A 576,716-nucleotide genomic window follows, 5' to 3' on the forward strand; every position below is an offset into this window, starting at 1 on the left:
TGACTGCCCGATAGACCTTGTTCCTGGTTCTACTCCACCTAGGGGTCGTATTTACCCATTGTCTCCTACCGAGACGCAAGCCATGTCCGAATATATTCAAGAGAATCTGGCCAGAGGCTTCATTCGAAAGTCTTCCTCACCTGCAGGAGCTGGGTTCTTCTTCGTTAAAAAGAAGGACAGTTCTCTTCGCCCATGTATAGACTACCGGGGTCTCAACACCATCACGATCAAAAACAAGTACCCACTTCCTCTCATACCAAAACTCTTTGATCGTCTGCGTGGAGCACGAATCTTTACCAAATTGGATCTCAGAGGAGCTTATAATTTGATCCGTATCCGTTCTGGTGACGAGTGGAAGACTGCGTTTAATACCAGAGATGGTCATTATGAATTTTTGGTTATGCCCTTCGGTTTATGCAATGCACCCGCAGTCTTCCAGGAGTTCGTAAATGATGTTTTTCGGGATCTACTTTACACCTGTGTTGTAGTGTACTTGGACGATATCCTTGTGTTCTCTCCAGATCTGTCTACTCACAGAAGAGATGTACGGCAAGTACTTCAGCGTTTGAGAGAGAATCGGCTGTATGCAAAACTGGAAAAATGTGTCTTCGAACAGTCATCTCTACCCTTCTTGGGTTTCTTCATTTCCGACGCTGGTTTGTGTATGGATCCGGGAAAAGTTTCTGCCGTGCTCAACTGGCCGCGTCCTCTTGGAGTGAAAGCAATTCAGCGATTTCTTGGATTTGCTAACTACTATCGGCAGTTTATACCTCACTTTTCCTCTTTTTCAGCTCCAATCTCCTCCATGATTCGGAAGGGTGCCAATCCTCATCTGTGGTCGTCTGAGGCCGAAGAGGCTTTCCGGTCCATCAAGCAAGCCTTTGCCTCAGCTCCTATTCTTCATCGTCCAGTGGCCAATAAACCCTTCATCCTTGAAGTAGATGCTTCTGCAATTGGAGCTGGAGCTGTGCTCTCACAGAAATCCTCTTCTGGTCGTCTTGTGCCTTGTGGTTTTTTCTCAATGATCTTCTCCTCCTCGGAAAAAAATTATTCCATCGGTGATAAAGAACTGTTGGCAATCAAGTTGGCATTAGAGGAGTGGCGGTACCTCTTAGAAGGGGCTTTACATCGTTTTATAATCTACAGCGATCACAAGAATCTGGTGTATATTCGTTCTGCGCAAAGACTTAATCCTCGGCAGGCCAGGTGGGCCTTGTTTTTCGCCAGGTTTGACTTCGAACTTCGTTTTTTGCCAGGAAATAAAAACTCCAAAGCCGACGCTCTGTCTAGGTCATTCCAGGTGGTGGATTTGGAGGACGAGCCTGCACACATCATTGATCCTGCCAGAGTCATCACAGTTGCTCCAGTCTCTCTTACTTCGTTGCCTCCGGGTAAGACCTTTGTCGCTGAAGGGAACAGGAGACGTGTCTTACTTTGGGGTCACGCCTCCAAACTGGCTGGACATGTTGGTTTAAAAAAAACCTTTCGTTTGATCTCTCGTTTTTACTGGTGGCCAACGTTGTCTAAGGATGTCCAAAGTTTTGTCGCCTCTTGTCCTTCCTGTGCCAAGAATAAGATTCCCAGGCAACTACCTTCTGGGCTTCTACATCCTTTGCCAGTACCTTCCTCTCCGTGGCAACATTTATCTATGGATTTCATCACTGATCTGCCTCATTCTTCTGGTTCCACCGTCATCTTCGTGGTCATGGACCGTTTCTCCAAGATGGCTCATTTCATCGCTCTCCCAGGTTTACCTTCTGCTCCCGAATTGGCAAAGATTTTTGTTCACCATATTTTTCGTCTTCATGGTCTTCCTTTACATATTGTTTCTGACCGAGGTGTTCAATTCACCGCCCGCTTCTGGAGATCCCTCTGCAGATCTATGAACATTTCGCTTGATTTTTCTTCGGCCTACCATCCACAGTCCAATGGCCAGGTGGAACGTACTAATCAGACCTTGGTAACTTATCTCCGCCATTTCTCCAATTCTCATCAGAATGATTGGTCTGACTTACTGCCATGGGCTGAGTTTTCTTACAATAACCATCCCAGCGAAGCTACTAACAAATCTCCATTTTTTATCGTCTACGGTCAACATCCTGGTCTTCCTCTTCCGGTTCCTCCTGTCTCTACTGTACCAGCGGCTGATCTTCTGTCTAGAGAGTTCTCCAGGGTCTGGCAGGAGACCAAGTCCGCCCTTGAGTTGACTCAAGTTAGGATGAAGAGACATGCGGACAAAAGACGTCTTGATTCTCCTATATTCCATCCTGGGGACAAGGTTTGGGTTTCTTCTAAATTTATCCGTCTCAAAATCCTTTCACATAAGCTGGGTCCTCGCTATATCGGTCCATTCGAAGTTTTGTCTCGTATTAATGACGTTTCTTACAAACTTAAGTTGCCTGCCTCTCTGCGTATTTCTAATTCTTTTCATGTGTCTCTCCTTAAACCTGTAGTTTTTAATCAGTTTCATTCTTCTAACCTTTGTTCTCCTTCGCCTGTTTCCGAGGATGATGTCTTTGAGGTTAGGGACATCTTAGCCATGAAAAAACTTAGAGGGAGAACTTTGTTTTTGGTTGACTGGAAGGGTTTTGGTCCTGAGGAGAGGTCCTGGGAGCCTCGAGAGAACATTCGGGCTCCTCGTATTTTGTCCCGGTTTCTTTCTAGTCTTAAAAAGGAGGGGCGTAAAGGTGGGGGTACTGTCATGCCGTTGCTGCCGCCGGCTCTTCCCACTGCAGCTCGCCGGGTGCGCGCGCGCGCCGCATTCAGCTCTGCGCGTGCGCACATCTGATTCCTCTGTTGGCGCTCTTTCCTGTCCTCTCTGTCATCCTGGAGGACTGTAACCCGGAAGTAGCTCCCATGCTGCTATGTAAACTGCTTCCTGCTGCTTCTCTGTGCCTGATGTTCATTTGTGTTTACAAGTGCTTCTGGCCACCTGTGGTCTCTGAGCGTTCCTAGCTCTCTGACTTTGGGTCTCCTCCGCCCTCTGCAGTGCCTGCCTGTTTCCTGTGTTCCTGTCTTGTTCCTTCAGTTCCTTTTCCTCTGCAGTACCTGCCCGGCTCCTATATCTTTTCCTTGCTCCCGTCAGCCTCGGTCTTTCCATATTGTCCTGCCAGTCTCCGTGCCTCTGTAGCGTTCCCATCTTCTCCCTTGTCTCAGTATTTCCTTTCTGTTCCCTCTTTCCCTTTGTGCCTGCTGTGTTCCCATCTGTTCTCAGTCGACCCTCCAGCTTCCGTGGCGATAGTCCCTCACGGGCCTGCCCCTAACTCTCCCTGTATAGGGGGCGGTCCACCTGGTCAGCTCGTCCGAGAGGGGTTCGTCATCACGGTCCAGTGGGTCCACTCTCCGTTTGAATATACATGCTCTAATCGGACTGCACTCGGGTGACATCCGAGTGCAGCCAGATTCTTACAGCGTCACACAAACCAAGTCCCCAACCCGAAGTCGGGGACCCACACAGCGTCTGCGATTAGCGAAACGTTGAGCCTTCTCCTGGGACAAAGTCAAATTGTCCACTACATGAGTCCAAATCTGCTGCAATCTGTCCACCACAGTATCCACACCAGGACAGTCCGAAGACTCAACCTGTCCTGAAGAGAAACGAGGATGGAACCCAGAGTTGCAGAAAAACGGTGAAACCAAGGTAGCCGAGCTGGCCCGATTATTAAGGGCGAACTCTGCCAAAGGCAAAAAGGACACCCAGTCATCCTGATCAGCAGAAACAAAGCATCTCAGATATGTTTCCAAGGTCTGATTGGTTCGTTCGGTCTGGCCATTAGTCTGAGGATGGAAAGCCGAGAAAAAAGACAAGTCAATGCCCATCCTACCACAAAAGGCTCGCCAAAACGTCGAAACAAACTGGGAACCTCTGTCAGAAACGATATTCTCTGGAATGCCATGTAAACGAACCACATGCTGGAAAAACAATGGCACCAAATCAGAGGAGGAAGGCAATTTAGGCAAGGGTACCAAATGGACCATCTTAGAGAAGCGATCACAGACCACCCAAATGACTGACATCTTTTGAGAGACGGGAAGATCTGAAATGAAATCCATAGAGATATGTGTCCAAGGCCTCTTCGGGACCGGCAAGGGCAAAAGCAACCCACTGGCACGAGAACAGCAGGGCTTAGCCCGAGCACAAATCCCACAGGACTGCACAAAAATACGCACATCCCACGACAGAGATGGCCACCAAAAGTATCTAGCCACTAACTCTCTGGTACCAAAGATTCCAGGATGACCAGCCAACACCGAACAATGAACCTCAGAGACAACTTTATTCATCCACCTATCAGGGACAAACAGTTTCTCCGCTGGGCAACGATCAGGTTTATTAGCCTGAAATTTTTGCAGCACCCGCCGCAAATCAGGGGAGATGGCAGACACAATTACTCCCTCTTTGAGGATACCCGCCGGCTCAGATACACCCGGAGAGTCGGGCACAAAACTCCTAGACAGAGCATCCGCCTTCACATTTTTAGAGCACGGAAGGTATGAAATCACAAAGTCAAAACGGGCAAAAAACAACGACCAACGAGCTTGTCTAGGATTCAACCGCTTGGCGGACTCGAGATAAGTCAAGTTCTTATGATCAGTCAAGACCACCACGCGATGCTTAGCTCCTTCAAGCCAATGACGCCACTCCTCGAATGCTCACTTCATGGCCAGCAACTCTCGATTGCCCACATCATAATTTCGCTCAGCAGGCGAAAACTTCCTGGAAAAGAAGGCGCATGGTTTCATCACAGAGCAATCAGAACTTCTCTGCGACAAAACAGCCCCTGCTCCAATCTCAGAAGCATCAACCTCGACCTGGAACGGAAGCGAAACATCTGGTTGACACAACACAGGGGCAGAAGAAAAACGATGCTTCAACTCTTGAAAAGCTTCCACCGCAGCAGAAGACCAATTGACCAAATCAGCACCTTTCTTGGTCAAATCGGTCAATGGTTTAGCAATACTAGAAAACTTGCAGATGAAGCGACGATAAAAATTAGCAAAGCCCAGGAACTTTTGCAGACTTTTCAGAGATGTCGGCTGAGTCCAATTATGGATGGCTTGGACCTTAACAGGGTCCATCTCGATAGTAGAAGGGGAAAAGATGAACCCCAAAAATGAAACCTTCTGAACACCAAAGAGACACTTTGATCCCTTCACAAACAAAGAATTAGCACGCAGGACCTGAAACACCGTTCTGAGCTGCTTCACATGAGACTCCCAATCATCCAAGAAGATCAAAATGTCATCTAAGTACACAATCAGGAATTTATCCAGGTACTCTCGGAAGATGTCATGCATAAAGGACTGAAACACTGATGGAGCATTGGCAAGTCCGAATGGCATTACCAGATACTCAAAATGGCCCTCTGGCGTATTAAATGCAGTTTTCCACTCATCGCCTCGCTTAATACGCACAAGATTATACGCACCACGAAGATCTATCTTGGTGAACCAACTAGCCCCCTTAATCCGAGCAAACAAATCAGATAACAATGGCAAGGGGTACTGAAATTTAACCGTGATCTTATTTAGAAGGCGGTAATCTATACAAGGTCTCAGTGAACCATCCTTCTTGGCTACAAAAAAGAACCCTGCTCCTAATGGCGACGATGACGGGCGAATATGCCCCTTCTCCAAAGACTCCTTCACATAACTCCGCATAGCGGCGTGCTCAGGCACAGATAAATTAAACAGTCGACCTTTTGGGAATTTACTACCAGGAATCAAATCGATAGCACAATCACAATCCGTATGCGGAGGTAGGATATCGGACTTGGGCTCATCAAATAAATCCCGGTAATCAGACAAGAACTCAGGAACCTCAGAAGGGGTGGATGACGAAATAGTCAGAAATGGGACATTACCATGTACCCCCTGACAACCCCAGCTGGACACAGACATGGATTTCCAATCTAATACTGGATTATGGACTTGTAGCCATGGCAACCCCAACACGACCACATCATGCAGATTATGCAACACCAGAAAGCGAATAACCTCCTGATGTGCAGGAGCCATGCACATGGTCAGCTGGGTCCAGTACTGAGGCTTATTCTTGGCCAAAGGCGTAGCATCAATTCCTCTCAATGGAATAGGACACTGCAAGGGCTCCAAGAAAAACCCACAACGCCTAGCATACTCCAAGTCCATCAAATTCAGAGCAGCGCCTGAGTCCACAAATGCCATGACAGAATACGATGACAAAGAGCAGATCAAGGTAACAGACAGAAGAAATTTTGACTGTACCATACCAATGGTGGCAGACCTAGCGAACCGCTTAGTGCGCTTAGGACAATCAGAGATAGCATGAGTGGAATCACCACAGTAGAAACACAGCCCATTCAGACGTCTGTGTTCTTGCCGTTCAACTCTGGTCAAAGTCCTATAGCACTGCATAGGCTCAGGTTTAAGCTCAGGTAATACCGCCAAATGGTGCACAGATTTACGCTCGCGCAAGCGTCGACCGATCTGAATGGCCAAAGACATAGACTTATTCAGACCAGCAGGCATAGGAAATCCCACCATGACATCCTTAAGGGCTTCAGAGAGACCTTTTCTGAAAATAGCTGCGAGCGCACCTTCATTCCACTGAGTGAGTACGGACCACTTTCTAAATTTCTGACAATATACCTCTATTTCATCCTGACCCTGACACAGAGCCAGCAAATTCTTCTCTGCCTGATCCACAGAATTAGGCTCATCGTACAGCAATCCGAGCGCCAGGAAAAATGCATCGATATTACTTAATGCAGGATCTCCTGATGCAAGAGAAAATGCCCAGTCCTGAGGGTCGCCACGCAAAAAAGAAATAACGATCCTAACTTGTTGAACTGGGTCACCAGAGGAGCGAGGTTTCAAAGCCAGAAATAGTTTACAATTATTTTTGAAACTCAGAAATTTAGTTCTATCTCCAAAAAACAAATCAGGAATAGGAATTCTCGGTTCTAACATAGAATTCTGAACCACAAAGTCTTGAATACTTTGTACTCTTGCCGTGAGCTGGTCCACACATGAAGACAGACCTTTAATGTCCATTGCTACACCTGTGTCCTGAACCACCCAAATGTCTAGGGGAAAAAAAAGGCAAAACACAGTGCAAAGAAAAAAAAATGGTCTCAGAACTTCTTTTTTCCCTCTATTGAGAATCATTAGTACTTTTGGCCTCCAGTACTGTTATGAAAGGTAATTCAGTACCACAATGGACATAGAGGTCAGCGCACATACAGTGACCTGGCAATAACCCAAAAAACAAGAACGAGCTCTGAGACGTGGGAACTCTGTTGACCGCAATTCCTAATCCTCTCCAACCACACTAAAGGCAGCCGTGGATTGCGCCTGACGCTCCCTATGCAACTCGGCACGGCCTGAGAAACTAGCTAGCCTGAAGATAGAAAATAAGCCTACCTTGCCTCAGAGAAATACCCCAAAGGAAAAGGCAGCCCCCACATATAATGACTGTGAGTTAAGATGAAAAGACAAACGTAGAGATGAAATAGATTTAGCAAAGTGAGGCCCAACTTTCTGAACAGAGCGAGGATAGGAAAGGTAACTTTGCGGTCAACACAAAACCCTACAAAGACCACGCAAAGGGGGCAAAAAGACCCACCGTACCGAACTAACGGCACGAAGGTACACCCTCTGCGTCCCAGAGCTTCCAGCAAGCAGAAAAAAACAAATTGACAAGCTGGACAGAAAAAAACAGCAAACAAATAGCAAAGAGGAACTTAGCTATGCAGAGCAGCAGGCCACAGGAACGATCCAGGAGGAAACAGGTCCAATACTAGAACATTGACTGGAGGCCAGGATCAAAGCACTAGGTGGAGTTAAATAGAGCAGCACCTAACGACTTCACCACATCACCTGAGGAAGGAAACTCAGAAGCTGCAGTACCACTTTCCTCCACCAACAGAAGCTCACAGAGAGAACCAGCCGAAGTACCACTTGTGACCACAGGAGGGAGCTCTGCCACAGAATTCACAACAGATTGCGCCTTAATCATTCCCATTCCTAGAGTTGTTGAATGTTCGTGAATGTTGGAGCTACCTAGCGCCTGACAGTGCTATCCTTAACACAAGAGCACGATCCTTACTGCGCCTAACCAGCAGCGACCACCAGTGTGGTGCCGTGCACAATTAGAGCGCTTTCCTAACCTTTGTAAGGGTGGTTAGTGGCGTCCGCCAGAGCAGCGCTGTATGCACTCTGTGCAGTAATCTTTAATTAGTCCGGCGTTGTACCGCCATATAGTGCTGCCATTAACTAGCAGCAGGTTCGATCTCTGCACGGTGGACCCCGGGCTGCGAACGCACCTTTTATTATCTTTATATTTATTTGGTGCATTCCACCAGCCCTAACACAGTGTGGTATTACTTTACTTAACCACAAACAGGCAAATAAAATATAGACCAGTCCCAGCAAAATACCCAAGATACAGTAGTGCAAAATTACAGAGTCTCACCCTTCCACTTACTTGCTGGGATAAGAGCAGCTACTTAAAAACCTCCAGGGCCGACTACCCCGCCTGTTGCATGCACACAGAAAAGAGGTAACAACAAGCTTAGGAAGATGACAGTCCCTTCAGGTACAAGGCCAGTGGACCGGAGGGTCACAACTTGGCATATCTGAACATCTCCATGAAGTCAGGCGACCGGAGGGTCCTTGCTTAAAAAAATGTATACTTGGTTCAGTGATGACCAAAGGAGCAGATCTGCATGTTTTCATCTGGGGCTGTGGTCCCCTAAACTGGCATCCTGTAGAATGACAAATCTGTGTCCCTCGTGATGGAGCCAGGATGTCTTGGCTGCTGTCCTGTACAGAGTCTCTGGTTCTCTGGATGTCTTGGCTGAATATCTGTGTCATCATAAAGAGGCATATAACCTCTTTTTATAGTTAACAAGTGGCCTTCAAGCCATTATTCATAGGTTAAGGAGAAGGGGCTGTGAAATTGACTTACATTGTTTGACCATCTAATCAATTTGCATAGTCTTTATTCCTCTGTTTTGCAAGTCAACAAGCCACAGGACCCGCATAATAGCCATTCAACATATTAACATATGTTATATTATATATTAACAACATATTAAGAAAACATCCATTGATTAATGACCCTGCATGAAAGAAGAGTCAACATTTCAGACTCTTGACCAACAAGAAAGAAACACATAAATTAAAAAATCAACATGTAGATAACAATCTATTCCTCCCGATTTGCTGAAAATAGACATCTAGTTAATTAAGATTAAACGCTGTGTCATCACAGTACTCACTACATATCTAAATACATTTCTTGAATGGTTTACTTTCCAAAATGGGGTCCCTTTTGGGGGCTTTCCGCACTCTCCAAACGTGAGATGTTGTCTGATGTTTCCAGCCACTTTTGAGTTAAAAAAGTCAAGCAGTGCTCATTATCTTCCAAGCCCTATAGTGCACCAAAACAGTAGTTTTACCCCACATATGGGGTATCAGCGTACTCAGGAGAAATTGCTCAACAAATTTTTGGTTCAATTTTCTCCTGTTAGCCTTATGAAAGTAAAAAATGGGCATAAAACAACATTTTGTGGGAAAAATGTGATCTTTTGCTTTCACGGCAATTATGATTTCAAAGCTTAATGTTATAAAATTCTATGAAGTACCTGGGGGTTCAAGGTGTTCCCCACACATCTACATAAATTCCTTGAGGTGTCTAGTTGCCAAAATGGGGTCACTTGTTCGAGTTTCTACTGTTTAGAACTGTTTAGACACATCAGGAGCTTTCCAAACGCAAATTCAGCCAATTTTGCATTCCAAAAGTTAAATGGTGCTCCTTCTATTTTGAGCCTTGCTGTGCAATCAAACAATAGTTTTCTCCCACATATCGGATATCTTCATACTCAGTAGAAATTGCACAACAAATTTTGAGGTCCATTTTCTCCTGATACATAGTTACTGTACATAGTTACGTAGGTTGAAATAAGACCTAGATTCATCAAGTTCAAACTTTCTCCACCAATTGTAAATTTTGTCACTTATTAAGCTATAACCCGCAATGTTGCGTGTATCAAGGAAATTGTCCAGTCCTTTATAAAAGCTGTTATAGTGTCTGCCAATTAAAAAAATTGGAGCTAAAGTAAGATTTTTGTGAAAAAGTAAAATGTTCATTTTTTTCTTTTACATTCATTTAATTCCTTTGCAGAACCTGAATGGCTAATACTTCTTGAATGTGGTTTTGAGCATTATGAGAGGTGCTGCTTTTAGAATTATGTAAATTTTCTGTGATTTATGTCAAATTGGCCCCTCAAAGTCAATTTAAATGAGAAGTGTTCCCTAAAAATTTTGTTGCAAATTTTTTGTAATTTTGTTATCATGATGAGAAAATGCAGATAAACTTTTAACCCTCCAAACTTACTAAAAAAAAGTTATGTTTTAAAAAGATATAAAGTAGACAAATGGAAAATAGTATTTATTCACTATTTTGCGTGACATAGCTATCTGATTTAAGGGCATAAAAATATAAAGTTTGAAAATTGAAAATATTTTTCAATATTTCCATAAATAAATGATAATCATTGTTAGGGCTGGCAGAATGCACCAAGTAAATATAAAGATAGAAAAGGTGCGCTCGCAGCCCGGGTCCACCGTGCAGGAGTGGAACCTGCTGCTAGTTAATGGTGGCACTATATGGCGGTACTATGCCAGAATAGACACGGGTTCCGCCACCCGGTCTGTATAGAACCGAACTCTGTTGCTTCACAGAGTTGCAGGGAATAAAGGTAACGCTGTGCCCTGTTAGCAGTCACAGGGTGCAGCAAATGGATACTAGTGGGATCCCTGCAATTTACCCTCACTATGCTGGTGATTGATCCCACTCTGACACTCACTGGTTTTGAGCCCTGAGTCAGATGCTGGTATCAAGCGGGAGTTCCCTCCCTACACTGACGGATTGTCAGGAGAAACTGGAGATAGCCGCACAGTGTGCGTACAGCACCGCACTGGCGGTCACTGCTGGTTAGACGAAGTATAGATTGTGCCTGGTGCTGGATGGCACTTTCTGACACTAGGCAGCTCAAAGATTCGCGAACATTCATCAACTCTAGGGATGGGAATGATTCAGAGCTTTCACCAGAACAGGCATACATCCACACACACACAATTACTGATTTATACTAGCGCATGGCCATGCAACCATGCAAACCTTTTATAGAGGAAGCTCTAAGGGACCTTCCTAGTGGTCCAATAGGAGCTGCTACAGGACCTGAGCATGTGACCCCCGACCTCCAATGAGAGGTTGTCCCTTGGGCATGCTCAGTAGAGGAAAAGCAGGACTTAGTCCCAGGAGCGTCTGCTCACCGCTGATCAGTGCTGGTTACAATGGCTGAGCCTGGCAGATCAGCAGTAACCAAGTGCACAGTATCTGCCTGAGCCAGAAGCTGGGACCAATGTCTATGCTGAGCAGGCTCCACTGCAGCTGGAGAAGAATGGGAGACTGCAGCGGAGGTGGTTCGAGATTCCCCCTGTGCCGCGGCGAGACCTCGACACCTAACATCACCCCTCCTATAGGGCCCTTGGGGCCCTTGGGCCTCTCTACGCTCGAAGGCAGCAATGAGCTGCGGAACCCGAATGTGCTCAACATGCTGCCAGGACCTGTCCTCTGGGCCATGACCCTTCCAATCCACCAAATAGAATCTTTTACCACGTACCACCTTACACCCCATGATGGCGTTCACCTCATAATCATCCGTAGATGAACCTGATGTCCCGGCAGATGGCTCAAGAAACTGGGACATATGCACCGGCTTTAAGAGGAACACATGAAAGGTGTCGGTGATGCCTAGGCGTGGAAGAAAGGCTAGATGGTAGACCACAGGGTTAAACTGTTCCAGGACCTTGAAGGGACCCAAGTAGTGAGGTGCAAACTTAGTGGACTCAACTCACATCCTGATGTTACGGGCAGAGAGCCACACTAAATTGCCAGGAGCAAATGTCTGAGCGGGGCGTTGATGTGCATCAGTGGAGACCCTCATTCTCTCCTTGGAAGCCCAGATGGCATCCTGTGTGCGGTCCCAAATGTCACGTGCCTCCACTGCCCAGTCTGCCACCCTGGAGTCAGCGGAAGACACGGGCATGGCCACAGGAACCCGCGGATGCTGGCTGTAATTAAGGAGGGATGGGTTCTGTCCAGTCGAGTCAGCTACGGCATTATTCAGCACAAAATCCGCCCACGGTAGCAAGGATGCCCAGTCAAAATGTCGCAGATATGTGACCAGGGTCTGGTTGGCCCTCTTTACCAACCCATTTGTCTCAGGATGGTATGCTGAAGAGAGATTCAGCTCGATGCTGAGAAGACGACAAAGCTCTCTCCAGAACCGAGACGCAAACTGGGGACCCTGGTCACTGACATTTTTCTCAGGCATACCGTGGAGGAGGAAAATGTCCTTGATAATGCCGCCAAGGCTCGTACAGAAAGTAGCCGTGGAAGCCGCACCAAGTGCACCATTTTGGAAAAATGGTCGGTGACTACCCAAATAATGGTGCAGCAACGGGACTTAGGTAAGCCCACCACAAAGTCCATTCTGACCATTTCCCAGGGCCTGTGCACTACCGGCATGGGTTAAGTAGTCCAGCAGGCCATTGTTGAGGAGACTTATTCTGGGCGCAGGAGACACATGCCCGAATATAGTCTCCGACGTCATGGGCCATATGAAGCCACCACTACGTCTTCGCCAGAAGCTTAGATGTCCTTTTGGTCCCAAAGTGTCCACTTACCCTGGACAAGTAAGCCCAAGAGAGAACCTCCGGTCGCAGATTAGATGGCACAAAAGTCTTGCCCTGGGGCACAGACTCTAGCAAAACCGGAGCCATGGTCCTCAGACTCTCAGAAGGGACAATAAGCCGAGGTTCCTCCTCCACTGATGACACTACGGAGCGGAAGAGAGCGTCGGCACGAATGTTCTTCCTCCTGGAGAGAAAATGGAGGGTGAAATGGAATCGGGAGAAGAACAGGGATCATCTAGCCTGGCGAGAATTTAGCCGCTGGGCAGTCTGTATATTCACCAAATTTTTGTGGTCGGTGTAAACTTGGAAGGGAAAGCGAGCCCCCTCCAGGAGGTGTCTCCACTCCGAGAAAGCCAACTTCATGGCTAGCAACTCCCTATCCCCAATGGAATAATTCCTCTCCACTGGTATGAAGGTCTTGGAGAAGGAGAAGCTAGGATGCTTCCGACCTTGAGCATCCTTCTGGAAGAGGACTGCTCCAGCACCGACGGAAGAGGCATCCACCTCTATGATAAATGGTTTATCAACATCGGGGCGATGTAAAATGGGAGCGCTAGCGAAGTGTGACTTAATAGAGAGGAAGGCCTTGGAAACCTCCTCCGACCCCTTTTGGGGATTTGCTCCCTTCTTGGTGAGGGCAACCAAAGGAGCTACCAAAGTTGAGAAGTGGGGAATGAACTGGCGATAATAATTAATGAACCCCATAAAGCGCTGCACTGCTTTAAGAGAATGGGGTTCCTGCCAGTCCATCACAGCCTGAAGCTTGGCAGGATCCATGGCCAATCCCCGGGGAAAGATGATATAGCCCAGGAAAGGCAAGGACTCCTGCTCAAACACACACTTCTCCAACTTGGCATAGAGGGAGTTTGCCTTTAGGAGGTCGAAGACTTTGCAAACATCTCTCCGGTGGGAGTCTATATCTGGAGAGTAGATGAGAATAACATCCAGATAGACTACGACCGAGGTGGTGAGCATATCCCGGAAGATATCATTCACAAAGTCTTGGAAACGGCAGGAACATTACAGAGCCCGAAGGGCATCACCAGGTTTTCATAGTGCCTGTCCCTGGTGTTAAATGCAGTCTTCCATTCTTCCCCCTCACGGATGCGAATTAGGTTGTAAGCACCCCGCAGATCAAGTTTAGTAAATATCCTCACTCCCCACAACCTATCGAATAGCTCTGATATCAGAGGCAGAGGGTATTTGTTCTTAACGGTGATGGCGTTAAGACCTCTGCAATCAATGCATGGACGTAATCCTCCATTCTTCTTCTGCACGAAGAAGAACCCAGCCCCTGCAGGTGACACTGACTTCCTAATGAGTCCTCTTGGCAAATTCTCCTGGATATATTGGGACATCGCCTCCGCCTCTGGGAGACATAGGGGATAGACTCGACCCCGGGAAGGCTCTGCACCAGGCAAGAGGTCAATAGGACAGTCAAAGGGGCGGTGAGGTGGAAGGGTCTCCGCAGCCCTCTTGGAGAATACGTTCGCATAGTGCCAATAGTGCGTGGGGAGAGAAGAAAGGTACTTCAGTAGTAGCAACCTAAACGCACTCCCTCAGCATCTACCCTCACAAGATTCACTCCATGCCAAAATTCTTTCTGTGGACCACTCTATATGTGGGGAGTGGTAATGTAACCAGGGTATCCCAAGCAAGTTCTTGTCTATCCCCTCAGGAATGACCAGTAAAGAAATAATCTCCTGATGGGATGGCGACATAGAAAGAGTTAATGGGATGGTCTGGTGTTTTGTCTGTGAGGGCAGAGTCGACCCATTCACCACTCTTCCGGTCACTGGTTTGGTGAGCATCACCAGAGGTATTGTGTGTCATTGGGCGAAGGCAGAAGACATGCAGTTGCCCTCCGCCCTGGAATCCATGCAAAGCTCCACCGTATGAGTGGATGGGCCTATAATAATTGTCCCCTTGATGGACAGTTTGGAGGAAAATGTTGCCGTGTCTAGTGTACCTCCTCCTACAACCTCTAGACGCTGATGTTTTCCCGACATTTCCTACCATAATGTCCAGACTGCTGTCATACAGGACAGATCTTGGGTATACGAGCGGTCTGGGACTTAGACCCCACCCATGACACCTCCATGGCCTCAGGTGGCACGGATGCCTGGACCTGAGATTCCAGAGGTATGGTGAAGGTGGGAGGCAGGCAAAACCTCTGCCTACACTGGGCGCGCTCCAACTTTCGCTCATTAAAACGAAGGTCGATGCTGGTAGATATTGCTATTAGCTCCTTCAGTGTGGCAGGAATCTCCCTAGTGGCCAAGGCGTCCTTCACATGGTCAGCCAGTCCCCTACAGAACACTGGGATAAGGACTTTATCCGAACAGTCCAGCTCAGATGCCAATATCCGGAAGTGGATAGCAAAATGACTGACCATGGACGAACCCTGTATCAATGCCAGCAGTTGGAGCGCCGAATCATGGGTGACGCGAGGTCCCATAAACACCTGTTTCAGAGTGTCCAGGAACCTTGGAGCACTCTGCACTAACTACATGATCGTCATGCTCCCACAGCGGCATTGCCCACTCCAACGCCCTGCCCGACAGAAGGGATATAATAAATCCCACTCTAGCCCGTTCCATGGGAAAACGTGCAGCCAGGAGCTCAAGATGTATGGCACACTGGCTCACGAATCCCCGACACAGCTTACTGTCGCCAGCAAACTTATCTGGCAACGGGAGACGGGATAATGTCGGAGCAGGAATGGCAGTAGACAAACTGGCTGCAACCACGCTAGTAGCTTGAACAGCTACTGCAGTAACATCCACAGCTGAGGTTATACGCTTGAGAGCCACAAACCTACCCTCCAGCTGCTGGATGTACTGCTGCTGTCACAGTTTGTCCACCATTACTAGCCAGACCTTGGCAGTAGTATAATGTTAGGGCTGGCAGAATGCACCGAGTAAATATAAAGATAGAAAAGGTGCATTCGCAGCCCGGGGTCCACCGTGCAGGAGTGTAACCTGCTGCTAGTTAATGGCGTCACTATATGGCGGTACTACGCCAGAATAGACACAGGTTCCATCACCCGGTCTGTATAGGAGCGAAGTCTGTTGCTTCACAGAGTTGCAGGGAATTAAGGTAATACTCTGCCCTGTTAGCAGTCACAGGGTGCAGCAAATGGATACTAGTGAGATCCTTGCAATTCACCCCCACTATGCTGGTGATTGATCCCGCTCTGACCCTCGGTGGCTTTTGAGCCCCCCGACTGAGGATGCCCTGAGTCAGATGCTGGGATCCAGCAGGAGTTCCCACCCTACACTGACGGATTGTCAGGAGAAACTGGAGATAGCCGCCCAGGGTGCATACAGCACCGCACTGGCGTTCACTGCTGGTTAGATGCAGTATAGGTTGTGCCTGGTGCTGGATGGCACTTTCTGGCACTAGGCAGCTCCAACATTCGCGAACATTCATCAACTCTAGGGATGGGAATGATTCAGAGCTTTCACCAGAACAGGCTACATACACACACACACAATTACTGATTTATACTAGCGCATGGCTGTGTGGCCATGCAAACCTTTTATAGAGGAAGCTCTCCGGGACCTTCCTATTGGTCCAATAGGAGCTGCTACAGGACCTGAGCATGTGACCCTCAACCTCCAATGAGAGGTCGTTCCTTGGGCATGCTCAGTAGAGGAAAAGCAGGGCTTAGTCCCAGGAGCATCTGCTCACCGCTGATCAGTGCTGGTTACAATGGCTGAGCCTGGAAGATCAACAATAACCAAGTGCACAGTATCTGCCTGAGCCAGACGCTGGGACCGATGTCTCTGCTGAGAAGGCTCCACTGCGACTGGAGAAGAAAGAGAGACTGCAGCAGAGGTGGTTTGAGATTCCCCCTGTCCGCTTTCTACCTAAAACTCCACCTTTCAAAAACTGAACTTTTTCTGCTTCCGCCATCTACTGACCTCCCTAAATCTGATGTCTCTCTCTCTGTGGATGGCACTATAATAAAGCCTAGCCAGCAAGCGGGCTGTCTATGTGTTTGACACTAACCTTTCCTTAACCTCCTATATATAATGTTTTGCCCGCTCTTGTAACTTGTACCTGAAGAAGATTTCTAGAATCTGCCCCTTCCTCACCATGGAAACAACAGAAACCCTCATTGTTGCTCTGATCCACTCCTTGACTACTGTAATTCTCTATTAATTGACCTCCCCCTCACTCAACTTTCCTCTCTCCAGTCCATCCTTAATGCAGCAGCCAGGGTCGTCTATCTGGCTAATCGTTACTCGAATGCCTCTGCTCTGTGTCAGTCATTGCACTGGCTGCCCATACATTTTAGGATCCAATTTAAACTGCTTATTCTCACTCCCAAAGCTCTCCACAGTATGGCACCCCCTACATCTCCTCCATCGACTAACATCCGCACTAATCTATACCTCCCACTCCCGGCTCAAGGACTTCTCCCGAATTACACCAATCTTCTGGAATGCTCTACTCCAAAGTATTAGTACTAACCACAATATACACAGTTTTTGGCGCTCCCTAAAAACACATCTGTTTAGGGCGGCCTATCACATTCCGTAATAATAAGTTCTTTTATATATAGTCCATTCTTTACTTCTCTGATCATAACCCTCCATTGCTCCCAAAAGCACTACAAATATTGGCTGGTGAATAGATCATGCAGCCTTTATCTACCCCCATTTTCTCAAGATGGCTGGACCATCATTGTAAATAAAACTGTACTTTGTGTCACCCCCCACCTCATGGTAGATTGTAAATTCTTATGGGCAGGGTCAATAATGTCTGCATTAATTGTTGCTTTATTATTAACTTTGTTATGATTGTTGTATATGAACTGTTGAATTGTAAAGAGCTGTAGAATATCTTGGTGTTATATAAATAAAGATTACTATTATTATTATTAAGGTATAAAGTTGCTTGGTCCTTAAAAGATTAAGTCCATATTGACTATGTAACTGCATTTGAATAGAGTTGAGCAAATATGTTTGGGTTCCCTCTTATTCGGCAAGCTATAGTGCTTGCCTAATAAGCTGCAGAGGGAACCCGGCTTCCTGGATTGCGCCGGCCGATCAGCTGATCGGCACCGCAGCTGCATGTGTCACAGCTGTGTCACAGTAACAAACAGGCGCAAAACAGGAAGTGCTATAGCTTGCCGAATAAGAGGGAACGCGAGCAAATTTTATCATCTCTCATTTTGAATACCAAAACTTGTGTCACTTTCTCAATATTGGTGTACCTAACTGTATATGTGAAAGAACACTGGAGAAGGAGTTTTTATAATTTATTATTATTATTATTATTTATTTATATAGCACCATTGATTCCATGGTGCTGTACATGAGAAGGGGTTACATACAAGTAACAGATATCACTTACAGTAAACAAACTAACAATGACAGACTGATACAGAGGGGCGAGGACACTGCCCTTGCGGGCTTACATTCTACAGGATTATGGGGAAGGAGACAGTAGGTTGAGGGTTGCAGGAGCTCCGGTGTTGGTGAGGCGGTAGCTTCGATAGTGATGAGGAAGCAGCGGGGTCTGTGCAGGCTGTAGGCTTTCCTGAAGAGATGGGTTTTCAGGTTCCGTCTGAAGGATCCCAATATGGTTGATAGTCGGACGTGTTGGGGCAAAGAATTCCAGAGGATTGGGGATATTCGGGAGAAGTCTTGGAGGCGATTGAATGAGGAGCGAATAAGTGTGGAGGAGAGAAGGAGGTGTCTTGGGAGGACCGGAGATTACGTGAGGGAAGATATCGGGAGATTAGTTCAGAGATATATGGAGGAGACAGGTTATGGATGGCTTTGTAGGTCAGTATTAGTAATTTGAACTGGATACGCTGAGGGAATGGGAGCCAGTGAAGAGATTTGCAGAGGGGGGAAGCAGAGGAGTAGAGAGGAGAGAGATGAATTAGGCGGGCAGCAGAGTTAAGGATGGACTGGAGAGGTGCAAGGGTGTTAGCAGGGAGGCCGCAGAAAAGGATGTTGCAATAGTCAAAGCAGGAGATGATGAGGGCATGCACAAGCATTTTAGTAGATTGACGGTTGAGGAAAGGACGGATTCTGGAGATATTTTTGAGCTGGAGGCGACAGGAGGTGGAGAGAGCTTGGATGTGTGGTTTGAAGGACAGGGCAGAGTCAAAGGTTACTCTGAGGCAGCAGACTTCCGGTACAGGGGAAAGCATGATGTCATTGATTGCGATTGATAGGTCAGGTAAGGAAGATCTATGGGATGGAGGAAAGATGATGAGTTCAGATTTGTCCACTTTGAATTTGAGGAAGCGAGAGGAGAAGAAGGAGGATATGGTTGATAGGCATTCTGGGATTCTGTCCCAAGCCAAGTGTATAGATTGAGAAGAGTAGGGGTCCTAGAACAGAGCCTTTGGGGACTCCAACAGAGAGAGGGTGGGATGAGGAAGTAGTGTGGGAGTGGGAGACGCTGAATGTGCAGTTGGAAAGGTATGAGGAGCTCCAGGATAGGGCGAGGATCTGTAGTAGGAGGCAGTGGTTAACTGTGTCGAAAGCAGAGGACAGGTCAAGAAGGAGGAGTATAGAGTATTGTCCATTAGCTTTGGCGGTAAGTAGGTCATTAGTGATTTTGTTCAGGGCGGTCTCAGTTGAGTGATGGGGGAGGAAACCAGATTGTAGATTGTCAAAGCGCAAGTTAGATGAGAGGTGGGAGGAAAGTTCAGAGTGGATGTGCTGCTCCAGGAATTTGGAAGCGAATGGGAGCAGCGATATTGGGCGATAGCTGGGCATAGCAGTTGGATCGAGGGTTGGCTTTTTAAGGATAGGCGTGATTGTCGCATGTTTGAATGCAGAAGTGAAGGTGCCAGAAGATAGTGATAGGTTGAAGAGGTGGGTTAGAGATGGGATAAGTGTTGTGGTGAGGTTGGGGAGGAGGTGGGATGGGATGGGGTCGAGCGCACAGGTGGTGAGGTGTGATTTGGAGAGGAGACAATTAAGCCCCCCTTCAGTGATGTTGGATAGGGAGGTTATGGGGTTTGGGCATTGGTCTGGTATACAAACAGATTGTGGTGGTTGAACAATGAAGACTTGCCTTGTCTGGTCGATCTTATTTTTAAAGTGTGTGGCAAAGTCCTCAGAAGAGATGAGGGAGGTTGGAGGGGGCAGTGGGGGGCGGAGGAGGGAGTTAAAGGTTTTGAATAGCTGTTTGGGGTTGTAGGATAGGGAGGTTATGAGGGTTGTGAAGTAGGCCTGTTTAGCAGAGGTGAGAGCAGATTTATAATTTATGATATCCCTGTTGCCTTTTATATCTCTTCCTACCCCTAATATGCAGAGTTCTAACTTTTTTTTATTGTATCTCATGATGTTTTTTTTTATAAATTTCGCATTTTTTAGAAATAAACCTATAACATTGATGACAAGAGGTACCCTGGTTGACCCCCCAATTGTCTACTTTCCCTTGCTTCTCCTGGTTCTTGACCTCCCATTGGGCAGATGTGGTCGTGTATCTTCTCACTACAAAGCTAATTGGCTGTGCAAAAATGCAATCTGAAGCTACAGTTATACATATCTCCTCCAGGATTCTACTTCAACACTGTTGTACTTTTGTTGATGTTCTGAGATCCTGTAACTACCATCATGTGTGCGGTGCGCATGCCCGCCATTCTGCTGTCATCCGGCAGTGGCACGATGTAAGCACTATGATTGGTTGCCGAGTAGACACGTGACTATGCATGTGACTGGGATCAAATGGTTATAAGGTCCTCATTGTCTCCACACATTCATCCCCTTGAAAAAGCTTGAATATCGCACATGAAATGCACGTTGGGGTTCTGCTCTCTGCTCTTGTGACAGCCTGGTTCTGCCCTCACCCCTTGGTAAGGTATGTACTGCCTTTGATTTGCACACATCGCTGTCCACTTGGCCTCTATTTATGTCTCTCACACTTTGAGACTACGGCAGTGCATACTCTTACTGTGCCTCACACAAAGGCTTTCTTTGGGTTGGTGGACTAAGGCTACTTTCACACTAGCGTCGGATTCGGCCCGTAGCATTGCGTCGGGCCGAGATTCCGAAGCTAGCGTTTGTTGTGCCACACAACGGAGGCAGCGGATGCATTTCTCCGGCGCATCCGCTGCCCCATTGTGAGGTGCGGGGAGGTGGAGGTGGAGTTCCGGCCGCGCATGCGCGGTCGGAAAAAGTGGTCCGTCAGCTGCAAAAAAACGTTACATTTAACCTTTTTTGCTCCCGGCGGTCCGCCGCAAGACGGTTGCGACGTGTGTCAATACGTCGCAATGCGTCGGTAATGTAACTCTATGGGGCAAAAACGCATCCTGCAAACAAACTTTGCAGGATGCGTTTTTTCCCCTAAACGACGCATTGCGACGTATTAAAAAAAAACACCAGTGTGAAAGTTACTTGTCTATCTTTGCTATTTAAGTGTTATTATATCTTTGTGACATCAATTGTTTTGTACCTTGTATATGCATTCATAAACTCTGTCTCCAGTTCTCTTTCTAGTTTGCATGGAGTAAATCTTCCCTTGATGTGTGTTAATTGCACACTTTAGAGTGGTGTTTTTCCCACACAACCTATATTACTGGGTTCATGTTTAGTCACCTAACTGTATAAATGCATATTGCCTAATTTCTGCACCTCTTACCTCACCATCTCTCCCATTCACCCCTCTCCCTTTTTCCTAAAGGTCATTACGTTTTTATCTTCACTGTTTAATGTGCTGACAAATGGGAAAAAAATTCCGAGTGATGATAGAGGTTTTACAATCCAACATAGTGAATTAACAGCAAAAAAAATATTTATCGTAACTTACTTAAAATAGTAGCATGTGCATAGAAAAATATCTGCCATGTTTTGAGTCTAGCTGACTCTTAATCGTAGGTAGAAAAAAATTGTGAGGTGAAATGTTTAAATATTCTGCCTTTTCTTAGTTTTGCTTTTACAGTGTTTAATGTGTAGTAAAAATTACTTTAGTTAGAACATGATATGACTCATAAAATCATCATAAATATGGCCTAAATGGCTGTTATTTTATATTTTGTTAAAAAAAAATTGTGTCGCCATTTTCTGGAATTTTTTTAATTTTTCTGTCGATAGTCCTATTGCTAAACTTAGTTTTTAATTTTGTTTTGTTTTGAATTAAGAATACCGTAAGTAAGGAGAATTTGAGATTTTAGGCTCCTATTCAGCAAATCTTTTATGCTGGAAAACTGGCATAAAAAGTGTTGAAAAATCGCAATGTTGTTGCCAATTTTGCCTAACTTCATCAAAATGGGGGATCCTGGGCAGGAGAAGGCGTGATTAAGGCATGAGTTAAATTAACTAAGGCATTTCTTATGCCAGAAATCAAACTGACTGAAGGAGTCACAATGTGGGGGCAGTCTCCCATTTCATCATTGCCTTTTATTAGTTACCGTTGCTCATTAAGCTAACACACCCAGAATTGTAGCAAGCGAATTTTGAGAAAAGGAGAGGATGGAGGGGATCAGTTATGTGCTCGTTCTATTTTCAATGCATCACAGAGTAGGTTAATGTTAGTAGTGATTGTGACCTATTCTGTGATGCACATAACACATAACTGATCCACTCCAACCTCTCATTTTCTGTAAACTCACTCGCTACACTTCCGGTTGCATAAGTGTAGAGAGCAGCAGTAACTAACATGAGGCAATGATGATACAGGGAACTACCCCCAACACTGTGTGAGTGACACTGACTCAGTATGCATACACTAGGCCACTGCTAGAGCCTTGCACAACTTGCATATTTGCCGCACTTTTGTCACTTTTTTCTGCACAAATTTGTCACAAAACCTGAATGAATTCATATTGCCAACAAAGTGAATGAGAATCCTGAAGGCTAATGCTCAGGTTGCTTATCTTTGGCTTGCAGATTTGGTGCTGATTGTGATTTCTTTTAGGGTACCGTCACACTATACGATTTACCAACGATCACGACCAGCGATGCGACCTGGCCATGATCGTTGGTAAGTCGTAGTTTGGTCGCTGGAGAGCTGTCACACAGACAGCTCTCCAGCGACCAACGATGCCGAGGTCCCCGGGTAGCCAGGGTAAACATCGGGTTACTAAGTGCAGGACCGCGCTTAGTAACCCGATGTTTACCCTGGTTACCAGCGTAAAAAAAACCAAACAGTACATACTTACATTCCGGTGTCTGTCCCTTGCCGTCTGCTTCCCGCACTCACTGACTGCCGGCCGTAAAGTGAAAGCACAGCACAGCGGTGACGTCACCGCTGTGCTCTGCTTTCACTTTACGGCCGGCAGTCAGTGAGTGCGGGAAGCAGACGGCAAGGGACCTGACGGACACCAGAATGTAAGTATGTACTGTTTGGGTTTTTTTACATTTACGCTGGTAACCAGGGTAAACATCGGGTTACTAAGCGCGGCCCTGCGCTTAGTAACCCGATGTTTACCCTGGTTACAAGCGAATGCATCGCTAGATCGGTGTCACACACACCGATCTAGCGATGACAGCGGGAGATCCAGTGACGAAAGAATGTTCCAAACGATCTGCTACGACGTACGATTCTCAGCAGGATCCCTGATCGCTGCTGCGTGTCAGACACAGCGATATCGTATGGATATCGCTGGAACGTCACGAATCGTACCATCGTAGCGATCAAAATGGCACTGTGTGACGGTACCCTTAGTGTTTTTGCTGTTAATTTCACCAATACTAACGAGTGGGGAAAAATGTGAACTAAAAATGTAAGTAAATACAAGCATAAAAAATTAAATGCAGCAAAAAAAGTGCCTATTTCAAACAGTGTTTACCTATCAAGAGATGTAGAAAGTTCTGCATCCTATAGTGAACATATGCACATAGCATTTGAGATCGGGTAGCAGTTGCTCTTTCAATCAGAATCAGAAGAACTGCTCTGTATTCAAATTGAGGGGATGCAACGATGCACCAAGCACTTGGCCAGGCCAAGTTTGCACCAAAGCCACCACATTTGCATATGGAATGAAAACAGGCTTTGAAGTAATTACAATAACACTAGTTATGGGGAGGAAATTAAATTTTAATCTCCTTGTAACTAGAGCTGAGAAAACTTGTTCGGAAATTGTTCACCAATTTCAAATTCCAATTTTGTTTGATGAGGGGAGGGGGAGTGGAGAGGTTATAAGAGCATGTGGAGAAGTTACAGGCTCTGTGTGCTCTTTTATTTTTTCCCTTTACTTTGTGTGTGTTGTTTCCGGCAGCCAATCAGGGTGCAGAAATCATCCATAACGTCATGACACAAGGTTTTCTGTGATTGGATGCCAAAGTCACATGTTCCTGTCCATATTTTACTGGCATCATTGCCTTAGTGTCACAGTGCAGAGAGGTCGCTCCTACGCTAGTGCTGCTGCTGAAAGTGAACTTGTCAGTTAAATAGATACGATCATGTCCTATGTGAAATCAATCTTCCAGCAATGAAGTATCAATATACAAAAACTATGTGGCAGTCTCTGGAGGCACCGTTTGCTACTCCAAATCATTTGTGATACAACTGAGTTTCAATGGCAATTCAGAAGGCCAGATTTCCACTTAAAAATCGTTAGGCATAACATGCCCGGGTACCGAATCAACCCCCTGACGCGCCTTTCGCTTAAGCTTTATGACTTATAGTGGCTTATACTAGTACCATGATTTGGGTCCAAATAAATTTTCTGGTTGTGCCGGGGACTTACTTGTTTCTAAACTAGGGCTTTCGTCTTTTTTCGATTCTTGTGTTATTTAAATGTGTTAACAGTATCTATAATAAAATTTACAATTTTTTAAAATTTTCTTTGTGTATGGAACTCCATTTTTTCTGTGTTTAAATGTGTATCAGGAGTATACACTTACTATCAGGTTACCTTATGGGCATATATATGAAGTCAATTAGACATCACTCTTTATTATATGGGACCCATTTTTTTCTCTGTGAGTTTGAGCATATAACATTGGGGTGGAGTCACAAGGCACAATTAGCTACTCCAAACCATTTGTGATAAAACTGTGTTTCAGAGACTAATCAGAAGGCCAGATTTCCACTTAAAATCATAAGGCCTAATATTGGGATGCAGCCTGGAGGGCAAATTATCTAATCCAAATCATTTGTGATAAAACTACGTAAAACTGTGTTTCAGAGACTAATCAGAAGGCCAGATTTCAACTTAAAAATCGTTAGGTATAACAGTGTTGTTCAGGCACACTATCTAAGAAAATAAATAGTGATTGCTCATTTATTGACAGGTGACTGACTGCTGTGGGCCTAAGGTTGTGAAACAGCAGGTTACAAGACGGGAAAGCTACTTACAACGTGCCTGGGAAAAAGCAAGGTCATGGTGGAAAGAGGAATAGGCTTGGTGTTCACTGTGTACGTGGGTTAGGTGTTAGTGTGAATGAAAGCTCAACTGAACAAACAATGTCTTATCCTATCTGAAGACCATTGACAACATCTGTTATTGGACAGTCTACTTGACTTCCATTCTTTGGCAGCTGCACAGCGGTATGCCTAGTAGATGAGTCTCAGAAAGAGCATGTGCCACAGTGGATGGCAAGCGCTGCATCAAGTGGCCTCCCCCCCCCCTTCCTTCACCTTAACAGCACAAACAGTACAATCCTCAGAGGTTGCACTTCAATCACCTTTGTTTCCCCCATGTCAAACATTTCCAACCTTAGATGGGCCATTCAGAGCCCGTTTCACACATTCTATTCCATGGGCATCAGAGGTCGTCTCCAAAGAACCAATGAATCCAAAGGAGGAAAGCATTTGGACCGATGAACAAAATTTTTTCATGTTGGATCTGGGCCAGATGAAGTAGGGTCTGAGTAAAATTCAGACTCTCATCACCAGACATTAACCTTCGAAGGTGGAGGTGATCCTGATGAAACTCAGATACCAGAAGCACATGCGGACTTCACAGTGATGTTAAGGCAGGAAGAGGAGGGTGACTCTCAGGGTGAGCAGTGTGAGAACAGAGAGGATGGCGATGAGGTTGTAGATCCCACTTGGTGTGAACACAGAGGTACGCAGTTCAGTAACTCAGCAGAGGAGGTGGAGGAGGAGGAAGATATGAAAGTTATATTGCGGCTTCCCACACAGACATGAAGTGATACAACCATGACAATCTTTGCTTCCTCAGCCCCAACTCTGGCTGTGGCCAGCATCAGTCACGATTGTGCAGTTCTCAGTGGACGCAAGGGTTGCCTTGCTAGGGCTTTTTTGAGACCACAAAGGATGACCCAATACATGTTATCTGTTAAATTTGCAGAAAAACTCACTAGAGGCAAAAATAGCAATAATTTGACATGTACATGCATGAACTGGCACATGTGTGATCGACACATCTTTCTCAATTTGCGATAACATCTCCACCTGCACCTCACTCACAGTCCAGGAGTCTGTCCTGTTCTCCATACTTCACCCTCTCTCAGCACAGCAGCCAGCCCTTGGTCCTGCAGTTGGAGTCTTGAAAAAGATTGTTTCCTCCTTCCTTCCTGCCAAAGCTAAGAGCTTGAACTCCACTGCCTCTAATCTGTTGGGTATGGAAATGCTGCCTTTCTGTCTGGTGGATACAGACGGTTTCAGAAAGTCGATGGCCATCACCATCTCCCAGTACCAGTTACCCAGTCACCATTACTTCTCCATGAAAGCTTTGCCTGCGCTACATGACCTGAAAACATCACCCGTCCCCTGCAAAAATTTATGTCTGTCATAGTGCATTTCATCACTGACACCTGGATGAGCAAACAGGGGCAGGGGCGTTGCATCTAGAGATAAGCGAATATTTAAAGGTTCGGTTCACGATCGCCAATTTTGAAATATTAGCAGATTTAATGATTGTTCTCATGATTAATGTAATCATATGTTATCTATGTGTAACATCTTCTGCATATGTTGAACACAGATGCCTTTGTCTGCCATATGTTTTCGTCATGTTACAGCATGACGGATTTGGTTATATTATTGCTCTATCTAATTATGGACAAACATCTTTTTGTACATCTTTTTGTATGTATATATGTTCGCCGGATCTTGATTTAAATTTGGGCTACATGTGCTTTGTCACATATTTTCATAATCATGTATTGGCTATCCTTCAAAAATCATAATATTGATGATACAGCGCTTGTTGTAGACATTCTGGCAGGAGGCATTTAGTTGATCTTATTTATTTGGATGGTTCCTGCCAGGGTGACGATTATGCATCTTATGTCCCCGTTACTCTGAAATGGACCTGGTCCATACTTGGTGGTTATACATCCATCTAGGCGCAGACGCGCTTTGCTCGCGTGCTGCACCCGCTCTCTGTCCCGGGGGGGTCTGGGCGTGTTGCCGCGGTGATGGGAAGTGATGACGGTTGTCCTCCTTCCCATCATCGGCATTGCGCGCCGGGCCTCCTCCCCGGGGTGCAGGGCATCACGAGCAGCTGCGCGCCGATTCGCTGATTGGTCCCTACCTCCTGATACTTATACCCGTGACCCTTATCTTTTAACCACGCCTCCTGACGAAGCCGTGGGTGGTGAAACGCATGTGTTACCTGCCCTGGCACTACTGACAGGTTTAAAAGCTTGTGCCACATAAGAACTGATCACCTGCATTAGATAATGAATACTTGGGCTTACTTATCGCCGCTTAGTACTTAGATCTTCACCTGCCTTTTTTGCGGCCATGCCTTTTATTGGAGCATGTAGCGAACCTTGCAGTATGTTGGTATAGCTGGCAGTCTCAAACTCAATTGGGCATGACTGCTAGCTATAGAGAGGCAAGAGACAATTTATGCCTTTAACTGAATATGAGTGTTCATTATAAGTAGATTTTAACTGGATCTCATATCAGTGGTGGACCTCTCTCTAATCAGTGTGTGCGGCCGTGTGCTCTGAGACGTGTATACTTTTTTCTCTTTATTCCGGCACCAACTCACGTCATCCTTTTTGGTGCCATAGTCTTTTAACTGTTCTCTATCCATGTACAGTGTTTGCAATTCTTGTCCCAATATTTTGTATTATATATGTTTAATAAAAATTTATTTGTTTATTATACCAATCCCCCTTTTTGTTTTTGCGATTTCTTTTGGGATATGTTATCATACATGGGCTTCTATGAGGTTGCCCACCACCTATTAGATCTTATTTATTCAAGATTACTCTGCTCTTTTTGAGCATTTTTGTCGGTATACATAAATTAGCGACAGGGGGATTATTTCCGTTTGGCCACAGATTCGATGTAGGTTTATATATATGCATTTCATCACTGACACCTGGATGAACAAACATGGGCAGGGGCGTTGAATCTAGAGATGAGCGAATATTTCAAGGTTCGGTTTACGATCGCCAAATTTGAAATATTAGCAGATTTATTGGTTGAATATTCGTCGAACATAGCTGAATGTCATTGGAGTCAATGGGAGGCAAAAACAAACGCATACACAACACCTTCAAATGGGCCCAAAAGCTGCCAAAACACATCAAATTAAGGGTAGACACCAGGAAAGTGGCCTCAATTCACCCACAGTAGAAATTTTAGAATGGCAAGGCAGCAATCAGCCATGCATGAGGTATCAAGTTCTGGCCAGCATTTACAGCTTTGAATTGAACTTCAAATTAAGGCAAGGTGGGTGAGGGATTGGTGTAGGCATGTTGTGCTGGGAGCCTGATACCACATGCAACAGCTCAACCTGCTTTGATGCTCAGCCACACTCAGGTGGCACAAATATCAGTTTCGTAGACTACTATTGTCAGAAAAATGTAAAGATAGTAACACAGGCAAACCAACACAGCTCATCACCTCAAAAACACCATCCCCATAGTGAAACATTGTGGTGAAAGCATCAAGCTGTGAAGATGTTTTTTGGCAGCAGTGACAGAGAAAATCGTCTGAGTTGAGGGGAAGATGGATGGTGCGAAATACAGGGATATTCTGGAGCACAACCTGTTTCATTCTGTCAGTGATTTGAGACTGGGATGGAGGATGACCTTCCAAGAAGACAGTGACCCAAAGCATACTGCTAAAGCAGCACAAGTGATTTAAGGGGAAATGTGTAAATGTTTTGGAGTCTGTGGTCAGACTTGAATATTGCTATTCACCAGAGGAAACCATCTAACTTAAAGGAGCAGTTTTGACTTGAGGAATGGGCAAAAATCCCAGTGGCAAGATGTGGAAAACTCATAGAGAAATATCCAAAGCGACTTGCAGCTGCAATTGTCGAAAAAAAAAAGCTCTAGAAAATACTGATTTTAGGGGGTGAATAGTTAGGCACACTAAAGTTTTCACTTATTTTGTCCTTTTGTTGAACACAAAAAATGCCAAAGGGGTGAATACTTTAACAAACCACTGTAGGTGTACAAGACATACAGTCATGCTTGAAAGTGTTGGCACCCTTGAAATTGTTCAAGAAAATGAAGTACTTCTTCCAGAAATGTATACATTTATTTATTTGCGTGTATTGGAACAACAGAAAAAAAGAAAAAAGAAAAATATGCAAAATGTACACAATTTCACACAAAACGCCCCAAAATGGGCTGATCAAAATTATTGCTACACTCAACTTATTATTTGACTGCACACCCTTTTGTAATAATTGCAATCAATTGCCTCCAATAAAGATCAACAAGCTGGGTAGGACTTGAATCCAGGTCCCGGCTTTAAAAGCAACATTGCTAACCACTGAGCCACTGAGCTCTCTGCTACATTTGCCACTCATGGACATGTGATATTGGATCATTTTCCACTGTGGAAATATGACCAGGTGTAATATTTTTAAATGAAGAGAAGTATAGCCAGCTCACCGACAGTTAAAAAGGTGCATGGAACCCCAGCCTGATGAGATGTGATCAATAGTGGAAAAAAGAGGTTTGATGCTTCAGCTCCTTGGTAAAAAATCTGAACATTTATTTAATCCAAATTAAAACATGCAAATGCTCTTGGACAGCGCTTGAGCAGATAAGAGAAAAAAGCTGCATCTATCGAAACGCGTCACTTTTTTCTCTTGTCTGATCAAGTGCAGTCCAGGGTCACTTGCATGTTTTAATATGGATTAAGTACATTTTTGAATTTTTTACCAAGGAGCTGCAGCATCAAACCTTTTTGTTTCCTGTAATGTTTTTAACTAATTTGTTTGATTTGGTTCTTGTTATGTCCTTTTAGGTCTTGTTTGCAGATCTGATGTAGTTTTAGGTCAAATCTATGCAGATATTGAAAATTCTGAAGTGTTCAGAAACTTTCAAGTAATACTGTATATACACAAGCTTGCTTATTTTCGTTAGTCCTGAATTCTCCTTTAACAGATACATGAAATGGAGAGAGAAGTTTACAAGAGATTCTCAAAGTAAACTATAAAAAAGAATAGAAAAGAAACACTAGTCTAATAATACCCGGCATAAAAGCTTTTATATATAGCCATAAAAACGCCCTATGTGAGTAGCTGGAAGACATGAAGACACTATGTACTGCTGAAACAAATTAGAATATAATGGATACAACAGAGAGGTGATTTTTGTTAGTTAATTTTTAGTATGCAAGATATAATATGTTTCTCTGTTCCACTTGTTATTATGCAATATAACTTTTCTCCAGTTTTGTTTTCTTCTATCCAAGGTATCAAATTTGAAAATGAGACCTGTTATTTCTCTTGTCGAAAGACGTTGTTTTTAACTGCAATGTTGTCATCTTTGCATCTTTCGAAGAAAAAAAGAAAAACAGCAGCATGTTGGGCTATTTTGTCTGTTAAAATGCACTCTGATGGAAACCAGATGGACGGCATAATAGTCAATGTGATACCTCCAGCATGTAAGGATGCAGCACTTCTGTTAATTTCATTGCTCTACATCTATGATGGAGAAGAAATAAGGAATTAGAAAATGCAGGTGTGAACAGGATTTTACAGATTAGGTGCACATGTATGAAGCTCACTCAGGTATACAGCCAACCCCAGGCTTTAACAACGAACAAAGGCAACCACCATTGCAGTATCTAGTGAAATTGATCGAATGTTTGCAGGTTGAAGTCCACTAGATTCATATTTTTTAAAATTATATTTAAATATAAAAAGCACAGAAAATATCACTTTTCTTATTTCGAATTGCTGTGTCTGTAGAAGTCTTGGTCTGGTTAAATGTAATAAAATATAAAACTAATTAACCCATAAGGTAATCAACATAAGTAAAAAAAAGGAAATAAAATGACAGAATTGATGTTTTTTGTGGCACTGTACGCTGAGGGAATAGGAGCCAGTGAAGAGATTTGCAGAGGGGGGAAGTGGAGGAGTTGCGAGGAGAGAGATGAATTAGTTGGGCAGCAGAGTTAAGAATGGACTGGAGAGCTGCAAGGGTGTTAGCAGGGAGGCCACAGAAAAGGATGTTGCAGTAGTCGAGGTGGGAGATGATGGAGGCATGCACAAGCATTTTAGTAGATTGACAGTTGAGGAAAGGACGGATTCTGGAGATGTTTTTGAGCTGGAGGCGACAGGAGGTGGAAAGAGCTTGGATGTGCGGTTTGAAGGACAGGGCAGACTCAAGGGTTACTCCGAGGCAGCGGACTTCCGGTACGGTGGAAAGCGTGATGTTGTTAATTGCGATAGATAGGTCAGGTATGGAAGGCTGAGATGGAGCAAAGATGATGAGTTCAGATTTGTCCACATTGAGTTTGAGGAAGTGAGAGGAGAAGAAGGAGGATATGGCTGATAGACACTCTGGGATTCTGGACAGCAGAGAGATGATGTCTGGGCCAGAGAGATAGATCTGAGTGTCACCAGCATAAAGGTGGTACTGGAATCCATGGGACTTTATGAGTTGTCCCAGGCCAAGTGTATAGATTGAGAAGAGTAAGGGTCCTAGAACAGAGCCTTGGCGGACTCCAAAAGAGAGAGGATGGGATGAGGAGGTAGTGTGGGATTGGGAGACACTGAATGTGCGGTTGGAAAGGTATGAGGCGATCCAGGATAGGGTGAGGTTTTGATGCCAAAGGAGGAGAGGATCTGTAGTAGGAGGCAGTGGTCAGCTGTGTCGAAAGCAGAGGACAGGTCTAGGAGGAGTATAGAGTGTAGAGTATTGTCCGTTAGCTTTGGCTGTAAGTAGGTCGTTAGTAATTTTGGTCAGGGCTGCCTCAGTTGAGTGATGGGGCGGAAACCAGATTGTAGATTGTCAAAGCGCAAGTTAGATGAGAGGTGGGGGGAAAGTTCAGCATGGACGTGCTGCTCCAGGAGTTTGGAAGCGAATGGGAGAGATGATATTGGGTGATAGCTGGACATAGCAGTTGGATCGAGGGTTGGCTTTTTAAGGATAGGCGTGATTGTGGCATCTTTGAATGCAGAAGGGAAGGTACCAGAAGTTAGTGATAGGTTGAAGAGGTGGTTTAGGGATGGGATAAGAGTGGCGGTGAGGTTGGGGAGGAGGTGGGATGGGGTCGAGCGCACAGGTGGTGAGGTGCGATTTGGAGAGACAATTAAGCTCCCCTTCAGTGATGTTGGATAGGGAGGCTATGGGGTTTGGGCATTGGTCTGGTATACCAAGCAGTTGTGGTGGTTGAACAATGAAGACTTGCCTTGTTTGGTCGATCTTATTTTTAAAGTGTGGGGCAAAGTCCTCAGCAGAGATGAGGGAGGTTTGGTGGGGGCAGTGGTGGGCGGAGGAGGGAGGTAAAAGTTTTGAATAACTGTTTGGGGTTGTAGGATAGGGAAGATACGAGGGTTGTGAAGTAGGCCTGTTTAGAAGAGGTGAGAGCAGATTTGAAAATGAGTGTTGCCTGTTTGAATGCATTAGAATTATTGTTTCTTAATGAATATGAACTTGTTTTTCTTGCATTATTTGAGGTTTGTAAGCAATGCATTTTTTTTGTTATTTTGACCATTTCTCATTTTCAGAAAATAAATACAACATTTATTGCTTGGAATTTCGGAGACATGTTGTCAGTTGTTTATAGAATAAAATAATAATTTACATTTTACTCAAAAATATACCTATAAAGAGAAAAATCAGACAAACTGAAAATGTTTGCAGTGGTTTCTTAATTTTTGCCAGAGCTATATCTGTTCTTTCTTGTCGGGTACCAATGTGATTTTTCTGTACGCAGCAGATGATTGCTGGCTTTTTAAAGGAGATCAGTGCATAAAAATTGGACAGCACTCGCATGGTCCGAGTGCTGTGTGATTTTTTTGCTCTCACCATACAGCCTGTCATCCAGTGGTTTCCCTGCTTATGTCAGCACATGTCCAGGCCCATTTAAAGTATGCCAATGACCATCTGGATGATCTGAAGGAAGCATGGGAGAAGGTCATGTGATAATATAAGAAAACATTTTGAGGAAGAGGAAAGATGAGTACAACCTGAAGAACACAATCCCAACTGTTAAGCATGGAAGGGGACAGATAATACTTTGGGAATGCTTTTCTGCAAAGGAGACAGAACAACTGCATGGTATTGAAGGGAGGAGGATAGATGGGGTCATATACCACAAGATTTTGGCTAACACGCTCCTTCTCTCAGTAAGAACATTGAAGATGGGTCATGGCTGGGTCTTGCAGCATTACAATGACCAAAAACACACAGGCAGGAAAACTAAGGAATGACTCCGTAAGAAGCATTTCAAGTACCTAAAGTGGCCTAGCCAGTTCCCTAACATGAACCCAATAGAAAATCTTTGGAGGGAGCAGAAATTCAATGTTGCCTAGCGACAGTCCCGAATCCTGAGATCTGGAGAAAATCTGTATGGAGTAGTGGGCCAACATCCCTGCTGCAGTGTGTGCAAACTTGGTTAATAACTACAGGAACGTCTGACCTCTGTAATTGCAAACAAAGGTTTCTATACCAAATATTGAACTCTGTTTTTCTGTTGTATGAAATACTTATTTTATGCAATAAAATGCTAATTAATTATGTAAAAATCATAAAACGTGATTTTGTGGAATTTTTTTCAGATTCTGTCTCTCACAGTTGAATTGCACCTACGATAAAAGTTATAGACTTCTCCTTTCTTTGTAGGTGGGAAAACTTGCAAAACCTGTAGTGATTCAAATACTTATTTTCCCCGCTGTATGTACAGGTGCTTTGAGGCAGATTAAATCCATACCTTGATTGTAGAAATTCTTTTCCATCATTATCAGCAATTTGGCATTTAAATTTTTCTGTCGCGCACAGTGTGGGAAAGTCTAAGTGCAACACAAAGGGATGATAAGTAGGGAGCCCAACACTAGGGAAGTGGGGAGTGGAGACCCGTAGGCAGATCTAAAGTCACCCTGTCTCACCTAAAATAGTCAATCCCCACTACAACAAAATACATATTGAATAGACAAATGAGGGGAACATTTACCTTGAGTTGACTCAGAAAGTAAACACAGATGTCCTCCAACAGCACCAAAGAAGAAGATAGCCGACTGTTGTAGTTCCAAGCCTCAACAGGGGGGAATAGAAATATAACTGTTGATTCCCAGAAGCAGCCAGGAAGTCTATAAACACCCAGGTCAAAGTGTGTCAGTTAGAGCCAGGGGGAGGTTGCCCCTGGGTCCAAGATTCTGAAGTACTAGGAAGGTGACTGCAAAGCCATCCGCAGACACCTTATGCAGCCAGATGCTGTGCGATTGTTTGCAGCCTCTAATATACCCGTGACAGCAACAATGCAAGTATGTAGGGGAGGCAGGTCACTGAAACAAAAGTTACCTTTTAGCTAGACACATAAGCAGACAGAAGCATACTCAGTTCTGAGAAACCACTGGAGAATCTGTGGGTTCAATATTTTACAGAACTTTGTTATCCTTAATCACCTTTAATTTTCTACAGTGGTAATTTACAGTCACGTCTGTGTCTAAAAGTTTGTGACCTAAAGTTGTTATTATAAATTTACATTGCTGCATATTTCTTTCAGCTTCTAATTCTTTATCATCATAAGTATATGTTTACACTGCATCTTTTTCGAGCAGAAGACACTTCAGGAACCCTTTGCGCTTGAGTTCTGTAATTCCAAAGCATGTATTTTTTCATGTTCCTTTTGGTCATATCCTATTCTCTTTTTAAACATATTTTCAGCTTGCATGTTTTTGTAAGCAATTTACCATGTTTTGGTTAATTTTAGAAACTTTTATCAGTGCATTTTTTAAAATAAATAAGTTAATAAAGAAAAAGTAAGTGTTTTTTTTAGGTGAATATCCTACAAAGTGCGCAAAAAGATGGGATGGCATCCTTTTAACCTTCTCATTCACCTATTTCATAAAGAATTAATATTAATATTAATATTACCAGTAAAAGCTTCAAATCAATCCACAAAAAAACAAGTCCCCACTCAGGTCCCTTATATGTCAGTGAAAATATAGAAGGCTTCCACATTACTGGTAGCCTAAAAAGCTCTATGGCTCATTGATCTCAAAAGAAGTCCAGCAAATTCTGTGCCCCCATACCCAAATGCCTCCCTCCGCTCCAAAACTCAATGTTCTAAACTTCATTCAACGTCCACGTGTTAGGCACTTCTGTAGCTCCAGAAGCGTAGGCTATGCATAATATATGAGCACTACAACATATGAGCACTACAATGTATTTCCACTACAATGACAGATTTTAAATTTTCATTCGGCAACATCCAATGCTGCTTGTTTCTGGAAAACGCCCATGGAGTCAAAATCATCACTACACATGTAGATACATTTCCAGAGGGTTGTAATTCCCAAAATGGGGTAAATTGCGGGGGGATTCTGCTTTTCTGACACATAGGAGTCCTGTATCTGGAGTCTGCAAAGTATTCTACAAAACTTTGCTCATCGTGAGTCAAATAGCGCTCCTTCCCTCCAGAGTCTTGCCTTGTGGCTAAGCAGTACTCTATAGCCACATTTGGGGTATTGTCATTTTCAGCAAATATTCCTGAAGAAATTGCCTGACAACTTTTGTTACCATTTTTCCCATTTTCCCTTGTGAAAATATATTATCTGGAGCTAAAACACATTTTTTGTAGTAATAATTGTAATTATTTTTTTTTACTGCCCAAAGGAGTAAAATTTTGTCACGCATCCGTGGTGTCAATATGATCACTGCACCCTTAGATGAATTCATTGAGAGCTGTAGTTTGTAAAATGGGGTCACTTATGGGGGTTCTGCTGTTCTGGTACCTCAAGGGCTCCACCAATATGATATGGCACCCTTAAGCCATTCCAGCAAAACCTGAACTCAAATATGGCACTTCTTCCTTTCTGGCAGGCACGGTGCTGCATAAGGAGCGTGCCTCTGACTGTGGAACCCATATAACAGATGCCAACAAAATACTGTCAGTGTCCATGTGCCCCCTTGCACAACTCCCCTTGGTGATGCACTAATTGGGATGCCAATATTAAGACTAAGATTAAATATATAGGGTTTCAAAAAGCAAAAATCATGTAAATACCCAATAACTAAAAATATTTTTTATTATTAAAACAAAGGCAAGCCATACCACCAGTAGTGACAAAACAAACAAACAAAAAGTGTTCAACCCAAAGAAAATCTAATGGGTAATGCTAGATTTCCCTGGACCAGCACCTAGATAAGCCCTACCTATCAGCGGAGGTTGACACCCTAGGGGGGAGCGTTGTGGCGCCCCCGCTCCACGATGACTGACCCTAGGGGCCCTACTAGACCCTGCAGCCAATACTGAGATCCTCTACCCACAGACTACAGGACCCCTACCGCTAGACATAGGAAGTGCTGTCCTAAGGAAAAACTAGAACCCCAAAAGACATAAAAACAAATGAACACAACAAGGGCAATGACTGGTGTTATAAATACTTGATATTTGCAGACAATAGTAACCACTTAGGTGGTTGGTATTTAAACGTATACACCCACCATATCAAAGGTTAGATAACCCCAATAAAGTTTCCATACTCATTTCATTTGTGTCTCGGACCATTAAAGTCAGGGCACCCTTTTAAGATTCAAAAAGACACAACAAATGACTTAACTACAAGTATACATCCCAGAACACCGGGTACATGATACACCATAGCCAATAGGAACAGCATGGAAACCATTAGCACTCATCTGCATTTGCCTACATGTCATACACCATTGGTCCTGAAACGTTAGCGCCTCACTGGTGTCTAGATACTTGATGTCTGCAGACAATAGTACGCAGGAGGTGGTTGGTATCAAGATGTCTACAACCACCACGACAAAGGTTTGATACATCAAATCAGATTTCCACACTGGTTTCGTTTGTGCCTTGGACCCTTACAGTCCAGGGACCCCCTTAACTTCCCAAAGACACAGCAAATGGTTCACCTACATGTATACCCAGAAAACTGGGTTCATGATAACTCATAGCCAAAAGTATGAAAAGTGGAAACCATTGATACTCATCTGCACTTGACTGAATGTAAAACACCATGAGCCCTTAGACGTTAGCGCCTTAATGCGTTTCGCCTGCTTAGGCTCATCAGGAGGCCTGATGGAATGATATCTTGTGTCACAGTAGATAATAGCTCAATGCCGGCTGATACCAGCCTCCTTTTATATTTACCACCAACTGTGCCTTGTAAAGGTCCCTCCCCTCCATTTCCTGTGGCGTGTTCCCTATAGCAGAGTTACGTCAAATGCCGCCCCTTCGTGTGCGTGTGCAACCTGGAACGCACAAGTCACCGTCCGTCCAATACCTGAAAGGCGCACACTGCTAACCACTTCCGGTTCGCCGGGAAACTACTTCCTATCTGCCGTCATCTCAAGCGCTTGCCGTGCGTACACACCTAAGGTTGCCTAGCAACCACGGAGGTACTCACACAGCTGTGCAGTCCAGGTGGACCGGACACGACAGTGCCAACGTTCCATGATATTTTAATCATGCGCTTCAGCCCAGATATAGATCCAGGCGCACCGAGAGCATAATTCCGCTTATCTGCCACAGACACATAATTAAATGGCTTAGAATCACAAATATATATAAGGGAAGGAATGAGCTGTATATGGAGTGGAGTACTAAAGGATTATTGCCCCAACCATTATCCACAGGCAGTTAACCCTAGTGTGCATACACACACTTTATTCTCCAGTGTCTATCTCTGAAGCCCAAATTAGCTGCAAAAACACAGCAGAACGTAATATTGGGGCATTCACCCACTTTCTCCTTCAGATCTTGGTCCAATCTAAAAAAACATCCCAGTGTTTTGCAAATATCCATCTTACATCCCCATGTCGCACATCAAAGGTACCAATGACCCTCAAAACCTCCCCAGAATCATCCTTAGCACGTTTCTGCAGCAGGCCTTGTCGATCCACCTTTTTTGTGAAGTTGAATGCTGTATCTATGACATGTCTTGGATAGCCCTTTTCTTGGAACCTATTAAACATGTCCCCTGCCTGACTTTTGAACATATCATATCCAGAACAATTCCTTCTCAATCTAAGGAATTGTCCCTTAGGGATCCGTCTCTTGAGGGGAACCGGATGGTGGCTATGCCAATGTAGCAGGCTATTAGTGCTTGTCGGCTTATGGTAAATACTGGTGGACACCCCTCCGTGTGTCTTCTTCTTGATTTTAATATCCAGGAATGCCAATTCTACCTCGCTAATTTCTGATGTAAATCTAAGGCCCACATCGTTTACATTGAGAACCCGACGGAACTCACAGAACTCCTCTTTTTTGTCCTGTCCACACTACGAACACGTCGTCAATATACCTATACCAAATAGATATATATTCATGCCACCACTCCTCCTCACCCCCAAACACAATGGTCTCCTCCCACCAGCCCAGGAACAGATTTGCATATGACAGGGCACACGGACACCCCATTGCAGTGCCCCTGAGCTGGTGGAAATGTTTCCCATCAAAGGTAAATGCATTATGGGTCAGCACATATTCCAATAGTGACAAAACAAAGACATTATGCTCACTGCAGGTCACCAATCTCTGTTGTAGAAAGTATTTCACACCTTGCATCCCTGCTTGATGTGGAATGCTGCTATATAATGCCTCTATGTCAATGGAGACTAACCACGCACTTTGACCCAAGCATACACCTTCAAGTTTGAGTAGTAAATCTGATGCGTCTCTTAGGTAGGAGGGGATAGAGATGACAAATGGACGGAGAATCTGGTCTATATACAACCCACAGTTTTGTGTCAGGGAATCCACCCCAGAGACTATTGGTCGTCCCTTCAAGGGGTGAAGACCCTTATGAACCTTGGGGAGTACATAGAATGTTGCTACAAGAGGAAATTCTGGTAACATAAAATCAAATTCATTTTGTGAGACTAGGCCCTGGGACAAGGCACCCTCCAGTATCACCCTCAATTCGTCCTTAAACGTCCCCAGTGGATTTGTGGTAAGTATCTCATACGTTGTATTATCCTCTAACATTCATGTACATATTGCATGATACTCAGGATGGTTCATAATCACCAGATTCTCCTCTTTATCCGAGGGTTTGATGATAATATGGTCATTCTTCCTAAGGGCATCCAGTGCTCTCCGTTCATTCTCCATAAGATATACCTCTGATATGGTGGGTGTATATGTTTAAATACCAACCACCTAAGTGGTTACTATTGTCTGCAGATATCAAGTATTTATAACACCAGTCATTGCCCTTGTTGTGTTCATTTGTTTTTATGTCTTTTTGGGTTCTAGTTTTTCCTTAGGACAGCACTTCCTATGTCTAGCGGTAGGGGTCCTGTAGTCTGTGGGTAGAGGATCTCACTAGTGGCTGCAGGGTCTAGTAGGGCCCCTAGGGTCAGTCATTGTGGAGCGGGGGCGCCACAACGCTCCCCCCTAGGGTGTCAACCTCCGCTGATAGGTAGGGCTTATCTAGGTGCTGGTCCAGGGAATTCTAGCATTACCCATTAGATTTTCTTTGGGTTGAACACTTTTTGTTTGTTGGTTTTGTCACTACTGGTGGTATGGTTTGTCTTTGTTTTAATAATAAAAATTAATTTTAGTTATTGGGTATTTACATGATTTTCACTAATTGGGATGCCCCAGCTGAACAATCATTCTTAACCCTGCTGTTCTGTTCGGTCTGGGGAGACCTATTTTGAACTTTGGTATTTTTTGGGGTGTTCAAGATGCGGTTCTGAAACTTGTGGTTGATTGACTTAAATGAGGATGGGTCGGTCGGCCACGGGTTTCAGAGCCGCATCTTGAATATTTTAAAGAATATTGAAGTTCAAAGTCGGTCATTTTTGACCAACAGAAGAGCAAGGGGAATGTTCCTACGGCCACACGTACAGGGGAAAAATCCAGGTGTCCGGGCCAGTAACTTCCTCTTTCCCCGGCAGACACCTGGAAGCTTTTGTCCACAATCTTCCCTGGAACCCCCAGCAGCATGTCCGTCGCTTGGACCGAGGCCCTGCAGCAGAGAGCAGCACAGGAAGATGATCTCTGGATTCGAACTTTGATTAGCAGCCTTAGCGCTCACCTCCCTGTGCCCTCAGTGTTTTCATTATGGGATTGGAGGGAGGGGGGAAGGAACTGGTTACGACACACAGGTCTGCACAGCCTGAGCTTTGCAATCATACATACAGTATGTAGTATTGGTATACTAAGGAGAAATTACATAATAAATTGTACTGTTCATTTTTTCCTATAATTCCTTTTGAAACATAAACACTTGGGAGCCAAATCAAAATTTTAGTAGAAAAAATTATTATTTTCCATTTCCTCAGCCCAATGTTAGACTATTATTTTAACCCTAAGGGTCAAATATGCTCACTGCACCCCTAGATGAATTCCTTAAGAAGTGAAATTTCCAAGATGGCATCACTTGTGGGGTTTTCTGCTGTTTTGGCATGTTAGGGACTCTTCAAACGTGACATAGCATCCGCAATCTATTTCAGCCAAAATTTCACAATTGCACACATACAGTGATTATTATTATTAATATTTATCATTATAGGGCCATTTATTCTATGACGCTTTACATGTGAGGGGTGTATACATAGTAAAAACAAGTACAATAATCTTAAACAATACAAGTCACGACTGGTACAGGAAGAGAGAGGACCCTGCCCGCGAGGGCTCACAATCTACAAGGGATGGGTGAGGATACAATAGGCGAGGGTAGAGCTGGTCGTGCAGCGGTTTGGTGGAATAAGGGTTACTTTAAGTTGTAGGCTTGTCGGAATAGGTAGGTCTCCAGGTTCTTTTTAACTGTATGTGAGTTGATTTATTAATGCATGGGTCAACAATAGTGTTGAGTGATACCTTCCGATATCCAAAAGTATTGGTATCGGATTGGATTGGCCGATATCCAAAAAATATTGGATATCGCCGATACCGATACCCGATACCAATGCAAGTCAATGGAACCAAAATATCGGAATTAAAATAAACTCTTTATTTCCTTGTAGGTTAATTCTACATGAAGGAAAACAACTAAGAATAATGTAGGATGTATTGGGGGAGGTGGAGGAGACATTAAAGGCATAGATGTTTAGCCCAATCAAATGGAATAGCAGGAATTAATTTTTTTTAAGACGTTCGGAGTTACAAAGATATTGACTATGTTAAGATTTTTTATATTTTGTCAGATATTTATGTTTCACTACTTCCATGCTGTTCACCTTCTTTTTAACTTCTCCCACACTTACTTCTTCATCATCCTCAGCAGCATCATCTTTTCCATCAACTTCTCCTTCACCTTATTCATCTTCTTCACCTTCGAATTATTTTTTTTTACATTCTTCATATTCTTTTTATGCAACTATTATTCTTCTTCATAATCAACTTCTTCATCTTCTTCATATTTTTCTTCTTCTTCATCATATTCTTATTTGTGACAGCCAGGCCTTCCTGTAGTTGTTATCTATAAAAGTTTGAAGATTTCACCTTCTGTTCTGCCTGTCACAAAAGATTAACAACAGGATTTGTCCGCATTCAGTTTGGCCTGCAGCAGCAGGTTTTTTCCAGGGGCACCACGAGGAGGAACGGACTCACCCCCATACGCTGCTTAGTCTTCTTCTGCTTATAAGTTATAATTTAGATAATATCTTTTGCTCTGATTTTTAGTCTTATGCTTAATGTTCTTCTGCGTTTTGTTCTGCAACTTCTTGTTCTTCTGCTTCTCGGTCTTCAGGGTCGTCATCTTTAGGGTCTTGAACTTGGAAATGCAGCAGAAGGTACAAGAGCAAACGACACTGCCGAGAACCGGCTGACGGTATTGGAACCCGGATGGCTAGCCGAAGGTACAAGAGCCAATGGAACAACCGAGGACCAGCTGACATTACTGGAATCCGGTCACTAAACAGGAGGTACCCGTGCTAGAAAACACTACCAAGGACCACCTGACGTTGATGAAACTCGGATACCCAGAAGGAGGCACCTAAGCCAAAGGCTCTGCCCGGAACCAGGTGATGGTACTGGAACCAGGATGGGGAGCAGAAGGTACAAGAGCAAATGACCCTGCCGAGAACCAGCTGACGGTACTGGAACCCGGATGGCTAGCCGAAGGTACAAGAGCCAAAGGAACAACCGAGGACCAGCTGATGTTACTGGAACCCGGTTACAAAGCAGGCGATACCCGTGCTAGAAAGCGCTACCAAGGACCACCTGACGTTGGAGGAACTTGGATACCCAGAAGGAGGCACCTAAGCCAAAGGCTCTGCCCGGAACCAGCTGACAGTATTGGAACCCGGATGGCTAGCCGAAGGTACAAGAGCCAAAGGAACAACCGAGGACTAGCTGACGTTACTGGAACCCGGTTACTAAACAGGAGGTACCTGTGCCAGAAAGCACTACCAAGGACCACCTGACGTTGGTGGAACTCGGATACCCAGAAGGAGGCACCTAAGCCAAAGGCTCTGCCTGGAACCAGCTGACGGTACTGGAACCTGGATGGGGAGCAGAAGGTACAAGAGCAAAAGACCCTGCCGAGAACCAGCTGATGGTACTGGAACCCGGATGGCTAGCCGAAGGTACAAGAGCCAATGGAACAACCGAGGACCAGCTGACGTTACTGGAACCCAGTTACTAAGCAGAAGGTACCCGTGCTAGAAAGCACTACCAAGGACCACCTGATGTTGGTGGAACTCGGATACCCAGAAGGAGGCACCTAAGCCAAAGGCTCTGCCCAGAACCAGCTGACGGTACTGGAACCAGGATGGGGAGCAGAAGGTACAAATGCCAAAGACACTTGTGAGCAGCAACTTGCGGTGTTGGAACCCAGGGACGGCAGGAGGAGCAGAGTGTAGGCCGAAGCCTGCACTCTAGTCAGTTTAATATCTGTTGTTGTGTCAGTGTGGCGGTCGCTGGACACATTGCCGGATACACAGCTGGGGATCAGCTGACATTACTGAAACTCAAATACATGGCAGCTAGTGTTGACTGTGGAGACAGCACTTCCAGGCAGCGACTGGCGGTGTTGGAGCTCAGGTACAGCAGGAGAAGCAAAGTGTAGGCCGAAGACTGCACTTGAGGCAGTTTAATTTCTGATGTTGTGTCAGCGTGGCGGTCGCGGGACTCATTGCCAGATACACAGCTGGGGATCAGCTGACGTTACTGAAACCCAATAACATGGCAGCTAGTGTTGACTGTGCATACAGCACTTCCAGGCAGCAACTGGCGGTGTTGGAGCCCAGGGACAGCAGGAGGATCGGAGTGTAGGCCGAGGCCTGCGCGGGAGGCAGTTTAATGTCTGTTGGTGTGCCAGCGTGGCGGTCGCTGGACAAGTTGTCGGATATACAGCAGGGGAGCAGCTTGCGTTACTGAACCCCACTGACACATGAGCGAGTGTTTTTCTCTGTGCAGCCAGCACTTCCAGGCACCAACTGGCGGTGTTTGTGCCCAGGGAATTCAGGAGGAGCAGAGTGTAGGCCGAGGCCTGTACCGGAGGCAGTTTAATGTCTGTTGTTGTGCCAGTGTGGCGGTCGCTGGACACGTTGCCGGATACACAGCAGGGGAGCAGCTGGCATTACTGAACCCCACTAACACATGAGCGAGTTTTGTTCTCTGTGCAGCCAGCACTTCCGGGCACCAACTAGCGGTGTTTGTGCCCAGGGAATCCAGGAGGAGCAGAGTGTAGGCCGAGGCCTGCATGGGAGGCAGTTTAATGTCTGTTGGTGTGCCAGTGTGGCGGTCGCTGGACACGTTGCCGGATACACAGCAGGGAAGCAGCTGGCATTACTGAACCCCACTGACACATGAGCGAGAGTTTTTCTCTGTGCAGCCAGCTCTTCTGGGCACCAACTAGCGGTGTTGGAGCCCAGAGAATTCAGGAGGAGCAGAGTGTAGGCCAAGGCTTGCACAGAGGCAGTTTAAAGTCTGTTGTTGTGCCAGCGTGGTAGTCGCTGGACACGTTGCTGGATACACAGCAGGGGAGCAGCTGGAATTACTGAACCCCACTGTCACATGAGCGAGTGTTTTTCTCTGTGCAGCCAGCACTTCCGGGCACCAACTAGCAGAGTTGGAGCCCAGGGAATCCAGGAGGAGCAGAGTGTAGGCTGAGGCCTGCACGGGAGGCAGTTTAAAGTCTGTTGTTGTGCCAACGTGGCGGTCGCTGGACACGTTGCCGGATACACAGCAGGGGAGCAGCTGGCGTTACTGAACCCCACTGACACATGAGCGAGTGTTTTTCTCTGTGCAGCCAGCACTTCCAGGCAGCAACTGGTGGTGTTTGTGCCCAGGGAATCCTGGAGTAGCAGAGTGTAGGCCGAGGCCTGCACGGGAGGCAGTTTAATGTCTGTTATTGTGCCAGCATGGCGGTCGCTGGACACATTACTGGATACACAGCAGGGGAACAGCTGACTTTACTGAACCCCAATAACAGAGGAGCGACTGTTGACTGCGGAGCCAGCACTTCCGGGCACCAACTGGCGGTGTTTGTGCCAAGGGAATGCAGGAGGAGCAGACTTTAGTTATTGCCGCACACACAGCAGGGGAATAGCTGACATTACTTAACCCCAATAACAGAGGAGCGACTGTTAACTGTGCAGACAGCACCTCCGGGTAACAACTGGCGGTGTTTTTGCCCAGGGAAAGCAGGAGGAGCAGACTTTAGTTATTGTCACACACAGAAGCAGAACAGCTGATGTTACTGAACCCAATAACAGAGGAGCGACTGTTGACTGTGCAGACAGCACTTCCGGGCACCAACTGGCGGTGTTTATGCCCAGGGAAAGCAGGAGGAGCAGACTTTAGTTATTGCCGCACACACAGCAGGGGAGCAGCTGATGTTGCTGAACCCCACTAACACAGGAGCTAGTGTTTTTCTCTGTGCAGACAGCACTTCCGAGCACCAACTGGCGGTGTTGGAGCCCAGGGTCAATCAGGGTGTAGGCCGAGGCCTAATTGGAGCAAGTTTAATATCTGAAGTAGTGTGAGTGTGGATGGAGCAGGAGGAATTGCCAGATACACAGCAGGGGATCAGCTGACGTTACTGAAACCCAATAACACTGGGTCATGTGTTGACTGTGCAGACGGCACTTCTGAGCAGCAACTGGCAGTGTTGGAGCCCAGGAATTACAGTTCAGGTGGTAGAAACATGAACACAATAGGAGACCTGGATACTGTTGCCAACAAAGTATTTAATCTGGAAGAGGAGTGGCAAATTCCTGCGAGATCCAGGCCTTGTTCATTTTCAGAAAAGTAAGCCGGTCCACGTTATCGGAGGATAGTCGCATGCGACGGTCTGTTAGTACACCACCTGCGGCACTAAAGACGCGTTCCGATAATACACTAGCAGCAGGGCAAGCCAGCACCTCCAATGCATACTGGCTAAGCTCTGGCCATGTATCCAGCTTAGAGACCCAAAACTTGAAGGGGAAAGAGCCGTCTGGGAGTACACTGAGAGGGCAAGCCATGTAGTCTGTCACCATCTGACGGAAACGTTGCCTCCTGCTGACTGGAGCCATCTGTGATGGTGTAGACATTTGTGGCGGGCACACAAATCTTTGCCACTGTTGGGCCATACTAGTCTTGCCTTGTGCAGAGGCACTGCTTCTGCTCCCTGTTTGCTCTAAGCTTCCTCCATTGCCTCGACGCACAGAGCTGCTTTGGAAAGCACTAGCAGAACTCCTCTCGATTGGACTGGAGAAGATGATGGACTGCACCAGTGTGTCTTGGTACTCCCGCATTTTACGCTCCCGGTTCAATGGTGTTATGAGGCTTTGAAAGTTGTCCCGGTATCGAGGATCTAGGAGGGTGTACACCCAATAATCAGCCGTGTTGAGAATGTGGGCGATGCGGCGGTCGTTTCTCAGGCACTGCAGCATGAAATCAACCATGTGCTGCAGACTGCCAACTGGCAAAGAAACGCTGTCCCCTGCTTGAGGCATGACCTCTGCCTGCTCAGCATCACCCCACCCTCGCTCTACACACTGACTACTGGAGAATTGTTTAACTCCCTCCTCTGGAGTGATGTCTTCGTCCTCCATTGACTCCTCCTCATCCTCCTCACAAAGTGTCCCCTACCCAGGCCTTTGTGAGGAACCACGTTGCGCAGACTGTCCAGAAGCAGATGGCATTTGTGACTCCTCATCCTCCTCCTCTTCCACAACATCATCCCTTAGTGCTTGCAGTGTTCTTTCAAGCAGGCAGATAAGGGGGACAGTCATGCTGACTAGTGCATCATCTGCACTCGCCATCCCTGTGGGATCATCAAAGGCACGCAAAACCTGGCAGATGTCCTTCATAGTGGCCCAATCAGTGGTCCTGAAGTCTGAATGGCGCACAGTGCGACGTCTTTGCGCCTGATGCAGCTGGTACTCCATTACTGCTGGCTGCTGCTCACACAACCGTTCCAACATATGTAATCTTGAATTCCACCTGGTGGGTAGGTCACATATGATGCGATGTTCCAGAAGGTGGAATCGGCACTGCAGAGCTGCAATGCGCAATCTTGCCATGCTGGAACGCCGCAAGTGAGCACACTCTAGGCGGACCTTGTGCAGCAGTGCATCAAGATCCGGATAGTCCCTCAAAAAACTCTGCATGACTAAGTTGAGCACATGTGCCAGACATGGGATGTGAGTGAGGTTGCCTAGGGCCAAAGCTGCCACCAGATTTCGGCTATTGTCACACACTACCATCCCTGGCTGGAGATTCGCTGGCACAAACCACACGTCGCTCTCCTGCTTGATGGCATTCCAGAGCTCCTGCGCTGTGTGGATTCGATTCCCCAAAGAAATTAATTTCAGTATGGCCTGTTGACGTTTGGCCATGGCTGTGCTCATATCGGTTGTAACAGGTTAGCGTTCACAGGTCAAGGTGGAGGTAGACCGTGACGGCTCCTGCAGCGATGATTCTGAGGAACTGGAGTATGAGGAGGAGGCAATGTGTACAGACTGGATGCCTGCAATCCTTGGAGTTGGCAGAACATGTACAGCGTCATTCGCAAGATCTGTACCCGGCTCCACAACATTGAGCCAATGGGCAGTGAGGGACAGGTATCGTCCCTGTCCATGGTGACTGGTCCACGCATCGGTGGTGAGGTGGACCTTGCTACTGACGGCGTTTAGTAGCGCATGCTTAATGTTTCCCTCCACATGCTTTTGCGAGGCAGGGACGGCTTGCCTGCTGAAATAAGCAGCTGGGCACGTTGTATTGTGGGACTGCCAATGCCATCAAGTCACGGAAGGTGTCAGTCTCCACCAGCCTGAATGACAGCATTTCAAGGGACAGTAGTTTTGCAATGCCAGCATTCAGAGCCTGTGCTCGGGGGTGGTTTGCCGAGAATGGCTGCCTTTTCTCCCATGCCTGTGCTACCGATGGCTGTAGAGTGGGCTGGGAGTGTGAGGATGACTGGGAACGTGGTGCTGTGGGTGGAATTACACTGGGTCTCTGGACAACAGTGCCAGAGGTTCTTCCATGGCGATCCTGGGAGGAAGCCGAACCAGCTGTGTGTGAGCTGGAGGAAGATGCAACAACATGAGCTGTTGGTTGGCCCAGGTCTTCAGTGTGTTTTTGTAACTCCACCACGTGCTTGGTCCGCACATGTTTCCACATATTTGTGGTATTGAGGTTGCTGACACTTTTCCCTCTTTTGACTTTCTGATGACACACTTTGCATTTGACTAAACAAATGTCATCTGTAGCTGTGTCAAAAAAGGTCCAGGCACTGCAAGTCTTGGGAGTGCCCGTTTTGGCTTTTGGAAGAGTCATGCTCCTAATGGGTGTCGAAGTGGAGTCTACAGGCAGTCTTCCCCCTCCCTCTCCCTCTTTGGGCCATTCGGGGAATCTTTTCCTCAGAGCTGCTCCCACCACATTCCTGTACCTCATGCCATGATGGGTCAAGGACCTCATCATCTACACTACCCTCTTCCACCAACTGCTTCTCCTGTGTAGTCTCGGCAGCACAGTACGCTCCTGAAAGTGGCACCTGAGTCTCATGATCAGATGCGTACTGAGGTGTGCTGCCTGGAGGCACTGGCCCACCCGCCTCTTCAGAATCAGAGAGACAAAGCTGTTGGGCATCACTGCATACTGCCTCTTCTTCCATTTCTCCAATGCTGCTTGGCTGGCCCCCTCTTTCCAAACCAAGAGATTCAGAGAACAGAAGTAGAGATGGCTCCTGTCCTGGGCTCTCTGACTGCCTGGGCAATTTGGCAGGTTGTGAAGAGACAGATGGGTGCTCTCCAGTGCTCTGTGCCTGAGAAGATGTGGCACTAATTGAAGTCGATGCATTAGCTGCCATCCATCCGACAACGGCTTCAATTTGTCTTCCCACAGCAGCGGGGTACGTCGTTCTCCTACAAAGCTGCGCATGAAGGACTGTTCCCTGCTGAAACTGGGTGATGATGAGTCACAGGTGCCCGCAGCAGGCACAGAATCCCCACGTCCTCTACTTGCTCCACACCCACGTGCCTTACTCCCTGCCTTCTTCATCTTGGTAGACTGATAAAGATAGGCAGAAAAGTACTAAGGGCTTAGTGTGCTTATTCCTGAACAGCTCCTAACAGGTATAAGAAACACTAATTTTCAAAAGTGTGGACTAGAATTTTATATGAGCTAATGTGGCCTACACAACTGTAAAGTGGTGTGTTTAGTGAACTGTATTAATTTTTTTTTTGCATAACAGACTACAGAGTGAACTGCACTCACACACAGACCGTGCAGACAGTCGTGAACGGCGCTGCAAGGCCAAAAAACCTCCTCTATGTACTCCTATATAGTGTTTTTCCACAATCTAGCAGGATACGGATGGAAAGCCACTAATAGGATAAATTTGAATAAATTTGCAGCAGGCTGCACTAATTGAGAAATAGACAATGGAATGGTATGCAGCAGTGACGCACCCTGAGCTGACTACAAACGGATGTGGCGGTAGAACAGACTACAGAGTGAGCTGCACTCACACAGAGACCGTGCAGCCCGCCATGAACAGCGCTGCAAGGCCAAAAAAAGCTCCTCTATGCAATCCTATAGTGTTTCCCACAATCTAGCTGTATACGGATGGGAAGCCACTAATAGAATAAATTTGAACAAATGTGCAGCAGGCTGCACTAATTGAAAAATCGACAATGGAATGGTATGAGGCAGTGATGCACCCTGAGCTGACTACAACCAGCGGTGTCTGCAGACCAGACTACAGAGTGAGCTGCTCTCACACAGACACCTTGCAGACACCTGTGAACAGCGCTGCAAGGCAAAAACAAGGTTCTCACACAGCGGTTGCTAAATTAGCCTGGGTAAAGCACAATGAAGCAAATCGCTATCTCTAAACTGGCCCTCAGTCAGAACACAGTGTCCTGTCCCTAACTGAATTCACAGCAGAGTGAACCCAAAATGGCAGCAGCGACTTTTATAGTGCATCATGACATCATTTCAGCAGCCATTCACAGCCATGCCAGTAGTTACATGCCTACCATGCAGAACAGGATGTGCCCACACTTCTAATCATTCCTCATTGGCTGAATTCTGGCTGTTTGAATTATGGGAACTTCCGATTCCGGTATCCGATATACTGAAAGTATTGGAACTCGGTATCGGAATTCCGATACCACAAATATCGGCCGATAACAGATACTTGCGATATCGGAATGCTCAACACTAGTCAACAATGCACTACCTGGATAGTGCATACAATATTTGATAGGTCTAATTGAACCAGTGCACTGCATTTAATTGTAATTAATTTTGGCATTGCTTTCCATACTCTAATGATGGATACATGAAATTCAACCTTCAATTCAAAGGGAGAACGGTTGAGATTCCATCTACCGTAATTTAATTTTCCGCTAAGTCTAATACCTAACCGGGATTTAGTGGATCACAGTGGTGATTATAATATAATAACACTATGGTATTTCTTTTTAGAACAAAATATATCTTATTAATACACTAATAAAAGTAAATTTTTATTCACATTTTACTCACCCTTTTACCCCCTTGTGTTTATCCAATATTCTTCGGTGGTGTCCACCTATGAGAGTAATGTCTGATGAGATTTGACATTGTTGTTACCTTAAAGTTCATTTAGTCCTGGCAGTGGGTCTTTCAGTGTGTGAGCCAGGCAGCTTTAGAATGCTATTTACCTGCAGATGAGCCCCATATACGCAGGTTAACAGCAATTTTTTTTTTGTATGACAGGTACCCTGTAAACAGTAAACTCAATTTTAGTGACAAATGAGAGGCAGGGGTTGCCTAAGAAAGATCATAGGGTGCATTAAAAGAGACATAGATGCTCATGTCACGAACATAGTTTTGCCTCTATACAAGTCACTAGTGTGGCCACACTTAAAATAAAATACTGTGTGCAGTTTTGGCTCCGGTGTAAAAGAAGAATATAGCTAAACTACAGCAGGTTTAGAGAAAAGCACTACAAGAATGGTTATCATTAGGGTTGAGCGACCTTTACTTTTATAGGATCGGGTCGGGTTTCACGAAACCCGACTTTTTCAAAAGTCGGGTCGAGTGAAATCGGCCGATCCTATAAAAAAGTCGGGGTCGGGGTCGGCCGAAACTCGAAACCCATTGCAGTGCATTCAGTTTCCAATGGTTCCCAGGGTCTGAAGGAGCAGAAACTCTCCTTCAGGCCCTGGGATCCATATTTAAGTGTAAAATAAAGAATTAAAATAAAAAATATCGCTATACTTACCCTCTGACGCGCCCTGGTACTAACCGGGAACCTTCCTTCCTTCGAATCAGCGCTTGCAGGACCTTGCGGTGACGTCGCGGTGACGTCGCGGCTTGTGATTGGTCGCGCGGCCGCCCATGTGACCGCTCGCGCGACCAATCACAAGCCGCGACGTCACCGCGACGTCACGCAAGGTCCTGCAAGCGCTGATTCTTAGGAAGGAAGGCTGCCGGAAAGAAGCAGGGCGCGTCCGAGGGTGAGTATATTCCTATTAGTTATATACTCACCCTCGGACGCGCCCTGCTTCTTTCCGGCAGCCTTCCTTCCTAAGAATCAGCGCTTGCAGGACCTTGCGTGACGTCGCAGTGACGTCGCGGCTTGTGATTGGTCGCGCGAGCGGTCACATGGGCGGCCGCGCGACCAATCACAAGCCGCGACGTCACCGCGACGTCACCGCAAGGTCCTGCAAGCGCTGATTCGAAGGAAGGAAGGTTCCCGGTTAGTACCAGGGTGCGTCAGAGGGTAAGTATAGCGATATTTTTTATTTTAATTCTTTATTTTACACTTAAATAAGTATATTCCTATTAGTTATATACTCACCCTCGGACGCGCCCTGCTTCTTTCCGGCAGCCTTCCTTCCTAAGAATCAGCGCTTGCAGGACCTTGCGTGACGTCGCGGTGACGTCGCGGCTTGTGATTGGTCGCGTGAGCGGTCACATGGGTGGCCGCGCGACCAATCACAAGCCGCAACGTCACCGCGACGTCACCGCAAGGTCCTGCAAGTGCTGATTCGAAGGAAGGAAGGTTCCCGGTTAGTACCAGGGCGCGTCAGAGGGTAAGTATAGTGATATTTTTTATTTTAATTCTTTATTTTACATTAAATATGGATTCCGATACCGATTTCCGATATTGCAAACATATCGGAACTCGGGATCGGAATTCCGATACCACATTCAGAAGATCGCCGACTTCATGGCCGACCCCACACAGGGGTCGGGTCGGGTTTCATGAAACCCGACTTTGCCAAAAGTCGGCGACTTCTGAAAGTGGCCGACCCGTTTCGCTCAATCCTAGTTATCAGACTTGGAGTGATCGAACTTGTAAAAAAAGTTGTGATTTTAACATAATGTTCAAATATAAGAAATAGACACTAACTATATATTTTTATTGCCCTCTGTATACCTATGCCTACAACGATGACAAGGTGGTACAATCTATGTCTAGATGAAAAAAGGTTTCACTGCATGAGCTGTAGGGGATCACTCTCTCAGGTAGGTATTAGGTAGCGTTCACAAAGGCAATGCGGTTGGTCCAAAAAGATGCAGTTTAATTGCTTTCATAAACGCCAAGGGATTCAAAATCAAATGGAGACTCTTCTGCACAAAGGAATCACAGCAAATAAACAGTTCACTTGGCAGTGCACATATGTTAGTTCGTGGTAACTTAAAAAAATTACAGTCCTTTCTCCTGAAGCAAACTTTATACACAGAAGCATGATCCCACCAGTGTCAGCATCCCTTTCAGTCTGACCGCCAGAAGCTTCTAGCACCAAATAAAAGTGTTCACATTGAACAGGATGCAGCTTCAACATGGTTCTCTAAAGATCCAACACACTGACTGCTCAGCTTTCCTAGCTGACCCATGCAGTCTCCATTGAGAGTGAGACAGTGGCATGTCTCTCTCCCAACTAAAGCTTACATTTTGGCTGGTCACTCACCAGTAGCACACTCGACTCTGCTCAACATCCAGCAGACTGAAACACCTAGTGACAATAGGCCATGGTTCTTAGTCTGAATTAGTCAGGTGCATCTAATAAAGACCTGCAGTGTTATGAATGATCTAACCATGTCCTATCTAGCTCTGCTATACAGCAGAGTAAACAAGGAATTTTGCACATGGTGTTGCATTGGTCAATTCATTCAAGTGCAACTTTATGGAAAATTTGCCATCCCTCAGATCAATATGTTTAGTTGGACCTGTGTCTTTTTTTATCAACCTATGTCTTTTTTCAACCTTAACTATGAAACCATAATACTTTGATTGAAATTGGTCTTCAATGAGTTAAGTTTCCTTTTGCAGCCACCATGTCAAGAAATCCACTCTTATGAACCACTTTAGTTTTGCAATAATAACGTATATATATGTAGCTATTGTTCTACACAGCAGTGTCTGCTCTCTAATCTGCAGTCATAACCATTTCTTAAGTAGCATTTTCACGGCTGTATAATTAACATAAATTGGAAGTGCTGTGTTCAAACATTCCACATGCAATATACTAGAACTCCTAAAGGTACGATATATCAACAGCTGTCACAGTGTGAATCCGTAATGAACTGTGGTTTAGTCTGCATTTGTACAGAGAGAGATCCAACTACTCCTGGGTTTTTCAAATGGCCCTTGAAATAAATCCGCTTTTGAATCTTTCCACCCACAATATTGTATATCCAGTGATTAATACAGCTGTAATACAAATGCATTTTTATTCGCAAGCTACGGCGCCCCCTGCAGGGGGATTTTTCCTTCATTGATTTTGAGTGGCTATACAAATATTTACCATCTTGGTAGAAAGCCTAAAATTACATGACAAAATGTACTTTTACATCTGAATGCAGCACTTTATTTCTGAATATATAATTTATTATATTTATTTCAGAATAAACTATAATATACAGTTTTATTTGTATTGATTTGGGATAGTGAAAATAGGCCTCATTATCACTTAACCTGGGACATTGAATAGAAAATCAGAGAAAGAAAAATGTCTCCCTTCCGGAATGCAAACAGTGGTCAATTCAAGCAATAGAAATATTTTTGCAAGGTTAGTATGTGAGTCTTTCCTATACAGCTAGACGTGCTAATATATGCTTACATCAGCTAAGCACAGTGCCTGTATGTCTGAAAACAAGTCTCCTTTTAAAGAAGTCTACAAAAATGTGGATTTAAAAATGTAGAATATGTGTGAAACCAGAGCTCTTGTACCTATAGGACATAAACATTTACAGAATTTGCCATATTGTTTGATGAAAGTATACATTATTATCACCACTTCATGTAATGTATTCACCCTTTTATTTAATAGTTTACAATGTTAAATATGTACCAGTTGAAGACCAGGCCGCCCCAAGCCCCTACCATTACACCCCCCACCCCTTCCTGCCCAGACATCTTTTCTGGTTTTTTCATACTCGTAGTTTACAGAGGTGTGAGTTTTTTTTATCGTTCAGATATTCAAATACTTTTTAATATTTGTCTCTGATATGTGTGGCCTAATTTTAATTTATTTTCACTGTTACTTTTCACCATTATTTTCATTACCCTTTCTTTTTTTGCTATCATTGGGTGAATATGAGGAGAAAATAAAGGAAATCCTGTACATGTCTATTTTTCATATTTATTTTATTTTATTTTTCCAGGACCCCAAAGGACTATTAAAATATATTTTCAATTTTGTTCTTTTCTTAACAATTATTTTTACATATAAGACACATGATTTTTATTTTATTTTTTTTACCAGGACGAGGCTAAGGAACATCAATTTGGATTTTCTTTTTTGGTTATTTTTTTTTTTTACTTTTGATTTATTTTTCATTAGTTTCACACATTGTACCACCCCCCATAAGGACATAAGATATTTGGGGGGGGGGGGGTCAATTCAACATTTAGCATTTTTATTTTTATCTGATTTCCCCTTTTGGCTTCACAGTAGAACTGTGCTGGGTTTGTTAGGACCCAGCAGCTCCTGCTCCCTACACACAGTGATCATATGATCATTGGGTCTAGAGAAGGAAGCACTGTCAGTGATTCTTATGTCATACACAGAGTGCTTGTTCAGAAAAGTATAAACGCAAGGGTTAAACCCTCTCTGCCGTCTCTATGGGGAGTCCGTCTGTGTCTGGTACGGCTGCTAAACTAGATTTTAGTATGTTATAGCTGAGTAGAATGCATACCACACATGCGTTTAAAGTCTTCAGGAGAGGAAAAGACATTCATCACATCCATCTGGTAATGTATAACAAATGATCATCTTTATTTTTAATCCATTAAAATACGAACGTCCAAGTTAGCATTAAAAAAAAAAACCTGGTGCATTACTGGTGAACCCACCCTTAATCATAATATAAAGAACCAAATAACCTAGATTGTATTTAAATCCTAATGAACCAACCACCATCAAGTAAAGAAGAAATCAATAATGAACCATCTTACACGCATTGGAAAAAACAAAAAACCTTGCTAATGACAATACATTAACAATAGTAATGGACCAAAGCATTAACTTGAATCATGAAAAGAAAAAAAATTATAACAGGATATACTAAATAAACAAAAAATAATCATATACAAAAAAACAAAAACCTTGTAGTGAAAATATAAGAACAATTATAGTAGCAAGAATGGTTAGTATAACAAGCTGAAATCAAAACAGGATACAAATACTACAGAGGAGCTGATCAGACAGGACTAAACAAGGCTATATCTGGCAGATTCCAGTAGTAAGCTGGAAGCCTGAATAGGGTGTGGTTATTTCCAACTGCCTGGGGAATAAAGCTGATAACTCCATCTGGACAGCACACACACCCATACTGTCAGATTGCAGGTCTCAGCCACCCTACTCTAAATCGCTAGACAGAGCCTGTGCCACTCAGAGACTCTGGTTCCGGCATCTCTTCTGTCACCAGTGCCACCCAGAGAATGAATACAGCAGTACCTGGCGACAGAAGTTGAGCCTGGTGTAGATGTCACAGCTACAAGGTTTTCCCACAGATTACACTCACAATCTGTCCATTGACATGTTCCAAAAGAAAATATACACGTGGCACTCCCCAGCTTGAATTAAAATTCAAGTTGGTTTCTTTATTTAATCCATACAATGCAAATACAGTCTACTGCTGTTTCAAGGAATCTATGAAATTTAAAGCAAACTGGTAAGTGCCATATGTATAGTTTCCTTTTTGAAAATAAAGTTGAACTAGCTGCGAATGCTCAACACCATCAGTTAATCCACATGCTAAGCTACCATTTTCCCATATGAATTCTGTAATTGAACGGCCCTGTACACACTTTGCATATCTTTAGATTTTTCCTCCAATTCTTCAGAGAGCCATAAGTAGAGATGAGTGAATGTGTTCGAAAAACAATTGCCAATCTCAAAATTAGCAATTCGGATTCGTGTTCGAATGTCCGAGCATTTTCCTCGGCAAAATTCGGCCAAAGTTTGGTAAATTATCAAGTTTACACTTACGGTTTTGTTAGGACTTTGGCTAGATTAGTGGTACTGTATGAAGAGAGGGGGGATGGGGATGTGTTTGATGAGGGGAAGGAAGAAGTCAGAGCTATGGCGGACTGTTACGCTTTTTTTAACCCTTTAACATAAAAAAATTCTGTCATTTTGACTTTTTTTCTCACTATGCCGTTTAGAGACCAAGTTAATCCTTTTTTTTTATAGATAGATTGGGCGATTCTGAACACGGCGATACCAAATATGTGTATGTTTGATTTTTTTTACTGTTTTATTTGAATTGGGCGATAGGGGGGTGATTAGAACTTTTATTAATATTTTTTTTTTAATTTTTACTTTTGGCATGCTTCAATAGTCTCAATGGGAGACTAAAAGCTGCCATAACCTGATCACCTCTACTACATACAGGCAATGATCAGATCGCCTGTATGCAGAAGGATTACTCACTTGCTATAAGTGCCGACCATCGGGTGGCGCTCATAGCCATCTGGCAGTGGAAACCATAGAGGTCTCCACTGCCATGCCAACCTATCGGTGACCTACGATCACATGACGGGAGGTCACCGATGGGCAGATTTCCGGCACAATTTCCGGAAATGCATGTTAAAGGCCGCTGTCAGCATTTAACAGTGGCATTTAATGGGTCAAAGGCACATGTCAGGTGTTCAAAACAGCTGACGTGCCAGGAAAAGGGCAGGCTCACCGCCGAAGTCCACACCAAGCAGGGGGAAGCATCCAATGACGGATGAGTGTGATAAACACCATGTTAACAGACAGCACAGTGAGTATCTGTAGCCCTATATACAGGCCCACTCACTGATTCCAAGATTGTAGACACCTGTGATGCTAGTTAGTGGACACACCTTGATTTAACATGTCCCTTTTGTCACATTATTTTCAGGGGTACCATCATTTCTGTCCAGGCCTATTTCATGAGCTTTATTTTTTATTTTTTTAACTCTGTGGAAGCATGGTTGAAAAGCAATGTCTAACATTCATTTGTTCATTTTCATAGATCTTTTATTTATTATTACTTTTGTCAGATTCAAGTTATTCCTGTGACTATTGTGGATTTTTCTGTCATTAAAAGAGGGGTACCAAAAATTTTGGCCACGTGTGTAGGTGTCCTGCACTGACTCCGAACTGTACCATTCAAGTTCGCTCTGTCATGATCCCAATGGCAGGGGATCACAAAAGGACAAGCACAAAAAACAAAACAGGCTCTAGGGTGATGGAAACTGAGCTGACCGCGATCCTGAACCTCAACACACAACTAGCTGTAGTCGGGGAACGTGCCTACGATGATTCTAGACGTCTCGCACCAGCCGAAGAACTAACTTTCCCTATTAGAAGAAACACAGACCTCTCTTGCCTCCAGAGAAACACCCCACAGAAATAGCTGCCCCCCACATGTAATGGCGGTGAAATGAGAGGAAAGCACATACGTAGTTATGAAAACAGATTCAGCAAAATGAGGCCCGCTAAAGCTAGATAGCAGAGGATACAAAAGTGAACTGCGCGGTCAGCGAAAAACCCTACAAAAAACCATCCTGAAATTACTTGAACTCATGTTCCAACTCATGGAACATGAGGAGTAATATCAGCCCACTAGAGCAACCAGCAAAAAGGAATCACATATCTGCAAGCTGGACTAAGACAAAAATTAAGCAAAACGTGGAACAGGAAAATCAAAAACTTAGCTTGTCCTGAAGAATACAGAAGCGGGAAGCAGAGGTAACAAGACACACTGATTACATTGATAGCCGGCGAGGAAATGACAAGAAAGCCAGGTTAAATAGGAAACTCCCATATCCTGATAGAACAGGTGGACACCAGAGACCGCAGAGAACACAAGTCACCCAGTACCATCTGTAACCACCAGAGGGAGCCCAAAAACAGAATCCACAACAGTACCCCCCCCCTTGAGGAGGGGTCACCGAACCCTCACGAGAACCACCAGGGCGACCAGGATGAGCCCTATGAAATGCACGGACCAAATCAGCAGCATGAACATCAGAGGCAACCACCCAAGAATTATCCTCCTGACCATAACCCTTCCACTTGACCAAATATTGGAGTTTCCGTCTGGAAACACGAGAATCCAAGATCTTCTCCACAACATACTCCAATTCTCCCTCCACCAGCACCGGAGCAGGAGGCTCAAGCGAAGGAACAACAGGTACCTCATACTTCCGCAACAACGACCGATGGAACACATTATGAATAGCAAATAGTGTTGAGCGATACCGTCCGATACTTGAAAGTATCGGTATCGGATAGTATCGGCCGATACCCGAAAAATATCGGATATCGCCGATACCGATATCCGATACCAATATAAGTCAATGGGACATCAAGTATCGGAAGGTATTTTCATGGTTCCCAGGGTCTGAAGGAGAGGAAACTCTCCTTCAGGCCCTGGGATCCATAGGGATGTGTAAAATAAAGAATTAAAATAAAAAATATTGATATGCTCACCTCTCCGGCGACCCCTGGACTTCACACTGCTAACCGGGAGGCTTCTTTGTTTAAAAAGCGCGCCTTTCGGACCTGTGAATGACGTCCCGGCTTCTGATTGGTCGCGTGCCGCCCATGTGACCGGCACGCGACCAATCAGAGGCCGCGACGTCATTCGCAGGTCCTCAATTCCTATAATTAGCAGTTTTGTGAATGAGAATGACGTCGCGGCTTCTGATTGGCCGCGTGCCGGTCACATGGGCGGCACGCGGCCAATCAGAAGCCGCGACGTCATTCTCATTCACAAAACTGCTAATTCTAGGAATTGAGGACCTGCGAATGACGTCGCGGCCTCTGATTGGTCGCGTGCCGGTCACATGGGCGGCACGCGACCAATCAGAAGCCGGGACGTCATTCACCGGTCCGAAAGGCGCGCTTTTTAAACAAAGAAGCCTCCCGGATAGCAGCGTGAAGTCCAGGGGCCGCCGGAGAGGTGAGCATATCAATATTTTTTATTTTAATTCTTTATTTTCCACATCCCTATTGATTCGATACCGATACCCGATATCACAAAAATATCGGATCTCGGTATCGGAATTCCGATACCGCAAATATCGGCCGATACCCGATACTTGCGGTATCGGAATGCTCAACACAAATAGCAAACGATGCCGGGAGATCCAAACGAAATGACACAGGGTTAAGAATTTCCAAGATCCTATAGGGACCGATGAACCGAGGCTTGAACTTAGGAGAAGAGACCTTCATAGGAACAAAACGAGAAGACAACCACACCAAGTCCCCAACACAAAGTCGAGGACCCATGCGGCCACGGCGATTAGCAAACTGCTGAGCCCTCTCCTGGGACAACTTCAAATTGTCCACCACATGACTCCAAATCTGATGCAACCTATCCACCACCATGTCCACTCCAGGACAATCAGAAGGCTCCACCTGACCAGAGGAAAAACGAGGATGAAACCCCAAATTACAAAAGAAAGGAGAAACCAAGGTAGCAGAACTAGCCCGATTATTAAGTGCAAATTCGGCAAGTGGCAAAAAGGTAACCCAGTCATCTTGATAAGCAGAAACAAAACACCTTAAATAAGTTTCTAAGGTCTGATTAGTTCATTCCGTCTGGCCATTCGTCTGAGGATGGAATGCCGACGAAAAGGACAAATCAATGCCCATCTTAGCACAGAACGTCCGCCAAAATCTAGACACAAACTGGGATCCCCTGTCAGAAACGATGTTCTCCGGAATCCCATGCAAACGAACCACGTTCTGAAAAAACAGAGGGACCAACTCAGAGGAGGAAGGCAACTTAGGCAAGGGTACCAGATGAACCATCTTAGAAAAGCGGTCACACACAACCCAGATGACGGACATTTTTTGAGAGACAGGGAGATCCGAAATAAAGTCCATGGAAATGTGCGTCCAAGGCCTCTTCGGAATAGGCAAAGGTGACAACAATACACTGGCCCGAGAACAGCAAGGCTTAACCCGAGCGCAAACTTCACAAGACTGCACAAAAGAACGCACATCCCTCGACAAGGAAGGCCACCAAAAAGACCTGGCCACCAAGTCTCTAGTACCAAATATTCCAGGATGACCTGCCAACGCAGAAGAATGGACCTCGGAGATGACTCTACTGGTCCAATTATCCGGAACAAACAGTCTTTCAGGCGGACAACGATCAGGTTTATCCGCCTGAAACTCCTGCAAAGCATGTCGCAAGTCTGGGGAGACAGCCGACAAAATCACCCCATCCCTAAGGATACCAGTGGGCTCAGAATTTCCAGGGGAGTCAGGCACAAAACTCCTAGAAAGAGCATCCGCCTTCACATTCTTTGAACCTGGCAGGTATGAAACCACAAAATCGAAACGGGAGAAAAACAGTGACCAACGAGCCTGTCTAGGATTCAGACGCTTGGCAGACTCAAGGTAAATCAGATTTTTGTGATCAGTCAAGACCACCACACGATGTCTAGCACCCTCAAGCCAATGACGCCACTCCTCAAATGCCCATTTCATGGCCAAAAGCTCCCGATTACCAACATCATAATTCCGCTCAGTGGGCGAAAACTTTCTAGAAAAGAACGCACATGGCTTCATCACTGAGCAATCGGAGCTTCTCTGTGACAAAACCGCCCCCGCTCCAATCTCGGAAGCATCAACCTCAACCTGAAAAGGAAGCGAAACATCTGGCTGACGCAACACAGGAGCAGAAGAAAACCGGCGCTTAAGTTCCTGAAAGGCCTCCACAGCCGCAGGAGACCAATCAGCAAAATCAGCACCCTCCTTAGTCAAATCCGTCAAAGGCTTAACAACACTAGAAAAATTAGTTATGAAACGACGATAAAAATTAGCAAAGCCCAAGAACTTCTGTAGACTCTTAAGAGATGTAGGCTGCGTCCAGTCACAAATAGCCTGAACCTTGACGGGATCCATCTCAATAGTAGAAGGGGAAAAAATATACCCCAAAAAAGAAATCTTCTGGACTCCAAAGAGACACTTTGAACCTTTTACAAACAAAGAATTGGCCCGCAGGACCTGAAACACCTTCCTGACCTGCTGAACATGGGACTCCCAGTCATCCGAAAAAACCAAAACATCATCCAAATACACAATCATAAATTTATCCAGAAATTCACGGAAAATATCGTGCATAAAGGACTGGAAGACAGAAGGAGCATTAGAAAGTCCAAAAGGCATCACCAAATACTCAAAATGGCCCTCAGGTGTATTAAATGCGGTTTTCCACTCATCACCCTGCTTTATCCGCACAAGATTATACGCACCCCGAAGATCAATCTTAGTGAACCATTTAGCCCCCTTAATGCGAGCGAACAAATCAGTCAACAATGGCAAAGGATACTGATATTTAACTGTAATCTTATTCAAAAGACGGTAATCTATACAAGGCCTCAAGGAACCATCTTTTTTGGCCACAAAAAAAAAACCTGCTCCCAAAGGGGACGAAGATGGACGGATATGTCCCTTTTCCAAGGACTCCTTAACATAATCCCGCATAGCAGTATGCTCTGGCACTGACAGATTGAACAAACGACCTTTAGGAAATTTACTGCCAGGAATCAAATCTATAGCACAATCGCAATCCCTATGAGGAGGAAGTGAATTGAGCTTAGGCTCCTCAAAAACATCCCGATAATCAGACAAAAATACCGGAACCTCAGAAGGAGTAGATGAAGCGATAGAAATCGGAGATGCATCATCATGAACCCCCTGACATCCCCAGCTTAACACAGACATCGTTTTCCAGTCCAAGACTGGGTTATGAGTTTGTAACCATGGCAGACCAAGCACTAAGACATCATGTAAATTATACAGTACCAGGAAGCGAATCACCTCCTGATGAACGGGAGTCATACGCATGGTCACTTGTGTCCAGTACTGAGGTTTATTCATAGCCAAAGGTGCAGAGTCAATTCCTTTCAAAGGAATAGGGACTTCCAGAGGCTCCAGACTAAACCCACAGCGGTTGGCAAATGACCAATCCATAAGACTCAGGGCAGCGCCTGAATCCACATAGGCATCGACGGAAATGGCTGATAATGAACAAATCAGAGTCACAGACAGAATGAACTTAGACTGTAAAGTACTAATGGCAACAGACTTATCAACCTTTTTTGTGTGTTTAGAGCATGCTGATATAACATGAGCTGAATCACCACAATAAAAACACAACCCATTTTTCCGCCTATAGTTTTGCCGTTCACTTCTGGACTGAATTCTATCACATTGCATTGTCTCAGGTGCCTGTTCAGAAGACACCGCCAAATGGTGCACAGGTTTGCGCTCCCGTAAACGCCGATCAATCTGAATAGCCATAGTCATAGACTCATTCAGACCTGTAGGCGCAGGGAACCCCACCATGACATCTTTAATGGCCTCAGAAAGGCCATCTCTGAATCTAGCAGCCAGGGCGCACTCATTCCACTGAGTAAGCACCGACCATTTCCGAAATTTCTGACAATATATTTCTGCTTCATCTTGCCCCTGAGAGAGAGCCAATAAAGCTTTTTCAGCCTGAATCTCTAGGTTAGGTTCCTCATAGAGCAAACCCAATGCCAGAAAAAACGCATCCACATTGAGCAACGCAGGATCCCCTGGTGCCAATGCAAATGCCCAATTCTGAGGGTCACCCCGCAGGAAAGATATAACAATCTTGACTTGCTGAGCAGGGTCTCCAGAAGAGCGAGATTTCAAAGAAAGAAACAACTTGCAATTGTTCCTAAAATTCAGAAAACTAGATCTATCTCCAGAAAAAAACTCTGGGATAGGAATTCTAGGTTCAGACATAGGAGCATGTACAACAAAATCTTGTATATTTTGAACCTTAGCAGCAAGATTATTCAGGCTGGAAGCCAAACTCTGGAAGTCCATAATAAACAGCTGAGGTCAGAGCCATTCAAGGATTAAGAGGAGGTAAGACGCAGCCAGGCTGCAATTAAGGCTATGCAGCAAACTCTGAGGGGAAAAAAAAAAAAAAAAACTTCCTCAGACTACTTTTCCTCCTACTTCAGCCAATACGATTACCACTTTTTGGCCGGCTATACTGTCATGATCCCAATGGCAGGGGATCACAAAAGGACAAGCACAAAAAGCAAAACAGGCTCTAGGGTGATGGAAACTGAGCTGACCGCGATCCTGAACCTCAACACACAACTAGCTGTAGCCGGGGAACGTGCCTACAATGATTCTAGACGTCTCGCACCAGCCGAAGAACTAACTTTCCCTATTAGAAGAAACACAGACCTCTCTTGCCTCCAGAGAAACACCCCACAGAAATAGCAGCCCCCCACATGTAATGACGGTGAAATGAGAGGAAAGCACATACGTAGTTATGAAAACAGATTCAGCAAAATGAGGCCCGCTAAAGCTAGATAGAAGAAGAGGATACAAAAGTGAACTGCGCGGTCAGCGAAAAACCCTACAAAAAACCATCCTGAAATTACTTGAACTCATGTTCCAACTCATGGAACATGAGGAGTAATATCAGCCCACTAGAGCAACCAGCAAAAAGGAATCACATATCTGCAAGCTGGACTAAGACAAAAATTAAGCAAAACGTGGAACAGGAAAATCAAAAACTTAGCTTGTCCTGAAGAATACAGAAGCGGGAAGCAGAGGTAACAAGACACACTGATTACATTGATAGCCGGCGAGGAAATGACAAGAAAGCCAGGTTAAATAGGAAACTCCCATATCCTGATAGAACAGGTGGACACCAGAGACCGCAGAGAACACAAGTCACCCAGTACCATCTGTAACCACCAGAGGGAGCCCAAAAACAGAATCCACAACATCGCTCATCCCAACTCCTTACATTTTACTACTAGAAACTCCTTTTCTTTTAAAAAGTAGCAGTGGTCCTCTTGATTTCTGACAACTGCACAGGTAGCACATATATCAGGTCTGCACTTCTAATAACAGAATATTATTGCATACTTTTGTGCTGCAGTTTTCAAATCCTTTAAGAAAAGTGGACATCAAAAACATCATATAGTAGGGGAAATAAGCATTTGATCCCTTGCTGATTTTTTTAGTTTGCCCACTGACATGGACAGTCTATAATTTTAAGGGTAGGTTTATTTTAACATTTATTTAATATAATATCAAAAGTACATTTCAGAAAATCACATTGTACAAATTATATAAATGTATTTGCATTTTACAGTAAGAAATAAGTATTTGATCTCCTACCAACCATTAAAAGACTTTTGGCTCCTACAGACCAGTTAGACGCTCCTAATCAACTCGTTACCTGCATTAAAGACAGCTGTCTTACATAGTCACCTTTATTCAAAGGGAAAATACTGTGAACTCCAAGCAAATGTGGCGCCAAGCACCTTAGGATTTTTTAAATGCATCCACTTCCAGTGAAAAATGTTAATAAAAATTCATTTATTTTCTCAAAACAAAAAAAGAAAAAAATATATATATTTTTTTAAAATATTTTTAAAATACAGTACAACGGGTTTCGGCTGCCTTCATCAGGTAGCAAAAAAACCCAGACATACAATAAGCACTATAAATTGATCACTTTATAGTGCTTATTGTATGTCTGGTTTTTTTTCCTTTTTTTGTTTTGAGAAAATAAATGAATTTTTATTAACATTTTTCACAGGAAGTGGATGCATTAAAAAAATCCAAAGGTGCTTGGCGCCACATTTGCTTGGAGTTTATTTTCCCTTTGAATTCGCCACCTATGTGGATCCGAAGCAGGATCAACACATAGTTCTCCAAAGTGAGCTGCACACCTTATTGGATTATAAAACATACGGAGAAGAGTTGCCTAAAGAACTGATTCCTTGAGAATCTCAACGTGCATTTCTTACCGATAGAAGGTGAGCATAACCACAACTAAAAGAATTTTTTTACTGTTGGTAAAAACGTATTACGCTCAGAGGAAGCGCCGCACTTGTCTCTTTTTTTCCCTCTTTCCCTAAACCAGGGAATTTCTATAGTCACCTTTATAAAAAACTCTTGTCTACAGAGTCAATTAATCAGTCAGACTCAGAGGCGTAGCTATGGTTTGGGTTCAGGGGAGGGGTGGGGCAAAGCTTCTGAGTGGGCCCCTAACCAGGTAACCTTGATTACAACTGTGTGATGCACCCTAATAGTGGAGGAGAACCTCAGCAGATGACCACGCTGTTACTGAAGATAATCTCTATATAACGACCGGTATGGATATTACCGCAATATGGTCATTGGTAGATACCAGCCCTACAGAACATATAAGAGATCACAGCACAGTTGTACATCTGGCCCAGACCAACATGACAACTTTTTCCACCCAGGACTCGTCTGCAGAGAAAATAACAAAAGACGCGTTTCACTTCTCATATTCCAGCCCCATCACCATCTAACCCCAACCTGCACAAACTCCTCATCCTTCTGATATCCCAATGCTGAGTCACTGCTGCCATATGTGTCCCTATTACTGCACCTGCCATGTGGATCTCTGTGCTCTCTAAATTCTAAACACCCCTCTATAATTGTAACAACTCTGCTGGCATCACAGCATGGCCTCACATCTCTCACACAATCTTACCCACTGCTCCAGGCCATGATGTGGTTTCTGTTTAATGCCAGCTCCATGTTCTGTGTCTCTGCTCTCTGCATGCCTCATGGCTATGTGTATAGGGGGCCGGCGCCTGAACTGTCTGGTTCTTATAGGAATAAGGTGCATCTGTCTAATCAGTTCCTGACCAATTATCAAGAGGCCTCCTGTATATAGTGCAGCTCCACCCTGTGGTCTGGGCCTGTGCAATGTGTTAGCTCAGTTAGTGTTTAGCTGCTGAGTTTGCCTGGCCTTGCTCTGAGTGTCTCCCTCTCTGGAGGCTTTTTTCTGTGCTATTGCCTTGATCGTGTAGTCCGTCCTCCAGGAGGCAGAATATCCTGGTCCCTGTGTCTTTGTCCCTGTGTCTTGTCCCATTGCCTTGTCTGTACTTTGTCTTTTCTCGGTCTCCTTGTCTGTGGCTTCCTTCCCTGCTGTGTCTTTCCTTGTGTTCTCAGTTTGCTTTCACTCCGCACTCTTGCGGCTCTGCACTCAGTACTTGCTTCGCACTCTCTGGCTTTGCTCTCTGGCTCCGCTCTTTGTGGTTCTATCTGGCTCCGCCTCCTGTGTTTCTGCACTTGGCTCCATCTCGCTCTTGGCTCCGTCTCCAGTGCCTCCGCTCTTGGCTCCGCCTCCAGCGTCTCCGCTCTTGGCTCCGCCTCCAGCGTCTCCGCTCTTGGCTCCGCCTCCAGCGTCTCCGCTCTTGGCTCCACCTCTAGCATCTCCGCTCTTGGCTCCGCCTCTAGCGTCTCCGCTCTTGGCTCCGCCTCCAGTGTCTCCGCTCTTGGCTCCGCCTCCAGCATCTCCGCTCTTGGCTCCGCCTCCAGCGTCTCCGCTCTTGGCTCCGCCTCTAGCATCTCCGCTCTTGGCTCCGTCTCCAGCGTCTCCGCTCTTGGCTCCGCCTCCAGCGTCTCCGCTCTTGGCTCCGCCTCCAGCGTCTCTGCTCTTGGCTCTGCCTCCAGTGTCTCCGCTCTTGGCTCCGCCTCCAGCGGCTCCGCCCTTGGCTCCGCCTCTCGCGGCTCCGCCCTTGGCTCTGCCTTCTCCTTCTCTTCTCTTAGTTCCACCTTCTACTTGTTACTTAGTCCTCCTGTCTGAACAGGTTCCAACCTGTTTCACATACCTGCCTGCAGACCGGTCCCTACCGGTTCTTCCTATGTTCCAGCCGTACCCGCCTGCCTACCAGAGAGCCAGCCGTGTCCGCCTGCCCGCCAGTGTCTCTGTTGTACCCGTCTGCCTGCCTGTCTCCCAGCCGTGCCCGCCTGTCAGCCAGAGTGCCAGCCGTGCCCGCTCCGTTCCTTAGTGGGATCAGCAGCCACAGCCAGACATCACCCTGGAGTGGCACCTTGTAGCTTCCTATTGCACAAGTCTAACCTCACCATCAGAGGCTCCAGCGAACACCTAGGAAGCTACTTAGTTACGCCCCTTCCAGGGAAGTTTGGTCTGTGGTCCAGTGGGGCCACACCCCCGTATGCCCGCGCCAACCAGTCTGGGCGCGTGCGTGACAGTTTGCACAGACCATGGTCCCCGCTGAGTCCCATGTACCTTCGCTCTCGGAGCAAGATGAACTCTCTTCTTGCCAGTATTGGCCTCCGAGGAACATGTTTACCCTGTCTGAAAGCCAGTCCTTCACTGCTCCATCCCCAATTGTCATCTCTAATGAGCTGTTTGATCGACTTCAAGCCTGCGCTCCTAATGACGAATCCAAGCCAGCAGATCCTCCATGCTACTATGGGGACCCAAAGCAATGTCGTGTGTTCCTGGAGCGGTGCTTGCGTTATTTCAAGTGGCATGCTCCCCAATTCCCCACTGACTGGTTGAAAGTAGGTTTCTTAATGGCCTACCTTAGAGGAGATGCTTTGATGTGGTGCGACCCCCTTTGGGAAGCAGGGGACCTCATCATCTCGAATCTGCCGGCCTTCCTGGTGGCCTTCTGTAAAGCCTTCGATGAGCGAAGTACTGCATCTCCTGAAAAGTCTTCCCCTTCAAGCTCACAGAGACGGTCTAGACGAAAGAAACCTGTAGGTAAACCGTCACTTCCGTCCATGACCGTCCAAGACTCATCTGTTCCACAACCCGCCAAAACGGCCACCCGAGCAAGATCCAAGAGGTCTAATAAAAGGGGTCTGGCAAATCTGCAGCCTGAATCTGGTGCTGAGATTGAAATACGGTATCCCTGTGGTTGTAAAGAACATTCAGATGGTCTTTGCCCTGTGAAGCCTGTACTCCAAAACCCTGGGCCAGTAGGAGAGGCTGCCCCTGGCGAGAGTACTTCCTCTCCGTCAAAGTTAATGACTGTTTCTCTGCCTTCTGGGAGCTTTGGTGTGTTTAAGCTGCCTATCTTTCGGAGTCAGTGTATGGTCTCCGTTCTACAGCTCCAGAACCCGGTGTGGGCGTTGCCTGAAAATGGCCGAGCCCTGCTAAAGAGCAGTCTCGTCCTGCAAGGACAACTACAGCTCCAAGTTGGAGCCTTATGCACGAAGAAGTTTGTTTTCCGTATGCTGTCTGTTATGCCCATGGGTCATTCTGAGCCAAGGACTCTACCACCCGCTCTGGTCAAGAGTTCCAGTAAAGTGCTTCGTTTGAACTTACCCAGTCTTGAGAAGTGTCTGGTTCCCATGCGTCAAAGACACTCAGCAGTGTCATCTTCTTCAGCTGGTCTGCTAGTCGTCGAGTCAAGTTGTGCTGACGTCACTGAAGATGGGGAAACGGTGACGAGGTCTCCACACATCTCCAATGACTATACCAGTAAACAGTTAGTCGTCGAGTCAAGGTGTGCTGACGTCACTGAAGATGGGGAAACGGTGACGATGTCTCCACACATCTCCAGCGACTATACCAATAAACAGTTAGTCGTCGAGTCAAGGTGTGCTAACGTCACTGAAGATGGGGAAGCGGTGACTATCTCTCCACACATCTCCCACGACTATTCCTGTAATCTGTTCCTAGGAACATGCCCGCCATTTGGACGATTTCTTCTGGATAACGGGCAGAAGATGGTTCCTATGTGGATACCTTCAGCGTCCTTGTGGCCGGCTGGTGAAGATTTCAAAACAGAAGTTTGTTCACCTCAATTTTTCTCTGACCCGGTGGAGCTGTTTTTCTCCTCTCTCATCTCTAATGACTTTTCTTGTGTTCCGTATCTAAGAACATCTCTGCTACCTGTCGGGCAAAAGTTGAATCCTATGAGAAGGCTTCCAGTTTCCATGTGTCCGGCTGGTGAAGATGTTAAGACAGCAGCATTCAATTCCCTGTTACCTGTCTACCTGAAGGAGGTAGTCCAGCTCATTGTGGAAGCTAACCCTGTTGAGCACCAAGAGACTTTGTTTTATGAGATTCCTGGTGACCCGCCTGCCTTATTCTACCCCGAAGATGTCATGTTGGCCTGGACTATGTGTGCTCCTATCCTTCTTCTACAAGTTATTCTGGCGGGCTTGAAGAAGAGGGGTCGTAAAGGGGGGTACTGTAACAACTCTGCTGGCATCACAGCATGGCCTCACATCTCTCACACAATCTTACCCACTTCTCCAGGCCATGATGTGGTTTCTGTTTAATGCCAGCTCCATGTTCTGTGTCTCTGCTCTCTGCATGCCTCATGGCTATGTGTATAGGGGGCCAGCGCCTGAACTGTCTGGTTCTTATAGGAATAAGGTGCATCTGTCTAATCAGTTCCTGACCAATTATCAAGAGGCCTCCTGTATATAGTGCAGCTCCACCCTGTGGTCTGGGCCTGTGCAATGTGTTAGCTCAGTTAGTGTTTAGCTGCTGAGTTTGCCTGGCCTTGCTCTGAGTGTCTCCCTCTCTGGAGGCTTTTCTCTGTGCTATTGCCTTGATCGTGTAGTCCGCCCTCCAGGAGGCAGAATATCCTGGTCACTGTGTCTTTGTCCCTGTGTCTTGTCCCATTGCCTTGTCTGTACTTTGTCTTTTCTCGGTCTCCTTGTCTGTGGCTTCCTTCCCTGCTGTGTCTTTCCTTGTGTTCTCAGTTTGCTTTCACTCCGCACTCTTGCGGCTCTGCACTCAGTCCTTGCTTCGCACTCTCTGGCTTTGCTCTCTGGCTCCGCTCTTTGTGGTTCTATCTGGCTTCGCCTCCTGTGTTTCTGCACTTGGCTCCGTCTCGCTCTTGGCTCCGCCTCCAGCGTCTCCGCTCTTGGCTCCACCTCCAGTGTCTCCGCTCTTGGCTCCGCCTCCAGCGTCTCCGCTCTTGGCTCCGCCTCCAGCGTCTCCACTCTTGGCTCCGCCTCTAGCGTCTCTGCTCTTGGCTCCGCCTCCAGCGTCTCCGCTCTTGGCTCCGCCTCTAGCATCTCCGCTCTTGGCTCCGCCTCCAGCATCTCCGCTCTTGGCTCCGCCTCCAGCGTCTCCGCTCTTGGCTCCGCCTCCAGCATCTCCGCTCTTGGCCCCGCCTCCAGCGTCTCCGCTCTTGGCTCCGCCTCCAGCGTCTCCGCCCTTGGCTCCGCCTCTTGCGGCTCCGCCCTTGGCTCTGCCTTCTCCTTCTCTTCTCTTAGTTCCACCTTCTACTTGTTACTTAGTCCTCCTGTCTGAACAGGTTCCAACCTGTTTCACATACCTGCCTACAGACCGGTCCCTACCGGTTCTTCCTATGTTCCAGCCGTACCCGCCTGCCTACCAGAGAGCCAGCCGTGTCCGCCTGCCCGCCAGTGTCTCTGTTGTACCCGTCTGCCTGCCTGTCTCCCAGCCGTGCCCGCCTGTCAGCCAGAGTGCCAGCCGTGCCCGCTTCGTTCCTTAGTGGGATCAGCAGCCACAGCCAGACATCACCCTGGAGTGGCACCTGGTAGCTTCCTATTGCACAAGTCTAACCTCACCATCAGAGGCTCCAGCGAACACCTAGGAAGCTACTTAGTTACGCCCCTTCCAGGGAAGTTTGGTCTGTGGTCCAGTGGGGCCACACCCCCGTATGCCCACGCCAAACAGTCTGGGCGCGTGCGTTACAATAATATAGTAATGCCGGGTGCAAGTGCCCTAGAAAACAGTGCCCATATTTTGCCCCCTGGAAAGTAATATTGCCCTGTGTCTGCCGCTTTGATAGTCACAGTAACCTGAGTTCCCCTATAATAAGTGCCCACTTTATATTTATTAATGTCCCGAGTCTCCCCCTGTACAGCTCCCCTATACACAGTATGTTGCTCTCTTATACACAGTAGAATTCCCCTCACTGTATAGTACCACCCACACAGTATACTGACCCCTTAGTAGCCCCCAAACTGTTTGATGGCTCCAACACTGTACAATTGCCCCCTCACTGTAATCTCCATACTGTATGATGTCCCTTAGATAGCCTCCATATAGTATAATGCACAAGATAGTCCTAAATGCAGTATAATGCACTCCCCTTAAGCCTCCATATAGTATAGTGCACTCCTCATAGGCCTGCTATACATTGTATAATGCACCCCATAGGCAGACTCTATAGCACAAGGCAGCCCTTTAGGCAGACTCTATAGCACAAGGCAGCACCCATAGGCAGACTCTATAGCACAAGACAGCACCCATAGGCAGACTCTGTTATATCAGGCAGCACCCTATAGGCTGACCCTGTAGTATAAAGCAGCACCCCTATAGGCAGACCCTGTAATATAAGGCAGCACCCCCATAGGCAAATCCTGTAGTATAAGACAGCACCCCTATAGGTAGACCATGTAATATAAGGCAGCACCCCTATAGGCAGACCCTGTAATATAAGGCAGCACCCCTATAGGCAGATCCTATAGTATAAGGCAGCACCCCTATAGGTAGACCATGTAATATAAGGCAGCACCACTATTGGCAGACCCTGTAATATAAGGCAGCACCCCTATAGGCAGATCCAATAGTATAAGGCAGCACCTGTAGTATAAGGCAGCACCCGTAAAAAAAAAATAACCATACGTAAGACACTGGGTGAGAAGGAGACAACTGTTGGTGCAATAGTAAGAAAATGGAAGAAATAAAAAAATGACAATCAATTGACATCCATCTGGAGCACCATGCAAAATCTCACTTCATGGGGTATCTTTGATCATGAAGTACTCCAGTTCTCCTTTGACACCTTGGTATTTCTCCAGCTTCTCATATTCCTTCTTTCTGATGCTGCTGTCACTTGGCACTGCCACATCTACTATCATTGCTGTCTTCTGATCCTTGTCTACTATCACTATGTCTGGTTGGTTAGCCAAAACCTGCTTATCCATCGGGATTTTGAAGTCCCACAGTATTTTAGCCCTTTCACTCTCTACCTCTTTTTCTGGGGTCTCCCACCTGGACTTAGGGGGACTTAGCCCATATGCTGTGCAGACATTCCTGTATAAAATTCCCGCTACTTGATTGTGGCATTCGGTATACGCTGTTCCTGCTTGCATTTTGCATCCTGCTGCTATGTGTGTGTTGTTCTGTTTCTGAGGTTTCTTTGCATAGTCTGAAACTTGGATCTTGTCTTGTGTGGTAGATTACTGTTTCTATGGATCTGGTATTTAGTGCTTGCTCTTGTGTCGCTATGATTAGTGCTTCTGTGCTGTCTTGAAGTCCAGCTTTCTCCAGCCATTGGTAGGATTTCTCCATGTCAGCCACCTCCAGTACATCCCAGTGGCTTGTCTTGCCATGGTGCTTCATGTTCCTGTTCTTCCTTTCAGATCTGTTATTGTTGCTGCCTTAGGCTTTCTCTCAGCATCTCATCTTTTGGTGCCATTTTTATGATGTATTCCTGAATGTTTCTTGTCTCATCCCTGATGATGGCTTGGATGCTTATCAATCCTCGACCACACTCCTTTCTGTTGGTATACAATCTTTGGTTGTTAGACTTATGGTGGAAACATCCGTGCATTGTGAGGAGCTTTTGTGTCTTCAAATCTGCAGCTTCCATCTTTTCTTTTGGCCAACACACTATGCCTGCAGGTTATCTGATACATGGCAGGGCATATGTATTGATGGCACAGATTTTATTCATCCCATTGAGCTGGCTCTTCAGGACCTGTCTTACCCATTGATGATATTTGAATGTTGCTGCTTTTCTCGCCTCCTTATCATGGCTACCATATCCCTGTTGGATGCCAAGGTACTTGTAGCATGTCTGTACAGCTGTTATGTGCCCTGCTGATAATTCCACTCCATCAGTCTTGACTATCTTGCCTCTCTCAATTGCCAACTGGCCACACTTAACCAGTCTGAAGGACATCCCGATGTCTTGCTGAATATCCTTGTCAGGTGGATCTGTGAATTGATGTCTCGTTCGTTTTTCGCATACAGCTTGATTTCATCCATGTAGAGGAGGTGGCTGATGGTACTTGAACTCTTGAACTTGTATCCATAGCCAGACTCTGTAATTAATTAACTGACAGTGTTCAAGCCTTTGCAAAACAGCAATGGGGACAGTGCATCAACTTGCTATTGTAGGTATGGAAAGTATTCAGACCCCTTTAAATTTTTCACTCTTTAATTCTTTGCAGCCATTTAGTAAATTCTATACAGTTCATTATTTTCTCATTAATGTACAATCTGCACCTCATCTTGACTGAAAAAAACCATAAATGTAGAAATTTTTGCAAACTTATTAAAAAAGAAAAACTGAAATATCACATGGTCATAAGCATTCAGACCGTTTACTCAGTATTGAGTAGAAGCACCCTTTTGAGCTAGTACAGCCATGAGTCTTCTTTGGAATGATGCAACAAGTTTTTCACACCTGCATCTGCCATTCTTTCTTGCAGATCCTCTCCAGTTCTGTCAGGTTGGATGGTGAACGTTGGTGGATATCCATTTTCAGGTCCCTCCAGAGATGCTCAGTTGGGTTTAGGTCAGGGCTCTGGCTGGGCCAGTTAAGAATGGTCACAGATTTTTTCAGAATGCACTCCTTTGTTATTTTAGCTGTGTGCTTAGGGTCATTGTCTTGTTGGAAGGTAAACCTTCAGCCAAGTCTGAGGTCCAGAGCATTCTGGAAGAGGTTTTCATTTAGGATATTTGTATACTTGTCCACATTCATGTTTCCTTCAATGACAACCATCAGTTGTCCTGTCCCTGCAGCTGAAAAACACCATCATAGCATGATGCTGCCAACACCATGTTTCACTGGTGGGATTGAATTGGGCAGGTGATTAGCAGTGCCTGGTTTACTTTGCACATTCTACTTAGAATTATCACCAAAAAGGTCTATCTTCATCTCATCAGACCAGAGATCTTATTTCTTATAGTCTGGGAGCCCATCATGTGTTTTTTGGCAAACTCCATGCGGGCTTTCATATGTCTTGCATTGAGGAGAGGCTTCCGTTCTTTATGCTTCCGTTCTTTATGCCATTCTGACATAAAGGCCAAACTGGTGGAAGGCACCAGTGATAGTTGACTTTGTTGAACTTTCTCCCATCTCCCTGCTGCATCTCTGGAGCTCAGCCACAGTGATCTTGGGGTTCTTCTTTACCTCTCTCACCAAGGTTCTTCTCCCACGATTGCTCAGTTTGGCTGGATAGCCAGGTCTAAGAAGACTTCTGGTGGTCCCAAACTTCTTTCATTTAAGGATTATGGAGGCTACTGTGCTCTTAGAAAGCTTGAGTACTGCAGAAATTCTTTTGGAACCTTGGTCAGATTTGTGCCGTGCCACAATTATGTTTCTGAGCTCCTTGGCCAGTTCCTTTGACCTAATGGTTCACATTTAGTCTGTCATGCACTGTGAGCTGTGAGGTCTTATATAGTCAGTTTAATTAAACACTGCTGGACTCGAATGAAGGAGTAGGACCATCTCAAGGAGGATCACAAGGAAATGAACAGCATGTGACTTAAATATGAGTGCCTGAGCAAAGGGTCTGAATACTTATGACCATGTGATATTTCAGCTTTTCTTTTTTAATAAATATGCAAAAATTTCTACATTTCTGTTTTTTTTTCCAGTCAAGATGCTGTGCAGATTATACATTATTGAGAATAAAATGAACGATTTTGAATTTACAAAATCGCTGCAATGAAACAAAGAGTGAAAAATTTAAAGGGGTCTGAATACTTTCTGTACCCACTGTATATGCCACATATGAAGGTCACTTGTGCTAGTTGCATTGAGTTGACTTCCAATGTTGTTCTCCATAACCTCATTGAGTTTCAGATGAAGGTTCTTAACTTCCTGTTGACATTGTAGAGAGCCAAGCATTCACATATCCATTGAGTGTGTGGCATTGAGTCATAGACTTTCCTGTAGTCAATCCAGGCTGCGCTGAGATTGGTCTGTCTGGATCTTGAGTCTTGAGCAACTGCGCTATCTAATAGGAGCTGGTGCTTAGAGCCTCAGGTGTTGGTCCCAATGCATTTCTGAGCTGGATTCATGTATTGGTTCATATAGTTCTGCAGCTTGATGGCTATGATGCCTGACAGGAGATTCCATGTTGTTGTAAGGCAGGTTATTGGGTGGTAGTTGGATGGAACTGTTCCTTTGTGAGGATCCTTCATGATAAGCACTGGTCTTCCTTGTGTTAACCATGCTGGGTGGTGGCCTGCTTCTAGCAGTTAGTTCATCTGCTTTGCCATGAATTCATGTAAAGCTGTTAATTTCTTTAGCCAGTAGCTGTGGATCATGTCTGGACCAGGTGGTGTCCATCTCTTCATGTTCTTGACCTGCTGTTGGTTTCTGGTTCTGTAATGGTTCATGCTCTAGGTGGTTGCTGTGCGTCATTCTCAGATCTTGCAGCCAGATTGCACTGGTGTTGTGTATTTTTTCCTTCAGTATTGTTCAGTCTCTGCAATTGGTGGAGTTGCTACCTTTGTGCTGTTACTCTTTAGCTGGGAGTACACCTTGGATGATTCTCTGGAGAGCAGGGTATTTATTTTCTTGGCCTCAGCTTCTCTAGTGTATCTGTCTAGTCTTACAGCGAGTCTCTAGGGTTTCAGTTGGGGTCATGCCTTTGCACTTGTCCAGCTTGGTTTTATTCTTGACTTTTACACCCTGCTGTATTTCTGTTAGTTGGCAGACTTCCCTTTGTGTCACCTTGATCTTTGTCTTCTTTTCCAAGGGGGCACTGTTGTGAATTCCGCTCTTGGGCTCCCTCCGGTGGTTGTAAGTGGCACTTTTGTGAGTTCTGCTCTTGGGCTCCCTCTTGTGGTTTCTAGTGGTATGGCTGCTCCTTGGAGTTAGCTGTCATCAGCTGCCTCCACTTATCGTCTGCTATTTAAGTCTGGCTCTTTCTTCAGCCTGTGCCACTTGTCAATGTTTCCTGGCTGGATTCACATCTCTGCTTGGATTCTCCTGGTTAACTGACCAGTTCTGCCAAGATAAGTTCTGGCTTTGCTCATTTCAGTCCACATGTTGTGGACTTATTGTTCTGAGCATTCTATATTTGTCCAGCTTGTCAGTATGGATTTTTTCTGTTAGCTGGAAGCTCTGGGAAGCAGATTTACCCTCCACACCTTTAGTCAGGTGTGGAGCTTTTGTAAACTCTGTGTGGATTGTTTTGTAGTTTTTATACTGACCGCACAGTATCCTTTCCTGTCCTATCTATCAAGCTAGACTGGCCTCCTATGCTAAAATCTGATTTCGTTTCTGCGTATGTTATTTTCCCCTCCTCTCACCGTCAATATTTGTGGGGGGCTATCTTTCCTTTGGGGATTTTCTCTGAGGCAAGATAGGTTTCCTGTTTCCATCTTTAGGGGAAGTTAGATCTTAGGCTGCCGAGGGGTCTAGGGAGCGACAGGTACCCCCCACGGCTATATTTAGTTGCGCTGCTAGGTTCAGGGTTTGCGGTCAGTACAGATACCACCTCCTTCAGAGCTTGTCTCATGTTGTTCCTAAACCACCAGATCATAACAGTACAAGTGGCCAAAAAATGAATTAAATGTATCTCAAAAGAAGGAAAAGAAAGTTCTGAACCTTTTTTTTTTTTCCGTGCTTTGGTTTGTCTTTTTTTTTTCCTCTTGAAATCTGGGTGGTTCAGGATATATGTTTTGGCATGGATGTTCAGAGTTTGTTTTCTCGTGTGGATCAACTTGCTGCAAGAGTACAGAGAATCCAGGAATATGTTGTCCAGACCCCGGCTTTAGAGCCCAGAATTCCTACTCCTGATTTGTTTTTTGGGGACAGATCCAAGTTTTTGAACTTTAAAAATAACTGCAAATTGTTTTTTGCTTTGAAACCCCGTTCTTCTGGTGATCCCCTTCAGCAGGTGAAAATCATCATATCCTTGCTGCATGGTGACCCTCAAGACTGGGCTTTTTCTCTTGAAACAGGGGATCCGGCATTATTGAATGTAGATGCATTTTTTCAAGCGCTCGGATTATTCTATGACGAACCTAATTCTGTGGATCATGCAGAAAAAACCCTGTTGGCCTTGTGTCAAGGTCAGGAAGCAGCAGAGTTATACTGCCAGAAATTTAGAAAATGGTCTGTGCTCACTAAATGGAATGAAGAGGCTCTGGCTGCTATTTTCAGAAAAGGTCTTTCTGAAACCCAGATTTAATGGTGGGCTTTCCTACGCCTGCCGGTTTGAGCGAATCTATGTCTCTAGCCATTCAGATTGATCGGCGTCTGCATGAGCGCAAAGCTGTGCACCATATGGCAGTATCCTCTGAGCATAGTCCTGAACCTATGCAATGTGATAGGATTTTGACTAGAATAGAACGGCAGGAATTCAGACGTCAGAATTGGCTGTGTTTTTACTGTGGTGATTCGGCTCATGTTATCTCTGATTGCCCTAAGCGTACTAAGAGAGTCGCTAGGTCTGTTACCCTTATTACTATACAGCCTAAATTTCTCTTATCTGTGACCCTGATTTGCTCATTGTCGTCCTTTTCTGTCATGGCATTTGTGGATTCAGGCGCTGCCCTGAACTTAATGGACTTAGAATTCGCCAGGCGCTGTGGTCTTTCCTTGCAGCCTTTGCAGAGCCCTATTCCTTTGAGGGGCATTGATGCTACACCCTTGGCCAAGGATAAACCTCAGTACTGGACACAGATGACTATGTACATGGCTCCTGCACATCAGGAAGATTGCCGTTTTCTGGTGTTGCATAACCTGCATGATGTTGTTGTGCTGGGATTTCCATGGTTACAGGAACATAATCCGGTACTGGATTGGAAAACTATGTCGGTGACTAGTTGGGGTTGTCGAGGAGTACATAGTGACGTTCCTTTGATGTCAATTTCCTCTTCCCCCTCTTCTGAGGTCCCTGAGTTTTTGTCGGATTTCCAGGATGTATTTGATGAGCCCAAGTCCAGTTCCCTTCCTCCACATAGGGACTGTGATTGTGCTATTAACTTGATTCCTGGTTGTAAGTTCCCTAAGGGCCGACTTTTCAATCTGTCTGTGCCAGAGCATGCCGCCATGCGGAGCTATGTCTCTTTTTTGTTGCTAAGAAGGATGGCTCCTTGAGACCCTGTATTGATTATCGTCTTCTTAATAAGATCACGGTTAAATTCCAATACCCCTTGCCTCTGCTTACTGATTTGTTTGCTCAGATTAAGGGGGCTAGTTGGTTTACTAAGATTGACCTCCGAGGGGCATATAATCTTGTTCGTATTAAACAGGGTGACGAATGGAAAACTGCATGTAATACGCCCGAAGGCCATTTTGAATACCTTGTGATGCCATTTGGGCTCTCTAATGCTCCATCTGTGTTCCAGTCTTTCATGCATGATATTTTCCGCAATTATCTTGATAAATTCATGGTCGTATATTTGGATGATATTTTGATTTTTTCCAATGATTGGGAGTCTCATGTGAAGCAGGTCAGGATGGTGTTCCAGATCCTTCGTGATAATGCTTTATTTGTGAAGGGGTCTAAGTGCCTAATCGGAGTTCAGAAGGTCTCTTTTTTGGGTTTTATTTTTTCTCCCTCGTCTATAGAAATGGATCCTGTTAAGGTCCAAGCTATTCATGACTGGATCCAACCCACATCTGTGAAGGGACTTCAAAAATTTTTGGGCTTTGCTAATTTCTATCGCCGTTTCATTGCCAACTTTTCCAGTGTGGTTAAGCCCCTTACTGATTTGACGAAGAAAGGCGCTGATGTGACGAATTGGTCCTCTGAGGCTGTTGAGGCCTTTCAGGAGCTTAAACGCCGATTTACTTCTGCCCCTGTGTTGCGTCAACCGGATGTTTCTCTTCCTTTTCAGGTTGAGGTCGACGCTTTTGAGATTGGGGCAGGGGCCGTTTGTCTCAGAGGGAGTCTGATGGTTCTTTGATGAAACCATGTGCTTTTTTTTCCAGAAAGTTTTCGCCTGCGGAACACAATTATGATGTCGGCAATCCGGAGTTGTTGGCTATGAAGTGGGCGTTTGAGGAGTGGCGACATTGGCTTGAGGGAGCTAAACACCGTGTTGTGGTCCTGACCGATCATAAGAATCTGATTTACCTCGAGTCGGCAAAGCGGCTGAATCCTAGACAGGCTCGATGGTCCCTGTTTTTCTCCCGTTTTGATTTTGTGGTCTCGTATCTTCCGGGATCTAAGAATGTTAAGGCTGATGCCCTCTCTAGGAGTTTTTTGCCTGATTCTCCTGGAGTCCTGGAGCCGGTTGGCATTCTTAAGGAGGGGGTGATTTTTTCTGCTATCTCCCCTGATTTGCGGCGGGTGCTTCAGGAATTTCAGGCTGATAGGCCTGACCGCTGTCCAGTGGGGAAGCTGTTTGTTCCTGATAGATGGACAAGTAAGGTAATTTCTGAGGTTCATTGTTCAGTGTTGGCTGGTCATCCTGGGATTTTTGGTACCAGAGATTTGGCTGCTAGGTCCTTTTGGTGGCCTTCCTTGTCTCGCGATGTCCGTGCTTTTGTGCAGTCCTGTGGGACTTGCGCCCGGGCCAAGCCTTGCTGTTCCCGTGCTAGTGGGTTGCTTTTGCCTTTGCCGGTCCCTGAGAGGCCCTGGACGCATATTTCCATGGATTTTATTTCGGATCTTCCTGTTTCCCAGAAGATGTCTGTTATCTGGGTTGTTTGTAACCGGTTCTCTAAAATGGTCCATCTGATACCTTTGCCTAAGTTGCCTTCCTCCTCAGATCTGGTTCCATTGTTTTTTCAGCATGTGGTTCGTTTGCATGGCATTCCGGAAAATATTGGGTCTGACAGAGGTTCTCAGTTTGTCTCTAGATTTTGGCGGGCCTTTTGTGCTAGGATGGGCATTGATTTATCTTTTTCTTCGGCGTTTCATCCTCAGACTAATGGCCAAACTGAGCGAACTAATCAGACCTTGGAGACCTATTTGAGATGCTTTGTGTCTGCTGATCAGGATGATTGGGTGTCTTTCTTGCCGTTGGCCGAGTTTGCCCTTAATAATCGGGCTAGTTCGGCTACTTTGGTTTCACCTTTCTTTTGTAATTTTGGTTTTCATCCTCGTTTTTCTTCTGGGCAGGTTGAGCCTTCTGATTGTCCTGGTGTTAATTCTGTGGTGGACAGGCTGCAGCAGATTTGGACTCATGTGGTGGACAATTTGACGTTGTCTCAGGAAAGGGCTCAACGTTTTGCTAACCGCTGTCGGCGTGTTGGTCCCCGGCTACGTGTGGGGGATTTGGTTTGGTTGTCTTCTCGTCATGTTCCTATGAAGGTTTCTTCTCCTAAGTTTAAGCCTCGGTTTATTGGTCCTTATAAAATTTCTGAAATTATTAATCCAGTGTCTTTTCGTTTGGCTCTTCCTGCCTCTTTTGCCATTCATGATGTTTTCCATAGATCTTTGTTGCGGAGATATGTGGTGCCCGTTGTTCCCTCGGTTGACCCTCCTGCCCCGGTGTTGGTTGAGGGAGAGTTGGAATATGAGGTTGAGAAGATTTTGAATTCTCGTTTTTCGAGGCGGAGGCTTCAGTATCTTGTCAAGTGGAAGGGTTATGGCCAGGAGGATAATTCTTGGGTTGTTGCCTCCGATGTCCATGCTACCGATTTGGTTCGTGCTTTTCACTTACATAGTAACATAGTAACATAGTTAGTAAGGCCGAAAAAAGACATTTGTCCATCCAGTTCAGCCTATATTCCATCATAATAAATACCCAGATCTACGTCCTTCTACAGAACCTAATGATTGTATGATACAATATTGTTCTGCTCCAGGAAGACATCCAGGCCTCTCTTGAACCCCTCGACTGAGTTCGCCATCACCACCTCCTCAGGCAAGCAATTCCAGATTCTCACTGCCCTAACAGTAAAGAATCCTCTTCTATGTTGGTGGAAAAACCTTCTCTCCTCCAGACGCAAAGAATGCCCCCTTGTGCCCGTCACCTTCCTTGGTATAAACAGATCCTCAGCGAGATATTTGTATTGTCCCCTTATATACTTATACATGGTTATTAGATCGCCCCTCAGTCGTCTTTTTTCTAGACTAAATAATCCTAATTTCGCTAATCTATCTGGGTATTGTAGTTCTCCCATCCCCTTTATTAATTTTGTTGCCCTCCTTTGTACTCTCTCTAGTTCCATTATATCCTTCCTGAGCACCGGTGCCCAAAACTGGACACAGTACTCCATGTGCGGTCTAACTAGGGATTTGTACAGAGGCAGTATAATGCTCTCATCATGTGTATCCAGACCTCTTTTAATGCACCCCATGATCCTGTTTGCCTTGGCAGCTGCTGCCTGGCACTGGCTGCTCCAGGTAAGTTTATCATTAACTAGGATCCCCAAGTCCTTCTCCCTGTCAGATTTACCCAGTGGTTTCCCGTTCAGTGTGTAATGGTGATATTGATTCCCTCTTCCCATGTGTATAACCTTACATTTATCATTGTTAAACCTCATCTGCCACCTTTCAGCCCAAGTTTCCAACTTATCCAGATCCATCTGTAGCAGAATACTATCTTCTCTTGTATTAACTGCTTTACATAGTTTTGTATCATCTGCAAATATCGATATTTTACTGTGTAAACCTTCTACCAGATCATTAATGAATATGTTGAAGAGAACAGGTCCCAATACTGACCCCTGCGGTACCCCACTGGTCACAGCGACCCAGTTAGAGACTATACCATTTATAACCACCCTCTGCTTTCTATCACTAAGCCAGTTACTAACCCATTTACACACATTTTCCCCCAGACCAAGCATTCTCATTTTGTGTACCAACCTCTTGTGCGGCACGGTATCAAACGCTTTGGAAAAATCGAGATATACCACGTCCAATGACTCACCGTGGTCCAGCCTATAGCTTACCTCTTCATAAAAACTGATTAGATTGGTTTGACAGGAGCGATTTCTCATAAACCCATGCTGATATGGAGTTAAACAGTTATTCTCATTGAGATAATCCAGAATAACATCCCTCAGAAACCCTTCAAATATTTTACCAACAATAGAGGTTAGACTTACTGGCCTATAATTTCCAGGTTCACTTTTAGAGCCCTTTTTGAATATTGGCACCACATTTGCTATGCGCCAGTCCTGCGGAACAGACCCTGTCGCTATAGAGTCACTAAAAATAAGAAATAATGGTTTATCTATTACATTACTTAGTTCTCTTAGTACTCGTGGGTGTATGCCATCCGGACCCGGAGATTTATCTATTTTAATCTTATTTAGCCGGTTTCGCACCTCTTCTTGGGTTAGATTGGTGACCCTTAACCCTTATCCGGCTGAATAGGTACAATTGTAACTATTCCGTTTTAAAATTGCAATAACTTTTTTTTGAAAAGACGTAGAGGGCTGAAATTTCGTGACATCTCTACATTTTTGGTCCAGAATATATTGGCCAAATTTCAATAAAATATCTCCACCCGCTTCCGAGATAAGGGGTCGAGATCTTTTTGCATCCATAACAAGCTGCATAGGTACAAATGTACCTCATATATTTTGAATGAAGATAATGCAAGGGAAAAAGCATAAATTTTTTTTTAATGATAATGCTATTTAACTATTATAAACAAGTAAAAAACTGTTCATTTACATTATAAAAGAAAATGTAAGAAACTTTTTTTTATTGATTTTCTTTGCAAGTAATGCATGTTGGCTTTGCTACAGAGTGTTCATCGCAAATGGGTTTCACACAAACCACACAAGACTTTCTAGTCTTGCGTTGTTTTCGCCTCAGGTCTCTGCAGACATAGCAACTACCAACAACAGGGGAGGGTCCACGACTACCATGAGGTATTTTGGGGCCAGCTGCTGGCTGCGATGCTACCACAATGCATCGTCCAAGCACCATTTCTACTGCACCTTGAAGAAAATGGTTTCTCATTATCATTTTGTTTGTACTACGATCTTCAATTGCAATCATACACAGCTGATTTGCGAGATCTTTCAGGAACTTTCTTCGTTGATCCTTTGCCCTGAAGCTTGGATTGTGTTCTCTGTAGATGATGTAGGATGCTAACCCACTGACATCAATCATATTGTAGAAAAATGCCAAAGTCCAACGTGATGTTCGTCGTTTCACAGTGTACTCTCCCAACATTTTATCCATAACATCAACGCCACCTTTTGTTATGTTGTAGTATTTTATTATCTCTGGCTTGGCTGCTAGTGTCTCTTCAACTTCTCCCGTCATGTGCATAGATGATAGAAGCACGACTGATTTGTTCTTCTTTGGTACATATGAACAGACTGTTGCATCATGATTGTAGGCAAAATTTGTCGAGTATACAGGCCTTTCTTTGGCAGGCTGCATGTTGTTAGGTAGGAACCTTTTGTTTTTTCTCACTGTACCAACTAGTGTCATGTTCCAGGAGTTCAATACCTTAGCTAGTTCCATGGTTGTAAAGAAGTTATCGGTGGTGACATTTCTTCCAGAGCCTTTATACGAGCTCACTAGGTCCAATACTGTTCGTTCTCCAATGTTTACTTGTCGAGGACCATCAGTTGGTTTCCCAGTGTAGAGCTGACCTTGTAAAGGGTAGGCATTTGATGAGTCACAAGCCCAGAAAATCTTTATGCCATATTTAGCTGGTTTTGAAGGTATATACTGGGTAAATTTAGTATGACCTCTAAATGGAAATAATTGCTCGTCGACGGTGATACAATGATATGGCTTGTAGGCTCTCTCCAGATTACTGTTCAGCATTGTCCAGATGTCCCGTATTGGTGCAGCTTTATCTGTTTGCACACGTTCTGCACGTGTATTTTCGTTGTCAAACCTGATAAATCTGAGTATCATCTTGAAGCGGTCACGAGACATGGCTGCACGTATAAGAGGCAGAGCAGCAACATTCCACATTTCCTCCAGATTCTCTTTGTTGGCTCTGTGCACACCAACAGCAATCAGTATGCCCAAAAATGCATGAAGTTCAGTTTCAGTAAATTGCTTGAATGTTTTTTGTGGTGGCCGTTTGGAAGAATCAGGAAAACGTTGTACCAGTTCGTTGTTGTAAGCATCACAAACTCTCTTGGCCTTTCGATTCGTTTCCCGTAATATGATGTCACACATCTCGGGAGTCATGATGGACTTGAATAGCTCTTTTGCTGTATATAGGTTGCTGATTGCTGCAGGGCCACCTCTTTGTCGTAGGACATTACGAGATTTTGTTTGTGCATTTGGCAGTGGATTACTGCACCATTGAGTTTCATCCTTAGCAGTCCAAATGTCGCCTGCACTTTGAGGCACAGAATCATCCTCAACACTTTCGTCTGATTCGTATTCATTTTCATGCTCTATGACCATTTCTTGTTCAATGTCTGAATCTTCTTCAGTAACATCCACTTGTGGTACATAGTTTTCATCATCAGATGGAACATATGGTTCATCCTCATGCTCAGAATCAGATTCTTCTAGCATTCGCATTATTTCGTCAGACGTAAATCTGTAAATATGAAAAAATGTAAAATAAATAATTTTCCGAAATACTACATTATTGGCTTTTCACAAAATTATACTAACCTGCAAACACGTTTTCTTGGATTATGGCGGAAACTAGATCCAGCATTACTATCACTCATGATGACTTGCTAGATGAATTTTGGCTTCGTATTTTGTGCTGAATATAAATAAAACATCGTAAAACAATATGTAGATACTAATTATTATCCATTTTTCGTATAAAAATTATACCTATAGTGATAAGTTTCATACAAAATATATGTAAGCCAAGTCCAGGCTGAAAGACAATTTGACTGTTCTGTCCCCACATAATGAGAATAAAGGTATAACTGGCTGTTAGATGCTGTGAGACTTTCCTACCTTCGTTTCCAAGAAATTGAAGACTTCACAAGCCTAGAAATGTGTGCTCACAGCAATGAGATGAACAGCAAAATGGCTAATGAGAGGAGGGAGGCAGGAAGACAAGTAGAAGCCACTCCCAGTTTGAATTAACTTAATTGACAGCAACATAAGTGACCAGTAACAACACTGAACAATAGATATCAGCATAACATTTGTAGCTGAATGAACTTTAGTTTCTGAAACCAAGTAAAGTCTTCCCACAGTGGAGGTATATGTGAAGGTACAATTGTACCTATGCAGCCTGTTAAGGTTGTAAAATTATGCAGCCTGACAAGGGTTAATATAGGGTTTTCATTGTTTCTTGGGATTTCACCTAGCATTTCATTTTCCACCGTGAATACCGTGGAGAAGAAGGTGTTTAATATGATAGCTTTTTCCTCGTCATCTACAACCATTCTTTCCTCACTATTTTTTTAAGGGGCCTACATTTTCAGTTTTTATTCTTTTACTATTGATATAGTTGAAGAACAGTTTGGGATTAGTTTTACTCTCCTTAGCAATGTGCTTCTCTGTTTCCTTTTTGGCAGCTTTAATTAGTTTTTTAGATAAAGTATTTTTCTCCCTATAGTTTTTTAGAGCTTCAATGGTGCCATCCTGCTTTAGTAGTGCAAATGCTTTCTTTTTACTGTTAATTGCCTGTCTTACTTCTTTGTTTAGCCACATTGGGTTTTTCCTATTTCTAGCACTTGGCTCGTCCTGATCGGCCTGGGGGCTCTGGTGAGGGTTCGGTGACCCCTCCTCAAGGGGGGGGGGTACTGTTGTGAATTCCGCTCTTGGGCTCCCTCCGGTGGTTGTAAGTGGCACTTTTGTGAGTTCTGCTCTTGGGCTCCCTCTTGTGGTTTCCAGTGGTATGGCTGCTCCTTGGAGTTAGCTGTCATCAGCTGCCTCCACTTATCGTCCGCTATTTAAGTCTGGCTCTTTCTTCAGCCTGTGCCACTTGTCAATGTTTCCTGGCTGGATTCACATCTCTGCTTGGATTCTCCTGGTTTCCTGACCAGTTCTGCAAAGATAAGTTCTGGCTTTGCTCATTTCAGTCCACATGTTGTGGACTTATTGTTCTGTGCATTCTATATTTGTCAGTATGGATTTTTTCTGTTAGCTGGAAGCTCTGGGAAGCAGATTTACCCTCCATACCTTTAGTCAGGTGTGGAGATTTTGTAAACTCTGTGTGGATTATTTTGTAGTTTTTATACTGACCGCACAGTATCCTTTCCTGTCCTATCTATCAAGCTAGACTGGCCTCCTATGCTAAAATCTGATTTCATTTCTGCGTATTGTTAGGGTTGGCGGAACGCACCAAATATATAATTTATTAAATGGAATTGGTGCGTTCGCAACCCGGGATCCACCGTGCAGGAAAGCACCTGCTGCTAAATAATGGCGGCTCTATATGGCGGTATATACCAACTCTGTTAGCTTCACAGAGTAACCGCGAGAGGAAAGCTCTGTGCCCTGTTAGACTTTCACAGAGGCACAGGCCAACTACCCAGATGTGAGCAGTGAGTGGTCATGCATGCATACAAAACTCCTCGCCGGAGATGCCAGCATTCTAGGGGCTTATTTCAGCCGGGTCCCTGAACACACTTAAACACAATCTCCTCGCCGGAAGTGCCAGCATTTCAGCCGGGTCCCTGAACACATTCAAACACATGACCACATTGGCGCAAAGCATATAGCATAAGACGATACTAGCGCATGGCCGTGCGGTCATGCGCAGTTTATATAGTTGCAGCACAGGAAGCTGCTACTGAAGTTTTTGCCCTTTCAGGACCTTCCAGAAGGACCAATGGAAAGTGCTGCAGTACCTGAGCATGTGACCGAACATGTGGCCCTCGACCTCAAATGGGAGACCCTGCCCTGGGCATGCTCAGTGTGAGTAAACAAGGACTTAGTCCCAGAGAGGCTCGCTCGCCACAGATCAGTGCAGGGTACCATAGGAAAGCCAGAAAAGGCAGTAGTGACCCTATGCACCGAATCAGCCCCAGCGAGACGCTGGGAGCGACGTCTCTGCTGAGCAGAGCCCACTGCGGCCGATACCGAATGGGAGACCGCAGCAGACATGGATCGAGATTCCCCCTGTGCAGCAGAGGAAACTCGACTCCTAACATTACCCCCCCCTCCTAGGGCCCCCCCGCTCCTTGAGCCTCACTACGCTCAAAAGCTGCGATAAGCAGCAGAGCCCGAATGTGCTCCACAGGCTCCCAGGTTCTATCCTCTGGGCCGTGACCCTTCCAGTCCACCAGATAAAATTTCTTGCCACGTACCACCTTGCACCCCACAATAGTATTCACCTCAAACTCATCCGTGGATGAACCCGATGTCCCAGCAGATGACTCGGAAAACCGGGACAAATGAACGGGCTTCAAGAGGGAAACGTGGAAAGTATCGGTGATACCAAGGCGTGGAGGAATAGCCAAACGGTAGACCACAGGGTTGACCTGTTCCAGAACCTTAAACGGGCCAATGTAGCGAGGAGCAAACTTAGTGGACTCAACTCGCAGCCTGATGTTACGGGCGGAGAGCCACACTAAGTCGCCAGGAGCAAAGACCGGAGCGGGGCGCCGGTGTGTATCAGCCGAAACCCTCATTCTCTCCTTGGAGGCCCGGATGGCATCCTGTGTGCGGTCCCAGATGTCACGTGCCTCCACCGCCCAGTCTGCCACCCTAGAATCGGTGGATGACACGGGCATGGGCACAGGGACACGTGGATGCTGGCCGTAATTAAGGAGAAAAGGAGTTTGACCAGTGGAATCGGCTACGGCGTTGTTCAGGGCAAATTCCGCCCAAGGTAGCAAAGATGCCCAGTCATCCTGCCTAGCAGAGACGAAATGTCGCAAATATGTCACCAGAGTCTGGTTGGTTCTCTCCACCAACCCATTCGTCTCGGGATGGTATGCAGAGGAGAGGTTTAACTCTATGCTGAGTAAACGGCAGAGCTCTCTCCAAAACCGAGATGCGAACTGGGGACCCCGATCGCTGACAATCTTATCAGGCATACCATGCAAACGGAAAACATGTTAAATGAACAACACCGCCAAGGCCCGTGCTGAGGGTAACCGAGGAAGCGGCACCAAATGCACCATCTTGGAGAAATGGTCGGTGACAACCCAAATAATGGAGCAGCCACGCGACTTGGGTAGACCCACCACAAAGTCCATCCCGACCATCTCCCAGGGCCTGTCTGCCACCGGTAGAGGGTAAAGCAACCCAGCAGGCCGTTGCCGAGGAGACCGATTCTGGGCGCAAGAAACGCACGCCTGAATATAGTCCTTGACATCTCGGGCCATATGCGGCCACCAGTATGTTCTCGCTAGAAGCTCAGATGTCCTCTTGGTCCCAAAATGCCCACACACTCTGGAGGAGTGAGCCCAAGAGAGAACCTCCGGTCGCAAGTTAGCTGGTACGAAAGTCTTGCCCGGGGGCACAGACTCTAGCGAAACTGGAGCTACAGTTCTCAGGCTCTCAGAAGGGACAATAAGCCGAGGCTCCTCCTCCTCCGATGACACCACGGAGCGGGAGAGAGCGTCAGCACGAACGTTCTTCTCCCCGGAGAGGAAATGGAGAGTAAAATGGAACCGGGAGAAGAACAGGGACCATTTAGCCTGGCGAGAATTCAGCCGCTGGGCCGTTTGCAGATACACCAAGTTCTTGTGGTCAGTGAAGACTTGGAATGGAAAGCGAGCTCCCTTCAAGAGATGTCTCCACTCCGAAAAAGCCAACTTCATGGCCAGCAACTCCCTGTCCCCAATGGAATAATTCCTCTCCGCTGGTGTGAAGGTCTTGGAGAAGAAGAAGCAAGGATGCTTCCGACCTTGAGCATCCTTTTGGAAAAGGACTGCTCCAGCACCAACGGATGAGGCATCCACCTCCAAGATAAATGGCTTATCAACATCGGGGCGATGTAGGATGGGAGCGCTAGCGAAGTGTGACTTGATCGAGAGAAAGGCTTTGGAGACCTCCTCTGACCACAACTTGGGATTTGCTCCCTTCTTGGTGAGGGCAACCAAGGGAGCTACCAAAGTTGAGAAGTGTGGAATGAACTGGCGATAGTAATTAATGAACCCCATAAAGCGCTGCACCGCTTTAAAAGAATGGGGTTCCTGCCAGTCCATTACAGCCTGTAGCTTGGCAGGATCCATAGCCAAACCCTGGGCAGAGATGATATAACCAAGGAAAGGCAAACACACACTTCTCCAACTTGGCGTAGAGGGAGTTTGCCCATAAGAGGTTGAAGACTTTGCGAACATCTCTCCGATGGGAGTCAATATCTGGAGAGAAGATGAGAATATCATCCAGATAGACTACGACCGAGGTGGTGAGCATATCCCGGAAGATGTCGTTCACAAAGTCTTGGAAAACGGCTGGGCATTACAGAGCCCGAAGGGCATCACCAGATATTCATAGTGCCCATCCCTGGTGTTAAAAGCCGTCTTCCATTCATCCCCCTCACGGATGCGAATCAGGTTGTAAGCACCCCGCAGATCTAACTTTGTAAATACCCTCGCTCCCCGTAGCCTATCAAACAGCTCAAATATAAGGGGTAGTGGGTACTTGTTCTTAACGGTGATGGCGTTAAGACCCCTGTAGTCTATGCATGGACGTAAGTCTCCAGTCTTCTTCTGTACGAAGAAGAACCCTGCCCCTGCCGGTGACACTGACTTCCTAATGAATCCTCTTGCCAGATTCTCCTGGATGTACTGGGACATTGCCTCCGTCTCCTGGAGAGATAACGGATAGACTCGACCCCGGGGAGGCTCAGCACCAGGCAAGAGGTCAATAGGACAGTCATAGGGGCGGTGAGGCGGAAGGGTCTCCGCAGCTCCTTTGGAGAACACGTCTGCATAGGGCCAATAGTGCTTGGGGAGAGAGGAAAGATCTGCGGGTACCTGTGTAGTAGCAACCTGAACGCACTCCCTCAGACATCTACCCTCGCAAGATTTACTCCAACCCAAAATTCTCCCAGAGGACCACTCAATATGAGGAGAATGGTAGCGAAGCCATGGTATCCCCAACAGGACCTCATCAATTCCCTCAGGAATGACTAATAGGGAGATTATCTCCTGATGTGATGGAGACACAGATAGCGTGAAAGGAATGGTTTGGTGGGTAATCTGTGAAGGTAGTGTTGACCCATTTACCACTCGAACGGTTACCGGCTTGGCGAGCATCACCAAGGGTATTGCGTGACGCTGGGCAAAAGCGGAAGACATAAAGTTACCCTCCGCCCCAGAATCCACGCATAGCTCGACCATAAGAGTGGATGGGCCTATGGTAATTGTCCCCTTGAAGGACAACTTTGAGGCAAACGTCGCCGTGTCTAGTGTACCTCCTCCAACTGCCACTAGACGCTGATGTTTCCCCGACTGCTGAGGACTCTTGGAGGCAAGGTGTCCTGACTGCTGGCAAACATGACGGACCTTATGTGCACGGGCAGACTGAGACTTGGATCCCGCTCGTGTCACCTCTAAGGCCTCATGTGACTCGGATGCCTGGACTGGAGATTCCAAAGGTTTGGCGAAGGTGGGAGCCAGCCGAAACCTCTGCCTACACTGGGCTCGCTCCAACCTCCGCTCGTTAAAACGGAGGTCAATATGAGTAGATACGGCTATGAGCTCCTCCAGTGTGGCGGGAATCTCCCTAGTGGCCAAAGCGTCCTTCACATGGTCAGCCAGCCCCCTCCAAAATACGGGAATGAGGGTTTTATCTGGCCATTCCAACTCAGACGCTAATGTCCGGAAGTGAACAGCAAAATGGCTGACCATGGTTGAACCCTGAGTCAAAGCCAGCAGTTGGAGCGCTGTATCATGGGTGACTTGAGGTCCTAAAAAGACCTGTTTCAGAGTGTCCAGAAACCTAGGAACACTCCGCACCACATGATCGTTGCGCTCCCACAGCGGCGTAGCCCACTCCAACGCTCTGTCCGACAGGACAGAGATTATGAATCCCACCTTTGCCCGCTCAGTAGGGAAACGTGCAGCCAGGAGCTCGAGGTGTATACCACATTGGCTCACAAAACCCCTACAGGACTTACTGTCCCCAGAGTATCTCTCAGGCAAAGGAAGGTGAGATAGGGTCGGAACAGAGATGGCAGTGGGTAAAGCTGCTGCAGCCACGCTAGCAGCATGAACAGCTATTGCGGTAACATCCAGCGCCGAGGTTGCACGCTCAAGAGACGCCAACCGGCCCTCCAGCAGCTGGATGTACCCCTGCAATCGCTGTTCATCCGCCATTACTTAGCCAGATCCTGGTGCTAGTATACTGTTAGGGTTGGCGGAACGCACCAAATATATAATTTATTAAATGGAATTGGTGCGTTCGCAACCCGGGATCCACCATGCAGGAAAGCACCTGCTGCTAAATAATGGCGGCTCTATATGGCGGTATATACCAACTCTGTTAGCTTCACAGAGTAACTGCGAGAGGAAAGCTCTGTGCCCTGTTAGACTTTCACAGAGGCACAGGCCAACTACCCAGATGTGAGCAGTGAGTGGTCATGCATGCATACAAAACTCCTCGCCGGAGATGCCAGCATTCTAGGGGCTTATTTCAGCCGGGTCCCTGAACACACTTAAACACAATCTCCTCGCCGGAGGTGCCAGCATTCTAGGGGCTTATTTCAGCCGGGTCCCTGAACACATTCAAACACATGACCACATTGGCGCAAAGCATATAGCATAAGACGATACTAGCGCATGGCCGTGCGGTCATGCGCAGTTTATATAGTTGCAGCACAGGAAGCTGCTACTGAAGTTTTTGCCCTTTCAGGACCTTCCAGAAGGACCAATGGAAAGTGCTGCAGTACCTGAGCATGTTTTGCCCTTTCAGGACCTTCCAGAAGGACCAATGGAATGTACTGCAGCACCTGAGCATGTGACCGAACATGTGGCCCTCGACCTCCAATGGGAGACCCTGCCCTGGGCATGCTCAGTGTGAGTAAACAAGGACTTAGTCCCAGAGAGGCTCGCTCGCCGCAGATCAGTGCAGGGTACCATAGGAAAGCCAGAAAAGGCAGTAGTGACCCTATGCACCGAATCAGCCCCAGCGAGACGCTGGGAGCGACGTCTCCGCTGAGCAGAGCCCACTGCGGCCGATACCGAATGGGAGACCGCAGCAGACACGGATCGAGATTCCCCCTGTGCAGCAGAGGAAACTCGACTCCTAACACGTATGTTATTTTCCCCTCCTCTCACCGTCAATATTTGTGGGGGCCTATCTTTCCTTTGGGGATTTTCTCTGAGGCAAGATAGGTTTCCTGTTTCCATCTTTAGGGGAAGTTAGATCTTAGGCTGTGCCGAGGGGTCTAGGGAGCGTCAGGTACCCCCCACGGCTATATTTAGTTGCGCTGCTAGGTTCAGGGTTTGCGGTCAGTACAGATACCACCTCCTTCAGAGCTTGTCTCATGTTGTTCCTAAACCACCAGATCATAACAGGGCACGTACTTCTGTTGTTCTTGATGGTTATGTAGCTCACCATTTCCATGATTGCTGAGGCAGTAGCATAGATCAGTTTATTTGTTTGAGTTATGGTGGTGGTAGGTATTAATGCAAGTGCTTTATTGGCATCTTCTAGTATACTGTCTGGTGGTCTCTGCTGAACCTTGGCAGTTGATCTCTGGTATTGATGGTATTTAGTTTATCTATGATCTTCTGTTTCAGATCAGCTTCAGTGCTCTCTAGTTGCTGAATTTTCAGGGGGTTTCACATGTTGTTCTCGCAGGTCTTCATGTGGGGTGGATCTCCAGTGCAGTTGATCCATCTCAAGTTGTGATAATAACTTTCTCTTTATGACACTAAAATATTAAGTGACTAGTTGTTTCTCAGTCAGTGGACATTCAGGTCTTGTATCCATCCAGAGTTTCCTCATACGCTTCATATATCCTTTCTCATTTGGTCTGCTGTTATAGTAGCATTTCATCAGATCCAGGTTCTCTTGCCTTGTCCATGTATGGTTTGTTCCAGTAGCCCATTTATCATCAGATTGTCCTGGTTGCTCAACATCTGACGTGGACCTTGTTAATCCAGGTGACGTCCTGCTGCTATGTGTGTGTTGGACTGTTTCTGAGGTTTCTTTGCATAGTCTGAAACTTGGGTCTTGTCTTGTGTGGTAGATTACTGTTTCTATGGATCTGGTACTTAGTGCTTGCTCTTGTGCCGCTATGATAAGTGCTTCTCTGCTGTCTCGGAGTCCAGCTTTCTCCAGCAATTGGTAGGATTTCTCCATATCAGCCAGCTCCAGTACATCCCATGCAGTGGCTTGTCTTGCCATGGTGCTTCATGTTCATGTTTTTCCTTTCAGTTCTGTTATTGTTGCTGCCTTAGGCTTTCTCTCAGCATCTCATCTTTTGGTGCCATTTTTATGATGTATCCCTGAATGCTCCTTGTTTCATCCCTGATGATGGCTTGGATGCTTATCAAGCCTCGACCACACTCCTTTCTGTTAGTATACAATTTTTGGTTGTTAGACTTATGGTGGAAACATCCATGCATTGTGAGGAGCTTTTGTGTCTTCAAATCTGCAGCTTCCATCTTTTATTTTGACCAACACACTATGCCAGCAGGTTATCTGATACATGGCAGGGCATATGTATTGATGGCACAAATGTTATTCTTCCCATTGAGCTGGCTCTTCAGGACCTGTCTTACCCATTGATGGTATTTGGATGTTGCTGCTTTCCTTGCCTCCTCATCATGGCTACCATATCCCTGTTGGATGCCAAGGTACTTGTAGCATGTCTGTACAGCTGTTATGTGCCCTGCTGATAATTCCACTCCATCAGTCTTGACTATCTTGCCTCTCTCTATTGCCAACTGGCCACACTTAACCAGTCTGAAGGACATCCCGATGTCTTCGCTGAATATCCTTGTCAGGTGGATCTGTGAATTGATGTCTCGTTCGTTTTTCGCATACAGCTTGATTTCATCCATGTAGAGGAGGTGGCTGATGGTACTTGAACTCTTGAACTTGTATCCATAGCCAGACTCTGTAATTAATTAACTGACGGTGTTCAAGCCTTTGCAAAACAGCAGTGGGGACAGTGCATCACCTTGCTATTGTGGGTATGGAAAGTATTCAGACCCCTTTAAATTTTTTACTCTTTGATTCTTTGCAGCCATTTAGTAAATTCTATACAGTTCATTATTTTCTCATTAATGTACAATCTGCACCTCATCTTGACTGAAAAAAACCGTAAATGTAGAAATTTTTGCAAACATATTAAAAAAGAAAAACTGAAATATCACATGGTCATAAGTATTCAGACCGTTTGCTCAGTATTGAGTAGAAGCGCCCTTTTGAGCTAGTACAGCCATGAGTCTTCTTTGGAATGATGCAACAAGTTTTTCACACCTGCATCTGCCATTCTTCCTTGCAGATCCTCTCCAGTTCTGTCAGGTTGGATGGTGAACGTTGGTGGATATCCATTTTCAGGTCCCTCCAGAGATGCTCAATTGGGTTTAGGTCAGGGCTCTGGCTGGGCCAGTTAAGAATGGTCACAGAGTTGTTCTGAAGTCACAACTTTGTTATTTTAGCTGTGTGCTTAGGGTCATTGTCTTGTTGGAAGGTAAACCTTCAGCCAAGTCTGAGGTCCAGAGCTTTCAGGAAGAGGTGTTCATTGAGGATATCTGTATACTTGTCCACATTCATGTTTCCTTCAATGACAACCATCAGTTGTCCTGTCACTGCAGCTGAAAAACACCCCTATAGCATGATGCTGCCAACACCATGTTTCACTGGTGGGATTGAATTGGGCAGGTGATGAGCAGTGCCTGGTTTTCTTCGCACATTCCACTTAGAATTATCGCCAAAAGGTCTATCTTCGTCTCATCAGACCAGAGATCTTATTTCTTATAGTCTGGGAGCCCATCATGTGTTTTTTGGCAAACTCTATGCGGGCTTTCATATGTCTTGCACTGAGGAGAGGCTTCCGTCGGGCCATTCTGACATAAAGGCCAAACTGGTGGAAGGCATCAGTGATAGTTGACTTTGTTGAACTTTCTCCCATCTCCCTGCTGCATCTCTGTAGCTCAGCCACAGAGATCTTGGGGTTCTTCTTTACCTCTCTCACCAAGGTTCTTCTCCCACGATTGCTCAGTTTGGCTGGATAGCCAGGTCTAAGAAGACTTCTGGTGGTCCCAAACTTTTTTCATTTAAGGATTATTGGGGTCACTGTGCTCTTAGAAAGGTTGAGTACTGCAGAAATTCTTTTGGAACCTTGGTCAGATCTGTGCCGTGCCACAATTATGTTTCTGAGCTCCTTGGCCAGTTCCTTTGACCTCATGATTCTCATTTAGTCTGACATGCACTGTGAGCTGTGATGTCTTATATAGACAGGTGTGTGCCTTTACAAATAAATGAAGGAGTAGGACCATCTCAAGGAGGATCACAAGTAAATAGACAGCATGTGACTTAAATATGAGTGCCTGAGCAAAGGGTTTCAGTTGGGGTCAAGCCTTTGTACTTGTCCAGCTTGGTTTTTTTCTTGACTTTTACACCCTGCTATATTTCTGTTAGTTGGCTGAGATCTCTTTGTGTCACCTTGATCTTGTCTCCTTTTTCAAGGGGGGCACGTACTTCTGTTGTTCTTGCTGGTTATGTAGCTAAGCATTTCCATGATTGCTGAGGCAGTAGCATAGATCAGTTTATTAGTTTGAGTTATGGTGGTGGTAGGTATTAATTCAAGTGCTTTATTGGCATCTTCTAGTATACTGTATGGTGTTCTCTTTGCTGAACCTTGGCAGTTGATCTCTGGTATTGATGGTATTTAGTTTATCTATGATCTTCTGTTTCAGATCAGCTTCAATGCTCACTAGTTGCTGGATTTTCAGGGGGTTTCACATGTTGTTCTCCCAGGTCTTCATGTGGGGTGGATCTGCAATGCAGTTGATCCATCTCAAGTTGTAATAATAACTTTCTCTTTATGACACTAAAACCTTAAGTGACTAGTTGTTTCTCAGTCAGTGGACATTCAGGTCTTGTATCCATCCAGAGTTTCCTCATATGCTTCATATATCCTCTCTCATTTGGTCTGCTGTTATAGTAGCATTTCATGAGATCCAGGTTCTCTTGCCTTGTCCATGTATGGTTTGTTCCAGTAGCCCATTTATCATCAGATTGTCCTGGTTTCTCAACGTCTGACGTGGACCTTGTTAATCCAGGTGACATCCGCACAGGCATGACTCTCTTTGTTCTTGACATTCTCATGTTTATTGAGGTAGGCACTATAGTGCTAGTATTCCTGCCCAAGGACCACTACTGGTATATTATTTCCAACAGGGCAGAGCCAGAATTTGAACCCCAGTCTCCCATGTCGTAAGATGTGCACTTAACCATTAAACTATACCAGCCACTATATATATATATATATATATATATTTATATATATCGTGGTCGGCACCCCCACACCATTCAGGCATGAAAGGAGACTAGGTTCCATTACATTTGACCCCCTTCTACAGCAGATTCATCTTGAGAAAGGCATGTTCGTGCCGAAACATTGTGAAAGTTAATCTGTCTTTCAATCAGGATATCCTGTATTTTTTTCTTTGTTGTATGGTGGGGGTATTTGCCTCATTGGTCTACATTGGACAATAAATTTTCATTTGAGTGTCCAAGCTTTTTTGTTATTTATTGCTAACTAATACCTTGGAGCTCCACCTCGTACGTGCAGTGAGGACCCCCTATATTCTCTAAAATGCCTTTACAGTATACTGTGACACGCTGCAGTTTTTCAGTGTGAAACACACATGGCTGGAATTATGCAGCCAGTGTCTGATACATGCCGCACATGGATAGAGTAGCCTGTATCACCTGTAAGGTACCTTTCCAAATTAGTTTTACAAAAAAAATGCAAAACTTGATGTGATCACGAATGCGTAAGAAAACAGTGTGAAGTCTGCCAAGCGGCTAATAACATGCGGAGTGTAGGTGAACTGGTGTAACAGTAAGAAGTGACAAAGTATCACAAGTCTATTAAGCCCTGGGAACTGTTTCATGTGTAATGCTTCTCACTTCTCTGTGTAACTTAGCTCTAAACAATCCTGCTTTTTCCAATTGCTTATTTCACCAGGAAAAAAGACTTGCAAATGGATATGTTACCTTGAAGATTAACAAAAATTATATATAGCTCAACACATAGCAGGAACCCCAAACATTACTTGAAATCTAACACTGTGGTAAAGGTTTTGGTGTCTCAAAGTATCTCACCGTTTCAATAGATTTACAGCTGACCAACTAAGATACAGCTGTCTAGAAAATGAACACTATTTATATCATGGTAGATCTCAAGCCTAGTTTAGAATTATTCATCTGAAAATGTGCGTCCCATCGTGCACCATATCAGCTGCAAATGTGATTGACTTTTCAGCTTCTGCAGTCGTTTCAGTGTGATGATCATATAATAGGTACAATTTTATTTTTCTTGCAAATTTAATAGCTATCAGTATTAAGAATGTTTTCTACTTACAGGAATGCTTTGAGGTCAATCTATTTTTTATAGAGGACAGATCCCATCATGTACAATGTAATGACATTTTACTCTTGAAAAATATAGTCATCATTTTTTTTCTTCCATATAACAAAAAGATAAGTGTATTGCGAATCTGTAAACTACAGAGGAGAAATTATTCTGTAGCTTGAAAGATGACATTATTGAAAATGTGATTCTGAATGACTTAAAAAAGTAGATTAAAGAAAGACTTTAGTCTATTCAGTAGCACAGGATGAGAAGAATTAAAAACCCTTTATTCAAAAAGTCCGAAAATAAAAATCATTTAACCCCTTCATGACCCAGCCTATTTTGACCTTAAAGACCTTGCCGTTTTTTGCAATTCTGACCAGTGTCCCTTCATGAGGTAATAACTCAGGAACGCTTCAATGGATCCTAGCGGTTCTGAGATTGTTTTTTCGTGACATATTGGGCTTCATGTTAGTGGTAAATTTAGGTCAATAAATTCTGTGTTTATTTGTGATAAAAACGGAAATTTGGCGAAAATTTTGAAAATTTCGCAATTTTCACATTTTGAATTTTTATTCTGTTAAACCAGAGAGTTATGTGACACAAAATAGTTAATAAATAACATTTCCCACACGTCTACTTTACATCAGCACAATTTTGGAAACAAAATTTTTTTTTGCTAGGAAGTTATAAGGGTTAAAATTTGACCAGCGATTTCTCATTTTTACAACGAAATTTACAAAACCATTTTTTTTAGGGACCACCTCACATTTGAAGTCAGTTTGAGGGGTCTATATGGCTGAAAATACCCAAAAGTGACACCATTCTAAAAACTGCACCCCTCAAGGTGCACAAAACCACATTCAAGAAGTTTATTAACCCTTCAGGTGCTTCACAGCAGCAGAAGCAACATGGAAGGAAAAAATGAACATTTAACTTTTTAGTCACAAAAATGATTTTTCAGCAACAATTTTTTTATTTTCCCAATGGTAAAAGGAGAAACTGAACCACGTACGTTGTTGTCCAATTTGTCCTGAGTACGCCGATACCTCATATGTGGGGGTAAACCACTGTTCGGGCGCACGGCAGGGCTTGGAAGGGAAGGAGCGCCATTTGACTTTTTGAATGAAAAATTGGCTGCACTCTTTAGCGGACACCATGTCACATTTGGAGAGCCCCCGTGTGCCTAAAAATTGGAGCTCCCCCACAAGTGACCCCATTTTGGAAACTAGACGCCCCAAGGAACTTATCTAGATGCATAGTGAGCCCTTTAAACCCCCAGGTGCTTCACAAATTGATCCGTAAAAATGAAAAAGTACTTTTTTTTCACAAAAAAATTCTTTTAGCCTCAATTTTTTCATTTTCACATGGACAACAGGATAAAATGGATCCTAAAATTTGTTTGGCAATTTCTCCTGAGTACACCGATACTTCACATGTGGGGGTAAACCACTGTTTGGGCACATGGTAAGGCTCGGAAGGGAAGGAGCGCCATTTGACTTTTTGAATGAAAAATTATCTCCATCGATAGCGGACACCATGTCGCGTTTGGAGAGACCCTGTGTGCTTAAACATTGGAGCTCCCCCACAAGTGACCCCATTTTGGAAACTGGACCCCCCAAGGAACTTATCTAGATGCCTAGTGAGCACTTTAAACCCTCAGGTGCTTCACAAATTGATCCGTAAAAATGAAAAAGTACTTTTTTTTCACAAAAAATTTATTTTCGCCTCAATTTTTTCATTTTCACATGGGCAATAGGATAAAATGGATCCTAAAATTTGTTGAGCAATTTCTCCCGAGTACGCCGATACCTCATATGTGGGGGTAAACCACTGTTTGGGCACACGGCAGGGCTCGGAAGGGAAGGCGCGCCTTTTAACTTTTTGAATGGAAAATTAGCTCCAATTGTTAGCGGACACCATGTCGCATTTGGAGAGCCCCTGTGTGCCTATGCAATGGAGCTCCCCCACAAGTGACCCCATTTTGGAAACTAGACCCCCCAAGGAACTTATCTAGATGCATACTGAGCACTTTAAACCCCCAGGTGCTTCACAGAAGTTTATAATGCAGAGCCATGAAAATAAAAAATAATTTTTCTTTTCTCAAAAATGATTTTTTAGCCTGGAATTTCCTATTTTGCCAATGGTAATAGGAGAAATTGGACCACAAATGTTGTTGTCCAGTTTGTCCTGAGTATGCAGATACCCCATATGTGGGGGTAAACCACTGTTTGGGCGCACGGCAGGGCTCAGAAGGGAAGGCACGCCATTTGGCTTTTTAAATGGAAAATTAGCTCCAATCATTAGCGGACACCATGTCGCGTTTGGAGAGCCCCTGTGTGCCTAAACATTGGAGATCCCCCACAAATTACCCCATTTTGGAAACTAGACCCCCAAAGGAACTAATCTAGATGTGTAGTGAGCACTTTGAACCCTCAAGTGCTTCACAGAAGTTTATAACGCAGAGCCATGAAAATAAAAAAAAAAAATTATTTTCTCAAAAATGAATTTTAGCCCGCAATTTTTTATTTTCCCAAGGGTAACAGGAGAAATTTGACCCCAAAAGTTGTTGTCCAGTTTCTCCTGAGTACGCTGATACCCCATATGTGGGGGTAAACCACTGTTTAGGCACATGCTGGGGCTCGGAAGTGAAGTAGTGACGTTTTGAAATGCAGACTTTGATGGAATGCTCTGCGGGCGTCACGTTGCGTTTGCAGAGCCCCTGATGTGGCTAAACAGTAGAAACCCCCCACAAGTGACCCCATTTTGGAAACTAGACCCCGAAAGGAACTTATCTAGATGTGAGGTGAGCACTTTGAACCCCCAAGTGCTTCACAGAAGTTCATAACACAGAGCAGTGAAAATAATAAATACGTTTTCTTTCCTCAAAAATAATTTTTTAGCCCAGAATTTTTTATTTTCCCAAGGGTTACAGGAGAAATTGGACCACAAAAGTTGTTGTCCAGTTTCTCCTGAGTACGCTGATACCCCATGTGTGGGGGTAAACCACTGTTTGGGCACACGTGGGGGCTCAGAAGGGAAGTAGTGACTTTTGAAATGCAGACTTTGATGGAATGGTCTGCGGGCGTCACATTGCGTTTGCAGAGCCCCTGGTGTGCCTAAACAGTAGAAACCCCCCACAAGTGACCCCATTTTGGAAACTAGACCCCCAAAGGAACTTATCTAGATGTGTGGTGAGCACTTTCAACCCCCAAGTGCTTTACAGAAGTTTATAACGCAGAGCCGTGAAAATAATAAATACGTTTTCTTTCCTCAAAAATAATTTTTTAGCCCAGAATTTTTTATTTTCCTAAGGGTTACAGGAGAAATTGGACCACAAAAGTTGTTGTCCAGTTTCTCCTGAGTACGCTGATGCCCCATGTGTGGGGGTAAACCACTGTTTGGGCACACGTGGGGGCTCAGAAGGGAAGTAGTGACTTTTGAAATGCAGACTTTGATGGAATGGTCTGCGGGCGTCATGTTGCGTTTGCAGAGCCCCTGGTGTGCCTAAACAGTAGAAACCCCCCACAAGTGACCCCATTTTGGAAACTAGACCCCCCAAGGAACTTATCTAGATATGTGGTGAGCACTTTGAACCCCCAAGTGCTTCACAGACGTTTACAACGCAGAGCCGTGAAAATAAAAAATCATTTTTCTTTCCTCAAAAATGATGTTTTAGCAAGCAATTTTTTATTTTCTCAAGGGTAACAGGAGAAGTTGGACCCCAGTAATTGTTGCGCAGTTTGTCCTGAGTATGCTGGTACCCCATATGTGGGGGTAAACCACTGTTTGGGCACACGTCGGGGTTCGGAAGTGAGGGAGCACCATTTGAATTTTTGAATACAAGATTGGCTGGAATCAATGGTGGCGCCATGTTGCGTTTGGAGACCCCCTGAAGTGCCTAAACAGTGGAAACCCCTCAATTCTACCTCCAACACACCCCTAACCCTTATCCCAACTGTAGCCGTAACCCTAATCACAACCCTAACCCCAACACACCCCTAACCACAACCCTAACCCCAACACACCCCTAACCCTAACCACAACCCTAATTCCAACCCAACTCTAAGGCTATGTGCCAACGTTGCGGATTCGTATGAGATTTTTCAGCATCATTTTTGAAAAATCCGCGGGTAAAAGGCACTGCGTTTTACCTGTGGATTTACCGTGGATTTCCAGTGTTTTTTGTGCGGATTTCACCTGTGGATTCCTATTGAGGAACAGGTGTAAAACGCTGCGGAATCCGCACAAAGAATTGGCATGCTGCGGAAAATACAACGCAGCGTTCCCGCGCGGTATTTTCTGCACCATGGGCACAGCGGATTTGGTTTTCCATATGTTTACATGGTACTGTAAACCTGATGGAACACTGCTGCGAATCCGCAGCGGCCAATCCGCACCGTGTGCACATGGCCTAATTCTAAAGGTATGTGCACACGCTGCGGAAAACGCTGCGGATCCGCAGCAGTTTCCCATGAGTGTACAGTTCAATGTGAACCTATGGGAACCAAAAATCGCTGTACACATGCTGCGGAAAAACTGCACGGAAACGCAGCGGTTTACATTCCGCAGCATGTCACTTCTTTCTGCGGATTCCGCAGCGGTTTTAGAACTGCTCCAATAGAAAATCGCAGTTGTAAAACCGCAGTGAAATGCGCAGAAAAACCGCGGTAAATCCACGATAAATCGGCAGCGGTTTAGCACTGTGGATTTTTCAAATCCGCTGCGGAAAAATCCGCATAGGACCAGAATACGTGTGCACATACCGAAACCCTAACCCTAGCCCTAACCCTACCCCTAACCCTAACCCTAACCCTAGCCCTAACCCTACCCCTACCCCTAACCCTAGCCCTAACCCTACCCCTACCCCTAACCCTACCCCTAACCCTACCCCTAACCCTACCCCTAACCCTACCCCTAACCCTAACCCTAGTTCTTACCCCAACCTTAGTGAAAAAAAAAAAAATTCTTTATTTTTTTTATTGTCCCTATCTATGGGGGTGACAAAGGGGGGGGTCATTTACTATTTTTTTTATTTTGATCACTGAGATAGGATATATCTCAGTGATCAAAATTCACTCTGGAACGAATCTGCCGGCCGGCAGATTCGGCGGGCGCACTGCACATGCGCCCGCCATTTTGGAAGATGGCGGCGCCCAGGAAAGAAGACGGACGGACCTCGGGCGGCCAGGTAAGTATAAAGGGGGGAGATCAGGGCACGGGGGGGGCGTCGGAGCACGGGGGGGTGGATCGGATCATGGGGGGGGGTGGATCGGAACACGGGAGGGAGGATTGGAGCACGGGGAAGGATTGGAGCACGGGGTGAGGGATCGCTGTGCGGGGGGGTGGATCGGAGCACGGGGGGGGGGGTCGCTGTGTGCGGGGGGGGGATCGGAGTGCGGGGGGGTTTGATTGCAGCACAGGGGGTGTGATTGGTGCACGGGGAAGCGGACAGGAGGACGGGGGAGCGGAGCACAGGACGGAGGGGAGCGGACCACAGATCGGGGGGGTGGGGGGGCGATCGGAGGGGTGGGGTGGGTGCACATAAGTGTTTCCAGCCATGGCCGATGATATTGCAGCATCGGCCATGGCTGGATTGTAATATTTCACCAGTTTTTTAGGTGAAATATTACAAATCGCTCTGATTGGCAGTTTCACTTTCAACAGCCAATCAGAGCGATCGTAGCCACGAGGGGGTGAAGCCACCCCCCCTGGGCTAAACTACCACTCCCCCTGTCCCTGCAGATCGGGTGAAATGGGAGTTAACCCTTTCACCCGGCCTGCAGGGACGCGATCTTTCCATGACGCATATGCTGCGTCATGGGTCGGAATGGCACCGACTTTCATGACGCAGCGTATGCGTCAAAGGTCGGGAAGGGGTTAATGTACATCATTCAACCTACACAGATCAGAATGGCTGATTAATCACTATTAATGTCAGCTGTTGTTAATTTTTTTAAAGTGGATGTTTCTTCACCTTTAGGGCTCATACTCACTTGCGTGAAATACAGCCGAGCCTCGCATGTTAAAACCCGGCTCTGCTGCCGGCACTCCAGAGCGGAGCGTGCGGCCGCATAGCAATACATGTAGCTGCACGCTCCGCTCCCAATTGCCGGCGGCAGAGCCGGGTATTACCATGCGAGACTTGGCCGTATTTCACGCAAGTAAGTATGAGCCCTTAACATGATAGCTTTGGTTGGCATCAGATAATTCTTGCAGGTGTGATTAACCCCTTCCCGAAATGGCCATACTACTGCTCTTCGTTCCCGCAAACAGCAGCACTAGTACGGTGCACCGATCGCGCGGCCTCACACTGAGTGCTGCAGCGATCATGTGCGGATGTCAGCTGTATGTCTGAATGAATGAATTGCAGGCATTTAACTCTTCTGATGCTACTGTTAGTAGTGACTGACATAGAGGGGCATTGCACAGGGAGGGGACCCTGTGCGCTTCCATCAGCACAAAACGATACAATCGCGTTGTCTTGATGGTCTCAAAGATGGCCGTTGGTTCCTTCTGGGTCCTCCAGGGAAGGTGGCTTGTGAGCGCTGACATGCCTCCTTCCCTGTCTGTCATATCCTGATCTGACACTCTGCAGTGCAGAGTGTCAGATCAGCGATCTGATGTAATATAGTAATGTCTCATGCTGGGACAATGTAAAAAGTTTAAAAAAAAAGATTACAAAGTGTCAAAATATTTTTTATAAAGCCCTAAATAAACAAAAAAAAGAAAAAAAAATATTTTTCCAATAAATACATTTATTATGTAAATTAAAAAAACAAGAAAAGTGCACATATTTGGGATTGACTCATCCGTAACAACCCACTCTATTAAACTGTCCCACACCATAAAAAAGAAAAAAAAAGAGGCAAAAAACAATACTTTACCATCATACCGCCAAAAAAAGTGCAATAAAACACAATCAAAAAGACAGATGTAAATAAAAATGGTACCGCTGAAAACTACGTCTTGTCCCACAAAAAACAAGCTGCCATAGCGCTCGAACAGTGGAAAAATAAAAAGTTAAAGCTGTCAGAATAAAGCAATGCAAAAAGAATTATTTTTTCTATAAAATAGCTTTTATTGTGTAAAAGCACCAAACCCTAAAAAATATTCAATTTGGGCATAGCTGTAATGGAGTTGACCCCAAGAATAAAGTTGCTTTACCAATTTTTCCACATGCAGAATGGTATAAAAAAAGGCAATTCATAAATTGCTGTTGTTTGTTCATTCTATCTCCCAAAAATCGGAATAGAAAGCGATCAAAAAATGTAATGTGCCCAAAAATGGTGCCAATAAAAACATCAGCTTGTCCCCCAAAAAACAAGCCCTCACATTACTCTGTTGGCTGAAAAACAAAAAAATTGTAGCTCTCAAGATATGGTGATGCAAAAACTAGTTTTCGCAAAAAAGCATCATTTAGTCATGTGACAGCAGCTAAAAAAACCTTAATATAGATCTTGTATCGCTGTAATCTCACCGACCCAAAGAATAAAGTCACCTCATACTACTTGAGGAATGGCATAAAAAACAAATAAAATCAATTCTTAACATGCTGTTGATTTTTTAATTCTGCCTCCCAAAGAACGCAGTAAGACTCGGCGTGCATTTATCCTGTGGTCTATGCTGCGTGCTTACGCCGAGATTTCTTGTAAATCTCTGAAATACATGATTCAGACAGAACCCCAGGTGGAAAATTCGCTATAATTAGGCAGATGGAGGCACTGTGGACACCATAGGATCTGTGATCTGGCGGTGTCCATCTTTTTAGGCTTGCACAAAAGTGCAATTGGTCACAGTTTTGTGCACTTCTGAAAAGCATAATGCTGAACAAAGGCCAGACAGAGTCCAAAGTAAATCTGCTGCCTCATTATAGTGAATGGATCCCTGTGGGGTTTCATCCAAATCATGTCACTCAGAGATTTAAATGGAAAGGCCAAATTATGTAGTCAGCATAGAGCGGCAGATAAATGTGATTCCACACATTATGTAAAATGTTCCCAATAAAAGTTTCAACTCAGTCCACTAAAAAAGCAATTCTTCACTCAGGTCTGTCATCTGTTAACGAAAATATAGGGGGCTTGCATGTTACTGGTAGTACAAAGGCTCTGAAAAAGCTAAATGGCTCCTTGTTCCCCAAAAGAAATTCAGCAAATTCTCCCCTCCCAAATCCAAATGCCCCTCTCTTCTGAGCCCCAGTATAGCTAAACCACATATTGTGTCCACGTTTGGCATTTCTGAAGCAATGAAAGTCCGCCTAACTTAAAGGTGCATGCCTCCAGAAGCATTAGCTGGGCATAATGTACTGATGACTGCAATGTACTGGTCACTGCAGCATACTGGTCACTACAATGTACTGGTCACTGCAGCGTACTGGTCACTACAACGACAGTTTGAAATTTTCACTCAGCAACATCCACTGCTGCCTGGAAAACACCCATGGAGTCAAAATCGTCACTACATCTGTGCATAAATTCCCAAATGGTTATAATTTAAAAAATGTAGTCACTTGAGGGGGATTCTGCTTTTCTAGGAGTTAAGGGGCTCTTTATATGGAATTCACAAACTAGTCTAGGAAAATCTGCACTCTAAGAGACAAATAGCACTCCGTCCCTCCCGAGCCACTCCGTATGGCTAAGTAGTACTGTACATACACATATGTGGTATTTTTACGTTTAGCAAAAATTGTGAGATAAGTTCTGGTGCCATTTTTAATCATTTCCCAGAGTGAAAATGTAAAACTTGGGGCAAACACACAATCTTGGTGGTAAAAATGTAAATTATTTTTTCTTCACTGCCCAATGGTATAAAAGTTTGTGACACACCTGTGTCAATATAATCACTGCACTGCTATATGAATTCATTGAGAGGTTTAATTGGTAAAATAGGGTCACTTATGGTGGGTTCTGCTGTTCAGGCACCTCAGGGGCTCTGGCAATGTAAAATGGCACCCTCAAAGAAGTGCAGTGAAATCTGGACTGTAATATGGCATTTTGTCCCTTCTGAGCTTTGCACTGTGCTTCAAAAACAGTTTTCGACCACATATGGGGTATCGCTGAACTCAGGAGAAATTGCACAACAAACTGTGTAACCCATTTTCTCCTTTTGCCCTTGTGGAAATACAAAATTTGTAGCTAAAAAGATTTTTGTTGGAAAAAATGAGATTTTATTTTTATTTTCACGGCTTAACATTATAAACTTCTGTGAGGCACCTGGGGGTTAAAGGTGCTCAATACACACCTAGATAAGGTCCCAAAGGGGTCTAGTTTCCAAAATGGTGTCATTTGTGGGGGGGTTTCCACTGTTTAGGCACATCAGGGGCTCTTCAAATGCGAAATGGAGTCCGCTAATTATTCCATCAAATTTCGCATTCAAAAAGTCAAATGGAGCTCCTTCCCTTCCAAGCCCTGCCATGCACTGAAACAGTTGTATTTCCCCACATATAGGGTATCGGCGCACTCAGGAGAAATTTTACAACAAATTGTATGGGGCAGTATCTCCTGTTACCCTTATGAAAATGCAATGCAGATGCTGGGAAAGGTCAGAGATGCCCAGCGCCTGTGCACTGCAGTACTTTACTGCACTCTAGCTATTAAATTAAAGGGTTAAATCGCGGAAAAAATTGGCGTGGGCTCCCGCGCAATTTTCTCCGCCAGAGTGGTAAAGCCAGTGACTGGGGGCAGATGTTTTTAGCCAGGAGGGGCCAATAACCATGGACCCTCTCCAGGCTATTAATATCTGCCCTCAGTCACTGGCTTTACCACTCTGGCGGAGAAAATTGCGCGGGAGCCCACGCCAATTTTTTCCGCAATTTAACCCTTTAATTTAATAGCTAGAGTGCCCACATTTTGCACATACACACTACTAACATTAGTAGTGTGGAATATGCAAAAAAAAGGGATATGAGATGGTTCACTGTATGTAAACCATGTCTCATATCATGTCGGGTTTGAGAAGGAGATAGGAAAAGCAGGCAATTGAATTACCGGCTTTTAAGCTATCTAGCGCTGTATGAAATATTAATATATATACATATATGTGTCTCACTGACATATATATATATATATATATATATGTATATATATATATATATATATACCCCTATACTATGTGTAGACATTTATCTTAGCTATTCTATTCTAACCTGTCAGTGTGATTTTACTGTACACCGCACTGAATTGCCGGCTTTTCGCTAGAACACCGCTGCGTATTTCTCGCAAGTCACACTGTTGGTCCGTATTTTTCTCACCCCCATAGACTTTCATTGGCGTATTTTTTGCGCAATACGGTGACAAACGAAGCATGCTGCGATTTTCTACGGCCGTAGAAGACCGTATAGTACAGATCAGTAAAATACGGCAGATAGGAGCTGGGCCATAGAGAATCATTGTACCGTATGCAATCCGTATTTTCTGCACCTCTCATATGTCCATAAAACTCGCTAGTGTGAGGCCGGCCTTATAGTCTAAAGTGCAAATGCAGAGAATATTACAAATACCAAAAACCATGTTACCTATATATAAGTTTAAGGGAACCTGTCACCTGAATTTGGCGGGACTGGTTTTCGGTCACATGGGCGGAGTTTTCAGGTGTTTGATTCACCCTTTCCTTACCCGCTGGCTGCATGCTGGCCGCAATATTGGATTAAAGTTCATTCTCTGTCCTCCATAGTACACGCCTGCGCAAGGCAAGAGGTAACATGGTTTTTGGTCACGCAAGTGAGCAATCACAGCCAACACCCCACAGGCCATGGTGGTGCCCATGCCCCTATTGACTGGGGTATAGACAACTGAAGGCTTCACTGGGACAAGGACTTGGACGGGCTTGATGATGGTGTTTGTTGACTGTGGGCAACAACAGGTGCAGGGCTAGAGAGATCTTCACATGCACTGTGGACTGGGGATTGGCTTCTACACAAAACAGTGGTAGAAGCAGTGGTGTCATATGCAGACAGTGTTCCTGGAGCCTAGGGTTCGGCCCACAAACTCGGGTGCTTTGCTGCTATGTGCCTAATCATGCTGGTGGTGGTCAAGCTGGTAGTTTTGCTACCCCTGCTGATGTGGGCATGGTAGGTGCTACAAATGGCCTGTGGCAGAATCTTTAAAAAAGAGCCAGACTGGGGAAGATCTAACAGTAGGAGTGGCAACTTCCGTCATGTTGGTGTTACGGGGGAACAGATGCACGCCTTCTGTCTGCAGCCACCACACTGCTTCTTCCTGCCTGTTAGGGTGCTATGCCCCCATCCCCATGTGTGCTGCTGTCCTCGCTCTGCATGTTCTCCTGCCAGGTTGGGTCAGGTACTATGTCATCCACCACCTCGTCTTCCATATCCACATCCTGCTCCTTCTCCTGACTTTCTGGCAATTGTATTTCATCATTGTCCACCTTTTGTGACACTTTCCCACCATCGCCTTCATGTGACCATGGCTGCTCAAATCTTTGGGCATCGCTACATGCGATCTCATCTTGCCCCACTTCAAGTTGACCGGGCGAGAGTCCGGAATATTTAAAGGGAAAAGTGAACAGCTCTTTGAAATGTCTAAGTGTGGGATTAGTTGTCTCAGGGCACTTGGCATGGTGGGAGGAAGGAGGATCAGGGTGAGTAATATGCAGTCCACACTCACGGCTACTCAGACTTGACCGTGTGGAAGAAGTGGTGGTGGTGGCTAAATGACTGGAAGCATTATCCGCTATCCAACTAACAACCTTTTCACACTGCTCTGGCTTCAGTAGTGGTGTGCTGCAATCCCCTAGAAACTGGGACAGGAAGGTCGAGCGATGTAGATCTGATGTAGGTCTTTGTTGTGGCCAATTTTCAGTTTGGCTACGGCCTCGTCTTTTGCATGCACCATCAGCATCACATCCACTTCCCCGTCCCTTGCCTTGCCCATTTTAAATAGACTACTGAAATATTTTACAAGTTCAATACAAATGGATTAATTTTGATAAAACTTATATATAATCAGTATGCCTGAAAAGCAAGTATTTGGAGACCAGATAGAGCAGGTGTATGACTGAGATAACAGACTGTTTCAATATGTGGCCTTTATAGTTTTAACAAATACTGAAATGTATGTTTGAACAGCAAGGATTTCAACACCACTGACACACCAGGCATCTGAGTGAGATAACAGACGGCTTCAATATGTGGCCTGTATTTTTTATTTTTTTTTGAACCACAAAATACTGTAGACACCGTGGGTAGCTGACCAAAAACTGGAATGTATGCCTGAAAAGGAAGGAGTTCGACACCTCAGATAGACCAGGCTGAGAAAATAGACTGTTTTAATATGTGGCCTGTATTTTTTTTTAATTTTTTAACAATAAAATACTGTATAGACCAAGACTAGCAGACCAAAAAATGCAATGTATGCCTGCAAAGCAAGGATATGGACACCTCAGATACATCGGGCGTCTGACGAAGATAACAGACTGCTTCAAAATGTGGCCTGTATTTAAAAAAGAAAAAGCATTTTAACCACAAAATACTATATAGACCAAGGCTAGCAGACCAAAAAATGCAATGTATGCCTGAAAAGCAAGGATTTGGACACCACAGATACATCGGGCGTCTGACGGAGATAGCAGACTGTTTCAATATGTGGCTGGGGTTTTTTTTGCAAATTTTTTAACCACAAAATACTGTATAGACCAAGGCTAGCAGACCAAAAAATGCAATGTATGCTTGCAAAGCAAGGATTTGGACACCACAGATACACCGTGCATCTGACGGAGATAACAGACTGTTTCAAAATGTGGCCTGTTTTTTTGTAAAAATTTTTTAACCACAAAATACTGTATAGAACAAGGGTAGCAGACAGGCAAAAAAGTGGAATGAATGCCTGAAAAGCAAGAATTTGGAGACCACAGATAGACCAGGCATCAGTCGGAGATAACAGACTGATCAAAATGTGGCCTTGATTTTTTTTGGTCCACCAAAATTGTGTCAATAAGTAGGCTATGACACTGAAAAAAAATTGGTGTACTAAAATTGTAAAATATTTAGCACAATGATATGCGATAAGTGTGGAGTACAAATCACAGTGATAAATATAAGAACTGTAGCTAAATATTTTTGAGCCAGCTACAGATTTTTGGGCAGCAAAATGGTGTCCAAAATTGTTGTAAGACACTCCAAAAATAATATAGTACAAAAAAAGGCCAGAATTTTCTGCGCACTCACATATGATGCCTGGGACAAAACTAAATTTTTTTAAATTGTTAAATTTTCAGGCTATTGTATTGAAATGACCTGGATGTATTCTGTAGTGTGACTAAATGAAGGAAAAAGCGGGCTATGGATCGTTTCTAATAAAATTAGCAGGTATAAGGTGGAAAAAAAATAACAACGGATACCTGCAGCTACGTATATATAAAATATGCTGCAGCAGACAGTAATGGAGCTTTATGAGGTATGCAGTGAGATCTATCTACTCACATAAAGTGTCTGCATGCCTTGCACTGATGTGGATATGAGCACATAGAATCCCCTGCCTACCTACCACTACAATCTATGAACTCCCAAATTAGACCTAAAAAGGACCGTTGGTTTGTTAGGTGTCAAATTCCCGCCGCCGCACAGGGGGAATCTCAAACCATGTCCACTGCGGTCTCCCATTCTCCTCCAGCCACAGTAGAACCTACTCAGCAGAGACATCAGTCCCAGCATCTGGCTCAAGCTGATACCGTGCAAATGGTTACTGCTGCCTTTCCAGGCTCTGCCTTTGTAGCCAGCACTGACCAGCAGCAAGCAGGTCTTTCTGGGACTAAGTCCTACTTTTCCCATACTGAGCATGCCCACGGGACAACCTCCCATTGGAGGTCGGGGGTCACATGCTTAGGTCCTGTTGTGGCTCCTATTGGACCATCAGGAATGTCCTGGAGTGCTACTGCTATAAAAGGGTCGCATGGCCGCTCAGCCATGCGCTAGTGTAAACTTATTTGCTTGTGTGTGTAGATGAATGCCTGTCGATGGATGAAAACTCCAAATCATTCCCATCCCTATTGTTGCTGCCTGCTCGCGAATGGTGAAAGCTACCTAGCGGCAGACAGTGCTACTCTGCACATCCAGCACACAATTCAGTGTCTCTCAGCAGCGACCGCCAGTGCGGCGCCATGCGCTTAGTGCGCTTTCCGGGCCCTGGTTAGGGTGGATAGTGGCGTCCGCCAGGGCAGCATTGTATGCACTCTTTTGCTATAAATTATTATTATTAATTCACTTCTACCCCTGACACCTCAGTAATGGTGTCAAGCATAAGAGGTCTAGAGGAACTCTTTCCCCGTGTCTTGGGTCAGAGTGCTGTGACCCTTTACTTGCGCTCTCTGTGCAGTATCGTGGCCCTGTGATGCAACAGGGTTCGCTTCCTTCATACCGGGTGAAGCGAACCTGTGTGTGTATTCACGTTATACCGCCATCTAGTCCGTCATTACAGAGCAGCAGGTGTCCTTTCGGCACGGTGGACCCGGGACTGCGAACGCACCTCATATCCTCTCTAAATATTATTTGGTGAATTCTGCCAGTCCTAACATGGTTAATCAGGATTTGCGGATTAAACACTAGTAAACCCACACTAACTAATAAAAGTAAGAATCTAATCCTATCACAGCAGCAGCTTTACCTACACTAGCTGAGTCGGGAGCAGAATGCTGTGAGCGGAGCAGCGCCAGATCTCTTATAGACCTGATGATGCTGTGAGGCCAGCCAATCACTGTAATACCACAACAAAGATGGCTGCTGTATTACAGTGCATGCCAGACAATCCCTGCATATTGCTTTGCACTCTAAAAAGCGCCAAAATGAAAAGGGGGAGACCCGAGCTCCTGCCGAATAATCTCGGAAATACTAGGTACTTGCCGAGTACACCAAGCATAGTGATACTCGGGCGAGTACTGAGTAGTGGCGAACACGTTCGCTCTTCACTAATGATGAGGTTTGCACACATGTCAGAAGGAATTTTGGTACTCTCCTCTTTGCAAATCATCTTTAAGTCATTAAGATTTGGGGCTGTCGCTTGGCAACTTGAAACTTCAACTCCCTCCATAAGTTTTTTTATGGGATTAAGGTCTGGAGACTGGCTAGGTGACTCCATGACATTAATGTGCTTCTTTTTGAGCCACTCCGCTTTGGCTGCATGTTTTGGGTCATTGTCTTGCTGGAAGACCCAGCCACGACCCATTTTTGCCCTTGCTGTGGCTCATGTCCACTTTGAGATGCATGCTTTGTACAGTGCCTGCTTTTTTCACTGCATCAGGTAGAGACTATAGCCACAGCCATAGTCCCAATATCTAGGAATGTCACCAACACCATACATAATATGAGCTCACTGGGTGAGGTGGATTCTGTAAGCCCAAGGTCCAGGTGGGCACACTGACCACAGGTATCGGTGAAGTAGATTGGTGCATCCTGGAATGTGCAGGCGGACAAATAGCCAAAGCAAATTAAAAGTCTAATAAAGTCCTGGAATCTGCAAGTGGACAGGAAATATCCTGGAAGCAGTAGTCTGATAAGTAGCAAATGCAACCTAAAAGTCTTAATAAAGTCATGGAAGCTGCAAGGGGACGAGAGATGCCTTGGATCCCCTGGTTGGACATCTAGCAGAAGCAAACAAAAAGTCTTAATAAAGTCCTTGAAGCTGCAAGCGGACAATAGACAATCTGGAAGCCGCAGGCAGACTGATAGAAAGGACAAGCTAAAAGTATTAATACAGTTCTGGAAGCTGCAAGCAAACAGGAGACGTCTTGGATGCCACAGGTGGACATGTAGCAAAAGAAATGTCTTAATAAAGTCCAGGAAGCCACAAGCGGACAGGAGACATCCTGAAGGACACATAGCAAAGGCAAACTAAAAGTCTTAATAAAGTTTTGGAAGTTGCAAGCAAACAGGAGACATCTTGGCAGCAACAGGAGGGTCATAAAGCAGGGTTACTGGGAGCCTCAGACAAACAAAGTCCTCAAATGAAGTCCTCAAGACCACTGATAGATAGCAATGTTGTTGTTCACAGATGAACTAAAAGTCATACTAGAAAGTCTTAGTTTCAAGACCCAGATGTGTGTCTTGGGATGCCATACATAGACCTAAGAAGTACAACACATGGGAGCATGTCAAGCTACTTGCAAAGCCTGTTGTGGAGCACGAGAAAGTATAGTGGACCGAGGTGAGGGAAGCAAATCACAGATACTGGACAGGTCTGTAACACCAATGTTGAGGGAAAGGTTCAACTTATAAGTAAAGGAAGCTTAATAGCAACTGAAAACTACCTAGTAGTTCAACAGCCTGGCAGTATAGCCATGTAGCATACTGCAAAAATTGCATCTCAGAATTGAATTCAGAAAAGTCCTATGACTAATGATATTAACCACAAATAGAGCAGTCGCCTGAACTCTTCTATTGTTTAGCTGCACAGATAAACACTTTTAATGCAGGGCAGTAAGTGTATTAGTACCAATGTTTTAGGTGTCAAATGTATAGCATAGAATAATAGGGCATAATTAATTAAAATAATAATTTTACTCCCCAAACATAAATACAGAGTGGATTGGTTTAGTGTAAGTAAGCTCTTTATGCTGTGTATCCTGAAGCTAATAAGAGTGGCACAGTGCTAACAATGTACAGGTGTTTCTCACAAAATTAGAATATCATCAAACGTTAATTTATTTCAGTTCTTCAATACAAAAAGTGAAAATCATATATTACATAGAGTCAATACAAACAGAGTGATCTATTTCAAGTGTTTATTTCTATTAATGTTGATGATTATGGCTTTCAGCCAAGGAAAACTCAAAAGTTATTGTCCCAGTAAGTTAGAATAATTAACAAAAAACATCTGCAAATGCTTCCTAAGCATTCAAAAGGTACATTAGTCTGTTTCAGTAGGCTCCACAATCATGGGGAAGACTGCTGACTTGACAGATGACCAGAAGGCAGTCCTTGACACACTCCACAAAGAGGGTAAGCCACAAAATGTAATTGCTAAAGAAGCTGTCTGTTCACAGAGTGCTGTATCCGAGCATATTAATGGAATGTTGAGTGGAAGGAAAATATGTGGTAGAAAAAGGTGCACAAGCAACTGGGATAACTGCAGGCTTGAAAGGATTGTTAAGAAAAGGCCTTTCAAAAATTTGGGGGAAATTCACAAGGAGTGGACTGCTGCTGAAGTCATTGCTTCAAGAGCCACCACACACAGATGTATCCAAACAAACCACTCATGAGTCATCACCAATAAACAATGCCAGAAGTGTCTAAAGGTACTGTCACACTAGACGATATCGCTAGCGATCCGTGACGTTGCAGCGTCCTCGCTAGCGATATCGTCCAGTGTGACAGGCAGCAGCGATCAGGCCCCTGCTGGGAGATCGCTGGTCGGGGAAGAAAGTCCAGAGCTTTATTTGGTCGCTGGACTCCCCGTAGACATCGCTGAATCGGCGTGTGTGACACCGATTCAGCGATGTCTTTGCCGGTAACCAGGGTAAACATCGGGTTACTAAGCGCAGGGCCGCGCTTAGTAACCCGATGTTTACCCTGGTTACCATCCTAAAAAGTAAAAAAACAAACAGTACATACTTACCTACAGCCGTCTGTCCTCCAGCGCTGTGCTCTGCTCTCCTCCTGCTCTGGCTGTGAGCGTCGGTCAGCCGGAAAGCAGAGCGGTGACATCACCGCTCTGCTTTCTGGCTGCCCGGCGCTCACAGCCAGACCAGAGAAGCAGAGCGCCGAGGACAGACAGCGATAGGTAAGTATGTAGCGTTTGTTTTTTTACTTTTTAGGATGGTAACCAGGGTAAACATCGGGTTACTAAGCGCGGCCCTGCGCTTAGTTACCCGATGTTTACCCTGGTTACCGGGGACCTCGGGATCGTTGGTCGCTGGAGAGCTGTCTGTGTGACAGCTCTCCAGCGACCAAACAGCGACGCTGCAGCGATCCGGATCGTTGTCGGTATCGCTGCAGCGTCGCTATGTGTGACGGTACCTTTACCTGGGCCAAGGAGAAAAAAAAATTGACTGTTGCTCAGTGGTCCAAGGTGTTGTTTTCAGATGAAAGTAAATTTTGCATTTCATTTGGAAATCAAGGTCCCAGAGTCTAGAGGAAGAGTGGAGAGACACACAACCCAAGCTGCTTGAGGTGTAGTGTGAAGTTTCCACAATCACTGATGGTTTGGGAAGCCATGTCATCTACTGGTGTTGGCTCACTGTATTTTATCATGACCAATGTCAGCACAGCCCAGCAGCGTAGCTACCAGGGGGGCACAGGGGGCCATCGCCCTGGGCCTGGAGCTCAGAGGGGGCCCACCTGGAGCTATGCTACTGTAACTGTATCGACACCTGCTCTGCTGCCCACCATGGGGCCCCTGAGCAGGCCAGGGGGCCCTGGTGCCAGTAGTGGGCTCCCCGCCGGTCACCGCACTGATGAGGGAAGGATCGCTGTGTAGCGCTCCTTCTTCCATCATCCCCCTGTCAGCGTCTGGTGTCACCAACACTGACGCTGACAGTGGGCGCGATGATGTCACCACCCAGCATCTGCTGTCAGAAGATGAGCGGGAGGTCAGAGCACAGCTGGAGCAAGGAGGAAGAGAGGTGAGTATTTTTTGTTTTTTATGGGGGCTGCCTTATACTTCAGGATCTGCCTATAAGGGTGCTGCCTCATACTTCAGGATCTGCCTATAGGGGTGCTGCCTTATACTTCAGGATCCCGATCTGCCTATATGGGGCTCCCTTATACTTCAGGATCTACCTATAAGGGGGCTGCCTTATACTTCAGGATCTGCCTATAAGGGGGCTGCCTTATACTTCTGGATCTGCCTATAGTGGGCTGCCTTAAACTTCAGGATCTGCCTATAGGGGGCTGCCTTATACTTCAGGATCTGCCTACCGGGGGGCTGAGTTATACTTCAGGATCTACCTATAGGGGTGCTGAGTTATACTTCAGGATCTACCTATAAGGGTGCTGCCTTATACTTCAGGATCTGCCTATGGGAGGTTGTCTTATACTTCAGGATCTGCCTATAGAGGGGCTGCCTTATACTTCAGGATCTGCCTATGGTGGGCTGCCTTATACTTCAGGATCTGCCTATATGGGTGCTACCTTATACTTCAGAATCTGCCTATGGGGTACTGCCTTTTACTACAGGGTCTGCCTATGGGGTGCTGTCTTATACTACAGGGCCTGCCTATGGGGTGCTGCCTTTTACTAGAGCCTGCCTATGGGGGACTGCCTTATACTACCGGGTCTGCCTATATGGGTGTTGCCTTATACTTTAGAATCTGCCTATGGAGTGCTGCCTTATACTGCAGGGTCTGCCTAAGGGGTGCTGTCTTATACTACAGGGTCTACCTATGGGGTGCTCTCTTATACTACAAGATTTGCCTTTGGCAGTGCTGTCTTGTGCTACAGAGTCTGCATATGGGTGCTGCCTGGGGGAGTGCATTATACTATATGGAGTCCTACGAGGAGTGCATTATGCTATATGGAGTCCTATATGGGGTGCATTATATTATATGGAGGCTTATGGGGAGTGCATTATACTATAAGGAGTCCAATGGAGAGTGCATTATACTATATGGAGACCTATGGGGAGTGCATTGTACTATATTTAGGATGATCTGGTGCATTATACTATATGGAGGCCATCTAGTGGGCCATCATACAGTGTGGAGATTACAGTGAGGGAGCCATCAAACAGTTTGGGGGCTACTAAGGGGTCAGTATACTGTGTGGATGGTACTATATAGTGAGGGGGCATTTACTGTATAGGGGAGCTGCACAGGGCGGCAGACTAGGGACATTACTAAATATAAAGTGGGCACTTCTTGTTATAGGGGATCTCAGGTTACTGTAACTATCAAAGGGGCACACATGGCAATATTACTTTCTAGGGAGCAAAATGTGGGCACTGTTTTCTAGGGCACTTGCACCCGGCATTACTATATTATAGAGGGGTGCTTTAGAATTTAGAAGGCACAGAGAAACGCACAGCAGGTGCAGTAATAGGTACACAAATGGCAGCAGCGGCTCAGTATTGGGGTATCAGGCAGTAATAGGGACACATACGGCAGCAGCGGCTCAGTATTTGGATATCAGGTGCAGTATTAGGGACACATATGGCAGCAGCGGCTCAGTAATTGGGTATCAGGGGCAGTAATATTGACAAATACGGCAGCAGAGGCTCAGTATAGGGTATCAGGGGTAGTAATAGGGACACATATGGCAGCAGAGGCTCAGTATTGGGGTATCAGGGGCAGTATTAGGGACACATACGGCAGCAGCGACTCAGTATTGGGGTATCAGCAGGATGAGGAATTTGTACAGGTTGGGAATAGATGGTGATGGGGCTGGAATATGAGAAGTGAAATGTGTCTTTGTTGTATTCTCTGCAGACGAGTCCTGGCTGGAAGGTGTTGTCATGTCGGTCTGTGCCAGATGGAAAAAATGGGAAAAGTGAATGATTCCATCAGAGAACATCAGCGGTAAGTCATTATCTGTAACTGTGCTGTGATCTCGTATATGTTCTGTAGGGCTGGTATCTACCACTGACCATATGGCGGTAATATCCATGTTGGTCGTTTTATAGAGATTATCTTCAGTAATAGTGTGGTCATCTGCTGAGGTTCTCCTCCACTATTAGGGCGTGTCACAGAATTGTAATGAATGTTACCTGGTTAGGGGCCCACTCAGAAGTGTCGCCCCCTGAACCAAAACCCTAGCTACACCTCTGGCGCAGCGTCTACCAGGAAATTTTAGAGCACTTCATGCTTCCCTCTGTCAACAAGCTTTTTGCAGTTAGAAATTTCATTCTCCAGCAGGACTTGACACCTGTCCACACTGCCAAAAGTATCAATACCTGGTTTAAAAATAACAGTATCTCTGTGCTTAATTGGCCAGCAAACTTGCCTGACCTTAAACCCATAGAGAATCTATGAGGTATTGTCAAGAGTAAGATGAGAGACACCAGACTCAACAATGCAGGTGAAGGCGTATATCAAATCAACCTGGGCTTCCATAACACCTCAGCAGTGCCACAGGCTGATCGTCTCCATGCCACGCCGCATTGATGCAGTAATTGATGCAAAAGGAGCCCCGACCAAGTATTGAGTGCATCTTCTGAATATGGCCAACATTTTGGATTCTAAAATCATTTTTGAAACTGGTGTTATAAAGTATTCTAATTTACTGAGATAATGACTTTTTTGTTTTCATTGGCTACAAGCCATAATCATCAACATTAGCCCCTCTCTGACCTTAGACGTACTATCCTGTCGAGGTGCAATGGGCCACTCTGACCCTCGACGGGATATTATGAAGCGCCCCCAGACACAGGGCCATGAGTTCTCGATACCGGGCCCCTCAGTCTCAGTATTGGGGTCGTCACGGTGGCTAGACCCGGTCCGTGACCCTGCTAAGGGGCGCCCAATGAAAGGTGATGGTGTGATGTCATCCAGAGTCTGGGCATCGGCCTCAGCAGAGACGGGTGTATCTGGCGCCACCTCCTGGTGGTGCGTGAGGGCTTGATGCCTGGGGAGTACAGCACGGCTGGGCTGTCACTCTGGGAGCGCTTGGATGGCTTTATCTTTGAATTGCGCAAAGGTCAGGTCTGGGTTCTGCATGGCTAAGAAATAAAACTGAGCCCTTTGGTTACTGCACAGGAGCCCCTCGATGAACTGCTCTTTCAGGAATTTATCTTCATCTTGCATGCTGCTGGGGTCACTCTGCTTGATGGCCCGCAGTGCCTCCTGAAGATTGAGGGCATAGTCCCGTAAGCTATCCTGCGGCCTCTGCTTGCAACCATAGAATACCAATTTAATTTCCGTAGCGGTGTGGGTGTCAAAGGTGGTTTTTAGTTTTGCAAGGACCTGCTGTGCAGTTTTCTTGTCCACGGCGGGCCAGGACTTTGCTTCTCTCAAAGCCGCGCCAAAGAGCTGTCCAGTTATCATATGAACCTTATGAGGCTCTGTCAGGGGATAAAACTCGAGCAGGCTGCAAATCCCCTCTTTAAATTCAGTGAACGTGTGGGCATCTCCGGAGTATCGCGGGAGCCAGGTGGCTCCTGGTAGGTACGGCATGGAGAAGGGCATTATGGCTGTTGTGGCTGCAGCAGTGTCCAGCTGGCCGATGGGAGCGGCAGGCCCCGCGGCTTCTGGCGGTGGTACCAGGCCCGCGGCTGTGTCTACTACGGGGTCTGGAAGTGCCCCCGCGGCTGTGGCCGCCGCTTCACCTGGATCTGACATGGCCGTTCCTCCTTCCTGCTAAACCCCCCCCCCGGGGTCGGAGTGCCACTTCCGTAATCAGCACTTCACCGCGCCTTTTTGTTCTGCGCTCTTTTCGGCCGGCTCTGCCCACGAAACAATGGCTCCTCCCCTCGCGCCCCACTCGGCGCGGCAATGGCGGATTTTGGCGGCAATTAGCAATACACAGTCTTTGCAAGGGATCACAGTTCAAGTACAATTCAACACAGTTCCAAGGCACACATGACCTGATTCTTTCAGGCTTAAGTAGATTCTGTTCGTGACGCCAAATTGGAGCGCCCCCAGACACAGGGCCACGAGTTCTCGATACCGGGCCCCTCAGTCTCTGTATTGGGGTCGTCACGGTGGCTAGACCCGGTCCGTGACCCTGCTAAGGGGCGCCCAATGAAAGGTGATGGTGTAATGCGTGGTACGAGGCGCGATGAATGACAAGGACACAGGGTTGCAGTCTCTTTACCTCTTTACTGAAGGCTTTGGGATCCACAATCCAGAGCACTGCTAACAGGGCTGGCTGATACGGCCAGTCCGAAGGCACATCCAGAGTTTCCTTTGCAGGTGGAAATCAGTGCCTACCCACTAGCGCCTGTGTGTTGTAGTCCTTCCCTGCTGAGCACCACGGGATAGTCCTCACAACTGTTGTGTCTGTGTTCGTTGTTCTTTCTCTCTCTCTTCGTCCCCCAGATGATATGGTTAGGACGCAACCGTATGACGGGTAGGCCTGGAGTTATTCTGGGACCCTAGAGACGCCCCTCTCCCACAGTTGCCTCCCTTGTCTGCTTAGGTGATTTAGGTGAGACAGTCAACCTATAATTAACTGTCCTGCCGTGTTGAAGTAATGCGTAAAGTCTCTTACTTTCTCGGTGCTCCGGCCACCGCTATGCGCCTCAGAAGGATGTTGCCTCGGTCTCACGGCACGACTCCTACTGGCTCTATCTCCTTTACACTGTGATCCCGCTTCTCACTTCTCCACAATCAACTTCGCTTCATGTCCTTTCTTAGAATACCGCCGCAAGGTAGTGCAGGCGCGGCTCCGTAATGATCTGTTCTCTTTCTAGACCGCTGTCAGGATCCCACCCCTGACAGGTCCTCTCCCGAAATCTCCCGGGCTCTTTCTGTCTAACTTCCTGTCCAACCCCCAGTTTTACCAGAGTGTGAAGAGTGGCCTACTAGATAGAACCACTCCCCCTGGTGGCCGGAGTGTGAAGTGTCATGTGTGTTTGTGATACCTGGTCAGAACTCCTTTAGTGCCATCAGACGTACCATCACTCCCCTTAGCGGCAGAGTGTCATACTGCAACGACCAGATCTCTGGGGCGCTGCAAGTACATCATAGCAATCGGCTGCGCTTACGGGGGGAGCGCGGCCGATCGCGGCTGGGTGTCAGCTGCCTATCGCAGCTGACATCTGGCACAATGTGCTAGGAGCAGTCACAGACCGCCCCCGGCACATTAACCCTCGTCACACCACAATCAAACATGATCGCGATGTGCCGGCGGTGCAGGGAAGCGTCGTGCAGGGAGGGGGCTCCCTGAGGGCTTCCCTGAACCCCCCGCAGCAACGCGATGTGATAGCGTTGCTGCGAGGGTCTCCTTACCTCCTTCCTCGCTGGAGGCCCCGGATCCAAGATGGCCACGGCATCCGAGTCCTGCAGGGAGGGAGATGGCTTCACAGAGCCTGCTCAGAGCAGGCACTGTGAAGCCTGCAGTGCTGTAAGTCAGATCGGTGATCTGCCAGAGTGCTGTGCAAGCTGTCAGATCACCGATCTGTGATGTCCCCCCCTGGGACAAAGTAAAAAAGTTTAAAAAAATTTTTTCCAAATGTGTAAAAAAAAAAAAAAAAATCCTAAATAATGAAAAAATATATATAGATTATTCCCATAAATACATTTCTTTATCTAAATAAAAAAAAAAAAAACAATAAAAGTACACATATGTAGTATCGCCGCGTCCGTAATGACCCAACCTATAAAACTGGCCCACTAGTTAACCCTTTCAGTAACACTGTAAGAAAAAGAAAAAAACGAGGCAAAAAACAACGCTTTATTATCATACCGCCGAACAAAAAGTGGAATAACACGCGATCAAAAAGACAGATATAAAGAATCATGGTACCGCTGAAAACGTCATCTTGTCCCGCAAAAAACTAGCCATGATACAGCATGATCACCAAAAAAATAAAAAAGTTATAGTCCTCAGAATAAAGCGATGCCAAAATAATTATTTTTTCTATAAAATAGTTTTTATCGTATAAAAGCTCCAAAACATAAAAGATAATATAAATGAGGTGTCGCTGTAATCGTACTGACCCGAAGAATAAAACTGCTTTATCCATTTTACCAAACGCGGAACGGTATAAATGCCTCCCCCAAAAGAAATTCATGAATAGCTGGTTTTCAGTCATTCTGCCTCACAAAAATCGGAATAAAAAGTGATCAAAAAATGTCACGTGCCCGAAAATGTTACCAATAAAAACGTCAACTCGTCCCGCAAAAAACAAGACCTCACATGACTCTCAAAATGTGGTAATGCAAAAAATATTTTTTGCAATAAAAAGCGTCTTTCAGTGTGTGACGGCTGCCAATCATAAAAATCGGCTAAAAAACCCGCTATAAAAGTAAATCAAACCCCCCTTCATCACCCCCTTAGTTAGGGAAAAATTAAAAAAAATTATTTATTTCCATTTTCCCATTAGGGCTAGGGTTAGGGCTAGGGCTAGGGTTAGGGCTAGGGTTAGGGCTAGGGTTAAGGTTAGGGTTAGGGTTAGGGTTAAGGCTAGGGCTAGGGTTAGGGTTAGGGCTAGGGATAGGGCTAGGGTTAGGGTTAGGGCTAGGGTTAGGGTTAGGGCTAGGGTTAGGGTTAAGGCTACAGTTAGGGTTGGGGCTAAAGTTAGGGTTAGGGTTGGGGCTAAAGTTAGGGTTAGGGTTTGGATTACATTTATGGTTGGGAATAGGGTTGGGATTAGGGTTAGGGGTGTGTCTGGGTTAGAGGTGTGGATAGGGTTACCATTGGGATTAGGGTTAGGGGTGTGTTTGCATTAGGGTTTCAGTTATAATTGGGGGGGTTTCCACTGTTTAGGCACATCAGGGGCTCTCCAAATACGACATGGCTTCCGATCTCAATTCCAGCCAATTCTGCGTTGAAAAAGTAAAACAGTGCTCCTTCCCTTCCGAGCTCTCCCGGGTGCCCAAACAGGGGTCTACCCCAACATATCGGGTATCAGCACACTCAGGACAAATTGGACAACAAATTTTGGGGTCCAATTTCTCCTGTTACCCTTGGGAAAATACAAAACTGGGGGCTAAAAAATAATTTTTGTGGGAAAAAAAGGATTTTTTATTTTCACGGCTCTGCGTTATAAACTGTAGTGAAACACTTGGGGGTTCAAAGTTCTCACAACACATCTAGATAAGTTCCTTGAGGGGTCTAGTTTCAAATATGGGGTCACTTGTGGGGGGTTTCTACTGTTTAGGTACATTAGGGGCTCTGCAAACGCAATGTGACGCCTGCAGACCAATCCATCTAAGTCTGCATTCTGTTGTGAATTCTGTTGTCGGGCTCCCTCCTGTGGTCATGAATGGTACTTCGGCTGGTTCTGTCCATGGACTTCCTCTGGTGGGTGTTTCTGAGTTTCCTTTCACAGGTGACGAGGTTAATTCGTTAGCTGCTGCTCTATTTAACTCCACTTAGATCTTTGCTCCACGCCACCTGTCAATGTTTCAGTATTGTGTTGTGAATTCTGTGGCAGAGCTCCCTCCTGTGGTCACGAGTGGTACTTCGGCTGGTTCTCTCTGTGAGCTTCCGTTGGTGGAGGAAAGTGGTACTGCGGCTTCTGAGTTTCCTTCCTCAGGTGATGTGGTGAAGTCGTTGGGTGCTGCTCTATTTAACTCCACCTAGTGCTTTGATCCTGGCCTCCAGTCAATGTTCTAGTATTGGACCTGTTTCCTCCTGGATCGTTCCTGTGGCCTGCTGCTCTGCATAGCTAAGTTCCTCTTTGCTATTTGTTTGCTGTTTTTTTTCTGTCCAGCTTGTCAATTTGCTTTTTACTGCTTGCTGGAAGCTCTGGGACGCAGAGGGTGTACCTCCGTGCCGTTAGTTCAGTACGGAGGGTCTTTTTGCCCCCTTTGCGTGGTGTTTGTAGGGTTTTGTGTTGACCGCAAAGTTACCTTTCCTATCCTCGCTCTGTTCAGAAAGTTGGGCCTCACTTTGCTAAATCTATTTCATCTCTACGTTTGTCTTTTCATCTTAACTCACAGTCATTATATGTGGGGGGCTGCCTTTTCCTTTGGGGTATTTCTCTGAGGCAAGGTAGGCTTATTTTCTATCTTCAGGCTAGCTAGTTTCTCAGGCCGTGCCGAGTTGCATAGGGAGCGTTAGGCGCAATCCACGGCTGCCTTTAGTGTGGTTTGAGAGGATTAGGGATTGCGGTCAACAGAGTTCCCACGTCTCAGAGCTCGTTCTTGTTTTTTGGGTTATTGCCAGGTCACTGTATGTGCGCTGACCTCTATGTCCATTGTGGTACTGAATTACCTTTCACAACAGTATTGGTCTAGTTCACTCCTGGATCGTTCTTGTGACCTGTCTTCCCATCAGAAGCTAAGTTCCAGCTTGTATTTCTTTGGTTTGCTATTTTTCTGTCCAGCTTGCTATTTAATTTGTTGTCTTGCTTGCTGGAAGCTCTGGGACGCAGAGGGAGCGCCTCCGCACCGTGAGTCGGTGCGGAGGGTCTTTTTGCGCCCTCTGCGTGGTCTTTTTGTAGGTTTTTGTGCTGACCGCAAAGTAACCTTTCCTATCCTCGGTCTGTTCAGTAAGTCGGGCCTCACTTTGCTTAATCTATTTCATCTCTGTGTTTGTATTTTCATCTTTACTCACAGTCATTATATGTGGGGGGCTGCCTTTTCCTTTGGGAATTTCTCTGAGGCAAGGTAGGCTTTATTTTTCTATCTTCAGGGCTAGCTAGTTTCTTAGGCTGTGCCGAGTTGCATAGGGAGCGTTAGGCGCAATCCACGGCTATTTCTAGTGTGGTTGATAGGTTTAGGGATTGCGGAGTTCCCACGTCCCAGAGCTCGTCGTTTATTATCAGTAACTATCAGGTCATTCCGTGTGCTCTTAACCACCAGGTCCATTATTGTATTGACCACCAGGTCATAACAGCATTCCAAATGATGCTCCTTCCCTTCCGAGCCCTCCCATGCGCCCAAATGGTGGTTCCCCCACACATATCGGGTATCAGCGTACTCAGGACAAATTGGACAACAACATTTAGGGTCCAATTTCTCCTGTTACCCTTGGAAAAATACAAAACTGGTGGCTAAAATATAGTTTTTGTGGAAAACAAAATATTTTTTATTTGCACGGCTCTGCGTTATACACTGTAGTGAAATACTTGGGGGTTCAAAGCTCTCACAACACATCTAGATGAGTTCCTTAGGGGGGTCTACTTTCCAAAATGGTGTCACTTGTGGGGGTTTTCTACTGTTTAGGTACATTAGGGGCTCTGCAAACGCAATGTGACACCTGCAGACCATTCCATCTAAGTCTGCATTCCAAATGGCGCTCGTTCCCTTCTGAGCTCTCCCATGCACCCAAACGGTGGTTCCCCCCCACATATGGGGTATCAGGACAAATTGTACAACAACTTTTGTGGTCCAATTTCTTCTCTTACCCTTCCAAAAATAAAATATTGGGGGCGAAAAAATAATTTTTGTGAAAAAATATGAGTTTTTATTTTAACGGTTCTGCATTATATACTTCTGTGAAGCACTCGGTGGGTCAAAATGCTCACCACACCTCTAGATAAGTTCCTTATGGGGTCTACTTTCCAAAATGGTGTCACTTGTGGTTGTTTCAATATTTAGGCACATCAGTGGCTCTCCAAACGCAATATGGCATCCCATCTCAATTCCTGTCAATTTGCATTGAAAAGTCAAATTGCCCTCCTTCGCTTCTGAGCTCTGTCATGCGCCCAAACAGTGGTTTACCCCCACATATGGGGTATCATGTACTCAGGACAAATTGTTCAACAACTTTTGGGGTCCAATTTTTCCTGTTACCCTTGGTAAAATAAAACAAATTGGAGCTGAAGTAAATTTTTTGTGAAAAAAAGTTAAATGTTCATTTTTATTTAAACATTCCAAAAATTCCTGTGAAACACCTGAAGGGTTAATAAACTTCTTGAATGTGGTTTTGAGCACCTTGAGGGGTGCAGTTTTTAGAATGGTGTCACACTTGGTTATTTTCTATCATATAGACCCCTCAAAATGACTTCAAATGAGATGTGGTCCCTAAAAAAAAATGGTGTTGTAAAAATGAGAAATTGCTGGTCAACTTTTAACCCTTATAACTCCCTAACAAAAAAAATTTTGGTTACAAAATTGTGCTGATGTAAAGTAGATATGTGGGAAATGTTACTTATTAAGTATTTTGTGTGACATATCTCTGTGATTTAATTGCATAAAAATTCAAAGTTGGAAAATTGCAAAATTTTCACATTTTTCGCCAAATTTCCGTTTTTTTCACAAATAAACGCAGGTATTATCAAAGAAATTTTACCACTATCATGAAGTACAATATGTCACGAGAAAACCTTGTCAGAATCACCAGGATCTGCTGAAGCGTTCCAGAGTTATAACCTCATAAAGGGACAGTGGTCAGAATTGTAAAAATTGGCCTGGTCATTGCCGTGCAAACCACCCTTGGGGGTAAAGGGGTTAACAGAAATAAATACTTGAAATAAATCACTCTGTTTGTAATCACTCTATGTAATATGAGTTTCACTTTTTCTATTGAAGAACTAAAATAAATTAACTTTTTGATGATATTCTAGTTTTTTGAGAAGCAGCTGTATATTGCACAGTACTAAAAAAAAGCACAAATCATACATTTTTAAGCTATCTCCAAGATATTTACTAAAGGAATTATCTTTCCTACTGAGAAAATATAACAACGCTATTTCCTCCATGGTGCAATCTATCACATCACTCCCAATCTACTGGTCATCTTTATTTTCTTCTTTATTTAACATTCTGTTGATATAGGATATTTTGTACATAAAAATAAAGTTTGATTTTTTTGCATCACTTTCATATTGTGTTCTCATTTTTACTTTTAACCTTTTTAATTTTTTGGCTGGAAATGTATGATTCATTTTTATTACCACCCCAAATGGACATACCTTTAGCTCAATGGCTCCCTGTAAGCTACAGTAATAGGCATAGGTCTCTACTGCATGCAAACAGTAACAGCACCTCAATAGCAGCTCCAAAGTGCTTTGTCTCATCAGTTTTCATATTGTATATATTCATATGCTATAATAGCATTAGTCTTGCCATTCCTTTAAACCTTCAAGAAGATGCCAATATATGCAGCAAAACTTTGTCAAGCATTGGACTAAAACTGAGAGCTGTCACGTGGACAGCATTTTACTATGCTGTTTTTATACTAATGTTTGTAAGTTTGGAAAAATCCTATTGAGCTTGAACCTATCAAGAAATGTGGATTTGCCTCAAATACACTAAAATAATTAAGTCACGGTTGGCATAGACCCATGAGCTACTCTAAATACAAACTGGCTCCCATGTTGCAGAAGGCTATGTTCTTGCAAAAGTTATGTTTTTTTAGAGATAACATAGCTTCTAAAATAAACTGGACATGGGAAGAAGACTCAGCTCTCACTGCACACTTTGGCTTAATTGCCATGTGTGTACCTATTTGCATATAGGAATACACTTGACAATCAAGCCGAACTGAGCAGTGAGTAGCCAGGGAAGCCATCCATCAGATACCTCACCCTGTGCCATAACATTTTAGAGAACAGCATAACTTTCTGTAATGAGGGACCCTGTCTGTATTTCATGCTGCCAGTGATTTGGGCAAAATGAAATGGCTGACAGGTCCCTCCCCCACCCTCTTATATATAATTACCGACAGTGCTCTTGAATAAAAAAAAATTACAATAAATTGCCCCCCTGAATACAACCCTAATTCCAAAAAAGTCAGACTTTGAGTAAAATGTAAAAAAAAAACCCCAAGAATTAAATAATTTGGAAATCTCTTATAACTAGGGATGAACGAGCACTAAAATGCTCATTACCCGAACGAAGCAATTCATAATGCTCAGATGCTTGTTTCAAGTAATGGGTATAATGGGAGTTAATGGGAAATCTGAGCATCTTTCCAGCAGACCCTAAAAGGATCTCTGACTCTCAGATTGCTGCTCAGAACAATGGTGTCATAATTTTACTCCACTTTAACAACTGACGATAAAACATTCAAAATTGATGAGAAATTGGAGTTTACAAGAAAGGTAAGAAAGATTCTGTTAGGTATCGAGTTCCCACCTCTACACAGGGGGAATCTCGAACCATCTCTGCTGTGGTCTCCCATTCTTCTCCAGCCGTAGTGGAGTCTGCTCAGCAGAGACAACGGTCCCAGCATCTTGCTCAGTCTCACTCCATGCATAGAGTTACTGCTGCTTTTCCAGCTTCTGCCATTGAAGCCAGTGCTGGGCAGCGGCGAGCAGATGCTTTTGGGACTAAGTCCTGCTTTTCCCCTTCTGAGCATGCCCAGGGCAAGATCTCCCGTTGGAGATCGAGGATCACATGCTCAGATACTGCAGCAGATCCCATTGGTCCTCCAGGAAGGTCCTGAAGGTGCTCAACTTCTGTGGCAGCCTCCCATTGGTCCTTCTGGGAAGGTCATGTACATGCTGCAGCTATATAAGGTTTGCATGACCGCACGGCCATGCGCTAGTGTACATTTGTAAACGTGTGTGTGTTGTGAGTGAAAGTCGTTCTTTAAAATCCCCTATTGGATGACTGTTCGCGGAAGGTGGATGATTGCTATCTAGCGCCCGACTTAGCCACCAGCACGTTACACACCATACAGTGTCTAATTGCTGTGACCACCAGTGCGGCGCCGTGCACTTTCACAGCGCTTTCCTGACCCAAGCCTGGGTGGTTAGTGGCGTCCGCCAGTGCGGCACCGCATGCACTCTCGTACATCTTTAATTATAATTTTGGTTACGCTGACACCTCATTAGCAGTGTCGAGCGCAAGTAGTCTAGACCAGGGGTCCCCAACTCCAGTCCTCAAGGCCCACCAACATGTCATGTTTTCAGGATTTCCTTAGTCTTGCCCAGGTAATAATTGCATCAGCTGTGCAATCCAAAGGAAATCCTGAAAACATGACCTGTTGGTGGGCCTTGAGGACTGGAGTTGGGGACCCCTGGTCTAGATGGACTTGGATCCCAAGTCTTGGGACTGAGCTCGGTGACTCCTTGCTTGCGCTCTTGTTTGCGGTACCGCAGCCCTGTGACTTAACAGGGTTCGCTTCCTTCACACAGGGTGAAGTTAACCTGTGTGTGTATTCACATTGTATCGCCATATAGTCCGTCATTACTTGGCAGCAGGTTCCATCTCTGCACGGTGGACCCCGGGCTGCGAACGCACCTTATTCTACCTATCTTATTATTTGGTGCGTTCCACTAGCCCTAACATTTTCTTTCCTGTATAATGACTTGCATATAAGGAAAATTTAAAAATGATTTTAAAAAAAATATAATTTAAGTATACCAAAATTGAAATTTCCAATTTTTAATTACAATGTCAGTTTAATTTATGAAACAAGCAAGAAATGCCAAATATTTGATGGAAGAAGGACTCAGATACACCCTGTGATAGATATACAGGAGAGGAGGGCCTCATACACATTCTATTAAAACTGTCATGTATTGGTTCTAGTAACATAGTAACATAGTTAGTAAGGCCGAAAAAAGACATTTGTCCATCCAGTTCAGCCTATATTCCATCATAATAAATCCCCAGATCTACGTCCTTGTACAGAACCTAATAATTGTATGATACAATATTGTTCTGCTCCAGGAAGACATCCAGGCCTCTCTTGAACCCCTCGACTGAGTTCGCCATCACCACCTCCTCAGGCAAGCAATTCCAGATTCTCACTGCCCTAACAGTAAAGAATCCTCTTCTATGTTGGTGGAAAAACCTTCTCTCCTCCAGACGCAAAGAATGCCCCCTTGTGCCCGTCACCTTCCTTGGTATAAACAGATCCTCAGCGAGATATTTGTATTGTCCCCTTATATACTTATACATGGTTATTAGATCGCCCCTCAGTCGTCTTTTTTCTAGACTAAATAATCCTAATTTCACTAATCTATCTGGGTATTGTAGTTCTCCCATCCCCTTTATTAATTTTGTTGCCCTCCTTTGTACTCTCTCTAGTTCCATTATATCCTTCCTGAGTACCGGTGCCCAAAACTGGACACAGTACTCCATGTGCGGTCTAACTAGGGATTTGTACAGAGGCAGTAGGTTCTGCTAAACTCATAAAGGCTAAGCACTAAGTACAAAGGCTGCCAAAAATTAGAAGTAGGGTCAAGGCACCAACTATAGTAGCTCATTCAAATATTGTGAAAAAAGTGTAGTTGGGTTACTGCCACACTCATAAAAGGTCTGCACACAGTGCAAAACCTGCCAAAAAGTGAAAAGCAGGGTCATCCATACGCCCTTCAATGCAGCAACTCTAGTATTTCATTCAGATATTGTGAACGAAGTGTAGTTGTGGTACTCCTACACACAGTGCAAAGTTATAAAAAAATTATAAGGAGGGTCATCCATAGACCCTTCAAGGCAACAATTGGAGGGTCTCATTAAAATATTTTGAAAGTGCAGTTGATGTACTGCTACATTCAAAAAGGCTTTGAACAAAGTGTAGAGCCAGGAAAAAATATCCAAGTAGGATCATCCAGGCATCCATAAACCCTTAATGTCAATAATTGACAGGCCTCATTCAAATATTGAAGATTAAAAACATTTTATGTGCTGTTGTCATCTGGTGGGGTGGAAAAGTCTGGCTAATCCAGGCTTTGCTCTCTTTATTGCCTATCTGTTATGACCCCCATGGCGGCACTAAAAACCAACTCAGACAAGATTCTAGAGGCAGGGCCGCAGAGCTCCCAGGTATAAAGGGAAGATCAGGCCAGGTAACAAAATAGTTAAAGGTTGCAAAGAAATTAGGGCATATGCTGGTTTTGTCTGCTAGGTTTAAGTTGACCATCTTTACTTTTCCCTACCTGTCAAAAATACCCGGTCATCAGGGCATGGACGCTGGGAGGTTGTCATGAAATTGGCCCAGGCATTGGACAGTGTACCCCTGCCTCTGCTGTACCTGGAGTCTGTCTCTCTCGCCTCGTTGGGCAAAGAAGCATGCCCCCTGCCGCTAGTGTTGTCTGATGGGAATTTTTTAAACATATTTTCCACAATGGCCTTCTGGTATGGCACCATTTTTGGTAGACCTCTCAAGCTCAGGAAGGAGAGATGCAAGTTTCTCCTTGTAGCTTGGGGTGTAACAGGGTGAATAACCAGTACTCTTTTTTGGCCAAGATGAATGTAACACAAGGGTCACAGGTAAGGAAGTGGTACATAAAGTCGGCCAATTATGCCAAGCTCCCTACAGCCAACACGTCCCTGTCTCCACCATGATGACTACTGGTATGTATGCAAAGCTTCAGCTTTAATTGTGAGCATCGGTTGTTTAAGTGGGCAAATAGGTGGGATCATTGCGCTGATTATTTCGCCATCGCAGATCACCATCTTTGTGGAGTACCCAAAGTCTTGGAGAACTGCACAAATGTCAGACATCAATGCCCACTCTTCAATTGTTATGAGCTGAGTTTGCCCAGATACTAACGGGCATGTTGGAGTTGGTATCTGACAAGTGACCTCAGCTGCTCACAAAGCCTTTCCAGCATGTGCAGTGTGGTGTTCCAGCGCATGGTAACATCGCACAACAGTCGGTGAGTTGGCACTTGCGTGCGCTGATATAGCACTGACAAAGCTGCAGCAGTTGTAGCCAAATTGAGGACATGGATGCTGATGTGGCTTATTTAGCCCAGAAGCTCTGGCAAAACTGGGTACGTTTATAGAAACCACTGAACCACCAAGTTAAGCATGTGGGCCAAGCACGATATGTGTGTGAGCTTGCCAAGCTCCAAAGCCACAATTAGATTACTCCCATTATCACACATTACAGTGACTTGCAAGGAATCCCAGCATGCTTATTGGCTGTGTAACAGGCACCAAACAAGCGGGGCAAGGATTCAAGCTTAAAATCGAGCACCAGTCAATGCTCGCCTAGTGCCAAGCACATCCGAGCACTCAAATACTCGAGTGATATCCGCGATTCACAGACCACTTTCGCTCATCCCTACTTATAATTATATTTTATTCACAACAGAACATAGGATACAAATCAGAAGGATAAATTTAAACATTTGTGAATGTCATTTGGAAAAGTTAACTCATATGAAAATTGATGGCAACCAGCATATCTCAATAAAGTTTGGAAATGAAATACAGCTATAAGTGATTTTCAAATTCATTGCATTCTCATTTTCTTTACATTGGAAACAACCTCCTTTTGAGAATTGGGGGTTATATATAATTAGCCACTGTATCACCATTACAATAAGTTAGCCACTGTGCCCACCCTTTAATATTATACAGGTCCTTCTCAAAAAATTAGCATATAGTGTTAAATTTCATTATTTACCATAATGTAATGATTACAATTAAACTTTCATATATTATAGATTCATTATCCACCAACTGAAATTTGTCAGGTCTTTTATTGTTTTAATACTGATGATTTTGGCATACAACTCCTGATAACCCAAAAAACCTGTCTCAATAAATTAGCATATCAAGAAAAGGTTCTCTAAACGACCTATTACCCTAATCTTCTGAATCAACTAATTAACTCTAAACACATGCAAAAGATACCTGAGGCTTTTATAAACTCCCTGCCTGGTTCATTACTCAAAACCCCCATCATGGGTAAGACTAGCGACCTGACAGATGTCAAGAAGGCCATCATTGACACCCTCAAGCAAGAGGGTAAGACCCAGAAAGAAATTTCTCAACAAATAGGCTGTTCCCAGAGTGCTATATCAAGGCACCTCAATGGTAAGTCTGTTGGAAGGAAACAATGTGGCAGAAAACGCTGTACAACGAGAAGAGGAGACCGGACCCTGAGGAAGATTGTGGAGAAGGACCGATTCCAGACCTTGGGGAACCTGAGGAAGCAGTGGACTGAGTCTGGTGTGGAAACATCCAGAGCCACCGTGCACAGGCGTGTGCAGGAAATGGGCTACAGGTGCCGCATTCCCCAGGTAAAGCCACTTTTGAACCATAAACAGCGGCAGAGAAGCAGCACTGGACTGTTGCTAAGTGGTCCCAAGTACTTTTTTCTGATGAAAGCAAATTTTGCATGTCATTCGGAAATCAAGGTGCCAGAGTCTGGAGGAAGACTGGGGAGAAGGAAATGCCAAAATGCCTGAAGTCCAGTGTCAAGTACCCACAGTCAGTGATGGTGTGGGGTGCCATGTCAGCTGCTGGTGTTGGTCCACTGTGTTTCATCAAGGGCAGGGTCAATGCAGCTAGCTATCAGGAGATTGTGGAGCACTTCATGCTTCCATCGGCTGAAATGCTTTATGGAGATGAAGATTTCATTTTTCAGCACGACCTGGCACCTGCTCACAGTGCCAAAACCACTGGTAAATGGTTTACTGACCATGGTATTACTGTGCTCAATTGGCCTGCCAACTCTCCTGACCTGAACCCCATAGAGAATCTGTGGGATATTGTGAAGAGAAAGTTGAGAGACGCAAGACCCAACACTCTGGATGAGCTTAAGGCCGCTATTGAAGCATCCTGGGCCTCCATAACATCTCAGCAGTGTCACAGGCTGATTGCCTCCATGCCACGCCGCATTGAAGCAGTCATTTCTGCCAAAGGATTCCCGACCAAGTATTGAGTGCATAACTGAACATTATTATTTGATGGTTTTTTTGTTTGTTATTAAAAAACACTTTTATTTGATTGGATGGGTGAAATATGCTAATTTATTGAGACAGGTTTTTTGGGTTATCAGCAGTTGTATGCCAAAATCATCAGTATTAAAACAATAAAAGACCTGACAAATTTCAGTTGGTGGATAATGAATCTATAATATATGAAAGTTTAATTGTAATCATTACATTATGGTAAATAATGAAATTTAACACTATATGCTAATTTTTTGAGAAGGACCTGTATTACACACTATTACATGCTTAAGATTTAATTAGCTCCTATGCCTTCTTGGACTGCCAGCGCCCTGGTCTTCATTGACAGCAACTCACTGACCTCTTATTAGTCTGCCAACCCACAACATTAATAATGTATTGGGTTTTTTCTTCAAATTTTGACCACTTCCCTCTTAGTCCCCATGGTGGTGTAAAGTGGTGCCGTTGGTCGTTGCTTACTTCCAACTGCCCTTCATCCTTAACAGTCTAATGTGTGTGGCGGACTGTTCAACTTCAAAGGCTGATCCTTTTGTTTGGATTAAAGAAAAGTCAATGCCAGAGGAGTCTGGCAGTGGCTTTTTCATAGACAATATAGGAACACTCAGCCATAACAAGTGTTGAAATGCATAAATGAGTGAACTATCTAATGCATATAAGGACATTTACCATAAAACTCAACAATTTAGCATAACACATTAGTTCTGACAGTGTCTAATAAAATATTTGAAATAATATAAGGTAATGATACAGAAAAAAAACAATAATGTCATATTTAATATAATTTATTAAATATAAATGTTTATATGCATACACATATATGGACAGTAAGAGAAAAAGAGAGTATGCACTTCTTTTGAATGCAGTTATTAATAGACACATAAATCACATTTCAATTCAATTTTGAAATGTAATTTTCCTAAAGTTTCTGCTCATAACTTTAGAGATACATTTCAATCTCTTCAATATGCAGAACACCTTGAGTTAAAAATAATGAAATAGAGAAAATACATGTTTTGTCTTCTAGTTAAACTCCACTGCCCTCTGCAGTCAGTCTTCCCACCATTTACACGGGGGAATTTCAAACATGTTTTGCTTGCACAATTTGGTTTGGGAGATACAGACTATGATTAATTAAAGCACTAGATACACAGACAAGCTGATTAATTAAACTCATCTAAAAACTTTGGCTGTACCTTAGACACATTACAATGCAAGAAATAAAGATATTAATCACTGGACAGAAAAGAGTATTAGAACAAAAGCAAATTAGCCTAAAACACATGAACACGGGTCTTTTGTGGCGTTATCAAGAGTTCAGGAAGTTGCCCTCAGGTAGGATGATAAACATCCAGCCTTTATGTAAGGTAAGTAGCATTTATTGTAACGTTGAGATACACAATGAAATAAAACTTGAATGCCCAAATGCAGCAAACATATTCTAAAATAGGAACAGATATAACAGGAACCATAGTTCTCTCTGCTCACAACCAAACTAGCTTTTGAAAAATAGTATAACAATATGTGATTTTAGATACCGTCGTACTACAGTAGATGAGGATTTGAAACTGAAAATACATCAGGAAAATGGCAGCAGTGTTTTTCCTGAAGCATCTAGTTTTGTATTTGGGTCACTTTTGCATTGGGTTTGCCAGGGGCTTTATTTTTCACTGTACAGTGGGTATGGAAAGTATTCAGGTCCCTTTAAATTTTTCACTCTTTGCTTCATTGCAGCCATTTGAAAAACTCAAAAAAGTTCACTTTTTTCTCATTACTGTACACTCTGCACCCCATCTTAACTGAAAAAAAACAGAAATGTAGAAATTTTTGCAAATTTATTGAAAAAGAAAAACTGAAATATCACATAGTCATAAGTATTCAAACCCTTTACTCAGACACTCATATTTAAGTCACATACTGTCCATTTCCTTGTGATCCTCCTTGAGATGGTTCTACTCCTTCATTGGAGTCCAGCTGTGTTAAATTAAACTGATAGGACTTTATTTGTAAGGGCACATGCCTGTCTATATAAGACCTCACAGCTCACAGTGCATGTCAGACCAAATGAGAATTATGAGGTCAAAGGAACTGGTCAAGGAGCTCAGAGACAGAATTGTAGCAAGGCACAGATCTGGCCAAGGTTACAACAGAATTTCTGCAGTATTCAAGGTTCCTAATAGCACAGTGGCCTCCATAATCCTTAAATGGAAGAAGTTCGGGACCACCAGAAGTCTTCCTAGACCTGGCCATCCAGCCAAACAGAGCAAATGTGGGAGAAAAGTCTTGGTGAGAGAGGTAAAGAAGAACCCCAAGATCACTGTGGCTGAGCTCCAGAGATGCAATAGGGAGATGGCAGAAAGTTCCATAAAGTCAACTATCACTGCACACCTCTACCAGTCAGGCCTTTATGGCAGAGTGGCCCGACAGAAGCCTCTCCTCAGTGCAAGACATATGAAAGCCCATATTGAGTTTGCTAAAAAAAAAAACACATGAAGGACTCCCAGACTATGAAAAATAAGATTATCTGGTCTGATGAGATGAAGATAGAACTTTTTGATGATAATTCTAAGTGGTATGTGTGGAGAAAACCAAGCACTGCTCATCACCTGCCCAATACAATCCCAACAGTGAAACATGGTGGTGGCAGCAACATGATATAGGGGTGTTTTTTCAGCTGCAGGAACAGGATGACTGGTTGCAATTGAAGGAAACATGAATGCAGCCAAGTACAGAGATATCCTGGATGAAAACCTCTTCCAGAGTGCTCTGAACTGGTGTCTCCGCAGTGTTGGATGTTTTGGTCTCCCCGAGGCCAATCATCTGTGCCTTTATAGCCTTTTTACTAGGCACTGCTCCTAATAGCCAGATTCCTACTCCACACTGATGAGGGGCAAAAACCCCGAAACAGCTGTCTGTGGATGGATACCATGCTTGGCATAGGTGGCTTTCCTTCATAGGATGCTGCCCTTCCCGTGGTTGTTCCTTCCCGGGGAAAGGCCTGGCTATTCACTGCTTGCGTCGAGAAACACGTGATGGTGTCTCCGCAGCTTCTTTACCTGCATCTGCATATTTCCCATAAGGGATGGGGGCAGTGTTCTGGAATCACTGCGTTGAGAAACACGTGATGGTGTCTCCGCAGTGTTGGATGTTTTGGTCTCCCCGAGGCCAATCATCTGTGCCTTTATAGCCTTTTTACTAGGCACTGCTCCTAATAGCCAGATTCCTACTCCACACTGATGAGGGGCAAAAACCCCGAAACAGCTGTCTGTGGATGGATACCATGCTTGGCATAGGTGGCTTTCCTTCATAGGATGCTGCCCTTCCCGTGGTTGTTCCTTCCCGGGGAAAGGCCTGGCTATTCACTGCTTGCGTCGAGAAACACGTGATGGTGTCTCCGCAGCTTCTTTACCTGCATCTGCATATTTCCCATAAGGGATGGGGGCAGTGTTCTGGAATCACTGCGTTGAGAAACACGTGATGGTGTCTCCGCAGTGTTGGATGTTTTGGTCTCCCCGAGGCCAATCATCTGTGCCTTTATAGCCTTTTTACTAGGCACTGCTCCTAATAGCCAGATTCCTACTCCACACTGATGAGGGGCAAAAACCCCGAAACAGCTGTCTGTGGATGGATACCATGCTTGGCATAGGTGGCTTTCCTTCATAGGATGCTGCCCTTCCCGTGGTTGTTCCTTCCCGGGGAAAGGCCTGGCTATTCACTGCTTGCGTCGAGAAACACGTGATGGTGTCTCCGCAGCTTCTTTACCTGCTCTGAACCTCAGACATGGCCGAAGGTTCATCTTCCAACAAGACAATGACCCTAAGCACACAGCTAAAAAATCAAAGGAGTGGCTTCAGAACAACTCTGTGACCAGTCTTGACTGGCCCAGCCAGAGCCCTAACCTAAACCCAATTGAGCATCTCTGGAGAGACCTGAAAATGGTTGTCCACCAACGTTCACATCCAACCTGATGTAACTGGAGAGGATATGCAAGGAAAAATGGCAGAGGATTCCCAAATCCTGGTGTGAAAAACTTGTTGCACCATTCCCAAGAAGACTCTTGGTTGTAATAGCTCAAATGGGTGCTTCTACTCAATACTGAGCAAAGAGTTTGAATTCTTATAACCATGTGATATTTCAGTTTTTCTTTTTTAATAAATTTGCAAAAATTACTACACTTCTGTTTTTTTCGGTCAAGATGGGGAGCAGAGTGTACATTAATGAAAAAAAAATAACTTTTTTGAATTTACCAAATGGCTGCAATGAAACAAAGAGTGAAAAATTTAAAGGGGTCTGAATACTTTCCATACCCACTGTACATACAGTACAGACCAACAATTTGGACCATCCCATTTAAAGATTTTTCTGTATTTTCATGACTATTAAAATTGTACATTCACACTGAAGGCATCAAAACTATGAATTAGCACATGTGGAGTTATATACTTAGCAAAAAAGTGTGAAACAACCGAAATTATGTCATATATTCTAGGTTCTTCAAAGTAGCCACCTTTTGCTTTGATGACTGCTTTGCACACTCTTGGCATTCTCTTGATAAGCTTCAAGAGGTTGTCATCGGGAATGGTCTTTCAACAATCTTGAAGGAGTTCCCAGAGATGCTTAGCACTTTTTCGCCTTTTTGCCTTCACTCTGCGGTCCAGCTCACCCCAAACCATCTCGATTAGGTTCAGGTCTGGTGACTGTGGAGGCCAGGTCATCTGGCATAGCATCCCATCACTCTCCTTCTTGATCAAATAGCCCTTACACAGCCTGGAGCTGTGTTTGGGGTCATTGTCCTGTTGAAAAATAAATGATGGTCCAACTAAACGCAAACCGGATGGAATAGCATGCCACTGCAAGATGCTGTGGTAGTCATGCTGGTTCAGTATGCCTTCAATTTTGAATAAATCCCCCAAAGTTTCACCAGCAAAGCACCCCCACACAATCACACCTCCTCCTCCATACTTCACAGTGGGAACCAGGCATGTAGAATCCATCCGGTCACCTTTCCTGTGTCACACAAAGATACGGTTTTTGAAACCAGAGTTTTCAAATTTGGACTCATGAGACTAAAGCACAGATTTCCACTGGTCTAATATCCATTCCTTGTGCTCTTTAGCCCAAACAAGTCTCTTCTGCTTGCTGCCTATCCTTAGCAGTGGTTTCCTAGCAGCTATTTTACCATGAAAGCCTGCTGCACAAAGTCTTCTCTTAACAGTTGTTGTAGAGATGTGTCTGCTGCTAGAACTCTGTGTGGCATTGACCTGTCTCTAATCTGAGCTGCTGTTAACCTGCGATTTCTGAGGCTGGTGACTCAAATAAATTTATCCTCAGAAGCAGAGGTGACTCTTGTTCTTCCTTTCCTGGGGCGGTTCTCATGTAAGCCAGTTTCTTTGTAGCGCTTGATGGTTTTTGCCACTGCACTTGGGGACACTTTCAAAGCTTTCCCAATTTTTCGGACTGACTGACCTTCATTTCTTAAAGTAATGAAGGCCACTCATTTTTCTTTACTTAGCTGCTTTTTTCTTGCCATAATACAAATTCTAACAGTCTATTCAGTAGGACTATCAGCTGTGTAGCCACCAGACTTCTACACAACACAACTGATGGTCTCAACACCATTTATAAGGCAAGAATTTCCACTTATTAAACCTGACAGGGCACACCTGTGAAGTGAAAATCATTCCCGGTGACTACCTCTTGAAGCTCATCAAGAGAATGCCAAGATTGGGCAAAGCAGTCATCAAAGCAAAAAGTGGCTACTTTGAAGAACCTAGAATATAAGACATAATTTCAGTTGTTTCACACTTTTTTGTTAAGTATATAATTCCACGTGTTAATTCATAGTTTGTATGCCTTCAGTGTGAATGTACAATTTTCATAGTCATGAAAATACATAAAAATCTTTAAATGAGAAGGTGTGTCCAAACTTTTGGTCTGTACTGTACATAAACTAATGAGCTCCTCCCAAGCTGCCTGAAAACTGGTCTACTCACTTTTGTAAGCCACTTCACAGCTTTCAGAGAGGTTAAAAGAAGGTCTAAAAGCTAAATTTATGCACAGCAAGTCATTTTGACATTGCAATGTATATATTCATTCTTTTTAGCAGTTTGTGAGAACTTTTTCAGGCAGATTTTGAGGGGGAATCTCTCGTAAAAGATTTCATCTGTACATACCTTATTTAAGAAACTGTAATAGGATGTCCAGTCATCTGACATTCATATGAAGAGGCTAATAAAGTCGGGCTTGTCTAACTCAGAAATAAAGACATCTTATGTATATGTATAAATACATGTGTGATCAATAAAAAAGACTATGCAGAAAGATAACTCCGGCACACAATAGAAATCAAATGCAATTTCATGAAAGTTTATTGAAAAATTCCAAACGTTGAAAATGACGTATTCAAACGACATTAATTCACCGCACACGTATTAGAAAAAATGAATAATAATATCCATCACTCCACAGGTTATTTTTTCGACGTTTCGGCTTATGAGCCTTTTTCAAGTAAACCTGTACATGTATCAGTGGTGGTGATCCGGCTAAGTGAGGTCCGTGGTGCGGTGGATATTACCTGTGGAGTGATGGATATTATTATTCATTTTTTTCTAATACGTGTGCGGTGAATTAATGTCGTTTGAATACGTCATTTTCAACGTTTGGAATTTTTCAATAAACTTTCATGAAATTGCATTTGATTTCTATTGTGTGCCGGAGTTATCTTTCTGGATGTTCTATTTTTTTCTCCTGAGCACTAACTAAGTAGTGAAGCACCTCATTTTTTTCTATATTCAATAAAAAAGACTGGCACATGACTTATTCCATCCAAAGACCATACAAATGACGCATTACAGGTGGAAGAAAGACGATTCAGGCAGCTAAATAGGAAAGGATTCTGTCACGGTTCAGCTGCAGCCTCAATACTGTGGCCCAACCCATAGACGCCCCCAAGCCGACCAACCTCAGAAAGCGTGGGGCGCGCATCTCTCGGGGACGCAATACAGACCCTTTAAACTGCAGAGGGGGACCCGGGCCTACCCGAACTAGGGGAGGGCAGAGACCGGGGTTCTGTGGCAGCTGAGCATGTGGACAAGGAAAGAGACACGTAGGACTATATTACACCGCACAACTTCAGGTATAGAGAAAGTAAAGTTTAGTAAAGTGAAGTCACACAGTACATAAACAAACAAATGACGATCTCAGGTTCCCGATTCCACATCTCCAGAAGGGTACCACCCAGTGGACCCCAAGGCACCAAGGGATCACTGAGGCACACATAGGCAGGACATCAGGACCCAGGCAGGCATCAGGACCCAGGCAAGACATCAGGGTACAGGCAAGATATCAGGATACAGACAGGACATCAGGACATCTGGACTCAGGAAAGACCTCAGGACATCTGGACACAGGCAGGGCATCAGGACACAGGAATACCGGATAGACATCTGGGACACTGGCGTGGCAGCCCAGGTCATCAGCTGGGACACTGGCGTGGCAGCCCTGGTCATCTGTTACATCAGGACATAGAACACAGGAAGGACATCAGGACATCAGGGAACATGAGGTCATCAGGATGCAGGTAAGATAGCAGGACATCAGGAATACCGGATAAACATGTGGAACACTGGCGTGGCAGCCCAGGTCATCAGCTGGGACACTGGCGTGGCAGCCCAGGTCATCAGTTACATCAGAATATCAGACAAAGGGAGGACATCAGGGAACAGACAGGATATCAGGACATCAGGGTCCATGAGGTCATCAAGACACAGGCAGGACATCAAGGTACAGGCAGGACATCAGGACATCTGGACCCAGGGTCACCGGCAGACAGCAGACAGGAGTCATTCGGTTCCGGACATCCGACACGACCTACAGGTACCACCAGAGTCATCAGGCTCCAAGCTCCAGACAGCGGTCATCAGGTTCCAGACTACGGTCGTCAGGCTCCGGGCATCGGACATAGGAAGGAACTCAAGCGTGATCGTGATGGTGCAATCACTGCCGTACTGGACATGAGCCAGACGGGGTTAACACCGCATGGTAGTCAGAGCACAGAGTAGTAGATGCTCATCAGAAACACCGGTTTCAAGAGACTCAAAGTCACTGGGAGTGAGGTTCCAGATGCAGAGAGATTCCAGGAACATAATCACAGCAGACACAGTTCAGACAGGTTCAGGTACAGGACAGGTACAGGATCAAGGATTCGGGCCTGGATATACTGCCTCCAGGACAGGCGCCAGAACAGGACAAAACAGGAATCAAAGCAAGGACTTTGGTACCAAAACATAGACAGGAGAGGTGCAGGAACACAAACACACATAGCAAAGTTCAGGAGCTTTGCGACTAGCTCAGGCCCTGCCCATAGGGCAGGGGAGTTTTTATATAGGAGCTGCCCCTCAGCAATTGGCTGGGGACAGTATTTCAAGTACACACCCTAACCCTGATAAAAGCAGGGGAGGTGTGGCCGCACACGCCCTAAGCACAAACAGAAACCATTACAGCACAAACAGTGCAGGATCTGAGGAAAGTCATGCACTAGCTGCAAATGACCTCACAACCCGCGGACAGCTTCACAGCAGCAACCAGGGACTGCACGTGAGGAATGTATGCAGCAGGGCAAATACCTAAACACCCATGTACGACTGCGCAGCAGAGCAGGGAACTGAAATGGCTCCATCCAAGTAACAGCCAACAGTATCCCAGCTCAAATTAGGGGGAAAAGAGTAAAGGGTTAAAGCAAGTATATGCATTGTCATGCCGAAAACCAGAAACAGACAGAACGGCATGACAGATTCTTTACAGCTAGAGTAGTTAGACTGTAGAATTCTTTACCAAAGAGGTAGTCATGGCAAAAATTGGCATTGTGGGTTATCGATAATTTAGTGACAAAAAGTGCTTAATTGGTGGAGAAACGTTGAACTAGATGGACCTCTTTTCAGCCTAAGTTTAGCAATTAACCTAGATATTTACCAATTGCTGCAAAATGACAAAATACAGTGGAAGCTTTAAATAATACAAGCTAGCTCACATTACTTTTTCCCTTTTCTCTCCTGTTAATACACTACATATCGCTTTACTACTTTACTATATTGCTTATTAATGTGTGGCAATGTAAGTGAGGGGAGATATGTATTATGAAGATTGCTATCTTCTCTGATGTGAAAATACAGAAGTTTTGCTCCAGCATGTTATGTTCTGAGAGGGGTTAATCAGCCATGACAGGGTTGGGCTTTTTTCTGAGTGGCTGTAAGAGATGGGCAGGATGGCTGCTCACCATATCTTCTCCCCCAAGGGTGTGGTTTGTGAAGTTAAATGTCTGACCACTGAGTTTTTATCATTTGTCTGTGGATCTGGAGGTTGGAAGCTCCAGAGAAGTATTTATGTTTAACTGTGCTGGACTCTATTGATTGAACCCTGAGCGCGCAGATCCCCGCAGGCATATGAACTATATATATTTTATCTTTTGTTTTCTATTTTTGCCAGAAAAGGCCACATTTGTGTTATTGAACCCTGCTCTGGCTTATGCTTTGTTTGAATAAACCAGCAGAAGAAATGTTTCTGTGTCTATCTCTGTAAGTAGCTGAGTAAGTCACATTACCAAATGCTGTAATCACAGTATGTTATTAGCACTGCAGTGATACACGTGGGGTCTGCTTTCAACCCCCATCCCTCACCCCTGTTGCCTCTATTACCACTCATTTTTACCTGTTGTCCTACAATACTTCATCATGATTTTCACATCTGTGATCTAGCCTGTTCAATGGCTTGCAGGGGACAAGGCATATCTGGTACTGCTTGATTATCTAATGCACTTCACATTACGTTATTCTTTGGGGACGCCCATTGATGCTATGGTATCATGAGCTGTATAATGAACCTTATTTATTATTTGACTAGATGGTGGCCCAATTCTAACACATTGGGTTTTCTAGAATATGTATGTATGTATGTATGTATTTAGCAGCCACATAGTATATAGCACAGGCCACGCAGTATATAGGAGCCATGTAATATATAGCAGACACGCAGTATACAACACAGCTACGTAGTATATAACACAGCCCACGTTATATATAGCACAGCCCACACAGTATATAACAATCCACGCAGTATATAACACAGCCCACGCAGTATATAACACAGCCCACGTAATATATAGCACAGCCCACGCAGTATATAACACAGCCCATGCAGCATATAACAGCCCACGCAGTATATAACACTAACCACGTATTATATAGCAGCCACGCAGTATATAACACAGCCCATATAGTATATAGCAGTGTGGGCACCATATCCCTGTTAAAAAAAAATAATGAAAATAAAAAATAGTTATATACTCACCCTCCGTCGTCCAGCAAAGCTGTCCCAATGCGTGCGCGGCTGCTGCCAGCTTCCGTTCCCAGCGATGCATTGCAAAATTACCCGGATAACTTAGCGATCTTGCGAGAACTATTGATGCTGCATAGGCTGCATCAATAGTAAAAAGTTGGTCACACAGGGTTAATAGCAGCGTTAACAGAGTGCGTTACACACGGCATAACGCGGTCCATTAACGCTGCCATTAACCCTGTGTCAGCGGTGACTGGAGGGGAGTATGGAGTGGGCGCCGGGCACTGACTGGACGGAAGTAGGGAGGGACTAATTTTCGGCCGGACTGTGCCCGTCGCTGATTGGTCGCGGCCGCTAGGACAGGCAGCTGGCAAAACCAATCAGCGACGTGGGATTTCCATTAGACAGACAGACGGAAGTACCCCTTAGACAATTATATATATAGTTTGTGGTATCCTCTCAGATTCATGATACCCAGCTGTGACTCTTTGATCTGTACAGACAACAACTGAATTAAAATTTATCTGGCATGCTTACACATATCTTTCATCAGGTATTCAAAATTTATTTTCACAGGTTTTTCTAGCAGGCTACATGTCATTATTGAATATGTAACACCTATTTTGTTATAGCTATCATTGCATAGCTTTGAGTGTGTATACATGACCCATTGCCATACGATTGTCACTCTTCTAAGTGCTGCATTCTTTGGGGCAGTGGTTCCATCCTTCTCTGTGTAGTTTTTAATGATTTTACATGTCTCTTGTCATATCTCTAGTGTTACCAATACATACATGCTAGCCACCTTAGCGAGAGACCCAAGTTGGGCTAAATGTAGCGGGACGAAAGAGACCAAAAAGCCCTCTACTTAAAGGAAATACATAGTGGATGCTTTCCTGAAACGGAAAGTACTTGCAAGCAGCATAATACAAAGAATAGCAGGTTTACCCAGAATCCTTTGCAGTAGGCAGGGCTATGCAAATCATCTCTTTCCACCCCTGTCTAATCCACAGCGCTTGGAACCGCCAAGCGTGCAATGCTGCGGATTAGTTTGTAAATTTACACAACCAACCAATTCCTACCTGTGGACACGTGTTTCGGGCTTTAGGCCCTCATCAGCACAGGGCTGGAATTGGTTGGCTGTATGGAGTGGGGCTCGGTGAACAAGCGATACATACATGCTAGCCACCTTAGGGAGAGACCCAAGTTGGGCTAAATGTAGCGGGACGAAAGAGACCGAAAAGCCCTCTACTTAAAGGAAATACATAGTGGATGCTTTCCTGAAACGGAAAGTACTTGCAAGCAGCATAATACAAAGAATAGCAGGTTTACCCAGAATCCTTTGCAGTAGGAAGAGCTATGCAAATCATCTCTTTCCACCCCTGTCTAATCCACAGCGCTTGGAACCGCCAAGCGTGCAATGCTGCGGATTAGTTTGTAAATTTACACAACCAACCAATTCCTACCTGTGGACACGTGTTTCGGGCTTTAGGCCCTCATCAGCACAGGGCTGGAATTGGTTGGCTGTATGGAGTGGGGCTCGGTGAACAAGCGATACATACATGCTAGCCACCTTAGGGAGAGACCCAAGTTGGGCTAAATGTAGCGGGACGAAAGAGACCGAAAAGCCCTCTACTTAAAGGAAATACATAGTGGATGCTTTCCTGAAACGGAAAGTACTTGCAAGCAGCATAATACAAAGAATAGCAGGTTTACCCAGAATCCTTTGCAGTAGGAAGAGCTATGCAAATCATCTCTTTCCACCCCTGTCTAATCCACAGCGCTTGGAACCGCCAAGCGTGCAATGCTGCGGATTAGTTTCTAAATTTACACAGCCAACCAATTCCTACCTGTGGACACGTGTTTCGGGCTTTAGGCCCTCATCAGCACAGGGCTGGAATTGGTTGGCTGTATGGAGTGGGGCTCGGTGAGCAAGCGATACATACATGCTAGCCACCTTAGGGAGAGACCCAAGTTGGGCTAAATGTAGCGGGACGAAAGAGACCGAAAAGCCCTCTACTTAAAGGAAATACATAGTGGATGCTTTCCTGAAACGGAAAGTACTTGCAAGCAGCATAATACAAAGAATAGCAGGTTTACCCAGAATCCTTTGCAGTAGGCAGGGCTATGCAAATCATCTCTTTCCACCCTTGTCTAATCCACAGTGCTTGGAACTGCCAAGCGTGCAATGCTGCGGATTAGTTTCTAAATTTACACAGCCAACCAATTCCTACCTGTGGACACGTGTTTCGGGCTATAGGCCCTCATCAGCACAGGGCTGGAATTGGTTGGCTGTATGGAATGGGGCTCGGTGAGCAAGCGATACATACATGCTAGCCACCTTAGGGAGAGACCCAAGTTGGGCTAAATGTAGCGGGACGAAAGAGACCGAAAAGCCCTCTACTTAAAGGAAATACATAGTGGATGCTTTCCTGAAACGGAAAGTACTTGCAAGCAGCATAATACAAAGAATAGCAGGTTTACCCAGAATCCTTTGCAGTAGGCAGAGCTATGCAAATCATCTCTTTCCACCCCTGTCTAATCCACAGCGCTTGGAACCGCCAAGCGTGCAATGCTGCGGATTAGTTTCTAAATTTACACAGCCAACCAATTCCTACCTGTGGACACGTGTTTCGGGCTTTAGGCCCTCATCAGCACAGGGCTGGAATTGGTTGGCTGTATGGAGTGGGGCTCGGTGAGCAAGCGATACATACATGCTAGCCACCTTAGGGAGAGACCCAAGTTGGGCTAAATGTAGCGGGACGAAAGAGACCGAAAAGCCCTCTACTTAAAGGAAATACATAGTGGATGCTTTCCTGAAACGGAAAGTACTTGCAAGCAGCATAATACAAAGAATAGCAGGTTTACCCAGAATCCTTTGCAGTAGGCAGAGCTATGCAAATCATCTCTTTCCACCCCTGTCTAATCCACAGCGCTTGGAACCGCCAAGCGTGCAATGCTGCGGATTAGTTTCTAAATTTACACAGCCAACCAATTCCTACCTGTGGACACGTGTTTCGGGCTTTAGGCCCTCATCAGCACAGGGCTGGAATTGGTTGGCTGTATGGAGTGGGGCTCGGTGAGCAAGCGATACATACATGCTAGCCACCTTAGGGAGAGACCCAAGTTGGGCTAAATGTAGCATAATACAAAGAATAGCAGGTTTACCCAGAATCCTTTGCAGTAGGCAGAGCTTTGCCAACTGCAAAGGATTCTGGGTAAACCTGCTATTCTTTGTATTATAGTGTTACCAAAGCATCCTTTTATACATATATATTCATCAGGTGTGCACATTGCATATGTATTGGTCTTTGTTTCTGTAGGGGGGGCTCAAAGGCGGTGCTATCCCCCCACACTTGTGCCGTCATGTTTTATAGTAATATAAGGTTTTATTGTTGAATTGCATATTTCATGTATATTGATCTAATGCTCTTGCACAATGTATGTTATTTGGCTAAGGAAAGCGTAGTTTTCTAATAGATCCACTAGAGGGAGCACCTTGTATTAGTAGTTTGAACACTGTGCATAGTTAGCATAGGAGGGGCCACTGTGGGATATGATAGGGAGTATTTCCTGTTTTCAAGAGAGAGAAGCCTGGGAGCTGAACAGCTCAGGAGTGCCTTAGTGCCCAGACAGTCCCGACGAGCTTAATGCCCAGGACAGCATAGTGACCACGAAACATTCCAAGGAAAAATCCCAGCTATCCAGGGCCAGCATGCCAAATCAGCAGGAAAGCAGCAGCAGTGATAGCATTAGGAAGAATTGGAGCTGCAGGAGAAGTCACAATAGTAATGAAGGGCAGGTCACTCACCATGTGGCGGATCATCGCATAAGCTGATGCCCTCAGATCTGGGGCAAAATGGCTGAGGGAATTCCCAAGCGCAGAGAGTCTGAACAGGGAGGACACTGAGGAACCACATGATATGGTCTGTCCTGGGCACGTGCTGTGTGACAAGTAGAAGAGTACAGGGAAAGAGGAAGACATGTGCAATGTGGAATCTGTTGTTGATGCTGTTATGAAAATGGATGTGCTGTAAAAACATGAAAGTAAAGTTTTGCCTTTGAAGTTTGAAATGGACTCTGTGTCTTTAAATGGAACAATTAAATAGCAAAAATTCACTGCACACTGTAATGGAATGATTTGCAGCCATGTGTGGAATTTTATTTTAGACAAAGAAAATAAGTGCCAAGTTACAAAAAATTGGTCCAAAACCCAGTAGATATACCCGACTTTTCGACCCTCGCGGGTCTTAATCATGAGGTTTACTAAAAGACAAAGGGTAGGCGAATGAAAAACATGTACATATATACAAGAAAAATAATAAGAACATACAGAAAAAAACAATATAGCAATAAAAAGAAATTCTCAAAGTGCAACCAGAGTTGCCATTTGCACCTTGAGAATTTCTTTTTATTGCTGTATTGTTTTTTTTCTATCAAGTTCGGGAGACCTCTAGTAGAAGGGGCCTGGGTGTCTTTCTTCAAAGAGGACTGCCCCAGGGGCTATTTTGTGATAGCAGTGACACTGTGTACTGAGGATGACGACCCAGAACTGTACACGGGCCCAAGGCATGAACAGTCGGTACCACATGCTTCATCTACCTCCACCTCCAGTACTGCCTCTGCTGCATCCTGGCAGCCTATGGACTGTGGCTGCAGAGTCCTCTACAGCCCATACACGGGCATGGAACAGTTATGATGGAGCAGCATGGATGGATGAAAATATGTTGTGTTCGTTGCACGGTACTATGCTTCGGGACTGATCCGCATCCCTATGGGCAGTTGGAGTCCTGACCACCCCAAAGGATGGGGGTAGCGTGACCAGAATTGGTCATGAAGGATATGTTTATGAGTCAAGTTTTTTTGTTGTTGTTTTTGTTGTGCTTGTTGCACCGCTTCTGCTGGAAAGCAGGAATATGCCCCTGGGACTATGTGCAACTGCAACAACAGACTGTTCCTGGGACAGGCAATGCACCTTACATTTAAGGGCAGTTCTCAGTTTAAAGGGAGGAGACTCCTTTATAAGGAAAAAAAAACTGTTGACCTCACAGAAAAGGTCATATTTTTGTAAACATATGCCGGTTTTCATACTACAAGTGTCACCTGGAGGACTGTGTGCCAAGTACTCGTAGGCTACTACACCTACCTCATTCATACATTGGTCTCCCTGCGTGGAGCATTTAAATGTAAAATATTAACAATAGTAAAGCATTATATGGTCCGGGATGACCATCTTAAAAGGAAGGGGGATTGTAAGAGGGTGCAAAGGCGGTGCTATCCCCTCCCACACTCGTACAGTCATGTTTTATTGTAATATAAGGTTTTACTGTTGGATTGCATATCTTATGTGTATTGATCTAATGCTCTTGCACAATGTATGTTATTTGGCTAAGGAAAACGTAGTTTTCTAATAGGTCCACTAGAGGGAGCACCTTGTATTAGTAGCTTGCACACTGTACATAATTAACATAGGAGGGGCCACTGTTGGATATGATAGGGAGTATTTCCTGTTTTCAAGAGAGAGAAGTCTGGGAGCTGAACATCTCAGGAGGGCCTTAGTGCCCAGACAGTCCTGACGGGTTTAATGCCCGGGACTGCAAAGTGACCACGAAACGTTCCAAGGGAAAAGCCCAGCAAATCAGATCAGCAGCAGTAGTGATAGCATTATTAAGAATTGGAGCTGCAGAAGAAGTTACAGCAGTAACGAAGGGCAGGTCCCTCACCATGTGGCGGATCATTGCATGGGCTGATGCCCTCAGATACGGGGTGAAATGGCTGAGGCAACCCCAAGCACAGACAGTCTAAACACGGAGGTCACTGAGGAACCGTGCGATATGGTCCATCCTGGGCACATGCTGTGTGACAAAGAGAAGAGTACAGGGAAAGAGGAAGAAATGTAGAATGTGGAATCTGTTGTGGATGCTGTTATGAAAATGGATGTGCTGTGAAAACATGAAAGTAAAGTTTTGCCTTTGAAGTTTGAAATGGACTCTGTGTCTTTAAATGGAACAATGGCAGCAGTGGAACTTCAGCCAGCCCCATGAGACCCTGATGGTACAGAATGTGAAGTGGAAGGTAAGCTGCAGTGGGAACACTATTTTCATGTGAAGGGAGACCAGGGTACGCTAACGCATATGCTCTTGGCCATGACAACGGCCCTGTCTCTGCCTCTCACATTTGCATACATAATATACCACCCTTAGACTGTTATATACTTCTATACATGGACATGTTAGTGCATCCCATCTCTAAATGCATAGATATAGTACTTTACCAGCTAGCAAATGATCTTAACTGACACACAAAAGTTTGCAGTTCTAGATTTGTATAAGATTTCAAGTTATTTTCTCTCTATCTTTATTTGCTCCTGCAGTTAACTGTTATGAACTGGTGGTTTAGGAGCAACATGGGACGAGCTCTGAAGGAGGTGGTACCTGTACTGACCGCAGTCCCTAAGCTCAACACAACACTAGAAATAGCTGTGGGATGCTCCTGTCACTCCCTAGGCACCTCGTCACAGCCTGAGAACTAACTACCCCTAAAGATAGAAACAGGAAAACTATCTTGCCTCAGAGAAAATCCCCAAAGGATAGATAGCCCCCCACAAGTAATGACTGTGAGTGGAGAGGGAAAAGACATACACAGAATGAAACCAGGATGTAGCACAGGAGGCCAGTCTAGCTAGATAGATAAGACAGGATAGAATACTATGCGGTCAGTATTAAAAACTACAAAAATCCACACAGAGTTTACAAAAATCTCCACACCTGACTAAAGGTGTGGAGGGTAAATCTGCTTCCCAGAGCTTCCAGCTTAACAGAATTAATCCATACTAACAAGCTGGACAAAACATAGAATGCACAGAATGAATAAGTCCACAACATGTGGACAGAAAAGAGCAAAGCAAGGACTTAACTTTGCTGAACTGGTCATGATATCAGGGAAATCCAAAAGAGATGTGAATCCAACCAGGAACCATAGACAAGTGGCACTGGCTGAAGGGAAGAGCCAGGCATAAATAGCCGAGCAGAAGGACAATCAGTGGAAGCAGCTGCAGACTGCTTATTCCAAGGAGCAGCCATACCACTTAAAACCACCAGAGGGAGCCCAAGAGCAGAACTCACAAAAGTGCCACTTACAACCACCGGAGGGAGCCCAAGAGCGGAATTCACAACAGTTAACATCAGTAGGAAGTCAGTAAAGGGCATCAGTAAATCAATTCTCCTTTTGGGGGCATCACAACCATGGACCAGACCTAAATCACAGGACAATAAAACTTGCACACTCCTTATCTATGAACTGTTCCAATATTTACTGCCATGACTTTCTCTTCCCTTCCCTCATTGATAGTTCTGCTTCACTTCACTTGTCATATACATTTATTCCATGGCGCTTTACATGTGAAAAAAAGGAACATACATAGACAAATACAATAAACATTAGCAATACAAAGCACACACAAGTACAGAAGGAGAGAGGACCCTTCTCGCGAAGGCTCACAGTCTTCAGGGGATGGGTGAGGATACACTAGGAGAGGGTATAGCTGGTCATGCAGCGGTTCAGTAGACTGAGGATCACTGTAGGTTGTAGGCTTGTCGGAAGAGGTGGGTCTTCAGGTTCCTTTTGAAGGTTTCTGTGGTAGGCGAAAGTCTGATGTGTTGGGGTAGAACGTTCCAGAGTATGGGGGAAGCACAGGAGAAGTCTTGTATGCGGTTGTGGGAAGAAGAGATAAGAAGGGAGTAGAGGAGATCTTGAGAGGATCAAAGGTTGCATGCAGGTAAGTACCGGAAGACTATGTCACAGATGTATGGAGGAGACAGGTTGTGGATGGCTTTGTATGTCATAGTTAGGGTTTTGAACTGGAGTCTCTGGACATTAGGAAGCCAGTGAAGGGCTTGGCAGAGAGGAGAGGCGGGGGAATAATGGGGAGACAGGTGGATTAGTCGGACAGCAGAGTTTAGGATAGATTGGAGTGGTGCAAGAGTGCTAGGGGGTCCCGAGAGTAGGAGGTTGCAATAGTGGAGGAGGGAGATTATGAGAACGTGCACAAGCATTTTTGCAGTTTCTTGGTCAATGTATGGATTCGCAAAATGTTTTTGAGTTGGAGTTGGCAGGAGGAGGCAAAGGCTTGAATATGTGGCTTGAAAGAGAGGGCAGAGTCGAGGATCACCCCAAGGCACTGAGCATGCGGGACTGGGCAAAGTGAGCAGCCATTGACATTGATGGATAGGTCTGGTGGAGGGGTAGAGTAAGATGGGGAAAATTATGAATTCTGTTTTGTCCATGTCCAGTTTTAGAAAGTGAGCAGACAGAAAAGAAAGATGAAATAGCGGACAGACATTTGGGGATTTTGGTCTTCAGATTTTGTGTTATATTATTCATGATGAAGAGACCTAAATAGTCTTTAAAGCTTGAAATTTGTTACCATCTTTTCAGTTAGCCATTAAAAGGATTCAACCAATGAAGACTCTCAAATTTTATTATTTTCCTACAGTTCCTGAAATGATTGGGGCAGCCTGTAAGTGCAAAAATAATATGCTGTATGTGTTAATGGCATTGTTCATTACTATTTATTTTAATAAAGATGGGTTAAAGGGTCCTAAAATGAATAAAAGCCATATATTCATCTACTTGAACCGGTTTCCTGGCTTCTTGCATCAGGTGGGCGTCAAGTGATGGCTTCAGACAGTCAGCAGCAAAGCACTGCATTGATAATGTTCTGCCTAAGTTGGAAGATATGGTGTTAGGGTTGGCGGAAATCACCGAATATATATAATTTATTAGTAGTAGTAAGTACGTTCGCAACCCGGGATCCACCGTGCAGGAAAGAACCTGCTGCTAACTATGGCGGTACAATATAGTACTATAAACAAACTCTGTTACTTCACAGAGTCTGTTAGCAAAGAGAACACTGTGCCCTGTGTAGCTCACAGAGGAACACAACTACTTAGTAGACCAGTTAGTGGTCATGCAGTCAAATGCAAACACGCAGCTCCTCTCCGGTGGAGCCGCCGGAATTCAAATGGCTATACGCCAGCCCTGAATCCACTCACATGAAACTCCTCGCCAGAGGTGCTAGCATTCTAGGGGCTTATTTCAGCCGGGTCCCTGAATACACACACACGAAACTCCTCGCCAGAGGTGCCAGCATTCTAGGGGCTTATTTCAGCCGGGTCCCTGACTGCACACAAGTGACTAGCACACTGCAAAAGTGTTGTGATGCAAAGTGGGGTTTTTTATTTACATACAGTATACACAAACGTTTCGGTCGTTACTGGACCTTCATCAGTGTGCTAGTATACTAGTATGCTTAGAGAAGCCCCGAGTAGTAAGATTTGATTGCATCAATAAAAGCCTGAAGATATATAGGACACAGGGGTAGGCACAAGCCGCAGAGATACAATGGTGTGTAGACACCTCATGCGCACTATTTTGTAGCCCATTCTGGCGGTATATTATGCGTGGCTCCTGCTCCATCCAGCAGTTAGTGTCACTTGTGACACACCATTGTATCTCTGCGGCTTGTGCCTACCCCTGCGTCCTATATATCTTCAGGCTTTTATTGATGCAATCAAATCTTACTACTCGGGGCTTCTCTAAGCATACTAGTATACTAGCACACTGATGAAGGTCCAGTAACGACCGAAACGTTTGTGTATACTGTATGTAAATAAAAAAAGCCACTTTGCATCACAACACTTTTGGAGTGTGCTAGTCACTTGTATCTATATATATTATTGTCTAAGGGTTTTTCCGTCTGTCTGTCTGTCTGTCTGTCTTTCTGTCTGTCTGTCCTGGAAATCCCGCATCTCTGATTGGTTGAGGTCACGAGGCCTCGACCAATCAGCGATGGGCACAGCGACGATGATGTCATAAAGGACGTAGACATCCCGCGTCTGATTGGTCGAGGCCGCCAGGCCTCGACCAATCAGCAACGGGCACAGTATCGACGTAGATGTCATAATGGTTCCAATGGCGATGATGATGTCATAAAGGTTGCCTCGACCAATCAGCGACGGGCACAGTCTGCCGCGAATTCTGGAATCATCATTGTCCATATACTACGAGGACATGCATATCCTAGAATACCCGATGCGTTAAAATCGGGCCACAATCTAGTTTTACATAACAGGCTTGGGAACCTATGACCGTGCCCCTCCTCCTCTTGGCTGTGCTGAACATTTTCTATATAACCTGACTGCATACAAACATGACCACATTCATAAATTGACACTAGCGCATGGCTGTGCGGTCATGCGAACCTTTTATAGCTGCAGCATGTACAGGACCTTCCAAGAAGGACCAATGGAAGGCTGCCACAGAACTTGATCAGGTACAGGGCCTTCCTGGAGGACCAATGGAAGTCGCTGCAGTATTTATTCCTACTTCTATAACCAAGCAAAATACTTATGGTAATTACAGTACAGTAAATATAAATATGGCAAGTAAATATTTATAATTGTATACACTTTAATTTCTTACAAATGATGCAAACTTCTGTGCCCCCATCCCAGCTAGAAAACTAGTCGGCATACTTTTACCCTATCATTACTTTACACTTATCCTATAATTCTGGAACTATCTGAGCATGTTCAGTAAAATAGGCATGAGCTGTGTTTTTAGTTTACGTTGTGCACAGTGAGAAAACAGGTGAGCTGTATAGTGTGTGAAGTATACCACAGCGAATATCCAACAATTCCAATAACTTCCCTTACCCCCCAAATGACAGGTTTTAAAGGGGTGTTCTCAGCTTCTTAAAGTGCTTTAATTAGTTAATCCGCATGAAAATAAGCAAGTTTCCAATTACAATTGTTCCCATGTAGTTGACAAAAATAGCACGTGGAAGACGGTGCTCCAGTCAAATGAGTCCAAAAGAGAACTTTTTGGGCTAAATGCAAAGTGCTACGCATGGTGAAAAATAGCACAGTACATCACTCTGAAAACACCACTCCCACTGTCAAACATGGTGGTGGCAGCATCATGCTGTAGGGATGCTTTTCTGCAACAGAGAGAGGGAATCTGGTCAGAGTTTATAGTAAAATGGATAGAGCTAAATTTAGGTCAATCCTGGAGGAAAACCTGCAGAAAACTTGAGACTGGGGAATAGGTTCACCTACCAGCAGGACAACGACCCTAAACATACTGCCAGAGCTACAATGGAATGGTTTAGATCAAAGCATATTATCTGTTTGAATGGCCCATTCACAGTCCAGACCTAAATCCCATTGAGAATCTGCGGCAAGACCTGAAAATAGATGTTCACAGATGCTGTATATCTAATCTCTCTAAGCTAGAGCAGTATTTGCAGTGATAGATGGTCCTACAAAGTAATGAAACAGGGAGACGGAATACAAATGCATGTCATAATTTAAAGATTTACATTTACAAAATATTTAGAAAACCATGTACCATTTCCTTTACACTTTACAACTACTTACTACTTAGTTTTGATATATCACATAAAATCCCAATAAAATACATTTACGTTTGTAGGTTTAACGTGAAATAGTTCATGGGTTATGAATACTTTCTCAAGGCTTTGTAGTGCACTGTAGAATATTTGATGGCGCTATTAAAAGTTTATTTTAGTTTTACATTTTTTTTAAGTAGCTCAGTTCCAGACTCGGCAGTTTTGTAGATAAAGAACAGAAGGTCAATGTAAGTAAATAATAAAAAGCATATAAACTCTATACTTTAAAACTGATCCTGTAAATGTAATGATACATGACAGTGTAGTCTGGCAACAAAACTAGAACAACAAACATATTCCTAGGTGAGGGCAATAGCTCCCAAGGAAAAACGAAGTGCAGAGAAGAAAATATGATTAAAAATTATGTTTATTAACAAATTGTAAAAGCATATCGATCAGTAAGGGAAAAGGGGAAGACAGGGGGGATATATGCCACCAGACAAAAACTGGGGAGACGAACCTGCTCTGGCCGCTGTGTGATTTAAAACCCCAAGGGGTAACGTATAATGTACCACCAATACATATGAATGAAAAGCACAATATGGCACAAAAGGTAAACTCCTCGCCCCCTCAGAAGAAGCTACGGCGAAACAGCGCTTGTCGGGCGCCCGGGGATCCGCACCTGCCTCTCGCCATCTGTGCCCCGCACCTCTGTGCACCTCCATACAGGTAAACCATTTTGTGACCAGCCGCACGAGTCTCCTTCACTTTACTTTACCTCCTAGCAGGAATCTTTTCCTTCTACGTCCCCTCACAGAGAATCTACCCTCCAGCCTGTTAGCATCTCTGCTCAACTGGATAAGAATTCTAGGCTCAAATGTGTTAGCAACTATAGGAGCATTACCTGTCAGTGGCCATACATTACCCATATCTATAGTGTGGAGTTTACCTTTTGTGCCATATTACCATATTGTGCCATATTGTGCTATAGTGTGGAGTTTACCTTTTGTGCCATATTGTGCTTTTCATTCATCCCTTTTCCCTTACTGATTGATATGCTTTTATAATTTGTTAATAAACATAATTTTTAATCATATTTTCTTCTCTGCACTTCGTTTTTCCTTGGGAGCTATTGCCCTCACCTAGGAATATGTTTGTTATTGATATTTGAAGTGACTTCAGCCTGTCTGAAATAGGACTATGAAAATAACAAAACTAGAACGACAAAACAAAAAATAATGTGCTGCATCAATTCTTTTGTATTTTCCAAATTAAAATGTAATTTTTTTATACTATAATTTTTACACAAATTAAAAACTAATAAAATATTGATTAAATATTTTTAGCATAGATACATCATACAACAAACATTCCAGGGACCTTGCTGGGTTATTGGCAGAACAAATGCTCATTTATTTATATACTAGCTGTACTACCCGGCTTCGCTAGGGTTCATAACTGATGTTAGCAAAATAGAATGTGTTAACAAAAATTTATTCTGCACACAAAAACCACAAAACAAATAGATAGAAATGTAATTATTAAAAGGCAGAAACTAAGCTAATAGAAGCATTTCACAACATATATTTCATCTTGTTTTCATGTCTGCAAGCCTCGCTTCCCTCTCATCAGAAAGTTCATTGGCCCTTGAGGAAGTAGCTCTTGTTTTCATGTCTGCAAGCCTCGCTTGCCTCTCCTCAGAAAATTCATTGGCCCTTGAGGAAGCAGCTCTTGTTTTCATGTCTGCAAGCCTCGCTTCCCTCTGCTAAGAAAGTTAATTGGCTCTCGAAGAAGCAGCTGCTCTTCTCATGTGTGTCAGCCTTGTTTCTCGGTCTTCACATTTTTCATTGGCCCGTAATGCAGCTTTTCTTTTCGCATCAGCTGACATTCGTGCCATGGAATTCCTTTTCTTATGAGGCATTATTGTGGTAAAAATAGTCTGTAACTGGCAGTTTCTATATCCTCTCACATAGAGGTAATGTGACTGACATCAGCCTTTCCACAAACACACCCTAACTGACATGTTATTACCTCACACAAGCTTTGTTATACAGAGAATGTCCTTTGTTGCCTATATTAACTAATCAGAGCTCAGATTAATTAACTGTAGCAAAATAGAAGCTGAGTTGTGATTAGTTGCTATTGGCAGCCTGATAAATCCCCAGCCAACAGGAAGCCCTCCCCGGCAGTATATATTAGCTCACACATACACATAATAGACAGGTCATGTGACTGACAGCTGCTGTATTTCCTATATGGTACATTTGTTGCTCTTGTAGTTTGTCTGCTTATTAATCAGATTTTTATTTTTGAAGGATAATACCAGACTTGTGTGTGTTTTAGGGCGAGTTTCATGTGTCAAGTTGTGTGTGTTGAGTTGCGTGTGGCGACATGCATGTAGCGACTTTTGTGAGATGAGTTTTGTGTGGCGACATGCGTGTAGCAACTTTTTGTGTGTCGAGTTGCATGTGACAGGTTAGTGTAGCAAGTTGTGTGCAGCAAGTTTTGCGCATGGCGAGTATTGCGCGTGGCGAGTTTTATGAGTGGTGCGTTTTGAGTATGTGCAAGTTTTGTGTGAGGCAACGTTTGCATGTGTTGCAACTTTTGTGCATGTGGCAATTTTTCCGCGTGTGCAAGTTTTGCATGTGGCGAGTTTTCCATGAGGTGAGTTTTGCATGTGTGGTGAGTTTTGCGTGAGCCTAGTTTTGCATGTGGTGAATTTTGCACGTGGTGAGTTTTGAGTGGCGACTTTTGTGTTTCGACTTTTATGTGGCGAGGTTGGTGTATGTGTGGTGAAATGTGTGCTGAGGGTGGTATATGTGTTCAAGCACATGGTAGTGTGTGGCGCATTTTGTGTGTGTGTTCATATCCCCGTGTGTGGTGAGTATCCCATGTCGGGGCCCCACCTTAGCAACTGTACGGTATATAATCTTTGGCGCCATCGCTCTCATTCTTTAAGTCCCCCTTGTTCACATCTGGCAGCTGTCAATTTGCCTCCAACACTTTTCCTTTCACTTTTTTCCCATTATGTAGATAGGGGCAAAATTGTTTCGTGAATTGGAAAGCGCGGAGTTAAAATTTCACCTCACAACATAGCCTATGATGCTCTCGGTGTCCAGACGTGTGACTGTGCAAAATTTTGTGACTGTAGCTGCGACAGTGCAGATGCCAATCCCGGACATACACACATATATACATACACACACACATTCAGCTTTATATATTAGATTGATTTTTCTATCTCTATCATGGAATACAAGAGCACCATAAATCATACATATCATATTATGTAAGTCACATAAAATGAAAAATATTCAATATTTAGACCTTTTGAATTAAAAATAACTGTTACAACAATAGGAATTTGTCTATTCTGTGGCTTTATGAACAGAACATTTAGTCACATTTATTATATCACAGACGAGTCAATCTATCAGAGTCCATATATATGGCTTGACATTTATGACATAACAGGTGTGGCCAGCTAACTGCCTTTTGGGAACTACCGTAATTGCCAGCTGCCACTCAGCCGCCTAAATCACAGAAGCATATTCCCCACGCTGCTATGACTGTGCCCATAGACACGTGCCAAGCAAAGATTTTTTTCATATAAAGTGTCCTAATTAAAATACACATGCCAATATGCCTTCCACATTGCTCTCTATCATGCATAAGACTTTTTTATGGTCCTGGCTAATTTAAGTTCTTGTGAACAGATTTTTTTTTTGTTTGCGTTTTTGTTATGTCCTCCCGTTTTTCGCTTTTTTTTTTCATTGACATAGCCATATGAGTGCTTGTCTTTCTACGGTGCAAGTTGTAATTTTGCATTGGGACATTCAATTCACCATATGATGTAATACAAAACAGGAAAAAGTGCCGTAAACTAGCAAAAAAAGCTGAATTCCAGTATTATTATTTTCAGATAATGTTTTTTGCAGTTTCATTATGCGGTAAAAATGACATGGCAATATTATTCTTCAGATTTCTACAATTATGGTAATTCAAACTTGCATAGTCTTTATTTTATTATTTTAGTGTTGAAAAAAAATGTCAGAAATCTGTAAAAAAAAAAAATCCATTATAGTAGCTGTGTGAGAGTTTGTTTTTGTGCCTGGCAAGCTGACATTTCCATTAATAGCATTTTTTGTGGGGGTAGTTGCATGTAAAATTGTGGTATTTTCATTTTTTGTTGCTTTACATCAATTGCCATACTAGTTAAAAATATTTTTTTCTTATTTCGATAAGTCACACTTTTATAGATGTGGCATTAATGAGTATGTTTATTAATTATTTTAAAGTTTCTTTTTTTAAGAAGGGAAAAATGTAGATGACTTTAATTTTTATGTCTTTAATTTTTCATTAAAAAAAAAACTAGAAATAGGGACATAGCAGCCATGGATTTGGATATCTTCTTCAAGCCCCGTACTGCCATAACACCCCACAGCGGCTTTGTAGGAGGGAAATCGAGGAACAGTGCACCACCAAGATGACAAATTTTCTTTCTAAGAAAGTGATTTTCAGAAAAAGTTATTTTAAGCTTGCTTCTTAAGAGAAGTTCACACAATGTTTTTTTTCAGGTGGGAGAACCCGCTGCGTTTTTTTAAGAGTAAGATGTTTCAGGAAACATTAGATCACTATTTTTTCCTGCTGTGTGTTTTTTAGTGGGTATTTGGTAATATCTGAGTGCTTTTTTGACATTTTTTGGCAACATAAGTGTTTTTTCATACATTTTTCCAGTTTTATTTTATTTTTTTATTATTATACATTTTATTGCGCCATTTTTTCCATGGCGCTTTACATGTGAATACGGGGCAAATATAGACAAATACATTAAACATGAGCAGATAACAAGGCACACGAGTACATAAGGAGGGAGGACCCTGCCCGCGAGGGCTCACAGTCTGCAGGGGGTGGGTGAGGATACACTAGGAGAGGGAAGAGCTGGCTGTGCGGCTGTTCAGTAGGTTGAGGATCACTGCAGGCTGTAGGCTTGTCGGAAGAGATGAGTCTTCAGGTTCTTTTTGAAGGATTTTTTTATAGAGGTTGACTGTAGATATTTTCTTTTATGACAGGTATTTACTTGTGATGGTCTGCGAAAGTGGAATGATTTAGGCTGAACTGGATGGACAAATGTCTTTTTTCGGCCTTACTAACTATGTTACTATGTAATGAATGTACTATAAAGTCTAAAGATGGTTTGAAGTCCAGCACACAGAGTTTTAAAATCCAACCATTTTTATTGTGAATTCAGTAAAGTATGGAAGATACAGAGGTGTTTTAACAAATATATTGGTATAGAAGAAGAGCACTCACCCTCTGCAAACTTTTTCAATCTTTATTCTGGCATCATATAAATAGCAGGAACATATAGGGATAACAGTGGATCCAAAAGACAGAGGTGTTTTACTGATGCGTTTCGAGTAAACCCAACTTGTAGATCTACAATTAATAGTTAGATCTTTATCTACAATATAGATTATTGGATATTAAAACATCTTCAGACTTTATCAAGTATGTCTGAAGCCTCACCAGCTTTGTCCATGCACTGGCACTTGTCACCTGCAAGCTGAATCAACTTACACAAATCAAACAAGGGTAAGCTGTATCTAACAATGCTATTTATCTACGAGCAAGGAACCTATATCTACTCTTATTTTCTTTATTGTATTCAATTTTTTTGCCTAACTCTTTAATTTGTAGAAATAAAAATGCTATTAGTATGAAAAAATACAATATTGGTCAGGTAAAAGACTGAGGGACCGATATTTTAAAACCGGTGTTTTATTCAGCAGTCTTAATGAAGGGCTCACTGTAGTATGATGCATCCCTAAGAGGTGCACGCCACTTAATGAATTCAGTGCAGCTTTTCTGTGGCGCTCACTTACATTGAACTTCGCAAGAAATTCATCTCTGGTAAGCCACTGGAGTAGCATTTCTGGCATAAAAAACTCTGGCACTTTTGCAGTATTTGACGAGCAAGTGCAGTCATGCCCTATCCTGACTCCTCTCCAGCACCACAATTTTTGGCAGAGCTTCTCAGTCTTGCACACAAATATTGTACATTTTCATTACATTTTAAGCCAGTTTTCTGAAATAAAAGCTTTGACATATTGCCCACAAAGTCTTCACTTGACAACTACAAAGTTGAACATCAAGAATGGTAAAAGAAGGCTTTTGACACTTCTTGAGTAAAGTAAAATATAGTAATCACTAAAATCCTTAAATCACATGTGCCCACATATTTCCAAATAGAACCTGTTTATTGTAGCAAAGGTAATTCCTTCTCCAACTCACAACACTACTATCTTATTCATCGGAATTAGGGGTGAGCAAACACCGAACATGAACATTTTACTGTATGTCGGGTTTCCTGTCCTGGTTCGCCAGTTTAATAAACTGTAATTAGACTGTGGGTACTTCCAGAGCCATAGCAGCCATGCCGAGTATTGTCATGGTTATGACTGGCCGACGGAGCCCGAAACCCGGGCCAGCATAAAGGCCGTATCATGAGTTCTGCCACAATTATGCTCTTGTTAGTTTAGGGATAGGATGCATCTGAAGTGAAGGACAGATTCTGACTGAGCACTCTGCAAAAACAAAGCTTTGTGTACTTTGCAAACCCTATATGTGCTATTTCTGTGGTAAAAGCCACTGTGTTTACTTTGCAAACCTGTCTGTGAGAGTACTTTGCTAAAAGTCGCTGTGTGTACCCTGCACCCCCTTGCCTGTGTGAGTACTGTACTTTAGGCTGCAATGAGTACTATGTACCCCCCAGCTGTGGGAGTACTGTTCTTCAAGCCACTTTGTGTACTCTGCACTCTTCACATGTTGGAGTACTGTCCTTGAAGTTGCTATGTGTACTCTGCATCCCCTGCCTGTTGGAGTACAGTTCTTGAAGTCACTTTGTGCACTTTGCACCTCCATCTGTGAAACCACTGTACTTGAAGCCACTGTGTGTACTCTCCTCCCCTCTGCCTGTGGGAGTACTGTCCTAGAAGCTGCTGTGCATACTCTGCACTTCCCTGTCTGTGGGAGTATTGTCCTAGAAGCCGCTGTGTGTAGTCTGCACCCCCAATTGTAGGAGTACTGTCCTTGAAACCGCTGTGTATACTCTGCACCCCCCATTTATGGGAGTGCTGTCTCAGAAATAAATATCTTCAGTTTTCTCATTGCTATTAGTAGGTCCCCCCCCAAAAAAATTTGCAGGCCTGATGTGTGATTTCTATTACTTTTGCAAAACAATATATCACATCAGCAGTCTCGTTGCCATTTTTATAGTATTTTTGCAAATCAATATATCACATCAGCTTTCTTGTTGCTATTTCTAGTCTCCAAAAATACTTTTTCAGGCCTGGTGTGTGTTGTAGACACAAAAAAGCACAGCGAGGTCAAAAATACTCTGTTGTAAAAAAATCACAGTAATAAGCAAGTGCTTGTCAAAAGATGGAAAAAAACCAGGGTATTTAGTTGATACGTTTTTTACAAAAAAATGTTTACTAAGCTGCTTCACCAATCGTCAAGGTATACCCTTATAGATCAGTACTATCTGATGTATTTAAAGCCTGATCATCTGTATAGTACTTGTATAAGCAGGGTTCAGAGAAGGAATATCCTTGTGGACATGCAGGATGGAACAGCTTAAATGCAAATTACCCACAGAGGAGTGATGGACTCCCCAGTCTTGTAGAAACAAGAGAACAATTATAGAACCAGAAACACATGGGCTACTTGCACATTGAACAAGTCTGTAGGAACCCGTCCACACCACCAAAAAACTTGAAGACATAAAAAAGCACAGTGAGGTAAAAAATACTCTGTTGTATAAGGGTACAATACTGCTCTATAAGGGTATACCTTGATGATTGGTGGAGCAGCTTAGTATACATATTTTAGCAAAAAAACGTATCAACTAAACACCCGGTTTTTGTTCCATCTTTTGAATAGCACTTGCTTATAACTGTGATTTTTTTTACAACAGAGTATTTTTTACCTCACTGTGCTTTTTTGTGTCTTCAAGTTTTTGGTGGTGTGGACGGGTTCCTACAGACTTGTTCAATGTGCAAGTAGCCCATGTGTTTCTGGTTCTATAATTGTTCTCTTGTTTCTTCAAGACTGGGGTGTTCATCACTCCTCAGTGGGTCATTTGCATTTAAGCTGTTACATCCTGCATGTCCACATGGATATACCTTCTCTGGACCCTGCTTATACTTATACCATACAGATGATCAGGTTTTAAATACATCAGATAGGGATTATATACATTAGATAGGACTGCTCTATAAGGGTATACCTTGACGATTGGTGGAGCAGCTTAGTATACATTTTTTTGCAAAAAAAGTATCAACTAAATACCGTGTTTTTTTCCATCTTTTGACAAGCACTTGCTTACTACTGTGATTTTTTTTTTACAACAGAGTATTTTTGACATCACTATGATTTTTTGTGTCTTCAAGTTTTTTGGTGGTGTGGATGGGTTCCTACAGACTTGTTCAATGTGCAAGTAGACCATGTGTTTCTGGTTCTATAATTGTTCTCTTGTTTCTACAAGACTGGGGAGTCCATCACTCCTCTGTGGGTCATTTGCATTTAAGCTGTTCCATCCTGCATGTCCACATGGATATTCCTTCTCTGAACACTGCTTATACATGTACTATAAGATGATCAGGTTTTAAATACATCAGATAGGGATTATATACATTAGATAGGACTGCTCTATAAGGGTATACCTTGACGATTGGTGGAGCAGCTTAGTATACTTTTTTTGCAAAAAAAGTATCAACTAAAAACCTTGTATTTTTCCATCTTTTGACAAGCAGTTGCTTATTGCTGTGATTTTTTTTTACAACAGAGTATTTTTGACCTCACTGTACTTTTTTGTGTCTTCAAGTTTTTTGGTGGTGTGGACGGGTTCCTGCAGACGGGTTCCTACAGACTTGTTCAATGTGCAAGTATCCCATGTGTTTCTGGTTCTATAATTGTTCTCTTGTTTCTACAAGACTGGGGAGTCCATCACTCCTCTGTGGGTCATTTGCATTTAAGCTGTTCCATCCTGCATGTCCACATGGATATTCCTTCTCTGATCCCTGCTTATACAGATACTATACAGATGATCAGGTTTAAATACACCAGATAGGGATTATATACATTAGATAGGACTGCTGTATAAGGGTATACCTTGACGATTGGTGGAGCAGCTTAGTATACATTTTTTGCAAAAAAAGTATCAACTAAATACCCTGTTTTTTCCATCTTTTGACAAGCACTTGCTTATTACTGTGATTTTTTTTTACAACAGAATATTTTTGAACTCTCTGTGCTTCTTTGTGTCTTCAAGTTTTTTGGTGGTGTGGACGGGTTTCTACTGACTTGTTCAAGTTGAAAGTAGCCCATGTGTTTCTGGTTCTACTGGTGTGTGCTGTGTAGTACTTTGGCAAATTTTATATATCGCATCAGCTGTGTTGTTGCCATTTCTAGGTACTCCAAAATACTTTTTCAGGCCTTGTGTCTGTTTTCTAGTAGTCTTGCACATCAATATATTGCATCAGCCATGTTGTTACAATTTCTAGGTCCCAAAACTAATTTTTCAGAGCTGGTGTGTGGTATTTATTAGTCTTGGAAATAAATAATTGGCATTAGACCGCTGTGTTTTTTCATGTATTGTTGAGAATAAATAAATCTAAACTTCTGCCATCTCTTTGCGAACAGTGTTTACAACATCAACTTCCAAAAATTAGGAGAGCATCAAATAAGGAATGTGGACCTGGCAGTGCTAGTGTAGCTGCTGATGGAGGTGGTGGACCCATAGAATTGCTTTGACAGCGTGAAACAGCCATTGTCCTGCACTACCTCCCTGCCTGCTATCTTATTTGTATTCCTAACGGATTAAAGAATACGAATGTTGCAGTATTTGGTGAGTGCCATTTTCTATTTTGCTATCTGAATGCTACTGAAATTTGCAAGCTGCTAATGTAGGGGTACTGTGCCTCATGCTCTGTGAGTGAAATTCTTAACTGGACTAGAAGAAGTTAGCCTCAGCCTCTGTGAGTGCACTGTTAACATTTTTACGCTATTCATTTACTTCCTATTTTTCAAATGATTTCTATGGTGACTGAATCCCTAGCCCTAACTAAGACCATTTTACAACCATTTTAAAGCACCTAAGTTCAGGTCCCCATCAACTTTTGGTTTTGGTCTAGGGTCAAGTTCAGACCTGAACCAAATGTTTTACTGTGTGTTCATTCAACCTGGTGCACCCAAACCTCCGTGGATTTGCTCATCTCTAATCAGAATGCTATCTGTATAACATCTAGTTTGATTGAAGATTTTCTAGGTATAACTATATATTGGGGGATCTTTGTCGTTTTTGTACCTTTCCAAATGCGATGATGGACAGGCTTGAACATTCAGCTTCTCAAACTTTACTGTGCAGCTACTTTTGAGGTATATAGCTCTTCTGTTCTAATAAGTGGGATTCTGTATTTACAAATTTACTTTACAGCAAACCAGATATATTTTGTCAGAGGTACCATGAAAGTCTATTCTGTTATATTCGACTTCATTAATTATCTACCAGAATACTAGTTGGAAGCACTACTTGCAAATTCAGTTACTTTGATGGTCTATTGGAAGATATTATTTTACAATAGTCATGCCATATCATCACTTAATAGGAATTGGATCATTTACACTTATTTGATCAAACCTACGCTTCAAAAAACAAGGCATATTTATGTTATAGCCCTCATGAATATGTTATATGGCCAATTACTTTCAATAAAAACATCTAATTAAGTTCCAACTAATTTTCAAATTGAAAGAGAACATTTTCTGCTCCTCTAATTACTAAGCAGTGCTCAGTCATTGCAAAAAAGATCCATTGAGACTTGATTTCGTAGCTGCTAATGATAATTTATTTGGATTGTCTTTAATTGCACAGCATATGAGGTTGAATTCAATGTGTTTATTTAAATGTAAATAAAGGTGTAGTGTTACTTATCTGTATCCTGGTGAGATGACAGACACATTATACCAAATATCACATACTCAGATGGTTCATATTGTAAAGTGCTTTCTTCTTATATATAATTGCAAGAAAAGTTAGTTTTTGATGGTTAGAGGACAGCAAACTCAAACACGTCTCTCATACTGTAGTAATGTGCAGCATGAAAAAAATCTATGCCCTGTCTTCAGTTAGATTTATCTATCTATCTCTACGTATATCTATTTATACATAAAAAATAATGTAGCATTAAAAAGAGAATACATTCAGCGTTTTTATCTTTTTAGGAGTTTTATTTATTCAGTTTTTTTACATGAAGCCAAAAGCTAATTCAAAAGATAAGGGAAAAATGAAGGGATGACTTCTAGTTCTCACTCTTTTTCAATCCAATTGTTCAGCAATTTAACCCATTCACCACCCATGCATGTTTTCACCTTTGTGATCAGGCCAAATTTTGCAATTCTGACCAGTGTCAATTTCTGTGGTAATAACTCTGGAAAGCTTTAACAGATCCCACTGATTGTAAGATTGTTTTTTCGTGACATACCGTACTTCAGAATAGTGGTAAAATATGATATGACTTTTATTTGTGAAGAAAATGGAATTATTACAATGTGGAAGGAACATTTTACTTTTTTTCACAAAAATTTTACTTTAGACCCATTTTTTTATTTCACAAGGGTAACAAAAGAACATGGAGCCCGTAATTTGTTAAACAATTTCTTCTAAATACATCGATACCCCAAATGTGGGGGAAAACTACTGTTTTGGCGCACAGCAGGAATTGGAAGGAAAGGAGCACCATTTGACTTTTTGAATGCAAGATTGGCTGGAATTGAGAGCAGACACCATGTAGCGTTTGAAGAGTCCCTGATGTAATAAAACAGCTAAAACACCCACAATAGTAACCAAATTTTGGAAACTAGACCCCTCAAAGACTGTATCTAGATGTGTGCTAAGTACCTTGAGCCCCAAGGTGATTCACAGAAGTATATAATGTAGAGCGTTGAAACTAAAAAGTCAGATTCTTCCCACAAAAAATGTTCTTTTAGCCCCAAATTTTGCATCTTCAAAAGGGTAACAGGAGAATATGCAGCATATGATTTGTTGAGGAATACTACTGCTTGGGCGCACGGCAGGGCTAGGAAGGGAAGGAGCACCATTTGACTTTTTGAAGGCAAAATTTGATGGAATCCTTAGCAGATGCCATGTTGCACTTTATTTTGGTCCCAAATTTTGCATTTTCATAAGGGGAACAGGAGAAATTGCACCATACAATTTGTTGTGCAATTTCTCCTGAGTATGCCGATACCCCATGTGTGGGGGAATACAACTTTTGAGGCACAGTGCAAAGCTCGGAAGGGATGAGGCGCAATACCGGAGTTCAGGTTTTGCTGTAATGGTTTGAGGGTGCCATGTCACATTCACAGAGCCCCTGAGGTGCCAGAACAAGAGACACCCCCTAAAAGTGAGCTCATTTTGCAAACTACACTCCTCAATAAATTCATCTAGTGGTACAGTGATCATATGTGCCTCACAGAATTTTATACCATTGAGCGGTGAAGAAAGAATAAGTTACATTTTTAATCAGCTTTAAAAATACCGCGCTACAGAGTATACATATATATAAACATACCTATATATACACATATGTGACGCCCAGGAGACCGGGATACCCAGCACCGGACCAATGGAGTCTGTCTCTTGAGGGGGATGTCACGGGTGGCTTGACCCGGTGCTGTGGCCTCAGGCAATGCACAGTGTAAGGGGTATCATGAGGGGACAGGCACTTACTTGATCAGCAGCAGGTTCTCCCAGCGGTGACGATCCTGATCCTGGATAGATGGCTATTGTCCAAATGAAAGACTGAGGCACTGAAACGTTTAACCAGTTTACTTTAACATAAAAGGATTTACAACCAGTCCTGTCACCGGAGTCTGTATGGGAACTCTGAGTTACTTTGACCCTGCCGGGGTCTTCGCCTCTTATTGTGCGCAATTTCTGTGTGGCCCTGCTGCTGTATGTGAACTGGCTGCCGGCCCAATCTGTCCCCTCCGGGTCCTGGTTCGACGGGCAACCCGAGTCCTTTTATCGGTTTACCCCCTCTGGGAGTACCGCTGAACTCTGTGTCTGTTGCTGCATCCGACCCTAGTGAAGCTGATATCACCTCACGTTTTTCCGGTTGCTGTATTATATATAATGAATACAGCCACGGATCCGGTATCCGTCTTTGCGCCTGTTCTGGGTAGTGATTAATGCTACCCGGTTCTCACAATGTCCTTTTTCTCTATCCCTCTTCTCCTCAGGCCGGTGATTTAGGCCTGGTAACAGTCACAGGGCTGTTAGAGATTCAACTGTATGACCTCTCACCATCAGCTCCTTGGCCCAACTGCCATTTCTTCTCTCAGACCAGAATGGATCAAGGGGAGTCTCTGGAGCTCCCCCTTCTGGCCGGAGGTGGTAGTGCAGTCTTGCTATTTTAGTATTTGTACTTACTGTCAGTAACTATTTTTGTGGCAAATACCCCTAGGGGTGCCACATTCCCCCTTAGTTAAGAACAGTACTCCGGGACTGTGGGACAATAACATTTTGAAATAACAATTAATATGTACAGAGTCTTAAAAATGAAAAGTTACAAAAACCACTCAAGGAAACAAAAATAGAGTTCTGTAAAAAGTCACTTCAAATAGCGTCCATTAATACAGTTCTATCCTTGAAGGTATTAGGAACGGCACTGTACTTAGTGTCCAGGAATTTAGTTCCATTTTTCCAACGGAGTTATCAATATAAAGTCTAAAGAAAGTTCAAAAAGAGCAAAAAGCAAAGTTCAAAAAGCAGTCTTTCCGGAGCTTTGATTTAGTGCCTCCGGGCTGATAAAAAGTTCAAGAATATGCAATAAGTTCATACAGACAAGTCTCTGTAGGCACTGGGCTTAAACGTTGCAGACTGATAGCAATGACTATACTACATTTTCTGTTTAACTATATACGGCATAACATACATACAATACACATTATGAGCTTTATAGTTGGTAATCTGCATACCTGGCCGGTAATTGACCCTGGGTACTACGCTGTGATCTACGTAATAGCGGTGTCTCTTCATGTGGTGTACTACTGTCTACTGCGGATGTAGTATCTGCCCGCTCTGCTAAAGATAATTCCACGACTATGGAGTTGGCAAGTCCACCGTGAATGGGATCACTCTGATCAGGAATCTGTTCTTCGTGGCCTGGAATCTCCTGTAGTACGGGGTCAGCCTCTTCCTGTCTTGGGACTTCTGGTATTGGGTTCGGTGTTGGGTAAAAGGCCACCATGGGAACCACTACTGCACCATGGTATGTTAGTAGGGTTTTGGGAAAGTCTCCTATACAGGTGTGATACATTTCCTCTTCTTTTTCCTTTACTGGTTGGACCTGCATGGGTTGAATAACTTCTGGTTCTGCCTGGACAACTTCTGTCTCTTTCAATGCTTCCGGACATAATTTAAGATTGTCTCTTGACACTAGTACAGATGATAAGCCCCCGTTTTTGCTAATGAGACACATTTTAGGATTATCCATTCTTGTTGGTAAAACTGTGTAGGGTACGGCTTCCCACTGATTGTCTAGTTTATTGGTTCGACGATTTCTCTTGAGCACTTGGTCACCCGGTCTTAATGGGGTCGCTAGAGCATTCTGGTTGAAAGTTCGCTCTTGTCTTTCTCTAGTTTGCTGAAGGCTTCTTTCCACACTCTCTTGCACTTGGCGATACTGCTTTTGCCGTATGATATCCCAATTGGAGTCTTGGACTTCTGCGTCTGGTTTCAGAATTCCCATTTCTAGATCGATTGGTAATTGGCCGGGTCTTGCACGCATAAGGTAAGCTGGGGTGCAATTGGTGGAGCTCACCGGGACATGATTATACAGATCCACCAAGTCAGGCAATTTCTCTGGCCATTGATTCCTTTCTGTCTCAGGTAAAGTCTTTAGTAGGTCCATTACAATATGGTTCATCTTCTCGCATAAGCCGTTTGTTTGTGGATGATAAGCCGTCGTCCGGATCTTTTTGCAACCATACATATTACAGAATTCTCTGAAGATCTCTGATTCAAAGGCTGTACCTTGGTCGGTGAGAACCTGTTCCGGATATCCATGGGGTCTACAAAAGTACGTTTGGAATGCTTTGGCTGCTGTTTTTGCTGTCAGATCTTTTACGGGTACTACTACCAAGAAACGTGAATAATGGTCCACGATGGTCAAGGCATAGACATAGCCGGACCGGCTTGGTGTCAACTTCACGTGGTCCATGGCTACAAGTTCAAGTGGTTGTTTGGTGATTATGGGCTGCAGTGGTGCTCTTTGGTTCTTTTGATCGTTTCTTCTGAGGTTACACGGGCCACAATTTCTGCACCACTGTTCGATTGATTTTCTCATCCCGACCCAATAAAATCTTTCTCTTAGAAGTACTTCTAACTTTTTCCAACCGAAGTGACCAGCACCATTATGGTAAGCTTCGAGGACCATCTTCACATCTTGTTTAGGCACAATAATCTGCCAAACCAATTCATGTGTTTTCGGATTGGTGTATCTTCTACAGAGCTTCCCTTGATACAGGAACATTTTGCCTCTCTCTTTCCAGAGTTGATGCGTCTCTTCTGGGGCATCCTCATAGGGATATGCACTTTGCTCAGTCAACAGTTCCTTCACCAACTTCACAGCCGGATTGCTGCCTTGGGTGTCAGCCCATCTATGGTGTGCTAACGGATTAAAATTCACCTCTTGTTGTTTCTGATAGGTACTTGACTGATGATGTTTTGCCTTGGGACGATGGAAGGCTGGTAGTTCAATTTCTTCAAGCTCCCTCGTTTCCTCTTCTACATCTCTCAAGTGTGGCATCCGGGATAGGGCATCGGCATTTCCATTCTTGCGACCTGCTCGATACTTGATTATGAAGTTGTAATTAGATAACCGGGCTATCCATCGCTGTTCTAACGCACCTAATTTGGCTGTGTCCAGGTGGGTCAACGGATTGTTGTCAGTATAGACAATAAATTCTGCAGCGGCCAGATAGTGTTTGAAACGCTCCGTCACAGCCCAAACTACTGCCAGTAGTTCCAATTTGAAGGAGCTGTAATTTTCTGAATTTCTTTCAGTAGGCCGGAGCTTTCTACTTGCAAAGGCGATGACTTTCTCCCGACCTTCTTGCTTTTGCGACAGCACCGCTCCTAGTCCCACATTACTGGCATCGGTGTAGAGGATGAAAGGTTGATGGTAATCTGGGTATGCCAGAACCTCTTCTCCGGTTAGTGCCTTCTTTAGTTGTTCAAAGGAGTCTTCCCTTTCGTCGTTCCACTGAAAAGGAGGGTTTCGGTTTGAAGGTTTCTTCGTCTGCCCTACCAAGGTGTCTTGCAAGGGTGCTGCCAACTTCGTAAATCCTTTTATAAATCTGCGATAGTAACCCACCAATCTCAGGAATTGTCTCACTTCTTTTGCGCTGGTAGGTCTTGGCCAATCCCTTATGGCGCTTATTTTCTCGGGATCTGGTGCTACTCCCTCCGAACTCACGATGTGTCCCAGGTACTGTACCTTTGGCTTGAGAAGGTGACATTTGGATGGCTTGACTTTCATGCCATACCTGGATAAGGCTTCGAACACTTCTGCCAGGTCTATTAAGTGTTGTTCGTAAGTCTTTGAGTAGACGATCACATCATCTAGGTACAGGAGGACGGTCTCGAAGTTCTTGTGTCCGAGGCAGCATTCCATCAGCCGCTGGAAGGTACCGGATGCGTTGCAGAGTCCGAACGGCATGCGATTAAATTCACATAGACCCATTGGTGTGGTGAATGCCGTCTTTTCCTTATCTCTCTCAGCCACAGGGACTTGCCAATACCCGCTTGTTAAGTCTAAGGTGGAAAAATAATTAGCAGATTTCAAAGCAGTTAAGGACTCTTCTATCCTAGGCAAGGGGTAGGCGTCTTTATGGGTGATGTTATTAATCTTCCGGTAGTCTACGCACATTCTCATGGTTCCGTCCTTTTTTTTGACAATCACTAGAGGGGCCGCCCAGGGGCTACAGCTGTCTCTTATTACCCCGGCCTGTTTCATTTCCCTCAGCATATCTTTTGCACATTGATAGTGAGCGGGCGGTATGGGTCTATATCTTTCTTTTATTGGGGGATGGTCACCTGTGGGGATTGTGTGTTCTACCCCTTCTATCCGTCCGAAGTCCAATGGGTGTTTACTGAAGACTTGTTCATATTCCGTCACTAGCCTATACACCCCTTGTTTTTGATGGGTAGGTGTTGAATTTATGCCCACGTGTAGCTGTTGGCACCAATCCTCCATTTCTCCATCTGAGCCATTGCCTTCCACCTGACAGGTTGGTTCTAAGGGCTCAATGGTTGTGATGGCATTGTTGTCAACAGTATATAGCTTTGCCATTGTAGCATACCTTGGCAAAGTGACCTCTTCCTCTCCACAGTTCAAAAGTCGTACCGGCACTCGTCCCCGGTGTACCTCGACTATCCCTCATGCTGTGAGTATAGTGGGCCTGCTGTCGGTGTACACTGGTTCTATTAAGGCTTGATAATCTCGTCCCTTAGTACCAATGGCTGCTCTACACCATACCAGCATTTCTGTTTTTGGTGGGATTACAATAGACGTTGGATCACTTACCCTCACACTGCCGATTTCTCCACCTGCAACTTCTACCTGTTGCCTTAACATCAATACTTTTATTTCCCTCCGGAGAACTCTCTGCTGGCAGGATTGGGCAGTTTCAGCAATTTGCTGTAAGACAGAAATGACTTCGGAAAAGCAGTTCTCTAACACATTCATTCCTATCAATACAGTTGGTTCACAGTTCCGCCGGTCAACATCAACAACAATTATACCCTGTTTCTTCAGTTCTACTTTACCAATCTTTATGGTCATCTCCCTGAATCCTAGTTTCGGTACCAACTTACCATTACTGGCCCATATATCTAGTTCAACATCAGAGGGCCCTTTATCAATATCTGCATCAGCCCAGTACCTCTTATAAAGGATATACGGTATAGATGAAATCTGGGAACCTGTGTCCAGCAAAGCGTTGAGGGGAATTCCGTCCAGCACGATAGGGATAATGGGTCGTCCTCCGATGTACCTGTCGTGCCAGGGTGTTGGGCCTTGAAAGTTCATTCCTGCGAAGCGGCCCGCATTCCCAGGGGATTCCCGTTTAAATCACAATCTCGTGCAAAGTGGCCCGGCTGCTGGCAACGGCAGCAAATGGGCTGTCCATCCGGTTGGTAGCGGTCGCGGGGTCGTCCTCTCCATGTCGGGTATCTCCGGGGTCTCATCCATGGAACATCCTCTCTACAGTTTGCCAACTCCATCTTGTGTCCTCTCATCTCCTGCATGGTTTTAGCCATTGAAGCAACAACATCAGCTAAAGAGTCAAGCTTTTGTTGAAGAGCCTCATTAGTACTGGGCCCCAGGGGCTTAGCAATGGCCCCAGACATAGCTGATGTCACTGGCACTCCCTGTTGTTGAGGTGCCTCTGCCATGGGTTGCGCAGGATCCTGATCCCGAGGTGCCTCTGCCAGCTGGAGACGTATAGCGCTCTCCTTTAATTGGGCAAATGTCAATTCAGGGTTCTTAAAAACAAGCATGCTCACATGCCCCCGGTGAGAAGGGGTGTAGAGTCCCTCAATAAATTGATCTCTTAGCAGTTTATCCGCTCCGGTGTTAAAAATGGGTTCAGCCAGTGTAAGTGATTTAAGGGCTTCCTGCAGGTTTAAGGCAAAGTCTCTCACGCCCTCATTAGCTTTTTGTTTGCAACTAAAGAATCGTATTTTAGCTTTGCTGCTGGCCGTGGTTTCAAATGTAGCTTTTAATCCAGCAAATATGCGTTCAACAGTGCCTTTTAGATCAGCTGCCCATGCTGTGACTTCTCGCTTAGCATGGCCACTTAACTGCATCATCAGGAGACTAACACGCTGAACTTCACCCACAGGGAACATGTCAAAATGGGCCAGCATCTTTTCTCTGAAATCGTCAAGGGTATTAGGCTCACCTTCATACATTGGAAGCCATGGGCCACCCGGGGTATATGGCATCAGCACCGGCATGATGGGCGCCACTCCTTGCACCGCTGCGCTGCCGGACTCTCTATTGACACTCTGTCTTTCAGCTGCATTAGCGTTGCCGAGTGCTGCGGCGTCTCCGTGCTGCGACATACTGTGCCCCCTTAGTTAATCCGGACCCTTCCGGTCCTCCGCTTCCGTCGGGATAGTGTAGATTCGTTCCGCTGTGCAGCAGGATCGATTTTCCCCTTGCTCGGATGTCAGAGCGCTCAGCTTGGTGCCGCCCACAATGACACGCCCCCTGCTGCTCCCACCCACCGCGCTCTGTAATGGCGGATTCTGAAGTTTTTCAGTTAGACTGGGGCTCAGGTGATGGCGTAGCTCAATTAACAGTCTCGTGCCTAACGGTTATGAAGTGATTACCTCAGGGGATGGCGGCCATCTTTACTCCATTATAACCAATGGGGAAAAGTCACTTTCAATAGTTTTCAATGGGGAATGGATTTTTCTTTAATAAAGTCAATTTTCAAGATTTTTCATCCCAGTTTTCACAGTTTTGGGCTCCAATCGCGGCACACAATACCCGGTATACGGGCTGGCTAGATCCTGTTCGTGACGCCAATTGTGACGCCCAGGAGACCGGGATACCCAGCACCGGACCAATGGAGTCTGTCTCTTGAGGGGGATGTCACGGGTGGCTTGACCCGGTGCTGTGGCCTCAGGCAATGAACAGTGTAAGGGGTATCATGAGGGGACAGGCACTTACTTGATCAGCAGCAGGTTCTCCCAGCGGTGACGATCCTGATCCTGGATAGATGGCTATTGTCCAAATGAAAGACTGAGGCACTGAAACGTTTAACCAGTTTACTTTAACATAAAAGGATTTACAACCAGTCCTGTCACCGGAGTCTGTATGGGAACTCTGAGTTACTTTGACCCTGCCGGGGTCTTCGCCTCTTATTGTGCGCAATTTCTGTGTGGCCCTGCTGCTGTATGTGAACTGGCTGCCGGCCCAATCTGTCCCCACCAGGTCCTGGTTCGACGGGCAACCCGAGTCCTTTTATCGGTTTACCCCCTCTGGGAGTACCGCTGAACTCTGTGTCTGTTGCTGCATCCGACCCTAGTGAAGCTGATATCACCTCACGTTTTTCCGGTTGCTGTATTATATATAATGAATACAGCCACGGATCCGGTATCCGTCTTTGCGCCTGTTCTGGGTAGTGATTAATGCTACCCGGTTCTCACAATGTCCTTTTTCTCTATCCCTCTTCTCCTCAGGCCGGTGATTTAGGCCTGGTAACAGTCACAGGGCTGTTAGAGATTCAACTGTATGACCTCTCACCATCAGCTCCTTGGCCCAACTGCAATTTCTTCTCTCAGACCAGAATGGATCAAGGGGAGTCTCTGGAGCTCCCCCTTCTGGCCGGAGGTGGTAGTGCAGTCTTGCTATTTTAGTATTTGTACTTACTGTCAGTAACTATTTTTGTGGCAAATACCCCTAGGGGTGCCACACATATATATATCTTTCACTTCAGAGAAACCGTGGGAACACAGGATGCCACTATTTACAAACAAAGGTTTGGTGGGTATCCACTATAAAGGGGATGCTATAACCAAGAAAAGGGGGGGTGGGGGGACGCTATAGCTAACAGGCTGCAGTCAGAAACTAGCAGGATATATAAACCTTCCTTATAAGCATTCAATAGTAGGAGGTTTTAATAGTTAACAGCCTGGTGCATGTATAGTCTAATGTGCATACCTTAATGTTGCTGCATCAAGATGCCCTGTGCTTCCTGGGGTGAATAACTCCGGTTGGTATAATCACTGTGCCGCTCTTGAACTGGAGTGTGCAGAGGGGAGGAAGTGTCACGGCGGCCGGTAGCGTCCCTGGTTACACGAGGAAGGTAGGAAGATGGCCGATGTACTCAGCCACTCGACCTGAAAGTGACGTCACTTTACTGACTCTCCGTAAAGCATTCACCACAGACTCCGCTTCAGGGAGACGCCTGGGTGTGCTGTACCTGGAGGATCGGACCCTTAGTAGGAAGAGGTAATTATCTTGGCCGCATTTTTGTACTCTGCACTCAGCAGTTTTGTGACCCTGGGCACACCCTACACCATTTTTACACATGTGTGTATATATTTATATGTACTTTTAATATTACTGCTCAGGTGTTCTTCTCACCCACTTATTACATAAGTCTGGATTACCCTCCTTTGCACTTTTGTTGCACCTTATTGCCAGTTGTGCACATATTTTTACACATAATATTTTTTCAGTTTTTATATAGTACACTTTTTTTACATAACACCTTTTTATATTGTTTATGTAGCCTTCACTTTGTTTGCTGAGTGCCCCTAATTCCGGCTATTTAATTACATCTATACATATAAACTTATATTTATAGTACCATCTATATATAATATATATATTTTTTCATTTTTACATATACCCAGTCCTCTTTGTGTCCGTTACGGTATCTGCTATTTTGCTATATTTTTTATATATATTTTTTCCTCCAGTTACAGGCACACTTTTGGTGATTGCCTATTGTTGCCCTGTATATATATATATATATATATATATATATATTTATATATTAATTTTAATAAAGGCATTTTATTATACTGTACCTTTCCTTGTCCATCCCCCCTCTTTTCTTTATATATGTGCAGCGCCAGTGTGGTTATTGGTTAAATAAAGTTACATTTTTAATATTAGCCAATTTTTTCTTAAAGTCAGAAAAGCTGGGTGGGGTGAAGTTGTGGCTTGCCCTACAAATTTATGCCAGGAATGTACACTTGTCTCCCAATGGAGTACAATTCTTATGGGGTGCACGGCAGCTGAAAGAGGCTCCAAAACCACTAACAGTTACGATTCTCTTTGAATTTGGTCTTTCTTACTTCAGCAGATCCTTCCTCAAGATTTGCATACAAAAACGCCAGCCCTGATGAATCAGGGTGCCAATGTCCTTCATGTTTTGCTACAATTCTTGGACTGCTATATAAAAAAAAAAAGTATTCTCACCTAAAGAAAATAAAAGTCTCATATAGACAGCGCTACATATAATGTGAATGTTAGAATACATCAACCAGCAGCAACAGCTTCATTGTTGAGAATGATTTTCAGAAAAGTGATTAAATATGGAAAAACTGTTTACAAGAGAATAATTATAAGAAAAGGCAATTAAAGGGTATAATATTGGCTATAATTTCAAAGCATTTTAAAACGGCAAATCAACATTTCTCCCAGGCACCCAGATGGGTAGTATAACATCTAATGTATATGCAGAAAAAAATGTGCTTTGCACATCAGCTTAAAAAACAAATATTGCCTTCCAGACAGGAATGCTAGAAACATTTTTAAGCTAAAATCTTTTTACGTGAGGTGCATATTTCTGAGCTACAAGTAAAAGAAATAAGAAAACAATTTTTTTTCGAGGATCTGAAACCAGAAAATAACTTATTGACGATTAATTACAATGTTCAAAATTATATATATGTATGTATATATATATATATATATATGTTACTGTAAAAGTCAGAAGGACGGTAAAACCTAGGATTTACCGGTCAATCTGGACATTCACCGAGGCCGTCGGTAAACGCTCAAAATGAAAAGTAAATTTGGACTTTTACAGGTGAAGTCTTGTTAACATTTCTCAACAGCGTTGGTAAAAGTCAGAAATATCTGGTATGAAGATGGAACATCTGACTTTAACCAAGCGCTGTTGGTAAATGTGCACATTTACCACGGCTTCTTGGTAAGTGTAGCTGAGAAGGGGGTAATAAAAAGTGTAAGCCACCGCGGGCGAGGAAATGGAGGACACAGTGTTCAAAGTTTTTATAAATGTAATAAGAGTAAATGGGGAAAATATGGTAATAACAATGAACAAAATCTGCTACCCTGTAAGGTATCTGCTACCCTGTAACGTATGTACGTTCTATATATACACAGATGTCAATCCTGACTATCCTATGATTATTGTTCCGATCATACAAAAAGTGCCCACTTCCCGCTAACATACAACCACTAACCCCACACTAAAATATGCAAAAGAGAACGTCCTATGAATAGGAAATTGCGCTTAGTTAACTTTTACCACCATCATCTGCTGGTCAGAGTCAGAATTCTGTGACTCAAAGTTACTTTTACCAACACATGCTGGTAAATGTAAATATATATTTTTTTAGACTATTCCATGCTCGTCATATGATTTAAAAGAAAACAACAGTGCTGCTGGTAATGAGAGCCAGACTTTGATACAGTAAATTACAATCACTGATGTGAATAATCTAAGATTACAGTGCAGTAAACAGCATTAGATAAATCTTCCATGTAAAAGGATTTCCCAAGATAGCTATTTGAAGATATTCTGTGATGACTAATAAGCAAAATGAATCCATCGGTATAGAATACTCAACAATGTAGCTGCGGTAATTTGGCTTTTGAAAATACATCCAATGACAATAGTTTAACGTTTTAAGTTTTAAATGTTCAAGCCATATCTTAGGAATCATTGTATGTGTTTCTATTTATTCTGTATTTATGTATTAAGATATCAATGAATTAAAGTATTAGATATTAAATACAGTAGTTCTTATTAGAAACAAAGTATAACGGATTTGACTTAAGGTATGTTCCCACGGTCAGGAATGGCTATTTGATCAGGATTTGATGCAGTTGAAATCTGCATGTGAGGTCACCTGCGTTTTTGATACATTTTTTCCGCATGTGTTTTTTATGTGTTTTTTCATTGCTTGCGTTTTTTTGTCACTTGAAATAAAACTAATTGAAAGGTGGCTTCTGGGAAGGAAAAATAAAGTGATTTCCTGTTTGCAGATATATTGGGGTATGTTCCTATGGTCAATAGACTGTGTACATCTGCAGCGTCCAACCCGCAGTGGCCAGATGTTACAGCATAGTTGGTGGGATTTCAAGAAATCCCATGCCCACTGTGCGTGCACCGACTCCGCCGGATCACTTGCGGAGACGGACTATTTATGTAGTGGAGACCAAATTCACTATCATTAGATGCTTTAAAACCGCATTATTTTCCTAATCACATGCATATTAAGTGTGGGAACTCAGCTTACTATGCATGTGAACTAATTTACATAATGGTGAATCTTGTGACACAGCTGGACGTACACAACACAGAAAGTGTAGGAAAGCATGCACGCCCCCTGTTTAATAAATAAACAATAGATCAAGGGAATAGTCATCTAAAAAGTACCTTCAGGAAAATAGTATATATAAGATTGATAAACCTGAGGCATAAGTGTCAAGAGATCAACTTTTATTGCGACCCATCATACAGAACCAAAAACGACGTTTCAGCTGTCTGGCCTTTGTCAAAATTGTTATCTTAATCATGTAGCAGGGTTTGAACCGCTGTGGGACTGGTGTCGCAATAAAAGTTGATCCCTTGACACTTATGCCTCAGGTTTAATCAATCTTATGTTTAATAAATAAATAATAATTTTTAAAAAAATGGCGTGGGGTCTCCCTGTATTTGTTAACCAGCCAGAGTAAAGCAAACTACTGGGACTGGTATTTCAGGCTGGTAAGGATCCAATATCCATGAACCTTACCAGCCTAATAATACTAGGCCGCAGCAGTCTGCTTACTTTGGATGGTTAGCAAAAATAGTGGGATCCCCTCCAAAAAAAACAGCGAGGGGTCCCCCTATAATTGTTAACCAGCCAAGGAAAAAGACAGCTGCAGCACTGTATTCTCAGGCTGGCAAGGCCCATGGATTTTGGCCCTCACGAGCCTAAACATAGCAGCCATCCATAATTACAACATCCAAAGATGTGCCAATTGTGGCACTTTACCTGGATCTTCCCACTTGCCCTGTAGCGGTGGCAAGCGGGGTAATATTTCTGAGGATGATGTCACCTTTATATTGTCCGGTGACATAAGAAACCTATCCATTACTAATCCTATAGTTATAGGGTAAATAAAGACATTGACAGAATAAAGTCCTTTAATTAAAATAAAGACACAGACTCCTTTAATATTCTAAATTAAACCATACTTACTGCAACACCTAATTCCCAGAAGCCCTCGATCTCCTGTAAAAAAAAGTAAAATAAAAAAGCAACAATATTCCATACCTGTCCACCTAGAAGATAATCCATAATGTCCCACGACGAGTCCAGCTCTTCTTCATCTGGATGCCTTTGGCTGAACGGTGGCATTATGCCACCATCCAGCCTGACATCCAGACACAGGGGAGCTTCTAGATGACCACCGGAGATAACTCCGACGGTCACCTGCACTGCAGTTCTCATGATCAGCTGAACTTGGCAAGTGACCGGAGATAACCCCGGTGGTCACATGCATGGCGGTTCTCGCGGTCAGTTCAGCTCATCGTGAGAACTGCAGTGGATTTGAAGTTCCGGCTGTGTCACAAGGTAAGACATTATTTAACTTAGTTCTCATGCACAGTAAGCTATGCTTTTGCACTTAATACACATGTGACTATAAAGATAATGCGGTTTTACCGCATGTAACGATAGTCTATGGGTAATTTATGCTGCGGAGACTGAGCATCTCCACAACATAAATTGACATGCTGCAGTCTGGAAAGACGTGCCACATATCCGTTTACACAGGGATGCCGCGGGCGCCTCGGAACGCATAGTGGTGATGGGATTTCTTGAGATCCCAACCACTATGCTGTAACATCTGGCCACTGCGGGTTGGACGCTGCGGATGTACACAGCGTCCAACCCGCAGCATTTACTGACCGTGGGAACATACCGTTAAGCATTGCAAAAGGTAATCAGTTTCCAAAATAATTCTAAAAGTCTGTGCTGATAAATTTCCATCATCATAGTGACAGAGATAATAAAAAAAGATAATATTCTAGATTCCTGCATCCCTCACTAGAGAAAACCTTGGAACTTACTATATACTGTTATATATCCTCCTTAAAGGGAATATATAAATTTAGTATATATTTTTTAATAATTAAAACTATATCTAATAATAATTTAATAAGTAAAACTATCTTTTTTCTATTCTCTATACATGGTTATGGGAATAGCCATCTTCTTGCAGCTGTTTACAGCATTTGGAGATATAACACAAAGATTAATTTAATCTCTTCACCCAAAAGCCTGTTTTCACCTTCCTGACCTGGCCAATGTTTTCTATTCTGATCACTTTCATTTTATGGCATCATAACTCTGGAATGTTTAAATGGATCCCACTGATTCTGAGACAGTTTTTTCAATAAACATTGTACTTCATTATAGTGGTAAAATTTCTTTGATATGACTTACGTTTATTTGTGGAAAAATCAAAGTATTGTTGATCATTTTAAAAAATTTGCAATTTTCAAACTTTGGTTGCCATTGAGTAAACATGAATGCTGCCAAGTACAGAGATATCCTGGATGAAAACCTCTTCCAGAGTGCTCTGGACCTCAGACGTGGCCGAAGGTTCACCTTCCAACAAGACAATGACCCTAAGCACACAGCTAAAATAACAAAGGAGTGACTTCAGAACAACTCTGTGACCATTCTTGACTGGCCTAGCCAGAGCCCTGACCTAAACCCAATTGAGCATCTCTGGAGAGACCTGAAAATGGCTGTCCACCAATATTCATCGTCCATCCTGATTGAACTGGAGAGGATCTGCAAGGAAGAATGGTATAGGATTCCCAAATCCAGGTGTGAAAAACTTGTTGCATCATTACCAACTTTCAACTTCCTCCAAAGGTTTTCTATGGGGTTGAGATCTGGAGACTAGCTAGGCCACTCCAGGACCTTCATATGCTTCTTGCGAAGCCACTCCTTCATTACCCTGGTGGTGTGCTTGGGATCATTATCATGCTGAAAGACCCATCAACATTTCAACTTCAATGCCCTTGCTGATGGAAGGAAGTTTGCCCTCAAAATCTCATGACACATGGCCCCATTCATTCGTTCATGTACATGGATCAGTCCTCCTGGTCACTTTGCAGAGAAACAGACCCAGAGCATGATGGTGCCACTCCCATGCTTCACAGTAGGCATGGTGTTCTTTGGATGCAACTCAACATTCTGTCTCCTCCAAACATGACAAGTTTTTATTCTACCAAACAGTTCTACTTTGGTTTAATCAGACCATCTGACATTCTCCCAATACTATTCTGGATAATCCAAATGCTCTCTAGCAAACTTCAGATGGGCCCAGACCAGTACTGGCTTAAGCAGGGGACCACGTCTGGCACTGCTTGATCTGAGACCCTGGCAGTGTAGTGTGTTACTGATGATAGCCTTTGTTACAGTGGTCCCAGGTCTATGCAGGTCATTTACTAGGTTCCCCAATGTGGTTATGGGATTTTTGCTCACCGTTCTTGTGATAATTTTGACCCCACGGGGTGAGATCTTGTGTGGAGCCCCAGATCGAGGGAGATTATCAGTGGTCTTGTATGTCTTCCATTTTCTCATTATTGCTCCAACAGTTGATTTCATCACACCAAGCTGCTTGACTATTGCAGTTTCAGTCTTCCCAGTCTGATGCAGGGCTACAATATTTGTTTCTAGTGTCTTTCAACAGATGTTTGGTCTTCACCAGTTTGGATTTGATAGATATGTCTTTTATCAGTTGTAATATGTCACTTAGGAGTACTGTGGAGTACGGTGTTTCCTCGCAGAAACCTTGCACACCTAGACATTCACAGACTCTCAGACTCTCTTCTACCCCTGTCCTCCATATCTTCAATCAACGACATGGATAGCACCACCGCTTTCTATAACTCCACCCTCACATCAGCCATAGACTCAGTCGCCCCTCTCATGCATGGCAAAGTGCGACAAATCAATAGGCAACCCTGGCATAACAACCTCACCAAAAAACTCTGACAAGCATCCAGGGTCGCTGAGCGGCGTTGGAAAAAAATACGCCTGCCAGACAACTTCACCACTTTCAAACAAGCTACACTTGCCTTCAAACTAGCCCTCACTTCTGCTAAACAGACCTATTTCACTAACCTTGTATCTTCACTATCCTACAACCCAAAACAACTGTTCAGCACATTTAACTCTCTCCTCCACCCACCACTGCCACCTCCAACTCCCCTAAGCTCTTCTGAGGACTTTGCCACCTACTTCAAAAACAAGATCGATCAAAAAAGGCAAACCATTACTTTTCCAAAACCCGAGCCACTCCATATACCAGACCTCTGCCCTTCCTCAATAACTTCCCTCTCCAACATCACTGAAGGAAAACTTACTCGCCTCCTTTCCAAATCACACCTCACCACCTGTGCACTTGACCCCATCCCTGCCCACTTGCTCCCCAACCTCACTAACACGCTCAATCTAGCCCTAACCCATCTCTTCAACCTATCTCTATATTCTGGTACTTTGCCCTCTGCCTTCAAACATGCCACCATCACACCCATCCTCAAAAAAGCTAACCTTGACCCAACTACTATGCCCAGCTATTGCCCCATATCACTGCTCCCATTTGCTTCCAAACTCCTTGAGCAGTATGTCCATGGTCAACTTTCCTCCCACCTCTCATCTAACTCTCTCCTTGACAACCTCTAATCTGGCTTCCCCCCCACCACTCCACCGAAACTGCTCTGACCAAAATTACTAATGACTTACAGCCAAAGCTAACAGACAGTTCTCCATCCTCCTCCTTCTTGATCTGTCCTCTGCTTTCGACACAGTCGACCACCTCCTACTGCTACAGATTCTTACTTCCCTCGGCATCAAAGGCCTTGCCCTGTCCTGGATTGCCTAATACCTTTCCGACCGCACATTTAGCGTTTCTCACTCCCACACTACCTCCTCACCCCGCCCCCTCTCTGTTGGAGTCCCTCAAGGCTTTGTCCTAGGGCCTCTACTTTTTTCCATCTATACCCTTGGCATAGAACAACTCATAAAGTCTCATGGCTTCCAGTACCACCTATATACAGACAACACTCAGATCTACCTCTCTGGCTCAGGTGTCGCCTCTCTTCTGTCCAGAATCCCGGAGTGTCTGTTAGACATATCCTCCCTCTTCAACTCTCGCTTCCTAAAACTCAATGTAGACAAAACTGAACTCATCATCTTTCCCCCATCTCACGTATCCCCCCCACCTGAACTATCTATTACAGTAAACGGCATCACGCTCTCTCCCGCACCTGAAATCCGCTGCCTCGGGGTAACTCTCGATTCTGCCCTGTCCTTCAAACCGCACGTCCAAATCCTTGCCACCTCCTGTCACCTCCAACTCAAAAATATTGCCAGAATCCATCCCTTCCTCAGCCCACAATCTACTAAAACTCTTGTGCATGCCCTCATCATCTCCCGCCTCGATTACTGCAACACCCTCCTCTGTGGCCTCCCCGCTAACTCCCTTGCACCACTCCAGTCTGTCCTCAACTCTGCTACTCGGCTAATCCACCTCTCTCCTCGCTACTCCCCTGCTTCACCCCTCTGCAAATCCCTCCACTGGCTCCCAATTCCCCAGCGATCCTGTTCAAACTACTAACACTGATCTACAAAGCCATCCACAACCTGTCCCCTCCCTATTTCGCTGAACTAATCTCCCACTATCTTCCCTCGCGTAATCTTCGATCCTCCCAAGACCTCCTACTCTCCTCCACACTTATTCATTCCTCACACAACCGCCTCCAAGATTTCTCCCGAATATCCCCCATCCTCTGGAATTCCACGCCTCAACACGTCCGATTATCCACCACCCTCGGATCCTTCAGACGGAACCTGAAAACCCATCTCTTCAGGAATGCAATAACCATTCTGCCGCCTCACCGACCGCCCGAACTGCCGCCACGTCACCGACCACCCAAGCTGCCGCCATGTCACTGACCACCCAAGCTGCCACCACGACCACCCGAGCTGCTGCCACAACCACCCGAGCTGCCGCCTCACCACCACCAGTACTGCAGCACACCAACCTCCTGTCTCTTCCCCATTATCCTGAAGAATGTAAGCCTGCAAGGACAGGGTCCTCTCCCCTCTGTACCAGTCTGTCACTGTAAATTTGTTTACTGTTATCAATATCTATAACCCGGTATTTAACCCCTTTTCACATGTACAGCACCATGGAATTAATGGTGCTATATAAATAAATAATAATAATAATAATACTGTGTCACCCACTTATAAGAATGTAGGGTTAAGTAATACATTTACAGGAATCACTCAAAAGAATAAAAAAGTAATAGGTAAAAATTTTAAATGCATTCTATTTTATATACATCACATTAAAAAGGCATAAACATATAAAAGGCATAGACAGAAAAATGTTGAATTTGTTAAACAGTGTAAGTATACTATTGTGTAATACTTATCTGCATTGCCAAACACTCACAGGAGATTTCTGCTACAGCAATATAAAATCTGAAAACTGGTAGTCCCAAATGCTTCGCTTTATTCTGTACCATGTCAAGTAAATCCTCTTTACTCAGAGATATCAGTTCAAAAAGCCTGTTAGCCATTTAATGGCAATTTAAAGACATGCGTTTTCTTCTACTTTTAAATTTAGTATATTAAACATGAAAAAAAAAATCTTTGATGATTTGACACAAGAAAAGATCATACGTTACACTTCTAAAATGTTTTCTTTAGAGAAATGTAAAGATTAAGCATCATTAGCAATATAGCATACTGACATTAAAATTCCAATATAATCTGGCAAAAATGAGCTCTTGAATTTCCTAAACAGCTTAGTGCTTTTGTTTTAAACTTTAACAGACACATTTATAGCGATCTTGTTAGATTTCTGAAAAAAATACTTAATATTAGTAACAAACTCTGGATATTCCTTAAATGCCTGATAGATGCTGTTGTGTCAAGACTAGTGATGAGCACGAATAGTACTGTATTCAGGCTTTTTGTTACTCCGCGAGTAATTAGCTATTCACCTCGGTATATTCGATTGACCCACTCAGCATGTTTGGTGCCTTATTTGCAGGCAATGACTATGCTGGGCTTGATTGCCAATCACAGTAATTCCTGCATCATCTCTGGTGTGCCATTACTGTGATTGGCTGCACGAACAGTGCAAACACCTCTTCTGATCGGTGGTGAAATCATCACTGCTGGTCAGAGAACCGCGGTTCCCACGCTGTTAAAAACAGTGTGAGTACACAGCTGTGATCAGAGGTATAAAGTTCACCTCCGGTCAATGATGTCAGCTGATGGGACTACAGCTCCCATCAGCCGACACGTGTTGCCGCTAATAACAGTGAGAGCAGAAGCGGCTGATGGGAGTATTTATTAGCCAACTCCTGCGGTGTAAATAAATAACTAAAAACTCGATGTGGGTTCCCCTGTATTTTTGATAACCAGTCAGGCAAAACTTACAGCTATGGGCTGCTACCCTCAGCTGTCAGATTCAGCAAGTCTGGTAATCAAGAGTAGAGGGGTTCCACACGTGGTATTTTTTAATTATTTAAATAAATAATTTAAAAAAACGGCTTTGGATCCCCTCCATTTTGACAACCAGCCTTGCTAAAACAGACAGCTGGGGACTAGCATTCTCACGCTGGTAAGGGGCCATGAATATTGTCCCCCAGCCTAAAAATAGAAGCCCGCACCCGCCCAGAAAAGGTGCATCTATTAGATGTGCAAATCAAGGTGCTTTGCTAAGCTCTTCCCACTTGCCCTGTAGCGGTGGCAAGTGGGGTTCATATTTGTGGGCTTGATGTCACATTTGTATTGTCGGATGACATCAAGCCCATGGATTAGTAATGGAGAGGCATCTATAAGACACCTATCCATTACTAATCCTTTAGTTATATGGTAAATAAAAACATAGCCTTTATTGAAAATAAAGCAAAACACAGTTTTCCATTTTTATTTAAAAATAACAAACACAGTTATACTCACCTAACACCTAATTTGACTGAATACCTCGTCTCCTGCAATAAAGCAAAAATAAAAAACAACCATATCCCTCATTGGTCCGTAGTTCTGTCCCACGCCGTAATCCATGTCTGAGGAATAGTTTTCAACTGGACAATGCCAAGATGCAACCATCCAGGCTGAGAACCACAGGTGAATGAGCTGCTGTGAGCGCAGCATCAGTGACTAGCAGTGACATCATCGAGCTTACCTCAAAAATCAGTGATGAGGTCGTCGCTGTTCAGAACTAGAGATGAATGAATATTTCAGTGTTGTTTGGATTCCGAACGACCAAATTTGCAATATTCGCTGATTAATTCATTGAATATTCACTGAGCATAACCGAATGCCTTTCATGTCAATGGGAGGCAAAAGCAAACGCATGCACAACACCTTATAATGGCTCCAAATGTTGCCAAAACACATCAAATGAGGGATAGACATCAGGAAAGTGGCCTCAATTAAACCACAATACAAATGTAGCATGGCACTACAGCAATCAGCCAGGCATAAGGTATCAGGGTTTGGGACAGCATTTACAGCTTTCAACTGAACATCACAGTAAGATGAGGTGGGTGAGCGATCGAAACCAGGGAACTGAAACCACATGCAACACCTATACCTGTTTTCATGCTGAGCCACACTCAGGTGGCACAAATATCGGTTTCGTAGACTACCATTGTCCGAAAGGAGGTGGAGGCCTGATGGTCTCGGAGGCCTACTGCTACAGGCAACATGCATGAAGGAGACCCAACCAGGAGTATTCACATTTGCCCAAATTATTGGTAGACTATACCAAAGTGGCATCAATTTCACCACAGTAGAAATAGTATAATAGGGACAACAGGTCTTCCACTATGCCCAATCCAGCAGATGCACACCCAACTAGGAGTGTTCACATTTAAACAAATGAGGACCTTACACCACAGAAGTGGCATCAATTTCACCACAGTAGAGATAGTATAATAGGGACCAACAGATCTTCCACTACGCCCAGATAATACCAAAGTGGCATCAATTTCACCACAGTAGAAATAGTATAATAGGGACAAACAGGTCTTCCACTACGCCTAATCCAGCAGATGAACATCCAACCAGGAGTGTTCATATTTAAACAATTGAGGGCCTTACACCACAGAAGTGGCATCAATTCACCACAGTAGAAATAGTATAATAGGGACCAACAGGTCTTCCACTATGCCCAATCCAGCAGATGCACACCCAACCTGGAGCTTTCAAATTTAAAAAAATGAGGGCCTGACAACACCGAAATGGAATAACTGTCACAAGAATAGAAATAGTATAATTGGGACATCTTCCTCTACAGCTAAACCAGCCAATGTAGACCAATCATGACTGTTCATATTTCCACAAATTTGTGTTAACATCAGCAGCAGCAGCCACAGCAGGCACAGAAGCCATACTAAAGATATCACAGAGTGCAGTTAAGTGACATTAATGCATCACACTAAAAAATGCAATATCACCTAGCCTGTACAGCCTGTGATTGGGGTGCAATAGTCCTTGGAGATCCATGACTTGTTCATCTTGATGAAAGGTAGGTGATCTACACTTTCAGGAAACAGCCGACTGTTCTTATCCATCAGAACACTACCAGCAGCGCTAAAGACACGTTGTGAGAGAACGCTGGCTGCTGGGCATGATAAAACCTCCAAGGCATGTGAGGCGAGCTCAGGTCACTCATCCATTTTGGAAGACCAAAATGTGAAAAGGTCCAAACCATCCCCGATGGTATTGATATTCAGTTCTAGATACTCCTGCACAATTGACTCCATTCGTTCTCCATGTGTAAGACGTGGACTCTGTTGTGCTGGTGCACTAGCTGGTCTAAAATAAAGTGTCAAAGAACTCACTTACACCACTGCTGCTGCTAATGTTTTGGCGATGACAAACTGACGTGATGGAGGTTGGAAGTCTAGAGCTGTGATGCGAAGTGTGTGATTCACTGCTGTCTTGGGGAAAAGCTCTCTGAAGGTTGTATAAAAGCGTGTTTCAATACTCCAACATTCGCAGGTCCCTTTCCAGGGTGGAAAGCATCTGGCAAAATTTGGTTTTAGAACATGGATCTAATAAAGTGGCAACCCAGTAGTCAGTAGTATTCCTAATCATAACTATAAGGGAATCATGTTGCAGATAGTGCAGCAAGAAGGCACTCTACCATGAGGACCAAGCCCATGTTGTGTTGGTGGCTGGGTAACAATGAGGCTTTCTTCTTCCATACCCTCCCGCCAACCATGAACAGAGAGGGGAGGATTATCCTCTTCATCTGACAGTTGCTCGACCATCACCTCTTCATTCTCCATTTGTTCCTTGGATCTTGCACCTTCAATTACAGTTTGTTATCACCAGTCCCCCCTTGAACGAAGTATTCCACCCTCCCATGGCACCCTCCTGTGTGACGACAGTCTTGGACTTAGAGACAGTGTTATCCCTTCCTCATCCTCCTCTGTTTCCTCCTCTTCTTCTGGGGCCACCAACTCCTCCCGCAGGCTATTAAAAGTCTGCTCCAGCATGTATATGACCGGAATAGTGATGCCGATAATGGCCAGCTGCAGCGCTAACCATCTTAATAGCCATTTTGAAACTGATCAGAAGGGTGCAGAGGTCCTTATTCTCTGCCCACTATATAAACATGATATGTGCCACTTCCATACTGCTTTGGCACACGCTATATGACATGACATACTGCTTATGGGCTCGTTGCTGCTGCCACAGTCGCTGCAACATGTGCAGAGTGGAATTCCACTGTGTCAGCACATCGTATATCAACCTGTTAACTGGCATGGACAAAGACCTTGGTATCAATGCAAGTCGATGACTTGAGGGGTGTGAACTGCGGAAATGAGCACACAACTTGCGTGCTTTCTGCAGCACCTCACCTAGGCCAGGATAGTGGCGGAGAAAATGCTGTACCACCAGTTTGAGAATGTGAGCCATGCAAGGCACTTGTGTGAGTTTGTCTTGCCGTAGGGCCACCATCATGTTTTCACCATTGTCAGACACGGCCTTTCCTGGATGCAGGTTCAGCGGAGACAGCCATTGATCAAACTCAGCTTGGAGAGCTGTCCACAACTTTTCAGCAGTATGACTGTGATCTACAAGGTATATCAATATTAGTACTGCCTGATTGTGGTGAGCCCTAGCTGCGCAGTATGGAGATTGAAGAGATTGCACTGTTGGATTGTATGTCTAATTAAGGCAGAGGTTGAGGGTGCAGGTGGAAGCCCTAGAGGTCATAGAGGAGGAGGCAGAAGAGGTAGAGGAAGTGTTAAATGTAGAAGGCTGTCCTGCAAGCCTTGGAAATTTCAAGACTTGTGGAGCAGCGACTGCCCCCACAGCCACCAGAGTCACCCAGCTCCCAGTCAGCAAGATGTAACGCCCTTGGCCATGCTTACTCGTCCAAGTGTCTGTGGTGAAACGAACCCTGACAGACAGAGATTCAGTCAAGGAATAGGGGATGTTGTCTGTGACCTGCTGGCGTAGCGCAGGCACAGCTTTCTTAGAAAAGTAATGGTGATTGAGCAATTGGAACTGGGGGACTGCGACAGCCATCAGCTTTTGTAAACTGTCTATGTCTACCAGGCGGAAAGGCAACATTTTTGTGGCCAACAGATTGGAGATAGTGGAGTTCAACCTCTTAGCTTTGTCATGCGTAGGAAGAAACAATCTTTTACAAGACCACAACTACGGAACGGTGGGCTGGCTGCAGTGCTGAGAGAAAGTGGAGTATGGTGAACCAGACAAACTGCTGGACCATGAGAGAGGTGGAGGAGGAGATGTTATGGTGAATTGAAAACGATGTGGTGTGCTCGCTCTCTGAGATCGGTCAAAAGTAGCAGGCATGCCTGCTTCCGTCACAGCTGATGCGATGCAGAAGCGATTGAAGAGCAGCTGATAATGGTTAAAGTCAACTGCATTCACTAACCTTATCACTTACCCCACGTACACCTTGAACACCAAGCCTAATTCCCTTTACACCACAGCCTTTAAACTCTGCACCACCTCTGCAAACAGCTGAATTTCAGAGACAGTAAATTCCAAGGTGAAATATGGTGTACTGTATCTCATTAGTCACAGGAGAAAGAATTGTTTGAGTGTGGATGAGACCTGTATGACAAAGAAGATATGCTACAAACAATATGAAAGTCAGATGTCCCCTACTGTATAACGTTTGGAACACAAGAATTTTTTTTCGTGGCCTCTGGATAAGTCCGCTATAATACACTAGATGCTACAAACTATTTTAAAGTCAGGTTCCCTATTGTATGACACTAGGAACATAAAAATGTCCGGGTGGCCTTTTAATCAGGCCTCTATAACACACTAGATGCTACAAACTATTTTAAAGTCTGGTCCCCTACTGTATGACACTAGAAGCAGAAGACTTTTTGTGGCCTTTGGATCAGGCCTCTATAACACACTAGATGCTACAAACTATTTTAAAGTCAGGTTCCCTACTGTATGACACTATAAACAGAACAATTTTTGGGTGGCCTCTGGATCAGGCCTCTATAACAAACTAGATGCTACAAACTATTTTAAAGTCAGGTCCCCTACTGTATGACATTAGTTTGCTGGCCAATCAAGCACAGTGATACTGTTGTTTTTAAACCATTTTTATTGGTACTTTTGGCAGTATGGACAGGTGCCAAGTCCTGCTGGAGAATGAAATTTCCATCTCCATCACTGTGTCAAGCCACTCATGACCAATAGACCATGCGCTTTATTTCGCTATGACCTGACTGTAATTTTCCATTACTGCAGCTCTGATGCTTTGCACTGCCGCCTTTGATGTATATACTTTTGTTTTATTTTACGTTTATTTTTGTATTTATGTATAATTTTAGTTTGTTTTTCACTTCTGTAGTAACTGATGAAGGTCCTGTTTTTGGACCGAAACGTTTTGGGTACTACATTAAAAATTCACAAGAGCATTAAGTTGAGTGCAAGGTTCTTTCTTTCTGGGTCCCTGAATACAATCACACATAACCACACTGGCGCAAAGCACATAACTTGGATTGATACTAGCGCATGGCCGTGCGGTCATGTGATCCTTTTATAGCTGCAGCAAGTAGAGGACCTTCCCAGAAGGACCAATGGGAGGCTGCCACAGAAGTTTAGCACCTTCAGGACCTTCCTAGAGGACCAATGGGATTAGCTGCAGTATCTAAGCATGTGACCCTTGATCTCCAACGAGAGATCTTACCCTGGGCATGCTCAGAAGGGGAAAAGCAGGACGTAGTCCCAAAAAGTCTGCTCACCACTGTCCAGTACTGGCTACAATAGCAGAAGCTGGAAAGGCAGCAGAGTCAGACTGAGCGAGACGCTGGGACCGACATCTCCGCTGAGCAGAATCCACTGCAGCAGGAGAAGAATGGGAGACTGCAGCGGAGATGGCCCAAGATTCCCCCTGTGCAGAGGTGGGAGCTTGACCCCTAACATGTAACCAGCCATCTTTAAGTTTCTCATTGAGATCCAGCATGTATTCACACCAGCAGACAAGATTCGTTTTTTTTCTTCAATCATTGCCTGTCATTGGAGTAAGTAACAAGCAAATATACTAAGCGAACGCGTATATTAGTACAATTTACTGTGAATATATCACTAATTGCTGCATCATTTTACTAGTTTCCACTTTTGGACATTACATCCTCTCACGTCAACAAGAGAAATTGCTAACCTTCTCCACCACAAGAGTAAGTACACTCTACTTATTTGTCCTTTTAGACCAATTGGTACAACAGTAGCATGGCGAATATTATTTATTTATCAAAACAAACATTCCTTTAATGTGTTACTTCACACAGTCCATTAGAATACATAGTACGCAGCCTTAGTTTGCAGTCCCAAAACAGTCCCAAAACAGGCCAGACTTCCTTTTGTAGAGGTTCCCTGGGTGATCGCACACCGGGACCAAGTCTCTTTACTCACACAGTGCACAGCATGCTGTATCCCCTGGATCACCGCTGGGTAAACGAATGACAGCTTGAGAAACAGGGTGTCAGTCCCTTTGGTTCCCCTTGCCCGTTTGTTGCTTCACATAGGGAGTGCCCTGTCTGCTTCCAAGACCAACACTGACACACCTCCCCTTTACTACAGGGCTTTTAACCAGTCACTGCTTCACCATTTGTACTCACAGCTACACCTGTGACTGCAATACCCCCTCATGGCCCCACTACGCCTCCGTGAGCATTCTGGAAAGCACAAACAGTGCCCTTTAGCTGTAACAGGGGTCACTGCCTCACAATATCCTGAAAACATAGACCAAAACCCTTCTTCCCCCAGTTTTTATGGCCAGATTTAGAGGGATTTCCAATTTTATAAGAAAATAAGGGAAAGGCTGTTTATGGTTAAAAATTTTAAAAAAGAAGCATAAACTTACTGTTCTTGCTAACGCTTCTGCTGCTTCGGCACTGTCTCTTTGCTGCTCCACATCGGTTTATGTTTTCAGGGTTGCATAAGTGCCATCTTGTCTACAACCAGAGAGGGCGGCAGACAATCTCTGGGTTTAGAAATCTTGTGCCGACTAGCTTTGCATCACTACTTGGCCCAGTTATAAGCCATAGAGGTCACATGTTATGTGCATGATGTCACCACTGCAACCGTGTAAAGAACAAAAAAGCAGAGGGTAGCGTATAGTTTGCTTAGGAGTGGAATGGACGTTAGCAGGTATGTTATTCTACTTTTGCTTTTTGAACCATTTCACGATCTTTACAGTATATTTTTCATGTTTGTTTTTTCCTCCCATTTTTCAAGAGCAATAACTTTTTTTATACTTCTGTCAACATAACCATATATGGGCTGTTTTATTAAGGACAAGTTACAGTTTTGAACGACACCATTCATTTTACCACAGAATGTACACAAAATAATTGAATATGAATTTAAAGTGGGATGAAATGGTGAAAAAACTGCAATTCCACCATTAGTAACATAGTAACATAGTTAGTAAGGCCGAAAAAAGACATTTGTCCATCCAGTTCAGCCTATATTCCATCATAATAAATCCCCAGATCTACGTCCTTCTACAGAACCTAATAATTGTATGATACAATATTGTTCTGCTCCAGGAAGACATCCAGGCCTCTCTTGAACCCCTCAACTGAGTTCGCCATCACCACCTCCTCAGGCAAGCAATTCCAGATTCTCACTGCCCTAACAGTAAAGAATCCTCTTCTATGTTGGTGGAAAAACCTTCTCTCCTCCAGACGCAAAGAATGCCCCCTTGTGCCCGTCACCTTCCTTGGTATAAACAGATCCTCAGCGAGATATTTGTATTGTCCCCTTATATACTTATACATGGTTATTAGATCGCCCCTCAGTCGTCTTTTTTCTAGACTAAATAATCCTAATTTCGCTAATCTATCTGGGTATTGTAGTTCTCCCATCCCCTTTATTAATTTTGTTGCCCTCCTTTGTACTCTCTCTAGTTCCATTATATCCTTCCTGAGCACCGGTGCCCAAAACTGGACACAGTACTCCATGTGCGGTCTAACTAGGGATTTGTACAGAGGCAGTATAATGCTCTCATCATGTGTATCCAGACCTCTTTTAATGCACCCCATGATCCTGTTTGCCTTGGCAGCTGCTGCCTGGCACTGGCTGCTCCAGGTAAGTTTATCATTAACTAGGATCCCCAAGTCCTTCTCCTTGTCAGATTTACCCAGTGGTTTCCCGTTCAGTGTGTAATGGTGATATTGATTCCCTCTTCCCATGTGTATAACCTTACATTTATCATTGTTAAACCTCATCTGCCACCTTTCAGCCCAAGTTTCCAACTTATCCAGATCCATCTGTAGCAGAATACTATCTTCTCTTGTATTAACTGCTTTACATAGTTTTGTATCATCTGCAAATATCGATATTTTACTGTGTAAACCTTCTACCAGATCATTAATGAATATGTTGAAGAGAACAGGTCCCAATACTGACCCCTGCGGTACCCCACTGGTCACAGCGACCCAGTTAGAGACTATACCATTTATAACCACCCTCTGCTTTCTATCACTAAGCCAGTTACTAACCCATTTACACACATTTTCCCCCAGACCAAGCATTCTCATTTTGTGTACCAACCTCTTGTGCGGCACGGTATCAAACGCTTTGGAAAAATCGAGATATACCACGTCCAATGACTCACCGTGGTCCAGTCTATAGCTTACCTCTTCATAAAAACTGATTAGATTGGTTTGACAGGAGCGATTTCTCATAAACCCATGCTGATATGGAGTTAAACAGTTATTCTCATTGTTTTTCTTATTTCCTTTTTATGCTTTGGATTTGTTTTTGCTGTTCACATTTCAGTAACAATAGCTTGGTTATATGTTTCTACAGGACAGTACAAATACAGCAATACCAAACCTAAAAGGTTTTTTAAAATTTCAGTCGTAAAAAAACAATTCTAAAAATGTGTTGCTAGTTTTTGAGACCCGTAACTATTTATTTTTACCACCCCTGGTAAGCAATAAGACACATGGATTATAAAAAGCACCACCATTTTATTTAAAAAAGGTATTGTTAGGACTGGCGGAACGCACCAAGAAAGGTGATATAGATGCGTTCGCAGTCCGGGGTCCACCGTGCAGGTGAAAACCTGCTGCTAGTAAATACAGACTGTATGGCGGTACACTAAATTATATACACGTGGGTTCAACCTCACCCAGCGTGAAGGGAGCAATCCTGCTGCGTCACAGGATCGCGGCACCGCACCTAACGCGCGAGCGAGTAGTCAGCGTACTTAACCCCAACTGGGATTGAAGTCCGATTAGACCCTCGCTGGCACTACACCACAACTGGGTGTGTAAGGAAACTAAGTATAAATAAATGCACAGGAGTGCGAGCAATGCCGCACTGACGGACACCACCAACCACACTGGCTTGGGTATGGAAAGCGCAAGGCAAGCGCACGGTACCGTACAGGCGGACACATCAAGAGGACGCTGTAATGTGTGTTTCGTGCTGTTGGATAAGTCGGGCGCTAGATTAGCAAACATACACCTTCCGTGAACAGACATTCAATAGGGAGGGTTATTTAAAGAGCGACTTTCACTCACAACACACACACATATTTACAAGACAATACTAGCGCATGGCCGTGCGGTCATGCGCAGTTTATATAGTTGCAGCACAGGAAGTGGCTACAGCACTTTTGCCCTTCCAAGACCTGCCAAGAGGACCAATGGAATGTGCTGCAGAGCCTGAGCACATGACCCTCGATCTCCAACGGGAGATCTTACCCTGGGCATGCTCAGTACGTGCAGACAAGGACTTAGTCCCAGAGAAGTCCGCTCGCTGCTGACCAGCACTGACTTTAATGGCAGAGACTGGAGAGGCAGCAGCAACTCTTCGCACAGAGTCAGACTGAGCGAGACGCTGGGATCGACGTCCCTGCTGAGCAGACTCCACTGCGGCTGGAGGAGAATGGGAGACCGCAGCAGAGACGGATCGAGATTCCCCCTGTGCAGCAGAGGATACTCGACTCCTAACAGGTATATATATATATATATATCTATATATATAATTGTCTAAGGGTTTTTCCGTCTGTCTGTCTGTCTGTCCTGGAAATCCCGGCTCTGTGAGACCGGCACAGCATCAATGTAGAAATCCCACGTCTCTGATTGGTCGAGGCCGCCAGGCCTCGACCAATCAGCAACGGGCACAGCGACGATGATGTCATAAAGGACGTAGAAATCCCGCGTCTGATTGGTCGAGGCCTCCAGGCCTCGACCAATCAGCAACGGGCACAGCAACGATGATGTCATAATGGTTGCCATGGTGACGATGTCATAAAGGTTGCCTCGACCAATCAGCGACGGGCACAGTCTGCCGCGAATTCTGGAATCATCATTGTCCATATACTACGGGGACATGCATATTCTAGAATACCCGATGCGTTAGAATCGGGCCACAATCTAGTATATATATATATATATATAGTGAGGCAGTGACCCCTGTTACAGCTAGGTGGCGCTGTATGTGCTCTCCAGAATGTGCAAGGAAGCGTAGTGAGGTCATGAGGGCGTACTACAGACACAGGTGTGGCTGTATTTAGAATAGTGAAGCAGTGACTGATTAAAAAGCCCTGTAGTACTGGGGGAGGTGTGTCAGTGTGTTCTTGGAAGCAGACAGGGCAGTTGTCTGCAGAGCTCTCTCTGTGTGGAGCAGCACAGAGGCTAAAGGAACCAGAGAGACTGACACCCTGCGTCTTGGGCTGTCTCATGTGTACCCGGCTGCACTCCAGAGGATAAAGAGTGCAGTGCGCTGAGTGAGTACAGAGACGTGTTACTGGCGTGCGGTCACCCAGGGAAACTGGACAGAGGGAAGTTCGGCCTGTGTATTGACTGCGTCAAATAGCCATGCATTATTAATGGACTGTATGAAGAAGCTGTATACTATATTGACTGTGTGAAGTAACACAATAAAAGAACGTTTTGTTTGAACTTGCTTGGGTCACTGCCGTTTCACTGTACAGTGGGGCAAAAAAGTATTTAGTCAGTCAGCAATAGTGCAAGTTCCACCACTTAAAAAGATGAGAGGCGTCTGTAATTTACATCATAGGTAGACCTCAACTATGGGAGACAAACTGAGAAAAAAAAATCCAGAAAATCACATTGTCTGTTTTTTAACATTTTATTTGCATATTATGGTGGAAAATAAGTATTTGGTCAGAAACAAAATTTCATCTCAATACTTTGTAATATATCCTTTGTTGGCAATGACAGAGGTCAAACGTTTTCTGTAAGTCTTCACAAGGTTGCCACACACTGTTGTTGGTATGTTGGCCCATTCCTCCATGCAGATCTCCTCTAGAGCAGTGATGTTTTTGGCTTTTTGCTTGGCAACACGGACTTTCAACTCCCTCCAAAGGTTTTCTATAGGGTTGAGATCTGGAGACTGGCTAGGCCACTCCAGGACCTTGAAATGCTTCTTACGAAGCCACTCCTTCGTTGCCCTGGCGGTGTACTTTGGATTATTGTCATGTTGAAAGACCCAGCCACGTTTCATCTTCAATGCCCTTGCTGATGGAAGGAGGTTTGCACTCAAAATCTCACGATACATGGCCCCATTCATTCTTTCATGTACCCGGATCAGTCGTCCTGGCCCCTTTGCAGAGAAACAGCCCCAAAGCATGATGTTTCCACCACCATGCTTTACAGTAGGTATGGTGTTTAATGGATGCAACTCAGTATTCTTTTTCCTGCAAACACGACAATTTGTGTTTCTACCAAACAGTTCCAGTTTGGTTTCATCAGACCATAGGACATTCTCCCAAAACTCCTCTGGATCATCCAAATGCTCTCTAGGAAACTTCAGACGGGCCCGGACATGTACTGGCTTAAGCAGTGGGACACGTCTGGCACTGTAGGATCTGAGTCCATGGTGGCGTAGTGTGTTACTTATGGTAGGCCTTGTTACATTGGTCCCAGCTCTCTGCAGTTAATTCACTAGGTCCCCCCGCGTGGTTCTGGGATTTTTGCTCACCGTTCTTGTGATCATTCTGACCCCACGGGGTGGGATTTTGTGTGGAGCCCCAGATCGAGGGAGATTATCAGTGGTCTTGTATGTCTTCCATTTTCTAATTATTGCTCCCACTGTTGATTTCTTCACTCCAAGCTGGTTGGCTATTGCAGATTCAGTCTTCCCAGCCTGGTGCAGGGCTACAATTTTGTTTCTGGTGTCCTTTGACAGCTCTTTGGTCTTCACCATAGTGGAGTTTGGAGTCAGACTGTTTGAGGGTGTGCACAGGTGTCTTTTTATACTGATAACAAGTTTAAACAGGTGCCATTACTACAGGTAATGAGTGGAGGAAAGAGGAGACTCTTAAAGAAGAAGTTACAGGTCTGTGAGAGCCAGAAATCTTGATTGTTTGTTTCTGACCAAATACTTATTTTCCACCATAATATGTAAATAAAATGTTAAAAAAACAGACAATGTGATTTTCTGGATTTTTTTTTCTCAGTTTGTCTCCCATAGTTGAGGTCTACCTATGATGTAAATTACAGACGCCTCTCATCTTTTTAAGTGGTGGAACTTGCACTATTGCTGACTGACTAAATACTTTTTTGCCCCACTGTATATGGTCCTATCGCTGCATCACATATGGTGGAGAATGCGGGCATGTGAACTGAGGCATACCCAAAGCGTGCTGCATGTCAGTGATTAATCTTGCAAAGCTACAGTTTAAGCCAGCTGGAAAAATGGAGGAACTTTTGGAGCAGGTTGTGCTCAGTCAGCAAAGGCTTCAACAAGAGACGCTGCAGTTTCAACATTCCCAGCAAGAGATTCTGCAGCAGCAGCAGTGGCAGCAGGAGACAATGCAGAGGGAGCTAGCAGAGCTTCAACAATATAAAGTGGAGACCTCTAATGTGAGGGGTGAACAGCAGAGTCTTGAAGAGACCCCAAAGGTAAGGGGCAATCATTGGGTGTACCAGTGGTCCTATGTAGAGACTCGGTCTGCCAGGTCTCAAGCAAGTGACTTGTTGCAATTGGTGGAGGAGTGGCTCCAGTCTGAGTTCTGTTCTCCGTATGAGATGATGGAGAGAATCATGGCTAATCGGATGGTGAGAGATCTACCGGCCGCCATGCAGCTTTGGGTCGGACTGAGGGACCTAGGCCACCTGGAACTGCTGATAGAATTGATTGAACGGTATAAGTCCACTCAGGACGTTGCACCAGAGCCCGGGCATGGGGCTAGTAACTGTTCAGTAACATCTAAGCCCGTGGACTGTGGGAACATTGGTCCGGAGTCTATGTGTGCCCAGCCTGTCTGTATCACCACTAGGGGCACAGCTGGCGGCGAACCAGAATTGTGCCAGGTACTTGTGAATGGGTGCCGAACAGAGGCTCTCCTGGACACTGGGAGTAAAGTGACTCTGGTCCATCGTTCCTTTGTTGCTGGGGACAACACCAATGGACAGAAAGTGGAGGTGATGGGTATCCATGGGGAAATCCGGGAGTACCCGATCGTGGAGGTCAATGTTTCTACACAATGTGGAGACATTAGACATGTGGTGGGAGTGGCAAAGACCCTTCCCTATGGGACTGTGGTGGGAAGAGATTTTCCTCTGTTTTGGTCCCTGTGGGAGACCAGAGTAAACCTTCTCATGGAAAAAGTTATACCGGGTGCAGAACCCAAAGATGTTGAAATACCTGCCATAGGGGTCGCCAACCTAGGGACAGAGTGTAATCCCAATGTCCTGCGTCTTGGGCTGTCTTATGTGTACCCGGCTGCACTCCAGAGGATAAAGATTGCAGTGCGCTGAGTGAGTACAGAGACTTGTTACTGGCGTGCGGTCACCCAGGGAAACTGGACAGAGGGAAGTTCGGCCTGTGTATTGACTGCGTCAAATAGCCATGCATTATTAATGGACTGTATGAAGAAGCTGTATACTATATTGACTGTGTGAAGTAACACAATAAAAGAACATTTTGTTTGAACTTGCTTGGGTCACTGCCGTTTCACTGTATATGGTCCTATCGCTGCATCACATATGGTGGATAATGCGGGCATGTGAACTGAGGCATACCCAAAGCGTGCTGCATGTCAGTGATTAATCTTGCAAAGCTACAGTTTAAGCCAGCTGGAAAAATGGAGGAACTTTTGGAGCAGGTTGTGCTCAGTCAGCAAAGGCTTCAACAAGAGACGCTGCAGTTTCAACATTCCCAGCAAGAGATTCTGCAGCAGCAGCAGCGGCAGCAGGAGACAATGCAGAGGGAGCTAGCAGAGCTTCAACAATATAAAGTGGAGACCTCTAATGTGAGGGGTGAACAGCAGAGTCCTGAAGAGACCCCAAACGTAAGGGGCAATCATTGGGTGTACCAGTGGTCCTATGTAGAGACTCGGTCTGCCAGGTCTCAAGCAAGTGACTTTTGCAATTGGTGGAGGAGTGGCTCCAGTCTGAGTTCTGTTCTCCGTATGAGATGATGGAGAGAATCATGGCTGATCGGATGGTGAGGGCTCTGCCGGCCGCCATGCAGCTTTGGGTCGGACTGAGGGACCTAGGCCACCTGGAACTGCTGATAGAATTGATTGAACGGTATAAGTCCACTCAGGACGTTGCACCAGAGCCCGGGCATGGGGCTAGTAACTGTTCAGTAACATCTAAGCCCGTGGACTGTGGGAACACTGGTCAGGAGTCTATGTGTGCCCAGCCTGTCTGTATCACCACTAGGGGCACAGCTGGCGGCGAACCAGAATTGTGCCAGGTACTTGTGAATGGGTGCCGAACAGAGGCTCTCCTGGACACTGGGAGTAAAGTGACTCTGGTCCATCGTTCCTTTGTTGCTGGGGACAACACCAATGGACAGAAAGTGGAGGTGATGGGTATCCATGGGGACATCCGGGAGTACCCGATCATGGAGGTCAATGTTTCTACACTATGTGGAGACATTAGACATGTGGTAGGAGTGGCAAAGACCCTTCCCTATGGGACTGTGTTGGGAAGAGCTTTTCCCCTGTTTTGGTCCCTGTGGGAGACCAGGGTAAACCTTCTCATGGAAAAAGTTATACCGGGTGCAGAACGCAAAGATGTTGAAATACCTGCCATAGGGGTCGCCAACCTAGGGACAGAGTGTAATCCTAACGTCCTGCGTCTTGGGCTGTCTTATGTGTACCCGGCTGCACTCCAGAGGATAAAGAGTGCAGTGCGCTGAGTGAGTACAGAGACTTGTTACTGGCGTGCGGTCACCCAGGGAAACTGGACAGAGGGAAGTTCGGCCTGTGTATTGACTGCATCATATAGCCATGCATTATTAATGGACTGTATGAAGAAGCTGTATACTATATTGACTGTGTGAAGTAACACAATAAAAGAACGTTTTGTTTGAACTTGCTTGGGTCACTGCCATTTCACTGTATATGGTCCTACCGATGCATCACAATATATACAGTTATATGAAAAAGTTTAGGCACCTCTATTAATCTTAAGCTTAATGTTTTATGAAAATTGTTTTTTTTTTTGCAACAGCTATTTCAGTTTCATATATCTAATAACTGTTGGACACAGTAATGTTTCTGCCTTGAAATGAGGTTTATTGTACTAACAGAAAATGTGCAATCTCCATTCAAACAAAATTTGACAGTTGCAAAAGTATGGGCACCCCACCAGAAAAGTGACATTAATATTTAGTAGATCCTCCTTTTGCAAAAATAACAGCCTCTAGTCAGTCCCTGTAGCTTTTAATGAGTTCCTGGATCCTGGATGAAAGTATTTTTGACCATTCCTCTTTAAAAAACAATTCCAGTTGATGGTCGCCAAGCATGGACAGCCCTCTTCAAATGATCCCACAGATGTTCAATAATATTCAGGTCTGGGGACTGGGATGGCCATTCCAGAACAGTGTAATTTTTTCTCTGCATGAATGCCTGAGTAGATTTGGAGCGGTGTTTTGGATCATTGTCTTGCTGAAAGATCCATCCCCTGCGTAACTTCAACTTTGCCACTGATTCATGAACATTATTGTCAAGAATCTGCTGATACTGAGAGGAATCCATGCGTCCCTCAACTTTAACAAGATTCCCGGTGTCGGCATTGGCCACACAGCCCCAAAGCATGATGGAACCTCCAGCAAATTTTACTGTGGGTAGCAAGTGTTTTTCTTGGAATGCTGTGTTTTTTGGCCGCCATGCATAATGCCTTTTTGTATGACCAAACAACTCAATCTTGGTTTCATCAGTCCACAGGACCTTCTTCCAAAAAGAAATTGGCTTCTCCAAATGTGCTTTTGCATACCTCAGACAACTCTGTTTGTGGTGTGCTTGCAGAAATGGCTTCTTTCTCATCACTCTCCCATACAGCTTCTCCTTGTGCAAAGTGCATTGTATAGTTCAGATATATATATATCAGATCATTAGACAGTTGTTTTGAGGAGCCCATGATGCCACTCTTCAGAGGAGATTCAAACAGGAGAACAACTTGCAAGTGGCCACTTTAAGTAGCTTTTCTCATGATTGCATACACCTGGCTATGAAGTTCAAAGCTCAATGAGGTTAGAAAACCAAAAAAGTGCTTTAGTAAGTCAGTAAAAAGTAGGTAGGAGTATTTAAAACAAGAAAATGATAAGGGTGCCCATACTTATGCAGCTGTCAAATTTTGTTTGAATGCAGATTGCACATTTTCTGTTTGTACAATAAACCTCATTTCAAGGCAGAAACATTACTGTGTCCAACAGTTATTAGATATATGAAACTGAAATAGCTGTTGCAAAAAAAAAACAATTTTTATAAAACATTAAGCTTAAGATTAATAGGGGTGCCCAAACTTTTTCATATAACTGTATATAGTACAGACCAAAAGTTTGGACACACCTTCTCATTTAAATATTTTTATGTATTTTCTTGACTATGAAAATTGTACATTCACACTGAAAGCATCAATACTATGAATTAACACATGTGGAATTATATACTTAACAAAAAAGTGTGAAACAACTGAAATAATGTCTTATATTCTAGGTTCTTCAAAGTAGCCACCTTTTGCTTTGATGACTGCTTTGCACACTCTTGGCATTCTCTTGATGAACTTCAAGAAGTAGTCACCGGGAATGGTCTTCCAACAATCTTGAAGGAGTTCCCAGAGATGCTTAGCACTTGTTGGCCCTTTTACCTTTACTCTGCGGTCTAGCTCACTCCAAACCATCTCGATTGGGTTCAGGTCTGGTGACTGTGGAGGCCAGGTCATCTGGCGTAGCACGCCATCACTCTCCTTCTTGGTCACATAGCCCTTACACAGCCTGGAGGTGTGTTTGGGGTCATTGTCCTGTTGAAAAATAAATGATGGTCCAACTAAACGCAAACCGGATGGAATAGCATGCCGCTGCAAGATGCTGTGGTAGCCATGCTGGTTCAGTATGCTTTCAATTTTGAATAAATCCCAAACAGTGTTACCAGCAAAGCACCCCCACACCATCACACCTCCTCCTCCATGCTTCACGGAGGGAACCAGGCATGTAGAGTCCATCCGTTCACCTTTTCTGCGTCGCACAAAGACACAGTGGTTGGAACCAAAGATCTCAAATTTGGACTCATCATCAGACCAAAGCACAGATTTCCACTTGTCTAATGTCCATTAAAATCACTGTTCTTATCCTTCAGGTTTTATCTTCCTTGAGTACTCTTTATGTGTCTAGTCCACCTGTAACTGATTAAGGCTACTTTCACACTAGCGTCGGAATCTCCCCATCGCAATGCGTTGGGGAGAGATTCCGACGCTAGCGTTTAACGTATTGCACAATGGAGGCAGCGGATGCATTTCTCCGGCGCATCCGCTGCCCCATTGTAAGGTGCGGGGAGGTGGGGGCGGAGTCCCGGCCGCGCATGCGCGGCCGGAAAAAGCGGTCCGTCAGGTGCAAAAAACGTTACATGTAGCGTTTTTTGCTCCCGACGGTCCGCAGAAGCACGACGCATCCGTCGCTCGACGGATGCGACGTGTGGCAATCCGTCGCAAATGCGTCGTCAATACAAGTCTATGGGGAAAAAACACATCCTGCAAGCACTTTTGCAGGATGCGTTTTTTCTGCAAAACGACGCATTGTGACGGATTGCAGAAAACGCTAGTGTGAAAGTAGCCTAAAGCGAATCTAATACTAAGTTTTTGACCCCTATTCTGAGAGAAGCAAAATAGAGAGACTGAGATCCAGATTCCGGAGATGTGTCACTTACAGGGCTCAGCTATAGTTTTAGTGAAATCACAGTTTTTTTCAGCAGGAGGTTCTTAAGAGTGGATTAGTAAAGCTGCTGCCAGGTAGTCCATCTCCGCCCCCACCACTGAGAGCTTTCTGCGTACACTGTGCCTAGGCAGAAAGCTGCCAATCAGGGTTGGGGTTATACAGAGCTTACCATTCAGAGAATTGATAGTTTTGCAGCAGAGAAAACAACACACAGCCCATAAAATGACACATCGTCTGAATCGGGGTCTCTGCCCCTACATCATACTGCTCTCAGTTGGGGTACCAAACACCAAGTTGTGACATATTATTTTAAACTGTGTTTTCCAGTTTGAGGCAAATACAATTCTGCAAAATCCTAAAATATTTTATTTTACAATTCACTGTCTTATACTTTTAGCAAATATTGCACATTTCCAAATATGAGGTTAATTTGTGCTGCGGATGTGTTTAGCTCACAAAGGATAGCATATACTTGATCCAACTGTATCCACTTCCCAGCTGAGAGCAGAGCTTGGTATATTATTCAATATTTGACCGAGTTGTTTTTGTAACACTGTTTTATCATTTGAGGAACAACAAACCTACTTTATTTACACCGCAGGAAACCACAATCTGAGCATCACTGCTATTTCTTAGGTCAAGAATATCTACATTCAAGGACAAGAAAAATTACTAACTAAAAAGAGAGATGAATTCTTACTAAAGGAAACTATAATTGATTCTCAAGAGAATATGAAATCAAGGTCAACGAAATGTCATAGCAAATAAGGAAAGTGAGTAGATTGTATGCTACATGAAAAGTTAAACGTTTTTGGAATGGAATTCTGCTGATGTTGATAGTTAATTTTGCAGATTAAATATAATTTCTAAACTCCAATATCCAAAACTGGTTTTACACAAATTCTGGGTCTGGGCAAAAGTTTAAAGTGGGGCCCCAAATGCAAACATATTGCACCATCACACAGAAATATTTTGGTTGTATTTACATGCGCTGAGTTCAGTCAGCTAAGTGAGCGTGATCAATAATATTGTAGACGTTCGACGCTTGGTTGCCGATCTCTTTACACCGGCTAAGGAAGAATGATTTGGACAGAATATTTACTAATAGATCAATCTGTCCACATATAGTATCATGTTATCAGCAGCTCATCTGCAGTTTTCACCTGGCAATGTGCTTCTGAGAGCAATGATTTTGGTTCTGATATAAACAATCCAATCACTCAATGAATAGGCAGTATTTTGTTTGTTTAGTATAATGCACCCCATAGTCCTCCACATGATATAATGTACCCCATAGTCCTCCATATTGTATAATGTACCCTGTTATGACCTGGTGGTTAAGAGGCCACACTGAAATGACCTGGTGGCTAAAACGCAACATGGAACGAGCTCTGAGAAGGTGGTATCTCTACTGACCGCAGTCCATAATCCTAACAACACAACTAGAAATAGCCGTGGGATGTTCCTGACACTCCCTAGACTCCTCGTCACAGCCTAAGATATAACTACCCCTAAAGAAGGAAATAGAAAGCTATCTTGCCTCAGAGAAACCCCCAAAAGGAAAGACAGCCCCCCACAAATATTGACTGTGAAAGGAGAGGGAAATGACGAACACAGAAATGAAATTAGTATTCAGCAAAGGGAGGCCAATACTAAACTAGATAGACAGAGAGCAAAGGATACTGTGCGGTCAGTATTAAAAACTACAAAATCCACGCAGAGTTTACAAAAATGAACTCCACACCGACTCACGGTGTGGAGGGGCAAATCTGCTTTCCCAGAGCTTCCAGCTAGCCTGAATAAGACATAGTGACGAGCTGGACAAAAGAGACAAAATGCAAAGCAATAGAGTCCAAACAAATGGACAAACAAAACTAGCAAAACTTATCTTTTGCAGACAAGGACTGGCCATATGAGAAATCCAAGGGAAGAATCAAATCCAACCAAGAACATTGACAGCAGGCATGGACTAAAGCCCAGAGCAGGTTTAAATAACAAACCCAGGCAAGGCGATTAGTGAAGGCAGCTGCTACAGCTACCTAACGGAGCAGCAGTTCCACTCGAAACCACCAGAGGGAGCCCAAGGGCAGAACTCGCAAACATACCATTAGCAACCACAGGAGGGAGCTCCAGAACGGAACTCACAACAGTACCCCATAGTCCTCCATATTGTATAATGCACACACCATAGTACTCCATATAGTATAATGTCTCCCATAGACCTCCATATAGTATAACACAGGCCCATAGTCCTCCATTTAATATAATAAACTCCTGATAGTCCTCCAAATAGTATAATATGCTCCCCATAGTCCTCCATATAGTGCAGTACATTCCCCACAGTCCTCCATATAGTATAATACACACCCCATAGTCCTCCATACAGTATAATGCACCCCATAGTCTGCCATACAGTATAATGCACTCTCTATAGTCCTCCATAAAGTATAATACACAGCCCATATCCTCTATATAGTATTATGCACTCCCCATAGTATAATGCATCCCATAGTTCTCCTTATTGTAAAATGTAGCCCCTATAGTCCTCCATATATGACAATACACTCCTCATAGTACAATGCGCCCCATAGTCCTTCATATAGTATAATGCATTCCCCTGGTCCTCAATACAGTATAATGCAGGTCCTGTGTAGTACATATAGTATAATGCACTTCCCTTAGTCCTCAACAGAGTATAATGCAATCACCTCAGAGTATAATGCAGCCCCCCATATAGTATAATGCACTTCCCATAGTCCTCGATAGAGTATAATAAGATACCCCCATAGAGTATAATGCAGCCCCCCTTCTAGAGAATAATGCAGCCACTCCATAGACCAATTATACAGCTCTGGCAAAAATTAAGAGGCCACCACATCAAAACCCTTTCATGGGCCGTCCAATCTCCAGACCTGAACCCCATTAAAAACCTCTAGAATGTAATTAAGAGGATGATGGATAGTCACAAGCCATCAAACAAAGAAGAACTGCTTAATTTTTTGCACCAGAAGCAGTGTGAAAGACTGGTGGAAAGCATGCCAAGAAGCACGAGAGCTGTGAAAATCATGGTTAAATCATGGTTATTCCACAAAATATTGATTTCGGAACTCTTCCTGAGTTTAAACATTAGTATTGTTGTTTCTAAATGGTTAAGAACTTGTTTTCTTTGCATTATTTGAGGTCTGAAAGCACTGGATTTTTTTTTTATTTTGACTCTCCTTTTAAAAAAAAATACAAAATTTATTGCTTGGAAATTCGGAGACATGTTGTCAGCAGTTTATAGAATAAAAGAACAATTTATATTTTATTCAAAAATTTATCTATAAAGAGAAAAGTCCGTCAAAATGAACATTTTGCAGTGGTCTCTTAATTTTTGCCAGAGCTGTATATGAATTTCGCCCAATGATATTAGCAAATGTGGAATATTTGTCCTGATTAATTACTGCTTTGATAACTTATGGCTGTTATTCATTTGTTTGTCTTTTTCAATCACCTTTTATAGATTGTTTAACATTTTGTGGATTACAAATTACAAATTAAAGTTTGTCTGGAATGGCTTTTTTATTCTCTGTTATCTATTGCACCAATGTTGGTGCTGGGTTTCACAATTAATATGCAACTGGGTTGCATCTAGCGACCCCATAGAGTAAAATGCAGCCACTCCATTGAGTATAGTGCAGCCTCCTTCCTAGAGTATAATGCATCCACTCCATAGACTAATTATATATGAATTACGCCCAATGGGTTTCAGATACTTTATAGTACATGCTGTTTTAGCTTGCTCCTACCTATTAGCAAATGTGGAATATTTGTCCTGATTAATTACTGCTTTGATAACTCATGGCTGTTATTAATTTGTTTGTTTTTGTCAATCACCTTATATAGATTGTTTAACATTTTGTGGATTACAAATTACAAATTAAAGTTTGTATGGAGTGGCTTTTTTCTTCTGTGTGATCTATTGCACCAATTTTGGTGCTGGGTTTCACAAGTAATATGCAATTGGGTTGCAGCTAGCAACCCCACAGTGTACAATGCAGCCACTCCATTGAGTATAATGCAGCCACTCCATAGAGTATAATGCAGACACCCCATAGAGTATATTGTAGCCATGCCATAGAGTATAATGCAGCCACCCCATAGAGTATAATGCAGCCCCACTCATAGAGTATAATGTAGCTACCCCATAAAGTACAATGCTGACACCCCTTAGAGTATAATGCAGCCCCCATATAGTATAATGCAGCCTCCTCATAGAGTATAATGGACCCCTATAGAGTATAATTCAGTCCTACTCCTAGAGTATAATGCAGACCCCCATAGAGTATAATGCAACCCCTATACAATATAATTCAGCCCTCCATAGAGTATAATTCAGCTCCCATAGTCCTGCAGTATTATGGCTACCTCGTACTCACTGATAATAAAAAATACACTACTCACCTCTCCTCGTTTCCCCTCTGCTTCAGTCTCTGCAGCTCATCTCAGCATCTCCACTGCCCAGCACAGCATGGCACGTGACGAGGTGACGTCATCGTGCCCACTGTGTCAGAGGCAGAGGGGGAATGATGGGAAAGGGAGTGTCACCTGAAGCTGTCTCCTCCACCTTTGCTTTCAACTGTGTTGGTATGTATGATGCTGATACAGTTGAATGTGCAATGAAGGGGGGGACAACACTGGAGCTGTGCTTCTCTGACTCATGGGCCAATAGCAGAAATATATATACAGCACTCTTTTAAGTGGACACCGCGTCTTTACACATAGCTCCTGGGATTGATAGGCCACCAAACGGCCCCCACAAACCAGTATAACTGGCTTAAACTATAATTGATTCCAGCGCACTATTGAAGGGTTAAAACTATACACCCAGTTCCCACTTGCAATAGTACACTGATGAAGGTCTTGCAAGACCGAAAAGTTTGATGTTGTGACTACTGTATGTATCTCACCATACATTAAACTGTTTTCATCACATCCATCTGAGTGTGCCAAGTATAACTATACACCTCCCCGAGAGGAAGGCAATACCACTGTGGTACCCGAACTCCTGGGGTGCCACATAACCACCAAGCATTGTGCCTCCACTCTCAAGTGTAACCAAGATCTAAGCCTCAATATTGATGTAAAACAGCAAAGTACTTACCATCATTGCTGTGTAACTACCATCTTGTTCCATCTTCCATTGTGTTGTCATCAAGTGCATGCTCTCAATGAGATATTATTACTATTACTCTGAACAGCCTCAAATTGAATAAAGCTCAGTATCATTTTAAACCAGCAGAGAATGTGTCTGTCACTGCACCATCTTTGAACAGGAAGCTGGGTTAGGGGTCAAGGAGCATAACAAGTAACAAGACAGCAATTACACCCAGTCTAACATCATGCATCTCTCTCACTCTGAAGATGCTCAACAAAGTACAGTTTAATGCAAACAAATGAGTTTGCTAAATTGATTATGGGCAGAGTTATTCAGCTTTTTATCTATACTTCAACTTTGAAATATAATTAAAAAGTGACTTGTGAAAATGATTACTGGTATGTGTTATTGGAGCACTGTTATTGGTCACCTGACAACGCTAAAATGGCAACCACAAACAGGCTTTGCGCTGGCTACTCCCTGAGGAGCCCTACCCTCCATGCTTTCACCCCTGTACAGGAATCTGGACTTATACATCGAGTAGCTGCTGGTCAGAGATGCAGGATCAAAGAAAGAATGGTCAGAACCAGGAGTTACATAATTATATAGGTTAAAGAAAACATAGGTCAGTTAAGTTCAACCTTTCTCTAAAATAGAGTATGAATAGGGACAAAAGCATCCAGCAGGAAAATTGTCAATAACTGAGCTGAGGTCAGAATCAGGAATAAACAATAAAATAACAGTACAAGAGAACATTAGAAGTAGTCAAACTAGAATCCGTAATGTCTGAAATACACGCTTTCACATAACCAGGGCCTTTTAAGCCCTTGTATAAATCATATGGGGGAACTCAAATACATAATTTTTACAAGTTTATTTCAAAATTGCAAAGTAAGATATGAAAAATGCACTAAATTAATTTTGCAGAAAATAGCAAAAAAAGTAAGCTACCCCGGGTTACGCATTCTAAGGTTAAATAGCTTTCAGCCCCTTTCAAGCTACAATATTCTTCAGACTATAAGACGTACCAGACCATAAGACGCACCCCAAATTTGGGGTGAAAATTGCAGAAAAAAAGATTTTTTTATAAGATGGGTGTCCATCTTATTGTTCGAATTTACAGTATCTTACCTGAGGGCTGGCGGTTGCAGAGCAGGGTCACAGGAGGCATGGTGTCAGCAGAGGTGCAATGATGATGCGGTGGGTGATATGGTATGCACATGAGCAGGGTCCCTTCCTGTTAAGGTGGGCGACACCACTGCCTGGTGTCCATGGGGGGTTGCAGCAGTGCTGTGGCGGTGGGAGAGGTGCAGGGATGATGAGGCGCAGTGAGCGGTATGGCATGAGCAGGGTCCTGTTGTGGATTCTGTTTTTGGGCTCCCTCTGGTGGTTACAGATGGTACTGGGTGACTTGTGTTCTCTGCGGTCTCTGGTGTCCACCTGTTCTATCAGGATATGGGAGTTTCCTATTTAACCTGGATTTCTTGTCATTTCCTCGCCGGCTATCAATGTAATCAGTGCGTCTTCTTACCTCTGCTTCCCGCTTCTGTATTCTTCAGGACAAGCTAAGTTTTTGATTTTCCTGTTCCACGTTTTGCTTAATTTTTGTCTTAGTCCAGCTTGCAGATATGTGATTCCTTTTTGCTGGTTGCTCTAGTGGGCTGATATTACTACTCAGCTCCAAGGACGTCCACCCATTTCTTCTGATACATGTTGGCACCAATGACACGGCAAGGAAGGACCTACCGACAATCTGCAAAGACTTTGAAGAGTTGGGGAAGAAAGTAAAGGAACTGGATGCACAGGTAGTTTTTTCTTCTATCCTTCCAGTAGACGGGCATGGCACCAGGAGATGGAACAGGATCCTTGATGCAAACAACTGGCTAAGACGATGGTGCAGACAACAAGGATTCGGATTCCTGGACCACGGTGTGAATTACTTGTACGATGGACTCCTCGCCAGAGACGGACTACACCTCAACAAACCTGGGAAACACACATTCGCCAGAAGACTCGCTACACTCATCAGGAGGGCGTTAAACTAGAAGAAGAGGGGACGGGAAGAAAAACATTAGACTTGAACAAAGAAGATCCAGGAAAACATACTCAGAAGGGAGGTAAGAACATTTCTAAAACAATCCACAGCGAGGAGATTGGAACAAAACAAAATCCTCTAAACTGCATGCTTGCAAACGCCAGAAGCCTGACAAACAAGATGGAAGAACTAGAAGCAGAAATATCTACAGGTAACTTTGACATAGTGGGAATAACCGAGACATGGTTAGATGAAAGCTATGACTGGGCAGTTAACTTACAGGGTTACAGTCTGTTTAGAAAGGATCGTAAAAATCGGAGAGGAGGAGGGGTTTGTCTCTATGTAAAGTCTTGTCTAAAGTCCACTTTAAGGGAGAATATTAGCGAAGGAAATGAGGATGTCGAGTCCATATAGGTCGAAATTCATGGAGGGAAAAATGGTAACAAAATTCTCATTGGGGTCTGTTACAAACCCCCAAATATAACAGAAACCATGGAAAGTCTACTTCTAAAGCAGATAGATGAAGCTGCAACCCATAATGAGGTCCTGGTTATGGGGGACTTTAACTACCCGGATATTAACTGGGAAACAGAAACCTGTGAAACCCATAAAGGCAACAGGTTTCTGCTAATAACCAAGAAAAATTATCTTTCACAATTGGTGCAGAATCCAACCAGAGGAGCAGCACTTTTAGACCTAATACTATCTAATAGACCTGACAGAATAACAAATCTGCAGGTGGTCGGGCATCTAGGAAATAGCGACCACAATATTGTACAGTTTCACCTGTCTTTCACTAGGGGGACTTGTCAGGGAGTCACAAAAACACTGAACTTTAGGAAGGCAAAGTTTGACCAGCTTAGAGATGCCCTTAATCTGGTAGACTGGGATAATATCCTCAGAAATAAGAATACAGATAATAAATGGGAAATGTTTAAGAACATCCTAAATAGGCAGTGTAAGCGGTTTATACCTTGTGGGAATAAAAGGACTAGAAATAGGAAAAACCCAATGTGGCTAAACAAAGAAGTAAGACAGGCAATTAACAGTAAAAAGAAAGCATTTGCACTACTAAAGCAGGATGGCACCATTGAAGCTCTAAAAAACTATAGGGAGAAAAATACTTTATCTAAAAAACTAATTAAAGCTGCCAAAAAGGAAACAGAGAAGCACATTGCTAAGGAGAGTAAAACTAATCCCAAACTGTTCTTCAACTATATCAATAGTAAAAGAATAAAAACTGAAAATGTAGGCCCCTTAAAAAATAGTGAGGAATGAATGGTTGTAGATGACGAGGAAAAAGCTAACATATTAAACACCTTCTTCTCCACGGTATTCACGGTGGAAAATGAAATGCTAGGTGAAATCCCAAGAAACAATGAAAACCCTATATTAAGGGTCACCAATCTAACCCAAGAAGAGGTGCGAAACCGGCTAAATAAGATTAAAATAGATAAATCTCCGGGTCCGGATGGCATACACCCACGAGTACTAAGAGAACTAAGTAATGTAATAGATAAACCATTATTTCTTATTTTTAGGGACTCTATAGCGACAGGGTCTGTTCCGCAGGACTGGCGCATAGCAAATGTGGTGCCAATATTCAAAAAGGGCTCTAAAAGTGAACCTGGAAATTATAGGCCAGTAAGTCTAACCTCTATTGTTGGTAAAATATTTGAAGGGTTTCTGAGGGATGTTATTCTGGATTATCTCAATGAGAATAACTGTTTAACTCCATATCAGCATGGGTTTATGAGAAATCGCTCCTGTCAAACCAATCTAATCAGTTTTTATGAAGAGGTAAGCTATAGGCTGGACCACGGTGAGTCCTTGGACGTGGTATATCTCGATTTTTCCAAAGCGTTTGATACCGTGCCGCACAAGAGGTTGGTACACAAAATGAGAATGCTTGGTCTGGGGGAAATTGTGTGTAAATGGGTTAGTAACTGGCTTAGTGATAGAAAGCAGAGGGTGGTTATAAATGGTATAGTCTCTAACTGGGTCGCTGTGACCAGTGGGGTACCGCAGGGGTCAGTATTGGGACCTGTTCTCTTCAACATATTCATTAATGATCTGGTAGAAGGTTTACACAGTAAAATATCGATATTTGCAGATGATACAAAACTATGTAAAGCAGTTAATACAAGAGAAGATAGTATTCTGCTACAGATGGATCTGGATAAGTTGGAAACTTGGGCTGAAAGGTGGCAGATGAGGTTTAACAATGATAAATGTAAGGTTATACACATGGGAAGAAGGAATCAATGTCACCATTACACACTGAATGGGAAACCACTGGGTAAATCTGACAGGGAGAAGGACTTGGGGATCCTAGTTAATGATAAACTTACCTGGAGCAGCCAGTGCCAGGCAGCAGCTGCCAAGGCAAACAGGATCATGGGGTGCATTAAAAGAGGTCTGGATACACATGATGAGAGCATTATACTGCCTCTGTACAAATCCCTAGTTAGACCGCACATGGAGTACTGTGTCCAGTTTTGGGCACCGGTGCTCAGGAAGGATATAATGGAACTAGAGAGAGTACAAAGGAGGGCAACAAAATTAATAAAGGGGATGGGAGAACTACAATACCCAGATAGATTAGCGAAATTAGGATTATTTAGTCTGGAAAAAAGACGACTGAGGGGCGATCTAATAACCATGTATAAGTATATAAGGGGACAATACAAATATCTCGCTGAGGATCTGTTTATACCAAGGAAGGTGACAGGCACAAGGGGGCATTCTTTGCGTCTGGAGGAGAGAAGGTTTTTCCACCAACATAGAAGAGGATTCTTTACTGTTAGGGCAGTGAGAATCTGGAATTGCTTGCCTGAGGAGGTGGTGATGGCGAACTCAGTCGAGGGGTTCAAGAGAGGCCTGGATGTCTTCCTGGAGCAGAACAATATTGTATCATACAATTAGGTTCTGTAGAAGGACGTAGATCTGGGGATTTATTATGATGGAATATAGGCTGAACTGGATGGACAAATGTCTTTTTTCGGCCTTACTAACTATGTTACTATGTTACTATGTTACTCATGTTCCATGAGTTGGAACATGAGTTCAAGTAATTTCAGGATGGTTTTTTGTAGGGTTTTTTGCTGACCGCGCAGTTCACTTTTGTATCCTCTGCTATCTAGTTTTAGCGGGCCTCATTTTGCTGAATCTGTTTTCATAACTACGTATGTGCTTTCCTCTCATTTCACCGTCATTACATGTGGGGGGCTGCTATTTCTGTGGGGTGTTTCTCTGGAGGCAAGAGAGGTCTGTGTTTCTTCTAATAGGGAAAGTTAGTTCTTCGGCTGGCGCGAGACGTCTAGGAATCATCGTAGGCACGTTCCCCGGCTACAGCTAGTTGTGTGTTGAGGTTCAGGATCGCGGTCAGCTCAGTTTCCATCACCCTAGAGCTTGTTTTGTTTTTTGTGCTTGTCCTTTTGTGATCCCCTGCCATTGGGATCATGACAGTATAGCCGGCCACAAAGTGGTAATCGTATTGGCTGAAGTAGGAGGAAAAGTAGTCTGAGGAAGTTTTTTTTTTTTTTTTTTTCCCCCCCTCAGAGTTTGCTGCATAGCCTTAATTGCAGCCTGGCTGCGTCTTACCTCCTCTTAATCCTTGAATGGCTCTGACCTCAGCTGTTTATCATGGACATCCAGAGTTTGGCTTCCAGCCTGAATAATCTTGCTGCTAAGGTTCAAAATATACAAGATTTTGTTGTACATGCTACTATGTCTGAACCTAGAATTCCTATCCCAGAGTTTTTTTCTGGAGATAGATCTAGTTTTCTGAATTTTAGGAACAATTGCAAGTTGTTTCTTTCTTTGAAATCTCGCTCTTCTGGAGACCCTGCTCAGCAAGTCAAGATTGTTATATCTTTCCTGCGGGGTGACCCTCAGAATTGGGCATTTGCATTGGCACCAGGGGATCCTGCGTTGCTCAATGTGGATGCGTTTTTTCTGGCATTGGGTTTGCTCTATGAGGAACCTAACCTAGAGATTCAGGCTGAAAAAGCTTTATTGGCTCTCTCTCAGGGGCAAGATGAAGCAGAAATATATTGTCAGAAATTTCGGAAATGGTCGGTGCTTACTCAGTGGAATGAGTGCGCCCTGGCTGCAAAATTCAGAGATGGCCTTTCTGAGGCCATTAAAGATGTTATGGTGGGGTTCCCTGCGCCTACAGGTCTGAATGAGTCTATGACTATGGCTATTCAGATTGATCGGCGTTTACGGGAGCGCAAACCTGTGCACCATTTGGCGGTGTCTTCTGAACAGGCACCTGAGACAATGCAATGTGATAGAATTCAGTCCAGAAGTGAACGGCAAAACTATAGGCGGAAAAATGGGTTGTGTTTTTATTGTGGTGATTCAGCTCATGTTATATCAGCATGCTCTAAACGCACAAAAAAGGTTGATAAGTCTGTTGCCATTAGTACTTTACAGTCTAAGTTCATTCTGTCTGTGACTCTGATTTGTTCATTATCAGCCATTTCCGTCGATGCCTATGTGGATTCAGGCGCTGCCCTGAGTCTTATGGATTGGTCATTTGCCAACCGCTGTGGGTTTAGTCTGGAGCCTCTGGAAGTCCCTATTTCTTTGAAAGGAATTGACTCTACACCTTTGGCTATGAATAAACCTCAGTACTGGACACAAGTGACCATGCGTATGACTCCCGTTCATCAGGAGGTGATTCGCTTCCTGGTACTGTATAATTTACATGATGTCTTAGTGTTTGGTCTGCCATGGTTACAAACTCATAACCCAGTCTTGGACTGGAAAACGATGTATGTGTTAAGCTGGGGATGTCACGGGGTTCATGATGATGCACCTCCAATTTCTATCGCTTCATCTACTCCTTCTGAGGTTCCGGTATTTTTGTCTGATTATCGGGATGTTTTTGAGGAGCCTAAGCTCAATTCGCTTCCTCCTCTCAGGGATTGCGATTGTGCTATAGATTTGATTCCTGGCAGTAAATTTCCTAAAGGTCGTTTGTTTAATCTGTCAGTGCCAGAGCATACTGCTATGCGGGATTATGTTAAGGAGTCCTTGGAAAAGGGACATATCCGTCCATCTTCGTCCCCTTTGGGAGCAGGTTTTTTTTTGTGGCCAAAAAAGATGGTTCCTTGAGGCCTTGTATAGATTACCGTCTTTTGAATAAGATTACAGTTACATATCAATATCCTTTGCCATTGTTGACTGATTTCTTCGCTCGCATTAAGGGGGCTAAATGGTTCACTAAGATTGATCTTCGGGGTGCGTATAATCTTGTGCGGATAAAGCAGGGTGATGAGTGGAAAACCGCATTTAATACGCCTGAGGGCCATTTTGAGTATTTGGTGATGCCTTTTGGACTTTCTAATGCTCCTTCTGTCTTCCAGTCCTTTATGCACGATATTTTCTGTGAATATCTGGATAAATTTATGATTGCGTATTTGGATGATGTTTTGGTTTTTTCGGATGACTGGGAGTCCCATGTTCAGCAGGTCAGGAAGGTGTTTCAGGTCCTGCGCGCCAATTCTTTGTTTGTAAAAGGTTCAAAGTGTCTCTTTGGAGTCCAGAAGATTTCTTTTTTGGGGTATATTTTTTCCCCTTCTACTATTGAGATGGATCCCGTCAAGGTTCAGGCTATTTGTGACTGGATGCAGCCTACATCTCTTAAGAGTCTACAGAAGTTCTTGGGCTTTGCTAATTTTTATCGTCGTTTCATAACTAATTTTTCTAGTGTTGTTAAGCCTTTGACGGATTTGACTAAGAAGGGTGCTGATGTTGCTGATTGGTCTCCTGCGGCTGTGGAGGCCTTTCAGGAACTTAAGCGCCGGTTTTCTTCTGCTCCTGTGTTGCGTCAGCCAGATGTTTCGCTTCCATTTCAGGTTGAGGTTGATGCTTCCGAGATTGGAGCGGGGGCGGTTTTGTCACAGAGAAGCTCCGATTGCTCAGTGATGAAGCCATGTGCGTTCTTTTCTAGAAAGTTTTCGCCCACTGAGCGGAATTATGATGTTGGTAATCGGGAGCTTTTGGCCATGAAGTGGGCATTTGAGGAGTGGCGTCATTGGCTTGAGGGTGCTAGACATCGTGTGGTGGTCTTAACTGATCACAAAAATCTGATTTACCTTGAGTCTGCCAAGCGTCTGAATCCTAGACAGGCTTGTTGGTCACTGTTTTTCTCCCGTTTCGATTTTGTGATTTCATACCTGCCAGGTTCAAAGAATGTGAAGGCGGATGCTCTTTCTAGGAGTTTTGTGCCTGACTCCCCTGGAAATTCTGAGCCCACTGGTATCCTTAGGGATGGGGTGATTTTGTCGGCTGTCTCCCCAGACTTGCGACGTGCTTTGCAGGAGTTTCAGGCGGATAAACCTGATCGTTGTCCGCCTGAAAGACTGTTTGTTCCGGATAATTGGACCAGTAGAGTCATCTCCGAGGTCCATTCTTCTGCGTTGGCAGGTCATCCTGGAATATTTGGTACTAGAGACTTGGTGGCCAGGTCTTTTTGGTGGCCTTCCTTGTCGAGGGATGTGCGTTCTTTTGTGCAGTCTTGTGAAGTTTGCGCTCGGGCTAAGCCTTGCTGTTCTCGGGCCAGTGGATTGTTGTCACCTTTGCCTATCCCGAAGAGGCCTTGGACGCACATTTCCATGGACTTTATTTCGGATCTCCCTGTCTCTCAATAAATGTCCATCATCTGGGTTGTGTGTGACCGCTTTTCTAAGATGGTTCATCTGGTACCCTTGCCTAAGTTACCTTCCTCCTCTGAGTTGGTCCCTCTGTTTTTTCAGAACGTGGTTCGTTTGCATGGGATTCCGGAGAACATCGTTTCTGACAGGGGATCCCAGTTTGTGTCTAGATTTTGGCGGACGTTCTGTGCTAAGATGGGCATTGATTTGTCCTTTTCGTCTGCATTCCATCCTCAGACAAATGGCCAGACGGAACGAACTAATCAGACCTTGGAAACTTATTTAAGGTGTTTTGTTTCTGCTGATCAAGATGACTGGGTTACCTTTTTGCCGCTTGCCGAATTTGCCCTTAATAATCGGGCTAGTTCTGCTACCTTGGTTTCTCCTTTCTTTTGTAATTCGGGGTTTCATCCTCGTTTTTCCTCTGTTCAGGTGGAGCCTTCTGACTGTCCTGGAGTGGACATGGTGGTGGATAGGTTGCATCAGATTTGGAGTCATGTGGTGGACAATTTGAAGTTGTCCCAGGAGAGGGCTCAGCAGTTTGCTAATCGGCGTCGCCGCGTGGGTCCTCGACTTCGTGTTGGGGACTTGGTGTGGTTGTCTTCTCGTTTTGTTCCTATGAAGGTCTCTTCTCCTAAGTTCAAGCCTCGGTTCATCGGTCCCTATAGGATCTTGGAAATTCTTAACCCTGTGTCGTTTCGTTTGGATCTCCCGGCATCGTTTGCTATTCATAATGTGCTCCATCGGTCGTTGTTGCGGAAGTATGAGGTACCTGTTGTTCCTTCACTTGAGCCTCCTGCTCCGGTGCTGGTGGAGGGAGAATTGGAGTATGTTGTGGAGAAGATCTTGGATTCTCGCGTTTCCAGACGGAAACTCCAATATTTGGTCAAGTGGAAGGGTTATGGTCAGGAGGATAATTCTTGGGTGGTTGCCTCTGATGTTCATGCTGCTGATTTGGTCTGTGCATTTCATAGGGCTCATCCTGGTCGCCCTGGTGGTTCTCGTGAGGGTTCGGTGACCCCTCCTCAAGGGGGGGTGTACTGTTGTGGATTCTGTTTTTGGGCTCCCTCTGGTGGTTACAGATGGTACTGGGTGACTTGTGTTCTCTGCGGTCTCTGGTGTCCACCTGTTCTATCAGGATATGGGAGTTTCCTATTTAACCTGGCTTTCTTGTCATTTCCTCGCCGGCTATCAATGTAATCAGTGTGTCTTGTTACCTCTGCTTCCCGCTTCTGTATTCTGCAGGACAAGCTAAGTTTTTGATTTTCCTGTTCCACGTTTTGCTTAATTTTTGTCTTAGTCCAGCTTGCAGATATGTGATTCCTTTTTGCTGGTTGCTCTAGTGGGCTGATATTACTACTCATGTTCCATGAGTTGGAACATGAGTTCAAGTAATTTCAGGATGGTTTTTTGTAGGGTTTTTCGCTGACCGCGCAGTTCACTTTTGTATCCTCTGCTATCTAGTTTTAGCGGGCCTCATTTTGCTGAATCTGTTTTCATAACTACGTATGTGCTTTCCTCTCATTTCACCGTCATTACATGTGGGGGGCTGCTATTTCTGTGGGGTGTTTCTCTGGAGGCAAGAGAGGTCTGTGTTTCTTCTAATAGGGAAAGTTAGTTCTTCGGCTGGCGCGAGACGTCTAGGAATCATCGTAGGCACGTTCCTCGGCTACAGCTAGTTGTGTGTTGAGGTTCAGGATCGCGGTCAGCTCAGTTTCCATCACCCTAGAGCTTGTTTTGTTTTTTGTGCTTGTCCTTTTGTGATCCCCTGCCATTGGGATCATGACAGGGTCCCTTCCAAAGGTGAGGTGACGCAGCGGCCCGGTAAGCAGCAGAGTCGGGTGAATCATGGCTTTATCGGTGGCGGCGGCCATCTTCCTGAGGCCGCGCATGCGCAGATGAAGTGCTCTGCTTCCCGGGGCCTCAGGAAGATGGCCGCTGCCACCGATAAAGCCATGATTCACCCCGCTCTGCTGCTTACCGGGCCGCTGCGTCACCTCACCTGTGGAAGGGACCCCGCTCACGCCATACCACTCACTGCGCCTCATCATCCCCGCACCTCTGCCGCCGCCACACCTCTGCCACCGCCACACCACTGCCGGTAAGCCTGCATCCCAACTATAAGACGCACCCCCCATTTTCCCCCCTTTTTGGGGGGGGAAAAGTGTGTCTTGTAGTCAAAAAATACGGTAAATAAAAGGCAACAAACACTAACAGAAGGTAATTCCATCCTGAGCTCTCAGCCTGGATGGAACTACAATTACCAGAAAACACAGTATTGTCTCCCTGTGTCACCCGCAATGAAAGAGCAGCAATGCTCAATGACAAAACCAGAAACAGCATGAAAAGGCACTGACACAGATGTCACATTATCGGAGTAAAAATGTGCTTTTGACCCGATAACATAAGTCTGAGGCATTATTTCTAAATATTTTGTAAACTAAAACATTTCTTGGAAACTAGATTTTATTCAACATAAGCAAAACAGAAGTGTGACATGTATTCTTAAACCGGTAAGCTAATAAGACCATAAAAAGACAAAGGTCAAAAGATGATAAGTAATTCATGAACAGTACTCATAATTAATTTCTGCAGTCCAAAAACCCCAGAAGACTCAAAGCTTTTAATATCAATTCATATTTTATTGATTTTGAAATGTGAAGCTGAAGTTCACGGTCTAATCTGTGTTTTCTATGAGTAAGATGAACGGTCATCATTATCGAATAATTATTATAATAGTGATACTTTGCAAGTGTCTAATTTTACTTTGTTATAAATTATTTGGAATTAGTTTTTTTTAATAAAACCACCAAGTGTTTAGTTATGTATGTTTGATGATTATTAACCCATTATCTACTAATGTCCTTTTTTTGGGACGCCTAATCTTTAGCTTCTAGCAACTAAGATTATATAATTTTATAATTAAGTCCAATTTATTGTGTTGTGTTTGTAAAATGCATGTTTTCAAAATAGGAAATCATGTCTTTGTCATTTTTAAATGAATATTGGGACGCCCTTTTCTGAAAAATCTGTACTTGTAAAAATTTTAATTTGGCAAGTAATGAGTTAAAGGGAATCTGACATCAAACAATCACATTTTAACCTGACTCCATACTCCTGCAGGCAATTATATGGAGATAACAATAGTGTTTGCAGCTAAACTATACATTTTGTCCCCATGTTTGTAAAACTGTTACTCTGAGTCACTCATGTGGTAGAGCATTTAAGCGGAGTTACCGAGTTGTTACACATCTGTTCTGCGTATCCCAGGCTTTGCTTCCTTCCCCTGGGTCCATTGCCCTCTTCTGTGCTCCATCATATCCCAAGACCCACTTTGGGCCGTGGGATTGGGACTATATTTGGTGTGCTCTGTTTAGCAGAGGTGAGAGCTGATTTGAATGCCAGTGTTGCTTGTTTGAGTGCAGTGAAATCATCTTGTGAATGCATTTTCTTCCAAGGCCGTTCTGCAATTCTGGTTCTGGATACTTGCCGAAGCTTTTTAGTGATGTTATTGTGTGTTAGCATCACAAAGCTTACTCTCCTTGATTTCAAAGACATCTGCGCCAATGTCGCCAGCTGTGGAGGGATCAATCGGAGGAAATGCGTGTGTTTCCAGTACATGACTTGATCACTCAACCAGGATGCATAGTTTAACTACCAACACTAGTGTTTTTACCATGTAATTATATGTAGAGCAAGGGGTCAGGTTTATAGACTATTTTCTACTATCACATTCCCTTTAAATATGACGCACACTCTGTCATGATCACTTATACAGTTACCTCAGTGACATAAAATTTCTAAATTACATTTCCTAAATGATTTTAATATGATGAACAAGGTTTATGGTGCTAATCTTGACACTGAAGTGCAATTTTCAAACAAAGCAAGTATTCTTGAATAACCAGATAAAGTAAATTTATCCTGGGCTTTGACCTCGCTCATGTCCATGGCCTGCTTTAGCTATATGAGACCTGTGCTATTGCATATGGTGCTAGCTGTCATACTACAGTGGGGGCGGCTTGCCTCTCCTCCTATGCTCCTGCTGTCTCCTGTCGATCTGCATCAGATATTACACATAATACATACAGTTAGGTCCTGAAATATTTGGACAGTGACTGAATCTTCATGATTTGGGGTTTGCATTAGAGATGAGCGAGCACTAAAATGCTCAGGTACTCGTTGTTCAAACCGAGCAATTCCTGATACTATAAATCTTGTTTCGAAAAACAAATATAATGGGAAAGAAGAACTTTTTTTCTGGCAGACACTACAAAGAGGCCTTGGGGCAGTGAAAATGTTGAAGTTGATGTAAAAGAGTTGAATGGAAGAAGAATAGCATGGGGAAGACCCATAGAAACATCTCTGACTCCCAGATCGCTGCTAAGAACAATGGTGTCACAGTTTTACTCCACTTAAAGGACTCATAATAACACATTCCAAACTGACGAGAAATTGCATTTTGCAGGAAAAAAATGTTAAATGTTTTTTCCTGCATAATGACATGTATAAAGGGCAAAATTTAAATGGGTTGTCCACTACTAGGAAAAATGTTTGGCCCTGATAAAATAAAGCCTATACTCACATCCAGTGCTGGGGCTGTGATGTGTAGTGTTATGACACGTGATGCCAATGCCAAATCAGCTGGTGTCAATGTCTCCGCCTTTGGGCAAACTGAACATGAAGAGGAAGCCAGTTTTGCAGCTCATCTCAGATTTCCTCTTCTTGTTCAGTTTGTCCGAAGGTGGAGACAGTGACACCAGCACTGAATGGGAGCCGGGCATCATATGTCATTCCACCACATCACAGACCCAGGACCACGAGTGCCAACACCGATGGAATAGAGTTGGCATGGGAGTTGAGCATAGGCTTTATTAGTTTATCAGGGCAGAACATTAATTTAAGAAGGGGACAACCTGTTTAAAAAAAGATTTAAAAAAATTATAATTTAAGTAAACCTAAATTTATTTTTTTATAAAAAAAATAGAAATTTTAGTTTAATTTATAAAAGAAGCAAGAACTGCAAAAAATTAGGGACTCAGATATACCCTGTATTAGTCATTAAGGAGGGCTTCAAACACATTCTGTTCAAATTGTCATGTATTGCTTTTCCTAGACTCATAAAGGCTATGCACCAAGTGCAAATCCTTTCAAATGTTACAAGCAGGGTAATCCATACACCTTTGCAGGCACCAACTGTAATGTCTCATCAAATATTCTGAACTAAGTGTAGTTGTGGTACACCTACACTCATAAAGGCTTTACACAAAGTGCAAAGCCATGAAAAAATTATAAGTAGAGTCATTCATAGACTCTAGAAGGCAACAATTGGTGGGCCTCAATCAAATAAAGACCATTAAAAATACTTTATGTGCTGCTATTATCCGTGGTGTGTAAAAGTCTGGCCCAAGTCATGATTTGTTCATTGTTATCAGAGTGAGCCTGTCAGCAATTTCTGTTAAGAGACAAGTGTCTGTTATGACCCCACTGTGGCACTAAAAATCTGCTCAGACAAGACTTGGAGAGTCATAGAGAGACAGCTCATGCCTGGTGTCCAGCTTTGAGACCCAATAGCTGAAGATCACATAGGAATTAAGGAGTAAATTGGTTTGGTTGGCCAGGAATTGCTTGACCATCCTTTAAAACTTTTCCCTCCTAGAGCAAAAATACCCAGTTATGAGGGCATAAATGCTGGGAGGGTTTCAGGAAATTGGCCTATGCCTTTGACAGTGTACCTCTGCCTCTGCTGTACCTGGTGTGTCTGTCCCTCATCTCTTCTCCTTGGCTGGGCAGGAAAGCTTGCCCTCTGCTGCTAACATTGTCAGAAAGGAATTTTTTCAACATATTTTCTACAATGGCCTTCTGGTATGGCACCATTTTAGAAAACCTCTCCGCCTCAGGATGAAGAGATGCAAAGTTCTTGTAGAGTGGGTCTTGCAGGGTGAACAGACAGTACACTTCTTTTGGCCAAGATAAATTTTACGCAAGAGTCAAGGGAAAGGCAGGCCACATAAAGTCAGCCATATGTGCCAAGGTCTCTACACTGGTAGGACAATCTTTGGTTTTATTAGAAAGAGATGAAATTTCACACAAACCAAGTTCTACAGTTTATGTGACAATACTTAATTTTTGAACAAATTTCAAATTTCTACACTTCAACCAGCCAAATTTTTTTTGTTTTTAAAACCAATGAAATTTCATACCAACCAAGTTTTACAGTATATGTAGCAATAGTCAGTTTAACCCCTTCCCGACCTGTGACGCCACATAGGCGTCATGAAAGTCGGTGGCAATCTGACCTGTGATGCCTATGTGGCATCATGGAGGGATCGCGTCCCTGCAGATCGGGTGAAAGGGTTAACTCCAATTTCACCCAATCTGCAGGGACAGGGGGAGTGGTACTTCAGCCCAGGGGGGGTGGCTTACCCCCCCATGGCTCCGATCGCTCTTATTGGCTGTTGAAAGTGAAACTGCCAATCAGAGCGATTTTTAATATTTCACCTATGAAAACTGATGAAATGTTACAATCCAGCCATGGCCGATGCTGCAATATCATCGGCCATGGCTGGAAACCCTGATATGCCCCCCCACTGCCACCGATCTCCTCCCCAGTCCTCCGTCCTGTGCACCGCTCCCCTCCATCATCCTGTCCGTTCCCCCGTCATCCTGCCCACTCCCCTCGTGCTCCGATCCCACCCCCCATGCTCCGATCCCCCCATGCTCCGATCTCCCCCCCTCATACTTACCGAGCCTCCCGGTGTCCGTCTGTCTTCTCCATGGGCGCCGCCATCTTCCAAAATGGCGGGCGCATGTGCAGTGCGCCCGCCGAATCTGCCGGCCGGCAAATTCATTCCAGGTATATTTTGATCACTGTGATAAAACCTCTCACAGTGATCAAAATAAAAAAAAGTAAATAACCCCCCCATTATCACCCCCATAGGTAGGGACAATAATAAAATAAAGAAAATATATATATTTTTTTCCCACTAGGGTTAGGGTTAGATCTAGGGTTAGGGTTTAGGGTTAGGGCTAGGGCTAGAATTAGACTATGTGCACATGGTGCAGATTTTGCTGCGGATCCGCAGCGGATTGGCCACTGCGGATTCGTAGCAGTTTTCCATCAGGTTTACAGTACCATGTAAACCTATGGAAAACAAAATCCGCTGTGCCCATGGTGCGGAAAATACCGCGTGGAAATGCTGCGTTGTATTTTCTGCAGCATGTCAATTCTTTGTGCGGATTCCGCAGCGTTTTACACCTGTTCCTCAATAGGAATCCGCAAGTGATATCCGCACAAAAAAAAACTGGAAATCTGCTGTAAATCCGCAGGTAAAACGCAGTGCCACCATTGATTCCAGCCAATCTTGTGTTCAAAAAGTCAAATGGTGCTCTCTCCCTTCCGAGCCCTGACGTGCGCCCAAACAGTGGTTTACCCCCACATATGGGGTACTAGCATACTCAGGACAAAATGGGCAACAACTATTGGGGTCCAATTTCTCCTGTTACCCTTGTGAAAATAAAAAAATTGCTTGCTAAAACATCATTTTTGAGGAAAGAAAAATGGTTTTTTATTTTCACTGCTCTGCGTTGTAAACTTCTGTGAAGCACCTGGGGGTTCAAAGTGCTCACCACATATCTAGATAAGTTCCTTGTGGGGTCTAATTTCCAAAATGGGGTCACTTGTGGGGGGTTTCTACTGTTTAGGCACATCAGGGGCTCTGCAAATGCAACATGACACCCGCAGACCATTCCATCAAAGTCTGCATTTCAAAAGTCACTACTTCCCTTCCGAGCCCCGACGTGTGCCCAAACAGTGGTTTACCCCCCACATATGGCGTATCAGCGTACTCAGGACAAACTGGGAAACAAATATTGGGGTCTAATTTCTCCTGTTACCCTTGTGAAAATAAAAAATTGCTTGCTAAAACATCATTTTTGAGGAAAGAAAAATTATTTTTTATTTTCACGGCTCTGCGTTATAAAATTCTGTGAAGCACTTGGGGGTTTAAAGTGGTCACCGCACATCTAGATTATTTCCATGGGAGGGCTAGTTTCCAAAATCGGGTCACATGTGGGGGAGCTCCAATGTTTAGGCACACAGGGGCTCTCCAAACGCGACATGGTGTCCGCTAATGATTGGAGCTAATTTTTCATTAAAAAAGTCAAATGGCGCTCCTTCCTTTCCGAGCCCTGCCGCGTGCCCAATCAGTGGTTTACCCCCACATGTGATGTATCAGTGTACTCAGGAGAAATTGCCCAATACATTTTAGGATCCATTTTATCTTGTTGCCCATGTGGAAATGAACAAATTGAGGCTAAATGAAATTTTTTGTGAAAAAAAATTCATTTTTTCAGATCAATTTGTGAAGCACCTGGGGGTTCAAAGTGCTCACTATCCATCTAGATAAGTTCCTTGCGGGGTCTAGTTTCGAAAATGGGGTCACATGTGGAGAGCTCCAATGTTTAGGCACACAGGGGCTCTCCAAACGTTACATGGTGTCCGCTAACGATTGGAGCTAATTTTTCATTCAAAAGTCAAATGGCGCTCCTTCCCTTCCGAGCCTTGCCGTGTGCACAAACAGTGGTTTGTGACCACATATGAGGTATCAATGTACTCAGGAGAAATTGCCCAACACATTTTAGGATCCATTTTATCCTGTTGCCCATGTGAAAATGAAAAAATTGAGGCTAAAAGAAATATTTTGTGAAAAAAGTACTTTTCCCTAAAAAAATGGTTTTGTAAATTTCGATATAAAAATTAGAAATCGCTGGTCAAATTTTAACCCTTATAACTTCCTAGGAAAAAAAATTTTGTTTCCAAAAATGTGCTGATGTAAAGTAGACATGTGGGAAATTTATTTACTATTTTGTGTCACATAACTCTCTGGTTTAACAGAAGAAAAATTCAAAATTTGAAAATTGCGAAATTTTCTAAATGTTAGCCAAATTTCCATTTTTTTCACAAATAAACGCAAAAATTATTGACCTATATTTACCACTACCATGAAGCCCAATTTGTCACGAAAAAACAGTCTCAGAACCGTTAGGATCCGTTGAAGCGTTCCCGAGTTATTACCACATAAAGGGACACTGGTCAGAATTGCAAAAAACAGGTCATTAAGGTCAAAATAGGCTGGGTCATGAAGGGGTTAAAAAAAACACATTTCTCCACCTATACCAGGCAAATTTGGAATGTATTTAAAAGCAAAGAATATTCACACAAACTATGTGTAGAGGATATGTGACAGTAGCCAATTTTTCAAAAAAAATATTTTGGAAAAAAATATTTTACCTGTACCAGGACAAGTGGTTTTTAAAATTTTTAAACCACTTTAATTTTACACAAAGCATGTTAAACTTCATGAATGAATAATTGAATGAGGAAAACAATTATGAACATTTTCTTGGAGTGTTATATACCACCGAAATGTAACCAAGAAGACAAAATACCCTATAGAAGAGCAATATAATACTGATACATGTTTAACAAGTTTTTAGAGGCTTTTATAGCAACGAACAGTACCAAAGAACATGTTAGGGTGGTTTCACACTTGCATTTTTGTCTGCAGCGTTTTTTTTTCAAAAAAAACACATGCGGTTTTATTTCCTATATTTAACATTGAAAACGTATGCGTTTTTGTTTGTACGCGTTTGGTCGCGTTTTGAAACGCATGCGTTTTTTTACTGCATGCGTTCATTTTCAGAAATGCAGTTTGTAGTATTTTTGAGAGGCGTTTTTTGGACCAAAAAAAACGCATGCGTTTTCATGCGTTTTTTTGGGGTCAAAAAATACATTGGAGTCAATGGGGACGCATGCGTTTTTTTTGACGCATGCGTTTTTTTTTAACAAAGGTTGAATAGACTGTAGATAAGGTTGTCTAGACACTGATAAGCCTCCCCCATGGCAGCAGGGTTATAAAAGGAAGGTTGGGAGAAGTTTTTGGTCACTTCTCATCAGACTCCAAAGAAGACAAGACCCTGCTCGGACGCATTGGTGGACAAGACCCAGAGCAATGTGAGTATATCCTAGCCAATGCATTTATTTTTCATTTTTTGGATCTACATGTCCTAATTTCTATATTTTTTTTATTTCAACATGCATCAGAATGTCTTCTGCGGAGTCTTCATCTGATGAGGAGTTTGAGCCACGTCAGTCAGAAGTGGATCATGTCAGTGAGGTTAGTTTTTTGTCCTTCAGCTTGGTAAGTATTGACTGTCACATCGACACATGAGACAATTTGTTTTTTTTTTTTTATAGAGCACTTCAACTGAGGGACAGAGAGGGACGGAGCAGCGGAGTCAAGGTCCGGTGGGAAGACGTCAGCGGGTATGTATACAAGGCAGACTGTCCTCATTGTAATATTCTTGAATGTTCCTTTCTGTACCCTTGATTTTCTTTTAATTTTTCTTGTATGATCCTTTTCTGAAAGTTGACTTTCATATTCCTGCCCTTTCTCATCTTCTTTTTTTTTCTTGTTTCCCAATGTGATTGAGCAAACTTATATGATTTTCTTTTACTTTTAGGTTTCACAGCTGGACGATGACCGGATCGATAATGACCTCCTGATCACCCTGGTCCAGGAGCGAGTCCCGTTGTGGGACGGCCGGGATCCACAGCACGCAGTCAATAGTACACTCCATCGGTTGTGGAGTGAGGTGGCCCAAGCGTTGTGGGATGGCTGGGAGAATGCCCCGCCATGGGTCCGTAATGCATTTGGTAAGTATTGCACTGCAGTGTGAAGCAGCAGAAACCTTGGCCGGGCTCTCTTGACTGTGTGTGATGAAAGAAACTTTTTGGAGTTTCTGTCATCACACACAGTCAAGAGAGCACGGCCAAAAGTACTTTTTCTGACCATTATATGTTTTTGTTATTTCACAGTGGACAAAATAAGAACACGTTGGCGTTCCGTGAAGGACCGCTTCAACAAGGACCTTCGTGCAGAGAATCGTGCAGCTAGTGGTTCCGGAGCAAGGCACCGGCTCTACAAATACCACCGTGTGCTGGCCTTTTTAAGACCGGTCCTTCTCATGAGAACGTAAGTATTTCTCACATGCTTCCGGTTGTATTGGATTGACATAATCTGTAATTTTAAATTCCACAGGATGTACCATCTTGTTATATTTTGGTATTAATTTTCTGTGTTCTTTTTTCACAGCACACACTGCACGACTGTCGCAACAGGTTCTGGAGCGGTCCTTCAGCCGGCTGCCACGGACCTGTCCCAGCCATCCAGCAGCGCAGCAGCAGGTGGGTCTTCCACACTCACTGGAGAGCAGGGGGCTGGCACATCAGGTCTTCCCCTTTCGCAGTCCTCTTTCACTGCACCCATTTTTGCGGGCTCATCCCGGCAGCAACAGAGGGCTTTGGATAGGTCCCTCATGCCCGAGTTTTTGCACTTGAGCTCGGTTTTACACGAAGCAATCAAGGCTTTAGGTGACAGAATGGATGTGTCCCATAATCTCTTAGATTGCCGCATCCAGGATGTCGCCAAAAGCATTGATCAAGTTAAAGCCGACCTCCAGAAGCCAACTCATCATTTTTTTAATCAAATACAACAGGGCATGTCGGAACTCCACTACAGCGCCAACACGATGACGAGTGCTGTTGGACATCCCACCGCCACCACCACCACCGTGACAACCGCTGCTCCGGCTTGGACCTCCTCCGCTGACACCACGATGACGCAGGACCCTGGCGTGGCTTATCGGCCCGGCCCCCTCCCGATTCAGCAGGACCCAGGCATGGCATATCGGACCGGCCCCCCCCGATGCAGCAGGACCGAGGCATTGCTTTCCGGGCAGGACACCCCCGATGCAGCAGGACCCAGACCAGGCGTATAGGACGGCCCCCACCCCCATGCAGCAGGACCCAGGCATGGCGTATCGCACCGGCCCCCCCACGATGCAGCAGGACCAAGCCATGGCTTTCCGGGCAGGAGCCACCCCGATGCCGCAGGACCCTGCCAGGCCTTTATGTTCCCTCCCTCCAGCAATGCAGCAGGACTCTGGGAGGGGTTTAGGTCCCCCCCAACGATGCACCAGGACCCTGGTATGGGCTTATGTTCCCCCCAACGATGCACCAGGACCCTGGGAGGGTTTTATGTTCCCCCCCCAAACAATGCACCAGGACCCTGGGAGGGTTTTATGTTCCCCCCCCCCCCACGAGGCACCAGGACCCTGGCAGGGCTTTATCTTTCCCCCCACTGCGATGCAGTTGGACTCTGACGTTGCCGGGCGCTCCACAATGGAGACAAACTGTGTTATTGTGGAGCCGGATCCTGACGTGTCTCCCGCCAACACTCAACATCCAATTAGCCAAAGAATACATCCCCCTACAAAAAAAACCCAAAAGAAAACCCCCAAAACACACAAAAAACAAAAAACTCTGAGTATTCCTCCCCCACCACCTACCGATGTGTCTGTATTGTCTGTTGTGTCTCACCCTTCCAGTGTGTCTCAAGCCCCTCATGTTTTAAGCCCCATCCCCAAACTTCCAGACCCTTCCAGTTTTATTGCCCCTTCTCCTGCCACCTCTGCCTCCTCCACGGTGAGCCAGGCTTCAGGTCTCAACACCCCCCGGTTACGTCACTCTACCCCAAGCCGTCGCGGTACAACCCGTCGCGGTACCAAAAAATAAATTTGGTTGTTAAAACTCAATAAAAAAAAAGTTTATTTGCAACAATTATGCTTGGTTTATTGTGTCTTTCACCACTCTCAATACACACCAATAAACTTTGCCACACACTTATTCTTTTGGCCAAAACATATCTCCAGTAGTATAAAATACAAGACTACATCTATATGTGTTTCTTCAGTATACAGATATGAGTTGGCCAAAAAAATATTAGTTATTTCCATACTCTTAATATTGTACCTAGTGTAGTGTTACTGTACAAAGAGAAAATGGTGGAAATCAAGTTCAGTACTCAACTGAACCGGTCAGATGTCAAAGTAGACACCTGACCTATTTAGTTGATTACTGCCTTGTATATTCACCATATTCTCTTATTTATATAGCACATTATGGGACAATGGTTGTCAAACTGATGGGACAATGGTTGTCACACGATACATATCTATGCTCACCTGGCCAGGTGTAAGAAATTGTGAATTCATGAGCATGTATATGTTTATCATGAATTCATTATTTCTTACACTTGACTTGATGGGTATAGATAGCGTGACAGTCTTGACGCAATGATGTCAAGAAGATTACCAATAAATCAACATTTTTTTCCATTATTATAAGTATGCGGCCTGTGTTTTATATCATTATTTGTAAACCAAAATAGGGAGTGCAACAATATAAGAAGTCAATTATGATTAAAAAAAAAAAAAAATTACCTCATCATCTATCACCCACTCCTGGTTTTGGATTACAAAATATGATATACATATCTACTGCCCATCTTTGGTCAACCTTTGTTTATAGAGGAAAAAGATAGGAGACATGGTCAACACAACCAACACTAAAGTTTATTAATTAGAAAAATTTGTATCAGTATTTAATAATTGGTAAAGATAAAGATACAACAGGACATTTAAACAACATTGTCCTGCCATGACACCCGTCCAATATTGGACACAAAATAGGCCGCAAATTGGTCCCGCATAAGACCAACGGCTGCAGTTGACCGCATCGGGTGATGCTGAAAATCAGGCAATGGGTGTGAAACTGGTTCATCAAGTTCAATGTGGGGTCGCTCCTTAGCAATGAGGTAATTGTGTAGAACCACACAGGCTTTGACCACCTCGTCCACTGTTTCCACTTTTAGATTGATGGCTGTTGCAAGAATGCGCCATTTAGCAACCAGAATGCCAAAGGCACACTCTACGGTTCTTCTGGCCCTGGTCAGTCTGTAGTTGAATATTCTTCTAGTGTGGTCCAAGTCCCTACTAGAATATGGCTTCAGGAGATTTTCACACATCTGGAAGGCCTCATCCCCAACCATAACAAATGGCAGCGGTGGGCCTTGAGTGTTGGGGAGAGGCTGTGGAGTGGGAAAATTAAAGCTGTTGCCATACACACGACGGCCCATATCCGAGCTCTTAAAAGTCTGGGAATCATTGCCACGGCCAAAAGCTCCAATGTCCACGGCGATGAAGCGACACTCCGCATCCACTATTGCCATGAGAACTACCGAAAAATATTTTTTGTAGTTAAAAAACTCAGATCCGCTTCTGGCAGGTTTTATAATTATATATATATATATATATATATATATATATATATAGCATAACAATCCTTCTCAGAGGATCAAGAAGTGCATCAAACACAATTAATATATAATGTATACTTTATTGCAATATAAAATAGAAAAACACAACCATTAAAATTGGTGCCTCTAACCAAACAAACAACCAGAGGCTAAGCAGGCAGAGTGGAAAATAAGTAACTTCTTATTATCAGAATAACACAATATATAGGGATATATGCATTTATAAATTTACTACCTGAAAATTGCACTTTCTATAGGTAAATAAACAACCCGGAAAAGTATCCACAAATTAGTTACAGGTGCTGCGGTTATAATTAACCCGGATCCAGCCGACACCCCACAATAGTCTGATACTATGTGTTGCCTTCTACCCATCGCACAGTATAAAGTGCATATAATCAGCTCGTCCTCATATTACCTAGTGTGCAGTCCCAAAAACGATTCCACTGCCAGGTGACCAGCCAAGCCTCCGGACCCCTACGTACGTTTCGCCGTCGCTTCTTCCTGGGGGTGTGTCTGTGAGCAGGCATCATGTGAATTTGTATGATCTGACATCCAATCAGATTAACAGAAAGGAGTTTTCTCAAAGGGGAACCAATCCGCATGCATGGTGCTGGGATATAGGAGGAGTTTCAAAATTAGGACCAACATACGGCTAACAAACTAGAATGGAAGCAAATCCCACACATATAGAGAAAAAGGGGGAACCGAGTGATTGCGTGTGTATGGATGGCCCGCAATGCCAGGAGGAATATACATGCAGTGGCGTAAACCTATAGGTATACCCGGCAATATCCCAAACAGTTCTACCCTAAAGCTGCAACCAATCCAATCACTACAAGGTGGGCGGCGCATCACCACACGCCCACGCCACGCATCCAATAGCCTGAGGGTTCAGGTGAAATGCAGCCCACAGAGTAGCCGATCAAAACGGTATCTCCACATTCTAGCCCAAATGTCCGTAAATAGAAAACTATGAGTCCGAGGTGGCTAAAGACGCCTAACATAAGTCCCGATGTGAACAAATGAGTGCCGAAAGAAATTTGTGCACCAGCGCCGCAGCGCAGCCAATGAGAGTAAAGTGGGCGGAGCATAGACACGCGCCGCATTGTGAACATGTGGATGCTCAAAAAGGTTTGTGCATCATCGCCGCAGCGCAGCCAATCAATGAAAAGTGGGCGGAGTATAAGACAGGCGCCGCAATACAAACATATGGGTGCCCACATGGATTTGTGTATCATCACCATGGCCAATCAATGCCGAGTGGGCGGAGCATAGATACACGCCCACACTGCACAGCCAATCATTCAGCGTAAATGCAAAAGATTTCAAACCCTGACAGCGCCAATCCAGACAGAACCATCCGCATATATAACTAAGTGTCTGAGCGCGTATATATATCTAATGAACCTGTAGGACATATCAATCTCACAGGAACATCTCATATGTTACCGGGTACACATATTCTTTATCCCCAAATTATATCTTAGTGCCGCAGCTCAGTCAATCAATATAAAAAGGCGGAACAATGTCATACGCCCACACACACCCACAGACAGTCAGGCTAAAATGGAAGAAAACAATACCATCAGTGGAAGAAAATATTAACCCACAACGCTCCCAATGCAAATGCCAACATCAGAGAAAATAAATATTATCCACATACGGAAAAAACCCCCTTGCCGTTTACCGTAGAATGAAAGGAAAACAGACACTCAAATACAGTCACACACATACCGAGAACCCCTTCCGAGATGCACGATCACAATAACAGGTAGATACACACAATAGACACCTCAAGGGGTTACACTACAAGAGATACAATAGGGCTATCTTCAGTACAATTAAACAATGAAAAACGGAACCTATCTAGCAATATAGTAGATGAATAAAAACCACATCTGGGATAAAAACTATGTTAAAGTGACTACTGTGCATAATAAAGTGCCAACATTTAAACAGATTATTGACTCAAGCCAAATCTATGACTCCAGTGATTATATATTATGTGACCAATATGTCATATTATGTGACCAAAATTTTTGAAACATCTAATAAATACATATATCTCTGTCCAATGTCAGGCTAAAAGACGGGAGCCCTCTGCCATCCCCCCCCTGCAGGATAGGGGACAACAAAGGGAACAACGCCCTGCGAGACATGGCAAAGGTGAAATGGAAAAAAAATTTTTTATATTGTTTGTGAAACTTATATTATTTATGAAACAGAATAGTGACCCATGTGATTATATGCTAATATAATTCCAAGAGACTCAAACCATCTCATTCATTTGTTTAGGACATGAATCAATTAACGTAACTCACAGCAAATTTCACCCTACTCTATAAGATAGATGAAAAAGTAAGGAAAAACGTCCACAATATACATAAAGTCATTAATGCTGGTCTTCATCCCCAATAGATCAGATTCATTGTCCAAAGACCAAATGATTCGTCTTTTATAGAACAATCTCCGTCTTGTAGTCCTCAGAAAACTCCAATTCCATAATACCAACTCCGAATGATTCAATTAGATGAACTCCCCATACACCAACTCCATCATACGTAGTTCACTCAGATACTCCTAAGGATGACAGAAGAGACATTACCATAAAAGAATAAAAACAAAGACAGACACAGGGTCTATCACCCACTCCTGGTTTTGGATTACAAAATATGATATACATATCTACTGCCCATCTTTGGTCAACCTTTGTTTATAGAGGAAAAAGATAGGAGACATGGTCAACACAACCAACACTAAAGTTTATTAATTAGAAAAATTTGTATCAGTATTTAATAATTGGTAAAGATAAAGATACAACAGGACATTTAAACAACATTGTCCTGCCATGACACCCGTCCAATATTGGACACAAAATAGGCCGCAAATTGGTCCCGCATAAGACCAACGGCTGCAGTTGACCGCATCGGGTGATGCTGAAAATCAGGCAATGGGTGTGAAACTGGTTCATCAAGTTCAATGTGGGGTCGCTCCTTAGCAATGAGGTAATTGTGTAGAACCACACAGGCTTTGACCACCTCGTCCACTGTTTCCACTTTTAGATTGATGGCTGTTGCAAGAATGCGCCATTTAGCAACCAGAATGCCAAAGGCACACTCTACGGTTCTTCTGGCCCTGGTCAGTCTGTAGTTGAATATTCTTCTAGTGTGGTCCAAGTCCCTACTAGAATATGGCTTCAGGAGATTTTCACACATCTGGAAGGCCTCATCCCCAACCATAACAAATGGCAGCAGTGGGCCTTGAGTGTTGGGGAGAGGCTGTGGAGTGGGAAAATTAAAATTGTTGCCATACACACGACGGCCCATATCCGAGCTCTTAAAAGTCTGGGAATCATTGCCACGGCCAAAAGCTCCAATGTCCACGGCGATGAAGCGACACTCCGCATCCAGTATTGCGATGAGAACTACCGAAAAATATTTTTTGTAGTTAAAAAACTCAGATCCGGTTCTGGCAGGTTTTATAATGCGGATGTGCTTTCCATCCACCGCCCCATACAGTTGGGGAAATCACACACGTTGAAAAATTTTTCAGAAATTTCCCGCCACATGTCCACGGTGGGTACTGGTATAAACTCCTCACGGAGTACATTCCATAACGCACGACAAGTGTCCACAACAATTCTGGACAGGGTTGAGATTCCAAGGCGGTATTGGAAGTGGAGGGAAGATAAACTCTCTCCTGTGGCAAGAAATCTAGAAGAAAAAGAAACAAAAAAACATTTAAAATCGGCTCTTTTCATGGTGTGTTTAAAAAAAAGAAAAAGAAAAAAACAACATAAAAAACATGTCATAACAAAAAATTTGACGGTCATTGGTTTAGTTTTGGAACGTACCGTAATGTCACTAACAGACGTTCCTCAGGTGGAATCGCTCTACGGAGCCGTGTGTCCTGTCGCCGTATGGATCCTTCGACACGAGACAGTAAATCCCGGAAAGACTCTTGAGACATTCTCGTGTAATCCTGGAATTTCACCGGGTTGGCATTCAGCTCCGCATAGAGCGTGTGATATGCTCCACGGCTCTCACGCACTTCAATGATGGGGTGCCTCCAAAAACGCCGACGCTGTCTCCTTCTCCATCTTTGGCGGTTTCGGTCTTGCTCCCAAGCAAAAACACAGGCAAGGAAAATCTTGAAGCTGAACTCCAGTTTGAAATAAAAGTTCTCCATTGAAAGATCCATCATGACACCGGAAACAGTAGCAAGCTCTGAACATTTCTGTACCCCTAGCGTCTATATATTGAGAGACAATCATATACGCCCTCTCTATTCCCATTGGTTGTGTCTGGTAACCTTTTTTTTTGTATTTTTTTTTTTTGGAAAATGCTCAAAAAAACGCAAACGCATGCAAAAACGCATGTAAACGCGTGTAAACGCTGCGTTTTTTTTTACGCATGCGGTAAACGCGTGCGTCAAAAAAACGCAGCGTTTACACGCGTTTACATACGTTTTTGCACCATGCGTTTTTTTAAAAAAACGCATGCGTTCAAAAACGTAAGTGTGAAACCAGCCTTACAATGTGTGGATGAGCAATATAACAGCAATACATTTTTTAACAAGTTTTTTGAGAGTTATAGATGACTGAAATGTACACAAGAGCACAGAATACTCTGTGGATGAGCATATATTTTTTAACCAATTTTTTGTGGCTATATAGCCATGAAATTTACCCAAAAACAAGTTATACTGTGTGGATGAGCAATATAATAGCGATACATTTTTTAACAAGTTTTTTTAGGGTTATATAGCAAAGAAATGTACTAAGACACCTAAAATACTCAATAATCACACAGAAATGGTTAAAAATCAAATAACACGTATGACAAACATAATATTGCAAAGCGCCCATGACCATAACTGTGCAGATAAGAAATGGAGAGATCTCACCCATATCTTGTAGAGATCAATGCTGTAGGACCTCTCTGGAGGAAAAGGATGGGAATACTTGGTACCTATTATCCCCTGTCATGCCCCATGTGCGTAGCTCCTGTCTTGGGCAGTACCCAAGTGTTATGAGTGTGTCATGGCCTCTTGGGAGATCTGGGGTTAGGCGATCTTTACATACTGTGAATCACATATCTTACATTTAGCCTGTGTGTTTGTTCCTCGTATTAAATGGACTTTGTTATCTTTGGCAATGAAGAGGTAAGCAACTCTTTATATTCTAGTTAGAGACATGCAGCTCCGTCTCACAGCTGCTACTGACCTGCTTGTTTTCTCTCTCTATAAAACCTGGCCAGACCTTCTCATCCCTGCCTGTGAAAGTTTTGCTTCTCAGCTTGCTTAAGTTGGAGTTCATAGTTGCTCCTGGAGATTATTGTCTGCTGTTTTGGGGTGTATGATTTCTCCATTATCCTATTCCCATTTGGTTTGTACCTTTTTATCCTCTCCTTTATTCCTCTCTACCCTTGGTGAGTGTTTTTATATGTTAGTTGATTTTTGTAATCCCTGTTTGTCTTGCATGTATATACACTATCATATCTGTTGCAGGCCTCCTGGGGAGGGGGAGGAGACAGCTTAGGAAATTAAAAAGAGCATAGTAAGGCTAGCGACTCTGCCCCTCTACCTTTAAGAGTACCCCTGGGACAGGGATAGTTAGGATCCCAGCTCCAGGGACAGTTTGAGGCCCCACTTCCTTACCGAAGACCATCACAGCATGACATTTTCCCAGGCCCCACATTTTTTGAATGTGACATGGATCTTGTCGCTAGACTTGCAAGACAGTTGCAGGGTTTGTCTTTTTGGCTATCAGATCTATGCTCCTAGGTTTCTTAACACCATACAGCTGGACTAGAACCTAAAGTGGCACTTCTGGATTGGTTTTCGGGGTCAGGTCAAATTTGTCATGTACCAGGCAGCATGTAAGTTCTATTTTAAGCTGGTTTAGCGGTCAACTGGAAGTGAGGTACAGAGGGTGGGGATTGTTGTCTCCCTCTAGTACGCCCGGACACGCCCCCAGATGATGACTCACTGCGGCACCTTTAACACCTTTTCGACCAGGATGGAGGTGTCTCTAGTGGACACACACCCGGGTGATGTGCACTGCGTCACCTCTTTCAGCACCTTCATCGACTAGATTGGTCCTGTGTCACCACTTGGGGTATTCTCATTAACTGGCTGGCGTTATCGGCATTGACTACATCCACATCCACAGATACACTCTCCGGGCAATACAGCTACGTCACTCTATCTGGAGTAGCCTATTGGCAAGATACTTATATACCCCTTTGAGTTTTACGTGCTACTGCACACTTCAAGTTATTTTTCTTTATATATATATATATATATATATATATATATATCCACCCGCTGTTACGTTTTCACCTGATGAGGCCCATGCAAAAGGGCTGAGACTAGTAAAGAAGTCTGGAGTTCACTATTACTAGGACAAAACTTGGTTACTGTCCATGTTAGGGCAGGAGCCATGCACATGGGGTGCGACAGGATACAATAAGGACCAAGTATTCACATCCCCTTCCAACAAAGTGGTCCTACAGAATTGATCTCTACAAGATAAGGTTGAGATCTCTTCATTTCTTATCTGCACATTTATCATCTTGGGCATTTTGCAATATCATGTTTGTCATAAATGTTTGATTTATAAAGATTTTTGTGTAAATATTGAGTATTTTAATCATTTTAGAAAAAGATAAGTTTTAAAGATTTTCCATTCTAAATACTTATTATTTCCTTAGGGAATATGGAAAACAGTATCTTGAGTTACCACATTGTGCTTTAGCAACGAAATGTACCCAAGAAGGTGTAAAACCCTATGGATGATCAATATATATATTTGTTGAGGGTTATATACAAATGAAATGTACCCAAAGACACGTAATATTCTATGGATGAGCAATACAATGATGATACATTTTTTAATATGTTTCTAGAGGGTTAGACATCACAAAAATGCACCCAAGAAGACATAATATCATATAGATGAGTTTTTTAGGAGTTATACACCGACGGAATGCACCAAAGTACATGTAATGCAGTACAGATGAGCAATATATTATTGATACATTTTTTAACAAGTTTTTTGAGTGTTAGTGTTAGGGTTGGCGGATCTTACTAAATATAAATTAAGAAGAAGTGCGATCGCAACCCAGGGTCCACCGTGCAGAGATGGAAAACTGCAGCTAGTATGAACAATGGTGGAACAAGACAGGGAGCGCTAGTTAGCTCGCACTGAATTAAATGTCAGTACAAAGTAACAGAAAAGATGCTCTGCAGTAGATCTGTGTCACTCGCACACAGTAACAGCAGGTATGGCACTAAACACGAACCATGTTAACTTCACAGAAGAACGCTACCCTCACTGGTGCAAGGGAACAGGTAGTAGACACAAACACAGTGTGTGCATTTATTCAAACTCCTCTCCGAAGGTGCCAGAATTCTAAAGGCTATAAGCCTGCCTTGAGCACAAGCGGACTAGTCCACACTACCGTTAAGTTCCACACATTCACAAAACATAAATGATCTTAGCGCACCACCGGGCGCGCCAAAGATCCTTTCATAGACTGTGCCAATCAGACAGGACCTTGCTCGCGGGCCAATCCGGAGCCGACACAGAACCGAAGCAGCTAACAACTGACCACCAATGAGAGGTCACCTCACGAGCATGCTCAGTAGAGCAAATCCTGGACTTAGTCTCAAGAATGACTGCTCGTTGCTGTCTATTGTTAGTTACCATAGCGGAACCTGGAGAGGCAGTGGTAACAGTGCGCACAGCCTGTGTCTGAGCAAGATGCTGAGACCAACGTCTTTGCTGCGCAGCATCTACTGTGGTTGAGACCAAATGGGAGACCGCAGGAGAAGATAAGGCTTGGGATTCATCCTGTGCAGAGGGAGAATCCAGGCACCTAACAGATACCACCAAAATACACCCAAGAAGACATAATTAGAAATTGACGGATATCTGGCTGTTTGAGTCTGGCGGATTTGGCCGAACAGGTACAAAAAGTTCAGGTTCGGGTTCGGTGGTGATTTTACCACCGATCAGAAAGTGTTTGCCACGCTTTCATACACATGACAGCATGACAAACACCCAGCATTCGGGGGGTACTGAACCCAAAGAGTAGCAAAAATTCTTGATGAAGTCTGTGTTCTGTGTCAGTTCCCAAACAGTAGGTGTTCGGTACGGACACCAAACTTTTTTGTTCGGGTTCACCCACCTCTAGACATAATACTTTATGGATGAGCAATATAATACCAATAAAATTATGAAGAATTTTTTGAGAGTTATATAACACTGAAATGTACCCAAGAACTCGCAAAACTGTATGGATTAGCAATATAATACCAATACAATTTTGAACAAGTTTTTGAGAGTTATATGGCAATAAATGTACCCTAGAAAACAGAATAGTGTATTGGTGAGAAATTTAACCCAGCAAAATTTGTTAACACTTTTTGGGAGTGATACTTACCACAGAAATGTACCCAAAACCACATAATGCTCTATGGCTTTTAAGCCATCAATATATGACAAAAATGTATCCAAGACCACAGAATAGTGTATGAGTAAGAAATGTAACCCAGCAACATTTTTAAATGCTGTTTTGGAGTGTAGTATATCCAAGAAATGTACCCCTGACCACAGAATAGTGTATTGGTAAGAAATGTAATCAAGAACAAATATTAAATGCTTTTTTGCACTTTTATATACCACCAAAATGTGATAGAAAGCATGTAATACTATATGAATGAGTAAACTAATCCAGAAATATTTGTCCATGCTTTTTGGGAGTCTTACATAGCACCATAATGCAACAATAGCCATGTCAAACTGTATGGATGACTTATTGAGTCCATAAAAAATGAAAAAAGTAAATATTTTGAAAGTGTATTTGATTTACTTATACATTCATAAAGGCTTTGAAGAAAGTACAAAGTCAAGCTAAAATTATAAGGAGGATCATCCATAGACCCCTCTGAGCAACAACTGGTGGGCCTCATTCAAATATTGAAAACCCTCTCGGATAAGATGCTAGTGGCAGGGCAGCACAAACCTTCAAGGCATAGAAGGAAAGTTCATACCAGGCATCTCACTTTGAGACCCAATAGTTGAAAGATGCAGAGGAAGTATGCAGTACGCTGGCTTAGTCTGCCAGGTATTGCTTGATTATCTTTAAAAAATTTTCCTTCCTTGTCAAAAATACCTGGTCATCAGGCCCTGGATGCTGGGATGGTGTCCTGAAATCCATGCTGAGCAGATGAGATGAGGCTGGGCTGGCTAGAATCTCTCTGTGTTGTGTCTTCCTCCATTCCCACCTGGTCTGCATGCAATGATTCATGTTTAATTGTGAGCAGCAAATGTTTAAGTAAGCACAGAAGCAGGATTGTTGCGCTGACTGGCATCATCGCCACTCACCGTTGTGGAATCCTGAAAGTCTTGGAGAACCTAACAAACGTCAGACATCCATGCCAACTCTTCACTTGTTATGTGCGGAGGCTGACCAGAACACTGACAGGCATGTTAGAGCTGGTACTCAACCACTGGCCTTTGCTGCTCACAAAGCCTTGTCAGCATGTGAGCTGATGGCAGATGTATCTGACTTGTGGAAATGGACTCTGACACAGCGTACCTTAACCTGAAGCTCTGGCATATCCGGGTAGGTTTTCAGAAACCACTGAACTACTAAGTTGAGCACATGTGCCAAGCATGGTATGTGTGTGAGCTTGCTAAGCTTCACAGCCACCACCCATTATCACACATGACCATACCTGGTGGGAGGTTCAGCGGCAAAAAACACAGATCTGTCTGGTCTGCCACGATGTGTGGTTTGTCTCCTAGACAAATTAGCTTCTACAGAGCCTGTTGCCACTTTGCTGAAGCAATGATACAGAGCTTCCAATTTCCGGCTGATGTGGATGAAAGGCTCTGAAATAGCATATCAGAGATGTAGGATGAGGAGGAGAAGGAAGGGGAGCAGGAACTTCTGTAGGAGGTTGAGGAAACCCTGACAGAAGTAGAGTCAGCAGTTCTTGGAGTTAGGAGCACATATGCCATGCCAGGATGTGACTTGCCCCAGCCTCTGCAATGTTCACTCAGTGTGCCATCAGGAAAATGTACTGCCCCTGGCCACAAGTTCTGTTCTTAGTGGTCAGGCCTCTGCTGATCTTGGTATTGCAAATAGCCATTTTCTTATTCTCAGAATTCTCTTTAAAAAAGTCCCAGACTGGGGAACACCTAACTCTATGATGGAGAAATTCAAGAGTGTCAGTGCTCATTTGCCAACCTTCTCCTTCTGGTCACCCCACTGCCTTTTCCTGACTGTTTTGGTGCTGCCGATCCCTGCCCCTCAGCGTTTCTGGCCTCGCTCGGCATTCCAGCTTTCCAGGTTGGGCTCTTCCTCATTCCTAGGTTGGGGACTTCAATATCATCCCAAATTAGCTGATGCTCACCTAAACAGAATGTCCTCCTGTCCCTCTTGGAGCATGCTGGTTGAGAAGCCACAATTAAGAAATGTTGTAGAGAGCTCTTCGGAGTGTCCTAGTGTGGGATCACTAGTCACCTAGGACTCAACATTGATAGATGAAAGGAGGATCAAGGTGAGGATTAAGTGTTCCAGAATGTAGGCTGGTGTGACTGGACCATGTGGAAGACTGGGCAGTGCTGCCAAGCTTGCTGGAAGCATTAACTGCTATCCATCTGACCACCTGTTCGCACTGCTCTGGCTTCAGAAGTGGTGTACTGTGCCTTCCTGCAAAGTGAAACAGAAACCTATGCATGCTTTTGTGCTCCAGCAACAGGCATAGTTGCACCTGCCCCATGTCTTCGGCATCTGTGTGCACCATCAACAGCAATTCTGTTGAGGGAGGATCTAAAGTGATCATTCACGGTTAACTCAGTGATTTCCAAATCAATCTACAGGGCGTTGCCGGCAACTGAGAATGACCAGACGGAGACGTGTGTCTCTGTATGGGGGATCGAGCATTGTGTATAACTTTTCATAGTCATAGAAATTATACTTCAACCAATCAGCATAAGAACACGCTCACGGTTCTTAACCTATAAGAATGCAGGAACAGTCTGTACATCAAAGTCTCGTAGAACAATACACCCTCACTCTTATGTCCTGTCCAGATTGCAACAATCAAGGTCTCATAACAACTGTGAACTTTAGCCTAGTAACAAAATTTATCTAAAAACAGCAAAATGGATTTGAAAAGCACAAAATTGAGAATCTTTCTTAATTTGTTCCTTCACATTCCCCCTAGATAAATTTTGTTAACTAATATGCAGCATCAGAGGTACTATCCCAAGGTATAAGCTCGAGGGGTACTGGTCTTCACATGACTGGTGCCATGTTACCAGCCATGGCTGTTGCGGCGCACCCGTCCCCCCTGTATACTACAATTTATGGATATCAATTTTTGATAACAGTGGAGGAGGTCTTTTGAAGGTAGCCATGCGCTTGGCTTCAACATCTTCATCAGATAACTTTGTGAGATCGGTGTAGAGAAGAGCAGGGGTGCCAACGCTTTTGGTATCATCATTAGTTGTCTTAGTGCAGAATATCCTAATACATACAGACATACACCAAAGAACAAGTTTTAGTATTACATACATGACAAGGATAAAGGCAGCGATGTGTAACAAACTTTGCAAGATTCCAGCTATCCAGCCCCAAGTCCCTCAAATGAATTGGAAGGATTAAAAAGAAGGTGTCTGCCCACCAACTGTCCTTATTACGGTAATTGTCTTTATCATATTGATCTCTGAGTCTTTGAATATCCTCTAACTTTAACTTCATAGTGCTATTGGGATCTATATAATGACAGAATGCGGGTCCAATAACCTGACACATACCACCCTGTGCTGCTGTTAAGTAATCCAGTACTACAGTATATTGATTAGTGACTATAATAAGTTGGTTTTGGACAACAGTAGTATTAAGTATATCCAATATATCCCAAATTTGATCATCTAGAAAATCTGTGGCCCTACGCAATTTATCCCACATTTGTGTAATCATAGGGTAAATGAAAATAGAACTGAGAATTTTATTGGCTATGCCCATCTGTACTTCTAATCTTTCATGATATTGTACAAACTTATTCAAGGATGTTGGGGAATTTAGGCTGTCCCATGCGGTTATCAATATTATTATATGGAAATACACAAAACCAAAACATTATGTCCCCTTATTTGATACTAGTCTGTTTAACCAGCTTGGAGTGTGATATGTGGATCCACGTCGGCCTTCCTTCCAGCTTTACTGACATAGGAATAATGAGGAGGACTTGGTAGGGACCATCATACAAGGGTTCTAGTCTGTGGTTTCTAACATGCCTTTTCACGACCACAAAATCACCAGACTTTAAATTGTGACAAGTTTCGGTTTCTGCTGAATCTGGAAGGGAAGAAAAAACTAAAACATGGGTGTTAGCAAAATTTTTACTAAGCTGAATAACATATTGAACAGTACGGTCAGTTTCCTCTGAGAACTGCTGAGGCTGGAAATTTGCAACTGGGGGCCTAGCACCAATCAATATCTCATATGGGGACAGGCCATGTTTTGCAATAGGGGTAGTATGAATGTGGTACAGTACAATGGGAGGAGCTCTGGCCATGGAGCTGTAGCCTCCTGCATCATTTTGGTCAATTGTCCCTTCAGTGTGCCGTTCAGCCTCTCAACTTTCCCACTAAATTGTGGATGGTACGGAGTATGGAGGGCTACAGTGGATCCAAGCATTTTCAGAACCTCCTGATACACATGAGAAGAAAAGGCCGGGCCTTGGTCACTTTCGACGACTTCTGGAACACCATATCTGCATATGACTCTCATCACCAGTTTTTTTGCTGTGGTCTTTTCAGTCATGTTGGTAATGGGGAATGCTTCCGGTCAACTGGAGAACATGTTGACAACCACCAGACAATATTCATACCTTCCAGACTTAGGCAACGTGATGTGGTCCACCTGGAGCCTTTAGAAAGGATAGTCAGGTTTAGCAAGGTGCTTTGGGTGTACACGTTGAAGTTGACCAGGATTGCAGGTCTGACAGATATTACCTGCACGGTTGAGTGCTTTCAGGGCTGTAGAAATACTTAGAGCCCAGTAGAAATTTTGTACCAGAGCTAGGGCCTGTTTTTTCCTCGATGTTTGGGCCCATGTGCCCGCACGGCAATAGTAGGGTACATCCGCTTAGGGAGACACACCAATTGGTCCTGTTTCCAGAGACCATTGTCCATACATGCTCCATCAGCTTTCCACTGCTTCACCTCTTCCTTGGGAGACATTCTCTGCATCATCATTAAGCGGTCTCGCGAGGTCCGGCAGAAGACCTTAGTCAGTCGTGGATCATCAGGTTCCTGTAGAGTCAGTGTTTCTTGTAACTGTTTTCGCTGAGAGCGTGTGGTCACCATAGTTGGTATGGTCAGTTCAATAGGTAGGAGAGCAGCAGCTTTTGCTTGCATATCTGCAAAGGTGTTACCAACAGTCTGTTGACTGTTCAAAGGACCGTGCTCCTTAACTTTGATAATGGCCACCTGGGTAGGTAATTTGATTGAGTCCATGAGGGTTTTAACAGCTTCAGCATTCTTCACTGGAGTCCCGGTGGTAGTAACAAACCCTCGATTGGCCCATAGGGCTCCAAAATCATGAGCAATACCAAATACATACTGTGAGTCCATGTATAGATTAGCCCGCCTGTCTTTGGCCAGAACACATGCAGTAGACAGAGCCTGAAGTTCTACTTCTTGTGCTGACAGTGAGGGAGGGAGTGCAGCTCCGTGCACTACAGTGTCTTCCGTAGTAAGAGCATATCCAGTGTGGAATCTGCCAAAATCATCAGAAAATCTTGAACCGTGTTTCAGGGCATTGTAGAGCGGTTGCATTATGCGGCATGCGTCCGTATCCACTGACGAAAATAGGTACATAGTCCAAGAAAATGCTGGCACTCAGTCTTATCTTTCGGAAAAGGAAGGTGGCAGACGGCTATTTTTCTTTCTTTTGTGAGGTGTCTGGCACCCTGAAGGAGACAGTGACCCAAAAATATCAATTGACCAAGGCAGAACTAAAGTTTCGAGGCCGAAACCCGACAGTTCAGATCTGCCAGATACTTGGGGAGGCTAACAGTGGCAGCAATGGCTTCCTGTTCCGTCCGTGTACACAACAAAAGATCATCCACATTCTGAAGCAGCGTGACATAGGGGTGTTCTAACTGCCAGGGTAAAAGACACTCACCCATATTTTTTGCAAACTAATTGGGACTGTTTTGGGCCCCTTGTGGCATAACTGTCCACGTCAATTGTCGTCCCTGATAAGTGAATGCAAACAGAAACTGGCAATTCGGGTGTAATGGTATGCTGAAGAAGGCATTGGCAAGGTCAATCACTGTGAACCAAACCGCATCCTGAGGTATCTGGGACAAAAGAGTATGTGGCTTAGGCACCACCGGTGTTTCCAGAACAATAGCTGCATTAACTGCCCATAAATCTTGTACCAGCCAAGTAGGGTTTTTCTTAACGGGAAACACAGGGTACCAGGGCACCATTATCGAGTAACGTTTGTATTTGCTCCTTGAGTCCCCGCTCCCGATCATGTTTCAAAGGGTATTGATGGACTTTGGGAACAGGGGCACCATGTTTGAGAAACACTTTTACTGGTTCTACAGATATTATTGGGGGTGGATGTGGGCCTATCAGGGCCATCGTGGGAAGGGCATGTAGGATACAGATCTCCTCATTGTGTTCATCTGCATAGGGGTTATACAACGTAAGTACCATCCGACCATCATCTTGGAATTGTATTCTGGAGCAGAACTGTGATAATAAATCTGCCCCCAGTAAATTTACCGGATATGCGGGAGAGATTAGGCACTTAGCAGTAACTTCAGGGAAGGGTCCCACAGGAATGGGTTTTGTAAGAGTATGTTTATTGCATCTGCCATCTACACGGATTAAAACAAGCTCTTGGTCTGAGAATTGACATGGCGGGGCTTGGGAGTGAGATAATAATATAATAATAATAATAATAATTTTTATTTATATAGCGCCAACATATTCCGCAGCGCTTTACAAATTCTAGAGGGGACTTGTACAGACAATAGACATTACAGCATAACAGAAATCACAGTTCAAAATAGATACCAAGAGGAGTGAGGGCCCTGCTCGCAAGCTTACAAACTATGGGGAAAAGGGGAGACACGAGAGGTGGATGGTAACAATTGCTTTAGTTATTCGGACCAGCTATAGTGTAAGGCTCAGGTGTTCATGTAAAGCTGCATGAACCAGTTACCTTCCTAAGTATGTAACAGTACAGACACAGAGGGCTAATACTGCATAAAGTGTATGAGAACATGATGCGAGGAACCTTTTTTTTTTTTTTTTTTTTTTTATTATAAATAGGCCACACAGGGATCGTTAGGTTAATGCATTGAGGCGGTAGGCCAGTCTGAACAAATGAGTTTTTAGGGCACGCTTAAAACTGTGGGGATTGGGGATTAATCGTATTAACCTAGGTAGTGCATTCCAAAGAATCGGCGCAGCACGTGTAAAGTCTTGGAGACGGGAGTGGGAGGTTCTGATTATTGAGGATGCTAACCTGAGGTCATTAGCGGAGCGGAGGGCACGGGTAGGGTGGTAGACTGATACCAGGGAGGAGATGTAGGGTGGTGCTGAGCCATGGAGTGCTTTGTGGATGAGGGTAGTAGTTTTGTACTGGATTCTGGAGTGGATGGGTAGCCAGTGTAATGACTGGCACAGGGTAGAGGCATCAGTGTAACGGTTGGTGAGGAATATGATCCTGGCTGCAGCATTCAGGACAGATTGGAGAGGGGAGAGTTTTGCAAGAGGGAGGCCGATTAGTAGAGAGTTACAATAGTCCAGACGAGAATGAATAAGTGAAACAGTCAGAGTTTTTGCAGAGTCGAATAGAGACATAGGGTTAAAAGGGATATTGGAGTATGGGACTGGATTTGTGTAAGGTGGGGAGGGCAGGAGCTGAAGTCTGTTACATGGACCACTGATAAGGAACCAGCTGTGTCCTTGTAGCTGGGGTGGGGGCTGGAATTGGAGCATGAATCGCTGCAGCTACCGTTTTAACCTTTGATTTCCCTGCTGATGCAGAGCGGGTTAAATTCTTCTAAAAACTTTGTACTACTTTTAATGCATCATCTGGAGTGGAAGTCTTGATATCAGGTCTAATTGACATTATTGCCTCTTTCAATTCAGATTTAAGGCCGGACATTAAAACTGCCACAAATCGGTGTGTATGGGCTTTATTTTACAATGAGAATCCCAGATCTTTAAATATTACCATAAGTCTCCCATAGAACTTCTCGGCAGTCCTGGATATATTGGTGTCTTGGGGTTAAGGGGCATAGGGCTTACAGTCGGGAGTAGAGGCTTAATTTCCTGGGGAGGGATCATATTATCTAGCAGGGAGACCCCCTGTCCCAAATTTTTAATTGTTCGCTTTCCCGTTTCTCAGTCACTTTCTCAGTTTCTTCTTGCACCACAAAACATCCAGTTTTTGTTTTTTTTTTTGTCAGAGTAATAGACAACTTTTCTTTTTCAACGTAACAAAAACAAATCAGAATTCACTTCCTCTGTTAATTCTCAATTTGCTATATATCAAGCACTCAACTTGAAACAGGTGAATCCTTTACCAATCTTTCAATCACACTGATAACCAATCACTTACAAGTTTCCTTCTAAAACTAGGCACTAGGGTTGAGCGAAACGGGTCGAACATTTTCAAAAGTCGCCGACTTTTGGCTAAGTCGGGGTTTCATGAAACCCGATCCGACCCCTGTGCGGGGTCGGCCATGCGGTACGCGACTTTCGCGCCAAAGTCGCGTTTCAATGACGCGAAAAGCGCCATTTCTCAGCCAATGAAGGTAAACGCAGAGTGTGGGCAGCGTGATGACATAGGTCCTGGTCCCCACCATCTTAGAGAAGGGCATTGCAGTGATTGGCTTGCTGTCTGCGACGTCACAGGGGCTATAAAGAGGCGTTCCCGCCGACCGCCATCTTACTGCTGCTGATCTGAGCTTAGGGAGAGGTTGCTGCCGCTTTGTCAGAAGCAGGGATAGCGTTAGGCAGGGTCCATTAACCACAAAACCGCTTGTGCTGCAGCGATTTGCACTGTCCAACACCACCCTCGGTGTGCAGGGACAGTGGAAGTTATTTTTTTTTTTTTCCCCTCAGCGCTGTAGCTCATTGGGCTGCCCTAGAAGGCTCCCTGATAGCTGCATTGCTGTGTGTACGCCGCTGTGCAAACCAACTGCTTTTTTCAAAGCACAAATCCTCTTGTTCCTTCCTTTCTGCACAGCTATCTTTTTTGTTTGTCCACACTTTTTATTTCATTTGTGCATCAGTCCACTCCTTATTGCTGCCTGCCATACCTGGCTGAGATTACTGCAGGCAGGGAGATAGTAGCTGCCTGCCATACCTGGCTGAGATTACTGCAGGCAGGGAGATAGTAATTGTAGGACATTCCCTGTTTTTTTTTTTTTTTTTTTTTTTGGTGGGAGATTAAGATTGGCAATTTGGCATTTCTGCTAGAGTGCCATCCCTGTGTGTGCCATCTCTCTCACATAGTGGGCCATAGAAAGCCTTTTCATTTTTCTGTATTTTTTTTTGTGGGGTGTATAAATTCTCCCTGATAAAAATACAGTGGGAGATTAATATTGGCCTTTGGGCTTGTGTGCCAGTCCTGAGTGTGCCATCTCTCTCACAAATAGTGGGCCATAGAAAGCCTATTTTATTTTTTTTGGGGTTTTATAAATTCTCCCTGAAAAAAAGGGAGATTAATATTGGCCTCTGGGCTTGTGTGCCAGTCCTGAGCGTGCCATCTGTGCCAGCCCTGAGCGTGCCATCTCTCTCACAAATAGTGGGCCATAGAAAGCCTATTTAATTTTTTTTTTGGTTTTATAAATTCTCCCTGAAAAAAAGGGAGATTAATATTGGCCTCTGGGCTTGTGTGCCAGTTGTGAGCGTGCCATCTGTGCCAGTCCTGAGCGTGCCATCTCTCTCACAAATAGTGGGCCATAGAAAGCCTATTTAATTTTTTTTTTGGTTTTATAAATTTTCCCTGAAAAAAGGGAGATTAATATTGGCCTCTGGGCTTGTGTGCCAGTTGTGAGCGTGCCATCTGTGCCAGCCCTGAGCGTGCCATCTCTCTCACAAATAGTGGGCCATAGAAAGCCTATTTAATTTTTTTTTTTGGTTTTATAAATTCTCCCTGAAAAAAAGGGAGATTAATATTGGCCTCTGGGGTTTGTTAAGGACTGGCGGAACGCACCATGTATAGATGGTAAGAAACTAGGTGCGTTCGCAGTCCGAGGTCCACCGTGCAGGTAAAAGACCCTGCAGCTAGCAAGACGGACAATATGGCGGTACACTAAAGGATACACGCGTGGGTTAAACCTCACCCAGCGTGAAGAAAGCGATCCTGTTAACCCACAGGACCGCAGTACCGCACTAGTGCACGAGCAAGTGGTCAGCGGACTTAACCCCAGAAGGGATTGGAGCCCGATTAGACCCTTGCTGGCGTAACACCGCAACTGGGTGTGTAGAGAACCTTAAGGAATATAAGTGCACAAGAGTGCGAGCGATGCCGCACTAACGGACGCCACTAACCACCCAGACTCGGGTATGGAAAGCGCAAGACAGGCGCACGGCGCCGTACTGGCAGGCACAGCTACAGGACGCTGAAATGTGTTTTTAGTGCTGTAGGCTAAGTCGGGCGCTAGGTAGCAGCCATACACCTTCCGCGAACAGACATTCAATAGGGAAGGGGTTTCCAAGGACGACTTGCACTCACAACATACACACATCAACAATTGTTTGACAATACTAGCGCATGGCCGTGCGGTCATGCGCAGTTTATATAACAGCAGCACAGGAAGTGGCCACAGCACTTTTGCCCTTCTAGGACCTGCCAAGAGGACCAATGGAATGTGCTGCAGAGCCTGAGCACATGACCCTCGATCTCCAACGGGAGACCTTACGCTGGGCATGCTCAGTACATGCAGACAAGGACTTAGTCCCAGAGAAGTCCGCTCGCTGCTGACCAGCACTGACTTTAATGGCAGAGACTGGAGAAGCAGCACTAACTCTCAGAACAGAGTGAGAATGAGCAAGACGCTGGGACTGACGTCCTTGCTGAGCAGGCTCCACTGCGGCTGGACAAGAATGGGAGACCGCAGCGGAAGTGGCTCGAGATTCCCCCTGTGCAGAAGCGGGAACTCGACCCCTAACATTACCCCCCCTCCTTGGGCCTCGCTACGTTCGAAGGCAGCAATGAGCTGCGGAGCCCGAATGTGCTCCACAGGCTCCCAGGTTCTATCCTCTGGACCATGACCCTTCCAATCCACCAAATAAAATTTTTTGCCACGTACCACCTTGCTTCCCACAATAGCATTCACCTCAAACTCATCCGTGGATGAACCTGATGTCCCAGCAGATAACTCAGAAAACCGAGACAAACGAACGGGCTTTAAGAGGGAAACGTGAAAGGTATCGGTGATACCAAGGCGTGGAGGAATGGCCAAACGGTAAACCACAGGGTTGACCTGTTCCAGAACTTTAAACGGGCCAATGTAGCGAGGAGCAAACTTAGTGGACTCAACTCGCAGCCTGATGTTACGGGCGGAGAGCCACACTAAGTCGCCGGGAGCAAAGACCGGAGCGGGACGCCGGTGTGTATCAGCCGAAACCCTCATTCTCTCCTTGGAGGCCCGAATGGCATCCTGTGTGCGGTCCCAGATGTCCCGTGCCTCCACCGCCCAGTCTGCCACCCTAGAATCGGTGGATGACACGGGCATGGGCACAGGAACACGCGGATGCTGGCCGTAATTAAGGAGAAAAGGAGTTTGGCCAGTGGAATCGGCTACGGCGTTGTTCAAGGCAAATTCTGCCCAAGGTAGCAAAGATGCCCAGTCATCCTGCCTAGCGGAGACGAAATGTCGCAAATACGTCACCAGAGTCTGGTTGGTTCTCTCCACCAACCCATTCGTCTCGGGATGATATGCAGAGGAGAGGTTTAACTCTATGCTGAGCAAACGGCAGAGCTCTCTCCAAAACCGAGACGCGAACTGGGGACCCCGATCGCTGACAATCTTATCAGGCATACCATGCAATCGAAAAACATGCTTCATGAACAACACCGCCAAGGCCCGTGCTGAGGGTAACCGAGGAAGCGGTACCAAATGTACCATCTTAGAGAAATGGTCGGTGACTACCCAAATAATGGAGCAGCCACGCGACTTGGGTAAGCCCACCACAAAGTCCATTCCGACCATCTCCCAGGGCCTGTCTGCCACCGGTAGAGGGTAAAGCAACCCAGCAGGCCGTTGCCGAGGAGACCGATTCTGGGCGCAAGAAACGCACGCCTGAATATAGTCCTTGACATCTCGGACCATATGCGGCCACCAATATGTTCTCGCCAAAAGCTCAGATGTCCTCTTGGTCCCAAAATGCCCACCCACTCTGGAGGAGTGAGCCCAAGAGAGAACCTCCGGTCGCAAGTTAGCTGGCACGAAAGTCTTGCCCGGGGGCACAGACTCCAGCGAAACCGGAGCTACAGTTCTCAAGCTCTCAGGCGGGACAATAAGCCGAGGCTCCTCCTCCTCCTCCTCAGATGACACTACGGAGCGGGAGAGAGCGTCGGCACGAACGTTCTTCTCCCCGGAGAGAAAATGGAGGGTAAAATGGAACCGGGAGAAAAACAGGGACCATCTAGCCTGGCGAGAATTTAGCAGCTGGGCCGTCTGTATATACACCAAGTTCTTGTGATCAGTGAAGACTTGGAAGGGAAAGCGAGCTCCCTCCAAGAGGTGTCTCCACTCTGAAAAAGCCAATTTCATGGCTAGCAACTCCCTGTCCCCGATGGAATAATTCCTCTCCGCTGGTGTGAAAGTTTTGGAGAAGAAGAAGCAAGGATGCTTCCGACCTTGAGCATCCTTTTGGAAAAGGACTGCTCCAGCACCAACGGATGAGGCATCCACCTCCAAGATGAATGGTTTATCTACATCGGGGCGATGTAGGATGGGAGCGCTAGCGAAGTGTGACTTAATCGAGAGAAAAGCCTTGGAGACCTCCTCTGACCACAACTTGGGATTTGCTCCCTTCTTGGTGAGGGCGACCAAGGGAGCTACCAAAGTTGAGAAGTGTGGAATGAACTGGCGATAGTAATTAATGAACCCCATAAAGCGCTGCACCGCTTTAAGAGAATGGGGTTCCTGCCAGTCCATTACTGCCTGTAGCTTGGCAGGATCCATAGCCAAACCCTGGGCAGAAATGATATAACCAAGGAAAGGCAAGGACTCCTGCTCAAACACACACTTCTCCAACTTAGCGTAGAGGGAGTTTGCCCGTAAGAGGTCGAAGACTTTGCGAACATCTCTCCGATGGGAGTCTATATCTGGAGAGTAGATGAGAATGTCATCCAGATAGACTACGACCGAGGTGGTGAGCATATCCCGAAAGATGTCGTTCACAAAGTCTTGGAAAACGGCTGGGGCATTACAGAGCCCAAAGGGCATCACTAGATATTCATAGTGCCCATCCCTGGTGTTAAAAGCCGTCTTCCATTCATCCCCCTCACGGATGCGAATCAGGTTGTAAGCACCCCGCAGATCTAACTTTGTAAATACCTTTGCTCCCCGTAGCCTATCAAAGAGCTCAGATATCAGGGGTAATGGGTACTTGTTCTTAACGGTAATGGCGTTAAGATCCCTGTAGTCTATGCATGGACGTAAGTCTCCAGTCTTCTTCTGTACGAAGAAGAACCCAGCCCCTGCCGGTGACACTGACTTCCTAATGAATCCTCTTGCCAGATTCTCCTGAATATACTGGGACATTGCCTCCGTCTCCGGGAGAGATAACGGGTAGACTCGACCCCGGGGAGGCTCAGCACCAGGCAAGAGGTCAATAGGACAGTCATAGGGACGGTGAGGTGGAAGAGTCTCCGCAGCTCTTTTGGAGAACACGTCTGCATGGGACCAATAGTGCTTGGGGAGAGAGGAAAGATCTGCGGGTACCTGTGTAGTAGCAACCTGAACGCACTCCCTCTGACATCTACCCTCACAGGATTTACTCCATCCCAAAATTCTCCCAGAGGACCACTCAATATGAGGAGAATGGTAGCGAAGCCATGGCATCCCCAACAGGACCTCATCAATTCCCTCAGGAATGACTAATAGGGAGATTATCTCCTGATGTGATGGAGACACAGACAGCGTGAAAGGAATGGTTTGGTGGGTAATCTGTGAAGGTAGTGTTGACCCATTTACCACTCGAACGGTCACTGGCTGGGCGAGCATCACCAAGGGTATTGCGTGACGCTGGGCAAAGGCGGAGGACATAAAGTTACCCTCTGCCCCAGAATCCAAGCAAAGCTCGACCGTAAGAGTGGATGGGCCTATGGTAATTGTCCCCTTGAAGGACAACTTTGAGGCAAACGTCGCCGTGTCTAGTGTACCTCCTCCAACTGCCACTAGACGCTGACGTTTCCCCGACCGCTGAGGACTCTTGGAGACAAGACGTCCTGACTGCTGGCAAACATGACGGACCTTATGTGCACGAGCGGACTGAGACTTAGATCCCGCTCGTGTCACCTCCAAGGTCTCATGTGACTCAGATGCCTGGACTGGGGATTCCAAAGGTTTGGCGAAGGTAGGAGCCAGCCGAAACCTCTGCCTACACTGGGCTCGTTCCAACCTCCGCTCGTTAAAACGGAGGTCTATACGAGTAGAAATAGATATTAACTCCTCCAGTGTGGCAGGAATCTCCCTAGTGGCCAGAGCGTCCTTAACATGGTCAGCCAGGCCCCTCCAGAATATGGGGATAAGGGCTTTGTCCGACCACTCCAGCTCGGAAGCTAAAGTACGGAATCGGACAGAAAAATGGCTGACCAAGGACTCACCCTGAGTTAATGCCAGTAGTTGGAGCGCTGTATCATGGGTGAGTTGAGGTCCTAGAAAGACCTTTTTCAGCGTGCCCAGAAACAACGGAGCACTCTGCACCACATGATCATCACGCTCCCACAGCGGCGTAGCCCACTCCAACGCCCTGTCCGACAACAGCGAGACAATAAATCCCCCCTTAGCCCGCTCTGTAGGAAAACGTGCAGCCAGGAGCTCGAGGTGGATAGAGCACTGACTCACGAATCCCCTACAAGTTTTGCAATCTCCAGAAAATTTTTCTGGCAACGGGAGGCGGGATAATGTCGGAACAGGGGTGACAGTGGACAAGGTTGCTGCCGCCACGCCAGCAGCCTTTACAGCAACTGCGGTAACATCCACAGCTGAGGTTGAGTTCTCGAGAACCTTCAACCTACCCTCCAACTGCTGGATATACCGCAAAGATTGCTGAATGTCCGCCATACTAGCCAGACCTTGGCGCTAGTATTCTGTTAAGGACTGGCGGAACGCACCATGTATAGATGGTAAGAAACTAGGTGCGTTCGCAGTCCGAGGTCCACCGTGCAGGTAAAAGACCCTGCAGCTAGCAAGACGGACAATATGGCGGTACACTAAAGGATACACGCGTGGGTTAAACCTCACCCAGCGTGAAGAAAGCGATCCTGTTAACCCACAGGACCGCAGTACCGCACTAGTGCGCGAGCAAGTGGTCAGCGGACTTAACCCCAGAAGGGATTGGAGCCCGATTAGACCCGTGCTGGCGTAACACCGCAACTGGGTGTGTAGAGAACCTTAAGGAATATAAGTGCACAAGAGTGCGAGCGATGCCGCACTAACGGACGCCACTAACCACCCAGACTCGGGTATGGAAAGCGCAAGACAGGCGCACGGCGCCGTACTGGCAGGCACAGCTACAGGACGCTGAAATGTGTTTTTAGTGCTGTAGGCTAAGTCGGGCGCTAGGTAGCAGCCATACACCTTCCGCGAACAGACATTCAATAGGGAAGGGGTTTCCAAGGACGACTTGCACTCACAACATACACACATCAACAATTGTTTGACAATACTAGCGCATGGCCGTGCGGTCATGCGCAGTTTATATAACAGCAGCACAGGAAGTGGCCACAGCACTTTTGCCCTTCTAGGACCTGCCAAGAGGACCAATGGAATGTGCTGCAGAGCCTGAGCACATGACCCTCGATCTCCAACGGGAGACCTTACGCTGGGCATGCTCAGTACATGCAGACAAGGACTTAGTCCCAGAGAAGTCCGCTCGCTGCTGACCAGCACTGACTTTAATGGCAGAGACTGGAGAAGCAGCACTAACTCTCAGAACAGAGTGAGAATGAGCAAGACGCTGGGACCGACGTCCTTGCTGAGCAGGCTCCACTGCGGCTGGACAAGAATGGGAGACCGCAGCGGAAGTGGCTCGAGATTCCCCCTGTGCAGAAGCGGGAACTCGACCCCTAACAGGGTTGTGTGCCAGTTGTGAGCGTGCCATCTGTGCCAGTCCTGAGCGTGCCATCTCTCTCACAAATAGTGGGCCATAGAAAGCCTATTTAATTTTTTTTTTGGTTTTATAAATTTTCCCTGAAAAAAGGGAGATTAATATTGGCCTCTGGGCTTGTGTGCCAGTTGTGAGCGTGCCATCTGTGCCAGTCCTGAGCGTGCCATCTCTCTCACAAATAGTGGGCCATAGAAAGCCTATTTAAATATTTTTTTGGTTTTATAAATTCTCCCAGAAAAAAAGGGAGATTAATATTGGCCTCTGGGCTTCTGTGCCAGTCCTGAGCGTGCCATCTGTGCCAGTCCTGAGCGTCCCATCTCTCTCACAAATAGTGGGCCATAGAAAGCCTAATTTTTTTTTGGGGGGGTTTTAGAAATTCTCCCTGAAAAAAAAAGGGAGATTAATATTGCCCTTTGGGCTTGTGTGCCAGTACTAAGCGTGCCATCTCTCTCTCTCTCTCAGTCAGTGGGCCATAGAACGCCTATTTTTGGTTTTATTTGTTTTCTAAATTCTCCCTGAAAAAATCATTTTATTTTATTTGGTTTCTAAATTCTTCCTGATAAAATCATATTTTTTTTATAATTTTTTTTTCTAAAGTCTCCCTGAAAAAAAACAAAACAAAACAAAAAACAAACAAAAAAAACAGTGGGGGATTAATATTGGCCTTTCTGCTTGTGTGCCAGTCTTGACTCCTGTGTGCGTCATCTCTCACTCAGTGGGCCATAGAACGCCTATTTTTTGTTTTATTAGTTTTATAAATTCTCCCTGAAAAAATCATTTTATTTTATTTGGTTTCTAAATTCTTCCTGATAAAATCATATTTTTTTTATTATTTTTTTTTCTAAAGTCTCCCTGAAAAAAAAAAAAAAAAAAAAAAAAACAGTGGGAGATTAATATTGGCCTTTCTGCTTGTGTGCCAGTCTTGACTCCTGTGTGCGTCATCTCTCAGTCAGTGGGCCATAGAACGCCTATTTTTGGTTTTATTTGTTTTATAAATTCTCCCTGAAAAAATCATTTTATTTTATTTGGTTTCTAAATTCTTCCTGATAAAATCATATTTTTTTTATTATTTTTTTTTCTAAAGTCTCCCTGAAAAAAAAAAAAAAAAAACAAACAAAAAAAACAGTGGGAGATTAATATTGGCCTTTCTGCTTGTGTGCCAGTCTTGACTCCTGGGTGTGCCATCTCTCTCTCTCTCTCTCTCTCTCTCTCCAATTGTGGTCCATAGAAAGCCTATATTTTTTTTCCTTGATTTGGGTTCCAAAATCTACCAGAGAAAATAACTACATCAATCATTGGTAGAAAAATATTGGCCTCTGGGCTTGTGTGCCACTCCTGACTCCTGTGTGCGTCATCTCTCAGTCAGTGGGCCATAGAACGCCTATTTTTTGTTTTATTAGTTTTATAAATTCTCCCTGAAAAAATCATTTTATTTTATTTGGTTTCTAAATTCTTCCTGATAAAATCATATTTTTTTTATTATTTTTTTTTCTAAAGTCTCCCTGAAAAAAAAAAAAAAAAAAAAAAAAACAGTGGGAGATTAATATTGGCCTTTCTGCTTGTGTGCCAGTCTTGACTCCTGTGTGCGTCATCTCTCAGTCAGTGGGCCATAGAACGCCTATTTTTGGTTTTATTTGTTTTATAAATTCTCCCTGAAAAAATCATTTTATTTTATTTGGTTTCTAAATTCTTCCTGATAAAATCATATTTTTTTTATTATTTTTTTTTCTAAAGTCTCCCTGAAAAAAAAAAAAAAAAAAAAAAAACAGTGGGAGATTAATATTGGCCTTTCTGCTTGTGTGCCAGTCTTGACTCCTGTGTGCGTCATCTCTCAGTCAGTGGGCCATAGAACGCCTATTTTTGGTTTTATTTGTTTTATAAATTCTCCCTGAAAAAATCATTTTATTTTATTTGGTTTCTAAATTCTTCCTGATAAAATCATATTTTTTTTATTATTTTTTTTTCTAAAGTCTCCCTGAAAAAAAAAAAAACAAACAAACAAAAAAAAACAGTGGGATATTAATATTGGCCTTTCTGCTTGTGTGCCAGTCTTGACTCCTGGGTGTGCCATCTCTCTCTCTCTCTCTCTCTCTCTCCAATTGTGGTCCATAGAAAGCCTATATTTTTTTTCCTTGATTTGGGTTCCAAAATCTACCAGAGAAAATAACTACATCAATCATTGGTAGAAAAATATTGGCCTCTGGGCTTGTGTGCCACTCCTGACTCCTGTGTGCGTCATCTCTCAGTCAGTGGGCCATAGAACGCCTATTTTTTGTTTTATTAGTTTTATAAATTCTCCCTGAAAAAATCATTTTATTTTATTTGGTTTCTAAATTCTTCCTGATAAAATCATATTTTTTTTATTATTTTTTTTTTCTAAAGTCTCCCTGAAAAAAAAAAAAAAAAAAAAAAAACAGTGGGAGATTAATATTGGCCTTTCTGCTTGTGTGCCAGTCTTGACTCCTGTGTGCGTCATCTCTCAGTCAGTGGGCCATAGAACGCCTATTTTTGGTTTTATTTGTTTTATAAATTCTCCCTGAAAAAATCATTTTATTTTATTTGGTTTCTAAATTCTTCCTGATAAAATCATATTTTTTTTATTATTTTTTTTTCTAAAGTCTCCCTGAAAAAAAAAAAAAAAAAACAAACAAAAAAAACAGTGGGAGATTAATATTGGCCTTTCTGCTTGTGTGCCAGTCTTGACTCCTGGGTGTGCCATCTCTCTCTCTCTCTCTCTCTCTCTCTCTCTCCAATTGTGGTCCATAGAAAGCCTATATTTTTTTCCTTGATTTGGGTTCCAAAATCTACCAGAGAAAATAACTACATCAATCATTGGTAGAAAAATATTGGCCTCTGGGCTTGTGTGCCACTCCTGACTCCTGTGTGCGTCATCTCTCAGTCAGTGGGCCATAGAACGCCTATTTTTGTTTTTATTTGTTTTATAAATTCTCCCTGAAAAAATAATTTTATTTTATTTGGTTTCTAAATTCTTCCTGATAAAATCATATTTTTGTTATTATTTTTTTTTCTAAAGTCTCCCTGAAAAAAAAAAAAAAAAAAAAAAAAAAAAACAAACCCCCCAAAAAAATGGGAGATTAATATTGGCCTTTCTGCTTGTGTGCCAGTCTTGACTCCTGGGTGTGCCATCTCTCTCTCTCTCTCTCTCTCTCTCTCTCTCTCTCTCTCTCTCCAATTGTGGTCCATAGAAAGCCTATATTTTTTTTCCTTGATTTGGGTCCCAAAATCTACCAGAGAAAATAACTCCATCAATCATTGGTAGAAAAATATTGGCCTCTGGGCTTGTGTGCCACTCCTGATTCCTGTGTGCGTCATCTCTCACTCAGTGGCCCATAGAAAGCATATAGTTTGTTACATTTGTTTTCTAAATTCTCCCTGCAAAAATCTATTTTTTTTTTTTTTTTGGGGTTTCTAAAGTGTTCCTGAAAAAAATAAAAATAAAAAAAAAATAATAGTGTGACATTAATATTAACATTTGTGCTTCAGTGACAGTCCTGCGTGTGGGGCATCTCTCTAATTTGCAGCCACCAAAAACAGAGTGTGTAACATTGGGCCTGATTTTCGCTGTGGTCTCACCAACCTGTAAAGGGGTAGCTAAATCATACTGAAGTTATAGCTCACCGTGTAAGTTGTGTGACTGCAACAAACAAATAACGTTAGTTTGGTTACGTTTTTAAAACAATGAGGAAGTCTAGTGGAAGAGGTCGTGGCCGGGGGCGTTCATTGTCAGCTGGTAATGAGGGTAGTGGTAGTGGTGGAGCATCAGGTGGTTGTGGGGAAAAAAATATTGCACCTAAGTCTGGAGCTGTGGAGCCAGGTTCGTCGTCCGGCTACACAAGGCCTCGAACGCTCCCTTTTCTGGGATTAGGAAAACCGCTTTTAAAGCCGGAGCAGCAAGAGCAAGTTTTGGCTTATCTTGCTGACTCAGCCTCTAGCTCTTTTGCCTCCTCTCGTGAAACTGGTAAAAGTAAAAGCAGCGCGTCGTTAGTGGATGTTCACGGTCAGGGACAAGTCACTTCCTTGTCCTCTTCAGCAAAAACAACAACAGAGAAGAATGCAGCAGGCGACACAACGGGTTACTCCATGGAGCTCTTTACACATACCGTCCCTGGCTTAGAAAGTGAAGCAGTTAACAGTCCATGCCCATTACAAGTTGAATCTGACATGGAGTTCACTGACGCACAGCCACAGCCAGACTACTATGCTGGTCCTTTGACTCAGACCACAACATTGCCCTCGCAGGGTGCTGATCAAGAATCAGACCCTGATGAGACTATGTTGCCCCATCACGAACGCTATACCACCGAACGACACGGTGACACAGACGAAGTTGCGCAGGAGGTACAAGAAGAGTTATTAGATGACCCAGTTCTTGACCCCGATTGGCAGCCATTGGGGGAACAGGGTGCAGGCGGCAGCAGTTCTGAAGCAGAGGAGGAGGAGGGGCCGCAGCAGGCATCAACATCGCCACAGGTTCCATCTGCCGGGCCCGTATCTTGCCCAAAACGCGTGGCAAAGCCAAAACCTGGTGGAGGACAGCGTGGCCATCCGGTTAAAGCTCAGTCTGCAATGCCTGAAAAGGTATCCGATGCTAGAAAGAGTGCAGTCTGGCATTTTTTTAAACAACATCCAATTGATCAGCGCAAAGTCATCTGTCAAAAATGTTCTACTTCCTTAAGCAGAGGTCAGAATCTGAAAAGTCTCAATACTAGTTGCATGCATAGACATTTAACCACCATGCATTTGAAAGCTTGGACTAACTACCAAACGTCCCTTAAGGTTGTTGCACCCTCGGCCAATGAAGCTAGTCATCAACGCAACATCCCTTCCGGCAGTGTAGGACCACCATTTAGCGCACCACCTGCTGTATCTGTGCAGGTATCTTTGCCAGGCCAAAGCAGTCAGGGTCAGGGAATCACCAGTTTCGTAGTAGGAAACACTGCATCTAGGGCACCGGCGGCAACAATACCATCTCCCACCGTCTCTCAGTCTGCCATGTCCACCGGCACCCCCGCTAGTTCCACGATCTCCAGCTCTCCAGTCCAGCTCACCCTACATGAGACTATGGTTAGAAAAAGGAAATACTTAGCCTCGCATCCGCGTACACAGGGTTTGAACGCCCACATAGCTAGACTAATCTCGTTAGAGATGATGCCCTACCGGTTAGTTGAAAGCGAAGCTTTCAAAGACCTGATGGACTACGCTGTACCACGCTACGAGCTACCCAGTCGACACTTTTTTTCCAGAAAAGCCATCCCAGCCCTCCACCAGCATGTTAAAGAGCGCATCGTCCATGCACTCAGGCAATCTGTGAGCACAAAGGTGCACCTGACAACAGATGCATGGACCAGTAGGCATGGCCAGGGACGTTACGTGTCCATCACGGCACACTGGGTAAATGTGGTGGATTCAGGGTCCACAGGGGACAGCAAGTTTGGGACAGTTCTGCCTAGCCCACGGTCTAGTAAACAGTTGTCTGTAGCCGTTCGCACCCCCTCCTCCTCGTCCTCCTGCAGAAGCAAGAGCTCGTCCACAGACCGCAGTCGCACAAACACTCCATCCGCACCTGCCACTGTTGCACACCAGGTCTCCCATTATGGGGCAGCTACTGGCAAACGTCAGCAGGCTGTATTGGCTATGAAGTGTTTGGGCGACAATAGACACACCGCGGAAGTTCTGTCTGAGTTCTTGCAGCAAGAAACGCAGTCGTGGCTGGGCACTGTAGATCTTGAGGCAGGCAAGGTAGTGAGTGATAACGGAAGGAATTTCATGGCTGCCATCTCCCTTTCCCAACTGAAACACATTCCTTGCCTGGCTCACACATTAAACCTGGTGGTGCAGTGCTTCCTGAAAAGTTATCCGGGGTTATCCGACCTGCTCCTCAAAGTGCGTGGACTTTGCGCACATATCCGCCGTTCGCCTGTACACTCCAGCCGTATGCAGACCTATCAGCGTTCTTTGAACCTTCCCCAGCATCGCCTAATCATAGACGTTGCAACAAGGTGGAACTCAACACTGCACATGCTTCAGAGACTGTGCGAACAGAGGCGGGCTGTTATGTTTTTGTGGGAGGATACACATACACGGGCAGGCAGTAGGATGGCAGACATGGAGTTGTCAGGTGTGCAGTGGTCGAAGATTCAAGACATGTGTCAAGTCCTTCAGTGTTTTGAGGAATGCACACGGCTGGTTAGTGCAGACAACGCCATAATAAGCATGAGCATCCCCCTAATGCGTCTGCTGATGCAAAGTTTGACGCACATAAAGGATCAGGCGTCTGCACCAGAGGAAGAGGAAAGCCTTGATGACAGTCAGCGATTGTCTGGTCAGGGCAGTGTACATGACAAGGTACCGGGCGAAGAGGAGGTGGAGGATGAGGAGGATGATGGGGATGAGTATATTTTTAATGAGGAAGCTTTCCCGGGGGCACGGGAAATTGGTGGCGTGGCAAGGCCGGGTTCTGGTTTTTTGAGGGACACAAGTGACGTAGATTTGCCTGCAACTGCCCCTCAACCAAGCACAACCGCAGATTTGACAACGGGAACTTTGGCCCACATGGCGGATTATGCCTTGCGTATCCTCAAAAGGGACACACGCATTACAAAAATGATGAACGATGACGATTACTGGTTGGCCTGCCTCCTTGATCCTCGCTATAAAGGCAAATTGCAAAATATTATGCCACATGAGAACTTGGAACTAATATTAGGAACAAAACAATCAACTCTTGTTGACCGTTTGCTTCTGGCATTCCCTGCACACAGCGCCCGTGATCGTTCTCACACGAGCTCCAGGGGCCAGCAGACCAGAGGTGTTAGAGGGGCAGAAATCAGAAGTGGCGTTGGCCAGAGGGGTTTTCTGACCAGGTTGTGGAGTGATTTTTCTATGACCGCAGACAGGACAGGTACTGCAGCATCAATTCAAAGTGACAGGAGACAACATTTGTCCAGTATGGTTACAAACTATTTTTCATCCCTTATCGACGTTCTCCCTCAACCGTCATTCCCATTTGATTACTGGGCATCCAAATTAGACACCTGGCCAGAATTGGCAGAATATGCATTGCAGGAGCTTGCTTGCCCGGCAGCTAGTGTCCTATCAGAAAGAGTATTCAGTGCTGCAGGTTCAATACTAACAGAAAAAAGGACTCGTCTGGCTACCCAAAATGTAGATGATCTAACCTTCATTAAAATGAACCACAACTGGATTTCAAAATCTTTTGCCCCACCCTGCCCGGCTGACACCTAGCTTTCCTATGAAAAGGTCTTGCCTGTGGACTATTCTGAATGACTTTTCCAATCTCGTAATTTTCTTCACCTGATTGTCCAGCATACAACATGTTTCCACCTCACGAAATGGCCAAACTCCCCACACGGGGCCGTGCTATCGCCACTTTGCGCTTGGACCCTTGAGAGTGCTGTTTGTCTGAAGAGGTGGGTGTGGCCGCTTTTGGTCGACGGCACTGCCACTGGGTCCCTCATAGTACAATAAAGTGTCTCTGGCGGTGGTGGTGCGCACCCAACGTCAGACACACCGTTGTAATATGAGGGGCCCTGTGCCTGTACCGCCGGCCACAAGACAGTTCCCCCCCCAGCTCAAACAGTGCTCTACCACTAGCAAAATTATCTCTCACAGCTTCACCAATGTGTAGTCTAGGCGCTGACATCCTTCAATGCCTGGCACTGACAATACCATTGTTTTGACATTTTTGTTATGTTAGGCCTTCGAAGCCTGTCTGCGGTCCCTTCTTTCTACAACTACTACACTGACCAGGCCACTGCTGGCCGTGTTACCCTGGAACCAATTTAAAAGTGCCTACAGTCAGCCCAATTTTGTTATGTTAGGCCTTCGAAGCCTGTCTGCCGTCACTCCTTCCACTAGACTTCCACTGACCATACACTGCTGCCCATGTACCCCTGGAACCAATTTAAAAGTGCCTACAGCCAGCCCAATTTTGTTATGTTAGGCCTTCGAAGCCTGTCTGCGGTCACTCCTTCCACTAGACTTCCACTGACCAGACCACTGCTGCCCGTGTACCCCTGCAACCAATTTAAAAGTGCCTACAGCCAGCCCAAGTTTGTTATGTTAGGCCTTCGAAGCCTGTCTGCGGTCACTCCTTCCACTAGACTTCCACTGACCAGACCACTGCTGCCCGTGTACCCCTGGAACCAATTTAAAAGTGCCTACAGCCAGCCCAAGTTTGTTATGTTAGGCCTTGGAAGCCTGTCTGCGGTCACTCCTTCCACTAGACTTCCACTGACCAGACCACTGCTGCCCGTGTACCCCTGGAACCAATTTAAAAGTGCCTACAGCCAGCCCAAGTTTGTTATGTTAGGCCTTCGAAGCCTGTCTGCGGTCACTCCTTCCACTAGACTTCCACTGACCAGACCACTGCTGCCCGTGTACCCCTGGAACCAATTTAAAAGTGCCTACAGCCAGCCCAATTTTGTTATGTTAGGCCTTCGAAGCCTGTCTGCGGTCACTCCTTCCACTAGACTTCCACTGACCAGACCACTGCTGCCCGTGTACCCCTGGAACCAATTTAAAAGTGCCTACAGCCAGCCCAAGTTTGTTATGTTAGGCCTTCGAAGCCTGTCTGCGGTCACTCCTTCCACTAGACTTCCACTGACCAGACCACTGCTGCCCGTGTACCCCTGGAACCAATTTAAAAGTGCCTACAGCCAGCCCAAGTTTGTTATGTTAGGCCTTGGAAGCCTGTCTGCGGTCACTCCTTCCACTAGACTTCCACTGACCAGACCACTGCTGCCCGTGTACCCCTGGAACCAATTTAAAAGTGCCTACAGCCAGCCCAAGTTTGTTATGTTAGGCCTTCGAAGCCTGTCTGCGTCCCGTTCTTTCAACTACAACTACACTGACCAGGCCACTGATGGCCGTGTTCCCCTGGAACCAATTTTAACTTGCCTACAGCCAGCCCTATGTTATTATGTTAGGCCTTCGAAGCCTGTCTGCGTCCCGTTCTTTCAACTACAACTACACTGACCAGGCCACTGATGGCCGTGTTCCCCTGGAACCAATTTTAACTTGCCTACAGCCAGCCCTATGTTATTATGTTAGGCCTTCGAAGCCTGTCTGCGTCCCGTTCTTTCAACTACAACTACACTGACCAGGCCACTGATGGCCGTGTTCCCCTGGAACCAATTTTAACTTGCCTACAGCCAGCCCAATGTTAGGCCTTTGATGCCTGTCTGCCGTCACTCCTTCCACTAGGCCTCCACTGACCTGTCTATTACTGCCCGTGTACCCCTTGAACCAACATCATTAAATATAAAAAAAATTAATTTGATTATAAAAAATAAGATCGTGTTGAGATCTCAAATGCAGACATTTTAACAATAAAAACAAACACACAACAAAAATCTGGAACTGTTCTAAAAAGGTCCAACAGCTACAATTACTTTCTCCTGCAAGAAGTTAACTGAAATTTTTTTGGAGTTGTTAACACAGATATGGCATCCACCGAGTGTTGTCCTGTCGCGTCTCCTTTAAATTATTTCCAATAAGATGTTAAACTATTAATTTAATAAAATCAATAATTAAAAAAATAATTGAGTAAGTCAAAAGCACATTGCAAATAAACATTAATTACAAATCAAGAAGCATGGCGCGTCCGAGGGTGAGTAGATACCGAATAAGAATATAATCACCCTCGGACGCGCAATGCTTATTTACAACAGCCTTCCTTCCTAAGAATCAGCCCTTTCGTGGTGTAGAGAGAGGTTGTGTTACACTCCAAGGTGTTCCCCAGGTTGCCTTTCCTGAGCTTCGATCTTCCGGCTCTCGTTTAGTAGCTGTTGGAAACTACGCTGCATTAGGCCTACTAATTGTGTATGGGTGAAACAGTGGCGCATCTGCGGTCCCTCCTTCCACTAGGCCTCCACTGACCTGTCTACTGCGGCCCGTGTACCCCTTGAACCAACCTAATAAAATATTTAAAAAATTAATTTGATTATAAAAAATAAGATCGTGTTGAGATCTCAAATGCAGACATTTTAACAATCAAAACAAACACACAACAAATATCTGAAACTGTACTACAAAGGTCCAACAGCTACAATTTCTTTCTCCTGCAAGAAGTTAACTGAAAGTTTTTTGGAGTTGTTAACACAGATATGGCATCCACCGAGTGTTGTCCTGTCGCGTCTCCTTTAAATTATTTCCAATAAGATGTTAAACTATTAATTTAATAAAATCAATAATTAAAAAAATAATTGAGTAAGTCAAAAGCACATTGCAAATAAACATTAATTACAAATCAAGAAGCATGGCGCGTCCGAGGGTGAGTAGATACCGAATAAGAATATAATCACCCTCGGACGCGCAATGCTTATTTACAACAGCCTTCCTTCCTAAGAATCAGCCCTTCCGTGGTGTAGAGAGAGGTTGTGTTACACTCCAAGGTGTTCCCCAGGTTGCCTTTCCTGAGCTTCGATCTTCCGGCTCTCGTTTAGTAGCTGTTGGAAACTACGCTGCATTAGGCCTACTAATTGTGTATGGGTGAAACAGTGGCGCATCTGCGGTCCCTCCTTCCACTAGGCCTCCACTGACCTGTCTACTGCGGCCCGTGTACCCCTTGAACCAACCTAATAAAATATTTAAAAAATTAATTTGATTATAAAAAATAAGATCGTGTTGAGATCTCAAATGCAGACATTTTAACAATCAAAACAAACACACAACAAATATCTGAAACTGTACTACAAAGGTCCAACAGCTACAATTTCTTTCTCCTGCAAGAAGTTAACTGAAAGTTTTTTGGAGTTGTTAACACAGATATGGCATCCACCGAGTGTTGTCCTGTCGCGTCTCCTTTAAATTATTTCCAATAAGATGTTAAACTATTAATTTAATAAAATCAATAATTAAAAAAATAATTGAGTAAGTCAAAAGCACATTCCAAACAAACATTAATTACAAATCAAGAAGCATGGCGCGTCCGAGGGTGAGTAGATACCGAATAAGAATATAATCACCCTCGGACGCGCAATGCTTATTTACAACAGCCTTCCTTCCTAAGAATCAGCCCTTCGTGGTGTAGAGAGAGGTTGTGTTACACTCCAAGGTGTTCCCCAGGTTGCCTTTCCTGAGCTTCGATCTTCCGGCTCTCGTTTAGTAGCTGTTGGAAACTACGCTGCATTAGGCCTACTAATTGTGTATGGGTGAAACAGTGGCGCATCTGCGGTCCCTCCTTCCACTAGGCCTCCACTGACCTGTCTACTGCGGCCCGTGTACCCCTTGAACCAACCTAATAAAATATTTAAAAAATTAATTTGATTATAAAAAATAAGATCGTGTTGAGATCTCAAATGCAGACATTTTAACAATCAAAACAAACACACAACAAATATCTGGAACTGTACTACAAAGGTCCAACAGCTACAATTTCTTTCTCCTGCAAGAAGTTAACTGAAAGTTTTTTAGAGTTGTTAACACAGATATGGCATCCACCGAGTGTTGTCCTGTCGCGTCTCCTTTAAATTATTTCCAATAAGATGTTAAACTATTAATTTAATAAAATCAATAATTAAAAAAATAATTGAGTAAGTCAAAAGCACATTGCAAATAAACATTAATTACAAATCAAGAAGCATGGCGCGTCCAAGGGTGAGTAGATACCGAATAAGAATATAATCACCCTCGGACGCGCAATGCTTATTTACAACAGCCTTCCTTCCTAAGAATCAGCCCTTTCGTGGTGTAGAGAGAGGTTGTGTTACACTCCAAGGTGTTCCCCGGGTTGCCTTTCATGAGCTTCGATCTTCCGGCTCTCGTTTAGTAGTTGGTGGAAACTACGCTGCATTAGGCCTACAAATTTGGTATGGGGTGTAGAGACAGGTTGTGTTACACTCCAAGGTTTTCACCAGGTTGCCTTTCCTGAGCTTCGATCTTCATGCTCTCGTTTAGTAGTTGTAGAAAAGTACACTGCATTAGGCCTACAAAATGGGTATGGGGTGGAGAGAGATGGTGTGTTACACTCCAAGGTGTTCCCCAGGTTGCCTTTCCTGAGCTTCGATCTTCATGCTCTCGTTTAGTAGGTGTCGGAAAGTAGGCTGCATTAGGCCTAAAAAATGGGGAATGGGGTGGAGAGAGATGGTGTGTTACACTCCAAGGTGTTCCCCAGGTTTCCTTGCCATTGCTTCGGTCTTCCGACTCTCGTTTAGTAGTTGTAGAAAAGTACACTGCATTAGGCCTAAAAAATGGGTATGGGGTGGAGAGAGATGGTGTGTTACACTCCAAGGTGTTCCCCAGGTTGCCTTTCCTGAGCTTCGATCTTCATGCTCTCGTTTAGTAGGTGTCGGAAAGTAGGCTGCATTAGGCCTACAAATTGGGTATGGGGTGGAGAGAGATGGTGTGTTACACTCCAAGGTGTTCCCCAGGTTTCCTTGCCATTGCTTCGGTCTTCCGACTCTCGTTTAGTAGTTGTAGAAAAGTACACAGCATTAGGCCTACAAAATGGGTATGGGGTGGACAGAGATGGTGTGTTACACTCCAAGGTGTTCCCCAGGTTGCCTTTCCTGAGCTTCGATCTTCATGCTCTCGTTTAGTAGGTGTCGGAAAGTAGGCTGCATTAGGCCTAAAAAATGGGGAATGGGGTGGAGAGAGATGGTGTGTTACACTCCAAGGTGTTCCCCAGGTTTCCTTGCCATTGCTTCGGTCTTCCGACTCTCGTTTAGTAGTTGTAGAAAAGTACACTGCATTAGGCCTAAAAAATGGGTATGGGGTGGAGAGAGATGGTGTGTTACACTCCAAGGTGTTCCCCAGGTTGCCTTTCCTGAGCTTCGATCTTCATGCTCTCGTTTAGTAGGTGTCGGAAAGTAGGCTGCATTAGGCCTACAAATTGGGTATGGGGTGGAGAGAGATGGTGTGTTACACTCCAAGGTGTTCCCCAGGTTTCCTTGCCATTGCTTCGGTCTTCCGACTCTCGTTTAGTAGTTGTAGAAAAGTACACAGCATTAGGCCTACAAAATGGGTATGGGGTGGAGAGAGATGGTGTGTTACACTCCAAGGTGTTCCCCAGGTTGCCTTTCCTGAGCTTCTATCTTCAGGCTCTCATTAAATTGTGGTTAAATGGAACAACTGCATTTGGCGTACTAGTTGGTTTGGGGCCTACTATCGGTGTCTGCCACTCCTTGCTGTTCTCCTGGTTTCCTGTCCTGAAATTCCATTTTCAGCCTCTCGTTAAGTAGTTGTTAATGTTAGACTGCATTTGGCCTACTAGTTGGGTTGGGGCCTACTATCGGTGTCTGCCACTCCTTGCTGTTCTCCCCCACTGAACAAAGCTGTGCCGCCTGTTTACTACGGTTGCCAATTTTGAACTGCATTTCGACTACTTACTGATTTGGCCCTACTCTCTGTGTCAGCCTCTCATTCCAGTTGTCCTCCACTGCAATGCCCCCTGGTTATTCCTGTGTTACCAATTTTGAACTGCATTTAGCCCACTTTCTTCTTTGGGCCTATATCTGTGTTTCCACTTCATCGTGCCCATTGCCCAGCCAGTGATAGATGAGTCTGCTGGTACATTGACCCATAACGCAACATTCCCCGTGCACGCTACACAACAACATTGTGACCCTGCTGAAAGTCAGGTTGCTCTTCCCGCATACCATACCACCTTACACGGGGACAAAGAGGAAGGTGCAGATGAAAGTGCAGGTTCCTTCATCAGGTGGGGGGGAGGAATACTAGTTGGCGACGTCACTGGCACAGGGCCTCTCATAGTACGCAAAAGTGTTGCTGCCGGTGGGAGGCGCCCCCGCCGTGCAAACACACCGCTGTACTTTGAGGGGCCCTGTGCCAGTGCCAATGCCAACGAGTGGGCCCCCCCTGCTTGCTCAGGTTCACAGCACTTGCAAAGTTGAAATACTTACCTCTCCCTGCTCCACTGCCGTGACGTGGTCCAGATTTCCTGGGCCCACTAATTACTTGAACCAGCCCTACCCCCCACAACTTTAGCCAAATGACCCCCAATTTCAAATGCCTTCCAATTATTATAAGGTAAATTACGCTTGACAAGCTTCATTAAGAAGAATGGATGGTTTTGACATTAAAATGGGCACTCTAGGTGTTTTCCTGGCCCCCACTCACTGCCGACTATGCTGCCCCATTGACTTGCATTGGGTTTCGTGTTTTGGTCGATCCCGACTTTACGTCATAATCGGCCGATTTCACTCGACCCGACTTTGGACATAGTCGGGTTTCGCAAAACCCGGCTCGACTCTAAAAAGGTCAAGGTCGCTCAACTCTACTAGGCACATATTTCACTTTCAACTTCCAACTTCAACTTTCTAATTCTTTCTATTGCAAAATCATATTGTTGCTTTAAACAAAACACAGATCTCCCAACGCATACTACACCAAGGATAGAAAATCTAGAGAACCTAGAACGCAGCTACGTGCCCCCTCCATACCAGAGACACAGCAGAAATAAGAATTCACAGCATTCCTTGACACAAAGGAGAAAGCAATAACGCTGCTGTTTGACTCCCCCCTCCCATCAGGTATTTTAGAAATTTCACACAGAAACGAATACACAGTTCTCAGACTTAATTAATTTCTACAAAACCTTCATCACACAATTCATGTGCCAGACCACCTTAGAAAAACCCATGATTGAGAATTTTTTTCCTGCATTCCTGACAGATTTCTTTCCCCATCTTTGGGCTAACAATATCAGATTCATCACACAAATTCAAAGTCTACTTTTTCTGCCACGGAAACTGATTCTACTTTAGAGCTAAATATCCTTACTTTAGTCGTACATATTACCAGAGCGGTCGTATAGTCTATTCTACCGGGTCTACCTGTCCCCCACTGGGACAACCCAAAAAACACGGTACTCAGTGAAAGGAGAAGGGCATCTCAAACTAACCCTCTGGACACCTCTGGAATTTACATATATATCTATATATTCCTGAGTTATGCATCCTACCCATCTTCGATCACCTCACCGCGCCTGATTTTGACTATAAAGAGAATTACATCACTGGTCAATCCGGGGTGTCCGTCCCTTATGAGGTACGGTTCGAGCACTGGGCTCCCAACGGAACTACACCTCTATATGATTCCACCCAAAAATCACCCCACCATCGGGGACAAACCTCAGATCCTCTTTGCAGCACCAACACAGGAAAACCACACCAAATGGTCAGTCTGGACAGTATAACTGCCAACTTACTGTGGTTGTTGTGGGGGATGATCAGTCCCAATTTTCCAGTGCCTGTGTCAGATCCGAGGGTCCTTTGTCTTGTTGTCCTCTGGGGGGGCAGAGGCGTTCCTGTTTGGGGCCCCACGTTGGGCGCCAACTGTTGAGGGAGGATCTAAAGAGATCCTTCACGGTTAACTCAGTGATTTCCAAATAAATCTACAGGGCGTTGCCGGCAACTGAGAATGACCAGACAGAGACGTGTGTCTCTGCATAGGGGATCGAGCAGATCTCTGGCCCCCGTTTTATTGTGTATTACTTTTCATCATCATAGAAATTATACTTCAACCAATCAGCATAAGAACACGCTCACGGTTCTTAACCTATAAGAAAGCAGGAACAGTCTGTACGTCAAAGTCTCGTAGAACAATACACCCTCAGTCTTAAGTCCTGTCCAGATTGCAACAATCAAGGTCTCATAACAACTGTGAACTTTAGCCTAGTAACAAAATTTATCTTAAAACAGCAAAATGGAGTCGAAAAGCACAAATTGGAGAATCTTTCCTAATTTGTTCATTCACATTTTCACTTCCCTGTCCCTTACCGCATGCCTTATGTATTTTGTAATTGCTATGTCTCTTGAAACCAAGTGTTATGGACTGACCTGGTTTGGAGTAGTGATATTGCAATCACTGGGGCAAGAACCAGCAGGTAGCATAGTCTGGGATAGCAAAGGAGTTGATACACAGGAACAGCAATGTAGTTTGAAGGAGTAAGGAGGAATCGTAGTCAAGGAAGCCAGAGGTCGTTGCCAAGAGCAACAGTGTTTGAAGGAATTACAGATGGATGGAAGCTTGACAAAGAAATGAGAGCAAGGCCAGGTTTAAATAAGGTGTGCCATCAGGATGAGCCAAACAGAAACTCAGCGTGGTAACCGTCAGGAAACTCAGGGTGGACACATCAGCAATAACATAGGTACAAGTATTTTGGATAGCTCAGAAGGAAGAGCTGCCGTCTGGTGCACAGGAGCTGCTAGGTTCGAATCCTGACACCAAGTTTATTTTTAACAAAAGAAAAAAATGGTCACCTGCAGCAGTCAAAGTGTTTTTTTGGCAGTTTAGTACCACTTCAATATAAAAGAAATAATGCAAAAGTGTATGGATGACATTCAAATTAAATTCAGAAAAATGCTTCTAAGCTTTTTTTGGAGTGTTATAAGTCATAGAAATGTACCACAAAGCATGTAATACTATATGGGTGACACATTTAACACAGGACAATTTTGAAAAGCTTTTTCTTGTATCATGTATCACAGAAATGTACCCCAGACTACATAATACTATATGGTTGAGAAATTTAAGCCTGCAAATTTTTTAAAATATTTTTCTGCATGGCAGATCACAGAAATGTACCACAGACCACGGAACAGTGTATGAGTGAGAACTGTAATCCAGCAAATATTTTAACGATTTTTGAAGTGTTAGATATCACAGAAATGTACCACAGACCACATAATAGTGTATGGATGAGATATGCAATTCAGCCAAATTGTTTAACCCCTTAGCGACCGCCGATACGCCTTTTAACGGCGGCCGCCAAGGGTACTTAAACCACAGCGCCGTTAATTAACGGCGCTGTGGAAAAAGTAAATAGCGTCCCCCAGAGTCGGATTTTCTCCGGGGTTTCGGCTGCTGGGGGTAGCCGAGACCCCAGAGAACATGATTCGGTGGGGAAGGGGGGTTTACCGACCCCGCATTTGCGATCGCCGGTAATTAACCGTTTACCGGCGATTGAAAAAAAACGCGATCTCTTTTTAATTTCTCTGTCCTCCGATGTGATCGCACATCAGAGGACAGAGAAAAGGGGTCCCAGATAGCCCCCCCGATACTCACCTATCTCCCCCGGTGCTCCTCGTGGCTCCCAGTGGGCGCCGCCATCTTCAAAATGGCGGGTGCATGCGCAGTGCGCCCGCCGGCCGGCACCGGGAGAATCTTTGGGGTCTCGGCTGCCGGGGGTTTTGCGATCGCCGGTAATTAACTGTTTACCGGCGACCGCAAAAAAAAAAGGGTTGGCATTAGGGTTACGCTTGGGATTAGGGTTAGGTTTGGGATTAGGGTTAAGGTTAGGGTTGTGATTAGGGGTGTATTGGGATTAGGGTTAGGCTTGAGGTTATGGTTGAGATTAGGATTAGGGGTGTGTTGGATTTAGGGTTTTGATTAGGGTTATGGTTAGGGTTGACATTTGGGTTGTTTTGGGGTAAGGGTTGTGATTATCGTTAGGGTTATTGATTAGGATTATGGATCGGGTTGGGATTAGGGTTAGGGGTGTGTTGGGGTTAGGGTTGGAGCTAGAATTGGGGGGTTTCCACTGTTTAGTTACATCAGGGGGTCTCCAAACACGACAGCCAATTTTGCGCTCAAAAAGTCAAATGGTGCTCCCTCCCTTCTGAGCTCTGCCGTGCGCCCAAACAATGGGTTACCCCCACATATGGGGCATCAGCGTACTCGGGATAAATTGGACAATGTTTGGGGTCCAATTTCTCCTGTTACCCTTGTGAAAATAAAAACTTGGGGGCTACAAAATCTTTTTTGTGGAAAAAAAATATTTTTTTATTTTCACGACTCTGCATTCTAAACTTCTGTGAAGCACTTGGGCATTCAAAGTTCTCACCACACATCTAGATAAGTTCCTTGGGGGGTCTAGTTTCCAAAATGGGGTCACTTGTGGGGGGTTACTACTGTTTAGGTACATCAGGGGCTCTGCAAACGCAACATAACGCCCACAGACCATTCTATCAAAGTCTGCATTCCAAAACAGCGCTCCTTCCCTTCCGAGTTCTGCCGTGCACCCAAACAGTGGCTTACCCCCACATATGGGGCATCAGCACACTCGGGATAAATTGGACAACAACTTTTGGGGTCCAATTTCTTATGTTACCCTTGTGAAAATAAAAACTTGGGGGCTACAAAATCTTTTTTGTGGAAAAAAAATATTTTTTCATTTTCACGACTCTGCATTCTAAACTTCTGTGAAGCACTTGGGCATTCAAAGTTCTCACCACACATCTAGATAAGTTCCTTGGGGGGTCTAGTTTTTAAAATGGGGTCACTTGTGGGGGGTTACTACTGTTTAGGTACATCAGGGGCTCTGCAAACGCAACATAACGCCCACAGACCATTCTATCAAAGTCTGCATTCCAAAACAGCGCTCCTTCCCTTCCGAGTTCTGCCGTGCACCCAAACAGTGGTTTACCCCCACATATGGGGCATCAGCATACTCGGGATAAATTGGACAACAACTTTTGGGGTCCAATTTCTTATGTTACCCTTGTGAAAATAAAAACTTGGGGGCTACAAAATCTTTTTTGTGGAAAAAAAATATTTTTTTATTTTCACGACTCTGCATTCTAAACTTCGGTGAAGCACTTGGGCATTCAAAGTTCTCACCACACATCTAGATAAGTTCCTTGGGGGGTCTAGTTTCCAAAATGGTGTCACTTGTGGGGGGGTTTCCACTGTAAAGGCACATCAGGGGCTCTCTAAACGTGACATGGCGTCCGATTTCAATTCCAGCCAAGTCTGCATTGAAAAAGTCAAACGGCGCTCCTTCACTTCCAAGTTCTGCGGTGCGCCCAAACAGTGGTTTACCCCCACATATGGGGTATTGGCGTATTCAGGAGAAATTGCATAACAAAATTTATGGTTACATTTCTGTTTTTACACTTGTGAAAATAATAAAATGGTTCTGAATTAAAATGTTTGCAAAAAAAAGTTAATTGTTCATTTTTTCCTTCCACATTGTTTCAGTTCCTGTGAAGCACGTAAAGGGTTAATAAACTTCTTGAATGTGGTTTTGAGAACCTTGAGGGGTGTAGTTTTTAGAATGGTGTCACACTTCATTATTTTCTATCAAATAGACCCCTCAAAATGACTTCAAATGTGATGTGGTCCCTAAAAAAAAAGGTGTTGTAAAAATGAGAAATTGCTGGTCAATTTTTAACCCTTATAACTCCCTAACAAAAAAAAATTTTGTTTCCAAAATTGTGCTGATGTAAAGTAGACATGTGGGAAATGTTATTTATTAACTATTTTTTGTGACATATCTCTCTGATTTAAGGGCATAAAAATACAAAGTTTGAAAATTGCAAAATGTTAAAAATTTTCGCCATATTTCCATTTTTTTCATAAATAATCGCAAGTAATATCGAAGAAATGTTACCACTAACATGAAGTACAATATGTCACGAAAAAAAAATCTCAGAATCAGCGGGATCCGTTGAAGCGTTCCAGAGTTATAACCTCATAAAGTGACAGTGGTCAGAATTGCAAAAATTGGCTCGGTCATTAAGTACCAAATTGGCTCTGTCACTAAGGGGTAAAGGCTTGTTTGTAGTGTTAGATAATATCACAGAAATGTACCCCATACCATGGAATAGAATATGGATGACAAATGTAATCTAGTTAACTTTTTACAGTTTGTGGTAGTGTTATATATGACAAAAATGTACCACGGAACACTTAAAGGGACACTGTCACCTGAATTTGGAGGGAACAATCTTCAGCCATGGAGGCGGGGTTTTTTGGGGTTTTTGATTCACCCTTTCCTTACCCGCTGGCTGCAATATTGGATTGAAGTTCATTCTTTGTCCTCCATAGTACACGCCTGCGCAAGGCAAGATTGCACCTTGTGCAGGCGTGTACTGTGGAGGACAGAGAATGAACTTCAATCCAATATTGCAGCCAGCATGCAGCCAGTGGGTAAGGAAAGGGTGAATCAAACACCCGAAAACCCCGCCTCCATGGCTGAAGATTGTTCCCTCCAAATTCAGGTGACAGTGTCCCTTTAATATAGTGTAAGCATGAGAACTGAAATCCAGCCAATTTTTTAATGCTTCTTTCAGTGTTATAGATGACAGAAATGTACCTCAGACCATGGAATATTGTATGGGTGAGAAGCGTAATCCAGCCTATTTTTTACGCTTTTTTTTAGTGTTATATAATATCACAGAAATGTAGCCCAGACCACGATAAACTGTATGATTGACTAATTTTATGCTGCAAATTTTTAAACAGATTTTCTGGAGTGATACTCTGTGGATAAAAATATATTTTATTCCCCCCTCCCTAAAAAATGCAGCTTCTATTTAGCAACTCTCCCAGCCCCGGTGTTTCTCTCTCCCTCCCTAAATTAAATGCCAAATGTATGTGATACAAAAAGCAAATTAAACGATTAGCCTTTAGAAGGGTTGTTAGTGTGATGCTCAGCTTCAGCACTAGTATCAACACTACAGGCCTCAAATTCATTATACTGTGCACACACAGGCCTAGACTAGCAATCTCTCCCTCCAATACACAGTTTCACAGAGCTGTGCAATGGCATCAGTGTGCCAGGCCAGGCGGCGCCTGTTCATTTATAACCTATGATGATGTCACATGGCCAGCCAATCACATAAATACCACAACAAGATGGTTGTGGTATTACAGTGACATGCAGCCAAACTCTGCATCCTTATTGGTTATGTAACATGGGCCAAAATTAGGGGCGGGGTTTCAAGGTTTACATAGAACACCACCTAATATTCACCGAGTAACAAGTACATCCAAGTAACATATTATTCGAGTGATAATTGAATATCACCGAGCATGTTCGCTCATCCATAGTCTGCATGCCACTATTTTTTAATTAAAAAGTAACAACTGAGATGCAACTGAAGTGTAGACTTTCAGATTTAATTGAAGGCATTGAACAAAAATATGCTGTGAAACATATAGGAACTGCAAAAAATTTTCTACAAAGCTTCCTCATTATAGGGGCTCAAAAGGAATTGGACAAATTAACTTTACCATAAATAAGATTTTCATTTTTAACACTTTGTAGAGAATCCTTTGCAGGCAATGACTGCCTGAAGTCTGGAAGCCATGGACGTCACCAAACGCTTGGTCTCCTGCTTTGTGATGCTTTGCAAGGTCAATGCAGTATATTACACTTCTTTGCCTTAAAAAACTTCTGGGTTGTTTTTGCCTTATATTTTGGGATATTGTCCATTTGTACGGTGAATCGTTGTTCAATTGTCTTTGCTACATTTGGTTGAATTTGAGTAGAAAGTATAACCCTGTGCACTTCAGAATTCTTCAGTCACATCATAATAAACACTAGTGACCCTCTGGCATTGGAAGCCATGCATGTTCATGCCATCACATTGTCTCCATCATGTTTTCCAGAGGGTGTGGTGGGTTTTAAATCATAAACTGTTCCAAGCTTTCCCCATAATTTTTCTTCTCATCATTCAGGCACAGGTTGATCTTAGTTTCTCTTGTCCTAAAACTGCTTTTCCGAAACTGGTCTGGCTTCTTCAGATGTTTTTTGGCAAAAACAAATTTGGCCTTTCTATTTTTAAGGCTGATTAATGATTTGCACCTTGTGGTTATCCTTCTATATTTTCTGTCAAGAAGTCTTCTCCTGATACATACTAAAACACCTATTTCCTAGAGAGTCATGTTCACTTGGGTATATGTTGTGAAGGGGTTTACCATGGAAAGGATTCTGCTATCATCAACAGCTTCAAATGCAAATGCCCTACCCTTTTATATGCTTATCTGATGATGTATTAATGAGGGAGTAGCCCATGCAGTTCATTTAATTGCTTTTAAGATTATAGTCCAATTTCTTTTGGTCCCAGCTACATATTAAAAGCTGTAATTTCTTAATCCTTACTCAGAATAGGATATGAATACCCTCATAATAAAGCTGAAAGTCTGCACTTTAAGCGCATGTTTATTATATAACTGAAGGATTTTTTTATATATTAAACATTAAACAAAATTTTTTAAAAGTCTCAAATGTCCACCAGGTGGTCTAATTATATTGGCCATTAATTCAATAGTGTAATGGGAACACCACTGTGACATGGTCTGAGGAGAGCCTGGAGGGGAGTGACTAGATGAGCACCTGACTCTTCACTAGAGTCCCTGATGTTGGAGTTAGGCTTGGCTCCCGATGGACACCAGGTGCTACACCAGGACAGACCTCAAACGCACGGCAGCTGAACCCCAAGGGACAGGTAGCTGGAGCGGCCAAGTAGGGGAATACAGCTGATACAGGTAGGCATGGCAGGAATACAAAAAACCCAGCTGCTGGCTGGTATACAGATAGGAACAGGCAGGTGCAGGCTGGTATACAGAAAAGCACTGGCAGGTGCAGGCTGGTACAACTGAAATATAGGCAGAGAGGTACTGGACAGGTAGACTAACTGACGGGTACAGCGGACCTGACAACAAGAAAACATGCAGGAGACTAACCTTTCACATTGCTCAGGCACCTCAATTCAGATGGAGGGGCCTTAGCCCCTTCACCCCCGGAGCTTTTTCCGCTTTTTCATTTTCGTTTTTTGCTCCCCTCCTTCCCAGAGCCATAACTTTTTTGTTTTTCCGTCAATATGGCCATGTGAGGGCTTATTTTTTGCGGGACGAGATGTACTTTTGAGCGACATCATTGATTTTACCATGCCATGTAACAGAAAATGGGAAAAAAATTCCAAGTGTGATGAAATTGCAAAAAAAGTGCAATCTCACACTTGTTTTTTGTTTGGCTTTTTTGCTAGGTTCACTAAATGCTAAAACTAACCTGCCATTATGATTTTCCAGGTCATTACGAGTTCATAGACACCAAACATGTCTAGGTTATTTTTTATCTAAGTTGTGAAAAAAAATTCCAAATTTTGCTAAAAAAAAAAAAAAAAAAAAAAATGCGCGATTTTCCGATACCCGTAGCTTCTCCAATTTTCGTCATCTGGGGTCAGGTGAGGGCTTATTTTTTGCGTGCCGAGCTGGCGTTTTTAATGATACCATTTTGGTGTAGATACGTTCTTTTGATCACCCGTTATAGCATTTTAATGCAATGTCGCGGCGACCAAAAAAACTTAATTTTGGCGTTTTGATTTTTTTTCTCGCTACGTCATTTAGCGGTCAGGTTAATCCTTTGTTTTTATTGATAGATCGGGCGATTCTGAACGCGGCGATACCAAATATGTGTATATTTGATTTTTTTTTAATTGTTTTATTTTGATTGGGGCGAAAGGGGGGTGATTTGAACTTTTATATATTTTTTTTTTTTTAATATTTTTAATCACTTTTTTTTTTTACTTTTGGCATGCTTCAATAGCCTCCGTGGGAGGCTAGAAGCATGCATAACTCGATCGGCTCTGCTACATAGAGGTGAAGTACAGATCACCTCTATGTAGCAGAAATGCAGGGTTGCTTTGAACGCCGACCACAGGGTGGCGCTCAAAGCAATCGGCCATCAACAACCATAGAGGTCTCAAGGAGACCTCTGGTTGTTATGGCGATGCACTGCTGACCCCCGATCATGTGACGGGGGTCCGCAGTGCGAGCACTTCCGGCCGCGTGGCCGGGAGCGCTAGTTAAATGCCGCTGTCAGCGCTTGACGGCGGCATTTAACTAGTTAATGGGCGCGGGCGGATCGCGATTCCGCTCGCGCTCATTGCGCGCACATGTCAGCTGTACAAAACAGCTGACATGTCACGGCTTCTTTGAGGTGGGCTCACCGCCGGAGTCCACCTCAAAGCAGGGGATCTGCCAGCTGACGTACTATTCCGTCAGCTGGCAGAAAGGGGTTAAATAATAAGTGTATCCCACACATTGGCTGGGGACACTTTAGCACGTCACCTTTAAGAAAGAGGGAGCACACACATTTGCACCCTAAGCACAGTACCCAGGGATCTGTGCATCATGCGCAGACTCTGGGCAGCAGCCAGAGAAGGAGGAAGAGGAAGTGCAGGACGAAGGCTATGACAATGAATGAGCCAGGGTACCTGCTGGGGGAGGAGAGAAGCATGCAGGAACGCTGATGCTACAAATAACAGACAATTTATCACATTATATAGCCGGCTTTTTACAACTGTACTGTATGCAGCATGGTTACCTTCCTACATATGGAATTCATCAAATTTAATTATTGAACTTAATCAAATAGTTCTTTTTTCAGAATTTTCTTCTTTTACATTAGATGTTAGGAACACCTGCCGTGGACGCAATTGTCCTCCTCCGGCTTCCAGTCTGCTCCGCCGGTCTGTCAATGCAGGGGGCAGAGTTACCATGCACTTGTGTGGTGCAACTACTCTACACGATGGTGCCTCTTGGGTGGAAGTGGTCAGTGATGTGGGAACAAAGGATGCCGTGCTTCCCACTTGTTTTACGGCCCAGGAGACATAAGACGCTGAGTTTCCCACTTGCCAGGAAATGCAAGATGCTGCCTTGCCTGGTGATAGCCAATGGTGGAAATGTGTGCATCCTGCTGTGTAGGTGAGCATGGTGTGGCTCCAAGGACATAACTGGGAGGAATGCATCACTTGATTGTTATCTTTAGCTTTCGGATGGCTAGTTGAGACCTGCCACTAATCCAGTCCAGTGCTGTTTATTCAGTTCCCTTGCATTGTGGAATGGTGAGTGCTTCCTGGTTGGGGTCTAGTTGCTTCTCAGCTGCTACTAATCGTATTTACTGGTTCTTTTTCATTAGCTATTTTCCTGTGATTTCCCTTTTGCTTTCATTTGGGCTTTATACTCATAGCGTTGGATTTACTCTTGTTACCTGACTCTACATAGTCTGCTAAACCTGATGCCAGCTATCCTGAGACTGCAGTGTAGGAAGGGCTCTGATAAACACCCCTCTTTTTGGCAATAAAAGATAACCTGACCCACAACAGAAGTTAACTCATTTTACTCCAACATTAGACATGATTTGGTGATAGAACCCACAAAGTATTATCTCAATTAGGATGAATCAATTCCTGATAACCAAGCAAAATTTCTTTTATAAAGTATTTGATGTTTTTTATTAGAACACAATGTGTTATTTCAGGGTGTGTTCTTTCAGAAGCTGAGGGGCTGTATGATGGTGATTAGTTTCACCCCAATTTATGCAAATCTATTCATGAAATTGAATTTAAATCCATAGTCACAGGGGAGAGCTTCCCTATAATCCAGTATTTAAACTGTGACATCGGTTATGTAATTTACTTATTATAGTATAATTGTAACCTTCAATACATGGGAAGGACGATACAATCAGTGCCTAATAGAGTGAACAAACATAGACACAATATACATAAAGGAATAATAAATCACTCCTTATCCAAAGCATTATTTATTGAAACATCAAAAATATCCAATCAGTTTAAAACTAAAAATAATAGAGCAGATACCCAATAGTATTATCAATCATTACCAAAAACTTATTAATAGGGAATCCTATGGGATCTTTAAATTATCTACTCTAACACCTGATGGTATAATTGAATGCATTGAGAACACAAAATAACGAAGGGCTTATGAAGGATAAATATGAGAAACTCCATCCATTAGTAACCCTTATTAATACTGTAAGTAGGATACGCTTGATAGGTGATAGTTTGGGAGTAATAACACTATGATCATACTCAATAAAAGTAAACCTGTTCAGGACTAGGGACTTTTTAGATTATATGCGATTGCATTTTAATAATCTTTTTTATTTATTCTTTATTCTATATATTCAATCTATTACATCATTGTGTGACCTGTATAAAGGTCATGGGCAGTGCCTTATTATGTTATACCCAATGAAGGAGTCTGATGGACTCTGAAGTGCGAAATTCAATCTTTTATATTTACCTTCCTTGGAGCCTTACCTCCTTGGCAGCACTCATTCAGACCATCCCTTTTACTTCATACATCACTTCTGCACAGTGGTCCATGGGTGGATTCAAATGTTCCCCCTGTGGTCCAGCCTGAGCCTGTGCATACACTTCTTACATAGCTGTGGCCAGTAGGCAGCAAAGCAACCCCAAAACATCAGGGAACCTCCGCCATGTTTGACTGTAGGAACCATGTTCTTTTCTTTGAATGCCTCTTTTTTCTCCTGTAAACTCTATGTTGATGCCAGTACTTTCTATATATAATAAAACTAGCTAAAACAAGTATGGACTCAACAGAAGAAAATGCAATTTATCTAAATGAATCATCCAGTATCTGTTATTATTTTTTGACTAAATATTTATACAACAGAGACCATATTTGACAAGAACAAGAAAACAACTTTGAGAGATAAGGAAGATGCCAGAGCACCCCCATAAATACAGAAAAAGCAGAGTTTAGAATGGACTTTGATAGGTCTGTGACTAAGCAGAAGTGTTTGTGTTTCAAGAAGAAGACACGTATAATAATACCACTTATACGAGTACAGAAATATTCAGAATAAGAATCACACAGAACGTCAGTGGTGGTGAGTTTTCCTCATACATAGTGCCACATGCTACATTACTTTTCATACACTCATGGGCATAAGACTAAAGAGATAGAAAAATAGAAATATAATGAAAAAAATGCCAAACCTGTGGTCATATCAAAATGTTACATTTTTGTCTTTTATTTACAATTTTCTGATATTTTCGGTAATCACGTTGCAGAACACAGTGTATTCAGCTTCATTTTGTGGCTCTGAATCAATGACGGAAAACCTTTTTCATATGCCCAATAAACCTTACAAATCAGTCATTAGATCCCAATGGGAAGCGAGGAGCATCATTCTGCTTTGCTTTATCCGAGCAATTTTTTGTTGTAAACTGACCGTTGAGTGTAGAACACAAAAAGCTAAAATGTACAATGTCATTTTGCCATTTGGGATAATCTTCACAGTTTAAGCCATAAACGAAGAGGGCACAGTAAAACAATGGTAATATAGTTGCTTGGCACTAAACTTGAAGATTAGATTCTGGCAAGGTCAGGTTAGATAGACTTTGGTTTCAGCCTCAACAATGTAGCTTTTATTATTTAATTTATCATTTTTATTTTTTTTTTTGCTCTTTTCCCGGGAACACTTTTTGCACTTTCTGTGTTGTGCTATTTACTGCTATAATGTCACTTACTAAGCTGTAAATTGTATCTTTTCAACCAACAACACTTCTGAGATTCACAAATTATAAATGAGCTTGTGCTAATGAAAAGAACAGTTGATTTGCCATCAAATTCATTAAATATGTGACGGGTTTATCATCTCAAATAGGCTTATAATTCACTGTAACAAGGCGTTATTTTAGGAAAACCAATAATGCTCACTAAAAAAATACTAAGGGCATCAAATATGTAATTTTAATAGGAAGAGTTAGTGGAATAAGTTTAAATATTTTACTACTTGTTAAATATTCTAACTGTAAAGTGCATGAATTTTAATAGACTGACTCGATGGCAATGCCCAGGCTAATTTACAAGATTTACACCAATTACTAATCTCAAGAGCTAGAAAACAGTCGCTTACGTATATCTGGAGTATTGGGGGAAGGTAGAGAAAGATTTAGCAGGACTTTAAAATGAAGTATCTGGCGCATTTAATTTTAGCTGAATGGGAAATTAAAGTGCTCTATCGACCTTGGTACTTACAAACATAAATTATTATTCTGTAATTAACTCACAGTCTAACATATGAATTCAGAGCAGATACAGAATTTATTGCATCTGCTGAGCAGTATGGCCAAAGTGAGTTAAAGGGGTGGTCTGAAGGCAAAACATTTTGCTCCTAACACTCTATTTGATGCCACAATCTAAGCTATTTTCTAACATACTTTAAAAATGCTCTATCTGCCCCCTAAACATGCACTGGGATGTTCAAACGATTTATCATCAGGCAGGAATTGGGAAAAAAATACAAAAGCAGTTCGATAATGTAGTTAAGGAACAGTAGGGAAGTTTTAAAGCAAGTATATTAGGAAATAGTTTAGATTATGGGACTAAATAGATGAGGAGTCAAGCAAAAAATGTTCTACATTTGGACAACCCCTTTAACTCTTTAATATACTGAGTTCAAACACTTGCATGAACTTAAAGAGGTATTCTTACTGATTATTTTAAAATCTGCAGCATATTCATTATTCCACGTAAAGATCAGAGATATAGAGAGCCCACAGAGCACTAAGGGTAGTTACACACGGTCAGTAAACGCTGTAGGTTGGATGCTGCATACATCCGCAGGGTCCAACCCAGAGCGTCCAGATGTTACGGCATAGTGGATGGGATTTCAAGAAATCTCATGCCCACTATGCGTGCACCGACGCCCGCGGCTCACCTGCAGAGACGGAAGACGGACGTGTGACGCATCTTTCCAGACCACAGCATGTCAATTTAACTTGCGTACCCCCACAGAAATGCACTTTAATGATGGGTTCACATGCAGCATTTATCTCTTTTAAAACTTTAAGGTCCAGTTTATTTTAAGCTTTCAGTGGCGGGTATGATTTCCATTATTTTCATGGTACTTTGCAAAAACGATTACTTTCATCTTTTCATAAAAAAAATCTACATCAAGGCTTGTTTACTCCAGGATTAATTATTTCACTTCCTTCTATCAATTTGTCTTAGATGAAAATGTAAAAACATAGTTGTGTTGTTCTTTTAGGCCTCAATGTCATGTCTGTGTTTAAACATGTACAGTTGTGCTCAAAAGTTTACACACCCCGGCAGAATTTTTGCATTCTTAGCCTTTTTTCAGAGAATATGAATGATAACACCAAAACTTTTTCTCCACTCATGGTTAGTGACTGGGTAAAGCCATTTATTGTCTAACTACTGTTTTCTCTTTTTAAATCATATTGACAACGCAAAACATCCAAATGGCCCTGATCCAAAGTTCATATACTCCATTTTTAAATACCATGTATTGCCCCCTCTAACATCAATGACAGTTTGAAATCTTTTGTAGTAGTTGTGGATGAGGTTCTTTATTTTCTCAGATGGTAAAGCTGCCCACTCTTCTTGGCAAAAAGTCTCCAGTTCCTGTAAATTCCTGGGCTACCTTGCATGAACTGCGTGCTTGAGTTCTCCCCAGAGTGGCTCAATGATATTGAGGTCAGGAGACTGAGATTGGCTACTCCAGAACCTTCACATTGTTCTGCTGTAGCAAATTTCAAGTCGATTTGGCCTTTTGTTTTTGAACGTTGTCATGTTGGAACGTTCAAGTACGTCCCAAGCGCAGCTTCCTGGCTGATGAGATCAAATTTGCCTCCAGTATGTGCTGATAACGTGCTGCATTTATCTTTCCTTCAACTTTGACCAAGTTTGCTGTGCCTTTGTAGATCACAAATCCCTAAAGCATCAACAATCCACCTCTGTGCTTTACAGTAGGAATGGTGTTCTTTTCATCATAAGCCTTGTTGTCCTCTCTTCAAATGTAACATTTATGTTGTATCCAAAATGTTTAATTTTGGTCTCTTCACTCCAAATTACCTTGTTCCAGATATTTTGAGACTTGTCTTTGTGCTGTTTTGCATATTGTAGGCGAGATACTTTGTGGCATTTGTGCAGTAATGGCTTTCTTCTGGAGACTCGACCATGCAGCCCATTTTTCTTCAAGTGCCTCCTTATTGTGCATCTTGAAACAGCCACACCGCTAGTTTTCAGAGAGTCCTGTAGTTCAGCTAATGTTATTTGAGGATTTTTCTGTGCACTGTTTTTTTACTCATTGTTAGTGGTTGAGTGAAGCCATTTATTGTCAAACTACTGTGTTTTCTCTTTTTAAATCATTATCACAACCCAAAACATCCAAATAACCCTGATCAACAGTTCACATACCTTGGTGATTTTGACCTGATAACATGCACAGAAGTTGACATAAATGGGTTTGAATGGCTACTAAATGTAACATTCTCACCTGTGACCTGTTTGATTGTAATCAGTGTGTGTTTATAAAAGCTGAGTGAGCTTCTGGGATCCAGACAGACTCTTGCATCTTTCATCGAGCCACTGACATTTCTGGAGTGTGAGTCATGGGGAGAGCTACCGATGGGAAAAATTGCTACCAGTGTTGTGCATCAGTCTGTCACCAGTGGGAATGGCTTCTTAAATTGCATTAGACAGAAGATATTTAAAAACATAAATTAAAACAAAATCATAAATTATGGATTCTGTCAAAATTCCTTTCTCACTGGTTCTAACCAGCCTACTGTACTTTCAAACACAATTAAATGTTTAACACACAGACACCTCTATATCAGAGCCAGTGACCTGTGTTATTGCTTTTATGAATAACACTTATAAATCTAAAACTAAAATACAAAATTATCAAAAATATATATAAGTGGATTCAATTATCTAAAATAATAATCAAAGTATAAATATTTACCATAACAAAACAAATGAAATACATCATAAGTGCAACATATACATGTGAATGAGGCTTGACTTTGTTTACTGAGTAAACAGTGTAGTGTTAAGATTGGGCAGTATTTATCAAGATAAATTAATTCTGGCAAAATTTGAGCCCAAAAACTCTCTTTAACCCCTCAAGCCCCAAGGGTAGTTTGCACGTTAATGACCGGGCCAATTTTTACAATTCTGACCACTGTCCTTTATGAGGTTATAACTCTGGAACGCTTAAACGGATCTTGATAATTCTGACACTGTTTTCTCATGACATGTTGTACTTCATGAAATGGTAAATTTTCTTTGATATTACCTGTGTTTATTTATGAAAAAAATGGAAATATGGCGAAAATTTTGAAAAATTCGCAATTTTCCAACTTTGAATTTCTATGCCCTTAAATCACAGAGATATGTCACACAAAATACTTAATAAGTAACAATTCCCACATGTTTACTTTATATCAGCACAATTTTAGAACCAAATTTTTTTTGTTGGGGAGTTATAAGGGTTAAAAGTTGACCAGCAATTTCTCATTTTTACAACACCGTTTTTTTATTAGGGACCACATCACATTTGAAATCATTTTGAGGGGTCTATATGATAGAAAATAACCAAGTGTGACACCATTCTAAAAACTGCACCCCTCAAGGTGCTCAAAACCACATCCAAGAAGTTTATTAACCCTTCAGGTGTTTCACAGGAATTTTTTGAATGTTTTAAAAAATGAACATTTAACTTTTTTCACTAAAAAATTATTTCAGCTCCAATTTGTTTTATTTTACCAAGGGTAACAGGAGAAATGGACCACAAAAGTTGTTGTACAATTTGTCCTGAGTACGCCTATACCACATATGTGAGTGTAAACCACTGTTTGGGCGCATGGCAGAGCTCGGAAGGGAAGGAGCGCCATTTGACTTTTCAATGCAAAATTGACTGGAACAAAGATGGGACGCCATTTTACATTTGGAGAGCCCCTGATGTGCCTAAACATTGAAACCCCTGCAAGTGACACTATTTTGGAAAGTAGACCCCCTAAGGAACTTATCAAGATGTGTGGTGAGCACTTTGACAAACAAAGTGCTTCACAGAAGTCTATAATGCAGAGCCGAAAAAATAAAAAATCATTTTTTCACAAAAATGATCTTTTTGCCCCACATTTTTTATTTTCCCAAAGGTAAGAGAAGAAATTGGACCCTAAAAGTTGTTGTGCAATTTGTCCTGAGCTCGCTGATACCCCATATGTGGGGGAAACCACTGTTTGGGTGCATGGCAAAGCTCAGAAGGGAAGGAGCGCCGTTTGACTTTTCAATGCAAAATTGACTGGAATTGAGATGGGACACCATGTCGCATTTGGAGAGCCCCTGACGTGCCTAAACATTGAAACCCCCCACAAGTGACACCATTCTGGAAATTAGACCCCCTAAAGAACTTATCTAGATGTGTTGTGAGATTTTTGAACCCTTAAGTGTTTCACTACAGTTTATAACGCAGACCCGTGAAAATAAAAATTATTTTTTCTTTTTTCACAAAAATTATATTTTAGCCCTTAGTTTTGTATTTTTCCAAGGGTAACAGGAGAAATTAGACCCCAAAAGTCATTGGCCAATTTGTCCTGAGTACGCTGATACCCCATATGTGGGGGGAACTACCGTTTGGGCACATGGCACAGCTCGGAAGGGAAGGTGCGCTGTTTAGAATGCAGACTTAGATGGAATGGTTTGCAGGCGTCACATTGCATCTGCAGAGCCCCTAATGTACCTAAACAGTAGAAACCCCCACAAGTGACCCCATATTGGAAACTAGACCCCCAAGGGACTTATCTACATGTGTGGTGAGAACTTTGAACCCCTAAGTATTTCACTACAGTTTATAACGCAGAGCCGTGAAAATAAATAATCATTTTTTTCCACATAAATCATTTTTTATCCCCCAGTTTTGTATTTTCACAAGGGTAACAGGAGAAATTGGACCACAAAATGTATTGCCAATTTGTCCTAAGTACGCTGATACCCCATATGTGGGGGGGAAACCACCGTTTGGGCGCATGGCAGAGCTCGGAAGGGAAGGAGCGCCGTTTGGAATGCAGACTTAGATAGAATGGTCTGTGTTGTGAATTCAGGTTTTGGGCTCCCTCCGGTGGTTGTAGAGGGTAATGCAGTTGTGCCTGGACTGCAGGAGTGGACAGGTGTATCTACTAATTGCAAAACTGACTGGGGTATATAGCTTTGCAGGATCCTTTAGTCAGTGCCAGTTGTCCATTGTTCTTGAAGGATTCACTTCCCTGCTGGTCTCTCCAGTTTGCTGTGTTTTTCTACAAAGATAAGTCCTGGCTTTGTTTTTGCTGTCCACCTGCTGTGGACCTTATAGTTCTGTGCATTTTCATGTTTTTGTCTTGTCCAGCTTAGTCTGTGAAGGATTTTTTGCAGCCTAGCTATTTCTCTGGAGATGCAGATATACCCCCCATGTCTTTAGTCAGATGTGGTGATTCGTATTTTCTGCGGTGAATATTTTCTAGTGTTTTTATACTGACCGCATAGTACTCTGTTCTATTCTTTCTTTTTAGCTAGTATGGCCTCCTATGCTAAAATCTGATTTCATATCTGCGTATGTTATTTCCCTCTCCTCTCACAGTCAATATTTGTGGGGGGCTAACGGGTCGAAATTGTTCAAAAGTCGCCGACTTTTGGCAAGGTCGGGTTTCATGAAACCCGACCCGACCCCAGTGGGGGGTCGGCCATGAAGTCGGCGATCTTTTGAATCTGGAATCGGAATTCCGATCCCGATTCCCGATATGTTTAAGATATCGGGAATTGGTATCGGAATTCAGATTAAAGTGTAAAATATAGAATTAAAATAAAAAATATTGCAATACTTACCCTCTGACGCGCCCTGGTACTAACCGGCAGCCTTCCTCCTTCGAATCCGCGCTTCTAGGACCTTGCCGTGACGTCGCGGTGACGTCGCGGCTTGTGATTGGCCGCGCGGCCGCCCATGTGACCGCTCGCGCGGCCAATCACAAGCCGCGATGTCACCCGCGACGTCACCGAAGGTCCTGGAAGGGCTGATTCTTAGGAAGGAAGGCTGTCGGAAGGAAGCAGGGCGCGTCAGAGGGTAAGTATAAGGATATTTTTTATTTTAATTCTATATTTTACACTTAAATATGGATCCCAGGGCCTGAAGGAGAGTTTCCGCTCCTTCAGACCCTGGGAACCATGGAAACCCAATGCACTGCATTGGGTTTCGAGTTTCGGCCGACCCCGACCCCGACTTTTTTATAGGATCGGCCGATTTCACTCGACCCGACTTTTCCAAAAGTCGGGTTTCGTGAAACCCGACCCGATCCTATAAAAGTGAAGGTCGCTCAACCCTAGTCTCGTACATTCCTGGTACTAAGAATGTTAAGGCGGATGCCCTCTCTAGGAGTTTTTTTCCTGATTCCCCTGGGGTTCTTGAGCCGGTCGGCATTTTGAAGGAAGGGGTGATTCTTTCTGCCATCTCCCCTGATTTGCGACGGGTTCTTCAGGAATTTCAGGCTGATAAGCCTGACCGCTGTCCTGTGGGGAAACTGTTTGTTCCTGATAGATGGACTAGTAAAGTGATTTCTGAGGTTCATTGTTCTGTGTTGGCTGGCCATCCTGGGATTTTTGGTACCAGAGATTTGGTTAGTAGGTCCTTTTGGTGGCCTTCTTTGTCACGGGATGTGCGTTCTTTTGTGCAGTCCTGTGGGATTTGTGCGCGAGCTAAGCCTTGCTGTTCCCGCGCTAGTGGGTTGCTTTTGCCATTGTCGGTCCCTGAGAGACCTTGGACGCATATTTCTATGGATTTTATTTCCGATCTTCCTGTTTCCCAAAGAATGTCGGTTATCTGGGTTGTCTGTGACCGATTTTCTAAGATGGTTCATTTGGTGCTTTTGCCTAAATTGCCTTCTTCTTCTGATTTGGTTCCATTGTTTTTTCAGCATGTGGTACGTTTGCATGGTATTCCGGAGAATATTGTGTCCGACAGAGGTTCCCAGTTTGTTTCTAGGTTTTGGCGGGCCTTTTGTGCCAAGCTGGGCATTGATTTGTCTTTTTCCTCTGCATTTCATCCTCAGACAAATGGCAAGACTGAGCGAACTAATCAGACCTTGGAGACCTATTTGAGATGCTTTGTGTCTGCTGATCAGGATGATTGGGTGGCTTTTTTGCCATTGGCCGAGTTTGCCCTTAATAATCGGGTTAGTTCGGCTACTTTGGTTTCGCCTTTTTTTTTGTAATTTTGGTTTTCATCCTCGTTTTTCTTCTGGGCAGGTTGAGCCTTCTGACTTTCCTGGTGTGGATTCTGTGGTCGACAGGTTGCAGCAGATTTGGGCTTATGTGGTGGACAATTTGGTGCTGTCTCAGGAGGAGGCTCAGCGTTCTGCTAACCGTCGTCGGTGAGTTGGTTCCCGGCTTCGGGTTGGTGATCTGGTTTGGTTATCTTCCCGTCATGTTTCTATGAAGGTTTATTCCCCTAAGTTTAAGCCTCGATTTATTGGTCCTTATAGGATTTCTGAGATTATTAATCCGGTGTCCTTTCGCCTGGCGCTTCTGGCCTCTTTTGCTATTCATAATGTCTTCCATAGATCTTTGTTGAGGAAATATGTGGAGCCCATTGTTCCCTCTGTAGATCCTCCGGCCCCTGTGTTGGTCGATGGGGAGTTGGAATATGTTGTTGAGAAGATTTTGGATTCCCGTTTTTCGAGGTGGAAGCTTCAGTACCTTGTCAAGTGGATGGGTTATGGCCAGGAGGATAATTCTTGGGTTTCTGCCTCTGATGTCCATGCCGTTGATTTGGTTCGTGCCTTTCATCGGGCTCATCCTGATCGGCCTGGGGGCTCTGGTGAGGGTTCGGTGGCCCCTCCTCAAGGGATCTATCCTTTGGGGATTTTCTCTGAGGCAAGATAGGTTTCCTGTTTCTGTCTTTAGGGGTAGTTAGATCTTAGGCTGTGCCGAGGGGTCTAGGGAGTGTTAGATACCCCCCACGGTTACTTCTAGTTGCGCTGCTAGGTTCAGGGTTTGCGGTCAGTACAGGGACCACCTTCTCCAGAGTCCGTCTCATGCTGCTCCTAGGCCACCAGATCATAACAGGTCTGCAGGTGTCACACTGCATTTGCAGAGTCCCTAATGTACCTAAACAGTAGAAACCCCCCACAAGTGACCCCATATTGGAAACTAGACCCCCCAAGGAACTTATCTAGATGTGTTGTGAGAACTTTGAACCCCCAAGTGTTTAACTACAGTTTATAACGCAGAGTCGTGTAAATAAAAAATCGTTTTTTCCCACAAAAATGTTTTTTAGCCCCCCAAATTTTCATTTTCCCAAGGATAACAAGAGAAATTGGACCCCAAAAGTTATTATACAATTTGTCCTGAGTACGCTGCTACCCCATATATTGGGGTAAACCCCTGTTTGGGCGCACCGGAGAGCTCGGAAGGGAAAGAGCACTGTTTTACTTTTTCAATGCAGAATTGGCTGGAATTGAGATCGGACGCCAAGTCGCGTTTGGGGAGCCCTTGACGTGCCTAAACAGTGGAAACCCCCAATTCTAACTGAAACCCTAACCCCAACACCCCTAACCCTAATCCCAACTCTAACCATAACCCTAACCACACCCCTAACCCTAACATGTCCCTAACCCTAATTCCAACCACAACCCTAATCCCAACCCCAACCCTAACCACACCCCTAACTCCAACACGCCCCTAAACCTAATCCCAACCATAACCCTAACCACATCCCTAACCCTGACACACCTATAACCCTAATCCCAACCGTAAATGTAATCCAAACCCTAACCCTAACTTTAGCCCCAACCCTAACTTTAGCCCCAACCCTAACCCTAACTTTAGCCCTAACCCTAGCCCCGACCCTAACCCTAGCCCCAACCCTAACTCTAACCCTAACCCTAGCCCTAGCTCCAACCCTAACCCTAGCCCTAGCCCTAACGCAGCCCTAACACTAAACCTAGACCCAACCCTAACCCTTTCCCCAACCCTAACACTAGCCCCAACCCTAACCCTAGCCCCAACCCTAACTCTAACCCTAGCCCTAACCCTAGCCCCAACCCTAACTCTAGACAAGATGACATTGTCAGCGGTACCATGGTTATTTATATCCGTACTTTTGATCGCGTGTTACTCCACTTTTTGTTCGGCGCTATGATAATACAGCGTGGGTTTTTTGCCTCGTTTCTTTTTTACGATGTTCACTGAAGGGGTTAACTAGCGGGACAGTTTCATAGGTTGGGTCGTTACGGACGTGGTGATACCAAATATGTGTTCTTTTATTGTTTTTTTTTTTAGATAAAGAAATGTATTTATGGGAACAATATATATATATTTTTTCTTTATTTAGGAATTTCTTTTTTTTCATATGTGAATATATTATTTTAACTTTACAACATTGCCCCAGGAGGGGCATCATGTTATAGGGTCAGATCGCTGATCTGACACTTTGCAGTGCACTGTCAGATCAGCGACCTGACGTTCACTGCTGGAGGCTTGCAGGCACCTGCTCTGAGCGGGCGCTTGCAAGCCACCTCCCTGCAGGACCCGGAAGCAGCCCCGCGGCCATATTGGATCCGAGGCCTGCAGGGAGGAGGAGGTAGGAGACCCTCGGAGCCTCCTCCCTGTGCGATGCTTCCCTATACCGCCGAGACACTGCGATCATCTTTGATCGCAGTGTGCCAGAGGTTAATGTGCCAGGAGCGGTCCGTGATGTCAGCTGTGATAGTCAGATGACACCATGGCGCGATCGACCATGCTCCCCCCGTGAGCGCAGCCGATCCACTATGATGTACTATCCCATCACTGGGAATTAAGAATTAAGAATTATCCCAGATCACCTCAATGGGATAGTACATCACATGGGATTAAGGGGTTAATGACTTGGACTAAACGTATTATTTATTTTAGAAACATATTACAATTTAGCCAACTAGGGGAATTGCAAAATTGAAAGGGTATGGTTAATGTAGGTACATAGCACCACCAAAGGCACCAGAGCTGTAATGCACATTTTTTCACAAAGTAAGTCAACTAAAGGTGATGTAAACTTAGAATAGGCAGTCTTCAAATTAGACAGATTTATCAATCAGCAATAAACCCTTTGATAAATGTGGTGCATTTTAAGACTGTGTAATATTTCCTTATTTAAGAATTAGTCTTGCTAAATATCCCCCAATGGGTTAACTTGGAAGATATTGAAGGGTTTCTGAGGGATGTTATTCTGGATTATCTCAATGAGAATTTATTTTTTCACTCCATATCAGCATGGGTTTATGAGGAATCGTTCCTGTCAAACCAATCTAATCAGTTTTTATGAAGAGGTAAGATATACACTGGACTAAGGTGAATCATTAGGCGTTAGGCGTGGTATATCTTTATTTTTCCAAAGCGTTTGATACCGTGCCACACAAGAGGATGGTACACAAAATGAAAATGCTGGGTCTGGGGGAAAATGTGTATAAATGGGTAAGTAACTGGCTAAGTGATAGAAAGCCGAGGGTGGTTATAAATGGTATATTCTCTAGCTGGGTGGCTGTGACCAGTGGGGTGGCACAGGGGTCTGTTTTGGGACCTATTTTCTTCAACATATTTATTAAAAACCTGGTAGAAGGTTTACACAATAAAATATCGATATTTGCAGATGATACAAAACTATGTAAAGCAGTTAATATAAGAGAAGATAGTATTCTGCTACAGATGGATCTGGATAAGTTGGGAACTAAGGCCAAGAAGTGGCAGATGCGGTTTAACAATGAAAAATGTAAGGCTATACACATGGTAAGAAGGAATCAATATCAGCATTACACACTGAATGGAAAACCACTGGGTAAATCTGACACGGAGAAGGACTTGGGGATCCTGGTTAATGATAAGCTTACCTGGAGCAGCCAGTACCAAAGCAAACAGGATCATGGGGTGCATTAAAAGAGGTCTGGATACACATGATGAGAGCATTATACTGCCTCTGTACAAATTTCTGGTTATACTGCACATGGAGTACTGTGTACAGCTTTGGGCACCGTGCTCAGGAAGGATATAATGGAGCTAGAGCGAGTACAAAGGAGGGCAACAAAATTATTAAAGGGATGGGGAACTACAATACCTAGAAAGATTAGGAATGTTAGTATTATTTAGTCTAGGAAAAAGACGACTAAGGAGCGATCTAATAACCATGTATAAGTACAGGTACAGGGTGGGCTGTTATGATCTGGTGGTTTAGGAGCAACATGGGACGAGCTCTGAAGGAAGTGGTACCTGTACTGACCGCAGTCACTAAGCTCAACACAACACTAGAAGTAGCCGTGGGATGCTCCTGACACTCCCTAGGCACCTCGTCACAGCCTGAGAACTAACTACCCCTAAAGATAGAAACAGGAAAACTATCTTGCCTCAGAGAAAATCCCCAAAGGATAGATAGCCCCCCACAAGTAATGACTGTGAGTGGAGAGGGAAAAGACATACACAGAATGAAACCAGGATGTAGCACAGGAGGCCAGTCTAGCTAGATAGATAGGACAGGATGGAATACTGTGCGGTCAGTATTAAAAACTACAAAAAATCCACACAGAGTTTACAAAAATCTCCACACCTGTCTAAAGGTGTGGAGGGTAAATCTGCTTCCCAGAGCTTCCAGCTACACTGAATTAATCCGTACTGACAAGCTGGACAAAACATAGAAAGCACAGAACGGATAAGTCCACAACCTGTGGACAGAAAAGAGCAAGCAAGGACTTAACTTTGCTGAACTGGTCAGGATAACAGGGACATCCAAGAGAGATGTGAATCCAACCAGGAACCATTGACAAGTGGCACTGGCTGAAGGAAAGAGCCAGGCATAAATAGCCGAGCAGAAAGACAATCAGTGGACACAGCTGCAGACTGCTAAATCTAAGGAGCAGCCATACCACTTAAAACCACCAGAGGGAGCCCAAGAGCAGAACTCACAAAAGTGCCACTTACAACCACCGGAGGGAGCCCAAGAGCGGAATTCACAACAGTACCCCCCCTTGAGGAGGGGTCACCGAACCCTCACCAGAGCCCCCAGGCCAATCAGGACGAGCCAAGTGAAAAGCACGAACCATATCGGCGGCATGGACATCGGAGGCAACAACCCAAGAAATATCCTCCTGGCCATAACCCTTCCACTTGACAAGATACTGAAGCCTCCGCCTCGAAAAACAAGAATCCAAAATTTTCTCAACCTCATATTCCAACTCTCCCTCAACCAACACCGGGGCAGGAGGATCAACCGAGGGAACAACGGGCACCACATATCTCCGCAACAAAGATCTATGGAAAACATTATGAATGGCAAAAGAGGGTGGAAGAGCCAAACGAAAAGACACCGGATTGATAATTTCAGAAATCTTATAAGGACCAATAAACCGAGGCTTAAACTTAGGGGAAGAAACCTTCATAGGAACATGACGAGAAGACAACCAAACCAAATCCCCCACATGAAGCCGGGGACCAATACACAGATGGCGGTTAGCAAAACTTTGAGCCCTTTCCTGAGACAACATCAAATTGTCCACCACATGAGTCCAAATCTGCTGCAGCCTGTCCACCACAGAATCCAAACCAGGACAATCAGAAGGCTCAACCTGCCCCGAAGAAAAACGAGGATGAAAACCAAAATTGCAAAAGAAAGGTGAAACCAAAGTAGCCGAACTGGTCCGATTATTAAGGGCAAACTCGGCCAACGGCAAGAAAGCCACCCAATCATCCTGATCAGCAGACACAAAGCATCTCAAATAGGTTTCCAAGGTCTGATTAGTTCGCTCAGTTTGGCCATTAGTCTGAGGATGAAACGCAGAAGAAAAAGACAAATCAATGCCCATCCTAGCACAAAAGGCCCGCCAAAACCTAGAGACAAACTGAGAACCTCTATCAGACACAATATTCTCCGGAATGCCATGCAAATGAACCACATGCTGAAAAAACAATGGAACCAAATCTGAGGAGGAAGGCAACTTAGGCAAAGGTACCAGATGGACCATTTTAGAGAACCGGTCACAAACAACCCAGATAACAGACATCTTCTGGGAAACAGGAAGATCCGAAATAAAATCCATGGAAATATGCGTCCAGGGCCTCTCAGGGAGCAGCAAAGGCAAAAGCAACCCACTAGCGCGGGAAAAGCAAGGCTTGGCCCGGGCACAAGTCCCACAGGACTGCACAAAAACATGCACATCGCGCGACAAGGAAGGCCACCAAAAGGACCTAGCAACCAAATGTCTGGTACCAAAAATCCCAGGATGACCAGCCAACACTGAACAATGAACCTCAGAAATTACCTTACTTGTCCATCTATCAGGAACAAACAGCTTCCCCACTGGACAGCGGTCAGGCCTATCAGCCTGAAATTCCCGAAGCACCCACCACAAATCAGGGGAGATGGCAGAAAGAATCACCCCTTCCTTAAGAATGCCAAGCGGCTCAAGGACTCCAGGAGAATCAGGCGAAAAACTCCTAGAGAGGGCATCAGCCTTAACATTCTTAGATCCCGGAAGATACGAGACCACAAAATCAAAATGGGAGAAAAACAGGGACCATCGAGCCTGTCTAGGATTCAGCCGCTTTGCCGACTCGAGGTAAATCAGATTCTTATGATCAGTTAAGACCACAACGCGGTGCTTAGCTCCCTCAAGCCAATGTCGCCACTCCTCAAACGCCCACTTCATAGCCAACAACTCCCGATTGCCGACATCATAATTGCGTTCCGTAGGCGAAAACTTTCTGGAAAAAAAAGCACACGGTTTCATCAAAGAACCATCAGAATCCCTCTGAGACAAAACGGCCCCTGTCCCAATCTCAGAAGCGTCAACCTCAACATGAAAAGGAAGATAAACATTCGGCTGACGCAACACAGGGGCAGAAGTAAATCGGCGTTTAAGCTCCCGAAAGGCCTCAACAGCCGCAGAGGACCAATTCGTCACATCAGAGCCTTTCTTCGTCAAATCAGTAAGGGGCTTAACCACACTGGAAAAGTTGGCAATGAAACGGCGATAGAAATTAGCAAAGCCCAAAAATTTTTGAAGGCTCTTCACAGATGTGGGTTGAATCCAGTCATGAATAGCTTGGACCTTAACAGGATCCATTTCCATAGACGAGGGAGAAAAAATAAAACCCAAAAAGAGACTTTCTGAACTCCGAATAGGCACTTAGACCCCTTCACAAATAAAGCATTATCACGAAGGATCTGGAATACCATCCTGACCTGCTTCACATGAGACTCCCAATCATCGGAAAAAATCAAAATATCATCCAAATATACAACCATGAATTTATCAAGATAATTGCGGAAAATATCATGCATGAAAGATTGGAACACAGATGGAGCATTAGAGAGCCCGAATGGCATCACGAGGTATTCAAAATGGCCTTCTGGCGTATTAAATGCAGTTTTCCATTCGTCACCCTGTTTAATACGAACAAGATTATATGCCCCCCGGAGGTCAATCTTAGTAAACCAACTAGCCCCCTTAATCTGAGCAAACAAATCAGAAAGCAAAGGCAAGGGGTATTGGAATTTGACCGTGATCTTATTAAGAAGACGATAATCTATTCCAGGTCTCAAGGAGCCATCCTTCTTAGCAACAAAAAAGAAACCCGCTCCCAATGGTGACGAAGACGGCCGAATATGCCCCTTCTCCAAAGATTCCTTAATATAGCTCCGCATGGCGGCATGCTCTGGCACAGACAGATTGAAAAGTCGGCCCTTAGGGAACTTACAACCTGGAATCAAGTTAATAGCACAATCACAGTCCCTATGTGGAGGAAGAGAACTGGACTTGGGCTCATCAAATACATCCTGGAAATCCGACAAAAACTCAGGGACCTGAGAAGAGAGGGAAGAGGAAATTGACATCAAAGGAACGTCACTATGTACCCCTTGACAACCCCAACTAGTCACAGACATAGTTTTCCAATCCAGCATCGGATTATGTTCCTGTAACCATGGAAAACCCAGTACAACAACATCATGCAGGTTATGCAACACCAGAAAACGGCAATTTTCCTGATGTGCTGGAGCCATGTACATGGTCATCTGCGTCCAGTACTGAGGTTTATCCTTGGTTAATGGTGTAGCATCAATGCCCCTCAAAGGAATAGGGCTCTGCAAAGGCTGCAAGGAAAAACCACAGCACCTGGCAAATTCTAAGTCCATTAAGTTCAGGGCAGCGCCTGAATCCACAAATGCCATGACCAAAAAAGACGACAATGAGCAAATTAGGGTCACAGATAAAAGAAATTTAGGCTGTACAGTACTGATGGTAACAAACCTAGCGACCCTCCTTGTACGCTTAGGGCAATCATAAATAACATGAGCAGAATCACCACAGTAAAAACACAGCCTATTCTGACGTCTGAATTCCTGCCGTTGTGTTCTAGTCAAAATCCTATCACATTGCATAGGCTCAGGACTCTGCTCAGAGGACACTGCCATATGGTGCACAGCTTTGCGCTCGCGCAGACGCCGATCAATCTGAATGGCTAGAGACATAGATTCGTTCAAACCAGTAGGCGTAGGGAAGCCCACCATAACATCTTTAAGGGCTTCAGAAAGACCTTTTCTGAAAATAGCAGCCAGAGCATCCTCATTCCATTTAGTGAGCACAGACCATTTCCTAAATTTCTGGCAGTATAATTCTGCCGCTTCCTGACCTTGACACAGGGTCAACAGGGTTTTTTCTGCATGATCCACAGAGTTAGGTTCGTCATAATCCGAGCGCTTGAAAAAATGCGTCTACATTCAGCAATGCCGGATCCCCTGATTCAAGGGAGAATGCCCAGTCCTGAGGGTCACCAGGCAGCAAGGATATGATGATTTTACCTTGCTGAATGGGATCACCAGAAGAACGGGGTTTCAAAGCAAAAAACAATTTGCAGTTATTTTTAAAGTTCAAAAACTTGGATCTGTCCCCAAAAAACAAATCAGGAGTAGGAACTCTAGGCTCCAAAGCCGGAGTCTGGACAACATAATCTTGGATACTCTGTACTCTTGCAGCAAGTTGATCCACACGAGAAAACAAACCCTGAACATCCATGCTAAATCTAAGGAGCAGCCATACCACTTAAAACCACCGGAGGGAGCCCAAGAGCAGAACTCACAAAAGTGCCACTTACAACCACCGGAGGGAGCCCAAGAGCGGAATTCACAACAGTGGGCCATTTATATGGATACACTTAAATCCAATGGGAATGGTTGGTGACATCAACTTCCTGTTTGTGGCACATTAGTATATGGGAGGGAGAAAACTTTTCAAGATGGGTAATGTTAGGTGTCGAGTTCCCGCCTCTGCACAGGGGAAATCTCGAACCATCTCCGCTGCAGTCTCCCATTCTTCTCCAGCCACAGTGGAGTCTGCTCAGCGGAGATGTCGGTCCCAGCGTCTAGCTCAGGCTGATACTGGACGACTAGTTACTACTGCCCTTCCAGGCTCTGTCCTTGTAGCCAGCAATGTTCAGCAGTGAGCAGGTCCTTCTGGGACTAAGTCCTGCATTCCGCTTACTGAGCATGTCCACGGGGCGACCTCCCATTGGAGGTCGGGGGTCACATACTCAGGTCCTGTTGCGGCTCCTATTTGACCATCTGGAAGGTCTTGTAGCACTGCCGCTATAAAAGGTTCCCATGGCCGCTCAGCCATGTGCTAGTGTACACTTGTAAACGTGTGTGTGTTGACGTGTGAAAGTTGCTCATTAATTGTCTTCTCCCTTGTGTATGACTGCTCAGTGCTCACATAAGGTGGATGATTGCTACCTAGCGCCCGACTTGCTATCAGCATGTGACACACAAAACAGCGTCAAATTGCTTTGACCGCCAGTGCTGCACCGTGCGCTTTCACAGCACTTTCCTTGCCCAAGCCTGGGTGGTTAGTGGCATCCGCCAGAGTGTCACCGCACGCACTCCCGTGCATTTAAATTATTATTTTAGTTACGCTGACACCCCAGTTGCGGTGTCGAGCACAAGAGGTCTAGTGTTATGATCCGGTGACCTTGGAGCAGCATGAAAACTTTCACTGGAGTAGGTGGTAACTATACTGACCGCAAATCCTGATCTTAACACCGCGACTAGAAGTAGCCGTGGGGTGTACCTAACAAGCCCTAGACACCTCGTCACAGCCGGAGGACTAAATACCCCTAAAGATGGAAATAGGAATACTACCTTGCCTCAGAGCAGAACCCCAAAGGATAGGCAGCCCCCCACAAATATTGGCTGTGAGTAGGAGAGGAAAGACACACAGTCAGAAAACAGGATTTAGCACAAGAGGCCACTCTAGCTAAAATAGGAAAGGATACGACAGAGTTCTGTGTGGTCAGTATTAAAACCCTTCCAAAATTATCCACAGCAGAAAAAAAAACTCCTCCATCTAACTAAAGACGTGGAACGTATATCTGTAACTCCAGAGACTACTAAAATCAGAGCAGGAATACAATCAAAAAGCAAGCACACAGCTTGTGTGCCATAGAAAAAGAAACATACACTTATCTTTGCTGAATTGGCAGCTAAGCAGGAGAAGCTAGACAGACATCCAACACTTCCCAAGAAACATTGACAACTGGCAAGGACTAATGAGTCCTGAAAACCTAAATACCCCAGTCAGAACTGCAATCAGCAGATACACCTATCCAGGACTGCAGCCCAGAGACAACTGCATTACCACCTACAACCACCGGAGGGAGCCCAAAAGCAGAATGCACAACAGTCTAGTTGTACTCTAATCCCGAGTATAGGGGTAGAGTTCTGTGACTCCTTGCTTGTGCTCTTTGTGCAATACCACGGCCGTGATGTAACAGGGTTTGCTTTCTTCATACTGGGTGAAGTTAACCCGTGTGTGAATCCATATTGTACCGCCATATAGTCCGTCATTACTTAGCAGCAGGTTCCATCTCTGCACGGTGATCCCCAGGCTGCGAACGCATCTTATTCTATCTTTCTAATTATTTGGTGCGTTCCACTAGCCCTAACATGTGGTGACCATGGCGGCCATTTTGATGTCAGCCATTTTGGATCCAACTTTATTTTTTTCCCTTGGGAAGAGGGTCAAGTGACACATGAAACTTATTGAGAATTTCACAAGAAAACCAATGGTGTGCTTGGTTTTAACATAACTTTATTGCTTCATTAGTTATTTACAAGTTTATGACCACTTATAAAATGTGTTCAAAGTGTTGCACATTGTGTTGGATTGTCATTGTTTTAATAAACATTAAAACCAGGCACACCATTGTTTTTCTTGTGAAATTCTCAATAAGTTTGAGGTGGCACATGACCCTCTTCCCATTAGAAAAAATAAAGTTGGATCCAACATGGCCGACTTCAAATTGGCCACCATGGTCACACCCATCTTGAAAAGTTTTCTCCCTCCCATATATTAATGTGCCACAAACAGGAAGTTGATAACACCAACAATTTCCATTTTATTTAGGTGTATCCATATACATGGCCCACCCTGTATATAAGGGGACAATACATCTCTCCGAGGATTGTTTATACCAAGGAAGGTGACGGTCAAAAGGGGGCATTCTCTGCGTCTGGAGGAGAGAATATTTTTCCACCAACATAGAAGAGGATTCTTTACTGTTAGGGCAGTGAGAATCTGGAATTCCTTGCCTGAGGAGGTGGTAATGAAGAACTCAGTCGAGGGGTTCAAGAGAGGCGTGGATGTCTTCCTGGAGCATAACAATATTGTATTTTACAGTTATTATGCTCTTTAGAAGGATGTAGATCTGGGGATTTATTCTGACGGAATATAGGCTGAACTGGATGGAGAAATGTCCTTTTTCGGCCTTGCTAACTATGTTACTATGTTATTTTAATATTTCAATTATCAAATGTTTATATTTTGGTACTTTACACAATAAAAGCACATATTGTGAAAAACTATATTCTATATCCATAGAAAGATTTGTTTTGTTTTCTTTGTTTTTTTGATTTTTGCTTTTTTTGCAAAATTACCTACAGTTTTTAATTGTATCATTATTTATTACATTTTTTGCAATCATTGTTTTGGAAAAAAAAGCATGAAGCTAAATCTGCAAATGTCTTTTGTCTTTTTTGACACCATTGGCTGTTACCAGAGATCTATATGAGTGGATTTCTCAATATTAAATATTATTTAACTACTTGGGAACACGAGCTGTGATTTGTGGAAGTTAGGTTTATACCAGGGGTGGGCAAGTCATTTTCCTGAGGGGCCACATGAGATACTGTGACTGTTGTGGAGGCCGAACCAGTTGGCTGTTAATCAGTTCACTATGAATAAAAAACATTTGGTTCAAAACGCATAAGGTCACCCCTGTGTCCATACCTTTTCTTATTCGAAAACAATTTCAACATGATCTATCACATTTTTTATCCATGGACGTGATGCTGGATTTTCACTTTGTTTCCCCTGCTTGCTGTCAACACAGCACTTTGTTCCGCCTTCCAAGATTACATTCATTGAACATAGGTGATCTGGACTGTTCTCTTTACAATTGCCCCTCTATAGACAGTATAAGCCCAACATAGACCCTATATAGAGTATGAGCCCCACATAGCCTCTCTATGTACAATATGAGCTTGCATATCCCCAGTATACACAATGAGCCTCCACATAGCCCCTGTATTCAGTATGAGCCCGATATAGTCTACTATATAACTTTTGAGCCATACATATCTTCATATACACAGTATGAGCCATATATAGTCTCCTATATGCAGCATGAGGTCCACATGAAGTGATGTCATCGTGTCTGCTGTTTCACACGCTGTTTGTTGGAAGATGGAGCCAGCTGCCCCTCCCTCCATCAATATATTCACTGCTATCATCATGCTGAGGATGAGCATAATGGTGGCAAGGGGCGGCAGCAGATGGATGGTGGCGAAGGGTATGGTACTCGCTCCAGGGGCTGGAGTTTGCCCAGGTCTGGCTTATACTTATACTGGTAGACTTTTTTAAGCACCAGTTTACCATAATTATAACCATTAGCATTCCACATGATGTGCAGACATTGGGAGATAGCTGCCTTTGACAATCTCCTTTTAACTGTGCCTTTTGAACTGCTCCTTTAAGGGAGTTTACTATTTGAGATCAGAGGTTTTTCAGAACCTAGCAATAACAGCAGGAGCCCGGCTGTCAGTCATAACCGGGCTCCTGCTTTTAATCACAAGGACATTACTGCTGTGCCATATAATGTTCCCAGTAGAATTAAGCTGAGGAACAAAAGTGCAAATAGGGTCCTATCCAGTATCAAAGGGTGCAGTGGAGGGTAGAGATTAGCTCACCTGGTGGAGTTGTTTAACACGCAAAAGTATTAGAGCTTTTGAGAAGATCAACTGCTGCAAATCCACGTGTTTAAAAAACCCTAGATAACCAAAAAAGATAAGAACAAGTGGTTCCTCTATGCTGCTGATGGAAACTAGTAATATTCCAGGAGACCAAATAAAAACTTGATACGGTTTCATTATCTGCATGTTTCAAATTCATCCAATTTCTTCATCAGGATGCAAACCACAGTAGAAACATAATATTGATGCAACAATACTATGTTCTTACTGTCTTTTTCATCCTGATTAGTGATGGAGGAGTGTACATGGCACTGCTTAACACTCAATCGAGCATCCGGGTGTTCGATCCGAGTAGCAAGCAGTAGAGAGTATCGTGTGGAGCTTGAAGTGTTTGGATCCTCATAAGTGAATTAGTCAAGGAAAGATTGGAGAAGAGAGAGAGAGAGAATTTTTCCATCCTCTGGAAAAATGCTCTAGTTTCCCCTTCACTTCGCTACTCAAGTAGAGCATTTCCGAGCGTCCGACATGCTCGGTTCGAGTACTAAACACTAGAGCATATCACTGCTCAATCAACACTAATCCTGATTAAGAAATTAGATGATTTTGAAAAGAATAGATAATAAAATTGCATCAGCTTTTTATTGAGTCTCCTGGAATATTCCTGGTTTCCATCAGCAGCGTAGAGGAACCACCTACTCTTATCTTTTTTGGTCATTTGATGACAGAGACAAATAATATTATGTTCTTGAGGCTCTACTCATAATAAGACAAATAAATTGATAGAACACATGACATATAAAAAGTTTAATTTACACAATTCGCCTAGTGTATTTAAAGTAAATTATATATTTTTAAAAAGAAAATATATGTAATTGCCTCTAAGGTTAATTGAGAAAAAAAAAGAATGATCTGAAAGTAAATAGCAGTTAAAATTACATGTTGGTCTTTTTGTCATTGCCCAAGGTGTTTTCAAACTGTGACTGATGACAGATGATTAGTCACAGCTCTGGAAAATCTATAACAGAGTAATGGGATTTTAGAAGATTGGAGGAGAGAGCAGTTTACTTCTTTCCTCTGTAGCATAGTAATATTGCTGATAATTACACTGCCCATAGCACTGTTTAAAAAACTGCATAAGTATAACTTTTTTGAATGACTATCATAAAGGAATCACATATCCATGAAGGAGGAAACAAAATAGCATGAATTAACTTCATTTTAATGTGAACTATGCTCGCCAGCATTGTATCTATTTATGTCCTTCCAAGATAGGTGTTTCTGTTCAGTCTCCAATTAGTTATTATTTATTCAAAAACATGATAATCATCTAGGAATGGTGAAAAATACAGCAATTACATATTGTGCCACCCAAAAAATGGAAAGTAAAGTTTTGCTTCAGTCAGATAAAAATATAAATTATATAGATTATATCTTTCCTTATTTTGTCAATTTGCCAACAATCTAACACAATAAGCATCAAATTGTGTAGACAAAAAAATTATATTTTCCCTGAATACAAAAGAGGTTCAAACAGATGGATGAATTGAGGTTGACCAGATAGATAAATAGATATTCGGTTGTAGCCCAAAAACTAGATAATATTAAAATATAGAAAGCGGATGGCACTCAAAAACTGGAAATTATCAAAAGTTTAGTGAAACTTTTAATTATGATGAAATTATCCCTGCCGGCCAGAGAGATGAGGTTCCCACAGCGTGAGTGTGCAGCTGTGATCAGAGGTATACAGTTTATCTCCAGTCAATGGTGTCAGCGGATGGGACTACAGCTCCCGTCATCCGACACCTGCTGCTGCTAATAACGGCGAGAGCATGTTAAAAATGGCGTGGGGTTGGGGGGGTGGCCTGAGCTCTGGCGATGTAGGATGTAAGAGCTCTGAGCTCCCACTAAAGAACTCAAAAAGCGATGAAAAAAATCCACATGAGGCATTTATTTATATCTTTTATTGAGTTATTATCCCTCTACTACAGAATTGGAACATTTTACTGTCAAAAAATGCTTTCAATCAAGAATTTTTACTTCACAGAATGTAGAAGGATACCTTTCAAAATAGTGAAAGGACAAAACATCAGCATACAAAAAAATTAAAACCAAGGTCAACGCGTTTCCGTTGACTAAGCACCCTTAATCATGATACCTGGTACAAGACATGTCTATACTTTTATGCTAGTATCCGGTCATCACTCCGGTGTTGCAATTGGTAGAATTGTCTAATCAAACAAAAATAGGCACACATGATAATGAAAGCAAGACAAGCTTGATGGAAAGACAAAAACAGGTGTTTTGACTAAACAGAAATGCAGAGAAATCAAAAATAGCACAAAATACAAAAACTATATGCAAAATGAAAAATAATAATAACATTACAATAATCATTAAATAAATCCAAAAATATGATAGTAAAATAGTATGTACAGTGTCATATGTCATGAACCCACATAATAATACAGAAAGAAACTATATTAGTCTACATAGACACAAACTCATGTGAGTTCTAAAGAGAATAAGACATACATGTGAATCTCATAATGAATAGAACTATAAAATTCCCTAGTACCTTTGAAAATAGCAAGCTCACAGACAACCATAGATGGGAAAACAGAACAATCAATGGCAGGAATCTCCCAGACAGGGAGCTGTAGCAGCCAAACTAGGTTAGAGCAAATAGGTAAAAGCACAGCTGCAGATGCCGTGACAGTGTAACAGCGGCCGGCCAGCAAGGGGAAACAAAAGGGCAAATTGATAGCTATTAGCCTTACAAAGGAGTCATTAATTATATGGGAAATGTAAACTACAGATTTAGTTAGTTACTAGATGACAAAAAAGCAACTTTATAGTTTGTAAACCCTCAGAATACTAATAAAAGAGCATAAGATCTTTCCTTTTGTTTAAACCATGTGGAATTCTTGTTCCGAGTTTAAAGATCCACCATGATTCCCTGTTTCTCAGGGTCACCTCAATGTCTCCTCCTCTAAATGGTTTATGAATTTTTTCAATTGCATAAATTTTAAGTGGTGGATCTTTAAATCATATGACACTGTACATACTATTTTACTATCATATTTTTGGATTTATTTAATGATTATTGTAATGTTATTATTATTTTTCATTTTGCATATAGTTTTTGTATTTTGTGCTATTTTTGATTTCTCTGCATTTCTGTTTAGTCAAAACACCTGTTTTTGTCTTTCCATCAAGCTTGTCTTGCTTTCATTATCATGTGTGCCTATTTTTGTTTGATTAGACAATTCTACCAATTGCAACACCGGAGTGATGACCGCATACTAGTATAAAAGTATAGACATGTCTTGTACCAGGTATCATGATTAAGGGTGCTTAGGCACCGGAAACGCGTTGACCTTGGTTTTAATTTTTTTGTATGCTGATGTTTTGTCCTTTCACTATATTTTAAGTGAAATAAACTATGGATTTTTCACTATTTCGTTCAGCTGGATCTCCTTCTCTTTCCTGTTCGTCCACGCCCTGACACAGCGGTTCCGTGCTCCGAGCTCCTGGGAATGTCGGTATGGTGAGCTGGATTTTGTTTTTCTTAGAAGGATACCTTTACCTGTTTTTTTTTCACACCAGGATTCAACTTTAAGGTCAGTGCTTGTATTTTCCACCCAAGAGCCAATTGGACAGATATCCCTGGTCATTTGAGTGCCCATATTGCTGGGATTTCTTTTTATTTGGGTCTCTTGTGCACTGAAGCTGCATTCTTCCCTGCTGTGGCGGAGGAATACCCACTTCATATATTTTTGACTGGAATCATTGTATTCTTTTCTTCATCCTGATCAAAGAATCAACAAACGTCCTATACTCCCATTGTAGGTTACACAGGCTGTTTATTTAATCTTTAACCTCCTCCTTGGCTGGATATAAAGCTCATTACGCTGCCACATCAAAGATTCAAGATTTAAAAGTTACATTACCCTATTTACTCTTTACCCCTACTCTTCTCCATCTACACTTTCGGCCTGGGACAGCTAATAGAATCCCACGGTTTGCAGTACCATCTCTACGCTGATGACACACAGATCTACCTCTCCGGACCTGACCTCTCCTCCTTGCTTACCAAAATCCCGCACTGTCTGTCTGCCATTTCAGCCTTCTTTTCTGCTCGCTTTCTACAACTGAACATGGACAAAACAGAATTCATCATCTTTCCTTCATCTCACTCTACTCCTCCACCAGACCTATCCATCAATGTCAATGGCTGCTCACTATCCCCAGTCCCACACGCCCGGTGCCTCGGGGTGATCCTCGACTCTGCCCTCTCTTTCAAGCCACATATCCAAGCCCTTGCCTCCTCCTGTCGTCTCAAACTCAAAAATATTTCCCGGATCCGTGCTTTCCTTGACCGCAACACTGCAAAAACGCTAGTGCATGCCCTTATCATCTCCCGCCTCCTACTCTCTGGACTCCCCTCTAGCACTCTGGCACCACTCCAATCCATCATACACTCTTCTGCCCGACTAATCCCCCTGTCCCCCCGCTATTCCACAGCCTCTCCTGTTGTGGATTCTGTTTTTGGGCTCCCTCTGGTGGTTACAGATGGTACTGGGTGACTTGTGTTCTCTGCGGTCTCTGGTGTCCACCTGTTCTATTAGGATATGGGAGTTTCCTATTTAACCTGGCTTTCTTGTCATTTCCTCGCCGGCTATCAATGTAATCAGTGTGTCTTGTTACCTCTGCTTCCCGCTTCTGTATTCTTCAGGACTAGCTAAGTTTTTGATTTTCCTGTTCCACGTTTTGCTTAATTTTTGTCTTAGTCCAGCTTGCAGATATGTGATTCCTTTTTGCTGGTTGCTCTAGTGGGCTGATATTACTCCTCATGTTCCATGAGTTGGAACATGAGTTCAAGTAATTTCAGGATGGTTTTTTGTAGGGTTTTTCGCTGACCGCGCAGTTCACTTTTGTATCCTCTGCTATCTAGCTTTAGCGGGCCTCATTTTGCTGAATCTGTTTTCATAACTACGTATGTGCTTTCCTCTCATTTCACCGTCATTACATGTGGGGGGCTGCTATTTCTGTGGGGTGTTTCTCTGGAGGCAAGAGAGGTCTGTGTTTCTTCTAATAGGGAAAGTTAGTTCTTCGGCTGGCGCGAGACGTCTAGAATCATCGTAGGCACGTTCCCCGGCTACAGCTAGTTGTGTGTTGAGGTTCAGGATCGCGGTCAGCTCAGTTTCCATCACCCTAGAGCTTGTTTTGTTTTTTGTGCTTGTCCTTTTGTGATCCCCTGCCATTGGGATCATGACAGTATAGCCGGCCAAAAAGTGGTAATCGTATTGGCTGAAGTAGGAGGAAAAGTAGTCTGAGGAAGTTTTTTTTTTTTTTTTTTTTTCCCCTCAGAGTTTGCTGCATAGCCTTAATTGCAGCCTGGCTGCGTCTTACCTCCTCTTAATCCTTGAATGGCTCTGACCTCAGCTGTTTATCATGGACGTCCAGAGTTTGGCTTCCAGCCTGAATAATCTTGCTGCTAAGGTTCAAAATATACAAGATTTTGTTGTACATGCTCCTATGTCTGAACCTAGAATTCCTATCCCAGAGTTTTTTTCTGGAGATAGATCTAGTTTTCTGAATTTTAGGAACAATTGCAAGTTGTTTCTTTCTTTGAAATCTCGCTCTTCTGGAGACCCTGCTCAGCAAGTCAAGATTGTTATATCTTTCCTGCGGGGTGACCCTCAGAATTGGGCATTTGCATTGGCACCAGGTGATCCTGCGTTGCTCAATGTGGATGCGTTTTTTCTGGCATTGGGTTTGCTCTATGAGGAACCTAACCTAGAGATTCAGGCTGAAAAAGCTTTATTGGCTCTCTCTCAGGGGCAAGATGAAGCAGAAATATATTGTCAGAAATTTCGGAAATGGTCGGTGCTTACTCAGTGGAATGAGTGCGCCCTGGCTGCAAGATTCAGAGATGGCCTTTCTGAGGCCATTAAAGATGTCATGGTGGGGTTCCCTGCGCCTACAGGTCTGAATGAGTCTATGACTATGGCTATTCAGATTGATCAGCGTTTACGGGAGCGCAAACCTGTGCACCATTTGGCGGTGTCTTCTGAACAGGCACCTGAGACAATGCAATGTGATAGAATTCAGTCCAGAAGTGAACGGCAAAACTATAGGCGGAAAAATGGGTTGTGTTTTTATTGTGGTGATTCAGCTCATGTTATATCAGCATGCTCTAAACGCACAAAAAAGGTTGATAAGTCTGTTGCCATTAGTACTTTACAGTCTAAGTTCATTCTGTCTGTGACTCTGATTTGTTCATTATCAGCCATTTCCGTCGATGCCTATGTGGATTCAGGCGCTGCCCTGAGTCTTATGGATTGGTCATTTGCCAACCGCTGTGGGTTTAGTCTGGAGCCTCTGGAAGTCCCTATTCCTTTGAAAGGAATTGACTCTAAACCTTTGGCTATGAATAAACCTCAGTACTGGACACAAGTGACCATGCGTATGACTCCCGTTCATCAGGAGGTGATTCGCTTCCTGGTACTGTATAATTTACATGATGTCTTAGTGCTTGGTCTGCCATGGTTACAAACTCATAACCCAGTCTTGGACTGGAAAACGATGTCTGTGTTAAGCTGGGGATGTCAGGGGGTTCATGATGATGCACCTCCGATTTCTATCGCTTCATCTACTCCTTCTGAGGTTCCGGTATTTTTGTCTGATTATCGGGATGTTTTTGAGGAGCCTAAGCTCAATTCGCTTCCTCCTCACAGGGATTGCGATTGTGCTATAGATTTGATTCCTGGCAGTAAATTTCCTAAAGGTCGTTTGTTCAATCTGTCAGTGCCAGAGCATACTGCTATGCGGGATTATGTTAAGGAGTCCTTGGAAAAGGGACATATCCGTCCATCTTCGTCCCCTTTGGGAGCAGGTTTTTTTTTTGTGGCCAAAAAAGATGGTTCCTTGAGGCCTTGTATAGATTACCGTCTTTTGAATAAGATTACAGTTAAATATCAGTATCCTTTGCCATTGTTGACTGATTTGTTCGCTCGCATTAAGGGGGCTAAATGGTTCACTAAGATTGATCTTCGGGGTGCGTATAATCTTGTGCCGATAAAGCAGGGTGATGAGTGGAAAACCGCATTTAATACGCCTGAGGGCCATTTTGAGTATTTGGTGATGCCTTTTGGACTTTCTAATGCTCCTTCTGTCTTCCAGTCCTTTATGCACGATATTTTCCGTGAATATCTGGATAAATTTATGATTGTGTATTTGGATGATGTTTTGGTTTTTTCGGATGACTGGGAGTCCCATGTTCAGCAGGTCAGGAAGGTGTTTCAGGTCCTGCGGGCCAATTCTTTGTTTGTAAAAGGTTCAAAGTGTCTCTTTGGAGTCCAGAAGATTTCTTTTTTGGGGTATATTTTTTCCCTTCTACTATTGAGATGGATCCCGTCAAGGTTCAGGCTATTTGTGACTGGACGCAGCCTACATCTCTTAAGAGTCTACAGAAGTTCTTGGGCTTTGCTAATTTTTATCGTCGTTTCATAACTAATTTTTCTAGTGTTGTTAAGCCTTTGACGGATTTGACTAAGAAGGGTGCTGATGTTGCTGATTGGTCTCCTGCGGCTGTGGAGGCCTTTCAGGAACTTAAGCGCCGGTTTTCTTCTGCTCCTGTGTTGCATCAGCCAGATGTTTCGCTTCCTTTTCAGGTTGAGGTTGATGCTTCCGAGATTGGAGCGGGGGCGGTTTTGTCACAGAGAAGCTCCGATTGCTCGGTGATGAAGCCATGTGCGTTCTTTTCTAGAAAGTTTTCACACACTGAGCGGAATTATGATGTTGGTAATCGGGAGCTTTTGGCCATGAAGTGGGCATTTGAGGAGTGGCGTCATTGGCTTGAGGGTGCTAGACATCGTGTGGTGGTCTTGACTGATCACAAAAATCTGATTTACCTTGAGTCTGCCAAGCGTCTGAATCCTAGACAGGCTCGTTGGTCACTGTTTTTCTCCCGTTTCGATTTTGTGGTTTCATACCTGCCAGGTTCAAAGAATGTGAAGGCGGATGCTTTTTCTAGGAGTTTTGTGCCTGACTCCCCTGGAAATTCTGAGCCCACTGGTATCCTTAGGGATGGGGTGATTTTGTCGGCTGTCTCCCCAGACTTGCGACGTGCTTTGCAGGAGTTTCAGGCGGATAAACCTGATCGTTGTCCGCCTGAAAGACTGTTTGTTCCGGATAATTGGACCAGTAGAGTCATCTCCGAGGTCCATTCTTCTGCGTTGGCAGGTCATCCTGGAATATTTGGTACTAGAGACTTGGTGGCCAGGTCTTTTTGGTGGCCTTCCTTGTCGAGGGATGTGCGTTCTTTTGTGCAGTCTTGTGGGGTTTGCGCTCGGGCTAAGCCTTGCTGTTCTCGGGACAGTGGATTGTTGTCACCTTTGCCTATTCCGAAGAGGCCTTGGACGCACATTTCCATGGACTTTATTTCGGATCTCCCTGTCTCTCAAAAAATGTCCGTCATCTGGGTTGTGTGTGACCGCTTTTCTAAGATGGTTCATCTGGTACCCTTGCCTAAGTTGCCTTCCTCCTCTGAGTTGGTCCCTCTGTTTTTTCAGAACGTGGTTCGTTTGCATGGGATTCCGGAGAACATCGTTTCTGACAGGGGATCCCAGTTTGTGTCTAGATTTTGGCGGACGTTCTGTGCTAAGATGGGCATTGATTTGTTCTTTTCGTCTGCATTCCATCCTCAGACGAATGGCCAGACGGAACGAACTAATCAGACCTTGGAAACTTATTTAAGGTGTTTTGTTTCTGCTGATCAAGATGACTGGGTTACCTTTTTGCCGCTTGCCGAATTTGCCCTTAATAATCGGGCTAGTTCTGCTACCTTGGTTTCTCCTTTCTTTTGTAATTCGGGGTTTCATCCTCGTTTTTCCTCTGGTCAGGTGGAGCCTTCTGATTGTCCTGGAGTGGACATGGTGGTGGATAGGTTGCATCAGATTTGGAGTCATGTGGTGGACAATTTGAAGTTGTCCCAGGAGAGGGCTCAGCAGTTTGCTAATCGCCGTCGCCGCGTGGGTCCTCGACTTCGTGTTGGGGACTTGGTGTGCTTGTCTTCTCGTTTTGTTCCTATGAAGGTCTCTTCTCCTAAGCTCAAGCCTCGGTTCATCGGTCCCTATAGGATCTTGGAAATTCTTAACCCTGTGTCGTTTCGTTTGGATCTCCCGGCATCGTTTGCTATTCATAATGTGTTCCATCGGTCGTTGTTGCGGAAGTATGAGGTACCTGTTGTTCCTTCGCTTGAGCCTCCTGCTCCGGTGCTGGTGGAGGGAGAATTGGAGTATGTTGTGGAGAAGATCTTGGATTCTCGTGTTTCCAGACGGAAACTCCAATATTTGGTCAAGTGGAAGGGTTATGGTCAGGAGGATAATTCTTGGGTGGTTGCCTCTGATATTCATGCTGCTGATTTGGTCCGTGCATTTCATAGGGCTCATCCTGGTCGCACTGGTGGTTCTCGTGAGGGTTCGGTGACCCCTCCTCAAGGGGGGGGTACTGTTGTGGATTCTGTTTTTGGGCTCCCTCTGGTGGTTACAGATGGTACTGGGTGACTTGTGTTCTCTGCGGTCTCTGGTGTCCACCTGTTCTATCAGGATATGGGAGTTTCCTATTTAACCTGGCTTTCTTGTCATTTCCTCGCCGGCTATCAATGTAATCAGTGTGTCTTGTTACCTCTGCTTCCCGCTTCTGTATTCTTCAGGACTAGCTAAGTTTTTGATTTTCCTGTTCCACGTTTTGCTTAATTTTTGTCTTAGTCCAGCTTGCAGATATGTGATTCCTTTTTGCTGGTTGCTCTAGTGGGCTGATATTACTCCTCATGTTCCATGAGTTGGAACATGAGTTCAAGTAATTTCAGGATGGTTTTTTGTAGGGTTTTTCGCTGACCGCGCAGTTCACTTTTGTATCCTCTGCTATCTAGCTTTAGCGGGCCTCATTTTGCTGAATCTGTTTTCATAACTACGTATGTGCTTTCCTCTCATTTCACCGTCATTACATGTGGGGGGCTGCTATTTCTGTGGGGTGTTTCTCCGGAGGCAAGAGAGGTCTGTGTTTCTTCTAATAGGGAAAGTTAGTTCTTCGGCTGGCGCGAGACGTCTAGAATCATCGTAGGCACGTTCCCCGGCTACAGCTAGTTGTGTGTTGAGGTTCAGGATCGCGGTCAGCTCAGTTTCCATCACCCTAGAGCTTGTTTTGTTTTTTGTGCTTGTCCTTTTGTGATCCCCTGCCATTGGGATCATGACACTCTCCCCTGTGTCAAGCCCTTCACTGGCTTCCTATCGCCCAGAGACTCCAGTTCAAAACCCTCACACTGACATACAAAGCCATCCACAACCTGTCTCCTCCATACATCTGTGACATGGTCTTCCGGTACTTACCTGCATGCAACCTTTGATCCTCTCAAGATCTCCTCTACTCCCTTCTTATCTCTTCTTCCCACAACCGCATCCAAGACTTCTCCCGTGCTTCCCCCATACTCTGGAACTCTCTACCCCAACACATCAGACTCGCGCCTACCATAGAAACCTTCAAAAAGAACCTGAAGACTCATCTCTTCCGACAAGCCTACAGCCTGCAGTGATCCTCAACCTACTGAACAGCCGCACAGCCAGCTCTTCCCTCTCCTAGTGTATCCTCACCCACCCCCTGCAGGCTGTGAGCCCTCGCGGGCAGGGTCCTCTCTCCTTATGTACTCGTGTGCCTTGTTATCTGCTCATATTTAATGTATTTGTCTATATTTGCCCCGTATTCACATGTAAAGCGCCATGGAATAAATGGCGCTATAAAAATGTATAATAATAATAATAATGTAATGTACAAAACTTGAGAGACCTATGAGGTAATTATCTGCCTACTTTAACTTGTAAGCTACCCATTCCGATCCTTTGTGTGTAGTATCTTGTGTTTCAGGTTTACCAACTTAATTTCTGTTTGACTGACAGCTATTCTTTTATCAATAAATTGTATCATATAGCAATATTCACATGCAATTACCTGTATATTGAGTTCCAAGGGCGATATACTATAATTAATTGTATCATACTATTATAGCTATCCAAGTGTCAATAAAAGAGACCGACCAAAATGGAGACAGAAACAGGGAAAACAAAAAATAAATCCCAAACAAGTAGACAATCTCTACAAAGGGCTCACTCTAAATCTTATGAAGATTTCCCCAACTTAGGGTACGTTCACATTTGCGGTTTGCGCCGCAGCGTCGCCGCCGCAACAAGACGCATGCGTCGTGCGGCCCTATCTTTAACATTGGCGCCGCATGGGGCCGCATGTGCATGCGTTGTGTTGCGTTTTACGCCGCATGCGGCGTTAGGGCGCACCTGTCTGGGCGCGGCAAACGCAACATGTTGGATTTTTTGTGCGGCGCCGACCTTTTCAAAAACGCATGCGTCGTGCGGCCCTATCTTTTAACATTGGCGCCGCATGGGCCGCATGTGCATGCGTTTTGCTGCGTTTTTGTTTGCGTTGTGCGTTGCGGCGACGACGCTGCGGCGCACAACGCAAATGTGAACTTAGAGTTACTTAGTCCTACCAGATCAAAGTCCCCTGTTAAGTCAGGGGAACCAAGTTCTACAATCCTCACTCCTAACATACAGTAAAGCTACAAAGGAAGGGGCTACACAGAAAAATTTAACATCCAAATTGCCGATAAGCATGTCATCCCATAAAGGAGACCCCAATGGAGTGTCCAAACTTCCAATTCTAAATACCATCTCACCTAATGAAATGGATACTTCCAGATCATTTAAAAGAAAAGGTCCTAGTAACCATGGGAGTAAAAATGACCCTTCCGCTGAAGATTTGGACAATCAGTCTGATGACTGTTCACCGAACAATAGCCCAGACATACAAAGAGTTAAAAGAGATCACATAGAGGTGCCACCAATAGCAGAGATCCCACCTCCTTTAATTAACCTGGACGAATTTCTCAGTTCTAGCAAGCCTGCTACTGAAGATTTCTTGGCTAGCCTTTTTAAGTCATTTATTGAATCTATGAGGATAGGATTTGAATTACAGAGCAAAACCCTGCAGGAAACTTGCAACAATTTCATTCAAAGATTCGAGAAGAATGAGAAAAGATTAACTCTTGTTGAAAAAGACATTTACCTATCCAAATAGAATTCTAATCTTCAAGCTGAGATCCTTATCCTCACAAATAAGTTAACAGACCTCAAAGATCGTAATCGAAGAAATAACTTAAAGATAAGAGGCATACCTGAATCCGTCCCGCAAGGTGACCTCTCAAACTACACTTAAAATCTATTTAAAAAAACTGGTTCCCAATCTCTCTGACTTACAACTTAACATTGACTGCATCCATTGCCCACCACGTCCTAAGGGGATACCCCAAGACAAGCCCAGGGATACTATCCTTAGAGAACATTTCTTAAATACAAAAGAAAAGATTTTGAAAGGCATCAGGAAAAAAGGTTCCTTCCCAGACCCGTATAGGAGCATAACATTTTTCTCAGACGTCTCGAAAGCGACGATGGATGCGTGTAGATCCTTTAGAGACATAACAGCTAAACTTAGAGACCTCAAATTGCCCTATAGACGGGGCTTCCCAACAAAACTCTTAGTGTGGTACAACAGCAGAAATTATCCAATCGCTACCCCTCAAGTAGGCTTGAGATTTATTAAATTCCTCATGGAAGAACTTACCTTTAAAAAGAAACATTAGAAAATATGCTTATTATTTTCATAATTTATTTCTTTCAATAGACCTCTAACTCTGAGATGTCTTTGTGGGCCTCAGCCACAAGTCTTGTATACTCCACACTTAGGTGAGACTCAATAAATTTGGAGTCCTCCAGGAAAACCCCTAAGTTAGTTCCTGTGTATTTTGGCTAGTTTTAGATAGGCCAACCACCAGTTTTGTAGTATTTATTTTTATCGCTCAGTTTTGTTTAATTCATAATTAATAATGAAAATCCTTTCTTATAATGTTAGAGGCATCAACAGCCCTAATAAAAGATATACCATTTGGAAAGAGATTATTCGTTCTCGTGCCAATATTGTATGTCTACAGGAGGTGAAATTAGCAAAAGACAATCATCCAACGTTTCAGCACAAAAAATTTCCACATATATTTAAATCGTTACATTCATCTAAAAAAGGGGGTGCCATCACTTTAATAATTAGTGATGTCCCATTCCAACTTGTTGATGAGGTAACAGACCATTTGGGCAAGTTCCATATCCTTACTTGTCATTTAAACAACAAACCTTGTACAGCGGTGAATGTATATGCTCCAAACACAAATCACATTTCCTTTTTAAATAATCTACATAAAAAAGTGAATAATATTAAGATAGGAGATATCATATGGATAGGAGACCTTAACATTGTGCCTGAAAGCATTATGGATTCCTCCTCTCTAGTCCGTTACAAGGTGCCAGTTTTAAAAAAGTGGTTGATTCAAAATGAACTCTATGACATTTTCAGATGTCTTAATTCTTCTTCCCGTGAGTATTCTCACTATTCTGATGTGCATAAAACATCTTCCCGTATAGCTTTAATTTTGACAAATGTTTTTATCCTCTCCAAATTTAAGAGTTTTCAAATTTAAAAAAAAAAGTATTTTAGATCATGCCCTAGAGTTAGCAGATTTTCTTCTAGGACCCCCATTCGGAAATAACTACCTATGGAAATGTAATCCTACATTGTTTAAAATTCCAGACTATAAGCAGGAAATAGAGACTATACTAAATAATTACTAAAAAGAGAATGTGTCTGAAGATATAAATCCATTTACACTGTGGAACGCCCACAAAGCGGTCCTCAGGGGAAGTCTCATACAATTAGCTGCAAGATATAAAAAGAAAAACAGGGAAAAGATTGCTAACCTACAGATCCAAATCAATACAAAAGAATTACCGCAAAATAATTTGCAAATACCATATTCAAATATACAGGCGGAAATCTTGGAGTTGAGGTGAAAACTGAAATCTGAGATTTTCCAAGAATATGACTGTTATAAAGGCCTCAAAATTCAAAGGTTATATATCATTAAACAAGCCTACCAAATATATGATGGTAAAGATTAAAAAAGAATGTATCAACAGAAGAATTAACAAAATTATTTCCTCGTCAGGTGAAGTTATGATTCATCCCAAAGACATTGTTAGCTCTTTCGCAGACTTTTTTCGTCAATTATACAGTTTGAAAGATGACCCGTACACAAAGTATCGACCCTGACTCCATTAACGCATTCCTATCCAGTATTAACCTCCTTAACCCCTTTACCCCCAAGGGTGGTTTGCACGTCAATGACCGGGCCAATTTTTACAATTCTGACCACTGTCCCTTTATGAGGTTATAACTCTGGAACGCTTCAACGGATCCTGGTGATTCTGACAATGTTTTCTCGTGACATATTGTACTTCATGATAGTTGTAAAATTTCTTTGATATTACCTGCTTTTATTTGTGAAAAAAATGGAAATTTGGCAAAAATTTTGAACATTTCGCAATTTTCCTATTTTCAATTTCTATGCAATTAAATCACAGAAATATGTCACACAAAATACTTAATAAGTAACATTTCCCACATGTCTACTTTACATCAGCACAATTTTGGAACCAAAATTTTTCTTTTTTAGGGAGTTATAAGGGTTAAAATTTGACCAGCAATTTCTCGTTTTTACAACACCATTTTTTTTTAGCGACCACATCTCATTTGAAGTCATTTTGAGGGGTCTATATGATAGAAAATATCCAAGTGTGAGACCATTCTAAAAACTGCACCCCTCAAGGTGCTCAAAACCACATTCAAGAAGTTTATTAACCCTTCAGGTGTTTCACAGGAAGTTTTGGAATGTTTAAATAAAAATGAACATTTAACTTTTTTTCACAAAAAATTTACTTCAGCTCCAATTTGTTTTATTTTACCAAGGCTAACAGGAGAAAATGGACACCAAAAGTTATTGTACAATTTGTCCTGAGTACGCCGATACCCAATATGTGGGGGTACACCACTGTTTGGGCGCATGACAGAGCTCGGAAGCGAAGGAGGGCAATTTGACTTTTCAATGCAAAATTGACAGGAATTGAGATGGGACGCCATGTTGCGTTTGGAGAGCCACTGATGCTCCTAAACATTGAAAACCCCTAGAAGTGACACTATTTTGGAAAGTAGACCCCCTAAGGAACTTATCTAGAGGTGTGGTGAGCACTTTGACCCACCAAGTGCTTCACAGAAGTTTATAATGCAGAACCGTAAAAATAAAAAATCATATTTTTTCACAAAAATTATCTTTTTGCCCCCAATTTTTTATTTTCCCAAGGCTAAGAGAAAAAATTGGACCCCAAAAGTTGTTGTACAATTTGTCCTGAGTAAGCTGATACCCCATATGTGGTGGTAAACCACTGTTTGGGCGCATGGGAGATTTTGGAAGGGAAGGAGCGCCGTTTGACTTTTCAATGCAAAATTGACAGGAATTGAGATGGGACGCCATGTTGCGTTTGGAGAGCCACTGATGTGCCTAAACATTGAAACCCCCCACAAGTGACACCATTTTGGAAAGTAGACTGTTATAAATCTGGTGATTAAGGAGCGTCATGCGTCTAGCTCTGAGCAGGTGGCAACTATACTGACTGCAGACCCTAAGCTCAACACAACACTAGAAGTAGCCGTGGAATGCTCCTAACTCTGCCTAGGCATCTCGTCACAGCCTAAGAGCTAACTACCCCTAAAGATAGAAGCAGGAAAACCATCTTGCCTCAGAGAAAATCCTCTTAGGACTTTCCTGACACTCTGACCAGTTCATCAAAGCTAAGTCCTTGCTTGTCCTTTTGCGGTTCTCTTGTTGTGGACTTTGTTGTCCAGCACTTTCTTTGTTTTTGTTCATTTGTCCAGCTTTTCAGTATTTATCTATTCAGTTAAGCTGGAAGCTCTGGGCAGCAGAGTTTGCCCTCCACACCTTTAGTCAGGTGTGGAGATTTTTGCATTTCTCTGCGGTGGACTTTTTTTAGTTTTTATTACTGACCGCACAGCGTTCTGTCCTGTACTATTTCTGTCTAGCTAGAAGTGGCCTCCTGTGCTAAATCTTGTTTCATACTACGTATGTCATTTCCTTCTCCTCTCACAGTCATTATTTGTGGGGGGCTAATCGATCCTTTGAGCAATGACTCCAGGCAGGAACAATTGACAACTGGCATTGAATGAGGGATAAGGCCAGGCTAATATAGCCGAGCCAGAAAGACGATCAGTGAAAACAGCTGCTGAAGCTAATTCCAAGAAGCAGCCATACCACTCAAGACCACAGGAGGGAGCCAAAGAGCAGAACTCACAAAAATGCTACTTACAACCACCGGAGGGAGCCCAAGAGCAGAATTCACAACAGTAAACCCCCTTAGGAACTTATCTAGAGGTGTGGTGAGCACTTTGACACACCAAGTGCTTCACAGAAATTTATAAAGCAGAACCATAAAATGAAAAAATCATATTTTTTCACAAAAATTATATTTTTGCCCCCAATTTTTTATTTTCCCAAGGGTAAGAGAAGAAATTGGACCCCAAAAGTTGTTGTACAATTTGTCTTGAGTACGCTGATACCCCATATGTGGGGGTAAACCACTGTTTGGGCACATGGGAGAGCTCAGAAAGGAAGAAGCGCCGTTTGACTTATCAATGCAAAATTGACAGGAATTGAGATGGGACGCCATGTTGTATTTGGAGAGCCACTGATGTGCCTAAACATTGAAAACCCCCACAAGTGACACCATTTTGGAAAGTAGACCCCCTAAGGAACTTATCTGGATGTGTGGTGAGCACTTTTACCAACCAAGGGCTTCACAGAAGTTTATAATGCAGAGCCATAATAATAAAACAACATTTTTTTCCGATAAAAATTATATTTTAGCCCCCAGTTTTGTATTTTCCCGAGGGTAAGAGGAGAAATTGGACCCCAAAAGTTGTTGTCCAATTTGTCCTGAGTACGCTGATACCCCACGTGTGGGGGGGAACCACCGTTTGGGCGCATGGGAGGGCTCGGAAGGGAAGGAGCGCCATTTGGAATGCAGACTTAGATGGAATGGTCTGCAGGCGTCACATTGCGTTTCCAGAGCCCCTAATGTACCTAAACAGTAGAAACCCCCCACAAGTGACACCATATTGGAAACTAGACCCCTCAAGGAACTTATCTAGATGTGTTGTGAGAACTTTGAGCCCCCAAGTGTTTCACTACAGTTTATAATGCAGAGCCGTGAAAATAAAAAATCCTTTTTTTCCCACAAAAATTATTTTTTAGCCCCCAGTTTTGTATTTTCCCAAGGGTAACAGGAGAAATTGGACTCCAAAATTTGTTGTCCAATTTGTCCTGAGTACGCTGATACCCGATATGTTGGGGTAAAACCCTGTTTGGGCACACGGGAGAGCTCGGAAGGGAAGGAGCACTGTTTTACTTTTTCAACGCAGAATTGGCTGGAATTGAGATTGGACGCTATGACGTGTTTTGAGAGCCCCTGTTGTGCCTAAACAGTGGAAACCCCCAATTATAACTGAAACCCTAATGCAAACACACCCCTAACCCTAATCCCAACGGTAACCCTAACCACACCTCTAACCCAGACACACCCCTAACCCTAGGAAGGAATCAATATTACCATTACACACTGAACGGGAAACCACTGGGTAAATCTGACAGGGAGAAGGACTTGGGGATCCTAGTTAATGATAAACTTACCTGGATTAGCCAGTGCCAGGCAGCAGCTGCCAAGGAAGACAGGATCATGGGGTGCATTAAAAGAGGTCTGGATACACATGATGAGAGCATTATACTGCCTCTGTACAAATCCCTAGTTAGACCGCACATGGAGTACTGTGTCCAGTTTTGGGCACCGGTGCTCAGGAAGGATATAATGGAAATAGAGATAGTACAAGGGAGGGCAACAAAATTAATAAAGGGGATGGGAGATCTACAATACCCAGATAGATTAGCGAAATTAGGATTATTTAGTCTAGAAAAAAGACGACTGAGGGGGCGATCTAATAACCATGTATAAGTATATAAGGGGACAATACAAATATCTTGCTGAGGATCTGTTTATACCAAGGAAGGCGACGGGCACAAGGGGGAATTCTTTGTGTCTGGAGGAGAGAAGGTTTTTCCACCAACATAGAAGAGGATTCTTTACTGTTAGGGCAGTGAGAATCTGGAATTGCTTGCCTGAGGAGGTGGTGATGGCAAACTCAGTCGAGGGGTTCAAGAGAGGCCTGGATGTCTTCCTGGAGCAGAACTATATTGTATCATACAATTATTAGGTTCTGTAGAAGGACGTAGATCTGGGGATTTATTATGATGGAATACAGGCTGAACTGGATGGACAAATGTCTTTTTTCGGCATTACTAACTATATTACTATATATATTACTAATCCCAACCCTATTCCCAACCGTAAATGTAATCCAAACCCTAACCCTAACTTTAGCCCCAAACCTAACCCTAACTTTAGCGCCAACCCTAACTGTAGCCTTAACCCTAGCCCTAACCCTAGCCCTAACTCTAGCCCTAACCCTAACCCTAACCTTAACCCTAACCCTAACCCTAGCCCTAACCCTAGCCCTAACCCTAATGGGAAAATGGAAATAAATACATTTTTTTTTAACTTTTCCCTAACTAAGGGGGTGATGAAGGGGGGTTTGATTTACTTTTATAGCAGGTTTTTTAGCGGATTTTTATGATTGGCAGCCGTCACACACTGAAAGGTGCTTTTTATTGCAAAAAATATTTTTTGCGTTACCACATTTTGAGAGCTATAATTTTTCCATATTTCAGTCCACAAAGTCATGTGAGGTCTTGTTTTTTTGGGGACGAGTTCACGTTTTTATTGGTAACATATTCGGGCACGTGACATTTTTTGATCGCTTTTTATTCCGATTTTTGTGAGGCAGAATGACCAAAAACCAGCTATTCATGAACTTCTTTTGGGGGAGGTGTTTAAACCGTTCTGCGTTTGGTAAAATTGATAAAGCAGTTTTATTCTTCGGGTCAGTACGATTAGAGCGATACCTCATTTATATTTTTTTTATGTTTTGGTGCTTTTATACGATAAAAACTATTTTATAGAAAAAATTATTATTTTTGCATCGCTTTATTCTGAGGACTATAATTTTTTTATTTTTTTGCTGATGATGCTGTATAGTGGCTCAGTTTTTGCAGGACAAGATTAAGTTTTCAGTGGTACCATGATTATTTATATCTGTCTTTCTGATTGCGTGTTATTCCACTTTTTGTTAGGCAGTATGATAATAAAGCGTTGTTTTTTGCCTCGTTTTTAATTTTTTTTCTTACTGTGTTTACTGAAGGGGTTAACTAGTGGAACAGTTTTATAGGTTGGGTCGTTACGTACGTGGCGATACTAAATATGTGTACTTTTATTGTTTTTTTTTAAATTTAGATAAAGAAATGTATTTATGGGAATAATACTTTTTTTTTCATTATTTAGGAATTTTTTTTATTATTTTTTTTTACACATTTGGAAAAAATTTTTTAAACTTTTTTACTTTGTCCCAGGGGGGGACATCACAGATCACTGATCTGACAGTTTGCACAGCACGCTGTCAGATCAGTGATCTGACTTAGAGCACTGCAGGCTTACCAAGCGCCTGCTCTGAGCAGGCACTTGGTAAGCCACCTCTCTCCCTGCAGGACCCGGATGCCGCGGCCATCTTGGATCCGGGCCTGCTACAGGGAGGGAGGTAAGGAGACGCTCACAGCAACGCGATCACATTGCGTTGCTGCGGGGGTCTCAGGGAAGCCCGCAGGGAGCCCCCTCCCTGCGCAATGCTTCCCTATACCGCCGGCACACCGCGATCATGTTTGATCACGGTGTGCTGGGGGTTAATGTGCTGGGGGCGGTCCGTGACCACTCCTGGCACATTGTGCTGGATGTCAGCTGCGATAGACAGCTGACACCTGGCCGCGATCGGCCGCACTCCCCCCGTGAGCGCGGCCGATCGCTATGACGTACTATCCCGTTGAGGGTCAGGTAGGCCCAGGGCACCTTGATGGGATAGTACGTCTAAGGTCAGAGAGGGGTTAAAATAACTCCATCTGACTTAATATCTATTAATAGTCCCTTTACAGAAAAATAAATAATCGATACTATTAATAAATCAAAGAATCAAAAAACACCCGGCCCATATGGATTTTCCAATGAATATTTTAAATCTTTTTCAAAAATTCTAGCCCCACACTTAGCTTCTATTTTTGCTCTTGCCTCCTCTCGGGTTTCTTTCCTAAAGAGATGCAAGAAGCAGTTATCGCTATGATTCCCAAAACTGGGGGGGATCCTGAGAAGATGCGAGACTACCGTCCAATCTCACTAATAAATAGTGATACAAAAATTTGTTCCAAGATTTTGGCGGATCGATTCAAAAATATTCTCCCATGTTTGCTGGTAGATGACCAGATGGAATTCACTGATGAACACCAAGCATCAGACGGGACCCAGAGGGTGATCAATCTAATCAACATTATCCAAAATTCAAATTCAAAGGCAGCCTTTCTAAACTTAGATGCTGAAAAGGCTTTTGACAGGATAAACTGGTCTTATTTGAGAGTTACACTTGAAAAGCTTGGGTTTGATTCTAAATTTATGTCCACTATCTTTGCTCTGTATTCGGGACCTAGTGCCAGGATCTACTCCAATAATTTCATGTCAGATTTGTTCAGCATTTCCAATGGCACACATCAAGGGTGTCCTTTGTCACCCCTGCAGTTTGTCCTTGTAATGGAACCTTTGGCGGAGAGAATCAGATCCAATACAGATATTCTTGGAATTGATATCCAATCCTTTCAATTTAAAATTAGCATGTATGCAGATGATATTTTTCTTACACTACTTAATCCAGCTGCCTCGATTGAAGCTCTCTCTTCAGAGTTAGACACATTCTCCAAAATATCATATTTTAAGATAAATCCACATACATCTAAATATTTAACTTTTAATATGTTTTTTTAACATGTTGCAGAATTGAGGGATCGGATAAATCTAGCTGGAGAGGGCGACGAAGTGGTGTATTTAGGAATAATCTTAACAAACAGACTACAAAATATAATAAAAACCAACGCTGATAACAATTTTAAAACAATTTCTCTTGACATCTCTTAATTTGCTCACTTGGAACTTCCTTTATTCTGGAGAACAATGACTATCAAAACAATCATTCTACCCAAGATACTTTATCTTTTTAGAACTCTCACAGTGACCTTCCCCTACCAATTTATTCATAGACTTCAAACTATGATAAACTCATTCATATGGGGCGGTAAGCGGGCCAGGTTGTCTTCAGATTTATTGTGCAAACACAAACATAATGGTGAGGCTGGCCTCCCAAATGTCCATGCTTATTATCTGGCTTCTCTGGTAAAACAAAGCCAACAGTGGTTTGATAAAAAACTATACCCAGCATGGTTCCGAATCGAAAGTGACATTAATAATCTTGATTTAGCACAGGATACTTTTTTCAGTTTCTTATTTCACAAACCGCAAAAGGAATCATCTCATCGCATTTTCAAGGCTATAATGCAGGCCTGGAAAACTCTTCTTAAACCTCCAAGAAAAATTTTTGACAAATCAGAGCAAATTATGAAATTTCCTCTTAATCTATTGGCATTGATATATGATCATAAGAAGAGAAATGATCCAGCTGAAGGGGGAGGTGGTTCCAACTTTGTGAGACTTTATTAGACAACTAAAACGATATATCGTTCTTCAAAACGATATATGGGGGGATTCCTTCTAAGACCGGTAAGCTGACTACATTCCTTTTTTTTCCTTTGATATACAGTACAGGGATTCAAGCTTCAGGAGGCTAATTTGCATATTCCAGGTGCCTTCTGGGAGACGCGAAGTCTCCCTAAGCTAGAAGATCGTTGGGTACAGCCGGGACCAGCTGCTTCGAAAGCATCACCAAACCAGGGATTCAAGCTTCAGGAGGCTAATTTGCATATTCCAGGTGCCTTCTGGGAGAAGCGAAGTCTCCCTAAGCTAGAAGATCGTTGGGTACAGCCGGGACCAGCTGCTTCGAAAGCATCACCAAACCAGGGATTCAAGCTTCAGGAGGCTAATTTGCATATTCCAGGTGCCTTCTGGGAGAAGCGAAGTCTCCCTAAGCTAGAAGATCGTTGGGTACAGCCGGGACCAGCTGCTTCGAAAGCATCACCAAACCAGGGATTCAAGCTTCAGGAGGCTAATTTGCATATTCCAGGTGCCTTCTGGGAGAAGCGAAGTCTCCCTAAGCTAGAAGATCGTTGGGTACAGCCGGGACCAGCTGCTTCGAAAGCATCACCAAACCAGGGATTCAAGCTTCAGGAGGCTAATTTGCATATTCCAGGTGCCTTCTGGGAGAAGCGAAGTCTCCCTAAGCTAGAATTTTTGCCTGTAGGACATTATTGCAAGAGAGCTTGGCTGAGTAGATTACACAAGAAGGAAAACACACAGCAAGTCAGCAGGATCTAGGAGCAACATGGCAGATGTGACAACCTACATGGTGAGCTGCAGCATGTGCTACATGTTCACAGATCGACCAGAAGAAGAATCCAATTTCACCTGTCAGAAGTGTAGACTAGTGGCCCTTTTAGAAGAAAAGGTGCGGGGTCTGGAAGAAAGAATAGCAACTTTGAAACTCATCAAAGAGAATGAAGACTTTCTAGACAGAACAGAAGCATCTCTACTGGTCACAGAAGGTGCAAAAAGTGTCAGAGAACCTCCAAAAGCAGATGAGTGGAAGCATGTGACCAAAAGAAGCAAGAAGACCATGGAGAAATCACCAACCACACAACTGAAGAACCGATATCAAATCTTTGTAGAGGATGAAGATGGCACACCTAAGAATGAAGCAATACCAGCATGCAAAAAAGAAAAGGGCACACAGCAACAAGTGACAGCAAAAAGTACAGCCAAGAAGCAACGAAGAGTGGTGGTGGTGGGAGACTCACTACTGAGAGGCACAGAAGCAGCCATCTGCAGACCGGACATAACTGCAAGAGAAGTATGCTGCCTTCCAGGTGCGATGATCAAGGATGTGACCGATAGGATACCAAAGCTCTTCAGCTCCAAGGACGTCCACCCATTTCTTCTGATACATGTTGGCACCAATGACACGGCAAGGAAGGACCTACCGACAATCTGCAAGGACTTTGAAGAGTTGGGGAAGAAAGTAAAGGAACTGGATGCACAGGTAGTTTTTTCTTCTATCCTTCCAGTAGATGGGCATGGCACCAGGAGATGGAACAGGATCCTTGATGCAAACAACTGGCTAAGACGATGGTGCAGACAACAAGGATTCGGATTCCTGGACCACGGTGTGAATTACTTGTACGATGGACTCCTCGCCAGAGACGGACTACACCTCAACAAACCTGGGAAACACACATTCGCCAGAAGACTCGCTACACTCATCAGGAGGGCGTTAAACTAGAAGAAGAGGGGACGGGAAGAAAAACATTAGACTCGAACAAAGACGACCCAGGAAAACATACTCAGAAGGGAGGTAAGAACATTTCTAAAACAATCCACAGTGAGGAGATTGGAACAAAACAAAATCCTCTAAACTGCATGCTCGCAAACGCCAGAAGCCTGACAAACAAGATGGAAGAACTAGAAGCAGAAATATCTACAGGTAACTTTGACATAGTGGGAATAACCGAGACATGGTTAGATGAAAGCTATGACTGGGCAGTTAACTTACAGGGTTACAGTCTGTTTAGAAAGGATCGTAAAAATCGGAGAGGAGGAGGGGTTTGTCTCTATGTAAAGTCTTGTCTAAAGTCCACTTTAAGGGAGGATATTAGCGAAGGGAATGAGGATGTCGAGTCCATATGGGTTGAAATTCATGGAGGGAAAAATGGTAACAAAATTCTCATTGGGGTCTGTTACAAACCCCCAAATATAACAGAAACCATGGAAAGTCTACTTCTAAAGCAGATAGATGAAGCTGCAACCCATAATGAGGTCCTGGTTATGGGGGACTTTAACTACCCGGATATTAACTGGGAAACAGAAACCTGTGAAACCCATAAAGGCAACAGGTTTCTGCTAATAACCAAGAAAAATTATCTTTCACAATTGGTGCAGAATCCAACCAGAGGAGCAGCACTTTTAGACCTAATACTATCTAATAGACCTGACAGAATAACAAATCTGCAGGTGGTTGGGCATTTAGGAAATAGCGACCACAATATTGTGCAGTTTCACCTGTCTTTCACTAGGGGGACTTGTCAGGGAGTCACAAAAACATTGAACTTTAGGAAGGCAAAGTTTGAACAGCTTAGAGATGCCCTTAATCTGGTAGACTGGGACAATATCCTCAGAAATGAGAATACAGATAATAAATGGGAAATGTTTAAGAACATCCTAAATAGGCAGTGTAAGCGGTTTATACCTTGTGGGAATAAAAGGACTAGAAATAGGAAAAACCCAATGTGGCTAAACAAAGAAGTAAGGCAGGCAATTAACAGTAAAAAGAAAGCATTTGCACTACTAAAGCAGGATGGCACCACTGAAGCTCTAAAAAACTATAGGGAGAAAAATACTTTATCTAAAAAACTAATTAAAGCTGCCAAAAAGGAAACAGAGAAGCACATTGCTAAGGAGAGTAAAACTAATCCCAAACTGTTCTTCAACTATATCAATAGTAAAAGAATAAAAACTGAAAATGTAGGCCCCTTAAAAAATAGTGAGGAAAGAATGGTTGTAGATGACGAGGAAAAAGCTAACATATTAAACACCTTCTTCTCCACGGTATTCACGGTGGAAAATGAAATGCTAGGTGAAATCCCAAGAAACAATGAAAACCCTATATTAAGAGTCACCAATCTAACCCAAGAAGAGGTGCGAAACCGGCTAAATAAGATTAAAATAGATAAATCTCCAGGTCCGGATGGCATACACCCACGAGTACTAAGAGAACTAAGTAATGTAATAGATAAACCATTATTTCTTATTTTTAGTGACTCTATAGCGACAGGGTCTGTTCCGCAGGACTGGCGCATAGCAAATGTGGTGCCAATATTCAAAAAGGGCTCTAAAAGTGAACCTGGAAATTATAGGCCAGTAAGTCTAACCTCTATTGTTGGTAAAATATTTGAAGGGTTTCTGAGAGATGTTATTCTGGATTATCTCAATGAGAATAACTGTTTAACTCCATATCAGCATGGGTTTATGAGAAATCGCTCCTGTCAAACCAATCTAATCAGTTTTTATGAAGAGGTAAGCTATAGACTGGACCACGGTGAGTCATTGGACGTGGTATATCTCGATTTTTCCAAAGCGTTTGATACCGTGCCGCACAAGAGGTTGGTACACAAAATGAGAATGCTTGGTCTGGGGGAAAATGTGTGTAAATGGGTTAGTAACTGGCTTAGTGATAGAAAGCAGAGGGTGGTTATAAATGGTATAGTCTCTAACTGGGTCGCTGTGACCAGTGGGGTACCGCAGGGGTCAGTATTGGGACCTGTTCTCTTCAACATATTCATTAATGATCTGGTAGAAGGTTTACACAGTAAAATATCGATATTTGCAGATGATACAAAACTATGTAAAGCAGTTAATACAAGAGAAGATAGTATTCTGCTACAGATGGATCTGGATAAGTTGGAAACTTGGGCTGAAAGGTGGCAGATGAGGTTTAACAATGATAAATGTAAGGTTATACACATGGGAAGAGGGAATCAATATCACCATTACACACTGAACGGGAAACCACTGGGTAAATCTGACAGGGAGAAGGACTTGGGGATCCTAGTTAATGATAAACTTACCTGGAGCAGCCAGTGCCAGGCAGCAGCTGCCAAGGCAAACAGGATCATGGGGTGCATTAAAAGAGGTCTGGATACACATGATGAGAGCATTATACTGCCTCTGTACAAATCCCTAGTTAGACCGCACATGGAGTACTGTGTCCAGTTTTGGGCACCGGTGCTCAGCAAGGATATAATGGAACTAGAGAGAGTACAAAGGAGGGCAACAAAATTAATAAAGGGGATGGGAGAACTACAATACCCAGATAGATTAGCGAAATTAGGATTATTTAGTCTAGAAAAAAGACGACTGAGGGGCGATCTAATAACCATGTATAAGTATATAAGGGGACAATACAAATATCTCGCTGAGGATCTGTTTATACCAAGGAAGGTGACGGGCACAAGGGGGCATTCTTTGCGTCTGGAGGAGAGAAGGTTTTTCCACCAACATAGAAGAGGATTCTTTACTGTTAGGGCAGTGAGAATCTGGAATTGCTTGCCTGAGGAGGTGGTGATGGCGAACTCAGTCGAGGGGTTCAAGAGAGGCCTGGATGTCTTCCTGGAGCAGAACAATATTGTATCATACAATTATTAGGTTCTGTAGAAGGACGTAGATCTGGGGATTTATTATGATGGAATATAGGCTGAACTGGATGGACAAATGTCTTTTTTCGGCCTTACTAACTATGTTACTATGTTACTATGTTACAGACCAAAAGTTTGGACACACCTTCTCATTTAAAGATTTTTCTGTATTTTCATGACTATGAAAATTGTACATTCCCACTGAAGGCATTAAAACTATGAATTAACACATGTGGAATTATATACTTAACAAAAAAGTGTGAAACAACTGAAATTATGTCTTATATTCTAGGTTCTTCAAAGTAGCCACCTTTTGCTTTGATGACTGCTTTGCACATTCTTGGCATTATCCTGATGAGCTCCAAGAGGTAGTCACCGGGAATGGTCTTCCAACAATCTTGAAGGAGTTCCCAGAGATGCTTAGCATTTGTTGGCCCTATTGCCTTCACTCTGCGGTCCAGCTCACCCCAAACCATCTCGATTCAGAGATCAGAGGTGCAGTTGGGCCCATTTTCGTCTTGTAAACTGTGGTGTCTGTTCACATGGGGTGCATTTCTTTAGGTCTAACAGAAGGGTGCCACTACCACGCCTGCCTGGATGCTGTGCATCTCCATTGTGTGAACAGCGCCACATACAAGTTTTTATGTGCAGCAATGTGCCAAGCAGCCACCCCCTCCATTAGTTTGGTAGCTGGTGAGTGGCTGCCTCATCGGTTATGCTGCACCTGTGTTGTTTCTATTTTAACCACATGGGTCCACTGCATCCTGTTAGTGCATTTGTTTGGAGGCCTAGGCAGGTAAGAACCTCTGCCGTGTTTTGCTGTTTTTTCAAATTTTTGGAGGATCTCTGAATCCTCTTTTTGTGCTTTTGCTGTTTAGAGATAGGACTCATGAGCGTGGGGACCCTTGTCGCGGGTCATGAGCTTCCATATTTTGGCCAAAATATCAACTAATACCTCACATAAAGAATTTTTTTATGTGTTTTTTGCACTTTTTTCCGGGGTGCAGTTGGGCCCATTTTTGTCTTGTAAACTGTGGAGTTTGTTCACATGGGGTGCATTTGTTTAGCGCTGGGCAGGCCCGCCTGATCTAACAGAAGGGTGTCACTACTAGGCCTGCCTGGATGCTGTGCATCTCCATTGTATGAACAGCACCACATACAAGTTTTTATGTGCAGCAATGTGCCAAGCAGCCACCCCCTCCATTAGTTTGGTATGCTGCACCTGTGTTGTTTCTATTTTAACCACATGGGTCCACTGCATCCTGTTAGTGCACTTGTTTGGAGGCCTAGGCAGGTAAGAACCTCTGCCGTGTTTTGCTGTTTTTTCCAGTGTGGTATACTCCTCGAGCTCCTGGTTGCATGTTTCCCCACTGAGCGGGCAAAGGTGGGATTCATAATCTCTCTCTTGTCGGACAGAGCGTTGGAGTGGGCTACGCCGCTGTGGGAGCACAACGATCACGTGGTGCGGAGTGTTCTTCAGTTTCTGGACACTCTGAAACAGGTCTTATTAGGACCTCAAGTCACTTATGATACAGCGCTCCAACTGCTAGCTTTGACTCAGGGTTCAACCATGGTCAGCCATTTTGCTGTTCACTTCCGGACATTAGCGTCTGAGTTGGAATGGCCAGATAAATCCCTCATTCCCGTATATTGGAGGGGGCTGGCTGACCATGTGAAGGACGCTTTGGCTACTAGGGAGATTCCCGCCACACTGGAGGAGCTCATAGCTGTATCTACTCGCATAGACCTTCGTTTTCACGAGCGAAGGTTGGAGCGAGCCCAGTGTAGGCAGAGGTTTCGGCTGGCTCCCACCTTCGCCAAACCTTTGGAATCTCCAGTCCAGGCGTCCGAGTCACATGAGGCCATAGAGGTGACATGAGCGGGATCCAAGTCTCAGTCCGCTCGTGCACATAAGGTCTGTCATGTTTGCAGTCAGTCAGGACATCTTGCCTCCAAGTGTCTTCAGCGGTCAGGGAAACGTCAGCGTCTAGTGGCAGTTGGAGGAGGTACACTAGACACGGCGACGTTTGCCTCAAAGTTGTCCTTCAAGGGGACAATTACCATAGGTCCATCCACTCTTATGGTAGAGCTATGCGTGGACTCTGGGGCAGAGGGTAACTTTATGTCTTCTGTTGTGAATTCTGTGATCGAACTCCCTCCTGTGGTCATGAATGGTACTTCGGCGAGTTCTGTCCATGGACTCCCTCTGGTGGCTTTTAGTGGAGCTGCTGCTTCTGAGGTTCCTTCCACAGGTGTTGTAGTTTATTCTGTGGATGGCTGCTCTATTTAACTCCACTCAGATCGTTACTCCATGCCAGCTGTCAATATTCTTGTACTGGTTCAGTTCGCTCTTGGATCTTTCTGGTGACCTGTCTACTCCAGCAGAAGCTAAGTTCCTGCTAGTTAATTATTTGTTCATTGTTTTCTTGTCCAGCTGCTATCATGATTTTGCCTTGCTAGCTGGAAGCTCTGGGATGCAGAGTGGCACCTCCGCACCGTGAGTCGGTGCGGAGGTCTTTTTGTACACTCTGCGTGGTCTTTTTGTAGTTTTTTGTGCTGACCGCAAAGATACCTTTCCTATCCTCAGTCTGTTTAGTAAGTCTGGCCTCCCTTTGCTGAAACCTGTTTCATTTCTGTGTTTGTGACTTTCATCTTAACTTACAGTCAATATATGTGGGGGGCTGCCTTTTCCTTTGGGGAATTTCTCTGAGGCAAGGTAGGCTTTATTTTCTATTTCTAGGGCTAGTTAGCTCTTAGGCTGTGAAGAGGCGTCTAGGCCGAGTTAGGTACGCTCCACGGCTATTTCTAGTTGTGTGTGATAGGATTAGGGATTGCGGTCAGCAGAGTTCCCACTTCCCAGAGCTTGTCCTGTGTGAGTTTAACCATCAGGTCGCTCCGGGTGCTCCTAACCACCAGGTCCATAGCAGTACAGCTGGCCCAAAGTATTAATGCATCTCAATAGAGGGATAAGAGAAGTTCTGAAACCATTTTTTGTTCTCTGCAGTGTGTTTTGTCTTTCTTTTCCCGTTAACCTTTGGGTGGTTCAGGACACAGGTGTAGATATGGACATTCAAGGTCTGTCCTCTTGTGTGCATCATCTCACTGCAAGGGTACAAAACATTCAAGATTTTGTGGTTCAGAATCCGATGTTAGAGCCTAGAATTCCTATTCCTGATTTGTTTTATGGGGATAGATCTAAGTTCTTGAATTTGAAAAATAATTGTAAATTGTTTCTAGCTTTGAAACCCCGCTCCTCTGGTGACCCCGTTCAACAAGTAAAAATCGTTATTTCTTTGTTGCATGGTGACCCTCAAGACAGGGCATTTTCCCTTGCGCCAGGAGATCCTGCATTGCGTGATGTAAATGCGTTTTTTCTGGCGCTTGGATTGCTTTATGATGAACCTAATTCAGTGGATCAGGCAGAGAAAATCTTGCTGGCTTTGTGTCAGGGTCAGGATGAAGCGGAGGTGCACTGTCAGAAGTTTAGAAAGTGGTCTGTGCTTACTCAGTGGAATGAGTGTGCCCTGGCGGCAATTTTCAGAAAGGGTCTTTCTGAAGCCCTTAAGGATGTCATGGTGGGATTTCCCACGCCTTCTGGTCTGAATGAGTCTATGTCCTTGGCCATTCAGATCGATCGGCGCTTGCGTGAGCGCAAAGCTGTGCACCATTTGGCGGTATTCTCTGAGCATAGGCCTGAGCCTATGCAGTGTGATAGGACTTTGACCAGAGCTGAACGGCAAGAACACAGACGTCGGAATGGGCTGTGTTTTTACTGTGGTGATTCCACTCATGCTATCTCCGATTGTCCTAAGCGCACTAAGCGGTTCGCTAGGTCTGCCACCATTGGTAGGGTACAGTCTAAATTTCTTTTGTCCGTTACTCTGATTTGCTCTCTGTCATCCTATTCTGTTATGGCATTTGTGGATTCAGGCTCTGCCCTGAATTTGATGGACTTGGAGTTTGCCAGGGGATGTGGTTTTTTCTTGGAGCCCTTGCAGCATCCTATTCCATTGAGAGGAATTGATGCTACGCCTTTGGCCAAGAATAAGCCTCAGTACTGGAATCAATTGACCATGTGCATGGCTCCTGCACATCAGGAGGATATTCGCTTTTTGGTGTTGCATAATCTGCATGATGTGGTCGTTTTAGGGTTGCCATGGCTACAGGTCCATAATCCAATATTGGATTGGAAATCTATGTCTGTGTCCGGCTGGGGTTGCCAGGGGGTACATGGTGATGTTCCATTGCTGTCAATTTCGCCTTCCACTCCTTCTGAAGTCCCTGAGTTTTTGTCAGATTACCGGGATGTATTTGATGAGCCCAAATCCGGTGCCCTACCTCCACATAGGGATTGCGATTGTGCTATTAATTTGATTCCTGGTAGTAAGTTTCCTAAGGGCCGACTGTTTAATTTATCTGTGCCAGAGCATGCCGCCATGCGGAGTTATATAAAGGAATCCTTGGAGAAAGGTCATATTCGCCCGTCGTCATCACCACCGTTGGGAGCAGGGTTCTTTTTTGTGGCCAAGAAGGATGGTTCTTTGAGACCTTGTATTGATTACCGCCTTCTTAATAAGATCACAGTCAAATTTCAGTACCCTTTGCCGCTGCTGTCCGATTTGTTTGCTTGGATTAAGGGGGCTAGATGGTTCACCAAGATAGATCTTCGAGGGGCGTATAATCTTGTGCGAATTAAACAGGGCGATGAATGGAAAACAGCATTTAATACGCCCGAGGGCCATTTTGAGTACCTGGTTATGCCATTCGGGCTTTCTAATGCTCCATCTGTGTTTCAGTCCTTTATGCATGACATCTTCCGAGAGTACCTGGATAGATTCATGATTGTATATTTGGATGATATTTTGGTCTTTTAGGATGATTGGGAGTCTCATGTGAAGCAGGTCAGAATGGTGTTCCAGGTCCTTCGTGCGAATTCCTTGTTTGTGAAGGGGTCAAAATGTCTCTTTAGAGTTCAGAAGGTTTCATTTTTGGGTTTCATTTTTTCCCCTTCTACTACCGAGATGGACCCTGTTAATGTTCAGGCCATTTATGATTGGACTCAGCTGACATCTGTGAAGAGCCTGCAGAAGTTCCTGGGCTTTGCTAATTTTTACCGTCGCTTCATCGCTAATTTTTCTAGTGTTGCTAAACCGTTGACTGATTTGACCAAGAAAGGTGCTGATGTGGTCAATTGGTCCTCTGCGGCTGTAGAGGCTTTTCAAGAGTTGAAGCGTCGTTTTTCTTCTGCCCCTGTGTTGTGCCAGCCAGATGTTTTGCTCCCGTTTCAGGTCGAGGTTGATGCTTCTGAGATTGGAGCAGGGGCTGTTTTGTCGCAAAGAAGTTCTGATGGCTCGGTGATGAAACCATGTGCCTTCTTTTCTAGAAAATTCTCGCCTGCTGAGCGCAATTATGATGTTGACAATCGAGAGTTGTTGGCCATGAAGTGGGCATTCGAGGAGTGGCGACATTGGCTTGAAGGAGCCAAGCATTGCGTGGTGGTCTTGATGGATCACAAGAATTTGACTTATCTCGAGTCTGCCAAAAGGTTGAATCCTAGACAGGCTCGATGGTCGCTGTTTTTCTCCCGTTTTAATTTTGTGGTTTCGTACCTTCCGGGCTCTAAGAATGTGAAGGCTGATGCCCTGTCAAGGAGTTTTGTGCCTGACTCTCCGGGTGTTCCTGAGCCGGCGGGTATTCTCAAAGAGGGGGTAATTTTGTCTGCCATCTCCCCTGATTTGCGGCGGGTGCTGCAGAAGTTTCAGGCTGATAGACCTGACCGTTGTCCTGCGGAGAAACTGTTTGTCCCTGATAGATGGACTAGTAGAGTTATCTCTGAGGTTAATTGTTCGGTGTTGGCTGGTCATCCTGGAATCTTTGGTACCAGAGATTTGGTGGCTAGATCCTTTTGGTGGCCTTCTTTGTCACGGGGATGTGCGTTCTTTTGTGCAGTCCTGTGGGACTTGTGCTCGGGCTAAGCCCTGCTGTTCTCGTGCCAGTGGGTTGCTTTTGCCCTTGCCGGTCCCGAAGAGGCCCTGGACGCATATTTCCATGGATTTTATTTCAGATCTCCCTGTCTCTCAAAGGATGTCGGTCATTTGGGTGGTTTGTGATCGCTTCTCTAAGATGGTCCATTTGGTACCCTTGTCTAAATTGCCTTCCTCCTCTGATTTGGTGCCATTGTTTTTCCAGCATGTGGTTCGTTTGCATGGCATTCCGGAGAACATCGTCTCGGACAGAGGTTCCCAGTTCGTTTCGAGGTTTTGGCGGTCCTTTTGTGCTAAGATGGGCATTGATTTGTCGTTTTCTTCGGCTTTTCATCCTCAGACAAATGGCCAAACCGAACGAACTAATCAGACTTTGGAAACATATCTGAGATGCTTTGTTTCTGCTGATCAGGATGATTGGGTGTCCTTCTTGCCTTTGGCTGAGTTCGCCCTTAATAATCGGGCCAGCTCGGCTACTTTGGTTTCGCCGTTTTTCTGTAATTCTGGTTTCCATCCTCGTTTCTCTTCAGGGCAGGTTGAGCCTTCGGACTGTCCTGGTGTGGATACTGTGGTGGACAGGTTGCAGCAGATTTGGACTCATGTGGTGGACAATTTGACATTGTCCCAGGAGAAGGCTCAACGTTTCGCTAACCGCCGGCGCTGTGTTGGTCCCCGACTTCGTGTTGGGGATTTGGTTTGGTTGTCGTCTCTGTTATCACCTAGTGGTCAGGACAACAATGGACCTAGTGGTTAAGAGCACACAGGAATGACCTGATAGTTTCTGATAATAAGGAAGAGCTCTGGGACGTGGGAACTCTGCTGACCGCAATCCCTAATCCTATCAAACACACTAGAAATAGCCGTGGATTGCGCCTAACGCTCCCTATGCAACTCGGCACAGCCTAAGGAACTAGCTAGCCCTGATGATAGAAAAATAAAGCCTACCTTGCCTCAGAGAAATTTCCCAAAGGAAAAGGCAGCCCCCCACATATAATGACTGTGAGTAAAGATGAAAATACGAACATAGAGATGAAATAGATTTAGCAAAGTGAGGCCCGACTTACTGAACAGACCGAGGATAGGAAAGGTTACTTTGCGGTCAGCACAAAAACCTACAAAAAGACCACGCAGAGGGCGCAAAAAGACCCTCCGCACCGACTCACGGTGCGTAGGCGCTCCCTCTGCGTCCCAGAGCTTCCAGCAAGCAAGACAACAATAAAAATAGCAAGCTGGACAGAAAAATAGCAAACCAAAGAAATACAAGCTGGAACTTAGCTTCTGCTGGGAAGACAGATCACAAGAACGATCCAGGAGAGAACTAGACCAATACTGGAACATTGACAGGAGGCCTGGAGCAAAGATCTAAGTGGAGTTAAATAGAGCAGCAGCTAACGAATTAACCTCGTCACCTGTGGAAGGAAACTCAGAAACACCCACCAGAGGAAGTCCATGGACAGAACCAGCCGAAGTACCATTCATGACCACAGGAGGGAGCCCGACAACAGAATTCACAACACGTCTCGTCATGTTCCTATGAAGGTTTCCTCTCCTAAGTTTAAGCCTCGTTTCATTGGTCCGTATAAGATTTTGGAAGTTCTCAATCCTGTGTCTTTTCGTTTGGCCCTTCCAGCTTCTTTTCCCATCCATAATGTGTTCCATAGGTCGTTATTGCGGAGATACGTGGCGCCTATGGGTCCCTCCGTTGATCCTCCTGCCCCGGTGTTGGTCGAGGGGGAGTTGGAGTATGTGGTGGAGAAGATTTTGGATTCTCGTATTTCGAGACGGAAACTCCAGTACCTGGTCAAGTGGAAGGGTTATGGTCAGGAAGATAATTCCTGGGTTTTTGCCTCTGATGTTCATGCTGCCGATCTAGTCAGTGCTTTTCATTTGGCTCATCCTGATCGGCCTGGGGGCTCTGGTGAGGGTTCGGTGACCCCTCCTCTAGGGGGGGTACTGTTGTGAATTCTGTGATTGAACTCCCTCCTGTTGTCATGAATGGTACTTCGGCGAGTTCTGTCCATGGACTCCCTCTGGTGGCTGTTAGTGGAGCTGCTGCTTCTGAGGTTCCTTCCACAGGTGATGTAGTTTATTCTGTGGATGGCTGCTCTATTTAACTCCACTCAGATCGTTACTCCATGCCAGCTGTCAATGTTCTTGTACTGGTTCAGTTCGCTCTTGGATCTTTCTGGTGACCTGTCTACTCCAGCAGAAGCTAAGTCCCTGCTAGTTAATTATTTGTTCATTGTTTTCTTGTCCAGCTGCTATCATGATTTTGCCTTGCTATCTGGAAGCTCTGGGATGCAGAGTGGCACCTCCGCACCGTGAGTCGGTGCGGAGGTCTTTTTTTACACTCTGCGTGGTCTTTTTGTAGTTTTTTGTGCTGACCGCAAAGATACCTTTCCTATCCTCATTCTGTTTAGTAAGTCTGGCCTCCCTTTGCTGAAACCTGTTTCATTTCTGTGTTTGTGACTTCATCTTTACTCACAGTCAATATATCTGGGGGGCTGCCTTTTCCTTTGGGGAATTTCTCTGAGGCAAGGTAGGCTTTATTTTCTATTTCTAGGGCTAGTTAGCTCTTAGGCTGTGAAGAGGCGTCTAGGCCGAGTTAGGTACGCTCCACGACTATTTCTAGTTGTGTGTGATAGGATTAGGGATTGCGGTCAGCAGAGTTCCCACTTCCCAGAGCTTGTCCTGTGTGAGTTTAACCATCAGGTCGCTCCGGGTGCTCCTAACCACCAGGTCCATAACAGTCTTCCACTTTCGCCCAGCATCACGCAATACCCCTAGTGATGCTCGCCAAGCCAGTAACCGTTCGAGTGGTAAATGGGTCAACACTACCCTCACAGATTACCCACCAAACCATTCCTATCATGCTTCTGTGTCTCCATCACATCAGGAGATTATCTCCCTATTAGTCATTCCTGAGGGAATTGAGGTCCTGTTGGGGATACCATGGCTACGCTACCATTCTCCTCATATAGAGTGGTCCTCAGGGAGAATTTTGGGATGGAGTAAATCCTGCGAGGGTAGATGTCAGAGGGAGTGCGTTCAGGTTGCTACAACACAGGTACCCGCAGATCTTTCCTCTCTCTCCAAGCACTATTGGCCCTATGCAGACGTGTTCTCAAAAAGGGCTGTGGAGACCCTTCCGCCTCACCGACCCTATGACTGTCCTATTGACCTCTTGCCTGGTGCTGAGCCTCCCTGGGGTCGAGTCTATCCGTTATCTCTCCCAGAGACGGAGGCAATGTCTCAGTACATCCAGAAGAATCTGGCAAGAGGATTCATTAGGAAGTCAGTGTCACCGGCAGGGGCTGGGTTCTTCTTCGTACAGAAGAAGACTGGAGACTTACGTCCATGCATAGACTACAGGGGTCTTAACGCCTTCACTGTTAAGAACAAGTACCCATTACCCCTGATATCTGAGCTTTTTGATAGGCTACGGGGAGCAAGGTTATTTACAAAATTAGATCTGCGGGGTGCTTACAACCTGATTGGCATCCGTGAGGGGGACGAATGGAAGTCAGCTTTTAACACCAGGGATGGGCACTATGAATATCTGGTGATGCCCTTTGGGCTCTGTAATGCCCCAGCCGTTTTCCAAGACTTTGTGAACGACATTTTCTGGGATATGCTCACCACCTCGGTCGTAGTCTATCTGGATGAAATTCTCACCTACTCTCCAGATATTGACTCCCATCAGAGAGATGTTCGCAAAGTCTTTGACCTCTTACAACAATAGAGGTTAGACTTACTGGCCTATAATTTCCAGGTTCACTTTTAGAGCCCTTTTTGAATATTGGCACCACATTTGCTATGCGCCAATCCTGCAGAACAGACCCTGTCGCTATAGAGTCCCTAAAAATAAGAAATAACGGTTTATCTATTACATTACTTAGTTCTCTTAGTACTCGTGGGTGTATGCCATCCGGACCCGGAGATTTATCTATTTTAATCTTATTTAGCCGGTTTCGCACCTCTTCTTGGGTTAGATTGGTGACTAGTGTTGAGCGATACCGTCCGATACTTGAAAGTATCGGTATCGGAAAGTATCGGCCGATACCCGAAAAATATCGGATATCGCCGATACCGATATCCGATACCAATACAAGTCAATGGGACATCAAGTATCGGAAGGTATTCTCATGGTTCCCAGGGTCTGAAGGAGAGGAAACTCTCCTTCAGGCCCTGGGATCCATAGGGATGTGTAAAATAAAGAATTAAAATAAAAAATATTGATATATTTACCTCTCCGGCGGCCCCTGAACTCAGCGCGGGTAACCGGCAGGCTTCGTTGTTCAAAATCAGCGCTTTTAGGACCTGAGAATCACGTCCCGGCTTCTGATTGGTCGTGGGCCGCCCATGTGACCGCCACGCGACCAATCACAAGCCGCGACATCACCGCAAGCTATTAACGCGCTCATTTTTAAAAATGAGCGCGTTAATGACTTTCAAAGACGTAGCGGCTTGTGATTGGTCGCGGCCACGCGACCAATCACAAGCCGCGACGTCACCGCAAGCTATTAACGCGCTCATTTTTAAAAATGAGCGCGTTAATGACTTTCAAAGACGTAGCGGCTTGTGATTGGTCGCGGCCACGCGACCAATCACAAGCCGCGACGTCACCGCAAGCTATTAACGCGCTCATTTTTAAAAATGAGCGCGGTAATGACTTTCAAAGACGTAGCGGCTTGTGATTGGTCGCGGCCACGCGACCAATCACAAGCCGCGACGTCACCGCAAGCTAATAACGCGCTCATTTTTAAAAATGAGCGCGGTAATGACTTTCAAAGACGTAGCGGCTTGTGATTGGTCGCGGCCACGCGACCAATCACAAGCCGCTACGTCTTTGAAAGTCATTACCGCGCTCATTTTTAAAAATGAGCGCGTTAATAGCTTGCGGTGACGTCGCGGCTTGTGATTGGTCGCGTGGCGGTCACATGGGCGGCCCGCGACCAATCAGAAGCCGGGACGTGATTCTCAGGTCCTAAAAACGCTGATTTTGAACAACGAAGCCTGCCGGTTACCCGCGCTGAGTCCAGGGGCCGCCGGAGAGGTAAATATATCAATATTTTTTATTTTAATTCTTTATTTTACACATCTCTATGTATCCGATACCGATACCCGATACCACAAAAGTATCGGATCTCGGTATCGGAATTCCGATACCACAAGTATCGGCCGATACCCGATACTTGCGGTATCGGAATGCTCAACACTATTGGTTACCCTTAATATAGGGTTTTCATTGTTTCTTGGGATTTCACCTAGCATTTCATTTTCCACCGTGAATACCGTGGAGAAGAAGGTGTTTAATATGTTAGCTTTTTCCTCGTCATCTACAACCATTCTTTCCTCACTATTTTTTAAGGGGCCTACATTTTCAGTTTTTATTCTTTTACTATTGATATAGTTGAAGAACAGTTTGGGATTAGTTTTACTCTCCTTAGCAATGTGCTTCTCTGTTTCCTTTTTGGCAGCTTTAATTAGTTTTTTAGATAAAGTATTTTTCTCCCTATAGTTTTTTAGAGCTTCAATGGTGCCATCCTGCTTTAGTAGTGCAAATGCTTTCTTTTTACTGTTAATTGCCTGTCTTACTTCTTTGTTTAGCCACATTGGGTTTTTCCTATTTCTAGTCCTTTTATTCCCACAAGGTATAAACCGCTTACACTGCCTATTTAGGATGTTCTTAAACATTTCCCAATTATTATCTGTATTCTTATTTCTGAGGATATTGTCCCAGTCTACCAGATTAAGGGCATCTCTAAGCTGGTCAAACTTTGCCTTCCTAAAGTTCAGTGTTTTTGTGACTCCCTGACAAGTCCCCCTAGTGAAAGACAGGTGAAACTGTACAATATTGTGGTCGCTATTTCCTAGATGCCCGACCACCTGCAGATTTGTTATTCTGTCAGGTCTATTAGATAGTATTAGGTCTAAAAGTGCTGCTCCTCTGGTTGGATTCTGCACCAATTGTGAATGATAATTTTTCTTGGTTATTAGCAGAAACCTGTTGCCTTTATGGGTTTCACAGGTTTCTGTTTCCCAGTTAATATCCGGGTAGTTAAAGTCCCCCATAACCAGGACCTCATTATGGGTTGCAGCTTCATCTATCTGCTTTAGAAGTAGACTTTCCATGGTTTCTGTTATATTTGGGGGTTTGTAACAGACCCCAATGAGAATTTTGTTACCATTTTTCCCTCCATGAATTTCGACCCATATGGACTCGACATCCTCATTTCCTTCGCTAATATCCTCCCTTAAAGCGGCCATTTTCCCGGAGTCAGTCATACAGGAAAGCATGGACGAACTGCTGGGGGGCTCTGGTCTTTCACAAAATGTCGCCAGAGCCCCCCACAGCACCGAAGCCTCCAGCATCACCCGGGGCAGCAGCGGACAACTGCAGCAGTGGTGGCGGGCGGCAGTGGTGGCGGACAACCACGGCAGCGATGGCGGGCGGCAGCGGTGGCAGACAACTGCGGCGGCGGACACCCCCTCATAACAGCCTGTAACGGTAAGCGGTATATCCGCTTTGTAAGACGCACCCCCATTCCCCCCCCCGAAAATTTGGGGGAAATAATGTGCGTCTTACAAAGCGGAAAATACGGTATATCTTTTTATTGTGCATTCTCTGCTTTGGTGGTTTTTGGTTTTACCCTGTTTGGAACATGGATCATTGTTTCTTGTAAGTGGTTTCCACTTGATTTTCTACACATACGGTGGCTCTATAGTATTTAATTATTTGTTTACAAAAAATATTGAATTAATAGGGTTTTCCTATATAATACCTCTGGTTACCATTCTTGTGTTTATCTGATTATCTAAAATACAGGGCAACCGACAATTTGACTTTTATCTTTGGGGTCATCTGAAGGCAATTGTCTATAATGTGAAGATATGAGATGTGCAGCATCTGAAACAACAGATAATGGAAGCCTGTGCTAGCATTTCTTCTGTGGTGTTGCTATCAGTGTGTCAAGAGTGGGAGAAGAGGGTTACATTGACAATCCAACACAATGGACAGCACTTTGAACACATTTTATAACTGGTCATAAACTTGAAAATAACTCATGAAAGAATTAAGCTATGTTAAATCCAATCACACCATTGTTTTTCTTTTGAAATTCTCAATAAGTTTGATGTGTCACATGACCCTCTTCCCATTGGAAAAAATAAAGTTGGATCCAAAATGGCCAACTTCAAAATGGCCACCATGGTCACCACCCATCTTGAAAAGTTTTCCCCCTCCCATATACTAATGTGCCACAAACAGGAAGTTCATATCACCAACCATTCCCATCTTTTTTAGGTGTATCCATATAAATTGCTCACCCTGTATTATACTCATCGATAAGAGAAGATGACTCACCTCTGACAACTACATGCTCCATTTCTTTTTTTGTCCTGTATTTTTATATTTTTTAAATATTTCTTTAGCTGGCTTTTGTGTTATTGTAGCTCCTCCTAGGAAGCTATCATTTACATGTCATCTATGTATGTTGATTGTGTTATCACCATGGTCATATTTTGCCCCCTTTTCTCACAATGGCTCAGTTTAATAAGTCCTCTGATTCTACACCTTAAAGGGAACCTGTCACCCAGAAAATCGCGGGTGAGGTAAGCCCACCGGCATCAGGGGCTTATCTACGGCATTCTGTGATGCTGTAGATAAGCCCCCGATGTTACCTGAAAGAGGAGAAAAAGACGTTATATTATACTCACCCAGGGGCGGTTCCGCTGCTGGTCAGGTCGGATGGGCGTCTCTGGTCCGCTGTGGCGCCTCCCATCTTCATTCCAAGACGTCCTCTTCTGATCTTCAGCCACGGCTCCAGCGCAGGCGTACTTTGCTCTGCCCTCTTGAGGGCAGAGGATAATACTGCAGTGCGCAGGCGCCGGAAAGGTCAGAGGCCCGACTCCTGCGCACTGCAGTACTTGAGCAAAGTACGCCGGCGCCGGAGCCGTGGCTGAAGATCAGAAGAGGATGTCTTGTAATGAAGATGGGAGGCGCCGCAGCGGACCAGAGACGCCCATCCGACCTGACCAGCAGCGGGACCGCCCCGGGTGAGTATAATATAACGTCTTTTTCTCATTTTTCAGGTAACATCGGGGGCTTATCTACAGCATTACAGAATGCTGCAGATAAGCCCCTGATGCCGGTGGGCTTACCTCACCCGCGATTTTCGGGGTGACAGGTTCCCTTTAATTGCTAATTTTTCATTGGCATTTCATAAGGGAGACTCATTATTATGGGCTGGTCACATGTGCACCTCAGTAATCTACTATATCGGTCTTAGTTACCGCCCATTAATGAGACATGGCCATCATATACAGTATGGTCCTTGATCAGATGATTGAAAATTGGGTCTTAAACTGACTTTTACCTCCTGGCAGCAGGGTGTTTGTGTCCATGGATCAATTGTATGTGAATATACCACATTTAGGTGACTTACAAAATTTTTATCTTTTTGCCCCCTACAGTGGGGGAAATAAGTATTTGATCCCTTGATGATTTTGTCAGTTTTCCCACTGACATTGATAATTTAAACAATGTGATTTTCTGGATTTAATTTTTGATATTCTATCTCTCAATATCAAAATTAGCCTACCATTAAAATTATAGACTGCTTGTGTCTTTGTCAGTGGGCAAACTTACAAAATTAGCAAGGGATCAAATACTTATTTACCCCATTGTATATAATGCTTTCTATTGTCTCTTTAGGGTTGGTACTTATTAGACTGTTTTCTGGCTAATTGTAGTCGGAGCCAGTATATTTATTAATACACTAGATTCTGGCCCGATTCTAACGCATCGGGTATTCTAGAATATGCATGTCCCCGTAGTATATGGACAATGATGATTCCAGAATTCGTGGCAGACTGTGCCCGTCGCTGATTGGTCGAGGCAACCTTTATGACATCATCGTCGCCATGGCAACCATTATGACATCTACGTCGATACTGTGCCTGTCGCTGATTGGTCGAGGCGAATTCACGGCAGACTGTGCACGTCGCTGATTGGTCGAGGCAACCTTTATGATATCATCGTCGCCATGCTGTGCCCGTCGAAAAAAGAAAAAGAAAGAAAAAGAAACAAAGCACTACCGTAAAGCCCGCACACTACACCAAGAATAGAAATATATCAAACTTTATTGGGTACATAAACACAGCAAAAAACATAAAACATAAGTAAAAACATAAGTAAAAACAAGACAACACCCCACTCATGGACCCCCAACAGATGAAACATCCATAGCACGTAGGAAATCACAATCAGTACAATCAGTATATAGTATGATAATACAAGCATAAATCAACAATAACAATAATATATCCCACTATGCATATATAGAAGATGCAAATACACCTGTGATAACAAGTAGGCAGGATCCCCTATAGCAATCATGATGTATGGTTGGTCAAATGGCCAGTATAAGTCCAGACGGGAGAGAAAAGAATAGCGGACCGTCCCACGTCCGTAGTGCCCCAGGTTAAATAATAGATATATAAAGTGCCACAGTCCATTTAAGAACAAATATCGAGGCTAGCACCAACGAGTGGGTGTGAATCACAACCCCATCGAATGTGCAAAGAAAGCCCATTACTCAGCCTATTTCCAGTCCTGCGTCAGCGTCCGACGCCGACATCCTGTGCTTCACACCGGTGCCCGTTTGGTTTATCAGCCGGTAGGTATTTGTTGCCTCTGTGTTTATTTGCACATACCTTACCCTTACGAAGCCGTACGGGTTACGGCGATACGCGTTGGGTCGCACCCCGCTCTTGGTTCCATCTGGGGCCCCCTTCGGTGGGTATCCTCCTCATTTTGGTCGAGCCTTGGTCCTCATTAGGATTTTGACTCTGGCCTTTGGGCTTTCTTTGCACATACGATGGGGTTGTGATTCACACCCACTCGTTGGTGCTAGCCTCGATATTTGTTCTTATATGGACTGTGGCACTTTATATATCTATTAATTAGCCTGGGGCACTCCGGACGTGGGACGGTCCGCTATTCTTTTCTGTCCCATCTGGACTTATACTGGCCATTTGACCAACCATACATCTTATGATTGCTATAGGGGATCCTGCCTACTTGTTATCACAGGTGTATTTGCATCTTCTATATATGCATAGTGGGATATATTATTATTGTTATTGTTGATTTATGCTTGTATTATCATACTATATACTGATTGTACTGATTGTGATTTCCCCCGTGCTATGGATGTTTCATCTGTTGGGGGTCCATGAGTGGGGTTTTGTCTTGTTTTTACTTATGTTTTATGTTTTTTGCTGTGTTTATGTACCCAATAAAGTTTGATATATTGCTATTCTTGGTGCAGTGTGCGGGCTTTACGGTAGTGCTTTGTTTCTTTTTCTTTTTTTTGGCTTATGTTGTCTTATGCTACCGGTCCTTTTGCACCTCCCCTTTGTATATGCAGATTATAGCTGTGCGCCTTGGCGGCCTCGACCAATCAGAGACGCGGGATTTCCAGGACAGACAGACAGACAGAAAAACCCTTAGACAATTATATAAATAGATAATTATGATCTGATCTAAATTGAGATTTACTTATATGATCATTATTGCCTTTTGGTCATAATTAGTGTTGAGCGATACCTTTCGATATTCAAAGGTATCGGTATCGGATGGTATCGCTTGATATCCAAAAAATATCGGATATCGCCGATACCGATACCCAATACCAATGCAAGTCAATGGGACACAAATATCGGAAGGTATCCTGGATGGTTCCCAGGGTCTGAAGGAGAGAAAACTCTCCTTCAGGCCCTGGGATCCATATTCATGTAAAAAATAAAGAATAAAAATAAAAAATATGGATATACTCACCCCTCCGAAGGACCCTGGCTGTCACCGCTGCAAGCGTCTGCCTCCGTTCCTGAGAATGCAGAGAGTGAAGGACCTTCGATGATGTCGCGGTCAGGTGACCGGTCACCTGACCGCTCACGTGACCGTGATATCATTGAAGGTCCTTCACTCACTGCATTCTTAGGAACGGAGGCAGACGCTCGCAGCGGTGACGGCCAGGGTTCGCCAGAGGGGTGAGTATATCCATATTTTTTATGTTTATTCTTTATTTTTTTACATGAATATGGATCCCAGGGCCTGAAGGAGAGTCTCCTCTCCTCCAGACCCTTGGAACCATACGCACCGCGCACACCGATTCCGATTTCCGATATCGCAAAAATATCGGAACTCGGTATCAGAATTCCGATACAGCAAATATCGGCCGATACTCGATATTTGCAGTATCGGAATGCTCAACACTAGTCATAATCCACCTGTAGAGCACCATCTAGTGTATTTTACCTGGCTTTAACTATTCAATGGCATTTTATATTTTAATCTTGTATGATTGACTTTGTTATATTACCATAACTACTGATTAAATTAGTGCCAAACATGATTTCTATTTAAGGTGCATATACATTGTATTTTGTATATAAGTATAATGTGATGGTGATGGGTATGGACCCACTGTGCCACTGGCTGGGCTTACCCTGGAGGGGTGTAACTAAATGGCTACCTGGCTGTCACTAGAACCTCTGATGTGAGGATAGGTTAAGGCTGTTAGGGTAGCCACCAGATGCCACGTACATGTGATATGGGGAGGAGCAGAACGCAGAGAGTAACATGTATTAAGATTATGTTAAATGAGCTTATCCAAGATGGCATCAACTTCATCATATTACAAATGTGTATGCTAGAGCTGACCCCTTTGCCTCTCTTTCTATTGATATTTGTATGCTCAATGGCACTAACTTGATAATATTTTAGTGTGAAGTATTACTAATGTGGGATTGTGTATTAGCTCACCAATATGTTTATAATACTTTTTTTGCTGGCTCTTTATATATGTGTTTTCTTTATATTATGTCATACATGAGAAAGGCTCTGATATTTTGACCCAAAACATTGCATGGGCTGATAAAAATCCATTTTCTTATAATCTGACCTTGGCGTGCTACCCCTCCTGGAGTAGATAGATAGATAGATAGATAGATAGATAGATAGATAGATAGATAGATGGATACTGTAGATACAGTATATAGATAGATTTAAAAAAAAGACTCATCATCTAGAAATGGAAACCTTTCGAAGTTCTTTACAAAACTTGCAATTTCCAGGTGTTATTCTAATATGTAAGAACTTTTATTTTACTGTAAAATCTCTGCCAAAGCCTGTTTTTGTAATGGTCTCCAGAAGGCTGGCATCATTATCTGCACACAGCATTCTGCCAACATGCTTCAAATGTAGATCTTGGAAATGTAAAATAAACAACTACAAAATGTTGACTAAAAATTTGTCCAGGTATTTCATGCCAAAATAATAAAAACCTGCAATAAGGAACAATAATATTTAACTAATCTAATAAAATGCAGTAATCATGACCTGAAGCCACTGAAGCATCTGTATTCAAGGGGAGGTTTCACTTAATAAATGCTAAGCTTGGCCTGGTTTATGCAAAAATATTTAGCTATTAACTGACATATCTAATGAAAGTTTTGTAATGCTTAAGGTACTGTTACACTAGACGATATCGCTAGCGATCCGTGACGTTGCAGCGTCCTCGCTAGCGATATCGTCCAGTGTGACAGGCAGCAGCGATCAGGCCCCTGCTGGGAGATCGCTGGTCGGGGAAGAAAGTCCAGAACTTTATTTCGTCGCTGGACTCCCCGTAGACATCGCTGAATCGGCGTGTGTGACACCGATTCAGCGATGTCTTCGCTGGTAACCAGGGTAAACATCGGGTAACTAAGCGCAGGGCCGCGCTTAGTAACCCGATGTTTTACCCTGGTTACCATCCTAAAAGTAAAAAAACAAACACTACATACTTACCTACAGCCGTCTGTCCTCCAGCGCTGTGCTCTGCTCTCCTCCTGCTCTGGCTGTGAGCGTCGGTCAGCCGGAATGCAGAGCGGTGACGTCACCGCTCTGCTTTCTGGCTGCCCGGCGCTCACAGCCAGACCAGAGAAGCAGAGCGCCGAGGACAGACAGCAGAAGGTATGTAGCGTTTGTTTTTTTACTTTTTAGGATGGTAACCAGGGTAAACATCTGGTTACTAAGCGCGGCCCTGCGCTTAGTTACCCGATGTGTACCCTGGTTACCGGGGACCTCGGGATCGTTGGTCGCTGGAGAGCTGTCTGTGTGACAGCTCTCCAGCGACCAAACAGCGACGCTGCAGCGATCCGGATCGTTGTCGGTATCGCTGCAGCGTCGCTATGTGTGACGGTACCTTTACACGGATGTCCCTTTAACACTTTGCAAATAGTTTGTTAAAGTAAATGGAGATTATAAGCTCCTCCCCTTCAATCATTACTAATGTTCATTTTACACTTAATGATTTTGCAGGTGAAATGACTGTCTATCAGTAAGTACTAGTAATTGATCCTTGGTCGTTTAGTGCATGTCCAGGTTTATCGGGTTAGGTATACGAACTTGACCTTGAACCTTAACCCAATAGAAGTCAATGATATAACTTTGGTGCTTTAAAATGGCTGTAAAATGGTTGTAGTAAGGACTAGGGGGCTTCAGCAGAAACCATCCACAATGTCATGAACAAGGTCTTCTATGACTGGCTGCCGAAGTCACATGTCCCTGTCCATATAAAAGGCGGACATATTGTTTTACTGGCGTCATTTGCTCAGTGTTGCACTGCAGAGAGGCCACTACTGTTACTGCCGCTAGTGCAACTTGTCATTTAGATAAGATCCTGTCCTGTGTGAAAATCATTCTTCCAGCTTCTAACTAGATTGTGCTAAAACTTTGATGCAGTCAGGAGGCCCCATTTGCTAATCCAAATTGTTTGGGCAAAAACTGTGTTGCAGAGAGGAATCAGGAGGCCTCATTTGCTCTTAAAAATCGTTAGGCCTAATATAGAGGTTCAGCCAGGAGGCCCTATTTGCTAATCCAAATAGTTTGGGATAAAACTGTGTTGCAGTGAGGAATCAGGAAGCCCCATTTGCTCATCAAAATTGTCAGGTATAAGAGTGTTGTTTAGGCACACTAGCTAAGAAATGAATGATTGTTCATTTAGTGACAAGTGACTGACAGCTTTGCGTCTAAAGTTGTAAAACAGGTTAATAGAGGGGAAGGGTACATACAAAGAGAAGCAAGGTCATGGTGGAAGGGGGAATACGCTTGGTGTTCACCGTGTATGTGGGTTAGGTGGTAATGTTAATTAAATATTAGCTGAACAAATACCGTCTCATCCTATACAAAGACTATTGACAACATCTATTACTGGACTGGTTAGGGTACCGTCACACTAAGCGACGCTGCAGCGATACCGACAACGATGTCGATCGCTGCAGCATCGCTGTTTGGTCGCTGAAGAGCTGTCACACAGACAGCTCTCCAGCGACCAACGATGCCGAGGTCCCCGGTAACCAGGGTAAACATCGGGTTACTAAGCGCAGGGCCGCGCTTAGTAACCCGATGTTTACCATGGTTACCAGCGTAAACGTTAAAAAAACAAACACTACATACTTACCTTCAGCTGTCTGTCCTCCGGCGCTCTGCTTTCCTCTGCACTGTCAGCGCCGGTCAGCCGGAAAGCAGAGCGGTGACGTCACCACTGTGCTTTCTGGCTGGCCGGCGCTGACATAGGATGCAGGAGGAGTGCAGAGAAGCAGAGCGCCGGGGACAGACAGCGGAAGGTAAGTATGTAGTGTTTGTTTTTTTAACATTTACGCTGGTAACCAGGGTAAACATCGGGTTACTAAGCGCGGCCCTGCGCTTAGTAACCCGATGTTTACCCTGGTTACCAGTGAAGACATCACTGGATCGGCGTCACACACGCCGATCCAGCGATGTCAGCGGGAGATCCAGCGACGAAATAAAGTTCTGGACTTTCCTCAGCGACCAACGATCTCCCAGCAGTGGCCTGATCGTTGGTCGCTGTCACACATAACGATTTCCTTAACGATATCGTTGCTACGTCACAAAAAGCAACGATATCATTAACGATATTGTTATGTGTGACGGTACCTTTACTCGACTATCTTTCTTTAGCAGCCGCACAGCGGTACACCTTGTAGATGAAAATCAGAAAGAGCATGTGCTCTAGTGGATGGCAAGCAGTGCATCGAGTGGCCTCTCCTCCTCTTCCTCTACCCTAACATTACACACTGTACAATCAGCAGAGGTAGCACCCCAATCATCTTTTTTGTCCCTAGGCCATTCTGCAGAGCTATTCACACTTTCTATTTCATGGCTTTCAAATGTCAAATCCAAAGATTCACAGAATTCAGAAAGAGAAAGCATCTGCACGTATGCCCCAAATTTTTTCATGTTGAATCCGGGGCTGGACAAATTATTGTCCAAGCAGAATCCAGACTCTCATCACCAGATGTTAACCCCAGGGAGTCGAGGTGATCCTGAAGAGACTCAGATACAGAAGGTGCACACTGTCTGTACTATGGGGTAAGGGCATGAAGAGGAGGTGGGTGACTCTCATGGTGAGGAGTGAGAGAACAGAGAGGATAACGATGATGTTGTAGATCCTACTTGATGTGAACACATAGGCACAAAGCTGAATAGCTCAGCAGACGATGTGGAGGAGGAAGACAGGGTGGTTAAAATGTGGCGTGCTGCACAGGCATGGAGTGATGTGAACACAACAAGCACTGCATCCTCAGCCACAACTATGGCTTTTGCCAGCACCGACCATGAGTCTGCAGTTTGCAGGGGTTGCAAGGGTCACATAGCCTGGGCCTTTTTTGAGACCGCAAAGAATGACAAAACTCACGTTATCTGCCAAATTTACCTCAGTAGAGGCAAAAATTGCAATAATTTGACTACTACATGCATGAACCGGCACATGCGCTATCAACATGCCTTAGTCTGGGAATCTCACAGCACTAAAATGCCGACTAGCAAGCCTCGCCAACCACGGGCCATCCCATCAACCACATCTGTTGCTTCTTCCTCCTCCGTCAGTGTGCCAAGTGTTCTCACACAGGTCTCCAGCCGCAGAAACTCCACTCGTTTACCCCTACAGTAGGAGTGATTGAGAGCCCGTCAGGCATTACGGAACTGGAGATGGTTGCTGGTTTTATCTCACTGAGCACAACACATCTTTCTCAATCCAACATAACATGTGCACCTGCACTTCACTTACAGTCCAGCAGTTTGTTCTGTTCACCCTATTGCACCCCCTTTCAGCAAAGCAGCTAGCCCTGAGTCCTGCAGTTGTGGTCGCGTAAAATAATTCTTCCTCCTGCACATGTCAAAGCTAAGAGCTTGAACTCCATCATGTCCAATCTGTTGGCCATGAAAATGCTTTCTCTAAGACTGGTAGATACAGGCGGTTTCCAAAAGATGAGGTCGTCGCAGTCCCCCAGTACCAGTTGCCATTCCTTCTCTAAGAAAGCTGTGCCTGCGCTACACCAGCAGACAACATCACCCATTCCCTGAAAAAATCTATGTCTGCTAGGGTGCATTTAACTACTGACACCGGGATGAGCAAACGTGGGCAGAGGCCTTACATCTGGCTGACTGGGCACTGGGGGACTCTGGTGGCTGTGGTAGCTGACAGTCAAGGCGCTGCTCCACAAATCTTTGAATCCCCAAGGCTTCTGGGACAAACCTCTGTATCTAACACTTTCTCCACTTCCTTTAGGGCCTCTACTTGTGCCTTCAAACTCTCCCTTAATGAGAAATGCATTCCAACAGTGCAGAGATAATCCCTTCCACCAAAGTACTGTACAGCTAGGGATCACTGCAATCAGGCAGTGTTAAAACTAATATGCCTTGGAGATCGCAGTCACACAGCTGAAGAGTTGTGAACAGCTATCCAGGCCAAGTTAGAGCAATTGCTGTCTCAACTCATCCTGGAGTCAGGGAATTCCGAGTGCGATAACAGTGCAAACCTAGTGGCCGCCCAACGCCAGGGCAATCTCACACATGTACCTTGAATGGCTCACGTCCTCAACCTGGTGATACAGCAATTTCTCTGCCAATATCCAGGCCTGGATGTTTTGCTGCAGAAAGAATGGTCGCTGTGTGCTCAATTCTGACGATTGCACCCCCCATGTCATCAACTTGTATCACTACAGAGGTCTTTCGGCCTACTGGTTAATCGTTTGATTTGCCATGTTTTGACACGGCGGAATTCCACTCTGCATTTTTAGCAACTGTGGCAGCAGCAATGAGTCCTGGTGCAGTATGTCCTTTTGCATAGCCTGGGCCAAGGCAGTACGGACATGATGCAAATCACGCTTGCAGAGTAAGCACAGATGAAGGACCTCTGCACCATTTTGAAATGGCTTCTAAGATGGTAAGTGTTAGGAGTTGAGTTCCCGCCACTGCTCAGGGGGAATCTTGAACCATGTCTGCTGCGGTCTCCCATTCTGCATCGGCCGCAGTGAAGCCTGCTCAGCGGAGACGTCAGTCCCAGCGTCTCAGTGAATCTGATACTGTGCGAAGGGTTACTGCTGCCTCTCCAGGCTTTACTATTGTACTCTGCACTGGTCTAAGGTGAGCAGGCTTTTCTGGGACTAAGTCCTGCTTTGCACACACTGAGCATGCCCAGGGCAAGATCTCTTAGTGGAGATCTAGGGTCACATGCTCAGGTACTGCAGCAATTTCCATTGGTCCTTCTTGGAAGGTCCTGTAGGTGCTAGGACTAAGTCCTGCTTTGCACACACTGAGCATGCCCAGGGCAAGATCTCTCAGTGGAGATCTAGGGTCACATGCTCAGGTACTGCAGCAACTTCCATTGGTCCTTCTTGGAAGGTCCTGTAGGTGCTACAACTATAAAAGGTTATCATGACCGCACGGCCATGCGCTAGTATCAAATATGTACGAGCTCAGCGCCAGTGTGGTCGTGTGTGTGGTCAGGGACCCGGCTGAAATAAGCCCCTAGAATGCTGGCACCTCCGGCGAGGAGTTTTTGTTTATACAGTCAGGGACCCGGCTGAAATAAGTCCCTAGAATGCTGGCACCTCCGGCGAGGAGTTTCTCATGAGTGAATTCAGGGCTGGCTAATAGCCATTAGAATTCCGGCTCCACCGGAGAGGAGCAGCGTGTTTGGTTGGGACTGCATGACCACTGTCGGCTCTACTCAGTAGCTGTGTTCCCTGTGTGCTAAACAGGGCACAGCGTTCTCTTTACTACAGGCTATGTGAAGTAACAGAGTTCATTTATTCTAATTTACTTCACCGCCTTACTTAGCAGCAGGTTCTTTCCGGCACGGTGGATCCCGGGTTGCGAACGCACCTATCTCATCTATATATATAATTGTCTAAGGGTTTTTCCGTCTGTCTGTCTGTCTTTCTGTCTGTCTGTCTGTCCTGGAAATCCCGCCTCTCTGATTGGTCGAGGCCGAGGAAGCCGTGGGCGAAACGCGCGTAGGGGCGCGTGTTGGCATTTATGGATGGAGTAAGGGGTAAGAACATAATATGGGACTAGTTCCCCTATACGGATACTAATATTACTTTGGGGTCACTGAACCATGGGGTACTTCCACTTTACCTAGTAATATGATGTATAGCCTTATGGGTGCTTGGAGATGTAGGAAGTACTAATAGCTTACACTTACTCCACTTTGGCACCCATTTGATTTAATGTGTACTATCTATTCCCCTTCCCTATATCCATGATGCAATATTGTTTTTAGGGCACCTTTTCTCAATATTCAATTTGTCTCTGTATATTATTATTTTGTTTATATGTCTGGAGTTATGCTATGTAATATATAGCCTTTTTTGATTGTATTAATAAATATATAACTTTTTATAAAACTAGTTACGAGTTACATACTTCATTCTTCTTGGTTGTTATAGATCATCATAAAAAACATGAATATGTCAAAGAATGTGTGGAAGAAAGCTATCCAGATAAAAAGAGTGGAAGAGATGTATGTGACCAGGATGAACACGAATTTCCAGCAGATGATACAGATATGACAGAACAAGAAACACAACAAGATGGCAAAAAAAACAAGAATTTGATGGCCACGTCCATGTCACTTATTTTATGCCACCATTTTTTAAGTGTTTTTTAGGCAAAGTACTCAGTTGCAGATTAAAAACATTTGTTTATACCCACAGTACTATCAGAGACATGGCTGCATAAGAGTATAAAAATTTGTTTTGAACAAAAAAAGGGGAGAGGAGCCACTCATGAGAATGCACACCACAGGGTTAATAAAGGATAATACTCAAAATATCAAAACAGGAATTTTTATTGACAAACTACAACTTCAAAAACATAAAACATAATTAAAAACAATGATATATGAAAAACTTGGTCCACATGTAGATATCACATGTAAAATACAAATATTTATTATGTAAACCTGCATACCCTTATAACAATGGGCGACCGACCCTCTGGCTCATGGAACTAGATGCGCAGATAGATAGGCAGAGAAGGCAATGGATGAGTAATCCAACACTGTTTGCATCTGTTCTCTTTTAGGGAACCTCACTTAAAAGAACATAGACTGAACCTATTATAAACTAACCACTACAACCAGGGGGCGAAGGTCCAACTAGTGGAGGAGGCGGAGAATTTGGACATGACGGTGTGGGTGGGAGAGGCGGAGGAGGAGGTAGCCAACAGTTTTTGCTTTATTTTTATTTTGGAAGAAGGCGCCCAAATTAGCAGAATGCAAATAGAATTGAATACTGGCTAGGTGCGTCTGGTATAGTTGTCTAGTCATCCAAAAGCATGAACAAGTCCTGTGGGATCCCCGCCTGGTTAATTTTAAGGAATGTTAGCTTCCTCATGTTGGATGTGTACAAGCGGATACACCTGTATGTGACCACACTACCTGCCATTCTAAACACACATTCCAAGAGTACATTTTCTGCAAAGCAAGCAGCATCTCTAAGGCATAAAATGTAAGCTCAGGTCATGTGTCCAATTTTAACACACAGAAGTTAAATGGGGCAGACTCATCAGTTAGTATGTGGAGACGTGTGGACAGGTACTCTTCCACCATGTTGTTGCAATGCTGCCTCCTGCGAATATGGATCATATCAGACGGTGATGCTGTTGCATGCTTATAAAGTTTAGTCACATTTTGGCCATTCTAACTCCGCCTTCTGATGTGGTGGTGGTGCCGCAAGTGTGTTGGCGACTTCCTCATCCACCTCTGCCTTGTTCTTCCACTGAGCCCCCGCTGTCAAGTGGAAAAGCCATCAATAGCTTCTCTACCAGCATGTGCTTGTATTCACGCATTTTGCGCTCTAATGACAGAAGCAATCATGGTACGTTGTCCTTGTAGTGGGGATTCAGCAGGCTGGCCATCCAGTAATCTGCATTGCCAATACAGGCAACTCGGCAGTCATTGTGCAGGCACGGCAGCATGTATTGGCTCATTTATGCCAGGCTTCCTAGAGGCAACAAGCTGCACTTGGTGGGAGGTGTATCGTTTGGGTACTCAGTATTCCCATAGTTAAGCTCCAGTGATGCCTGTGAGCTGCTCTGAGTGCCACCCTGCTGTGAACATGGTTGTTTCTCCCAAACTGTTCCCTGGCTATAGACTTTGGTACCTGGCTGCTTTTCAGACAGTAAGCCACCCTCGGAGCCATGTGCCGATGACAGGTCTCGCTCCTCTTCCTCTTGGGCCACCACTTCATCAATAATCACCTGAATTGTTTTTTCCAGCAGGCATTTAAGTGGTATAGTAATGTTGCTGATGGTGTTATCAGCACTGACCATATTGGTGGAGAATTCAAAGTAGCAAACAGCACACATGTCCGGCATGGATATCCACTTATTGGTGGTGAAGTATTGCTGTTCAGAGTGAATTATCCATGCATCCTTCAGCTGAAACTCCACTATTGACTGCTGCTGGCAGTATCTCCAGCATATGCAAGGTGGACTTACACTTTGTTGGTATGTCACATATGAAGTGGTGAGCAGGAGGGCAGAAATCATGTTGCAATGCTGAGAGGTGAGCAGCAGCAGGGTGAGAAATGCTCTGAACATATGTGGGTAGTTTTCCAGGAAGCTCTGCACCACCAAGTTCAGCATGTGCGCCAGGTAAGGGATGTGCGTCAAACCCACTAGGTCCAGAGCTGTTACAAGATTTCACCCATTCGAGCACATCTCTAGGCCAGGCTTGAGGTTCACTGGCACCAATCACTTATCTGTATGCTGTTTGATCTCCGCTCACAGCTCCTGCTTGGTGTGAGATTTGTCCCTCAAACAGAAGAGTTTAAGAACAGCCTGCTGCAATTTCCCACTGGCTATGCTAAAGTTGACAGTGTAGGTCTCACTGAGACTGGATGACCAGGTAGTGGAATAAGTGGAGTAGGAGGAGGAGGTATCCTGGACAAATAAACATCCAGCAATCCTCAGTGATGGTAGGACATGGGCTAGAACGCCTTCTGCCTTAGTCCCAACTGCCACTATATTTACCCAGAGGGAAGTTAGAGAGATGTAACATCCCTGGCCATGCGTATTGGTCCACGTATCAGTGGCTATATGGACCTTACCACTGATTGCATTGTGCATATGTAGAGACAGTGCTTGAAAATTGCATCCTAATTCATTCTCATAAGGTACAAATAACCAGCTCAATAACCAAAGGATTCATGCCTCATCTCCCATATAAATAAAGACATCCTATACAATTCTACATCCAGGATATACAGTGGATAGTATTCATCTTATTTGTGAAAAAGGCCTTATTTCCAGATAATCTTTTTTGGCCTACAAATGGCAAAGAGATGGCTGCAGAGTAGATTTATTTTTTAGATACACTACTTGTACAGATATGGCTGCATAGTACTCAGGCTTTTTGGAACAATACTCCCACTGGGAGGAGTGGAGAGTACACCCAGAGGCTTTCTGGCACCGTACTCCTACCGGCGGGGGTTCAGAGTACTCACAGAGGCTGTTTGGCACAGTACTCCCACAGGCGGGGATGCAGAGTACACAGAGAGGTTTAAAGGCACTCTAGTTCCACAGGCAGGGGTGCAGAGCACACACAGAGGCTTTTTGGCACTGTACACCCACATTAATGGGTGCAGATTATACACAGGGCTTTTTGGCACAGTACCCCACAGATATGGGTGCAGAGTACACAGCTGCTTTTTGGCACAGTAGCCCCACTGAGACAGGTGCAGAATACACACAGTGGATTTGATAACACAGTAACATAGTTAGCAAGGCCAAAAAAAGACATTTGTCCATCCAGTTCAGCCTATATTCCCTCAGAATAAATCCCCAGATCTACGTCCTTCTACAGAACCTAATAACTGTAAGATACAATATTGTTCCGCTTCAGGAAGATATCCAGGCCTCTCTTGAACCCCTCGACTGAGTTCGCCATCACCACCTCCTCAGGCAAGCAATTCCAGATTCTCACTGCCCTAACAGTAAAGAATCCTCTTCTATGTTGGTGGAAAAACCTTCTCTCCTCCAGACGCAAAGAATGCCCCCTTGTGCCCGTCACCTTCCTCGGTATAAACAGATCCTCAGCGAGATATTTGTATTGTCCCCTTATATACTTATACATGGTTATTAGATCGCCCCTCAGTCGTCTTTTTTGTAGACTAAATAATTCTAATTTTGCTAGACCCTCTGGGTATTGTAGTTCTCCCATCCCCTTTATTAATTTTGTTGCCCTCCTTTGTACTCACTCTAGTTCCATTATATCCTTCCTGAGCACCGGTGCCCAAAACTGGACACAGTACTCCATGTGCAGTCTAACCAGGGATTTGTACAGAGGCAGTATAATGCTCTCATCATGTGTATCCAGACCAGTTTTAATGCACCCCATGATCTTGTTTGCCTTGGCAGCCGCTGCCTGGCACTGGCTGCTCCAGGTAAGTTTATCATTAACTACGATCCCCAAGTCCATCTCCATGTCAGATTTACCCAGTGGTTTCCCGTTCAGTGTGTAATGGTGATATTGATTCCTTCTTCCCATGTGTATAACCTTACATTTATCATTGTTAAACTGCATCTGCCACTTCTCTGCTCAAGTTTCCAACTTATCCAGATCCATCTGTAGCAGAATACTATCTTCTCTTGTATTTACTGCTTTACATAGTTTTGTATAATCTGCAAATATCGATATTTTAGTGTGTAAACCTTCTACCAGATCGTTAACAAATATGTTGAAGAGAACAGGTCCCAATACCGACCCCTGCGGTACCCCACTGGTCACAGCGACCCAGTTAGAGAATATACCATTTATAACCACCCTCTGCTTTCTATCACTAAGCCAGTTACTAACCCATTTACACACAATTTCCCCCAGACCCAGCATTCTCATTTTGTGTACCAACCTCTTGTGCGGCACGGTATCAAACACTTTGGAAAAATCAAGATATACCACGTCCAATGACTCACCGTGGTCCAGTCTATAGCTTACCTCTTCATAAATCTGATTAGATTGGTTTGATAGGAGCAATTCCTCATAAATCCATACTAATATGTAGTTAAACAGTTATTCTCATTGAGATAATCCAGAATAACATTCCTCAGAAACCCTTCAAATATTTACCAACAATAGAGGTTAGACTTACAGGCCTATAATTTCCAGGTTCACTTTTAGAGCCCTTTTTGAATATTGGTACCACATTTGCTATATGCCAGTCCTGTGGAACAGACCCCGACGCTATAGAGTCCCTAAGTATAAGAAATAATGGTCTGTCTATTACATTACCTAGTTCTCTTAGTACTCGTGGGTGCATGCCATCCGCACCCAGAGATTTATCTATTTTAATCTTATTTAGCCGCTTTCGCAACTCTTCTTGGGTTAGATTGGTGACCCTTAATATGTTTTTTTTGTCTCTCGGCATTTCACCTAGCATTTTATTTTCCATCGTGAATACCGTGGAGAGGAAGGTGTTTAATATATTAGCTTTTTCCTCGTTATCTACAACCATTCTTTCCTCCCAATTTTTTAAGGGGCCTATACTTTCACTTTTGAATCTTTTACTATTGATATAGTTGAAGAACAGTTTGGTATTTGTTTCACTCTCCATATCTCCTTAGCAATGTGCTTCACTGTTTCCTGTGTGGCAGCTTTAGTTCATTTTTATTTCAGTTTTAGTTCAGTTTAGTTCAGTTTTATTTTTTAGATAAAGTATTTTTCTCCCTATAGTTTTTTAGTGCTTTAATGGTGCCATCCTGCTTCAGTAGTTTAAATGCTATCTTTTTACTGTTAAGTGCCCCTCTTACTTCTTTGTTTAGCCACATTGGGTTTTTCTTATTTCTTGTCCTTTTATTCTCACAAGGTATAAACCGCTTACAGTGCCTACTTAGGATATTCTTAAACATTTCCCATTTATTATCTGTATTCTTATTTCTGAGGATATTGTCCCAGTCTACCAGATTAAGGGCATCTCTAAGCTGGTCAAACTTTGCCTTTCTAAAGTTCAGTGTTTTTGTGACTCCCTGACAAGTCCCCCTAGCGAAAGACAAGTGAAACAACACAATATTGTGGTCTCTATTTCCTAGATGCCCGATGACCTGCAGATTTGTTATTCTATCAGGTCTATTAGATAGTATTAGGTCTAAAAGTGCTGCTCCTCTGGTTAGATTTTGCACCAATTGTGAAAGATAATATTTATTGGTTATTAGCAGAAACCTGTTGCCTTTATGGTTTTCGCAGGTCTCTGTCTCCCAGTTAATATCCGGGTAGTTAAAGTCCCCCATAACAAGGACCTCAATATAGGTTGCAGCTTCATCTATCTGCCTTAGTAGTAGACTTTCCATGATTTCTATAAAAAAACAAAAAGTCAGCTCACCTGAATATCGGCTATTCCACATCTATTCCTGCACGGAAAAGTTGAGCACTTAGTCCACAGAAAAATACGATGAATTCAGCAGGAATGTAGTAATCAGTGAATTTATTTCTTCATTTTTTTTTTAAAAGGAGGGGTTATATCCTATGGTACACCACTTGTAAATAAATTATAATTTCTTACAGCATTATGCACATATGGCAGTGTTCTTCCGACGCCTTAATGATGAAATGATTAAGACATCAATCGAAACGCGACGGAATGAAAAAATTTAAAATGAAGAAATAAATTCACTGAGTTTACTACATTCCTGCTGGATTCATCGTATTTTTCCATGATTTCAGTTATATTGGTGGGGTTCTAACAGACCCCAATGAGAATTTTGTTACTATTATTCTCTCCATGTATTTTGACACATATGGAATTGACATCCTCATTCCCTTTGCTAATATCCTCCCTTAACCCCTCTGTGACCTTAGACGTACTATCCCGTCGAGGTGCCCTGGGCTTATCTGACCCTGGACGGGATAGTACGTCATAGCCGATCGGCCGCGCTCACGGGGGGAGCGCGGCCGATCGCGGCCGGGTGTCAGCTGCTTATCGCAGCTGACATCCGGCACTATGTGCCAGGAGCGGTCACGGACCGCCCCCGGCACATTAACCCCTGGCACACCGCGATCAAAGATGATCGCGATGTGCCGGCGGTGCAGGGAAGCACCGCGCAGGGAGGGGGCTCCCTGCGGGCTTCCCTGAGCCCCCCGCAGCAACGCGATGTGATCGCGTTGCTGCGAGGGTCTCCTCACCTCCCTCCCTGCTCGAGCCCCGGATTCAAGATGGCCGCGGATAAGGGTCCTGCAGGGAGGGAGGTGGCTTCACAGAGCCTGCTCAGAGCAGGCACTGTGAAGGCTGCAGCGCTGCATGTCAGATCAGTGATCTGACAGAGTGCTGTGCAAACTGTCAGATCACTGATCTGTGATGTCCCCCCCTGGGACAAAGTAAAAAAGTAAAAAAAAAATTTTCCAAATGTGTAAAAAAAATAAAAAAAAATATTCCAAAATAATGAAAAAAAAAAAAAATATTATTCCCATAAATACATTTCTTCATCTAAATAAAAAAAAAAAACCAATAAAAGTACACATATTTAGTATCGCCGCGTCCGTAACGACCCGACCTATAAAACTGTCCCACTTGTTAACCCCTTCAGTAAACACCGTAAGAAAAAAAAAAAAAAAACGAGGCAAAAAACAACGCTTTATTATCATACCGCCGAACAAAAAGTGGAATAACACGCGATCAAAAGGACAGATATAAATAACCATGGTACCGCTGAAAGCGTCATATTGTCCCGCAAAAAAAGAGCCACCATACAGCATCATCAGCAAAAAAATAAAAAAGTTATAGTCCTGAGTAGTGTTGAGCGATACCTTCCGATATCGGAAAGTATCGGTATCGGTTTGGATCGGCCGATATTCAAAAAATATCGGATATCGCCGATACCGATACCCGATCCCAATGCAAGTCAATGGGACCAAAATATCGGAATTAAAATAAACCCTTTCTTTCCTTGTAGGTTCATTCTACATGAAGGAAAACAACTAAGAATAATGCCGGATGTATTTGGGGAGGTGGCGGAGACATTAAAGTCATAGAGGTTTATCCCAATCAAATAGAATAGCATGTTTTTTGTTTTTTTTTAAGACGTTCGGAGTGACAAAGATATTGACTATGTAAATTTTTTTTTTATTTTGTCAGATATTGATGTTTCACTATTCCACGCCCTTCCCCTTCTTTTTTTTCTTTTTTTTTTTCTTTTCCCACACTTTCATCTTCATCATCATCAGCATCTTTGACATCAACTTCTTCACCTTATTCATCTTCTTCTTCATCTTCTACCTATTTTTTTTTTTTTATTACATTCTTCATATTCATTTTATTCAACTATTATTATTCTTCTTATTCTACATATTCTTTTTATTCCACTGTTATTATTCTTCCTATTCTACTTCTTCATCATATTCTCATTTGTGACAGGCATTCCCGTAGTTGTTATCTATAAAAGTTTGAAGATTACACCTTCCGTTCTGCCAGTCACAAAAGTTACATTTGTCCGCGTTCAGTTTGGCCTGCAGCATCAGGCTTTATCCAGGGGCACCACGAGGAGGAACGGACTCACCCCCATACACTGCTTAGTCTTCTTCTGCATATAATTTAGATAATATCTTTTGCTCTGATATTAAGTCTTATGCTTAATGTTCTTCTGCTCTTTGTTCTGCAGCCTCTTGTTCTTCTGCTTCTCGGTCTTCCATGTTGTCGTCTCCAGGGTCGTCGTCTCCAGTGTCGTCATCTCCGCCGTCGTCGTCTCCGCCGTCGTCGTCGTCGTCATCGGGGTGGTCTTCCGTGTCGTCGTCATCGTGGTGGTCTTCCGGGTCGTCGACGTTAGGGTCTTCAACTTGGAAATGTAGCAGAAGGTACAAGAAGGCTGAGAAAATGCCAAGAACCAGCTGATGGAACTGGAACTCGGATGGCTACCCGAAGGTTCAAGAGCCTATGGAACTACCGAGGACCAGCTGACGTTACTGGAACCCGGTTACTAAGCAGGAGGTACCCGTGCTAAAAAGCACTACCAAGGACCGCCTGACGTTGACGGAACTCGGATACCCAGAAGGAGGCACCTAAGCCAAAGGCTCTGCCCGGAACCAGCTGACGTTACTGGAACCAGGATGGGGAGCAGAAGGTACAAGAGCAAAAGACACTGCCGAGAACCAGCTGACGGTACTGGAACCCGGATGGGTAGCCGAAGGTCCAAGAGCCAATGGAACTACCGAGGACCAGCTGACGTTACTGGAACCCGGTTACTAAGCAGGAGGTACCCGTGCCTGAAAGCACTACCAAGGACCACCTGACGTTGGTGGAACTTGGATACCCAGAAGGAGGCACCTAAGCCAAAGGCTCTGCCCGGAACCAGCTGACGGTACTGGAACCAGGATGGGGAGCAGAAGGTACAAGAGCAAAAGACACTGCCGAGAACCAGCTGACGGTGCTGGAACCAGGTGGTGGACCCGAAGGCCCACAGGAGAGGAGAGAACAGCTAGGCCGCGAGGCAGCCGCAGTTACCGAACCCCAACAGTCCTACAGGGGGAGCTGGGCCTACTGGCACTACATAACCAGCCTTGACTACCAGTTCACGCAGCCCACATAGGAAGCTCCTAAACTGGAGGCACCCTGGAGTTGGCTAACTCGACCGCACCACGACGGGGCAAGCATAGGCGTCTCAGTGAAGTTGACACAACCCGGAAACAGCTGACGGTGCTGAAACCAGGCTTGGCACGAGGGAGTACCTGTGACAAGAACACTGCCGAGAACCAGCTGGCGGTGCTGGAACCCGGATGCGTTGCCCCAGTGTGCAAGAGCCAATGGCACGACCGAGGACCAGCTGACGGTGCTGGAACCCGGTTACTAAGCTGTAGGTGCCCGCGCTTAAAAGCACTACCAAGGACCGCCTGGCGTTGGCGGAACTCGGATACCCAGGAGGAGGCACCTAAGCCAAAGGCTCGGCCCGGAACCAGCTGATGGTGCTGGAACCAGGTGGTGGACCCCAAGGCCCACAGGAGAGGAGAGAACAGCTAGGCCGCGAGGCAGCCGCAGTTACCGAACCCCAACAGTCCTACAGGGGGAGCTGGGCCTACTGGCACTACAGAACCAGCCTTGACTACCAGTTCACGCAGCCCACATAGGAAGCTCCTAAACTGGAGGCACCCTGGAGTTGGCTAACCCGACCGCACCACGACGAGGCAAGCATAGGTGTCTCAGTGAGCTTGACACAACCCGGAAACAGCTGACGGTGCTGAAACCAGGCTTGGCACGAGGGAGTACCTGTGACAAAAACACTGCCGAGAACCAGCTGGCGGTGCTGGAACCCGGATGCGTTGCCCCAGTGTGCAAGAGCCAATGGCACGACCGAGGACCAGCTGACGGTGCTGGAACCCGGTTACTAAGCTGTAGGTGCCCGCGCTTAAAAGCACTACCAAGGACCGCCTGGCGTTGGCGGAACTCGGATACCCAGGAGGAGGCACCTAAGCCAAAGGCTCGGCCCGGAACCAGCTGACGGTGCTGGAACCAGGTGGTGGACCCCAAGGCCCACAGGAGAGGAGAGAACAGCTAGGCCGCGAGGCAGCCGCAGTTACCGAACCCCAACAGTCCTACAGGGGGAGCTGGGCCTACTGGCACTACAGAACCAGCCTTGACTACCAGTTCACGCAGCCCACATAGGAAGCTCCTAAACTGGAGGCACCCTGGAGTTGGCTAACCCGACCGCACCACGACGAGGCAAGCATAGGTGTCTCAGTGAGCTTGACACAACCCGGAAACAGCTGACGGTGCTGAAACCAGGCTTGGCACGAGGGAGTACCTGTGACAAAAACACTGCCGAGAACCAGCTGGCGGTGCTGGAACCCGGATGCGTTGCCCCAGTGTGCAAGAGCCAATGGCACGACCGAGGACCAGCTGACGGTGCTGGAACCCGGTTACTAAGCTGTAGGTGCCCGCGCTTAAAAGCACTACCAAGGACCGCCTGGCGTTGGCGGAACTCGGATACCCAGGAGGAGGCACCTAAGCCAAAGGCTCGGCCCGGAACCAGCTGACGGTGCTGGAACCAGGTGGTGGACCCCAAGGCCCACAGGAGAGGAGAGAACAGCTAGGCCGCGAGGCAGCCGCAGTTACCGAACCCCAACAGTCCTACAGGGGGAGCTGGGCCTACTGGCACTACAGAACCAGCCTTGACTACCAGTTCACGCAGCCCACATAGGAAGCTCCTAAACTGGAGGCACCCTGGAGTTGGCTAACCCGACCGCACCACGACGAGGCAAGCATAGGTGTCTCAGTGAGCTTGACACAACCCGGAAACAGCTGACGGTGCTGAAACCAGGCTTGGCACGAGGGAGTACCTGTGACAAAAACACTGCCGAGAACCAGCTGGCGGTGCTGGAACCCGGATGCGTTGCCCCAGTGTGCAAGAGCCAATGGCACGACCGAGGACCAGCTGACGGTGCTGGAACCCGGTTACTAAGCTGTAGGTGCCCGCGCTTAAAAGCACTACCAAGGACCGCCTGGCGTTGGCGGAACTCGGATACCCAGGAGGAGGCACCTAAGCCAAAGGCTCGGCCCGGAACCAGCTGACGGTGCTGGAACCAGGTGGTGGACCCGAAGGTCCACAGGAGAGGAGAGAACAGCTAGGCCGCGAGGCAGCCGCAGTTACCGAACCCCAACAGTCCTACAGGGGGAGCTGGGCCTACTGGCACTACAGAACCAGCCTTGACTACCAGTTCACGCAGCCCACATAGGAAGCTCCTAAACTGGAGGCACCCTGGAGTTGGCTAACCCGACCGCACCACGACGAGGCAAGCATAGGTGTCTCAGTGAGCTTGACACAACCCGGAAACAGCTGACGGTGCTGAAACCAGGCTTGGCACGAGGGAGTACCTGTGACAAAAACACTGCCGAGAACCAGCTGGCGGTGCTGGAACCCGGATGCGTTGCCCCAGTGTGCAAGAGCCAATGGCACGACCGAGGACCAGCTGACGGTGCTGGAACCCGGTTACTAAGCTGTAGGTGCCCGCGCTTAAAAGCACTACCAAGGACCGCCTGGCGTTGGCGGAACTCGGATACCCAGGAGGAGGCACCTAAGCCAAAGGCTCGGCCCGGAACCAGCTGACGGTGCTGGAACCAGGTGGTGGACCCGAAGGTCCACAGGAGAGGAGAGAACAGCTAGGCCGCGAGGCAGCCGCAGTTACCGAACCCCAACAGTCCTACAGGGGGAGCTGGGCCTACTGGCACTACAGAACCAGCCTTGACTACCAGTTCACGCAGCCCACATAGGAAGCTCCTAAACTGGAGGCACCCTGGAGTTGGCTAACCCGACCGCACCACGACGAGGCAAGCATAGGTGTCTCAGTGAGCTTGACACAACCCGGAAACAGCTGACGGTGCTGAAACCAGGCTTGGCACGAGGGAGTACCTGTGACAAAAACACTGCCGAGAACCAGCTGGCGGTGCTGGAACCCGGATGCGTTGCCCCAGTGTGCAAGAGCCAATGGCACGACCGAGGACCAGCTGACGGTGCTGGAACCCGGTTACTAAGCTGTAGGTGCCCGCGCTTAAAAGCACTACCAAGGACCGCCTGGCGTTGGCGGAACTCGGATACCCAGGAGGAGGCACCTAAGCCAAAGGCTCGGCCCGGAACCAGCTGACGGTGCTGGAACCAGGTGGTGGACCCGAAGGTCCACAGGAGAGGAGAGAACAGCTAGGCCGCGAGGCAGCCGCAGTTACCGAACCCCAACAGTCCTACAGGGGGAGCTGGGCCTACTGGCACTACAGAACCAGCCTTGACTACCAGTTCACGCAGCCCACATAGGAAGCTCCTAAACTGGAGGCACCCTGGAGTTGGCTAACCCGACCGCACCACGACGAGGCAAGCATAGGTGTCTCAGTGAGCTTGACACAACCCGGAAACAGCTGACGGTGCTGAAACCAGGCTTGGCACGAGGGAGTACCTGTGACAAAAACACTGCCGAGAACCAGCTGGCGGTGCTGGAACCCGGATGCGTTGCCCCAGTGTGCAAGAGCCAATGGCACGACCGAGGACCAGCTGACGGTGCTGGAACCCGGTTACTAAGCTGTAGGTGCCCGCGCTTAAAAGCACTACCAAGGACCGCCTGGCGTTGGCGGAACTCGGATACCCAGGAGGAGGCACCTAAGCCAAAGGCTCGGCCCGGAACCAGCTGACGGTGCTGGAACCAGGTGGTGGACCCGAAGGTCCACAGGAGAGGAGAGAACAGCTAGGCCGCGAGGCAGCCGCAGTTACCGAACCCCAACAGTCCTACAGGGGGAGCTGGGCCTACTGGCACTACAGAACCAGCCTTGACTACCAGTTCACGCAGCCCACATAGGAAGCTCCTAAACTGGAGGCACCCTGGAGTTGGCTAACCCGACCGCACCACGACGAGGCAAGCATAGGTGTCTCAGTGAGCTTGACACAACCCGGAAACAGCTGACGGTGCTGAAACCAGGCTTGGCACGAGGGAGTACCTGTGACAAAAACACTGCCGAGAACCAGCTGGCGGTGCTGGAACCCGGATGCGTTGCCCCAGTGTGCAAGAGCCAATGGCACGACCGAGGACCAGCTGACGGTGCTGGAACCCGGTTACTAAGCTGTAGGTGCCCGCGCTTAAAAGCACTACCAAGGACCGCCTGGCGTTGGCGGAACTCGGATACCCAGGAGGAGGCACCTAAGCCAAAGGCTCGGCCCGGAACCAGCTGACGGTGCTGGAACCAGGTGGTGGACCCGAAGGTCCACAGGAGAGGAGAGAACAGCTAGGCCGCGAGGCAGCCGCAGTTACCGAACCCCAACAGTCCTACAGGGGGAGCTGGGCCTACTGGCACTACAGAACCAGCCTTGACTACCAGTTCACGCAGCCCACATAGGAAGCTCCTAAACTGGAGGCACCCTGGAGTTGGCTAACCCGACCGCACCACGACGAGGCAAGCATAGGTGTCTCAGTGAGCTTGACACAACCCGGAAACAGCTGACGGTGCTGAAACCAGGCTTGGCACGAGGGAGTACCTGTGACAAAAACACTGCCGAGAACCAGCTGGCGGTGCTGGAACCCGGATGCGTTGCCCCAGTGTGCAAGAGCCAATGGCACGACCGAGGACCAGCTGACGGTGCTGGAACCCGGTTACTAAGCTGTAGGTGCCCGCGCTTAAAAGCACTACCAAGGACCGCCTGGCGTTGGCGGAACTCGGATACCCAGGAGGAGGCACCTAAGCCAAAGGCTCGGCCCGGAACCAGCTGACGGTGCTGGAACCAGGTGGTGGACCCCAAGGCCCACAGGAGAGGAGAGAACAGCTAGGCCGCGAGGCAGCCGCAGTTACCGAACCCCAACAGTCCTACAGGGGGAGCTGGGCCTACTGGCACTACAGAACCAGCCTTGACTACCAGTTCACGCAGCCCACATAGGAAGCTCCTAAACTGGAGGCACCCTGGAGTTGGCTAACTCGACCGCACCACGACGGGGCAAGCATAGGCGTCTCAGTGAAGTTGACACAACCCGGAAACAGCTGACGGTGCTGAAACCAGGCTTGGCACGAGGGAGTACCTGTGACAAGAACACTGCCGAGAACCAGCTGGCGGTGCTGGAACACGGATGCGTTGCCTTGCCTATTAAAGATTGTCTTCCTAGAGCCCCAACTAGCGGTGTTGGAGCAAAGGGTAAGCAGGGGGAGATGAGTGTAGGCCGAAGCCTGCACTGGAGGCAGCTTTGTGTCTGCGTTGCGTTTGCAGGACACTTTGCCGGCTACACACTGGGGGAACAGCTGGCGTTGCTGAACCCCACTAACACAATGGCGTGTGTTTTTCTCTGTGCAGCTAGCACTTGCGGGCAAAAACTAGCGATGTTAGAGCCCGTGTTGAAGCAGGAGGAGGAGGAGAGGAGCAGAGTGTAGGCCGAAGCTTAGTTGAACCAATTTCAAAGGAAACCTTTAACCCCCCCCTCAGGTGTTACAAAGTACAAGAGACACACCTTGTGCAGTATTAATGCTGCACAAGTGAAAGGTTGCTCTATTAATTTGTCTACTTGCACACGCTGAATGAAAGACATACACAATTTACCCCATTCTACAGTCAAACTGTAGTGGATGCGTGACTTGGTTTTTTGATGAGACGCAGCACAGGTGTCCAAAATAACGCCTTGGTGCTTGGAGCAGCTTCCTGAGCGTTGTTATTTGCTGTACAGGAGTCTGCGCTCTTGTGTTATCCCTTGGCAATGCCCTGTTAGCGCTGCCCATCTTATGACATCATTTCATGTTGGCCGGTGCGGTTAACGATGGCCATAAATCCCAGACCCACAGTGTCTTTTCATAAAGCCACACTGCGGTGCTGGGATTCGTGGCCTTGAGCAGTAAATATTTTGGCCGCTCACACACGTCCTTACACCTGCTTCAGACTGGGCGGCCTCTGCTGATCCCTTCTCGCATGCCGCGGCCATGAGGCTGCACAGTCTGAAGAAGGCTGAAGGAGATGAGTTAAGACAGGCGAAGATATGCACTGCTCGTGCCCATCAATCACACCCTCGCAGTCAAAATAATTAAGACAACGAGGAGCATTTTATTCAGGCAGGGCGGACGAACAGGCGCAAGTAGCCAACCAATGATGTCAGAAGACGGGAAGCGCTACCAAGGGGGGTGCTGCGTATCATTAGAAAGGAAAGTCACACCTCAGGGACAGTGGAATGGTCTCAAAGAGACACATTTTGTACGTGTTGAGTTCCACGTGGGCAAGGAGAAAACATCAGCCACCTTGTACAAATGCAGCAGTACTGCTGTACAAGGTGGCTGTTATACATAGAAACACCTGGGGGTGGGGGCCAGGCTCCCTTCAATTTCAGTTCATGTGCCTGCGTGGCGTTTGCAGGTCACGTTGCAAGCTGCACAGCAGGGGAACAGCTGGCGGTGCTGAACCCCACTAACACATTGGCTGGTGTTTTTCTCTGTGCAGCTAGCATTTCCGGGCAAAAACTAGCGGTGTTTGAGCCCAGGGTCAGCAGGAGGAGGAGGAGAGGAGCAAAGTGTAGGCCGAAGCCTGCACTGGTGGCAGCTTTTGGTCGGTTGTGCCAGCGTGGCTTGTGCTGGACACGATGCCGGCTACACAGCGGGGGAACAGCTGGCGTTGCTGAACCCCACTAACACATTGGCTGGTGTTTTTCTCTGTGCAGCTAGCATTTCCGGGCAAAAACTAGCGGTGTTTGAGCCCAGGGTCAGCAGGAGGAGGAGGAGAGGAGCAAAGTGTAGGCCGAAGCCTGCACTGGTGGCAGCTTTTGGTCGGTTGTGCCAGCGTGGCTTGTGCTGGACACGATGCCGGCTACACAGCGGGGGAACAGCTGGCGTTGCTGAACCCCACTAACACATTGGCTGGTGTTTTTCTCTGTGCAGCTAGCATTTCCGGGCAAAAACTAGCGGTGTTTGAGCCCAGGGTCAGCAGGAGGAGGAGGAGAGGAGCAAAGTGTAGGCCGAAGCCTGCACTGGTGGCAGCTTTTGGTCGGTTGTGCCAGCGTGGCTTGTGCTGGACACGATGCCGGCTACACAGCGGGGGAACAGCTGGCGTTGCTGAACCCCACTAACACATTGGCTGGTGTTTTTCTCTGTGCAGCTAGCATTTCCGGGCAAAAACTAGCGTTGTTAGAGCCCAGGGTCAGCAGGAGGAGGAGAGGAGCAGAGTGTAGGCCGAAGCCTAGTTGAACCAATTTCAAAGGTTACCTTTAACCCCCCCTCAGGTGTTACAAAGAACAAGAGCCACTCCTTCTGCAGCATTAATGCTGCACAAGTAAAAGGTTGCTCTATTAATTTGTCTACTTGCACAAGCTGAATGCAACACGTAGACTATTTAGCCCATTATACTGTTTAACAGTAGTGGAGGCGTGACTTGTCTTTTTAAAGAAAAGCAGCACAGGTGTCGAAAACAACACCTTTTTGCATGGGCGCAGCTTCCTGAGCGTTGTTAGTTGCTGTACAGGAGTCTGCGCTCTTGTGATCCTTTGGCCATGCGCTGTGAGCGCTTCCTGTCTTATGACCTCATTTCATGTTGGCCGTTGCGGTTAGCGATGGACATGAATCCCAGACCCACAGTGTGTTTTTAAAAAATCACACTGCGGTGCTGGGATTCGTGCCCTGGTGCAGTAAATATGTTTGCCGCTCACACATGTCCTTACACCTGCTTCAGACTGGACGGCCTCATCTGATCCCTTATCGCCTGCCGAGGCCATGAGGACACCCAGTCTGAAGAAGGCGGAAGGAGATGAGTGAACACAGGCAAACATATGCACTGCACATGCCCATCAATCACACCCTCGCTGTCCAAAAAAATAAGACACCGAGGGGCGTTGTTTCGAGCAGGGGAGATGCACAGGCGCAGCCAGCTAACCAATGATGTCAAAAGACGGGCAGCGCTAACAAGGGTGGTGCTGCGTGTCATTACAAAGGAAAGTCACACCTCAGGGACATTGTAATGGTCTCTAATGAGAAACATTTTCTACGTGTTGAGTTCCACGTGGGCAAGGAGAAAAAGTCAGCCACCTTGTACAAATGCAGCAGTACTGCTGTACAAGGTGGCTGTTATACATAGAAACACCTGTGGGTGGGGGGCAGGCTCCCTTCAATTTCAGTTCATGTGCCTGCGTGGCGTTTGCAGGTCACGTTGCAAGCTACACAGCAGGGGAACAGCTGGCGTTGCTGAACCCCACTGACACATTGACTGGTGTTTTTCTCTGTGCAGATTGCATGTCCGGGCAAAAACTAGCGGTGTTAGAGCCCAGGGTCAGCAGGAGGAGGAGGAGAGGAGCAAAGTGTAGGCCGAAGCCTGCACTGGTGGCAGCTTTTGGTCGGTTGTGCCAGCGTGGCTTGTGCTGGACACGATGCCGGCTACACAGCGGGGGAACAGCTGGCGGTGCTGAACCCCACTAACACATTGGCTGGTGTTTTTCTCTGTGCAGCTAGCATTTCCGGGCAAAAACTAGCGGTGTTTGAGCCCAGGGTCAGCAGGAGGAGTAGAGGAGCAGAGTGTAGGCCGAAGCCTAGTTGAACCAATTTCAAAGGTTACCTTTAACCCCCCCCCTCAGGTGTTGCAAGGTACAAGAGCCACACCTTGAACAGCATTAATGATGCACAAGTCAAAGGTTGCTCTATTTAATTTTGCTCCTTGCACACGCTGAATTAAACACGTACACTATTTAGCCCATTATACTGTCAAACAGTAGTGGAGGCGTGACTACTAGTCTTTTTAAGGTGACGCAGCACAGGTGTACAAATTTACACCTAGGTGCTGTGCGCAGATTCCTTACCGTTGTTATTTGCAGTACAGGAAACTGCGCTCTTGTGTTATCCCTTGGCAATACCCTGTTAGTGCAGGCCGTCTCATGACCTCATTTCATGTTGGCCGCTGCGGTTAACGATGGCCATAAATCCCAGACCCACAGTGGCTTTTCATAAAGTCACACTGCGGTGCTGGGATTCGTGGCCTTGTGCAGTAAATATGTTCGCCGCTCACACATGTCCTTACACCTGCTTCAGACTGGGCGGCCTCAGCTGATCCCTTATCGCATGCCGCGGCCATGAGGCCGCACAGTCAGAAGAAGGCGGAAGGAGGGGAGTGAAGACAGGGGAACATATGCACTGCTCGTGCCCATCAATCACACCCTCGCAGTCAAAATATATGAGACAACGGGGGGCGTTGTGTCGGGCAGGGGGACGCACAGGCACAGCCAGCCAACCAATGATGTCAGGAGACGGGCAGCGCTAACAATGGGGGTGCTGCGTGTCATTAAAAAGGAAAGTCACACCTCAGGGACATTGTAATGGTCTGTAATGAGACACATTTTGTACTTGTTGAGTTCCACGTGTGCAAGGAGAAAAAGTCAGCCACCTTGTACAAATGCAGCAGTACTGCTGTACAAGGTGGCTGTTATACATAGAAACACCTGGGGGGGTGGGGGGCAGGCTCCCTTCAATTTCAGTTCATGTGCCTGCGTGGCGTTTGCAGGACACGTTGCCAGCTACACAGCAGGGGAACAGCTGGCGGTGCTGAACCCCACTAACACATTGGCTGGTGTTTATCTCTGTGCAGCTAGCATGTCCGGGCAGAAACTGGCGTTGTTTGAGCCCAGGGTCAGCAGGAGGAGGAGAGGAGCAAAGTGTAGGCCGAAGCCTGCACTGGTGGCAGCTTTTGGTCAGTTGTGCCAGCGTGGCTTGTGCTGGACACGTTGCCGACTACACAGCAGGGGAACAGCTGGCGTTGCTGAACCCCACTAACACATTGGCTGGTGTTTTTCTCTGTGCAGCTAGCCGTTCCGGGCAAAAACTAGCGGTGTTTGAGCCCAGGGTCAGCAGGAGGAGTAGAGGAGCAGAGTGTAGGCCGAAGCCTAGTTGAACCAATTTCAAAGGTTACCTTTAACCCCCCCCCTCAGGTGTTGCAAGGTACAAGAGCCACACCTTGAACAGCATTAATGATGCACAAGTCAAAGGTTGCTCTATTTAATTTTGCTCCTTGCACACGCTGAATTAAACACGTACACTATTTAGCCCATTATACTGTCAAACAGTAGTGGAGGCGTGACTACTAGTCTTTTTAAGGAGACGCAGCACAGGTGTACAAATTTACACCTAGGTACTGTGCGCAGATTCCTTACCGTTGTTATTTGCAGTACAGGAAACTGCGCTCTTGTGTTATCCCTTGGCAATACCCTGTTAGTGCAGGCCGTCTCATGACCTCATTTCATGTTGGCCGGTGCGGTTAACGATGGCCATAAATCCCAGACCCACAGTGGCTTTTCCTAAAGTCACACTGCGGTGCTGGGATTCGTGGCCTTGTGCAGTAAATATGTTCGCCGCTCACACATGTCCTTACACCTGCTTCAGACTGGGCGGCCTCAGCTGATCCCTTATCGCATGCCGCGGCCATGAGGCCGCACAGTCAGAAGAAGGCGGAAGGAGGGGAGTGAAAACAGGGGAACATATGCACTGCTCGTGCCCATCAATCACACCCTCGCAGTCAAAATATATGAGACAACGGGGGGCGTTGTGTCGGGCAGGGGGGACGCACAGGCACAGCCAGCCAACCAATGATGTCAGGAGACGGGCAGCGCTAACAATGGGGGTGCTGCGTGTCATTAAAAAGGAAAGTCACACCTCAGGGACATTGTAATGGTCTGTAATGAGACACATTTTGTACGTGTTGAGTTCCACGTGGGCAAGGAGAAAAAGTCAGCCACCTTGTACAAATGCAGCAGTACTGCTGTACAAGGTGGCTGATATACATAGAAACACCTGTGGGTGGGGGGCAGGCTCCCTTCAATTTCAGTTCATGTGCCTGCGTGGCGTTTGCAGGTCACGTTGCAAGCTACACAGCAGGGGAACAGCTGGCGTTGCTGAACCCCACTGACACATTGACTGGTGTTTTTCTCTGTGCAGATTGCATGTCCGGGCAAAAACTAGCGGTGTTAGAGCCCAGGGTCAGCAGGAGGAGGAGGAGAGGAGCAAAGTGTAGGCCGAAGCCTGCACTGGTGGCAGCTTTTGGTCGGTTGTGCCAGCGTGGCTTGTGCTGGACACGATGCCGGCTACACAGCGGGGGAACAGCAGGCGGTGCTGAACCCCACTAACACATTGGCTGGTGTTTTTCTCTGTGCAGCTAGCATGTCCGGGCAGAAACTGGCGTTGTTAGAGCCCAGGGTCAGCAGGAGGAGGAGAGGAGCAAAGTGTAGGCCGAAGCCTGCACTGGTGGCAGCTTTTGTTCTGTTGTGCCAGCGTGGCTTGTGCTGGACACGTTGCCGACTACACAGCAGGGGAACAGCTGGCGGTGCTGAACCCCACTAACACATTGGCTGGTGTTTTTCTCTGTGCAGCTAGCATTTCCTGGCAAAAACTAGCGGTGTTTGAGCCCAGGGTCAGCAGGAGGAGTAGAGGAGCAGAGTGTAGGCCGAAGCCTAGTTGAACCAATTTCAAAGGTTACCTTTAACCCCCCCCTCAGGTGTTGCAAGGTACAAGAGCCACACCTTGTGCAGCATTAATGCTGCACAAGTGAAAGGTTGCTCTATTTGTTTTGCTCCTTGCACACGCTGACTAAAACACGTACACTATTTAGCCCATTATACTGTCAAACAGTTGTGGAGGCGTGACTTGTCTTTTTAACGAGACGCAGCACAGGTGTCAAAATTTGCACCTAGGTACTGGGCGCAGATTCCTGAGCGTTGTTATTTGCTGTACAGGAGTCTGCGCTATTGTGATCCCTTGGCCATGCGCTGTGAGCGCTTCCTGTCTTCTGACCTCATTTCATGTCGGCCGTTGCGGTTAGCGATGGACATGAATCCCAGACCCACAGTGTGTTTTCAAAAAATCACACTGCGTGGCTGGGATTCGTGGCCTTGTGCAGTAAATAGGTTTGCCGCTTACACATGTCCTTACACCTGCTCCAGACTGGGCGGCCTCAGCTGATCCCTTATCGCCTACCACGGCCAGGAGGCCGCACAGTCTGAAGAAGGCGGAAGGAGATGAGTGAACACAGGCAAACATATGCACTGCACATGCCCATCAATCACACCCTCGCTGTCCAAAAAAATAAGACACCGAGGGCCGTTGTTTCGAGCAGGGGAGATGCACAGGCGCAGCCAGCTAACCAATGATGTCAAAAGACGGGCAGCGCTAACAAGGGTGGTGCTGCGTGTCATTACAAAGGAAAGTCACACCTCAGGGACATTGTAATGGTCTGTAATGAGACACATTTTGTACGTGTTGAGTTCCACGTGGGCAAGGAGAAAAAGTCAGCCACCTTGTACAAATGCAGCAGTACTGCTGTACAAGGTGGCTGATATACATAGAAACACCTGTGGGTGGGGGGCAGGCTCCCTTCAATTTCAGTTCATGTGCCTGCGTGGCGTTTGCAGGTCACGTTGCAAGCTACACAGCAGGGGAACAGCTGGCGTTGCTGAACCCCACTGACACATTGACTGGTGTTTTTCTCTGTGCAGATTGCATGTCCGGGCAAAAACTAGCGGTGTTAGAGCCCAGGGTCAGCAGGAGGAGAGGAGCAAAGTGTAGGCCGAAGCCTGCACTGGTGGCAGCTTTTGGTCGGTTGTGCCAGCGTGGCTTGTGCTGGACACGATGCCGGCTACACAGCGGGGGAACAGCAGGCGGTGCTGAACCCCACTAACACATTGGCTGGTGTTTTTCTCTGTGCAGCTAGCATGTCCGGGCAGAAACTGGCGTTGTTTGAGCCCAGGGTCAGCAGGAGGAGGAGAGGAGCAAAGTGTAGGCCGAAGCCTGCACTGGTGGCAGCTTTTGTTCTGTTGTGCCAGCGTGGCTTGTGCTGGACACGTTGCCGACTACACAGCAGGGGAACAGCTGGCGGTGCTGAACCCCACTAACACATTGGCTGGTGTTTTTCTCTGTGCAGCTAGCATTTCCGGGCAAAAACTAGCGGTGTTTGAGCCCAGGGTCAGCAGGAGGAGTAGAGGAGCAGAGTGTAGGCCGAAGCCTAGTTGAACCAATTTCAAAGGTTACCTTTAACCCCCCCCTCAGGTGTTGCAAGGTACAAGAGCCACACCTTGTGCAGCATTAATGCTGCACAAGTAAAAGGTTGCTCTATTTGTTTTGCTCCTTGCACACGCTGACTAAAACACGTACACTATTTAGCCCATTATACTGTCAAACAGTTGTGGAGGCGTGACTTGTCTTTTTAACGAGACGCAGCACAGGTGTCAAAATTTGCACCTAGGTACTGGGCGCAGATTCCTGAGCGTTGTTATTTGCTGTACAGGAGTCTGCGCTATTGTGATCCCTTGGCCATGCGCTGTGAGCGCTTCCTGTCTTCTGACCTCATTTCATGTCGGCCGTTGCGGTTAGCGATGGACATGAATCCCAGACCCACAGTGTGTTTTCAAAAAATCACACTGCGTGGCTGGGATTCGTGGCCTTGTGCAGTAAATAGGTTTGCCGCTTACACATGTCCTTACACCTGCTCCAGACTGGGCGGCCTCAGCTGATCCCTTATCGCCTACCACGGCCAGGAGGCCGCACAGTCTGAAGAAGGCGGAAGGAGATGAGTTAAGACAGGCGAACATATGCACTGCTCGTGCCCATAAACCACACCCTCGCTGACAAAATAAATATGACAACGAGGGGCGTTGTTTCTAGCAGGGCGGATGCACAGGCGCAGCCAGCTAACCATGATGACAAAAGACGGGAAACGCTACCAAGGGGGGTGCTGCGTATCATTACAAAGGAAAGTCACACCTCAGGGACAGTGGAATGGTCTCAATGAGACACATTTTGTACGTGTTGAGTTCCACGTGGGCAAGGAGAAAAAGTCAGCCACCTTGTACAAATGCAGCAGTACTGCTGTACTAGGTGGCTGTTATACATAGAAACACCTGGGGGGGTGGGGCCAGGTTCCCTTTTAATTTCAGTTCCTGTGCCTGCATGGCGTTTGCAGGTCACGTTGCCGGCTACACAGCAGGGGAACAGCTGGCGTTGCTGAACCCCACTAACACATTGGCTGGTGTTTTTCTCTGTGCAGCTAGCACTTCCGGGCAAAAACTAGCGGTGTTTGAGCCCAGGGTCAGCAGGAGGAGGAGAGGAGCAGAGTGTAGGCCGAAGCCTGCACTGGTGGCAGCTTTTGTTCTGTTGTGCCAGCGTGGCTTGTGCTGGACACGTTGCCGACTACACAGCAGGGGAACAGCTGGCGGTGCTGAACCCCACTGACACATCACCTAGTGTTTTTTTCTGTGTAGACAACACTTCCAGGTGGCAACTGACAGTGTTGAAACCCAGGGAATCAAAGAGGAGCAGAGTGTAGGCCGAAGCCTGCAGTGGAGCAAGTTGAAAGGGAACCTTTAACCCCCCCCCCCAGGCATTTGTTGCTGAAAGAGCCATCTTGTACAGCAGTAATACTGCACATGGAAAATGGTGGCTCCGAAAATTATGCTCCTTGCAAACGCTGAAGTACACACTCATATAATGTGTCCCCTCACACCGTCAAACCATCCCGGAAGTGGGACTTTCCTTTGTAATGTGACACAGCACAGCCGTCATTCCAACCCCCTTGGTGCCGGGCACCACCTCCTCAACGTTGTTTGGTTCTGTCACGGAGCCCGCACTGTAATGTTATCCCTTGGCCATGCACAGTTAGCGGTGCCCGTCTTCTGACATCATGTAGGTGTCAGGCTGGCAGTGCCTGTGCGTCCAAGCTGCCCGAGATCCAACCTTGCAGTGTCATCTAATGTAGTCCCACTGCGGGCCAGGGATCCATGGGCATGCGCAGTGCATATCATCGCCTCTCACTCACCTCCTTCCTGCTTCTTCAGACTGTGCGGCGTCACGGCCGTGGCATGCTATTAGGGATCAGCTGACGCCGCCTAGTCTGAAGAAGCGTGAAGAAGGGGAGTGAGAGGCTAGTATATGCACTGCGCATGGCCATGGATACCAGGCCCACTGTGGGATCACATTAGACGACACTGCGAGGTGTGATTTCGGGCAGCGTGGACGCACAGGCGCAGCCAGGACGACAACAAATGATGTCAGAGGACGGGCAGCGCAAACTGTGCATGGCCAAGGGATAACATAACAGCGCAGGGTCCATGACGGAATCAAACAACGCTAAGGAGGCAGCGCACGGTGCCAAGGGGGTAGCAATGACGGCTGTGCTGTGTCACATTGCAAAGGAAAGTCCCACCTCCGGGACGGTTGGACGGTGTGAGGGGACACATTACATGAGTGTGTAGTTCAGCGTTTGCAAGGAGCATAATTTCAAGAGCGACCTTTCCCTTGTGCAGTATTAGTGCTGCACATGGTGGCTCTTTCAGTAACAAACGCCTAGGGGGGGGGGGACAGGTCCCCTTACATTTTAGTTGTGCCAGCGTGGCGGTCGCATGACACGTTGCCGGATACACAGCTGGGGATCAGCTGACGTTACTGAACCCCAATAACAGAGGAGCGACTGTTGACTGTGCACACAGCACTTCCAGGCACCAACTGGCGGTGTTAGAGCCCAGGGACAGCAGGAGGAGCAGATTGGAGGTATTGCCGCACACACAGCTGGGGATCAGCTGACGTTACTGAACCCCAATAACAGAGGAGCGACTGTTGACTGTGCACACAGCACTTCCAGGCACCAACTGGCGGTGTTAGAGCCCAGGGACAGCAGGAGGAGCAGAGGAACAGAGTGTAGGCCGAAGCCTGATTGGAGCAAGTTGAAAGGAAACCTTTAACCCCCCCCCCCAAGACGTTTGTAGCTGAAAGAGCCATGTTGTGCAGCACTAAGGATGCAAAAGGAAAAGGTTGCTCTTTTAATTATGCTCCTTGCAAACACCGAAGTAAACACTAAAAATGTGTCCCTTTATACCGTTAAACCGTTCCGGAGGTGCGAATTTCCTTCGTAATGGGACACAGCACAGCTGTCATTCCTATCCCCTTGATGCCGTGCGCTGCCTCCTCAGCGTTGTTTTAAGCTGCCACGGAGCCTGCGCTGTTCTGTTAGCCCTTGGCCATGCCCAATTAGCGCTGCCTGTCTTCTGACATAATTTGGTGTCAGGCTGTCAGTGCCTGTGCGTCCACGCTGCTCCAGATCCCACCTCGCAGTCTCATCTAACGTAATCCCACTGCGGGCCTTGGAACCATGGGCATGCACAGTGCATAACCTCGACTCTCACTCCCCTCCTTCCCTCTTCTTCAGACTGTGCGGTGTCACGGCCGTGGCATGCTAGGGATCAGCTGACGGCGCACAGTCTAAAGAAGGCGGAGGGAAATGAGCGAGAGCCCGAGGGGAAGATATGCACTGCGCATGCCCATGGATCCCAGGCCCGCAGTGTGACTCAATCAGAAGACACTGCGAGGCGGGATCTCGGGCACCGCGGCCGCACAGGCGCAGCCAGCCTGACACCAAATTATGTCAGAAGACAGGCAGCGCAAATAGGGCATGCCCAAGGGATAACAGAACAGCGCAGGCTCCGTGACAGCTTAAAACAACGCTGAGGAGGCAGCGCATGGCACCAAGGGGGTAGGAATGACGGCTGTGCTGCGTCACATTACGAAGGAAAGTCCCAGCTCCGGGACGGTATAACGGTATCAGTGAACACATTTTATAAGTGTTAAGTTCTGCGTGTGCAAAGAGCTAAAAAAAAAGAGCTACCTTTTCCTTGTGCAGCATTACTGCTGCACAAGATGGCTCTTTCAGTAACAAACGACGGGGGGGGGGGGGGGACAGGTTCCCTTACATTTAGGTTGTTGTGCCAGCGTGGCGGTCGCAGGACACATTGCCGGCTACACAGCTGGGGATCAGCTGACGTTACTGAAACCCAATAACACTGGGTCGTATGTTTTTACTGTGCAGCCTGCACTTCTGAGCCGCAACTGGCGGTGTTGGAGCCCAGGAATAGCAGTTCAGGTGGTAGAAAGATGAACACAGCAGAGACCTGGATGACACCCAATTACTTAATCAGGCAGAGGAGTGGCAAATTCCTGCGAGATCCAGGCCTGGTTCATTTTCAGGAAAGTAAGCCGGTCAACGTTATCGGAGGATAGTCGCATGCGACGGTCTGTTAGTACACCACCTGCGGCACTAAAGACACGTTCCGATAAGACACTAGCCGCAGGGCAAGCCAGCACCTCCAATGCATACTGGCTTAGCTCTGGCCATGTATCCAGCTTAGAGACCCAAAACTTGAACGGGGAAGAGCCGTCTGGGAGTACAGTAAGAGGGCAAGCCATGTAGTCTGTCACCATCTGACGGAACCGTTGCCTCCTGCTGACTGGAGCCGCCGGTGATGGTGTAGACATTTGGGGCGGGCACACAAAAGTGTGCCAGAGTTGTGCCATACTGGGCTTGCCTTGGGCAGAGGCACTGCTTCTGCTCCCTCTTTGGGCAGAGCCTCCCCCACTGCCTCGACGCACTGAGCTGCTTTGTAAAGCACTAGCAGCACTCCTCTCAGTTGGACAGGAGAAGATGATGGAATTCACCAGTGTGTCGTGGTACTCCCGCAATTTACGCTCCCGGGTCAACGCAGGGATGAGGTTTTGGACGTTGTCCCGGTAGCGAGGATCGAGGAGGGTGAACACCCAATAATCAGGCATGTTGAGAATGTGGTCGATGCGGCGGTCGTTTCTCAGGCACTGCAGCATGAAATCCACCATGTGCTGCAGAGTGCCAACCGGCCCAGAAACGCTGTCCCCTGCTTGAGACATGATCTCTGCCCGCTCGTCATCACCCCACCCTCGCTGTACACACTGACCACTGGACAATTGTGTCGCTCCCTCCTCTGGACGGAGCTCTTCCTCCTCCATTGACTCCTCCTCATCCTCCTCACAAATTGGCCCCTGCGTACCCCTTTGTGAGGAACCACGTGGCGCTGACTCTCCAGAAGCTGATGGAAAAGGTGACTCCTCATCCTCCACCTCTTCCACCACATCATCCCTTAACCCTTGCAAAGTTTGCTGAAGCAGGCAGATAAGGGGGACAGTCATGCTGACTAGTGCATCATCTGCACTTGCCATCCGCGTGGAATAATCAAAAGGACGCAAAACCTGGCAGACGTCCTTCATAGTGGCCCACTCTGTGGTTGTGAAGTCTGATCGGCGCTGACTGCGACTTCTTTGCGCCTGATGCAGCTGGTACTCCATAACTGCTTGCTGCTGCTCACACAACCGCTCCAACATATGTAACGTGGAATTCCACCGGGTAGGTAGGTCACATATGATGCGGTGTTCCGGAAGGCGGAATCGGCGCTGCAGAGCAGCAATGCGGGATCTGGCCAAGCTGGAACGCCGCAAGTGAGCACACTCTAGGCGGACCTTGTGCAGCAGGGCATCAAGATCCGGATAGTCCCTCAGAAAACTCTGCACAACCAAATTGAGCACATGTGCCAGACATGGGATGTGAGTGAGGTTGCCAAGGGCCAAAGCTGCCACCAGATTTCGGCCATTGTCACACACTACCATGCCTGGCTGGAGATTCGCTGGCAGTAACCACACATCGCTCTCCTGCTTTATGGCATTCCAGAGCTCCTGCGCTGTGTGGCTTCGATGCCCCAATGAAACTAGTTTCAAGACGGCCTGCTGACGTTTGGCCACGGCTGTGCTCATGTCGGTCATAGGTAAACGTTCACGGGTCCATGTGGGGGTGGACTGTGACGGATCCTGCAGAGAGGAATCAGAGGAACTGGTGTAAGAGGAGGAGTCGATGCGTACAGACTGGATTCCTGCAATCCTTGGAGTGGGCAGGACACGTCCTGCGCCACTCGCACGATCTGTACCTGGCTCAACAACATTAACCCAATGGGCAGTGAGGGAAACATATCGCCCCTGTCCATGCTGACTGGTCCACGCATCGGTGGTGAGGTGGACCTTGCTACTGACGGCGTTCAGTAGCGCATGTTTTATGTTTGCCTCAACATGCCTGTGCAGGGCAGGGACAGCCTGCCTGCTGAAGTAAAAGCGGCTGGGCACCTTGTACTGTGGGACTGCCAATGCCATCAAGTCACGGAAGCTGTCAGTCTCCACCAGCCTGAACGAGAGCATTTCCAGGGACAACAGTTTGGCAATGCCTGCATTCAGAGCCTGTGCTCGGGGGTGGTTGGCCGAGAATGCCCGCCTTTTCTCCCATGCCTGTACTACCGATGGCTGTAGAGTAGACTGGGAGTGTGAGGATGACTGGGAAGGTGGTGCTGTGGGTGGAATTACACAAGGTCTCTGGGAGGAAGCCAAACCAGCTGTGCGTGAGCTGGAGGAAGAGGCAACACGAGCTGAAGAGGTGGTAGCTGCCGCTGTTGGTTGGCCTACATCTTCAGTGTGTTTCTGTAACTCCACCGCGTGCCTGGTCCGCACATGTTTCCACATATTTGTGGTATTGAGGTTGCTGACATTTTTCCCTCTTTTTACTTTATGATGACACAGCTTGCATTTGACAAAACAAATGTCATCTGCAACTGTGTCAAAAAAGGACCAGGCACTGCAAGTCTTGGGAGCGCCCTTTTTGGCTTTGGAAAGAGACAGGCTCCTAACGGGTGCCAAAGTGGAGGCTACAGGCTCCGCAGTCTTCCCCCTCCCTCTCCCTCTTTGGCCCGTAAGAGGAAGCTCTTCCTCTGAGCTGCTCCCACCACCTTCCTGTTCCTCACGCCACGATGGGTCAAGGACCTCATCATCTCCACTACCCTCTGCCACCAACTGCTCCTCCTGGGTAGTCTCAGCAGCACAGTACGCACGAGAAAGCGGCACCTGAGTTTCATCATCAGATGCGTACTGCGCTGTGGTCACCGGAGGCACTGGCCCACCTGCCTCTTCAGAGTCAGAGAGAAAAAGGTGTTGGGCATCACTGCACACTGCCTCTTCTTCCATTTCTCCAATGCTGCTTGGCTGGCCCCCTGTTTCCAAGCCAAGAGATTCAGAGAACAGAAGTAGAGACGGCTCCTGTCCTGGGCTCTCTGACTGCCTGGCCAATTTGGCAGGTGGTGAAGAGACAGATGGCTGCTCTCCAGTGCTCTGTGCCTGAGAGGATGTGGCACTAACTGAAGTCGATGCCGAGGCGTTAGCTGCCATCCACCCGACAACGGCTTCAATTTGGTCTTCACGCAGCAGCGGTGCACGGCGCTCTCCGACAAAGCTGCGCATGAAGGACTGTTCCCTGCTGAAACTGAGTGACGACGAGTCACCGGCGCCCGCAGCAGGCACAGAATCACCACGTCCTCTCCCTGCTCCTCTCCCTGCTCCGCGCCCACGCCCACGTGCCTTACTCCCTGCCCTCTTCATCTTGGTTGACAGATAAAGATAAGCAGAAAAGTACTAAGGCCTTAGTGTGCTTATTCCTGTAATGCTCCTCCTAACAGGTGTAAGAAACACTAATGTTGTAAATTGTGGACTAAACTTTATTATTTTTCAAATGTGGCCTACACAAGTGTAACCTTTTTTTTGGTGCAGATCGGGCTACAGAGCTAGTTTAAATCACACGGAGACCGTGCAGACAGCCGTAAACGGCGCTGCAAGGCCAAGAAACCCTCCTCTAGGTTATCCTATATAGTGTTTTTCCACTATTTAGCTGGATACAAGTGGAAAGACACTAATAGGAATTTTTTTTTTCAAATTTTAAACTGGCTGCACTATTTGAAAAAAAGGAAATTGTTTTTCAAGGTATGAGGCAGTAACGCACCCTGAGCTGAATCCAACCGGCTATGGCTGCACACAGACTACAGGGCGAGCTGGGCTCACACGGAGACCGTGCAGACAGCCGTAAACGGCGCTGCAAGGCCAAAAAACCCTCCTCTAGGTTATCCTATATAGTGTTTTTCCACTATTTAGCTGGATACGAGTGGAAAGACACTAATAGGAATTTTTTTTTTCAAATTTTAAACAGGCTGCACTATTTGAAAAAAAGGAAAATTTTTCTCAAGGTATGAGCCAGTAACGAACCCTGAGCTGAATCCAACCGGCTATGGCTGCACACAGACTACAGGGCGAGCTGGGCTCACACGGAGACCGTGCAGACAGCCGTAAACGGCGCTGCAAGGCCAAAAAACCCTCCTCTAGGTTATCCTATATAGTGTTTTTCCACTATTTAGCTGGATACGAGTGGAAAGACACTAATAGGAATTTTTTTTTTCAAATTTTAAACAGGCTGCACTATTTGAAAAAAAGGAAAATTTTTCTCAAGGTATGAGCCAGTAACGAACCCTGAGCTGAATCCAACCGGCTATGGCTGCACACAGACTACAGGGCGAGCTGGGCTCACACGGAGACCGTGCAGACAGCCGTAAACGGCGCTGCAAGGCCAAAAAACCCTCCTCTAGGTTATCCTATATAGTGTTTTTCCACTATTTAGCTGGATACGAGTGGAAAGACACTAATAGGAATTTTTTTTTTCAAATTTTAAACAGGCTGCACTATTTGAAAAAAAGGAAAATTTTTCTCAAGGTATGAGCCAGTAACGAACCCTGAGCTGAATCCAACCGGCTATGGCTGCACACAGACTACAGGGCGAGCTGGGCTCACACGGAGACCGTGCAGACAGCCGTAAACGGCGCTGCAAGGCCCAAAAACCCCCCTCTAGGTTATCCTATGTAGTGTTTTTCCACAATAGAGCTGGAGACTGGTGGAAAAACACTAATAGGAAATTTGAGAAAAAATGTGCAGCAGGCTGCACTAAGAGCAAAAAAGAACAACTGTGTGAGGCAGTGTGAACCCCCCCTGAGCTGAATACAACCGGGTATATGGCTGCACACAGACTACAGAGTGAGCTGCACACACACACACACAGAGACCTTGCAGAACGCTGTTAAAACAGCGCTGCAAGGCAAGAGCAAGGTGAACAGTGAAGAACACACAGCGTTTTGCTAAATTAGCCTTTGGAAAGGAAAATAAAGCAATTAGCTAGCTCAACTGGCCCTCAGTTAGAACACAGCGTCCTGTCCCTAACTGAAATCACAGCAGAGTGAGCGCAAAATGGCGGCAGCGCTTTTTTATAGTGCAGAGTGACATCATTTCAGCAGCCAATCCAAGCCTTGCCAGTACTTACATGCCCACCATGCTAAACAGGATGTGCCCACACTTTCATTCATTCCTCATTGGCTGCTGCGTTCAATTTGAATTCTGGGAACTTCCGATTCCGGTATCCGATACGCGGGAAGTATCGGAATTCAGTATCGGAATTCCGATACCGCAAATATCGGCCGATACCCGATACTTGCGGTATCGGAATGCTCAACACTAGTCCTGAGAATAAAGCGATGCAAAAATAATTATTTTTTCTGTAAAATAGTTTTTATCGTATAAAAGCACCAAACCATAAAAAAATGATATAAATGAGGTATCGCTGTAATCGTACTGACCCGAAGAATAAAACTGATTTATCAATTTTACCAAACGCGGAACGGTATAAACGCCTCCCCCAATAGAAATTCATGAATAGCTGGCTTTTGGTCATTCTTCCTCACAAAAATCGGAATAAAAAGCGATAAAAAAATGTCACGTGCCCAAAAATGTTTTCAATAAAAACGTCAACTCGTCCCGCAAAAAACAAGACCTCACATGACTCTGTGGACCAAAATATGGAAAAATTATAGCTCTCAAAATGTGGTATTGCAAAAAATATTTTTTGCAATAAAAAGGGTCTTTCAGTGTGTGACGGCTGCCAATCATAAAAATCCGCTAAAAAACTCGCTATAAAAGTAAATCAAACCCCCCTTCATCACCCCCTTAGTTAGGGAAAAATAAAAAAAAATGTATTTATTTCCATTTTCCCATTAGGGCTAGGGTTAGGGCTAGGGCTAGGGTTAGGGCTAGGGTTAGGGCTAGGGTTAGGGCTAGGGCTAGGGTTAGGGCTAGGGTTAGGGCTAGGGTTAGGGTTAGGGCTAGGGTTAGGGTTAGGGCTAGGGTTAGGGTTAGGGTTAGGGCTAGGGTTAGGGCTAGGGTTAGGGTTAGGGCTAGGGTTAGGGCTAGGGTTAGGGCTAGGGTTAGGGCTAGGGTTAGGGTTAGGGCTAGGGTTAGGGCTAGGGTTAGGGTTAGGGTTAGGGCTAGGGTTAGGGTTAGGGTTGGGGCTACAGTTAGGGTTGGGGCTAAAGTTAGGGTTAGGGTTTAGATTACATTTACAGTTGGGAATAGGGTTGGGATTAGGGTTAGGGGTGTGTCAGGGTTAGAGGTGTGGTTAGGGTTACCGTTGGAATTAGGGTTAGGGGTGTGTTTAGATTAGGGTTTCAGTTATAATTGGGGGGTTTCCACTGTTTCGGCACATCAGGGGCTCTCCAAACACGACATGGCGTCCGATCTCAATTCCAGCCAATTCTGCGTTGAAAAAGTAAAACAGTGCTCCTTCCCTTCCGAGCTCTCCTGTGTGCCCAAACAGGGGTTTACCCCAACATATGGGGTATCAGCGTACTCAGGACAAATTGGACAACAACTTTTGTGGACCAATTTCTCCTGTTACCCTTGGGAAAATACAAAACTGGGGGCTAAAAAATAATTTTTGTGGGAAAACAAAAAGATTTTTTATTTTCACGGCTCTGCGTTATAAACTGTAGTGAAACACTTGGGGGTTCAAAGTTCTCACAACACATCTAGATAAGTTCATTGAGGGGTCTAGTTTCCAATATGGGGTCACTTGTGGGGGGTTTCTACTGTTTAGGTACATTAGGGGCTCTGCAAACGCAATGTGACGCCTGCAGACCAATCCATCTAAGTCTGCATTCCAAATGATGCTCCTTCCCTTCCGAGCCCTCCCATGCGCCCAAACGGTGGTTCCCCCCCACATATCGGGTATCAGCGTACTCAGGACAAATTGGACAACAACATTTAGGGTCCAATTTCTCCTGCTAACCTTGGAAAAATACAAAACTGGGGGCTAAAATATAATTTTTGTGGAAAAAAAATATTTTTTATTTGCATGGCTCTGCGTTATAAACTGTAGTGAAATACTTGGGGGTTCAAAGCTCTCACAACACATCAAGATGAGTTCCTTAGGGGGTCTACTTTCCAAAATGGTGTCACTTGTGGGGGGTTTCTACTGTTTAGGTACATTAGGGGCTCTGCAAACGCAATGTGACGCCTGCAGACCATTCCATCTAAGTCTGCATTCCAAATGGCGCTCCTTCCCTTCCGAACCCTCCCATGCGCCCAAACGGTGGTTCCCCCCCACATATGGGGTATCAGCGTACTCAGGACAAATTGGACAACAACTTTTGGGGTCCAATTTCTCCTGTTACCCTAGGGAAAATACAAAACTGGGGGCTAAAAAATAATTTTTGTGGGAAAAAAATTTTGTTTTATTTTTATGGCTCTGCATTATAAACTTCTGTGAAGCCCTTGGTGGGTCAAAGTGCTCACCACACATCCAGATAAGTTCCTTAGGGGGTCTACTTTCCAAAATGGTGTCACTTGTGGGGGGTTTCAATGTTTAGGCACATCAGTGGCTCTCCAAACGCAACATGGCGTCCCATCTCAATTCCTGTCAATTTTGCATTGAAAAGTCAAACGGCGCTCCTTCCCTTCCGAGCTCTCCCATGCGCCCAAACAGTGGTTTACTGCCACATATGGGGTATCAGCGTACTCGGGACAAATTGGACAACAACTTTTGAGGTCCAATTTCTTCTCTTACCCTTGGAAAAATAAAAAATTGGGGGCAAAAATATAATTTTTGTGAAAAAATATGATTTTTTATTTTTACGGTTCTGCATTATAAACTTCTGTGAAGCACTTGGTGGGTCAAAGTGCTCACCACACCTCTAGATAAGTTCCTTAGGGGGTCTACTTTCCAAAATGGTGTCACTTGTGGGGGGTTTCAATGTTTAGGCACATCAGTGGCTCTCCAAACGCAACATGGCGTCCCATCTCAATTTCTGTCAATTTTGCATTGAAAAGTCAAACTGCGCTCCTTCCCTTCCGAGCTCTCCCATGCGCCCAAACAGTGGTTTACTGCCACATATGGGGTATCAGCGTACTCAGGACAAATTGGACAACAACTTTTGAGGTCCAATTTCTTCTCTTACCCTTGGAAAAATAAAAAATTGGGGGCAAAAATATAATTTTTGTGAAAAAATATGATTTTTTATTTTTACGGTTCTGCATTATAAACTTCTGTGAAGCACTTGGTGGGTCAAAGTGCTCACCACACCTCTAGATAAGTTCCTTAGGGGGTCTACTTTCCAAAATGGTGTCACTTGTGGGGGGTTTCAATGTTTAGGCACATCAGTGGCTCTCCAAACGCAACATGGCGTCCCATCTCAATTTCTGTCAATTTTGCATTGAAAAGTCAAACTGCGCTCCTTCCCTTCCGAGCTCTCCCATGCGCCCAAACAGTGGTTTACTGCCACATATGGGGTATCAGCGTACTCAGGACAAATTGGACAACAACTTTTGAGGTCCAATTTCTTCTCTTACCCTTGGAAAAATAAAAAATTGGGGGCAAAAATATAATTTTTGTGAAAAAATATGATTTTTTATTTTTACGGTTCTGCATTATAAACTTCTGTGAAGCACTTGGTGGGTCAAAGTGCTCACCACACATCCAGATAAGTTCCTTAGGGGGTCTACTTTCCAAAATGGTGTCACTTGTGGGGGGTTTCAATGTTTAGGCACATCAGTGGCTCTCCAAACGCAACATGGCGTCCCATCTCAATTCCTGTCAATTTTGCATTGAAAAGTCAAACTGCGCTCCTTCCCTTCCGAGCTCTCCCATGCGCCCAAACAGTGGTTTACTGCCACATATGGGGTATCAGCGTACTCAGGACAAATTGGACAACAACTTTTGAGGTCCAATTTCTTCTCTTACCCTTGGAAAAATAAAAAATTGGGGGCAAAAATATAATTTTTGTGAAAAAATATGATTTTTTATTTTTACGGTTCTGCATTATAAACTTCTGTGAAGCACTTGGTGGGTCAAAGTGCTCACCACACATCCAGATAAGTTCCTTAGGGGGTCTACTTTCCAAAATGGTGTCACTTGTGGGGGGTTTCAATGTTTAGGCACATCAGTGGCTCTCCAAACGCAACATGGCGTCCCATCTCAATTCCTGTCAATTTTGCATTGAAAAGTCAAATAGCGCTCCTTCCCTTCCGAGCTCTCCCATGCGCCCAAACAGTGGTTTACTGCCACATATGGGGTATCAGCGTACTCAGGACAAATTGGACAACAACTTTTTGGGTCCAATTTCTCCTGTTACCCTTGGTAAAATAAAACAAATTGGAGCTGAAGTAAATTTTTTGTGTAAAAAAGTTAAATGTTCATTTTTATTTAAACATTCCAAAAATTCCTATTAAACACCTGAAGGGTTAATAAACTTCTTGAATGTGGTTTTGAGCACCTTGAGGGGTGCAGTTTTTAGAATGGTGTCACACTTGGGCATTTTCTATCATATAGACCCCTCAAAATGACTTCAAATGAGACGTGGTCGCTAAAAAAAAATGGTGTTGTAAAAATGAGAAATTGCTGGTCAACTTTTAACCCTTATAACTCCCTAACAAAAAAAAAAATTGGTTCCAAAATTATGCTGATGTAAAGGAGACATGTGGGAAATGTTACTTATTAAGTATTTTGTGTGACATATCTCTGTGATTTAATTGCATAAAAATTCAAAGTTTGAAAATTGCGAAATTTTCAAAATTTTCGTCAAATTTCCGTTTTTTTCACAAATAAACGCAGGTACTATCAAAGAAATTTTACCACTATCATGAAGTACAATATGTCACGAGAAAACAATGTCAGAATCACCAGGATCCGTTGAAGCGTTTCGGAGTTATAACCTCATAAAGGGACAGTGGTCAGAATTGTAAAAATTGGCCTGGTCATTAACGCGCAAACCACCCTTGGGGGTAAAGGGGTTAAAGTGGAGTTTAGACAAAACTTTACATAAAGACAAATGCCTCCTCCTCTCCTATTTTTGCGATCCTTTCTAAACAAACTGTGACCCTGTAAGTTAACTGCCCAGTTATAGCGTTCATATAACCATGTCTTGGTTATTTCCACTATGTCATAGTTACCTGTAGATATTTCTGCTTATATCTAATATTTTTCTTTTTGTCTCCTCTTCTTCTAGTTTAACGCCCTCCTGATGAGTGTAGCGAGTCTTCTGGTGAATGTGTGTTTCCCAGGTTTGTTGAAGTGTAGTCCGTCTCTGGCAATGAGTCTGTCGTACAGCTAATTCACACTGTGGTCCAGGAATCTGAATCCTTGTTGTCTGCACCATCGTCTTAGCCAGTTGTCCACATTGAGAATCCTGTTCCATCTCCTGGTGCCATGCCTGTCTACTGAAAGGATAGAAGAAAAAACTACCTGTGCTGTTGTGAGTTCTGTTTTTGGGCTCCCTCTGGTGGTTACTGATGGTACTGGGTGACTTGTCTTTCCTGGGTTTCTGGGTTCCACCTGTTCCATCAGCATATGGGAGTTTCCTATTTAACCTGGCTTTGCTGGCATTTCCTCGCCGGTTATCAATGTATCCAGTGTGTCTTGTTACCTCTGCTCCCTGCTCCTAGAACCTTCTGGTCAAGCTAAGTTTGGATTTTCCTGTTTTGGTGTTTTGCTTTATTTGGTTTTTAGTCCAGCCTGCAGATATGTGATTCTTGCTGCTGGTTGCTCTAGTGGGCTGAAATTGCTCCTCATGTACCATGAGTTGGCACATGAGTTCAAGTAATTTCAGGATGGTTTTTTGAAGGGTTTTTCGCTGACCGTGCAGTTCACTTTTGTATCCTCTGCTATCTAGCTTTAGCGGGCCTCATTTTGCTGAAACTGTTTTCATACTGCGTATGTGCTTTCCTCTCATTTCACCGTCATTATATGTGGGGGGCTGCTATTTCTGTGGGGGATTTCTCTGGAGGCAAGAGAGGTCTGTGTTTCTTCTAATAGGGGAAGTTAGATCTTCGGCTGGAGCGAGACGTCTAGGATCATCGTAGGCACGTTCCCCGGCTACTTTTATTTGTGTGTTAGGTTCAGGGTCGCGGTCAGCTCAGGTTCCATCGCCCTAGAGCTTGTTTGTATCTGTGCTTGTCCTTTAGTGATCCCCTGCCATTGGGATCATGACAGTATAACCGGCCCACAAAGTGTTAATTGTATTGGCTGAAGTAGGAGGATAAGTAGTCTGAGGAAGTTTTTTTTTTTTTTTTTCTTTCTCTTTCCCTCAGAGTTTGCTGCCTAGCCTTATTGCAGCGTGGCTACTTCCTCCTCCTCTTAATCTTTGAATGGCTCTGATCCCAGCTGTTTATCATGGACGTCCAGAGTTTGGCTTCCAGCCTGAATAATCTTGCCACTAAGGTTCAAAATATACAGGATTTTGTTGTACATGCTCCTATGTCTGAACCTAGAATTCCTGTCCCAGAGTTTTTTTCTGGAGATAGATCTCGTTTTCTGAATTTTAGGAACAATTGCAAGTTGTTTCTTTCTTTGAAATCTCGCTCCTCTGGAGACCCTGCTCAGCAAGTCAAGATAATTATATCTTTCCTGCGGGGTGACCCTCAGGATTGGGCATTTGCATTGGCACCAGGGGACCCTGCGTTGCTTAATGCGGATGCGTTTTTTCTGGCATTAGGTTTGCTCTATGAGGAACCTAACCAAGAGATTCAGGCTGAAAAAGCTTTGTTGGCCCTCTCTCAGGGGCAAGATGAAGCAGAAATTTATTGTCAAAAATTTCGGAAGTGGTCGGTACTTACTCAGTGGAATGAGTGCGCTCTGGCTGCAAAGTTTAGAGATGGCCTTTCTGAGGCCATTAAAGATGTTATGGTGGGGTTCCCTGCGCCTGCTGGTCTGAATGAGTCTATGACTATGGCTGTTCAGATTGATCGGCGTTTACGGGAGCGCAAACCTGTGCATCATTTGGCGGTGTCGTCTGAACCGTCACCTGAGATAATGCAATGTGATAGAATTCAGTCCAGAAGTGAATGGCAAAAGTATAGGCGGAAAAAAGGGTTGTGCTTTTATTGTGGTGATTCAGCTCATGTTATATCAGCATGCTCTAAACGCACAAAAAAGGTTGATAAGTCTGTTGCCATTAGTACTTTACAGTCTAAGTTCATTCTGTCTGTGACTCTGATTTGTTCATTATCATCCATTTCCGTCGATGCCTATGTGGATTCAGGCGCTGCCCTGAGTCTTATGGATTGGTCATTTGCCAATCGCTGTGGGTTTAGTCTGGAGCCTCTGGAAGTCCCTATTTCTTTGAAGGGAATTGACTCTACACCTTTGGCTATGAATAAACCTCAGTACTGGACACAAGTGACCATGCGTATGACTCCCGTTCACCAGGAGGTGATTCGCTTCCTGGTACTGTATAATCTGCATGATGTTCTAGTACTTGGTCTGCCATGGTTACAAACTCATAATCCAGTCCTTGACTGGAAATCAATGTCTGTGTTAAGCTGGGGTTGTCAGGGGGTTCATGATGATGCACCTCCGATTTCTATCGCTTCATCTACTCCTTCTGAGATTCCTGTGTTTTTGTCTGACTATCGGGATGTTTTTGAGGAGCCTAAGCTCAGTTCGCTTCCTCCTCACAGGGATTGCGATTGTGCTATAAATTTAATTCCAGGCAGTAAATTTCCTAAAGGTCGTTTGTTCAATCTGTCAGTGCCAGAGCATACTGCTATGCGGGATTATGTTAAGGAGTCCTTGGAAAAGGGACATATCCGTCCATCTTTGTCCCCTTTGGGAGCAGGTTTTTTTTTTGTGGCCAAAAAAGATGGTTCCTTGAGGCCTTGTATAGATTATCGTCTTTTGAATAAGATTACCGTAAAATATCAGTATCCTTTGCCATTGTTGACTGATTTGTTTGCTCGCATTAAGGGGGCTAAATGGTTCACTAAGATTGATCTTCGGGGTGCGTATAATCTTATACGAATAAAGCAAGGTGATGAGTGGAAAACCGCATTTAATACGCCTGAGGGCCATTTTGAGTATTTGGTAATGCCTTTTGGACTTTCTAATGCTCCTTCAGTCTTCCAGTCCTTTATGCACGATATTTTCCATGAATATCTGGATAAATTTATGATTGTGTATTTGGATGATATTTTGGTTTTTTCTGATGACTGGGAGTCTCATGTTCAGCAGGTCAGGAAGGTGTTTCAGGTCCTGCGGGCCAATTCCTTGTTTGTAAAAGGCTCAAAGTGTCTCTTTGGAGTCCAGAAGATTTCTTTCTTGGGGTATATTTTTTCCCCTTCTACTATTGAGATGGATCCCGTCAAGGTTCAGGCTATTTGTGACTGGACGCAGCCTACATCTCTTAAGAGTCTACAGAAGTTCTTGGGCTTTGCTAATTTCTATCGTCGTTTTATAACTAATTTTTCTGGTGTTGTTAAGCCTTTGACGGATTTGACTAAGAAGGGTACTGATGTTGCTAATTGGTCTCCTGCGGCTGTGGAGGCCTTTCAGGAACTTAAGCGCCGGTTTTCTTCTGCTCCTGTGTTGCGTCAGCCAGATGTTTCGCTCCCTTTTCAGGTTGAGGTTGATGCTTCCGAGATTGGAGCGGGGGCGGTTTTGTCACAGAGAAGCTCCGATGGCTCAGTGATGAAGCCATGCGCGTTTTTTTCTAGAAAGTTTTCGCCGGCTGAGCGGAATTATGATGTTGGTAATCGGGAACTTTTGGCCATGAAGTGGGCATTTGAGGAGTGGCGTCATTGGCTAGAGGGTGCTAGACATCGTGTGGTGGTCTTGACTGATCACAAAAATTTGATTTACCTTGAGTCTGCCAGGCGTCTGAATCCTAGACAGGCTCGTTGGTCACTGTTTTTCTCTCGTTTCAATTTTGTGGTTTCATACCTGCCAGGTTCAAAAAATGTGAAGGCGGATGCTCTTTCTAGGAGTTTTGTGCCTGACTCCCTTGGAAATTCTGAGCCCTCTGGTATCCTTAGGGATGGGGTGATTTTGTCTGCTGTCTCCCCAGACTTGCGACGTGCTTTGCAGGAGTTTCAGGCGGGTAAACCTGATCGTTGTCCGCCTGAGAGACTGTTTGTTCCGGATAATTGGACCAGTAGAGTCATCTCCGAGGTCCATTCTTCTGCGTTGGCAGGTCATCCTGGAATATTTGGTACTAGAGACTTGGTGGCCAGGTCTTTTTTTGTGGCCTTCCTTGTCGAGGGATGTGCGTTCTTTTGTGCAGTCTTGTGAGGTTTGTGCTCGGGCTAAGCCTTGCTGTTCTCGGGCCAGTGGATTGTTGTCACCTTTGCCTATCCCGAAGAGGCCTTGGACGCACATTTCCATGGACTTTATTTCGGATCTCCCTGTCTCTCAAAAAATGTCCGTCATCTGGGTTGTGTGTGATCGCTTTTCTAAAATGGTTCATCTGGTACCCTTGCCTAAGTTGCCTTCCTCCTCTGAGTTGGTCCCTCTGTTTTTTCAGAATGTGGTTCGTTTGCATGGGATTCCTGAGAACATCGTTTCTGACAGGGGATCCCAGTTTGTGTCTAGATTTTGGCGGACGTTCTGTGCTAAGATGGGCATTGATTTGTCCTTTTCGTCTGCATTCCATCCTCAGACGAATGGCCAGACTGAACGAACTAATCAGACCTTGGAAACTTATTTAAGGTGTTTTGTTTCTGCTGATCAGGATGACTGGGTTACCTTTTTGCCGTTGGCCGAGTTTGTCCTTAATAATCGGGCTAGTTCTGCTACCTTGGTTTCTCCTTTCTTTTGTAATTCGGGGTTTCATCCTCGTTTTTCCTCTGGTCAGGTGGAACCTTCTGATTGTCCTGGAGTGGACATGGTGGTGGATAGGTTGCATCGGATTTGGAGTCATGTGGTGGACAATTTGAAGTTGTCCCAGGAGAAGGCTCAGCAGTTTGCTAATCGCCGTCGCCGCGTGGGTCCTCGACTTCTTGTTGGTGACTTGGTGTGGTTGTCTTCTCGTTTTGTTCCTATGAAGGTCTCTTCTCCTAAGTTCAAGCCTCGGTTCATCGGTCCCTATAGGATCTTGGAAATTCTTAACCCTGTGTCGTTTCGTTTGGATCTCCCGACATCGTTTGCTATTCATAATGTGTTTCATCGGTCGTTGTTGCGGAAGTATGAGGTACCTGTTGTTCCTTCGCTTGAGCCTCCTGCTCCAGTGCTGGTGGAGGGAGAATTGGAGTATGTTGTGGAGAAGATCTTGGATTCTCGTGTTTCCAGACGGAAACTCCAGTATTTGGTCAAGTGGAAGGGTTATGGTCAGGAGGATAATTCTTGGGTGGTTGCCTCGGATGTTCATGCTGATGATTTGGTTCGCGCTTTTCATAGGGCTCATCTTGGTCGCCCTGGTGGTTCTCGTGAGGGTTCGGTGACCCCTCCTCAAGGGAGGGGTACTGTTGTGAGTTCTGTTTTTGGGCTCCCTCTGGTGGTTACTGATGGTACTGGGTGACTTGTCTTTCCTGGGTTTCTGGGTTCCACCTGTTCCATCAGCATATGGGAGTTTCCTATTTAACCTGGCTTTGCTGGCATTTCCTCGCCGGTTACCAATGTATCCAGTGTGTCTTGTTACCTCTGCTCCCTGCTCCTAGAACCTTCTGGTCAAGCTAAGTTTGGATTTTCCTGTTTTGGTGTTTTGCTTTATTTGGTTTTTAGTCCAGCCTGCAGATATGTGATTCTTGCTGCTGGTTGCTCTAGTGGGCTGAAATTGCTCCTCATGTACCATGAGTTGGCACATGAGTTCAAGTAATTTCAGGATGGTTTTTTGAAGGGTTTTTCGCTGACCGTGCAGTTCACTTTTGTATCCTCTGCTATCTAGCTTTAGCGGGCCTCATTTTGCTGAAACTGTTTTCATACTGCGTATGTGCTTTCCTCTCATTTCACCGTCATTATATGTGGGGGGCTGCTATTTCTGTGGGGGATTTCTCTGGAGGCAAGAGAGGTCTGTGTTTCTTCTAATAGGGGAAGTTAGATCTTCGGCTGGAGCGAGACGTCTAGGATCATTGTAGGCACGTTCCCCGGCTACTTTTATTTGTGTGTTAGGTTCAGGGTCGCGGTCAGCTCAGGTTCCATCGCCCTAGAGCTTGTTTGTATCTGTGCTTGTCCTTTAGTGATCCCCTGCCATTGGGATCATGACACTGTGCATCCAGTTCATTTACTTTCTTCCCCAACTCTTTTAAGTCCTTGCAGGTGTCAGTAGGTCCTTCCTTGCCGTGTCGTTGGTGCCAAGATGTATCAGAAGAAATGGGTGGACGTCCTTCGAACTGATGAGTTTTGGTATCCTATCAGTCGCATCCTTAATCTTCGCACCTGGGAGGCAGCATACCTCTCTTGCGGTTATGTCCAGTCTGCAGATGGCTGCCTCTGTGCCTCTCAGTAGTGAGTCTCCAACCACTACCACTCTTCTTCGCTTCTTGGTTGTACTTTTTGTTGTCACTTCTGGGTGTTGCTGTGTGCCCTTTTCTTCTTTGCTTGCTGGCAGTGCCTCATCCTTAGGTGTGCCATCTTCATTCTCCACAAGGCCTTGGTATCGGTTTCTCAGTTCTGTGGTTGGTGATGTCTCCACAGTCTTGCTTCTTTTGGTCACATGCTTCCACTTGTCTGCTTTTGGAGGTTCTCTGGCACTTTCTTCACCTTCTGTGACCAGTAGAGATGCTTCTGTTCTGTCTAGAAAGTCTTTATTTTCTTTGATGAGTTTCAAAGTTGCAATTCTTTCATCCAGACCCCGCACCTTATCTTCTAAAAGGGCCACTAGTCTACACTTCTGGAAGGTGAAGTTCGATTCTTCTTCTGGTTGATATGAGAACATGTAACACATGTTGCAGCTCACCATGTAGGTTGTCAAGTCTGCCATGATGTGCTACATCCTGCTGACTTGCTGTGTGTCTTCCTTCTTGTGTAATCTACTGTGTGTAACCTTGTTGTGTAATCTTTGTGTTTTTTTCTTCTTGTGTAATCTACTCAATCAGCCAAGCTTTCTTGCAATAATGTCCTAGAGGCAACTTAAAGCATGTGGTTTGGCGATGCTTTCCAAACAGCTGGTCCCGGCTGTACCCAACGATCTTCCTGCTGAGGGAGACTCTTTGCTTTTCCCAGAAGGCACCTGGAATATGCAAACTGTCCTCCTCAAGCTTCAATCCCAGGTTTGGCGATGCTTTCCAACCAGCTGGTCCCGACTGTACCCAACGATCTTCTTGCTGAGGGAGACTCTTCGCTTTTCCCAGAATGCACCTGGAATATGCAAATTGTCCTCCTCAAGCTTTAATCCCTGGCTTGGGGATGCTTTCCAAGCAGCTGGTCCCCATTGTACCCAACGATCTTCTTGCTGAGGGAGACTCTTTGCTTTTTTTGCGATTTTTTTTGTAGAGTGTGCAACCAAACACTGTCCCTCAGTCCAGCTGCATCCTGTCCTGGCACTAATCTGAAAAGAATGGCAGCGGCACTCGTGATCTGGCATTTATAAAGGCCATGTCACAAGGAGGAACCAGCCAATCAAAGCCATGCCGATACTTGGCATGTCTGTGATAGCTCCGAAAGTGCCCACAGCGTAAAAGTTTGTTGATTGACTATGCTGCAGCCTTTCAATCAATTTTATTCATCATCCCAACATGAACAGCAAACCGGACATCCTTTTAAAAGTCTGTGTTCAGGGTTCATACAGACCCCAAACTTTCCAGTTCGGGTTCGCTCCTCCTTAACCCCTTTACCCCCAAGGGTGGTTTGCACGTTAATTACCAGGCCAATTTTTACAATTCTGACCACTGTCCCTTTATGAGGTTATAACTCTGGAACGCTTCAACGGATCCCAGTGATTCTGACATTGTTTTCTCGTGACATATTGTACTTCATGACAATGGTAAAAATTCTTTGATAGTACCTGCGTTTATTTGTGAAAAAAATGTACATTTGGCGAAAATTATGAAAATTTCGCAATTTTCAAACTTTGAATTTTTATGCAATTAAATCACAGAGATATGTCACATAAAATACTTAATAAGTAACATTTCCCACATGTCTACTTTACATCAGCACAATTTTGGAACCAAAATTTTTTTTTGTTAGGGAGTTATAAGGGTTAAAAGTTGACCAGCAATTTCTCATTTCTACAACACCATTTTATTTTAGGGACCACATCTCATTTGAAGTCATTTTGAGGGGTCTATATGATAGAAAATACCCAAGTGTGACACCATTCTAAAAACTACACCCCTCAAGGTGCTCAAAACCACATTCAAGAAGTTTATTAACCCTTCTGGTGCTTTACAGGAATTTTTTGAATGTTTAAATAAAAATGAACATTTAACTTTTTTTCACAAAAAATTTAATTCAGCTCCAATTTGTTTTATTTTACCAAGGGTAACAGGAGAAAATGGACCACAAACATTGTTGTACAATTTGTCCTGAGTATGCCAATACCCCACATGTGGGGGTAAACCACTGTTTGGGCGCATGGCAGAGCTCGGAAGCGAAGGAGTGCCATTTGACTTTTCAATGCAAAATTGACTGGAATTGAGATGGGACGCCATGTTTCGTTTGGAGAGCCCCTGATGTGGCTAAACATTGAAACCCCCCACAAGTGACACCATTTTGGAAAGTAGACCCCCTAAGGAACTTATCTAGAGGTGTGGTGAGCACTTTGACCCACCAAGTGCTTCACAGAAGTTTATAATGTAGAACCGTAAAAATAAAAAATCATATTTTTTCACAAAAATTATTTTTCGCCCCCAATTTTTTATTTTCCCAAAGGTAAGAGAAGAAATTGGACCCCAAAAGTTGTTGTACAATTTGTCCTGAGTACGTTGATACCCCATATGTGGGGGTAAACCACTGTTTGGGCGGATGGGAGAGCTCGGAAGGGAAGGAGCGCCGTTTGACTTTTCAAAGCAAAATTGACAGGAATTGAGATAGAACGCCATGTTGCGTTTGAAGAGCCACTGATGTGCCTAAACATTGAAACCCCCCACAAATGACACCATTTTGGAAAGTAGACCCCCTAAGGAACTTATCTAGAGGTGTGGTGAGCACTTTGACCCACCAAGTGCTTCACAGAAGTTTATAATGTAGAACCGTAAAAATAAAAAATCATATTTTTTCACAAAAATTATCTTTTCGCCCCCAATTTTTTATTTTCCCAAGGGTAAGAGAAAAAATTGGACCCCAAAAGTTGTTGTACAATTTGTCCTGAGTACGCTGATACCCCATATGTGGGGGTAAACCACTGTTTGGGCGGATGGGAGAGCTCGGAAGGGAAGGAGCGCTGTTTGACTTTTCAAAGCAAAATTGACAGGAATTGAGATAGAACGCCATGTTGCGTTTGAAGAGCCACTGATGTGCCTAAACATTGAAACCCCCCACAAATGACACCATTTTGGAAAGTAGACCCCCTAAGGAACTTATCTAGAGGTGTGGTGAGCACTTTGACCCACCAAGTGCTTCACAGAAGTTTATAATGCAGAGCCGTAAAAATAAAACAAAATTTTTTTCCCACAAAAATTATTTTTTTAGCCCCCAGTTTTGTATTTTCCTGAGGGTAACAGGAGAAATTGGACCCCAAAATTTGTTGCCCAATTTGTCCTGAGTGCGATGATACACCATATGTGGGGGGAACCACTGTTTGGGCACATGGGAGGGCTCAGAAGGGAAGGAGTGCCATTTGAATGCAGACTTAGATGGAATGGTCTGCAGGTGTCACATTGCGTTTGCAGAGCCCCTAATGTACCTAAACAGTAGAAACCCCCCACAAGTGACACCATTTTGGAAAGTAGACCCCCTTAGGAACTTATCTAGATGTGTGCTGAGCGCTTTGACTCACCAAGCGCTTCACAGAAGTTTATAATGGAGAGCCGTAAAAATAAAACAAAAATTTTTTCCCACAAAAATTATTTTTTAGCCCCCAGTTTTGTATTTTCCCGAGGGTAACAGGAGAAATTCGACCCCACAATTTGTTGTCCAATTTGTCCTGAGTGCACTGATACCCCATATGTGGGGGGAACCACTGTTTGGGCGCATGGGAGGGCTCGGAAGGGAAGGAGCTTCATTTGGAATGAGGACTTAGATGGAATGGTCTGCAGGTGTCACATTGCATTTGCAGAGCCCCTAATGTACCTAAACAGTAGAAACCTCCCACAATTGACACCATTTTGGAAACTAGACCCCCTAAGGAACTCATCTAGATGTGTTGTGATAGCTTTGAACCCCCAAGTGTTTCACTACAGTTTGTAACGCAGAGCCGTGAAAATTTTAAAAAAAAATCTTTCCCCCCAAAATTATTTTTTAGCCCCCAGTTTTGTATTTTCCCGAGGGTAAGAGGAGAAATTCGACCCCAAAAGTTGTTGTACAATTTGTCCTGAGTACGTTGATACCCCGTATGTTGGGGGAAACCACCGTTTGAGCGCATGGCAGAGCTCGGAAGGGAAGGAGCGCCATTTGGAATGCAGACTTAGATGGAATGGTCTGCAGACGTCACATTGCGTTTGCAGAACCACTAATGTACCTAAACAGTAGAAACCCCCCACAAGTGACCCCATATTGAAAACTAGACCCCCCAGGGAACTAATCTAGATGTGTTGTGAGAACTTTGAATCCCAAGTGTTTCACTACAGTTTATAACGCAGAGCCGTGAAAATAAAAAATCTTTTTTTTTCCCACAAAAAATATGTTTTAGCCCCGAGTTTTGTATTTTCCCAAGGGTAACAGGAGAAATTGGACCGCAAAAGTTGTTGTCCTATTTGTTCTGAGTACGCTGATACCCCATATGTTGGGGTAAACCCCTGTTTGGGCACACGGGAGAGCTCGGAAGGGAAGAAGCACTGTTTTACTTTTTCAACGCAGAATTGGCTGAAATTGAGATCGGACGCCATGTCGCATTTGGAGAGCCCCTGATGTGCCTAAACAGTGGAAACCCCCCAATTATAACTGAAACCCTAATCCAAACACACCCCTAACCCTAATCCCAACAGTAACCCTAACCACACCTCTAACCCAGACACACCCCGAACCCTAATCCCAACCCCTATTCCCAACCGTAAATGTAATCTAAACCCTAACTGTAACTTTAGCCCCAACCCAAACTGTAGCCCTAACCCTAGCCCTAACCCTAATCCTAACCCTAGCCCTAACCCTAGCCCTAACCCTAGCCCTAACTCTAGCCCTAACCCTAACCCTAGCCCTAGCCCTAACCCTAGCCCTAACCCTAGCCCTAACCCTAACCCTAGCCCTAACCCTAGCCCTAACTCTAACCCTAGCCCTAATGGGAAAATGGAAATAAATACATTTTTTTAATTTTTCCCTAACTAAGGGGGTAATGAAGGGGGGTTTGATTTACTTTTATAGCGGGTTTTTTAGCGGATTTTTATGATTGGCAGCCGTCACACACTGAAAGACGCTTTTTATTGCAAAAAATATTTTTTGCGTTACCACATTTTGAGAGCTATAATTTTTCTATATTTTGGTCCACAGAGTCATGTGAGGTCTTGTTTTTGCGGGACGAGTTGACGTTTTTATTGGTAACATTTTCGGGCATGTGACATTTTTTGATCGCTTTTTATTCCGATTTTTGTGAGGCAGAATGACCAAAAACCAGCTATTCATGAATTTCTTTTGGGGGAGGCGTTTATACCGTTCCGCGTTTGGTAAAATTGATAAAGCAGTTTTATTCTTCGGGTCAGTACGATTACAGCGACACCTCATTTATATCATTTTTTTATGTTTTGGCGCTTTTATACGATAAAAACTATTTTATAGAAAAAATAATTATTTTGGCATCGCTTTATTCTCAGGACTATAACTTTTTTATTTTTTTGCTGATGATGCTGTATAGCGGCTCGTTTTTTGCGGGACAAGATGACGCTTTCAGCGGTACCATGGTTATTTATATCTGTCTTTTTGATCGCGTGTTATTCCACTTTTTGTTCGGCGGTATGATAATAAAGCGTTGTATTTTGCCTTGTTTTTTTTTTTTTTCTTACGGTGTTTACTGAAGGGGTTAACTAGTGGGCCAGTTTTATAGGTCGGGCCGTTACGGACGCGGCGATACTAAATATGTGTACTTTTATTGTTTTGTTTTTTTTATTTAGATAAAGAAATATATTTATAGGAATAATATTTTTTTTTTTTTCATTATTTTGGAATATTTTTTTTTATTTGTTTTTACACATTTGAAAATTTTTTTTTTTACTTTTTTACTTTGTCCCAGGGGGGGACATCACAGATCAGTGATCTGACAGTGTGCACAGCACTCTGTCAGATCACTGATCTGACATGCAGCGCTGCAGCCTTCACAGTGCCTGCTCTAAGCAGGCTCTGTGAAGCCACCTCCCTCCCTGCAGGACCCGGATCCGCGGCCATCTTGGATCCGGGGCTCGAGCAGGGAGGGAGGGAGGTAAGACCCTCGCAGCAATGCGATCACATCGCGTTGCTGCGGGGGGCTCAGGGAAGCCCGCAGGGAGCCCCCTCCCTGCGCGGTGCTTCCCTGCACCGCCGGCACATCGCGATCATCTTTGATCGAGGTGTGCCAGGGGTTAATGTGCCGGGGGTGGTTCGTGACCGCTCCTGGCACATAGTGCCGGATGTCAGCTGCGATAGGCAACTGACACCCGGCCGCGATCGGCGGCGCTCCCCCCGTGAGTGCCGCCGATCGCGCTGGACGTACTATCCCATCCATGGTCATAGGGGCCCACCCCACATGGACGGGATAGTACGTCCGATGTCAGAAAGGGGTTAATTAGTAATAGATGACTCAGTGCACATAGGCTTCCATTGTTATTGGTAGAATGAGTGCTGTTTATACTGGACAATGTGCTGTCGAGAACGATGATCTTTTACACCCCAGAAATGAATGTTTCACTTTATCATTATCCTGTATTTACAGAACGGACAGATGTGACCCAAACAATATTTAAAACAGGGTTCTGCCAAGCCCCTTCTGAATGTTGTGGAGGTTGAGGATGTAAGTGATAATATACAGTAACTGCTATAACTTGTGACAGGATATGAATTGCATTTTATAACACCTGTCAATAAAAAGACTAATTTGCTCTGAAAAAAACAAACTGTTTCCACGTAAAGTTCTTAGCATAATCTTTTCACAGAAATTATGCTTGATGTAATACATAAACTGAAAACAAGATCTGGCCAATTAAACAAGAATAGCACCTGAATTTTTAAGATTACTTCATTTTAGGACTCTTTTTCACACAGGGTCAATTTTTCAGCACAAATATGTCTCGCATTTGTGAAAAGGATTTGTAAAAATCCATACATGGTGCAGAAACAATCCCATTCAGATACGTATGGCACATATTCCATTGCAGAAATTTCTCCAACAAAGCTGCACTTTCCCTAAACAAAACCTTGATTTACAGCAAAGGGCAAACTCAGAAGCTCCTGCATTCCATTCCCAAAATACAACACATCACTCACTTTGAGTATAATGTTTTGCACTTTTCGTGACAAGAAGCTAATTATTTTACGTCCCGTGCGTTTTGATGCAGCTTTTTTTATACCAAAGAAGAGAATAGTAAAAGGAGAAAAATTATTTAAGAAAGAAACTACTTTCTCTTTTTTTTAATTCACTTCTAGTTTTGGCTTTGACATCTGCATCAAAGCAGTATGTGTGAAAGCGCTATGCAGCATGTCTGCCATTAATGGCTTCTAGTCACGTTTTGCATAGGGCAGTTGTAAGTCATACATACAGCGGGTGAAAAAAGTATTATACATAACTTAATTTATGGACATCTATGGTTTGATTTCTTTGCTTGTGTGGATTGGATTGGTTGTTACCGACATCTGGTAAAAATGTCATATTAATAGCATCTTTAGAAATTTATTTACTTAGAAAACTGGTGATGTGTTCAATTCTTGTTTCATGGTATGGTATTTATGCCTAAGACATTTAACCCCTTTGAGACGAAGCCCGTTTTCACCTTAATGACCAGACCAATTTTTACAATTCTGACTACTGTCACTTTATGAGGTAATAACTCTTTTACGTTTCAACAGATGCTGGTGATTCTGAGAAGGTTACTCATGACATATCGCACTTTACGAAAGCATTAAAATTTCTTCAAAGTAACCTTTGTTTATTTGAAAAAATCAGAAATTTGCCAAAAATTTTGAAAATTTTGTAATTTTCAAACTTTTAACTTTTATGCCCTTAAATCAGAGTTATAGCGCACAAAATAGTTAATGAATAACATTTCCCACATGTCTACTTTACATCAGCACAATTTTGGAAACATATCTTCTTGTTTGGACTATATAAGGGTTAAAAGTTGACCAGTCATTTCTCATTTTTACAGCAGAATTTGCAAAACCATTTTTTTAGAGACCACCTCACATTTGAAGTAACTTTGAGGGGCCTATATGACAGAAAATACTCAAAAGTGACAACATTCTAAAAACTGCACCCCTCAAGGTACTCAAAACCACATTCAAAAAGTTTATTAACCCTTCAAGTGCTTCACAGGAATTTTTGGAATATTGAAGGAACAAATAAACATTTTCATTTCTTTCAGAAAAATTTTCCTTCAGACCTACTGTATTTTTCGGATTATAAGACGCACTGGACCATAAGACGCACCCCAAATTTTCAGAAGGAAAATAGGGAAAAAAATGTGGGGTCCATCTTACAGTCCAAATTCAGCTTACCGGGGAGGGGTTTTGGCACAGGTGGAGGAGTCGTCACAGGGGTTGATTGGTGGTCCAGGTTGTTGTGGTGGCCCCTGAGAAATCCCATCCCAGGCTGGTGCGGTGGTGCTCCTCTGTGGTGTGGTGGGGTTCCACCAGCATTTTGCAACAGGTGCTCTGTGGGGCTGGAGTGCTCTGTGGGCTGGGGTGGCATGTGAGGCTGTGGTGGCCTGGAGGGCTGGGGTGGCCTGAGGGGTTGCAGTGGCCTGTGGGGCTGTGGTGGCCTGTGGGGCAGGGGTGGCGGTGGCCTGTGGGGCAGTGGTGGTAGTGCTCTGTGGAATGGGGACGGCAGTGGTCTGTGGGGCAGTAGTGCTCCGCCAGCATTTCGGGAATGCCCGGAGGCCATTCAGATCCATTCCTGCGATGTGATGGCCTCTGGGAAAATAGCTCCCGGGGCTGTGCATGCTCAGATTCAGATCTTGGCAACGAGACCTCGTTCCGATTGATGCTAATGTCTCATCACTGATTGTGGAAACTTCACACTAGACCTCAAGCAGCTTTGATTGTCTGGCTCTCCACACTTCGCCCAGACTCTGGGACCTTGATTTCCAAGGTCTAGTCTGAAGTATCCATAATCAATGATGGTTTCAGGAGCCATGTCAGAGCTGGTGTACGTCCACTGTGTTTTGTCAAGACCAAAGTTAGCACAGCCATCTACCAGGAAATTTTAGAGCATTTCATGATTCCCACTGCCGACAAGCTTTTTGGAGATGGAAATTTAATTCTCCAGCAGGATTTGGCACCTGTCCACACTGCCAAAAGCACCAATACCTGGTTTAAAAACAACAGTATCACTGTCCTTGATTTGACAGCAAACTCGTCGGACCTTAACCCCATAGAGAATCTATGGGGCATTATCAAGAAGAAGATGAGCGACACCAGACCCAACAATGCAGGTGAGCTGAAAGCTGCTATCAAAGCAACCTGGGCCTCCATAATACCTCAGCAGTGCCACAGAGTGATAGCCTCCATGCCACGCTGCATTGCTGTAGTAATTGATGCAAAAGGATCCCTGGCCAAGTATTGAGTACATTTACTGAACATTCATTTCAGTAGGCCAACATTTTGGATGTTAAAATCAATTTTTCAAGCTGGTGTTATATAGCATTCTAATTTACTGTGAAAATGACTTTTGGGTTTTCATTGGCTGTAAGCCATAATCATCATCATTAACAGAAATAAACACTTGAAATAGAACATACTGCTTGTAATGACTCTAATATATTAGTTTCACTTTTAGTATTGAAGAACTGAAATAAATTAACTATTTGATTATATTCTAATTTTGTGAGATGCACCTGTATATGCTGACAAGGGACAACTAAACACTGCGCTGGGAAAACGAACTGGATGTGATTGCTGACTGTTGTGTCTGTGCAACTGCAAGTTGTGGGCAAGAGGCATCAGTGCCTGCTTCCTGGACAGCAGATTGAGAAGGACATAATACGGGGGAAGGGCCAGCCCTCAGACACAGATTTTGTACCCAGGCATCTGCCCACATACTGGGGTGCTGCGTATGTCAGCAGTACATGGTGTATGCTGTTATGTTAACCAATTCAGTATCACAATGGACATGGAGGTCAGAGCACATACAGTGATCTGACAATAACCCAAAAATAAAGAACGAGCTCTGAGACGTGGGAACTCTGCAGACCGCAATCCCTGATCCTATCAAACCACACTAAAGGTAGCCGTGGAGCGCTCCTGACCAGAACCTAGGCGCCTCGTCACAGCCTGAGAAACTAGCTATTCCTGAAGATAGAAAAATAAGCCTACCTTGCCTCAGAGAAATTCCCCAAAGGAAAAGGCAGCCCCCCACATATAATGACTGTGAGTAAGATGAAAACACAAACATAGAGATGAAACAGATTTAGCAAAGTGAGGCCCGACTAGCTGAATAGAACGAGGATAGAGAAGATAACTTTGCGGTCAGCACAAAAACCTATAAATAACCACGCAGAGGGGACAAAAAGTCCCTCCGCACCGACTAACGGTACGGAGGTCGTCCCTCTGCGTCTCAGAGCTTCCAGCAGGCGAGAAAAACCAATAAAGCAAGCTGGACTGAAAAATAGCAACAAAATAACATAAGCAAAACTTAGCTTTGCAGAGCAGCAGGCCACAGGAATGATCCAGGGAAAAAACCAGTCCAACACTGAAACATTGACAGGAAGCATAGATCAAAGCATCAGGTGGAGTTAAGTAGAGAAGAAGCCAACGAGCTCACCAGGTCACCTGAGAGAGGAAACTCAGAAGCTGCAGTACCACTTTCCTCCACAAACGGAAGATCCCAAAGAGAATCAGCCGAAGTACCACTTGTGACCACAGGAGTGAACTCTGCCACAGAATTCACAACAGTACCCCCCCTTGAGGAGGGGTCACCGAACCCTCACCAGAGCCCCCAGGCCGACCAGGATGAGCCACATGAAAGGCACGAACAAGATCGGGAGCATGGACATCAGAGGCAAAAACCCAGGAATTATCTTCCTGAGCATAACCCTTCCATTTAACCAGATACTGGAGTTTCCGTCTTGAAACACGAGAATCCAAAATCTTCTCCACAATATACTCCAATTCCCCCTCCACCAAAACCGGGGCAGGAGGCTCAACAGATGGAACCATAGGTGCCACGTATCTCCGCAACAATGACCTATGGAATACGTTATGTATGGAAAAAGAATCTGGAAGGGTCAGACGAAAAGACACAGGATTAAGAACCTCAGAAATCCTATACGGACCAATAAAACGAGGTTTAAACTTAGGAGAGGAAACCTTCATAGGAATATGACGAGAAGATAACCAAACCAGATCCCCAACACGAAGTCGGGGACCCACACGGCGTCTGCGATTAGCGAAAAGTTGAGCCTTCTCTTGGGACAAGGTCAAATTGTCCACTACCTGAGTCCAAATCTGCTGCAACCTGTCCACCACAGTATCCACACCAGGACAGTCCGAAGACTCAACCTGTCCAGAAGAGAAACGAGGATGGAACCCAGAATTGCAGAAAAACGGTGAAACCAAGGTAGCCGAGCTGGCCCGATTATTAAGGGCGAACTCAGCCAAAGGCAAAAAGGACACCCAGTCATCCTGATCAGCAGAAACAAAGCACCTCAGATATGTTTCCAAGGTCTGATTGGTTCGCTCGGTCTGGCCATTAGTCTGAGGATGAAAAGCCGAGGAAAAAGACAAGTCAATGCCCATCCTACCACAAAAGGCTCGCCAAAACCTCAAAACAAACTGGGAACCTCTGTCAGAAACGATATTCTCTGGAATGCCATGCAAACAAACCACATGCTGGAAGAACAAAGGCACCAAATCAGAGGAGGAAGGCAATTTAGACAAGGGTACCAGATGGACCATCTTAGAAAAGCAATCACAGACCACCCAGATGACTGACATCTTTTGAGAAACAGGAAGGTCAGAAATAAAATCCATAGAGATATGTGTCCAAGGCCTCTTCGGGACCGGCAAGGGCAAAAGCAACCCACTGGCACGAGAACAGCAGGGCTTAGCCCGAGCACAAATCCCACAGGACTGCACAAAAGTACGCACATCCCGCGACAGAGAGGGCCACCAAAAGGATCTAGCCACTAACTCTCTGGTACCAAAGATTCCAGGATGACCAGCCAACACCGAACAATGAAGTTCAGAGATAACTCTATTCGTCCACCTATCAGGGACAAACAGTCTCTCCGCTGGGCAACGATCAGGTTTGTTAGCCTGAAATTTTTGCAGCACCCGCCGCAAATCAGGGGAGATGGCAGACACAATTACTCCTTCCTTGAGGATACCCGCCGGCTCAGATAAACCCGGAGAGTCGGGTACAAAACTCCTAGACAGAGCATCCGCCTTCACATTTTTAGAGCCCGGAAGGTACGAAATCACAAAGTCAAAACGGGCAAAAAACAACGACCAACGAGCTTGTCTAGGATTCAAGCGCTTGGCAGACTCGAGATAAGTCAAGTTCTTATGATCAGTCAATACCACCACGCGATGCTTAGCTCCTTCAAGCCAATGACGCCACTCCTCGAATGCCCACTTCATGGCCAGCAACTCTCGGTTGCCCACATCATAATTTCGCTCAGCAGGCGAAAACTTCCTGGAAAAGAAAGCGCATGGTTTCATCACTGAGCAACCAGAACCTCTCTGCGACAAAACAGCCCCCGCTCCAATCTCAGAAGCATCAACCTCGACCTGAAACGGAAGAGAAACATCTGTCTGACACAACACAGGGGAAGAAGAAAAACGACGCTTCAACTCTTGAAAAGCCTCCACAGCAGCAGAAGACCAATTGACCACATCAGCACCCTTCTTGGTCAAATCGGTCAATGGTTTAGCAATACTAGAAAAATTGCAGATGAAGTGACGATAAAAATTAGCAAAGCCCAGGAACTTTTGCAGACTTTTTAGAGATGTCGGCTGAGTCCAATCATGGATGGTTTGGACCTTAACAGGATCCATCTCGATAGTAGAAGGGGAAAATATGAACCCCAAAAATGAAACCTTCTGCACACCAAAGAGACACTTTGATCCCTTCACAAACAAAGAATTAGCACGCAGGACCTGAAAAACCGTTCTGACCTGCTTCACATGAGACTCCCAATCATCCGAGAAGATCAAAATGTCATCCAAGTACACAATCAGGAATTTATCCAGGTACTCTCGGAAGATGTCATGCATAAAGGACTGAAACACTGATGGAGCATTGGCAAGTCCGAACGGCATTACAAGATACTCAAAATGACCCTCGGGTGTATTAAATGCAGTTTTCCATTCATCGCCCTGCTTAATTCGCACCAGATTATACGCACCACGAAGATCTATCTTTGTGAACCAACTAGCCCCCTTAATCCGAGCAAACAGATCAGATAACAATGGCAAGGGGTACTGAAATTTAACCGTGATCTTATTTAGAAGGCGGTAATCTATACAAGGTCTCAGTGAACCATCCTTTTTGGCTACAAAAAAGAACCCTGCTCCTAATGGCGACGATGACGGACGAATATGCCCCTTCTCCAGGGATTCCTTCACATAACTGCGCATAGTGGTGTGCTCAGGCACGGACAAATTAAACAATCGGCCTTTTGGGAATTTACTACCAGGAATCAAATAGATAGCACAATCACAATCCCTATGCGGAGGTAGGGTATCGGACTTGGGCTCATCAAATACATCCCGGTAATCAGACAAGAACTCTGGGACCTCAGAAGGGGTGGATGACGAAATTGACAGAAATGGAACATCACCATGTACCCCCTGACAACCCCAGCTGGAAACCGACATGGATTTCCAATCTAATACTGGATTATGGACTTGTAGCCATGGCAACCCCAAAACGACCACATCATGCAGATTATGCAACACCAGAAAGCGAATATCCTCCTGATGTGCAGGAGCCATGCACATGGTCAGCTGGGTCCAGTACTGAGGCTTATTCTTGGCCAAAGGTGTAGCATCAATTCCTCTCAATGGAATAGGACACTGCAAGGGCTCCAAGAAAAACCCACAACGCTTAGCATACTCTAAGTCCATCAAATTCAGGGCAGCGCCTGAATCCACAAATGCCATGACAGAATACGATGACAAAGAGCAGATCAAGATAACAGACAGAAGAAATTTTGACTGTACTGTACCAATGGTGGCAGACCTAGCGAACCGCTTAGAGCGCTTAGGACAATCAGTGATGGCATGAGTGGAATCACCACAGTAGAAACACAGACCATTCAGACGTCTGTGTTCATGCCGTTCAACTCTGGACAAAGTCCTATCGCACTGCATAGGCTCAGGTTTAAGCTCAGGTAATACCGCCAAATGGTGCACAGATTTACGCTCTCGCAAGCGTCGACCGATCTGAATGGCCAAAGACATAGATTCATTCAGACCATCAGGCATAGGAAATCCCACCATGACATCTTTAAGGGCTTCAGAGAGACCCTTTCTGAAAATCGCTGCGAGCGCAGCTTCATTCCATTGAGTGAGTACAGACCACTTTCTAAATTTTTGACAGTATACCTCTATCTCATCCTGACCCTGACACAAAGCCAGCAAATTTTTCTCTGCCTGATCCACTGAATTAGGCTCATCGTACAGCAATCCGAGCGCCAGGAAAAACGCATTGATATTACTCAATGCAGGATCTCCTGGCGCAAGAGAAAATGCCCAGTCCTGAGGGTCGCCGCGCAAAAAAGAAATAATAATCAAAACCTGTTGAACTGGATCACCAGAGGAACGAGGTTTCAAGGCCAGAAATAACTTACAATTATTTTTGAAACTCAGAAACTTAGTTCTATCTCCAAAAAACAAATCAGGAATAGGAATTCTTGGTTCTAACATAGATTTCTGATCAATAGTGTCTTGAATCTTTTGTACTCTTGCCGAGAGCTGATCCACAAATGAAGACAGACTTCTAATGTCCATTGCTACACCTGTGTACTGAACCACCCAAATGTCTAGGGGAAAAAAAAGACAAAACACAAAGCCAAGAAAAAAAAATGGTCTCAGAACTTCTTTTTTCCCTCTATTGAGAATCATTAGTACTTTTGGCTTCCTGTACTGTTATGTTAACCAATTCAGTATCACAATGGACATGGAGGTCAGAGCACATACAGTGATCTGACAATAACCCAAAAATAAAGAACGAGCTCTGAAACGTGGGAACTCTGCAGACCGCAATCCCTGATCCTATCAAACCACACTAAAGGTAGCCGTGGAGCGCTCCTGACCAGAACCTAGGCGCCTCGTCACAGCCTGAGAAACTAGCTATTCCTGAAGATAGAAAAATAAGCCTACCTTGCCTCAGAAAAATTCCCCAAAGGAAAAGGCAGCCCCCCACATATAATGACTGTGAGTAAGATGAAAACACAAACATAGAGATGAAACAGATTTAGCAAAGTGAGGCCCGACTAGCTGAATAGAACGAGGATAGAGAAGATAACTTTGCGGTCAGCACAAAAACCTATAAATAACCACGCAGAGGGGACAAAAAGACCCTCCGCACCGACTAACGGTACGGAGGTCGTCCCTCTGCGTCTCAGAGCTTCCAGCAGGCGAGAAAAACCAATAAAGCAAGCTGGACTGAAAAATAGCAACAAAATAACATAAGCAAAACTTAGCTTTGCAGAGCAGCAGGCCACAGGAATGATCCAGGGAAAAAACCAGTCCAACACTGAAACATTGACAGGAAGCATAGATCAAAGCATCAGGTGGAGTTAAGTAGAGAAGAAGCCAACGAGCTCACCAGATCACCTGAGGGAGGAAACTCAGAAGCTGCAGTGCCACTTTCCTCCACAAACGGAAGATCCCAAAGAGAATCAGCCGAAGTACCACTTGTGACCACAGGAGTGAACTCTGCCACAGAATTCACAACAGTATGCTAATAGAGGTATTACAGTATATACTCGAGTATAAGCCGAGACTTTCAGGCCAAAAAAATGGTGTGCAAGTGCCCCTCTCGGCTTATACTTGAGTCATGGAAGGCGGGGAGGTCAGTGGGTGAGGGGGAGCGACAACGGTCACATACTCACCTGCTCCTGGCGCTCCTGACGTGGTCCCTGCGTGTCCCATGGTCTCCGGCGCAGGCACCTTCTTCCTCTGTTCATCGGTCACGTGGTACTGCTCATTAAAGTAATGAATATGGACTCCACTCCCATAGGGGTGGAGCCGCATATTCATTACTGTAATGAGCGGTACCAGTGACCGCTCAATACAGGAAGAAACTGCGGGTGCCGGATTGTTCAGGTCAGAGGGCGCGATGACGTATTAGTGTGCGCGCCGCCCTTTGCCTGAACAGTCAGTGCGGAGAGACAAGACGCTGAGGAGCAGCGACGAGAGGTGAGTATGTAATTTTTTTTTAATTGTGGCAGCAGCATTATATGTGGCACATTGTTATATGTCTATGAGGCCTATGAGGCCATACTGAACTGTATGGAGCATTATATGGGGCATATTTGTATATGGAGCATCTATGGGGCCATAATGAACTGCATGGAGCATTATATGTGGCACATTTGTATATGGAGCATCTTATGGGGCCATAATGAACTGCATGGAACATTATGTGTGGCACATTTGTATATGGAGCATCCTATGGGGCGTATTTTAATATTGAAATTTACCAGTAGCTGCTGCACTGCACTGGCAAATAGTCACGTTAGTGTATCTCAGCAGGCATTGCGCCAGTCGCACATCTTATAGATAAAGAAACACTATTTATTAAACCAATAGAAAATAAGCTTTTTATATCGTCTTTATGACACATGCCAACAGCAGAGTAAGGAAAATTGGGGGCAGCAAGGTGGCTTAGTGTATAGCACTGCAGCCTTGCAATGTTGTAGTCCTGGGTCAAGCCTCACCCTGGACAACATCTGCAAAGAGTTTGTATGTTCTCTCCGTGTTTGAGTGGCTTTTCTCTGGGTTCTCCAGTTTCCTCCCACATTCCAAAGACATACTGATAGGGAATTTAGATTGTGAGCCCCATTAGAGACAGCGATGTTAGCTATATGTTAGCGCTATATAAAAATAGATTATTATTATTATTAGCACTGGTAATTTGTGACATTTGCATATCTCTGCAAGCTTTGTGCTATTCGCACAAATGCTAGATAGAGATACGCTATTTATTTAACCAATATAAAAAAAAATGTTTTTTTTATATCGCCTTTATGACACATGCCAACAGCAGACTCAGGGAAATTACTGATAGTGATGTTTGTGTATCTCAGCAGGTTTTGCGCCAGTTGCACAACTGCAAGATAAATATTAGCTATTTCGGCAATAGGTGAGGAATATTATTTAGCAATTAGCTTTTAAAAAGGATGTTTACTATAGGCTGGCACTGAGGAATATTATTTAGCTTTTTTTAAAAAGTTTTTTTATATGCTGGTATGCAGGAAAATTATGTAACTATTATTGTATAGTATATGCTGGCACTAAGTAATTTTTGCCTCTAAAAAGAGCTACTGTGTATATTAGTGGTAGTGGATGAAACTCTGCCTCTCTCCATAATCCCACAGTCCTACCCTATGCAACACAATTCAAACTAGCAGAGATCTGCAGCATGTACTTGCAATGATAACACCCAGGTGCCTGCCTTTCCCTCAAATCTCTCCCTACACTATCTCCACCTAACAGAGAACTAATCTTCACCCTCAGTAGCTCTTAAAAGAGCTTTTGGGGATCACAAACTCACCCTATAAGTTGCTTTCACTGTCCCTATGCTCACACTACGCTGTTTCCAGCTGTAATTTGCGCAAGATGGTGTCGGCAGGGATTAAATATCCACTGACACTGTAAGGCCAGCCAATCACAGTAATGCCACACCAAAGATGGCGCCAGCATTACTGTAATTGGCAAGCAAGCCCAGCATGTTGTTTGGCTGCAAATAAAGTGGCAAACATGCTGGTCAATCGAATATACCGATGTGAATAGCAAATTACTATTGTAATGTACTATTCGTGCGAGCAATGAATAATGCCGAAAGTATTCGCTCGTCATCACTAATAACCATATGATAAAGATATAAAGCCACCTGTTAAATATTAACAATATGAAAATAAATCCCTCAAATGGGTATTATGATGTCTGTATGTACACCATTAAAGACAAAACTACTACGTTTGTAAAACTTAAGAACATATCATGCATAAATTGATATTGATCAAAGTCCTACAGAGAGCTGAGAACTAAACAAATAAATAACTGAATTTATAGCTAGAAAAAAAATCTATACAGACAGGTCTGAGGAGTTATAAAGTGCCTAGTGACATGATTTGAGCAAAAAATGGCCTACAATTTTAGTAGTGACGCTGGGCCGCCGCTCATCGGCCGATAGTAACGGCATAAATGTACATTCTTATGATGGAAATCAAGAATATAGGACTCCAAAATCTAGTAAGGGGTTAGGGGATAAGTAGCATATGCAGATCGCACACCGCCGCTTAGCGACACATGCGCCGCCGTAAGCTGAACTCTGTCACACGGCATCAGCGTCACAGGGAGGCGGAGCCAGGACACAAGCATGTGACCTGACTCACGTGACCGCATGGACGGCGAGAGCCGGGGAGACACAGGACAGCACAGCGCGCATGCGAACAGAGTGGGTGGAATCCAAAGGAGGATAACAGAGAACCCAATACAGGAGGGTGAGCATAAAAATACATATAGATAATGCTGACTTTTTTTGCAGCTATTATAATGAATTATTATACTTTTATACTAAGGTTCTATTGATTTATTATTATTTCCCTGAAATGCTGCTAAGGTTTATATTGGGATATTTCTTTATCTAAATGCTTGACAGAGTAGATCTATACACTGTATCTGAAAGATTAAAAAAATCATATTTTGAAGCCAAACCAATAGATATCTCAGAACTGTGCAAAGAATCACAGGTAATGTGCATAATTAGCATAAACATAAACCCAATTCAAGTAATATACATAAAAATCCAGTGGATATGTAGTACAGAGACCCCAAACCATGTTTCGAATCTGCTCCTTCGAAACAGTAAGCAAGGATGGCAAGATTTGAGAAGAATAATACGTGAAACGACCAAGAACTCATTATCCTCCAGTGCTGTAAAATTCCTGACATGCATCCTCCCTGGAGTGTTCAGAAGTATGAGGTGTTCAGTGCTCAGAGACAAGGGTGAGGAAGGCAGGCTGAAATCCGAAAACCAGTGAACAAGACTAAGAAGTAGAAACATCAAGACGGAACCAAGAAATATCCTAAGATTTTTCAAAGGTTTTATGGACTGATATGATAACAACTTCCCTGATGAAGCTGTGTTGCACAGCGATACGCGTTGGGTGTTTGGGCTAAAACACCAGAGCTCTCTCATGGGTGATAGTTATTGCTAGTTTATCATGCATTTCTTATGGGTATTACTGTTTGTTTATGGCTGTCTGGCATATAATTATGCTTGAACCTCGATACTAATCCATGTTGCTCCCCTATATACAGGCTTCAATGTGAGCTTACCTTTGCTATTATAACACTGGGTATTCAGGTATATATTTTAATTGTGGACAAGCTATTTGTTCTGTCATGCCAGTATTGCACATAGCACTTTACAGTCTATTGTATTTCTGGGTTATATATTGTTATACAGCCTCCCGTCTGGCTGTCTGATTTAAGCCCACTTTGAGGAGATACACTGACTATCCAATATAAGCGTATTCATGTTTATCCAAACTTTGGTCACATTATGTTGTGTATTGATATCTATTCATTGGGTTTGTGTGTTTTTCCTGTTTTAATTGGATTTTAGGGTATATTTTTTGTTTAATTAAGTGTGTTATATTTTCTTATGATTCATGACTCGAGCTGTGCACATCGTTATTGCATCTTTTTCTCTTCTCTCCTACATACGATTGTCTTGATGCATGATGATGCACCCTAACATTATATACTAGCTGTGCATCCGTCAATTTCTTGTTGATACGATGAGAACGACTCTTGATAGACCATATGGATGGGCACAGTGGTGGATCAGTAACAGGTACAGACCTCCACTTTTACTCAGACGCCAGAAAGATGGAGGAGGGACGGGCTTGTATCATTAAAGATGAGCTATTTGAATTTTTTTGGTGTTGAAGGTGAATTCAAAATCAACTCCCAAACCTACTGACAATTTTTAGAGGACATTTTTTTCAAGCAGTAATACAAGAAAAAAGTCTGCATCTTTCAAGAAAACCAGGATGTTTATGCAGGACACTGCTCCATCACATGCATCAAAGTCTCCACTGCCTGACTGCAAGTAATGAACTTAAAAGTGAAAAAATAATGACATGACCCCTTCCTTATCGGATCTAAACCCTATTGGCCCTTCTTAAATGGGAGCTTTACAGTGAAGGAAAGCACCTCTCTGAACAATGGGGGGTTGTGGTTGGCCCTGACAAAAAAGTTGATCGTCAACAGATTAAGAAACAGACTCCATAGATGCAAGACTTATGACTGGTATTAAAAATAAAGGTGGTTATAATGGTCATGGATAGGGTTGAGCGACTTTTAGTTTTTTAGGGTCGAGTCGGGTTTCGCGAAACCTGACTATCTCAAAAGTCGAGTCGAGTCGCGAAAAGTCGGGGATCGACCTAAACACGAAACCCAATGCAAGTCAATGGGGGAGCATAGTCAGCAGTGAGTGGAGGCCAGGAAAACACCTACAGTGCCCATTTTAATGGCAAAAACATCCATTCTTGTTACTGAAGCTTGTCAATCTTAATGTACCTTATAATAATACTAAGGCATTGGAAATTGGGGGTCATTTGGCTAAAGTTGGGGGGATAGGGCTGGTTCAAGTATTTAGTGGGCCCAGGAAATGTGGACCACATCATGGCAGTGGAGCAGGGAGAGGTAAGTATTAAAACTTTGCAAGTGCTGTGATCCTGAGCAAGCAGGGTGGGCCCACTCGTTGGCATTGGCACTGGCACAGGGCCCCTCAAAGTACGGCAGTGTGTTTGCACGGCGGGGGCGCCTCCCACCGGCAGCGACACTTTTGCGTACTATGAGGGGCCCTGTGCCAGTGACGTCGCCAATGAGTATTCCTCCCCCCCACCTGATGAAGGAACCTGCACTTTCATCTGCACCTTCCTCTTTGTCTCCGTGTAAGGTGGTATGGAATGCGGGAAGGGGAACCTGACTTTCAGCAGGGTCACAATCTTGCTGTGTAGCGTGTATGGGGAATGTTGCGTTATGGGTCAATGTACCAGCAGACTCATCTATCACTGGCTGGGCAATGGGCAGGATGAGGAGGAAACACAGATATAGGCCCAAAGAATAAAGTGGGCTAAATGCAGTTCAAAATTGGTAACAGGACTAACCAGGAGGCATTGCTTTGTTCAGTGGAGTACAACTGTAATGAGAGGCTGACACAGTGAGTAGGCCCAAATCAGTAAGTAGGCTAAATGCAGTTCAAAATTGGTAAAATAAGAAAACAGGCGGCACTGGTTTGTTCAGTGGAGGAGAACATCAAGGAGCGGCAGACACCGTTAGTAGGGCCAACAAAACAAGTAGGCCAAAAGCAGTGTTATATTAAAAACAATTTAACGAGAGCCTGAAGATAGAAGCTAGGGAAAGGCAACCTGGAGAACACTTTGGAGCGGAAGACACCGTTTGTAGAACCCAGACCCAACTTGTAGGCCTAATGCAGTGTTGTTTCAAAAACTACTTAACAAGAGCTTCAAAGATAGAAGCTAGGGAGAGGCAACCTGGAGAACACCTTGGAGCGGCAGACACTGTCCCTACAACCCAGACCCAACTTGTAGGCCAAATGCAGTGTTGTTTCAACAACTACTTATCAAGAGCTTGAAGATAGAAGCTAGGGAGAGGCACCCTGGAGAACACTTTGGAGCGGCAGACACCGTCTCTACAACCCAGACCCAACTTGTAGGCCTAATGCAGTGTTGTTTCAACAACTACTTAACGAGAGCCTGAAAATGGAATTTCAGGACAGGAAACCTGGAGAACAGCAGGGAGCGGCATACACCGTTAGTACGCCCCAACCAAACTAGTAGCCCCACTGCAGTTGTTCGATTAAAAAACTATTTAACAAGAGCCTGAAGATTGAAGCTCAAGAAAGGCAACCAGGAGAACACCTTGGAGCGGCAGACACTGTTAGTAGGCCCCAACCAAACTAGTAGCCCCACTGCAGTTGTTTGATTAAAAAACTATTTAACAAGAGCCTGAAGATTGAAGCTCAGGAAAGGCAACCAGGAGAACACCTTGGAGTGGCAGACACTGTTAATAGGCCCCAACCAAACTAGTAGCCCCACTGCAGTTGTTTGATTAAAAAACTATTTAACAAGAGCCTGAAGATTGAAGCTCAGGAAAGGCAACTAGGAGAACACCTTGGAGCGGCAGACATCGTCTCTACAACCCAGAACCAACTTGTAGGCCTAATGCAGTGTTGTTTCAACAACTACTTAACAAGAGCTTCAAGATAGAAGCGAGGGAGAGGCAACAGAGAGAACACCTTGGAGCGGAAGACTCAGTTTGTAGACCACAACGAAACCTGTGGCCTCAATGCAGTTTTATAATTCTGACAAGCTGAAAATCAGCCTTTTTCTTTTTTAGAGGAGGATAGCTGTATTAAGTGGCGCAGACAGACACTGCTAGTAGGCCTTACACCACAAAGTAGGCTCACTGCAGGATGAAAAAAGTTACATGGGTACACGGTAGGCATTGGTGTGCTCAGCAGAGGACAAATGGAAGGAGGGACCGCAGACAGACTTAGTAGGCCTAACATTTTAAAAAATAGGCTCAAAATTATCTTGCAAGGGTACACAGGCAGCATTGGTGTGGTCAGCGGAGGACAATTGGAAGGAGGGACCGCAGACAGACTTAGTAGGCTTCTCAATCTAGGACAAAAGACGCCGCACAGCTGTTCCAGGATCAACCGCGGTGTGTTCAGTGCATGATCAAATCCCAGGAGTCAGACAACCAGGTAGAGGTGCTCGCATGAAGACAAGTTAAGTACCAATGGCGATATATATAATGAGGCAGCAACACTCACCGGCCGTCGTCACATCCTGCTCACCTCCTTCCCTGCTTGTTACCCCGAAGCCGTGAAGATGCCGTTGTTTGCATTTTTCTAATAAAGGACTCAGACCACATAAGGACCGGTGAGTGTTGCCGCCTCATTCTATAGATCGCCATTGACTTAGTAGGCCTACAATAAAAAAATTAGGCTCAATGCAGTTTGAACTATCTTGCAGGGGTACACAGGCAGCATTGGTGTGGTCAGCGGAGGACGATTGGAAGGAGTGTCTGACACAGTTAGTACTCCCAAAAAATAAATAGATGTTAATGTCTCGCAAAACAACAAAACCAAAAAACAAAAGGGTGGCATACTTAGGTACAAGGGTGGGCTCCTCTGCTGAGTTTCAGACATAGTATTTGGCGCTAAGTATTTACTGGTGCCAATATAGGACACTGACCCTGACTATTTTAACTAGCATCATACATGTCAGCAAATTGGTATTGTCAGTGCCAGGCATTGAAGGATGTCAGTGCATAGACTAAACATTGGTGGAGCTGTGAGAGATAATTTTGCAAGTGGTAGAACAGTGTTTGAGCTGGGGGGGAAACTCTCTTGTGGCTGGCGGTACAGGCCCAGGGCCCCTCATGTTACAACGGTGTGTCTGATGTTGGTTGCACGCCACCACTGCCAGAGACACTTTATTGTACTATGAGGGACCCAGTGGCAGTGCCGTCGACCAAAAACGGGCACACCCACCTCTTCAGACAAGCGGCACTCTCAAGGGTGCTTGCGCCAAGTGGCGAGACCATGGCCCCGTGGGGGCAGTTAGCCCATTTAGGGAGGTGTAAACATGTCGTATGCTGGACAAACAGCTGCTGCAAATTAAGAGATTGCAACAGTCAGTAAGACCAGTCCACAAGCGAGACGTTTTTATAGGAAAGCTAGGTGTCAGCCGGGAAAGGTGGGGCAAAATAATTTGAAATCCATGAGTGGTTCATTTTAATGAAGGTTAGATCATCAACATTTTGGGTAGCCAGACGAGTTCTTTTTTTGGTCAATATTGAACCAGCAGCACTGAATACTCTTTCTGATAGCACACTAGCTGCTGGGCAAGCAAGCTCCTGCAATGCATATTCTGCCAATTCAGGCCAGGTGTCTATTTTGGATGCCCAGTAATCAAATGGGAATGACAGTTGAGGGAGAACATTGATAAGGGATGAAAAATAGTTATTAACCATACTGGACAAATGTTGTCTCCTGTCACTTTGAATTGATGCAGCAGTATCTGTCCTGTCTGCGGTCATTGCGAAATCACTCCACAACCTGGTCAGAAAACCCCTCTGTCCAATGCCACTTCTGATTTGTGCAACTCTAACACCTCTGCCCTGTTGCCCCTTGCAGTTCATGCGAGAACCATCACCGGCGCTGTGTGCTGGGAATGCCTGAATCAAACTGTCTACAAGAGTTGCTTGTTTGGTTGCTAATATTTGTTCGAGGTTCTCATGTGGCATGATATTTTGCAATTTGCCTTTATAGCGAGGATCAAGGAGGCAGGCCAACCAGTAATCGTCATCGGTCATCATTTTAATAATGCGTGGGTCCCTTTTGAGGATACGTAAGGCATAATCTGCCATGTGGGCCAAAGTTCCAGTTGTCAAATCTGCTGTTGTGCTGAGTTGAGGGGCAGTTTCAGGCAAATCTACGTCACTTGTCTCCCTCAAAAAACCTGAACCCGGCCTTGCAACGCCACCAGTTTCTATTGGCCCCGGAGAAGCTTCCTCATTCAAAAAATACTCATCCCCATCATCCTCCTCGTCTTCCTCCTCTTCGCCCGCTACCTCGTCCTGTAGATTGCCTTGACCAGACAATGGCTGACTGTCATCAAGGCTTTCCTCTTCCTCGGCTGCAGACACCTGCTCCTTTATGTGCATCAAACTTTGCATCAGCAGACGCATTAGGGGGATGCTCATGCTTATTATTGCATTGTCTGCATTAACCAGCCGTGTGCATTCCTCAAAACACTGAAGGACTTGACACAGGTCTTGTACCTTCGACCACTGCACACCTGTCAACTCCATGTCTGCCATCCAACTGCCTGCCCGTGTATGTGTATCCTCCCACAAATACATAACAGCATGCCTCTGTTCGCACAGTCTCTGAAGCATGTGTAGTGTGGAGTTCCACCTTATTGCAACGTCGATGATTAGGCGATGCTGGGGAAGGTTCAAAGACCGCTGATTGTTCTGCATACGGCTGGAGTGTACGGGCGAACGGCGGATATGCGTGCAAAGTCTGCGCACTTTGAGGAGCAAGTCGGGTAACCCCGGATAACTTTTCAAGAAGCACTGCACCACCACGTTTAAGGTGTGAGCCAGGCAAGGAATGTGTTTCAGTTGGGAAAACGCTATGGCAGCCATAAAATTCCTTCCGTTATCACTCACTACCTTGCCTGCCTCAAGATGTACAGTGCCCAGCCATGACTGTGTTTCTTGCTGCAAGAACTCGGACAGAACTTCCGCGGTGTGTCTGTTGTCGCCCAAACACTTCATTGCCAATACAGCCTGCTGACGCTTGCCACTAGCTGTCCCATAATGGGACACCTCGTGTGCAACAGTGGCAGCTGCGGATGGAGTGCTCGTGCGACTGCGGTGTGTGGACGAGCTCTCGCTTCTGCAGGAGGATGAGGAGAAGGAGGAGGGGGGGGCGAACGCCTACAGCCAACTGTTTCCTAGACCGTGGGCTAGGCAGAACTGTCCCAATATTGCTGTCCCCTGTGGACCCTGCATCCACCAAATTCATCCAGTGTGCCGTGATGGACACGTAACGTCCCTGGCCATGCCTACTGGTCCATGCATCTGTTGTGAGGTGCACCTTTGTACTCACAGATTGCCTGAGTTCATGGTCAATGCGGTCTTTTACATGCTGGTGGAGGGCTGGGATGGCTTTTCTCAAAAAGAAGTGTCGACTGGGTAGCTCGTAGCGTGGTTCAGCGTAGTCCATCAGGGCTTTCAAAGCTTCGCTTTCAACTAACCGGTAGGGCATCATCTCTAATGAGATTAGTCTAGCAATGTGGGCGTTCAAACCCTGTGTACGCGGATGCGAGGATGAGTACTTCCTTTTCCTAATGAGAGTCTCATGTAGGGTGAACTGGACTGGAGAGCTGCAGATCGTGGAACTAGCAGGGGTGCCGGTGGACATGGCAGACTGAGAGAGGGTTGGAGATGGTATTCTTGCTGGTGCCCTACATGCAGTGTTTCCTACTACGAAACTGGTGATTCCCTGACTGCTTTGGCGTGGTGACGAAACCTGCACATTTACTGCAGGTGGTGCGGGAAATGGTGGGCTTACAGTGAGGGAAGGGATGTAGCATTGCTGACTAGCTTCATTGGCTGAGGGTGCTACAACCTTAAAGGACGTTTGGTAGTGAGTCCAGGCTTGCAAATGCATGGTGGTTAAATGTCTACGCATGCAACTTATATTTAGACTTTTAAGATTCTTACCTCTGCTTAAGATAGTTGAACATTTTTGACAGATGACTTTGCGCTGATCATTTGGATGTTGTTTAAAAAAATGCCAGACTGCACTCTTTCTACTATCGGATACCTTTTCAGGCATTGCAGACTGAGCTTCTTTAACCGGATGTCCACGCTGTCCTACAACTGGTTTTGGTTTTGCCACGCGTTTTTGGCCAGATACGGGCCTGGCAGATGGAACCTGTTGTGATGTTGATGCCTTCTGCGGCTCCTCCTCCTCCGCTTCAGAGCTACTGCCGCCTGCACCCTGTTCCCCCAATGGCTGCCAATCGGGGTCAACAACTGGGTCATCTATGACCTCCTCTTCTATCTCGTGTGCAACTTCGTCTGTGTCACCGTGTAAGCCGGTGGTATAGCGTTCGTGACGGGGCACCATAGTCTCATCAGGGTCTGATTCTGGATCAGTACACTGCGAGGGCAATGTTCTGGTCTGAGAAAAAGGAACAGCATAGTAATCTGGCTGTGGCTGTGCATCTGTGCACTCCATGTCCGATTCAACTTGTAATGGGCATGGCCTGTTAACTGTTTCACTTTCTAACCCAGGAACGGTATGTGTAAAGAGCTCCATGGAGTAACCCGTTGTGTCGCCTGACGCATCCTTCTCTGTTGTTCTTGGTGAAGAAGACAAGGAAGCGACTTGTCCCTGACCGTGAACATCCACTAACGACGCGCTGCTTTTACATTTAGCAGTTTCAGAAGAGGAGGCGAAAGAGCTAGAGGCCGAGTCAGCAAGGAAAGCCAAAACTTGTTCTTGCTGCTCCGGCTTTAAAAACGGTTTTCCTACTCCCAGAAAAGGGAGCGTTTGAGGCCTTGTGTAGCCAAACGATGAACCTGGCTCAACAACTCGAGACTTAGGTGCTATATTGCTTTTCCCACGACCACCTGATGCTCCACCACCACTACCATCATTACCAGCTGGCAATGACCGCCCACGGCCACGACCTCTTCCACCCAACTTCCTCATTGTTTGAAAAATGTAACCAAACTAACGGTATTTGTTACTGTAAAACCAGTTACAAGGTGAACTCAAACTTCTGTTGGATTTATATATCCCTTTATAGGTGGGTGAGACTGCAGGGAAAATCAGGCCCAATGTATAACAGTACACAGCTTAAGTGGCAGACAGAAATGCCACTAACAGGACTGACGCTGATGCAGACACTACCAATAAAAATCTCCCCCTTTTTATTTTTTCTGGCAGAATATTGAAGAAATGTGGCCCACTCTTATACAGTATATGTTCTGTGGCACAAAATTAGAGACAGATGCCACACACAGCACTGGCAATGAGGCAGAATTGCCAATCTTAATCTCCCACTATTTTTTTTTCTGGGATAATGAAAAAAAACTGGCCCAGTATTACACACTAGGTTTAATGTGGGACAAAATTAGAGACAGGTGGCACACACAGGAGTGGCACTAAAGCAGAAATACCAATCTTAATCTCCCACTATTTTTTTTTCAGGGAGAATTTAAAAGAAATCTGGCCCAGTATTACACACTAGGTTTAATGTGGCACAAAATTTGAGACAGATGCCACACACAGCACTTGCACTGAGGCAAAATTGCCAATCTTAATCTCCCACTATTTTTTTTTATTTATGGGAGAATTGGCAAGAAATCAGGCCCACTGTTAGACTGTATGTTTTCTGTACCAGAAAATGAGACACAGATGCCACACACAGGACTGCCACTGATACAGATTTGCCAATTTTAATCTGCATCCTTTTTTTTTTTTTCTTCAGGAAGACTAGTGAATAAATCTGGGCCACTGTATTAGAGTATATTTTCTGTGGCAGAAAGTGGCTTGAAGAGATATAACGAAACAAAAAAAGGGACTGTCCTACAATTACTATCTCCGTGCAGTAATCTCAGCAAAGTATGGCAGGCAGCAATAAGGAGTGGACTGCTGCACAAAAAAAGTCAAAAGTGTGGACAAACAAACAAGATAGCTGTGCAGAAAGGAAGGAGCAACAGGATTTGTGCTTTGAAAAAAGCAGTTGGTTTGCACAGCGGTGTACAAACAGCAATGCAGCTATCAGGGAGCCTTCTAGGGCAGCCCAATGAGCTACAGCGCTGAGGAAAAAAAATCTAGCCTCCACTGTCCCTGCTAAGAAAAGGTGGTGTTGGACAGTGGAAATCGCTACAGCACAAGCGGTTTGGGGGTTAATGTAACCTGCCTTACGCTATCCCTGCTTCTGACGAAGCGGCAGCAACCTCTCCCTATGCTCAGATCAGCAGCAGTAAGATGGCGGTCGGCGGGAACGCCCCTTTATAGCCCCTGTGATGCCGCAGAAAGCAAGCCAATCACTGCAATGCCCTTCTCTAAGATGGTGGGGACTGAGACCTATGTCATCACGCTGCACACACTCTGCGTCTACCTTCATTGGCTGAGAAATGGCGCTTTTCGCGTCAATCGCGACTTTGGCGCGAAAGTTGCGTACTGCATGGCCAACCCCACACAAGGATCGGTGTTGTGAATTCTGTGGCAGAGCTCCCTCCTGTGGTCACAAGTGGTACTTCGGCTGATTCTCTCTGGGATCTTCCGTTTGTGGAGGAAAGTGGTACTGCAGCTTCTGAGTTTCCTCCCTCAGGTGATCTGGTGAGCTCGTTAGCTTCTTCTCTACTTAACTCCACCTGATGCTTTGATCTATGCTTCCTGTCAATGTTTCAGTGTGGGACTTGTTTCTTCCCTGGATCATTCCTGTGGCCTGCTGCTCTGCAAAGCTAAGTTTGCTTATGTTATTTTGTTGCTATTTTTCTGTCCAGCTTGCTTTATTGGTTTTTCTCGCCTGCTGGAAGCTCTGAGACGCAGAGGGACCACCTACGTACCGTTAGTCGGTGCGGAGGGTCTTTTTGTCCCCTCTGCGTGGTTTTTTATAGGTTTTTGTGCTGACCGCAAAGTTATCTTCCCTATCCTCATTCTATTCAGCTAGTCGGGCCTCACTTTGCTAAATCTGTTTCATCTCTGTTTGTGTTTTCATCTTACTCACAGTCATTATATGTGGGGGGCTGCCTTTTCCTTTGGGGAATTTCTCTGAGGCAAGGTAGGCTTATTTTTCTATCTTCAGGCCTAGCTAGTTTCTCAGGCTGTGACGAGGCGCCTAGGTTCTGGTCAGGAGCGCTCCACGGCTACCTTTAGTGTGGTTGGATAGGATCAGGGATTGCGGTCTGCAGAGTTCCCACGTCTCAGAGCTCGTTCTATTATTTTGGGTGTTTGTCAGACCACTGTATGTGTTCTGACCGCTATGTCCATTGTGGTACTGAATTGCCTTCATATCAGTTTTCACAACAGATCGGGTCGGGTTTCATGAAACCCGACTTTGCTAAAAGTCAGCGACTTATGAAAATGACTGACCCGTTTCGCTCAACCCTAGTCATGGATATCAATTTTTATTAAAGCCAGAAATCTACAGTACAGTCCAAAAGCTTGAACACACCTTCTCATTTAAAGTTTGTCTGTATATTCATGACTATTAAAATTGTAAATTCACATTGAAGGCATCAAAACTATGAATTAACACATGTGGAATTATATACTTAACAAAAAAGTGTGAAACAACTGAAAATATGTCTTATATTATAGGTTCTTCAAAGTAGCCACCTTTTGCTTTGATGACTGCTTTGCACACTCTTGGCATTCTTTTGATGAGCTTCAAGGGTAGTCACTGGGAATGGTCTTCCAACAAGCCTGAAAAAGTTCCCAGAGATGCTTAGCACTTGTTGGCCCTTTTGCCTTCACTCTGCAGTCCAGCTCACTCCAAACCATCTCGATTGGGCTCAGGTCTGGTGACTGTGGAGGCCAGGTCATCTGGCATAGCACCCCATCACTCTCCTTCTTAGTCAAATAGCCCTTACACAGCCTGGAGGTGTGTTTGGGGTCATTGTCCTGTTGAAAAATAAATGATGGTCCAACTAAACGCAAACCGGATGGAATAGAATGCTGCTGTAAGTTGCTGTGGTAGCCATGCTGGTTCAGTATACTTTCAATTTTGAATAAATTCCCAACAGTGTCACCAGCAAAGCACCCCCACATCATCACACCTCCTCCTCCATGCTTCACGGTGGGAACAAGGCATGTAGAGTCCATTCGTTCACCTTTTCTGCGTCACACAAAAACACGGTGGTTGGAACCGAAGATCTCAAATTTGGACTCATCAGACCAAAGCACTGATTTCCACTGGTCTAATGTCCAAACAAGTCTCTTGTGCTTGTTGCCTGTCCTTAGCAGAGGTTTCCTAGCAGCTATTTTACCATGAAGGCCTGCTGCACAAAGTCTCCTCTTAACAGTTGTTGTAGAGATGTGTCTGCTGCTAGAACTCTGTGTGGCATTGACCTGGTCTCTAATCTGAGCTGCTGTTAACCTGCGATTTCTGAGGGTGGCAACTCCGATAAACTTATCCTCAGAAGCAGAGGTGACTCTTGGTCTTCCTTTCCTGGGGCGGTCCTCATGTGAGCCAGTTTCTTTGTAGCGCTTGATAGTTTTTGCCACTGCACTTGGTGACACTTTCAAAGTTTTCCCAATTTTTCGGACTGAATGACCTTCATTTCTTAAAGTAATGATGTCCACTTGTTTTTCTTTACTTAGCTGATTTTCTCTTGCCATAATACAAATTCTAACAGTCTATTCAGTAGGACTATCAGCTGTGTATCCACCAGACTTCTGTACAACACAATTGATGGTCCCAACCCCATTTATAAGGCAAAAAAATCTCACTTACTAAACCTGACAGGGCACACCTGTGAAGTGAAAACCATTCCCGGTGACTATCTCTTGAAGAACCTAGAATATAAGACATAATTTCAGTTGTTTCCCACTTTTTTGTTAAGTATATAATTCCACATGTGTTAATTCATAGTTTTGACGCCTTCAGTGTGAATGTACAATTTTCATTGGTCTGTACTGTATTTTTCTACACTTTCAGTTTAACTATTATTCTTATTTTAATAGATGAAAATACTTCAGATAAGAAAATTAATATTTTTCATTTAGTTCCATAATTTTGTCCACTAACAACTGCCAAATAATTCTGCACACAGATATTTTGCTCATAAAGACAAAACTCACTGTCACGGGTTTACCGCGACAGAGAAGGGTGTCTGATTTTAAACTGTTCAGCTTAGAGTCTCTGAAGCTTAAATGATCTCAGCTGCTCAGTATTGGCAATGACCCTCTCCTATATATACTCGCCTCTGGCAATTTGTCAGTGTCAAGCTTGTAATGCCTGGTGTGGACTGAATGGAGGAGTCGGTTGTTGGTAGAGGCATTTAGAGTGTTGATCTGTGTCTGTTGCTTGGTTCTTCGGCTGTGTGCAAATCTTGATGCTCTCCGATTTGGTTTTCTTTCCTCTTCTCCCCGGTGTACCTCTCTATAGTCTGAGTGAGTGCATATTTATATGTTTGACATTTCATTTATCCCTGTATGTACTCCCTTGTTAGTCTGGCTTGTGTATATACATACACTATTACTCCCCACTTACCTGGGTGATGAGGGGAGACAAATATAGTGCTGATTCAGGAGTTCATCAAGGTACGTGGCCCTGGAGTCTTCACCATCAGAAATAAGCCGGATTAGCTAGGGCGCCCCTAGCATTAGGGCAAGGGAAGGAGCTCCTGAGCTGGGCTAATCTGACAACAGAGTTGTAACAACCACATTTACTTTCTCAAATATTCAGGTTTCAGGTTTATTAACCTTTTGCAATGACTGACAGCACTGTAGTTCAATAATAAAATTATATAATCAAAAATACAAATTGGATAATAACTGTGCACACAGTGTTTGCTTGTGTGTGTATATCTATCTATTTATATATAGCTATATATAGATATTTATAGATATATTAAATAGTATATTTGCCCAGAGATTAGGACTGATTGTTAATCTAAGGGTTAAAGCAATTTTAAACTTTTACTTTGGCTTAAAGCAGATGCTAAGTCTAGAAACACAAAAGTTATGGATGGATTTGCAGACAGGTTTTAAGTTTGATACATTAGGCAATTATGGATAGTTTTAGCACAAAGGGTTTATGTTCATGACTCTTAAAGCTACTGGACTGTAAATAAGACTTATTGGAAGATATGACACTCTAGGTACAAAGCACCCGACAAGCTTTCTGTCATTTTGATACACTGTATTTGCAGCTCCGAGAAAGACCTTGGACTTAACTGTCCCTGGACTTAAAGAAGATTATTTGGTTTATTACAATACGATGTGCCAGTGATTGTTATATTTTCAGTCATGTATCAATGGTAATCTCCATTTGCAGGAACTGTATCAGAAAATAAGACAGTTACTTCATTCTAACAGTTATTTTTTAGAATAGAGGCTCATGGTTTTAGAAATATTAGTGCCCAAAGCAGAAAGATGCAATCAATGTAATATCCTAAAATATTATTCAGTAATGCAAAGAGTACAGGAAATAAAAAACTCTCCTTTTTTTCTGGAGCATTGTAAACCTAAAGAGTCTTTTGCTAGTGTTCTTCTGGTCATTTCCTGAGCAATTTTTCGGCTGGTGTTCTTTGGCACATTTTTCCAGTGATTCTTTGAAATCCATAAATAAATGAAGAAAACACTAGCATATTTTTGCAGGAGAAACTATGGAAAAACATGCAAACATATGTTCATTTGAGTGGTTGTTTAGCATTTTTTGTGGTGTTTTCTGAACAAAACAGCTGAAAAAGACAAAGTGTGAACTGTTTAAAAGGAGCTTTTTGCTGCGTTTTTGGAGCAAAATGGCTATGTGCACAAGAAGTCTTTTTGCTGAGTTATCAGACCGAAGACTGAGTAGAAGTAACTCAAGGTTTTGAGGAGTTTTGTGATTTTGAGCAGGATCTGAAGTTTCCTCTATATGCACATGACGTATTTTTCAGGCGATTTCCACAGTTGCATTTTTACCCCTCTGGCCTATTGCATTTAAATCCCAAGAAAGGAACGTGGGCCATCCATGACAGCCAGAAGAACCCAAGCGTTATATCGGAGAATGAATATAAGAGGGAGGAAAGATATATATCTTGGTACCGTGTTAGCCAGTGGATAGAAAAATATTTAGAATTCAGAGTCCTCAGTGGTTGATACCTTTCAATGGCTAACTGAAAAGATGGTAACAAATTGCAAGCTTTCGAGACTACTCAGGTCTCATCAGGCATAGACTAATAGAAATTCTGAAGAATCACATATTTATGCACAACACAGCACAGAAAAATGCAATAGATAAGACAGGTGATGTGAAGCAGAATTACCATTATGTGAGTGATAAACAGTCATGTCCATAGATAAGGAGTTAGTTCATAGATAAGGAGTGTGAATGTTTTATTGTCCTCTGATTGGGGTCTGGTTCTGTTTTGCTGACCCCACATGGTCTGAGGAGAAAATTCCTTAAGGCCCCGTCACACATAGCGACGCTTATACGATCCCGACAACGATACGACCTGTCAGGGATCGTTGCTGCGTCGCTATGTGGTCGCTGGTGAGATGTCAAACAGTGAGATCTCCCCAACGACGCAGCAGCGATGTGGCGACCTGTAGCGACCTGTACAACGATGCTATTTCATGACGATTCAATGGGACGTCCTGTCAACGAGGTCGTTGGTAAGGTGTCAAACACAGCGATGTGTGCTACCCAGCGGGACCTCAACTATCAAAAAACGGTCCAGGCCATTCCGACACGTCCAGCAATCTCACAGAAGGGCCTGGTCGCTGCTACATGTCACACATAGCGAGATCGCTACTGAGGTCGCTGTTGCGTCACAAAACTTGTGACTCAGCAGCGATCTCGCTAGCGATCTCGCTATGTGTGACGGGGGCTTTAGTTGATGTGAAAAAACATAAATCCAAGCAACACATTTTTTCCTGCCCTGAGAGTGTCAAAGGTCATCATCAGCTTATAATCCCAAACTCTTCTGTCTCTCTGAGATTTGAAGTTACCTTTTAATACAAGTAATTTCATGTCCATAATTTTCAAAAGGTGATTCTTTAATCTCTCAGAAGTCCTGTGACAAAGGACATTATGGACATGAAATTACTTGCATTAAAAGGTAACTTCAAATCAGAAGACAGAAGAGTTTGGGAGTATAAGCTGACAACCTTTGACACTCTCAGTGCAGGAATGAATGTTTTGCATGGATTTATGTCTTTTTACATATTGATATTGGTCATATATGATAGATTAATCAGATATTTTTTGGGATAACAAGTTTACTTCACACCCACATGTGACACTGTTTTTCTGGAGGCAATGAGGTTTTTTTTTATAATTGAATTAGAAGAAGAATGGGGAGTTGCATCCATGCATAGACTACAGGGGTCTTAACGCCATCACCATTAAGAATAAGTATCCTTTGCCCTTGATATCTGAGCTCTTCGATAGGCTTTGGGGAGCAAGGGTATTTACTAAATTAGATCTGCGGGGTGCTTACAACCTGATTCGCATCCGTGAGGGGGACGAATGGAAGACGGCTTTTAACACCAGGGATGGGCACTATGAATATCTGGTGATGCCCTTCGGGCTCTGTAATGCCCCAGCCGTTTTCCAAGACTTTGTGAACGACATCTTCCGGGATATGCTCTCCACCTCGGTCATAGTCTATCTGCATGATATTCTCATCTACTCTCCAGATATTGACTCCCATCGGAGAGATGTTTGCAAAGTCTTCGACGTCCTACGGGCAAACTCCCTCTACGCCAAGTTGGAGAAGTGTATGTTCGAGCAGGAGTCCTTACCATTCCTAGGCTATATCATCTCCGCCCAGGGATTGGCTATGGATCCTGCCAAACTACAGGCTGTGATGGACTGGCAGGAACCCCATTCTCTTAAAGCGGTGCAGCGCTTCATGGGGTTCATTAATTATCACCAGTTTATTCCGCACTTCTCAACTTTGGTAGCTCCCTTGGTTGCCCTCACCAAGAAGGGGGCAAATCCCAAATTGTGGTCTGAGGAGGTCTCCAAGGCCTTTAACTCCATAAAGTCACACTTCGCTAGTGCTCCCATCCTACATCGCCCCGATGTAGATAAGCCATTTATCATGGAGGTGGATGCCTCATCTGTTGGTGCTGGAGCAGTCCTCTTCCAAAAGGATGCTCAAGGTCGGAAGCATCCTTGCTTCTTCTTTTCTAAGACCTTCTCACCAGCAGAGAGGAATGGGGACAGGGAGTTGCTAGCCATGAAGTTGGCTTTCTCGGAGTGGAGACATCTCTTGGAGGGAGCTCGTTTTCCCTTCCAAGTTTTCACAGATCACAAAAATTTGGTGTACCTGCAGACAGCCCAGCGGTTAAATTCTCGCCAGGCCAGATGGTCCTTGTTCTTCTCCCGGTTTCATTTCACCCTCCATTTTCTTTCTGGGGAGAAGAACATTCGGGCCGACGCTTTCTCTCGCTCCGTTGTGTCATCTGTGGGGGAGGAGGAGGAGCCTCGGCTTATTGTCCTTTCAGAGAGCCTGAGAACAGTGGCTCCAGTTTCGCTAGAGTCTGTGCCCCCAGGCAAGACTTTCGTTCCATCTAATTTGCGACCGGAGATTCTCTCTTGGGCTCACTCGTCCATGGTAGGTGGACACTTTGGGACCAAGAGAACATCTGAGTTCTTGGCGAGGACGTACTGGTGGCCGCATATGGCCCGTGACGTCGCAGACTATGTTCGGGCATGTGTTTCCTGAGCCAAGAACATGTCTCCTCGGCAACGGCCAGCTGGGTTACTTTACCCCATGCCGGTGGCGGACAGGCCCTGGGAGATGCTCGGGATGGATTTTATGGTGGGCTTACCCAAGTCTCGTAACTGCACCATTATCTGGGTGATCACCGACCATTTTTCCAAAATGGTGCACTTGGTGCCTCTTCCACGGCTACCTTCTGCAGGGCTCTGGCTTTGTTGTTCATCAAGCATATCTTTCGCCTACACGGTATGCCAGACAAAATTGTCAGTGCCCGGGGTCCACAGTTTGCGTCTCGATTCTGGAGAGAGCTTTGTCGTCTACTCAGTATTGAGTTGAATCTCTCTTCAGCATATCATTCCGAGACGAATGGGTTGGTAGAGAGGGCCAACCAGACCTTGGTCACACATTTACGACATTTTGTTTCTGCCAGGCAGGATGACTGGGCATCCTTGCTACCGTGGGCAGAGTTTGTGCTTAACAATGCCGTAGCCGACTCCACCGGTCAGACTCCATTCCTCCTAAATTACGGCCAGCATCCGCATGTCCCTGTGCCCATGTGTTATGACCTGGTGGTCAGGACAATAATGGACCTGGTGGTTAAGAGCACACGGAATGACCTGATAGTTACTGATAATAAAGGACGAGCTCTGGGACGTGGGAACTCTGCTGACTGCAATCCCTAATCCTATCAAACACACTAGAAATAGCCGTGGATTGCGCCTAATGCTCCCTATGCAACTCGGCACAGCCTAAGGAACTAGCTAGCCCTGAAGAAAGAAAAATAAAGCCTACCTTGCCTCAGAGAAATTCCCCAAAGGAAAAGGCAGCCCCCCCACATATAATGACTGTGAGTAAAGATGAAAATACAAACACAGAGATGAAATAGATTTAGCAAAGTGAGGCCCGACTTACTGAACAGACCGAGGATAGGAAAGGTTACTTTGCGGTCAGCACAAAAACCTACAAAAAGACCAAGCAGAGGGCGCAAAAAGACCCTCCGCACTGACTCACGGTGCGGAGGCGCTCCCTCTGCGTCCCAGAGCTTCCAGCAAGCAAGACAACAAAAAAATAGCAAGCTGGACAGAAAAATAGCAAACCAAAGAAATACAAGCTGGAACTTAGCTTCTGCTGGGAAGACAGGTCACAAGAACGATCCAGGAGTCAACTAGACCAATACTGGAACATTGACAGGTGGCATGGAGCAAAGATCTAAGTGGAGTTAAATAGAGCAGCCTGCTAACGAATTAACCTCGTCACCTGTGGAAGGAAACTCAGAAACACCCACCAGAGGAAGTCCATGGACAGAACCAGCTGAAGTACCATTCATGACCACAGGAGGGAGCCCGACAACAGAATTCACAACAGTACCCCCCCCTTGAGGAGGGGTCACCGAACCCTCACCAGAGCCCCCAGGCCGACCAGGATGAGCCAAATGAAAGGCATGAACCAGATCGGCAGCTTGAACATCAGAGGCAAAAACCCAGGAATTATCTTCCTGACCATAACCCTTCCACTTGACCAGGTACTGGAGTTTCTGTCTCGAAACACGAGAATCCAAAATCTTCTCAACCACATACTCCAACTCCCCCTCAACCAACACCGGGGCAGGAGGATCAACGGATGGAACCACAGGTGCCACGTATCTCCGCAATAACGACCTATGGAACACATTATGGATGGCAAAAGAAGCAGGATGGGCCAAACGAAATGACACAGGATTGATAACCTCAGAAATCTTATACGGACCAATGAAACGAGGCTTAAACTTAGGAGAGGATACCTTCATAGGAACATAACGAGACGACAACCAAACCAAATCCCCAACACGAAGTCGGGGACCCACATAGCGCCGGCGGTTAGCGCAACATTGAGCCTTCTCCTGGGACAATGTCAAATTGTCCACCACATGAGTCCAAATCTGCTGCAACCTATCCACCACAGTAAAAACGGCGAAACCAAAGTAGCCGAGCTGGCCCGATTATTAAGGGCGAACTCAGCCAACGGCAAAAAGGACACCCAATCATCCTGATCAGCAGAAACAAAGCATCTCAGATATGTTTCCAAAGTCTGATTAGTTCGTTCGGTTTGGCCATTTGTCTGAGGATGGAAAGCCGAGGAAAAAGACAAATCAATGCCCATCCTTGCACAAATGGATCGCCAAAACCTCGAAACAAACTGGGAACCTCTGTCAGAAACGATGTTCTCCGGGATACCATGTAAACGAACCACATGCTGGAAAAATAATGGCACCAAATCAGAGGAGGAAGGCAATTTAGACAAAGGTACCAAATGGACCATCTTAGAAAAGCGATCACAAACCACCCAAATGACCGACATCTTTTGAGAGACGGGGAGATCTGAAATAAAATCCATAGAAATATGCGTCCAGGGTCTCTTCGGGACCGGCAAGGGCAAAAGCAACCCACTGGCACGAGAACAGCAGGGCTTAGCCCGAGCACAAGTCCCACAGGACTGCACAAAAGAACGCACATCCCGTGACAAAGACGGCCACCAAAAGGATCTAGCCACCAAATCTCTGGTACCAAAGATTCCAGGATGCCCAGCCAACACTGAACAATGAATCTCAGAGATAACTCTACTAGTCCATCTATCAGGGACAAACAGTTTCTCCGCTGGGCAACGGTCAGGTCTATCAGCCTGAAATTTTTGCAGCACCTGCCGCAAATCAGGGGAGATGGCAGACAAAATTACCCCCTCTTTGAGAATACCCGCCAGCTCAGGAACACCCGGAGAGTCAGGCACTAAACTCCTTGACAGGGCATCAGCCTTCACATTCCTAGAGCCCGGAAGGTACGAAACCACAAAATCAAAACGGGAGAAAAATAACGACCATCTAGCCTGTCTCGGATTCAACCGTTTGGCAGACTCAAGATAAGTTAAATTCTTGTGATCTGTCAAGACCACCACGCGATGCTTGGCTCCTTCAAGCCAATGACACCACTCCTCGAATGCCCACTTCATGGCCAACAACTCACGATTACCAACATCATAATTACGCTCAGCAGGCAAAAACGTTCTAGAAAAGAAAGCACATGGCTTCATCACCGAGCCATCAGAACTTCTTTGCGACAAAACAGCCCCTGCTCCAATCTCAGAAGCATCAACCTCAACCTGAAACGGGAGCGAAACATCTGGCTGGCAGAACACAGGGGCAGAAGAAAAACGACGCTTCAACTCCTGAAAAGCCTCTACAGCTGCAGAAGACCAATTGACCACATCAGCACCCTTCTTGGTCAAATCAGTCAACGGTTTAGCAACAGTAGAAAATTTAGCGATGAAGCGCCGATAAAAATTAGCAAAGCCCAGGAACTTTTGCAGGCTCTTCATAGATGTCGGCTGAGTCCAATCGTAAATGGCCTGGACTTTAACAGGGTCCATCTCGATAGTAGAAGGGGAAAAAATGAACCCCAAAAATGAAACCTTCTGAACTCCAAAGAGACACTTTGACCCCTTCACAAACAAGGAATTTGCACGAAGGACCTGGAACACCATTCTGACCTGCTTCACATGAGACTCCCAATCATCCTAAAAGACCAAAATATCATCCAAATACACAATCAGGAATTTATCCAGGTACTCTCGGAAGATGTCATGCATAAAGGACTGAAATACTGATGGAGCATTGGAAAGCCCGAATGGCATAACCAGGTACTCAAAATGGCCCTCGGGCGTATTAAATGCTGTTTTCCATTCATCGCCTTGTTTAATACACACAAGATTATACGCTCCTCGAAGATCTATCTTGGTGAACCAACTAGCCCCTTTAATATGAGCAAACAAATAAGACAGCAACGGCAAAGGATACTGAAATTTGACTGTAATTTTATTAAGAAGGCGGTAATCAATACAAGGTCTCAAAGAACCATCCTTCTTGGCCACAAAAAAGAACCCTGCTCCTAACGGTGATGACGACGGGCGAATATGACCCTTCTCCAAGGATTCCTTTATATAACTCCGCATAGCGGTGTGTTCTGGCACAGATAAATTGAACAATCGGCCCTTAGGAAATTTACTACCAGGAATCAAATTAATTTCACAATCGCAATCCCTATGAGGAGGTAGGGCACAGGCTTTGGGCTCATCAAATACATCCCGATAATCCGACAAAAACTCTGGAACTTCAGAAGGAGTGGAAGACGAAATAGACAAAAATGGAACATCACCATGTACCCCCTGGCAACCCCAGCTGGACAGAGACATAGATTTCCAGTCCAATACTGGATTATGAACCTGTAGCCATGGCAACCCCAAAACGACCACATCATGCAGATTATGCAACACCAGAAAGCGGATATCCTCCTGATATGCAGGAGCCATGCACATGGTCAATTGGGTCCAGTACTGAGGCTTATTTTTGGCCAAAGGCGTAGCATCAATTCCTCTCAATGGAATAGGATACTGCAAGGGCTCTAAGAAAAAACCACAGCGCCTAGCATACTCCAAGTCCATCAAATTCAGGGTAGCGCCTGAATCCACAAATGCCATAACAGAATAGGATGACAAAGAGCAAATCAGAGTAACGGACAATAGAAATTTAGACTGTACCGTACTAATGGTGGCAGACCTAGCGAACCGCTTAGTGCGCTTAGGACAATCGGAGATAGCATGAGTGGAATCACCACAGTAAAAACATAGCCCATTCCGACGTCTGTGTTCTTGCCGTTCAGCTCTGGCCAAAGTCCTATCACATTGCATAGGCTCAGGCCCATGCTCAGATAGTACCGCCAAATGGTGCACAGCTTTACGCTCACGCAAGCGTCGATCGATCTGAATGGCCAAGGACATAGACTCATTCAGACCAGCAGGCATGGGAAATCCCACCATGACATCCTTAAGGGCTTCAGAGAGACCCTTTCTGAAGATTGCTGCCAGGGCACATTCATTCCACTGAGTGAGCACAGACCACTTTCTAAACTTCTGACAATTTATCTCCGCTTCATCCTGACCCTGACACAGAGCCAGCAAGATTTTCTCTGCCTGATCCAATGAATTAAGTTCGTCATAAAGCAATCCAAGCGCCAGAAAAAACGCATCAACATCACGCAATGCCGGATCTCCTGGCGCAAGGGAAAATGCCCAGTCTTGAGGGTCACCATGTAACAAGGAAATAATGATCTTTACTTGTTGAACAGGGTCACCTGAGGAGCAAGGTTTCAAGGCAAGAAACAATTTACAATTATTTTTGAAATTCAAGAACTTAGATCTATCACCAAAAAACAAATCAGGAATTGGAATCCTAGGCTCTAACATCGGATTCTGAACCACTAAATCTTGAATGTTTTGTACCCTTGTAGTGAGATTATCCATCCAAGAGGACAGACCCTGAATGTCCATGTTTACAGCTGTGTCCTGAACCACCCAGAGGTAAAGGGGAAAAGAGAGACAAAACACAGTGCAAAGAAAAAAAAATGGTCTCAGAACTTCTCTTATCCCTCTATTGAGATGCATTAGTACTTTGGGCCACCTGTACTGTTATGACCTGTGGTCAGGACAATAATGGACCTGGTGGTTAAGAGCACACGGAATGACCTGATAGTTACTGATAATAAAGGACGAGCTCTGGGACGTGGGAACTCTGCTGACCGCAATCCCTAATCCTATCAAACACACTAGAAATAGCCGTGGATTGCGCCTAATGCTCCCTATGCAACTCGGCACAGCCTAAGGAACTAGCTAGAACTGAAGAAAGAAAAATAAAGCCTACCTTGCCTCAGAGAAATTCCCCAAAGGAAAAGGCAGCCCCCCACATATAATGACTGTGAGTAAAGATGAAAATACAAACACAGAGATGAAATAGATTTAGCAAAGTGAGGCCCGATTTACTGAACAGACCGAGGATAGGAAAGGTTACTTTGCGGTCAGCACAAAAACCTACAAAATGACCATGCAGAGGGCGCAAAAAGACCCTCCGTACCGACTCACGGTGCGGAGGCGCTCCCTCTGCGTGCCAGAGCTTCCACCAAGCAAGACAACAATAAAAATAGCAAGCTTTACAGAAAAATAGCAAACCAAAGAAATACAAGCTGGAACTTAGCTTCTGCTGGGAAGACAGGTCACAAGAACGATCCAGGAGTGAAGTAGACCAATACTGGAACATTGACAGGTGACATGGAGCAAAGATCTAAGTGGAGTTAAATAGAGCAGCCTGCTAACGAATTAACCTCGTCACCTGTGGAAGGAAACTCAGAAACACCCACCAGAGGAAGTCCATGGACAGAACCAGCCGAAGTACCATTCATGACCACAGGAGGGAGCCCGACAACAGAATTCACAACACCCATGCCCGTGTCTTCCGCCGACTCCAGGGTGGCAGACTGGGCTGTGGAGGCACGGGACATTTGGGAACGCATTCAGGATGCCAATTGGGCCTCCAAGGAGAGAATGAGGTCTTTCGCCGATGCTCATCGGCACCATGCTCCGACCTTTGCTCCTGGCGACTTAGTGTGTCTCTCCGCCCGTAACATCAGGCTGCGTGTTGAGTCCACTAAGTTTGCACTTCGCTACTTGGGTCGCTTCACGGTCCTCGAACACGTTAACCCTGTGGTCTACCGTCTGGCCCTTCCTCCACGCCTGGGTATCACCGACACCTTTCATGTGTCCCTCTTGAAACCCGTATACATGTCCCGGTTTTCCGAGTCATCTGCTGGGACATCGGGTTCGTCTACGGACGATTACGAGGTGAACGCTATTTTGGGGTGCAAGGTGGTACGTGGCAAAAAACTCTATTTGGTGGATTGGAAGGGTTGTGGCCTAGAGGACAGGTCCTGGGAACCTGCTGAACACATTCAAGCTCCACAGCTCATTGCTGCCTTCAAGCGTAGCGAGGTCCAGGGGGGGCCCTAGGAGGGGGGGTAATGTTAGGTGTCGAGTTCCCGCCTCTGCACAGGGGGAATCTCGAACCATCTCTGCTGCGGTCTCCCATTCTTCTCCAGCCGCAGTGGAGTCTGCTCAGCGGAGACGTCGGTCCCAGCGTCTTGCTCAGTCTCACTCTGTGCATAGGGTTGCTGCTGCTTTTCCAGCTTCTGCCATTGAAGCCAGTGCTGGGCAGCGGCGAGCAGACGCTTCTGAGACTAAGTCCTACTTTGCACACACTGAGCATGCCCAGGGCAAGATCTCTCAGTAGAGATTTAGGGTCACATGCTCAGGTACTGCAGCAACTTCCATTGGTCCTTCTCACGGAAGGTCCTGTAGGTACTAGGACTAAGTTCTGCTTTGCACACTGAGCATGCCCAGGGCAAGATCTCTCAGTGGAGATCTAGGGTCACATGCTCAGGTACTGCAGCAATTCCATTGGTCCTTCTTTGAAAGGTCCTATACGTGCTGCAGCTATTTAAGGCTCGCATGGCCGCACGGCCATGCGCTAGTGTACATTTGTAAACGTGTGTGTGTTGTGAGTGAAAGTCGCTCTTTAAATAACCCTCCCTATTGGATGACTGTTCGCGGAAGGTGTATGATTGCTATCTAGCGCCCGACTTATCCAACAGCACGTTACACACTAATACAGCGTCTAGTTGCTGTGTCCGCCAGTGCGGCGCCATGCGCTTTCACAGCGCTTTCCTGACCCAAGCCTGGGTGGTAAGTGGCGTCCGCCAGTGCGGCACCGCACGCACTCTCGTGCATTCCTTTGTCATTATTTTGGTTACGCTGACACCCCAGTTGCGGTGTCGACCGCAAGTAGTCTACACAGACTCAGATCCCAAGTCTTAGGACTGAGCTCGGAGACTTGCTTGTGCTCTTGTGTGCGGTACCGCGGCCCTGTGACTTAACAGGGTTTGCTTCCTTCACACAGGGTGAAGTTAACCCGTGTGTATTCACATTGCCCCGCCATATAGTCCGTCATTACTTGGCAGCAGGTTCCATCTCTGCACGGTGGACCCCGGGCTGCGAACGTACCTTATTCTACCTATCTTATAATTTGGTGCGTTCCGCTAGCCCTAACACCAGGAAGCAGAGATTTTATCTTTATGTTGACTATTCTTGTACACTGAATTGCAAATTGATGAATTGTTGTTATTTACCTCTTATATCAGCTTATACAGTTTATTTTACGTTTCTCTTTGCAAAAAAGGGATGCAGGGTCATTGAACAATAATATTTGCTGATAGGTTGATTACACATTATACCAGGCCATGCAGTTTGTTGACTTGCACACACTGAAGGATAAACTAAATAATCAAACAATGTGAGTTAATCACATCACCCCTTCCCCTTGACCTGTGAATAATGGCTTGAAGTACAGTTGTGAACTATAAAAAGGGATATGCCTCTGTAACAATATACATCCAAAAATCCAAAGAATGAGACTCTTTACAAATCCACAGTGAAGAACACTCTACAGGGTAGCTGCCAGATCATGGCTACATCACTAGGGACAGAGATTTGTTGACATTCTACAGCAAAGGTATGGAATCTCAGGCCCCAAGTCACCAGGCTCCATGGAGATGTTTGGAGAAGCCAAGTTGTGATCCTCCAGTCGCCTGGCCTTGTACCTAAATGTACTGTCAGTTTCTTAAGCTAGTTGTTACCTCCTGTCTATGACTGCCACAGGTAGTCGGCTCTGGAAGCTCTGAAGTCAAAGCTGCCTTTATCCCGGTGAGTCAGCAGACTCCTTAATTTTTCACCATCTTCGGTATTTTGCTTGGACTGTTCTATGTATTTGCCTATTTTGTGGTACAAAAAAGTATGGCCACACTGTTTCACCATCACCTGTGTTGTCTTAGTATTACGAAAACGATAAAGGGAGAGCGGGTGTTTGGTGGGATGAGCCCTGGTCTGGCAGACTAGAGCACCTGCTGACTCCTCCTCCCCCCCGATTCTCCACAATTATCTGCACACTTTTGTTTTGTAATGGTACTGAAGCCTCAGGACTATTTTTCCCATACTTATACAGAACAAACCAAAAGGCCTTTTCGGAGATCTGTAATCAGTCCCCTTATATTATTATACAGCATGATGGCTCATGTCTATTCTTTGTTATTGCCTTCAACAAAAAAATTGCTGTATTTTTTGCTGGTCCATAAAAAAGAAAATGAGTTTTTTTTGTGGGAGGCCCAGAACACTAGGGAACAAAAGATGTACTTGTCCAATTAAACTTTTTATACAATCTTTATTAGAAACAATAAAAAGAGACAGGTGTGTGTCAAACTACAACCATGAAAAATACTTATGCTATAAGACACAACACCCCCCTGTATATCCCCACCAATATACAATTACCATACACAATTGTCTATTATACACAGAGTCTTTTCCCCATTATTATTGCCCTGCACCAAATATCCGTCACATGCTCATAGCTTGTGACTCATCACTGGGCCATGTCCCTATTTGAGACACCACACATGTATAGGTATCTTAATGCTCACTATGAAGTGCAGAGTGTGCAGCAGGAGGTAGGGGGCAGGGGAGTGTGTGTCCGCCCCAACGCACGTTTCGGTCCGTACTTCATCAGGGGACACAGACTTCCTCCTGTCCCATGCATTATATACTACAAATCTACATGTGGCTGCCAATGAATCGCAGCGGCGTCCCCCGGATGTGACATCTCTGCCGGATGTGGCGTGCACATCCCCACGGCAACCGCAATGTCACAGAGTGTAGGTGTCATGTAGCACCGCATAGTGCCGAAAGCCCCGGGGAGTCACGGGAGCCGAGCAGGACAGCGCGTACAGGCAGAGACACAACATCATCTAATATATGTAATTATAGCCAACAATCAATTACTTAATATCCAGCAGCATATATACAAATCTATTCATATAGCCATTATTATTGCAGCAACCATTTTTATAATAACATATCATAGCATTATATGGCCAAACAATATATTATACAAAATAGTTAGCATTTTAAATATACAATCATAATAGAACATTAATGCCAGTTCCGCCATATTCCTTGCTTAGGAGGCCATGGAAGTAAATAGATCTATTCATTCAAGAGAGGCTTGGGGGACCAATACTTACTTTTATACATCTTGAGTCACTGCACAGAGAACAAAAAGAATTCTTAAAAAGTAAGTAAAAAGGTTCATAAAACATATAAAACAAATTTTTCATAGTTGAAACCTTTAATTTTTCTATTTATTCAGGCAAGCGATCAGAGGAAAGAAGCATAGCTGAGGTCTTCATTTAGCCCAGGGCAAATTTCCTTGGAACATCGCCCTTCCGAATCCCTACCTCAATCATGTCATGATTGTATGTGGAAAATCCTGAAGAAGAGGTCGCACTGACCTTGAAACGCGTTGAATAAACCACCTTTTAAATTTATTATCCTTGGAACTTCATCATTAAGGCAGAGCGGATTTAACCCACACCTCCTGCAGTTATATTGTCATACGACCGTTGATCGGCTTGTGGATCTGCAGCAGCCAAAATCGCTACATGCTTTTTATTCAACAAAATCAGGTGAGCAATTCTAAGAAAGCTCTCTTGGTTATGTAGAGGATAAGACCCTATTTTGCGCTTGGTGTCTCCATTTTTTTTCCTATAGCAGTTTGTCAGAATTTTGTCTCATCTGACCAGAGAACATTCTTCCAAAACGTTTTAGGCTTTTTCAGGTAAGTTTTGGCAAACTCCTGCCTGGCATTTTTATGTCTCGGGGTAAGAAGTGGGGTCTTCCTGGGTCTCCTACCATTTCATTCAGACGCCGATGGATAGTGTGGGTTGACACTGTTGTACCCTCAGACTGCAGGGCAGCTTGAACTTGTTTGGATGTTAGTCGAGGTTCTTTATCCAACATCCGCACAATCTTGCGATGAAATCTCTTGTCAATTTTTCTTTTCCGTCCACATCTAGGGAGGTTAGCCACAGTGCCATGGGCTTTAAACTTCTTGATGACACTGTGCACGGTAGACACAGGAACATTCAGGTCTTTGGAGATGGACTTGCAGCCTTGAGATTGCTCATGCTTCCTCACAATTTGGTTTCTCAAGTTCTCAGACAGTTCTTTGGTCTTCTTTCTTTTCTCCATGCTCAATGTGGTACACACAAGGACACAGGACAGAGCTTGAGTCAACTTTAATCCATGTCAACTGGCTGCAAGTGTGATTTAGTTATTGTCAACACCTGTTAGGTGCCACAGGTAAGTTACAGGTGCTGTTAATTACATAAATTAGAGAAGCATCACATGATTTTTTAAACAGTGTCAATACTTTTGTCCACCCCCTTTTTTATGTTTGGTGTGGAATTATATCCAATTTGGCTTTAGGACAATTCTTTCTGTTTTGTTTTTTTCATTTAAGACAAATTAAATGAAGATAACAATAACAAAGAATTTGTGTTTGCAATCATTTTCCGGAAGAAACTGAGTATTATCTAACCGAATTGCAAGGGTGTCAATACTTTTGGCCACAACAGTACATATTTGTAACACATACTTTAAATTTCAAAGCATAAATCAAAATTAGTTTGCAACAGCAAAAGACATTACAAAAACAAAATTGAAACATTTTGAAGCGTTGGTTGAGGTGATGGCGGCATTCCAGACTCACTCTCTTGCTGCCTCTGTTGGCCAAATTGTCATTCACGCTGTGTGGGTACATGCTCTTGGCCATGTTGTAGATTTTGCCCATGGTCAGATTGGAGGCTAGCCAAGTGACCAAAGGGATATTGTAGAGTAGACTTCTGGGGATTATGGACCCCATGTGACTCATACCCCCAATATGGCCATGTCGTCCAAACCCAGGTTGGGACTAGCCTCCAACACTGGGTCTGTGCAAGTGGCCATATTGGGAAGGTTCATGATAGAATGACATTTGTGGCCATGGTTGGTTTTGGGGGGAATGGGTTGAGGTGTAGGCTCAAGTGGAGGAGGTGCATCAGATCCCTGTTGACCATGCACTTGTGGGTTTGTTTGAACTCTCATGAGGTTACGGGGTGACAGCTGCCACCTCTACAAGAATTGAAACACCTCATATGGGGTATTGGGGATGTGTGCATGCATCAATAAGGATCTGAATGCACCCTCTCACACGTAGCCTCACCTCATGGGGTAGGGGACGGAGGTACCGGGCCAGGCTGCAAGAATATGCCTCCTCACCCTCATCCTGAGCAGCCCTGGCCAGATAATTCTCTCTCCTTCATCACCCACGGCGAGATATCACAGCAGGCTGTGGGAAGGCCTCCAGAGGTACAGTAGGGCTGTCACTGTTTCCCAGATCTTCCAGGCTGACAGGTGCTGGTGCAGCTGTGGGTGCTGTTACAGCTTCTGGGCCTATTGTAGGAGGAGCTTCTGGTGCTGGTGCAGAAGGACCTTGAGGGCTGCAGCTGGAAGGCTGAGAAGATGGGCCAGCCACCTCTTCACCTTCCCCAACCGGATCAATAATGGCATCAGAATCAGACCCTGTCTCCCTCTCAGTGAGGTTGGACTGAGGTCTGTTATGAAAGTGTGAAATATAAAAAAATATTAAACATATGACCATAAAATACATATGTGTAATGTGGTGTGATGTATGAACTTACGGTCTGAGATCCATACTGTGATCCAGAAAAGCCTATCATAATAGATGTACTTCCACTTTGCAGGTGCGGAAACACCACTCCTGGCCCGCTGCTGTCCTTCCCTCCTATACTGGTCGTGGATGCTGCGCCATCATCTCATAACATCTTCCACTGCAATGGCAGACAATAAAATAAAGTATAAGGGCATTGCGCACAGTGGAACAACAAGTTTACTGAGATTTTACATAGTCATGTAGCCTAGTAAACTGTATTTTTTAAACATTATCTTCATTCATAATAATTTGATTAAAAACATCAGACTAGGATTTAAGGGGATAGTGTGAAAACATGTTATTTAGTGCAGTTTTTTTATATTATTTTCAAAACATGAGTGAACTTACTTATTTGTTGCTGTCCCTCACGTGGACGCTCTTCAAAATCAGAGAAAAGTAGCCCACATATCCTCCTCCATGCCGCCTCTTTTCTGGCCTGATTGGAGTAGTGTGCATCCCTCTGATCCCATATTTCTGGCCTTTCTTGGACCAGAACAAGAAGCATCTCCATGTTTATGAAGGAGGACATGCTGCCGGACTCCGTGGCGGCGTTCTTCCGGGATGTCTGGAGCAATTTTTGAGCTAATTAGCATGTCTAAGCTTCCTGATAATGGCTTGGCTCAATTCCTGTCATCTGGAAAAGTCTTGCGTATTTCTCGCAAGTCACACGCATGGTCCGTGTGTAATCCGTATTTTTCTCACCCCCATAGACTTTCATTGGTGCATTTCTTGCGGAATGCGCTGACAATCGCAGCATGCTGCAATTTTCTCAGCCCGTAAAATACGGCCGAGAAATATAAGGCTGATGGAAGCTGCCCCACAGAGAAATATTGGAACGTATGCAATGCGTTGTTTTTGCGACTCGCCCTCGTCCGTATTTCTTTCAAATGTGACGTCGACCTGACTTGTATTGTAAGGTACAGACCTTCTGCAGGGCGGAAAACACCAGAAGAACGGTCAGGTTACTTCTTTTAACCGTTTGAAGTGAAGTGATTAAAATAAGCCTGAACATGTGACCAGCAAGTAGTTTGCACACAGAAATGCATATGTTCATTCTTCTGAGCTTTTTCTGATGGATTTTTCAGATGTTCTCTGAAGTTAAATGTGCATGAAAACAACATTATGTGAATTTAGCCATTTTGAGTGTTTTAGGAGGATTTGGAGAGTTTTCGGTCAGTTTCTACTTCAAAAACAAAAAAAACTGCAACTTGCTTTTACATTGCAGGGCATATGTTTACCCTGTTTAGCATTTCATAAGTGCTTTACCAGGAGGGTTCTGAGTGGATCCGACTGAAAAAGATGTTGTACATACCCTGAAAACAATGTGATCACTGAGTCTTGGCTGAGATTTTAGAGCAGAAACACATAAAAGCCTTCTCAAATACTTGGCGTTTCTGCTAACTGGCTATATGCAAACAACATTTTTTAAACTCATGTTTGTTAAGGGTCGAGTTCCTGCCTCTGCACAGGGGAAATCTCGAGCCATCTCTGCTGCGGTCTCCCATTCTTCTCCTGCCACAGTGGAGCCTGCTCAGCGGAGACATCGATCCCAGCATCTTGCTCAGTCTGACTCTGTGCTGAGAGCTACTGCTGCATTTTCTTCTTCTGCCATTGAAGTCAGTGCTGGGAAGCGGCGAGCAGACGCTTCTGGGTCTAAGTCCTGCTTTTCACGTTCTGAGCATGCCCAGAGTAAGATCTCTCAGTGGAGATCGAGGGTCACATGATCAGATACTGCAGCTAAGGTCCTTGTAGGTTCTAGGACTAAATCCTGCTTTGCACTCTGAGCATGCCCGGGGCAAGATCTCTCAGTGGAGATCTGGGGTCACATGCTCAGGTACTGCGGCAACTCCATTGGTCCTTCTTTGGAAGGTCCTAAACGTGCTGCAGCTATTTAAGGCTCGCATGGCCGCACGACCATGCGCTAGTATCAATTCTAATATGTGCTTTGCGCCAGTGTGGTTATGTATGTTTGTATTCAGGGACCCAGCTGAAATAAGCCCCTAGAATACCGGCACCTCCAGCGAGGAGATTGTGTGAACGTGATTCAGGGACCCGGCTGAAATAAGCCCCTAGAATACCGGCACCTCCAGTGAGGAGATTGCGTGTGTACATAACCATTGACTGCTATCAGTTCGGCAGTAAGCTTGTGCTCCTGTGAGGCTAACAGGGCGCAGTGCTTTCCTCTCGCGGTTGCTCTGTGAGGTAACAGAGCTAGTCTATACCGCCAAACAGTGCCGCCATTCACTAGCAGCAGGTTCCTCCTGCACGGTGGACCCCAGGATGCGAACGCACCATTCATAATAAACATCTATTTTACTTGGTGCGTTCCGCTAGCCCTAACAATGTTAACCTGCTGAAAAATATTTAGAATTGAGAGTCCTCAGTGGTTGATACCTTTTAATGTCTAACTGAAAAGATGATCTTAAAATAGAAACTCCGGCACACAATAAAAATGCATATATTTAATTGTTCATCAATTTTATTCCAAAAAAGAAAAAAGAAAAAAGGTTGGTGGGTTCCACATGTAAAAGAAACTTTAAACAGCTTATATGTAGTCTCAACGTTTCGGCATATAATTGTAAAGCCTTTTGGAAATGGTAAAACTAAAGGGAAAAGAAAAAATAATAATAATGGAATAGCCTCTTTCATCAGGTCCAATTTTTTCTTCGCTACTTTTCCTTTGCAATTGTTTCTTTGCAATTTTTTCTTTGAATAAAAATTTTTTCTCTTTGCAATTTTTGATGTTTTCCACTTGTTTATGGGAGAAATTCATTCTACCTATTGTTTTTCCATTATTATTATTTTTTCTTTTCCCTTTAGTTTTACCATTTCCAATCTATGTCATAGACAACAATAGATTATTTAGTTAAAATGAATTTGTATATGTTGGTGGCTACAGATTGCGCTCATAATTATACGGAGCTATGCATATTTTATGTATAATTCTTTTTATTGTTATGTTGTTGATGTCATGCCATTTCAAGTTGTGTTTCAACTATATATTTGCTTATGTATGTTACAGACAGCGATCTCTTGAAAAAGGCTTTACAATTATATGCCGAAACGTTGAGACTACATATAAGTTGTTTAAAGTTTATTTTACATGTGGAACCCACCAACCTTTTTTCTTTTTTGGAATAAAATTGATGAACAATCAAATATATGCATTTTTATTGTGTGCCGGAGTTTCTATTTTAAGATAATAGTTGATTTTTTCTCCTGGCACCTCTACAGTACAGTCGAGCACCCTCTTATTCATATATCGAATATAACTGAAAAGATGGTAACAAATTGCAAGCTTTCGAGACTACATACGTCTCTTCATCAGGCAAAGACTAAAACAAATTCTGAAGAATCACATATTTATACACAACATAGTATAGAAAAAAAAAGGGAAAAACCATGGATAAGCCAGGTGACATGAAGCAGAATTAACATGGGTGATAAACAGTTGCGTCCATAAAAATTGGGCCAATTCTTAGATAAGGATTGTTTTATTGTCCTGTGATTAGGGTCTCTGTTGTGATGACCCCACATGGTCTGAGGGGCAAGTTCTTTAGTTGATGTAAAAAGACATAAATCCGTGCGACACATTCATTCCTGCAGTGAGAGTGTCAAAGGTCGTCATCAGTTTATATTCCCAGACTCTTCTGTCTCTCTGGGATTTGAAGCTCCCCTTTAGCACAAGTAATTTCATGTCCATAATGTTATGATTTGGGAGACAGAAATGTATTGCCACAGGTATATCCATTCTTTTTTCTCTTATTGTATGGCGATGAGAGTTCATCCTTGTTCTAAGCTTTTGCCCTGTCTCCCCCACATACAGACCCCTAGTTGGACATTTAGTACAAATAATTAGGTACACCACATTAGAAGTGACGCAGATGAAAGTACCTGGTATCTTGTAGTCCTGATGTGAATTGGGGATCTTTATCTTGTCCGTGGTCATTATAAATGGACAGGTTTTACATTTTTTCTGATTGCAAGGAAAGGTACCTGCAGCTGTTGGAGAGGACAGGGAGCTCTTGACAATGATGCTTCTTAGATTTGGGGGCTGCCTAAAACACAGTAGTGTGGGGTCTGGAAAAATGGATTGTAAGCGGGCATCTTTTTGCAGTAAAGGTTGTAATTTCCATGCAGCTCCCTTTAGCACCTCCAGATTTGGATTGTAGGTAACTACTAGAGGTACCCGGTTATTTTCTTCTTTAGCTTTGTAATGTAGCAGGTGATTCCTTGATATTCTGGAGGCTCTTGTGATCTGATTTTCAATTGTTCTTGGATGGTAGCCCTGATTCAAAAAGGTCTGAGGCGACCAAGGTGTTTATCCCTATCCATTGGGTTGGAATATATGCGATTGTATCTGATGGCTTGGCTGTAGACAATAGAGTTTTTTATGTGTTTTGGATGGAAACTGTCCCATTTAAGGTATGTTGGACGGTCAATTGGCTTCTGATACAGGGATGTCTCCATTTTATAGAAGCCAATCAGAAGCCAATCTACCTTAAAAACCAACATACCTTAAATGGGACAGTTTCCATCCAAAACATATAAAAAACTCTATTGTCTACAGCCAAGCCATCAGATACAATCGTATATGTTCCAACCCAATGGATAGGGATAAACACCTTGGTCGCCTCAGAAAGACCTTTTTGAATCAGGGCTACCATCCAAGAACAATTGAAAACCAGATCACAAGAGCCACCAGAATATCAAGGAATCACCTGCTACATTACAAAGCTAAAGAAGAAAATAACCGGGTACCTCTACTAGTTACCTACAATCCAAATCTGGAGGTGCTAAGGGGAGCTGCACGGAAATTACAACCTTTACTGCAAAAAGATGCCCGCTTACAATCCATTTTTCCAGACCCCCCACTACTGTGTTTTAGGCAGCCCCCAAATCTAAGAAGCATCATTATCAAGAGCTCCCTGTCCTCTCCAACAGCTGCAGGTACCTTTCCTTGCAACCAGAAAAAATGTAAAACCTGTCCATTTATAATGACCACGGACAAGATAAAGATCCCCAATTCACATCAGGACTACAAGATACCAAGTACTTTCAGCTGCGTCACTTCTAATGTGGTGTACCTAATTATTTGTACTAAATGTCCAACTGGGGGTCTGTATGTGGGGGAGACAGGGCAGAAACTGAGAACAAGGATGAACTCTCACCGCCATACAATAAGAGAAAAAAGAATGTATATAACTGTGGCAATACATTTCTGTCTCCCAAATCATAATATTATGGACATGAAATTACTTGTGCTAAAGGGGAGCTTCAAATCCCAGAGAGACAGAAGAGTCTGGGAATATAAACTGATGACGACCTTTGACACTCTCACTGCAGGAATGAATGTGTCGCACGGATTTATGTCTTTTTACATCAACTAAAGAACTTGACCCTCAGACCATGTGGGGTCATCACAACAGAGACCCTAATCACAGGACAATAAAACAATCCTTATCTAAGAATTGGCCCAATATTTATGGACGTAACTGTTTATCACCCATGGTAATTCTGCTTCATGTCACCTGGCTTATCCATGGTTTTTCCCTTTTTTTTCTTTATTTTTTTTTCTATACTATGTTGTGCATAAATATGTGATTCTTCAGAATTTGCTTTAGTCTTTGCCTGATGAAGAGACGTATGTAGTCTCGAAAGCTTGCAATTTATTACCATCTTTTCAGTTAGCTATTAAAAGGTATCAACCACTGAGGACTCTCAATTCTAAATATTTTTCTATCTACTGGCTAACACGGTACCAAGATATATTTCTTTCCTGTGTTAACCTGTTGAGTTTTTCAAGCAGAAAAGTCTTCAGAAAACGCTGTGGAGTCATCTTTTCCTGAAGCATCTTTTGTGTTGTTTTATTAATTATGGCAAAAAAGCATCTTGTCAGCTTTCTTATTGACTTGTAAAGTACAGAGTATCTTCTAAGCAGAAAATTACACAAGAATGGTCAGGTCATTTTCTTAACCGATTGCTGTTTTTAACAACCTGAAGCAGAGGCTAAAAGATGTTCAAAAACCTGAACATGTGAATAGCAAGTTGTTTTTACATAGAAATGCATATGTTCATTCTTTGGACCATTTTGATAGGTTTTTCATGTGATTTCCGAGGCCAAGTCATACGTTGTGTGCAGATATCCAGTTTCTGCTCCAAAATCTGAGTAAATAGACTTAACGAGTTTTACAGGATGTTTTGGAGCAGAAACTGCACGGAAGCTGAGTAAAAACTCCACAAATCCTCCTAAAAAATGTGGAGGTTCTGCTCAATTTCTGCAAAAAGTCTCCGTGTGCACATACCCTTCTGGAGCAGGAACTGAGCAGAACCTCCACATTTTTAAGGATTTGGAATATGTGTATGTCAGGGAACGGCCTCAGGAGATCATGCTCTTATCCCACAGCTACCAAGTTGTCAAGAATCAGCCAGGGGATCCAGCAGATACCCCATCACTGCCACCAATTTGTTAAGAACCAGCACTCTGTTGCCTCCAATCGTCTTGACAATTTCGCAATTGGCTGACGATTGGTGGACAAGGCCCAGACTGCTTTTGCTACTAAGCAGGTTATTGTGCACTTCCCACTGAACGCATAGTATATACACATCCGATTCCACCAACCATTTATACAGGCCCACTGCCTGTAGATAAGCCCCCGATGTATCCTGAAAGATGAGAAAAAGAGGTTAGAATATACTCACCAAAGGGGCGGTCCCGCTGCGGTCCGGTCCGATAGGTGTCGTGGTCCAGGACCTCCCATCTTCTTACGATCACGTCCTCTTCTTCCTGTTGAGGGCAGAGCAAAGTACTGCAGTGTGCAGACACCGGGAAAGGTCAAAGAGGCCCAGTGACTGCGCACTGCAGTACTTTGCTCTGCCCTCAACAGGGCAAAGGTTGCCAGAGCTGCAGCGTGAAGACAAGAAGAGGATGTCATCGTAAGAAGATGGGAGACCCCGGACCGCGACGCCCATTGGATCGGACCGCCCCTGGGTGAGTATAATCTAACCTCTTTTTCTCATCTTTCAGGATTCATCGGGGGCTCATCTACAGCAGTACAGAATGCTGCAGATAAGCCCCTGATGCGGGTGGGTTTAGCTCACCTTCTATTTTGGGGGTGACAGGTTCCCTTTAAGGCCATGTTTCCGATCGTTATTTTAGCTTTCTACAGATAGGTGACATGGCATATCCAACTTTGGCTATCTGGCCGATACTAATTTGGGGCTGATTTATGCAACTTATGCATTACCTTCATCCTTGGCCCACGATGTCAAAAATAAATCTCTAATTTAGCAAGAGGAAGGGATTCATCCACAGACAAGTTGGAATATTTGTTTTTAGAGGATCTATATGTTCACTTTAATAATTTAATTCCCCTTTTGATACACATCTATGATACGATACACAAAAACATATCTCCCATAACTATAGGACCAACGCCTGTCACAAAAAACAATAATCATAACAGGATACTGGAGCCAGCGCATCTGACTGTAATTGTCCGACGTTGCTTTTGAAGACAGGAAACTTATTTACCCATCTAAAGAAAGTGTCACCTCCCAGCATCAGTGTCCAGACTTTGTGTCTGCTCTCCATCAGATAACCGTCTTTATTCCCTGTTTGAATTTTTGGAGGAATTGGGGTACGAGGGGGGTTGCATTATACCCTATGAGGGGGTTGAATTATACCCTATGAGGGGGTTGCATTATACTCTATGAAGGGGCTGCATTATATCCAAAGAGGGGCTGCATTATATGAGGGGACTGCACTATACCCTATGAGGGGGCTGCATTATACCCAATGAGGGGGTTGCAATATACCATATGAGGGGTGCTGCATTATACTCTATGAAGGGGCTGCATTATACCCAATGAGGGGGCTGCATTATATGAGGGGTGCTGCAATATACCCTATGGGGGGGGGCTACATTATACCCTATGAGGGAGCTACATTATACCCTATGAGGGGATACATTATATTCTGTAGGGGACTGCATCATACCATATGAGGGGGTCACATTATACTCTGAGGGGGCTACATTATATTCTGTGGGGGCTGCATTATACCCTATGAGGGGGGTTACATTGTATTCTATGAAGGGGCTACCCCAAGCCGTTACATAATTAAGACGTGTACTATCTTACATTATACCTTGATATTAGCGTGTTTTACTGCACAGTTGGTGGTCTTGTATTTATTTCTGTGTAGCTACATAGTGGGCCCCAAGAATGATTTTCTCTGGTGGGCCCAAGGTGCTCCAGTGTGACCCTGCCTCTGAGTGCTCACAGTCTTAGGGTAATAGCCAATGTTATTTTGTGAGGACATTTGGAACAGAAACTGAGCCCCTAGCCAAGCTTTGAGGCAAAAGTCCGCCAGTATTTTCGTGAAGCGGCTTTGCGTGGAAATACTCATGTACACATACCCTTAGGGTTACATTCATTTTCTCCCAGTAGCTGGGTGTTCAGTAAGGTGGTTGGGGGAAACTTTGTAACAAAATTTATCTGCAGATTAACCCTATATCTGCAGGTAAATACCATTTCCCGAGGTGACAGGTTCCTTTAAAATTCACAAATTACTTGGAAGCACAAAAATCTTTGCAGTTTACTTATTGTTAAAAACTCTTTGTTCTGGAGAACGGAGAATATTTCATTTTATCGCACACAGCTCGTTGCCCAGGTTACCGGCCACCTCGGCAGACTATCAGTGGTGGCCGGTCTCCTAGGTGAGGAGCGCTTCCTAGCTGTGTGCTATAGCTTGTGACCGCTGCTCTTCTTGCAGCAGAGTTTAGGCGCTGTGCACACATGCCGCTGTCACTCGTCTCTGGACAGTGAACTTCAGACTGATAGTGACCGCTGCAGCCAATCATTATGCTTTATGGTGGGTAGAAATTATTTTCTGTCATTTATTTACAGTGCAGTGCTATTCGGCGGTAAGAGTACTGTCCACTTCTGACCCTTCCTCCTCTGCTTTATGCCAGCCTTAGTATGTATGATAATCCCATGTCACGTTCTATGCTGGAAGCCCAGATAACCTTCCTCCCCTCCTCCCGACCTTCACTGCTGCACGTCGTCACTATGCACGTACTAACAGGGCGCTACGGAGAGGTAGAGGGCGCTGGGGGTCACTGGGAGTTGTAGTTTTCCGCTGTTCAGTTACTTTAACAAGTAATAGGTGATAGAGAAGTCAGAAACTACACGTCCCAGCATGCACCTCTACTGCAAGCAGTGTAGCGCTTCCGGCTCCTCCCCCGGCCGTAGCGGAAGCTTACTAGAGCTGGAGGTTACGGCCGCTGTGCAGTGTCTCCTTGTCTGCCATCATGTTCGGTCAGGCTGTGCGCAGGTTCACCACCTCTGCCATCCGCCGCAGCGGCCACTATGAGGAGGGCCCGGGCAAGGTACATGGAGGGAGCGAGTCATGGCGGGCGTTGTGTCCAGGTTTGCCGTGTGGTGGGGTAGACTGGCGCGGCCTGTGTTCTGTGAGGCCTCACTGTGTGGGGGGCGGTGAGTCCTGTCATGGCGGCCTCCTCCAGGGCTGTGTAGGATGCGGCACCGTCTGATATCACGGGCACAGAAGACTAATAAACTATTGAGGCTGATACTTGTCTGCAGCCCGCACTCCTGATATAAAGTGACGCCATTACTCCTGATAACCTGTAGGGGTTTCTTCAGCTTCAAAAATACTAATTTTTCATAATGTAGTGCGACTTTACATGTTCAGAAAGTAAGGGGACGTTCCCACGGTCAGTCATCGGCAGCAGCACATGCCCGGCGCATCCAGGGTGCTGCCGGCTATTGATCGCAGGGGATTGCCATGTGTCACCGCATCCAATACATTGTACAGGTGAGGAGAGATCGGGCGGTGCAGAACTGGTGGGCTACAGATGAGATTATATAGTGTTCTGTAGAGAATGGGCAACCAGTGTAATGACTGGCACAAGGTGGAGGCTGGACAGAAATGCCACCCTGGGGGAAAAAAGGTACTCTAGCTTTACCGACAGTACAGATATTTCTTGATGGTTGGCAACCCTGATCGGATGGTGTAGCCTGTTTACTATGTAGAGTCAGGACTGGTAAGGCTAGGTTCACATGGCGTTAATGGGTTAACGCTAGCGGACTCCGTTACATGGTGAAATTGTTGCAATTAATGCCATGCAACGGATCCGTTAGCGCACCCATTGACGGCAATGTGCTAACGGATCTCTAGCGCATGCCATTTTCGGCACGCGCTAGCGATGTCCCGTTAGTTTTGGATGGACCGCGGACGCTGCTTGCAGCGTCCGAGGTCCTTTCCTATCGGCAAACGCAATCCCTTTTGGGACATTGCGTTAGCGCATTCCATAGCGCTATGCGCTAAACGGACTGCCCTAACGCAATGTGGACCTAGCCTAACAAGTGTACTGTTGCAGGGGTACTCCACTACTTCTGTACTGATCCTTAGGACAGGTCATCGGTATCAGATCATAGGAGTCTGGTCACAAAGTGCATGGCGTGGAATGCTGCAGCTCTGTCCTGTGGATGCTGGAAGATGGGTCAATGCTATAAATGTCCTAGGATACCTGTATCTGGAGTTTTAGACTTGTGGAGCTTAAAGGGGACAATTTTGTGAAATCAGTGGCCAATCCTTTTTAAAAGGAACCTGTCACCAGGTGTGACCACTAAGAGTTACGGCCACTGCCTCTCAGGGCTTATCTAGAGCATTCTATAATGCTGTAAGTAAGCCCCCGATCTAACCTGCAAGAGAAGAAAAGTAACTTTTATTATGCTCACCTGCGGCACGGTCCGACAGGTGTCGCAGGTCTGGCGCCTCCCATCTTCTTGCGATGCCGTCCTCCTGCTTGCTTCACAGGCTCCCCGGCAACGTGCTCCTGTCAGGGTAGAGACCCCAATTCCAGTGATGTCACTTAATGGGCTGATTGCTGTAGCTTTGAGTTCCATCGAGTTCTCTGCTGAGTTCTGTATAATCCCGTTCACACCACTGGCAACTTTCCGTGTACACTGCATAGGCAGAAAGATGCTGATCAGTGGTGGGGTTGTACTTCATGGCAGTAGGTTTAATATTCCTTTAGTGATAATATGCTAACTGATTTTATCAAAACTCCAGGAAGTGACTTATCACTGGAATCAGGGTCTCTGACTCTGCACCATTCTGTTGTGATAACCTAAGCAATGTAATACCAGTGACTCTTCACCACCCCACACATGTACGCTGTCATGCTCTAATGTATAGCGTTGTTTTGGTTTCATATATTTGCCCTTCTCTCATGCTGTTTTTTTTTTTCATTACTTTCTTTCCAGAACCTTCCCTTCTCTGTAGAAAACAAGTGGAGACTTCTAGCAATGATGACTGTTTTCTTCGGCAGCGGTTTCACTTTTCCTTTTATCATTGTCAGACATCAGCTGTTGAAAAAGTAACGGATGATGCAGAGAATGTAAAGGTATGTGACTGGTGTAGGACCCTGGCTCTCGTGTGGTTTAGTGTATTGGATCCTGTGCAGCTCCAGTCCTGGCTGTTATAATCTAGATGGCCGTACCGATTGCTCCTCTTCACCATTTTAGTGTAAAGGTACCGTCACACATAACGATATCGTTAACGATATCGTTGCTTTTTGTGACGTAGCAACGATATCGTTAAGGAAATCGTTGTGTGACAGCGACCAACGATCAGGCCCCTGCTGGGAGATCGTTGGTCGCTGGGGAAAGTCCAGAACTTTATTTCGTCGCGTGTGACACCGATCCAGCGATGTCTTCACTGGTAACCAGGGTAAACATCAGGTTACTAAGTGCAGGGCCGTGCTTAGTAACCCAATGTTTACCCTGGTTACCAGCGTAAACGTTAAAAAAACAAACACTACATACTTGCCTTCAGCTGTCTGTCCCCGGCGCTCTGCTTCTCTGCACTCCTCCTGCATCCTGTGTCAGTGCCAGCCAGCCGGAAAGCAGAGCGGTGACGTCACCGCTCTGCTTTCCGGCTGACCGGCGCTGACAGTGCAGAGGAAAGCACAGCGCCGGAGGACAGACAGCTGAAGGTAAGTATGTACTGTTTGTTTTTTTTTAACGTTTACGCTGGTAACCAGGGTAAACATCGGGTTACTAAGCGCGGGGACCTCGGGATCGTTGGTCGCTGGAGAGCGGTCTGTGTGACAGCTCTCCAGCGACCAAACAGCGACGCTGCAGCGATCGACATCGTTGTCGGTATCGCTGCAGCGTCGCTTAGTGTGACGGTACCTTAACTGCAGGATTTTATTGAACGAGGCAGGTCACTGTTAAATGCTGGTGGGATCTGAAATTAAGTTGGAGGGGTCTTCCCCAAATCTAGGAGATCTCCTATCCATGTTATGGCTGATGACTTGCTGATCGCTGGGGGTACAAGTTCTGGAGTCCCCAGTCATATGAAGGATAGATTTCTGCAGAGCCCCATCTTGAAAGGAGCAGAGATGCTCCCACTCGGCCACTGCTCTGTTCATTCAGTGGTTATGCCAGATATGGCTAATCAGAGACTCGTTCCTGGGATTGCTGGGATCCCGTTCTTTATAGGAAAGCTATTGACCTGCAGATAAAGGGGTAATCTGCAGGCTAATAGCATTTTTAACCTGCCTGGCGGTCATACTTCACCGAATGCTGCAAGGAGCAAATTAACTTTATCCACCCCCCCCTAATAGTGTTCTCGTTTCAGTCACGGGGGGCACCCCCAGCCTTGACAAACAATGGTTCTGAATTGGGGCCGGCTTTCAGTCAGTACTCGTGGCGCGGTTACAGCCACCACTATGTAAACTCGGAGCAGTGACTGAACCTGCACCTTCCCTGTGACTGGTTCCTTTTAAACCCCATTGATTACAAGTTATCCACTATCCCATGGCTGGGAGATAGAATATCACTCTATATTTGGAAGACCTGATTAAATAAAGTGCAAATATCATGATGACATGTACTTGTTAAAGGGAACCTGTCACCCCGTTTTTTCAGATTGAGATATAAATACTGTTAAATAGGGCCTGCGCTGTGCGTTACTATAGTGTATGTAGTGTACCCTGATTCCCCACCTATGCTGCGCAATACATTACCAAAGTCGCCGTTTTCGCCTGTCAATCAGGCTGGTCAGGTCGGGTGGGCGTGTTCACAGCGCTGTTTCTTCCTCAGCTTTACGTTGGTGGCGTAGTGGTGTGCGCATGTTGAGGTGACTAATCCACTGTGGGCACGTGAACAAGGAGCGCGCGATCTGCGCTATCACCCCCTGTCATCGGTGGGGGCGGCCATCTTCCTGGGGCCGCGCGTGCGCAGATGGAGTGCTCTGCTGCACGGGGCTTCAGGAAAATGGCCGTGGGATGCCGCGCGTGCGCACAAGAGATCGCGGCGGCCATTTTCCCAAAGCCGAGTTTGCATCTCTTGTCTCTTGCGATCTCTTGTGCGCACGCGCGGCATCCCGCGGCCATTTTCCTGAAGCCCCGTGCAGCAGAGCACTCCATCTGCGCACGCGCGGCCCCAGGAAGATGGCCGCCCCCACCGATGACAGGGGGTGATAGCGCAGATCGCGCGCTCCTTGTTCACGTGCCCACAGTGGATTAGTCACCTCAACATGCGCACACCACTACGCCACCAACGTAAAGCTGAGGAAGAAACAGCGCTGTGAACACGCCCACCCGACCTGACCAGCCTGATTGACAGGCGAAAACGGCGACTTTGGTAATGTATTGCGCAGCGTAGGTGGGGAATCAGGGTACACTACATACACTATAGTAACGCACAGCGCAGGCCCTATTTAACAGTATTTATATCTCAATCTGAAAAAACGGGGTGACAGGTTCCCTTTAAACTAAAGCCTGTTACTCCAAGTCTCCACCCCCCCATCAAATACCATTCATTGCTTGTAAAGTTTTACCCTCCAATCGTTTTCAAATGGACTGAAGAAGTGATGAAACTGCTTCTGTGAACTTCCACCTGTGCCTGCAGTCCTACTTGCTGAGATCCTGGCCTAACGCTTAAAAGCGACCACTTATTCCAAGGACAGAAATGCGGTATACAACTAAACGGAATACCAAAATCCAAGTATTTGCTTCACCATGCCCTACAACCTAGAAATGCTCACTGTCCCTTTAGCTTGCATATGTTCCCATGAGGTCTTCATTTGGACATCTACAATGGAGTTAATGGCTCCGTCAGCCATGACAGATCTGTGACCACTGAATTGGGAGAGGGAGTACCGCCTCTTGCCTAACTGACTCTGTGGCTCTTTTTCACTGCTAGCCTGACACAACCTCATGCTAGGGCGACTAATCAAAATATCCACGGATGCAGTTATGAAGACGTACCTTCTCACCCGTTCCAGCTGCCACAGATCACGATTGTGGCTTGTGTAATGGGACGTTCAAATAAATTTGCACTAATTTGAATTATTTACTCTGTGTGAATTGCATCAGTAATTAGGATGTGGCTCTGCTCCCATCTATTAGGAGCCTCTATGGTAGATTTCATGGCAAGAGGAGCACGGCATGTCAGTAGTAACATCGTGTGATTGATCCCTCAGTTTCAGATGTATATGGGCTCTGCACTACCGATACACGCAGATTCTAACACGAGGACTGGAGAAATGCAGGTTTCCATACAATACATATGTGCATGTGATGATGACATGTAACTGTATGACAATTCATGATACTGTAAACGCTTTCTGATGCACATAGCCTTCCCTTAGGCTGTGCTCACACTTTCATCTTGACATTTTTTGTCCTGTTAGTCTTGCGGAAGAGACAAATGAAATTTACATCAAAATGATTAGTTGCATAACAGAAGCAGTGCGACCTTCTGGATTTTTACAGGGTCCATTTGGGTTCTGTTATATGTCTGTTCTTAAATGTGAAGAAAAGGTGCAGCATGCAGAACTGCATCTGCTCTAAAAACTAACAAATGATGATTAATGTTACACCTTGGCATGTGTGCAACAGGTCCAGTTTTGGATGTTAATCTGCTTGTATTCCATTCAGATATGTCCTTCATTTTGTTTTTATGGAAGTGTGAACATGGCCTTAGAGATTGTTTGTTTGCAAAATACCTAGTTCGTTTTGGGTTTTTTTCCCCCTCATTCAAAATATATATATTTTTTTTAATTTTTCAGGTGCAGTGGACCGTCTGAAGCAAGTCTAAATATTCCACCATGCTAGACATGGGTTGTAAATAAATTAATTACACAATTCTTCCCTTTGTTTCCTTTCTTAATGTATATGATTGTAGGGAAGTTGTCATGCTAAAATTGCTACTCTAATATTCTGGCACTGTTATGGAGGCAGATGGAGACATAGGTTTATGGGAGAGGTGCATGTCATTCAAATTGCTGCTCGTTTTTGTCTTAAGGGTCCAAAGGGTGGTCTTAAGTTAATGACAGCCTTCCCTGTATGGGCACGAATTCAAAGATAGGAACGAGTGGCCAACTGGGCCAATAACATACAGCGAGTGAAATGCAAGGTAAAGCATGTTCACACATCTCTTCATTTTTCTTTTCCCCTTTCATCTTTTTTGTTATCTTCTCCTGCGTGGCTTTTGTTGCATAAGTTTAACTGAAACCTGACATTTCTATCGGCTGCAGCAATCGCCAGCAGTTATAGTCTTCCAGAAATCCACTCCACCAAAATCTTCATAGAAAACACACAATAATTTTGCACTGTTACCACTTTCCTAAATAAAGCAAGTGTGGAAATGTTAGAATAGTTTTTTTGGGCTGTGTTTTCTAGCATAATTTGAGCAATGATTGAGTGCAGCTTTCTCTGAGAGAGGTGTCTGGTCTTATGTCTGAGCCATGTTTTTAAATTCCTTTATTCAAAATCTGGTAAATGGCTGTAAGTTATAAAAGTTCACAAGGAAATATTTGATTGTCTCAATTTTTATTATTTACAAAATTTTATTGCAGTCAGGGGTTATAGGACAAGTTTGCTCGACCGCTCAAACTTGTGAGCTTAGTAGGACCATACCTCAACTGTCAAATTACCTCATACCCAATTTGTTTTGATTGCTACAGGGCTTTGCTGGTTAAACGATTATTTCTGTCTTCAGGATTTATACCTCAAACTAATTGCATGGATATAAAGGTGTTTTAATGCTGCTAAAATCTTTACCTTGCACTTGCAGCTCTAGTCTGCCATTTTCGCCTCCTGTCTCTAGGTCACTCATGTTTCAGTAACTGGCAACAGAGACTGGAGCCAACAATGGAGATGTTGTAGGAAGGAGCAGGTGTTGTAAGTACAGTGCCCGCCCACTGCACTTTTAACTTAAGGTACCGTCACATTTAGCGACGCTCCAGCGACATAGACAACGATCCGACCTAAACTAGATCGCTGGAGCATCGCTGTTAGGTCGCTGTAGAGATGTCAAACACAGCAACTCCAGAACGATGCAGGAGCGATCCAGTGACGTACTTATCGTTCTCGCTGGTTGTTAGCTCTGTGAAAAAACATTGCAGTCATCGTTGCTTTTGCTGTCAAACATGACGAATCACGCCGACCTGACAACCAAATAAAGTTCTGGACTTTCAGCTCCGACCAGCGATGTCACAGCAGGATTCTGATCGCTGCTGCGTGTCAAACACAACGAGATCGCTATCCAGGACGCTGCAATGTCACGGATCGTTGTCGTTCTCGTTGTAAAGTTACTCAGTGCGAAGGTACCTTTAGTAACGTACAATCTCAACTTTTGGATTTCTCTAAAACAGATTTCTATAGGAAAGTTGAGGATTTACTCGAGTTAAGTTACCTTTTTACATACATGCTATTAGTTTGGGTATAAAATCTATGACCGGTTCTAATTTACGATCTTGGACATATAGGTACATCCATGGTCGCCTTCATCGGTTTGCTGCGGGCTATGGCGATGAGCCTGTAACTTTTCTGACACGTCAGCTGATTTCATCAGCTATGTGCCCCTAACAGCCGTGGGTGGATTTGCAATCCATCTGCAACTGTTAACATATTAAATACTGCTGTCAATCCTTATCGGCATTTAACATGATCGTGCCAGAAGGGCATCACAATCCCCTCCCATTGGCGCATGTGTCACATGATCGTGGGTAGATGATGGGTTGGCATGGCAACCTGGGGTCTGCAGGAGACCCCTGTTGTCAATACCGAATAGCTGTGAGCTCCACCCAGCAAAAAAATGAAGGGTTAAAGAGTCAAATCAGTTAAACCCTCCTAAGCAGTCTATATGGGCATGCTGTCATAGAAAATTGAATAAAATTATATCTGCTGTCTGAACTCACAGGGTATGTGCTGACGATCAGGAATTGGCAGCGCTTTGTAAAGTGCACATGGTTGCTGCGTCCAAAGTGCTGCCGTCTTTGAACACAGGTGAATTCGCATGTGTTCACTGAACCGTTCAAATTCACAGCATCCCATACAATTATGGATTAGTCTCCGCAAGAGAAATTGACATGTTGCAGTCTGGAGAGACACACTGCATGTCCGTCTCTGCAGGTGAGCCGTGGGTGTCTGTGAACACAGTGATAAGACAAACTGGCACTTCCAGGCTAGTGTGAACATTATTATTATTATTATACATTTTTATAGCGCCATTTATTCCATGGCGCTTTACATGTGAATACGGGGCAAATATAGACAAATACATTAAACATGAGCAGATAACAAGGCACACGAGTACATAAGGAGGGAGGACCCTGCCCGCGAGGGCTCACAGTCTGCAGGGGGTGGGTGAGGATACACTAGGAGAGGGAAGAGCTGGCTGTGCGGCTGTTCAGTAGGTTGAGGATCACTGCAGGCTGTAGGCTTGTCGGAAGAGATGAGTCTTCAGGTTCTTTTTGAAGGTTTCTATGGTAGGCGCAAGTCTGATGTGTTGGGGTAGAGAGTTCCAGAGTATGGGGGAAGCACGGGAGAAGTCTTGGATGCGGTTATGGGAAGAAGAGATGAGAGGGGAGTAGAGAAGGAGGTCTTGGGAGGATCGGAGGTCGCGTGTAGGTAGGTACCGGGAGACCATGTCACAGATGTATGGAGGAGACAGGTTGTGGATGGCTTTGTATGTCAGTGTGAGGGTTTTGAACTGGAGTCTCTGGGCGATAGGAAGCCAGTGAAGGGCTTGACACAGGGGAGAGGCTGGGGAATAGCGGGGGGACAGGTGGATTAGTCGGGCAGCAGAGTGTAGGATGGATTGGAGTGGTGCCAGAGTGCTAGAGGGGAGTCCAGAGAGTAGGAGGTTGCAGTAGTCGAGGCGGGAGATGAATAAGGGCATGCACTAGCGTTTTTGCAGTGTTGCGGTCAAGGAAAGCACGGATCCGGGAAATATTTTTGAGTTTGAACAAGTGTATACTAGGAGCAGCTACCTCCATATACAATAAACAAAAAAATGTTGCGCTCTGTAGCACTCTGTAGTGCTAATGCATGTCAATATGAAATATGAATAGCACTATTTCTTCTGCATACTAGCAAAAAACTGAGATGCTGTGCTAAGCGTCTGTTTTTTCCTAGTATCCAGAAGCAGTATTGCTATTCATATTGTTATACTTTGGTACTAGAGAGTGCAACTTTTTTTTGTTTATTGTGGACAGTGGGCATGGGATTTCTTGAAATCCCATCCACTATGCTGTAACAGCTGGATGCTGCCGAAGTACGCAGAGTCCAACCTGCAGTGTTTGATCGTCTGCACATACCCTTATTCCAGAGAAATCTCCGTTTTTCTTGTGAATAAGCTGTTGATCCTTCTGACAAATTCCCTTTCATGAGCAATTGTATTGCTGCTTCGGCCATAATTATATTATTCTATATTACCCGTTGTAGTCGTTCAACCTTGGCTATACATGTTCTGTATCACTAGTTCACAAACTAGATGGCAGTCCTGCTAGCCATGGGGTGTGAGAGCACGCTCCTCTTCATTGGCTGCACGGAGAGAGGTGGAGGGACATAACCAATTTTAAGGAGGTGGTGTTCTGAAAGACAGGATCAGATACTAGCCAAGCTCTGTTTAAATGATAAACTGAGTAATTTATTTACTTGGTTTACGATATGGATGCATAGACTGGCAAAATCCTATAGATGTCCAGTGATGCTGGGTCTGCAGAGAGCCATGAATGGAGCAGAGATGCCTTGCTTAACCGCTGCTAAAGGCTTTCTGCAACGGCTCCACGTTAGAGTATAGTGCTTGACATCTCGGTCAGTCCCATAGGTAATGAATGGAGTGCATGATGAGTGCACCTCTGCCCCAATCAGGTGGACTTCTGCAAAACCTGGATTGCTGGGTGTCCTGGGGCCACCTTCTCCAGGCACCCAACAATATCACTATGTGGAAAAGGGGTAATTTAAGATTCAACTATTATGTTGTTCATGGCATTTCTTTATAGTTTTCATTTTAGTTGTAATTTTCTTCCTGTTCCTTTTATGGTTCTGATTAGAAATATTGATGCAAACAAATATTAACTAGTAATGTTAGCTTGTGTCTTCACTATGAATTATTCATTGTAGTAATCGGTCAAGCAAATTTCCAAGATCTACGGTACTATCTTCTGAGTTTGTGACCTTTAAACATATTGAGCCGGCATTCAGAACCCTGTAGTGCACAAAGATCTGTTGACTTTTGAGTTTTGGGATCTGGGTCTTGTTGCATTATGGATGCTAAAATGCAACCACCTAATTGATATTTGTTTTGTGCTATCTGAGAGAAGATGAATTATTGATATGACCACATAAAGGGAATGTCATGTAATTTTTGTATTTGAAAACTAATGGTACACTGAAATAGGGCAGCCCTTTGAGGATTTGTAACTTTTATTTCTCTACATGGCCCTGTTGTGTTGCTGTAAGCCCCGGGACAAACGTATTTCCGCAAGCCGGCATGTCAGGCATATGTAAATGAATATTCACCCCTCTGGACTGATTCTGTGAGACTGCTGGAGGATCGCTTCGCAATTCTTGTACTGGTCATCTGCTCTCCTGATCTGAGTAATGGTTGCATAGATTAACATGCTGTTACACTCAAGTCAGGAGAGCAGATGACCAGTCCAAGGATTACGCTTTGATCCTCAGGGCGAGTAACACAGCAGACTAACTGCATCCAGTCAGTGATGCCGGGTAGTTGGAGTTCATTAATTTTGTGTTTCATATGCTTGACTTGCAGTGCGCATGTAAATGTCAAAGGAATATTGACACACAATCCTACCATGAGATGCTTAACTTTACAACTAGTGACTATAATTTTGTCCTAGGATTACAGCAACACAAAAGGGCGATATACAAACGTAAGTTACATACCCTGAAAGGGCAGCCCAAGCCCTGTTTCCGTATACTATTTCTATAGTACACCTGACAGATTACCTTTAACGCCTTTCTGACATCAGGCGTCATATTCTGTCCATGTGCCTTGTACCTATTTGACCATGGACGGAATTTTACGTCTGAGCGATTTTCACAGACCGCTCCTGGCACTTTAACCCCTGAAATGCTGCAATCAAATACGATCATGGCATTTCGGAAGCTGGCAGCACCTCTACCTTTGGATCGGAGACCCCGCAGCGTGACGCGGGGGTCCCAATCGTTGCCATGGTGACCCGACGGCATCCGGGTGACCAGACCTAGCAAACTTGCTGATCATGCCCAGTACATAGCGAATTTGTGGGTGCAGACCTGATAGTTTCTGCAGCATTGAGATGCTGCTTCATCTCCATTCTGTAGAAGCAAAAAGACTAATGGGAGTCCCGTGATAATACACATCAAAGGTAATCTATTGCCTGTAGTGGGATAGAATGGCAGACCATTCAGCAAACATAAGATTCAAAATTTTTGAATCTTTTGCAAAAAAATTATTGCATAGTGAAACAAAATCTTGAATTTTAATTTTTTTTTATCTCTCAATATGTGAAATATAAGTACACATTTGGTATTACCACGTCTGCAACGACCCGACCTATAAATCTGTCCTACTAATTACCGTATTTTCCAGACCATAAGATGCACTTTTTCCCCAAAATTTTTTGGGAAAATAGGGGTGCGTCTTATAGTCCGAAAAATACAGTAACTCCTTTAGTGAACACCATAATAAAAAATTGAATTAAAAAAAAGGGCAAAAATCATACCGCCGTACAAAAAGTGTAATAAAACACAATCAAATAGATGGATATAAATACTGAACCGCTGAAAAGTCATTTTGTCCCGCAAAAAACAAGCCATCATATAGCTCAATCAGCGGAAAAATACAAAAAATTATAGCTTTCATAATAAAGCGATGCAAAAATAATTTTTCCTATCGCCACGACATCACCTTATTGAGGGGAGATCCGCCCACCAGAACAGGAACCTACAGATTAAAGAGTTGTCCCCCTCGCTTCCTCAGTTGGGTTCCTGTCCTGATGGGAGCCTGTGGAACAGTCGTACCTGGGTCCAATCAGCCTCTGGTGTCTGCGGGAATGGCAGAGCCTTGGATCCCAGAAGCCACATTGGGGGTGCTCTGCCTGTTCAGGCCTCACCTCATCTGATATGGATGGCGCGATCCCAGTGTTCGGATAGTGCCGCCCTGGGTCGTGTGGGCGTGGCACAGGTGGAGGTGAGGCTCCCTGTGTTCATCAGGAGGGGCAAGCATCAGCCGCATTGCACCGTATGCAGACCATTTCCGGTCGGCTTCCACATGTGTGTTTTGATAATGATGCGCCCATGACTCGGAAGTTCCTGCCCTTCACTTCTGTGTGGCTCCAGGGAGGTGCATTGTGGATGGAGGAACAGGCTAGGGTCACATTGCGTTAGTGCAATCCGTTTAGCGCTAGCGGATTGCGCTAACGCAATGTTTTCTATGGGGCTGCGGTCGGGGTCGCGGTAACGTCCCCGCTCTCGCAGATCCCCGATCTGCGAGAGCGGGGAACGGACCGCGGGCGCGCCTCGGACGCTGCAAGCAGCGTCCGCGGCGCGCCAGGAATCACCGGCGCGTCGCTAGCGCGTGCCGAACATGGCACGCGCTAGTGAAGCGCGTTCCCATTAGCGTGAATGGGCGCGTTAACGGCCGCGTTGCACGGCGTTAATTTCGCCGTGCAACGCTGTCCGTTTAACGCAATGGGAACCCAGCCTTAATCCAGCACAATGCGGCAGGCTGTGTGCCGAAAGATGTCTTCCCCTAAAGATGTTGGACAGTACTCACTACCGAAAGAGGTGGTTACCATGCAGCAACAGTGGCTGCTCTAGAGGGAGTGACGCCACTGAAGCCAGAAGCTAACAAGGTCGGCAAACAGCTGGGGCCTCTAAATCGCATGCTGTATCTTCACCTCCTGAACAGGTACCCTTGCTAACAAGCTTCAGATGGTGAGTACATAAAATGATCACCTGGTAAGCTGAATCACCCTTCCGTTCTATGTGTTCTCAGGTAAAGAAATCTGATAAAACCAATCACAAACAATGTGCATTATGCACAGAGCCCCTACCTGACACCTATCTAAAAAGGCTTTGTTAGTCATGAATATACCAAACTCTGGAGGAGGAAGCTCCTGTAGGTACATCTGATATTTGGATTACGAAGATTTTAGGATTAAAGGTACCGTCACATTTGGTGACACTGCAGCGATCTAGACAATGCCGATCGCTGCAGTGTCGCTGGAGAGCTGTCACACAGACAGCTCTCCAGCGACCAACTATGGGAAGTCCCCTGGTAACCAGGGTAAACATCGGGTTACTAAGCGCAGGGCCGCGCTTAGTAACCCGATGTTTACCCTGGTTAGCAGCGTAAACGTTGCTCCGACCAACGATGTCACAGCAGGATCCAGATCGCTGCTGCCTGTCAAACTCAACGATATCGCTAGCCAGGACGCTGCAACGTCACGGATCGCTAGCGATATCGTTCAGTGTGAAGGTACCTTAAGAAGGCCTGGCCATCAGGGAGGAGATTAGAAGCTCCCTTAAAGTGTGAAAAACCCATAGGAACAGGACTAGCTGTGTAGCCTTTGGCTCAGGATCTAGTCTGTCAGTAGGAGGGCAGCAAATTGAATTCCCCAAATCCTCTTCATCTTCCTCAGATGAGGAGGGGAGACCTTGCTTTCCTATTGAGAATATAGATGCTTTGGTTAGATCAGTGCGATCCACCATGGGAATGGCTCACAGTAATGAGCCCAAGTCTGCTCAGGACCTGATGTTTGCAGGTTGATGCCAGAGGAATTGAAAATTGTTTCCTGTGAATGACATGGTGAAAAGCCTCATGCGAAGGGAGTGGGAGAAGCAGGACAGCCGGGGTTTTTTTGCCATCTTAAAATTGTGTAAATACCCCTTTGATTACCTGTTGTCGGAATGGGTTAAAATCCCCAAGGTCGATGAGGCAGTGGCCTCCTTGTGAAAGAGGTCAGCTCCTAGAAGACGGAGGTCTCCTAATAGATCTGTCCGATAGGAAGGCAGACATGTTTCTGAAGCAGGCCTGGGAGTCGTCATCCGGGGTATTTAAACCAGCTATCATCAACACCTGTACCGCCAGATGAATGATGGTCTGGTTGAACCAAGTGGAAGACCAGATACGAGCTAGAAAAACTAGGGACAAGTTACTGGACGCCTTTCTGCGAATCCGTAGAGGGGCAGCTTATTTGGCAGATGCTTCTATTGATTCATTGCGATTAGCTGCATGGTCTGTCCAATGCTGCCTGCTGCGTCTTCTGTTTAAAGAGCTGGAAGGCTCACGCTAAGGCCAAATTGTGTGCCATTCGATGACTGAGTGAGTACTTGTTTGGTCCCGTGCTAGATAAAATCCTCTCAAAGGCATGCAATAGGAAAAAAGGATTCCCTAAACAGTTTACCCCTACTTTTAGGAACACCTCTAGAAAGCGATCATCTTTCCAGAAGAAGTGTACAGACCAAGACTGGGAGCCGGCTGAACCGAAACAGAAAGGTGCCTACTTCAGGGGGGCCTCATCCTCCAAGTATAGGCGCAAGTATCGCTAACTTCGATCACCCGGGGGGGGGCAGTAGATTGAAGTATTTCTATAGCAGCACTTGGATCCTCGGTATAATGTCATCCTGACTATAATTGGATTTCTGGAGTATTCCTCCGGATTCATTCCTGTTAGCAAGGAATCCCCTTCCCCCCCCAACCCCCCCTGGATAAGCAATGGGCCCTGGAATTAGAAATTCTGCAGTGATGAAAAAGCAAGTCCTAATTGAGGTTCCTGAGGACCAAGAGGGGAAGGAGTTTTATTCCCCTCTGTTCTTGGTCTCTAAATCTGATGGTTCCTTTAGAACCATAATTAACCATAATTAATTTGTGGAGGCTAAACTCATTCCCACGTTCTCATATTTAAAAAAGAAAAAAAGGCAATAAAATCTGCAACCAAAACTTCTGTTTCCCAGGTGTTTCATGACAGTCCTGAACCTAAAGGACACCTATCACCATCTGCCTATATACCAGAACCACCACCAACAATGTCTGAGTGGCCATGCAGCTAGGAGATCGGGATTTGGTTGGTTAGTCAATCTGAAGAAATCAAGACTAGTTCCCTTGAACCTTCAAAGGTTCCTCGGCCTCCTGCATTCAGTAGAATGGTCCCTAGACCGACAAATTCTCAGACAGATTGCACGGTTATGGGGCATCCTGAAAATAGACCTTTTGGCCTTAAGGAGCAAAGGACAGGTCAGGAGGTTTGCGTTACTACAAATATCAGACCAGCCAGAGGTAAACTGCCTTCAAGTCCGGTGAGATTATACTCTAGCCTACGCATTTCCTCTGATGCGTGTGATTCCACTAGTGCTCAGAAAGATCAGGGACTAGGGAGCGAGAATAATTCTGTTTGCCCCCTTTTAGCCCAAGAGGCCTTGGTTTTCTAGGCTGATGGCAGTGTCTGTGACCGACCCTTAGGTATTACCAACGAGCCCGAGGCTTCTCAGGGGACATTCTGTCATCTGCAGATAGAGGGCCTCTGCTTGGAGGCCTGGATTTTGAGTGGGAGCTACTGAGGCTTAGAGGGTTTTCAGAAGTCCTAGTCACCACTTTACTATAGAGTAGAAAGGAGGTTACCACAAAAATTTATTATAAGACCTGGAGAAAGCTTTTGCTATTTCACTCAGCTCCCCTGTCGAGTATTGTTCCAATTCCGGCGATCCTGGAATTTTTGCAGATAACAGATAGGCCGGGAGTTGGGGTTAACACCCTTAGGGTACAGGTATCTGCTCTGGGCACACTGTATAACTATAATGTAGCAGGGCACAGGTGGGTTACTAGATTCATAAATGCTTGTGAGCGCAGTAATCCAGTGTGTATTGCTAGATAACCTCCTTGGGATTTAAACCTGGTGCTAGATGCATTAACAGGATCCCCCTTTGAACCCTTAGTTTCTACCTCTGTATAAGTTCTGACCCTCAGAACAGCTTTGTTAGTAGCCTTAACTACCGCAAGACGAGTCAGTGACATTCAGTGGATGCTCAATTTTTAAGGGTTTATCAGGATAAGAGCGTTCTGAAACTGGACCCAGCTTATTTGCCAAAAGTCACTCACGAATCGGGGGTGACCTTTGGCCAGCACACGGTTATCACATGTGCAGGGGGGCTTATCTTAGTTATCCCACCACTGCTACAATGTGATGAAAACACAAACAAGGCAATTGACCTATCAATTTACCGCAGGAGCTTATTTTAGTTATCCCACTGCTGCTACAATATATCACGAACTGCAGGGATTTATGTATATCCCGCTTTCCAGTTCCGCTTCAGAACTTTCAGCTCTCTAGTTCCCCCTTACCCTCAGGTCAGTCAGGGATTTACACCTAGCATAATTGGTTGCCGGATCGGCCGCTTCACTGTTGACTGGCTAGCAGGCATGCTGCAGCGAGGGAATTATAAATGCTCAGGCCGCAGCCAGACGATAGCTTATAAAACCCTGTTCCGTTGCTGCCAGCTCACCGGCCTAGCCCAGAACACACTTCGATGCCACCAGCTCAGATTTCTCCACAGAGGGGTTCAGAGTCAACCCAAATTAGGAGCGTAATTAACTTCAGAGGACTTCGGGTATGTTTTAGAGCAAGGAAAACAAAGCTAGTAGTTTTATATTTTACTCCATAAAAGGTATATAAAGGTTTTACAAGATGAGACAATTTCAAGTATGTACAAGGCAATCACCAAATAAACAGGGATTAAAACAGAAATTAACACTCACATGTGCTCATATCATCCTAGCTAACCATGCTGGTGGGCGGAGCCAAATGTCCCAATTCATCAGTCTTCTTGGTGTGAAGTCCCAGGCAAGAGTGAGTGCTGGACTCACTGACAGCAACTTATACTTGTAGGCTGTGACATCACTAAAGGGGGTTGAGTTACCCTCACCCTTCACACACCGCAGCAGAAGCGAAGAGGGGGACTAGGTCGGACTAGCCCGCAGCGTGTGTAATAACAATGGAAAATAAAATTCATATACATTATCGTCACAGTCACTTCTAGGTTTCATTGGAGCCAAGAGATTTATTTACCATCCTTCTCTGATGGCCCCGCTACAGCAGAGGAACGAAGGTTTCATACTCTGGATATCATAAAAGCGATATTAGAGTACCTAGAGAGGACTCAGTCTTGGAGGCAGAGTAGGGCTCTGTTTGTCTCCTTTCAGGGCTGGAAGAAAGGGTTGGGTGCCACAAAGAGCACTATTTCCTAGTGGACAAGAGACCCAATCTGCCTAGCTTATTCAGCCAGAGGAGAGACTCTACCAGAGGAAGTGAGAGCCCATTCAGCGTGGGCCATGGCATCCTCCAGGGCCGATAGGGCAGACGTCTCCATTGATTTGATTTGTAAGGCAGCAACGTGGTGTCACCTTCTATAGACAGTACAGTCTTGATTTATCATCCGACTCTAGTCTAGACTTCGGGCGATCAGTTCTTAATGCTGTTGTCCCTCCTAGGTGATAATTTCTGAAAGTCTCTGAGTAGGGTGCTATTGTGGCGATAGGAAAACCGGATATTACTTACTGGTAATGGGATTTTATGGAGTCCACAACAGCACCCGCACATTTTCCCCCGTAATTATTCACTTGGTTTCCTGTACTCTGAGGGAAAGTGTGTTGTTAAAGATTTCACTCTTTAGAGATGATGGTATTTTGTGATGTAAATATAATTATTGTGTACTAATCCGATTGGCGGTTCCTCTCATGCTCTGAAACACAACTGAGGAGGTGAGGGGTACTGCCCCTTTTTAAGCTGCAGGTTCCTGTCCTGGTGGGTGGATTCCCACTCTCAATACGGTGCTGTCGTGGACTCCGTAAAATCCCATTACCAGCAAGTAATGTCCAGTATTTTCTCTATAAAATAGCTTTAATTGTATAAAAGCGCCAAAACATAAGATACCATATAAATGAGGTATCACTATAATCGTACTGACCCGAGAAAGAAAACTGCCTTATCAGTTTTACCACACACATAACTGCATAATTCCCCCCTAAAAAAAAAAAAGAAAGAAATTGCTGGTTTTTCTTCGTTCTGTCTCATCGACATAGAAAGTGATCAAAAAATGTCATGTGCCCGAAAATGGTACCAATAAAAATGTCAACAAACCATCGCATGACTGTGGGCCGAAATATGGAAAAATTATAGTTTTCAAGATGTTGATTCAAAAACTGTTTTGCAAAATAAAGCGTCTTTTAATTTGTGACAACAGTCAAACATAGAGAACCATATAGAGACCTGATATAAATCTGGTATCACTGTAATCTCACGGACCCAAAGAATAGTCACCTAATCACTTATACTTATAAAATAAATAAAACCAATTCTTCACCTACTGTTGACTTGTTCATTCTGCCTCCCAAAGATCGCAGTAAGGCTCTGTGCATCTTTATCCTGTGCTCTGTGTTGAGAACTTACACCAGAGTGTCTGTGTAAACCTCTGAAATATGTGATTCAGCCGGCACCTCTGGCCGAAGATTCCATATAATGAGGCCGATGGAGCCACCGTGGATGCCATCTGGCCTGTGATCCAGCGGTGTTGGTCTTTCTAGGCGTGCATAAAAGTACCATCAGCCACAGTTTTGTGCACTTCTAAAAGGACACCGCAGAACAGAGGTCAGATGGAGTTGAGTAACTCTGCTGCCTCATTGTAGTGAATGGATTCCTCGGGGTTTCATCTGAATCACGCCACTCAGAGATTTAGATGGAAACCTCAGAATAAGTGCTCAGCGTAGAGCGCCAGATAACTGTGATCCTAAATGTTATGTTCCCAATGATAGCTTCAACTCAATCCATAAAAAATGAAAGCCCTAAGGCAACTTTCCAGGATGTCCCTCCTGACAGCACCCTGGAGGACATTCTCATTGCCGGGACAGGAAACACGAGCATTTAAAGGTCATGTCCCACCCCCAATTACTCATTGTTTTTCCTGTCCCTGCATGGAGGGAAGCACAAGAGCTGCGCAGGCTTACTGGGCTCAGAGGGATAGTGCGGCTTGCCAAAACCTTTCCCCCTGTCAAGAGGCTCAGGGTCAAAACTTTCCGAGGGGGAGTCCCTCTACCCCAAAGGCCAGGAGCTGGGCGAGGCTCCTGGATAGGAGCCGGATGCGATGACACAGTGCAGAGGTCTGGAGTGAAGGGCTCCTCGCAGACAGTGGAGGGTCGCTGTCTTTTGCGATGCTACATCCAGCGTGGTACGCAGATCTTCTGAGCCAGAGCGGCTTCCTGAGTTTCGGTAGGACCGCATCACTTCCGCTATCGTCACTTCCGGTGATGTCTTGAAAGTGGGGAAGTGCGTGCGCTCCAGCGGTGGAACACATAGCAGTGTGGACGCTTCTGGCAAAAAGCATCCTGTCATGCCGCGGTGCTTCTGGCTGCAGTTGCGGAAGACAACTATGGAAGGAAACATGCTTGAGGATGGAGGGGTAAGTGCGCCTGGCGCACTTACCCCTCACCTCAGATAGATCTTGGCACAGGTCTAGCCTATTACTCCCTATCTTATCTCATTTAGGATAAGGGAACACCCGATGCTCCCCCGACCACAGCTAAAAGACCCGGCAAGGTCTCGGCAAAGTCTAACAGATGTCCTGTATGCCATGTAAAGCTCCCGGACTCCCATAGCAAGACTCTGTGCACCTTGTACATCAAAGGTCATGAAAGATGAGCAATCAACGCTGCTTTCAGAAATTAGGTCCCTAATCCGGGAGGAGGTCCAGGCTTTTGTGCCCAGCCTCTCACAACTTCTGTCCAGCCCCATTCCAGGCCGCAAACGAGCCAGGCAGGAGAGAGACTAGAGAGAGCCGGAGCATAGTTCTGATGATGGTTCAGATCTAAGTGACTCTGTCTCAGAAGAAGAGTGGGAGCGTCCCTCAGGGACCCAGGAAAGTACCTTTTCCAGTCAGGCAACGGATGAGCTTGTCCAGGCAGTGAGAAGTGCCATGCAGATTCAGGAGACTTCCAAGCCACAGTCCAGACAGGACCTGATGTTCGGGGGACTTATGTCACAGAGACAGACAGTTTTCCCTTTTAGTGAACATATTAAGGCCATGGTACTAGAGGAGTAGAAGGATTCTGAACACTGGCTGGTGCTATTGTGACTTTAAGGGTCGCTTACCATTTGACCCTGAGGAAGTCAGATTATGGGAAGAGATCCCTAAAATTGACATCCCAGTAGCAAAGGTTGAAAAAAAGACTGCCATCCCTTTTGAGGACTCGCCTCACCTGCGCGACCCTATGGACAGAAAAGCTGACATTCTCCTAAAGAGGGCCTGGGAAGCTTCTGCGGCCCTAATTAGGACAAACAGCAGCCACTTCGGTGGCCAGATCTATGTACCCCAAGGACTGACATTCTAAGTTCCCTTCCCATTATTAAGTCGGCCATGGCATTCCTTTCTGATATGATGGCTGAGTCGGTTAGATTTTCAGCCAGAAACGGTTCCCTGTCTAATGCAGTTAGGAGGGCTGTATGGTTAAGATCTTGGTCAGGAGATAATGCCTCTAAGACCAAGCTCTGCTCCATCCCATTTTCAGGGCTAAGGGTATTTGGGCCAGCCTTAGATACTATTCTAGAATCAGGCTCTGACAAAAAGAAGGGGTTCCCTGAGGAAAAACCTAAACGGCCTCAGCCCTTTCGGAGAGGTTTTTTCTCCAGAAAACCGTACGACTTCAGAGGGCAGGGTAGGTGCAATAGAGGGTCCTACAGAGGTTCCCGGATAGATGCCCTGAGCCAAAGGTGGGTGGAACCGCTCTCATATGCGTTTCCACCCCTGGCGCTGATCCCAGCCGTGCTACGGAAGATCAAGGAGGACCAAGCAAAGGTCATTTTGGTCATCCCGTACTGGCCAAGAAGGAGCTGGTTTCCTCTGCTAGGGGCCTTGGTGGTCGACAACCCAATCGAGCTTCCCCTTTGGGAGGATGTCATTCACCAGGGTCCGATTTACCACCCAAACCCAGGAGAACTCCATTTTTCAGCCTGGATCCTGAAAGGGACATCTTGAAAGCTAAAGGCTTATCAGATCAAGTCATAGCCACTATCCAGGCCAGTAGAAAACCAGTCACATCGGCAATTTACCTAAAAATTTGGAAACGATTCTGTCTGGAGAGTGGCAGGTCCGACGTTGTGGCAGAAACCCTCACATACCTAGAATCTTAAACTTCCTTCAGGCCGGGTTCAACAAGGGCCTTAGATCAAGCACCTTGAAGGTGCAGGTCTCAGCATTGAGCTCTTTCTTTGACTATCCTCTAGCATCTCATCCGTGGATAGTAAGGTTCATTCGAGCTACTGAGAGGCTGCACCCAACCATTATGCAGTTGACTCCACCTTGGGACCTTAACCTGGTCCTCAGATCCTTGTGTAAGGGATCATACGCTCTGGGCGAGAATATGCCTATATCAATTCGCACGCGGAAAACTGCGTTCTTAGTAGCGATCACCACGGCTAAGAGGGTTGGGGAGATCCAAGCCCTATGTACCAGAGACCCATATCTCTAGATCAGGGAGGATATTTTAATCCTAAAATTAGATCCCTCATTCATACCAAAGTTAGGCTCTGAAAAAAAAAAACCGAAATCAGGAGATAGTTTCAACTTTCGTTTTGTAACAACCCTTCCAACGCGAAGGAGAAAGCCCTTCACTCTCCGAATGTCAGACAGGCGGTTTTAGATTATCTAGAGGCCACCAGTTCCTGGTGGGTGGATCCAAACCTGTTTATTCTTTTTGGGGGAAATAATTAGGGTAAAAAGGCCTCTAAGGCCTCAATCGCACATTGGATCACGACCGTAATCTCAGATGCTTACCAAGCTGAGGGGATTTCTCCTCCAGCAGGTCTATGTGCCCACTCTACACGTGGAATATCTGCTTCCTGGGCCAAGAGGGCAGGAGCATCATTAGAGCAGATCTGTAGGGCAGCAACATGGGCCAGTGCTGACACTTTCTGCAAACACTATACACTTGATGTACTGTCTGGTCAGCAGACCGCTTTTGGTAGGAAAGTTCTCCAGGCGGTAATCCCACCCTAAGGAGGTGCTTTGGTACTCTCCAGGGTGCTGTCAGGAGGGACGTCCTGGAAAATAGGCATTAGACCTACTGGTAATTATGTTTCCTGGAGTCCATCCTGACAGCACTGGTAGTTCTCCCCCGGTTTGTTGATATGTCATATGATGTAATATGATTCTGTCATGAAAGTGTTATTTGCATTTTCCATGAGGTAATTCTTGTTGCAACACTGAGGAATTGGGGGTAGGACATGACCTTTAAACTCTCATGTGTTTCCTGTCCCGGCAAGGAGGAGGAGGACGTCCTCCAGGGTGCTGTCAGGATGGACTCATGGAAACATAATTACCGGTAGGTCTAATGCCTATTTTCACACATCAGGTTTTTTCCATCAGGCTGGAACCAGTGTCGCGCCGGAGTAACGGATCCGTTTCATGAGTTTTGCATCCGGTTTTTATTATCCATTTTACGACGGATCCGGTTTTTAAAAACGCCCATGGGAGGCTCCCAAATGTGATTGGCTACTGAAAACCTAGCGAAGATGGAAGGCGTGATGGCAAACATTCTGAAGATTAATGTGGATTTCACTTTTGAGGCAAATCGTTTGAAAGTGATTGTTCTGGTGAAGGAGTGAGAAAGACAGCAATACATTATGCGTCTGCGCCGACGATGTTGGTGGATCCACCCCATCACAGCACAGAGAATAACGCCTGGGGTATGTTTCTGCACTATACATGGAGCTATGAGGAAACCCTGAGAAATTATTCTCATATGTTCGGATGCAAATGGAGAACTTTGATTTATTGGTGGAACGAATTGGACACCTCATCAGAAGAAGTGACACATATTGCCGCTTCTCCATTTCACCGGCGGAGCGTCTGGTGGTCACTCTTAGGTAAGCCATTTTTATTGTATCTCCTACTGTTAAAGCTGACATAACTATAATGTTATTGCTGGTATTTTGTATTCATTTTTCCCTTTTTTTTTTTTTCACAGATTCCTTGCAGCTGGAGAATCTCTTTTGTCACTCCATTTCTAGTTCTGCAGTGGACGGGAAACATCCGCATTGGCAAATCTGCTGCATCTGGATCGGAATATTTTAACTATAATAAATATTTCTCCATTGTGTTCATGGCCATCGCTGACACTGAATACAAATTTTATAGTGGTTGATATGGGCCTATGGCCGCTCCAATGATTCATAAGTTTTGAAATGGTCTGCAATGGAGCATCATCTCTATGGAAACACCTTCCAATTTCCTCCCCCAAGTCCACTACCTGAAACCTCTGGGCCACAATGCCATTTGTATGTGTTGGAGATGAAGTCTTCCAACTCTCAGAACACCTGCTGAAACCATATTCCAGTAGTGGATTGATGCCAACTAAAAGAATTTTTAATTACCGCCTCACGAGCACGAAGAATGGTGGAGTGCGCTTTTGGGATTCTAACAGCCAAATGGCAAGTTCTACTGACAGCTATCAACCTGAAGACTGACACTGTGGATGAGGTGGTTAAAGCTTGTGTGGTGCTGCACAATTTTGTTATATGCAAGGAACAGATTTCCATTGATGACCACTATGAAGAAACCACCTTGCATGATTATCATAACATTACTCATTGGGAGTGTGAAGAGAGGAATGTGGTGGTGGTGACGGATCAGTAGGTAAAACAGGTGAAGGGGTGGAGAAAGAAATAAAATGGGTGGACATGAAACCGGGAGTAGTGTTGGGAAGTTGGAAGGTTTGAGGGGTTGAGTGGAGGGATTGGTAGGCAGAAGAGGTGGTGGGTGGAGTAGAGGGTTGTGTTAGGCGATATGAGTTGAGGTTGGGCAGGGAGTGGAGGCGCAGATGATGTGGTTGGGAACTAGTACGGGGCAGTATGCTGGTATAGGGCAGGATGCTGGCATTGTATGGGAGGGGGAGGAGGGACAGTGTCTGGAGGGGGGGCAGGTGCGGGAGGAACTACAGGGGTGGGTGGAGGGACTTGGGAGCTAACATGCGCTAAAGCAAACTGGCACGCTTGCATTAAATGCATCTGCTGATCAGGAGATAGCTTGTCCATATGCTCAAGTACTGCCTGGAAAAAGGTGTGGTTTGGCGATTTACTTGCATCTGAATGCATCCTATCCAGGCGTGTGTGCAACTCAAGAATACTGTTGCTAAGCAAATTAAATCCTGTAGTCATTTGCTCAGACAACAGTTTGAGACAGTTCTGGAAGGTTGCATTGAGATGCAAAAACTTGGGCGCATTGCTCTTTTCCTGACCCCTCTGGTGCTGCCGCCCAGAACCCATAGGTGTTCTAGAGGTGGCAGCAGTGTCAAAGGGGTTGGGTAAAGGAAAAGCTATATCCTCACCAGGAGCTTCATGTAACGAAGTCGGCCACGATGCTCCAGTGCTGGTGGATGGAACAGAGGGATCAAATGTGAGGGAAGGCTGGGAAGGTTCAGATGGGCCGGACATGTCGCAGTGTCCCTCTGTGGCAGACTCCTGAGGGATCGCCCCTGAAGGGTTCAACTCTGCAGGCTCCCAAGTGCTGCAGACGGTGCTGTAGAAAAAAGAAAAAAATATATATAATTAATATATTGATATTGCTTGGCCCTGGCTGAAACCCAAAAAAAGTATGACATGTAAACACTTTTTATGAAATGGGGTGGGTAATATTTACCTTCTGCTCACCATCATCGACCGGAGGAACGACAGGGCTTGAGCATATTTGTATTTGCTCCTGCGTCTTCCCGATTCAGTCAGGCCCTGCATCTCCTTGTTAGGGCCCCTTTCCACTTGTGAGAAAAACGGACGAGTGCAATCCGATAAAAAATCGGATTGCACTCTGACCAATGTTTTTCAATAGGTGACATTCCATTTGCGATTTTGTTCCCAGCCGAAATCGGACAGAAAAATCTGTGTCGGCCGAGAAAAAAATCGCAGCATGCTGCGTATTGCTGAGATTCTCGGACGAGACTCGCTAATGCAAGTCAATGGGTGCGAGAAAAAAAACGCATGGAATACGGACCATCCGTATTCCATCCGTTTTTTATGGATACCTTACCATTCTGTGGCACAGAACACTGTAAATAGTCCTGTAAATGACTGTATAAAAATAGTTGCAGAGAAAAAAAACAGATTGCATACGGATGTAAAAACGGATGATGCCATTAAAAAATCGCATTACACTCGCATGACACTCGCATGACAATCGCACACGTTACATCTGTTTTTTCGGTCCGTAAATCGGACCGTTTTTTTCTCACACATGTGGAAAGGGGCCCTTAAACTCATTCTTGGAGCGATCCCTGATTGACCGCCACCACCTGACAACTCTCTCGCCTGAAAAGTGAAAGCACAAATTGGTTAGTATACAACACATTACATCCAGCAACATTCCATTCTAGCAAAAAAATCGGAAGTGCCTGATGCGGCGCTCACTGTTTTTTCAACGCAGAAAAAAAATAGTTACTGTCTACGGTTTTTCCAGATGCTGGAAAACCGGATGCAACGTGAGGCCATCCGGCGCAATCCGGCATTAATACAAGTCTATGAGAAAAAAACGGATCCGGTGGCAGCTTTCACCGGTTCCGTTTTTTCAAAATTCGCTAGATTGAGCCTGATGGCAAAAACCTGATGTGTAAAAGTAGCCTTACTCAGATCTGTTAACGGAAATATAGGGGGCTTCCAAGTTACTAGTTGTACAAAGGCTCGGGAAAAGTGAAATGGCTTCTCACCTGTCAAAATTTTCAAGATAAAAAGGGCTACTCCTCTCTCCCTATCATTCGTTTCCTGTCCTTGACGGGGAACCTTCAGTCCTGCACTGCGGCAGAAGCAAAGAAAAAGCAAGTTCCCAGACCTGGGCTGGTCGGTTGTGGCAGGACGGCATATTTGCTATGGCCTGCGCCCGGATTGCTGGAAACGTCATGGGGGACCCGATGGGGTCTCGGTCTTGCGAGAGTCTGCGGCACCATCACCACATGTCTAGCCAGCAGATCGGTGTCCCGGCACCATCACAGCGTGGCTGGGAACCGGAAGTCGCGCTCTAATGACGTGGCCAGGACCTTTCACCTGGAGCACTTCCGGAGTCGAGTACCGAAAGCTGTAGAAGTACACCGAGCAGCAAATCCTCTACCTCACAATAATAAAGGCAGATCGCCGGTGAGGCAGGGTCAAAAGTGCAGCGATGGATGCACAGCAGCCCTCTCCACAGCCACCGCAGCAGCATTTGGAGCCAGAGCATGTGCAGCGGCCCAAACATCAGATGCAACTGCACCAAGATAGGAGTTCTGGATGCTCCAGCGGGGCATGCCTGTCTAAAGACTCAAGGACAAGTCAGCACAGCTCTACTAGGATGGAAGATCGCGTGGTCCCTAAAGGAGAATTTTAAGACGACATCCTGCCTTTAGTTTCCGTACCCTTCAATTTCCTCTGAGTGGTGGGTGAGCTATTAGAATGTCATTTTAATAATGCAGATCTCGCTCTCCTTCTCTGTCCTTTTGCCTTTCTAGTAGGATCCCCCTAGAAAATTTACAGGGAAATCAAAGCAAAGAGCCTATGCTCTGTGATGGCAGGATCTGGCTTGTGCAGTAAAGTGCCAAATTGGATGTCGCCATATCCAAGACCTCAAAAAGATCTTCCCTTCCCTTTGAAGACTCAGGGTTACTAAAAGACCCCATCGATAGGAAGGTTGACACCTTTCTTAAAGCAACGTTGGAGTCATCGACAGGGGCGCTGAGGCCGGCCATGCAGCAACCTGCACAGCAAGGTCCCTCATCGTCTGGCTGAGCAGATTGGAAGACCAGCTGATTGAAAATTCATCCAGAGACTCCATCTTGGCCAGGCTCCCAGTAATCAAGGGGGTGTCGGCCTTCTTATCGGATGCATCGGCTGACTCAGCGAGACTGGCTGCCAGGTCTGCCGCATTACCTAGTGCAGGCCGGAGAGCAGTCTGGTTAAAAGGTTGCCCAGGGGATGTACAGGCAAAAGGGAAACTGTTATCTTCCTTGTGAAGGTCAATACTTATTTGGTTCAGCTTTGGATGACATCTTAGAAAAAGCTGCTGATAAGAAGAAAGGGTTCCCAAAATCTCCCGTCTTGTCCTTCAGGCAGTCCTTTCGGAGGACGAAATACAGCCAAAAGAGACCATCCACAGAACACAGTAGATGGGAGGATCAACCAAGGGGTTTCTATTCGGTAATCCTTCCCAATGTGGTAGAAAGCCCTCCAAATGACTCCCTACCCTAGGTGGGAGGAAGGCTCTCCCTATCCTTCCAGCCTGGGAGAAAATATCATCCTTAGATTCTCAACCTGGTAAGGGCAGGGTTGAAGCTGGAGTTCAGGAGACATCAACCAAACAGGTTCATCGTATTGAGGTCCTACACTCACTCTGTATAAGTCATAATTTGTAATGTCCAATTTAATCCACTAATATGTAGTTAAAGGGAACCTGACACTAGAAATAATGCTGTTAACCTGCAGATTAACCACATAATTGCATGTTAACAGCGTTATGAAGCCGCCCAGCGCCTGCACGCAGCCGAAAACAGGGAGAAAATGATCTTTATTTTCCCCTTCAGCATTCGATATTCAGTCATAGGGGCAGGGGCGGCACCGGTTCAGTCACCCCTCTGAGTATAGAGAGAGGTGGCTGTAGCTGTACCCTGACCCTGATTGACCCTTACTCTACTAAATTGCGGCTGGCTGTCAGATGGTAGTGCAGTTACAGCCACCACTCTGTATACTTAAAGCGGAGACAGAACCAGCACCGCCCCTATGACTGCATAACAAATACTGCTGGGGAGAATAAAGATCATTTTTCCCCACTGCATTCTGCTGCATGCAGTTGCTGGACAGCATAATAACACTGTTAAACTGCAGATTAGCCACATATCGGTAGGTTAACATTATTTCTGGTGACAGTTTCCAGTCTTGTTAAGGGCGGTGCATTCATGAATGACAGTTCAGACCACAGCATGGTCAAAATTGGCGATAGTGCTCTCTCCCAGGCTTCTAGCAGAGGCAGCTTTATTTCTGAAGCCTAGGAGAAGGGGACAGAGCAATGTGAGCAATCTGTAAAGCATAGAGCCTGCTTATGCTCCTTTCCTAGGTAAGCTGCCAAGAAGTGCCTGAAGGGTGGCCGGTAACTAGGCAACGAGCTATATGCTATAGAATTAAAAATCCCTCTGCTCTTGAGACCTGAGAGCATTTTTAGTAAGGAATAAATTGCAAACTTTTTTGTTTTTTTCCCAGCACTTTGCAGTTTTAGCCATTTACGAGCTGTATATTTATTTTTGAGTTATGCTTTAGCAGTTCTTAGATTTTTAGAGCTCCAGAAAGTATGAGCTGCAAAACAGACGGAAAATACATTTATCCAGAAATATTATATTTCTGACCTAATATCCCCCTGCATAATCCTCATACGGTTTCATCTTTTAGAAATGTGCATTTAAATGATCCTGACTGCATGATTAACCTTGTTATTGCTTCAAAGAGTAGCCATAAGGTTCCCCTCAGCTTTTGCTGAGATGATAGAAAAGTTGTAAGGTGAAGCTTATGATCATCAACATTAAAGTGGCTTAGTACAGGATTATAGATTATTATAAGACAGCTACAAACTGACAATGAATATCCAGTGTTCGGTGACTTGTTTCTGTTGGAAAAGGAAAAAAAACTTGATACCGTCTTACAGTGGAAAAGCATTAATGGCCAGATCTACTGTACCTTATAGTTTATCGAGAATTCTCTGCCAAATCACTGCTACCCAAAACCTTCTTTTCACATGTGAGTTCCCACAATATTAGTCCGTGCTTCCATTGAGGGTAATGTCAAGTCTCCACCATACTGAGTGAAATGCCATCATCACTATGGGCTGTTTCCTGCCTCCCACTTTCCTCCCGGAAGGAGCTTAACCCCTAGCCTACCCTTAGGTGCCAATTACTGACGCTGCTCTACTGATTCCAGCTGTGTAATTTCTGCAAATAATATAGTGATCAGAATTATAACAATATTTCTCCTGTTCATCCACCCCTACTCTAGAACTTTCTACCCTAACAGACTCTCGCCTACTGTGGAAACCTTCAAATGGAGTGTGTAACATGTTGTCCCCTTCAAATGGAACCTGAAGACCCACCTCTTCTGACAAGCCTACAATCTGCAGTAACCACAGATCCACCAAACCGTTGCATGACCAGTTCTACCCTCACCTACTGTATCTTCCCCCATCCTTTGTAGATTGGAAACCCTCATGGGCAGTGTCCTGTCTCCTCCTGGACCAGTCAGTGACTCATTTTTTTCAAGATTATTATATTTGTTTTTTATTATGTATACCCTTTTTCACATGTAAAACGCCATGGAATAAATGGCGCTATAATAATTACTGAGTCATATATGTCATCTGACTACCATTCATAACCAATCCATTAGTAATGGAGTGCGGTGTCCTTCCTACAATAAAAGACTTTTTATGTATGATAGACTCTATCAGGCTACTCTTGAGTTTTATGCAGATGTGACAGCAAAAGTAGAGATGAACACTGCCCTATTTTTGGCATCAAACTGAACAAAACTTTGATGGACTCCCAGAAGATGCAGGATGCTTGGATAAGCAAATTTATATTTTTTTTGAGAGTTAAAGAGAGCAGCATAATGATTTGATGAGGTTGGAGGGGGCAAATATCGGAACAAAAGTGAAAGTGGAACGCTACCTTTGGAGTATTACTGTGATCTGGGTTATGGCAGGACATTATATACCACCATTTGCAATTAAACTGCCAATTACATATTAAAATTAGCTCAAAGGGGATGTCCGGTGAAAACACAGGATAGGTGATAGCTTGTTGATCAGGGGAGAACTGATTGCTGGGACATGGCACTTTTATCTCAGCAGTTCACATGTTCAACAACTTCTCCGTTCATTCCTTAACATTCCTCGAGCACTACACTCGCCTTTTTCCATAGATCTTTTGGTGGAGCCTTCCAAGCTGCTGCTCCATTTTGTATCAGGGATAAAAATTCCACAATTAATATATAATAAATTATCATAATTAAATAATTAGTTATACTATGATAATTATATAAAAATATGGTGCAATACATACATCTCCGATTCCAACGCATGAATTATATGTATATACCCCCATTACAGTCACTGCAAACTCCACGATAACCCAAGATTATTCGCTGCCACATCAGTATGTCCATGTGAGGGCTTTTTTTTTGTGGGATGAGTTGTACTTTTGACTGACACCATTGGTTTTATGTTACAGTGTACTGGTAAACGGGAAAACAATTTCAAGTGTGGTAAAATTGCAAAAAAAAATGTGCAATTCCACAAATGTGTTTTGGATTCTTTTTTGCCATGTTCACTAAATGTTAAAACTGACCTGCCATTATGCTTCTCAAGTTCATTACTAGTTTTCAGATACCAAACATGCATAGGTTATTTTTTTATTTAAGTGGTGAAAAAAATGGCGCAATTTTCCGAGACCCGCAGTGTCTACATTTTTTGGGATCTGGGGCCCAGTGAGTGCTTATTTTTTGCTAACAGATCTGACGTTTTGATACCACTTGGAGGTAGATACAATGTTTTGATTGCCTGTTATTGCATTTGACTGCAATTTTGCCGTGACCAGAAAAATGTAATTCTGGCGGTTTAATTTCTTTCTCATTATGCCTTTTACCAATCAGATTAATTTTTTTGATAGATTTGATGTTTCTGAATGCAGTGATGCCAAATATGTTTTCTGTTCTTTTATTATTGTTTCATTTTGAATGGGGCAAAAGGGGGATAATTTGAATTTTTTTACACTTTTTACTTGCTGCAATAGTCTCCTTAGGAGACATGTAGCTGCAGTCTTCTGATCGCTTGTGCTACACATATCAGATCTTTAGCCCTGCTACAGTGGGGCAAAAAAGTATTTAGTCAGTCAGCAATAGTGCAAGTTCCACCACTTAAAAAGATGAGAGGCGTCTGTAATTTACATCATAGGTAGACCTCAACTATGGGAGACAAACTGAGAAAAAAAAATCCAGAAAATCACATTGTCTGTTTTATTATCATTTTTTTTGCATATTATGGTGGAAAATAAGTATTTGGTCAGAAACAAACAATCAAGATTTCTGGCTCTCAGAGACCTGTAACATCTTCTTTAAGAGTCTCCTCTTTCCTCCACTCATTACCTGTAGTAATGGCACCTGTTTAAACTTGTTATCAGTATAAAAAGACACCTGTGCACACCCTCAAACAGTCTGACTCCAAACTCCACTATGGTGAAGACCAAAGAGCTGTCAAAGGACACCAGAAACAAAATTGTAGCCCTGCACCAGGCTGGGAAGACTGAATCTGCAATAGCCAACCAGCTTGGAGTGAAGAAATCAACAGTGGGAGCAGTAATTAGAAAATGGAAGACATACAAGACCACTGATAATCTCCCTCGATCTGGGGCTCCACGCAAAATCCCACCCCATGGGGTCAGAATGATCACAAGAACGGTGAGCAAAAATCCCAGAACCACGCGGGGGGACCTAGTGAATGAACTGCAGAGAGCTGGGACCAATGTAACAAGGCCTACCATAAGTAACACACTACGCCACCATGGACTCAGATCCTGCAGTGCCAGACGTGCCCCACTGCTTAAGCCAGTACATGTCCGGGCCCATCTGAAGTTTGCTAGAGAGCATTTGGATGATCCAGAGGAGTTTTGGGAGAATGTCCTATGGTCTGATGAAACCAAACTGGAACTGTTTGGTAGAAACACAACTTGTCGTGTTTGGAGGAAAAAGAATACTGAGTTGCATCCATCAAACACCATACCTACTGTAAAGCATGGTGGTGGAAACATCATGCTTTGGGGCTGTTTCTCTGCAAAGGGGCCAGGACGACTGATCTGGGTACATGAAAGAATGAATGGGGCCATGTATCGTGAGATTTTGAGTGTAAACCTCCTTCCATCAGCAAGGGCATTGAAGATGAAACGTGGATGGGTCTTTCAACATGACAATGATCCAAAGCACACCGCCAGGGCAACGAAGGAGTGGCTTCGTAAGAAGCATTTCAAGGTCCTGGAGTGGCCTAGCCAGTCTCCAGATCTCAACCCTATAGAAAACCTTTGGAGGGAGTTGAAAGTCCGTGTTGCCAAGCGAAAAGCCAAAAACATCACTGCTCTAGAGGAGATCTGCATGGAGGAATGGGCCAACATACCAACAACAGTGTGTGGCAACCTTGTGAAGACTTACAGAAAACGTTTGACCTCTGTCATTGCCAACAAAGGATATATTACAAAGTATTGAGATGAAATTTTGTTTCTGACCAAATACTTATTTTCCACCATAATATGCAAATAAAATGTTAAAAATACAGACAATGTGATTTTCTGGATTTTTTTTCCTCAGTTTGTCTCCCATAGTTGAGGTCTACCTATGATGTAAATTACAGACGCCTCTCATCTTTTTAAGTGGTGGAACTTGCACTATTGCTGACTGACTAAATACTTTTTTGCCCCACTGTATGTGTAGCACAAATGATCATCTGCTATGAACACTAGTCATGGGTCAGCTTTCATAGCAGATCTGCAATGAAAAGCATGGTTCTCCATTAGACCTCTGGTTGTCATGCCTACCCACCGGTGCACCGCGATCATGTGACGGGTGCCAATGTGAGGGATTTGTGACCCGCTTCCTGCGTGCTCATGTTAAATGCCTCTGTCAGATATTGACAGTGGTATTTAACGTGTTAACAGTGGTGGGTGGATCACGATTCCACCCGTGGCTGTTAGGGGCACATGACAGTTTATCAGATAACCGATCTTGCGCCAGAGCATCCATCAAAGAGAGAGGCGAATTATGATGTAACTATACGTCATAGGTTGTAAAGGGATTAAAAGGCACCTGTCAGGTCCAATAACACTATTAAAGTACATACAAAGGGGTTATCAGCAAGTTAATAGTGTTATAAAGATGTGAAGCACCCAGGAGAAATTGTGTTGCCAACTTTTAGTCATGCAGGTTGAAGTGCATCAGTGCAGAGCCGGCTGTCAGTCATTATCACACTTTTAACATGGCTTTTTCACAAGACTATTAACCTGCAGATTAATCTTATGTCTGAAGGTTAATAGCGTTAATTGCATTATCGGATATGACTTGTTCCCTCTGAACTTTCAAGCTAATAGCTATGAAAGTGAAGTTACCGTGTGCACCCGAGATTGGGAGACCAAAAGATTCCGATTATTATATGCCAATGAAGTAATGTGTCTTAGGGCTCATTCAGACATCCATAATTATTCTCGAAAATTAAAACATGGTCCAAGTGTCATCTGTAAGGTGACCAGGGTGGTAGTCATGGCAAGAGGCTGCTATTCTGGCCCACTGCAAAGAAATTACAAAGTCCCATCTGCTGTGTGATGTGGATGCAGTGCAAGTCACTCACTTTTAGGTCCACCTCATTGAGTATATATCCTTTCCTCTGTGCTGTCCCTAGTTCTCCTGCAATTCTTTGTTCTCATACCATACCCTCCGGTACAGCAGTGTCCCGACTAGCCAAACTAGTTCGTGCCTGTGGTTCCCTGCCCTTTTCCCCTTTGGGGGCGAAACAGAGGATGGTGTTTTCCAATCCTTCTCAGACCGTAGGTCTCAGACATTCTGAGTCTTCCCACTAGCTGCTATTAGGCTATGTGCACACGTAGAATGGTCCACTGCGGTTTCTGCAGCGGATTTGATAAATCTGCAGGGCAAAAACGCTGCGTTTTTGCAGAAGATTTATCGCAGATTTACCGCGTTTTTTTTTGCGGATTTCACTGAGGTTTTACAACTGCAGTTTTCTATTGGAGCAGGTGTAAAACCGCTGCGGAATCTGCAGAAAGAAGTGACATGCTGCGGAATGTTAACCACTGCGTTTCTGCGCGTTTTTTTTCCACAGCATGTGCACAGCGTTTTCTGTTTCCAATGGTTTACATTGTAATGTAAACTCATGGGAAACTGCTGCGGACCCGCAGCTGCGGAAATGCTGCGGATCCGCAGCAAAGTCCGCATCGTGTGCAAATAGCCCTACTCTCTTACTGCACTTGTCCCCTCGTTTTTGTGTCACTTTCAGCCCCGAGGCCCTGGACTTCTGGGCTCCTCTTGAACTTGTTACTGCAACAACCTCACTTCTCATCCCACACTCTAACTAACTAAACCCAGGAAGTGCCTCCACTATAACTACCCTGGCTCCTCCTACTCAGCAAGCCCCTACTTCTTATCCTAACTTTATCTTATCTTCTAATCTATAGTGCCCCCCACTGTCCTAACCATATATTACCCATCGCTATTACTATACCTTACTCTAACACAGTATTTCCCAATCTCTATCCCTAGTCTATAAAGATACATAACTTACACAGCACACAAACATCATAACATTATTTAGCATATTAGTACACAATAAAACAGTACCACATAACAAACCATTTTACACATAAAATGTACTTGCTTTATTAGGAAGGTACGTGAAGGGATGCAGGGCATAACTTAGCCCCCCAACACACCCCTTACACATCCACGTTTGATCAGTCTCAGATTTTACCATTAGTTTTTCATCAGTAATTTTCACTAATAAAAACAAAATGACAAAGCTTCTCCTCTCCACTGCAATGTTAATCACAGGCAGCCCTTGGACTGTACACTGATACCATCTTCATCCTTGATTTTCATTGGATGGGTAATTTTGATCCTTGACTCCTATCAAAAGCTAAAATTTTACTAAATTTTTTTGGCGGACAATTCTATTCACAAAAAATAAGGACATGGTTATGTGCAGATACAGAAAGAAACAGGATAGGACCCATGTGCAAGAACAATACATTGTCCATTTGCAATTCAGTAGGTCATCATATTGCAAAAAGCCACCTGCTTTGGAGGTTATTATTATTATTATTTATTTATATTGGAGTGGGCCCCCTTACCTCTTGGTTCCCAGTGCACCGATAGTGTGCCCACCCATGAAAAAGAACAGATCAAACATGTACACGACTCACAAACGTCTGAATGAAGCCTTATTGGCTGAGGGAATTCGTGAATGCACCTTTCATATGAGAATTCTGTTTTCACTTTTTTACATATATGAGAATGCTGTGTCACGGCTCTAGTCTTCAAAAGGTTCTGTTTTCAGGATTATATTAATATCACAATTGTCATGTAATTTTTGTCACTACCTCAAAAATGTTCACGTGTTCTCTATGCATTATCCATATGGAGATAATTGAGGACCTCACTAAAGGACCATTTTCTTCTAGGTCCCCTTTAGAGAAAAGTACACGCAAAGCCATATTGGTGCTTGGATACTGATTAAAATCATACCTGCTGTGTTCGGCGCACCTCAAAGTTATCCCCCTTGTTCTTAAGCTGCGCCTGCACCGCCCACTGCCTTCACTAGTAAGATGTTTTGAGTAGCGGCGATATACAGTATGTCTTCTTGAGAGTGCGTCCAAGAGAAGACATGTACAGTGCATGTGCAGATTGAGAACAAGAGGGATAACTTGGATTTGCGACTGCGGGAGCCATTTTGTTTAGAGACCACAGCAATTATTTAAAATAGGAGGCAGGTCCCTGACTGATCAGTGATCTGTCATTCAAACAGGAGGATGAAGAAGGGACCAGGGCACCAAGAAAAGACCCTACTCATGGGCCCGCCCAATGCTTGAAGATATCACTAAATGAAAACTTCACACAAAGATTACACAAAAACCACAAAATAGATTTCTTCAACACGAGCATGGCCGGACTGGCCATGTGGCAATTCTGGCAAATACCAGAAGGGCCTCCTTTAGTTGTAGGCTGCCTTGTCTGCTACGTTGTTAGCAGAATCTGTGTTCTCATGACTCCCATGCTGTTAAGAGATGTGGAAGAGCACAAAGTCGCTGACTCGGTCACTTACCCCAGCAGGCAATGGGTATCATTAGAAATATTGGTCCTGTAGTAAATCTTGCTTTCCTCCATCCAGGGTAGTATTATTAATATATCCCATCTGGTGCTTGGGGACGGGGACAGCATGGGCCTGTGTGATATCAAATGCCAAGGCTGAATTTCAGCCCCAGTCCGAACCTGAACACATGTATAATTTTAATCCCAATAATAGCGCTGTTATGGCTACGAGTATGTGCGTACTTTACTTTGCAAATTCCCGCTGTGCTGATAGGTTCTCTTTAAGTAAGATCTAAGTTATAAAATTGATTTGGATTCCATCCCCATTACTCCCCCTGGATAAGTAGTTTCCACTGTGCATGATTAAGCGCACACAGATACACTGATCAATTCCTCACTGAATATTAGGATGGATGAGACAGCACACCACATACTCAGTTTCGCCTGGCAATAAATGCAGATGCCTCTGCTTTAAATTGCAAATGGTGTGTTCTCTCATCTATCCTGATCTCGGATTCTGTAGCATTACAACTCCATTCTGCATGAAGATTACCATCTCTGTGACTATTGATATGAACCATTAACCTCTGTCATGCTGAAAGTATGATGCAGCTACTAAACTCCATAGATTGGTCGACTGCACACATTTACCATACTAAACAGAAAATAGTTTTAAATTGCTGGCTGTGGGCTTGTTTCAGGTGTCTGATCACAGTATCTCCTAGTAAAGCTAGATTAATGGCTGCATTTACTAATCAGCTATTTATAGCCCCTTATTAAGCAAATTGCCTTCTCCCACAACTTAGTGAAGCGATAGAAATATACTCAAATGTTGTTTCCGTATATTGTATATAATGCAATTACTTTTTTTTTTTCATTGAGTTATGATTGTGTGATAAGCTGATTTCTCCCAGTTCTGTGTTTTCGCACATGCTCCATTTGCTCGGTTACCGACTAATAAATTAGTTTTATAATTTTCCACTTTGGGGTTTTTCGTATTTTAAAGTAACTTAAAGATTAGTTTAATTTGTTGATTGCAGCGGAAGGAAGCGAACTAGCAACAGTAACATTGAATCGTGTCATTTACTGTTGCACACATTCGCCGTTCAAGTCAGATGATATTTTTATGAAAGTTTTACTCATTTATTAAATCAAGTCTTGTTAATGCAAAACATAATTCTTTAATTTGGCAAGAGGAAGAATTGTTCATCTACCAGCATTTGAATCAGTGACATGAAGAAAAGTGTCTGTCTGGAGAGGATTCAAATATTATTATTCGGGAGCAGCATTATAAACAACCCAATTAGGCTTTATTCACATTCGTATGAGTAATAAAAAACAGATGCAAGTTTCCCTAGCTTCCACTACCAACCAGTCAGTGAGAAAGGGTCATCATATGCATGTGACATGGATGTCGTCTGTGTGTTCTCTATTTTTTTTGGGGAAAAAAAGCAGGGATCTGTAGAAACCCCCCATGCTTGTCATTGCAGAAATCCTATGAACGCCAGCCCGTAATCAGCGTTCATAGCAGATGTTGAGTTTTGCTATACATAGCATGTCCGGAGCTCTGCTATGTGTAGTGACCAGACGATCTCAGTTTCAAGTCTCTTAGGCCAGTCTCACACGTCCAGATAATTCCGGTACCGGAATTATCCGTGTCCGTGTGTCCGTGTGCTTACCTTGAACATCAGTGTGGCACACGTGCGACAACCGTGTGCTGCCCGTGTGCCGACTGGGTACCACACGGAGCGTGCAGGAGACAGTGCTTGAGATAAGTGCTGTCCCCTGAATCTGGTGCTGAAGCCGCCATTCATATCTTCTCTCCAGCAGCGTTCGCTGGAGAGAAGATATGAAAAATCCTTTTTTTTGGGGTTTAAAATAAAGATCCCTGTCCCCTCCCACCCCCTGTGCGCCCGCCCGCTGTTAATAAAATACTCACCCGGCTCACTCGCAGCTTCCTCTCAGCGCCAGCTTCTCCTGTATGAGCGGTCACGTGGTGCCACCGATTACAGTCATGAATATGCGGCTCCACCTCCCATAGGGGTGGAGCCGCATATTCATGACTGTAATCGGCGGCACCACGTGACCGCTCATACTGGAGAAGGTGCAAAGCGGAGAGGACGCTTCGAGGGAGCCGGGTGAGTATTTTAGTAACAGCGGGCGGGCGCACAGGGGGTGGGAGGGGAGATGGGGACAGGGATCTTCATTTTAATCACGAAAAAAAAAAAAAAAAAGGATTTTTCATATCTTCTCTCCAGCGAATGCTGCTGGAGAGAAGATATGAATGGCGGCTTCAGCACCACGCTGGGGGGACAGCACTTACTGTAGCACTGTCTCCTGCACGGCACACGGACTGCACACGGACAGCGTCCGTGTGCGGTATGTGTTTTACACGGACCCATTGACTTTAATGGGTCCGTGTAATCCGTGCGCTCCCACGAACACTGACATGTCTCCGTGTTTTGCACACGGACACACGGTCCATGAAAACACGCTGACATGTGCAGAGACACATTGATTTCAATGTGTCTACGTGAGTCAGTGTCTCTGGTACGTGAGGAAACTGTCACCTCACATACCAGAGCCACTGACGTGTGAAACTGGCCTTAAGAAGTCTGTTGATGCAAGAAAAAGTAGAAAAAAATGTTTTTAAAAATGTTTAAAAAATATAAAAGTTCAAATAAACCCCCTTTTTTCCCATTCAAAATAAAATAATACAATTTAAATAAATAAAAAATACCCATATTTGGTATCGCTGTGTTCAGAAACACCCGATCTATCAAAATATGAAAAGAAGTAATCCACTCACTAAATGGTGTTACGAGAAAAAAATCAAAACTACAGAAATACAGTTTTTTTATCACCACAAAATTGAAATAAAATGCAATAATAGATGATCAAAACATTATATCAACCCCAAAATGGTATCAATAAGAACGTCAGGTCGGCATGCAAAAAATAAGCCCTCACCCAGCAACAGATACCGAAACATTGAGACGCTACGGGTCTCGGAATATGGCACCATTTTTTTTCATTTTTTTTCTTTTTTTTTTTGCAAATTTTGGATTTTTTTTTTCACAACATAAATTAAAAAGAATAAACACATATTTAGTATCAGCAAACTCATAATGACATGGAAAATCAAAGCTGCAGGTCATTTTTAGCATTTAGAGAACATAAAAATAAAAAATAAATAAAAATTGTGGAATAGCACTTTTTTGCAACTTCACTGCACTTGGATTTTTTTTTTCCTTTTTCAAGTACACTATATGGTAAAATCAATTGTGTCTTTCCAAAGTACAACTCATTCTGCAAAAAGCAAGCCCTCACAGGGCCATACTGATGGATAGATAAAAAAGTTATGGCTCTGGGAAGAAGAGGAGCAAAAAACGAAAACACAAAAAATGGAAAATCTCAAAGTCGTAAAGGGGTTAATAATGACACTAGATCTTAGGATACTAAGAAGTTCCTCAATTGGATGTGTTAAAAAACGTTGTTCCTGTGCTGAAATAATCTTATAGATGTGCCCCTGCTCTATACTGTGTAATGGCTGTGTCTGAGGCTACTTTCACACTAGTGTTGGCGTTGGCCAGTCGCAGTGCGTCGGGCCGACGTACCGATGCATCCTGTGACAACGCAGCGCAGCGGGGGCAGCGGATGCAGTTTTACAATGCATCTGCTGCCCCATTGTGAGTTGCGCGGGAGGAGGGAGCGGAAATGGCAGACATGATGCACAAAAAAACGTTGCAAGCAACGTTTCTTTGTTCCGACGGTCCACCACAACATGACGCAACCGTCGCATGACAGATGCAACGTGTGGCAATGCGTCACAATGCATCGCTAATGTCAGTCTATGGGGAAAAAATGCATCCTGCAGACAACTTTGCAGGATGCGTTTTTTCACCAAAACGACGCATTGCGATGTGCGTCGTCCGACGCTAGCGTGAAAGTAGCCTGACCATGTACAGCTGCTGCATTTCATGGTCAGCACATACCACAGTATGTCCATAAATGTAAAAAATGTGCATGAAAAAAACTGCTTAAGTATTTTTTTCTTTACGTTTATTGGTCAGGACTCAGGAGCAAATCTTCAAGTGTATTAAATCCTAAGCGGTTTCAAAGTAAATCTTCAAGTGTATTAAATCCTAAGCGGTTTCAAAGCCATTCAAAACCAGTAATTCCAGTATTCATGGTGGTCCCAGCTCTCAGACATTTATCAACCAGCAAATGGTAGCATTGATTATTTTAAAATATCTTTACATTTCGGCGGCTTCCCATCTTGTTATCTGAGAAACATTGTAAAGTGTTTGTTAAAACACGTAACTTTGAAATTTACCTTTCAATACAAACCTTAGAATTAAAAATCTTACTACTGTGAGATTTTTAATTCTCTAGTGTACAGCTTGTTACCAAAGTTAGGCAAGGAGTGCGCACTTGTAAGCTGCTTGCTATGGAGCTTGCAAGCTGTGCGCTGAAGCTGTCCGGATCGCTCAGTGTCCCTATTCTTCTCCATGCTACAAAGGCAAAGCTGTGTCTACCAGCAGCATGGGAGTGCAGCTTAGCCACATATCCGGCCGGGATTGTTACTCTACAGGAGCGCATGTGAAGGCTGAAAGCGGTTTGCTCCTGAAGAAGGGAACATGTGATTCTGCACAGTCTTTTGGCCATTTCTCCACTCATTTCAATAACCTGAAGACTTTAGCAATCTGTGATATTCTGTTCTCCACAATGTTCTGTTTGATTAGTCTATGTGTAGAAACTAGTTTTCTACCAATCTGTGTTTCCCTGTGTAAATACTGCAAGAACACTGGGAATCGGTGGAGAAAGGTATAATTACTGCTTTGGACACCAACAGAGCATTTCTCATCCCTGCTTTTTCTATTAGCCATACAGACAGTTGAATCCCATGTGTTGTCTAAGTCAGTGCTTGAAAACCAACAGAATTTGGCCAAAGCAAATGAGCGAAAGCTAAATCAAATATGCTGGTCGTGGTCAAAAATACAATTATTAAACCTATAAAAAAAGTCTACACATACCATAAATAATTCTCAAACTCATAGCTTTATTATTAACATATATTTAAAATGTGTCCGTAGAGGCCATCTTACAAACAGTGTCTGGGATATCTGCTCCAATGAAGTGATGGTGCAAAACTTGTTGGACTTAATCATCTGAGGTGATGTAGTTCGTCTTTTGTCCCTGTGTGATCTCATATGTGGACGGGCTCAAAACTATCTCAACGCATGCAGTTATTTTGGCTAAAGGTTGTGCAGTATTAGGCTGAGGGTGCCAATACTTTTGTCTGGCCCATTTTTGGAGTTTTGTGTGAAATGATCAATGTTTTGCTTTTTACTTCATTCTCTTTTGTGTTTTTTCATTTAAGACAAATTAAATGAAGATAATAATACCAAATAATTTGTGTTTGCAATCATTTTCAGGAAGAAAATGAGTATTATCTGACAGAATTGCAGGGGTGTCAATACTTTTGGCCATGACTGTATGTATATGTCAGGTATAATCTTAGTCTTTCTGGTGAGTCTCCAGATGAAAACCTTTGATGGGCCATGGTCTACTGAAATATATAGTCTCTCTCCTTTTAAACTTATTTTTGCAAACTCGGAGGCCAATTCATCAAGGCTAGCATTTGTACTCCAGCCTTGATCCAGAGTGTACAGGAGTAATATGCTTCAAACTTTCAGCTGGCGAACACCAGCAGCAGAAATGTACTGCAGTCATGGATTGGAGTTAAATTTGCCTTAATTTATTTCTCTTTTGTGGTGTGAATTCTGATGAATTTGTTGTCTGCGCTGTAACACTCCGTCATGCTAAGCTCTACCAACTTAAATAGTTTTACAGCAAATTTATGGTGCAAACTGCGGGGTTTTTTTCTATTTTGTGTCTGCATTTCAAAAGTTGTCAGTGATGATCTGATTAGTTGTTGTCAGAAATATCTCTATTTTAATTTGTCAAAAACAGTATACTTAAAGAATGAACAGAATGCAGACGAGCTGAAGGCTGCTATCAAAGCAGCCTGGCCTTCCACAACACCTCAGCAGCGCCACAGACTGATCGCCTCCATGCCACGCCGCATTGATGCAGTAATTCATGCATAAGGAGCCCCGACCTAGTATTGAGTGCATTTACTGAACATACATTTCAGTAGTCCAACATTTCAGATTTTAAAATCATTTTTTCAAGCTGGTGTTATAAAGTATTCTAATTTACTGAGATAAGGACTTTTTGGTTTTCATTGGCTGTAGCTATTATCATCAACATTAACAGAAATAAACACTTGAAATTGATCACTGTGTTTGTAATGACTATATAATATATGAGTTTCACTTTCTGTATTGACGAACTGAAACAAATTAACTTTTTGATGATATTCTAATTTTGTGAGAAGCACCTGTAGGCCTCATGTCTGTTTTTCTCATGTACAAAAAAACAGACTGATTGTTTTCATCCGACTTTGATCAGAGTGTGGTTTGAGTGTCATCTGGTTTTTCACATACATGGAGAATGAAAAGTGTCTCCAGCCAATTCTATGTGACAGTCTGTGAAAATCTGACCACACTGAGATGGCATCCGAGTTTTAACAAATCCATCAACTTGCATTGCCGATTCTGATCCAACCCTTGGATCAAAATCGGATATGTCTCCACGATTTTCTGTGGACCATGCTGTATGCGAAAAATCACAGACGTGAATAGCCCTACTGACCATCACAGTTATAAGTTTTATCTGTGAAAATCATGGATAGCACTCATGCAAAAATTGAACATCCGAATGAAGCCTTGCACAGTTTTAGTTAACACAAAATCTAATTGGGCAGACTCAAAAACCAGGCGATTCCTGCTGTCATCCTCAGTCCTTCTACATTGTTGCCAATGGGTTTTCATGGCAGACAAGGGCATAATGAAGACCCACTTATGTGCACTCTTATAACTGTATTAAATTCTACTATTAAAAATCAAACTCTTCGAATATACTCTGCTCAAAAAAATAAAGGGAGCACTAAAATCACTAGATATCACTAAAAGAAATATTCCAGTTGTAAATCTTTATTCATTACATAGTGGAATGTGTTGAGAACAATGAAACCTAAAAATGATCAATGTAAATCACAACGAATATCCCACGGAGGTCTGGAGTTTGAATGATGCTCAAAATCAAAGTGGAAAATTAAGTTACAGGCTGATCCAACGTCAGTGGAAATGCCTCAAGACAAGGAAATGATGCTCAGTAGTGTGTGGCCTCCACATGCCTGTATGACCTCCCTACAATGCTTGGGCATGCTCCTGATGAGGCAGTGGATGGTCTCCTGAGGGATCTCCTCCCAGACCTGGAATAAAGCATCCGCCAACTCCTGGACAGTCTGTGGTGCAACGTGACGTTGGTGGATCGTGCAAGACATGATGTCCTAGATGTGTTCAATTGGATTCAGGTCTGGGGAACGAGCGGGCCAGTCCATAGCTTCAATGCCTTCATCTTGCAGGAACTGCTGACACACTCCAGCCACATGAAGTCTGACATTGTCCTGCATTAGGAGGAACCCAGGGCCAACCGCACCAGCATATGGTCTCGCAAGGGGTCTGAGGATCTCATCTCGGTACCTATTGGCTACCTCTGGCGAGGACATGGAGGGCTGTGCGGCCCTCCAAAGAAATGCCACCCCACACCATTACTGACCCACTGACAAACCGGTCATGCTAAAGGATGTTGCAGGCAGCAGATCGCTCTCCACAGCATCTCCAGACTCTGTCACGTCTGTCACATGTGCTTAGTGTGAACCTGCTTTCATCTTTGAAGAGCACAGGTCACCAGTGGCGAATTTGCCAATCCTGGTGTTCTGTGCTAAATGCCAAACATCCTGCATGGTCTTGGGCTGTGAGCACAACCCCCATCTGTGGACGTCAGGCACTCAGACTATAGTAACATAGTAACATAGTAACATAGTTAGTAAGGCCGAAAAAAGACATTTGCCCATCCAGTTCAGCCTATATTCCATCATAATAAATCCCCAGGTCTACGTCCTTCTACAGAACCTAATAATTGTATGATACAATATTGTTCTGCTCCAGGAAGACATCCAGGCCTCTCTTGAACTCCTCGACTGAGTTCGCCATCACCACCTCCTCAGGCAAGCAATTCCAGATTCTCACTGCCCTAACAGTAAAGAATCCTCTACTATGTTGGTTGAAAAACCTTCTATCCTCCAGAAGCAAAGAATGCCCCCTTGTGCCCGTCACCTTCCTTGGTATAAACAGATCCTCAGCGAGATATTTGTATTGTCCCCTTATATACTTATACATGGTTATTAGATCGCCCCTCAGTCGTCTTTTTTCTAGACTAAATAATCCTAATTTCGCTAATCTATCTGGGTATTGTAGTTCTCCCATCCCCTTTATTAATTTTTTTGCCCTCCTTTGTACTCTCTCTAGTTCCATTATATCCTTTCTGAGCACCGGTGCCCAAAACTGGACACAGTATTCCATGTGCGGTCTAACTAGGGATTTGTACAGAGGCAGTATAATGCTCTCATCATGTGTATCCAGACCTCTTTTAATGCACCCCATGATCCTGTTTGCCTTGGCAGCTGCTGCCTGGCACTGGCTGCTCCAGGTAAGTTTATCATTAACTAGGATCCCCAAGTCCTTCTCCCTGTCAGATTTACCCAGTGGTTTCCCATTCAGTGTGTAATGGTGATATTGATTCCTTCTTCCCATGTGTATAACCTTACATTTATCATTGTTAAACCTCATCTGCCACCTTTCAGCCCAATTTTCCAACTTATCCAGATCCATCTGTAGCAGAATACTATCTTCTCTTGTATTAACTGCTTTACATAGTTTTGTATCATCTGCAAATATCGATATTTTACTGTGTAAACCTTCTACCAGATCATTAATGAATATGTTGAAGAGAACAGGTCCCAATACCGACCCCTGCGGTACCCCACTGGTCACAGCGACCCAGTTAGAGACTATACCATTTATAACCACCCTCTGCTTTCTATCACTAAGCCAGTTACTAACCCATTTGCACACATTTTCCCCCAGACCAAGCATTCTCATTTTGTGTACCAACCTCTTGTGCGGCACGGTATAAAACACTTTGGAAAAATCGAGATATACCACGTCCAATGACTCACCGTGGTCCAGCCTATAGCTTACCTCTTCATAAAAACTGATTAGATTGGTTTGACAGGAGCTATTTCTCATAAACCCATGCTGATATGGAGTTAAACAGGTATTCTCATTGAGATAATCCAGAATAACATCCCTCAGAAACCCTTCAAATATTTTACCAAAAATAGAGGTTAGACTTACTGGCCTATAATTTCCAGGTTCACTTTTAGAGCCCTTTTTGAATATTGGCACCACATTTGCTATGCGCCAGTCCTGCGGAACAGACCCCGTCGCTATAGAGTCCCTAAAAATAAGAAATAATGGTTTATCTATTACATTACTTAGTTCTCTTAGTACTCGTGGGTGTATGCCATCCGGACCCGGAGATTTATCTATTTTAATCTTATTTAGCCGGTTTCGCACCTCTTCTTGGGTTAGATTGGTGACCTTTAATATAGAGTTTTCATTGTTTCTTGGGATTTCACCTAGAATTTCATTTTCCACCGTGAATACCGTGGAGAAGAATGTGTTTAATATGTTAGCTTTTTCCTCGTCATCTACAACCATACTTTCCTCACAATTTTTTAAGGGGTCTACATTTTGAAGAACAGTTTGGGATTAGTTTTACTCTCCTTAGCAATGTGCTTTTCTGTTTCCTTTTTGGCAGCTTTAATTAGTTTTTTAGATAAAGTATTTTTCTCCCTATAGTTTTTTAGAGCTTCAATGGTGCCATCCTGCTTTAGTAGTGAAAATGCTTTCTTTTTACTGTTAATTGCCTGTCTTACTTCTTTGTTTAGCCACATTGGGTTTTTCCTATTTCTAGTCCTTTTATTCCCACAAGGTATAAACCGCTTACAGTGCCTATTTAGGATGTTCTTAAACATTTTCCATTTATTATCTGTATTCTTATTTCTGAGGATATTGTCCCAGTCTACCAGATTAAGGGCATCTCTAAGCTGGTCAAACTTTGCCTTCATAAAGTTCAGTATTTTTGTGACTCCCTGACAAGTCCCCCTAGAGAAAGACAGGTGAAACTGTACAATATTCTGGTCGCTATTTCCTAGATGCCCGACCACCTGCAGATTTGTTATTCTGTCAGGTCTATTAGATAGTATTAGGTCTAAAAGTGCTGCTCCTCTGGTTGGATTCTGCACCAATTGTGAAAGATAATTTTTCTTGGTTATTAGCAGAAACCTTTTGCCTTTATGGGTTTCACAGGTTTCTGTTTCCCAGTTAATATCCGGGTAGTCAAAGTCCCCCATAACCAGGACCTCATTATGGGTTGCAGCTTCATCTATCTGCTTTAGAAGTAGACTTTCCATGATTTCTGTTATATTTGGGGGTTTGTAACAGACCCCAATGAGAATTTTGTTACCATTTTTCCCTCCATGAATTTCGACCCATATGGACTCGACATCCTCATTCCCTTCGCTAATATCCTCCCTTAAAGTGGACTTTAGACAAGACTTTACATAGAGACAAACCCCTCCTCCTCTCCGATTTTTACGATCCTTTCTAAACAGACTGTAACCCTGTAAGTTAACTGCCCAGTCATAGCTTTCATCTAACCATGTCTCGGTTATTCCCACTATGTCAAAGTTACCTGTAGATATTTCTGCTTCTAGTTCTTCCATCTTGTTTGTCAGGCTTCGGGCATTTGCGAGCATGTAGTTTAGAGGATTTTGTTTTGTTCCAATCTCCTTGCTGTGGATTGTTTTAGAAATGTTCTGACCTCCCTTCTGAATATGTTTTCCTGGGTCTTCTTTGTTCGAGTCTGTTTTTCTTCCCGTCCCCTCTTCTTCTAGTTTAATGCCCTCATGGAGTCAGTTTCTAACCTTTTGTACAGACACATGCACATTTGTGGCCTGCTGAAGGACATTTTTCAGGGCTCTGGAAGTGCACAGCATGTTCCTCCTTGCACAAATGCTGAGGTAGTGGTCCTGCTGCTGTATTGTTGCTCTCCTACGGCTCCCTCCATGTCTCCTCGTGTACTAACCTGTCTCCTGGTAGCGCTTCCAGCCTCTGGACACTACACTGACAGACACAGCAAACCTTCTTGCCACAGCTCGCATTGATGTACCATCCTGGATGAGCTGCACTACCTGAGCCACTTGTGTGGGTTCTAGAGTCCGTCTCATGCTACCACAAGTGTGAAAGCACAACCAGCATTCAAAAGTGACCAAAACATCAGCCAGAAAGCATTGGTACTGAGATGTGGTCTGTGGTCCCGACCTGCTGAACCACTCCTTTATTGAGTGTGTCTTGATAATTGCCAATAATTTCCATCTGTTGTCTATTCGATTTGCACAACAGCATGTGAAATTGATTTTCAAACAGCGTTGCTTCCTAAGTGGACAGTTTGGTTTCACAGAAGTTTGATTTACTTGAAGTTATTTTCTGTTGTTTAAGTGTTCCCTTTATTTTTTGAGCAGTGTGTTACATAGGAATTTGTTACCACACAGTGAACGATGAAGTAAAACTCAAAAAATGACTATGATGCTGTCCTGTGAGAGTTTCCTTTGACTGTTTTTTTCTTAAGAATTTGAAGATTCTGTTCAGTTGCTTTTTCAGCTGCAATTGTTTCTTCTCTGGCGTCTGCCACTACAGCTACATTGTCACCTATTTTTCTCACACTTCTGAATGACTAATCTGCCAAGTTGGCAAAGAACGTAACAATAATGGGCCAAGCAATATCAGTGCATAACCAGGCAGATTTATCCTAGCAGGAGTCTGATAAATTTGGTGATAACCCATAAAGAAGCTGTAATAGCTGTCATCATTACCTTTTGTCACAACTAAGGAAAAAGAAACAGCTATAAGAAGAAAATTGCTGAACAGAAACCTTACAAACTGATAGGAAGAAAAGTAACTCCGGGTTATATTTCCTGGTATCTTTTATTCAGGTAGAAATTCTCTTTAAAGGAATTGCGTGAATGCAGCTGACAGTCATTGGACAGGTATATTGGACAATGACTGCAGGTGAGTCATTGGACGTGGTATATCTCGATTTTTCCAAAGCGTTTGATACCGTGCCGCACAAGAGGTTGGTACACAAAATGAGAATGCTTGGTCTGGGGGAAATTGTGTGTAAATGGGTTAGTAACTGGCTTAGTGATAGAAAGCAGAGGGTGGTTATAAATGGTATAGTCTCTAACTGGGTCGCTGTGACCAGTGGGGTACCGCAGGGGTCAGTATTGGGACCTGTTCTCTTCAACATATTCATTAATGATCTCGTAGAAGGTTTACACAGTAAAATATCGATATTTGCAGATGATACAAAACTATGTAAAGCAGTTAATACAAGAGAAGATAGTATTCTGCTACAGATGGATCTGGATAAGTTGGAAACTTGGGCTGAAAGGTGGCAGATGAGGTTTAACAATGATAAATGTAAGGTTATACACATGGGAAGAAGGAATCAATGTCACCATTACACACTGAATGGGAATCCACTGGGTAAATCTGACAGGGAGAAGGACTTGGGGATCCTAGTTAATGATAAACTTACCTGGAGCAGCCAGTGCCAGGCAGCAGCTGCCAAGGCAAACAGGATCATGGGGTGCATTAAAAGAGGTCTGGATACACATGATGAGAGCATTATACTGCCTCTGTACAAATCCCTAGTTAGACCGCACATGGAGTACTGTGTCCAGTTTTGGGCACCGGTGCTCAGGAAGGATATAATGGAACTAGAGAGAGTACAAAGGAGGGCAACAAAATTAATAAAGGGGATGGGAGAACTACAATACCCAGATAGATTAGCAAAATTAGGATTATTTAGTCTAGAAAAAAGACGACTGAGGGGCGATCTAATAACCATGTATAAGTATATAAGGGGACAATACAAATATCTCGCTGAGGATCTTTTTATACCAAGGAAGGTGACGGGCACAAGGGGGCATTCTTTGCGTCTGGAGGAGAGAAGGTTTTTCCACCAACATAGAAGAGGATTCTTTACTGTTAGGGCAGTGAGAATCTGGAATTGCTTGCCTGAGGAGGTGGTGATGGCGAACTCAGTCGAGGGGTTCAAGAGAGGCCTGGATGTCTTCCTGGAGCAGAACAATATTGTATCATACAATTAGGTTCTGTAGAAGGACGTAGATCTGGGGATTTATTATGATGGAATATAGGCTGAACTGGATGGACAAATGTCTTTTTTCGGCCTTACTAACTATGTTACTATGTTACTATGTTACTAATAGTGAGCACTACACATTATTTTAATTTCCTCATAAGTCTTGGTTATAGTTTAGTGAAAATGGCTGAAGTAAGAGAAGATTATCATCTCTGTGTAAGCAGTCTCAGGCCAGGGTTACTGTCCCCACTGGGGGACTGCACAGCATTTGTAACAGGGGTGAACACCATGCAGCCCTGGGGCCATGGCTTATTATGTCATTTTGTGTCCTACAACCTTCTGTGTATGGTAATTTCCATTTTAAAAAATCAGCAACCAGCCCCGTAAGTCCAAATTGATGTGTCAGAGTGGTCTAACACTATAAAATCTCTTATAAATTAAGACACTTAATGAATACATTACTCAAAGACAAATATTTTTGGCCAATAAAGCACAAAAATACAGTCCAGCAAGGATATATAAAAAAGTAGTTCACCTTCAGTGCATTCTGCTACCTTAAATGGATGTAGATCCACAGGAACAACTCTGGCATCCTGAGATACTGCAGGGAGCAACAAGACGTATGCACACTAATGCGACATTTCGAGGGTAACCTCCCCCTTCATACTAGAAGAATGGGGAGGTTACCCCCAAATCATCGAGCATGGGTGCAAGTGTCTTGTCCCTCCCTCCAGGCTCTCAGCATGCACTGTAGGAGTTCCTCCTGTGGAGCTACAGCAATGTCATTTTAAGGTAGCAGAATGCCAAAAAGGTGAACTAGATTTTTTTGTATATACAGTATTCTTGCTGGACTGTATGTTTTGCTCTTTATTGGATGAACATATTTCTATTTGAAGAATGTATTGTTTGGTGTTTCAGTTTATATGGTAGTTTCCATTTTAGAGGGAAGAAGTGTAGCACACTGCTCAGTAGCAGAGATGGGCAAGCATGGACAAGCATGAATAGAGCATTATGTGACCATATCTTGGTCCCCCATGCATCAAGAAAATAGGGATACTTGACTCGTTTAGCACTAGAAAAAGATATATATGAATTGTGCACGCAGCTCTCACTACTCTATTATAAAGGGAATCAGTCAGTAGGAATAAGCCGTCTATATGGCCACACAGGTCATAGAAAGTTGAATAAAATGATACCTTGATATCTGCAATCCAATGTCTTATTCCAGAGGTTTTCACATGTTTCTTATATGGAAATGGGCAGTTAAGATCTGTGGGCCGGACACTGATCTCACATTAGAATCTGTCTCTAGAGCTTATTTTAACTAAAAAGGGAGTTACTAGTGTGAGACATTTAGCGATCACAGAACGGTAGAACCGAACTTTGCCTCGTTACAAACATATTTGCTGCAGCTCTCACAGCTCTGCTGTATTGCAACACTTTTACAACATGTGAGATAGAAGCTGAAGCATGGAGATAACACCTACAGATGTGTGTAATACTGATTTGTGTGCTATAATCACACACAAGGCTTGTGCTTCCCCTTCTGGTCAGGGATCAGACTTGTGTGTGGATGTGTGGTTTACTTAGTATAGGAAGCTCCATTTACTTTCAGACATGATGCCAACACTGGTTAGGGAGGCAATATCATTGTGGCAGCTGAATGCAGGGGCGCCACATTCCCCCCTAGTGAATCACAGTATGTCCCGGACTGTAAAGACATAAAATACAAATTATTAACAAGTGTTCATAGTAACAAGCATTGCATAAAAATATAAAAGCAGCAATCAGCAATGAGATCAGAGAGCAGCCATTACACATCATATTGGTAACTTCATCTTAATTTAAAATGAGCTCTGGAGGCATTTTCTCTTGCAGATCAGTATTTTGGCCCATGGACCTGAACCGCTCATTTAATTGTGAAAAAACTGTGGATTTCTCTGTAATTATTATTATTATTTATTTATTTATACAGCACCATTAATTCCATGGTGCTGTACATGAGAAAGGGGTTACATACAGGGTTATAGATATTGTTAACAGTAAACAAATTTACAATGACAGACTGGTACAGAGGGGATAGGACCCTGTCCTTGCAGACTTACATTCCTCAGGATAACGGGGAAGAGACAGGAGGTCGGGTGCTGCAGCACTGGTGGTGGTGAGGCGACAGCTCTGGTGGTGGTGAGGCGGCAGCTCGGGTGGTTGGTGAGAAGGCAGCTCGGGTGGTTGGTGACGTGGCGGCAGCTCTGGTGGTTGGTGAGGTGGCAGCTCGGGTGGTTGGTGAGGTAGCAGCTCGGGTGTTTGGTGAGGCAGCAGCTCAGGTGGTTGGTGAGGCGGCAGAATGGTTATTGCAGTTCCGTTTGAAGGATCCGAGAGGGTGGTGGATAATCGGACGTATTGAGGCGTGGAATTCCAGAGGATGGGGGAGATTCGGGAGAAATCTTGGAGGTGGTTGTGTGAGGAACGAATAAGTGTAGAGAAGAGTAGGAGGTCTTGGGAGGATCGAAGATTCCGTGAGGGAAGACAGTGGGAGATTTGTTCAGAGATATAGGGAGGGGACAGGTTGTGGATGGCTTTGTAGATCAGTGTTAGTAGTTTGAACTGGATTCATTGGGGAATTGGGAGCCAGTGGAGGGATTTGCAGAGGGGAGAAGCAGGGGAGTAGCGAGGAGAGAGGTGGATTAGCCGAGCAGCAGTGTTGAGGACAGACTGGAGTTGTGCAAGGGAGTTATCGGGGAGGCCACAGAGGATGGTGTTGCAGTAATCGAAGCGGGAGATGATGAGGGCATGCACAAGAGTTTTAGTAGATTGTGGGCTGAGGAAGGGATGGATTCTGGCAATATTTCTGAGTTGGAGGTGACAGGAGGTGACAAGAGTTTGGACGTGCGGTAATAAGACATTAGATCCAAAATATCAAGATTCAGCTTCCTTTGACCTACATGCCCATGTAGACGGCTTAGTAGAGTTTATCCTACTGACAGATTCCCTTTAAGGGACTAATGAAATGCATTGAGCTACTACAAAATACATAGTCTTCAATGGAGAGAGTTACAAGTGTGCGGAATCTCTTCCTAGAGTACTGATTGGGGGAAATGAGCACCCCTATTTTCCAGATATTTGTGAATATTGGTTTGTGGAACCTGTATTTCCTACACATTTACTGCATATACTATTATATGCCATATACCTTTTTACAAAGTAATATCACTTTAGGCTTTACTGCTACCCTTGCAAATCGTTTAATATGACATTGTGATGCTTGGACAAGAAAAGGCTGTACGCTCCTGATGTATAAAATCATGTGCATCTATTTTTATCTTTGCATTGTACGACTTATGTTCATCATTATATATAGAGGGCACATTATCAATCAAGGTCTAAAAGGTTACTTGAGAAGTAACCCATAAGAATTAAACCTTAGTGACCAAAGACTCGCTCCACAATCTTCTTTTCTCCTGCTAGTTCTTTGGATCCCATTAGTGAGCCTGGGTCCACATGGGCATCACCTGGTAACTTGCTAGGCCTGTATATCTTTATGACCATGTCAATATAGAAAACATATGCATATGTCCTACCACAGTCATAGACAGCACCATCATTGCATATGATTAAACTTGAACAGAGCCTATACTGTATAACAGAAGTGTAGCTGTGCACTCCTGAAGGACCCTTTAAAAGGGATTTGTATCAATAAAGCAGTTATTTAATGAAAAAAATAAAAGCAGCTGCAAATGTTCTTTGCTCTTCTTTTCTGCTCCTCACAAAATCGCCTCCAACAGTTCATACATTTAGACTTGTGATCCTTCCTTGAATCCTTTAAAAGCAACATGAAAATCCATCTCTTAAAGGGGTTCTCTAAAAATGTCATAAAATTTCCCCCATCATGCAATTCAAACAGCAGCCTGTCCTAGTCATGTGTTATTCTGAAGAAACGCTGCTCCCGAGACCTGTGTATCAACTGACAGATGACGAGTGTCAAAAGCACATGTACTTCTGAGCCAAGTAGAAATGCTATGACATCCAAAGAAATAAATCTTCACTCAGTCAGTCAGCCAAGGAAAAGATTTAATTCTTCTCCTGTCCTACACTTCTCCTGTAGCTCTAGTATGTCTGCTTACAGTACAGCTCCTTTGTCAACTGAGACACAGGTCTCAGGAGCTCTGTTTATTCAGACTGCAGCCCATCCTGACACATGACTAGGATGAGCTGTTGTTTGAATTATGTGACGGGGGCTATTTTATTACATTTTTGCAAAACCTATAACCAGTAATAACCCTAGTGGCTGCTGCAACCATATCAGCAGCTTCTATCCTTATCTCATGTCTTCCACCCTGTACATTGTAAGCAGAATTCTCTCTCCCATTGTACATGTCACTTGATTAGCTTTATTTTCTTGTACTTACTTTGTGCCATAATACAATTTTCACATGTACAGCACCTTGGAATTAATGTCATTTTAAAATAATAATAACAAAATAGCATAAATACTAAACACAACTCACCTCTCCTGCACCAAGACTATCCAACATTGTTGCTTTCGTGGGCATCCTGGTCTTTCTTTACATAACTGCTGCATCCGTTAACTGCCATTGTACTTGCATCTTGGATCACCACTGAAGCATTGAGAATGGATTGTGACGGGGATAAGAAGTGAGTAGTGATTTTTTTGGGGGATGACACCTTTAAATGTAGCATAGAATCAGTTGGACTGCAGCTGGAGTAGAACAACAGATATACAAGACAGCAGTGATTTTGCCTTAGGTACAAGGATGTCATGTTACTTGCCAGAGAACAACCCAGAGCTATAAGTTCATTTTTTTCTTGGATTTTTTCAGCTCTTTTGCCTCAAAAGATGCCAAAACTGATATGAGCAATCGAAAAACACAAAAAAACCTTCAAACAACACCTTTTTTAAGACGGGGTGGATAAAGTGGGGTCTCCTGGGTGATTTTTTCACAAATGCAGCATTCCTGGATGTGACATTTTCTTATATATTTTCCCATAGGCTTTGCTATATGACTATACGGAACAGTAGCATGAAAAAAATATTTGGAAAAAAATTAAACACTATAAATAATTATAAAAAAAAATATCTTGAGATAATATAATAATATTTTTAGGCCCATACCAGAAAATTATTAGGGTGATTGGCATAGAGACAGAAGACCAACTGATGTCTGTGAAATTAATAAACCTGTGTATTTAGTAAAAGTGTAATTGCATCACTCAATGTAAATGGATCCTGAGGGTATGTGCACATTACATCTTTTGGATGCACATGAACCTTCCGACTTTTTCAGGAGTAAGACGTTTCAGACACACTTTTATCCTTAAGCATCTTTTTGGTGTCTTTTACAAGTCATTTTTTAAGACGTTTTTGACTGCTGCCATTTTTTAAAAAAAAACTTGTATTGAATAAACTAAAAGAGGCTTCCAGCCAAGTGTTTGTAATGAGACAAAATATTCACCTCTGCTGTGCTGTGTTAATTATAATCATACATAGCAATAAAATCACAGAACAGACTCTACTGTGTGAGACATGTAATGACAGATAGTCTACTCTCCCCAATGAGCTTTATCTCATTACAAACACTTCTAGCAGCTCTCCTCACAGTGCTGTCAGCTCTACTGTACTGCCCAATCTCTACGCTGGTGTGAGAATTGAAAGCTAAAGAATTATATACAATCACACTTATGTCTGCTCTTCTCCTGGCACTGTGTGTGCACACACAGCTCTGCAGTGAGATAAGAAGAGCAGACTGTCAGTCATTACAAGTCTCACACTGGAAACCCTCCTTTTAATTAAGTAACCTCTATAGGCAGATTCTCGGAGAGATCTGTGCTCATTTGCATACTAAGAAAAACGTGGATTTCTCTGGAATAAGACATCAGATTACAGATATCATTTTATTCAACTCTATGACCTAAATGTCCATGTAGACAGCTTAGGAGTGTTGATCCTATTTTTGATGTTCTTCATTATTCTAGAGATTGCTCAGGAAGTCACCTCCAAGTGTGATCATTTTTCCCATCTTTGAACACAGCAGGGGCATTAATACTGCTGTTTTCCTTTCTCAATGATAATGGATAAACTGTGTCAGTCTGTGGTTTGAAAGTTTTCAATCTAAAGGACGTTAAATATAACAAAAAAACTTCAGATAAAAACAAAAAACTTGTGTCCATGAAAATAATACAAAATAGATCTCAATACTATTTGATTTAGCTTTCTATAATTCTGCTAAAAATTCAGACACACACATCATCAACGCAATAGCCAACTAGGCCACAAGTGTGTAGAAGAACCATGAAGTACAGCTGATCACTGGTTAATAATTTCACAACAATGGGCTTAAAAAGTTATGGTTGTAGTATATTCAATGATCAACAATTATCAGGAGTTTATTATTATTTATTTCAAGTAGGATAGTTGTAGTAATTTGCTCAAAATGTATCAAAGACACACATGTCCTATTAAATGCCATGTTTGTAGATTTCTGCCACAAAATTGCAACTTTTTTCACAGATTTCACATTATAAGTTTACCTTAGACTATGGGCTTTAACCCCTTAGTGACAGAGCCAATTTGGTACTTAATGACCGAGCCAATTTTTGCAATTCTGACCACTGTCACTTTATGAGGTTATAACTCTGGAACGCTTCAACGGATCCCGCTGATTCTGAGATTGTTTTTTCGTGACATATTGTACTTCATGCTTGTGGTAACATTTCTTCGATATTACTTGCGATTATTTATGAAAAAAACGGAAATATGGCGAAAATGTTTAAAATTTTGCAATTTTCAAACTTTGTATTTTTATGCCTTTAAATCAGAGAGATATGTCACAAAAAATAGTTAATAAATAACATTTCCCACATGTCTACTTTACATCAACACAATTTTGGAAACAATAAGGGTTATAAGGGTTAAAAGTTGACCAGCAATTTCTCATTTTTACAACACCATTTTTTTTTAGGGACCACATCACATTTGAAGTCATTTTGAGGGGTCTATATGATAGAAAATAAAGAAGTGTGACACCATTCTAAAAACTACACCCCTCAAGGTTCTCAAAACCACATTCAAGAAGTTTATTAACCCTTTACGTGCTTCACAGGAACTGAAACAATGTGGAACAAAAAAATGAACATTTAACTTTTTTTTGCAAACATCTTAATTCAGAACTAGTGTTGAGCATTCCGATACCGCAAGTATCAGGTATCGGCCGATATTTGCGGTATCGGAATTCTGATACCGAATTCCGATACTTCCCGCGTATCGGATACCGGAATCGGAAGTTCCCAGAATTCAAACTGAACGCAGCAGCCAATGAGGAATGAATGGAAGTGTGGGCACATCTTGTTTAGCATGGTGGGCATGTAAGTACTGGCAAGGCTGTGATTGGCTGCTGAAATGATGTCACTCTGCACTATAAAAAACGCTGCCGCCATTTTGCGCTCACTCTGCTGTGATTTCAGTTAGGGACAGGACGCTGTGTTCTAACTGAGGGCCAGTTGAGATAGCTAATTGCTTTATTTTCCTTTCCCAAGGCTAATTTAGCAAAACGCTGTGTGTTCTTCACTGTTCACCTTGCTCTTGCCTTGCAGCGCTGTTTTAACAGCGTTCTGCAAGGTTTCTGTGTGTGTGTGTGTGTGTGCAGCTCACTCTGTAGTCTGTGTGCAGCCATATACCCGGTTGTATTCAGCTCGGGGGGGGTCACACTGCCTCACACAGTTGTCCTTTTTTGCTCATAGTGCAGCCTGCTGCACATTTTTTCTCAAATTTCCAATTAGTGTCTTTCCACCCGTCTCCAGCTAAATTGTGGAAAAACACTACATAGGATAACCTAGAGGGGGGTTTTTGGGCCTTGCAGCGCCGTTTACGGCTGTCTGCACGGTCTCCGTGTGAGCCCAGCTCGCCCTGTAGTCTGTGTGCAGCCATAGCCGGTTGGATTCAGCTCAGGGTTCGTTACTGCCTCATACCTTGAAAAAAAATTCCCTTTTTTTCAAATAGTGCAGCCTGTTTAAAATTTTAAAAAAAAATTTCCTATTAGTGTTTTTCCACCCGTCTACAGCTAAATTGTGGAAAAACACTACATAGGATCATTTAGAGGGGTTTTTTTGGGCCTTGCAGCGCCGTTTACGGCTGTCTGCACGGTCTCTGTGTGAGCACAGCTCGCCCTGTAGTCTGTGTGCAGCCATAGCCGGTTGGATTCAGCTCAGGGTGCGTTACTGCCTCATACCTTGAAAAAAAATTTCCTTTTTTTCAAATAGTGCAGCCTGTTTAAAATTTAAAAAAAAAATGTCCTATTAGTGTCTTTCCACCCGTCTCCAGCTAAATAGTGGAAAAACACTACATAGGATAACCTAGAGGAGGGTTTTTGGGCCTTGCAGCGCCGTTTACGGCTGTCTGCACGGTCCCCGTGTGAGTTAAACTTGCTCTGTAGTCCGATCTGCAGAAAAAAAAAAAGGAAAGTTCACCAAACACAACTTAACACTTGTGTAGGCCACATTTGAAAAATAATAAAGTTTAGTCCACACTTTACAACATTAGTGTTTCTTACACCTGTTAGGAGAAGCATTTCAGGAATAAGCACACTAAGGCCTTAGTACTTTTCTGCTTATCTTTATCTGTCAACCAAGATGAAGAGGGCAGGGAGTAAGGCACGTGGGCGTGGGCGCGGAGCAGGGAGAGGAGCAGGGAGAGGACGTGGTGATTCTGTGCCTGCTGCGGGCACCGGTGACTCGTCGTCACTCAGTTTCAGCAGGGAACAGTCCTTCATGCGCAGCTTTGTAGGAGAGCGCCGTGCACCGCTGCTACGTGAAGACCAAATTGAAGCCGTTGTCGGGTGGATGGCAGCTAACGCCTCGGCATCGACTTCAGTTAGTGCCACATCCTCTCAGGCACAGAGCACTGGAGAGCAGCCATCTGTCTCTTCACCACCTGCCAAATTGGCCAGGCAGTCAGAGAGCCCAGGACAGGAGCCGTCTCTACTTCTGTTCTCTGAATCTCTTGGCTTGGAAACAGGGGGCCAGCCAAGCAGCATTGGAGAAATGGAAGAAGAGGCAGTGTGCAGTGATGCCCAACAGCTTTGTCTCTCTGACTCTGAAGAGGCGGGTGGGCCAGTGCCTCCGGTGACCACAGCGCAGTACGCATCTGATGATGAAACTCAGGTGCCGCTTTCTGGTGCGTACTGTGCTGCCGAGACTACCCAGGAGGAGCAGTTGGTGGCAGAGGGTAGTGGAGATGATGAGGTCGTTGACCCATCGTGGCGTGAGGAACAGGAAGGTGGTGGGAGCAGCTCTGAGGAAGAGATTCCCCTTACGGGCCAAAGAGGGAGAGGGAGGGGTAAGACTGCGGAGCCTATAGCCTCCACTTTGGCACCCGTTAGGAGCCTGTCTCTTTCCAAAGCCAAAAAGCGTGCTCCCAAGACTTGCAGTGCCTGGTCCTTTTTTGACACAGTTGCAGATGACATTTGTTTTGTCAAATGCAAGCTGTGTCATCAGAAAGTAAAAAGAGGGAAAAATGTCAGCAACCTCAATACCACAAATATGTGGAAACATGTGCGGACCAGGCACGCGGTGGAGTTACAGAAACACACTGAAGATGTAGGCCAACCAACAGCGGCAGCTACCACCTCTTCAGCTCGTGTTGCCTCTTCCTCCAGCTCACTCACAGCTGGTTTGGCTTCCTCCCAGGATCGCCATGGAAGAACCTCTGGCACTGTTGTCCAGAGACCTTGTGTAATTCCACACACAGCACCACCTTCCCAGTCATCCTCACACTCCCAGTCTACTCTACAGTCATCGGTAGTAGAGGCATGGGAGAAAAGGCGGGCATTCTCGGCCAACCACCCCCGAGCACAGGCTCTGAATGCAGGCATTGCCAAACTGTTGTCCCTGGAAATGCTCTCATTCAGGCTGATGGAGACGGACAGCTTCCGTGACTTGATGGCATTGGCAGTCCCACAGTACAAGGTGCCCAGCCGCTTTTACTTCAGCAGGCAAGCTGTCCCTGCCCTGCACAGGCATGTTGAGGGAAACATAAAACATGCGCTACTGAACGCCGTCAGTAGCAAGGTCCACCTCACCACCGATGCGTGGACCAGTCAGCATGGACAGGGGCGATACGTTTCCCTCACTGCCCATTGGGTTAATGTTGTTGAGCCAGGTACAGATCGTGCGAGTGGCGCAGGACGTGTCCTGCCCACTCCAAGGATTGCAGGAATCCAGTCTGTACGCATTGACTCCTCCTCTTACACAAGTTCCTCAGAATCATCTCTGCAGGATCCGTCACAGTCCACCTCCACATGGACCCGTGAACGTTTACCTATGACCGACATGAGCACAGCCGTGGCCAAACGTCAGCAGGCCGTCTTGAAACTAGTTTCATTGGGGAATCGAAGCCACACAGCGCAGGAGCTCTGGAATGCCATCAAGCAGGAGAGCGATGTGTGGTTACTGCCAGCGAATCTCCAGCCAGGCATGGTAGTGTGTGACAATGGCCGAAATCTGGTGGCAGCTTTGGCCCTTGGCAACCTCACTCACATCCCATGTCTGGCACATGTGCTCAATTTGGTTGTGCAGAGTTTTCTGAGGGACTATCCGGATCTTGATGCCCTGCTGCACAAGGTCCGCCTAGAGTGTGCTCACTTGCGGCGTTCCAGCTTGGCAAGATCCCGCATTGCTGCTCTGCAGCGCCGATTCCGCCTTCCGGAACACCGCATCATATGTGACCTACCTACCCGGTGGAATTCCACGTTACATATGTTGGAGCGGTTGTGTGAGCAGCAGCAAGCAGTTATGGAGTACCAGCTGCATCAGGCGCAAAGAAGTCGCAGTCAGCGCCGATCAGACTTCACAACCACAGAGTGGGCCACTATGAAGGACGTCTGCCAGGTTTTGCGTCCTTTTGATTATTCCACGCGGATGGCAAGTGCAGATGATGTACTAGTCAGCATGACTGTCCCCCTTATCTGCCTGCTTCAGCAAACTTTGCAAGGGTTAAGGGATGATGTTGTGGAAGAGGTGGAGGATGGGGAGTCACCTTTTCCATCAGCTTCTGGAGAGTCAGCGCCACGTGGTTCCTCACAAAGGGGTACGCAGGGGCCACTTTGTGAGGAGGATGAGGAGGAGTCAATGGAGGAGGAAGAGCTCCGTCCAGAGGAGGGAGCGACACAATTGTTCAGTGGTCAGTGTGTACAGCGAGGGTGGGGTGATGACGAGCGGGCAGAGATCATGTCTCAAGCAGGGGACAGCGTTTCTGGGCCAGTTGGCAGTCTGCAGCACATGGTGGATTTCATGCTGCAGTGCCTGAGAAACGACCGCCGCATCGACCACATTCTCAACATGCCTGATTATTGGGTGTTCACCCTCCTCGATCCTCGCTACCGGGACAACGTCCAAAACCTCATCCCAGCGTTGACCCGGGAGCGTAAATTGCAGGAGTACCACGACACACTGGTGAATTCCATCATCTTCTCCAGTCCAACTGAGAGGAGTGCTGCTAGTGCTTTACAAAGCAGCTCAGTGCGTCGAGGCAGTGGGGGAGGCTCTGCCCAAAGAGGGAGCAGAAGCAGTGCCTCTGCCCAAGGCAAGCCCAGTATGGCACAACTCTGGCACACTTTTGTGTGCCTGCCCCAAATGTCTACACCATCACCGGCGGCTCCAGTCAGCAGGAGGCAACGGTTCCGTCAGATGGTGACAGACTACATGGCTTGCCCTCTTACTGTACTCCCAGACGGCTCTTCCCCGTTCAAGTTTTGGGTCTCTAAGCTGGATACATGGCCAGAGCTAAGCCAGTATGCATTGGAGGTGCTGGCTTGCCCTGCGGCTAGTGTCTTATCGGAACGTGTCTTTAGTGCCGCAGGTGGTGTACTAACAGACCGTCGCATGCGACTATCCTCCGATAACGTTGACCGGCTTACTTTCCTGAAAATGAACCAGGCCTGGATCTCGCAGGAATTTGCCACTCCTCTGCCTGATTAAGTAATTGGGTGTCATCCAGGTCTCCTGCTGTGTTCATCTTTCTACCACCTGAACTGCTATTCCTGGGCTCCAACACCGCCAGTTGCGGCTCAGAAGTGCAGGCTGCACAGTAAAAACATACGACCCAGTGTTATTGGGTTTCAGTAACGTCTGCTGATCCCCAGCTGTGTAGCCGGCAATGTGTCCTGCGACCGCCACGCTGGCACAACAACCTAAATGTAAGGGAACCTGTCCCCCCCCCCCGTCGTTTGTTACTGAAAGAGCCATCTTGTGCAGCAGTAATGCTGCACAAGGAAAAGGTAGGTCTTTTATTTTAGCTCCTTGCACACACAGAACTTAACACTTATAAAATGTGTTCACTGATACCGTTATACCGTCCCGGAGCTGGGACTTTCCTTCGTAATGTGACGCAGCACAGCCGTCATTCCTACCCCCTTGGTGCCATGCGCTGCCTCCTCAGCGTTGTTTTAAGCTGTCACGGAGCCTGCGCTGTTCTGTTATCCCTTGGCCATGCCCTATTTGCGCTGCCTGTCTTCTGACATAATTTGGTGTCAGGCTGGCTGCGCCTGTGCGGCCGCGCTGCCCGAGATCCCGCCTCGCAGTGTCTTCTGATTGAATCACACTGCGGGCCTTGGATCCATGGGCATGCGCAGTGCATATCTTCCCCTCGGGCTCTCGCTCATCTCCCTTCGCCTTCTTTAGACTGTGCGCCGTCAGCTGATCCCTAATAGCATGCCACGGCCGTGACACCGCACAGTCTGAAGAAGAGGGCAGGAGGGGAGTGAGAGTCGAGGATATGCACTGTGCATGCCCATGGATCCAAGGCCCGCAGTGGAATTATGTTAGACGACACTGCGAGGTGGGATCTGGAGCAGCGTGGATGCACAGGCACTGACAGCCTGACACCAAATTATGTCAGAAGACAGGCAGCGCTAATTGGGCATGGCCAAGGGATAACAGAACAGCGCAGGCTCCATGACAGCTTAAAACAACGCTGAGGAGGCAGCGCACGGCACCAAGCGGATAGGAATGACAGCTGTGCTGTGTCCCATTACGAAGAAAATTCGCACCTCCGGGACGGTTTTACGGTATAAGGGGACACATTTTTAGTGTTTACTTCTGTGTTTGCAAGGAGCATAATTAAAAGAGCAACCTTTTCCTTTTGCATCCTTAGTGCTGCACAAGATGGCTCTTTCAGCTACAAACGTCTTGGGGGGGGGGTTAAAGGTTCCCTTTCAACTTGCTCCAATCAGGCTTCGGCCTACACTCTGTTCCTCTGCTCCTCCTGCTGTCCCTGGGCTCTAACACCGCCAGTTGGTGCCTGGAAGTGCTGTCTGCACAGTCAACAGTCGCTCCTCTGTTATTGGGGTTCAGTAACGTCAGCTGATCCCCAGCTGTGTGTGCGGCAATACCTCCAATCTGCTCCTCCTGCTGTCCCTGGGCTCTAACACCGCCAGTTGGTGCCTGGAAGTGCTGTCTGCACAGTCAACAGTCGCTCCTCTGTTATTGGGGTTCAGTAACGTCAGCTGATCCCCAGCTGTGTGTGCGGCAATACCTCCAATCTGCTCCTCCTGCTGTCCCTGGGCTCTAACACCGCCAGTTGGTGCCTGGAAGTGCTGTCTGCACAGTCAACAGTCGCTCCTCTGTTACTGGGGTTCAGTAACGTCAGCTGATCCCCAGCTGTGTATCCGGCAACGTGTCATGCGACCGCCACGCTGGCACAACTAAAATGTAAGGGGACCTGTCCCCTCCCCCCCTAGGCGTTTGTTACTGAAAGAGCCACCTTGTGCAGCACTAATACTGCACAAGGAAAAGGTCGCTCTTAATTATGCTCCTTGCAAACGCTGAACTACACACTCATGTAATGTGTCCCCTCACACCGTCCCGGAGGTGGGACTTTCCTTTGTAATGTGACGCAGCACAGCCGTCATTGCTACCCCCTTGGCACCATGCGCTGCCTCCTTAGCGCTGTTTGATTCCGTCATGGACCCTGCGCTGTTATGTTATCCCTTGGCCATGCACAGTTTGCGCTGCCCGTCCTCTGACATCATTTGTTGTCGTCCTGGCTGCGCCTGTGCGTCCACGCTGCCCGAAATCCCACCTCGCAGTGTCGTCTAATGTGATCCCACAGTGGGCCTTGTATCCATGGCCATGCGCAGTGCATATACTAGCCTCTCACTCCCCTTCTTCACGCTTCTTCAGACTAGGCGGCGTCAGCTGATCCCTAATAGCATGCCACGGCCGTGACGCCGCACAGTCTGAAGAAGCAGGAAGGAGGGGAGTGAGAGGCGATGATATGCACTGCGCATGCCCATGGATCCCTGGGCCGCAGTGGGATTACATTAGATGACACTGCGAGGTTGGATCTCGGGCAGCTTGGACGCACAGGCACTGCCAGCCTGACACCTAAATGATGTCAGAAGACGGGCACCGCTAACTGTGCATGGCCAAGGGATAACATTACAGTGCGGGCTCCGTGACAGAACCAAACAACGTTGAGGAGGTGGCGCACGGCACCAAGGGGGTTGGAATGACGGCTGTGCTGTGTCACATTACAAAGGAAAGTCCCACTTCCGGGACGGTTTGACGGTGTGAGGGGATACATTATATGAGTGTGTACTTCAGCATTTGCAAGGAGCATAATTTTAGGAGCCACCATTTTCCATGTGCAGTATTACTGCTGTACAAGATGGCTCTTTCAGCAACAAATGCCTGGGGGGGGGGTTAAAGGCTCCCTTTCAACTTGCTCCACTGCAGGCTTCGGCCTACACTCTGCTCCTCTTTGATTCCCTGGGTTTCAACACTGTCAGTTGCCACCTGGAAGTGTTGTCTACACAGAAAAAACACTAGCTGATGTGTCAGTGGGGTTCAGCACCGCCAGCTGTTCCCCTGCTGTGTAGTCGGCAACGTGTCCAGCACAAGCCACGCTGGCACAGCAGAACAAAAGCTGCCACCAGTGCAGGCTTCGGCCTACACTCTGCTCCTCTCCTCCTGCTGCTGCCCCTGGGCTCAAGCACTGCTAGTTTTGGCCCGGAAGTGCTAGCTGCGCAGAGAAAAACAACAGCCAATGTGTTAGTGGGGTTCAGCACCGCCAGCTGTTCCCCTGCTGTGTAGCCGGCAACGTGACCTGCAAACGCCACGCAGGCACATGAACTGAAATTAAAGGGACCCTGCCATCCACCCCAAGGTGTTTCTATGTATAACAGCTACCTTGTACAGCAGTAATGCTGCATTTGTACAAGGTGGCTGACTTTTTATCCTTGCCAACGTGGAACTCAACACGTACAAAATGTGTCTCATTGAGACCATTCCACTGTCCCTGAGGTGTGACTTTCCTTTCTAATGACACGCACCACCCCCCTTGGTAGCGCTGCCCGTCTTCTGACATCATTGTTTGGCTGCCTGTGCCTGGGCGTCCGCCCGGCCCGACACAACCCCCCTCGTTGTCTCATATATTTTGGCTGCGAGGGTGTGATTGATGGGCATGTGCAGTGCATATGTTCGCCTGTCTTAACTCATCTCCTTCCGCCTTCTTCAGACTGTGCGGCCTCATGGCCGTGGTAGGTGATAAGGGATCAGCTGAGGCCGCCCAGTCTGAAGCAGGTGTAAGGACATGTGTGAGCGGCAAACATATTTACTGCACAAGGCCACGAATCCCAGCCACGCAGTGTGATTTGTTGAAAACACACTGCGGGTCTGGGATTCATGGCCATTGCTAACCGCACCGGCCAACATGAAATGAGGTCAGAAGACAGGCAGCGCTCACAGCGCATGGCCAAGGGATCACAATAGCGCAGACTCCTGTACAGCAAATAACAACGCTCAGGAGGCTGCGCCCAGCACCAAGGCGTTATTTATGTGCACCTGTGCTGCGTCTCCTTAAAAAGACAAGTCACGCCTCAAATACAGAACTGAACTACTGTTCAATGGGCTAAATTGTGTACGTCTTTCATTCTGCGTGTGCAATGAGCAAAACTTAAAGATCAACCTTTAACTTGTGGAGCTTTACTGCTGCACAAGGTGTGGCTCTTCAACATTGTAACACCTGAGGGTGGGTTAAAGGTTACCTTTGAAATTGGTTCAAGTAGGCTTCCGCCTACACTCTGCTCCTCCTGCAGACCCTGGGCTCTAACTACGCCAGTTGGGGCCCGGAAGTGCTGGCTGCACAGAGAAAACACCCACCATTGTGTCAGTGGGGTTCAGCACCGCCAGCTGTTCCCCTGCTGTGTAGCCGGCATCGTGTCCAGCACAAGCCAAGCTGGCACAATTGAACAAAAGCTGCCACCAGTGCAGGCTTCGGCCTACACTCTGCTCCTCTCCTCCTCCTGCTGACCCTGGGCTATAACACCGCCAGTTGTAGCCTGGAAGTGCTAGCTGCACAGAGAAAAAAACACCCGCCATTGTGTTAGTTGGGTTCAGCAACTCCAGCTGTTCCCCTGCTGTGTAGCCGGCATCGTGTCCAGCACAAGCCACGCTGGCACAACAGACCAAAAGCTGCCACCAGTGCAGGCCTCGGCCTACACTCTGCTCCTCTCCTCCTCCTGCTGCCCCTGGGCTCAAACACCGCTAGTTTTTGCCCGGAAGTGCTAGCTGCACAGAGAACAACACCAGTCAATGTGTCAGTGGGGTTCAGCAACGCCAGCTGTTCCCCTGCTGTGTAGCTGGCAACGTGTCCTGCAAACGCCATGCAGGCACCTGAACTGAAATTAAAGGGAACCAGGCCCCACCCCCCCAGGTGTTTCTATGTATAACAGCCACCTTGTACAGCAGTACTACTGCATTTAAACAAGGTGGCTGACTTTTTCTCCTTGCCCACGTTTAATTAAACACGTACTAAATGTGTCTCATTGAGACCATTCCACTGTCCCTGAGGTGTGACTTTCCTTTCTAATGACACGCAGCACCACCCTTGGTAGCGCTTCCCGTCTTTTGACATCATTGGTTAGCTGGCTGCGCCTGTGCGTCTGCCCTGCTCGAAACAACGCCCCTCGGTGTCTTATTTTTTTGGACAGCGAGGGTGTGATTGATGGGCATGTGCAGTGCATATGTTTGCCTGTGTTCACACATCTCCTTCCGCCTTCTTCAGACTGGTTGGCCTCATGGCCACGGCATGCGATAAGGGATCAGATGAGGCCGCCCAGTCTGAAGCAGGTGTAAGGACATGTGTGAGCGGCAAACATATTTACTGCACAAGGCCACGAATCCCAGCCGCGCAGTGTGATTTTTTGAAAACACACTGTGGGTCTGGGATTCATGTCAATCGCTAACCACAACGGCCGACATGAAATGAGGTCAGAAGACAGGAAGCGCTCACAGCGCATGGGCAAGGGATAACAATAGTGCAGTCTCCTGTACAGCAAATAACAACGCTCAGGAAGCTGCGCCCATGCACCAAGGTGTTATTTTGGACACTTGTGCTGCGTCTCCTTAAAAAGACAAGTCACGCCTCCACTACTGTTTGACAGTATAATGGGCTAAATAGTGTACGTGTTTTATTCAGCGTGTGCAAGGAGCAAAATTAATAGAGCAACCTTTTACTTGTGCAGCATTAATGCTGCACAAGGTGTGGCTCTTGTATCTTGCTACACCTGAGGGGGGGTTAAAGGTTATCTTTAAAATTGGTTCAACTAGGCTTCGGCCTACACTCTGCTCCTCTCCTCCTCCTGCTGACCCTGGGCTCTAACACCGCTAGTTTTTGCCCGGAAGTGCTAGCTGCACAGAGAAAAACACCCGCCATTGTGTTAGTGGGGTTCAGCACCGCCAGCTGTTCCCCTGCTGTGTAGCCGGCATCGTGTCCAGCACAAGCCACGCTGGCACAACAGACCAAAAGCTGCCACCAGTGCAGGCTTCGGCCTACACTCTGCTCCTCTCCTCCTCCTGCTGACCCTAGGCTATAACACCGCCAGTTGTAGCCTGGAAGTGCTAGCTGCACAGAGAAAAACACCCGCCATTGTGTTAGTTGGGTTCAGCAACTCCAGCTGTTCCCCTGCTGTGTAGCCGGCATCGTGTCCAGCACAAGCCACGCTGGCACAACAGACCAAAAGCTGCCACCAGTGCAGGCCTCGGCCTACACTCTGCTCCTCTCCTCCTCCTGCTGCCCCTGGGCTCAAACACCGCTAGTTTTTGCCCGGAAGTGCTAGCTGCACAGAGAACAACACCAGTCAATGTGTCAGTGGGGTTCAGCAACGCCAGCTGTTCCCCTGCTGTGTAGCTGGCAACGTGTCCTGCAAACGCCATGCAGGCACCTGAACTGAAATTAAAGGGAACCAGGCCCCACCCCCCCCAGGTGTTTCTATGTATAACAGCCACCTTGTACAGCAGTACTGCTGCATTTGTACAAGGTGGCTGACTTTTTCTCCTTGCCCACGTTTAATTAAACACGTACTAAATGTGTCTCATTGAGACCATTCCACTGTCCCTGAGGTGTGACTTTCCTTTCTAATGATACGCAGCACCACCCTTGGTAGCGCTTCCCGTCTTTTGACATCATTGGTTAGCTGGCTGCGCCTGTGCGTCTGCCCTGCTCGAAACAACGCCCCTCGGTGTCTTATTTTTTTGGACAGCGAGGGTGTGATTGATGGGCATGTGCAGTGCATATGTTTGCCTGTGTTCACAAATCTCCTTCCGCCTTCTTCAGACTGGGTGGCCTCATGGCCGCGGCATGCGATAAGGGATCAGATGAGGCCGCCCAGTCTGAAGCAGGTGTAAGGATATGTGTGAGCGGCAAACATATTTACTGCACAAGGCCACGAATCCCAGCCACGCAGTGTGATTTTTTGAAAACACACTGTGGGTCTGGGATTCATGTCAATCGCTAACCGCAACGGCCGACATGAAATGAGGTCAGAAGACAGGAAGCTCTCACAGCGCATGGGCAAGGGATAACAATAGCGCAGTCTCCTGTACAGCAAATAACAACGCTCAGGAAGCTGCGCCCATGCACCAAGGTGTTATTTTGGACACCTGTGCTGCGTCTCCTTAAAAAGACAAGTCACGCCTCCTGTTCTGTCTCCGCCATCTAATATTGTTACCCTGATTATTTGCTTGCATAATTGCAGTTTCCTCAGTATACAGTATTGATATATTCATGCCTTTATTCATCTGTGATGCTTTGGCTCCCTCTAGCGGTCAGAGTTATGTTGGCAGTTCAATCTTGTTTTTGTATTATCCATGTCTGATTCTCCTCCTCCTTTGCAATGCATTATGGTAGCTCAGCCTCCATTTCCCTCCATTTTTTCTTTCACTTTCTTCAGTTTGCCTTCAAGGAAAGACGCTTCACTTCATCCCCCTTGCGATTGCATTGCCGGTATGTCTTTATGCTTCCTATAGATATTCCTGCTCTATATTAGCTTAGTTTAACCAGATGTACTCCCAGTTTAGTCACTAGCTTTCTAAATGTTATGCATAATGTATATCATGTGTATTATGTATCTGTTCTATGCCATGCACTGATTCTATGTATATCATTGTTCACAGTTTCACCGCATCAATATACCACTACGTTTAATAAAGCACAGACTCAACCACAGTCTCCTTATTGGACCCCGGTATAGCGGTTTAGCTGACTGTATAACTACGTATGAGCCTGCCTCAGCTAGTGAGGACAGAACAGTGAAACGGCAGCCATCCAACTAGTGGGATTCAAGTCACCGGCTACTCCGAGACTAAATACAGCTACAGCAATCTCTGCACAGCCAAGCACTTTCCCAAGACACCATGTCTCACAAATCGCATAGGACAAGATCTGTTACTTCCGTCTCCTCAAAGACAACATCCATCAGCAGCGCTGTCGCCATTGCCCGCGCAAATGCTGAAGCTGCCAAAATACGAGTGAGCTTTGCTGACCAAGAGATGCAACTTAAATTAGAAAAAGCACGCATAGATGAAGAGAGAGCCGATCAAGAGAGAAGGTCGCGCTTAGAGAGAGCCGATCAAAAGAGAAGGTCGCAGTTAGAGAAGGCACGTGTGGATGCCGCCTTAGAAAGCCTAGCAGCAAAAAGGGAAGCTGCCGCAGCCCTCGCCGAAGCAGAATCGCTAGAAGCTGCGCAAAATCCCAAGCTGCATAGCCAAAGCAGTACGTCGAGTCTGGAGTTTCCACTGCAAGACTCACCACAACTCACATCTCAGTATGTTAATGACCTCCCTGATCCAAACTATAACCCTGAACCAGTACCAAAACCAGAATACGACACCTCCAGCGAAGTAAGCGAGAGTCGTCACGAGGCTCAGGACAGAAACAAACTCGAAAATGTGAGGCAAAACAACTCTGCTAATGACTACCTTGCCCCTCATCAGGTAACCAACGTGGATCACCCTGCTGACGCACCGTACATCAGGCCGAAGCAATACGACACCGGCTGGCGCCACCATGAGGACACTAACAGGTACGAACGCACCTCACATCACTATCAGGGCGACCCATCACCAGTATACTCTGCTGACAACCGGTTCACGACAGAATTTGCCAAGTTCTTCACACGACGTGAACTGGTTGCCAAGGGACTCATGAAATTCACTGACCGAGCTGAAGGTTACAGAGCTTGGAAAGCTTCGTTCCAAAATGTCATTAGAGACTTGGGGCTACAACACAGGGAAGAGATAGACCTGTTAGTCAAATACCTGGGAGAAGAGTCAGTCAAACACGCAGTAAGGATCAGAGACATTAATATAAACCGCCCTGAGACTGGCCTCAAAGAGATCTGGAAAAGGCTGGATGAGTGTTACGGCTCAGCAGAAGTAATAGAAAGAGCCTTGTTCAAAAGAATCGATGACTTTCCTAAAATATCTAACAAAGGTCTCCAGAAACTTAGAGAGCTAAGCGACTTGCTAAAGGAAGTCCAAGTTGCCAAATACGAGGACGACCTACAGGGACTAATAAGGTCAAAAGTGGTGCACTCTTCAAATGATGTGGTGCTTGAAGGAAAAAGTAATATATGAAAAAGGCAACCTTCGGCACTCAACAAGTCCACATAAAACTAGCTCTCAGTAGAGAAAAATGATTTATTCATAATCAGCCAGCAAGAAGACAGACATCAAAAGTCCAACGTTTCGGCATACAATGCCTTTATCAAGGTTGTCTGTAAATGCTAGGCGTGCTATATGTAGAGTAAATGATAGCTGTGAGGAATAGAGGAAATCCTAATATGTCATATGCCTAAACACAGGCAAAATGAAATGGATCCAAACCAATGCCGGATATTAAATCAGGGGGGTCCAGAAATAAAAGACCACTTGCCTATAGTGGATGCGATGCCGGCGTGCGTCCTGTGGCTATCCTGCCCAGTAGCCACAGGACGCACGCCGGCATCGCATCCACTATAGGCAAGTGGTCTTTTATTTCTGGACCCCCCTGATTTAATATCCGGCATTGGTTTGGATCCATTTCATTTTGCCTGTGTTTAGGCATATGACATATTAGGATTTCCTCTATTCCTCACAGCTATCATTTACTCTACATATAGCACGCCTAGCATTTACAGACAACCTTGATAAAGGCATTGTATGCCGAAACGTTGGACTTTTGATGTCTGTCTTCTTGCTGGCTGATTATGAATAAATCATTTTTCTCTACTGTGACCTACAGGGACTTGCATTTCTCGACACAGCCAGAGGTGTTAACCCTATAGTCCAGAAGTTGCCCTACAATCTACAGGAGAGGTGGCTCACACATGGTTCCACGTACAAATACAAACACAGCGTTCCATTCCCTCCCTTCTCCGTTTTTGTAGACTTCATACACCAACAAGCAAGAATTAGAAACGATCCCAGCTTTGACTTTGCAATACCATATGCCACACCATCACCATCTGCAAATCCACGCAGAACATCTGTGGCAGTACACAAGACTTATGTTTCTTCTCCAGGTTCTAATTACAGGTCTGCTGGCTGCTCCCACTCAGAGACAAAGGTGCAGGACCCTGACAAGCAGTGCCCACTTCATCAGAAGCCTCATCCTCTCCTGAAATGCAGAGCCTTCAGAGGAAAATCTATGCCAGATCGCAGAAGCTTCCTGAAAGAAAACGGTATCTGCTACAAGTGCTGCTCGTCCACAGCTCATCTCGCCAAGGATTGCAAGGTCAGTGTAAAATGCACAGAATGTGGCACCACAGATCATAACACCGCTCTACACCCTGGCCCAGCTCCATGGAGTACACAAAACACGCCAGCTGACAGTGAGCATGGCCGGGAGGAAAGGAGCACAGATACAGCTACGCCAGAGATCACTTCACAATGTACCGAGGTCTGCAAAGGGACAATAGACAGTAGGTCCTGTTCAAAAATATGCCTCGTCAAAGTATACCCGAAGGGCCATAGAGACCAAGCTGTAAGACTGTATGCTATCTTAGATGACCAAAGTAATCGATCCTTGGCTAGATCAACGTTCTTTGACCTATTCAACATCAAAGGGCCAAGCACTCCCTACTCCTTAAAGACGTGTGCAGGTACTGTGACAACAGCAGGCAGAAAAGCTACTGACTACCAGATCGAGTCTTTAGACGGACAATTCTGCCTACCACTACCTACGATCATCGAATGTAACCAGATCCCAGACAACAGATCTGAAATCCCTACGCCAGATGTAGCAATCCATCACGCTCACTTAAAACAAATAGCACACCTCATACCGGAACTCGACCATCAGGCCCAGATAATTCTGCTGTTGGGGAGAGATATCTTACAGGTTCATAAAGTGAGACGTCATATCAACGGACTCCACAATGCTCCCTATGCCCAAAGGCTAGACCTAGGATGGGTCATAATTGGCAACGTATGCTTGGGACGCATGCACGCCCCATCTTCTGTGACAAGCATGCTGACAAATACATTGGAGAAAGGACGTCCATCTCTGTTTCAACCTTGTAACAATGAGTTCCATGTCAGGGAACTGCCACACAGCATCCAACTACCTGATCATTTAATAGACTTTACTCACGACAGCAGTATAGTGTCGGGAAGCTATGAGGATCAGTTAGGGGGCACAGTCTTCCAGAGAACTAAGCAGGACAACCAAGTGGCAATGTCGGTAGAGGACAAGTTGTTCTTAGAGGTAATGGACAAGGGACTCGTTAAAGATGAGACCAACAGCTGGGTCGCACCTCTTCCCTTCAAAACCCACAGACCACGTCTACCGAACAACAGAAATCAGGCATTACAACGTTTCTCCTCTCTCATTCGTAATCTGCAAAAGAAACCAGAGATGAAAGATCACTTTTTTTCCTTCATGTCAAAGATTTTTGAAAACCGTCACGCAGAACTAGCTCCCACTCTCAAAGACTCTGAAGAATGCTGGTTCCTACCCATGTTCGGAGTATACCACCCTAAGAAACCAGGCCAGATCAGAGTCGTGTTTGATTCCAGTGCTAAATTTAATGATGTCTCCCTGAATGACGTTCTGCTGACAGGACCAGTCCTCAATAACAAACTACTGGGTGTACTTATGCGCTTCCGTAAGGATTCCGTTGCCTTCATCGCTGACATCCAGCAAATGTTCCATTGTTTCCTTGTGAGAGAGAGAGACAGGAACTTCCTAAGATTCTTCTGGTACAGAGACAATCATCCTACTAAAGAAGTCACAGAGTATCGCATGAGAGTGCACATCTTTGGCAACAGTCCTTCACCTGCAGTCGCCATTTACGGACTCAAAAGGTCGGCTCAGGAAGGAGAAGCAGAATACGGAGCAGATGTCAGACAATTCATAGAAAAGGACTTTTATGTCGACGACTGTCTAAAAGCCATGCCTTCAAATGAGACTGCCATCAATCTTCTCAGGAGAGCTCAGGACACGCTTGCCTGCTCGAACCTTAGGCTTCATAAAATAGCCTCAAACAGCCAAGAACTCATGGAAGCGTTCCCTTCTCAAGACCTCTGTAATGGTCTCAGAGACCTGGACCTGGGGTCAGACCCCGCACCAATGCAACGCAGCCTCGGGCTTCTCTGGAATCTACAATCAGACACTTTCCCCTTTCAGGTCAGCCAGGAAGAAAGGCCTTTCACACGTAGAGGCATCCTGTCTACCATCAACAGTCTGTACGACCCCTTGGGTTTCGCAGCTCCTGTTACTATACAAGGCAAGGCCCTACTAAGAGACTTAACTAGGGAAACATCTGACTGGGATGCACCTCTGCCACCTGATAAGGGGATCCAGTGGGAAGAGTGGAAGAACTCGTTAGCGGCGCTCTCCAACTTGCATATGCCAAGACCATACACCCCTGTGCCATCTACTGAGATACAGAGCCAAAGACTGTACGTATTTGCAGATGCTTCTGTCAAAGCAATTGCCGCTGTTGCCTACCTCAAAACTGTAGACTCCAAATGTCAGTGCCACATTGGTTTCGTCATGGGAAAGGCCAAACTCGCACCACAACCAGAGCACACTATACCCAGGTTAGAGCTTTGTGCCACAGTCTTAGCCGTTGAGTTAGCAGAGTTCATCGCATCCGAAATGGATATCGACCTGACACAGGCCAAGTTCTACTCAGACAGCAAAGTAGTCCTGGGATATATCCACAACGAAACCAGGCGATTCTACGTTTATGTCAATAACAGAGTGCTACGAATCAGGAGATCAGTTCACCCACAGCAGTGGCATTACATACCCACAGACCAGAATCCTGCAGATCATGCAACTAGAGCAGTTGACGCAAGTCGACTAGGAAGCACAACGTGGCTCTCTGGACCAAAACTATTGTACATTGAGGAATGTTTTCCAGACACCTTCGAACTTGTAGGAGAGGACTCAGATGCTGAAATCCGCCCTCAGGTGTCTATACTACATACGATGACCTCTGTTATCCAGCTCGTATCTTGCAGGTTCAACAGATTCTCAAGTTGGAAGTCACTTACTCCAGCCATTACCTGCCTGACTCATATAGCTCGCTCATTCAGGACCACCAGAACTCGTGACATGGAAAAATGTAAAGGAGCAGCGAGGCTTACCCACGAAAGTCTCATCACCTTCATGGCTGAAGCTGCAGCTATAATTAACGCAAGACCCCTGGTTCCAGTTCCTAACGACCCTGAGGAGCCTTTGTTATTGACTCCAGCTACTTTACTTACCCAGAAAACAGGACTGTCCAGTGCCCCTCCAGGAGGATTCGACGCGAAGGGCGTCTACAAGCGCCAATGGAGACAGGTACAAAGTCTTGCAAATACTTTCTGGGACAGGTGGCGCAAACAATATTTGTCTACCCTGCAGCCACGGACGAAGTGGCAATCTACTAAACCTAATCTGAACATAGGTGACCTTGTTCTTGTGAAAGACTGTCAGATTCACCGGAACCAGTGGCCACTTGGTCTAGTTACCGCAACGTTCCCGAGCAAGGACGGCAACGTCCGCAAAGTTGAGCTAAGGATGACCAAAGGGAATGAACCTAAGACATTTTCCAGACCGGTATCTGAACTAGTCCTATTGTTGCCTTCGGAAGAAAGGAGTAGTGACATCCGCTGATGCCAGACGGGGAGTGTTCTGTCTCCGCCATCTAATATTGTTACCCTGATTATTTGCTTGCATAATTGCAGTTTCCTCAGTATACAGTATTGATATATTCATGCCTTTATTCATCTGTGATGCTTTGGCTCCCTCTAGCGGTCAGAGTTATGTTGGCAGTTCAATCTTGTTTTTGTATTATCCATGTCTGATTCTCCTCCTCCTTTGCAATGCATTATGGTAGCTCAGCCTCCATTTCCCTCCATTTTTTCTTTCACTTTCTTCAGTTTGCCTTCAAGGAAAGACGCTTCACTTCATCCCCCTTGCGATTGCATTGCCGGTATGTCTTTATGCTTCCTATAGATATTCCTGCTCTATATTAGCTTAGTTTAACCAGTTGTACTCCCAGTTTAGTCACTAGCTTTCTAAATGTTATGCATAATGTATATCATGTGTATTATGTATCTGTTCTATGCCATGCACTGATTCTATGTATATCATTGTTCACAGTTTCACCGCATCAATATACCACTACGTTTAATAAAGCACAGACTCAACCACAGTCTCCTTATTGGACCCCGGTATAGCGGTTTAGCTGACTGTATAACTACGTATGAGCCTGCCTCAGCTAGTGAGGACAGAACACCTCCACTACTGTTTGACAGTATAATGGGCTAAATAGTGTACGTGTTTTATTCAGCGTGTGCAAGGAGCAAAATTAATAGAGCAACCTTTTACTTGTGCAGCATTAATGCTGCACAAGGTGTGGCTCTTGTACCTTGCTACACCAGAGGGGGGGGTTAAAGGTTACCTTTAAAATTGGTTCAACTAGGCTTCGGCCTACACTCTGCTCCTCTCCTCCTCCTGCTGACCCTGGGCTCTAACACTGCTAGTTTTTGCCCGGAAGTGCTAGCTGCACAGAGAAAAACACCCGCCATTGTGTTAGTGGGGTTCAGCTCCGCCAGCTGTTCCCCTGCTGTGTAGCCGGCATCGTGTCCAGCACAAGCCACGCTGGCACAACAGACCAAAAGCTGCCACCAGTGCAGGCTTCGACCTACACTCTGCTCCTCTCCTCCTCCTGCTTACCCTGGGCTATAACACCACCAGTTGTAGCCTGGAAGTGCTAGCTGCACAGAGAAAAACACCCGCCATTGTGTTAGTTGGGTTCAGCAACTCCAGCTGTTCCCCTGCTGTGTAGCCGGCATCGTGTCCAGCACAAGCCACGCTGGCACAACAGACCTAAAGCTGCCACCAGTGCAGGCCTCGGCCTACACTCTGCTCCTCTCCTCCTCCTGCTGCCCCTGGGCTCAAACACCGCTAGTTTTTGCCCGGAAGTGCTAGCTGCACAGAGAACAACACCAGTCAATGTGTCAGTGGGGTTCAGCAACGCCAGCTGTTCCCCTGCTGTGTAGCTGGCAACGTGTCCTGCAAACGCCATGCAGGCACCTGAACTGAAATTAAAGGGAACCAGGCCCCACCCCCCCCCAGGTGTTTCTATGTATAACAGCCACCTTGTACAGCAGTACTGCTGCATTTGTACAAGGTGGCTGACTTTTTCTCCTTGCCCACGTTTAATTAAACACGTACAAAATGTGTCTCATTGAGACCATTCCACTGTCCCTGAGGTGTGACTTTCCTTTCTAATGATATGCAGCACCACCCTTGGTAGCGCTTCCCGTCTTCTGACATCATTGGTTGGCTGGCTGCGCCTGTGCGTCCGCCCTGCCTTAAACAATGCTCCTCGTTGTCTTACTTATTTTGACTGCGAGGGTGTGATTGATGGGTACGAGCAGTGCATATCTTCGCCTGTCTTAACTCATCTCCTTCCGCCTTCTTCAGACTGTGCGGCCTCATGGCCGCAGCATGCGAGAAAGGATCAGCTGTGGCCGCCCAGTCTGATGCAGGTGTAAGGACATGAGTGACAGGCGAAAAAATTTACTGCGCAAGTTCATGAATCCCAGCCCCGTAGTGTGACTTAAACAAAAGACACTGCGGGTCTGGGTTTCATGGCCATCGCTAACCGCACCGGCCAACATGAAATGAGGTCAGAAGACAGGCAGCGCTCACAGCGCTTGGCCAAGTGATAACAAGAGCGCAGACTCCTGTACAGCAAATAACAACGCTCAGGAATCTGCGCCCAGCACCTAGGTGTAAATTTTGACACCTGTGCTGCGTCTCCTTAAAAAGACAAGTCACGCCTCCACTACTGTTTGACAGTATAATGGGCTAAATAGTGTACATGTTTTATTCTGCGTGTGCAAGGAGCAAAATTAATAGAGCAACCTTTGACTTGTGCAGCATTAATGCTGTTCAAGGTGTGGCTCTTGTACCTTGCAACACCTGAGGGGGGGTTAAAGGTTACCTTTGAAATTGGTTCAACTAGGCTTCGGCCTACACTCTGCTCCTCTCCTCCTCCTGCTGACCCTGGGCTCAAACACTGCTAGTTTTGGCCCGGAAGTGCTAGCTGCACAGAGAAAAACACCAGCCAATGTGTTAGTGGGGTTCAGCACCGCCAGCTGTTCTCCTCCTGTGTAGCCGGCATCGTGTCCAGCACAAGCCACGCTGGCACAACCAACCAAAAGCTGCCACCAGTGCAGGCTTCGGCCTACACTCTGCTCCTCTCCTCCTGCTGCTGCCCCTGGGCTCAAACACTGCTAGTTTTTGCCCGGAAGTGCTAGCTGCACAGAGAAAAACACCAGCCAATGTGTTAGTGGGGTTCAGCAACGCCAGCTGTTCCCCTGCTGTGTAGCCGGCAACGTGACCTGCAAACGCCACGCAGGCACATGAACTGAAATTGAAGGAAGCCTGCCCACCACCCCCAGGTGTTTCTATGTATAACAGCCACCTTGTACAGCAGTACTGCTGCATTTGTACAAGGTGGCTGACTTTTTCTACTTGCCCACGTGGAACTCAACACGTACAAAATGTGTCTCATTGAGACCATTCCACTGTCCCTGAGGTGTGACTTTCCTTTCTAATGATACGCAGCACCAGCCTTGGTAGCGCTTCCCGTCTTTTGACATCATTGGTTAGCTGGCTGCGCCTGTGCGTCCGCCCTGCTCCAAACAACGCCCCTCGGTTTTTTATTTATTTTGTCAGCGAGGGTGTGGTTTATGGGCACGAGCAGTGCATATGTTCGCCTGTCGTCACTCATCTCCTTCCGCCTTCTTCAGACTGTGCAGCCTCATGGCCGCGGCATGCGAGAAGGGATCAGCAGAGGCCGCCCAGTCTGAAGCAGGTGTAAGGACGTGTGTGAGCGGCGAAAATATTTACTGCTCAAGGCCACGAATCCCAGCACCGCAGTGTGACTTTATGAAAAGGCACTGTGGGTCTGGGCTTAATGGCCATCGTTAACCGCACCGGCCAACATGAAATGAGGTCATAAGACAGGCAGCGCTAACAGGGCATTGCCAAGGGATAACACAAGAGCGCAGACTCCTGTACAGCAAATAACAACGCTCAGGAAGCTGCGCCAAGCACCAAGGCGTTATTTGGGACACCTGTGCTGCGTCTCCTTAAAAAGCCAAGTCACGCATCCACTACAGTTTGACTGTACAATGGGCTAAATTGTGTACGTCTTTCCTTCAGCGTGTGCAAGTAGACTAATTAATAGAGCAACCTTTCATTTGTGCAGCATTAATACTGCACAAGGTGTGTCTCTTGTACTTTGTAACACCTGAGGGGGGGTTAAAGGTTTCTTTTGAAATTGGTTCAACTAGGCTTCGGCCTACACTCTGCTCCTCTCCTCCTCCTCCTGCTTCACCACGGGCTCTAACATCGCTAGTTTTTGCCCGCAAGTGCTAGCTGCACAGAGAAAAACACCCGCCATTGTGTTAATGGGGTTCAGCAACGCCAGCTGTTCCCCCACTGTGTAGCCGGCAAAGTGTCCTGCAAACGCAACGCAGACACAAAGCTGCCTCCATTGCAGGCTTCGGCCTACACTCTGCTCCCCCTGCTTACCCTTTGCTCCAACACCACTACTTGGGGCTCTAGGAAGACAATCTTTAATAGGCAACGCATCCGGGTTCCAGCACCGCCAGCTGGTTCTCGCCAGTGTTTTTGTCACGGGTACTCCCTCGTGCCCAGCCTGGTTCCAGCACCGTCAGCTGTTTCCGGGGACTGTCAATCTCACTGAGACGCCTATGCTTGCCCCGTCGTGTTGTGGTCGGGTTAGCCAACTCCAGGGTGCCTCCAGTTTAGGAGCTTCCTGTGTGGGCTGCATGAATTGGTAGTCAAGGCTGGTTCTGTAGTGCCAGTAGGCCCAGCTCCCCCTGTAGGACTGTTGGGGTTCGGTAACTGCGGCTGCCTCGCAGCCTAGCTGTTCTCTCCTCTCCTGTGGGCCTTCGGGTCCACCACCTGGTTCCAGCACCGTCAGCTGGTTCCGGGCCGAGCCTTTGGCTTAGGTGCCTCCTCCTGGGTATCCGAGTTCCGCCAACGCCTGGCGGTCCTCGGTAGTGCTTTTAAGCGCGGGCACCTACAGCTTAGTAACCGGGTTCCAGCACCGTCAGCTGGTCCTCGGTCGTGCCATTGGCTCTTGCACACTGGGGCAACGCATCCGGGTTCCAGCACCGCCAGCTGGTTCTCGGCAGTGTTTTTGTCACAGGTACTCCCTCGTGCCAAACCTGGTTTCAGCACCGTCAGCTGTTTCCGGGTTGTGTCAAACTCGCTGAGACGCCTATGCTTGCCCCGTCGTGTTGCGGTCGGGTTAGCCAACTCCAGGGTGCCTCCAGTTTAGGAGCTTCCTATGTGGGCTGCATGAATTGGTAGTCAAGGCTGGTTCTGTAGTGCCAGTAGGCCCAGCTCCCCCTGTAGGACTGTTGGGGTTCGGTAACTGCGACTGCCTCGCGGCCTAGCTGTTCTCTCCTCTCCTGTGGGCCTTCGGGTCCACCACCTGGTTCCAGCACCGTCAGCTGCTTCCGGGCCGAGCCTTTGGCTTAGGTGCCACCTCCTGGGTATCCGAGTTCCGCCAACGCCAGGCGGTCCTCGGTAGTGCTTTTAAGCGCGGGCACCTACAGCTTAGTAACCGGGTTCCAGCACCGTCAGCTGGTCCTCGGTCGTGCCATTGGCTCTTGCACACTGGGGCAACGCATCCGGGTTCCAGCACCGCCAGCTGGTTCTCGGCAGTGTTTTTGTCACAGGTACTCCCTCGTGCCAAACCTGGTTTCAGCACCGTCAGCTGTTTCCGGGTTGTGTCAAACTCGCTGAGACGCCTATGCTTGCCCCGTCGTGTTGCGGTCGGGTTATCCAACTCCAGGGTGCCTCTAGTTTAGGAGCTTCCTATGTGGGCTGCATGAATTGGTAGTCAAGGCTGGTTCTGTAGTGCCAGTAGGCCCAGCTCCCCCTGTAGGACTGTTGGGGTTCTGTAACTGCGGTTGCCTCGCGGCCTAGCTGTTCTCTCCTCTCCTGTGGGCCTTTGGGTCCACCACCTGGTTCCAGCACCGTCAGCTGGTTCCGGGCCGAGCCTTTGGCTTAGGTGCCTCCTCCTGGGTATCCGAGTTCCGCCAACACCTGGCGGTCCTCGGTAGTGCTTTTAAGCGTGGGCACCTACAGCTTAGTAACCGGGTTCCAGCACCGTCAGCTGGTCCTCGGTCGTGCCATTGGCTCTTGCACACTGGGGCAACGCATCCGGGTTCCAGCACCACCAGCTGGTTCTCGGCAGTGTTTTTGTCACAGGTACTCCCTCGTGCCAAACCTGGTTTCAGCACCGTCAGCTGTTTCCGGGTTGTGTCAAACTCGCTAAGACGCCTATGCTTGCCCCGTCGTGTTGCGGTCGGGTTAGCCAACTCCAGGGTGCCTCCAGTTTAGGAGCTTCCTATGTGGGCTGCATGAATTGGTAGTCAAGGCTGGTTCTGTAGTGCCAGTAGGCCCAGCTCCCCCTGTAGGACTGTTGGGGTTCTGTAACTGTGGCTGCCTCGCGGCCTAGCTGTTCTCTCCTCTCCTGTGGGCCTTCGGGTCCACCACCTGGTTCCAGCACCGTCAGCTGGTTCTCGGCAGTGTCTTTTGCTCTTGTACCTTCTGCTCCCCATCCTGGTTCCAGTACCGTCAGCTGGTTCCGGGCAGAGCCTTTGGCTTAGGTGCCTCCTTCTGGGTATCCAAGTTCCACCAACGTCAGGTGGTCCTTGGTAGTGCTTTCAGGCACGGGTACCTCCTGCTTAGTAACCGGGTTCCAGTAACGTCAGCTGGTCCTCGGTAGTTCCATTGGCTCTTGGACCTTCGGCTACCCATCCGGGTTCCAGTACCGTCAGCTGGTTCTCGGCAGTGTCTTTTGCTCTTGTACCTTCTGCTCCCCATCCTGGTTCCAGTACCGTCAGCTGGTTCCGGGCAGAGCCTTTGGCTTAGGTGCCTCCTTCTGGGTATCCGAGTTCCGCCAACGTCAGGCGGTCCTTGGTAGTGCTTTTTAGCACGGGTACCTCCTGCTTAGTAACCGGGTTCCAGTAACGTCAGCTGGTCCTCCGTAGTTCCATAGGCTCTTGAACCTTCGGGTAGCCATCCGAGTTCCAGTTCCATCAGCTGGTTCTTGGCATTTTCTCAGCCTTCTTGTACCTTCTGCTACATTTCCAAGTTGAAGACCCTAACGTCGACGACCAGAAAGACCACCCCAATGACGACGACGATGACGGCGGAGACGACGACAGCGGAGATGACGACACTGGAGACGACGACCCTGGAGACGACGACATGGAAGACCGAGAAGCAGAAGAACAAGAGGCTGCAGAACAAAGAGCAGAAGAACATTAAGCATAACACTTAATATCAGAGCAAAAGATATTATCTAAATTATATGCAGAAGAAGACTAAGCAGTGTATGGGGGTGAGTCCGTTCCTCCTCGTGGTGCCCCTGGATAAAGCCTGATGCTGCAGGCCAAACTGAACACGGACAAATGTAACTTTTGTGACTGGCAGAACGGAAGGTGTAATCTTCCAACTTTTATAGATAACAACTACGGGAATGCCTGTCACAAATCAAATGAGAATATGATAAAGAAGTAGAATAGGAAGAATAATAACAGTTGAATAAAATGAATATGTAGAATAGGAAGAATAATAATAGTTGAATAAAATGAATATGAAGAATGTAATAAAAAAAAAAAGGTAAAGGATAAAGAAGAAGATGAATAAGGTGAAGAAGAAGTTGATGTCAAAGATGCTGATGATGATGAAGATGAAAGTGTGGGAAAAGTAAAAAAAAAAGAAGGGGAAGGGCGTGGAATAGTGAAACATCAATATCTGACAAAATAAAAAAAAAAATTTACATAGTCAATATCTTTGTCACTCCGAACGTCTTTAAAAAAAAAAAAAACATGCTATTCTATTTGATTGGGCTAAACCTCTATGACTTTAATGTCTCCGCCACCTCCCCAAATACATCCTGCATTATTCTTAGTTGTTTTCCTTCAAGTAGAATGAACCTACAAGGAAAGAAAGGGTTTATTTTAATTCCGATATTTTGGTCCCATTGACTTGCATTGAGATCGGGTATCGGTATCGGCGATATCCGATATTTTTTGAATATCGGCCGATCCTATCCGATACCGATACTTTCCGATATCGGAAGGTATCGCTCAACACTATTCAGAACCATTTTTTTTATTTTCTCATTTGTAAAAACAGAAATATAACCATAAATTTTGTTATGCAATTTCTCCTGAATACGCCAATAACCCATATGTGGGGGTAAACCACTTTTTGGACGCACCGCAGAACTTAGAAGTGAAGATGCGCCGTTTGACTTTTTCAATGCAGAATTGGCTGGTATTGAGATCGGACGCCATGTCACGTTTAGAGAGCCCCTGATGTACCTAAACAGTGGAAACCCCCCACAAGTGACACCATTTTGGAAACTAGACCCCTTAAGGAACTTATTTAGATGTGTGGTGAGCACTTTGAACCCCCAAGTGCTTCACAGAAGTTTGTAACGTAGAGCCGTGAAAATAAAAAATCGCTTTTGTTTACACAAAAATGATCTTTTCGCCCACAAATTCTTATTTTCACAAGGGTAACAGGAGAAATTAGACCACCAAAATTGTTGTGCGATTTCTCCTGAATACGTCGATACCCCATATGTGAGGGTAAACCACTGTTTGGGCGCACCGCAGAGCTTGGAAGAGAAGGAGTGCCGTTTTACTTTTTCAATGTAGAATTGGCTGTAATTGAGATCGGACGCCATGTCGCGTTTGGAGAGCCCCTGATGTGCCTAAACAGTGGAAACCCCCCACAAGTGACCCCATTTTGGAAACTAGACCCCTTAAGGAACTTATCTAGATGTGTGGTGAGCACTTTGAACCCCCATGTGCTTCACAGAAGTTTATAACGTAGAGCCGTGAAAAAAAAAATCGCATTTTTTCTACAAATATGATCTTTTTGCCCACAAATTTTTATTTTCACAAGGGTAACAGGAGAAATTAGACCAATAAAGTTGTTGTGCAATTTCTCCTGAGTACGTCGATACCCAATATGTGGGGGTAAACCACTGTTTGGGCGCACCGCAGAGCTTGGAAGAAAAAGAGTGCCGTTTTACTTTTTCAATGTAGAATTGGCTGGAATTAAGATCGGACGCCATGTCGCGTTTGGAGAGCCCCTGATGTGCCTAAACAGTAGAAATCCCCCACAAGTGACCCCATTTTGGAAACTAGACCCCCCATTGAACTCATGTAGATGTGTGGTGAGAACTTTGAATGCCCAAGTGCTTCACAGAAGTTTATAATGCAGAGTCGTGAAAATAAAAAATATTTTTTTTTTCCACAAAAAAGATTTTTTAGCCCCCAAGTTTTTATTTTCACAAGGGTAACAAGAAAAATTGGACCCCAAAAGTTGTTGTCCAATTTGTCCTGAGTATGCTGGTACCCCATATGTGGGGGTAAACCTTCCAATCTTTGTTGTATTTTTGCGGTGCCCTCCATTTATATATTTATTCCTGGTAAACCACTGTTTAGGCGCACGGCAGAGCTCGGAAGGAAGGAGCGCCGTTTTGGAATGCAGACTTTGATAGAATGGTCTGCGAGCATTATGTTGCGTTTGCAGAGCCCCTGATGAACCTAACCAGTAGAAACCCTCCACAAGTGACCCCATTTTGAAAACTAGACCCCCCAAGGAACTTATCTAGATGTGTGGTGAGAACTTTGAATGCCCAAGTGCTTCACAGAGGTTTGGAATGCAGAGTCGTGAAAATAAAAAATATTTTTTTTTTCCACAAAAAAGATATTGTAGCCCCCAAGTTTTTATTTTCACAAGGGTAACAGGAGAAATTGGACTGCAATAGCTGTTGTCCAATTTATCCCGAGTACGCTGATGCGCCATATGTGGGGGTAAACCACTGTTTGGGTGCACGGCAGAGCTCGGAAGGGAAGGAGCGCCGTTTTGGAATGCAGACTTTGATAGAATGGTCTGTGGGCATTATGTTGCGATTGCAGAGCCCCTGATGTACCTAAACAGTAGTAACCCCCCACAAGTGACCCCATTTTGGAAATTAGACCCCCAAGGAACTTATCTAGATGTGTGGTGAGAACTTTGAATGCCCAAGTGCTTCACAGAAGTTTAGAATGCAGAGTCATAAAAAAAAAAAAAATTTTCCACAAAAAAGATTTTGTAGCCCCCAAGTTTTTATTTTCACAAGGGTAACAAGAGAAATTGGACCCCAGAAGTTGTTGTCCAATTTATCCCGAGTACGCTGAAGCCCCATATGTGGGGGTAACCCACTGTTTGGGGCGCACGGCAGAGCTCAGAAGGGAGGGAGCACCATTTGACTTTTCGAGCGCAAAATTGGCTGTCGTGTTTGGAGACCCCCTGATGTACCTAAACAGTGGAAACCCCCCAATTCTAGCTCCAACCCAACTCCAACACATCCCTAACCCTAATCCCAACCTGATCCATAATCCTAATCACTAACCCTAACGATAATCACAACCCTTACCCCAAAACAACCCTAATGTCAACCCTAACCATAACCCTAATCAAAACCCTAAATCCAACACACCCCTAATCCTAATCTCAACCCTAACCTCAAACCTAACCCTAATCCCCATATACCCCTAATCACAACCCTAACCTTAACCCTAATCCAAACCCTAACCCTAATCCCAACTCTAACCCTAACTTTAGCCCCAACCCTAGCCCTAACTTTAGCCCCAACCCTAACCCTAGCCCTAAGGCTACTTTCACACTTGCGTCGTTTGGCATCCGTCGCAATCCGTAGTTTTGGACAAGAAATGGATCCTGCAAATGTGCCCGCAGGATGCGCTTTTTGCCCATAGACTTGTATTGCCGACGGATCGTGACAGATGGCCACACGTCGCGTCTGTCGTGCACTGGATCAGTTGTGTTTTGGCGGACCGTCGGCACAAAAAAAGTCCAATGAAATGTTTTTTTTGTACGCCGCATCCGCCATTTCTGACCGCGCATGTGTGGCCGTAACTCCGCCCCCTCCTCCCCAGGACATAGATTGGGCAGCGGATGCGTTGAAAAACTACATCCGCTGCCCACGTTGTGCACAATTTTCACAACGTGCGTCGGTATGTCGGGCCGACGCGTTGCGACGGCCCCATACCGACGTAAGTGTGAAAGAAGCCTAACCCTAAATTTAGCCCAACCCTAATCCTAAATTTAGCCCTAGCCCTTACCCTAACCCTAACCCTACCCCTAACCCTAGCCCTAACCCTACCCCTAACCCTACCCCTAACCCTAGCCCTACCCCTAACCCTAACCCTACCCCTAGCCCTAACCCTACCCCTAGCCCTAACCTTAACCCTACCCCTAACCCTACCCCTAGCCCTAACCCTAGCCCTACCCCTAACCCTAGCCGTAACCCTACCCCTAACCCTAACCCTACCCCTAACCCTAATTTTAGCCCCAACTGCTGTTCTCCTGCCGGCCAGCAGATGGAGACAGATGGCGGGCGCACTGCGCATGCGCCCACCATTTTCTTTTCCCCGGCAGCCAGGATGAGCAGCAGGAGGACCCAGGGACACAGGTGAGTATGCTAGGGTCACCGAATCCCCCTATTTCTCTGTCCTCTGATGTGCGATCACATCAGAGGACAGAGAATTACACTTTTTTTTTTTTGCGGTCGCCGGTAAACAGTTAATTACCGGCGATCGCAAAACAGGGGTCGGTAAAACCGATCCCGATCATGTTCTTTGGGGTCTCAGCTACCCTCAGCAGCCGAGACCCCAAAGATTCTCCCGGTGCCGGCCGGCGGGCGCACTGCGCATGCGCCCGCCATTTTGAAGATGGTGGCGCCAACCGGGAGACACGAGGAGCATCGGGGGAGATAGGTGAGTATTGAGGGACTACCTGGGACCCCTTTTCTCTGTCCTCTGATGTGCGATCACATCGGAGGACAAAGAAATTAAAAAGAGATTGCATTTTTTTTTTTTTTGCGATTGCCGGTAAACGGTTAATTACCGGCGATCGCAAATGCGGGGTGGGTAAAAAAAACCCCAATCATGTTCTCTGGGGTCTCGGCTACCCCCGGCAGCCGAGACCCCAGAGAAAATCCGACTCTGGGGGGCGCTATTCACTTTTTCCACAGCGCCGTTAATTAACGGCACTGTGGTTTAAGTACCCTTAGCGGCCGCCGTTAAAAGGCGTATCGGCGGTTGCTAAGGGGTTAATCATCACTGCTTGAAGCCAGAAAAACTAACATCCTGTATCCCAGCTGTCAAGTGGGCTCAGTTTCACACAAGGGCCCTTCAGAGGGATATTTTACTTAATGATAGACCCTGGGGGTTCCTGCAGGGAAAAATTACTTTGGGTCCATAAGCCATAAGTTCCCTAAAATGGTGGCTTAACAAGGATAACTTGGCCTCAGGAGCTCCCTGGGAGAATCACATATCGTGCATAATAACCACAGATGCCAGTCCTTCGGGTAGGTGGGCCCATAGGGGGGAAATGGTAGTTCAGGGTCAATGGGATCCCCACTTAGAAAGCTCATCTAACGTGAAGGAACTATCGGCGGTAGAGCTGTCAGTTAAAAAACTCCTTGTGTACCTACAGGGTCACCATGTCAGAATTCTCTCGGCCAACCAGATGGCGGTGGCCTACATCAACCACCAGGGTGGAACCCGATGTCTTTTCCAGATAACGGAAAGGCATTTTCTATCTTTGAAAGCGCTTCACATAAATGGAAAGGACAATGCCAAAGCGGACTTTCTAAGCTGCAACATACTAAGGCAGGAATAATGGTCTCTAAATGGAGCTGTCTTCAACCAGATTGTCCGCATGTGGGGTCAGCCGAATATAGATCTTTTTGCCACCAGGAGAAATAGAAAAGTAAAACAGTTCTGTTCTCTGAATCCGGGGAAAAACCTCTTATGGTGGACGCCTTCCTGAGGGACTCTCCATAAGTAGCAGGACTCCACTTGATGGCATGGAGTTTGAAAGGGCATTATTAAGGTATAAAGGATTCTCCCCAAATCTAATAACCACCCTGCTACAGAGTAGGATGTTAATTACATCCAAAAACTATGCTACAACCTGGAAACAAATCCTTGCCACTTCTGACTTTAAAGCTGAGGGAGGGGTACCTATAAGGCAGATTCTAGAATTTCTTCAGAGGGGTCTGGAATTAGGTCTTGCCACTAGTACCCTTAAAGTGCAAGTTTCAGCCCTTGGTGCCTTATTTAGCTGTGATATCGCAAATAATTACTGGGTCTCCAGATCTATTAAAGCAGTTGGCATACTTAGGCCCATACACAAAGTAAGGTGCGTACCATGGGACATGAACTTATTCCTTATAGCTATGATGGAGGCTTCGTTTGAACCCATGGTATCTGCCTCAATTAAGGTTCTATCCCTCAAGGTGGTCTTTTTGGTAGCAATAACATCACCACGTAGAATAAGTGATATTTAGGCACTCTCTAGAATTCCGACAGGGTAGTGTTTAGGCCAGACCCTGCCTACTTGCCCAAGATTGCCTCAGGTTTCCACAGGTCACAAGACATAGTCCTTCCCTCCTTCCTCCCTAACCCTACCATTAAGAAGGAGGAGAAGCTTCACACCTTAGATGTTAAATGTCTGCTAGAGTATCTCCCTGTCACTAATCCCTGGAAAAGGACAATGTCTTTTATTTATATCCTTCCTGGGCTCTAGAATGGGTCTTAAGGTACTGTCACACTGAACAACTTTCCAACGAGAACAACAGCGATCCGTGACGTTGCAGCGTCCTGGATAGCGATCTCGTTGTGGTTGACACGCAGCAGCGATCAGGATCCTGCTGTGACATCACTGGTCGTCGCTGAAAGTCCAGAACTTTATTTGGTCGTCAGGTCAGCGTGATTCGTCATGTTTGACAGCAAAAGCAACGATGCCTGCAATGGTTTTCAATGGAGCAAACAACCAGTGAGAACGATAAGTACGCCACTGGATCGCTCCTGCATCGCTCAGTTGTTGCCGGTGTATGACGTCTCCTAGCGATCGGCTCGTTGTCTATATCACTGCAGCGTCGCTAAATGTGACGGTACCTTTAGAGTTTCGAAGTGTACTTTGGCAAGATGGATTAGGGTGGCTATCTCTCTAGCTTACACAGAAGGTGACAGTCCGGCTCCACAGAATTTAAGGGTGCATTCCACTCGAGCCATGGCATCCTCTTGGGCAGAAAGATCTAGAGTTTCCATCGACCAGATATGTAAGACGGCTACATGGTTATTCCCTTCCCACCTTCTTTAATCATTATAGACTGGACATGGGTGCTTCCTCAGATCTCACCTTCTGGTTAAGGGTGCTGCAGGCTGTAGTCCCTCCCTAAGATAGTTTTAATTCTCTCGTGGTGCTGTCATGGGAGTCCAAATAAAGTATTAAGTTACTTATCGATAACGGTATTTTTCAGAAACCCATGACAGCACCCTTAGTTCCCTCCCTTAACATATGAGTATGCACTTCTTCCGCTTATAAGTTTCCACATGCATGAATTGTTCAGGTTGTGCATATTTTATGTGCCATTAACCATGGAGGTCCTCTCAAGCTCTGTAATCCAAATGATGTGTGGGAGACGTGCCACCCTTTTGTATCTGTAGGTCTCGTGTTCCTGAAGGGCGGATCCCCTTTCTCGTGGTGCTGTCATGGGCTTCCAAAAAATACTGTTACCGGTGTGTAACTTAATGCTTTTTGGAGTTTTTCACTGTACAAAACACATCAAATATGAATTGAAAGGAGAAAAAAAGTGTAGATTAAAATGTTTATTTGTGGTGTTACAAGCTTTTTGTATTTGATTTTTCTGCTTCAAAATATTAAAAAAAACTTTGTGTTTAAGAAACGCTGAGAAGGTCAATTTAAATAGCAGCTACATGACTAGAGAATTGAAGCTTTATCTGATACTTCCAGGTGTTAATCTCTTCTATTCTTATCATTACAGTGTTAATGAGAGAGCTAATTTTATGTACTAGAGTTGGAATGAACAATGTACCAACAAAGATTACATAACATGTTGGTTCTGATAAGGCTCTTTTCATTTTGTGCGCGGTTTATTATTTAGGGATAATGTAGAAAGGTTCATGTGTACATTTTATTCCTTGTGGAAATCACAAGATTAATTACGCTAGAAACTTTCTGTTGCATTTAGTGTCACTATTGCCAAGTCCTTTTTTTAACAGATACAACTGATCGTGAAGTTTTTAGGCTAGAATATTTTTTATAAAACTAAAACCATTACGGTTTATTGGGAAAGTAGAACATCAGTCTTTTCTTGCTTCATTTGCTTGAAACAGATTCTTTTGGACAACTATAGGCAACAAGAACATTCTGAGATTCCTTACACAAATACATGATAAACCTACAAACTCCATGCAGATATTTGTCTGTTTCGATTCCATAACTAATTATGTGAGAATAAAAAACTTTGTGTCTCTGTATAAAATCAGAGGCACCTAGATATATAGAATATGCCAATCAGAAGCATAGCTTGAGTTGCCAGCGCCAAGGGCAAATCAAGTTTATTGCATTCCATAACTCGTGAAATACTAATGTAATTAATTATAGTTTTCATATTACATTCCTTCAGTTTGTTCAGATATTGCTGAAATCTTACTTAAAGTTAAAAAAATAAAGTTATACATTGTTACAACATTTTTATCACTTTTTATTACATTTTTGTTGCACTTTTTTTGTATGTAACAAGCTTATTACTTCATCCCTAACCGTAACCTCAGATCTAATAATAAATTTGACCCTAGCTCCCACTCTTGCTCTAACCCTATCCCTAAACCTCTCTCTGACCCCAGTTCAAACAATCATTCTAACCTTAATCCTAGCCCTAACCCGTTACGGCTTTAAAAAGATGTATAAACCTAAAACTTATTATACTGATTTTTTACAGGGTCACTTTTACAGGTCTCTGTCTCTCTTTTCCCAAAATGACATGTGAGAGGAAAGGCTGAGAGTTGTATGAATCAATACTATTTTGCTCAGCCTCATCATATCAGTCAATGCATATGCAGAATGCAGTAACTGATGACAATCTCACCTCAACTGTTGGGCTCTGCATGGAAACTGGTGGAAGCAATTGAGATGATTACGCACCTACTGGCTTCTTTACTTATTTAGTTCACCGGTTCACTTACCAATGGGTGAGCGCAGTCGCTCCCAGAAGAAGTTGTGCTTGTTGTTGGATTATTTGACAGTGGGGAAAGTGGTTTAAGATTTGCACTCTCATAAAAATTGGCAACCCAGGCACCCATCCATGTGCCCCACCTATGCTATGCCAATTGTCACGAGGGTGTCACGACCCCCAGGAAAGACGAAATTAGTTTAATGCTAGTAAACTAATTAGGTCCTTCCAAGGGGACGCGACAGACACATGTAATAGTAATCTATCCATTTGGAAATAGCATGATTATATCCACATGGATCTATAACACAGCCATATTGAATTGGACTAATTAATGACCTACATGTATTGCTTTACTTGGTTGTGATTTGCTATAAAAAGGCACAAACATGTAATCAACCAAACGGTATCAACCTACAGATCACAGAAAGAATATAGGGTGGGGGGTCCAACAAGAAAGCCTATTGTGTCAGGTGGTGTGATAGTGTCAATCAAAACCAGCAGGAGGTAATTTTTCAGTGTTTGCTGTGGGGTCCTATAAGAAAATAGATTTTCAAACTAGAGGACTCCTTTGAGGATTACAATAATTATTTCTATATATCTTTCCTACATTCTGCCACTGACATTACATCATTTTTAAAGATTTTTTTTGCAGGATGAGTTTTTAGTTTCCATTTCGTTAATTTGGAATACATATAAGAAAGTGTTTAAACAGGTTATCCAAGAATTTTTATAAAATAAATGAATAAAATAAATTAATATATAGATTTTTTTTTCTAAATACCTTCATCTATTGCACTCTTAGGATTTTAAAGATGACAACTGTCATAAATCCATGTGCACCCATTATAGATTTGAGAGGATGCAGCAGGATGGACTTCCTAAAGAACATCTGCTTGAAACATACCTCAGATCAGAGCAGCCTTGTGTCAAGCATCTTGAACTCACAATCCTCTGTTCAGTCAACCTGACAGGACACTGCCAGGAGCTGAACTAAAGGAGAAGATAAACACCTTTATCTAGCTGATTGTGAATGAACATCCATCTCAGTCACTCTGACAGGTTTAGTGCACTGCAGGGAGTACCTCTGTCTCTGTCTTCTATATGGAAGCTACATCTTTAAAATCCTGATAAAGTGCACTACATAAAGAATACCCTTTAGCTACTAAAATGTTTAATATTTAAAAGTTTTTCATTTATTTTATCACATTTCTCAGGGACTTCTTTAAAGAAGCTCTCTCAGCTATTTTTTTATTTTCTACCCTTTATGAATATACCAGAATAGTACAGGTCCTTCTCAAAAAATTAGCATATAGTGTTAAATTTCATTATTTACCATAATGTAATGATTACAATTAAACTTTCATATATTATAGATTCATTATCCACCAACTGAAATTTGTCAGGTCTTTTATTGTTTTAATACTGATGATTTTGGCATACAACTCCTGATAACCCAAAAAACCTGTCTCAATAAACTAGCATATCAAGAACAGGTTCTCTAAACGACCTATTACCCTAATCTTCTGAATCAACTAATTAACTCTAAACACATGCAAAAGATACCTGAGGCTTTTATAAACTCCCTGCCTGGTTCATTACTCAAAACCTCCATCATGGGTAAGACTAGTGACCTGACAGATGTCAAGAAGGCCATCATTGACACCCTCAAGCAAGAGGGTAAGACCCAGAAAGAAATTTCTCAACAAATAGGCTGTTCCCAGAGTGCTGTATCAAGGCACCTCAATGGTAAGTCTGTTGGAAGGAAACAATGTGGCAGAAAACGCTGTACAACGAGAAGAGGAGACCGGACCCTGAGGAAGATTGTGGAGAAGGACCGATTCCAGACCTTGGGGAACCTGAGGAAGCAGTGGACTGAGTCTGGTGTGGAAACATCCAGAGCCACCGTGCACAGGCGTGTGCAGGAAATGGGCTACAGGTGCCGCATTCCCCAGGTAAAGCCACTTTTGAACCATAAACAGCGGCAGAGGCGCCTGACCTGGGCTACAGAGAAGCAGCACTGGACTGTTGCTAAGTGGTCCCAAGTACTTTTTTCTGATGAAAGCAAATTTTGCATGTCATTCGGAAATCAAGGTGCCAGAGTCTGGAGGAAGACTGGGGAGAAGGAAATGCCAAAATGCCTGAAGTCCAGTGTCAAGTACCCACAGTCAGTGATGGTGTGGGGTGCCATGTCAGCTGCTGGTGTTGGTCCACTGTGTTTCATCAAGGGCAGGGTCAATGCAGCTAGCTATCAGGAGATTTTGGAGCACTTCATGCTTCCATCGGCTGAAATGCTTTATGGAGATGAAGATTTCATTTTTCAGCACGACCTGGCACCTGCTCACAGTGCCAAAACCCCTGGTAAATGGTTTACTGACCATGGTATTACTGTGCTCAATTGGCCTGCCAACTCTCCTGACCTGAACCCCATAGAGAATCTGTGGGATATTGTGAAGAGAAAGTTGAGAGACGCAAGACCCAACACTCTGGATGAGCTTAAGGCCGCTATTGAAGCATCCTGGGCCTCCATAACATCTCAGCAGTGTCACAGGCTGATTGCCTCCATGCCACGCCGCATTGAAGCAGTCATTTCTGCCAAAGGATTCCCGACCAAGTATTGAGTGCATAACTGAACATTATTATTTGATGGTTTTTTGTTTGTTATTAAAAAACACTTTTATTTGATTGGATGGGTGAAATATGCTAATTTATTGAGACAGGTTTTTTGGGTTATCAGGAGTTGTATGCCAAAATCATCAGTATTAAAACAATAAAAGACCTGACAAATTTCAGTTGGTGGATAATGAATCTATAATATATGAAAGTTTAATTGTAATCATTACATTATGGTAAATAATGAAATTTAACACTATATGCTAATTTTTTGAGAAGGACCTGTATATATGTGTTAATATATTTACTGATCACCATTTACTCTAATGTCCAGAGCTGCTTCGCTCCTTTTCTGAACCACATGGCCACTATTTAGCTTAATTGGCTCACACATCATCTCATGACAGTCAGAACGAAACCCCATAGACTTACATTGAGAAAGTGACTTCCATTCCACACTGAAGATCATTTGTGAGCTGTCTGATTTGAATTCATGTTTTTCAGAAGAAGATGTAAACATCGCGGGAAGCCAGAGAGAACAGCGATCGGTAAGTAATTTAACATACACTATATACACTAAACTTCCTTCTCACCCCCAATGGGGGTGGTCTTTTTTGTCCTTTCTCATTCTCGGGTCCTCTACCAGAGGTCTGGGAGTTTGAGGGTTCTGCACAGGATCTTAGTCGTTCCCAGCATTGCGCTTTTCTAGACAGTGAGTTCAGCTGTTGCTCCTGCAATCTGTTGTAGCCATTTTCTCAGATTAGGGGTCACTGCTCCAATTGCTCCTATCACCACTGGAATCACTGTGACCTTCATCTTCCACATCTCCTCCAGTTCTCTTTTGAGGCCTTGGTATTTCTCCAGCTTCTCATATTCCTTCATTCTGATGTTGCTGTCACTTGGCACTGCCACATCTATTATCATTGCTGTTTTCTGATCCTTGTCTACTATCACAATATCTGGTTGGGTAGCTAACACCTGCATAGGATTTTAGCCCTTTCATTATCCACCACTTTTTCTGGGGACTTCCACCTGGACTTAGGGGGACTTATCCCATATGATGTGCAGATGTTCATGTATACAATTCCCGCTACTTGGTTGTGGCATTTGGTATACACTGTTCCTGCTTGCATTTTTCATCCTGCCACTATGTGTTGGACTATTTCTGAGGTTTCTTTGCATAGTCTGCACCATTGGTCTTGTCTTGTGTGGTAGATTCCTGCTTCTATGGATCTGGTACTTATTGCTTGCTCTTGTGCAGCAATGATTAGTGCCTCTTTGCTGTCTCAGAGTCCAGCTTTCTCCAGCCACTGGTAGGATTTCTCCATGTCAGCCACCTCCATTATCTGTTGATGGTACATCCCATGCAGTGGCTTGTCTTGCCATGGCGCTTCATGTTCCTGTTCTTCCTTCCAGATCTGTTGTTGTTGCAGCAGCATTAGGCTTTCAGCATCTCATGCTTTGGTGCCATTTTTCCGATGTATTCCTGGATACTCCTTGTTTCATCTGTGATGGTGGCTTGGATGCTTATCAAGACTCGATCACCCTCCTTTCTGTTGGCATACAATCTTTGGGTGTTAGACTAAATGTACCATCACATTTAGCGATGCATCCCGATCGCTGCAGCGTCGCTGTGTGGTCACTGGAAAGCTGTCACACAGACAGCTCTTCAGCGACCAACTATGCGAACTCCCCTGGTAACCAGGGTAAACATCAGGTTACTAAGCGCAGGGCCGCGCTTAGTAACCCGATGTTTACCCTGGTTACCAGTGCTAATGTAAAAAAAAAACAAACACTACATACTTACATTCCGGTGTCTGTCCCCCGTCGCTGTGCTTTCCTGCACTGACTGTGAGCGCCGGCTGGCCGTAAAGCACAGTGGTGACATCACCGCTGTAATCTGCTTTACGGCTGGCCGGCGCTGACAGTGCAGGGAAGCAGAACACCGAGGGACGCGACAGACACCGGAATGTAAGTATGAAGTGTTTTTTTTTTACATTTTTTTTTACATTTACACTGGTAACCAGGGTAAACATCGGGTTTCTAAGCGCAGCCCTGCGCTTAGTAACCCGATGTTTACCTTGGTTACCAGTGAACACATCGCTGAATTGGCGTCACACACACCGATTCAGCGATGTCTGCGGGTGATTCAGCGACGAAATAAAGTTCTGGACTTTCTGCTCCGACCAACGATGTCACAGCAGGATCCAGATCGCTGCTGCATGTCAAACACAACGATATCGCTATCCAGGACGCTGCAACGTCACGGATCGATAGCGATATCGTTGTGAAGTTGGTCAGTGTGAAGGTACCTTTAGGGTGGAGACCTCCATGCATTGTGAGGAGCTTTCGTGTCTTCACATCTGCAGCTTCCATCTCTTTTTTGAGCTAGCACAATCTGCCAGCAGGTTATCAGATAACTGGCAGGGCATATGTATTGATGGCGCAGATTTTATTCTTCCCATTGAGCTGGCTCTTCAGGACCTGTCTTACCCTTTGATGGTATTTGGATGTTGCTGCTTTCCTTGCCTTCTCAGCATGGTTTATTTCATGCAATAAAATCCAATTTAATTATTTAAAAATCATACAACGTGATTTTCTGTTTTTTATTTTTAGATTTTGCCTCTTGTGGTTGAAGTGTACCTAAAATAAATATTACATACTTCTCCATTCTTTGTAGGTGGGAAAACTTGCAAAATCAGCAGTGTATAAAATACTTATTTTACCTGCTATATATATATGCAAAATCCTCCAGAAAACCATACCATAATCCCAGGACCGGACTCAGACTAAAATTCAGCCCTGGCACTTGAAGTTACACAGGCCCACTTATCACATAGTGACTGTATAATATCTTTGTACACTTGTAGGTAGGGCCGGTTTTAGGCAAAGTGGGGCCCTAGGCAAAGTTTAAAATGGGACCCCAAATGCACACCACACAAAAGCATTTTGGTTGTATTTGGTTGTACTGAGTTCAGGCCGCTAAATGAGTTTGATCAACACTTGTTTCCCGGCCTCTTTCCACCAGCTGAGGAATAATGATGGGACAGAACGATCACTAATACATCACTAAGGCTACGTTCACATTAGCGTTGTGTGCCGCTGCGTCGGCGACGCAACGCACGCTAAAACGCACCAACACGCACGCAAAAACACTGCGTTTTGCGACGCATGCGTCGTTTTTTGCCGAAATTTGGACGCACAAAAATGCAACTTGTTGCGTTTTCTTGGTCCGACGCTTGCGGCAAAAAAGACGCATGCGTCGCACAACGCAGCACAAAAAGACGCATGCGTCCCCCATGTAAAATATAGGGGCGCATGACGCATGCGTCGCCGCTGCGTCGCCCGACGCAAGCACGACGCAAAACGGGAAACGCTAGTGTGAACGTTACCTAACAGATCCCCATACAGTATCATGTTATCAGCAGCACATCTACAGTTTACGCTGGCGATGCGCTGCTGAGAACAATGATTTTTGTTCCAGCAAAAACAATCTGAATATGCAGCATTTTACTTGTTTAGTAAAATACACCCCATAGTCCTCCACATATTATAATGTGCACCACAGTCCTCCATATAGTATAATACACTCCCTATAGTCCTCCATATATTAAAATACACTGCTCAGTCCTCCATATAGCATAATACACTCCTCATTGTCCTCCATATAGCATAATACACTCCTCATAGTGCTCCATACAGTATAATGCACCGCCATAGCATAGTCATCCATATAGCCGCCCCATAGAATATAATACAGCCCAACTCCCGATAATATATAATGTAGCCCCCATAGAATTAAATGCAGCCCCCCATAGCATATAACACAGCCTCCCCCATAGAATATAATATACCCCCACAATAGTATATAACAGCCACATACTATATAACATGGCCTCCCCCATAGAATAGAATATACCCCCCATAATATATAGCACAACCCGCATAGCAGATAACACAGCCCACGTAGTTGTATACAGGACAGCCGACATAGCAGTATACAGCACAGCCCACACAGTAGTATACAGCACAGCCCACAAAGTAGTATATAGCACAGCCCATAGAGTAGCATACAGCACTGCCCACATAGTAGTATACAGCAGAGCCCACATATGTATACATATTAATCCAAAAAGACCTAAAGCTTTAGAGAGCTTGGTCACATTCCGTACAACTATATCTACCACAAAGAGCTATGCAAAAAATACAACGTGGCTCAAGGAATGTAAAGATATAAAAATATTCTTTATTCGTAAATATTAAAACATAGAATAACACCAGAGTACCCACTGGGTAATATATTTACATTGATCTATTTCTGTGTTACAAGGTTCTTTGCTCCTGTCAGGTTCTATTTTACTCATAGGAAAATGTCCTGTTAAATGCGCTTTCCACTTAGGTTTTTTTTGTCCAGGTGGTTTATGTGACACTGTATGCAGGATTTTTGTGTTCCAATGTTATTATATCTATGGACCTAGGGAGTATGACGCAATATGTGGTTATGTTTTCACATGATTATTTTCAGCCTTAGCCTTGATGTTTTTGTTGCAATATGAGGTACTCTGGTGTTATTCTATGTTTTAATATTTACGAATAAAGAATATTTTTATATCTTTACATTCCTTGAGCCACGTTGTATTTTTTGCGTAGCTCTTTGTGGTAGCAGAGCCCACCTAGTAGTATATAGCACAGCCCACATAGTAGTATACAGCAGAGCCCACACAGTACTATATAGCTCAGCCCAAGTAGTATACAGCACTGCCCACATTGTAGTATACAGCACTGCCCACACAGTAATATACAGCACTGCCCACATAGTAGTGCACAGCAGAGCCAACATAGTAGTATATAGCATTGCCCACGTAGTAGTATACAGCACTGCCCACATAGTAGTATACAGCAGAGCCCACATAGTAGTATATAGCACAGCCCACATAGTAGTATACAGCAGAGCCCACACAGTAGTATACTGCACTGCCCACATAGTAGTATACAGCACTGCTCACATAGTAGTATACAGCACTGCCCACACAGTAGTATACAGCACTGCCCACATAGTAGTATACAGCAGAGCCCACATAGTAGTATATAGCACAGCCCACATAGTAGTATACAGCACTGCCCACATAGTAGTATACAGCACTGCCCACATAGTAGTATACAGCACAGCCCACACAGTAGTATACAGCAGAGCCCACACAGTAGTATATAGCACAGCCCACATAGTAATATACAGCAGAGCCCACATCTCTCTTCCCCCCCCCCTAGAATGACCCCACAGTCCAGTAAAAAAAAACAAAAAAAAAACACAAGCTCCTCACCTCTCCTCATGCCCGCGGTGCTCCTTGCTCCTGTCTCGGCATCTGCCGCTGCACTGCCTGGGACGCAGTGAGTGCGCGCGCACCCGCAGTCTTCTGAGGCAGAGCGGGGAATGATGGGAGAGGGAGCATCAGGTGACGCTCTCTCCTCCATCATTGCATTCAACTGTACCGGCATCATACAGACGCTGGTATAGTTGAATGCGGCGTTGGCGCTGGGGGGGAAGGGTGAGTGGGCGTGCAGTGGCCCACTACTGGCACCGGCCCTTCTGGCATTTGCCAGAACTGCCCAATGGCCAGTCCGGCCCTGCATAATCCTAATAAACTCTATACAAACCATTGGGGCCATTAGGCATTGTTGTAATTCATTATACTGATCTATCACAGTATTTTATCTTCCATTATGAAAGGAAACCACCAAGTCCTAGAGTTGAGCAGATCAAGTTGCGATATTGTGGTCCTTCACTAGGTCAATAATGTCTTGATTCCTTCTCTCAGTGAGTAATTGTTTTGCTGTCCTATTGAAACTGAGTCCTGCTGAGTTTTCAGTGTTTTGATTGACAGCTTGGCAGACCTATCTTGTGATGGGCGCCTGAGCTGTCGTGCTTTGATTGACAGCCCTGCTGTCCAATCTGAGACTGGGCGATGCGGGACTTTCTCCAGGTGTTCTCTGTTCTGCAGATTGCCCAAACTATTTAACTAAACTGTTAGCCTGTGATCCTTCTCAGACGTAGCTTGTGCTTCCTAGTGCCTGATTCTGTTCTGAGTTCTGATTTTCCGCTGCCTGAACCGTAGACTGTGTTCTGGCTATCCCTTTGTCTTGTCCTTTTGCCATTATCCACTCTCTCCTGGTATTTTGATCCCAGACTGTGACCTGACTTACGCCTTTGTATTTTCCCTTTGTTTTCTATGTGCTTTCTTGGAACTGACCCCAAGACATCTGACTTCTTCATCTCCCGGTCTGTCCGTGAGTAGTGACTAGCATCACAATTAATCTCTTACCTGCTGGAATCCCTTGTGAGGCATTACATTAGTCTGGCTGGTGCAATGTGATTATTGTGGTATGACACAATCTAAAGCCACCCCATAGATCATGGAAGGTAAGAGACTTGTGAGCCTCCCCTACTGGGGCCAAAGACTATTGACTTGGCCATTAGACCAGGGTCCAGCGAATCGATCCACCCATTGTGTCTAGTGCCATAGAATGTGTCTTTCAATCGCAACTATTCTTATATGACTGGCACAGCTCCTGATACCTGCCCAATTCAAATAATTTCACATGTCATTATGGGAAAGAAGTACAAGTATTGTTTTACTCTGGCTTTTACTTCATTTTTTTTTTCTAGTAATTTCTTTTTTTTTCTTTTAATGTATTTCTCATTCCCCATTCCAACAGGGTGGGATCACATAACAATAATGCACATTTTAATACATGAAAAGAAACAGTATTCTGTGATTTATGTACATTTTGAGTTCACACGAGACCTATTTTCCTTCTTTTTACCAGATGCAATAATAACAGAGGATACCCACAAGTCTCCTTCTAAGCTCTTTTTCGCTGTAGCACACAGGGAAAAAAAAATTATTCTCAGAAATATATTTTAGTTTTCAATAAAAATGAGTTCAATAAAATTGAAAGTTGCCATCTGTGTGAACAGATGGGGATTAGCACAGGGATAGTCTGTCAGGATTGCTGACATATTAACAACCTAATCATGGCACACAAGGTCAGCGATAAGAGAGCTCAAATCTGGGAACATCAAAAATGAGGTACTGGTCCCGGCACCAGCCGCTGACATGCTTCATTAAAATATGCATGAGCTGTGCCACTGCAGCCGAAATGACTCTACAAGGTTTTGTTCTGTAGGTACGATGGTGACACTGGAGCTGCCACAAGTAGGTCAGATTTAGGGATATCCCTGCATGAGCACAAATGAATTAATCACTAGCTCAGTCATTTCTGATGGTGCCACCTGTGCTGACATGCAAAGATGCTTATTGTTCGCCAGTCGGCTGTCCACAGGGATGGCAGCTGAGAACCTCTAGATTTACCGTGTACCAGACATGACCTTTCCAATTAATCATTCTCAAAATCACTCAAGACTTTAAAACAATTTAATGCTTCTTTGTATTCACCATTTTTATTCAGTATTAACCCCTTTACCCCCAAGGGTGGTTTGCACGTGAATGACCGGGCCTATTCTTACAATTCTGACCACTCTCCCTTTATGAGGTTATAACTCTGGAACGCTTCAACGGATCCCAGTGATTCTGACATTGTTTTCTTGTGACATATTGTACTTCATGACAATGGTAAAAATTCTTTGATAGTACCTGCGTTTATTTGTGAAAAAAACGGAAATTTGGCGAAAATTATGAAAATTTCGCAATTTTCCAACTTTGAATTTTTATGCAATTAAATCACAGAGATATGTTACACAAAATACTTAATAAGTAACATTTCCCACATGTCTACTTTACATCAGCACAATTTTGGAACCAAAATTTTTTTTGTTAGGGAGTTATAAGGGTTAAAAGTTGACCAGCAATTTCTCATTTCTACAACACCATTTTTTTTAGGGACCACATCTCATTTGAAGTCATTTTGAGGGGTCTATATGATAGAAAATACCCAAGTGTGACACCATTCTAAAAACTACACCACTCAAGGTGCTCAAAACCATATTCAAAAAGTTTTGAATGTTTAAATAAAAATGAACATTTAACTTTTTTTCACAAAAAATTTAATTCAGCTCCAATTTGTTTTATTTTACCAAGGGTAACAAGAGAAAATGGACCCCAAACATTGTTGTACAATTTGTCCTGAGTACGCCGATACCCCACATGTGGGGGTAAACCACTGTTTGGGCGCATGGCAGAGCTCGGAAGCGAAGGAGCGCCATTTGACTTTTCAATGCAAAATTGACTGGAATTGAGATGGGACGTCATGTTTCGTTTGGAGAGCCCCTGATGTGCCTAAACATTAAAACCCCCCACAAGTGACACCATTTTGGAAAGTAGACCCCCTAAGGAACTTATCTAGAGGTGTGGTGAGCACTTTGACCTACCAAGTGCTTCACAGAATTTTATAATGCAGAACCGTAAAAATAAAAAATCATATTTTTTCACAAAAATTATCTTTTGGCCCCCAATTTTTTATTTTCCCAAGGATAAGAGATGAAATTGGACCCCAAAAGTTGTTGTACAATTTGTCCTGAGTATGCTGATACCCCATATGTGGGAGTAAACCACTGTTTGGGCGGATGGAAGAGCTCGGAAAGGAAGGAGCGCCGTTTGACTTTTCAATGCAAAATTGACAGGAATTGAGATGGGACGCCATGTTGTGTTTGGAGAGCCCCTGATGTGCCTAAACATTGAAACCCCCCACATGTGACACCATTTTGGAAAGTAGACCCCATAAGGAACTTATCTAGAGGTATTGTGAGCATTTTGACCCACCAAGTGCTTCACAGAAGTTTATAATGCAGAGCCGTAAAAATAAAACAAAATTTTTTTCCCACAAAAATTATTTATTTAGCCCCCAGTTTTGTATTTTCCCGAGGGTAACAGGAGAAATTGGACCCCAAAATTTGTTGCCCAATTTGTCCTGAGTGCGATGATACACCATATGTAGGGGGAAACACGGTTTGGGTGCATGGGAGGGCTCGGAAGCGAAGGAGTGCCATTTGAATGCAGACTTAGATGGAATGGTCTGCAGGTGTCACATTGCCTTTGCAGAGCCCCTAATGTACCTAAACAGTAGAAACCCCCCACAAGTGACACCATTTTGGAAAGTAGACCCCCTAACGAACTTATCTAGATGTGTGGTGAGCGCTTTGACCCACCAAGGGCTTCACAGAAGTTTATAATGGAGAGCCGTAAAAATAAAACAAAAAATTTTTCCCACAAAAATTATTTTTTAGCCCCCAGTTTTGTATTTTCCCGAGGGTAACAGGAGAAATTGGACCACAAAATTTGTTGTCCAATTTGTCCTGAGTGGGCTGATACCCCATATGTGGGGGGAACCACTGTTTGGGCGCATGGGAGGGCTCGGAAGAGAAGGAGCTCCATTTGGAATGCAGACTTAGATGGAATGGTCTGCAGGTGTCACATTGCATTTGCAGAGCCTCTAATGTACCTAAACAGTAGAAACCCCCCACAAGTGACACCATTTTGGAATCTAGACCCCCTAAGGAACTCATCTAGATGTGCTGTGAGAGCTTTGAACCCCCAAGTGTCTCACTACAGTTTGTAACGCAGAGCCGTGAAAATTAAAAAAAAAAAACTTTCCCCCAAAAATTATATTTTAGCCCCCAGTTTTGTATTTTCCTGAGGGTAAGAGGAGAAATTCGACCCCAAAAGTTGTTGTCCAATTTGTCCTGAGTACGCTGATACCCCATATGTTGGGGGGAACCACCGTTTGGGCGCATGGGAGGGCTCGGAAGGGGAGGAGTGCCATTTGGAATGCAGACTTAGATGGAATGGTCTGCAGGCATCACATTGCATTTGCAGAACCCCTAATGTACCTAAACAGTAGAAACCCCCCACAAGTGACCCCATATTGGAAACTAGAGCCCCCAGGGAACTTATCTAGATGTGTTGTGAGAACTTTGAACCCCCAAGTGTTTCACTACAGTTTATAACGCAGAGCTGTGAAAATAAAAAATCTTTTTTTTCCCCACAAAAATAATTTTTTAGCCCCCAGTTTTGTATTTTCCCAAGGGTAACAGGAGAAATTGGACCACAAAAGTTGTTGTCGAATTTGTCCTGAGTACGCTGATACCCCATATGTTGGAGTAAAACCCTGTTTGGTCACACGGGAGAGCTCGGAAGGGAAGAAGCACTGTTTTACTTTTTCAACACAGAATTGGCTGGAATTGAGATCGGACGCCATGTCGCGTTTGAAGAGCCCCTGATGTGATGTGGTGTGATGTGGAAACCCCCCAATTAAAACTGAAACCCTAATCCAAACACACCCGTAACCCTAATCCCAACAGGAACCCTAACCACGACTCTAACCCTGACACACCCCTAACCCTAATCCCAACCCTATTCCCAACTGTAAATGTAATCTAAACCCTAACTGTAACATTAGCCCCAACCCTAACCCTAACTTTAGCCCCAACCCAAACTGTAGCCCTAACCCTAGCCCTAACCCTAGCCCTATCCCTAACACTAGCCCTAACCCTAGCCCTAACCCTAACCCTAGCCCTAACCCTAGCCCTAACCCTAACCCTAACCCTAGCCCTAACCCTAACCCTAGCCCTAACCCTAGCTCTAACCCTAACCCTAGCCCTTACCCTAACCCTAACCCTAGCCCTAATGGGAAAATGGAAATAAATACATTTTTTTAATTTTTCCCTAACTAAGAGGGTGATGAAGGGGGGTTTGATTTACTTTTATAGCTGTTTTTTTAGCGGATTTTTATGATTGGCAGCCGTCACACACTGAAAGACGCTTTTTATTGCAAAAAATATTTTTTGCGTTACCACATTTTGAGAGCTATAATATTTCCATATTTTGGTCCACAGAGTCATGTTAGGTCTTGTTTTTTGCGGGACGAGTTGACGTTATTATTGGTAACATTTTCGGGCACGTGACATTTTTTGATCGCTTTTTATTCCGATTTTTGTGAGGCAGAATGACCAAAAACCAGCTATTTATGAATTTCTTTTGGGGGAGGCGTTTATACCGTTCCGCGTTTGGTAAAATTGCTAAAGCAGTTTTATTCTTCAGGTCAGTACGATTACAGCGACACCTCATTTATATCTTTTTTTATGTTTTGGCGCTTTTATACGATAAAAACTATTTTATAGAAAAAATAATTATTTTTGCATCGCTTTATTCTGAGGACTATAACTTTTTTACTTTTTGCTGATGATGCTGTATGGCGGCTCGTTTTTTGTGGGACAAGATGCCGTTTTCAGCGGTACCATGGTTATTTATATCTGTCTTTTTGATCGCGTGTTATTCCACTTTTTGTTTGGAAGTATGATAATAAAGCGTTGTTTTTTGCCTCGTTTTTTTTTTTTTTTTCTTACGGTGTTTACTGAAGGGGTTAACTAGTGGGCCAGTTTTATAGGTCGGGCCGTTACGGACGCGGCAATACTAAATATGTGTACTTTTATTGTTTTTTTTTTATTTAGATAAAGAAATGTATTTATGGGAATAATATTTATTTATGTTTTTCAATATTTAGGAATATTTTTTTTATTTTTTTTTACACATTTGGAAATTTTTTTTTTTACTTTTTTACTTTGTCCCAGCCAGGGGGGGACATCACAGATCGGTGATCTGACAGTTTGCACAGCACTCTGTCAGATCACCGATCTGACTTACAGTGCTGCAGGCTTCACAGTGCCTGCTCTGAGCAGGCACTGTGAAGCCACCTCCCTCCCTGCAGGACCCGGATCCGCGGCCATCTTGTATCCGGGCCTGGAGCAGGGAGGGAGGTATGCAGACCCTCGCAGCAACGTTATAACATCGCGTTGCTGCGGGGGGCTCAGGGAAGCCCGCAGGGAGCCCCCTCCCTGCGCGATGCTTCCCTGCACCGCCGGCACATCGCGATCATGTTTGATCGCGGTGTGCCGGGGGTTAATGTACCGGGGGCAGTCCGTGACCGCTCCTGGCACATAGTGCCGGATGTCAGCTTTGATAAGCAGCTGACACCCGGCCGCGATCGGCCGTGCTCCCCCCGTGAGCGCCGCCGATCGCGCTGGCCGTACTATCCCGTCGGTGGTCATAGGGGCCCACCCCACCTCGACGGGATAGTACATCCGATGTCAGAAAGGGGTTAAAAGAGTTAGTACTGGACATTTAGGGTATGTGCACACGTTGCAGTTTTGCCTGTGTAATTTTCTGTGCAGATTCTTCCCTCTCGCCAGAAAACACAGGTGCATTTTTTTATGCGTTTTTAAAGCATTTTTTCCATGTGGATTTGTATGCGTTTTTGAAAGCTAAATAAAGATCTATTATTGAAAAAAAAAGATTTGTGATGTCATTTATTGTCCAACCTCCTCTTTTACATTTGTCCAACCCACTCTCCATTACACACAGATAGATAGACAGATAGATAGATAGATAGATAGATAGATAGATAGATAGAAGGAATGAGATAGATAGATAGATAGATAGATAGATAGATAGATAGATAGATAGATAGATAGAAGGAATTAGATAGATAGTTGTATAGATAGAAGGAATGAGGTAGATAGATAGAAGGAATGAGATAGATAGTTTGATAGAAGGAATGAGATGGATAGATAGTTAGAAGGAATGATGAGATAGATAGATAGATAGAAGGAATTAGATAGATAGAAGGAATGAGATAAATAGTTAGATAGAAGGAATGAGAGATAGATAATAATAATCTTTATTTTTATATAGCGCTAACATATTCCGCAGCGCTTTACAGTTTGCACACATTATCATCGCTGTCCCCGTTGGGGCTCACAATCTAAATTCCCTATCAGTATGTCTTTGGAATGTGGGAGGAAACCGGAGTACCCAGAGGAAACCCACGCAAACACAGAGAGAACATACAAACTCTTTGCAGATGTTGTCCTTGGTGGGGTTTGAACCCGGGACTCCAGCGCTACAAGGCTGCTGTGCTAACTACTGCGCCAAGATAGATAGAAGGAATGAGAGATAGATAGATAATAATAATCTTTATATAGCGCTAACATATTCCGAAGCACTTTACAGTTTTGCACACATTATCATCACTGTCCCCGATGGGGCTCACAATCTAAATTCCCTATCAGTATGTCTTTGGAATGTGGGAGGAAACCCACACAAACACGAGGAGAACATACAAACTCCTTGCAGATGATGTCCAAGGTGGGATTAGAACCCAGGACTCCAGCACTGCAAGGCTGCTGTGCTAATCACTTAGCCACCATGCTGCCCCTGATAGAAGGAATGAGATAGATAGATAGATAGATAGATAGATAGATAGATAGATAGATAGATAGATAGATAGATAGATAGATAGATAGATAGATAGATAGATAGATAGATAGATAGATAGATAGATGGAATGAGATAGATATAGATAGATAGATCTATGGATAGATACATATATCTATTGATAAATATATCCATATATATCTCTATAGATACTGTATGTCCATAGATATATAATAGCAAGGCCGATGTTTATTAATGAACAATATCATCTATTATGGTAAACGGCATCACGCTCTCTCCCGCATCTGAAATTTGCTGCCTTAGGGTAAATCTCGACTCTGTCCTGTCCTTCAAACCACACGTCCAAACTCTTGCCACCTACTGTTGCCTCCAACTCAAAATTATTGCCAGAATCCATCTCTTCCTCAGCCCACAATCTAGTAAAGCTCTTGTGCATGCCCTCATCATCTCCCGCCTCGATTACTGCAACACCCTCCTCTTGGCCTCCCCGCTAACTCCCTTGCTCCGCTCCAGTCTGTCCTCAGCTCTGCTGCTTGGCTAATCCACCTCTCTCGTCGCTACTCCCCTGCTTCTCCCCTCTGCAAATCCCTCCACTGGCTCTCGATTCCCCAACGAATCCAGTTCAAACTACTAACACTGATCTACAAAGCCAACCACAACCTGTCCCCTCCCTATATCTCTGAACTAATCTCCCACTATCTTCCCTCACGTAAGCTTCGATCCTCCCAAGACCTCCTACTCTCCTCCACACTTATTCATTCCTCACACAACCGCCTCAAAGCTTTCTCCCAAATATCCCCATCCTCTGGAATTCCACGCCTCAACACGTCCGATTATCCACCACCCTTGGATTCTTCAGATGGAACCTGAAAACCCATCTCTTCAGGAAAGCCTACAGCCTGCAATAACCATTCTGCCGACTCACCAACCACCCGAGCTGCCACCCCTTCAACCAACCGAGCTGCCGTGTCGCCACCGCCAGAGCTGCCGCCTCACCGACCACCCGAGCTGCCGCCTCACCAACCACCCGAGCTGCCGCCTCACCACCACCAGAGCTGCCGCCTCACCACCACCAGTGCTGCAGCACCTCAACGTCCTGTCTCTTCCCCATTATCCTGAAGAATGTAAGTCTGCAAGGACAGGGTCCTCTCCTCTCTGTACCAGTCTGTCATTGTAAATTTGTTTACTGTTAATGATATCTATAACCCTGTATGTAACTTTTTTTCACATGCACAGCACCATGGAATTAATGGTGCTATATAAATAAATAATAATAATAACAATATGTTTTATTTAAAAAAAATAAATGGGAAAAAAATGGCGTAGGCTCCCGCAAAATTTTCGGCGCAAGAGGGGGAAAGCCGATGGTCAGGGGAATTATATTTGTAGTCTGGGAATGGGGTAATAACCATAGCCCCTTCCCAGGATATGCATATCATTCCGCAGCTGTCTGCGTAGCCTTTACTGGCTATTAAAATAGGGGGACCCCCCAAAAAAATTACATGGGGTCCCCTTATATTTTATAGCCTGAAAGGCTACGCAGACAGCTGCGGGCTGATATTCATAGACGAGAGAGGGGCCATGGTTATTGCCCCACCCCTCTCCCCGGCTACAAATACCAGCACCCAGCCGCCCCAGAAATGGCCCATCTCTAAGATAGTAACATAGTAACATAGTTAGTAAGGCCGAAAAAAGACATTTGTCCATCCAGTTCAGCCTATATTCCATCATAATAAATACCCAGATCTACGTCCTTCTACAGAACCTAATAATTGTATGATACAATATTGTTCTGCTCCAGGAAGACATCCAGGCCTCTCTTGAACCCCTCGACTGAGTTCGCCATCACCACCTCCTCAGGCAAGCAATTCCAGATTCTCACTGCCCTAACAGTAAAGAATCCTCTTCTATGTTGGTGGAAAAACCTTCTCTCCTCCAGACGCAAAGAATGCCCCCTTGTGCCCGTCACCTTCCTTGGTATAAACAGATCCTCAGCGAGATATTTGTATTGTCCCCTTATATACTTATACATGGTTATTAGATCGCCCCTCAGTCGTCTTTTTTCTAGACTAAATAATCCTAATTTCGCTAATCTATCTGGGTATTGTAGTTCTCCCATCCCCTTTATTAATTTTGTTGCCCTCCTTTGTACTCTCTCTAGTTCCATTATATCCTTCCTGAGCACCGGTGCCCAAAACTGGACACAGTACTCCATGTGCGGTCTAACTAGGGATTTGTACAGAGGCAGTATAATGCTCTCATCATGTGTATCCAGACCTCTTTTAATGCACCCCATGATCCTGTTTGCCTTGGCAGCTGTTGCCTGGCACTGGCTGCTCCAGGTAAGTTTATCATTAACTAGGATCCCCAAGTCCTTCTCCCTGTCAGATTTACCCAGTGGTTTCCCGTTCAGTGTGTAATGGTGATATTGATTCCCTCTTCCCATGTGTATAACCTTACATTTATCATTGTTAAACCTCATCTGCCACCTTTCAGCCCAAGTTTCCAACTTATCCAGATCCATCTGTAGCAGAATACTATCTTCTCTTGTATTAACTGCTTTACATAGTTTTGTATCATCTGCAAATATTGATATTTTACTGTGTAAACCTTCTACCAGATCATTAATGAATATGTTGAAGAGAACAGGTCCCAATACTGACCCCTGCGGTACCCCACTGGTCACAGCGACCCAGTTAGAGACTATACCATTTATAACCACCCTCTGCTTTCTATCACTAAGCCAGTTACTAACCCATTTACACACATTTTCCCCCAGACCAAGCATTCTCATTTTGTGTACCAACCTCTTGTGCGGCACGGTATCAAACGCTTTGGAAAAATCGAGATATACCACGTCCAATGACTCACCGTGGTCCAGTCTATAGCTTACCTCTTCATAAAAACTGATTAGATTGGTTTGACAGGAGCGATTTCTCATAAACCCATGCTGATATGGAGTTAAACAGTTATTCTCATTGAGATAATCCAGAATAACATCCCTCAGAAACCCTTCAAATATTTTACCAACAATAGAGGTTAGACTTACTGGCCTATAATTTCCAGGTTCACTTTTAGAGCCCTTTTTGAATATTGGCACCACATTTGCTATGCGCCAGTCCTGCGGAACAGACCCTGTCGCTATAGAGTCACTAAAAATAAGAAATAATGGTTTATCTATTACATTACTTAGTTCTCTTAGTACTCGTGGGTGTATGCCATCCGGACCCGGAGATTTATCTATTTTAATCTTATTTAGCCGGTTTCGCACCTCTTCTTGGGTTAGATTGGTGACCCTTAATATAGGGTTTTCATTGTTTCTTGGGATTTCACCTAGCATTTCATTTTCCACCGTGAATACCGTGGAGAAGAAGGTGTTTAATATGTTAGCTTTTTCCTCGTCATCTACAACCATTCTTTCCTCACTATTTTTTTTTTTTTTGCGGTAAATCTGCTGTAATTCCGCAGTAAATCCGCAGTGCAGATCTCTAAGATGCGGTAAATCTGCTGTAATTCCGCAGTAAATCCGCAGTGCAGTTTACCTGCGGATTTACCAAAATCAGTGCAGGAAAAATCCACACACCAATCCACACATACGTGTGCACATACCCTTAAAAATGACTTGCACTATGGTTAACACTACATAAAATACTCTCACTGCCGCAATATTCACAAAAGGCAAAACAAAAATGAAATATGGGGCTAGAAAAACTGTCATGGCCTGTACACACTTTGCGGATTTGTCGTATTTTTACCTGTGCAGATTTGTCACAAAACCTGAAGAGTTTCCTTTTGCCAGTAAAGTGAATGAGAATCCTGATGTCTCATGCACATATTGTTTATATTTTACTTGCGGATTTGGTGCAGATTTAACCCTTTAATGACCTCCAATATGACTTAAAACTGACCTGAGATATAAGAGAATAGCATTCTCCGAAAGGTGGCAATCTTCAGCTGCGAGCTGTACACTCTAAATGACAACTTGCTGTATCAGCCACGATCAGTGTTGGCACCGGCCATGACCATTTAACCCCTTAAATAATGGTGTAAATAGCGACTACATCATATAAATGGTTAACAGAGTGTGGATGCTTCCTCTTTAACCCCATCGGCACCTTGGGATCTTGATCGTGTGGTCCTGATGTTTGCGATGGCAATTCATGACCAAATAACGGCCTTAAAGTCCTCCAGCTATAGCGGCCTGATCATAAGTTAGAAACATTTCGGCAGGAAGAATACATTTTTTCATTCCTGTCATGTCATTTTACCTGAAAAGCGAGTGAAGGGTTAATAAACTACCTGAAAACAGAGGGATGCTGTTTTTAAAATGGTATCACTTTTAAGGGATTCCAATACAGTGGGGCAAAAAAGTATTTAGTCAGTCAGCAATAGTGCAAGTTCCACCACTTAATAAGATGAGAGGCGTCTGTAATTTACATCATAGGTAGACCTCAACTATGGAAGACAAACTGAGAAAAAAAAATCCAGAAAATCACATTGTCTGTTTTTTAACATTTTATTTGCATATTATGGTGGAAAATAAGTATTTGGTCAGAAACAAAATTTCATCTCAATACTTTGTAATATATCCTTTGTTGGCAATGACAGAGGTCAAACGTTTTCTGTAAGTCTTCACAAGGTTGCCACACACTGTTGTTGGTATGTTGGCCCATTCCTCCATGCAGATCTCCTCTAGAGCAGTGATGTTTTTGGCTTTTCGCTTGGCAACACGGACTTTCAACTCCCTCCAAAGGTTTTCTATAGGGTTGAGATCTGGAGACTGGCTAGGCCACTCCAGGACCTTGAAATGCTTCTTACGAAGCCACTCCTTTGTTGCCCTGGTGGTGTGATTTGGATCATTGTCATGTTGAAAGACCCAGCCACGTTTCATCTTCAATGCCCTTGCTGATGGAAGGAGGTTTGCACTCAAAATCTCACGATACATGGCCCCATTCATTCTTTCATGTACCCGGATCAGTCGTCCTGGCCCCTTTGCAGAGAAACAGCCCCAAAGCATGATGTTTCCACCACCATGCTTTACAGTAGGTATGGTGTTTGATGGATGCAACTCAGTATTCTTTTTCCTCCAAACACGACAAGTTGTGTTTCTACCAAACAGTTCCAGTTTGGTTTCCTCAGACCATAGGACATTCTCCCAAAACTCCTCTGGATCATCCAAATGCTCTCTAGCAAACGTCAGACGGGCCCGGACATGTACTGGCTTAAGCAGTGGGACACGTCTGGCACTGCAGGATCTGAGTCCATGGTGGCGTAGTGTGTTACTTTTGGTAGGCCTTGTTACATTGGTCCCAGCTCTCTGCAGTTCATTCACTAGGTCCCCCCGCGTGGTTCTGGGATTTTAGCTCACCGTTCTTGTGATCATTCTGACCCCACGGGGTGTGATTTTGCGTGGAACCCCAGTTCAAGGGAGATTATCAGTGGTCTTGTATGTCTTCCATTTTCTAATTATTGCTCCCACTGTTGATTTCTTCACTCCAAGCTGGTTGGCTATTGCAGATTCAGTCTTCCCAGCCTGGTACAGGGCTACAATTTTGTTTCTGGTGTCCTTCGACAGCTCTTTGGTGTTCACCATAGTGGAGTTTGGAGTCAGACTGTTTGAGGGTGTGCACAGGTGTCTTTTTATACTGATAACAAGTTTAAACAGGTGCCATTACTACAGGTAATGAGTGGAGGAAAGAGGAGACTCTTAAAGAAGAAGTTACAGGTCTGTGAGAGCCAGAAATCTTGATTGTTTGTTTCTGACCAAATACTTATTTTCCACCATAATATGCAAATAAAATGATAAAAAAACAGACAATGTGATTTTCTGGAATTTTTTTTCTCAGTTTGTCTCCCATAGTTGAGGTCTACCTATGATGTAAATTACAGACGCCTCTCATCTTTTTAAGTGGTGGAACTTGCACTATTGCTGACTGACTAAATACTTTTTTGCCCCACTGTATATAGGACCCGCAAAATCATTTCAAGTTTTGTAAATTTCCTTAAAAAAGATTGAAAAATTCCTGCTACATTTTTAAACCTTTTAAAATATTAACAAAATAAAATAATATTTTACAAATGGTGCTGATGTAAAGCCCACATGAGGGAAATGTTATTTACTAATGTTTTTCTGTGGTATAACTATCTGGATTAGGTCGGTGTCACACTTGCAACTGCAATGCGAGAAACTTGCACGAGTCCCTCGCCTCAATACCCGGTACTGCCGCAGGTGGGTCGGACCGGAGCATTGAGCTCCATAGAAATAAATGCAGCCGCACACTCCAGCGAGAGACTTGCGCAAGTTTTTCGCATTGCAGTTGCAAGTGTGACACCGGGCCTTGGGGCTCCTTTTCAGTTGAGTGAAATACGGCCGAGTCTCACAGGTTAAAACCCGGCTCTGCCGCCGGCACTCCAGAGTGGAGCGTGCAGCTCCATGTATTGCTGTTCGGCCGCACACTCCGCTCTGGAGTGCCGGTGGCAGAGCCAGGTTTTAACCTGTGAGACGCTGCCATATTTCACGCAAGTGAAAAGGAACCCTTAAAGGGAAAATTATTCAAAGTTTGAAAATAAATAATTTTTTGAAAAGTTTTTGTCACATTTTGGATATTTTTATAAATAAACACAAAACAAATCTACCTAAGTTTACCATTATCATAAAGTATAATGTGTCACGAAAAAATATTCTCAGAATCACTGGGTTATGTTGAAGCGTTCCAGAGTTATCACATAAAGTGACTGGTCAGAATTAGTGTTGAGCGATACCGTCCGATACTTGAAAGTATCGGTATCGGATAGTATCGGCCGATACCCGAAAAATATCGGATATCGCCGATACCGATATCCGATACCAATACAAGTCAATGGGACATCAAGTATTGGAAGGTATTCTCATGGTTCCCAGGGTCTGAAGGAGAGAAAACTCTCCTTCAGGCCCTGGGATCCATAGGGATGTGTAAAATAAAGAATTAAAATAAAAAATATTGATATACTCACCTCTCCGGCGGCCCCTGGACTTCACACTGCTAACCGGGAGGCTTCTTTGTTTAAAAAGCGCGCCTTTCGGACCTGTGAATGACGTCCCGGCTTCTGATTGGTCGCGTGCCGCCCATGTGACCGGCACGCGACCAATCAGAGGCCGCGACGTCATTCGCAGGTCCTCAATTCCTATAACTAGCAGTTTTGTGAATGAGAATGACGTCGCGGCTTCTGATTGGCCGCGTGCCGGTCACATGGGCGGCACGCGACCAATCAGAAGCCGGGACGTCATTCACCGGTCCGAAAGGCGCGCTTTTTAAACAAAGAAGCCTCCCGGATAGCAGCGTGAAGTCCAGGGGCCGCCGGAGAGGTGAGCATATCAATATTTTTTATTTTAATTCTTTATTTTCCACATCCCTATTGATTCGATACCGATACCCGATATCACAAAAATATCGGATCTCGGTATCGGAATTCCGATACCGCAAATATCGGCCGATACCCGATACTTGCGGTATCGGAATGCTCAACACTAGTCAGAATTTAAAAATTTCGCCTTAAGGGATTAAATCTGCAGCATGTCGATTCTTTCAGTGTTTTGCTGCAGATTTCACCCATTCTAATGAGTGGGGAACAATCTATGCCAAAAACGCAAGTAAAAAAAATCAAAAACGAGGGAAAAATATGCATCTTTTACAAAGAGTTTTTCCTGTCTAGATATATAGAAATACTTAACGTGTGTTAGGGCTGGCGGAATGCACCGAGTAAATACAGAGAGAGTATAGGTGCGTTCGCAGCCCGGGGAGTGTAAACTGCTGTTAGAAAATGGCAGCACTATATGGCGGTACTATGCCTGAATAGACACAGGTTCCGTCACCCGGTCTGTATAGGAGCGAACTCTGTTATGTTAAGATAGCCGCACAGAGTGCGTACAGTACCGCAGCGGCGGTCACTGCAGTATATTTTGTGCCTGGTGCTGGATGGCACTATCTGGCGCTAGACAGCTACAACACTCGCAAGCATTCAACAACTCTAGGGATGGGAATGATACGGAGCTTTCACCAGAACAGGCATACATCCACACACACACAAATACAGATTTATACTAGCGCATGGCCTTTAATAGCTGTAGCACTCAAGCACCTTCCTAGTGGTCCAATAGGAGCTGCTACAGGACCTGAGCATGTGACCCCCGACCTCCAATGGGAGGTCGTCCTGTGGGTATGCTCAGTAGAGGAAAAGCAGGACTTAGTCCCTGAAATGCCTGCTCGCTGCTGATCAGTACTGGCTACAAAGGCAGAGCCTGGAAAGGCAGCAGTAGCCAAGTGCACAGTATCAGCTTGGGCCAGATGCTGGGACCGACGTCTCTGCTGAGCATGTTCCACTGCGGCTGGAGGAGGATGGGAGACTGCAGCAGACATGGTTTGAGATTCCCCCTGTGCAGTGGCGGGAACTCGACTCCTAACAACGTGTGCACAAAGCCATAATGTCAGTAACCTATTAGGGCTCACTCACATTGGCCAACGAATAGCTCGGTCAAGTGGTATCTAATGTTTTATCGAATAGCACTTGCTCCAATGTTACACTATGGAGCCGTGCCAAATAGTATTTATTTTCTGATTCCGATTCAGCTTGAGAAAAAAAAATATAAGTTGCAAGCTGCGATTGGCAGTGCATCTATTGAACAGTGATCACTCATAAAAGTCTAAGGGTGCATGCAAAACATCAGACTGTACTCGGATTTCATCTGAGCGCAGTCCAACATACACCGACTCACAGATTGGAGTAGATGGAGAAATAAAGTTCATACGGATCATAGCAAAATGACACTCGGCTCACGCTCACAGCAGAGTTTTAGCTGAGAGGCATTTGCATATAGCATCCGATTCTCTCACTTGAGAAAATTATTGGATGCTACTCGCAAGTGTGATTGAACTCTTAGTCCAGATTCAGCCTAGCCTTTAAAAAAATCGTCCAAATTTCACCTTTAAAACATTGAAGATCTTCATCCTTATGCTGTCTATGTGTCATCCATTTTTTACATCCATATTACATCTGTTTTTATACATCAGCTCAGCAGTTAATAACATTTACAAGACCAAATATACATAACTACATTAAGGGATAATCTTAAGTTTGGGAGCTATTCTCTATCAATGGGGTAGGAAATAACTTCCTGATGCTGAAGGTCCGAATGCTGGGACTCCTCAATCCCAGGAACCGAGGCTCTGAAGAATGATGTGTGATTGATGCAGTGGGACCACCAGAGATAGCGGAGCGTGGTGCTCAGAAGGTCTTCGGCACTCCCATAAGAATGAATGGAGTGTCAGTGCGCATAATCCCATGGTTAGGGGATAACTCTCAGACTTAAATACGCCTTTAATCCTTTTTTTTTAGAACCCATATATTTGCCTAGGTGTGTCTCATTCAGAAAACAGTAGAGACTAGCGCATGCTACAAATTTTTTCACCCCGATTTTGCGTTCAAATGAAAAATGCTCATCTGAACAGCCCTGTAGAAAAATATTCATCTATGTGCTATATGATTTTACCACTGACAACACAAGTACGTAAAATGCGCTAATCTGAGCATGTTGACAAGCTATTTTTTCAGCACAATAAACACCAAATTAACAAAACCAAAAAACAACTACGGAACTCAGTTTTTTTTTAGTGTTTTCTTTTCCCATTTTCCAATACAGTGAATGGTAAATGAATGATGTCACTCAAAAAAAAGTCATCTTATTGATATAATCGACAGAAAAATAAAGAAGTTGTGGCTCTTGAAAGAAAAAGCGTAAGTTCAAAAATAGGAAATCGCCCAGCGGGAAGGAGTTAAGTGTAAAACGCTTTGCTTTGTGGAAATTAGTATATTTTTTCAATTTAGTGGATTTTTTTTCAAATTTCAGCATACCTGTGGATGGCTTTTTTCAGGCATCTTTCTCATAGGCTTTTCTATAAGATTTTAAAAAATCCTTAAAAAAACTATGTGCCAAAGTACGCTTGTAAGAAAAAAAACATAAAAAAGGATTTAAATTAATGGAGGCTGTTGCAAGTATTAAAAAATGCTGATAATATAACTGTATGCAAAGACGGTGCATTAACTCATCATCCTTCCCAAAATATTTTGGTTAAGTTGAGAATATGTTTCACCATTTTTCACCCATTTAGGGCTTTCTCCTTGCATTTAGGTTAATCCACTGAACTGCATCTTCTACATGACACCTTTTATATCTTGTTTGGTGAAATATATTTCTTATTGAATTACATGACACATGATTTATAGCAAATAATACAAAAATCTATAAGAAACTCTTTATGGAGGTGTCTTGGCTTCAAGACGCAAGAATCCTCTGTCTATATATTAATGGACATGCTTTGGTGTGATAAATCTGTGTTTCACACTCTTTGCCCTTATGTAGGCCCTTAGGAGACTACTGTAAATTTGTGCTCAGATGGAGCACTTCTTAATGTGAAATGGATCACTTGATGGAGAAATCTATCTTCCTAGCTGTAGACTATACACATGTACAAGGTTGTAACAAGTTTCCTATTTTTGATACATGTATGGAACGAAATACACATGTAAATCGAATTAGTAAAAAAACCAATAAATATAACATTTTATACTTTTATATAAAATATAACATTTTATACTTTTATATAGACTGATAGGTTTGGATTCACATAAAATGCTTCCTATTGGGTTTATGTATGGGTGTTTAAAATAGGGAATTAAGATCATTAGCTAGTTTGGCACAAGTAATGATGATATCTCATGGCAATGGAGATGCTGGAAAAACAAGTAATAAAACCCTCGCTCAGTAGAGCTGTACAGAGCTTTTGATATTCGAATTAGCCAGCATTGCCAAATTTTCCCCAAAGATTCAATTCACATAAAAAAAATTGCTTGAATTTCAATTCCTTGAATTCTTGTAATTTCTTGGAAAATGCACATTGGGTAGAGAAGAGAGAGAGAGAGATAACAGGTGACCATATACACTTTATAAGAGAGAGACATAAGCCGGGGCCATATTAGCATATAACATTCAATGTGAGAGCATTGGATAAGATATACTGGTGGTACTCAACTCCCACTCTACTTCTTAGGTTGCCGTCACACTAGAGAGTTTTACGGACGTATGAGATGCACAAAAACTACGCATTGCACACGGACCAATGATTCTCTATAGGGCAGCTCCTACCTGGTGTATATTTCTCAGCTGTATTTTACGGGCGTAGAAAATCACAGCATGCTGCGTTTGTCAGCATATTAAGCAAAAAATACACCAATGAAAGTCTATGGGGGCGAGAAAAATGCGGATTACACACGGACCATCAGTGTGACTTGCGAAAAATACACAAGATTTGGCTGGTGACAATAAATGTGCTAAGCCCCCAATCAGGAAGCTTAGACATGCTAGTTAGCTGAAATAGCCAGACTGACATTTCAGAAGTCTGCCGCACGCCTCCACGGAATCTCCTGCAGCATGGCATCTATCATAAATGTCGATATGCTCCTGGTCCTGGTCCAAGAGAGGCCTGAAATTGGGGATCAAAGGGATGCCCATTACTCAAACCGGGCAAGAAAATAGGCTGCTTAGAGAAGCATATGTGGTCTCCTTTTCCCTGATTATGAACAGCGGCCACGTGAGGGCTAGAGGCAAATAAATAAGTACAGTCATGTTTCTCTATTCTTAATATTCTAAAATGCAGTAACTAGCAGTTTTTCATACTATTATTATTATTATTTATTTATATAGTAACATAGCAACATAGTTTTTAAGGTTGAAGAAAGACTTTAAGTACATCTAGTTCAACCCATAGCCTAACCTAACATGCCCTAACATGCAGGCAGGAGCCACTAGGTGGCAAAAGAGTAGTCAGACAAAGCCGGGTCAGCAACAGAGAGGGAATGAAGTACCAGAGGTCACAGCAATACACGTGGTACAAAACAAGCCAAAGAAGTCAGAGACGATCGGGAGCAGGAAAGCCAGAGACACAAAACAGTCAAGCAGGTCAGAGGACAAGCCGAGTCAAATACCAAGGGGTCACAAAATGGAGAGCGAGTACTACATCGAACGAAGTCACAGGGGAACACAGGAACGGGACCTAGGTAAAGGGGCAGAGGACAAATCCGGGTATAACAGGGTCAGCTGCTCAAGCCAGAGACAGGAACTACAACTGACAATGCTTGCAGGTAACAGCAGTCTGAAATAGCCAGACAGATCATGAAATGAGGTAGAGAAGATTAACCCCCACATGACCACCCCGTGGAGAGGATAATCAGAAACAAACCCCGGACTGGATCATGACACAGCTGATCTCTGACTTCCTCTTCATGTTCAATTCCACAGAAAGCAGAGGCAGTGACTCCAGCACTGATTGGTTGCCCGAGTCACGTGTCACAACAACATGGAAGCCCCAGAGAGGGCAAATTATGACACTGCAGGAACAGTGCAAACACGGGAGGTAAGCATTAGCTTTTATATTTTATTGGGGCCGTGCATGGGGTATGAGAAGGTGTCCAAATAGTGAACAACTTCTTTAAAGGGGTTGAGCACTACAAGGACAACCCCTTCTTGATATGAATGTTTTCCCCATTAAAATAAAAACACTTACAGTCATGGCTGAAAGTGTTGGCACCCTTGTAATTGTTCCAGAAAATGAAGTATTTCTCCCAGAAAATTATTGCACTTTGACATGCTTTGTTAAATGAACTTAATATTTGGCTGCACACCCTTTGGAATAAATAACTGCAATCAATCACTTCTTATAATCATCAACAAGCTTCTTACTAGAGTTGAGCGACCTTGACCTTTTTAGAGTCGAGCCGGGTTTCGCGAAACCCGACTATCTAAAAAGTCGGGTCGAGTGAAATCGGCCGATTATGGCGAAAAGTCGGGATCGACCGAAACACGAAACCCAATGCAAGTCAATGGGGCAGCATAGTCGGCAGTGAGTGGGGGCCAGGAAAACACCTAGAGTGCCCATTTTAATGTCAAAACCATCCATTCTTCTTAATGAAGCTTGTCAAGCGTAATTTACCTTATAATAATTGGAAGGCATTTGAAATTGGGGGTCATTTGGCTAAAGTTGTGTGGGGTAGGGCTGGTTCAAGTAATTAGTGGGCCCAGGAAATCTGGACCACGTCACGGCAGTGGAGCAGGGAGAGGTAAGTATTTCAACTTTGCAAGTGCTGTGATCCTGAGCAAGCAGGGGGGGCCCACTCGTTGGCATTGGCACTGGCACAGGGCCCCTCAAAGTACAGCGGTGTGTTTGCACGGCGGGGGCGCCTCCCACCGGCAGCAACACTTTTGCGTACTATGAGAGGCCCTGTGCCAGTGACGTCGCCAACTAGTATTCCTCCCCCCACCTGATGAAGGAACCTGCACTTTCATCTGCACCTTCCTCTTTGTCCCCGTGTAAGGTGGTATGGTATGCGGGAAGAGCAACCTGACTTTCAGCAGGGTCACAATGTTGTTGTGTAGCATGCACGGGGAATGTTGCGTTATGGGTCAATGTACCAGCAGACTCATCTATCACTGGCTGGGCAATGGGCACGATGAAGTGGAAACACAGATATAGGCCCAAAGAATAAAGTGGGCTAAATGCAGTTCAAAATTGGTAACACAGGAATAACCAGGGGGCATTGCAGTGGAGGACAACTGGAATGAGAGGCTGACACAGAGAGTAGGGCCAAATCAGTAAGTAGTCGAAATGCAGTTCAAAATTGGCAACCGTAGTAAACAGGCGGCACAGCTTTGTTCAGTGGAGGAGAACAGCAAGGAGTGGCAGACACCGATAGTAGGCCCCAACCCAACTAGTAGGCCAAATGCAGTCTAACATTAACAACTACTTAACGAGAGCCTGAAAATGGAATTTCAGGACAGGAAACCAGGAGAACAGCAAGGAGTGGCAGACACCGATAGTAGGCCCCAAACCAACTAGTACTCCAAATGCAGTTGTTCCATTTAACCACAATTTAATGAGAGCCTGAAGATAGAAGCTCAGGAAAGGCAACCTGGGGAACACCTTGGAGTGTAACACACCATCTCTCTCCACCCCATACCCATTTTGTAGGCCTAATGCAGTGTACTTTTCTACAACTACTAAACGAGAGTCGGAAGACCGAAGCAATGGCAAGGAAACCTGGGGAACACCTTGGAGTGTAACACACCATCTCTCTCCACCCCATACCCAATTTGTAGGCCTAATGCAGTGTAGTTTCCAAGAACTACTAAACGAGAGCCGGAAGATCGAAGCTCAGGAAAGGCAACCTGGGGAACACCTTGGAGTGTAACACACCCTCTCTCTACACCCCATACCCAATTTGAAGGCCTAATGCAGTGTAGTTTCCAAGAACTACTAAACGAGAGCTGGAAGATCGAAGCTCAGGAAAGGCAACCTGGGGAACACCTTGGAGTGTAACACACCCTCTCTCTACACCCCATACCCAATTTGAAGGCCTAATGCAGCGTAGTTTCCAACAACTACTAAACGAGAGCCGGAAGATCGAAGCTCAGGAAAGGCAACCTGGGGAACACCTTGGAGTGTAACAAACCCTCTCTCTACACCCCATACCCAATTTGTAGGCCTAATGCAACTTAGTTTCCGACAACTACTAAACGAGAGCATGAAGATCGAAGCTCAGGAAAGGCAACCTGGGGAACATTTTGGAGTGTAACACACCCTCTCTCTACACCCCATACCCAATTTGAAGGCCTAATGCAGTGTAGTTTCCAAGAACTACTAAACGAGAGCCGGAAGATCGAAGCTCAGGAAAGGCAACCTGGGGAACACCTTGGAGTGTAACACACCCTCTCTCTACACCCCATACCCAATTTGAAGGCCTAATGCAGCGTAGTTTCCAACAACTACTAAACGAGAGCCGGAATATCGAAGCTCAGGAAAGGCAACCTGGGGAACACCTTGGAGTGTAACACACCCTCTCTCTACACCCCATACCCAATTTGAAGGCCTAATGCAGCGTAGTTTCCAACAACTACTAAACGAGAGCCGGAAGATCGAAGCTCAGGAAAGGCAACCTGGGGAACACCTTGGAGTGTAACACACCCTCTCTCTACACCCCATACCCAATTTGAAGG

General features: G+C 44.7%; 1 protein-coding gene and 1 non-coding gene across 2 annotated transcripts; both read left to right on the forward strand.

Annotated features, from left to right (window-relative positions):
- The first annotated feature begins 455,619 nt into the window (after nucleotides 1–455,619).
- On the forward strand, nucleotides 455,620–461,571 carry COX7C (cytochrome c oxidase subunit 7C). Its single transcript, XM_069751328.1, has 3 exons — nucleotides 455,620–455,779; nucleotides 457,680–457,819; nucleotides 461,494–461,571. The coding sequence occupies exons 1-2, from the start codon at nucleotides 455,702–455,704 to the stop codon at nucleotides 457,794–457,796; spliced, it is 195 nt and encodes a 64-aa protein (XP_069607429.1). The 5' UTR covers nucleotides 455,620–455,701; the 3' UTR covers nucleotides 457,797–457,819; nucleotides 461,494–461,571.
- Nucleotides 460,994–461,057, forward strand: LOC138660500 (small nucleolar RNA Z39). The gene has a single exon (XR_011317892.1). It is a non-coding gene; the product is annotated as a small nucleolar RNA Z39 (small nucleolar RNA).
- Nucleotides 461,572–576,716: the final 115,145 nt, after the last annotated feature.

The sequence above is a fragment of the Ranitomeya imitator genome, chromosome 1 (assembly GCF_032444005.1).
Source record: "Ranitomeya imitator isolate aRanImi1 chromosome 1, aRanImi1.pri, whole genome shotgun sequence".
Classification (NCBI taxonomy): Eukaryota; Metazoa; Chordata; class Amphibia; order Anura; family Dendrobatidae; genus Ranitomeya; species Ranitomeya imitator.

Bases quoted from the DNA above. Each gene is read 5' to 3' on its own strand.
- COX7C (XM_069751328.1), top strand. From the start codon at position 455,702: ATGTTCGGTCAGGCTGTGCGCAGGTTCACCACCTCTGCCATCCGCCGC. The intron at 455,780-457,679 runs GTACATGGAGGG...CTTTCTTTCCAG, and splicing joins ATGAGGAGGGCCCGGGCAAG to AACCTTCCCTTCTCTGTAGA.